The sequence below is a fragment of the Mustela putorius genome, unplaced genomic scaffold, assembly GCF_011764305.1.
Source record: "Mustela putorius furo isolate JIRA1106 unplaced genomic scaffold, ASM1176430v1.1 tig00003909_pilon_pilon_pilon, whole genome shotgun sequence".
NCBI classification, from domain to species: Eukaryota; Metazoa; Chordata; class Mammalia; order Carnivora; family Mustelidae; genus Mustela; species Mustela putorius.
In genome coordinates, this window is record NW_025422057.1 from 32,615,609 (window position 1) to 33,150,440 (window position 534,832).

Genomic DNA, 534,832 nt, shown 5'->3' on the forward strand with positions numbered 1-534,832 from the left:
AGTTGTTAATGATCCTCTGCACTTAAGGAGAAAGAAAGAAAAGGAATAAGGAAGGAAGAAAGAAAGAGGGAGAAAGCAAGCAAGCAGGAAACTGACCTGTAATAAGCCTGTGCTTATTGGGGCTTTGCACATGCTGTTCCATCTGCTAGAAATTATAATCACTCCCCAAACCCCCTACCAGAATTACCTGTTTTCTTGAGATCTCAAGTTATCATTCCTTCAGTAAAAGCCTAGAATGACCTCCCTAACAAGGCCACATCCTGCTGTTATGATAGGTCCTAACACTTAATACTTTGGCACTAATTACAACTAAAATTATAGAATTTGAAAACTTCACATTGATTAGTGTGATTCTTTAATACCTGCTTTCTGCTAGCAGAACACAAGCTCAATTACAGCAGGAATAATATCATTTTCTTTTTCTCAGGCCCTGACTTAGTGGTTGATATAGAACAAGTGGCCAATTAATATTTGTTGGATAAGTGAATTAATAAAAGGATAAATGAATGAACTGAAAAGAATCAAGCTAGGAAAAGAGAGCCAAAAGTGGAAGGCCTGTGCAGGAAGCCTCACGGAAGTTCTTGAAAGTATTTGCCAATAAGAAGGAGGGAATGTTTCTTTTCTAAATTTAAAAAAAATTTTTTTAAATTTATTTTTTATTTTCAGCATAACAGTATTCATTATTTTTGCATCACACCCAGTGCTCCATGCAATCCATGCACTCTATAATATCCACCACCTGTAAATTTTTAAAAATTTTTTAAAAAATATTTTATTTATTTATTTGAGACACAGAGAGGGAGAGAGATCACAAGTAGGCAGAGAGGCAGGCAGAGAGAGGGGGAAGCAGGCTCCCCGCTGAGCAGAAAGCCTGATAAGGGGGCTTGATTCCAGGACCCTGAGACCATGACCTGAGCCGAAGTCAGAGGCTTAACCCAATGAGCCACCCAGGCACCCCTGGAGGGAATGTTTCTTAAGTTCACCACACCTTTTCCACGCCAAATGCTATATATACATTATTTCACTCACAGGCATTGTTACCTGTGTTTTAAAAATTAGTAAAAACAAAGTCTGTCTGACCTCCATGTATGTGCTTTTTTCCATGTATCATTGAGGATGTGGATTGAAAATTGTAGGAAATGAGAATATTCACCACAAACGCTGACTAGGAGGGAAGGGAAAGAAGAGACAGAGAGAAACCAAGTGTTTAGCAGAATGCACAAAAAGCAATAACCGCTGAAACAATACTTTTGACCTAAAACCAAAAGTCATCTCCTGGAAACAGGTCACCCTTGGGATGGAGAGTAAGAGTAAGCCAAAATAGGGTTGCCTGGGTGGCTCAGTCGGTTGGGTATCTGACTCTTGGTTTCAGTGCAGGTCGTGATCATAGGTCATGGGATCAAGCACTGCATGCAGCCCTTTATCAGGCTCTGCGCTGAGTGTGGACTCTGCTTGAGATTTGCTCTCCCTCTTCCTTCCCCCTTCCTCTTCTACCCCTCTACCTTTATCACTTTCTTCTCTAAAATAAATGAATATAAAATTTTATTTAAAAAATAGGCTAGAATACTATTATGTATTGTAATCCTGAAATTTTAAATCTATGTGCCTGGGTCTCACACTGAAGCCTTTAGGGACCAGTATGGCTGATGGGTATTAGACAACAGGAAGTAGTAAGGAACAAGGGAATGCATACTGACTGTTTCTTCCACCTAAAAGCATTAAAAAATCAATTTAAAATCCCTCTCTCTCTCTCTCTCTCTCTCTCTCACACACACACACATGCACACACTGTTTTAACCAAACACAATAATTCCACTGGCAGAGTATGGGTCATGGGCCTCAAAGAGTTTGTGCCTCTGTGATTGCTCTAAATTCTAGAGAAAAGAGTTGACCATGTTAAAAATAAATTAATAGAAAACATTATTCTAAACCATAGCAATCAAAATTTACAAAAATCAAATGGGGTACCTGAGTCTATACTTAGGACTCATCTTAATTCATCAGATAAATTTAATTCAACAGGGGTGCCCGGGTGGCTCAGTGGGTTAAAGCCTCTGCCTTCAGCTCAGGTCATGATCTCAGGGTCCTGGGATCGAGCCCCACATAGGGCTCTCTACTCATCAGGGAACCTGCTTCCCCCACTCCCTCTGCCTGCCTCTCTGCCTACTTGTGATCTCTCTCTCTCTCTCTCTCTCTCTGTCAAATAAATAATATCTTTTAAAAAATTTTAATTCAACAAACAAGTAAATATTATTTGTAGATAAAAAATAATGACCCAGGTGTCAAGGATTACAAGATGGAATGAATCACCATCTGTGTACTTCCTCATTTCTCAGTTCAGATCATATAAAGTTTCAAGAATGGGCAGTCACAAGGTTACAAAATAACCTCTCTTCTCTGCTCAGAAGAAAACCAGCCCCTCATATTGTCTGCAATTTACATCTCACCTCATGAACATTCAGCTTTAAACTATTATTGTCTTGTAATGCCCTGTGTTCTAAAATTGCCTCTTACCTACCTATACAAAAATTCCAATTTCTTTAGGCTGAATTTAGGCTGAATTCCAATTTCCTGAGTGGCAGGGAAATAATTTGTTTTTGAATTCAAGTGCCCCACTCAGGTCCTAGTAAAAATGCTCAATAAATGTTCATTGGACCCAATACTCATTTTTTAAAAAACGATTTACTTATTTATTTGAGAGAGAGAGAAAGAGTGTGAGTCGGGGAAGAGGCAGAGGGTGACGGAGAGAGGGAAGGTAGGAGAGAGAGAAAGAGAGAGAATCCTTAAGCAGAATCTCCACTGAGCATGAAGCCCCACCCAGGGCTCAATCCCAGGACCCTGAGATCATGACTTGAGCTGACATCAACCAACTGAGTCACCTGGTGCTCCATTAACATTGATTATTTTTAAATGTGTCCACAAAATTTTTTTTATACTTCTCCCTTCAAAAAGTGAACTCTCATTCCCCTATCATTGAATGTGGTCTGAATTAAGTGACTCACTTCTAATAAATTGAATAGCGGAAGTGATGACTTCCAAGAACGGATCTTTTTTTTTTTTTTTAAACAGGTGAAGTCAGGGATGCCTGGGTGGCTCAGTTGGTTGGGCGGCTGCCTTCAGCTAAGGTCATGATCCCAGCATCCTGGGATCAAGTCCCACATTGGGCTCCTTGCTCAGCAGGAAGCCTGCTTCTCCCTCTGCCTGCCACTCTGTCTGCCTGTGCTCACTCTCTCTCTCTCTCTGACAAATAAATAAAATCTTCAAAAAAAAAAAATAAACAGGTGAAGTCAAAACATCAGGATACCTAAAGCAGGGACTCTTTACCCTGACACACATTAAATCACCTGAGAACATTAAAAATGTTCTGATCCCCAGTCATATTCATGCCTATGAAATCAGAATTCTGAGGATGGATTCTGTATTAGTTCACTAGGGCTGCCATAACAAAGTATCAGAGCCTGGGTGGCTCCTCATTATTTATTTATTCTTTTCAATTTATTTTCTCAGGATTCTGGAGACTAGAAATCAAAGATCAAGGCGCCTGCAAGGTTGGTTTCTTCTGAAGCTTCTCTTCTTGGCTTTGTAGAGGGTGGTTCTTCCCTCCTCGTTCCTTCACATGGTCTTATCTCTGAACCTGTATCCTGATCTCCTCATAAGGACCAGGGCCTACCCTAATGACCTCACTTGACCTCCTAAAAGAACCCATCTCCAAGTATAGTCACATTCTGAGGTTCTATGGGTAGGATTTCAACATATGAATTGGGGAGCAAAATTTACCCTATAAAAGGACTATAGAATCGGTGTTTTCAATTCCCGCCCCAAGTGATTCCAACGTGCAGCTACATCTGAGCATCAGTGCCCCACGCAGGATTCTCAAACATGCCTGTATTAGAGTCACCTGGGTAGCTTAAAAAGAGTAAAAAACACCAATGCTTAGGCATCACCCTCAGAGATTTGATTTCATTTATGTGGGATGGGGTGTTCTTCGTTTCCAAAGTTCCTGGGTGACTTAAATCTGTAACTAGGTTTAAACACCACTATATGACTAGATCTTAAAAGGCATTAGAGCTTTCCCCTTGCTCTCTCTTGGATAACTTGCTTTGGGGGAAGCCAGCTGCTTTGTCATGAAGATACTGAAGCAGTTCTCTAAGGAGATGGCCACACAATGAAAAACTGAAGCTTCCTGCCAACAGGCAATAAGGAACTGAGGCCTTTTGCCAAGAGCCATTCAAGTGAGCCATCTTAGAAGTTAATCCTGGAGTCTCACTAAAGTCTTCAGATGAGTGCAGCCTTAACCAACACTTAGACTTCAACTTCCAGAACAAGAAACATTTTGCTAAGCCACTCTTAAATTGCAGACCCACAGAAACTGTGTGAAATAATAAATGTTTATTGTTTTGAGTTGCTAAGTTTTAGAGTAATTTATTAAGCAGAGATAGGCAACTCATATGATTACTAAAACTATAATTCTACTATGATATACGCATACATCCTTAAATTATCTTTAAAAACTAGCTATTTTGGAGCCTGTCCCTTCCAGTTACATCCTTCCCCTCCTTCACTTCCCATTTTTGCTACCTCCAGGAGCCACAAATTTCCTTTTTTCTGGGTGTTAAGAGGTCCTAAATAGAACATTAAAAAGTCTCTTTTGCCCTAATGGGCCCAAGAAAGAGAGTCCTTAGGGGCAGATAGTTATCTTCTTTCTGGAGTGACAGTTGTAACTTGGAAAATGCCACGTAAGCAGGCCTTCCTTCTGTGTGTATGTGGTAAGCACATGAATGAGGTATTTCCAAGCAGAGGGAGGACTTGAACTTTGGTGATAGGGGTGATAGAGAATATTACAATTAAGCAGGGGTATGTTGTGGGAGGTGTGAGATGACTTACATGTTACTTTAGATATTAGTTTTACTCTATAGTCCCTTCGTGCTCAGCTATACTTCCCAGCAGCTTTAGAATAGAGATCTAGAGACACAGTGCCCTTGTTTTACAAACATTCTTTCATAGAGAGCTCCTAGCAGAGTCTGGTACGGGGGCGGGGAGCGAGGAACTGTTGCTGCCAAAGGGACTATTAGAAACTATACACGACATTGTGCACAGAATCTACTTCCCCTTCCCTAGACATTTTGGAAAGCAATGAATAAATACTGGCTCTGAACAACTAATTCAAGCAAGAGGAAATGTCATGTGTTATCAGTTTAATTTATCAACAAAAATCTTAAGAAAAGAACTCTAAGAAGATCCTCTTTAATTTTTCCTGTTTTATAATATAGCAGATTAGAAAAAGAGTTTAAGGCATTTGATCCCTTTTGCTGAAAAAGTACTCCCACTGGTGGAACTAGCATTTTATTACATTTCCCACCTGGTAAAATGCAGACTTTGTCACAGCATATCTAAGCCTCAGATTCATTAACTTTAAAATGGAGCTAATATTTATCTTATAAAATTATTGAGGATAAAGTGAAATAATTTGTACTTAGAGAACCATAAAAAGTGTTTAATAAGTGATAAGTCTTAGGTTGGGGTCCCTGAATTTGACCCTGAGTCAAGGTCTTATGGGTTGAATAGTTTGCTCTCCAAAATATGATAAAATCTTAACCTTCAGTATTTATGGATGTGATCTTATTTGGAAGCAGGGGTTGTGCAGATGTAATTAGGTTGAGATGAGGTCATTAGCGTGAGCCCTTAATCCAATCTGAGGGGAAGACAGCCATGTGAAGACATAGACACAAGGGGATGCTATGTAAGAATGGAAGCAGAGACTAGAGTCTTGTTCTCACAAGCTGAAGAATTCCTAGGACTTTTACCAGAAGCTAGGAGGGAAGCACTGAAGAGATTCTCCCTCAGATCCCTAAAAAGGAAACAACTGTGTGCCAACACCTTTATTTCTAACTTTCAGCATCCAGACTGTGAGAGAATAAATTTGTTATGGTCATGCAAATTATGGTACTTTGTTATGGCATCCCCAGAAAACTAATACACAAGGATTTAAGTATAAGTGGTTTATTTTAAAGAAGAGTCCAGAGACCACTGATAGAAGGGTGGGGAAGTGAGACGGGGAAGAAAAGGACTATGAAAGAGTAGGCTGATGAGTAGGTCAGCTTTGTAGGTGGAGCTCATTCCTTCCGTGGATCTCTGGGAGACAATGTGGAAGATGCCTCAGAGACATCCTACTTCTGTGGAATGAGAACATTAGCATGCTGATTAGTGTAAATACTAGTGTATTAGAGCAAGTAGAATGGCTGTTGTGACAAATTGTCACAGATTTGGTGGTTGAAGACAATAGAAGTTTTTTTAAGTTTTTTTATTTTTATTTTTTATTTTTTATTTTTTTTAAAGGAATCTCTACACCCAATGTGAGGCTCAAGCCTACAACTCTGAGATCCAGAGTCTCAGGTTCTACCGACTGAACCAGTCAGGTGCCTACAAAACTCTCTCTCACCAGTTGAGATCAGAAATCAGAAATCATTATCACTGATATCAAGCTGTCAGCAGAGTTGTGTTCCCTCCAGAGGATCTCGGGGAGGATCTGTCTCTTGCCTCTTGCCCTTTCTGGTGCTGGGGCATTACTTGATTTGTGGCTACATTACTACAATCTCTGCTCTGTAGTCACAATGCCTTTTCCTCTTCTAATCTCTCTCCTCCAAGCTTATATACAGACACATGTAATTCCATTTGGAGCCTACCAGGATAGTCCAGGATAATCTCCCCATCTCAAGATCCTTATTCACACCTTTGGCCATATGAGGTAATATTCACAGGCTTTAGGGCTTAGGGCCAAATATTTTGGAGGACATTTTTCAGCCTTCCACAATTTATCCTTCAACTTCAATTTATCACTGGTTGAAGACTGCTCTCAGGAGTCAAAATTCTTTGGCACTTCTGACCTATTTTGCAGGGTTCATGAAAAAGTCTTCAGGTTAAAAGTTGTAAACACTTAAAGAGGACGTTTTTCTGCATGTGTGAAGTAAGTGCTGAGAGGATGTTGACGGGACACCAACAAAACCTGCTAGATTATTATTTTTTTGGCATCAGTCTTTTGTTTACAATTTTAATTCCATAATTAATCATTAGCTGTAATTATTGCTATTAGCTATTTTAACTTCATTTCCTGATGGGCCACAATGAAAATTATTTGCATTACCTGTGTGATCTTCCTCAGAAAGCATTATCCCTTCTATATGAGCTTTGTCCTTTTTTTTTTTTTTTTAAAGATTTTATTTATTTATTTGTCAGAGATAGAGAGAGAGAGAGAGAGAGTGAGCACAGGCAGACAGAGAGGCAGGCAGAGGCAGAGGGAGAAGCAGGCTCCCTGCCGAGCAAGGAGCCCGATATGGGACTCGATCCCAGGATGCTGGGATCATGACCTGAGCCGAAGGCAGAGGCTTAAACCCACTGAGCCACCCAGGCGCCCCCTGACATATATATTTTTAAATTCTTGATGTCTGAATTTTGGAGATTTACATTTATAATTTGGCACCATAAAGTAATTCCTCTTTAGGAAATACAACATCTCTTTTGAGCCATTTTATGCTTTTAGTTTCAAGGTCCCTTGTTACAACTTATATGAATTATCTTGTGGGACAGGAACACCAGAAGTCTTACTGTTCTATGCCTATTTAGTGACATTTAAAAAATCCGTTTATTATAGAGAATGGCCAAGAAAGCCCTAGCTTGTATCCCAAGATCTCTGGAGTATTGGAATTCTAGCTGTGGGTAAATGAATAAAATAGGGAATATTGGAAAAGGCCCCAGGGAAGAAAATAGTTTGGTTTTGAGCATGGTGATTTGAAGTTCCATGGTAACCATGTGGGGATGTCCAGAAGGAGGTAGCTATGACAAGGAAGCTTGGAGGGAGAGGTATGGACTGGACAAAAGACTTGGAAATCTTTTTGCAATATGTAGATGAATGAGATCACACTGGAAGAGCAAGTAGAATGAGAAGTAGAAAAGTGGGCCCAGGCCAGAACCCTGAGAATCACCTACACTGAAAAAGCAAGAGGAAGAAAGAATGGAGGTAGGACAAGAACCCAGGGAAGAAGTTGTTAGGAAAGCCAAGGACACTGACACTGTAATATGAGAAAGAAGAAATGTGTAGCATCAAATGTAGTAGAGAACTAGTGAGGTTAAAAAAAAAAAAGAGTAAAAAGAAATGATATAGCTTAGTGCATACTTAGAAAAACAATTTGGAGGTTTTTAATGACCCCAATGAGAGTGACAGTGGAATGTTGGCAGATCTAGATGGGTTCTTAATAGATTGCTCTAAAGGGCTCATAGGAATCTCTGCATATAATACTTGTGAAGATAGTTTGGGGTAGCCCAGTGACCTCTCTTAGCCCAAATGTTCAGGAAAGCTCTGGAGGATCCAAGAAGGCCCAAAACCCTGAGTTTAGCAGTGGGTTGAACTAGTGGGAAATGACACAAAGCTGGAGAACATAGAATTGAGAAGCCATTAAAGATTTTATTTATTTATTTGACATAGATCACAAGTAGGCAGAGAGGCACGCAGAGAGAGGGTGGGGAGCAGGTTCCCTGCTGAGCAGAGAGCCCGATGAGGGGGCTCCATCCCAGGACCCTGAGATCATGATCTGAGCGGAGCCAAAGGCAGAGGCTTAACATGTTTAGTAGAAATCATGTAAACTTCCATTTTTAAGTTTATGTTCAAATAATTGCTCAAATTCAAGATGGGAGGGATTTAGATTGGCAACAGTTGTTGCAAAATGATCTAGGGATTCAAGCTGATTATAAACTTGAAAGGGCCAAACATATGATTTAATTCCTCAAGAAGCTAGCACAAACTTGGGCTATGATAACAGAAAAGAGGAAGTGAAGACATCGGAATACCAGTTTTTTTGTTTTTGTTTTTTAAATAAGGAGAAGCAGGAAAGGAGGAAAATGAAACAGTAACTAAAAGGGAGATAGAGTCAGGGGCGCCTGGGTGACTCAGTTGCTTGTGTCTGCCTTCAGCTCAGGTCATGATCCCAGGGTCCTGGGATGGAGTCTGGCATCAGACTCTCTGCTCAGCGGGGCATCTGCTTCTCCCTCTCCTTCTGCCCTTCCCCTCTACTCATTCCTTCTCTATCTATCTCAAATAAGTAAATTGAAAAAAAAAAAAAAAGATTTTCATTAGAAAGAAAGTTATGGAAGAGATTTGAATGTGCTAATGGGTTGAGGGGAAGGATCCAAGGGAGAAGGAAAACAGAGAAGTGGTAATTAGTGGTACAGGAGTCTGATAAAGTTGGGAGAAAAACTGGTTTTGAATGGAAGTGGGGATGCCTCACCCGTGGAGAGACTGGAGGGAAGGCTGGAAGGATGGGAGTGACCAGAGATAAATTGCTGTTTGGTAAGGGATTTTGGCACATGGGAAGAGCACAGCGTAATGTTTTCAGTTTGTTTGATGAAGTAATACTCCGGTGGGACAGGCTCTGCTGTTTCTGAGTATACGTGGAAGGACAGAGAACAACGGGCCAAACTGGTGAACTTGGAAGGGAGGGAAATCATTCCAGATAGGATGGGATTCCTGGTCTCTGAAGGGGAACCCAGAAACTGGCAGTTTTCTTCCCAATCTATTTAACACTAACACCCACCAGGAAGCTCACACTTCTGGGCCTCTCTCTCCAGCTTTTCCCACCTGGCTTAGGGCTGCTGGGGTCGTTAAGTCCGTTGGGAGGTGTGCTCAAGAATCACAGGCTTTATTTTTTTAAAAAATAAACTGGAGTGAAATCCTTATTCAGGAAAAAAAAAAAAAGGTCCTTGAGGGACAAACATTTTGAAAACTATATTTTTGCAGTACCTACATCTTCCTGTTGGAATTAATGACTTTGCTGGAATTAATCAGACAAAAATTTACACACAGGTAATAGTTGCAAAATATTGAAATGCAGAGTCTCACCGACATACCTCTTTATCAGACAATGGTTGAAATGACAAGAAACGTTTCAGAATAAAATATTGAGAATTAAGATACTTTCCACGGGCGCCTGGGTAGCTCAGTGGGGTAAGGCTCTGCCTTCGGCTGAGGTCATGATCCTGGACTCCTGGGATCCAGTCCCGCAAAGGCCCCTCTACTCAGCAGGGAGTTTGCTTCCCTCTCTCTCTGCCTGCCTCACTGCCTACTTGTGATCTCTCTCTGTCAAATAAATAAATAAAATCTTAAAAAAAAAAAAAAAGAATTGAGAGACTTTCGAGTTCCGGAAGGTCGTGAGAAGTCATTCGCCATTCCACAAACACGCCCAGAGAGCCCGTGGAGGGGGCAGGCATGACACAAAAGGAGTACGCCTTTCCTGCCCTCAAGCCTCGATGGAAGAAAACCAACTGCAAAGGTCAGTATCTCTGACAGAAAGATGAGAGACGCTGCGTGAGGAGAGGCACGATGTGCTGGGAGGTGACTGATAAAAAGCAAGCCCTTTCGTCCTGAAAGGTGGAGCCCGACTTCCCCAGGACTTTAAAGGAAGTTGAGCGACAGGACAGGAATCACAGACCTTATGAAGTTCCCCGGGGGCCACCCGCCTTCAGCAAGCGCGGCTCAGGGACACCGCACGTTCACAGGCGCGTTCACCGGCGTGCCACCCGCCCGGTGCCGCGAGAGGGCGCGCGGCCGAGTCTGGGCGCGGAAGTCCCACTTCTATTTCCGGCGGCGGAGGATGGGGAGGGGCCAGGGGTAGCTTCCGCCTGGCGCAGTTTAGGGCTTTGGGCACGTGTGTTAGTTACAGCCTTGCGATCCCTGGATTACATTTATCCCCGGGGAAGCTGTAGGATTGGGACTCATCATATTTAAGGATGAAAGCGGTAAGTGTCTTGAGGAGCCCGATCTCCGCGGCTTAGGCCCCCTGGTGTAGCTTTTCGGCGAGTTTTTGACCTTGTATAGGGGGCGGTGGCTTGGATTCGGGGCTCCCTCCCTTCTGTGCGCTGCCAGCCTCCCGGCACTTAGATCGGGATCGCCTACCGTGCTCGCGCTCGGCTTCAGGAGGCCGCGATGATACAAGCACGGAGTCTTCTCCCTGTAGGGTGTCGGACATTAAAGGGTTCTTCGAGACCATCTTTCGAATCCTTTATTTTAGAAATGTGGCAGGGTCCTGCTCCCAGCGAGTTTATAATGTGAGTCATGGGACGCAGGTTGAGTCCATTTTTTCCCCCTGACGGGTGTGGGGATAAGAAAGTAAGTGATTTGCCCCGCTTCTCAAAGAAAAAGAGCTGGGATTTGAATTTCTCAATTAGTTGTTACCAGCAAGCGTCGAAATCCACAGATCCTAATTCCGTTTGCCCTCCTTAGTTTAAGAGTCTTTGACAAGTCATATAATCTCTCTCAGCCTTAGCTTTGTCATCAGTTACTTGAAGGTAGCAGCAATCACTGCTTAACGGGGATGTTGGAATCAAATATGTTGGAGGACTTAGCAAGCAGTAACACGATGTATGAATGTCACTTTATTTTTTTTTTAAAGATTTTATTTATTTGACAGAGATCACAAGTAGGCAGAGAGGCAGGCAGAGAGAGAGAGAGAGAGAGAGCAGGAAGCAGGCTCCCTGCAGAGCAGAGAGCCCAGTGTGAGGCTCGATCCCAGGACCCTGGGATCATGACCCCAGCCGAAGGCAGAGGCTTTAATCCACTGAGCCACCCAGGTGCCCCGAATGTCACTTACTTTAAAGACAGCATTTTGTTCTGGGTTTGCAGTTTAAATTTCTGGTATGCTGTACTCTTGTTGTTTTCTAGAGAAGAAATAAAAAACAGGTCCCAAGCTTTCGGAAGTTACTAAAAACTAGTAAAGTCAAACTTGAAAACAAGCTAAAAAATAAGCAATTTAAACAACAAAGCACTCTCAAGAAGTACCGGAAAGAACAGAGGAAACTAAGACAAGCTGTAAAAGATGCTGTGTCTAAGAAACCGATGCCACTGGAGGACCCAAAGAAAATACGACCAGGTAATTGCGAAAGCATTCATGTCCTGTAGTTTCTCTTGATTTGTCCTAAAATGTTCATGAAATAACATTGCTTTCTAGTAATCAGTCTTGTTTCCAGATCTTCCCAAGAGTAAGTAAGGGTAGTAGTCCGATGTGCTTTATCACAGTCCGTGTGAGAAAACATTACAGGATGGTATTCACTGTGAGAGAGCTAGTCTCTGCTTTTAGTTTGTTTAGAAAGCAGGTCTGAAGATAGAATACTTGGGAAAACAGAGTGAGAGTAGATGTGTAAATAACTGTTGGGAAACAAGCCAGAGCTGCCACTTTCTTCTCATTCACTGGCAGTCAGCTTAGGTAAGAACATAGCCTTTCTCTGGGGCATCCTTGACAGTGTTGCCAAGGGTCACTTAGTTTTCTCAGCTTCGGCTTTCTTTTCATGTGGAAACTTGGAGTGAAATTGAGCTGTAACTGTCAGGGTTATCTTTTGGAAAACTATCGAAGAACTCCCAAGCACTCAAAAATGGGTAAGGATTCTGACCATTTTGAGTCAGACCGGTTCCTCTACAATGTTCTGGTACTTTCAGGGTATATATTTATATTTGATCGTACCTGACTTAAGTCTTCCTATGTATATCTCATTTTCTTAAGTCTGACCTATTTAGTTTGATCTCTTGGCTACATATTATTGTGATGTATAAAAAGGTGGTTGGACTGGAAGTGGGAAAACTTGGGTTTTTGCCTTAATTTTGTTATTAGCAAAGAGGCCTTAGTTGGTCACTTGATCTCCAGGTACTTAATCTGTTTAAAAAAGAAATGTTGCTTGAGTTACATGCTTTTTAAGATCTTTTCTATCTAAATTTCAGTGGAATTTTTAAAAATGTGATATGTTATAATTATATATAAAAAGTAAAATGCTTATTTTTATATGCTGAGCATCTAAATGAAGTCTATCAGGTGGTAAGGTATGAGTATCTGAGTTAGAGAGAACAGCTTTGGGAATTATCTGCACGTAGATGGTAATTGAAGCTTTAGACTTGGTAAAGTCAATGTGAAGACTGTGTAGTGTGAGAACAAGAGAGTCAAGAAAGAATTTTAAGGAACCCAGCGTTTAAGGAATGGGTGGAAGAATAATGTGATGTAATGAGGTTTGAGGAGGAGCCGGAGAATTAGGAAGAAAACCAGAACTGTAAGTGTTAGAAATCAGAAGGATGTTTAAAGAAAGAAGGAAATTCTTTTTGTCTCAACATAAAATAGTCTACGAAATAGTTAATTAAAAAAAAAAGGTGAAAAGTAGTGTGTATTGATGCTTTCACTCACTTGAAATTATAGACTTTTGCCACATGTATGAGATGCTTATACCATTTGAATAAAAATATATATATAAACTCAAATACAGTATCACAAAAAGATTTTCAGATAATTCTTTTCCTTTGACCTAACAGTAAGACTGTTAGGAATTCAGTCTATGATTATATTTGAAAATATTTGCCAAGAATATATTTCCAAGTATGCTCATTTCAATGTTATTAATAATAACAAAAAAATAATAAAATAATAATAAAAAACGTTATTAATAATGATCAAAAATTGAAAATAAGATGTTCATCAACAGGAAATATTAAGTGACATAATGTTGTTTATGGTGGAATACTATACAGCTGTTAAGACTGACAGAGCTATAGTCCATCAGTGTGATCTATATGATCTATGAAGCGAAGGTTGACAAATTGCCCACTGGGGAATGACTTGATTGTCTTAAAATGCTGATATAAAGAATTTAATGGACTAGACAGTTTGAAGGTACAAGGGAGAGAGGGCTTAAATCATAGAACAAGATAAGAGAAGGTAAGAAGTTCTGAGATCCAGAGCCCAGGAGGAGGGGCATTCTTACAGAGTTATGAGAAGGAAAACAGAAGGGATGGAGGCCGATGTTGTTGAATTCAATGTGGGAAATTGCAGGAGTTTCTAGCTTCTGGCTTTTCTTTTCTCAGTGACAGAGGAAGCTAGATCCTCGGAGGATTACGAAGTGAGGCAGGTGATGGGATAGAAGTGTGATGATAGAGACAAGATTTGAAAAGTCTAAGGAAGAGAGAAAGCTGATCAGCGAAATAAACCAGCTGCTGGTCACTGTTGAGAAATGGGAAGCTCACTTAAAGTAGGTAGGGGTTCTTTTCTATGCAGTGTGTACCTTTGTATATTTACTAGTGTTATAAGAATCAGGGAGAATTATAGGTTCTGTTAAGGAACTAAGATTGTCTTGTTCATGGTTGAATCCTTAGCAACTGCTAAGGCAGTGCTTGGCACTTAGTCGACATTCATTTTTATATTAAAAAAGAGAAAGAGAATGAGGGACAGACAGAAGATGGAGTGATCAGTTGGGGTTTTGTTAGATGTAAGTGCGTAAACCATAGAAGGGTTTGAGGATATTGGCAAGAGGGCAGTTGAAATGATAACCATGCAGTGGAAGTTCGGAGTGTAGAACACAATGGAAGATAGAAGTAGAGTGGTTAGAGGATAGAAGACCTATATATGGGTCACAGAAATGCAATGGAAGTAACCAGATGAGACCTAGAAGGACAAACGGTTGTGGTCAAGGCCTGGGGTGAGCACCAAGGTTTGGGATGAGGATTGTAGAGGGGGTGGCTGAAGTGGAAAGGAAGTCAGCAGGGATCAGAAGGAGTGAAGCAGGTACGCCTGGGTGGCTCAGTTGGTTAAGCAGCTGCCTTTGGCTCAGGTCATGATCCTGGCATCCTGGGATCGAGTCCCACATTGGGCTCCTTGCTCAGCAGGGAGCCTGCTTCTTCCTCTGCCTCTGCCTGCCATTCTGTCTGCCTGTGCTCGCTCTCTCTCCCTCTCTCTCTCTGATTAAAAAAAAAAAAAAAAATCTTAAAAAAAAAAAAAGAAGGAGTGAAGCAGCTAGTCATCAGTTCTCACATGCTCAGAAAGACATTGCAGACTGTGTGGAGGCATTTTATTTTTTCGTTGCGACAGTGACCTGCGAAGGCTCCTGACATTTAGTTTTCAGGGGTTGGAGATGCTAGCGTTTTGCCTAGCTTAAGACATCCAGGTAGAACAAAGAGCTGTCTGGCCCAGCATGTCTTTAGTGCTCCTCTTTAGAAACACCAGGCTGACTGTACTAGAAAAGCATAAACTTTCCTCTTATGAACACAAAAACACAGAGTTCTATACCTGAAATACCAGTTTCTGACTTTGTTTTTGTTGTTGGAACAGGTAAAAGGATTGAGAGGGAAGAGGAAGAAGAAGAGGAAGCCCTTCCTTTGGATATGATGGATGCAGATGACTTGCAGTTAATGAGAGACTTAGGACAAAGAGCATCTTTTCTAACGAGAGATCTTTCTTCTAGGTAATACTTCCTTTAGATTATAAACATTGACATCCTTTCAGTATTAAAAACTTGATTCTGAATTTTAGTTAGGTGGTTAGTAGTAGTAGTGCAAGATGTTCAGCTCGAAGCCTAAGGGAGTAACTCAGTTTATTTCCTAAATAAAGGAAGTTCATGACCAAAGCAAACTGATTTTATTTAGTGTATATCTTCATTTCTTTTGAGTCTGAATAGTGAAGTAGAGTGTCCTGGGGGAAGAATGTAGTTCTCTGGGGAATCGACAGAACAGTCCTGAGTTCTTAATGGCTGTGATTTCAGTCCTTGTTACCCTGTTGGGGACATATTATTTCCATTTACAGAGGAAACCGATGCTTCCTGCAGTCACAACTAGTGGATCTGCAGTTTAAACCTAGATCTTATTAACTCCGAAGTCCATGCAATAGTTTCAGGGTTTTTGGGAAAGTAAAACAGCATGATGTCACCCTTAGCTTTGTGGAATAGTTTTCAAAAAGAATCTGCTGTAGCTTTCACTTCTCTTTTGTATCTGAAGGCAGCTGTAGTCTTCGGGGGAGACTGTACAATTCTTCTATTCATTTAGTTAATTTGAGTGCCTACTATGTGCCTGGTCTGGTGCTAGTATCTATGTACTGATTTTTTTTATTTTTTATTTTTTATTTTCTATATACCTATTGGAGGTTTGGCTAGTAGTTTACTTTTCTGTACTTTTAAAATAATCTCTAGATTCCTTTGTAAATACACTAAAACTGGAATTTTTCTTTCCTGCAGTGAACCTGTTCACGTCAAGAAACGAAAGCATGAGCGTGTTATAGATAAATATGAAAAAATACCAAGAACTCTGCAAACTGCACCAGAAAAGGAACTGATTCACTTACTTCCTATCAAGGATAAAAGTGGTATAATCCCGCAGACCAGGGAGAAGCCAGGTGAATCTAATCAGTCAGCCTCTGTATTAGTAAACATTGTAGCTCTTTACTAATATCATCACTTTTTTTTTTTTTCCACTTGAGATCTAATTTTATTTTTTGCTTTTACCTACAAAATAGGAGGTCGCTGCAGTTAGTCATATAGCAAGCTTGATGATTTTGGCCAGAAATACAGATGGTTATCTCCCATATCTGTTGTGTCAGTATAGCTGAGGCTGCAGTGTTGAGGTGATTTTCTTTTCAGAGGTTTTTTTTTTCACCAAATACTCTTGTTTCTATAATTAGAATATTAGTTATCCTTTATTAACCTTTTTTTCTTACATTTTCTTATCTTTTTCTTGTGAAGTAAAATACACAAAAGTCTAGAAATCAGAGTTGCCTTGCAAAGTTATGTGGTTTATCACAAAAAACACACCCATAAAACTGCTATCTGGGCAAGATAGAAATGCTGCCAGCGCCCAGAAACTTCCTTTTTGATCCCCTCAATCATGAATTGCTTCCTCCTCACAAAATTAACTACTTTCCAGATTTTATGGTAATCACTTTCCTGCTTTTCTCTCTGTATTTTTATCACTTAAGTATATTGTCAGAGTTTTTAGTATATGTGCTGCCGAAGCAAGCGCTCAGATTTTATAAATATACGTGTTTTCCATACAGTTATAGACAGTAAGCAAGATGAAGAGGAAGAAGAAGAGCTGGAACTCGAGGAAGGTAATGGAATGCATTTTTGAAGTTACTAAATTGTTAATTGAGAATTACCTTTTTTGCCTAATAATAAATGTAACTTAATTTTAGATAAAGTCTGAAATGTGCATTTTAAATTACTGGTCATTTCAAGGTCATTTTGAACATTTTCCCACATGTTGAAAGTCTTACCTTGTGGAATTTGATTCCTTGTTGCTCTTTATTATGGAAAATTTTATGCAGTTATGTTTGTAATGTCTAGGCATGCATGAAGAGTCTTGTAAATTATTACCATTTTGAATTCTTCTTAATTTTAAGTGAAGGACTTACTTAATAATATTAACTTTTTAGCTTTAAATTACAAATTGATTCTGTGATATGAAATCATTTCACTTCTTTCTTAGAGCAGTTATGTATGTCTGTATGTATGTCTATCTTAGATAATTGAAGGTGGGTTTCTAATAGGTAAGACAGTTGCAATCAAAGTTAAACTGAAAGAATATATGGTTTGACATTATATTTGTTTGGAATTTGCCGTAGAACAACCTGGTTAAATTTTACTTTAGCTTAGCAAACCTCATTAATGGTATAAATGAGATTACAGGTCAACCAGTTGTTTTCAGTCATCCTTCATAGGCTTATTAGAGATTATGCTTGTGTATTGATTAGATCTAGTTCTCTATCAATTTCTTAAGATTGACATATGTTCTGAAGTGCAAAGGACTGCAGAGAGTTGAAAACAAGGGAGACTGTACTGTACTTTTAAAAAAAACAAAATCAGTTTGCTTTTTCCTGTAATTCATGGCAATTATTATTATTATATATATATATTTAAAGATTTTATTTATTTATTTGACAGACAGAGATTACAAGTAGGCAGAGAGGCAGGCAGAGAGAGAGAGAAAGAGGAGGAAGCAGGCTCCCTGCCAAGCAGAGAGCCTGATGCGGAGCTCATGGACCCTGGGATCATGATCTGAGCCGAAGGCAGAGGCTGTAACCCACTGAGCCACCCAGGTGCCCCAATTCATGGCAGTTATTATAAGTTTATTAGCATAGTAGTTAAGAATATCAGCTCTCGAGTCAGACTACCTGAGTTTTGAATTCCATTTCTACCAGACTTATGAATATAAGCAAGTTACACTCCCTTTGCCTCATTTTCTATGTTTGAAATGGATATGATTGTACCTGCCTCATAGCATTTTTGCGAGGATCATATGTAGTAATCTTGACCCGTGACAAGTACTCCGTAAAAGTTACCATCATTATTATCTATCACTATAGAAAATATTGTATTGATAAAGGTTCTTGGATACTTGTAAATAAAGAAATGTTTAAGAGGGGATATCTAATCTCTTTCAGAAATCGTTGAAGATCCCATTCGAGAACTGACATTAGAAGAACATTTGATTGAGAGAAGGAAGAAACTACAGGAGAAGAAAATGCATATTGCAGCCTTGGCATCTGCCATATTATCAGACCCAGAAAGTAATGTAAGTAGTACTAATTTCTTTGAGCTTTTCATATTAGATATAGTACAAATGTCTAATATTGTAAGATTCCTTTACTACCTATAAGCATATACAGAAAGGAAAAGCAATAAAATACAATGACTGAGGTAGAATAAGAGTAGACAGAACTTTGGGGTACCTGGGTGGCTCAGTCGGTTAAACATTTGCCTTCAGCTCAGGTCATGATCTCAGGGTCCTGGGATCGAGGCCCATGTCAGGGCTCCCTGCTCCATGGAGAACCTGCTTCTACCTCTCTCTGCCTACTTCACCCTCTGCTTGTGCTCTCTCTGTAAAATATATAAAATCTTGGAAAAAAAGAAAAAGAGTAGAAAGAACCTGAACGTAGTCCTACATCTGAACTTAATTTTTTCTGTAATCTTAAGAAAAGACACTTAAACTCTCTTGAGTCTTATTTTCGTCTTCTCTAAATGAAGGTATTGAGGGGCTCCTGTGTGGCTTGGTCAGTTAAGTGTGGAACTCTTGATTTTAGCTCAGGTCATGGCGCAGGATCGTGGATCTAGCTCTGTGCTGGGTGTGGAGCCTACATAAGATTCTCTCTCTTTCCCTCCCCCTCTATTACCTCCCTTCTCTTTCTCTTTCTTAAATAAATAAATAAATAAGCTAAAACGAGGATATTGACTTAATGTTAGAACTCTGAAAGTGCTAAGTGTAAAAATTAATTGGACAAGAGAGAAGGAACTTACTTGCAAATTTGCTTGACTGATGGGATTTTTAATAAGGAACGTGCTACACAAAAGTCAGTGAGATTAGTTCAGGAGTACCTGTAAGTGCAAAATATGTTAAGTGAAATAGATCAGAATTATAATGATCAGTGGGCCATGGAACAGTGGTGAAGATGGTCATGGTTAGAACACGTGGACTTCAGAAACCTGGAGTACTGTCTGTTAGACTTTGGGTAAGTCCTTTTACTCAAGACTCATTTTCTTCATCTCTAAAAAGAGAATGGTACCTATTTTAAAACTTTGTTGTAAGGGATAAATAATCAAATATACATGAAGTCTTGTAAAGTAGTACTACTGTTCCTGTTAATGTTGGTGTTCCTGTCATCCTACTGTGAATATACTGTTTATTGAACAGTATTATTTACCTTTGTTTATTTGTTTATTGAACAGTATTATTTACCTTTGTAGAAAAAAATGCATCTGGGTACGTTTTGGAGTGGTACTTGTTCTTTCTTAACAAAGCGAAGGGAAAGTCTGGAGCAGAATTAGGGAGGGAAATTTGGAATATATCTCACCTCTATCATCTCATTTAATCATTATAAAACCGTAAAGACAAGAACTGTTGATCTTACTGAAAAATTGAGCCCTAAAAAATTCAAGTAAATTTGTTATGATTTCAACAGTTGCTGGATTAGAATCTGGGTCTTCCAGCTCTGGAGCCTCATACTCCCATGAGTTAGGGCTAGCGAATAGGTGGGAGTATATTGATCCTAGCCCTGCTGCAGCAGATGTTGCTGACTAACCAGAGGATTTCTTCTCAAGATACCTAGCAGGCAATAGTTCATCAAAGCAAGGACATTCATTGAACTGTTTTTTACTTCAGCATTACTTCATACAAATGATTTTTTGTACGAGTCTTGTTGAGGCTAATGTATATACATTCTACTTATAAATTCCTGATTAACTTCTGTATATGTGATGAATATATTTGGTGTATATAACATTTTAATTTCAAAAAAAAAATTAAGAGGCACATGCTTTTAAGAAAACCCAGTAAAAAAAATTTCAAAGAGTAGGTATATTAATAAATTTAAACTTTTTGAAAAGTCTGTATCTTCGATTTACCAAAGATAAGATTGGCTTTGATGATTTATCTTTTGGTAATGTGAGTCGTAGCTGGAGTTGTGTATGACTAAACTCTGTGAGTCACTGCATGGATTCCACTTGTGCCAGATGTGAGGCTATTGTCTTTTGTTCATAATTGTTTTGCAGTCATTTCTCTGCCCTTCCAAGTTCTTTATTTCTTTAACAGATTAAAAAATTGAAAGAACTACGTTCCATGCTGATGGAACAGGATCCTGATGTGGCTGTTACTGTTCGAAAGCTGGTGGTAATTTCCCTGTTGGAGTTATTTAAAGACATTACTCCTTCATATAAAATACGACCCCTCACAGAGGCAGAAAAATCTACCAAGGTAATGATAGAAAACAATTACTGTACAAAATAAGCTGAACATTTTGGAGAGGTAGGGATGGGAGAAATAGTAGGGTTTTTTGGTTTGTTTTTGTAGGACTGGGTATATACTATGCACTCACATTTTGTGCTAATTTAAGGATTTTGATATTTTGATTTAAAAAAATGAGTGGTCTTTCTGATTTTTTCAGATCTGCAAAGAAACCCAGAAGTTAAGAGAATTTGAAGAAGGCCTGGTTAGCCAATATAAATTTTATTTGGAAAATCTGGAGCAAATGGTTAAAGGTATATTAAACATTTTAAAAATATGTAACTAATTTACTTTGGTCTGGAAGATGAGTAGCATGTTGTCAAGAGCAGAGTCTATAGTCCGACTTCCTGGGTTCAAATCTGGGCCCTCTACTTAATGCCCATGTGGTGGGCAAATTACTTAATCTCTCATTGTTTCCATTTTTCTGTTTATAAATAATAGTACTTATTTTGGGCACCTGAGTGGCTCAGTGGGTTAAGCCTCTGCCTTCGGCTCAGGTCATGATCTCAGGGTCCTGGGATCAAGGCCCACATCGGGCTCTCTGCTTGGGGGGGAGCCTGCCCTCCGCCACCCCGCCTGCCTCTCTGCCTACTTGTGATCTCTCGCTGTCAAATAAATAAATAAAAATCTTAAAAATAGTACTTATTTCATAGGATTGTTGTGAGAAGTAAATTAGTTTCTAGATGAAAGTTGCTTACAACGGTGGGTAGCCTGTATTGATCAGCTTTTAGTATTATTGTTGCTCTAGGCCTTTTCCTTGTATGTTTCTTGAATTTGTGAATGGTTGAAATTTATGCTGCTGGTTTTTATTTGGAGAGGGTAGTTAGGGGAGAAGGATGACTAGAAATGGATGAAATTAGTGCCTTAAAAATGGACTAGAAAGAAGTTGGTTGTATTGGATAACAAACTCTTCCACCAAACCTTTATTCTCTTCTTTGTTCAGAAAAGGAGGGGCCTATGAAAATTGGAGCATGAATGGAGAAGAAATTCAGTTGCCTAGGTTAGGTCAGGTACTTTCACTTTACTCAGCTGGGCTCCTTTACTCAGTAGTGGGCCTAAGGATCACCTAGTTGCTGTCTCAGCGGGAACAGGACTGCCGAATTCTATTGGCCCAGTAAGGGCAGGAAGGAGATGGTGGGGTTGGGTGCTGTGGATGTTGCTTTCATGCTCTGGCCTCCCAACTGGAGCCTCCTTGGGAGCATACATTCCAAGGCCTGGGAGCTTTGTGTGGACCAGCACTGTCCAAGAGAAATAGAACATGAGACACATACATCATTTGAAAAATACGTAACCATGCTAAGGAAAAAAATGTAAAAAGTAGTGAAATTACTATGTATATGATGATTTCAACATGTAATCAGTTTTAAAAATTAGGTATCTTACATTCCTTTTTTTGTACTAAGTTCAAAATCTGATGCGTATGTCTGCGTTTGGACTAGCCACAGTTCAGACGTTCAGTGGTCACATGTGGCTTATGGCCTCTGTGCTGCACCACGCGGGTGTAGGTCTTTTCTAAGCTGGTGGAACCTTATGAAGTCTTGTTTTTTTAAGTTTTAAAAAAATTATGGTGGGGCGCCTGGGTGGCTCAGTGGGTTAAGCCACTGCCTTCGGCTCAGGTCATGATCTCAGAGTCCTGGGATCGAGTCCCGCATCGGGCTCTCTGTTCAGCAGGGAGCCTGCTTCCTCCTCTCTCTCTCTGCCTGCCTCTCTGCCTACTTGTGATCTCTCTCTGTCAAATAAATAAAATCTTAAAAAAAAAAAAATTATGGTAAAATACAACTCTACCATTGTAACTCTTTGTAAAGCTTACAGATTTGTGGTGTTCGGTAAATCCGGTGTCATCTAGCTGTCACCGCTGTGCATTGGTGGCACTTTGGCACCTTCCCCCGCGGAAGTTCTCTGTTAAGCCTGAGCGCCCCTTTCTCTCCTGCCCCAGCCCATTGCAGCCACCATTCTACTTTCTAATTTGAGTTGAATATGGATCTGGCTAATCCAGGAACCTCATAAGTCGAATTCTACAATAAGTTATACAATATTTGTCCTTTTGTGACTGCTTTGTTTCACTTAGCATAATGTCTTTAAGATTCTCATAGCACGTGTCAAAATTTCCTTCCTTTTAAAGGCTGAATAATATTCCATTGATATATATGTAAATACATTTTGTTTATTCATCCATTATGAAGCATTGTCAGGTTTAAGTAAATAGAAGATATGGTTCTTGTGATGATTACAGCTTGTTTGAGAAAAACTCATATACATGAGAAGCAATTTAAAACACAGCCGCTGTCATCTATACTGTCTTTCTCATCTCTGGTTGTGTATGATGTATAGGGAAGTGTTGAACCTACTCTAGAAAAACCAGCATATTTTCCATATTCAAGATGCAATGTTATGGTAAGCAGAGTATGTATGTAGAAATTTCTAGAAAAGAGGTACTGTGGGGACGCCTAGGTGGCTCAGTTGGTTAAACATCTGCTTTTGGCTCAAGTCATGATCCCGGGGTCCTGGGATAGAGCCCCATGTCAGGCTCTCTGCTCAGTGGGGAGCCTCCTCCCTCAGCTTGTCCTTCCCCCTGTTTGTGCGTATGTGCTCTGTCAAATAAGTAAAACCTTCAAAAAAAGAAAAGAGGTACTGTGAATCATCTTTATTTGAAGAAAAACTTAAATCTTCTTGACCTCCTCGATAAAGATACCACAGTGAGCATTAGCAAGAAGTTGGGAGAAAATGTTTTAGATTCTTCAGAATTTTGGAACATGGAAGAGATCGGGGCTCAGAATCTGGAATTTGCTCATATTCATTAGCCAAATAGTGGAGGATTAGGATTTGAACCCAGGTCTCTTGACTTGTAATCTAGTGTTTTGGGGAAAGCCTGGTAGATCCCAGTCCAGGGATTCTGCCGTAAGGCATCTAGCTCTCTGTCTCCCCTACCCTGATTTATTCCCAAGACCCTTTTCCTCTAACGATACATCTTTTAAAATGCATGGAAAGCCAAAGTTCTTAACATGATGGTGAGAGTCAGAGGGTGGATGATTGCAGATAAATTTAATGATAACGTTTGTACTTGTGTCTAAGGGTGGATACAACATTTAAGAATTTGCACAGTGTATTCTATTATTGCTTATTCCTGTTCAAGAAAGCTAATTAGTTGAAGCTTTGATCAATGAGTACAGTAACTACAGTTCTCTTTTGATTAGACTGGAAGCAAAGGAAACTGAAGAAAAGTAATGTAGTTTCCTTAAAGGCCTACAAAGGACTGGCAGAAGTGGCTGTGAGGAGCCTGTGTGAGCTGTTGGTGGCACTACCTCATTTCAACTTTCACAACAACATTATTGTGTTGATTGTCCCTCTCATGAATGACGTGTCAAAATCGGTGGGTTGCTAAGTGGTTGTTGCTTTCATCCTGAACAAAAGTTCTAGATCTTTTGATTATTATTTTTGTCTTAGAATTTTTTTGGAGCTATTATTTATTGCTAAAGTAGTGTCACTTTGTTAAATGCTGTCTCTTTAGGAAAATTCTTTGAATGTAAGTTTAGTGTGGTGGTTCTGAGCAGGGGGTGCTTTTGCCCTCCAGGGAGTGTGAGGCTGTGTCTGCACGCAGTTTTGATTGTCCCCTCTGCCGTGGCTACTACTGGCATCTAGCGGGCAAAGGCTAGGGGACTTCTAAACTTCCCACCATGCACAGGACAGCCGTCCACCACCAAATGAATAGTTGTCTGGCTTAAAATGCCAGTGGTGCCAAAGTTGAGGAGCACTGGCTGAGTGTAACATTTTATTTCTTTCAGGTATCTGAAATGTGTTGTGAGGCAGTGAAGAAACTGTTTAAGCAAGATAAATTAGGCCAAGCTTCCCTTGGTGTGATTAAAGTGATTTCTGGTTTTGTGAAGGGCAGAAATTACGAAGTTAGGCCAGAGGTAAGCCTTCCTTTGCTAACCTTGAATTTTATTTGTTTTTAAACTGCAAAGTTCATTTTCAGTTGTTATGAGGAATTTTATTCTTTGTAAAAGACTCCTCAAGTGTTAACTGTTCTTAACAATTTAGTACGAATTCTAGGTGCTTATACATACAGACATATATACTTGTTTATGTATCTTTAAAATTATATAATACATGTTTAGATTTTAAAATAAAAATGCATTTATTCTATGGAATAAATGCTGTTTTCATTTTGTGTTGTAGAGGGCTGTCTCATCCTTTTTTTAACATCTTTTAGTTTCCTATTATATGAATTAGCCCCCTACTTGATGGACAGCTGAGTAGTTTCTATAGTGATCATAAAAGAGAACATCTTGGCTATATTGTTTTTTCATACTAACAGGAGTATTCTGTGAGTTAAATTTTTAAAGTTTAGATGCTGGGCCCAATAATAAACACATTTATAAATTTATAAATCTCCAGATAATTCTCATGTTTGCTGAAGTTGGAGACCCATTGGCTTAAATGAAAATAACTTGTCTTAAAATTAATAACACTGGTCTTGCATGGGTTTCTTTTTTTTTTGTTGTTATTATTATTTTTTTTAATTGGTGGAAAAAGATGAGGATTAGAACTGCTGACTGCAAAATGGAGGCTGGTTTGGTAAATTACAGGTGGTTTAGAAATAGCTAATTTACATTTTCTCCTTCCATACTGGTCCAAACCTTTTTCTGGCCTGTCTACTCTTGGTAACTCTAAGTACCAATGCCAGGTAATATGTTCTGTCTTTTTTCTACTCATTACACTGCCAAATATTGTTATGTGTATTTAGCCAAATACTAGTGTCCTATTATAGACATAGATTACCGAATATGTTTAGCAATAAGATAATAGAACTTTAGTGTGAAATGTGATAAAAGGTGTGTCACAGGTATTTTGTTTGTTTGTTTTAAAGATTTTATTTATTTATTTGACAGAGAGAGAGAGATCACAAGTAGGCAGAGAGGCAGGCAGAGAGAGAGGAGGAAGCAGGCTCCCCGCCAAGCAGAGCCCGATGTGGGGTTGATTCCAGGACCCTGAGATTATGACCTGAGCCAAAGGCAGAGGTTTAACCCACTGAGCCACCCAAGCGCCCCTTGTTTGTTTGTTTTTTGGCGTAAAGGAAGGAAAAACATTGTTAAATGCTTTTCTGTATAAAGGGTTTGAGGGCAATAGAAATATTAAACTGTGTATTGTATTTTCTCCTATTAGATGTTAAAGACATTCTTGTGCTTAAGAATCAAAGAAATAGAAGTGAAAAAAGATGCAGAGGACATTAATAAACCAAAAAAGTTCATGACTTTCAAGGAAAAGAGAAAAACTCTATCAAGAATGCAGAGAAAGGTTTGGTTGATTTCCTTTTTTGCTTGACTTCAGATTAAAATCATAATGTAGGCACAGGCAGAGAGCATAGTTAAATCATAAAAATAAATATATCAAAACCTAATATTTAGAAAATTTTATTTTCCCCAGTTATTGCAGAGAATTGCTTTATTAAATTGACAGTTCATTGGCAAAAAGATCAGTTGATGAAAAAATTTCTGTGTCATGCTGGCTTTTATTTTTACTGTTCAGATTGTCTTAGATTCATTGTGATACGCAGATCCCTTCCTTGACCAGGAAGGTGATATTTATGTAAACGGGCAATAAAGTGAGATTTTGTTAATTGAACCACGTTTCTTATTTGAAACCTAGGTTGAAATTCCAGCCCCTTGTTTATTTAGTATAAAACTTTTTTTTTTTAGATTTTGAGAAACGGAGCTAGTAAAAGCAGCTACTTCGTGGGTCACCCTTCCGTCTTAATAAGATGAATTAATTATGTGAAGCACTTAGCAAATGCGTGGCACTGGGTGTGCTGTATAATGTATAGACGTGAATTGCCACTGCTAGCATCGTTGTTATTACTTCTCAAGACAGGGTTGGTTATCAAATTGCTTATAAAAACAAAACAAAAGATACTTTTCAGGGATATCCGTCTTTGAATATGCCTAAAATAAATTTTGAAAATGGGGCAGAAGTACCAAAATAGACTTAGTAATTAGAAACAAATGAAGGTAAATCTTTTAACTATTTATCATGCTATCCTAATATAAATTGTATATCCCTGTTAGAAACAGCATGTGTGCAGCTGTGATGGTGAAACAAAAGACCCACTAGAACATGGCAGCTCCTTAAGTTTGCATGAAGGAAGGAAACTCTTCCTGAGATGGTCCCCTGAGTCTCAGGCAGCTTAGCAACCATTATTTGCTGCTCATACAGCATAAAGAAGTGGGAAACACTGATAATTTGTTGAATTCCTCTATAGTATCTGATTTTTTTTTTTTTAAGATTTTGTTTATTTATTTGACACAGAAAGAGGGAACCACAAGCAGGGGGAGTGGGAGAGGGAGAAGCAGGCTTCCTGTTGAGCAGGGAGCCTGATGTGGGGCTTGATCCCAGGACCCTGGAATCGTGATCTGAGCCGAAGGCAGACGCTTAACAACTGAGCCACCCGGGAGCCCCTGTAGTATCTGGTTTTATGCATTGTGTGTAAATGTGTTTAGGAAGTATCGTTGATGACTAATTGCTGTGTTATAGAGGATTTAACAATAAGAATTATTTCTGGGCTCTGTGTTCTTCCTTTTCTCTTTCTTTTGAAAAAAATGGAAATTATTGAGACTAATACAGCATAACCCATGTATCTACCATTCACAATGAGCAAATACTAATAGACTTCAGTTTTGTTCTTGAGAAGAAACCGTCGGTGATATAGTTAGAGTCCCCTTTGTTCCTCACCCCAGTCTTGTCCTGCCTTCCTCCCAGGAGGCAGCTGCTGTCCTTGGCTTGGTGCGTGCTTGCTGCTTCTCCAGATCTTTGTGTTTGTATTCTTATGTAGTCTAGGGTATGTGTTTTAGAATGTTTACATATTATGCCTCTTTGAAGCTTGCTTTTTCACTCAGTGTTATGTGCTCTTACTTTTTCTTTCCTTGTCTCATTCCAGTGGAAGAAAGCAGAAGAGAAGTTGGAGCGAGAGCTTCTGGAGGCAGAAGCTTCAGAGAGCACTGAGAAAAAACTTAAAGTGGTAGGCAGTTTCACATTCTCTGACGCTTTTAAAATGTTTTGTGAAATGGTTTTAACTAGAGATTATAGTTGCAACTTGGGGTGGTCTGATCTCAGTTTGTCTCCCAAGGCTTTCATGTGATCATTGCTGGTCTCATGACATCACAGGGTGTGTATCTTCATCCTGTTTTATGGAAACTCTTAAGATTGGATTGTGGAGAGGGTTGGGAAGGGACAGAAAGGTTGGGCTTTGACCGTCATTGTTGGGATAAGTCAGGAGAAAGAGTGTAGGGTTATATTCAAGTCATTTTGTCTGCTTCTTCTGCCAGCACACGGAGACTTTGAATATTGTGTTTGTGACCTACTTCAGAATATTGAAGAAGGCCCAGAGGTCACCTCTCCTGCCAGCAGTTCTAGAAGGCCTTGCCAAGTAAGGGCTGTGTAGGTTGAAGCATTTTTGATTCTTTCTAAATAAGACCAAAAAACCCATGCCTCTTAACCAAGGTTCACTAATGATGACCCAGTGTTTTTCTGTCTTTGTTTGTCATTGGCCTTTCCTTGAAACTGTTCAGAACACTGTCTTTTTAGTTTTCTCATCTCAAGCCCTTTATTTTTTAAATCTCCTTCATAACTCCTTCCTTCTGCTGACTAAGTTCTGAGGGTCCTGAAGATTCATTGCTCAGTTCTTGGTTCTTTCTGCACTATGGCCAGTTAGCCACTGTCAGACTTCTGAGTGGTCTGTGCAGGCGACTCTTAAGTCTGTTCTAACCCTGCTTGCATATCCTTTCTCGAGTCCTGTGTAATCTTCCCTGCAAAGAGAAATCTCTCTGTATATTTTTATGAACCTGTTGGGGGATGCAAACTAGAATAATGGTGCTTTTGATGGTTTTCCAGGTATTTGAGGTAGTATTCTCTAGAACAGTGCAGTAGAATTATAACGGGAACTACACATGTAATTTAAAGTTTTCCATTAGCCACATTAAAAAAGTAAAAAACTGGTGCAATTAATTTTGACAAATTTTATCGAAGTCCGCTTACCTAAAATATTTTGATATACAATCGGTATTAGTTATTGAGATATTTGGTATTCTTTTTTCCCATAAAAACCGATGAATATTACACAGGATATCTCAGTTTGGACCAGCCCCATTTTAAATGACTAATAGCCTCATGTGCTAATGGCTGTTATCGTTGGACAGCACAGTGTTAGAAATAGGACTTAGGGTTGAAAGTCAGAGAAAAGGCAAGTTCTGGTTAGTGTAAGAAATTTCTTTGTAATGAGTGGAGTTATTTGGCGATGGAATTATAAAGTAATTGGGCCTTGTTATTGAAAAGACTGAAAGAGAGGTTGGTCAGAGAAGGGAATATTTCTACGTTGAATAGGACCTCCTGTTTGTTTTTCAGTGACTAGTTCCTTTATTTAAAAAAGCTTTTAGTCATATCGATTTGCTTTAAAAATTCAAATGATTCAGAAGAATACAAAATTTAAAAATTATAATTTCACTTCCTATGTAAGTACATAAGTGTGTCTGCCTGTCTTCTGTCTCACACAGAATCCTGCTATGTAGATGTTCTGTAACTTGGCTTTTCTTTTTTTTTTTTTTTTTTTTTTTTTTTTTTTTTAAGATTTTATTTATTAATTTGACAGAGAGAAATCACAAGTAGACAGAGAGGCAGCCAGAGAGAGAGAGAGAGGGAAGCAGGCTCTCTGCCGAGCAGAGAGCCCGATGCGGGACTCGATCCCAGGACTCTGAGATCATGACCCGAGCCGAAGGCAGCGGCCCAACCCACTGAGCCACCCAGGCGCCCCTTGGCTTTTCTGTTTTGATAAAATGGTTACTTTGGGTATCTTTCCATGTTGGTGTGATTATATCCACCATTTTTTTTTTTAAACATTTAGAATATTCCATTTCATGGATCAGTAATACTTTTATTTGGCCAGCCCCCTGTGCTGTACTGGAAACCCCTTCATGCACTTGTGTGCATATATTGTTGGTCAGAGGGTCTGCTCGCTTTAAATGTTGATAAATATTGCACAGTTTCTTCACACAAAAAGTTGTACTAGTCCACAGGGAGTGTATCACATTTAAGAGTCCTTTTTGTCTAAGATTTACATAGTGTCAAAGGCTCTTGCACTAATATTGAAGAAAGATCTTGACTTAAGTACATCATTGCCTAGGATTTTATACTATACTGAGTGCTCTCACATTTAGTAGGTCAGATGATTCTTCTATAACTCTACCTAGGGATCTCAGTTATTTCTAGAAACAGAGGCCCAGGACTGACAAGCGACTTACCTAGGATCATACAGGCAATTAATTGCAGAGCCTGAACTAGATACTAGGTCCAGTATTCTTTCCATTTTATTTTTAAAGCTTTAGTAGGGTCCATATTCCTATAAATAACAGTCTCTTTCCTCGTTTCTCTTTTCCTGCTTCCCATTTTCCCAGAAGCTGATGTTTTTGACTCTTTTATGAGTTAGAACAGCATGGGGTAGCTGGTACACTTCCTTGGGGAGTTGTTTTTAACAACTTGTTCTGTAGGGCAGAAGTATTTCTGAAATATTTTCAGTTTGTTTAGTGCCTCATATATTCCTGCTGAGTATAGTGTCCAGCTGTAGATGAATTGCTAGAAAGGTCATTCTGGGGGTGCCTGGGTGACTCAGTGGCTTAAGCCTCTGCCTTGGGCTCAGGTCATGATCTCAGGGTCCTGGGATTGAGCCCTGCATTGGGCTCTCTGCTCAGTGGGGAGCCTGCTTCCCCCCCCTCCGCCCCCCGCCTGCTGCTCTGCCCACATGTGATCTCTCTTTCTCTATCCAATAAATAAACAAAATCTTAAGAAAAAAGGTCATTGTGAATTAATGAGAAGTATCAATAATTACCACCATCTGCATCATAACTAACATTGAAATAGGGAATATTAAAAATAGGACTTTAAAGTCAAGTTTAATTTCTAGCTGTTTTATTTGTGTTTTTAGGTCACCTGTTGACTAAGCTCTGTTTGATTCTAGGTTTGCTCACCTTATAAATGTGGAGTTTTTTGATGATTTATTAGTAGTACTGCATAATCTCATCGAGTCTGGTGTAAGTAACTCTACTAATGAATTTTTAAGGTATGAATGGTGATTATTATCCTCAGTGTCCTTCTCTCCCTTTTTTTCAAGGACCTGAGCTATCAAGAAAGTCTTCACTGCGTCCAGACTGCTTTTCATATTCTTTCTGGGCAAGGTAAAATATTTTCTTAATCAAGTTTTGTTTGCTTTACGTTTGGAGGCTGTAACATACCTAATTGTTGTAATTTCAAAGGTGATGTTCTGAATATTGATCCGATGAAGTTCTATACACATCTGTATAAAACACTGTTCAAGTTACATGCAGGTATGTACATTTAGATAATGTGTCTTGAATAAATACTTACCTTTTAAGAATATCTTGTGTGTAGTCAATGAAAAATAAGAAATCAGAATTGGTGTATTAAAATGTTGGCCTCTGAGGGCCACAAATCTGTATTTAACTTTATGTTAAGAGTTGGAGAGAGAGAATTTCCGGAATTGACTGGAGCTATGGTAGAACCCTCTGCATCTCCTGAGCAGCATAGCACTACTTCATTGGTTAAGGGAATGATTTGGGACAGGTATGACAGTCGTCTTGAGTTTTTCTGGAGTGCAGTGAAGCTGTATAATGAAAAAGTAATGATACTAGGTATTTACCCCAAAGATACAAATGTAATGATCTGAAGGGGCACCTGCAGCCCAGTGTTGATAGCAGCGATGTCCACAGTAGCCATTCTGGAAAGAGCTGAGAGGTGCATCAATAGATGAATGGATAAAGAAGATGAGATGTAAGTATGTAGATATACAATGGAATATTAGCTCTCAGAAAGGACGGATACATACCACTTACATCAGCGTGGATGGGACTGGAAGGTATTATGCTGAGTGAAATAAGTCAGTCAGAAAAAGACAGTTATACAGTGTCACTCATTTGAGGAACATAAGCAACAGGGTAGAAGACCACTGGGGAAGAGAGGGAAAGCGGAAGGGAAAGAAACCAGAGAGGGAGACAAACCATGAGAAACTCTTAAATAGGAAACTACCTTAGGGTTGCTGGAGGGTAGGGATAGGGAGTAACTGGGTGAGGGGCCTTAAGGAGGGCATGTGATGTGACGAGCACGGGCTGTTTTATGCAACCGATGAATTATGAAACACTACATCTGAAACTAATGATGTACTGTAGGTTGGTTGGGGTTGGCTAATTGACTTAAAAAAAAAAAAAAACAAAAGGTAAGGAGAACAGACCTGAAGGGTATATCTGCTGTTTTAGGTGCTACCAATGAAGGTGTCGAGATTCTCCTCCAGTGCCTTGATGTGATGCTAACTAAGCGCAGAAAGCAGGTTTCTCAGCAGAGAGCCCTTGCTTTCATCAAGCGTCTTTGTACCCTTGCTCTTCACGTTCTTCCAAATTCAAGCATTGGCATTTTAGCAACTAACAGAATATTAATGCATGTAAGTAAGGATACAAAGCTAAGTTCAGTGGTAGTACAACACTGCTGTCTTGTTTGCATCTTTTTTCCCTATTTATGTTATTACTATGATAATGAAAAAATGGTAAAATCCAGAGAGAAAAGAACTATATAAAATTACAAAATGAAAGCATTTCCACCCCTGTTGATACTCTCCAGAGGTAACCATCCTACCATTTGTTGGGTTTCCTTCCAGCAAACTTTTTTTTTTAGACTTTTTCATTCATATATAAAACGTACAGCACATACACATAGACAACACCACTTTTTTATGGTATACATTATAACATTTTTTTTAACACTAATGGTGATGGACACATTTTTGTGTCAGTACAAATATGTTTATAGCTCTTTCAAAAAAATATATTATTTTGGGGGTGTCTGGGTGGCTCAGTTGGTTAAGCATCTGCTTTAGGCTCAGGTCATGATCCCAGGGTCCTGGGATAGAACCCTGTGTCAGGAGGAGCCTGCTTCTCCCTCCCTGCTCCCTGCTACTCCCCCATTTGTGCGCACGTTTTCTCTCTGTCAAATAAATATAAATCTTTAAAAACAAATAAAAACACACCAAAAACATATTTTAGTTTCTAAGTAGGCTCTACCCAACATGGGGCTTGAATTTATGACCCCAAGATCAAGAGTCACTCCACCCATTGAGCCAGCCAGGCACTCTGCTTATGTTTCTTATTTAAGCATAAAAATCAAAATAAATTTAAATTCAGATGAAGGTACAGAATCCAGGGGTGCTTTCAGTTAAGCATCTGCCTTTGGCTCAGATCATGATCAGGGATTGAGCCCCCCCATTGGGCTTCCAGCTCAGTGGGAAGCCTGCCTCTCCCTCTCTGTGCCTGCTACTCCCCCTGCTTATACACAAGCTTCCTTGCTCTGTCAAATAAATAAAATATTTTTTTGAAAAAAAGTGTAGAACCCAATAACATTCTTTGCCAGTATTAATTACTTCTTTTTAATGTGACATTTTTGCAGACTTTCCCAAAAACAGATCTGTTGCTTGACAACGAGTCTCAGGGAAGTGGGGTTTTCCTTCCTGAGCTGGATGAACCCGAGTATTGCAATGCTCAGAACACCGCACTTTGGGAATTGCACGCACTACGGGTAAGGATGGTCCTTTCTTTGTGAGCAGTGTTTTTCACTTTTCCCCCAAGTTGTTATTATTGCCAGAGTTCTCAATATAATTTTGTTCTGGTATGGCCTTTTGGAGAATTCCTGTTTTACTAATCTACATTTTACTTTGCTCTTTCTGGTTTTTAAGTTGATGAGGTGCATTTTCTAAGGAGGCAGAAAATGACATTTTTGTGGGGTGAGGTTTAGAAAATTGAACTCTTTCCCCAGCATGATCCGGAATGGAAGGTTTGTATTCGGTCCTGCCCAGGGAGACGCTGGTAGCCCCTCAGTTTCAAGAGGGTGGCACTGTAGTGATCCCACAGTGCGCGCGTATTGGAGGGAGCCTTGTAGCAAGTGTGTTTCAGGAAACCTGTTGGAAGCTAACTTTTTTCACTCTAAAAGAGAAATAGCCTCTTGATTTTTCTTTTCATACTATAAAAGCAAGACTGAACTACATCCCTGGTAGCTTGGTCATCAGGTTTCATGTTGTCATCATGGGAGCAAAGAGTATTTTTTCTGTGGGTATGTGGTTACTGTGAATTACATATATGTACATGGTTGTAAAAAATGAGTGTGTGTTCGAGAAGATCTTTGCTGTAGCCCGTGTTTTATCAAGTACTGACCTGTACAAAATGTGGCTGTCCTGCTGTCCTTCAGAGACACTACCATCCTACCGTGCAGAGCTTTGCGGCTCACCTGATTGCCGGAGCCCCGTCCGAAGGCTCGCAAGCGCTCAAACCGGAGTTGAGCCGGAGGTAGGCATCAGACCACAAGCCGCGCCTGGTCACTATTCACGCTGAGCTGCCTGCTTTAGAAAGTGATAGATTTTGAAACACAAAGTACCAGTTGATCTGGATTTGGTCTCACTTCATATTCCTGAATTGTTCTAAGGAGAAAACATGCCGACCATGATTTTGTTAGTGTGTTTTTGGTAATCACTTAACATTTTTTTGGTTATAAAAAGTTTCACACATCCAGGTAAGTAGAAAGAATAGTGAAAGCACATACCCCTGACACTCAGGTTCAGCAGTTAGTGAGATAATGCCATCTTTGCTCTGTGGGAATGTCCACGAGTCCAGCCGCGGTGGGTTCCTCCCCACCGTCGAATGGTTGCAGTAGGGCCAGCAGGGGAGGAGTGAGAAGAGTAGCGCTTTGCAACACTGTGGCTCAGAGGGGCCGTGCTTCCTGTCCGTGGGGCCCCCAGTTCTCTCGGTGCTGTGCGGCCTGACCTGCTGGTACTTCCAGCCTCCACTGTCAGCTCCAGATGGGGAGTAGCACCCTGCCCAGAGAAGTTCCTTTTCCAGCTTCTTATTCTGAAAAATTTAAAAGTACAGTAAAGTTGAAAAAATAACGACCTTTCCCCCTACAAAAAGAGGCAATTACACAGAAAAGGAAGTGACATAAAAAATACCCTTGTAATATACTCACCACTCAGAGTTAATATTTTGGTGTAGCTTTTTCTCATTTGCAGCCTGCTGGTTTCTCTGATTTGGAGATCAAAGACAGGTGACTGGTAGGCCAGCAAACTGGCATTCTGGGCCTCTTCAGAGTTTAAACAAAAATGGAATTATTTGCTATATTTTAAATACTGGACAAATTCACCTAAAAGTTCCAACTTCTCTTGAAGGTACTGGGAGACTTAGGAAAATAGGTCTATATTTTACACAGCAGAAGTCAGCTGCTCCTCCCTCTAAATGAGGCAGAAACTCTATAGTTTTCCATGAACCCTTTTCCTTCTGGGTATTATAAAGATAACTTTTGGCCTTATTAAATGAAAAAGTGGCCCATTTTTTCATCCTCATACTTCCTGTCTGTCCTCCGTCCTTGTTTTTTAAAAGGGAAAACAATTACCTGTCTGTTTTCTTATTCGTGATCTTTTTCTGGCATGTTTTTGTCAGAGATCTTGATCCGGGCCTCATTTATGTCAGAAATTTCTTTCTCTGGAGGATGATGAAGAAAGGGTTTATCCTGAAAGCTTGAGAAGGGAAACTCATGATGGTCTTGCCCTGGAGGGTGGAGCTTGGGATGAGACTCTAATTGTAATCCTTGGAGGCCCCTGCTGATTTCCTTCTAGGAATGTGAACCAATCCCAAGTCACTGAAGATTCGTTTACATGCTGTGGGTATGGATGGTTAGTGTGTCCTGAATGGCCTTTCTTTGCTTTTGATCCAGGCCAATAACTGAGGGGTTGAGCTATTTGAAATCCATGGAGGGTAACTCTTCTTCACTTGTCTGGCCCCCATGACCTTGTTGCGTATTGTCTGTGTAACTGGTTGAGTTGGGATTTGATCACACTGAGTTGGGAGTTCTGCTCAGCTTTGTTTTTGTCCAGGCCTGTATTTCTAAATGTCTACCAGGCCTCTCTGAGGTATATTTCATTGATGAGCATTGTCACTACATGAGTATTTAGGACTTATTTTAGTAGGTATGTTAGTTTGTTGGTTTCAAGAGCAGGATTATGTTGTACTTTACTATATGGGTTTAGAATAGTGAGTCCTCTTTGAGTACAGTCCAGTTATTTTCAGGTTATACAGATACAGTGATGTTTTTATATTCTTTCTGTGATTATAGATCAGCTGCAGAACTTTTTCAGACATACAGCATGGATGCAATGACATTCAATCCTCCTGTTCAGTCTTCAAGTTCCAAAAAGAAGGTATGTGATGTTTTTTCATTATCCTTTTTTTAAAAGATGAAATAAAAACTAAATGTCTCTTATCAACTGATTCCATCTTGCTTAACTAACTATATTATAGGTAGATTTTTTTTCATGTTTAGGAGTTGCTGATGGTAGGCGGGATCTCTGGGGTCGGGACTCTGGAGATGGTCATGAGACTTTGGTTCAATGTAAGCTGTGTCCTGGACCTGAACCAGTGCTTGGCACTGTCAGGTTTCATATGTTGGTTTGGGGTCTACTGTTGACATTTTCAGTTTTGCTCACAGCTTGGCTTTTGTTTATGTTACAAGAACTTTTAATGTGAGTCACTTTGAATATTTTTTTCAGAGTGAAGTTTTACAAGGGGATTTGTTTTTGAATGAAGATTTAAATCAACTAATCAAAAGACATTGCGGTGAAGTAACTACTCACTTGCCTCTGGATTTTGCTAAATATTTGAAAACATCACTGCGGTAGTAGAAGGAGTCAGTGGACTTTCTCTTATATTTGTGTTTGATTCGATGGACATAGAGACCTACCGTTACTTTGGGACATTCTCTTTTTATACAAGGGAAGCTTCCTAAGAAGATTAGCAGAGGAGGAAGAATTACCCTTTGCATGGCACAGAGTTCTGTCCCAATTCTGAAATTGTCATTAAGAAAGGAGAATTGAAAACTATCTACCTGCACATTTGGAAGTTTTTTAATGACATTGCCTTTTTTTTTTTTTTTTTTTGACATTGCCTTTTTAAAACTTTATATCTTGGGGCACTTGGGTGACTCAGTTGGTTGAGTGTGCGCAAACGCTGGGCTCCGTGCTAGGTATGGGGCCTGCTTAAGACTTTTTCTCCCTCTGTCCCAACCCTCAGCTTGTGCCCACACGTGCTCTCTCTCTCTCCCCCCATCCCCGCCATCTCTTTCTCTCTCCCTTTCTAAAAAAAACCCCCAAAAAACAAAAAACGTAATCTTAAGTTATAGTTATAGTTTCAAAAAAATCTTTGGAGTGAACTTAATTGGATTACAGTTGCTGGATTAAAATGAGGGCATAGAGCGCAGAAAAATCAAGACCATGAGATTGCTTTTTATCATTCAGCTACTCTTTACCAAAACTCTTTCAAATGAAATAAATGTATTTTTATTGTAACACCAAAGATGAAAATGAAAAAAAACTCTGTATTTGAGTATATTTTCAGGAAGATTTTTTTTTAAGTATTTTTTTTTTTTTAAGATTTTATTTATTTATTTGACAGAGATCACAAGTAGACAGGCAGGCAGAGAGAGAGAGAGAGAGGGAAACAGGCTCCCTGCTGAGCAGAGAGCCTGATGCAGGACCCTGAGAGCATGATCTGAGCCGAAGGCAGCGGCTTAACCCACTGAGCCACCCAGGTGCCCTTCAGGAAGATTTTTAAGAAAAGAAAAATTAGCTTGAAATTAGATACCAGGTTCATTGGCTCTGGCTGAATGATACACTTTAATTAATAACCTGATGTGATCTTTGTAAAAGAGAACGAGGGTGTTCATTATGGCTACTTTCAAAAAAAGGTTGAATATGATTGTAGTCTCTTCACGGTGCTTCTCATTTTCCGCTGTGTTCTGGAGCGTCATGGGGGAAGAACTGCTCCTGGGTGGAAGAACCAAATTGAAGACTTGACTCTGTTTAAGGATAAATGGTGCCTGTTTAAGGGCTTTTCTTCTTTTACTTCTCTTTCTCCTGCTCCTCCTTCTCCTCCTCTTTTTCCTTTGTCATCATTGTCTTTGTACAGTTACGGTCCTGTTCTTATGAATATAATTAAAAAACAGTATTTTACCTAAGCTACTGCCATATTCGAGGAACGGTCTGTGAAATAAGTTTTTGTAACAACCAGTTATAAATATTCTCTGTGATTAATTGAATAAAACAGCTGTTTTTTTTTTTGCTTCCTATTCTTATGATACGAGAATTAAAAAAAACACAGCAGTCCCAACTAAATAGATCTCTTATGTCTTCAAAACTATAGAAGCCAATTCTTTTGGTCTGGAGCTTAAAGTTCTTTTTTCCCCCCTCACAATGTAAATGAAAATAGAAAGTTCCTTTATTACTCCTGTTTAATGGGGCTCAATAGTGCATGTTAAATCTTTTAACATATTCTTATATGTGATTTTAAAACGTGTTTTTTATGCTTATTTAAGGAGAATGTACAATTTAACATAAATATTTGCTTTTAATCCACATTTTAGATACAAAACAGGGTCCAGAAATGTTATGAATAGTGTTTGGATAACGACAGGGTCTTTCCCCATCAGAGCACAGGTGACCATTACATGTCACAAACAATTTATTTTCCAAACATATACAAATACATTTATATTTCACTTTGGCAGCAGAAACTGTAGGTGAAAAATCAGTTTTAAAGTAGGAATTCATTAACTATTTCACACTTGTATTATGCTTTTACCCTTCTGGTTACATACATAGAGAATCACGGTGGGACCATAAAAATATACATCTAGCATTTGAATGCTCTATGAATTTGAGAATGAAATTTATTGGTGCATAAACTTCTATGGCCTATATTGATGAGTTTCATTTTCAGAACTAAATATCCTAGTCAGTTACCCACATACACCCTGAGGCTATAACAAGCTACAGCCATTAATATATAATTTTTTAACTAGACAACTATCGAGCACCTACTGTGTGCTTAGCACTGTGCTAGGCACTTAAAAGTGAAGTGGGGGTAATAACAGGTGTAAGACACAGCACAGTCTTCCATGGTCTTGCATACTAAGATCATTCACACATTTTAGAAAATGCAACGTTACCCAATTCGGTGCCAGAGTGAATTAGTTCAAAGTTCAGAGGCCTAGGAAAGGTCTCAGAAATCTGCTTGAGCATAGTCTATTTGGGATCTAAGAGATGTATATGAATAACTTGGTAATCATGGAGATTCATGATTATAAATGGAGATTCATAATTCACGGAGATTCAGGAACATTTCGGTCATTCCATGTCAGAATCCTTAGCCATCAGCCAAAGATTCCTTTAGGAATTTGACACTTCAAATGGCTAAGAACGTACACATTGGTAACAGCACACCAGACCCTGGGAATACTGACCGAAGAATGGTCTTTGTGTAGGAGGCGGTCTTCCTTTTCTAATCACTTGGTGGAGGGTCTAGGTGTTCACATCCTTTCACTTTGCTGCTCACATAAGAGAAGCAACTGTTAGGGGTCTGAGGCAGCCATCTAGACAGCTATAGGCTGTAGGTTGTAGGCTGCCTCACTGCCAAGTTGGAAAGCAGACACCAGCCAGAAGAATCCTACTCTTCTTTTGGTGTGGTGGCAGTTAATTCAGTTCTACCAGGCAGAATGCAAGCTCTGTTACTTGTCAGAATTAAGCAAGGCCTGTGGGTCCCCAGGCCCCTAGAGGATGACAGGTATACAAAGCTACTGGATAGGGAAAGAGAAGAGAGGAAGGGGAAGATGTAGTTTGAGAAAGGAGTATGTGCGTGGGGGGGGGGGGGGGGGTGGAGGGGAAGGCTCTGCATTAGTGAGCCTCCAGTGTTTCCCAGGCCCTTGAGATGGGAGACCTTTGTATGAAAGCTAATTTAAAAACTACCTGTAACTCAATTTTGTTGAGTTGCAACCCCCATTTATCCCCAACTGGAGAATTTATAAGTAACTATTACTTGCTAAGGATAGAATGACATGAAAAGAGGCATTTCCCTTAAAAGGGCATTTTCTGCCTAAACAGTATTGTTAACTTCCTACAGATTTGCCCTCAAACTTACCCTCAATTCTTTGATGACCTCAGGCAACCTTCCATTATTTTGTAAAACAATCAGTTCCAGATGAACAGGTGACCCAGAGGAAGTTAGTCTTTCTTCAGCATCACAGACCACGTTGGATTCTTATTTAGTCTTTCTTCACCAGCTACACGTATGCTGTAAAGTTGGCATCACCTAACAATAACAGAACTCATGCTCCTTTGTTTTTGGTAAAGCATGTTAAAATATTTTTCCTCAAAATCTTGTCATAAGCCTAGTTTGCATATTTAGATTCTTTTCCATATCAACTTTACTGATAAAAGTTTGCTACCCAGATTTTCAGGAGTCTGAAAAGTATGAAGTGGTAATGGGTAGAGTTGAGGTGGCCATTTTCGATTTATTCTAAATAATAGGTTAATTTCTTTCATTTGGTATACTAACATAGCTAGATCAGAGAAGATACAAGTAAAAATTTCATATATTTGACAAACACCAAGTTGTGCCAGTTAGTTGTAATAGAGGTTAGTTGTAATAGAGCAGGTGCTTTACATTTTGAGCAACGTGTCCTTCAGAAAGTCCCGAAGACTCTGATACAACGGAGCATGTGCTTTCACCGCAAAATGGAACGAACAACTAAGTTGGGTTCAACATAGGCAATACATTCACTTGTGAAACCTAGTCTCACTATAGTCTCAGGGAATTTCAGATTCTGTCCTGCACGCAAATCAGCTATGTTATAGATGGTAGGGTGGGGTGGGGCTTGAGCTTAGAGTCAAGGCCAAGTGCTAAACCTAGAGACCAGTCTTGCTTCTTACCCCTTACTCTGCACGGTTTTCATTTTGACTCTTAGCCAGTATGGGCAGTACCTCAGTTTTCAATATAGGATAAACCAAACCAGAGGAAAAGATGCCAATTTTATAGAAGCATGATAAAGTATTTCTGGAATATTTTTTTAAATGGGTCAGTATTGTGCATTTCTTACAGATTGATGATTTGATAAGAAGCCTGTAGCACTGGGCAAACTACATTCAATTGGAATAGCTTGAATTCTGTCGACAAGCAAATGGTGGCTGTAGCATTAAGGCTTTCAGTCAGTAAGAACTTACAACAACATGAAAGCTCTCTGGTTTATTTTTAACACTTCTGATTTTAGACTATGCAAAGAACTGGGGACTGTTTTATTCATTTTTATAATTAGTAAAAAGATTTATCAAAGAAAAAGTTAGGATTTTTCGTGTGCTTTATAATTTGAAGAAAAAATTTGAATATTGGTAGAAAGGTAAAATTTGAATTTTACTTTAGAGGAACACACATTACATTTTAAAAGTCATAATTTGCTTCATACCAAGAATAACAAGAATCCTTTATACTTACATGATAGTTTTATACAGCAAGATTTTAAAGATAATTTATCTTAAATGGCAGTTATGACTTGGAGCAATATCTCTTCAGTTAATCAGAAATGAAAATGAAGCTTTTTTTTTTAACATGAAATTCTGGCCCATGTCATGTATTCAGAGCATACATTTTTTTGTTGTTGTTGCTAGATTTGTCTTAAAAGTGAGAACCAGTAATGCTTTTAATTGATAAGTGATATCAAGAAAGCTATGTATAATAAATATATAAGTACAGTGTCAGTACAAACCTTGTAAAATAAATAAATTTGAACACCAGCTCAGTCTACTTTTGCTTTAAGAAATGGTTAAATTTCTTGTTAAGATGTCACAACTCAGTAATTAATTTATACATCATTCTAAATTCAATTTGTGAAAACCAAAAGTGGAATAATCTGTGAATACATAAGCAATAAACTTAAAAAAAAAAACAAAACAACAACCCAGCATCATTCTCTACATAAAAAGAGATGCTAAAGAAGAGTCCACTACGGTGCATAATACAGAACCTACACCGAATTACTCTTTAATGACTCCTACAGGATGTATCTACATTTGCCCCGAAGTTTCCAATTGTCAGCCATGACGTGTAGGACTGAACTAGCTTACTTGTTTTCAGACCTCTGTGGTCTTGTTCCCAGTTTTCTAAGTCAGGTCAGCAAACTATGGCTCTGTGCCGAATCCAGCCTGCCACCAGGTTTTTTATGGCTCTTGAACTAAGAATAGTCTTTATGTTTTTGAGTGATAGAAAAAAAACCCAAAAGAGAGTTATTAGTGACGTGAAAATACATGAAGTTGCGATTTCAGCGTCTGTAAGTGGTTTTATTGGAACACAGCCACACTCACATCTGCATGGTCTGTGGCTGCTTTTGCACTGTTACCAGCTGAGCTGAGTGGCTGCAGTGGAGACCAAAGGACCCAGAAAGCCTAAAATCCTTACGGTCTGGCCCTTTATGGACAGAGTTTGCTGACCCTTGTTCTAAGTCCGTCACTGCAAGCTTAGCAGTGTTCCGACTGCTGACATTTATAAAATGGCCACCTCCTGGGCTTCTTGGTTGCATTCATCAGGAAACTGGGTGGTAGGTAGCCCGGTACCATTTTGCTTGACCTCAGCGTGGACCTCACATCATGTGTGAAGAAGTCTTCAGTTCAGAAATCATCAGTTTCCAGTTTAAGTCTGATGAAGGTAAAGGAAATAATATTTGTTTCTACCATGTTCACTCTTGACTTCAACTTCTTACCAAAGGATCTTCACCTGTAAAGTGGTATACATAGGTTTGTGAGTATATTTAAAATGAAGGAGCAGCAACATCTGCAGTGTAGTAGCAAGGGTTTAGTGTGGTTCAACAAAGAGAAACCCATAATTCTGGTGGCTGGTTTAGAAGAGCGAGTCTTGGCCATAAACTTGCAGTGTTGGGACGCCTGGGTGGCTCAGTGGGTTAAAGCCTCTGCCTTCGGCTCAGGTCATGATTTCAGGGTCCTGGGATCAAGTCCTGAATTGGGTCCCTGATCAGCAGGACCCTGCTTCTCCAGCTGCCTGCCACTCCCCCTGCTTGTGCTCTCTCTGACAAATAAATAAATAAAATCTTCCAAAAACAAACAAACTAACTTGGGGTGTCATAACGTGGTGTTCCTGGGAGGTGGAACGTGAGCCCGTTTCTGGCCTGGAACACCACAGCCTTTCGAAGGATTTTTAAAATCACAATCAGATGAACTAAAGCTTTTCTAAAAGGTGGGATTCTTTCAACTCTGCATCATTTCAGAGAAGAGTAAGGTAAATAATTGTTTAGGATTTCTTTTTTTTTTTTTTTTTAAGATTTTATTTATTTGTCAGAGAGAGAGAGGGAGCGAGAGTGAGCACAGGCAGACAGAGTGGCAGGCAGAGACAGAGGGAGAAGCAGGCTCCCTGCTGAGCAAGGAGCCCGATGTGGGACCCGATCCCAGGACGCTGGGATCATGACCTGAGCCGAAGGCAGCGGCTTAACCCACTGAGCCACCCAGGCGCCCCTGTTTAGGATTTCTTAAATTATTAAGGGGTAACTGAAAACTTCAGGAGTGAAAGTTTTAGTACATGAAACCTTATGTTCTCGAAAACACTAAACTTGCCTTCTTGTGAACACAGAAAATCTCTTCTGAGAAGCATCCCTTTCTGAGGACACTGTAAAGAAGTTTATAAGTTTATAACATGAGAGTCACATTCTCATAGTTCCAACCATGGCTGTTTTTTAAAGAAAAACTTCCCCAACTTTAAGCAAAGCTGAGGTCAACTGAATGATTCTGAATGTCTGCTTGCTTTAGGAAAATACAGTCCAAAGGCATACTTCTAAATCCACTCCCCCCCTCTCACCCCCATAATGCTCATTTGTAGTAACCTTCTCTGAGTCAGACATCCGGTGGCATTGCCCTCCTACAGACTTCCTTAATCCTGCGGCACGATGAGGGCTCCGTTCATGCGGACTGTGATGCTACTATCACTATGGAGGTCAGAATAGAGGGCTATGTACAATCTTACATCTCGGATTCATCTGATATTAAGTTCTTGATCTGAGAACATATTTTGAATTTTGATTACTGTCCTCAACAGTGTCTGCTCACGGACCCACTGCCAAGGTGAAGCATTCTCTGAAAAACTGGAGAGGCTCAAGACTGGTGCTTAGTCCTAAAGAGAAGTGTTCTGTGCACAGTCACTATTATCCGATGTGGGATGTGGATTGCTGCTCTGGCTCTGAGAGTTCCTTCAGATGAGCCTTTACATACAGAACCTACGTATCCGTGAACCTCTCAGAGTAGCTGGATACGCCGGTGGTCTGCAGGAGGGCGTTTCCTGTATTTGGTCCCATCTGTTGTTTTCGAAGAGCTTTATATGTGTAGTACGGGGCACTGATTATCTTAGGAGTTTCTCCTTAAATGTAGAAACATAGGCTCAGTGTATTGGACCTTCTTTTGTGCTCTTAAAAATCAGATTAGGTCCTGCCAAAAGGTATCAATGAATTCTTTAATCGTGAGCTTCTACAATTTTATATAAGAAATTCCTGATCATGGGGCGCCTGGGTGGCTCAGTGAGTTAAAGCCTCTGCCTTCAGCTCAGGTCATGATCCTGGGGTCCTGGGATGGAGCCCCACATTGGGCTCTCTGCTCAGCAGGGAGCCTGCTTCCTCCTCTCTCTCCGCCTGCTTCTCTGCCTGTGATCTCTGTCAAATAAATAAATAAAATCTTAAGAAAAAAAATCCTGATTCTGATAAAGGCAGACGATGAAACCCCACAGTGTAAGCAGCAATGCCTTCACCATGGTAGCAGTCTCTCAATTTTAGAACGACAATGGCTTAGGTAAGGAGTGGGCTTTAATAATCACTGGGTGGTTCATTAAGAAATTAAAAAAAAAACAATAACAACTAGGTTAACTTTTTTTTTTTTTTTTAGTTGGGTTTCATGTAATTTGTTTGAAGACGGAACGACGTTCACCCTGTGGACACCAAGCGGTGGGTGGGCCACCGAAGTGAGTTCACTGCAGTTTCCAGATAGAGGCTGTTATGCAGTTTTGAATGCCGGATTTTAATTTTTTTAATTGAGGCAGACCGTGATGAGGTTATTGAGGCTAAATCAAACCTCAAAGTGGACAGCATGAAACTAAAAATCCAAAGGAATGAGAGCCGAATGACCCATAGTAGTCCTTCGAGAATATTTGTGTTAGTAATGGTTAAGGCAGGTCCAGGTCTGATAAAATAAGGCTGATGTAGTAGTTTGAACAAGTTGGTTGTCTTCTTGGGACCTTCGTTAGGCTATCTACAAAACCAGTTGGTCTAAAATTAAAATGCTGATGGGACGCCTGGGTGGCTCAGTGGGTTAAGCCTCTGCCTTCAGCTCAGGTCATGATCTCAGGGTCCTGGGATTGAGCCCCGCATCGGGCTCTCTGCTCAGTGGAGAGCCTGCTTCCCGCTCTCTGCCTGCCTCTCTGCCTACTTGTGATCTTTCTCTCTGTCAAATACATAAATAAAATCTTAAAAAAAAAAATTAAAATGCTGAAGGCACATGGATCTTCAAAGCCCTTTTCCTATTTTTTAGGTACGATTCTCATCTGCCTTCAGGGGACATCGTCCTCTGGGCCTGCTATGCCTTACACAGTGGGCCCCCATTTCAGAATGACACAGTGACTCAGTCTACCTGGGTAAAACATGCCAGCCTCGGTTATTGTCGGTAGTCTATGGCATCACTGGAGGGCAAGCTGCCCACTGGTTTCTCCTCCTTGCTTTGGACACTTTCTGAGGCCAAGACCAGAGAAGATGATGTGAGTCCTCGGGGCTGTTTAGTTGACTTGGTGAACTTCTTGAATTCACTTGCAAAAGAAATGCCTTTTCTTCTGTCTTCTCTGGATGCCTGTGGAAAAAAGAACCTTCCATGGGTATAAGGTGAAAGCCAGGATCCTCAATCATCTGCCACACTATTCCTTTCCTCTTCCTCTCTAGTGGGTAGAATTTTGGGAAGAAGTGCTGAAGGAGCCCTCGCTCAAGACTACTTACTCACAGTGGAGTACATTTCTTTTTATGCAGTGAAAGTGAAGCCAAACTATTTTCTCCCTACTAAACCCTTGACTCAGAACCTTTCTCCTAGATTTCATAAGTTCCCAGATTTGATTACCACATGGTTATGAGTATCAAATGCTTTGTGGAGAGAGGAAAAGAACTTTGAACTTTACCTGCACCTGCTCCTTTAGCTTAAGGATGAATTTTCCTGCACCTTTCCACTTGCTCTGGGCTTGAAACACACATTCCTGATCCAAAAGAACCCTCTGGGAGGACTTCGGGGTAGAAGACTTCTTGGTAGCATCTTTCACCACTTCTTCCAAAAGCACATAGTCACTCGGGTTGGGGTTGCTCAGGATGCTATAGGAATATTTGGCTTTGCATAAGGTCTGAAAGAGAAGTTATAGTCCACTGAATATAGACACAGTATCTCCAACACTTGCATTCATTCTGAAGGAAACCTGAAGGCGGGAAGATGTCACAGACTTTTAGAGGAGGGGATCTATCTCAGATTGCATCGTCCCATGGTTGCACAGTTGTTGCCTGTAACATGCTCTCCCAGGTTACCTGATTGGGCTTCACAGCAGACCGTGATGTAGGTATTACGGCCCCATTTTCAGACAAGGAAACAAAAGAGGTTAAGCAGACTCCAGAGAATGCACAGCTAATGAGTAACAGAAGACGGACGTGGACTGGGTCTATGAGCACCAAAACTCATAGACATGAAGGTCACACAGACCGGGAGGAACAGAACCCTGATCCTAGGCAGCCCCTCTATCATGTTTTTGGATGTGGAAAGCATTTTAGTAATTTACCCGGTCTCCCTTCTCATTTAGTATAAGATCGTCTTTCACGTACGCATTTATTTGCTCATCAAATGCTTAGTGAGGGCCTTCTGTGTCCCAGATACTGTACTTTGGGGGAGAGAAAGGTGAAAAAAACAAACATAGGTCTGGACTCTCTTGGAGTTCAAACTCTATGAAGGAGACAAATATTAACCATGCCATCGTGCGGCAGGAAATAGCACCTAATAGTGCTTACCAGGTGCTGTGCATTGTTCATCTTACGTGTATTTACTGACTTAATCTTCACCACAACCCTGTGTGGAAAGGACTATTACACAGTCTCTGCATTGTGGAGGTAGTAGCTTATCACATAGGATATAATAATGTGTGCTGGAGCCAAATGGACTGGGCCAATGAGGTCAGATGTGGTGGGACTCTCCACACAACAGAAACTGGCCAACACTAAAAACCAGTTGGGCTTTTTCTTCTTCTTCTTTTTTTTTTTTCCTTAAGAGAGCCAGTTAACCAGCACACCACTGTAACTGAGGCACTAAGAAGGACAGCCGGGATATGAACTCAGCAATTTATTATTTATTTATTTATTAAAAAAAAAAAGATTTTATTTATTTGACAGACAGAGATCACAAGTAGGCAGAGAGGCAGGCAGAGGGAGAGGAGGAAGCAGGCTCCCCGCTTAGCAGAGAGCCCGATGCGGGGCTTGATCCCAGGACCCTGAGATCAGGACCTAAGCCGAAGGCAGAGGCTTAACCCACTGAGCCACCCAGGTGCCCCTGAACTGAGCAATTTAATGTAGAGTCTGTGCTGTTAACTATTATGCTCTACCACTTTTCAAATGGGTAGTTAATAAACACATACCATGAGACTTGAAGGAAGGAGATACAGTCCTTCAAAACCATGTACACAAAGAAGCATGACTTAGAAGAGGGAAAGGGCCAGAGAAGGCCTCCGGCATGTCCTCTATAAAATCTCAGAAACAGTCACCAGGGACTGGCTTAGGCATTTCTGGGACAATGAAATTACTCCTCTGTGGAGTCCCCTCCTAAATCTTTTCCCAACAGTTCCACGGAAAGTGGGACTCATGATAGATACCAGGCAAATGTCTGCTGAAGGAATGAACTAGTATGTCCTAATTTAGAGGCACAATCTCCCTTTTCAGATACCCATTGGTCTAGAACTTCATTCATAAAATGAGCTGACGTCTGATTTGTGCCAGTGGTTTACAGTGAGGAGCCGACTTGAGGCGAGCGAGGGTGAGGCTTTCACCTGCTGAATGACATCCTGTGCGGTGCTGACACGGGGCGCTTTGATGACCGTTCGAGGTTGCTCTGGAGAAACATCATGCACTTGGACAAAGAAACTCTCCTCCTCGGAGCTCAGGATCACCTCCTTGTCATCTTGAATAATGCTTCTCTCTTCTAGGTTCTATGTTAGAAAAAGAAAGAAAGTATGAGTAAATGGTAAGATGATGAAGAAAAAGAAAGAAAAACTCAGCGAAAATGTGAGCTGTATCTGGGCAATGTGGGAACTATTTCTCAGCTTTCTATTTCATATACGAGTTAATAGTTCATAAATGATTCTATATCCATGTCTTCTGAGAGGAAGAAAGTAATGTAGGTATTTCTGCTGATGTTTACAGCCTGATAAGGTCTGGCTCACAGTGAGCCAGTAGATCTCTATATACTACAGAGTCCAAGTCAACTGTAGATACATTTGTAAAAGGACAACATACCATATTGCCAATGACCAAAAGCCAAATAAGAACACCGTGAATTACATTTAAGAGAGAGCCCATCCATTCCCTACACAGGCCTTGGGCAATTAAGGAATGCTAGACATCCGAACAATGAAACATGCAAACAGACTCTCAGCCAGACTGGATGGACAGAACCAGCAGTGAAAAGGCCGAAACGATGGCTGGAGGTTAGGATACACTGCAACGAATATCGACAAAATTCTCAGTAAGTGTTGAGAATTGGTCATCAGGTTAATTGGCTTTTGGTGACTCGGCTTTCAGTAAATTTTACACATGTAACTATATATTAAATATATATTTAGATATATCTATAGATATATGAATCTTATTAAAATTTTTAAAGAGTATAGAAATATATCAATAAAAAGTCAAACTTTCCCCATCATCAGCTTTTTCTTCCCCTCTCATCTTATTCTCCACAAAAAACCCCACTGTTGTTAGGTTATATATGCTTCTAAACATCTGCTATCGATCTATGTACTTTTGTGTGAACAAATATATACAATGAAACCCTGCAATTATGTGAATTTAGGTATAATATGATTATCGAATGGCTCCTGATTTTGTTAGCGCCATTCTCAAATGAAAGGTAGCTTACAGTTCTCTTCCACAAGGTGGGGGGTGGTCTGAAGGGGGAAAGTCAGCTCTATCCCAGGAACTGAGCATTTAGCAGGAAAGTCCCTGGATCTCTAACAGTCTCCTGGCCTAATCTCCTCAGATCAAGCCACTGAAATGATGCTAACTAACCAGAAAAATCCAAGAATCACTGCCACTCTCCTGGAGGTTCCAACCAGCGGTATGGCCCAGAATTGTCCCCGGGCAATATTGAAGTCTGAATGGATAACTGCCACCAGGTGGCGCCAAACTGCAGCCACGATCAGAAAGAATAGGTTCCTGGAGCTTCTTGCCAACCAGCCCCCCAGGCTCACTCCAATCATTTCATTAATCTTGCAATCATGGTTCCTACAATTTTCAGGACTGATGTTTTTGGACCCCATTTGTTATCTTATGGGTGTTGGGGAGGGGAGAGTTACTGTCTATTTTTATTATATAAACTCCATATAATGTTTTTCAACTTGTTTTTTTGTCCCCACTTAAAAGATTGTGGTGTTTAGTCCAATTTTAGGTCCAATTCCTAGATATTTAACTGTGTAATACGTCACTATGTTGATCATAATATATTTAGCCAGTTGGAGAGTAGGGCTGGGTGGTAATTCATCTGACATAATTTATAATCCGTATCTTGAAAACCAGGAAGCCAAGAAGCATAAAAAAACCAAAAAAGGTTCTAATGGACACATAAAATACCTCAATAACTATGCAATAAACATTACTTTTAAGAGAGCTCCTTGGAGCCTTACTCAGAACTTATTTATTTCCAAGGAGTTTTCTGCCCACATATTAGAAGGCTCAGGTTACACCAGAACAAGGGCCCTCACTTGTAGCTCTTTATAGCTTATTAAGCATTTTTTTACATATTGTCTGTAAGTTTGGTGTGAGTCTCATGGCAATATTTTTCAATCAGGCAGAATAGTTTCTCTTACAGATTTACAAATTAGGGCACAGAGTTTTACACAAGTTAAATGAGCTGTACAGGGTCATCTAATTTGTGGCAGAGCAAGGTCTGTCTGATTTCAAGTCCGGCAGGTAGCCCAGGAGGGCATACTGACCACAGGAAGATGTGATCCTGACAGCCTGAGAACCCAGAAGACAAGAAAACTATAAAAAGCAGGCAGGCAGGCAGACAGAGGTCAGAGGTCATGGAGGGCAGTTTGGGGACTTTCAATATATAGGCAATCTGCATACTTATCTCACTAGTTCCACAAAATGAAATACATGGAAATACTTATAGCCCAAATCTATCAACTATGCTTGTATCTGCTTGCATTCAATGACTGCTAAATTCATTCATTCAGTCAGTAAATATTTACTGTGTGTCACTATGCACCAGATCAACCTAAACACTTAAATGTAATTTGTTCTCTTAGCAGACACATGTCAGTCATTTAAAAAATCTCCCCATGCTTAGTGGCTCAGTCGGTTATGTTTCTGCCTTCAGCTCGGTTCATGATCCAGGAGTCCCGGAATCGAGCCCCAGATGGTGCTCCCTGCTCAGGGGCGAGTCCACGTCTCTCTATCCCTCTGCTCCTCCCCCTGCTTGTGTTCTCTCTCTCGCTCACTCTCTCTTTCAAATAAATAAATAAATACAATCAATCTTAAAAAAAAAAAATCTCCTTCCCACAAAAGCATTGTATAGGAGAGCTTGCTGTATTCTCCCCCTCAGAAAAATGCTTGTTAGCCTTCCTTTCTAATTTATCCCCCTGAAGCTTCAAAATGCATCTCTTCCACCAGCCCTTATGAAATATTTATTCCTGGGGTCTCTACAGCTTGTTTTCATATGCATTTTAAAGATTTTATTTATTTATTTTAGAGAGAGATTGCTAGAAGGGGAAGGATCGAAGTGGGAGGAGCAGAGGGGGAAGGGAGAGGGACAAGCAGACTCCATCCTCAGCATGGAGCCCCACATGGGGTTTGGTCCCAGGAGCCTGAGATCATGACCTGAGCTTAAACCAAGAGTCAGATACTTAATCGACTGAGCCACCCAGGCGGCCCTCAGACACATTTTAAATTGCATATGGGCATTCCTAACCTCCCCAGCATGACACTCAACGGCCGGTCCATGTTCTCTCCTGCTTGCTGCTGCCTGCTGTCTCCACAGTGCTGGGCACCAGTGTCCTCTGCAGAGGGCTGGCTCAGCACCAGCCTGTGGAGCACAGGATGGGGCAACAACACTGACCGGAAAGCCACAGATGTAGTTCTTTCTATGTCTCACCTTGTCATTTAACCTCTGTGAACCTCCATTTCCTTATGTGTGAAATGGTTTCCATTCTGTCACGAGATCATTCAAAAGCAGTAAGTAAGAACTTTAAACACTGTAAATCATTATGCAACTATATGGTTTGAAAATTCACTTGTTGACATAATCACTTAGATACTTTTTTATAGGTAGCTGGAGAATGAGGTAAGACAATGGGAAATAAAAAGGAAGAATGTAGAGAGAAACTGAACATGACTTCCAAAGTCCAGCTAAGCCCTCTGATATTTTCTCATAAAGCTGTAATTACTAGAACTGCTTGTTAACGGTCTCTGCAACGTGTAAGTCCAATAGGGAGGGGAGGATTGGGAGACAATTACATTTCTGTGCCTAACTGAAGTGTCCTTTTATGGTCTAAGGCAAGGTTAGGAGGAAAGACAGAGGCTCTGGTTTCCCAGAGCAGATGCTGGAGCTCTCTGGAGCCAAGAGCTGGAGCTCTTGGCCACCTCCACAGTTCAGTGCACAGTGAAAATGTAGCACATGATGCTGAAAACTGGCTCTTTCTCATCTCCACTGTATCCCAACACCATGGACCTTTGATGGGCATTTTACCAACCAAGCTCTATTACATGCTCCAAAGGAACCAACCGTGTGCCCAGAACAGGGCTTGGCTCCTATTAGGTGCTCAGGAAATATTTGTTTAATCAATGGCTGAACTGACTCAACTCCTTCATTATTGACATATCATGAGGCATGACTGTCTGTGGTGAAGCAATGACTTTATAGGTCATTTTAGAAAATGGCGGGAAGTTAGTGGGTTCTTATAAAAAAGAAAAATCAATGCTCCATTCACAAACTCAGACAGGAGTTAACCAACGTAGACTGACATGCAATTACTGAATTGTTTCCTTTGTGGGAACAACCATGGGAATGTTAGTGAATGTAATGTTAATTTTTACTAATTCTGCCGGAGGCTGAGAGATTATTCTTGCTTTGTGTGAAGTTACAGAATATTTTCAAAGAACTACTGTTGTTTTGCCTAGAAGCACAGAATCTTCGAGTAGCTAAAACTTTAATAGGCATGAAGAGGCAGGCAAGGAAACCCCAAAGGTAAAAATACCAATGGGACTAGCATGAAACAGTGCTGTGATGCTTACGACAATGTCTTTTCACAATGAAATCAAATCCTGGACCCAGCTGATTCCTTATGTACAGCTGATGCCGTACATAAGGAATCCTTTGAGTTCTTGCTCCCTTTCTTTACAAATGACAGCTTTTAGACTGAATTTCCGTACCTTAGAGATAACATTCTGAACACACGCAAAAGAATAAAATCATTTCTCCACATTTACTTAAGAAAAACAACAGAAGTCAAGTTGCAGTTATAGGAAATTCTGAATGCAGGGAGGTGGCCAGGTGTGAGGCTGCAAATCACATACTGAGTCGTCATGGTGTCAGACACACTTACTTCCTGCTGGGTTTTTAAGACAATCCTGCCAACATAGCCTTCCTCTGGAAACCAGCTGCTTAAAATCTGCATGATCTCTTCTTCTGGACCAATGACTCTTTGGAATGGTTGTTTCCTGCATTCATTCTTTTCCTTAGATATAAAAAATTTTTCTTCCATCAAAAAATAGTCTGTGACAATAGGTTTGGTGTTTTGTTCAGTCGTCAGAATCTAAAAAAAAAAGCAAAGGCAAAACTTTCATTCAAAATAAGGCTATTTTGGGATGCCTGAGTGGCTCAGTTGGTTAAGCAGCTGCCTTTGGCTCAGGTCATGATCCCAGCGTCCTGGGATCGAGTCCCACATTGGGCTCCTTGTGCGGCAGGGAGCCTGCTTCTCCCTCTGTCTCTGTCTGCCATTCTGTCTGCCTGTGCTTGCTCTCTCTCCCTCTCTCTCTCTGAAAAATAAAAACAAAATCTTAAAAAAAAATAAGGCTATTTTTCCAGCACCTGGGTGGCTCAGTTGGTTAAACATCTGCCTTGGTCTCAGGTCATGATCCCAGGGATCAAGTTCTGCATCGGGCTCCCCGCTTTGAGGGGGCCTGCTTCTCCCTCTGCCTCTCTCTCTCTCTCTCCCTCTGTCTCTCATGTCTCCCCCTCTATTTTTCATCTCTGTTTCACTCTCTGTCTTTCATGAATAAATAGAATCTTTAACCTGCCCCCAAACTAAAATGAGCTGTTTTTTTTTTTTTAAAGATTTTATTTATTTATTTGACAGACAGAGATCACAAGTAGGCAGAGAGGCAGACAGAGAGAGAAGAAGGGAAGCAGGCTCCCTGCCGTGCAGAGAGCCCGATGCGGGACTCGATCCCAGGATCCTGGGATCATGACCTGAGCCGAAGGCAGAGGCTTTAACCCACTGAGCCACCCAGGTGCCCCTAAAATGAGCTGTTTTTTTGCAGCGAACAAACTGATGGTTACCGGAAGGGAGGTAGGTTGGGGGATGAGTGAAATAGGTAAAGGGGGATTCATGAGACACTTATCATGGTGGGCACTGAGCAATGTATGGAATGATCGAATCATTGCATTATTATACACCTGAAATCAACATAACATTGTATGTTGACTATACTTGAATAAATACACACACACACACACACACGAAATAAGCCTGTTTTCACAGTGTTTACATAGGTTTGATGTACCATTTATAAGTAAGACCTACTCTGCAGCGTTGCATAATTCTTCCTGGAAGACCTAAGAACTCTCTGATGTCCAAGAAGGATTGTTTATGTTCATTCTGGGCAACGACACAATTTATTCATAATCCCCAGACAGTGTAACTATTTTTCCCACAGTTGGAATGAGAGCTCCTACTGAATTACAAGCTTGAGGCTTCCCAGTCTATGCGTTTAGCTCTCTGGGATCCTGTCACTCAGGACCAGTGGCAAAGACCCTAACACAGCTTTTACCAACATCATCCCTTTTTCTCAGGTTGGAAATGCTTGTCTTCTAATGTCATCTGACCTAAGTTCCTGGGAATTCTCCTTTCAATGAACTCTTGACACCATGCCTACAAGCTTGTTTTCTTTGTTGGCGACGGACCCTGGATGGTCAAACAGAGCAGCCGAGATGAGGCTCTGGAGCCAGACGGACCTGGGTCTGAGGTTTGCCTTTAATATTGACTGACTGCGAGGTGCTGGGCATGATATTTAACCCCCTGGAGGCTCAGTTTCCCCATACATAAAATGGGAACAGTAAAAGTAACAACCTCGTCATTTCATTTTATGATACAGGCACCGGTTATGAAGCCGGATGCAGGCACTTATGAGAACCCAGTGAACACTAGCCATCACTATGGCCCCTCTGGCTAATGCATTGCTTCCCACCCGTACAGGTTACTGACAAAAGGCTCAACTTCGAGTGGGGACAGAGAAAGTTGCCACCATCTGGCTTGTATTAGGCAAACACCCTTCTCCTAGCTTGCACCAATGATGCAACTACCAGAGTCAACACTTGGCACTTCTTCATCTCACTTGGAGGAAAAGCAGAGAGAGCTGAGGACGGTGGAGGCAGAAGACTCTCAGGGAGACGCTGCTCCCTTCACCCCAGTCCTTGGTCTCTAATCGATCCTGGGCTACGGATCCTATGGGGGGGCAAGACAGCTACTGCTATGGGGTATTCAGGATGTGACGCCTCTAGGAGTGGGTCAGTCGGCACCATCATCCCCATGAGAGGGCCGTCTCACTCCCTCCTCAGTCCTGCTTTATATCCATGGAATTATTCACCAGGAGTGACAATAAAGTAATGGGCTGCTTTTTGTGGGTGGTCTATGGAAATACTACCCTACTTAATATCTCCAAATCCCCGACAATACTTTGTGATAGTAGATGCTGAAGTTCATGGCCCGATTGCTTTATTTTTTTTTAATTTTTTTTTAAAAATATTTTATTTATTTATTTGACAGAGAGAAATCACAAGTAGATGGAGAGGCAGGCAGAGAGAGAGAGAGAGGGAAGCGGGCTCTCTGCTCAGCAGGGAGCCTGATGCGGGACTTGATCCCAGGACCCTGAGATCATGACCTGAGCCGAAGGCAGCGGCTTAACCCACTGAGCCACCCAGGCGCCCAGCCCGATTGCTTTAAAAGATAAAAACAAACCCCCAAACAAATGCCACTCCCCCAAGTCTTGGTAGTTGCTTTTGTTTGATAGTCTATGAAAACTGGCACTTAAGCCGTTTTCTCTGACTTTAAGTCAGTTTTAAAATGTTGGGCAAATTGTTGCCTGTCCATAGAGACTTTCTTTCAAAACCAGAACTATTTATTACTCTTATTCCATATGGTGGTTTCACTGGTTTCTAGTCTCCACCCCCGCCGCATACATTCTAGGATCCCAGCTACCTGTCGTCACACACCCTAACTTCAGAGAAAGCCCATGGTTACTCCTCTTGGTTACTGCTCCCTTGGTCTACTCCCAAGGATGAAAAGGGATGAATTGGGTTAGGGATAAAATAGTCTGCCAAGATATTAGGTCACTGTGCTAGGAAAAGACAAAAGACATTACACATGGGTATGCCTGTCCTTTTGAGGAACTGCCTCCCTCTGGATGCTGCTTTGTTCCCGGTTTTCTCACTCAGACATGCCCTCCCATGGGGCAGTGGCCCTGCCTACAGAAAGCCACAGAGATCTTTGGGGTTCCCAAGCAGATGCGGGACCACATGAGGGGACTCAGGCCAGGGCTGCTGCAGGGTTTGGGGCAACAGGCCCTCGTTCTCTCATGTCAGGCCCTGCTGGCCCCTTTGCACCAGAGGGATGGTACCTGGAAGGCTGAGATCAAGTGACAGGGGAAGGCCGACAAGGGGGCTGCTCAACATGCACATAAATGCTTAAGGTTGGAAGGGCCAAAGATGTCTTCTTGGCCATGTGCTCCACCCTGATGCGCTAAAACTTTGATCTAACTCCTAGGACGGCAAGCAGACTTCATTCAGCTTGTGTGCAAATTCTGATGGATTAGTAAGCTCTACATTAAAAAGGGAGATGAGGCCCGGCTCTAGGGTTAGAGGGAAGGAGTACACATGCTTGGAGAGCCACGCATTCTAGTCTTTATCCTTCCTGAACCCCATGTTTTTAATGTGTTAAAAATCCTTTTCTACAGGTTAGCTTGTCTCGTGGTATACCAAGTTCTCCCAGATCATTCTTAGGGTGGATCTTGGTGTTGAATTACACAAATAATCAAAAGGAAGCGCATCACCATGAACTTTGTGTTTTATGTATGCTTTTGTGTTTACACATGCATTTACGCATATACACAAACACACACACACACACACACACACACACACACACACACACATATATATATATGTTGGATTCTCCCAACCATGGGCTTGTTGGACTTACTTGTTGGAGAAGTTGCTTTGCCTTGGTGCCACCATTTATGGAGAAAACAGTAAAGGGCTCTGGACCCGGGACCCCATGCACTGTGACTTTGTGAGTCTGCAAACATTTTCTTTCTTCTGTATTAAACATCTGCAAGGAAGATCACATGGTTTCTTATTCACTCTCATTCTCGTGTTATTTCCAGGCTATATTCAATACAGAAGTACTAGTTCTTAGAAGTCTGTAGGGGGACACATAAATGCAAAAGAAGACCATTCTTCTATAACAGGATGCTTCTGTTTGTGGTTGAAGAGGCCATGGTGCATCTTCCCTAATAGTCTAGTGAGGATATTAGCAATATACTACCAAAATAATAATTTATTTTAAATAGTAGTGACTCTTTACATCCTAATTAGGAGACCTGATATCATCTGAAATGCGTGTTACTTCTGATGAACTGACCTCCAACAGTGTCTACTGAGTTCCATCTCTCTTTAGGGTCCTGGGCTAGAATTTTGGATGGTAAGATGATAAATAGACTATTACATCCTTGGAGAGCTTGCTGCCTGGGCACACAAATAATTATAATGTGAAAAGCATTTCTGTTTCAGGAAGAGCTGGGGAGGTGTGTAACTCATAAAACTTTTTTTTTTTTAAAGATTTTATTTATCTATTTGACACAAGAGAGAGAGAGAGAATACAAGCAGAGGGAATGGGAGAGGGAGAAGCAGGATTCCTGCTGAGTAGGGAGCCCGATGCAGGACTCGATCCCAGGACCCTGGGATCATGACCTGAGCCAAAGGTAGATACTTAATGACTGAGCCACCCAGGAGCCCCCTTATAAAACTTTTTGAGCATTTTTTGTATTAAGATATATTCATTCATTCATTCAAAATACAAAATTTACTGAGAGCTGAATTTTGACATTATGCCTGGCCCTGGAAATATTATTTTATTATTATTTCTCTCCCTGGAAAAGGGACAAAGCCTCCATAAAACCCCCTAAAAGATGGAGTTCTGAGAGCTTCTGGGTTGCTGAACACTTCAGGATGCTGAAAAGCTCTGTACACCCTTCTTTCTAGACCTTGATCCATATATCTCTTCCATTTGGCTGCTCCTGTGTTGTATTCTTCATAATAAACTGGTAAGAGTAAAGCACATTTCTGAGTTCTATGAGTGATTGTAGAAAATTCTTGAACCTGGGGAGGGAGTTGTGGAAAACTCCTGAATTTATAACTGGTCAGTCAGCAGTACCAGTGACAGCCTGGCACTTGCCACTGGCACCTGAAGTGGGGATAGTCCTTAACTTCAGGATCCAATGCTAAGTCCAGGTAGATGGTGTCAGAATTAAATCAAAAGGCAGGACACCCAGCTGGTGTTAGAGCTGAAGGAGCATTGGGAAGACACCATGTATTTGGTGTCAGAAGTGCTGTGAGGAATAGTGGTTCATTCACGGCACGTGTGGCATCTTCAGTGCTAACAGGTTTCGAGGACGACCGACCCTGAATCCGGCACAAAGTCCTGCCTCTCCTCAGTGAAAACATGTGATTCTTGCCCTTTGGTACCAGGCAGCCCTGCCCCTGCTTCCCAGTCCTCCGACCACGTACCAGCAATAGTATCCCTCCATCTTGGCCAAGGTGCTGTCCTTGACCTTGACCACACACTGAAGGAAATGAGATCAGGACAGAGAAAGAAGATAGTGACGAGGTGAGGGGAGGAGAAGCAGAGAAGAGAGCTGGGGGATTGCCAGGAGCCCAAGCCAGTGCCATTTGTGAGCATACACAGTGCCTTTCCACAGGTTGTTAGCGCTATGTTGAAGGTTAAGATTGCTCCAACGGTGAACGGGTTATCAAACATGTAAAGAGGTAATCATCAGGCACCCTTTAAAATTCACCTCTAAAGGGCAAGGTCATGGAATCATCCAGTTAATTAAAGCAGTGCTACTTGTTTAAGTAAACAACCCTGCATTACTGGGGTGAGTGCTGGTCCAGTGGTTCTCGAACTTCAGTGGGCCTGGGGAGCTTGTTAAGATGGAGAGTCTGCAATGGTGCTCCTCTCTGTGGTGTTCCTCCCCCATTTCCAAGAGGGCCGATGGTGCAACTCCCCAAGCTTGGCTTGATTAGTCTTTTCCCCATGTTGTTATTTTGGGTTCACCTCCCTGGCAGGCACCATCATGTACTTATTAAGAATATGGACTTTGTAAAAAATCAAAAATTAAAAAAAAAAAAGAAATCTTGCCATTTGCAACGACATGGATGAACAGGAGGGTATTATGCTGAGCGAACTAAGTCAGTCAGAGAAAGACAATTATCATATGATCTCTCTGATATGAGGAAGTTGAGAGGCAAAGTGGGGGGCTAGGGGGGTAAGAAAGAAAAAAATGAGACAAGATGGAATCAGGAGGGAGAAAAACCGTAGGAGACTCTTAATCTCACAAAACAAACTGAGGGTTACCACGGAAGGGGAGTAGGGAGAGGGTGGTGGGGTTATGGACATTGGGGAAGGTATGTGCTATAGTGAGTGCTGTGAAGTGTGTAAACCTGGCGATTCACAGACCTGTACCCCTGGGGCTAATAATACATTATATGTTAATAAGAAATAAAAAATTAAAAAAAAAGAGTATGGGCTTTGGCACTAGAATAACTTGGATTTATCACTGTGTGACCTCAGATATCTTAGCTCTGACCTTCCTCATCTATGGAGTGGAGATGGTATCAATATTTATTTCACAAAGTTATTGAGAGGATTAACTGAGTCAGTATAGGTGGAAAGTGTGAAGGGCTGGATGTTATTGTTACTATTACTTCCATTGCTACCTAATTAATAACTCTAATGGAGTTATTAATGCTGAGTGAAATAGAACTTCATTACCAAAGAGGCCGGCACAGCACTGCTGGAGGAGTTTTCTTCCATCCTTCTGCTGTTTATGAATAAACTAGAGATTTCCAAGACTTCATTGTGGAGGTTTCGCAGCTGAAGATGCCGATAACCTGGAATAATGCAGAATTGGGAGAAGCCTGTTAGCCACGCACCCCAGAGCTCTTTCCAGGAGACCACCCCGGGGAGGGCAGTCAACGGTCGGTGGAAATCAGGCCTTGGCGATGGGTGGGGAGTGGCAGCAGGCACGCAGCCAAGAGTTGCCTTTTCCTCAGCAGACTGCTGTCCCTGGGGACAGTTCTGGATCACTGAGCGGTAACTAACTTGCCTAGGTACTGTTTCTTTTTCTTTTTTTAAAGATTTTATTTATTTATTTGACAGACAGAGATCGTAAGTAGGCAGAGAGGCAGGCAGAGAGAGAGAGGAGGAAGCAGGCTCCCTGCAGAGCAGAGACTCTGGGATCATGACCTGAGCTGAAGGCAGAGAGGCTTTAATCCACTGAGCCACCCAGGCGCCCCACCTAGGTACTGTTTTTAACGTAGACTCAAAGCGAAAATCCTAAACTCAAATAAAATATACTAGGAAAACCTGACCACCTCTGTATCAAGTCATCTACAGTTACCATTCTACAAATATTCCCTTTTAGAACAGTTTTAGGGATAATATTCCAACAATAGGGGGTTGGCTAAGTAAGTTATGGTTTGAATGTTCGTACAAAATGGAATAACATGCAGCCAGTAAATGTGGTAATGAAGATGCATGGCTGTCAACATGAAAAGTCACACCCTACATACACCAGGAAGTGAAACAGTAAGGTGTGAAGCACTAAGATTAGTAGGAAGCCTATTTGTTAAAAATATACATTATGGGGTGCCTGGGTGGCTCAGTGGGTTAGGCCTCTGCCTTAGGCTCAGGTCATGATCATACTGCCCTGGGATCGAGCCCCGCATCAGACTCTCTGTGCAGCAGGGAGCCTGCTTCCCTCTCTCTCTCTCTCTGCCTGCCTCTCTGCCTACTTGTGATCTCTGTGTGTCAAATAAATAAATAAAATCTTTAAAAAAATACATTATGTAATATGTATATGTATGCATGTTATGTATAGTATATAAATACATGGGCAGAGAAATAAAGTCTGCAAAAGAAATACACCAAAAGTGATGATTTTGGATGGGGAATGGATGGTTAAAAAGAATTGTTTTTGCTTCTCTGTACTTTCTCACATTTCTGTAATGACTGTTATGAACCGAATTGTCTTCTCCAAATTCTTATGTTAAAGCTCTAACTCCTGGGACCTCAGAATGTGACTGTATCTGGAGGTAGGGTTTTTAAAGAGCGTTAGGGCCTTTAGGAAGTTAAAATGGGTCATCAGGGTGAGCCCTAAACCAGTATAATTGGTGTCCTTCTACAAAGAGATTAGCACAAAGACACAGAGAGACACCAGCCACACACTACAGACTGAGGGATGACCATGTGAGGACAGAGCAAGAAGGTGGCCATCTGCAAGCAAGGGAGAGAGGCCTTGGGAGAAACCAATCCTGCCAACACGCTGGTCTGCAGAACTGTAGGAAAGACACATCTGCTGTCTAAGCCCCCCATCTGCGGTGCTCTGTTATAGTGGCTGGAGCTGACTAAGGCAATGACCGAGGGCTGCTTGTATAGTGGGGAAAGCAGAAACTGTAGGAGCCTGTCACATGCTTGTGGCAGTTGGAGTGTGGTTGTGGGAAGAAGCATGTACTAGAACCTTGGTACTCAGAGCAGACCAGCAGGGTCAGCATCCGTGGGGGCTTGTTAGCCATGCAGAATCTCACGCCCTGCCCCAGACCTACTGAGTCAGAATCCGCATTTTATTACCAAGAGTCCCTGGTGAGGCCGAACCACCTCAGGCCAACAGCCCCAGCCGGTGCTCAGCATTCTCCAACCACCCCTGCTCTGCCCCAACACCCACCCCAGGTTCTGCCCCTGGATGAGGCTGGAGCCTACTCCCACCACAGCCTGATGATGCCACAAGCATACCTCAGCCCACCTCCTCTCAGGCTCCTTTCCTCTCCTCTCTCTCTGTTTTTTGCTTTTTTAATTAAAAAAAACTTTTTATTTTTTAAAGATTTTATTATTTGTTTATTTGACAGACAGAGATTACAAGTAGACAGAGAGGCAGGCAGAGAGAGAGAAAGAGAGAGAGAGAGGGAAGGAGGCTCCCTGCTGAGCAGAGAGCCCGATGCGGGACTCGATCCAGGACCCTGGGATCATGACCTGAGCCGAAGGCAGCGGCTTAACCCACTGAGCCACCCAGGTGCCCCATAATTAAAAAAACTTTTTAATGTAAGTTCTAGACCCACCGTAGGGCTTCACCTCAGGACCCCAAGAACAAGAGTCCCCTGCTCTTACCGACTGAGCCACCTGGCGCCCCTCGGGCTCCTCTCCGAACGTCAGTCCCTGCTCTAAACATGCCAGGCTGTGGTGGGTGCTACTGGGAAGGGGTATGTGGGAACGGGAGTACAAACACTCCTCCCCACACGAGCAGAAGCAGAGGCTGCGCTCTTACGGGATGTGGTCAATATGTGTGATTTTAGGATGATGTAAAAGAAAAACCTCTTCTGAAATGTGCTTCAACAGTGTTCAAATCTGTATTATTACTTTGTGCCTCTTATTTTAACTATGTACTATGGAACTTTTACACACACACACACACACACACACACACACACACAGTGGTAGGAAGAGCACCAAAAAGTCCGGGGCATCCATCAGGTAGCCACACTAATGATTAGCATTTTAATGATTATATTCTACCTCGTTTTAAAGCCTTGAGTGGGATGATTCTCTGAGCAGTCACAGCCGAGCTGTTGTTTTCCACAACCGCAAAACGAAGAAATATGAGGTCTTCAAAGTGAACCCGGAAGAGAAACTGTTCGTTCCACATGGGGTTCAGAGTGTTCCGGTGGATGGGCTTTGTGCGGAAGTGGCAGCTGTCCAGGGGCATGCCCAGGACGTCGACTTCGATGCACGGGCTCCCCGTGCTGCTGTTTGGACACACGTTTTGACCAGAGACGATCTGAGGAAGAGAAAAGGATCCAAGTCACCCAAGATGTCAAAGAAACAGAGCAACCTCTATGCCTCATCACTTCCCTCCAAGACGACAGGGAACACTCTGGGATGAGTGTGGTAAATGGTTAATAAAGTTGCTAAAAAAAAAAAAAAAGTGATTGTAATTGGGTCATCACATCACATCAAGTGAAAGCCTAATTTGTCCACAGAATTCACCTGACCATAACCTTCAACTATGAAAATGACAAACTACTTTCAAAAACTAAGCAATCAAGATGATTGCATTTCTCAAGAAAGCAAGAGAAAAGGGACCGCGGGCAATGTAACTGAGAATCGTACTAACATTCTGTTCAAAAGGTTTTAGGTGGATATATTTGATATACCCCAAATCTTTGTCACGAAGAGTTGAATTTTGACGCAAGTCCCAGGGAATGTTGTTAAAAATTAACCCACAGCCTTCTGTAAGTAGATGGAGCTATACTTGATTCCAGCTGAAAGGCTCAAACAGAAAGGGGCGGCTGCCCTGATCTTGGGGCCAGCAAAAAGCAGTTTGGGAGGGAGGAACACATGTGAGTGGGATCCCCTGGGGCTCTGAGGTATCAGGAACACAGTCTGCATGACAGTCTTCCTTTGCAGCCAGCCAGACAAGATGTGAAGATGGAGAGAAGAGGTAGCTTCGTCCCTCCCTGATTTTTCTATCACCATCTGGCAGTTTTGTTTCTCTATCAACTAAGTAGGAGTGAAAGAACAGGGAATAAGTCTGGGTATTGAGCTACTGGGGCTCAGCTGTTGGGGTCAGCCTCTGGAGTTCTGATGACTACTTAACTAGGTAATAAAAGGAGTAAGGAGAGGCCCAGGAATGATAGTTAATCTGCAAGGAGAAAAGGTGTTTAATTGATTTGTATATTGAGGCCTGTCTGATCTTGATCTGATCTTGTAAGGACTTATCAGAGTTTAAGATGATCTGCTCTAACCAGGAGCTCAGCGTTTATGGGATCCACTCATAGTTATGATGATCAGGGGCAGGAGGACAGAATCCATCATCAATATGCAGGTGAAGCCGGGACCTCAAAATTTCACCAACTGGGCTCTCGCAGATACAGGGCCTGGTGAAAGCGTATCGAAACCAGAGCCACTGCTTTCTGAGAGGTAAAGATATTCTTTTGGGAACAAAATCTGCATGAACAAGACTGTGACACAAGACCTTTGCAATGCCTTGAATTCAAGACCAGTTCATATTCAGGAAGTCTTATAGATCTTACTATATTCTGACAACAGAGGCCATGCTTACAGTTAAGGAATAGACGGCAGGCTCCATGTTGTCCAGGTCTCTTTCCAAGGGTGAAAACTTTTGATACATGGGACAGTTCTTGTCCCACAGAACTGGGGGTTTCAGAACATAGCCACAGCCACCGTTGGCCTCAAACATGGCAGCATTTAAATGTAAGGGGAGATCTGCAAAATAAAGTAAAAATTGCTTGTTACTTGGTGGCTCACGCGTCATCTCACACATTTACTTTCAAGCTCAAAAGAACTTCGGATCCATTTTCCCCTAAGCTGAAGCATGAAGAAGAGATAACTATACATTCACGGCATAGACTGTGTGCCGACCGCACCCGAGGCACAGCCGGTGACGAGACGCGGGATCAGCCTCTGCGGAGCTCACGCTCCATCCCACATTTTGCCACTTAAAAACTCATGCAAATAAAAATTCACAACACCCATCCAGAAAAATCCGTGAAATACCTCATTTTGTACTGAATTTTGGAAGGGGATAATGGCATTTTCTTATCCCCAAGCACCAAACATTGCAGACAATTGTATGAATAATCCTGGCTTTTTCAAAAAGAAGATGAAATATTAGGAATACAAGAAAGGTGAGGAGAATAGCCAGAAAAATTAAAAAATTGTCTTTGAAATCTCAGTTTCAACCCATAAATCGCAATACGTCTACCTCTTTTTTTTTTTTTTTTTAAATAATAGTACTTCCTTATGAAATGTACTTCCATCATGTCCCCAGTCCCCTCAGTCATAAACGCCTGGAGCTCTCACAACAGCTTCCAGTGTCTGGTGGCCAAATTTTATTTGGCATGTTCTCTGATGAACGACTGGACCCCTGCACTTGCAGCCTCTTCCACATTCAAAGGCTCATCTAATGGCACAAGTCTGTATAAAAGTGGCCCAAATGAGCAGTTTATGAGACACACCTGACAAATGTTCTCTCTGATAGATTCCTCCCCTGTGCAGAGTGAACTTGCTACATGGACCCACATCAAGGAAAAGTGTGGTCAGCACCGTGGAGCAAGGAGAAGTTGGCCTTCACTCGTCTCGTGTGTAACTTTTTTCCATGTTCATGGGGGTTGGCTGGGGCCATGTGCAGGAATTGTTGGGGGGAAGATGTCTTAGACACATGAAAGCTCCAGGGGCCTCAGCCTCCTTAGCTACAAAATTAGCACTCTGGACCCCACCTCTCAGGCTCAATCTGGTCCCCATGTGACTGATTCATTGAGACAATGGAGGGAAGCAAACTAGCTCACTCAGCTGGTAAACATGAAATGGAGAAATGTTCCTCATGAAATGAGAGCAGCTTCCACTCCCTGTGCCCTTCCCGTGCACCAGCCCCTGTGTGAAGCACCGTGTGTGCATCAGTGCCTCCATAGCCCATGGGGTAGCTTCTGTTAGTATTTTCATTTTTATGATGAAGAAACCAAGGCACAAGAAATGAACAAATTCAAGGCACGTGGCTTGTGAGTGGTGAGTTGGCGTTCACACTTGAGCAGCCTGACCCAGCTTAACTTCCAAACCTTGTAATGTATACTATTGTTAACTACTGAGTCTGAACCGCTGAAGCCATGTAGTCTATATCTCAAGGGGTGTCATAAAGATAAATGAGATGATGAGGGAAGGTCCCTACCCTGACACATGGCACACAGAAGGTGCTCAATAAACAGTAATCATTAAATATGACTATGATATCAACAGCCATTTGGGTTTGAAGTCTGATGGCATTAGTGATATGTCTATCCTTACAGCTTTCCAAAATCTGGAAGTGCTTTGTCTTAACTAAAATCCCATTTGGTGATCCACTTTGTAAAACAGATCCACGTGGAGGTGCTCAGTTGGGATAAAAGGTGGGACCTTCAAGCCCAGTCCTTCTCTGGTCCTACGGCTGGTCCCAGATCTTCATCTAGGGATATAGTTTTAAAACCCTGGTTCTAACCAATGGACAGAGTACGCAGGAATCTGTCTAACCCCATCATCCCTCTTAGTCAATGCATGTGATGGCAGATCAAGCATAGCATCACCTTAAAGTCTTCCATTCTTTTAAAAACTCCATAGTAACTAGACACCATTCTCATAATATTTTCCCTATATTTTGGGGCCGGAAAAGTCATCATAAAGAGTGTGATCAAGAAAGCATAATGAATATTACTGGAAGCTTGTCTTTGGACTAGGGCTGAAGGTCTATATACTTGTAGGTCCTAGGACATGATGCAGAATATGTTCTGCTCCAGATGGGAAAGAGTGTAGCAGGACTGTTGCCAGCAACAACAAGGGTCTGTCTGCACACCAGCTTCAGGTGAGTTTCCCAGCTCAAGAGTTGGTTTTATTGAGGAGACGTGGGCTACTCCTGGTTCTAGATAACTGTACATATTCCAGGAGCTGAAGGAGCTATTAGAGTTCCTGGGAAGAGATCAGCCTAAGTCTACGGACACCCCTTTGTGGCATCAGAGTTCTCTGAAATTCAGAAAGTGGTAAGGTAGATGAGATCCATAGAAAATATCTGGAGACTAAAGGGACAACGGGAGGGGGCTCTGTTTTTTGGTTGGGGCATTTCATGGAAAATCAAGCACTCCATAGCTTAGAAATTCTTTTCAAAAATTAAAAATAATGATTCCAATGTTGGCTCTTATCTATTGGACTCACATCCACAGAGAAGTAGAGAGATCTGGACCAAAAATCATGAACCACAGGTTCAGACTGCAGCAGGGCTAATAGAGACAATCTGTTTCGGCTCAGTGCAGCAAGCATTTATTGAGCACCTAGTGTGTGCAGGTTATGACGTGGCTCCACCCTCAATTTGAGGAAAGAGGACTACAGATGAACATTTTACAGATGAACACCCTGACACTGCGTGTAGCTCATGCTCTGTGCAGTGTGAGGAGATGTTTATCATTGCTTGCTGTATTGAAATCAAGAGAGTAGATATGGCTCCCGTCCTGGGAGCTGGAAGGTTTTGCAGAGAAACTTGATGGACTGCATAACACAGCCATCTACCCCCTCTGAGTGCAGGAGCTCCAACACACTCTCTGGCTTGACTGGGGACAGAAGATAAACCTTCTGGGGTGAGTGGAGGCCTTGCGGCAAGCTCAGTGCATGGTTCAGACTGTGGGGGGCTGAAGGAGGGGCTGTGTCCCCTTCAGCCGTGGCTCCCTCTGCTGTCAGCGTAGCCAGTATGTCTGCAGCAGCTTTGGCACTTCAGGAGAAAGGACACATCCCAAACCAAATGTATTTCCATTTCCTTGAGAAAACCATTTTGCTAGTTATTTCAGTTTACTTAAAATATTTCAGGATCATTATAACCAAGGGGACCAGTGGACACAGGGCTAAGGACAGGGCCAGAGATGTGAACCCACAAGCCACTTGGGACAGATTGAAAAGAAATTTTTACAACTTTGAAAATATTTCATTATTATTTCCACTTGTGAGTCCAAATCATACTGTTTTCATAACTTATCAAAAAACACTTACGACAGTTAATGTTTGTGGAATGCTTTCTATGTGCCAGGCACTATGTTAAGTATGGTACTTCACTTGCATTGGCTTACTTAGTATCAACTGAAAGAAACAAATATTAAGGGGCATAAAGACAGGGCTGGTATCTGAGACCATATATCTGTGGGGTCAACCACAGACGGACCCTGTTGGCACCAGTGCCAGGCTGCTTGGTGGCCCCAGGACTAACGCTGTGGTTTGAACTTGGCTGGAGACAGGGCTGTGCTGATAGGTCAGCACGGTTAGTGAGGATCTGATTCGGTTCACGTGAGAGGAATGGGGAGGCAGCTTTACTCTTCAAAGGAAAGACTCTGGTTTTTGAATGAGCTTTTAGAAAACACTTAAACATTTCTCTTTTACTCTTTCCTCATCCTCTGTAGCTTCCTCACTCCTCCCCCAATCAAGTGGACACAAAACACTTTATCCTCTAAACTCCCATAATCCTTGAATCTATTATTATAAATCATTCTGTCATGTGGAACAAATTAACTGCTCTGTGCCTTGGTTTGCTCATCAGAGAAATGGGGATCCTAAAAGTACCTACCTTGTAGGGTTGCTGTGAAGATTAAATGAGATAATGGGAGGGGGTCCAAGAATTCAGCACAGTGCCTGGTGCGTGGTGAGCCTGCCGTCAATGGTAGCTCTTACCTGGAGTTTTAGGTCTCATCGGTTCCCTGGTTAGGAGAGTCTCATCCCCAGTGGGGAAACACAGACATTACTCTCTCTGTTCATGTGGTTCACTCTGGTTTTCTTTGTGTTAGCCACTCCTAGAACACCCACCATTATTCTCTAACTCAATCTCAAAGGGAAGACAAGAAGCTCTAATGATTTTAACGTGCCAAGTGTTTGAAGCCACACTACTTTTTCACAGCAAGAACAAAAGCTTAGCAAGAGAACTTACTAAAGGGTATGAGAAAATCTCTACCTCAAAGATCTTTAAAAACAAATTGGACACAGCCCTATCAAGAGCAGTCAAATGTTTAAGAAAATGCTTTTAGAAAGGGGGCAGGAACAGGAGATAATTAGGGGCTGTTTCATGGTTCTTATCTTTTGCCTTAATCAAAACATCCAGGGCACAATTCCTTATCAAATTCACTTCTGTTTTCAGTCCTCTGTAGTCTACCCCTTGCATATGGTGTGCCCCGTGTGGAATCTGGCCCCCTTCAAACAATCTTGCTTGTTGCACTACATTTGCTGAAACATAAGACGCAGGGGAGAGAGGTGGGGAGGCACCCTTCTGGGGGAAGCAGGCCCATTACCATCTGTCTGGTAGTTGAGCGCCACGAGCTGAATCCCATGGAGCCAGAACATGAGGGGATTGGGGTTGGAGGAGTCGATGCGGGTGGCAGCCGGGTAGGTCCTCAGCAGCTGACAGGCGGTATGCTGGATCAGTTTCTGAGAATACCTGCGACACAGACGTTTGGCGGCATTTTCATTCAGCGATGAGATATGGTAACATTTGGGAGTTCTAATGATAGCGCTGAGGGATGTGGTTGGGTTCAGGGGGGAAGAAGATTCCTCCCAGGCCTGCCGCATTCCTTCACAGGAACCTAAACCCCCAAAAGATTAGCCTCAGATTAGTGCAGAAAACTTTACAAATTTTTAGAAAGATAAACCTGAACAACATCCTAATAGGCAATCATAACACGTAACACATCGGAATACATCTTGCCTGCTTCTTGTGAGCTAGTCCATTGCCTTGAAACAAAATGGTAGCGAGTGTGTTTTAAGATGAGTGTAACAACGCTAATTTAAATCAAAAGCCCAGAAGTCCTCTGCCTCGGTATCTCATCTATTCTGTGGATAAGTTTGCACAAATACACCACCACACACCCCCAAGGGTGTTCACTCTAGCACTGTTTTTTTCTTTAAAATGGCAAAACAAAACCAAACCCCAAAACCGAAAACTTCCAAACTTCTGCCATTACCACCCCACCCCCACCCCCTAGAAAGCAACCTAAATGCAAGGAAGCAGTTAAATAAAGGACAGTCTATCCACACAACAGAACACCATGGGAGCATTAAGGAGAATAAGGTAGATATGCATAGAAAGCTATGAGGAAAGTTACAGCAAGTATAAAAGTTATACAGGTCTCCCTGATTTTAAACTATACTACAAAGTTATAGTAATCACAGTAATATGGTATCGGCATAAAAGCAGACACACAGATCAATGAAACAGAATAGAGAGCCTAGAAATAAACCCACATAAATACAGTCAATTAATTTGTGACAACAGAGCCAAGAATATACAACAGGGAAAGGACTGTCTCGTCAGTAAATGGTATTGGGAAAACTGGATATCTACCTGCAAAAAGGATGAAACTAGACCATTATCTTACACCATACACAAAAAATTAAATTGAAGTTGTTTAAAGACTTGAATGTAAGACCTGAAACCACACAACTCTTAGACGAAGACAAAGGCAATAAGCTTCCTTACATCAATCTTGGTGTTGAATTTTTGGATCTGACTCCAAAATTAAAGGCAACAAAAGGAAAAATAAGCAAGTGGGACTAGATCAGACTGAAATGCTTCTGCACAGTGAATCTACTGAATGGGAGAAAAATATTTGCAAATCATATATCTGATAAGGGATTAATAGCTGAAGTGTATAAAGAACTCAAATAACTCAGGAGCAAAAAAAAAAAAAATCCATTTGTTTAAAAAATGGACAGAGGATTTAAGCAGACATTTTTGCAAAGAAGACACACAGAGGGCCAATAGGCACCTGGGAATATGAACATCAATAATCACCAAGGAAAGGGAAACCCAAACCACAATGAGATATCACCTGGTAGAATGGCTATTATCAAAAAGACAGGAAATAACGAGTGTGGGAGAGGATGTAGAGAAAAGGGAAACTCCACACACTGTTGGTGGGAAGGCAAACTGGTGCAGCCACTATGGAAAACAGTAGGGAATTTCCTCAAAAAATTAAAGATAGAACTCCTATATGATCCAGCTAAACCAATTCTGATATAATTCTCTGAAAAAAATAAAAACATCAATTCCAAAAGATACACACACCCCAATGTTCACTGTAGCATTATTCACAACAGCCAAAATATAGAAACAACCTAAGTGTCCAGTGAAGGATGAATGGATGAGGAAGACATGGTATACATATACACAGCAAAATACTACTCAGCCATAAAAATGAAGGAGATCCCACCATTTGTAACAACATGGATGGATTTTGAGGATATAATGTTAAGTGAAATAAGTCAGGGAAAGACAAGTACCACATGATTTCACTCATATGTGAAATATAAAAAACAAAACAAACACAGAAAACCAAGCAAATCTCCTGGATACAGAGAGCAGATTGGTGGTTATTGAAGGGGGTTATTGAAGGGTGGGTGAAGGGGGTTAAATGTATGGTGATGGATGGTAACTGACTAGATTTATTGTGGGAATCACTTTGCAGTGCATACAAAGACCAAATTACTATGTTGTACACATGAAACTAATATAATGTTATATACAAATTTGACCTCAAGAAAAAATGTTATCCAAGTATGTTCAGTTATATCCCATTTGGATTATCTTAAAAAGAATCTTATTTTTCTTGAACAAAACACAATAAACTTAACAGTGGTTACCTCTGGGGAATAGAACTGGGACATGGAGAGTGGAAAGGAATTTTAATAATACTCTGAAAAGTTTGGGTTTTTAACTATGGGAATTTATTACTTTTATAATAAAAAGTAATTAGAAATAAAATGGATATATCTTCTGAAGTTATAAGGATGAAGAGTTATAAGGATGAAGAGTTCCAAGAACAACTAGAATGTTCCAAGGTGGCTCCAATTTTTACTTTTGAGGCAAACACTATTAGAACGTCTTCAGTGAAATGTTATTTTTTAGGAAGTTAAGAGTGTAAATTTGTAATTTAAAATATATTGGTATCACACTTAGATAACACAACATTCATGAACATAAAAAAAGAAATTAAAGTTCAAGGGAAGTGCTTAGACGGTCAAGCATTGGAATCATCCAGCATGCAGAATTGGGCCAAAATATTGGAAGAAGGTGACTTTACTTTTTCCAGATGCTTTGTTAAACGATGCTGTCTCCCCAGGGCTCATTCTGCCCGGATTGTTGCCAAAAATGGACTTCCTGCTTTTCCTTTCTTTTCCTCTGCTAGAGCCAGATGCATTTAGAGTTGACAGGCCTGTTCCCATAAAATGAAAATAAATAAGCCAAAAACTACAAGCAAGGGAACTCAACATTTTCCATCCCCGTTACTGTTTATTTTGAAGTCCTACTACTCCCTTGCAGCCCCGGGACAGAAGACCTACTAGCATTTTTAGTGTAGTTAATAATAGCATTGCAGGCATGGTAGCAAAGCTTCTCTGTCTCTGGAGGCAAATGTGGCAAGATCATCACAAAATCACACACACACACACACACACACACACGTACACACACCCATTTGATTGTACACCAGAAAGATTTTGAAAACGTGTAGGAAAAGAAAGTTCCCTGGTCAGTATTTAATTATCAGAACCTAATGTCTCAACTCAGAGCGATGAAAGAATGAGTCAAAGCCTGAGCTTCAGCGTCACACTGTCTGGTTCAGTTACTGCTAGTGGCAGGTTGGCTTAACGCCTCCCTTCTCCGTTCCTCAGTTTCCTTATCCATGAAATGGGTGCGATGACTGGTACTTGCTCACAAGGTTAGCCTGAGGGTTCGGTGGGAAATGCTGTGGTGATGATCCTGATGGTTCATGGCTTCTCTTGCTTACTCCTGATCCTGACCCTTCCTGCCTGGCACAGAGCCCGGGGGTCAGCAGGAACTTCATAGGGTTTTGCTGAATGAGGAAATGAAGGCGGACCTGGCTCCAGTGCAGGGAGAGTCCTTTAAAAGCACCCACAAAGCCAGAGTTGCACCCACAAACCCTTCAGCGTGTACAACTATAACACTAGAAAGTCACTCCTTCAGCTGAAGCAGTGGTCAGAAGGTCCTCTTTGAGATGAAAATACACCTTCCAAGAACATCAGCAAAGACAGGCTAAGGCGGTGCTTAATAAGAGCACAGACCCTGGGGTTCACACCCTGTTCCTAGTGGTGTCACCTCACATAAATGACTTAGCCTCTCAGCATCACTCTCTCCTCACCTGTAAAAGGGTCATGGTTAGGGCTGAATGAGCTCATGTGCAGACATACACTCTGTAGAGTGTCTTGCTCAGAGAAAGTGCTCAGTTCATAGCAGCTGTGGGGCTTCTAATTTTTTTTTTCCTCTTAAGTATCTGTAACCACAAAGATGCACACACTTGGACTAGGAGGTTCTCATGCTTTATTTTTAAAATTTTGTGTGAATTTTGCCCTGTGCATAAAGATCTAACAGCAGGTTTTCTCCCAAGGGGCTAGAGGAAGGGGCCTGTTCATTCTGGCGTGTTTTTTTTTTTTTTTTTTAAGATTATTTATTTATTTATTTGACATTCTGGTGTTTTTGCACACATCCTGGCATGCGTCAAAGGGCATGTGGGCCCTTTTGTGAAGAACCCGGTCATTCCCTTGGGGTAAGAAAGAAAGAAAACAAGGGCTGGGTGGTCAAGAAAAGGGAATGAATCTGGGGAGGCCCAGAGAAGTAACTGAAAGAGTAACAAAGAGCCTTTTTCTGCCCTGTTGGCCCATTTACCAATGACAACAACCACCACTCCCAGAGAGCCAATTCTTCTTTAGATAGTGTGCTAATCACATCATATACTTTGCTGCTTATTTTTTAAAATATTATTTATTTATTTGACAGACAGAGATCACAAGTAGGCAGAGAGGCAGGCAGAGAGGGGGGAAGCAGGCTCCCTGCTGAGCAGAGAGCCCCATGAGGGGCTCGATCCCAGGACTCTGGGATCATGACCTGAGCCCAAGGCAGAGGCTTTAACCCACTGAGCCACCCAGGTGCTCTTTGCTGCTAATTTTTATCACCATCCTGCAAGTTAGGACATACTATGTCTTTTTTTTTTTTTTTTCCAGATAAGGAATTGGAAGTGCAGAGAAGTTATGTAACTGTCCTGTCAAGGTCACTGAGGAGTTGAGTTCTGCCACTGAAGCAGGTTCATGGTCGTGAGGAAATTAATTTTATTTCTGGGGAAGGTCATACCACATGATCTTCGTGGTGCCTCACTGCTCTGAAGTTTTTTTTTGCATGTGGCTCCTTGGAAGGGACTTGCAAAGGTAAAGGGGAGATGCACTGAAATTGGTAATGTAGCAAAATCAAAGTGGATAGTGTAGTGAAATAAACATTTTATGGCGTTTTCCCAATGAGCAACGAAACAAAGCATAATAACCATAAATATTTAGAATCTCTTAGGACAATGATTCTGGTAGCATGGTTTAGTTAATTTTGAAAGGAAATAAACTTGGGGGGAAAAAAAGGTAAGAAACCTCAATCACAGAAAACAAACAAGCAAACAAAAACCCCAAAACAAAATTAAATGTAGTATACCTATAAAGAACATGTGCTATATAAACACTTTAAAAACAACCAGCATTCTTGGAATTTTAAACATAAGCCAAATAACCCTTAGCCTGTGCCTTGAGTCAGAAGCTGGACCCAGTGACCTTTTGGCTCTCCCACAATTCTCTATTGGTACAGAAACTTTCTTTCACAGTGACTTCAAGTATCTTTGGGAATTTGTGCTCTTTAATCTGTGCTTGAGAAGAAAAGACACAGTCCGTGGAATGGCTTGGGTGTGGTGGCCCCTGAATTGATAAAGAACAAGAGAGACAGTGATTCTCGAATGTAAGCATGTGAGTGATTCTTGATTTGTGAAGGCAGTGGTCCTCACACGTGTTCCATCATAAAGGACAGGCAGGCCACAAGGCTCCTTGGCAGGAAGAGGATTTTATCCCACATGCGTATGGTTTCCCCAGCTGCAAATATGATCATATCGTACTTACGTGACGGAAAGTCACACTCTGTGAAACTAAACCTAAATAGCTAGGTTCTTACATTTCTTTGAAAACTCTGATTGCTACTTATTAATTCATATCTTCCTCAACGGCATTTGCTATCAGATAAGCAGCAGAAGCTGCCAAAAGTTTAAAAAGAGTTTGGGGGAGAAAACTTGAAACTGAGGACGTTCTATCTGTGATTTTTTTCCATGTGTGTGAAAAGACCATTATTACCTAATTTTTAGCCTAATCCTTTTGTCCTGTGTGCAGAGTAGAGTGTGAGAAGTGGGGCCTCTATAGGAGGCCCCTGGAGGCCAGGATCTGCATTCCCATGCAGGCCCGAATTGTTAACCCACTCGCTCCAGACTAAGTTAAAAACCCCATTTCCCAACATTTAGATGAATCTCCTGATTCCAGCTGCTCTCCTGTCCTTAGAAATTTTGCACAAGGGTATCCTTTTTCAGAGTCTAAGGAGATGAATTTTTCTGACTTCCATATATTTATGGACTCTCCTATTTGCCCTGTAGCCCCTGCTGCCCCATTTGTGGGATGCAATTGGGTGAGTGCACTTAGATCAGCCCTCAACAAGAGGGACAGAGTTGTGCAAGGATTAAGAGCAGGGCTTTGGAAATAAACAAGCTTCAGGATCACAGTTCTGCCTCGTATTAACTGAAATGCATGTTTTTCGGGGGAGGAATGGTTCATGAATGGTTCATGAATGATGAATCATGAAGTTTGCTGTACTTCTAGAAATAGCAAGTTGGGGAAACTTACTCTCCCACTGAAATCCCACCCTTGGCCCTGTGGTTTGGGTGGAGCCTCACTACCCAGCTCAGAGATGGGGAATGTGCCATAGGCCCTAGGTCACAGGGTCACAGGCACTGATTCAGGAATGGGCAAAGGACTCAACGGAAAACAATCAAATGGGTGCTGAAATTTCTGGAAAAGGCTGTAAGACGGAAGCTGATCTGGAAACATGGTGTTAGCTTGCGGCAGCAACAGGCCCAATCCAGAGGAAGCAGAGGGAGAAATGGGGAAGGAGAAGCCCTAGATCAAGCTCTACCTGAAACTTATATATCTCTTCATGTTTCAATACATGAGCCAGCACATTTCCCTTTTGCTTAAGTCAATTTCTCTACCACTTTCATGTGATACATTGTGAAACCTTGGACCAATGTGTCTCTCTCAGATTTCATTTTATTTAAAAATGGGGATAAACCCATCTACCTCACAGCATTATCAGGAAGTCAGTAACACTGTATAGGTCAAATACTTCTCACAAAGCCTGCTACTGAAGGGCTTACTAAATTTAAGCTATTAGATGTTATGAATATTATTATTATCATTATTATTAGCTATTATGAAATGATATGGTATCTAGAAAACAAACATTTTATGGTATTTTTCCTCATGAACATCAAAGGTAATTAGTAATAATAATAATATTAATAAATATTTAGAAGGCGGAATAACAGTAACTTCAGTCACACAATTTGGTTATTTTGAAAGCATTTGCAATGTCCAATTAAATAAACAGCACATTTTTTTTTTTTTTTAATATTTTACTTATTTGACACACAGAAAGAAATCACAAGTAGGCAGAGAGGCAGGCAGAGAGAGGGGAGAAAGCAGGTTCCCTGCGGAGCAGAGAGCCCGACGCGGGGCTCGATCCCAGAACCCCGGGATCATGACCTGAGCCGAAGGCAGAGGCTTTAACCCACTGAGCCACCCAGGTGCCCCTAAACAGCACATTTTTATCTTTTGGTATCTTTACATGTTGTAGATGATACTGCCCACACTTACCTGGAAATTTTACTGCTTGGCAATAGATGACAAGGTCAGAAAGCTCTGGTGCAATCTGTCTGCTTTCCTTTTTATTCTGAGGAAGATAAAATTCTTCTCCCAATTCCATGTCATAAACCTATCAAGGGAAAAATGATAGCAGTTTACACAGGAAGTGAATGCCCACCCACCTCTGAAGCCCCAAAGATCTTTATCTGTTCCTTTCTCATGTCTTCAGTGTGTTTCACATCGCTCTGTATCCATCTACACACAAAAGTCCCAACACCTTTCCCAGAGTCAGAACTTTCTGATAGCCAGCAATGAGCCTAACTCATTCTTCATCTTCCCTTGGGGCACAGTCCAGTGTCTTAAATGTGGAATAGTCAGTGCATGTTTGTTGAATGAGACATGATTTGAGTATGCATCTCTAGGGCTCAGATTTTTGGCTTTATTATCTGGCTCTCCAACAGTGTTACTGCAACTGTGTCTGCAGATCTGCTCAGAGTCTACATGGTGTGAAGTACTTGAAGGCAGGATCTGGGTATCTCATTTAGATTTCCTTTCTCTGTATCATTCCTCCATGAACACTTAACAGTTTGGGTCCTGTTTATTGGCTTGGTCATCCCAAACACTTTAAAAATTCTAGAAATTCCTTGCATGCAGCAGGCTGTCCTCCTCTTGGCCTAAATGCCCTGTTTTTTTCTGCTTGGCCAAATCTTCTTTTCTGACATCATCCCCCTGATGCTCCAATAAGACTGTGTAGTCACTGGCCTTTGTATTCAGCTACAAGCTCTGTTTACGTATTTGTCTCCATCACTAAACCACCTTCCATGCCTGCCACCGCAGTGCCTGCCACACTGTATGCTTCTGCAGCCACTGGTTGGATGAACCAGTGACTAACCTTCTACAAATGGCAGGTGTGTGTCCCATAGCATTGCCATGTGGGCTTTGGCATCTAAGAGAAAGGGAGGGGGAAATATGAAGGAAAGGGACAGGGAGGGAGTGAAATTTCACCCGCAACTGACAGGAGTGCCATGGCCCAAGAGTAACTGAACAGAAACCATTCACCCACCTTTCCTTTGTTGCAGGCAGAGTTATCTGCTTTCTTTATCCTCTTGGGGATTTCTTCATTATACTCAAACTGAAGCTTGTCATTACATGATTTATTTTCAGGTCTGTCTTCTAGAATGTTGTCTGAAAATAAGTGGGCAGGCTTCAGCAAATGAGAACCCAATGCGTCACCTACAAGCTATGTCTACATCATTCAAGGATATCCAGACACTCGTGCTTATCGGTTAAGACTGAGGCTCTGGCTACATGTTACCAAAATTATGGCTTGGGGTGTTATTTTAAAAATCTGTTAAATTTGGTCAATGATATATTTATTTATTTTGAATGGACTCATTCAAAGTAGTTTTGGTACCCTACAGACATAATCTAAATGAGAAGGCTCATGTCCGTACAGATCATTAGGACCATGCAAACCTTACATTAGATACCCTCGCGTCAGAAGCCTCAGCACCCAAGTCTGGGGATAACTTAGTAGTAGAAGTACTTCTAGATGGTGTATACAGGAGTTAATCACTCTCACTTTAAAATGAAGCTATTAGCTTCTTTTACCTTTAGAAATGTCAAGACCTGGGGAAAAGAGATACTGTTATTTGCAATGCAGTTTTCACAATTCTACTTAACTGGAAAGTAAACTTTTCAGAATTGTTTGGGAGTTTATTAAGCAAAAACCTCAAGGATAGAAATTAACATATATCTAATAATAGCTAAAGCATGACAGATAAACGTTGCTCTTGTTTTGGTATTTCTATTCAAAATGACTTTAAAGGTGTTAAATGCACATTACAGTTATGCTCTTTTAAAATGAAAAATAAGAATGCTCTCACTTCTCACTCAAGTTTCACTATTTTATCAGACCATATATATGCTTAGGCCAAAATATCCTCATATCAAGTGAGGGTCATGCAGGCTGCCAGGAAATAAACGAGATCAATCATTTTATTACACTTTTACTCATGTAAGTAACACGATTTCATCATGCTAATAAGGCCTAAAAAACTGGACACAGAATGCCGACATTCATGCAGTTAAAATGTCCCATTCAAATGGCTTTACCTTCCTGACTGTTAGGAGCAGGAGAAGCAGTAAGGACATCTGCTATGGAAAAACAGAACCAGAAAGGGGATAAAAGTAAGGAAAATTAAGACAAAAAGCCAGATATATTAAACTAAGGTTTGAAGCAAAGCATAAATAACAATAGCTTAGATTATAAGAGAAATGAAACAAGAAATCCTCTATTGATTTAATATTTTGACTGTTAGGGATGCAAGGGCTAGCAATAAAAGAAATGGAAATATTTTTAGTGTTAATCACACGGCCACATTCACATTACCTATTTTCAGTGACTGACTGTCATAACATTCCCACTGATGCATTATATCACATGGACAGACATGGATTAATTTGCTAGAATCATGCAGTCACTGTCACAGAATGTCTGTATTAAGTCACAAGTTCAAATCTGTACTCTGATGCTTGTTCAAAGCTAGTCAAGATAAACAGCAAGGTTGGAAGAAAATTAATCTATATATAGTTAACAGAACTTAATTAACTAGACACTCATGAAGGACTAACTGGCCAAAAGGCAGAGAAGGAATTCCTGAAACACGTGGGCCTCATTGTAACTTCCTTTAGATCCTCTGGAATTAACTTTGTGGTTAGGAATCATCACATTTTTACTGCCCAAAGAGGTTTTAGACTAATTCTCTCATTTTATAGACATGAACACCGAGGACCAGAGCTGTTCCAGAGATAAACTAGGCCACCCAGATTCTACAGATGAGCTCTTCCCTTGGGATGTCTGCGAGGGCCTCAGAAGGCCAGCCACACTCCTGCAACTGTACGCAGAATTTTGAGAGCACGTTTCTTTCTCTGAGAGGAGTGGTCCTAATTTCTTCATTTCCTTCTCAGAGGGACCCATCATTACAAGAAGCTGAGAAACCTCTGAGGACCCCTAGGAAGCTCCAAATGGTTCTATCCATAGCAGGCAGGTTTCCATTCCCATCTCATCTTAGCTAGAGGATGTGAAGCTGGTAGAGGAACTGCCCGGAGGTGAGTGAGGCACTACACCAACCACAACCAAGATTGAAAGACTGACAGGACATTTAGCAGAAGCACAAGGAAGCCTCAACACGACCAGCTTACACTAGATATGGGAAAGCCACAAAGCCTTTTTGGGAATCAGCCAGGTGGAGGAATCTGTCAATGAAGTGGGAAATACCCATGTGGTGGCAGGCAGTGGCCTTCAGCTGTCACAGACCTTAGGTGTTAGTGCTAGAAGAAGGGAGAACACCAGCCAACACCAAACAGAAGCTTTTCATTACACAGCTGAGGGTCATGAGGCCTAGAGTGGAGATAGGACATTGACCCATCGTTTCATAGTTTATTGAAGGAGGACTTAGTGAGGCTCCACTTCCATGTGTCCCAGTCAGGCTTTAAGCAAACATGCAACTATCTTAGGTATTCAGTGGGGTATGGCTTAAATTTTACTCTCCTAACTGAAATAAACAAATTCCTGATCATTTTGTTACTTGCATATCAAAAACTTTCATATAATATTAATACTAATAATTAAGAAAAGTCTCTTCTTTCTGTTCTCAAAAGTACAGAAAAAACATAGGAGTAATTTATGATAGAGAGTGAATATAACTTCCAAGGAACTAACTTCTCACAGGGGCAAATGACATCTGGATTGGTTGATTTCTGAAGCATATGTGGTTTTTGTTTCTTATTTGAATAAATTTGTTCTTCTGGGACACCATAATCATAATAGAGTTCCATGGGGAAGAATAAATCAATGTAAGAATATTTATATTCCCACAACTTTTCAGGAATAGGATTCAATAAATTATCTTGATTCCTTTTCATTTCCCCCCTCTTTTTACCTTCCCATTAGAGTAGGCGCCCCTCACATTATCCGATGGGATTTCAGGTCAAGTAAATTGGGCTTTTAGTGGATAGTATGAAGAAACCAGCTATTACTGAGGACAAACATTAAATGGACATAGACTAGGATCGTATCTGGGAGGGAAAAGGAGACTGGGCTGTACCTCGTGACCCTGATGGAATGTCAAGGAACACGACAGAACTAGGGGGCAGGCAGACCTGGAGCATGAGAAGCAGGTATTTGGGGGAGGGTAGCATGGCTGTCTTAATGTCAATGGTAAGTGACTGCTGGTCTGGGCATAGCTACATATTAGCAAAACAATGATCTGACAGATGTAATTTATTCTACACATACAATGTTATTTATATAAATAGAAACTCTGGCCATTTTTCAATACATTGCTTTTCAAAAGTTGCTGAAATGAAACTGTTTACCATCAGCAATGGTACCTAGAAAACATTTTGCAATCTATAACCAATTTAGTACAATGAGACACACATGAAATCTAATTCTCATGGAAGAGTAACTCTTCACTTGTAATCTGCAAGCAACTTCATTCATGTGATATTTATATTGTGCCACTAGCCATCAGCCATATTTTGTCTGTTTGGTGAAGCCAGACGGAAATATCTTGTTGGTTTAGTGATACGAGAACCAGGGAGAGGAGAAAGTGAAATGCTGTTTTTTGTTTGTTTTTTCTATACTCCTTACAGAACAGGAGTGAAGACCATGAGAGAGAGGAGCAGAGAGCACAAAACTGTGGTGCTGCCCCCTGCAGGTGTTTGAGGAGTGCAACTAGCGAGCAGTCACTATTCCTGCGAGAACATTCGCTACCGCAGAGACTGAAGGGTGAGAATGGGATCTCTGCTGCCATTCCTCCTTTTCCTCCAGAAACCCAGTCAGGAATGACTCCTGTGCTGCTTCCTACACCCTCCTCTTCTTTCCTTGAATGTTGGCTGTAGAAGATAACAGAATCCCCATCCTTGCTTGTCCTCACCAAGAAGTGGGATTCAGGAACTCTTGGACAATGATTACAACAATCTGCGCTGTTAGCCTGAGGAGTGTCAGACTCATTTTTGGGGGGAAAGAAAAAGAACACAAAAAAACTACAACAGAACATCATCCCATCACTTCCCTGCACACAGCCTGGGGTTGTATTTCTCTTACCATCAGACAGAGATTCATAGTCATAATCATATTCATCCTCTTCATCCTCCTCTTCCTCGTTATTAGCAGGTGGGGGGTTGGCATTCCCCCCATTATAAGCCTGAGCTTGCATGGATGCTAACTGATGAGCCTGTAAGATATGAGTAATTAATGATGCGAAGCTACTCAAGTTCATTTGTAGCTTTCAAGGTGATGCTTGCCACAGTCATAAAAAGAGGCTTACCCTATTTTGATTCATTTGAGACAAAAACCAAAAATCTAGATTCACCTAAAGTTCAGTCTCTCTACTTGGGCAAATGTTGACATCCCTATAAGAGAAATCCAGGAGCTTTTAATGACAGTCACAGAACCTATGTGTTGTTCCCAGGCACCCGGGTTCCCTGGGCCAAGCTCTTCAGGACAAAGGCTGGTGCTTGGGAGAACCACCATCACTCCCCAGTGATGAAATGAATCAGCCCATCTCTGTGGAAAAGTAAGTCTCTGTTTAGAAACTGTTTTTTTAAGGCTTTGACTTAGAGTAAAAGGTTAGAGGCCCCATGGACAATGAGACTGAATGAAGAATTGTTTAAATAAAGTTTTTCAAAAGACTTTATCTGAACCATCAATCGGATTAACAAACCAGGTTTAGAAACATCTGGAAACTTGATGTGTGCTTCGAGGGAGATCATGTGCCTTTACATTAGACTAGAATTACTGTCAGGTGATATCACAGGACACAAGGTTAATATAGGTCTGGGAACTCAGCACAGGAAATAAGCAGAAATATAGGAAAAGTTACTTGCACAAATTAAAAACAAGAAACAGAGCTAAAATCCAATAGTAGATGAATGGGGTCAGTAAACTATGGTGTATCTGCTTGAAAAAAAAATTGTGATATATATTTACTGAACAAAGGATGCAGAATTGTGTGTTTATAATTATACATCTGAATATATATGAATATAGTATATCTATGTAAATATATATACAATTCTATATCATTTGGTTTGTGTCTATCTATAATGATTATAATGGTATACAATGACATGCATAATACAGCAGGGATTATTGACCTATTGTTGTGCACAAACCCCTTAATCAGTCTGGTGAGGCAGGATTCCTTCTCAGAATGTTATTTTAATTTAATTTAATTTAATTTTATATTTTTAACTAAGCTCCACACCCAACATGGACCCCAATATGGGGCTTGAACCCATGACCCTGAGTTGAAGATCTGAGCTGAGATCAAGAGCTGGATGTTAAACCAACTGGGCCAACCAGGCGCCCAATCATTTTAAGTGCATAAAACAAAATACAAAAGATTACCAAAAAAATGTTGAATACAGTCATCAAATATTAAAAAAAATATGGTGTTATAAGAATATGTATTTCTTTACTAACACAGACAAAAATGTATAAGTGTAGGTCAAATAACATTTTTGAAGTAGTGATAAGCATAGGTAATTCTTGGAGATATTAGCAACAACTGTGATGTAATAGAAAAAACTATAGGGGCGCCTTGGGTGGCTCAGTGGGTTAAGCCTCTCCCTTCAGCTTGGGTCATGATCTCAGGATCCTGGGATCCAGCCTGGCATCGGGCTCTCTGCTCCGTGGGGAGCCTGCTTTCCCCACCCCTCTCTCTGCCCGCCTCTCTGCCTACTTGTGATCTCTCTCTGTCAAATAAATAAATAAAATCTAAAAAAAAAAAAAAAAAAGAAAAAACTATAATTTCTACTGCTGATGAAGACCAAGTACTGCCACGGTTACTGCGGTTTGTTCCCTACATTTATTACCAGAGGAAATGCTAAATTTTAGCTAGAGGTTAGTGAAAATGGAGATGTAACTTTTTTTCTATCTATACTCATAGATCCTTGAGTTCTCTTTGTAGATATATTACCAAAGTTAAGAACCCCAGTAATACAGGTTTTATTTGGCATTGGAATTATGGATGTTTAAAAATAAAATGATGCTCTCTTCCCTAAATTTTCTGAGATGTGGTTATATTACTTTCATAATAGAAATGTATACATAGGAAGATACAATTTAGTCTGTGTCTATATCTACATAAAATATTTTACAATACAGTCCACTGGAGACAATGGAACACTGTCTAGGCTGGGATTTCTCAAAGTGGGTTTTATGGAACATGAGCTCCATGGGTGTTAATAGCTGGTAGGTGAAAACTGAGCTGTATTACAGTTACCACAAGACACAATGGAAGGCTGGGAACAATGCTTAAACAAACTGGAACAGTCCTGCTACTGGGTTTCACAAAGCCTTTATTTCATATGCTAAAGGGCACTGTGATTCTTCAAAGCGCTCCACTACAGCATTTCCCATGCTTTTTAACCAAGGATTCCACCCCACCCCCAACCCCGCCACCTTTTCTCAGTGTCTCTCAATAGGATGAGTGTTCTTTGAAATGTTGAGAAATCTGCTCTAGGCACAAGGGAGCCACAGAAGCAAGTCTATTTGTCATGGGTAAGAGAAGGAACTTGCTGCAGCCAGCGTTCAAGGTAGAACCAAGGGCTGGGAATGATGATGCAAAGAGTCAAGTAGATCCGCTACAAAGATGCAAAGATCTGGGGATTGACAATATCAGAAAGCAGTGTGCCAAGGTCCCTTAAACTCCCAAACACTTTTACCAGCACAGAAATATGGAGAAATGGACAAAAGGATAACCAGGAGCTGACATCCTTATTCTTTGCAATATCCTACTTCCTCTGAGGCAGAAAATACAAGACACTGGTCCTTGAATAAAAGCAATTCAGACATAGGTCAAGGGGTTGGATATAGAGTTCATATGAGGGGACTGGCTCAGATGGGTCTAACAGGGGCCATGTCTTACTCTTCTCTATTCCACTGGCCCCTCGCAGAGTCCCTATCATCTAATGTGCATTGTTTGAGTCTACAGGGTTGGAGTGCTAGAGATTAAGGTCAGAAAACTAGAGATCTGATGTGTAGTTAGGGAGACTCAGTAAGAACCTCAGCATGAGTCTGATGCAGATGGAAGGCTCCAGAAATCCCTCAGGCTTTAAGTCAGTCCACCCGAGTTGAGGGTGAGTTTCTGGTATGGCAATGACCCAGGAAAGTCAGGGATTGGTTCTGAACATACTGGAGCTGTGGGCACTCACTCATCCAGCCTCATGGGAGCTCAGATCAACAAGTCTAGACCCACCACCTGCCAGGTGACTGAAAGACTTTGCAGGTGTCACTGTCGGTACTCCCTGGGAGATCATGGGAAGCTGGAAGTAGTCTTAAAAAACTACAAGTGGGATTATACTGTCCCATTTTTACAAAAGGAAGAAGAGCTAAATTGTGGAAATTATAGAAGGGGGAGTGTCAAGGTGATAGCTGACGAAACCTCAGAATTGGTTATTAACTGGTTGGTGTGTGAACACAGAAAATAAAGAGGTGATTAGCAAGAGTTAGCATGGGTTTACTATGAACACATCTCTAGAACACTAAACTCTTTAGACTTTTTGGGTAAGGTAACTCACTTTGTGGGAAATAACAGATAAGAAGTGTTTCAAAACTTCTAGGTGGATAAGAATTATTTTTAAATAAACAGATTACCCAGGTTTCCTTGTGGAAATTCTGATTTAGTTGGGAAGCCTGGGACCCAAGAATCTATGTTTTTAATAGTGTTCCAGTGATTATCAATGTATTCTGACTTAAAAAAAAAGATTTTATTTATTTGAGAGAGAGAGAGCATGCCTCTGTGTTAGTGGGTGAAGGAGCAGAGGGAGAGGGATAAGTAGACCCTACGCTAAGCATGGAATCCGATGCATGGCTAGATCTCATGATCTAGCTCTCTAGAGCTCATGATCTCATCATCTCATGATCCTGAGATCTCAGGACCCTAAGATCATGACCTGAGCTGAAAACAAGAATTGGATGCTTAACCGACTGAGCCACCCAGGCGCCCCTGTATTCCGACTTCTACATTACGTTTGTAAGAGTCTTCTGAAGACATGAATCTGAACCCTAGCTCTGCTACTCTGAGCTGGGTGGCTTTGAGAAAGTCACACAAATGGTTGGGACTTGGTTTTCTACTATAAATAAAGAAGCTAAGGCAGATGCTAGAGAAATGTGGGCTGCAGGAGAGGCGAGCACTAGGCAGGAGGGACGGTCACAAAAACTCCAGGAAGGATCTGTAAGAAGGACCACAGGCGGGCTCTCTGCCTGTTCATCTGACTCAAGGGCAACCTTAAGGATGAAGGCACCATTTGAAAAAACTGCTAATAAATGCATTGGATATCAGAAGTCAAAAATCACTAAGAACTCTTTAGGCTGCGATGACATACCGAAACCAAGAAGAGCCAATGTAACCGAGATAAATGTGAGGCTCCTGCCTGTGAAAGATGAAAATCAACCATAACCCTGAAGACATGGGGAGACTAGCCAAAGAGCAGTCCATATGAAAATAACTGAACTCTTTTTGTTTTGCACAAACATCGCAGGAGCCCAGTGTGCACTGAAGAGTTTTCAAAGCCAGGATAGTCATAAGCTGCCTTAACTGCTGTACAAGTCCAAGTTAAGAGAGGCGATGGCTTCACTCTCCTCCTTGTGCTGTCAGACCCTAACTGGAGTATTGACTTGTTCTGGAAATTACATCTTAAGATGGAGAAGATATCCCTGAATATCCACAAATTCAAGAATATCCCAAACATTGTTAATGGAAAGCAGAGAGTCTGAGCAGCTAGATCCTGTGACAAACAGTTGACACAACAAGACTTTAGTTTGTGGAAGAGAGAAAAGCTGGTGGGAGGCACATGCTAGCTCTCTTATGGAACTGGTCTGTGCAGCTGCAGAGGGAAAAAGCAGTGCCAAAGAGTAGGAGCAACAGAGAGCAGGATTTGGGCTCAACATAAGGAAGACTTCTCAAATAGCACAATGTATTCATTTGTGAACTGGAGGCTGCATCGGCGGTAACTGCAGATGTCTGCAAAGAACAGGAAAGGCAACAGCTACAACATTCCACCACATCTAGAAGACCACAGAGGTACGTGCAGGGCTGCTGGGTCTGCTTGGCAGTCAGGAGCGGGAAGTAGTTGGTGAGTAAAGAAAACAGTATGAGGGACAGTGTTGTAGGAGAAAAAGCACCCTGTTCTGGGCCGTCCGTTACTGATGCAGCCGCTGCAGTGGGAACACATGCTAATACTTTAGTTACACGACTTCCTAACAAAAGCCCATCAGCATAGATCTTGTGGTCTCTGGAACCCAAACAAATGCTGGGCTTTCTGGAACAGCTTTGAGAGTCCAGATCTGGACACAGGTAAACCTAGCCGAGGGCTCTAACTTGTGGCCCTCAGGGCTGACTTCCCCTCCAGACCAGACAGTGTGGCTGGTGCAGTGTTTTAGAAAGAATGTAATTAGAGCCATTCATTTATGAGGGCATGTGTGCTTCACTCCCGTGCTGACCGTTTCCAACCGTCAACCAGCCAGCTGGCCCCTCATCTTTATGTTTCTGCCTGACCCCTGAAAGCAGCTGGTTTTGCAACTCTGGGCCAAGAGCTGTGTGTGGTTCAAACTGTGGACCCCCGGGGTACATACAACTTCTAGGGATGTGCAGCTTCATGTATTTTTAAAGGAATCAATTTCTAGATTCAAGATTTTCAATCTCTATGTGTACTCTTTAAAAGATAGGACTATCTGTGAGCAAGCGTATGGTCGGCTGGTTCTCCCTTCCCTTGCTCTTGTCATACTCTTCTCTTGTTTAAGAAAAGAGAAGTGTAACTTTCACTTACCAAATGGGGAAAAATCTGTGATACAGGAGATGAGGTGAAAACCACCCAAAGTAGCAAAGGATCATTTGAGAACACAGAGCTCTTGAGAGTCTTGAAAAACTAAGGGGGGGTGGAACATCTTATTTCATCTAGACAACAAGCACATTGAAAGATCCATGCCTTTATCTGTCTGCCTGCCTTCCTCTCCATCCATCCATCCATCCATCCATCCATCCAGTCTCTGTCTCTCTCTATCTTCCCTCCCTTTCCTTCCTTTCATCTGCCCATCCACCCATCTTAGAATTAATATTCAAAAGTGAGATGGTTGGGGAGCCTGGGGGCTTAGCTTAGTTGGTTAAGCGTTGGCCTTTGGCTTAGGTCATGATCCCAGAGTCCTGTGATGGAGCCCCATGTTGGGCTCCCTGCTCAGGAGATAGACTGCTTCTCCTCTGCCCTTCCTCATGCTCTCTCATTTACTTGCTCTCACTCTATCTCAAATAAATAAAATCTTAAGAAAAAAACAAACAAACCAAAAAACAAAAGTGACGATGGTTATCATAGCGATGATAACACAATATTTATTTGAATTAAAAAAAAAAAAGTCAGACTTTTTCTGACCAAACTAAATCAGGCTGACTGGGCTGATATCTTTGACAATGAGGATTGTTTTGTGCATTATATTGGTATATAACTTATCCATAACATGTTTGAAAATATATCTCTTGTAACTACTTAGACTTGTGATAAAAATTTTTTTTTAAAGATTTTATTTATTTATTTGACAGAGAGAGAGATCACAAGTAGGCAGAGAGGCAGGCAGAGAGAGAGAAAGGAAAGCAGACTCCCTGCCAAGCAGAGAGCCGGATGTGGGGCTCGATCCCAGGACCCTGGGATCATGACCTGAGCAGAAGGCAGAGGCTTTAACCCACTGAGCCACCCAGGTGCCCCTGTGATAAAATTTTTAAATGTCAATCAAAAAATGTATAAAGGGGGAAAATGTGTGAAAAATACAGTTTTTCAAACATTTTTTGAGATATTTGAGCAAAAAAAGTTTGATGACCATACTTGTACAGCATCTGTGGTAATCCTGAGCCACTCTATTTAGGGCAAACCTGATGAGTAGGGATCTCTTGGCTGGACTGGCTTGGGGCCCTTTCTGTAAATATCTATTTTTCTGCTCAGAAAGGTAAGTCTAAGATGATGGAACCTCTGATCTCACCTTCCTCCCCCACCCTGAGGGCATCTGACATCACCTGAATCTTCAGGGGATATCAGGTAAATCTCTAACTCAGCCTGGACTTTGGGCAGCCTGCAATCCTACTGCAGGTGACCTTGACAACCTGGGAATTCCCTGGTACTTACACAGCAGACGACAAGATTCTTTAAGGACCCCTCAGGGAAGCAGTACTATTCTGAATGGCAAGAAATACTGAAATAGAGCCTGAGAAATGGGACAATGAAATGTTTATAGAGTGGTCTGCAATTCTGACAAGGGTCCCATGATTCACTTTGAGAAGCTTTTGTGAGATTTTAGTGTCAGAGAGGTCCTGTGAAGCTAGTTACCTTAACATTCCCATTTTACAGATGAAGAAACAGAAGCCTAGAAAGGCTGACTGACTCATGGTCACATGGCTGGTTTGACAGAGCCAGATACTAGAAACTGGCATTTCAGCTCCGCACCTAAGGCTCTTTCTCCAGTATCATGTTATATATCGTCTACTTTAAACTCAGACCCTTACCTCTGAGTTCCACAAATCAGGGCTTTTAGAAGATTTGATGATTTCTCCAAATCGACTACTCAACCATGTCAAGCTGGACCCTTGACTCAACTACATTTGAGATTTTTTTATTGATAACTTTGGACAAAGGTTCCAAATTTGCTGGGCTCATAGAATCCTTTGGCTGATTTCTCTGTTCTCTGGAACCCACTGAAGCAGGACCGGAGTAGGGGCTAGAGGCTTGGAGGTGATGGCCCAGACAGAAATTAAGAGCCATTGGCCATGACCTAGGTTGAGCTCTGAACTGTCCCTGATGCTGGAACAGCACCACTGTACTGAGCTTTGTGTGGCAACCCCCGGCTGTTGTTAAGTTTTGAAAAAGACAAAGCCCTAAATAAGACAAAGAATTTTGGCAGCTGTCATTCTCTGGGATACGTACAACCCGGCATATGAACTCAGCTCTGGACCTAAACTTTTTTGTGGATCCTTGGGCCGAAGGCTCTCTATACAAGCAGGTTTGGGATACTTGGGGAGTAGCTCTCTGTGGGTGAGGCAGGTTGGGGAGTGCCCTGGAGTCCACAGGCCACAGTGAAACATCAACTTCCATGCTGGCACCACAGGGCCGATGGTGTTAGGGTTCCACTACTGACTGCAGGAGTTACAGCCCCTTGTCCAAGTGCTCTCTCTATAGGGGCTCTCCCTATGGTGTGTGGGGGGAGGTCACTCTGAAGGGAGCTTTACCTAGAGGGGACTGCAGCCACTGATGTGGGATTGATAGCCAAGAAGTCCAGGTCCAGAGCCAAGAATCACACATTATCCTTCTCAGAGCAAATTAAACAATGAGATGCATTCTACATGAGAAATTAATTTCATAAAATAAAATTCTAGGCAAGTGGGAGGACAATCTTAGTCTATTAAAGGGAAGGCCAAAACTCAAATTTATTGTCCCAGGAAACTCAATCGCCAAAACCTGTTTACTCTGTAGGTCATCTGAAAGGTCAGAATATCACTGATTTCTTAGTTCTGGGCACACCACATACCTAGAACCTCTATAATGAGAGGAGAATACCTTTTGCTTTAAGATATCCACTGGCGTCTGGTGAGCTTTTAGCTTCTTATTTTTAAGAAGTACTTTCCTCCTAAGTTGGTCAGGTGAGGGAAGCATTGGATCATCTGAGAAATCGCTCTCAAACAGGAATTTTGCCACCAGTTTTTCTCCAAACACAGTCTACAAAGAATAAAGGAAAACACACCATCAGTGCCTTTTACCTATGCTTGAATTATTTCGCTAGATATTTCAGCTCAGTTGAATGGTTCTACAAACCCTAGGAAGAGAAAAAGTAGGAAAGAAGCAGTGTCCCTCCTCCCCGCCCACACTGTCTTACTGGAAGGAAGGGAGGTGGTTACAAGGTCAGGAGGAGAGGTCTAGGGCCTTCTTCAGGTGGGGCCAGCTCTAACTGTTTAGGACAATGCTCTAAGGTTTGACAGATTAAAGAAAAGGACACTCAGAGGCTGTGGTTTGTAGAGTATGATCCATCCCAGATGTGGGTAAGAAGTCAAAAGGATAAAACTTACACGTAGCTAGAGAGTGACGACAAAGAATGAAGGTAATGCGGAGAATCTGCCACCATGTAGTATAAAGAGCTGCACATACCCTTTTCACAAAGATTTTGTGAGCACTGGCCTCCAAAGAGGAACGTGTGTCCCTCAAGGAGGTAGGTGGTGGGAATAAGCACAAAATGATCCACTGGGGGGAGGGTAGAAAATATGGCAATTTCTATCTTTAGTTATTTTTTAATTAAAAAAAGAAAACAGGGACGCCTGGGTGGCTCAGTTGGTTAAGCGGCTGCCTTCGGCTCAGGTGGTGATCAAGTCCCACATCGGGCTCCTTGCTCGGCAGGGAGCCTGCTTCTCCCTCTGCCTCTGCCTGCCTCTCTGTCTGCCTGTGCTCACTCGCTCTCTCTCCCTCTATCACTGACAAATAAATAAATAAAATCTTTATTTAAAAAAACAAAAAGAAAACAAAAAAGGAACCTTAATAGTGTTTAACGTACCTATGCCTCATTAATGGAATTGAGAAATGAGTACCATGATTTGGCAAGAGCAGCTAACAACACCCTCTTTCTATCCACGTACAGTTTCTCTGTAAACTGTCTTTATCAGCAACTATAGCTATTCATCAAATACTGAAATAATAAACTAAACCTAAAGCCAGACATACAAGTGGCTAATCATAAAAATTTCAGCCCAGCTAATGGATTGTTCAACACTATGTCAACAACTAATCAAGTGCTACACATTAGCTAACTGAACATAAAAAAAAGAAATTAAAAAAATTTCAAGAATAATGAACATATTGAATCACATTACTCTCACTAAAAACTTAGATAATAAATAACACATTGTTAAAAATTTTTATGAGAGCAAAAAGGGATTTTGTACCTTTAATAAATAATAGTATAAGAATTATTGTTTATTTCACCCTTTCTATGTTATTCCCTTTCACAGTCTATTTTTGCATGTTTTAATTAATGTATAAAACATGTTAATAAGTAGGATATGTGTATAATGTATGAGTAAGACAATAAACATCCAATAGGAATACATACTATGGTATTTTACTGATGGAGCACACAATCAAAAAAGTTGAGACCATTATTCTAAATGATGGCAAAAGAAAGGCAATATGAAAGACTGATTAGTTTTGTTTGCATAAGTATTTGGGGACATTTTCCTTTGGCCAAGCCCTTGCCTCCCCCTGAGAGCCATATTTCCATAAGTGCGTCAGTCAGTGGAGGAAGGGAAAAATATAATGGAATATTTGACCCTGAATCTGTCTGCATTATAGTTCACCTGTATAAGGAAGGGCCAAGTGTAACATAGCAGCTGTTCTGGCCAGTCTAAGCTCTTTGCCAACTTGGATCCCCATATCTGTAGTGTCCGCCACAAGAAAATTTGACTTATTTGCCCTGAGGTATTTTCATCTTTTCCACATACAACTGACAGGTGCCATCCTAGCATCCCTGATTTGTGGTACCAGAAGCATTGGAGAGTCGGTCTCTCCTTATCTCCTAAGGCTTTCTGGAAATGGTCAGGAGACCACAGAACAAAGCTTCATCAGGTCAGCTGCAAAGGTGAACCATTCAGGAGGGACCCCAAGCTCCCACGGCACCCTCTTAGGTCTGAGGGACTCTGACTGTACGAACTTTGTGGCTGAGGTCCAGCTGTGATGTGGCCCTTGGTGGCTCCATATAAAAGCAACAGTGACAAGACAAAGGCAAAGATGCCATCCTAACTGCTAGCTAATACCTTACCTTGAAAATTTCTGCCATTTTTCGTTGCTGAGGCAAGGAGCAGTGGTTCTCAATTGATATGATGATGGGCAGGTCAGAGTTGATGAAGGCACTGCGGTCAATGGCTTCAACCACCTCCTGCGAGAGCCAGAACAGCCCATTAGAGTCCAGATGTCTGTCCGGGGTGTCAGAAGAAGTACTTATAGCCACAGAAACCACCTAAATTGTTGTATGCAGAAGATTCTGGCCAAAATGGTTTTTATCTTTTCAAACATATTTTCAAATTAAGCACGATGATAGGCTGTTTTCTATAAACACATTAAACGGCTCATATTGAGTTTTGTTCACATACTTTATAAGGAAGAGCTATTAGCGTGCCAAATTTAACAGATCAGTATGTGTTTTGATTACATTTTAGGTAAAAGGCGCTGTGTTTGCTACAGCATAAAAAATAATGAGACTTAAGGTACTTTCCTACTTTCAAAGAGTTTATAACCAATCTACTTGGGGTTAGATGTTTATGTTTATGTGTGCAAGTAAACATAGTTCTCAAATCCTCCTTCTCTCAATATAGAGTACAGAAGGTTTTTGTTATTTTAGTTTATTTATTTGACAGACAGAGATCACAAGTAGGCAGAGAGGCAGGCAGAGAGAGAGGAGGAAGCAGGCTCCCTGCTGGGCAGAGAACCTGATGCGGGGCACAATCCTAGGACCCTGAGATCATGATCTGAGCCAAAGGCAGAGGCTTTAACTGAGCCACCCAGGTGCCCCTAGAGTACGTAAGTTTTAAGAGACATGAATAGGAAAGGAAAAGTGAAGGGGGAAATTAGAGGGGGAGATGAACCAGAGACTGTGGACTCTGAGAAACAAACTGAGTGTTTTAGAAGGGAGGGGGGTGGCAGGATGGGTGAGCCTGGTCATGGGTATTAAGGAGGGCACATATTGCATGGAGCACTGGGTGTTATACATAAACAATAAATCATGAAACACTACATCAAAAACTAATGATGTATTGTATGGTGACTAACATAACACAATTAAAAAAAAGAGAGATGAATAGGAAAACGAGCTAAAGAGAAAATGCATTTTAGCTATTCTGTCTGCAAATAACACAGAAATAACAGTATTCCATTCCAGCCCAGCCACATTTCAGAGAAAAATGATTTTATACAGCCCAAACCACTCTGGATGAGGATAGTAACCATACAATGAACTAATGAACTATTTAGAATTTGAAACAATAATCCAATGCAACTAGTTTTTCTGGGTGACTGACCTCCCCTAGTGGAACCACTTCTCATTACTTTACAGTATTGATTATTTAATCATCTCCTAACACATGATGTTGGTCTTTGTCAGCGGGACACCTGTAGCAGGAAAAAAGCCCCTGCCTTTTATAGACCATCTTATGATGTAAAAATTGCAACATTATTATTATAAGGTAACTCATTTAAGGTAATGGTTATTAAACTGGTGAATGAGACGCTAAGGAGAGTTCTAGATCAACTCTGAGAAAAATGAACATGTGCACATCCCACGCAATTTTGGGAAGTCTATTGACTTGGGTCAGGAATAAGAACCCCCAACCTAAGGTATAGTTTGGAAGAGTCAGTCATGTAAAGGACTAATGAAGATAATGACTCTGTGATCTGATTTAAGGAACGTTATGAAGCATTACCTTGAAGGGGATCTTGGTTGTCAGCGTGTGCCCGTGGTAGATGATGGGCATCCCATCATCTCCATCCCAGCAGTCCAACTCTACACTCCTGCAGCCTTGTAGGAGGACCTGTGTGACCAATGCATGGATTCACTCCAGATAAGCAAATGGACACAGAGCCTCCAATTAAACTCAACACATGCTTCTCTATATCAGTGTCCACATTCAGGGCTAAAGCAGAAGGGCATAAGATCTAAAATAAATCATGCATTTTGGCCAAAGGCCACAATGAATTAGGGGAGAGAACAGATTATAGTGGAAAGAGTATTTACCAGAGCTGAATACTATTGGAAGATAAACTTTTTTCTTTCTTTTTAAGATTTTTTTAAAAATTAAATTTATTTATTTTCAGCACAATAGTATTCTCTTTTTAAGATTTTACTTATTTGTCAAAAAGAGGGGGAGAGAGAGAGAGTCAACACAAGCAGGGGGAGTGGCAAGCAGAGCAGACCCAGGGAGAAGCTGACTCCCCACTGAGCAGGAAACCAGATATGGGACTTGATCTCACAACTCTGGGATCACGGCCTGAGCCAAAGGCAGGCACTTAACTGACTGAGCCACCCAGGTGTCCCTGGAAGGTAAAATTTGATAGCAAACCCATATGACTATTTTCCCAGCAACTTTGGTCCCTCAAGGGACATGCACAGGGTACATCCTGAAATGAGAGAGCAAGGCTAGTGCTCTACCTGGGCAAATGTGAGTGAAGGTGAAGGGGCTGAGGTTGTAGACCAAAGCAAACGAGGCTACCGATTCCTTAATGAACTGGCTAAACATTTGTATGAATCCAATCAGAATAAATCTCTTCCAATTTAGACCCAAATTCTGCCACTGGCTAATGCCTTTCCTGTGAACATAGAGCATGGCAGAAGAGTAGAAGCAAGCAGTCATCAAGGATTTACCTTGCTGTCTAATCCTAGAACAGAGGCAAATAACCCATAAATTCCACTCTCCCATACCCACAGCAGTCATCAGTGATCAGTCACAACACACGTACCCCCTATCTCACAACCTCTTCAGGAAAGTGCTCTGGGAAGCACTACTGCTGAATTAGGTGAGATGATACCCATTTGCTCCCCTTGATGGGGAGCTGGCAGCAAAGATCCTGACACACGTGCTCAGGGTGCAGCTCCGTAATATTTGTGGGCAGCAACCTCTTCCTCCATAGACTGTCTTTGTAAACTATCTTTTGAAATTTTTTTTATTTTTAAAAAGGCTTTTATTTATTTTTTAAAAATATTTTATTTATTTATTTGACAGAGGGAGAGTGCGTAAGCAGTGAAGCAGCAGGCAGAGGGAGAGGGAGAAGCAAGCTCCCTGCTGACCAAGGAGCCTGATGCGGGACTCGATCCCAAGACCCTGAGGTCATGACCCGATGGCAGATGTTTAACCGACTGAGCCACTCAGGCGCCCTTCTTTGTGAACTATCTTAAGAGATTTCCATGTATTGGAAGAGTAAAGCATGTGGGAACACGCCAACTCACGGATTTAAAACTCCATATAATATTCGCAGGTGACAGCAATCCAGTACTGTGGGCGAGTGGCCTCTAGAGTTGTTGCAATGAAACTCAGCAGAACCCCTCTTATTTTAACTTTTTAAAATGAGGTCCTTGCTAGATTCTTCCCATTGCACAGCATGTAGACCCTAGTCTTCCCAGGTGACCTATCGCTCAGATCAAACCGATTCTGGGGCCTAAATTCCCAAGGCTAAGAGCTTCTTCCGGCAGCTACAGTATGTAGAGGTATGTTGCTGTGGGCTGAGGACTGTTGTGTCAAATGGTGACCACACTGGGGGAATGCTCGCTGACTGGCAGCTCAGGAGATGGTTTTTCAGCATGCAAAGGCAAAGGTCTTTCCGAAGTCTGTAAGACATTAAGACCTCCACACAGGGCTAGAAGAAGAAAACCGGGGCTGGAAATTCCAGGTGAGAACAGGGCTTTTCCTCCTTCCTGGTCCTCCGGTGGAGGATGGTGAGGAAGTAACTGGGAGGGCCGAGAGAGGGCAGAGGGTGGTAAGAAATAAACTACACGGGATCTTCACGCTGGGTTTAACCACGTCTGTGGGTCTATTTGAGGGGTTCTTGGGCCTCCTTAAAGGCTGTGATGATCTCTATTTGGGGTGTAATGCTAAAGGGTTAAAAAAAAACCTCTTAGAGGTCAAATAGGGAAGTGAGGTAGGAATTAAAGCTAGGACATTGGCCCCTGCACATTTTCCTGGGAGAAATCCACAGACACACTGCATGTATGCATGCGCGTGCGCACACACACATGGTTCACGTCTTTCTCCTAGAACTAGAACAATGGATTTCAAACTCCATTTTGACCTTGGAATTCTCTGTGCAAATGGAGGGTCATGTGCAAAGCACATAAGAAGAATAGGCCTTTAGCTACAGTGGGGATGGGGACCCCCCTACCCTTGCTTGTTCCTCTCAATTTCCCCGGCTGAGGTCTCCTGATAGAACTTCTATTTTGAAAATCACGACTCTAAGGACACCTCTTCATTTCATAATAAAAGTCTTTTAGAATTTAGCGTTTAAAATATAAATTCCATACTAGATAAGCTTTGGGACAGAAGTCTGACCCAGGCTTACAGATTATCTGGACTGATGTGGAGAACAAAGGAATCTCAACTCTGCTGGGTTTGTGTAAATGATGATAATTCTCATACTTGAACACCCTCCCTGCCCTACCCCTCACAACCACACATTTATATTCCCGGGCCTAGCCTCACTTTTCTTCCCGATGAACCCTTCTTGTAAGAGGTCAGAAAATAGGCAGCACAGATGAGAAAACTGCAAAAGATATAAAGAGGCAACTGACATGCAGATCACTGAGACGTGGTGTGAAGGTCAAAAGGATGTGCTTTTTCTAGTCCAGAGACCCTTATGAGTTTCCAAGAATGTTTGCATTCAGTGCCTACAGTCTTTGTAGATTTTCATTCCTGAAGTTGGTTACCGTAGACAGGGATGGACTGATTGTCTAACAAATTGTGAATGAAAATAAACAGTACTTTGGGATTAACTTCCTAGAAATTCTGTTGCATTTTCTATTATGCTTTCCCATTATAATACATTGATTTATTTAGCATTTAGTGAAACGATTAATTTTCCCATGGGAAAATCTAATTTTAGTAGGAGTAGGTCAGACTAAGTAGGATTTAAAAGCTATGAGTCTCAAACAAATACTTTTTTTTTTCCTTGTATAAGGGTTAAGTATAGATAGGAGGGAAAAAGAAAACAAAAAGAAGTAAAGAAAACAACTGTATGTATAGGCAGTTTTCCCATACATCATGTTTCCTCACATTCCCCACATAAAAGCTTGTAAGTTCTTCAAAGGAGTCGGGGTCAGGGTTTTGTGACTTTGGGGGTTATATCAATAAGGTTTAGTGGAAATCATATGCCACGTGCAATTCTGTACCTGACTGTAGAGTTCCACTGAGGACTCTCCTTTGAGCTGGTGGCCTGTGAGGTAGGTATTGTGTGAAGATTCAATGTAATAGTAGGACAGGGGCAGCTGCAAGTCTTTAATGTCTTCCTGTGACTCGTCATTTTTGGAGGCAAAATTATCTTTATCCATCAGAAACCTAGAGGAAATACATTTTCTTAGGTCTGCATGAGGAAAACAGATACTCTCAAATGATGGGCAAAAGAGATTTTAAAAGTTACCTTGCAAATCCCTCAAATGACAGTAGGCCCTGATGACACATACTAACGCTAGGCTCGAACTTCTGCAAGGGACACAAAGAGAGTGATATTTAGGTAAAGGAAACTAAGGGGAAAAAACCACCACATCATTTTTTAAAGCTGTTCTGTTTTCATCAGGAAACATCTAACCCAAATATTTGAACTAATTTTGTTATGCAGTGGTAAGAGGCAGTATTTTAGTCCCAAAGAAAACATTTATTATATGTGCGTTTATTATACGAAGCGTATTTATTTAAGAGAAAAAGGGAGAGCAAGGGAAAAGTCGAAGGCTGATTCATATGAGAACAGATGGTTGTCAGCATGTTCCAGGTGAACATGGGGATAAGCAGCTACCACAGAGCTGGGGAGAGACGAAATGAGACCAGTCACAGAGAGCACTCGGTACAGTGCTCCCAACACAATAGTAGTAGTAGTAGTAGAGTGAGCACTGGACCATGGGATCATAATCTTACATCGTTAGCATTTTCCGTGATCAGCTGCTGGGCAGAGAATCCACTCATTCCCAATCGGCTGACAAGGGAGGTTGGAACCCCAGACCCAGCCCGCTGTATATGGCCCGAATGAGGTCCCAGCCCGTCTCCTGCCACCCTCCTGAGGAAGCCATCATCATCTCTTGCCTGGCTACTGGGACGGCTTCCTACCCGGTCTCTCAGCTTCCACCTCATTCCCAGCACAGCTTACTTTCCAATGGGGCCAGCGGGACCTCTTGAATACATAAATCAAATCTGGTTACTCCCCTGCTCAAAAATTTCCAGTAGCTTCCCATGTCACATGGACTGAAGTCAAAGTTCTTACCGTGGCCTAAAACGCCCAGATGACTTGGCCCCTGCCCATCTGTCTGGAATCATGTCTACTGTTGTGCGTCTGGCTCACAGGGCTCCTATTCCACCAGCCATTTTGTTGTCTCGCTCCCATCTCTGTCTTTGAGTTCGCTACTCCCTGTCTGGAATGCTCTTTCCTCAGACCTTCACACGGCTTCTTGATTCAGGGCTCAGCCCCACTGTCACCTCCTCAGGGTGGCCTGTGCTTACTCCTTGCAGCCTCAAGCCTCACTGCATCCCCTGACTCTGCTTGAGTGTTTCAGAATCCATCAACACCTGAAATTACATTCTCTCTTTGTTTATTGTCTGCCTCACCCACTGGGTGAAGGCCAGAATGTGATCTTAGTTACTACTATATCCCACATCCTGGAACAGAGCTGGGCCCATAGAAGGAGCTAATAAATATTTGCTAAATGATCAAAGAGGTTGAAAACCTAGACGACTAATTTTATTATGTGCTAGGACAACAAGAAGGAACCATATACTGATTCCTTATAGCAGTCACCAAGAGAAGGCTTGCGATCTATGTTAACTGTATGTCAAGTAAGAACACATACACTTGGCATTTAATGAAACCCTTCTGTTTCTGCCCCAGACTTAACGGTTCTGGAAAGAAGTACAGAAACAGTATGTTTAGCAGAAAATAATTAGAACAGTCAGAGGCTTTACACACATGTGTGTACAAAATGGTACATACCTGAATGATACTGAGGATTTCATCGTAAGTGCAGTGCTCTCCCTGGCAGTTGACAAGGAAGTCATTGAGCTGGAGTATGCCGACCCCAAAGATGCCCAGAGACGTGCTCTCGACCCCAGTGCCATTAGTCACGATACTCGCAGCAGCAATGGCATCAGATATCTGCCTCTGGTTGTCTGACAGCTGCTGCTTACTCTTAATGAACAACCCCAAGTCCGAGACATTTCTGGTCAGTAAATCTGAAACAGAAGCACCCACAGAATATGCGCAAGCTAGCCAGAATCTTTCACAAAGTTCACTTTGGAGATAATGGTGTTGTGAAATTAGTCTCTTCACGCATCTGTCTACACAAGCCATCACACTCAGTGTTCATTCCTGGCTTCACGTAGTCGAGGGAATAAAAAAAATGAATCCAAGAATAAATTAAAGAAACCAAGAGAGAACGAGGTCAGTGATCTTGAAAGCCCATGAGCTCAGGGTATGAAAGGAGAACTAACTCCACATTCAGTTGGGGACTTTAGGCTGAGTTTGAACTTTGATTTTTGAGAATAACTACATTTTTACTTTTACAGATAGTGAAGATGAACCCTTAAAACTATAGTTGTTTTGTACTTCACAAGTGTAATTATAAACACTGGTGTGCAGGTTTCAGTGTGAAAATAAGTTTTCAGCTTATTTGGATAACTATCAGGGAATATAATTGCTGGATTGGATGGTAAGAGTGTATTTTTTTTTAAAGACTTTATTTATTTATTTGACAGAGATACATCACAAGCAGGCAGAGAGAGAGGAGGAAGCAGGCTCCCCGCTGAGCAGAGAGCTCGATGTGGGGCTTGATCCCAGGACCCTGGGATCATGACCTGAGCTGAAGGCAGAGGCTTTAACCCACTGAGCCACCCAGGCGCCCAAGAGTGTATTGTTTTGTTTTAATTTTTTTAAGATTTTATTTATTTATTTGACAGATAGAGAGTACAAGTAGAGCAGCCGGCAGAGGGAGAGGGAGAAGCAGACTTCCCGCTGAGCAGGGAGCCCGATGCGGGGCTGGATCCCAGGACCCTGAGATCATGACCCAAGCTGAAGGCAGCTGCTTAACTGACTGAGACACCCAGGCACCCCTGTATTAAATATATGTTTATAAAAAATAAAAAATTAAAAAAAAAAAAAGAAACTGACAAACCTCTTCCAAAGTGGCTGTACCATTTTACCTTTCCACCAGCCACGCTCCAGGTGTCCCACATTGGCACCAACCTTGGTATGGCCTTTTTAATTCTTGCCACTTTGGAAGAGAAGTTGGAAGTTTCTTACAGGGCTAAAGATAGGCTTGCCCATACGATCCAGCCTTCCCAGGTGTTTACCCAAAAGAGTTTACCCAAAAGAGTTGAAAGATTATGTCCACACAAAACTTGCCCACAAATGTTTATAGTGTCTTTATTCATAACTTCTAACACTTGGAAGCTGCCAAGATATTCTTCAAAAGGTGGACGGATAAACACCTGGTGGTATTATTATTATTCAGTGATATTCAGTGATATTCAGTGAGTATTATTCAGTGATAAAAAGAATGAACTATTGAGCCATGAAAAAAACATAGGGGAACCTTAAATACATATTCCTTAGAGAAAGAAGCCAATGTGAAAACACTACATACAAACTGTGTGATTCCAATGATATGACATTCTGGAAGAGACAAAACTAGGGGGACAGTAAAAAGGGGTTCAGAGGGAAGGTGGGAAGAAAGACCAGGTGGAGAACAGGGGATTTTTTTTTAAGACATCAGAACTATTTTGTATGACACTATAATGGTAGATATGGGTCATTATACTTTTGTCAAAACCCACAGCTTGTACAACACAGTGAACACTAAACTATGGGCTTCAGCTAATAAAAATAAATTGGTATTAGCTAAACTGTCACAAATATAGCATGCTAATAATGCAAGATATTAATAATAGGAAAAACGTTATATGTGTGTGGGGGGAGGGTACGGTGGACCCTTGAACAACACAGGTTTGAACGGTGAGGGTCCACTTGTATGCAGATCTTTTCAATAAATGTAGTATAATACTGTAAATGGATTTTATCCTCCCTATGATTTTATTCATAAGAATTACTTTTCTCTAGCTTATTTAACTATAAGAATATAGTATACACACACACATATATATACAAAATATGGATTAATCAACTTCTCGTTATGTTATCAGTAAGGTTTTTCTGATCAAGACCAGGCTATTAGTAGCTAAGTTCGGGGAAGTCAAACGTTAACATGTGGATTTCTGACTGTCTGGAGGAGCACTGGCACCCGTAACACTTGCCTTGTTCAGGAGTGAACCATGTATGGGAATTCTATACCTTCCAATCATTTTTCTGTAAACCTCAAACTTCTCTAAAAAGATGCTTATTAATTTTTTAACGAGCGTAACTACTTGACTAATCCACAGTTGCCCACATTCTGTGACTAGAGTTGAAAAGGTTAATAGTCTAAGTTGAGGACAATGGAGGTTTTTGAGTAATAAAAGAGCAACTGTATGAAAGAGGACAGTTTGTTTTTGCCCCTTTGTGCTTCTTGTCTCCCAAGAGAACAGAATAGAAAACTAACAGGCTTACAGTGTATGAGCGGTGGTGATCGTAGTGGTGGTGGTGAGTGGGGCACAGGAGGCACATTCCAGTTTACACTCGGAAAAGTGTCCTGAATGTTGAGCAGGAGAAGCTCACTAAAGGTCTCCTTGTCAAAGGGCAAGCAACTCCCACTCTGATGAGTACCCATCAGCCCACCGGCAGGGACGCCTAGGTGATGCACCACATACCTACTGCACATTGGACGTGGATGGGAGAGGGTTTCTGACTATCAGAAGGACTGGAAGGCTCTGTGCATTAAATATTCCAGAATGCCTAGACAGACTCACACAATGATGAATTTCCTTGCCTAAAATGCCAACGGTACCCATTCTCTAGGCAACCTGAAGGAATCCTAAAAGTGTTCCTCCACACTTCAGGTAGCAGCACACCCCGTGGGACAGGATGAGGGTCTGTGTGATGGGATCTCTAACCTTCGTTTTAAGATAGAAAGGTCTCCACGGGAAATGGCACGGGGTTGCACAAACCTAGGTCAGGCTGAAGATCACTGGTGTTTTCGTCGATGGTTAGGTTGGTGTAGAGAGGGGCTGACTCGGAGCCGGCTCGGCTGCAGGGCACGGCGTAGATGTCAAAGAGATCCTTTAGGTCCTTACGGCTCCTCACGCTGGGTGGGGCGTGGAAAACACATTGAGTATTGTCATGGAAACGTGGGGCTGAGAGAGCATAAGAAGGAAGCCTGCCCTACCTGAATGATTTGAACAGCTCAACAAATTCAACGAAACTCATGTTACTGTCGGAAACCATGAAGCTCTGAAAACCCTTCATTCCTCCTTTGATCCTCCCGTGCCAGCTGCTGCTGCTCCAAGCACTGCAACAAAGACGGGAACTTAACAGGCACACCGGGGCTGCAGTATCCTCCCGCCCCAATAGACGCCCTCCGAAGGGCAACGCGAGCCAAAAAGTGGACTGCAAGTCATTTAAACCGGAGGCTCTTTTCCGGACTCTGTTTTCATTTCTCTCAAAATTAATCTATACGGTGTCAGAGTAAATAGGACATATGATACAGTGAAACCACTTTATGTTTATAGCCTATGTAATAAGGCCACAAGGCACAAGGCTAAGGTTAATATCCTCCCACTAATCAAAACAGTTCTTTGAAATCACAGGTTAGTGGGACCAAAGAACTTAAATGCAACGTTTCTGAAGAAAAGGCATTTTTTCAAAATTGCCTATGCTTTTTCAAAAGCGTAACCTATGGAAAAATTTGCACGTTCTTTCCCATAGTCTGAATTACGTTTAAGAGCAAAGTCCTGAACATATCAATGTCTTCTCTTTTTCCTTTCTTAACCAGTTATTAGATGAAAACAAGGAAGGACTTTTAATACTAACGGAAAATGTGAGTCACAAAAATATTAAGAATGGAAAAAAGCCAATTCTGCCTAGAATATATCTGCACCTGCCAAGGCTGTATATTCAATATAAAAATATCAGTCCACTCGGTCAAAAGCTCAGTCTAGCTGTTTCATAACACTTTTCTTTTCTATACTGGTTCCTTACAGGATAATATAAGAAATGTTTTGATTGGTTTTTGGTCACATCAATAACCAGGATCTTTTTTTTTTCTTGCTTATTTTTGTTTTCTTGTGCTTTATCTTTTTTTACTTTCAAAATATTTGCAATATGTAAGAAAATATACGGAATACTATAATGAACAGCCAGTTTATCCGAAATCTTGCTAATAGTGTTTATTCAAGGAAAATTATTTTGTGTTGACATCTGAAAGCACTCTCTACAAGTATTACAAAAGATGGATTTGTCATTGTTTGTAGGCAAGCGTGTCGATCCCCAAAGTGTTGTTAGAAACAGAGGTTGGAGGTTCAGGAAGAGGAAAAGGTCTGATAAAGTCGGTCATTTGCATTAAGCAGTTATGTTCCCTGTCTTCTTCCCTTCTTGTTCCGTGTCAGCCACTGTCAGCAGGAGCCCTTCTCTTCTAGACTTTAGGAAACTCTGTCCACTCTCTCTCCTTCCAGGGCTCAGCCTCGCTTTCTCCCTGAACAGCATTTGGGCTAATTTTTCTTTCCTTGCCTTATCTTTTCGGTTTCCCTGGTGGGCACTGACCCCTGTCCTGTGGGAAGGGCTGATGATCTTGTCTCTGGCATGTTAGTTGCAACTCTTTGAAAAGATTTCCCTCCCTTACTCTGTCCGTCCCATTCCTCCCATTCCTGCTCGTAAGGGATCGAAATAAAGGAAAAGCCACTTCATCCAAGTTCTTTGGCTACTTTATTTACCCAGCATACTGTAGAGGCTGAAATATAAAGAATTCTGATTCTATGTAGCTTTTCATTTTGTTACAAACCTAAACTTGCAGAAAAGTTACGAGAGTGGTACCAAGAATTCCCATGTACTTTTGACCCAGCTTCACAAAGTGCAGAAATCTGAATGTATAAAGCATAACTTATGTTCATTATTCACATTGTGAAAGAAAGTTTCCCTTTAAAAGATGATTTACTGTGGGTTCTTATCAGTAGCAAACTTCCTTGAGAGAGAGAAAGAGAGAGAGAGAGAGAGAAATTGTGTGTGTGTATGTGTGTGTGTGTGTGTGTGTGCAAGTGTGTTATTAACATTTCCAAAGCCAGTGTCTGCACAGACCCATTTCCTCCTACTACTCCTCTGTTTGATAAAGAGTGCCTGTTTTATCTTGGTTCTGTCTGGAACCTCTGCATTTCTTAAACTGTTTGGGGGGTTGAGGGAAATGGTATGGCATTCTAATTCCTTTGTTATGCTTTCCTAATATTATTTCATATTATTATTTTCTAATAATATTTCATCTGAAATATTATTTCATCTAGATGTTGTTTCAAATTTGTACTTCACATGAACCTTATAAAATAATTTACTATAATACCAGCTTTAGAATTACATACCTTAACATACCCAACTTGCTCTAATACATTCGTTTCTCCAGACATGTGTATCTTGTCTTACATAAGAGAAGAGTATTAAATATATTTTATCTAACAGCAAAGGATAAGGTAGCTTACGTTAAAACTTACTTTATTCCTCAGAGCAATGATAGCCAACAATTTTTTGCAATGATAGAAATGTTCTCTGTCTCACTGCATTCCAGTACCACCAGCCACTTGTAGCATAGAACACTTTTAATGTGCATAGTGTGACTGAGGAACTGAATTTTAAATTTTATTTAGTTTTAATGGATTCAAAATCGAATTTAAATAGACATCTTTCTTTTTCCCCCATGGCCAGCGGCTACTCTATTTGACAAGGCAACTTTAGAAAATCAAAGTTTGGGTTGTGTTAGCACTCCTGACCTTTGAAGGATTGGTCTGTCATACGATTAGCATATAGTAATAGCATATAGTAATTAGCATATAGTAAGTATATAGTAAGTAAGTATAGTAAGTAGTAAGTATATATATATAGTAAGTAGCATATAGTAATAGTATGTATATAGTATATATATACATATAGTAATAGTAAGTATTAGTAATAGTAATTAGTAATTAGTAATATTTATTAGTAATAGTAATTAGTAATATAGTAATAGTAATTAGTAATAGTAATCACAATAGTATATAGTAATTAGTAATAGTAAGTATAGTAATATAGTAATAGTAATATAGTAATAGTAGTAGTAATATAGTAGTAATAGTAGTAGTAGTACTGCTACTACTACTAGTAATATATAGTAATATAGTAATAGCAAGCAGAGTAATGCAAGAAGATAGGAGTGTAAAATCAGGAAAATTAGAAGCTTTTAAAAATTGGGGGTTTTTCAGTTTTCAATTTAATTGTTAAGTCAAAATTAGAGAAAGTCTTTCCACAGAGCACTAAAAAATGATGCCCTTCTACATAACTTGAATGATGTGAAGGGTCCTTGTGTTTTATCATGTTAAGGCCCCACCTGGACAGGCTCTTGTTTGAAGAAGACAGCACAGGGGAAGACACTGGCCTGATGGGAGATGATACTCCAGCAGACAAGTTGGGGGACCCAGCCGTGGTCAAGGAGTGGGCTCTTCTGGAAGGCAGAGTGTTAGGAGGGCTCATGACGGCATTTGCCTCTGTGAGAGAGAAACAGAGAAACCAGACAATGACGCCAGGTTATCCTTTCCCTAGAAATCAAAGAAACATCAAAGCTGCTTCTGAATGTCTGAGCAAATCCACCTAGCCGGCAATTTCTATGCAAGAAGTATCAAAATATTCTGATGAGTGGACTCATGTGGTGGGTTCTCAACCTTGGCTGCACATCAGAATCATTTGGGGCTTAAAAATACAGAGATGTTCAGGTCCCAGCCAGAAAGTGTTGGACTTGGTTGGGGCTGGGGTGCTGCCAAGGCATCCAGATATTAAAAAAAAAATCATCTTGCCATGGTTGAGAATCACTGGTCTGGTCTTGTCTCATCCACCACATTGTATTTTGTATATCTCATATCCTCTGTCCATGAGGCCAAGTTAATTAGTGAGAATTTTCTTTCAAGCACACTGAGCTTCCAGAAGTACCTCTTAGGTTCCACTTCCTAGTTAACTGCAAAGATAACTGTATTTAACAAGACAGTTTTGTTAAGAATGTCCACTGTAGGGGTGCCTGGGTGGCTCAGTGGGTTAAGCCACTGCCTTCGGCTCAGGTCATGATCTCAGGGTCCTGGGATCGAGTCCCGCATCAGGCTCTCTGCTCAGTGGGGAGCCTGCTTCCCTCTCACTCTCTCTGTCTGCCTCTCTGCCTACTTGTGATCTCTGTCAAATAAATAAATAAAATCTTAAAAAAAAAAGAATGTCCACAGTACTTAAATCATAATGGAAAACCAAATGCATATTTTCCCTATAAAATAATAATTAAAAAAAAATCTTAGATGTCAGTATGGGGCTTTACCGGATTCTTCTTGCTCATTCACGTCTTGAGGGTCTGAACCACTCCGACTGCGACTCTCCCTCTGCATTTTGGCCTTCCGCGTGGCCATCTCGTCATCAGCTGCCTCTCCACTCTCACCCTGGGAACACACACGTGCCAACAGTCTTTGTCCTGGGTTTCTCTCCCTCTGGGCACTGCTGCGGCTCAGGCAAGTCCCTATTTTCTGACTGCCCCACCTTCTACATGCCCCCACCCCAAATCAGTACAGACCCCTGTGAGGGCTGACCCAGGAATCTCATGTTACACGGGCGCACTTGTTTTTCTGGATACAGCAGCATTTCCCGGGGAGGGGGCTGATAAAAGCAGACACACAACCTCTGGCATCTCTGCATAGAGACCAAATTATGAAGCCAACAAAGGTTGGCTTAGACATCAATGGCCTCCCATATGCAAAGTGTGGGACTTTTTCTAGATAACCATGGAGAAACTACCTTACCGTGTTATAGTGATAATCTCTATATAATGTATTATAGAATGTATAGTGGTAACTAACCAAATATTTTCTGCCATGGTAAAAACCATAAAGTCCACCACTTCAACCATTTTTAAGTGTACAGTAGGGTAATGCTAACTCTATGTACCTTGTTGTGCAACAGGTCTCTAGAATGCTTTCTTCTTATAAAACTGAAGCTCTGGACGCAATGAAAAACGGATTCCCCTTGGCCAGTCCCCCAGCCCCTGGCACCCACCATCCTACTTTCTGTTTCTCAGAGTTTAACCACTCTAGGTACCACATCTAAGTGGAATCATGCAGCATTTGTCCTTTCGTGACTGGCTCATTGCACTTAGGGTAATGACCTCAAGGTTCACCCAGGATTTCCTTCTTTTTACAAGGCTGACTGAATGCTATTCCATTGTATGTATACCTCACCTTTCCTTGATCTTTCAATTGTGGACATTTCGTTTGCTTCTCTTGATACTATGTTTTAAGTTGTGTTCTACATTGAGCAGTTTGGCTCTCGAAGACCTTCCCAATGGGATCCCTGGTCTTTTCAGCCTTTGCTTCCCCCGACAGAGCCTCTACTCCAGCGTGGACCACGAACCCAGAACTGTGTGTGCTTCCCTGAACAAGCCCAGTCTTTCGTGCCTCCCTCCTGCCTCCTCTGCCAGAAATCCTCCCTGCCAACTCTGCCCTCGGCATTGTCGCTCTGATCCTTCAAGACCCATCTGTCAGCTTCCCTGGGAAGCCTCTCCTGCCTGTGTCCTGGCCCTGGATCTTCTTTATGTCTCCACCCACAGCACTCTGTAGATGGCTTCACCGTGACTCCTACTGAGTGCTCACTGTTGGTAGCCCCTGACGTTTTTGGGTGTTGACACAATTCCTGACACTAGGCCTGGCACCAGGAGGTGCCTGGTAAGCACTTGCATTTCGTTTGTTTCATTCTGTCCGCACCCCAAATGTGCTAAGGTAGTTTCTGGTGTTGTCGACCATAGGACAGTGCTGGATGATTGGGTCTGAGGCGCCATAAATAACACTCTACCCGTATAAGGATTTTCTTCTTTTTCTTGGTGGTGCTTATGCCCAGTGTGTTGTTCCTCTGCACACTGGGCTTCTCAGCACTCTTCGCAGATGTCCCAGGGCTGGGGTTGCGTGTACTCCATCGCCGGCCACCGAACAGCTCCACAGCGTGAGCCAAAGTTGGGCCTTCATACCGTCCGTCCTCCTGTAAAAGAGCCACATTCTGAACACATGAGGAGACAGCAATCAGTGCGGAGGTCCACAGATGAATGGCTTCTAGTAAATCCCCAGAGGTGGAGGAGCACAGGCAGTTAGGGCGGACTAGAGGTCTGGCCACCCAAGTGGCTCTGTCCTAGCTGTCAGGACTCTCTGTAGGGAGTCTCATCACATCCTGTTGTCCTGGTCACATCCTGCTGAGTTCCAGGGATGTGCTTTCCGGGGGGCCACGGGCAAGTGGGATGACAACAAACTTCCCTTCCCAGTTTCAGAGGTTACATTCCAGAATGGCCACTGTAGGAATATCAGGAAGACGCACTTGCAAATTAGGGCTTTGGAGGACTGAGCATGTGTATGTGTGTATCTACTAAGTAAGATCAAATTCTATTTGTATTGCCTCATCCTAGGTTTTTTGTTTTTTTATTGTTGTTTGTTTTTTATCTACTTTGATGCCTGGGACAGTCTGATTTGCAATACAGAGTATGTGGCATACCTGGAATTCACTCCAGAGGGCTCTGGGGAGATAACCACGGAGGGAACATATTATTAAATACTTGGCACACACCTGGAACTAAAGTAACATTATGTGTCAACAACCACACTTGGTAAAATAAATAAGGAAATAGTTGGGCTGCTGTCCTCTAGAGTGCCTGATACCCAAGGACAGAGAGCCCAGGGCACTCAGAACACCACGCATACAATGTTGCTGTGAGCATGGAGAAGATTCCTAAGCCGCAGCATGCTTCCTGACAGCTGCTTCTCACCAGGTAATGCGGAGTCATGTGCCTTGGGGAGCAGCAGAGACTTACTCATTAAACAACCACCAACAATTCTCCAAGTCAGGGAGGCCAGTTAATAAAACTACAAAAAGTCACGTGCGAATTAAAGCCAACATGAGTGATATTTCATAGATTGTATAAAATGGACCTTTTAAAATTAATTTTCATAATTTACTGTCTTTACTTTCTGCAAGCTCTTAAGGCCAGTCCTCCTCTGCAACTCCAAAGAGGTGCTTGTAAATAGGTTTTACTTTGTTGTAAGTGCTCTTTGAAAAACAAAGTATGTGTGTGTGCGTGTGCACGCATGTGCAAGTGTCTGTGTGTGCGCGTGTGAGACTGTGTGGATCTGTGTGTGTGCGCGCATGTGAGTGTGTGTGTGCGTGCTTGCTCCTTCACCCTAATGTTCAATAGCTATCTCATTTTAAGACTTGAGTTGTGCATACCCATAATACATTATAGGTTTATAAAAAAATTAAAAAATAAAGTTTCCTTAACACAAAATATAATCATTGTAAATTATAATGAAATCTCACAATTAAAAAGCCTGGTTCTAAATTAAAAAAAAAAAAAAAAGCTTGCATTGTGACCTCCCACCTCCTGCATCCTGTTATGGATCCCAGGATGCTGAGTGAGTGGGATGCTTGATGTGGGAAATCTTTTGGTGATCTCTGATGGATATCTGGGATTTATGCATGCCCATTAATCATTTCTCTTTTCTCTAACCATACCCCAATTTTACTATATATCTTTCCCACAGGATACAGTCTTTTTTTTAAAAAAAATGTATTTATTTAAGAGAGAGAGAGAGTATGCATGAGCTGGGCAGCGAGGGACAAAGGAAAAGGGAGAAGCAGACTCCCCACTAAGCAGGGAGCCTGATGCGGGGCTCAAACCCAGGACCCTGAGGTCATGACCTGAGCGGAAGGCAGGCACTTAACCCACCAAGCCACCCAGGTGCCCCTGGATTCAGTCTGGAGTCTATCAATCAAGGTGAAACATGGTACCTTGACCAATGGTTGGCATAAGATCCAAATAAGCCAATTAGAATCTCTCTTCCTGGAAAATGAATCTTGAATACAGTGCTACTGAGAATGAAGAAGGTTGGAGATCATTCCTTCCTGATAGAGGGCATGCTCCCTGTGAACAAGCTGCTACAACTGACTTCAAAGTAGAATCAACATTTCATGCCACAATTTCATAAATAAATTTTAACTACCTTATCGAATATTGCATTTTGGAAGAAATTTTGTAAAAATTTTATCTATGGGTTTTGACTAAAACTTTGAAAATTTAATAGATCCCATCATTAAAACTTAAAACTTCTGCTCTGGAAAAAACATTGTCAAGAGAATTAGAAGACCAGCCACAGATGGGGAGGAAATGTTTGCAAAAGAAACATCTGATAAAGAATGGTTATCCAAAATATACAATGAAAACTTAAAACTCAACAATAAGAAAACTAACAACCCAATTTAAAAAAGTCCAAAGATCTCAACAGACACTTCACCAAAGAAGAGATACAGATGGAAATTAAGCATATGAGAAGCTGTTTCATGTCATACAGCATCAGTGAACTGCAAATTAAAATAAGATACTCCAACACCTATTAGAATGGCAAAAATCAAGAACACTGACACCACCACATTCTGGGTAGGGATGTGGGGTAACAGGAATAAGGATTCATTCTAGTATGAAAGCAAAATGGCCACTCTGGAAAGCAGTGAGGTGAGGCAGTTCCTTACAAGAGTAAGGGTTCTTTTACCATACAATCCAGCAGTCATGCTCCTTGGTTGTTATCCAAAAGACTTGAAAACTTAAGTCCACACAGAGACCTGAACATGAAATATTTACAGCAGCTTTATTCATAATACCAAAACTTGGAAGCAACCAAGATGTCCTTCAGTAGGTAAATGGATAAATAAATTGTGGTACATCCACACAATGGAGTATTACTCAGCAAGAAAAAGAAATGAGCTATCAAGTTATGAAAAGACATGGAGGAATCTTAACTGCATAACACTAAGTGAAGGAAGCCAATCTGAAAAGTATGATTGTATGATTCCACCCATATGACATTCAGAAAAAAGCAGAACTATGGAGACAGTAAAAAGGTCATTGGTTGCCGGGGTGGGGGGAGGGGGTGGGTAGGGTGAGGTAAAGTGGAAGGAAGAGATGAATAGGCAGGGGACAGAGAATTTTTAGGGTAGTTAAAATATTCTATGTGATATTATAATTATCAATATATGTTATTATATATTTATACAAACCTATACAATATACAGCACCAAGAATGAATCCTCAGGTAAACTGTGGATTTGGGGTGACTGTGATATATCCACGTAGACTTATCTTTTGTAAAAAATGTGCCATTTTACTGAGTGATGTTGACAAGTGGGGGCCACTTATTTATGCATGGGGGGCAGGAGGCTTATGGGAAAATCTCTGTACATTCTTCTCAATTTTATTGTGAAACTATAACTGCTTTAAAAAAAAGGAAATCTTTAATAAAAAAAATTTACTAGACCCATACCATGTATATATAAAAGAATCAGCCTCTACTGCTTGGGTATTTCTAAATTCAGAACATCCTAACATGGGTCAAGCTTTACTTTTAATAGAAATATTTCAGGCCTGGAAAAGGCACATGCCTTTGTTTAATCTTTAAAGGAGACTTTCTGGGAACTGAAATATAGTTTGACTCTTTTTCATTTTGTAAAAAACAATAACGTTGGTTGGGAATGCATGAAGGATGTCCCTTCTCTTTTCAATTTGGGAGAAGATCTACTGTGAGTGAAACTATATTCTCAGTTTTAGAAAAGTTCCATTAAAAAAAAAAAAGATTTTATTTATCTGTCAGAGATAGAGAGCGAGCGAGAGCACAAGCAGGAGGAACGGCAGGCAGAGGGAGAGGCGGCTGCCTGCTGAACAGGGAGCCAAAAGACAAGAAACAGTGACATTTGTAATGAAGCCAGGAAATATAGGAAAATAAAAGAAGTTCACGTGGACATTAGGATCATGAAACCGATTCCTTAAAATAGTATTCATGCACTTTGGCCTCTTTGCATTATCTTCACACATGATATTTTGGAGACTGTTTAACTGATCTAATCCTTTGAATAAAATCCCTTTTTCCCCTTGAAGACAGCCAAAATCTGTTTCTGTTTTTTACAACCAAAGTTCACCTGAGAACCCTCCTTTGAACCTTTTCAGATTCCCAGAGATCTTTCCAAACACCCAGGATTATGGGTTCTTAGCTCTGCTCATGCAACCTCAGGCCAAAGCTCATGATACCAGTCTTTGTCCCACACCACACATCAAATCTCTGGGGCTTACTTTCTTTTATTTTCCTGCATTCCTAGGGTTTATTACAAACATTACTGTATCTTTTTGTCTTTTGCTTTATCTCCTGTTACTATTTCCATTAGATCAAATACATTTACTAGTACTAAAATACTTGTATTAGAAAGCATGGGGTTCCTGGGTGGCTCAGTTGGTTAAGCGTCTACCTTTGGCTCAGGTCATATTCTCAGGTCCTGGGATTGAGCCCTGCATTGGGCTCCCTACTTAGTGGTGAGCCTGCTTCTCCCTCTCCGTCTGCTTCCTCCCACTCACGCTTTTTCTCAAACACATAAAATTAAAAAAAAAAAAAAAAGCAGCTTCATATACATTCATCACACAAGAAGACTCAGATGTTGGAAAGATTATTTTCTTTTATTCTTTTGAAGATTTATTTATTTATTTTAAGGGTGGTGGGGGGAGCAAAATGAGAGGGAGAGAGAGTCTTAAGCCAAGCTGAGAACTCAGCTGAGGTTCTGTGCTGAGCATGGAGCCCGACACGGGGCTCAATCTCATGACCCGGAGATCAGGACCTGAGCTGAAACCAAGAGTCGATACTCAACCAACTGAGACACTTTCAGGTGCCCCAGAAAGATTATTTTCTATATAAGTCCTTCCCAAACTGGGGATAAAGAAATACTCTTTATCTGTTAACATAAATTTGGAAGAACTCACAATTGTTCATAAATTTCTTAAATGCACAGATACATTTAAATTCTTTTTTTTTTTTTTTTTTTTTTGTACCTTAGGACTTCTCAGGAGCCTTAAGTGTGCTAAGAAGTATTATAAATCACCAAGAGGGCATTTAACAGGATGCCTATTTGACATTTAACAGGATGCCAGGTACCACACTGGCAGCACCTTTTTGATGTTCTCTGAGACAATGTGGGAGCTGGTCTACATATGGGAAAATAACAATTTGCTAACCTTTCCACTTAAAAAAAATTAAACAAACAAACAAAAAAAGTCCCGAGGGTGTGTTTCTGAGATATGTTGCCTCACCTGCCTGGGTGGCTCATGCACAATAATGTTTTGAGGAAGACCATTGCCTGTGTTTTCAGAAGTGACAGAGGTATATGGAGCTGTTTTGCCTTTACAAGGTAAGGGCTTGTTTCCAAGTAGCGGGAGAGGGAGGGGGCCAGGAGTGTAGCTGTGTTTGTAACCAGGAAGGACTAAGCTGGCTCCAAGTCACTTCCTCTGTTTCTGCTCCAGCAGAGCATTTTACCTCTTCTGCTATTCCTGGTCTCAGCCGATGCCTCCTTTAGCAAAAACTGTAGGTTGCCAGGGTGAATGAGAAACCAAGTATGCCTTAGGTATTAATTTAGTTACTTTAGGCTCTAAGATTGGAAGGGAAACAAATGAAGCCGATAAACCATGTCAGGTTTGTGACCATGATTGTAACTAAGCTCAGAGCTTTGGTTTATGTCCAGGTTGCATGGATTTGTATGATTCTGCAAGGCTGAGGGATGATTATAATTAAAGATTAATATTTACAATAGCTCCTGAAGACCTTTTTTCCAAGCAGCTGACCACACTGGACTCTCCCTGTGGAATGGACAGGAAGCTCGTATTTTGGTTTCTGTTTTAGGAGGAGTTAACTGAAACAGGCTTTTTGCTGTGCAGTCCTAGTATCACTGTGTAGATAGGACTATGGGCTTATTAATCAATTAATAAATCAGTATTCAGGATATGCTCTCTACTCATAAATGTTGCACATATCCATATGTGCAATATCTATGTATCTATCTATGTATCTATGTATCTATCTATGTATCTATCTATCTATCATCTATCTATCCCCTTACCAATAGCCTGGGGGGGATGTCTTTGCTGGTGGGAAACATGTTAGAACCATGAAATCAGTCATTTGAGTAATTTAAATTATTGTTAAATTATAGTTCTATTTGTTCAGTGACACTAGTAAAAAAGATAATGTTTTTGCCAAAAGATAGAAAAGCATAACAAAGAAAAACTGAATACTCAGTTACAACTCATTTGGCAGCGCCATCAATGGTGTCCCCTCGTGGCAGGTTTTTGACTCACTTCCCAGCCATCTGCCCTTTGTCCACTGCAAGTGCACCAGTCCGGTGGTGCCTGTGTCTCTTCCCACAGCTCGCTCAGCCCAGTCCTGCTGCCACTCTTAGCTGGAGTGTTGATACACCTGAGCATTTTAGGGTAGTGAGAAACCCACTCACTTCAAGTAGCTGACTGTGAGAAACTCCCTCGGGGGCTGCTGCCAATATGATAACCTAGTTAGGCAGAACTCCGCGCACGAGTTAGTGATCCTACATTTGGGAAAGTTTCTCTTAATCTCAGAAGTTCTACAGTGAGGCAGCAATGCACAGTAAATTAATGCTCCAAGAGTCACGCAGCACATCAGGGGATGAAGCAGGATTTCAGTTTCCAAAGTGAAGATTTCCAATGTTATCAACCAATCCCTAATTAATAATAAAAATGTTTACACTGTCATGTTTTCAATGGAAACTGAGTAAGTGACAAGGCTTATATTAACCAGTTTCTTTCCAATGTGAGAAGTACAATGCCCGGTCGTTGTGTTCATATAAATAACAACAGGACCTACTATGAGTCAGACACTACTCTTTACATATAGCAGCCGACATTATGGTTTTACATGTATTAACTCAGACCCCACAGCCACCCTATGAATGTGTATTGTTATCACTCTCATTTTATAGATCAGAAACTGAGGCACAGAGAGAGTCAAAGCTGCCCAGTGAGAGAGTGTAAGGGTGAACCTTGGTGGTCCCAGTGCGGTTTAGGATTAGTATCTTAAGAGTTAGGGGAGTGAGGAGTGAGGAGACGGGGGAGGGTGCATCCCTACCTGATAGAGGCTGACGTACTGTTTCCGCAGCCACTGCTGTCTCTGGTCCGGGAACTTCCTCATCTTCCTCACGGCCCTCGTGAGTTCTAGCAATCCGCTGAAGAGCATCTTAGCTGTGTGCTTGGGCGCCACAAAGTGCAATAATCTGTTGTCTGTGGTCTGGAGCCCATAGAGCAGTGTCACACCAGTCTCGGAGAGAAACATGCTACCCAGTTTGTTCTGAACACACACAGTGTGTATATCGATGCTAGGGTGTCCCATGTACACAGCCTTTGCTGAAAACAGATCCAAGACCCCCTCCGCCAGGCCACTTAATCCAGCATTGCCCAGTAAGGGGAATTTGCCAGGCTCAGACGTGTTACTAAGCACACCAAGTTTTGCTTTAGCACTGGCTGGGGAGGCAGTGGTGGGCTTTATCCAGGTCAAGGTGCTGTTGTCAGGCTGAAGCTGAAGGAAGCAGCGGGCGGACAGGTGTGTGTCCTGGTCATAGTGGATGACAGTGGCCCCCTGCAGTAGGAACTGGTGCACATCAGCTCGGATGGACAGCACGTACCATGGGATCAGCTCCGTGCCATGGTCAAAGGCCTTCTGTGGCTCTTCTGATCCATGAGAGTCCCATTCTTTCGACTGCTCAAAGATGTCATTTTCAGAATCCAACAGATCTCCAATTATAAACCTAATGGGAAGAGATATAAATTTGGTCTGTCTTATAATTAGAAGTGAGAACAACACAAAGCTTTCCACGGACACTGGGCATCATTTTTCACTTCACTATGAATTCAAATTAGCATAGGAAATATAAAATGCTAAAGATTAGAGTAGATTTTTATAGCTGCATTCTAAAACCCTATATTTAGTAATAGGTCTAACCACAGGAATAAGGAAAGGAACTTCTAGATAAGTTGTTGTATTTTTTATAAGATTTCATTTATTTTATTTAGAGAGGCAGAGGGAGAGGGAGAGAATCTGAAGCAGACTCTGCACTGAGTGCAGAGCCTGGCATGGGGCTCAATCTCATGACCCCAAGATCATGACCTGAGCCAAAGCCAAGCATTGGGGGTTCAATTGCTGAGCCACCCAGGAGTCCAAAGTTATTGTGTTTTTAATATCAATAATAATCTTCATGATGTATTAGTTTTCCCTCTTGTATTAGGAACTGTTAACTATGTACATTTGTTATTTAATTATGTACATTATGTACATTTGTGCTTCATTTGACCTACTTGTGAAGAAAGGCTTTATTTATTTATTTATTAACATTTGAGGAAACAGCTTCAGAAGGGTCAGTAACTCACTTCGGTCATCCAGCTCAGAAGGGGTCTACTCAAGGCAGGATTCTGCTCTGACTCATCAGCCTGGGACCTTCATCACTAGGTTTGACTGCCTTCTACTTGATCAGAACCAAAAGTTGTGGCCTGAACACAGTGGGGCTAAAATAGGCAGAACAAGACTTAATAAGCTGGCCGAAGATGTGTCTCTGTTAAAAAATAAAATAGCATTTCTTCAAAGACACTCATTGGAAAATATAGTCACAGTGGCCAGTTGAATAAGAACAGCTAGCTCTCCTTGATATAACCTTAGATTTTCATTGTGTTTCTGTGTGTGTGTCCATGTGTGTGTGCACACACGTGCACATAAAGAACTTGTCAGCTTGGAAAATTTAGCAAGTTGTCTTACTTGAGTTGGGAATGTAGAGTGTTAGGTCTCCGGAAGGATGTGGTAGGGGGGGGAGGCAAGGGAGACCTCACTGCCTCACTCCTGTATGTCCACCTTGTAGGCATGTGCCCAGGAGAGATTCATGTTTTTTCAAAGCATGAAGAATTTTTATTAAGGTCAAGGTTTCTGCTGTTTGGTCCATAGACATTTGTTGCAAAGTGGTGCATAAAATTGAGAAGGAGCTGGTCCATACATCTCTGGGAAGGAATGTTCCCATCCTCTTGGGAACTTGGCACCTGGGCAGACTACTGCCTCCTGGCAAAGTATGAGCAGTAGCACTGGATTTCCTGGACTCTCAGTCTAGATCCCAGTCCCTGAGCAAGATCCCACTCATGTTTTCTGCAGGTTCTTCCTCCTTGCCTCACATAAGCAGATATTCTTAAAAAAGAAAAGAAATCTACAAGAGATCTCGCAAATCTGATAATCAGAATATCCTTTTCAGATAAGCCGCACTGAAAACTCTAGAAGCAATCTTAATGCCCGGCAACAATAAAACCTACAAGTAAAATTTGATGCATTTATATTATGTAATGCATTGCACAGCAATGAAAATGAGTAGTAATAGTTAATGCAACACAACAATAGGGACATATCTTAAGCAAGACACACAAAAATAAATACTGCATGGTTACATTTGTGTAAATGTAAATTTCAAAACTGGGCAAAATTATACTATATTATTTAGAAATGCATAATAGTGATATAATTATAGAGAAAAGTGGGAAGTAGTATTGTAAAATTCACTACTATAGAGGGAAAGGTGGTAAAAAACATTGAGAAGGAAAACAAATAGTTTATGGGTGCTGGCAATGTTTTCACTCTGAGTGGTAGTTATGCATGTATTCACTTGATAATTCTCCAAATACATTAGTTTTTTAAAAAAGTTTTAACTTTAAAATACCTTTAGATTTATGTAGAAATTTCAAAGACAGTAGACCCCACATTCAGTTTTCCTTGTTATTAATATCTTACACTGGAATGGCATATTTGACACAATCATAAACCAATAGTGATACATTATTATTAATTGAAGTCCATACTTTAGAGTTCCTTAGTTTTTTTTTTTTTTTTTTAATCTATGTCCTTTTTCTTTTTCAGGATTCCATCTAGGATACCATATTACATTTAGGTGTCACATTTCTATAAGGGTCCTCTTATATATGGCAATTTCTCACACTTCTCTTGTTTCTAATGATCTTGACTGTTCTCAGGAACACTGGTTAGGTATTTTATAGAATGTCTCTCAATTAGAACTTGCCTGATAGTCTTCTCATAATTAGACTGTGCTATGGGTTCTAGGGAGGAATTCTCCAGAGGTAAACTGTCATTCTCATAACATCATAGCCATGGGTCATACTATTAACATGACTTATCCCTCTTGATGTTGAGCTGGCTGAGGTAGTGTTGGTCGTGTCCCACTGTAAAGTTATTCTTTTTTTTTTTTTTTTAGATTTTATTTATTTGTCAGGGCAAGGGAGAGAACGAGCAGGGGGAGCAGCAGACAGAGGGAGAAGCAAACTCCCCACCAAGCAGGGAGCCCAATGTGAGGCCCAATCCCAGGACCCTGAGACCATGACCTGAGCCAAAGGCAGACACCCAACCAACTGAGCCACCCAGGTGCCCCCATACTGTCCTCTTTGTAAATTTAAGATGTAGGGAGTTATTTTCTACCTCCTAGAGGGTGGAGTAGCTATATAAGTTATATGGAATTCTTCCACATTGGAGATTTGTCTCTTCTCTCCCATTTGTTTGTTTATCACTTATATATGGACTCATGGATTATTTATTTAATACTTTGGTTTATAATCTAATACAACTTTACTTTATAGCTCATATTGTTCCAGTTTGGCCATCAGAAGCTCTTTCAATTGGCTCCTATTCCTTTGAGATTTTATGTAATTAATTAATTAGTTTTTAAGTAGGTTCCATGCCCAGTATGGAGGCCAACATGGGGGTTGAACTCACCAACCTTGAGACCAGGACCTGAGCTGAGATCAAGAGTCAGGCACTTAACCAAATGAACCACATAGATGCCCCTTAGGCACCTTTCTTAACGTTACATTTCACAATAAAAAGTGAAGAAACAAAAAGAAAATCCTTTTTGTCTAGCCTAGTTCTATTCCTCTGAAATTGCAACAAGGAACAATGGAAAACCAATACTTATCTATGTCCTCTTCTATAATACTTATGTTTGTGTTTCATACATTTAGTGCGGTAGTTAGGAACATGCCCTATATTGTCACCCTGGGTTTCATATTTAGCTCTGCTACCTATTTGCTGTGTGACTTAGTCAATCACTCAACCTCTCTGAGCCTCACTTTACTTATCTTAAATGGCAAAAAGACAATGCTGATTTCACAGGTGAAGCTCAACTAAGACAATACTGCAAAGCACTCAGCTATGCACCCAGTCTGGCTCAGTAAAGTACACCTCTCTGATAAAATACAAGAAGACCAAGATTTCATCCCTCCTGCTTTCCTTCCCCCCTTCCTTTTCCTGTGCTAAACTGGCCCAACTATTCCTTTAAAGGAGCTTTGTTTAGAGTCACATCCACACCCTTTTATCTAATTTCCTTTCTCTGGGACCATTTCCACATTCTCCATGTCACGCTTCATGTTTTTATTAATTTTTTTAAAAGATTTTATTTATTTATTTGACAGAGAGTGATCACAAGTAGGTAGAGCAGCAGGCAGAGGGAGAGGGGGAAGCAGGCTCCCCGATGAGCAGAGAGCCCGATGTGGGGCTCGATCCCTCGACCCTGGGATCATGACCTGAGCCGAAGGCAGAGGTTTTAATCCACTGAGCCACCCAGGCACCCCCATGTTTTTATTAATTTTTTTAAGAGCAAAAAGAATTCAATTTGTGTCTGTACCCATGAAATATAACCTATGTGAATCTGGACGTAGAACTCCTCATTTTAAATTAGCACAAGAATGAGTGTTGCCAATATTCCATTTAATTTGAGTTCTGAGCTAAATCAAATATTTTTCAGTGAAAAATTACAAGCATTATACAGGCATTATAAAAGATTGTGTCTGGGGAGAAAAATTATGAGTCTTTTCTGAAGCCCATTTTTATTGCTCAGAGCTGATGTAAGCTGGGAGGGAGAGACACCATCTCTCTGAAGATCAGTTTCTATTTTTGACCCCAAGAAGAATGAAGGCTAGGTATTAGCATTTCTATTAAAAAAGCACTCTTCTCCAGGGGTACCTGGGTGACTCAGTTGGTTGGGCATCTGACTCTTGGCTTTGGCTCAGGTTGTGACCTCAAGGTCATGATTTTGAGCCCTGAGTTGGGCTCCAAGCTCAGCAGGGAGTCTGCTTAAGGATTTTTTTTCTCTCTCCCTCTCCTTTTGCCCCTCCCCCTCCTCTTTCTCTCTCTCTCTCTCTCTAAAATAAATAAAAAAAATCTTAAAAAAGCCCAGGCATTCTTCCCAGGAAAATGCCCAAGATAATATTGACAATTGTTGGTAATTAAATAAATTCATTTCAAGAAGAAAACTAGTAGCTTCATGTCTTAGACCATATGGTGAATGTCACACACTTCTGTGCCTGATTCTTTCAGGAGACAAGTCTCTGTGGGTTTACAAAAGGGAGTCAGGTGGCACTTAAAGGGTTATGTAGGAACCAAATAATGTCATCAAATATCAAAGATGTAAACCAGGAAAGAAACTACCTTGTCAGACTTAGGTCATATGACTCAAAAGGAGGACCAAGGAATGAAAGAGAAGGAAAGTTTGTATCTCACCCACTGAAGAAATTCTGCAGTGTTGGTCAGCAAGAAACCATAAATTGACAGATAAATATTTTTCTCATGTTCCCTAATGAAAATCTTATATGAGGGGACAGGTGGGCTATTAATCAATCAGGTTATGTATTTTCTTAATAAGCTGCTCATTACTTCCTACAAAGTTAATAGGACCATGATTCATCATGATTCAGAGCCAGCCTGCCTGAAGTTCAATCCTGGCCCTGGGAGGTATAAGATCCTGAGTCCAATGGAACTGTTGTGACGATTACGTAGTCTAATTTCTGTGGAATTAGAGCACTGGATCCTCAGAATCTGTTGTGAACAAAGATCCCAGATAGAGGTAGACGTAGATTAAGGATGGAAATGGCCATAAGGTGCTTTCTGTGCAGACATGTGTTTATTTGTCGATGGTCCTCTCTATGTATATAGATTGCTACTAAGGTCAGCCAACAGTGCGGAAAACTTTCAAATAACCTTTGATTTGAGATAGTCTTAAAAAAAACAACAACCCAAAAAACAACTGGTAGAAGCTACTTGTGAGACATTTCAGCTTAAGGGGCAGGGCACTGTGGTAGGGTTATTCTTTGAGCATCTGGGTCCTTTGGACCAATCTGGAATATAGGTTTATCTCCCTCCTTAACAGCATTAGGGACTCAGATACAAGGCATTCATTTCTTTGTTCACAATAGATTCTCAGGATCCAGTACTCCAACTTCACTGAAATTCTTTTCTAAAAACACTCTTGCTCTTCCCAGTGTAGGTTCACACACACACACACACACACACACACACACACACACACAGAAAGAGAGAGAGAGAGAGAGAGAGAGAACTGGGAAAGGCTTTGCAAAACAAGCCACAATGTCTCATAAATGCACACAAGTGTGTATGAAGACTCCAAGATGACTACAAGGTATGACTCATGAGTACTGACTACAGATAAAATCTTTTGTGGCAAAGATGCTGAAATTGGTAGGCCTAGTGGTTTTGGATGGCTCTAGAGGATCTTCTAGCTGGACCAGGCTCTGCCATTTGAGTGTGGCCTTGAAGAGGCACAACACATGGCCCGAGACTGCTGATTTCTGAACTTTTCATTGGGCTGTGGGTACACATGTCTAGATCAGTAGCAATGCCTGTGGATACAAGAGCAACTAGAGCAATGGAACAATTACAAAGTTACAGATGCTGCCTTGCAGAGCTGTGCTTCTGGAAGTGAGATCTGGGAACCACCTGATCTACAATCACCCAGAAGTTTGGGGGAGCTGCTGAATATACTGATTTCGGGGTGTCACTCTAGCCCTAATAAAGCAGTATATATGATTTAAAAATATTTCAATCCTTGTCCCTGTGCCCTGCCCAGTGATTAATAAGAACTGTTTTTATATAAACTCTGAAATAAATAGAATATCATTGTTTTAATCCTAAAATTTAACTTGCTGAATTTTTAGAAGGGACAGGATAGCTCTAGTTTGTTCTTTTTAAAGAGATAAACATATGGCAAGAAGTAAAGTTATGAGCAGTAATTCTAGAACAAAGAAGCCAATTTAACAGCTTTTTTTTTTTAAATTTATTTTATTTATTTTTTTTTTAAAGATTTTATTTATTTATTTGACAGAGAGAAATCACAAGTAGGCAGAGAGGCAGGCAGAGAGAGAGAGAGAGGAGGAAGCAGGCTCCCTGCTGAGCAGAGAGCCCGATGCGGGACTTGATCCCAGGATCCTGAGATCATGACCTGAGCCAAAGGCAGCGGCTCAACCACTGAGCCACCCAGGCACCCCCAAAGAAGCCAATTTAAAAAGGTAAATCCTAGTTTAGAATTGGTTAAGTTGGAAAATAAAGTATGGCTTCCTGACGAAGGTGGTGGGTTTGTGCTAGGAGTCTGCCTAAAACCAACTGACATAGGAAAAAGAAAAAAATGAGCATCTCTTATAAAACTTACTGCCACCGTGCTTTATCCCTCAAGGAATTTTTCCTAGAGCTGTTGCCTTCGCTGGGGCTGTCTTCATCCTCTGCCTCCAGACTTCGGCTACAGCTTCTGATGGTCTGAAAGATGCTGTTGACAGTGGACTCCTTCTCTGAATTCTTTAAGCCATTATGTCCCACTCGTTGTAAGAAATTATCTTGTCCGCTGTAATCGGCTACAAACTATAGGAAAACATACCAAGAATATGTTATTGCAACTTCATGTACTATTTCTAAATAACCAACTTCAGTAGGGAAATAAAGTCGCAGTAGTCATAAATAATGGCACTTGCGCCTATTTTACTGAAAGAAAAAGAAAGAGCCTCCAGGAAAAACATTTTTTCGTTTCACCACATGAACTGTTTAGAATTCGCTCTTGTTTTCACTAAGACAACTTTAGTCCCTCTAGGAATCAACACTCCATTTCAAATTTACAACACAAAAAGCAATATTATTTCAAGGTTCCCTAGGGAGATTAGCCACTTTACAGAAAAAGGGTAAGGTTGTTTTATCCTGGTAGTGAAAATTGAGAAAAACCATGACAAAACTCTATTATTCTATGGAACCAGATGAAATTCCTGGGGCCCAAGGAAAACACTGTGAAAGGATGACATTTTGCTTTACTTCCCTCATACCCTACAGTAGCACAGAGGCTTCCTGATGGTTTTAAAGCTCTTATGGTCTGTATGCATGATCTGGAAATGCCTGCCCTTAGAGGTAAGAGCTCCCGCTGTGCTGCTGGATGTGGCCTTCCTGGCTTCAAAGACATGAGGGAGACAGTGTGGGTGCAGCTTGGGGGGGCCTTGCTATAAGCTTTCTCCTCCATTTAGTGCACCTTTATCTTCCTGCATAAGCCAGAGGAATGCAAGCTGGGAGTGGGGCTCATACCCCCCAGGGGCTCTTAAGTCTCCCTGATAGCAGGTGAAGTTCTGGGTTCCAGGTGACAGAAGAGGCTGAGTTTTAGGGGTGTATGTGAGTGTGTGTGTGAGGTCAGTAGCGGTGCTGTTGCCAAGTGAGAATGACTCTAGATTTGGGTTTGGAACTGCCAGGTATGGGAAGGGGAGGAGGGTGGAGGGATGCAGTCGCTGGGTGATGGGCCTTAAGGAGGACACTTCATGTAATGAGCACTGGGTGTCCAATGCACTAAACTCTACCTCTGAAACTAGAAAAAAAAAAATCTTGGTGAAGTTCTCCCCAATTCAGTCTCTTCTCTCATGTCTAAACATCTTTTTTCTGTTTCTCAAAGCCCCTTCTCTCCAACGCCCGACACCCTGAGTCAAAGTTCACACGGTCCTCTCCCCTCTCAGAGTCAGGAACCAGGAGGCACAGGGCTGGGCAAGCTGAGGCAACTGTGATCAGAGCCTGGAGCTCGTCTTTCCATGAGGCCCCAGCTTTTCCAGCACCCTCCCACGAAGGGGGAAAGCAAGGCAGCCCTGATCTCCTGCCATGCTTTAGCCCTCTAATTCCAAAAAGTTAATACTGACTTTAAAAAAAAATATTTCATTTATTGTCAGATTGAGAGAGAGTGCACAAGCAGGGGGAGCAGCAGGCAGAGGGAAAAGCAGGCTCCCTGCTGAGCAGGAAGCCAGATCAGGGACTCAATCCCAGGACCCTGGGATCATGACCTGAGCCCAAGGCTGAGGCTTGACTGACTGAACATTAGGCAACTGCCAGGTGTCCCTCACTTGACTCCCTTTATCCTCAGCATCCAGACATTCCCACCCACTGAGAGAAGAAAACCCCAACATCCTTAAAAAAAAAATCAGAAAACAACACTGACTTCCACTTGTACTTACACACTGCCCCATTCTAACTAAGTTAACAAGATGAAGCCCAAACAGTGCTAGCTGGCATTCTTTTCTCTGGAACCTCACAGGACCTGTTACCCAACACAACAGCAACGTTGATAAACAGGCTCTCCCTTCCGGTGACAATGACTCTTCAGATTTTGAAAGGCCTCACCTCTAGAGTTTCTTCTTGGGAATTGTACCTCGGGCAAAGCTTCATGAGGCCAGAGGCTCCGTCCAGTACTTCACAGAGCTCCTTCAGAAACACCCCACAGAATGGAACCACCTTACAGCCGGGTATGTGCAGGGCCCGCGTGACCACCTTCCTGTACTCGCAGGAAGATTCGTGCTGAGCCATGGCGTCCTTCAGGCTCCTCATGGTCTCCAGGTCAGACTGGTCCATAAACTGCCACATTTTTAAAACTTTTCTTGACCTGTTGCAAGTAAATGATTTTTTTTTTTTTTTAGACCAAAGGAGAAATAATATCATTCACAGTGTATAGCCTAAATTCCATAGAGATCCATTCTTTTTGCTTGTTTTCCTTATGTTCTAATAATTTACTTAGGACTCCTATCTCTACCTACTTTTCCAAATGACGTATTAGTTTTAGAAACTAAAACACAAAATTAAATAGGGCAGATACAAATAACACATGGGGAAGGAGTTAATTTTGGAAGGTGGGAGCTGAACCTAGGTTTGTGCTTTTCTGGCAGCTGTAGCCAAGAGGGAATCTTAGTGGGTAATACGGTTTGTACAGATATTCATGGAGGATTGTCTGCACAAAACATGGTTCATCCACTCCTCTTGATCTTTTAAATGCTGTCCTTGGATTAGGCCGGTCCCTCAGTGAAATACAGAAACCCTGTTTTGGCCTCTTTTACACAATTGCTTTTACTAAATCCAGCTTTGACATTAAGCCACTGGTCCATCCTGAGGGACATTATCTTAAAATACTATTTGCATAACAGGATGTTAAAGGGCACTTTTCCTATGATGAAATTGCTGCTGAGAGCAATAGGTGACATTGTACCCCACCTCCTAAAGAAAGGGACCAGGTCGTCACAAGGGTACCCACCTGCTCTGCCATCTGGTCTATGCCCATCCCTCAGCCTGTGCAGAGGAACTGGGTCTGAGCATCTGGGTAGGGGATATCTCTCTGGACAGAGCTGTCAGAGTGTGCTCTATGTGAAGGCAGGAGGATCACCCCCAGGGCAGAGGGCTTCACGTGAACTCCATGGAGAGGCTGACCTATGTCCTGAGTTTGTTGATGCATAGCCTGGTGTGTGTGACCGGGAAAGTCTAAAGACAACAGGCTTCCTAGAGCTGCCTGAAGCTTCCAGTGAGCCTGTCTTGCATGTGCAGAGTCTGGGCAGGCAAAGCACTGAGCATTTCCTATGAGTTAGGAAGGGACACCATGAGGCCCAGCTGCACCTGAGCCATCTAGAAAGGCCTGCCTGCCAAAGGAGGGTATCCTAGCAGAGTCCATGAGGGCAGGGCCTCCAGAGCTTGATCCTGAGGACTAAGGGGGCCCTGCTCCTTGCCAGCTAATGGGGCAGTGGGAGGTGCCTACAGGGCATCAGGTGGGGGAATGGAGAAGGAGTAACTAGGAAGGAACCCTCAGACCACACCGTATCCATCTCCAGGGAGCCCCTAGGCCAGATGACAAGTGTGCCAGTCAAATGAGACTTTGCTCCCTTTATCCCAACTCCCTCCCTCTTTCTTCTCCTGCCCACTATTTCTGTAGGGATCCTGAGTTGGAGGGAATAAAGATAAACCTGTTCTCCCATTTTACTGCAGGTTTCTGAGACTGAGCTGTGAAATGTGGGGTCATTAAATCAAATGAGAGGTTGAAATTTTGATTTATATCAGACTGGATTTAAAAATACCTTTATCATCTATAAGACATTCAAAGGACATAGAGAAGTACAATTCGACAAATGCCCAGACACCAATCTCTCAATATTAATAAAACATTAATATTAAATAATATTCAATAACATTAATATTAAAAAATAAAACATTAATATTGTGGCTCAGGCCCGAGTGGGTTCCTCTATGAGCACACACTCCTCCTGCCCTCACCAAAGGGGACAACAAATGTACTTCAGCATTCTCATGCACTTACAATTCTTTATAGTTCCCCAATATATGTACATATCACTAAGCAGCTTGAGAACTGTCTGTGTGCTTTTAAACCTTATAGAAATGGTATCGCACTGTAACACCATTGTGTTACAATGAAAGAAAATAGTCTTTTTTCTTGCACAGCTATATGTTTCTGAGATTTACTCATGCTCGTGAGCACGGGAGAAGGAGACAAGCTTCTGAACATATCTGTGACTGCAAAAGCTACAAGACCTCTCCAGGTAGAGCCCAGAGCTGGGGAAGGAAGAGCTCATCTTGTAGGTCTGAAAAACAGTGAGGTCAGAAAAATAAAATTGTTCACCCCACTGAGTCCAGCTACCACTGATATCTTACAATTTGGGGAGAATCCTTTTTGGGGGAATGAAATGGAAATATAAATAAAGTGAATACATGATTCTCATTTTTGGATCACCCTTCTTTCCATGCATAATGGGGTCATCATGGTACATCTGGGGGCAAAGGACAAAGTTCAGCAAGATCAGATCAATGATTTTTTTGTTAGATTGAGAACTGACGCTCTTTTAAAACTTTTATTTCTTTTTATGTTTATAAAGGCCCTAGATGCTCATTGTAAAAAAATCTGGAAAATAAGGAAAATCCACCCACAGTGCTACCATCCACAGACAACATTAGAAACATTTCCTTCCAGTATTAATTCCATTTGTAGATCTCTGGTCTAAATATTTTTAAAACATTGTATAAATATTGCAGAGGTCATTAAGTAAAGACAGACTTGTTCCCAGATATTTTTATGCATTATATATTGCTTGTTTTCCAATTATATTAAACATATATTAAACATATTTTTGGTGGCCACATAATATTCCACTGTAAGGATGCATCATATTATTTCCCCACTGATGTTCACTGGGGTTATTTTAAATTGACACTGTGATTGAGTAAATATTGTTCTATGTAAATCTTTTTACTTCTAATTGTTTCCTCCAGCGATCCCCTGTTCCTGGTGTAGTATAGACCCCGCCCACAATCAACCAGGCCTCTGTCTTATGTGACCAGTATAATATGGTAGAAGTGACAGTGTGTGATGTCTGAGGCTAGGTCATAAAAGGCACTGCAGCTTTTGTCTTGTTTTCTTGTTGTTCACTTTGGAGCAAGCCAGCTGCCCTGCTGTGAGGATAGTCATGTCCAGAACAGAGGAAGAGAGGTCCCCAGCCAAGAGCCAACACAGACTTGCCAATCACAGAGGATAAGCATCATTAAAATAGAATTATTTTATCATAATATGATCATCCTTGTATTAAAAAGAAAAGTAACACAGGTTCTTTTTAGAAAATTTATCACAAAGAGAATCCAATTGTCCAAATTATCTCCTGTTCTCCCAGTATTCTTTCCATTTTTTCCTTCTTTTGAGCCATGCCTGATACATCTGTATGACCATTTTAAGTGCCAGTGACACGGCCGTTTGAGTTTATTCTTAGTTAAGAAAGTTCAAAAGGACAAAAAAAAATTCCAGCTCTGAGAATTTCTCTCCCAACCCAGAATCCCTTTGCAGGGATCTGGAGAATCAAAGAAAAATCTCAATAATGTTATGAAGCAAGATCTATTTATAGTGAGAACCCTCACTGGGAAGGTGAATCTTGGACACTAACAACAGCAGGTTCACTTTTTGGAGCCTTACTCTGCCAAACACACGTGCAAAACACTTCATACTATCTCACTAAATCCCGCGTGAGGAAGTAGGTGCTTTTTATTATTATCATCCCCATTTTACAGATGAATAAACTAGGGCTCACTGAGGTCAAGAAACTGGCTCAGATCATGCAGCTATATACACCACGGGAGTGCCAAGATTTGACTCTTTGTTATTCTGACCCAACAACTTATACCCTTCTGCGCCACACCACATTGTCCCCCACAAGAGTGAGGGGCAGTTACTTTACACCAGGTAACTGAGGCTGAAAGGGAATAAGGCAGTGATTTATTGATAAAATGATGATCTTATTACTAGCTTGTGGGAGAAAGCATATAAGCAGCATAGGAGAGGTTAAGGGCAAGGGCTTCCAAATCAAGGCTGTCTGCATTCCTATCCCAGCCATGCTAGGTGGCCTTGGGTGAATGACTTAACTTCTCCTAACTTTAGTTTCTTTTTTTATGTGATGTGGGAATAATAATAGCATTGACCAAGAAATTGTTCTGAGAATTAAAAGATTTAATGCATAGGAAATGCACAATCCAGTGCTTGATCCATGGTAAGTATGCAATTAAAACAACAGCTAACATTACTGAATCCTTGTTATCAGTGCCAGCCATTCCCGGTCATGGCTGGGAGCCTAGAGTGCCGAGGCAGTTCATCAGGAAGAGCTGGGAAGAGACTGTTTATAGTGGGGTTTACAGGGCACAGAGGGCAAGTGGGGGTCACCAATGGGGTTGATGTTAGTTGTGCAGCCAGGTGATTTACCCAGTGTGGCCAACAGCATGGGCCCAGAGCAGACGTAGCTAATTAGGATCGTGACTGGCCACAGGGGCTGAATTCTGCTGCTGCATTTAAGGGACAAGGTTTGTGGTGTTAGCAGAGAATAACATATTTCCCCCAAACAATCACTACCAATTGCCTGGTTTGGATAAATGTGGTTTCCAGGGCAATTAATTACAGTGCCATTCGGCTGCTGTCCAGATAACTGTATTCCCCACTTCCATACCTGAGGCCAGCCAAGAACTCCATGACAGCATTGTAGTTGCCCATGTTCCAGCAGCATTTGGCCACATGCACCAAATAGGAGAAGACTTCCCGCTTCTCCTCCATGGAGCCCGCCGTGAGGATCAGCCACGTCACCCAAGAGCTCACCTGGAAAATGCAAAGAGGGGCATCCACTGAACCCATGTCCTGCAAACTCAATGAATGTTTTTTTCACAGGAAAACTTTTTTTTTTTTAAGATTTTATTTATTTGAGAGAGACAGAGAGAGACCCCAAGCAGGGGGATGAGTAGAGGGAGAAGCAGACTCCCCACTGAGTAAGGACTTGACTGAGCCGCCCAGGTGCCCCATCTTTTTTTCTTTTTTAAATCAGTTAAGTATTAGGAAATGCAAGCTTCCCCCCCCCCCCAGCTAAGGGTTCTGAGGTGAAGCTCTAGGCTCCATCACTGCTTTGTTATGGGATTCTGGGAAAATCCATATTTGTCATCTTCCATCTTTAAGGAGGCAGAAAGGCAATTCGTAAAGCTCCCTCTTGATCTATAAAATTCAATGAGACTATAAGAAAATAAGGCCTAAGGATATTTATTTATTTCTTAAAAAAATATTTTATTTGTTTATTTGACAGAGAGAGAGAGAGAGGGAGTACAAGCAGGGGGAGTTGCAGGGAGAGGGAGAAGCAGGCTCCCACAGAGCCCGATGCGGGGCTCAATTCCAGGATCCTGGGATCATGACCTGAGCCAAAGGCAGATGCTTACCTGACTGAGCCACCTAGGCGCCCCTAATATTGATTTAAATACATTTAAATATAGTTGACTATATTTAGTTATAAATATATATGTATATTTAATTAATTAATATAATTTAATTATATTGATGGGTAGCAAGATTAAATGCAGTCAATACTCTCAATCCATCAGTTAAAGGGTATTTATCCAGAAGTAAAATGCAGAATACCAAATTTAAAAAATGCAAAAATATACATATGTAAACTATCTCTCACAAATGCATTACCAATTATGCCCCTCACCTGACTAATATTAGAAGAACAAACACTTATACAGCACTTACTATGTGTCAGGCATTACTCCAAGTACTTTACGTATGTTAACTCACCTCTCACAACAATCCTGAGAGTCAGGGGTTATTATTATTCTCATTTTATAGATGAATAAACTGAAAGACAGAACACCTAAGAGATTTTCACTCAGAGCAGTAAAGCCTAAATTTGAAATTCAGTGTTTGACCCAGGGGAGTCACAATTAACTGCTCCCTAAATGCCTAGTGTGCGTACATGAGCTGTGGGAGGAACATTATTGTAATGTGATTAGCTTTTTCTACTATACAGACTAGAGTATACTATTTAATAATAACCTGCTACCAAGTCCCCCTTTGATGATATGCAGCACCCCTCCCCCCCATATTTTGCCTAATCTCTAAGGTTACTTTGCTGCTATTTATACTTTGGTGCTTGGACTCTAGTGGTCATTTAAGTCACCTGTTCCATCCTGACTGACGTCTGGGTTGATAAACCCAGCTGTTAACAAACCAAAGCCTTGGTCTTGACCCCACATCGCCCAGGAATTATACCGGTTCAGCAACAGTGCTGAAACCTGGGGTCAGCTCGTTTCCCTCGCCTGAGGGAGAGTGAGGCCTGAACACAGAGTTCATGGTCACCCATGGCACCTGCAGAAAAAACAAGTTTAAGGTCTATGGTATACTGCACCTCCTGCCCGTCTCCCTCGATGGAATGACAGGAACGGATGGCACTGAGAGCTGGCAGCAACCACAGAGGGCAGTCCAGACCCATTTTTCCAGATTAAGAATCTATGGTTCAGGGGAGTAGTGATTTTCTGAGATCCCAATTCTTGTTGATGTCAAAGTAAGTACCTCCTGTGGAGTGCTCTTTTATCTGATAAGGAGTGACAGTTTCTTTTAAACTTGGTGCTGATTAGGTTTTTCTAAGCACTCCATTAAGAGCAGCACCTCTGAACACAGAGTTGGAATAAAAGTAGAAGATGCCAAGAAGAGTCCCGAAATACAATAAAAGCGATGAAAAAAGCAGAACCCCTTCCCTTGCCCTATGCAGAAACAACAGGGAAACAGGGGAGCACGCACCTCTGCTCTCTACTTGCAACTTCAGGAGAACAGATCTGGAATCAGACTCCTAGGACCAGCCCTGGTGCAGATCACCCTACAAGGAATTCAGAGCCTCTTGGGAAGAAGATAACCTAAGAAAACCATTTGTTCTGATTTCCAGGGCTGTTTTGAGCATCCTGGTACCTTCTGGGAATTCCCAGAGCTGCCCACTCTCCTCCAGCGATGAGCAATCCTTTGCTCACTGTCTGCATGCCTTGTCCCCTTATCACCTGGTTACCCAGTTGAAAGTCATCTTGTGAAACCCTTGCTCTCTAGAGCAAGAAACTGTTGGGTCAGTAAAGACTGGTGTCTTTGGTGCTCTGGTGTGGTTCTTCCTTCTGTGTGATTTGCTTTTGATGAGCCCTAGCCTGCTGAGGGAAGCCATGAGCAAACATTTAGAATCATGAAATTACTGACTCCTTGAGCTAGAAATTCAAACCCATCTCCTTATGAATAAAAATGAATTCCCTAAAAGTTAAAACGGTTCCCCAACAGCCAGTGCATTAATTCTTGAGACCTCTGGCTATATTCTTCGTATGGCTTTAGTTCCTTTTTTTAAAATTGAAATCCACAGCAAATCAGCAGCTCTGGAAAGTCATTGCTCTTTCAGGCTATTCTGAAATGGTGACTTACTAGTCTAGTGTCCTGATAGGATTTTTTCGTCTTCTTCTGGACAGCCTGCTGTATGAGCAGGCGCAGACCGCCACGTGGTTTGTGCCTCAGTCCTGATCATGCATCCAGATTTATTTCCTATCAGTCAAATCATTTTCCATATACTTTCCCACAATGCTAGGAAAAAAATAGCGATACGATATTTCACATGGAAACCTAATTTAAACCAGCAGTTCCATCTCTGTGTGTGAGTCCCCAGGGACTGGTTGTTGGGATTATGTAAGCACTGTTATCATAAACACACACAGACACACACACACACAGACACACACACACACACACACCCATCTGCTTACAGACATCAGGGATAATTTTTATTGTGGCCTAATGTATTCATGATTTCATGGGCATTAAGTGATCAGAATTTCATCACTAATTATGAAAAATAAATGTCACCAAAAAACCCCATGAGGATTTGGCAACGCTTGAAAAATGTGGTCCCAAAGCATAAACGGTGGTCATATTTACTAAGTGGAAAAAAGGATGGGTTGCCAATCCAGAAAGAACTTCAGGACACTGAATTCACACATTAAAACACAAAAATCACATACATAGAAAGTACTATGACTCAAGCATAGTGAACACGTTGAAAGATTATTTTGTGTTAACTGAATGCTCAGCACAGAATAAAGACAGAATGTGGCCCCCAGCCCAGTCCCGTCAGAGTTCCTCCAGAGGCTCTGTGCTCCCCCCGAGGCCCAACGCCCAGTTCATACCTACAAGTCCTCCACAAATGCTCCTCTCCTGATGCTCCTCCCTCCTCCCTTGCCTGTATCAGACGCTGAGGCCTAGCCACACTGAACAGCCTGCTCTCCTCACATCAAACACCTAGTTGACATCACACATGCTCAGTTTGGAAGGAATGTTCTCGTTCCGTTCCTGATCATCTTTCCCTGGCCCCACCACGTCCTGCCCATGTCCTTGGTAAAGTCAAATCTTCACGTTGGCCACCAGGCCCCCATCCGTTCTCCAACCCCACCTCGTCTCTCCCCTACTCTGCTTTTAGGGAGATGACCAAGGTCTTGTCTCATTTCAGGGGGCTTCTACAGGAAGATTTTCCCCCATGCATGACCTTGATTTAGCTAACTTCCTACTTATCCTTTAGGCAAAACTGCCCTCAGACTCTGCCATCAGGATCCCTGCCCCGGGCCCTAGGTTTTAGAAGGCCCACGTTGGGGTGGAGGAAAGTGTCTGCCCCGTGGTTGTGTGCCCACTTCCAGATCACTCATCCCTGTAGACCCAGGACCCCCAAATCCCCCATCTAACAGTTCAAGCCCACTTTTGGGCCTGCAAGAGTCTTTCATCTGCACCAGTCCTCCTGTGGGTAGATCCTGACACTAGGCCTGAAGGCTGGCTGAGGGGCAAGGGATGTGGTGTGTAGATGCAGTCTGAACTTGGGGTCTGAGGTGTCCGCACACAGGTATATACAAGCCAGCATGGAAAGAGCAGGTGGACAGGCCACAGGCTAGGGTTAGAGGCAGGGCTGCCTTTAGGAATCTGATGAAAAACATCACTTTCTTGAGGAGGCCTGCTCTGTGATGCTCCTGGTTCCCTGACACCAGACCTCCTGCACAATCAGCACCATGTTCCTCCAGAGTGCTCCCCAGCAGCAGTGCCTATGGCAAGTGCTCCATGAGACCCGGTGGAGGAGGCAACGTGAGCTCCTCCAGCAAGGCTGTTCGGATGGCTCACCTAGCACCTCACATCCAGCTTATCCCTGTTTCTCCCTGACTTAATGCTGGACCTTGAGACTGAGCTCCCGTCCGCACTGGGAGTCTCCCTGCTGCAAGGACTTGCATCTGCTTTATTTTTATTCTATTTGTGCGCCTGACTCTTTCACATGGATCTGTTCTGTCTCTGCCGCTAGATCTTACGTCCTCAAGGACAGAGACCATCTTTCCCACATCTTCACTGTGGGGGTGCTCGGTGCCTCTGACCAACTGGCAGGCCACCCAGAGTCCCAGGAGGCCGCTGGCAGAGAGGATTCTCAGCCTCCAATTGGTCAGGGATTATATTTGGGAAAAGGCCTGAACAATTCCTACTGCTGTTCCCAGGTCCAGAAAAAAGAGACGCATGTCTTCATGCCAAAAAGCTTTTTTTTTTTTTTTTTAAATATGCTGAGCAATTTCCACAGAAAGATGATCCTTTAGAGTGGGTATCTGGTCACCTAACTGTAAGGGCTGGATGTGAATAGTAGGATCCGCAGAAGACAATGAAAACCTGGACAAAGCCACTCGAAAGTAAACTACGTGCAGTGCCCAGTGACACCTGCCCTCCGCAGAGCTTTCCTAAGACAACCCCTGAACTGTGGGTGTGCAGGCAAGTACACCTGTCACCACACACACACACACACATACACACACACACACACACCCCTGCCCAGGCAGCACATGTGCAGCACCGGCCTCAGCACTTCTAGTGGTAGCAGCAGGCTGTTTGTTCCAATGCAGATTCCAAGGTCTCACCCAGACTCTCTGAGTGGGGCCCAGGGATCTGCATTTTTAGAGAACTCCCCACAGATTCTTATGCACATTTAGGTTGAGAACTGTCCCAGGGGTTCAGCGTCCCTCTCCGCACCCCTGGTGCAGTCTTGCGTCACAGCTGAGGCGTCCGCTCCATACTACCAGTCCACTACTATGGATTGCCATCTCTGTAACCTACCTGAACTGGGGCTGTCCCCGTGACCCACGTGGAAGCAGGGAGGAGCATCCAGAGGGATCAGAGAGCACCGTGGAGACCATGGCACCAGGCCAAGTGGACCATGTTCACCCCCGCCTGCTGCTTCCTTGTGCCTGGTCCCAAGGCAGGCCACCCAGCTATCAGCCTCAATCTCCTCTTCAGTAAAATGGGAATGATAGCATGACCTCCTAAGAGGATGATAAGGATGAGACTGGAGACTGTATGCAAAGATGGAAGCCCGAGGCTCATTGTGTAGTTACAACCTCGGTAACTTGTTTACTGCTGGGACGGCTCCTGCCGCGAGAGTGCTGTTCCCTGAGTTGTGGAGGAGCTGAATTCCAGGAAGCAGAACACAGGAATCCTGGAGAAAGGAAGCTCTACATTCTTCTTCAAACCACAAGGAAGGAAGAAGCCCAAAGCTGGACCAGGAAGAATCCGTGATTGCCCTGAAAGGGCTTGTGCCCTGAGTACAAGCCTTTCCTAGAAGAAGAGTAACACATATTTCCTCTGCTCTGCAGCCTTCCCTGACTCCCTGTGAGGAATCAAATAGCCCTTTTTGCCTATACAGTCCAGTCCCATACATAGACATATATGTGTGTATACTTCATATATGTGTATGTGGGTGTATTTCTAGTACTTTGTCCAAGACCAATCTTCCCAGTGGTGAGCTCCTTAAAGCAAAGGCCATGACTTATCCACGCTGGGGACTCAGTGTTGAGGATGCAGAAGCCAGCAAGTTACAGGTGCTCAGAAGTCTTTCTAGATATGATGTGGCTCCAGGAGAGTCTCTTGAACTCCATGTCCTGCTTGGCATGTTTCCACCGGTAGCTCTCGGTTTAGGAGGGATGCAGAGGGGGAAAGAGAGGCCCCTAAAGGTGGCTTCTGGAGAAGCCCTAAATACATCTTGGATTATACCCCCCCTCCCCTTCTCCTCACATTGTATCGCAATTGTCTACAGAATGAATCTAAACCTTCTTTTTTTGGTCTTCAAGCCTGGCACCATCTGATCTAAATTTCCATCTTCAGCATTAATTCCCACTGTTGCCCGCCACTCACCTGTCTGATGTTTCAACCCTACTATGTTTTGTACCATTACCTATCCTCTGCCTGTTCCTATCTCTACACTATTGTCCTGTGTCCTTGGGGTGTGAATACATAGGGCATTTTGTTTGTTTGCTTTGACTGTCCAATGTCTCTTAGTTGAAATCAGCTTTCTCCATCTTGATCTATATAGAATTCATGGAGCTGCTCCTCCTCTGACTTCAGGCCTGGTCTCAGTGATTTGTTCAAAGATGGGTATATGACTAAGCCAGGCCAACCAGAGCCCTACTTGATGGAGTTATTCCCTGAAACTATCAGGAAAAGAGACACAATCTTTTTGTTGGAATTGTAAACTGTAAAGACATGAGTCAGATGCCTTTGCCACATTATCAGGAGAGCTTACCTGAGAATGAAGATAATACAAAAGAAAGATGAAGATAAGGGTTGCCTGGGTGGTTCAGCTAGTTAAGTGCCTGACTCTTGGTTTCAGTTCAAGGTCCTGAGATGGAGCCCCAGGACAGGCTGGGGCTCACAGTGTGAGTCTCTTGTCCCCCTCCCTCCGCCTCTCCCCTATCCCCCACTCACGCGCGTTATGTGTGTGTGGACACTCTCTCAAATAAATAAATAAAATCTTAAAAAAAACCCCGATGATGATAGATTCCTGAGGACCTTACATTCCTAGATCCAGCCATACTTGAAGCCCTATGAAGAGTCCATATACATAAACTCCCAAATGCCTTTATTTTGTTAAAGCAGGTTTGAGTTGCTGCTAACTTGCAACTGGGGCAGGGAGAAGACCTGACAAATAAATCTGATGACGCTCCTTCTTTCAACAAATACTTAATGAGTATATTGAGTATCTACTATGTCCCGTGTACCATGCCGGACACCAATAAACACGACAGACATGGCATCTGCTCTTGGGGAGGCTGGGCCTTGTGGGGGAAAATAGCATAAGTAATTAAAGAGTAGTATAGTGGATGCTATGATTGGGAGATACAAGGCTAACTTAACCCATTTCTATGCTACCATCTTTGGAAGTCCAGTCTTTTTACCATTCCTTGGTCCTTGCTGCTCTCCCAAAGTATTTTTTTTTTTTAAGATTTTATTTATTTATTTGACAGAGAGAGATCACAAGTAGGCAGAGGCAGGCAGAGAGAGAGAGAGGAGGAAGCAGGCTCCCTGCTGAGCAGAGAGCCCGATGCGGGACTCGATCCCAGGACCCTGAGATCATGACCTGAGCCGAAGGCAGCGGCTTAACCCACTGAGCCACCCAGGCGCCCTCTCCCAAAGTATTTTATTCATATCTCTGTAATGGTGCTAATTCTTCCTATAAACAGTTACTCTATGCCTGTGCATTTTTGCCAGGAACTATGCTAGGCATGGGGGCCAGAGGGGTTGGAGCAAGTATAGGAAAAGTAAGATAGCATGTTCTGTCTTGCAATTAAGTCTGTTGTATATATATACACTTCTCTAAACTGTCAGCTCCTAGTGCTCTGGCCATCCTTCTATTGTTTGCAGAATGTCTTCCCCACGGTTTGCAAAAAATGCTTATTCTCAGATTCATCAACTAAAAATTCCCTATATACTCAGAATTCTAGACTTCTTAGAATTGTTTACCTTTTTTTAAAAAATGTTTTTTCTTTATTTTGATTCCATTTAACTGACAGTTCATGCTAATAAATAGCATGTAAATATTCCCAATGTGAATATGGAAGTTTTGACAAGTGCTCAATTCCACATGACATACTTAATTTAAACTACCTTTCTGTACAAAGAATAAATTCATTAAAAATTTTGAAAATGTTTTGCTGTTCCACTCTCTGTGACACCACATTCCTTTTTTAAAATTGAGGTATAATCTGACAGATTCATTTCAAACAACATGATTCAATACTTGTTTATATTGAAAAATGATGGCTGCAATAAGTCTAGATATAGTTACACAAATTTTTTTCTTGTGATGAGGACTGTTACAATCTACTCTCTCTGTAACTTTCAAATACACAATACAGTATTACTAGCTGTTATCACCATGCTGTACATCACATCTCCTTGACTTGATTATTTTGTAATTGGAGGTTTGTACCTTTGGACCCTCTTAACCCATTTTCCCCACCCAATAACCCACACCTCTGGCAAACCACCAATTTGTTCTCTGTATATATGAGTTTGGTTTGTGGCACTTGTTGTTTTAATTCTACATCTAAGTAAGATGACAGGTATTTGTCTTTCCCTGTCTGACTTAGTTTCCTTAGCTCCATTCCCTTGGGTCCATCTCTGTTGTCACAAATGGAAAGATTTCATTCTTTCTTATGGTTATTTACTGTTTTATTTATTTATTTTTTTTAAGAAAAGTTATCTGTTATTTTTTTTGACAGAGAGAGACACAGTGAGAGAGGGAACACAAGCAGGACAAGTGGGAGAGGGAGAAGCAGGCTTCCGCCTGATACTTGGCTCCATCCCAGGAACCTGGGATCCTGACCTGAGCGGAAGGCAGGAGCTTAAGGACTGAGCTACCCAGGTGCCCCTGGCTACTTACTGTTTTAAATGCAACGAGAGGAAACATTTGACTTCAATATGCAGATGCCATTTCTAGCTAAACGGGCTGCAGAGAACTGCCACGAGTCACACAGGCTGCATTATCCTCTGCTTTCTTACCTTACTCCACTGAACAGGTCATCCATCCTGAAACCAATTATTACACGGTATTCAAGAGTGAGCCTCATTTCACCCGTATTCTCTCCTTTTGTATCTATTGATAAAAAGTATTAATAAAAAGTAAAAGCATCTATTGATAGTCCTAGAATAGGATCTTCGTTATTTCATTCCATTTTAATAATGGGATTGAAACCCATGGCCAGGAGTTTACATAAAAAGTCTTGATATAAATGAGCAGGTAGCTCCAAACTATCCTGATCCTACCGCAGGGCCACTTATGAACCGATTTCTTCTCCTCTTTGCATGATTTTAGTAATTTAATAATAATACTTAAAATAATGATTTTAATAATAATACTTAAAGTTCTTAAAATCACTGCCGCTTCCGTGTAACGGGCATGTACTTATGAGAGGGATGCTGCTTATCCTTTTTAATCCTCTCAGCCTTACATGCTGGTACAAATACTGCTCTTATTCTACAAATGAGGATGCTGAAGTTCTGAGTGGCTGACCTAGCTTGTCCAAGGTTACACAGCCTGTAAACTAGGAACCAGCCATATCAAAAGCCTGTGACTTTAAGCTACCATGATTTACTGCTCTCCATGTTCTCTTATGAGCATTAGACTAAAGAGTGAATTCATTATAGCTTTTTAAACTATATTATAGCCCTAAATACTACCCTGATCTAGTGAGTAAAGAAATGCCTTAGCAAAACTATCATGAGCTCAGCTCAAAGAAGGAACATCCCCTTTAGAAACAGAATGCTGGCATTCCGAAAGGTCATAGGGAAGGTGTTGCAAGCATGTGCCAATTGTCTACGCTATGTTCCTGTTCTGTCACCTGTCTAAAATTCCAAGTTTTTATGACATGCAGAATAGGACAGGGTCTCATGAATTACAGAGTCTGGAAGGGAGAAGGCCCATGAGATTCCATCCTTCAGCTCACTCACGGAAACAACTAGGTGTCCCAGAGTCAAGAGAGTTGGGAGATGCCCTCAAGAAACCTGCTCCCCAAACTGCAGCCACCACTGGGTTCCCTGGTCCCAGCAGCCTCTTCATGCTAGCTGAGAGGCAGGACCTTCAGCAAATATATCCTCATTAAGCAAATCTTTACGGAGGACTCTTCTACCCCCAAGGAGCTCACACACCACTGGGCACCGCTCTGGCCACTGGGGCATGCAGCGAGTAAGGCAGACTCCGTCCCTGCCCTCCCAGGAGATGGTGGCATCCTCACCACCTGGCATGATCCACTCCTTCCCATCCCAGCTGTGATTGGGCTCCCACTGGGGCTCCCCTTTACCTCTCCTCACAGACTCTCAACTGAACCATCAAGAGGCACTGAGAGGCCTGACCGTGTCATAGGCTGTCCTTTCCCTTTTGTTCCTTTTCTGACACCAGTGAAGAAATAATGCTATTAAATGCGCTTATACCGTCTACTTAAATAGACTGCTTGAAGTGCTTAACGTGCATTAATTTAATCCTACAATGAATCAACGAGTTATATGTCATCACCACCCCATTTTATAGATGAAATGGAAGCACAGCGAGGCATAGTCACTTGCACGGGTCACACAGCTACTAAGTTGTGGAGGTGGGATCCCAACCCAGGCAACCCAGCCCCAGAGACTTGCTCATAATATTGTCCTCTGTGGGCACAAGTCACTTCTTGGATGCTGGTGTTTCTTGGGGCTCTGTCCTTGGCTCTTCTTGGATCTCTTCTTAGGCTATATCCTCTTCCTTGATGAGTTCCTTCACTGACCAGCTTTTACCCACCCCCCCAGCTGCTATCTCTGAATATCTATCTATTGTTCTGTATATCCAAGAATTTTTTTTTTATAGATTATTTATTTGAAAGAGATTACAAGTAGGCAGAAAGGCAGGCAGAGAGAGGAAGGGAAGCAGGTTCCCTGCTGAGCAGAGAGCCCGATGTGGGGCTCGATCCCAGGACCCTGGGATCATAACCTGAGCCGAAAGCAGAGGCTTTAACCCACTGAGCCACCCAGGCGCCCCCCTGTATATCCAAGAATTAACTGGGCATTTCGAGCTGGAGGGCCCAAAGGCTCTGTAAACCCACCCTGACCCAATCCTTAACTCCTCCAACACCTTCCATCCCCACATCCCACTGACTGCCAAGTAGCCCAGATGTCATCTCCTCCAGGAAGCCTTTCTTGAACCCTCGCATAGTTAATCCATCCTCTGCCCTAAGCTAACTTTATCACTGCATTGTGACCACTTTCCCTGGTTCCTGCCCCTGGAGTATGGGTTTCTTGAAAGCAGGTACTGATTGCTTTACTCATTTACTTCCCAGCACAGGGTCCAGCTCAAGTGGTAGGTGCTTAATGATCTCTTGTTCTGAGTTGTGTACAAGGCATAGCAGCTGCAGCAGCAGACTCCCTGTTGGTGCTGTTTTTCTCAGAAGAATGTCTGAGCACCCGAACGCCAGGGTATCTGGGGGCTGCAGTTGGGGAAAGGAGGCTGACAGCCCCACCCCGTCAGCTTGCTCTTCACTCAAGAAGCTCAAGAGGCCCATGCTGGGGAAGGATAACCAGGGAGCCATGCCATAGAAGGCCTATGGGTAATTTGGCCCATGACTAGAAGATTCCATTTTCCTTGAGATAAGTGGGCATCGGAGAGTAAGGGTAGTGGTGGCCTTTCCATCTGCTCTGGAATTGGCTGGGCCCATTCTCAGGTACCCCACGTGATGGAGAGGGATTGGCCTCCCCAGTTACTTAAGTCCCCTGGATGGGGAAGTCACTGTCCATAGGCCATCCTGCTTGGGGAAATCAGGGGAGTGAAGTCTGTCCTTCAGGGCCACTGAGCAAGTCCAGAGGTTCTAAGACATGCTGTGAATCCTGTGAATCCCTCTGGCCCCACGCAGGTAGACACTTGTCATAGGAAAGTAAACAGGAGCCCAGCAAGTCACTCTTTCACTCGTAGGGCCCAACAACATGGGTACTGACTGCAGTGAGGACGGTGAGACCAGAACAGTGGACTAATAATGAAGCCTACACTAATGATCAAGCAGGAAGGAGAGAATGGAAGGGAATAAAATGGTTTGCATGTGTTGGCGTATGTTCTCCTGAAGATAAATCTATGTGAAGAAAGAAAGGATGTTGGCATCCCACCAAGATCAGTTACATCCTGGCCAAGCTGGACACTGGTGCACATAATCGATCGTTAGGGAGGTAATTCAATCTGCCGTCTGTGCAGTACGGGTGAGCTTCTGTGAACAAAACTTGTTAGGGAATAAATTTGATGAAAACCAGAATTCTGTCTCTTTGACTTCCCTGTTCTGAGAGAGGGCGGGGGAGCAACAGGAGAGGACAGGATGGGGAGTCGGAGAAATGCAGGATCGTTTTTTAGCCCTGATTCTTACTAGTTCTATGACCTTGAGCACGTTTTCTAGCTTCCTTGAGACTCAGCTGCTCATCCATACAATGGGAATAATAAATGTCCCATATCATAAGGGGTGTGGTGACGAACAAAAGAGACAATGTATGTCAAGGGCTCTCATGCTTGGAGCAGAGCACATACTCCATAAATGTCAATATTAACAATTAAAAAAATAATAAGCAATTTCTTTTTCAAGATATAGTCTTTGTGGAAACAGTGTTGGCCTTTTTATTACAGTGCTGGCTTCCCTTCTCTGTTTAGCAGAGAGGAACTTCCTGAGGATTCAACCCTCAGAAAGAAGGAGACTTCAGTTCTTTTAAAAAGGACAGAAAGAGGAGGCAAGAGAAAAGGTGGAAACGAGGCAAGAGAAAAAATTTCAGAAAAAAACACATCAATAGAGCATCTAAGGAACATTGTCAGGGGAGTGGAAAACAAGTTATGGAGAAAGGGGACGGGGCTGTGTGAGGAAGTGAGGATGCATGGGTATGGCTTGGTTCCAGTGGAAGTGCTTGGAAAAATAACAGTGAATCACAAATAGGTCCTAGAAGGGGGCCCTGAGAAGCTCGGGCCCTCTGTCCAGGAAACAGCGGGTACACAAGACACTTAGTTCAGATGGGTATTAAACAACAGCATGAGACGTCGGCCATGTCAGTATCTTTCTTACTTGGTGAAGAGGAGGTCATCTTTTCTACTCCCCCTCACCCCATTCCGAATAAAACTCAACAGAGCAGTATGTGAAAGGCAAAAATTCTAGGATGTTCAGCACGGGATAAAATTACTCCATGTGCCTCACCAAGCACATCATCTATAAAAATAAACAATGAATGTCCTGCTTCGATATCGTGTAACTGGCTGAAAGGTAATGGCCTGGGAGAGCAAAGCAAAGAACTTGAGAGTGACAGCTGAGAGCAGGGAAATTCAGCTCCGGAAGGCACACAACTGCCAGGACAAGGCCTGGCTCCTGGGTTCCCAAGCTGCACTTGACACTTCATTTGTCTTGTTTGTTGACTGACATGCTTATTCCTGTGCCTGTTCCTTTGCAGCTTTAGATTTTGAAATCCTGGCTGCCAGACAGTTGATCTGCCAATTTTAAATTATTCCCACGTGTTCTGGATACAGTAGGTGCTTAATAAATATTCTAGCAGCGGTAGTTATCCCTTTCTGCTCTGAAGACCCAGCTGGAGATAGGTCAATAATGATTGGGGGCAGTGCTTCCTAAACTCTGTTCCAGGGACATGTTCTACCAGATGTTAAAGTCTTTTGTGAAGAAAGTCTCTGGGACTATATCAGTTTGGGAAATGTTAGGATAAATTAAGATCTCTTCACTGCCAAGGATTTCTTGGAGCTTTAAAAACACTAACGCACATAGTCAATCACCAAGAAGGAGCTAATATTTGGAGTTTCCCATATTCTTTTGACCACACAATTCTTCTTTTTTCCCCCAAAGGAACACTCACATTTAGAAAGACCCTGGAAGAGTGGCACTGGGTTCCTCCAAACTCCTTTATCCTGAAGTGAATAGAACCACAGGCTTATCCCCACTGGCAGTCTTGGAGACCACTCCTTGCATCTGTCCAACCTGAGAACACATTCTTTCATCTCTAGAAACTGCATGGTGTGATGGACCTTGCGAGGTAGAAATAGTCAGAAAGGGCAGCATCGGATTTTCTAACTGGAGTCATAAATTCGGAATCAGTATATCCTTGGAGGAATTCTAAAGCCAAGGCACAGGAAGATTTTTTTCTTCTAATCCGAAATGAGATTAAGGCCCACAGGCAACTCTGATTTCATAGCCAAGACTGTGATGAGGAAAGAGCTGAGCAGACACGTGGTTTTAGACATGTGAAATACATAACATGGCAGCTAATAAATTAGAAGACCTTAGAGGTTATTTGGCCCATTTCCCTTATTTTTTAGATGAAGAATCCCAAGAAGCAGAGGGGTTAGGTGACTTGTCCAAGGTCATCCAACCAGTCCGTGGCAGTGCCAGGGCTAGAAACCAGGTCTCCTAACCTCAGAACACCCCAGAGTCGTGACCTGCTGGGTTCCCTTATCTCCGTGAAGAGGATCTGATGCACGGCCACCCCTCCCTGCTGCCTTCTGTCCAACCCTCCCTCCTTCCGTCCTACCCTCCATCTGTGGGGCCTCAGAGGCAGCCTCACTTGACTGAAGAAGCTGGTGGTGAGGAAAAGCAAGCTGGCAGCTGCAGGAATTGCTAAAGACGCTGACTCAGGGGGCCTGAGACAGGCAGCGGGTCGTCATCAGGCAAAACTCAAGGAACACAAGGGCGAAGAGTCAGGGTCATGAAGCAAGAGTGGCTAGCACAGGGCCTGCCACATCCCAGCCCTCAGTAGCAGCCACATGTCTGAAGAATTTCAGACACACTGTGGCCTGAACTCTTTGCCTTCAAGCCGCACTCCGGCTGTGCCCTGCAGACCAGCTCCAGAAGGGGAAGGACCTAGGGGGCGTGGAGATCTGGGACAGAAGGAAAACGGGAGCAAGAACACAGAAAAGTCGGTGTGGCTGCTATTTGTCTTTACTGCGGATGGCAAGAGAGGTCAAAGGAAAAGCCAAGAGGCCTCCTCTGTTTCCCGGAGGAGAGGGGTATCGGCCGGAAGAGACTTTGCAGAAAAACCCTGGCAGGATCTGTTTTGGGAAAGGAGGAAGGCGGCTGCTCCTGATGGGTTGGGGACCTTGAGTCACAGCTTAAGGGCACAAACCCCAGGACAGGAGCTGCAGAAACTCAAAACACTGGATGTGGGGAAGTTGACATGAGCTTCAGACCAGCAGAAGAGGGGATTTATTTTGGAGGTGGTGGCCATGAGGCTGGCAGGACTTGGGATTTTGCTGAGGTGGCTGAAGTTAGAGCCTGCTCATTGTCATCAGGAGAGTCAATGAAAGAAGTGTGGGAGTGTTGACAGCTTTTAAGGATGTGCTGACAGTCTCTATAAAAGTGAATGACCTGTCTGGGGTCTGGTAATTTAAGGGTTACTTGGCGCTATGGCAAGGTGAGGGGGGGCGGCAATACCGGCCTTGCTTTTCCTGTAAAGGGCTGAGCCTTCACTCCAGAAGGGTAAAAGCGTTCAGCTTCTGGTTCAAGAAATCTCTTTAGAGAAATATTTACTTGGAAAGCGCCTAGGGTGTTGATGACAGACACTAAAAAGTAAAAAAAAAAAAAAAAAAAAAAAAAAAAAAAAAAAAGTGGCACATGTCATACCAAAAATCCAAAGCAAAGCAAACCAAAACAAGATCATGTTTTAGGGATACTGACTGGACAAATACTCTTTACTAGATGCAGTGGGGTCAGCCTGAGCCTGTGTTGGAGGTCGGATGTGCTGTTTTCAAGTCTTGGCTCTAATATTTACTAACTAGGTGGTACCGGGCCAATTACTTAGTCTCTCTTCTCCTGTACCTTCAGTTTGAAACAGGCCTACCAGCAACACCTACCTTACAGAATTGCAGGATTAAAGGAGATACAGGAGATAAGTGCTTTGTACATTTATAAGCCCAGTGAAAAGGCTAGCCAAGTTTTACTAAAGTTAATGAGCACATATCCAATGATTTGGTTTTATGAGGTTACCTACATTTAATGTGGTATTTCTTTGAAAGTAAAAATTACAGGGTGCCTGGGTGGTTCAGTGGGTTTGGCCTCTGCCTTCGGCTCAAGTCATGATCCCAGCATCCTGGAATCGAGTCCCACATCGGGCTCTTCGCTCAGTGGGGAGCCTGCTTCCCCTACCCTGCGCTGTCTGTCTCTCTGCCTACTTGTGATCTCTCTCTCTGTCAAATAAATAAATAAAATCTTAAAAAAAAAAGATAGTAGCAATTACAACTTTTTAAAATGTCTTATGTTTCCCTGGATGCTCCACTCTCCACCCCTCCCTGGCTTCTGCTCCATTGTAGGACGAGGGAGCATCATGTCTTAGACTCATGCACAGAATGTACCTACAACACACCCAGCCTCAATTTTTAAATTCTGTGTTTTTATATCTTTCCTGAAATTCTGCAGGCAGAGAAGAAATTAACTGAAGAAAATGACTTTTATGTCCACAGATAAATTGACAGATGCTATTAAGGGAGTAAAAGCATATTTTGCTATGAATTAATGAGAAGTCAGTATATAATATAAAACCAAGAATATCTGAAAATGAGATATTTTCACATATGAGTAACTAAAAGATTTCTTTCTATTTTCTCCTAATTGTCTAAGTGCTAGAAAACATAGTCAGAAACTTGAATAGTTTACTCAAATATTTTTCTGAAACAAAAAAATTGGTATGCATAAACTTTTAAAAACTCTAAATGAATAGATTTCTGTTAAATACATTAACACCTATAGTGTATAAACTCCTAAAAGTTTCCTAAAAATGCTGGATATGTTTTATTATTTTAATGATAAAACCCAGATGTCTTGTTTCACATGCCCTAGAAGAAAAGAAACACACAACCTTACAAAGAACTCTCACCATTTTAAATCTGATTAAACTCTATGCCAAAGAAGGACTGGAAAGAGTATGATGTTTGTACAAACAATCTTTTAAAAAGTATTTTTCAAAGCCACTTAAATGTTCTGGAAAACTCCTGAAATGTGAACCAGCAATATTTATTTACATTCCACCCCTGCATTGGAATATTAGTTTGGGGTCATGTCTTGGTGCTTGGAGGCATCCTGGTGATTATTAGCTTGATTCTCCAACCTGTGTTTTGAGGCCCATGAGGAATAAACCCCATTTTGGTCACTTATACATGTGACACCATCCTTTGGAGTCCCGTGGTTCGTGTGGCTCCATAGCAGAACCATCCTCGAGAGTTCCTTAAAAGTATCCAATGGTGGACTTCACCACTTAGCATCAGTGTGTGGGGCTGGGAGGTAGGAACCCGTCCTTTTAGACAGTTTTCCTAAGTGATTCTGATGAAGCTTAAGAACTGCTGATCAAGGGTCCTGGCCATCCTCAAACTTAAATGTACAAAGAAGGCACTGGGGATTTTGTTAACATGGAGGTCCTGATTCAGTAGGTGTGGGGAGTGGGTGCAGGGGGTGGGGGTAGTAATCTGCATTTCTAACAAGCTCCCAGATGCTGCTGATGCTGCTGTTCTGGGGAACGACACATGCATTCTGTATGTGTGTGAGTGTGTGTGTGTGTGTGTGTGTGTGTGTGTGTGAGAGAGAGAGAGAGAGAGATAGATCTTTTAATGGTAGAAGGATAACAAGTACCCAGTAAAATAATATAGAACAATTAGTGAATCACCTATAGCTACATATATCCCAAGAATCTTAATTTTCAACTGCCTGTAGCATGTCACACCGACCTCCTTACTGTTCCTCAAATGTGCTAGGTATGTGTTCTACTGCCACCCTATCTCCCCAGGGCATTTGCACTTACCGTTCCCTCTGCCTGGATTACTCTTCCTGCATAGGTCCACAAAACCCATTCCCTCAACCCCTTCTGGTCTTTACTCAGATACTAGGGTCCCAGTGAGCCTTCCCTCACCACCCTACTTAAGTGTACAATAGCCACCCCTCCCCAACACTCCCCATCCCTCTTCCCTGTTTTATTTTCTCCCTTTCATTTATCATTCCATACTTTTAACTAATTTTTCCTATTATCTGTCTCCACCTATCCAGAATGTAACCCCTGTCAGTAGAGAATTTTGTTTTTTCACTGCAGGATCTCCAAAGCCTAGAACAGTACCTGGTACTCGAGCAGTATTTCTGGAGGAATGACTGAATGAACAATTGAATGATATTCCAAAAGTGGCCCCAGGAAGCAAATGAACTTGCCAGCAGAGTGATAACAGGAGGAAGGGCTCATTCCCAGTTACAATGGATCAGAAGAGGCACTCCTGGCCGCCCGCCTCTGACCTAGAACTCTGGTTGACAGATGAACTCATTTAGGAATCTTGGGGATACATTTTGGGGCTGCTTATCCTGGAAAGGGGCCTTCAGAGGCTGCCCTACTCACAACAAAGTGTTTTAAAGAAACCACAGTACATTTGTTTCTTATTTGAGGGGGCCAGCTGGCAACTTTGTTTCCAGACTCTCACCTGGCTGGTGCTTGCTTCCGTTTCTCTTTATTATTTCATCATTCAACAAATATTTGCAGAGCAATATCTAAGTGACAGGACCACACTAGGGCTTCGTGTGTTAAACAGACCTCTTCAAATATACTTGTGTGCAACTGTACTTTGTTTTCACTCTCTCTCCCTCCCTCCTTTCCCTCTCCCTAAGGTCCCTGGTATCATCTCTATTATTCTGAGCAACACATATTTGCTGAAAAAAAAATCCAGTAAAACAGCACTCCATACAGTAGAAAATGAAATTCCATCCCTCCGTCCCTCACTATGGATGACTGCAGTAGTAAGTTTCTTGGTCCTCTCTGCAGGTGGATAGCCCCAGATTCCCTGGGGAATAGGAAGGTGGTGCAGGTAGAGTAGTCACAAACCTGAAATACTTTTCTAGATGAAGGGACTTGCCAAGAATCTCCATTTTCAACTATCTTTAGCCTATCACACTTGTCAAAAGCTTGGCTGAGGCATGAGGTATTTGAGAAAGACATCGTAAGGGTCATAACAGGCATTCATTCCTTCGATTTTCTAAGCTCATCCTGTGCCAAGTAAGACCTTTGGTGAGCAACACACCTGAACCAGATTTTCTTAGCGGTCTACACGGGTATCTTTAGAGAGCTATGCTTTTTCATAATGCCCTTTTATTGAATGTCCATATAAAATATGTCCAGAGAATGGCTGTTTCAATGTTTCTGTCCTGTAAGCTGCTCTTAAAGACTATCCATTGTCTATAGGACACAGAAAACAATTCCTCCCAAGGTTGAGCTTGGATTTTCTGACAATCTGGTATGTGCTGCTTTTTTTCCTTCCTTCATCTTCTTTCTTCTGTTCCTTCCACTCCACACTCTACTTTTTCAGATAATAAGAAGAATACAACCCATCACATCTCTCTTTTTGTCTAGGCTAACTGGAAGCTCTGACCAAATTTTCGTTGATGGCATCAGTTATTTCTGGCCTAGGCATACTTTTTTTTTTTTTAACATAAAATGTATTATTTGCCCCAGGGGTACAGGTCTGTGAATCATCAGGCTTACACATTTCACAGCACTCACCATAGCACATACCCTCCCCAATGTCCATAAACTAGCCATCCTACCCTACCCTCCAAACCCCCACCAACCCTCAGTTTTGTTTCCTGAGATTAAGAGTCTCTTATGGTTTGTCTCCCTCCCGATTCCATCTTGTTTCACTTTTTTCCCTCCCTATGCCCCATGATCCCCTGTCCTGCCTCTCAAATTCCTTATATCAGAGAGATCATACAATAATTATCTTTCTCTGATTGACTGATTTTGTTTAACATAATATCCTCTAGTTCTATCCACATCGTTGCTAATGGCAAGAGTTTGTTTCTTTTGATGGCTGCATAGTATTCCAGTGTATGTGTGTATATATATATATCACATCTTCTTTATCCATTCATCTGTTGATGGACATCTAGGTTCTTTCCATAGTTTGGCTATTGTGGACATTGCTCCTATAAACATTCGGTGCATGATCAAAACCACAATGAGATATCACCTCACACCAGTCAGAATGGCTAAAATCAACAAGTCAGGAAATGACAGATGCTGGCGAGGATGCGGAGAAAGGGGAACCCTCCTACACTGTTGGTGGGAATGCAAGCTGGTGCAGCCACTCTGGAAAACAGCATGGAGGTTCCTCAAAATGTTGAAAATAGAACTGCCCTATGACCCAGCAATTGCACTATTGGGTATTTACCCTAAAGATACAAATGTAGTGATCCAAAGGGACACATGCACCCGAATGTTTATAGCAGCAATGTCCACAATAGCCAAACTATGGAAAGAACCTAGATGTCCATCAACAGATGAATGGATCAAGAAGATGTGGTATATATACACAATGGAATACTATGCAGCCATCAAAAGAAATGAAATCTTGCCATTTGCAACAACATGGATGGAACTAGAGCGTATCATGCTTAGCGAAATAAGTCAAGCAGAGAAAGACAACTATCATATGATCTCCCTGATATGAGGAAGTGGTGATGCAACATGGAGGCTTAAGTGGGTAGAAGAATAAATGAAACAAGATGGGATTGGGAGGGAGACAAACCATAAGTGACTCTTAATCTCACAAAACAAACTGAGGGTTGCCGGGGGGAGGGGGTTTGGGAGAAGGGGGTGGGATTATGGACATTGGGGAGGGTATGTGATTTGGTGTGTGCTGTGAAGTGTGTAAACCTGGTGATTCACAGACCTGTACCCCTGGGGATAAAAATATATGTTTATAAAAAATTAAAAAAAAAAAATGTAAAAAAAAAAAAAAAAAAAAAAAAAAAAACATTCGGTGCATGTGCCTTTGGATCACTACATTTGTATCTTTAGGGTAACTAACCAGTAGTATGATTGCTGGGTCATAGAGTAGCTCTATTTTCAACTTTTGAGGAACTACCATACTGCTTTCCAGGATGGCTGCACCAGCTTGCATTCCCACCAACAGTGTAGGAGGGTTCCCCTTTCTCCACATCCTCGGCAACATCTGTCCTTTCCTGACCTGACTTGTTAATTGTAGCCATTCTGACTGGCGTGAGGTGGTATCTCATTGTGGTTTTGATTTGTATTTGCCTGATGCTGAGCGATGTGGAGCATTTTTTCATGTGTCTGTTGGCCATTTGGATGTCTTCTTTGCAGAAATGTCTGTTCATGTCCTCTGCCAATTTCTTCATTGGATTATTTGTTCTTTGGGTGTTGAGTTTGATAAGTTCTTTATAGATTTTGGATACTAGCCCTTTATGTGATATGTCATTTTCAAATATCTTCTCCATTCTGTCAGGTTTTGTTGACTGTTTCCTTTGCTGTGCAAAAGCTTTTGATCTTGATGAAGTCCCAATAGTACATTTTTGCCCTTGCTTCCCTTGCCTTTGGTGATGTTTCCAGGAAGAAGTTGATGTGGCTGAGGTCAAGGAGGTTGCTGCTTGCGTTCTCCTGAAGGATTTTGGTGGATTCCTGTCTCACATTGAGGTCTTTCTTCCATTTTGAGTCTATTTTTGGTGTGCTCTAAGGAAATGGTACAGTTTCATTCTTCTGCATGTGGATGCCCAATTTTCCCAACACCATTTGTTGAAGAGATGGTCTTTTTTCTGTTAGACCTTCTTTCCTGCTTTGTCATAGATTAGTTGACCATAGAGTTGAGGGTCCACTTCTTAGCTCTCTATTCTGTTCCATTGAGCTATGTGTCTGTTTTTGTGCCAGTACCATACTGTCCTGATGATTACAGCTTTGTAATAGAGCTTGAAATCTGGAATTGTGATGCCACCAACTTTGGTTTTCTTTTTCAACATTTCTCTGGCTATTCAGGATCTTTTCTGGCTCCATATAAATTTTAGGATTATTTTTTCCATATCTTTGAAAAAAATTGATAGGCATTGCCTTGAATGTGTAGATTGCTCGAGGTAACATTGACATTTTCACAATATTTGTTCTTCCAATCCATGAGCATGGAACTTTTTTCCATTTTTTTGGGTCTTCAATTTCTTTCATGAGTACTTTATAGTTTTCGGAGTATAGATTCTTTGCTTCTCTGGTTAGGTTTATTCCTAGATATCTTATGCTTTTGGGTGCAATTGTAAATGGGATTGACTCATTAATTTCTCTTTCTTCTGTCTTGCTGTTGGTTTATAGAAATCCAACTGATTTACGTGCATTAATTTTACGTCCTGACACTTTACTGAATTCCTGTAAGAGTTCTAGCAGTTTTGGAGTGGAGTCTTTTGGGTTTTCCATATAAAGTATCATAGCATCTGCAAAGAGTGAGTTTGACTTCTTCTTTGCCAATTCGAACACCCTTTATTTCTTTTTGTTGTCTGATTGCTGAGGCTAGGACTTCTAGTACTATGTTCAATAGCAGTGGTGATAGTGGACAGCCCTGCCGTCTTCCTGACCTGAGGGGAAAAGCTCTCAGTTTTTTCCCAATTGAGAATGATATTCGCTGTGGGTTTCTCATAGATGACTTTGATGATATTTAGGTGTGTACCCTCTATCCCTACACTGTAAAGAGTTTTGATCAAGAAATGATGCTATACTTCCTTTTAAAAATTTAAAGAAAGATGAACACTTTTTCATGTGTCTGTCAGTCGTTTGTATGTCTTCTGTGGAGAAATGTCTGTTCATGCCTTCTGCCCAGTTCCTGATGGGACAATATTATGTACTGTATGCTGGGTAAGTGAATGTAATAAAAAAAATAAAGAAAGATAGAGAAGGAATTGGTAAAAATAAATAAAAAAATCCACAAGATAGTTATTCAGACTATCAGACACAAAATCAAAGACCACTCTGCCAAGTTAAAAACAAAATTCAGCTTGATTTTTGTTTGTTCTCTAAAATGTTAGCTTCAGTTTTCAAAATAAGAAATAATAGGAGCTATACAAATAAGATCAGCTTAAAATGTTATAGAACTCTGTATTTTACAATGTGACCGTGGCATGTAGAATATGTCCACTTAAAAACATCTGGACCATCTGGGTCAGTCCATTAAGATGTTTTATACCAAAGGAAAACTCCTATATTCCTTTTTTCGACTTAATTTATTCCTGGCTGCAAGTCCCCTTCCTCCCCTAAGATAATAGTGATGCCTTTAAAGGATATGTAGCAGTTTAATCTTTCATTGCTTTCTAGTGAGCTTCCTATAACAGAAAGTTTCTGGCAAGAGGTTTTTACATTCAGATCCAAATCACTGTCTGTGATGAAACTGAGCCAAGGATTTCACCATCACCACACCACCCCCATCCCAAAGAGGCTAATGTTCCTCCACTTCACTCTCACTCAGGATTCAGGGCTGCTAGGCTTTCTTCTCCTTGCGCTCTGACCCTAGGATGGTGGTCTTTCCCCCAGGATTACCCTGTAGGGGCCCTTTGGTTTATATGCTAAGCTGGGCGTTTAGGACGTGATGACAATGTGAGGAAAACTTGTAACTACACACTCTCTAAGTCCTGCAGAGTTAGACAGTTACCAGGTATGGCCTTTCTTTGTCCATTTGATTTACCCTAACATAAGCCTGGCTCAATACAATTGCAGTCTGAAAACCATTGCGTCTGTAGCTGCCTCCACCCCCCAGGGAGTTGTTTGCCCTCAGCTAAATGTACCCAGCTACTTCAGTTCCTCCCGGGACTACTGTGTCCCCTCAGGCTGCTCTAGCCTAACTCTAGCCTGACTCGGTCATGGTAACAGCCACAGTTAGCTGAGCCTGTAAGTCAGCACCACACTGTGTGCTGCATGCATGTGGCCTTATTCCATCCTCTGCACCATCCCAGAGTATAGTTAATGTGGTTCCCATTTTATAGATGGGAACATTGAGACTCAACAAACTTGGACAACATGTCTGAGTCTACACAGCTGGGATATGGGAGAGCTGTGTGCAGACAGATCGTCACACTCTGCTTCCCCTGACTTATTACCCACTCCTGCACGTCACTTATGGGCACCTGTCAGTCTACCCTGAATATTTATCCAAATTAGCACTCCCAGACCCATCTTTAGACCTGCCATCTTTTTCCACACAAGGAAACATCAAAGTACTAATAGGATTTTTTACTTCATATTAATGTTTTAGGCAGAAATTATCCTCTTGCACAGACCTGTACTGCTGGGGCAAATAATATTATATGTTAATAAAAATAATTAACAAAAAAAGAAATTATTATTTTAAATACAGTTGGTCATACCTGCTTTGGGAGTATAAATTAACTTAGTTTACGCTTCAACATGAAGAATTTTCAGCTTGCATTAAACTCATTCTGTCCTTTTTTTCTGGGGACCCCACACTCCACAACAAAAAATGTCATACTCAGAAATCAGAAATACTGGTTTCCTAACGATATTTTGTGCCTATTCCCATTATTATGCCTGAAGTCCCAAGCAAATTTGGTAGACTGTTGGAGGTGGCCCTCTGCGGACAGAAAAGATGTGAGAAGGTATCTCCGTCTCTCTTGGACCCTGTCAGCCTGGTGCATTGATGTGATGAGTCGGGTAAAATCACACAGACCAGTCATGGCTTCTCTTTCCAAAAGCAGAACACAAAGAAAATCAAGCTGAGTGAATATCCACAACATGTAAAGGGTGAAGAAATATTAATGTTTAATTTGAAATAATATAGAATACTGGGGAGGGTGGAAATCCCGAGGTTTCTGTCTGAAAGCTTCCCTATCCAGGGAAGCTTTGTTTATGGCTCTTAGAAAGTCAGCCTCTCTGGGCCTTATTTTCCTTACCTGTAAATTGTAAAATGTCACTATTGGACTGTTTGTTAATATATCATTTATGTCTCCTCCTCCTTGAAAAACAAAACAAAAGATCTCAAGAGGCTTTTAAGAACAGTAGAGCAAAAAGCCTAGAATCATACAAGAAAGGTTGGAACAACATGGGCAAGAATGCCTAGACCAATTTCCTTACAGAACACACAAAAATAGACTCAAAATGGAAGAAAAGACCTTAATGTGAGACAAGAATCCATCAAAATCCTTCAGGAAAACACAGGCAGCAACCTCTTTGACCTCAGCCACAGCAACTTCTTCCTGGAAACATCACCAAAGGCAAGGGAAGCAAGGGCAAAAATGAACTATTGGGACTTCATCAAGATCAAAATCTTTTGCACAGCAAAGGAAACAAAACAGTCAACAAAACCAAAAGACAACTGACAGAATGGGAGAAGATATTTGCAAATGGCATATCAGATAAAGGGCTAGTATTCAAAATCTAAAAAGAACTTATCAAACTCAACACCCAAAGAACAAATAATCTAATGAAGAAATTGGCAGAGGACATGAACAGACATTTCTGCAAAGAAGACATCCAGATGGCCAACAGATACATGAAAAAGTGTTCCACATCACTTGGTATCAGAGAAATACAAATCAAAACCACAATGAGATACCACCTCACACCAGTCAGAATGGCTACAATTAACAAGTCAGGAAAGGATAGATGTTGCCATGGATGCAGAGAAAGGGGAACCCTCCTACACTGTTGGTGGGAATGCAAGCCGGGGCAACCACTCTGGAAAATAGCATGGAGCTTCCTCAAAAAGTTGAAAATAGAGCTACCCTACGACCCAGCAATCATACTACTGGTTATTTACCCTAAAGATACAAATGTAGTGATCTGAAAGGGCACATGCACCCAAATGTTTATAGCAGCAATGTCCACAATAGCCAAACTATGGAAAAAACCTAGATGTCCATCAACAGATGAATGGATAAAGAAGATGTGGTATATATATAAGAATACTATGAAGCCACCAAAAGATATGAAATCTTAGCATTTGTAATGACGTGGATGGAACTAGAGGGTATTATGCTTAGCAAAATAAGTCAATCAGACAAAGACAATTATCATATGATCTCCGTAATATGAGGAAGTGGAGATGCAACATGGGGGGTTTGGGAGGTAGGAAAAGAATAAATGAAACACGATGAGATTGGGAGGGAGACAACCAGAAGAGACTCTTAATCCCACAAAACAAACTGAGGGTTGCTGGGGGGAGGGGGTTAGGGAGAGGGTGGTGGGGTTATGGACATTGGGGAGGGTATGTGCTATGGTGAGTGTTGTGAAATGTGTAAACCTGGCAATTCACAGACCTGTACCCCTGGAGCTAATAATACATTATGTTTTAATTAAAAAAAAAAAAAGAAATGGGCAGAAGACATGAACAGACATTTCTGCAAAGAAGACATCCAAATGGCCAACAGACACATAAAAAAGGGCTCCACATCACTCAGCATCAGGGAAATACAAATCAAAACCACAATGAGATGCCACCTCATGCCAGTCAGAATGGCTACAATTAACAAGTCAGGTCAGGAAAGGACAGATGTTGCCAAGGATGTGGAGAAAGGGGAACCCTCCTACACTATTGGTGGGAATGCAAGTTGGTGCAGCCATCCTGGAAAACAGTATGGTGGTTCTTCAACAAGTTGAAAATAGAGCTACTCTATGACCCAGCAATCATACTACTGGTTAGTTACCCTAAAGATACAAATGTAGTGATCCAAAGGGGCACATGCACCGAATGTTTATAGGAGCAATGTCCACAAACTATGGAAAAGAACCTAGCCAAACTATGGAAAGAACCTAGATGTCCATCAACAGTTGAATGGATAAAGAAGATGTGATATATATACATACATACACTGGAATACTATGCAGCCATCAAAAGAAACAAACTCTTGCCATTAGCAACGATGTGGATAGAACTAGAGGGTATTATGTTAAACAAAATCAGTCAATCAGAGAAAGATAATTATTGTATGATCTCTCTGATATAAGGAATTTGAGAGGCAGGACAGGGGATCATGGGGCATAGGGAGGGAAAAAAGTGAAACAAGATGGAATCGGGAGGGAGACAAACCATAAGAGACTCTTAATCTCAGGAAACAAACTGAGGGTTGCTAGGGGGTTGGAGGGTAGGGTAGGATGGCTAGTTTATGGACATTGGGGAGGGTATGTGCTATGGTGAGTGCTGTGAAATGTGTAAGCCTGATGATTCACAGAATGTACCCCTGTGGCAAATAATACATTATATGTTAATAAAATTTTTTTAAAATTTATTTTTAATTTATTTTCAGCATAACAGTATTCATTATTTTTGCACCACATTCAGTGCTCCATGCAATCTGTGCCCCCTATAATACTCACCACCTGGTACCCCAACCTCCCACCCCCCCGCCACTTCAAACCCCTCAGATTGTTTTTCAGAGTCCATAGTCTCTCATGGTTCACCTCCCCTTCCAATTTCCCCCAACTCCCCTCTCCTCTCCAACTCCCCACATCCTCCATGCTATTTGTTATGCTCCACAAATAAGTGAAACCATATGATAATTGACTCTCTCTGCTTGACTGATTTCACTCAGCATAATCTCTTCCAGTCCCGTCCATGTTGCTACAAAAGTTGGGTATTCATCCTTTCTGACAGAGGCATAATACTCCATAGTGTATATGGACCACATCTTCCTTATCTATTCGCCCGTTGAAGGGCATCTTGGTTCTTTCCACAGTTTGGTGACCGTGGCCATTGCTCTATAAACATTGGGGTACAGATGGCCCTTCTTTTCACTACATCTGTATCTTTGGGGTAAATACCCAGGAGTGCAGTTGCAGGGTCATAGGAAAGTTCTATGTTTAATTTCTTGAGGAATCTCCACACTGTTCTCCAAAGAGGCTGCACCAATTTGCATTCCCACCAACAGTGGAAGAGGGTTCCCCTTTCTCCACATCCTCTCCAACACATGTTGTTTCCTGTCTTGCTAATTTTGGCCATTCTAACTGGTGTAAGGTGATATCTCAATGTGGTTTTAATTTGAATCTCCCTGATGGCTAGTGATGATGAACATTTTTTCATGTGTCTGATAGCCATTTGTATGTTTTCATTGGAGAAGTGTCTGTCCATATCTTCTGCCCATTTTTTGATATGATTGTCTGTTTTGTGTGTGTTGAGTTTGAGGAGTTCTTTATAGATCCTGGATATCAACCTTTTGTCTGTATTGTCATTTGCAAATATCTTCTCCCATTTGATTCCATTTACTATAGCACCAAGAACCATAAGATACCTGGGAATAAACCTAACCAAAGAGGTAAAGGATCTGTATTCGAGGAACTATAGAACACTCATGAAAGAAATTGAAGAAGACACAAAAAGATGGAAGACCATTCCATGCTCTTGGATCAAAAGAATAAACATTGTTAAAATGTCTATACTGCCTAGAGCAATCTATACTTTTAATGCCATTCTGATAAAAATTCCACCAGTATTCTTCAAAGAGCTGGAGCAAATAATCCAAAAATTTGTATGGAATCAGAAGAGACCCCAAATTGCTAAGGAAATGTTGAAAAACAAAAATACAACTGGGGGCATCAACCTACCTGATATCAAGCGTTACTACAAAGCTGTGATCACCAAGACAGCATGGTACTGGCATAAAAACAGACACATAGACCAGTGGAACAGTGTAGAGAGCCCAGATACGGACCCTCAACTCTATGGGCAAATAATCTCCGACAAAACAGGAAAAAATATACAGTGGAAAAAAGACAGTCTCTTCAATAAATGGTGCTGGGAAAACTGGGCAGCTATATGTGGAAGAATGAAACTTGACCATTCTCTTACACCATACACAAAGACAAACTCAAATGGATAAAAGACCTCAACATGAGACAGGAATCCATCAGAATCCCAGAGGAGAACATAGGAAGTCATCTCTTTGATACCAGCCACAGCAACTTCTTTCAAGATATGTCTCCAAAGGCAAAGGAAACAAAAGTAAAAATAAACTTTTGGGACTTCATCAAAATCAAAAGCTTCTGCCCAGCAAAGGAAACAGTCAAGAAAACAAAGAGACAACCCACGGATTGGGAGAAGATATTTGCAAATGACAGGACAGACAAAAGGTTGATATCCAGGATCTATAAAAAATTTTTTTTAAAGGAAATCCCCCCAAATATCTATAGTCATCTTTTTGGGGGGGTAATCTCAATGAGCAATAATAAAAACTTCACAATGGATGGTTCATTTCAAGCTCACACAATTTATGTAATACAACATTTGAAAGAACATATCTTATGTAAAATTTCATCAAGATTGAACTGAAATTCCTCAGGGAATGTTTTCAGTGGGGCAAAGTGTTTTATATAAAGAAATGAAATTTTGCATCTTTCTAGCTCTTATTTTGCAAGGCAATAATTTTCTTCAAAGTAAATTTTTATTATTTTAGAGTATTTTTAGGTTAATAAGGTTAGTATAGAGAATTCCCATACACCCAGCTCCCAATTTTCTCCTCTTATTAACATCTTAAGTCAGAATTGTACATGCATCACAACTAATAAAACAAATTGGTATGTTTTTATTAACTAAATTCTATACTTAATTTTTCTTAGTTTTTACCTAATTTTGTCTTTTTCTGGTCTAGAATCCTGTCTGGAATATCATATTATGTTTAATCACTGTGTTTCCTTAGGCTCCTCTTGACTGTGACAGCTCCTCAGACTCCTTATTTTTGTTTTTTTTTTAGAGAAAGAGAGAGTAAGCTCATATCCATGCAGGGGTAGGAGGGACAGGGCAGGGCAGAGGGAGAGGTCCAAAGAGAATCTTAAGCAGGCTCCATGCCCAATGCAGAGTCTGATGCAGGGCTCCATCTAATAACCCTGAGGTCATGACCTGAGCCAAAACCAGGAATCGGGTGCTTACCTGGCTGAGCCACCCAGGTGCCCCTCAGACTCATTTTTAATAAATTTGGTTATGGTTATGGATGTATCAGTCAGGCATTTTGTACAGTGTCCTTAGTTGGGATTCATCTGATGTTTTTCTCACAATAAGGCTGGTGTTAAGGGTGGAAGGAAGACCACAGAGGCAAAGTGCTGTTCTCATTATATCTCATCAAGGGCACATGTTATCGACATGACTCATGCCTGTTGATGTTAGCCTTGATCACTGGCTGAGGTAGTGTTACCTTGCTTTCCTCCCTGCAAAGTTACTTATCTTTCCTCCTTTCTCACACCGTGCCCTTTGGAGGGAAGTCACCACAAGCAGCTCACACCGAAGGGGCAGGAGTTATTCCAAACCTCCCAGAGGGTGGAGTTTCTAGAATAAGTTATTTGGAATTCTTTCACATAGGATAATTGTTTACAGTTAGCCTGTTGAACAACATAGGGGTTAGGGCTGCTGCTAACCTCCCCACAACTTGCATAGTCAAAAATCCATATAGAACTTCTGACTGCCCCCAAAACTTAGCTCCCCATAGCCTACTGTTGACCAGAAGCCTTACTGATAACATAGTGGATTAATACATATTTTGTATGTTATATGTATTATACACTATATTCTTACAATAAAGCTAGAGGAAAAGAAAATGCTATTAAGACAATTATAAGGAAGAGAAAACAAATTTACAGTATTGCATTGCATGTATTGATAGAAGTCCACACTTTTGCTTTGAAGCGAACTCAAATAGTACCAGGGTCAACTATATTTCCATTTATTTATTCAGTCGTTTACTTTTACCAGAACAGACACATGAATATTTATCATACACTTAGGGCTACATTGAGAGTTTAGCTAATCTACTCCATGGTATTATTGCCTCAGAATCCATTTTGTTTGGCCAAACAACCCATGGGGTCCTTCAAATGATACTAGCGTCTCCTGAGAGAAGTGCTCTTGGTAACAACCCTCAGAGTCACAAGCAAATGTGAGTTCCGGAGATGACTTCCCAAAAGACCCTCATGACAAATACTCTCCCCTGTCACCCAGGGCTTCCCCTTGTATAAGACCCCTCAGAAGCTTACTATAGCCTTGCTCTTTTTGGTTTGAACTGATCAATCTGGCTTTATCCCAGTAACCCCAAAGCATTCTGGTCTGGACCCTAATAAAGGAATGTGTCCCAAGTCCTGCCTCTCCCTCTGCCTGCAGCCTGCCTTGACTTCCCAGAGTGGCCTTTGTAGGCATGCTGTGTTCCTTCTCTAGCATCTATGAGTAGTAATCTTCTCAGGTTCACTTTCCCTTGTGGCCTTTTGTTGAAATGTGGCTACTACTGGATACCTCAAGGTTCTACTTAACAAATGTTCATTTAACAAAATCACAACAGACTATAACCTAATACTACCTTATTTTGATCAAATTTCTTTGGCTTTGACCATTGGGACCTTTCTCAGTTGGCTCCTGGCTTCTTCGACATACCCCATCCTTGACTATTCCCTTACATTCTAACACTACCACACACTCCAGGTTCATTTTAGATTCTCCTGTCCCAGTGTTAGAATGACCTATTTCTCTAAGGATCCCAGGTTCCTTTTTAATGGAAAAAGGTATTAGATACCAAGATCTGGGGATTAGATGTGCTTATTGCTACTGGGGTGTCAGCGGTTTCTAGGCCCCTTCAGATGACAGAACAAGGAAAGTATATATGTATACTGACCAGTGAATACACACATATCTCTAAACATTTCCACATATAACTATCTGTATATTGCAGTAAGTATTAGTTCATGATAATGTCAAGGAGAAAACCTTTGCTTGTTTGTTTCTTATGCCTTTCTCTAACATGGAAAAAAAAAAAGTAAATTTCAATAGTTGAAAATGTTGAAGGGATTACTTTTATTGTCAGGTTTCCTACCCACCCCTCTCACCCTTACCACAGTTGGACATTTTAGATAGCCAGTCCTCTCTGTTGCTTTAGCCATCCTGAATGCCTTGCCCTGGGGACACTGCCTGGTTGAAGTCTCCATGTATTTCTCCCACAGCACGTCATACTGTCTGTCCTGCTGACTCCACTCTTGCTGACTTCCATCACATAGGGTCATTTTTCTTTACAAAGCTGACTCACACTTGATGATTTACATCTTGGTCATTTATCTGCTTCTGTGAAAAGTTCAAAAACTAGAGCCAAAACAAACTCTAGAATGTATCTAAGGCAAACCTCTTGCTGCTTTAGACTTGCCATAACTCACTTTGTCTGCCAAGATGGAGAGGGAAAAATGAAACATTCAGCTCATGTGGGAAACACACTTTTATATAGAAGTGGGCATGACCATGATCATCAGAGGTGGCAGCATTTACTTGGCTGCAGCACTTCGCAGTTTACAAAGCACTTCTACTTATACAGTTTCGTTTTTATTTCTATCAAACAGTCCTGAGATATTAAGGCTGTGTTTGCTATTTTATTTACAGATGAAAAAACTGGCATTTGTGACAAGAGGATACAGAGCAACTCTCCCACGTTGGTGGGAATGCCAAATGACAGAGACACTTTGCACCTCACTTTGCAAAACAGCTTAGTATTTACCCAAGAAAAATGAGACCTATATTCACTTAAAAATATTTTTAGTGGCTTAATTCATAATCACAAATACCCTGAAAATAACCCCAAAGTCTCTCAACTGATGAATAATAAATAACCTATGATAGATATATGTACAATGGAATTGTACTCAGAAAAAATTACTCATGTATGAAAAAACAATGATGAATTTCCAACACATCCTGCTAAATGAAAAAAAAAGCCAAGCTCAAAAGGCTGTCCACCACTGTAAGATTCCATTCAAATGACATTCTGGAAAAGGCAAGAGGATAAAGAGAGGAATCAAATCAATATTCCCAGAGGTCTACAGTCAGGGAAGAGACTGACCACAAAGGAACAAAGGAAATTTTGGAATGAGAGAAATATTCTCTATCTTGATTGTGATGGTTGTTACACAACTGTATGCATTTGTTAAAATTCAATTGGTACACCAAAAAGGGTGAATTCTACTGTAGGTAAATTATACTTCAATTTAAAAAAGGAAGCATGAAGATTAAAAGGGAAAGTGGTGGAAAGGACAGTTTAAAGAAGCTTATTAGTACTTACTAAGCAAGTTGGTCATAGTCATCAAATGGAACCCAAGAAATTGAACCCAAGTCTTCCACCTTCAAGTCTAGAGCTTTTCTATTGAGAGTGGATACATTTCTAGAAAAGACCTGACACAATCTTAGTTGGAGTGGGAATCCCAAATGGTGACCCCTCTCTTCTTATTCACACTTGTTTTCTTCCTAGGACATACATTGATCCTTAAGGATTTGGAATGATAATAGCCAACCTTTGAAGGATGAGACTACATCTTAATGTCATGTCTCACTGTCAGAAATGTTGTGAGAAAGGATTTGAATGGAGGGTTTCTCCAAAGAAGATACACTAATATAAAAACATGAAAAAATGTTCAACATAATTAGTCAGTTAGGCAAATCAAATAGAAATCACAATGAGCTACCACTTCATATCTACTAGGATGGCTATAAGATAAAAAGAATAGCAAGTGTTGTCAAGGATGGGAGAAAGCAGAACCCTCATGTGTTGCTGGTGAGAGTGTAAAATGGTGCAGCCACATTGGAACAGTTTGGAAATTCCTCAAAATGCTGAACAATGAGTTACCATATAACCCAGCAATTCTACTCCTACGTATAAACCCAAGAAATGAAAACACACATCCACACAAAAGTACATGAATGTTCATAAGAGCATTATTTATAATAACCAAAAGGTGGGAACAACCCTAATATGAATCAACTGATGACTAAAAATGAGGTATGTCATACAATGGAATATTATTTGGTGATAAGTGTTGATCCATGCTGTAACATGGATGAAGCTTAAAAACTTAATGTTAAGTGAAAGAATGATGCACAAATGACCCCATCTTATAGGATTCCTTTTATGTAAAATGTCCAGAATAGGCACATCCATAGGAGAAGAGAATAGATTAATGGTTTCTAGGGGCTAAAATTCATGAGGAATAAAAAGCAACTGCTAATAGGTATGGGTTTCTTTTTGGAGCAAAGAACATGTTCTAAAGTTATAGGAATGGTTGTATAACTCTATACTAAAATGCCACTGAAGTGTATACTCTATTTTTTTATTATAAATTTTTCTTTTTTAAAAATAATTCCAATGTCATTAACATCCAGGGTTACATTAATTTCAGGTGTACAATATAGTGATTCAACAGTTCCATATATTACTCAGTGCTTATCTGAACTGTATACTTTAATTGTATGCATGTATGGCATATGGTTATATATCAATGAAACTTTTATAAAAATTATACTGAAAACAAGAAACAAACACACAAAAAAGAAGTTTTGCCAGTAATGATGTAAAAAAGTAAAGAGCCAGGAAGGAGGTCTGGGTATTCTGGCCAGGCAGTCCCACCTTATTAAACCTGACTGGGGCCCTTTCTCCCTATATCTCTCTCATAAAAGATAGGCTATAGATCCTCCCCTCCCATCTTAAAAGGCTTTCCCTCATCTGAACTGGGAGTGCAGTTGCTTCTCCTTTGGGGGTTCTCCCCAGCTGTAACAACCAGGCTGAAGATGGACTGGATTAGAAATCATCACCTCAAAGGAAGGAAGAGAAGACTTCATGCCAAAATACATTGTAATAACAGAATCCTTAGTGTCACTCTCTCCCCATAGAACCCAAGCCCCCGAGCCCACAGACTTCGCTGTTGACTGGCCCACTCAGTTACTCCCTCTTCCTGCCCTAAAAATAGGGGTATAGAAAGTGAGTAGTACATACAAGATATTCTGGATTCAATTACATTCAATTCACCTTATACATTGAGCATCAGAAGATTACATTAAAAATAGACGGCATTTCTTGATCATAAGACTACTACCTAGAAGTAAGTATTATCCTCATTTGACAGATGGGCAAAAGGAGGCTTAGAAAGATTTAGAAACTTAGGTCATATAAACAATATAGCTGGGATTCAAACTTGGGGAGGTCAGACTCCAGAGCTCAAGTTCTAAGGAAGTCTTGGAGATCTTTGGGTCTAAGCCCTTATCTTAATGGTCAGAAAATGATGCACCCAGACCATAGGACTTACTCAATATGACATGGCCGGCTAGAGGCAAAGTGAAGATTCCAGACTCATGATCTTATTAAAAGTTGCCTTGGTCTTTTTAGATTCATGGTACAGATATGGAAGAAATTCCCTGAAGTCAGAGTCTCACATACATAGTCCAGAGTTATCTAACTTGGGCCCTAAAACCATCCCAAGCAGATGGTGTGTATTGTTTTCTTAAGGGTTTCTAAGAAAAAATGTTCTCAAAATCTTCAGGGAGTTACACTGTTATAAAATGTCCTCCCCCGCACCTCCCCTCTTCCCCAACTAGTTTCATTTTCCCAAGAGAAAAGGAATCATTGGGTATGGTGCTCTCCTCCTCAAACATGTCATGTCATGTCCCTCCTCTTCCCAAAATAAATAAACAAATAAATAAAGTCCCCAATTCTTATGGTGACATTCTCAGATCTAAACTTCTGTTCCCATCATCTCTCATTGTGTTCCTTTACACAGGGACTTCTTTCCTGTTAGTTGGATCTCCAGGGCTCGGACATTTAGTCCCTAAATCACAAAAGTCCAAGAACTAGAAGAGCATTCGTGGAACTGGACTAGCATATGTGCTGCCAAAGCGAGCATGTGGAACTGGACTAGTCCACTCCCCTTTCTCTTTATGACTGCGATTCTCACCTTGGGGAGGAGAGTGAGGGCGTTCTTGGCCAGGATTGGGGCAGAGTAGGTAGGGGAGAGGAGAACAGGTAATGCTTTAAAATTTTATATTCAGTATCACAAATGAGTTTATTCATGCTACTAATTATATTTGGAAATTCCAAAATAGCATTAAATGTTCACATGAGATTTTTTTAAAAACACTTTGAAAGAAGACATGAGTGAAAATACTAGAAAAACTACTTTGGATGCAGGTTCTCTGTTCTATGAATCCAGATATAGACAGTTGAACAAACCCTAGTATCAGTACCTCTATCTGCTACCTTTGTAATCATTTAAGAGCCCACCTAGGTGTGCTGAACTATTCAAAATGGGGACCATTTCGCCAAACATCTTGAGAGCCTTGTAAGTAGTGATCTTAAAATGTTAGAGAATTGGAAGCAAGGAAAACTTTTTCATCTGTTCTAAAAGTTAGTAATCCAGAGTTATTAGTCTTCTAGCACCATTATCTTCATCATTGGTTATTTATTGACTTCTGGGTAAGCAGTGCAATGGGGCTTTCAATTCCAGACTTAGAGCCCCTGCTCTCATCCAAGCTGCCACTTTGTGCACAGTGTGAATGGGGTGGTGTCTCTCTTACCTCCCACAGAGTGCAATAGTAACTTAGCCAGGCTGACAAATGTGAAATGGGCATGCAGAGATCAATAGGGGAGAAAACTGGAAAGGTGGGTTGTAGAGCCCCTTGTATGTGGCTAAGATGTCTGCATTCTATTTGCTTGGCAATAAGGAGCTCCTAAAGAATGAAGAACAGATGGCTATCTCTTAGTAGTGTCACAGGGACAAGGAACAAATGTGGAAGCCAAATGGATGAATGTAGCTTTTGTTCACAGGTGTCACATAATTCCCCTGGGAAAGGATGCAACTCTATTAGCCAAAGTAGGCTATTTGGGTTTGTGTGGGTTTTTATTAGCAGAATATCCCTCATTAGCATAGGTAACAGTTACTTACATTGGACTACATAATAGGTATCTTGCTTTGTCTGGAATAGGAACAGAAACTAAGTCCCTGTGTCTAGCTTGAAATTCTACTGAAATAAATTTATGCCTCAAAGTGGTGTGAAGTAAACATTTTTATAACTGTTACAAGATGTTAATAAGGAAATCACACTGTAAGCAGCAATAAAAAAAATACTTAAAAAAAGAAAGATCGTTTCATACCACACTTTCCATGGATTTAGCCTGCTTATCTCATCCATTGGTGGGGGACCAAGCTTTTGAGAGCCTAGCAGGGAAGCCCGCCTTATGTTTATTCTGCAGTAGAGAGAATTAGTTTCAACTCACTTGCAGAAGTGGATTTCAGAGGAAGGGATTTGACAAAGTTGTTAAACTCAGTGGAGGCAGAAGAGGAAAACTGGGCTGATTATGTATCTGAGCACTGTCACTTTGAAATTCATTCTGGCCCCCAGAGTATAAATACACTTCAGTATTTTTGTTAGGATTGCCAGAAAATCAGCAAGTGTTCACTTTCTTTGGCCAACAAAAGCATGACTCTCTGCACAAAAATTTTCTGCACATTTATAAACAAGAACATTTAGAAAATCCCCTCTTGCTGAGAGATACGACAACAGATATATTTAACTGAGCCATAAAATAAAGCAGATACTAAAATACCAGTAGGTTCATCAAGCACAGGAAAAGTTTTTATGTCTCTCTTCTGACAGAAACTTATACACATCTTCCTATCCTCCTACAAATACCTTTCCCGTCCTGTGCTGACCTGATGAGCCATCAGCCAGGTTTCACCTTTGTTTTCTGTCAGACTCCTCACATAAGTATTCCCAATCCAATATCTACATTTTCTCACCATGAACCCTGGTTTTCCGTCCCTGCAGGCTATTGCTATGGAAGTCTCCAAATGACCAATGACCGCCCACTCAAATCTAAGGCAAAAACTTTTCTCCCTCACAGAATCTCCCAGTTGAAAAGAGGCCACCAGATGATCTCAAACCTTTTGGCAAACTTGTTCTGTCAAGGGCCCTATGATAAATATTTTAGACTCTATGAGCCATTCAATCTTGTCGCAATACTCAGCCTCACCATTACAGTGCCAAAGCACCCACAGACAATATGTAAACTAATGAGTATGGCTGTGTTCCAGTAGCATTTTATTTAGGGACACTGAAATTTGAATTGTATACCATTTTCACCTAATCTTATTTCACTAAATATTATTTTTCTTTTGACTTTAAAAAATGTAAAAAGCATTCTTAGCTCATAAGCTGTACAAAAACAGGTGGTGGAATGGATTTGGCCCCTGTGCCATTATTTGATCTAGGTCAACCTTCCAACCCAAACCAGAAGTTTCTTCCCAGCTTTGCAGCCAGTCAGCTAGGCTCTGTGTGAAATTTCTCCAGTCAGAAGAGGCTCACTACCTCAGAGGCAGCCTGCTCTAGGGCTGAGATAAAATGACTAGACTTACTTCTGCCTGCTGACATCACAAAGAAGTCAAATTCATCTTTGTGGTAACCCTTCAAATACTGAAAAGTACCTATTCTGTCCACCTTCAAAGTCTCCCATCTTGGGACAACAGTCCACATTTCCATTGTTGCTTGCACAATATTTTTTAGTTTCTTCTCTGCTCTGGTTTGTAGAAATCCTTCTGCAAATCTGGCCTCAGATGACACTTCATGTGTGCCCAGCTTAGGGGACAGGTTAGTAAGGCCATGGCATTCTGTGACCTGTTCAACGTCATGGGCTCCGTAATACACTTATGAACTTGCCTAGCTCAGGATGATGTGATAGTCATTTTGACATTCTTCCCCCTTGATCTTCAATACCGATGCCCCCTAATTCTCATGTGAGGCCCATATTCTCCTTCTCCTTGGATCTTTCATCTGCCACAAGAGTGAGTGTCACCAAAACTTGGAGTCTGTGATCTCTCTTATACTTGACATCTTAGAAAAAAAAGATGAATTCTCACAGCTCAGCCATCCCTTTTTAGGGATTATTCTCAAATTGTATCTGAAGCTTCAGTCTCCTAGTATATGAGCTCCAGGTTCTCACCTCCCACACCCTTAAAGGCCCTATTTTATTCTTATCCTAAAACTTTCATGCACCAAAGCATGTATGTCCTCACAGGATGATAGATAACAATGGTGATAATAGTAGCAAGAGTAGAAATAACAATTAACATTTGTTAAGCACACAACTGCGCCAGGCACTATCCTGAGCTAAGGATTCATTATCTTACTTAACTTTTACAACAACCCATGAGGAAACTACTCCTAGCTCCTTTTTTTTTTTTTAAGATTTATTTATTTAAATATTTTATTTATTTATTTGACAGACAGAGATCACAAGTAGGCAGAGAGGCAGGCAGAGTGAGAGGAGGAAGTAGGCTCCCCACGGAGCAGACAGCCCGATGTGGGACTCGATCCCAGGACCCTGGGATCATGACCTGAGCCAAAGGCAGAGGCTCCAACCCACTGAGCCACCCAGGCGCCCCTTTTATTTCTTTATTTAACAGAGAGAGAGATCACAAGTAGGCAGAGAGGCAGGCAGAGAGAGAGGTTGAAGCAGGCTCCCTGCTGAGCAGAGAGCCCGATGTGGGGCTTGATCCCAGGACCCTGAGATCATGACCTGAGCCAAAGGCAGAGGCTTAACCCACTGAGCAACCCAGGCACCCCTCCTAGCTCCCTTTTACGGGTGGGGAAATGGGCTCAGAGAAGCAAAGTAATTCGGCCAAATCCACTGTGCAAATAAGTAACAGGGTTAGGATCTGAACCCTTGTACGTCTGAATCAGAATATCTGCACTTGACCATCACCCACAGACTTTGTTCCCGCCTAGACGATGTCACAAGTTTTCCCTGTCTTCCAAATGCCCTGCCCAGAAAGGTCCAGTCTTGACCTTTCCCTGAATTTAGCCTTCCTACACCCAACTAGTCTAGGCTTCTTTTTCTAAACAACTGGGTACCATTTTCTCCTTTTGTGCTCACCAGCATCCTATACCAGGCCTCTCGTCATCTATCCCCCGTTGTTTACAGCAACTTTTCTGATGTGTCTCCCCTCCGGTATCATGCATGATCTGCCCAGAATATCTTTGATCAAGCTGCTTCTCTCATTTGAAAGGTTCTCCCTGCTATCCACCTCTTTGCCATTTATTCACTTGGCCCACCTTGGAACTGTCCAGTCCTTACCCAGAACCCTCATCCTAGGTGGGGAGGAAGGAGGGGAGGCTAGAACATATGTCAACTGCCACGTGGTTTAAATATTTTACATGCATACTTCCTTTTCTGCTCATTCTCCAGCTTTTGAGGAATCTGTGGCTAAACTACTTTGGAAGGCTAAGGCATTAAGGCCTAGTCCCAGTATGAGAGACCCACCTACCACCTATACTAACAGAGTTTTCTTTTTTTTTTTTTTTAAAGATTTTATTTATTTATTTGACAGAGATCACAAGTAGGCAGAGAGGCAGGCAGGGGGCGGGGGAGCAGGCTCCCCGCTGAGCAGAGATTCCCTATGTGGGGCTCAATCCCAGGACCTTGGGATCATGACCTGAGGCGAAGGCAGAGGCTTTAACCCACTGAGCCACCCAGGCGCCCCCTAACAGAGTTTTCTAAAGCATGTTCTATAATGGGTATCAGGCACTCAGTATTCAAGTATGTTTGTGAAATACTACATTCTGAGTCTCAGTATACATTAGCATTATAAATGACCTGAAAAGTACTTCAGTGAAAAAGAAATCTTCATTATCATTGCCCAGCATGTGGCATATGTGTCAGACCATTTTTCCATAGAATGCATACTGACATCCCAAACAACGCACTGTGGGAGATAACAACACTTGGTTACCCCCCAAATCCCTCAAACAAACTAGCATTTTGTTGCCCCATTTCTTTATTCATGGTATCTCTCATGACAAATGTTTATTGTGCAACTAGATAATAGTTCTATATGTGGAGCTAGATAACAGAGAGTTTGGGTTTTGGGGTCGTAAAAGCCTGAGTTTCATCATGGCTTAGCCACTTTCTAGTTATGTGATATTGGGCAATTTATGTAGCCTCTCAGTTTTCTTATTTGTAAAATAAAGCAATAATTCCCATCTATCAAGATGGTATGAAAGCTAAATGTAAAGTGTGTATGTAAAGTGTTTGGCATAGTGCCCACTGTAAGAATTCGCAGTGGCTACAATATTAATTTCTTTCTCATCATCACCGTCATCACCATTATCACGATCACCCTCATCATTATCACCATGACAGCATCATCATCATCACCACCACCATCAATGTCATCATCATCATCACCATCATCATCATCACTATCATCTAAATAAATGGGAAAAAATTAGAGATCCTCAATTAGATAACTGACAAATTTACCAAATTTTTTCTTTCCCTTTGAGAGAATAATTCAACTTACATATCAAGGATGTGTCTTGGTTTTAGGAAATTATTTCATGGGGTATCTCAAATTATACCAAGAGACAAAATGAGAAGCCTTTGTTGGATGATTGCAAAGATAAGGAAATTTACATCTAGCTTAAAAACACTCTGCAGGGGCACCTGGGTGGCTCAGTGGGTTAAGCCTCTGCCTTTGGCTTAGGTCATGATCTCAGGGTCCTGGGATGGAGCCCTGCATTGGGCTCTCTGCTTAGCGGGGAGCTTGCTTCCCCCTCTCTCTCCATCTACCTCTCTGCCTACTTGTGATCTTTCTCTCTGTATCAAGTAAATAAGTAAAATCTTTAAAATAAAAACCACTCTGCAAAGAGGGGATTAATGGTATAAGGTCAACCTGATGAGCCTTCTAATGATGTGCCATCGGGCTTCCTACTAATTCTTATTTGATTTGACATTTTTACTAACAATTTGAATAAATACACATGAGACACAGTATCAAGCCTGAGTATGATAAAAGTTGGAAGTAGTTAGCTAACTCAATATATGACTGAATTAATAGTCAAAAGCTTTTGATAGGCTTCAGTGCCCCCAAAAGATAAAATATAGTAGACTTAACTATAAAAGATTACATTCATGCAAGAAAACAACAAGCAAAACAACCTATGCATAGAGAAAAGATGAACATGGCCATTTGTGTGCTAAAAGTTTAGGGGTTTTAGTTGACCTTCAGGTGGGCTAATAATTAGACATAGCTTATAGAAAAAAAAATCAAATTAGCAGGCATTCTGAGCAGGAGAATGACTTATTGCAAGAAGGGAGATTCTCAGTGTTCAGAACAGACTAGGGAGCTTCATTTTTAAGAGGGATGTTGAAAAATGCTATGTTTTGACAATATGGAGAATGTTCAGCCTCAAGAGAACCAAACAAAGGAAGACAATTTCTATTATTCCCCAGGGAATGACAGGTGGAACTTATAAGGAGGCAGATTTCAGTTTGATTTAAGGAAGAATTTTAAAACAAATTGAGCTCCATCAAAATAACAGGCTCATTAAAATAGAGTGAACTCTGTCTTAGAAATGTTTTGCAAAAGCTGGGTAAGAATGTACAAGGGAGCAATTCCTACATTTGGTGGATGGCAGGGGTATGTAACATAACCTCTGAAAGCTCATTAGGGATAACGTTCATAGTTGTGTCTGGCAAAAGCCTTCCCAACCTCCAAGGCTCTGAAGCCTTTGGTCATCCTCAAGGGCAATGCTTCTGGTACCCTCTCCCTTCCTCTTTCATGGCACACACAGTTCCTGCTTCTCATGTGGCATGGAATCACTCTAGTTACTATTTATTGAGTACTATTCTGTGCTATTCTATTATCTTGCTCAAATGTCCCAATAACCACATGAAGATAAAATTATCACATTTTACACGTGAGAAATATGATGCTGAAATCAGTTTATGTCACTAACTTGCCCAGAGTCCTACAGTGAGTAAGTGGCAGACCAAGACTCAAATCCTGACTTTAGCAATAGAATACTCTTTCCACTAACCCATGACACTTCTCTCATCACAATCTCTTATATGATAGCTATGGTTTACATGGCCTTTTCTTGCTGTATATTTATTTATTCAATATCTTAGGTCTTATATGCCTTGAACTAAATTGTAAATTCCTCAAACAAAAGGTCATGTCTTGCTTTTTTTTGTATTTCTAATAGCACTTCTTTCAATAAACAACTGCTAATGTCAACTAACACTAGGCATTCATGAATACTTATTTACTGAGCACCTACTTTATAGCTGGCAGTTTGGAAAGAAACAGACATATAGTAATGAACAAGTTTAAAAAGTTTCTAAGGATAAAAGCAAGAAAGCAATAACTTCCCTGACTTCCACGACCATGTCCAAGAGAAGATAGCAGCTGTGGTGTGACCAGGATAAGAAGATCTTAAGCAGAGTGAACAGCAAGTGCAAAGGTCCTGTGGAGAAAACTAGCTCTGTAAGTGTAGGAATAAAATAAAGGTCAATATGGTTGGAACAGAGCCAGAGAGGGGGTGGCTGGTGTAAAATGAGGGTGAAGTAGATGGGCAAAATCATGCACGATCTTGGCATTTTGGATTTATTCCAAATGTAAAGGGAAGCCATTGCAGTATTTTCAGCTGGGGGTGAACTCATCTGCTTTATGTTTATAAAAGATCATTCTGGCTGTTGAGTGGAGAACGGAGTATAGGACATGCAAGCATGAAAGCAGTACTGAAGGTGAGTGCAATGGTAGCCAGTGGTGGCAGGTGAAACGCTAAGCAGTGGGCCAATTCAAATATATTTTGTCAGCAAAGCAAATGGAACTCACTGATCCATGTTAAGGGATTGGGAAAAGAGTAAAATCTAGGATGACTTCTAGGCTGTTAGCCTGAGTACCTGAGTAGAAGCTAAGATAGGGAAGACAATGGGTGGTCTATGAATGGAGGAGTGAGAAGGCAATCCTGAGTTGTATTCTGGCCACATTTGAGCTGCCTTGTCAGCATTGTTAGAATGTAAGCTTTGTGAGGGCAAGGGCTCTATGTGTCTTGTTCTGGGCTGTATCCCTAGGGCACAAAATAGCACCTAGTATATAAGCTGGTGTTTAGTAAAATCTTGTTGAATGAAAAGAGCCACAGGGAGGCATTGAGGAGGCAACTGGATTTATGAATGTTTAAATCTCTTGCGCAAATGTAGATTCTTGGCAAAGCATAATTACATTCCACGTTGTCTTCTACATGTGCAGTCAAGATCTGTGAGAGAATGGTTTTTCAAAGAGTTGAATTAAATATCCTAATAGGGTCAGTTAACGCAGACTTGGAGAGAGGCTCAAAATCCTAGTCTCTGACGGAAGCCTACCTGATCTTTCCCACAGTTTCAGTGTCACTGCGGTAATATGTCTGTTGGTAAAGAACACTGGGCCTTGAAAAGACACTAGACTGCTTCTCTGAGTCATGTTACTGTTTGTACTTCTCACATACGTCAAAATTCTGATTTGTCTATTTGCTAATTTCTATTGCAGTCATTCTTATTTCTGCCAGTCCAGACTTGAACTACTGACTTTGTGCCTGCCTTAGATGGAATAAAACAGGCCTCCAATGGTCAACTGGAAGTTCTCTTTTGGGGCTGGTTAAATCCTAGAGACATGATGGGAGCTTTAAGAAGGGTTACTAAGAATGAAAATAACCCATTATAGTAATGAAATAGTTTAAATATTTAAGATTTCAAAACCATGTTCTCTGCAGCATGTGTACCAAAAAATGAAAAAAAAAAAAAAAAAAGAAGGAAGGAACGAAGGAAGGAAGGAGAAAAATAAAGAGAAGACAAGCAAGTAAGCCACCACATTTATTAAAATTTACTTTGGACAATTCTCAACTCTTTGCAGTAATGGATGACCCCAAAGACAGGAATTACTGTCCCCCTATTTGCTTTGGGATACAGCTTTGTTCTCTTTGAATTCCAGCGGGGCTGATGGTCTAGAGCAGTGATTCTCAAGCATTAGGTGGCACCAGAATTATCTTGTACAGTTTTTGAAAAATATAGATTCCCCAAGCCCACCATGTATCTATGGAGTCAGAAACTCCTGAGGGTGGGCTGCAGGCATGTGCATACTTTAAAAATATTCTAATACCCTTGCCTTTATTTGGCTGGTCAGTGAAAACCACTGTTCAAGGAAATTGCATTAGATGTTTCTAAAACGAGCACAGGTATGGAGGTCCTGATTCCAAGGTTCCTGGCAGCCCTCATCCACCACCTTCTTCTCCTGTCCCCACACTAAGCACAGCCTCCCTCCCTCCTGGTCTTTTTGGAAGTACAGGTAAGACTTAAGATTATGAATTTCAAAAGCAGTCTCTGTTGGGGTATAGGTTTCATGCAAAATAGAAGTAGAGAGTGAGAAAGAAACATATAACGTGATGGTATGGGGAAGAGAGGAAGATAAAGAAATAAAGCAAAGTTTGGATTTTCATTTTTATATCCTACATTTTCAGGCATCCAGTACCTTAAATCTGAAAGGAACTTAAAAGCCAAAGACCTGAAACCCCCTTCTGCTTGATCTGTGGAAATGACAACTTATCCTAATTTTCTTCTGGGACAATATTCTAGGACACCTTAAGATACAGTTATCTTCCCCATGTTAAGGAAGACAGCCTCCCAATTCAAAAAAGGAGATACCGCATTTTCAATATAAGGAAGTGAACACATGTGTTCAAGGCAACAAAGAGGTCAAATTCATTATACATGTTGGAATCATAAAGAATATTTTGAGTCCTCTTGTGAAGAAAATGGCTTTTTTCAGAATAAGAGAACCAACTTGAGGAAGAAAGACTCCTTCAGCTTCTGGTTTAATAGCACCACATAGACAACCCAAGAACACTGGCTTTGAAAGCCAGATCACCTGTATTCAAATCCTAGCTCTAAAATCATAGGTCATTTCATTACCTTCTCAGTGCCTCCGTTTTTCTCATCTGTTAAGTGGGGGGATCATCATAATAAAAGAAATGGGATCCATTATTATTAATTATTTTAGTTTTAGGTTTGTTTGTTTTGTAACCAACATTGAACCATCTGAGGTCTTCACTGCTTTACACACGTCATCTTTCTGAACACTTATATAACCCATTTGAGGTAGGTACTGTTATTAACCCTACCTTCAGATGAGGGATTAGGTAGTTAGCTTGAGGTTATGCAGCTGTGAATGGTGAATTAGAACCCAGGCAGGCTGACCCTCAAGATGAATGATGATGCACAGTGATACCACTCCTCATTCTCAGCCCTGTTGTTCACTGATGGTTACTGTGTATGAGCAGAATCCTGTGAGTGCTGATTGCTAAGAACTGCCAAACACAATTTGTTGTCAGTCGGCTCTAGGACAGATCGGTCTCCTACTAATAACCCTGCTCTTAGAATATGACCCTACACAGCTGAGTCTTCGTGGTTCAACTGCCTATTGTATTTTCTGGTCCAGAAATTTCTGGATTAAAATTTCTGTTAACTCAGGAATGTGTAGTGAAATGTATGTATGAATGTAGTGTCTACATTCAGAGGTGCCTCTGGGGAGATGTGCTTTCTCAAGGAGAAATCTGGTTTTCCACAGGGAGCTGAAATTTCCCTTACCCTGAGGGGGCTTTATCAGCAATGCACCCCATGAGTATTCAGATATGAAGAAGAAGTTTGCATCGCAGCTCTGAATAAATGATTTACTTGGCTGTCTGCATAAAAGGAGGGGAGAAAAGCCTTGAAAGGAACTTTTCCTAACATGATTGAATATACACATTAAAAAACAGTATTTTTTCCAAAATATTTCATGTGAAGAACATATTTGGGCATGACGACACTCCCCCACTCTAATCAGATGTCATGCGTTTTCCTTACTGCGCAGAAATGGTCTTTCCTTGGCTATGATGAGACAAAGTTTTAGATGTTGAAAAATGCTAAATTGATCATCACTTACAAAGTATATAAGGGATTCAGGTTGAAAGGACCTAGGTCGAAAGAGCCAATCTCTGGGCAGATGGTTTACTTGCGATTCTTTCTCAGGGAGTTAAGCTGCACCTTGGCATTCTTCATAGAATGAAGGGCTTTAAACTGCTGAACTGAAATCTAGTGGAACCTACCAGACAGAAGGAACAGGTAACAACTGAGTGTCACTTTCAGCTGCATGCATTTGTGTGTCTAGAGAAGCAGGTTGGTGACTGCTTAGGTTGACCAAACTTCTGGAGGTCGGGGAAGGTCACCCGAGGCAGAGAGCTAAGCAGAATCCCTCCATGGTCTTCTGGGATCTCAGAATAACTCGGATAAATCTTGAGCTCATGACTTTCCCCTGGACCACCAGGTCCAAAAGAGGAGCCCAGAGGAATGTTCTTGCTAAAATCTACCCGACAAGCAAAACTGCTCAGGCCAGAGGGAAAAGTGAACCTGCTAATGGCCTTTTGAGCTGAGAACCGGTTAATCTCTCGTCAAGAAATCAACTGCCTATCACACGAAAGAGCACTGGGCAATGGTGTGGGCAGTGGTGGTTACACAGACAAAAATTCACTCTGCTGACAGGTCCTGAGGCCCAGCTATCGAGGCAGACCACAACGAGTTCTGACTTCCAAGGTCATCAGTGGATGAACAGTAAAGACAGGAAGCAGAGGCCATATTAAGAGGCATAAGGTTTGAGAACCAGTGACTCAGAAATTCAAACCCAGGATACCACCCACTTCCATGTTTCACCATCATCCTCAGGGGTGGTGGGGGAAGAAAGGCATGAGAACAGAGGGAGTAAGAATGGTCTTCGATATTTAATAGCTTCTCGTCTCTTAGCTCATGTGCTAAAGTATGCAATTTTTTCAGTGAAGTTATCTACGAAAACATGCCTCTCTAGTTCCTCTAGAAAAGATAAATGGCTCTGGAATTTATTCTAAAAGAAGTGAAAAAAACAGTAAGATCAAAAGGAATCTGGGCTAGAGGCAGAGGCTGGATGGGGGAAGAAAGTATGGGGGGGAACCCCCAGGATGATTTGAGACTGTCAAAGTAAGAGACTTTGTGGGTGGCCAGAAAGTGAGGTTGCTCAACCTGAAAAGGAAGAAAGAACACTGGTTTCTTGGAGATTTAAATCAAGAGTATGACTATAGAGAGATGTCCAGATCAAAGGGGTTCAGAAAGACTTGCCTCCCAAATCAGGCAAAGCAGGATTGAACTTATCTATGCCCCCCAATACCTCATCTCACTACCACTGGCTTCAGGGCTGACCCTCTGCATCATCCATTTACCTGTGTGGATAAAGAGATGACTGCCTTAAAGAAGTTACTCTGATGTGTACCAGTCTTGATGTTGGGCAGGAGAAGGGGGAAAGGGGAGAAGCACTGTTTCCAAGCCAAAATCTAAACTGATTTTCATTGATTCTCAAGGATTTATCTCTTGGCCTTCCTTAATGTAAGTCATTTTTTTCCCAGATATTTTATGACTGCACTTTGAATTGCATTTTAACCATATTTTCCTAAGAACAAATATTATGCAACATTGCCCAAAAGGCACCAGGGATTCTCTTCCCTTTCCCCAGTTAAGTCATTGGGTAAAGAGTTAGGTCATTGGTTAAAGAGTTATTAGAATTTAGGAAACTTCTAGCTCAGAATAATGTTCTATTGACAATCAGGAGCAAGCTTCCTCCCTAGACAATGGGTCTTGTTTGTAACAGCCGGCTGTCTTCTTGTCTGGAATATCCTCCATTCACTGTGATGTCCCCTCTCTAGCTCATCCATCCCTCAAGGCCCAGCCCCAACTTCCAAAACTGAGCAGAGAGAGCTCTGATCACCCACCTAGACACCTCAGCTCCCACAGTTGTGCCACTCACACTGCAGGCACTTTCTGCCTTTTTTGGTAGTGATTTGTGCCTGTGCCTGACTACAGTTTAAGAGTGGTAGCTGCTGGCAGCTGCAGACTGTTACTCATTTTCCTCAGTGCTTATCCACCATGGTGCCCTGCTTCTGAGAAGTGCTGAAAATATGTGCACTGAATAATTGAAAGCATAAATAAATGCATTCACCTCTCCCTTAAGAGACTAGCACTCCTGCCATGGAGCTAGTGTTCTCTATCTTGTCTTTGAGATTCTCCAGCCTTCCAAACAATAGATATCTTCCTCCCATGAGGAAAGTGCATTTATTTTTTGTATCTAATTTCAACAGAATCTAAGTATGATCTTATAATGTCATATCTTTTTATCATATACTGCTAATTTCTTACTTAAAAGAATATTATGTTTGACATATCAGTGAAAGAAGAAAAGGTTATAGCACAGGACGTGTTCAGTTAGTAAGTCTTAAGTGAATGAATGAATGATTGTTAATAGGAAATTCCATAAAAATAGAAAAGAAAGAGGAGTTAAAAAAGAATAGACGCACAGGAGATTTAGAATGCAAGTAGAAAGAGAGGGGAAAAGTGAAAGAAGTCTCAAAACTCATTAAATTCTCAATCAGCAATTCTGGTTTACTACAAACTTGACCTTGGCAATTTAATAAGCAGAGAGGACAGGCAAGGCAGTTGGGTTAGAAGAGAGTAGACTGTGAAGACAGACATTTGGATTCTGACATTCACTCAGCTACTATGTGACCTTGAATAAGTGACTCAACCTTTCTTAGCTTCACTAGCTTTTTTTTTTACTTTTTTATTTTGAAGTAATTTTATTTTATTTTTTAAAGATTTTATTTATTTATTTGTCAGAGAGAGGGAGAGCGAGAAAACGACACAGGCAGGCAGAGACAGAGGGAGAAGCAGGCTCCCCGCCAAGCAAGGAGCCCGATGTGGGACATGATCCCAGGACACTGGGATCATGACCTTAGCCGAAGGCAGCTGCTTAACCAACTGAGCCACCCAGGTGTCCCTGAAGTAATTTTAGATTCACAGAAAAGTTGCAAAAATAGGATGGAGAGTTCCTGCAGACAGTGCATCCCGCTTCTGCTAATGTTAGCATCTTTTATAAACACAGTGCCATTATCAAGATGAGGAAATTAACACTGACCCATGAATACAGATTAAACCATATGCCTTATTAGAATTTCACCAGTTTCCCCATTAATATCTTTTTTTTCTAACCTTGTATCAGGAGGATGCCCCACTGCATTTAGTTGTCATGTTTCTTTGTGTTCTCTAGTCTTTGCCAATTCCTCAATCTTTCCTTACCTTTCATGACCTTGATACTTTTGAAGAGTAGAATGTCCCTTGATCTGGGATTGTCTGATGCTTCGTTTTCCTCATGAATAAATTTAGGTTATGCCCCTCACTTTTCTTTTGGTGTCAAGAACATCAAAGAGATGATGTCATGCCCTTCCTAGTGCACCACAGCAAGAGTTACCTATCAATGTAACTTGTCTTACTGGTCATGATGACCTTGAGCACTTACGGTGGTGTCTACTGGGTTTTTCCACTGTTCTATTTTTTATTTTGTGATTAATAAATATTTTATGGAGAGATACTCTTTTTATTTATTTTGTTATTTCCTTAAGTAATCTCTACAACTAATGTGGGTCTTGAACTCATGACCCCGAGATCAAGAGGCAAATGTTTTGCCAAATGAGCCAGCCAGGCACCCCTTGTGGAGAGATACTTTTTGACTAAGCCAATATCTTATTTCTCATCATATTTTTGCCCAATAATATTAGCATTCTTTCTTGTAACAATTTATTGCTGGGGGGTCCTCCAGGTGATTTCCTATTTTCATCCTTCTACATTTATTAATTAGATTATTTTATAATTAAGAGCTTCCCCTCCCATCCCATTAATGAATTTATTCATTTATTTTGATCACTATGGACTCAAGAATACTTATTCTATGAACTATAATCCAATACTATCATTATTTATTTTGTTACTTAAGCTTTACTTTTTTTAAATCTGTGAATCAGAGACAATGGCAACAGCCTTACACAACTATCGTGAGGATTAAATAGGATTTAAAAGTATGAAAATGTCCAGTCCAGAGTACCTAATAAATAAATGCTGGCTCCTATCCTCCTTTTTCTTTAAAGAAGTCAAATCCACACTACTTTGAAGGCAAGAACCTTCTAAGTAGGTGAAAATCTTAATTTAAGAATTCTCTTTTAGAAAGGGGAACCCTCCTACACTGTTGGTGGGAATGCAAGTTGGTGTAACCACTCTGGAAAACAGCATGGAGGTTCCTCAAAAAGTTGAAAATAGAGCTACCCTACGACCCAGCAATTGCACTACTGGGTATTTACCCTAAAGATACAAATGTAGTGATCCAAAAGGGCACATGCACCTGAATGTTTATAGCAGCAATGTCCACAATAGCCAAACTATGGAAAGAACCTAATGTCCATCAACAGATGAATGGATAAAGAAGAGGTGGTATATATATACAATGGAATGCTATGCAGCCATCAAAAGAAATGAAATCTTGCTATTTGTGGCGACGTAGATGGAACTAGAGGGTATTATGCTAGCGAAATAAGTCAATCAGAGAAAGACAATTGTCATACGATCTCCCTGATATGAGGAAGTTGAGAGGCAATGTGGGGGGTTGGGGGGATAGGAAAAGAATAAATGAAACAAGATGGGATCGGGAAGGAGACAAACCATAAGAGACTCTTAATTCCACAAAACAAATTGAGGGTTGCCGGGGGGAGGGGGGTAGGGAGAGGGTGGCTGGGTTATGGACATTGGGGAAGGTATGTGCTATGGCGAGTGCTGTAAAGTGTAAACCTGCTGATTCACAGACCTGTACCCCTGGGGCTAATAATACTTTATGTGTTAATATTAAAAAAATTAAAAAAGAAAAGAATTCTCTTTTAGTGCAATGCAGCCTTTCTACATTAAGGTACAGAAAGCAACTACAATTTAGCTAGCCCAGTGTTGCCTACTAGAGGTCATTTCAGATCTGTAATGACTATGTAAGACTGATTTTTAATCAGTATCCATAATTTGTATGAAAATAGATGCTTGAGAATACTTGAAAACAGACTGTTCTCTTAAGTAGTTTAAGTGTTTTCCCAGAAAACTTGTTTATGTTCTGAAGTTGCTTAGCTAAACTATTTTCAGAGATAGTCCAAAGCATGCCTCAACCCAGCTGTCCTTTGTATCATCACTAAGTCTGAATTAGCGAAATCACTGATTCATCTTTGATTCCTGAGGTTATGGGAGTGAATGGAAGAAACTGAAATTTTCTTTCTCCCAAATTAATTCAAAATTAGATTTTAAAAGTTCAGGCAAAGCAGAACTTCAGGTAGAATTTAAAACAACCACAAGCACAATGGACAAGGATAAGGTCCTAAGGCCCCGAGAGTGAGTAGGTCTGGACATTTAAAGCACTATACAACAGAGAGTAAAATCCACAAATAAAACACTGAAGGTACTGGAACTTACATTTTCCACCTATTTTTATCAGTAGGGAAAATCAAGAACATCAGGAGATTTAGTTGAAAAAGCAATTTAGGGGCATTGTGGTTTACAGGCTCTCAAGCGGATTCCCCGGGAGTCTGTGTTGCTCAGTTTGGGGCGGGGCCAGGTGCTATCCCTCAGTGGGAGCCTGATACAGGTGGGGGGATAATGGTTTGTAGCCCCGGCTCTGGGGTCTGACCACGTAGGTCTGAATATACTATTGCTACCTACCACCCATGAAACTTTGGGCAAATGACTTCATTTCCTCATGCTCCAGTGTCTCCACTGGTAAGATGAGCCTAATGAGAGTATCTGTCTCCCTGGGTTGTTGTGAGAAGCAAATAGATGGTATGTGTAAAATGATGAGCATGACACTACCAGATGGTATCAGCGATTCCTACAGATAATGGACTTTCCTTTGAGGAATGGTGATGGAGTATGTTCAGGCACAAAACTGCTGGGCTCAGCTTCTAAAACTTTCTGATCCATCCACTGGGCCTTATCAAGGTCCCTGGCATTTACAACCATCATTGGGGTCAGGATCGGCAGGCTGTGGAGGTTGCAAGGTGAGCTGCCACAGTTGGAAAGGGTTTACGTGTCAAAGTTTGATGGACCCTCCATCCATCAGAGATATACTGGATGGAGATCTGCCTTTCCTCCTGTCCCTTGTTCTTGTTCCATGGGCATATGATGCCAACCCAGGGCTCTTTTCCTCTCAGCCCCTAAGCCTCTTACAGTGTCTTCCTCTCAAGTATTCTCAGACTCTGGTCACAGTTGTCCTCTCCAGCACTGGCTTCTGGTAACATCTCAGAGGTCTTGAAGAAACGTTCTGGGTTGAGGATCTTGTTGGTGTGCAGGGAACAGGAGTTGAGGGATGAAGTGCCCCTCAAACCCACGCTCCTCCCTGTGCTTCTGACCCAGGTGCATTGGTTTTTACGTTTCTGCTGAGGAGCCCTGATAATGGAAGAGAAGGTGGGTTGGCAGATACTATGGCCAGGGATCATGTGGTCAAAACTCAAAATTGAGACATTTGGTCTTAAAAGCACCTGTAGGAATAAGGGGAGGGGGAATACCAGAAAATGGGCCCAGGGAGAATATTTTGGCAAGGGAGAGGACAAAAGGGCAAACACTGTCCAAAGGGAGAAGGCCCATGGACTTGATGAAGACAGAGGTGAGGATAGGAATAGTTAGGCCTAGGGCAGGTTAAGTGAAGTGACCAGGAGGACGACAATGTGTTGTCAATCTCATTGCTTGGAAAGAAGGCAGCCATCACGGAAGGGGCAAGACCAAGAGGTAGGTGAGACACCAATAACAGATGATCCGAAGAGGAGAAATATGCTTAAAAATCACTTATTAGAGTTTCAAGTACAAGTATATCTCCAAGTGGCTTCTTACCTCATTAAATCTCATCACCAGATCTTCCAGGGCATTGTGCTCTCCATTCTGGGAGGTAAGAATCGAAGCTGAGATGGATGCTTTGAGGCAGGGCAGGGATGTCTGGCATTCCGGAGTGCCTAAGTCCCGGGTCAAGAAGCAAAGGTAGTCAACTGGCAAGACCCTTCGGTAAATGTTCTGTTCCTGCTCCATCAGGATGCTGGCGACTTCCTCTGGGAACTGAATGAGGGGCTGGAGGTCAATCAGTTCCTTGCTGATCCCAGCTGAACTTGAAGGGAGGGCACTGGAATTGGCCATGGAGGTGCCTGGCTGGCGTTCTAAAATAAAGCAACACAAGTTGTGGTGACACCAAGGTTGATACCCCTACAACAGATATTTACTTGAGAGCCTTTCAAAATCTTACAGGTCTCCTAACCAAGTTTCTGCTTGGTGAATAGCTCTCTACTATCTTTCTTGTAATGGAGACCTTTCTGATAACTATCCAGTCTTCTTGCTGGAAGAGAAGGGCATGGGTAAAGGCTCAGTTCCCCATTTTCAGAAGGAGAACTGATCTAACACAACATTCTTCAACCAGTTCACTATGACACTTTGCAGAGTAGAAGACAAGTCAAAGGTACTATTTGATTCCTCATCCTCCAGTGCTAACCAGTAGAATATGGTGAAATGAGGGTGAGTTTGGGCACCACAACCAAGGTGAAAGAGGAAAGAAGGATGGTAGGCAGGGTGGTGGAGGCATATGTGGCTGCATAGGCACATGGTGTGTAAACATACAAGAGACCTTGGGGACCCATGGCACATAAGGTCCAAACCTTCATGGTCTACCTGCCGACATTCCACCCTCAAAGACTGATTCTTGCTGAGAACATTTGGGGGTTTGCAGGGACAAAACCACCTATAAAGTAAGGGAGGAATAGGCAGTGAGGAGCTATATCTAAATAAATTAAATAAATAAATCTTATTCCCTGCCGCACAAGTGGCAGTAAAAAGATGGTGAGGAAGCGAGTGTGGCAAATGCACTAGATAGAAGCACCAAATGTATTCATAGACTCCAAATTATTCCCTGGGCACAAATTCACATTATTTGACCACTCCTCCATCTCTCAATCTTCTGCCTACAAGTCATTCATTCATTCATTCATCTACTTAACCACCCATCCGTCCGTCCATCTGCTCAAAAAGCTTTGAAAATCTCTGATGAACCCTACAACAGAATTTCCCAAAGTATGATCAGTTTTATGGCTAAGTTGGGGAAATGTCACATATTCATGTCACAAATCCTCTTCCCGGAAACACAGGGGGTGCACAGGTATATTGTTAAAGGCTCTAAGGGTTATTGCAGTAAAGAAATCTATTTACATTGCTTCATCCATTGCTCCCCAAAGCACACTTTATATCATACCTACTGGGCCACTCTGTGAGACTAGGGCTACTTGGAGCCCTTCAGGAAATGCTGCCCCAGGAGCCAAACTGTTCTCACTTCTCATCCAGTTCACACCTTTTCCTTCTCAGCAGTCCCTCCCTGGCCAGTCCCCCTTAAGCTCCATAGGGGACATTCTACTTCCCCAGAATCTTTCTTCCATTCCTGATTTCTTAAAGCATTCTCACTGACTCTTTGGCAGAACAAAGCCCTTCTGATGGCATGGCATTCCTCACTGCTGACTGTCACCTGGCTTGGATACTGGACAACGGCACAGTTCATGAGGAAGTCTTCATCAACATTTAGACTTCCACATCCTAGACTCTTCTTTAAATCCCTGCTGCAGACAACCTTGGAATCGTCACTCCGAAGTGCTCCATCGCTATAATACTGAACTCTGAAATCCTCAGCCTTGAGTTTGACTGCCTTTTCCCTTCCACCCCTTCTATTAAACCTTCTCTGTCCTTGGCAGACTTCCAGTTCCTTGGTCTTGGTTTGCGTGCATGGCCAGCATTTTAGCATGGCACCCACAACACCCAGGATGCTGTCCCAAGTCTCCTTGACTTCCCGCCACATGTACTTCCCAATCTTCAACCCTAAACTCAACCATCTGTCCTTGGCTTCTGGGCTGCTATGTGATGACCCTGACATTGTTGCTACTTAGTGATGGGACCCTTGCTAATCTGGATTATCTAACTTCAGCTGGACCTTCAAGGCAGCTTCAGACTTGACATGAATTTGTTTTGTTTTGTTTTCCCAAAATCACTCACTGTCTTCTTTACCTCTGCATTATAGCCTTTCTATTCTCACACTCCCAAAGCCACCTTTATTTTCCTTTAATTCGTTTGATCATTTTTAAAAAATTGTTTTTACTTGAGTGTAGTTGACACACAACATTATGTTCGTTTGGGGCATACAACATAGTGATCGCCAAGTTTAAACAAGATGCTGTGCTCACCACAAACGTAGCTACTGTGTTTGATGCTTACCACACGTTTTACTACACGATGATAACTGACAAATGTCAGGGACTCCTTCCATTAGGTTTTCCGTTTTCTCCTCCTTTTCTGAGAAAAATGTGTGTCTCCCCCTCCCCAAGGCCCACCTAGTTTTGTGACTAAATCTATTCAAATTGCCTCAGCGGTTGTCTCCAGCATCAGTCATCAGTCTTTCCCACCGCAGACTCTTTGCCTGCCCGTGTTTGGTTTCCCTTACCATTAAAAACAAGCCCATACACTTCCCTTCCCTCTTAAACTCTAAATCTTCTCTAGCCTTCCCTTCACTGTGTATCTTTTGTGCACAACAGAATATGCTCCTCTGGTAAGTATGGACCATACCTTCTGATCCAAAAACTAGGACTACGCATTCTGCCCAAATTAACAAGCCAGTAACAGTGTGGGAGAGAAGAAGGAAACTGGGAATTCTTAGTTCTTAGACAACCCTGTTGACAGGGCATCTCTATTGATGGTCTGGGCTCTGACGTTCTTCCCTCACCCCATCCTCACCCATGCAGCCCACCCATCGCCTCTGAAGCATAGCTCAAGAAAAATTCTTGGTTACGTTTGCTGTTCAATTGAGTTGTTCCCCTTTTGCAGGAATGCTTTCAGTGACAATCTAACAAAAAATCATGAGAGGAAAACTGTAAAGTTTGAATAATACTTTTCTTCACTGATGCAAGCCTGATCCTATTTTAAGTATATTCCAGTCAGAACTCCCTGTTTTGTCTTCTGTATAAAAACTATAGTATCCAAATTATTCTCTTTGATTCTAAAAGGTGAATGGGTGAGTAAAGAGTACAATGACTTACTGCAACCATTTGTTCCCATTTTTTTGGACCAAACTACCAAAAATCAACTTCAGTGGACAGCAAGGATTACAAATTATAGTTAGTGCTAAGATCTTATTCGAAAATAATTAAAATATAGCAAGTGCTCAAATCTACATGGTGTATATGGTCTCACTCTCCAACTTTTGAATGGTTTAGGGAGTACTAGATTTCTTAAAAATGGACTCAGAATGTGGTCTGATAACAGGCAGATTGCAGCTTCTGGATACTGATAATTTATGTACAGTGGAATTAGCTCTATAGGGGAGGGGAGGTCTTCCCAGAAGTAACCAACTCTGAAACATGATTTCAAAGTACAACACTCTGTGATGGAAATAAAAGTAACTCCTAAATCTTGTAAAATCACTTATCTAATATGTAAGAGAAGAGATAATGTAATAAAAGACATAAATAACCTAAGATAATATATTATAAACTGCAATTTATCTTGAGATAGGAATCACATGCTGTTACAATGAATAAAGAGTCTAGTGACTGGTGAGAAACGGCAATAAAGGAGACCTAAAAAAACTGAATGAAAGAAGAAAAAAGAAGCAGGGTCATTGTAGCCCTAATAAATGCCACAGTCCACGTGTTTCAGGATAAGTGACATCAAACTCAAAACAAACACAAATCTGATGTTAGAAACCTTGACACATAATGTAGACCTTTGTGTATGTCTCTTTAAAGCAGAAATACTCGTGCCCTACAAAGAAATAGCCCAGAAATCTTGGGAGATAATTTTCTGCCCACAAGTTCTACCCTTTTTTTTTCTTTTTAAAAAGCTTTTATTTATTTATTTGACAGAGAGAGAGAGAGAGAGCACAGCAGGCAAGAGCCTGACATTGGGGCTCTATCCCACGACCCTGAGATCATGACCTGAGCCAAAGGCAGATGCTTAACCGACCGAGTGACCCAAGTGCCCCGCAAGCTCCAAACTTTAAGCAGCTGTTAAAAACTTCCTGTTTCCTCTTGTTCTTACTGGGTGCTCCATAAAATCTCCCCCTTCCCCTTCCTATGCCACATGGCCCCAACTCCAGCCTCCATCACCACCACACTGTGCTTTCTGCACGATGGGTAACTCTGTGATGGCTGAGAGACCTCAAAGCTCCATGACCCCTGGCACTTCCTCATTAGTTGTGGGGAAAATGCATAAAGCCCACTAGAAGCTGCAGTTCTTTTCTTATGAAAAAGTTTTTAGAAAATGTATAGTGAATAAAATTATCCACCTCTGTCACAGTCAAGGTTTTCTCTCAGCTCTATGTTCTTCAGTTAATAGCTATTTTACAGCAGAATCGGGCTATAGCTTTCGACACAGTCACAACCTGGAAATATTTACCATGAGACACAGGGCTTACAAGTTCTGGTTCTCTGCTCAAACATTAGTTTCCTGAACTAAGTATTTTCCATGGATTAACTTAGGAGGTAGATAGTAGTATGATGGGAGACTGATGTGAGGTCACCAAAGAAGTAACCTGGGAGCGGGGATTTGAATCAAGGTCTACTGGACTTCAGAGCTGATGTTCCTGATCACTCAGCATATGGTTTCATGAAACAATAGTTGCTCTCCTCAACCTTGTCTACATATCATTTATGTGGGAATTACAGCTCCTTCAGAACTTATATATCACACTCTGTGATTCTCAATGGGGGAACAGGGCTTAAGGTGTTTGTGAGGTTAGTCAGTGTCCAAGGAAATTTAGTCTGCCTTATTGCTTGGAACTCTATGTAAAAGTCAGAGCGTAAGAGACACTGTGGCTTATTTAGAAAACTGCAGGTTATTCCCGATGGCTCCGTATATTAGGAGAGATGGCGTGTCACTGTAGAAAATAAGGAATAAAGCTTTATTTTCCAGAAGGCACCACAAAATAAGTGTGACCCATGAAGGCACCATGTGGGTAGTGGGAAGATCAAAACATCTACATAAAAATATAGCACCCTAGACTTTGCAGACTCTGGTTGGATCTAGGCAATCACTCTGCCTCCAGGGAGGGAAATCTGGCCCACAGCTTTCCTTGAGCAGTATCCCCTCCCCCACCTTGTCCCCTGCCATCCCCAGAGTCCTGTCATTCCTGCCTTCCTGTCTGGTGATCAGAAAGCGCCTGATTTTTATTATAAGCTACCATTTCCAGGGGTTGTCTGCATATTGTGCAGTCCAGAAATATCCGGAAAAGCCTCTAAACTTGGTAAGCGCTTTTCCTTAATAACTGCTTACCCAATGCCCTGGGGTACAGTGTTATTGGGGAACTCCCTCCCCCCAAAACCCACCCCCTCCCTCAGAGTTAGCGCTTATTCAGAAATGCTAGTTTGGGTCCAAGCCCATGGAAGCGCCTCAGGTTTGGGCTCAAGCCCAGCAAAACCTGCCACTTTCCATTTCTTTCTCCTTTTGCTTTTTGGTCCAATCAAAACTAAAAGCATTTGGTCTTTCTTGCTGTGCCTCACACGAAAACCTAGAGTTTATCAAGGAATCTCATATAATCTCTTGCATAATGTGAGAATGTCCCAACAGCCAGGCATTGCTAATGTTATTTTTTACAAAGTCTGAGTGAAGTTGCTATGGGACTTGCCCAAGGACCCAGGTCATGAGTGGTCAGCCCTGGAAATGGCAAAAGCTGAGCGGGAACCAGAAGAGTCTGGCTCCTGGCCCAGGACTCTGCATCGTCCCAGGCCAAGCCTGAGTTACCTTGGGTGTGATCTGTGTCCAAGGGCCAGCCCTATTAGCTGTCAATAAACCTGGGTTGAAGGAAGGTTCCAGTACAAATTTCATTCATTCATTTGCTGAGTGCCTACTGTGTGTGATACTTTGTTACAGGTCACACCAATGTTGGGATTTAGTGAACAAGAAAAGATCTTTGTTCACATACAACATTCTATGAGAGGAGACAGATAATCAGTATAATGCAGGGTCAGGGAGGGAAATGGAGGATGTGGGAAGAGGTGTAATATTACATAGCATACACTATCTAGAATGTTAGCAATTTCATCAAGGATTTTTGCAAAACTTTTTAAAAACTTTATCATCCAGGATGCCCTTGGCTAATACCCTAATCCTTTTCCAGCGGCTGAAGAACAGCTCCCCACCTACCTCCTGCTAATCACCATTTAAGAACTCTTGGCAACAAGAAACTCATTTAAATAATTCTTACAAAGAACACTGTAAGACAAGGGTTATTATCCCTACCCTATAGGTGGTAAAACAGAAGACAGAGAAGTTAAGTAATTTGTCTAAAGACATTCCACAACTGAGAGGGGGTGGAACTACGATTCAGCTTTGACTCCAAAGGTCAGTCCTCTGTTACCCTCAGCATTTTGAGGGATCTTCTGCAGGGAAGATGGAGTCTCTGATTTCCTGGTGAGTCTCTTAAAAAAAAAATAAATAAATAAAAAGCAAAGCCACAGGCCCTGGGTGGAGTCATTTCCCCTCAGGATAATAAACCAGGGTTTAACTGCAGCGTGGTCCTCTCCAGGAGTGGGATTTAAGCCAATCAATCTGGAATTTTCTGGTCATCACCCATGAGGTCATCTGTCACGTGGACCCTCTCTATAACACTCCTACCCCACACAAAGATGAGGTAATCCACCTAATAAGACCCCCTGCCCTTTCCCCCAAGGGAAGATGATCTGGCTTGAAACAATCCTTCTTTTCTTTTACTAATAATCTCTTGCCTCACCCACCTCCCTATAAAAACTGTCCATTTGTACAACTCTATTTGCTAGATGGGATGCTGTCTGATGCACAAATCAGTCGTTTAATAAAGCCACTAAGATCTTCAATTTACTCAGTTCCATTTCTGTTGTTTAACAGCAGGATTACACATTACAGGAATCTGACTTCAATAAAAAATAGAGCATAGTACTTGCGTTATATTTTGATGGTAACTTAACATTTGTTTGTGTTTGTTTTTGAACCAAGGTAAACCATCCGGAAGACCTGCTATGTATTTCTGCTTCTGAAACATTACTTTTCATCCTCATTCTCTATGAGTGCTGGTGAAACAGGCATAAGCTTTCTGGGAAGGGAAACCAAAACTTACACAGTACACCCTTTGTCCTAGAAATTCCACTTCTAGGATTTTATCTGACAGAAATTCTTGCAAAAATACAGACAAAATGAGGGAAATTTATATGTGCTGACACTGACACTTTTTTTTATGATAAATTTAGGTAAAAAAAACCACCACGTTGGAAACAACGAAATATGATCCTATTAGAGGAAAAATAATTTTACAAATGTATTTCTTTAAAGATTTTATTTATTTATTTGACACACAGAGAAAGATCACAAGTGGGCAGAGAGGCAGGCAGAGAGAAAGAGAGGGAAGCAGGCTCCCCACTGAGTGAAGAGCCCGATGTGGGACTCAATCCCAGGACCCTGAGATCATGACCTGAGCCGAAGGCAGAGGCTCAACCCACTGAACCACCCAGGTGTCCTACAAATGTAGGTGTATGTTGGCATATCTACACCTTACACACCAAACTAATAATAGTGTTTGTAGATTGATTTTTGTTTTGTTTAACTTTTCTCTACTGTACATATGACAGTGTTTAAAAAAATATATCAAAATTATATCTGGAAAAATCGTCCAGAGGAAAAAACTCAAATCTTCTCACAGCCACAACCTGGTTCAACATCTGCGCTGTTCAGATTTTTTTCCAATAAATATCACAATATTGCTTTTGAAAAGTTACTTCAAATTAAAAGTAGGGAAGAAAGTAGAAAACTTTTTAAATCATATCTACTGTATCCAGTTTTCTTTGAATCAATTAATTTTGTAGACAGTCCATTTATTTTTTTAAGTTAAGCGTTAGATTTATCAACTGCATATTTAATGGACACTGAGTGGTACAATTCCAATTATAAAATAAGACAGGAGAGAACAGATGTTGATTTCTTTTTATAAAAGATTTAGAGTTGGCTTAAAGACAATAATCTCAGGCAGAGTTGAAAATTGCTTTTCAACAGGGAAGTAAATGGTTTAAAAGAAAGGTTAGGTAATTGGTGATTCTTTCTCATTATCTGTTATTGGTTTTCAGACTAACAAATCAATCTTGTAACAAATGTGTCTGGGCTGTCCTCAGTACTACAACAAAAAAGATAAGTTCACAAAGTCAATGAAGCATATTATTTCTAAGTTAGCACATAAAAAAAAAAAGAAAAAAACAATATGCCTAGATTGAAAATTAAGCCATAGTCAGATTAAAACAGTTTAGTGGACTGAAAAACCTCAGAGCAGAAAAAAAAACCCTGACAATTCTTATTAATAAAAAGTAACTTCTGCCCTCAGATTTCCAAAGAGCTCACTGTGAAAGTATTGAAAACGTGGAGAAGCATACAGAGGAAAATTAAATTAATCAGTAATCCCATACCCAGAAATAATCTCAGTATTTCTTTTTTTTAATTTCTTTTTTATTTTCAGCATAACAGTATTCATTATTTTTGCACCACACCCAGTGCTCCATGCAATCCGTGCCCTCTATAATACCCACCACTTGGTACCCCAGCCTCCCACCCCTGCCCCAGATTGTTTGTCAGAGTCCATAGTCTCTCATGGTTCACCTCCCCTTCCAATTTCCCCCAACTCCCTTCTCCTCTCTAACTCCCCATGTCCTCCATGCTATTTGTTATGCTCCACAAATAAGTGAAACCATATAATTGACTCTCTCTGTTTGACTGATTTCACTCAGCATAATCTCTTCCAGTCCCGTCCATGTTGCTACAAAAGTTGGGTATTCGTCCTTTCTGATGGAGGCATAATACTCCATAGTGTATATGGACCACATCTTCCTTATCCATTCGTCCATTGAAGGGCATCTTGGTTCTTTCCACAGTTTGGCGACCGTGGCCATTGCTGCTATAAACATTGGGGTACAGATGGACCTTCTTTTCACTACATCTGTATCTTTGGGGTAAATACCCAGGAGTGCAATGGCAGGGTCATGGGGAAGTTTTATTTTTAATTTCTTGAGGAATCTCCACACTGTTCTCCAAAGAGGCTGCACCAACTTGCATTCCCACCAACAGTGGAAGAGGGTTCCCCTTTCTCCACATCCTCTCCAACACATGTTGTTTCCTGTCTTGCTAATTTTGGCCATTCTAACTGGTGTAAGGTGATATCTCAATGTAGTTTTAATTTGAATCTCCCTGATGGCTAGTGATGATGAACATTTTTTCATGTGTCTGATAGCCATTTGTATGTCTTCATTGGAGAAGTGTCTGTCCATATCTTCTGCCCATTTTTTGATATGATTGTCTGTTTTGTATGTGTTGAGGTTGAGGAGTTCATTATAGATCCTGGATATCAACCTTTTGTCTGTACTGTCATTTGCAAATATCTTCTCCCAATCTGTGGGTTGCCTCTTTGTTTTCTTGACTGTTTCCTTTGCTGTGCAGAAGCTTCTGATTTTGATGAAGTCCCAAAAGTTCATCTCCGCTTTTGTTTCCTTTGCCTTTGGAGACATATCTTGAAAGAAGTTGCTGTGGCTGATATCGAAGAGATTACTGCCTATGTTCTCCTCTGGGATTCTGATGGATTCCTGTCTCATGTTGAGGTCTTTTATCCATTTTGAGTTTATCTTTGTGTACGGTGTAAGAGAATGGTCGAGTTTCATTCTTCTACATATAGCTGCCCAGTTTTCCCAGCACCATTTATTGAAGAGACTGTCTTTTTTCCACTGTATATTTTTTCCTGTTTTGTCGAAGATTATTTGCCCATAGAGTTGAGGGTCCATATCTGGGCTCTCTACTCTGTTCCACTGGTCTATGTGTCTGTTTTTATGCCAGTACCATGCTGTCTTGGTGATCACAGCTTTGTAGTAAAGCTTGAAATCAGGTAACGTGATGCCCCCCGTTTTATTTTTGTTTTTCAATTTTTCCTTAGCAATTCGGGGTCTCTTCTGATTTCATACAAATTTTAGGATTATTTGCTCTAGCTCTTTGAAGAATACCGGTGGAATTTTGATCGTAATAGCATTAAAAGTATAGATTGCTCTAGGCAGTATAGACATTTTAAAAATCTCAGTATTTCTGTTGCAACATCTCATGTGTTTGGTTTTGTTGGCTTTTTTTTTTTTAATAAATACACAGTATTTACCAAGTTAGCCATCAGAGCACATAGTTTTTTCTAACCTTTTAAAAAAACACACTCTCCAGTGCACATTTCCCCAGCTCTAAAACTAGCTTTCTAATATTTTTAATGGTTTTCTAGTAGTCAATGTTATGTTTATAATGTCTTACCATAATAAATAACACTGTGATAAAGGGTATTGTAAATACATCATATGTGCTTATTATGTTATCAACTAACATTGGAAAGAGAAAAAAGTCCCTACCCATTTTGTGAAACTTCCAGGCAACAGAAGTTTCTTTTCTTTGTACAGCATACCAGCTAACTGTTTTATCAGTGCCTCTCATTGACTACCTGCCGATTTCTGACTACTTTGGGTAAACAAAATTAATTGAGCTAAAATTCATATGGCAAGCTGGGATACTGTATTGGGTAAATGGCATTAGTAACTCCAAGGTAATCGGAGGGAAGCTGGGAGTGCTGGTGACAATCTAAGGCCCTTCTACCCAGCAGCGCATTCCTCAGGGATGGTTGAGCCAACAGACGTGGATGATTCTAGAAGCAAGCCCAGGCGGGCCACCTGAACTCCAGAGTAACAACCTGGCAGGGCTACTTGCATCATAACCTTTAAGAGCATTTGTATCTCTATGATATAATTATAACCATCAATAATAATAGTCATAAATCAATTATTAAATAATATATGATAATGACTACTTATTATATTATTTTTTAAAAAAGATTTCATTTATTTATTTGTCAGAGAGAGAGAGAACATAAGCAGAGGGAGAAGCAGTCTCTCTGCTGAGGAAGGAGACAGATGTGGACTTGATCCCAGAACCCTGGGATCATGACCGAAGCCAAAGGCAGATGCATAAAGGACTAAGCCACCCAGGTGTCCCCCTGCTTATCATATTATTAAGAAATAGATACTATCTAATACGTATTATGTACTAGTACCTACAGAAATTTTACTCAGGGCTCACAACCACTCTGTGTGGATGGCAGAGCATACTGTGTTATCATTATCCCCATTTTAGCAGAGGGTGACAGAGGTTAAGGAACTGCTCCACATCACACTGAGATTAGCTCTGGGACCAGTGCCACACCAGACCGACACAAAAGACATTCCACATCCCCACCCTACACTGATTTGAAGGTTCTATTCCTTAGTGTCACTTTTACAACTGAATCTGAGGTTTTATTAGCACTAGGTAAACCAAGCTGGACTTAGACCAAACACTGGGTCTGGAAGGAATGATGGGGGTAGTCAGGATGAATTTTCCACACTTTACAAATCAGGAAACTATGCCTCTGAGAGGTCAAGCTTCTTGCCCAAGGTCATAGGGCTGATTAGGACAAAGATGGACTAGAATTAGGCCCTGAACTCCCAGTCCACAGTACTTCCTCTCCACACTATTGCCTCCCTACTTGGTGTGGTTGGAAGTTGTATACTCTTGGGGGGATTTTCCTTCAGAGGAAAGTGTTGGCACAGTCCAGTGGTTATGAGTGAGGTCTTGGGGTCACACAGGTGTGGGGCTGCAAGCCCAGCTCTGGCACAGACTTGCTGCGTGATCTTGGGTAAGTTCTCAACAACTATGTCACAGTGATGATGGGGAAATTAAAATGAGAAAATGCATGTAAGAGGCATCATACATATTCAGCTCTCAGTAGTTAGTCATTTTTATCATCATCACTAAGTCATCATTTGAAAGAGGAAGAAGGAATTCTGGGGCCTTTCATCTTAGAAGCCAGAGGAAGAGACTGTCATGTAGCAAATCATTTCAGGCTATGGAAACTTTTGCTCTGTTTTTATAACCTGTAACTCGTACCCTCTGGTGCAGTGCCTACCATAATAAAAAAAAAAAAAAAGTTTTTTTAAGATTCCCTAATGATACCTCATTTGTTCATTTAAAAAGAAATGTCTGTAAATCTTGCTCTACATTGTACTAACAGATTACCCAGTTTAAAAAAGCCCCTCCACCACACCCCTGCTGTTCCCAACTCTATAGCTCTTCCCTCTGTAAAGAGAACGTTCATGCCCCTTCTAACCTGGCATTATCAGCAAACCCCATCAAGATGTCAGGGCCGTTTTGGAGTTAAATCTTTCCATGCTAAAATATCACTGGGCTATTTATGTCCATTCCTTCTTTTAAATTAAGATATCGTTCACATAACCATAAAATTCAATTTTGAAAGTATACAATTCAGTATTTTTTAAGTATATCCACAGAGTTACAATTGTCACTTTAGACAATCTTAAAACATTTTTATGACCACCCTGTACACATTAGCAATCACTCCCCATTACCTCCCGCTCCCGGGACCACATCAGCCCCTAACAACCATTATTCTACCTTCTATCTCTATGGATTTGCTTACTTTGTATATTTAGTGTAACTGAATTATATAATATGTGGCCTTTTTGTCTGGGTTTTTCCACTTACAATGTTTTCCAGGTTCACCAGCATAGGATGAATCAGTACGTCATTTATTTTTATATGGATAACTAATATTCCATTTTAGGCATACACCAAAAATTTTGTTTATCTATTCATTTGTTGACGGACAATCAGGTTGTTTCCACTTTTTGGCTACCATGAATAATTTTAATATGAACATTTGTGCAAAAACTTTCATGTGAATATTTTTTCATTTCTTATGGATAAATACCTAGGAATGGAATTGCTAGATCATATGGTAATTTTATGTTTAGCATAAATGTTTTTTCAAAGAATTATGTTTTTTCGAAGAATGCCCAAACTCAAACTGTTTTCTATATTGGCTGTACCAATTTACATTCCCATCATTAGTGTATAGGGCTCCAATTTCTCCACTTCCAGGTATACATTTCTTTCCTTTTCTTTGCATTTCTTTTTTTTTCATTTTTTTAAAAGATTTTATTTATTTATTTAAGAGAGAGAGAGATAGAGAGCAGGAGCACTGAGGGGGAGGAGCAGAGGGAGAGGAAGAAGCTGGCTGCCCCTTGAACAGGGAACCCAACTGATTTGGCCTGGGATCAGGACCCAAACCAAAGGCAGACACTTAACCAACTGAGCCACCCAGGTGTCCCAAGATTTTCATTTTTTCTTTCTTTTTTAAAATTATAGATGTCCTAGTGGCTATCAAGTTTTTTTTTTTTTCCCTTTCTTACTTTTTTTTTTTTAATTTTTTATTTTTTATAAACATATATTTTTATCCCCAGGGGTACAGGTCTGTGAATCACCAGGTTTACACACTTCACAGCACTCACCAAAGCACATACCCTCCCCAATGTCCATAATCCCACCCCCTTCTCCCTAACCCCCTCCCCCCAGCAACCCTCAGTTTGTTTTGTGAGATTAAGAGTCACTTATCAAGTTTTTTATAGTTCTGATTTGCATACCCCTAATGTCTAGTGATGTTGAGCATCTTTTCATGAGCTTATGGGTAATGCACATATCTTCTTTTGAGAAATACCTATTTAAGACCTTTCCTGATTTTTAAATTGGATTGTTTGTCTTTTTATTGTTGAGTTTTATATACTTTCTGGATATTAATTTCTTATACATATAATTTGGAAATATTTTAGCCCATTCTATGGGTTACCTTTTTATTCAACTGATATTGTTCTTTGATGCACAAAAGTTTTCCATTTTGATGTAGTCCAATTTATCTTTTTTTTTTTTTTTGGTTCCTTGTGCCTTTGGTGTCATATCCAAGAAATCATTGCCAAATCCAATGTCATAAAGATTTTCCCCCTGTGTTTCACAGTTTTAGGTCTTACATTTAGGTCTTTGATCCATTTTGAGTTAATTTCTGTACATAGTGGAAATAAAGGATCCAACTTCATTTTTTTAACATATGAATATTTAATTTTCTTAGCACTATTTGTTGTAAAGACTGTCCTTTCCCCTGCTGGATGATTTTGGGACTCTTCTTGAAAATAATTTAACCAGACATGCTAAAGTTTATTTCTGGGCTCTCTATTTTATTCCATTGATCTGTATGTCTGTCATTATGCCAGTATGGCACTGGTTTGATTACCATATATTTACAGTAAGTTTAGAAATCAGAAGTGTGAGTCCTCCAACTTCATTCTTCTTTTAAAAACTTATTTTGGCTATTCTGGTTCCCCTTGAAAGTCCATATGAATGTTAGAATCAGCTTGTTAATTTCTGCACAAAAGGCTGCTGGAATTTTGATAGTAATGACACTGAATCAGTAGACTGCTTTGGGAATACTCTCATCTGAACAATATTAATCTCCTAATCCATGAACATAGGATGTCTTTCCACTTCTTTATGTCTTATACAATTTCTTTCAACAATGTTTTGTAGATTTAGTGCACAAGTCTTAAAATTCTTCTGTTAAATTTATGCTTAAATATTTGAATGATTTTGATAACACTGTAAATGGAATTGTTTTCTTAACTTCATTTTCTAATTTTTCATGCCCAGTGAACAGAAATACAACTATATGAGCTTATATCCAGCAACCTTGCTGAACTAATTTATTAGTTCTAATAATGCTTCAGTGGATTCCTTAGGATTTTCTACATATAAGGTCATGTTATCTGTTAATAGAGATAGTCTAACTGCTTCCTTTCCAATCTGGATGCCTTTTATTTCTTTTCCTTGCCTAATTGCCCTGGCTAGAATCTTCAGTATAATGATGAATAGAAGCAGTGATATCTGTCTGGTTCCTGGTTTTAGGCAGAAAGCTTTCAGGTTTGTACGATTATGCATTATGTTAACTGTGGGTTTTTCATAAATGCACTTTGTCTGGTTGGGGTTGTTCCCTTCTATTCGTTTTTTGTTGTGTGTCTTTTCATAAAAGGGGGTCAGATTTTGTCAAATGCCTTTTCTGCATCTACTGAGATGATCATGTGGTTGTTATCCATTATGCTATTAACATGGTATATCACTTTGATTAGTTTTCATACTTTTTAACAGTCCATTCAGTTTTATGTTTAAGAATAGGCTGAGAAGAGCCTTATACAAGACCACCAGATATTTATTGTCTATCTGCAAGTCTAGCCCTAAATTGGACCTGTATATTGGACAAGAATAGATGACAAATTGGGACGTGACTGTAACCATGACTTCACATCACAAACACTCTGATATTTTTAAAAATTATGTTTGTTTTAAAGGAAATATATATTTTTAAAACTAATGTTGAACATGCACTCTGTATTACTGTTTGTTATTATAATTTTATTATGTTATTATATAATGTTATTATAATTTTCAACCTTTGATGATATGAGTATCAATTAAAATAGCTTTATGACTTAAAAGAAAACTGGTGTACGTTATTTCTAACTTAGTACATATTATTGCAGAAATGACCTGGACCAGACTTTAGATAGGTCAAAGTCACTTAATAAGAAAAACACATATGCACTTGGAAATTTTTTTCCCCTTGAAAGGCAATGATAACATTACTGATAGTATTACCTGCTAATATTTTATTTAATTATCTCCTTTAGCCCTATCAGCAACTCTGTGGCCCAAGTAAGATTAGTATTCCATTTTACAGCCAAGGAAACTCAGAAAGGTTAAGTGACATGCCTAATTTTTTTTAAATTCATTTTTTATTTATTTTCAGCATAACAGTATTCATTATTTTTGCACCACACCCAGTGCTCCATGCAATCTGTGCCCTCTATAATACCCACCACCTGGTACCCCAACCTCCCACCCCTGCCCCTTCAAAACCCTCAGATTGTTTTTCAGAGTCCATAGTCTCTCATGGTTCACCTCCGACATGCCTAATTATTCACAGGTAGTAGGTTAGTGAGGCCAGGATTATATTTTGGGTACCTGAGGTTAATTTATGCACATATTCAAACTGTTGATTTTCCCTTTTCAACTAAAATGGGACTAAACCCTGGAAGGTCATAGGATTCACAATGCCTCACTTGTTGACTAAGTACGATTTCAAGTCAAGTACTCATTAAATACTTAATATGGGAATTCACTGATGGATGAGGTTGTAGAGGAACTGTTTTGTATTTATGCAGCTAATGGCTTTTTGACTATGTTTGGTGATGTAAATAGAACATACTTATTGATAAAATCAAACAAAATCAAACTCCACTGTAACAGGAAAAAATGGCCATGCCATAGTAGCTAAAAATAGATTTGAGGACATCATGACTTGATGCATTAAAATCAACAGAGAGTTGTTATGTAGCATGAGCTTCATAATCCTCAACTCTAAGCTCAATACCATGGATCTTCTTGAGCTCTGGGTCAGGGCATTATACTACCTTGGCTTTCCTCTTAACTCTCCAGCCATGGCAGTAGTTTCTGCCCCTTCTTGCATCCCCCCAGCATGAACTATACATGTCTCTGTTCTCTGCTTGTCTTTCTCTCTCTCCTCCAGAAAAGCTCATCTCAAGCTGTATTCATCACAGCTAAGCAGATGACTTGCAAATGTATAATTCCAGCTCTGACCTTTCACTCAGATCCATAGCTGATGCTTTTGAGAGTGTCTCCTTGAACATTCCAGAATCTCAAAGTCAAGATACACTCTCACTTTCTTTTTATGGTATTGCTTTCATCTCCCCAGGTCCCAAATCTTAGAGGCGTCTGTTATTTTTCAATATCCTGGGAAGAGTTCAAATCCATTTATCCATCAGTTGTCCCAAGAATTGGTCCCTTCCATCCCATTTTCATTGCTTTATCTCTAACTACCACGTGCTTGAATGTCTGCAATAGCCTCCTGATTGTCCTCAGCTGTGAGATACCAAGAAGCATCCTTATAAAACCCTCAGGGGTTAGAAAGGCCATTTGGCCCTGGGAGGTTGATGTCCACGATGGCAGTGGGAGCTGGGAGAAAGGTGGAGGCCAGCCTAATAAAACGTGTAAAGAAAACACACAGGTTTATACATGTCCTGGAGAAACCTCACACTTCCTTCCTAAGGTCAGTTCCTTTCTGATTTGGTATAAAACAGTCATAGGAAATGGAAGAACAGCTGTTGGCTTCTCTCCCATGAGTCTGAGCAGCAGAGACAAAGGACGTGCTGGTGCCTACCACCGGAAGTGGACAGTCCCAGCTGACCAGAATCAGGATCCGGGACTTGCTGCTGGACCTCTGCCAGCTCTCCCTGTCCAAACCAGGGCTTCTCCCCTAAGGGCACCTTCATTCATGTGCCTCTTGCCAGAAGCAGAGGGGAATAAGGAGGATGTGAAAGAAGAGCCCTGGGGTCCAGAGGCAACACAGGCAAATGCTCCAGTGCCAGGTCTCTGAAGTTGGATGAAGCTAAGTTCAAATCCCTGCTCTTTATTCTTGAGTTGCTTAACCCTGCACTTTATCTTTCAGAGCAGACCAGGCCATCTGCTCCTCTTCCTGTGATCTCCTAGCTAAGAAGGAGTATAAACATCATCAAAGATATGAAAAGAGGGGGAAAATAAATTTCCCTAAACTCCTCACAAGTCAAATATCATACATGGAATGAATACTCTGGCAAACCTCTGAGGTTGGAAGGGGGTGGGATCACCATGAAGTTCCCTAAATGTCTTCTAAAACAGAAGCATCCACTTGGCCTAACTACAGAGACTTGGGTTTGTGGACTAGGGCAGGCAAATTTGAAGCCAGAAGGGAATGGCTCAGGACAACAGAGGGTAAAGCCACCTGCTGTCTTTCCCCTTCTCAACTTTCCAAACGAGGGAAATTTACAGGGGTACCAAGTTATGGCCTCTAAGTCTCAGTTTACTCATCTTTGAAATGAGGAGCATGATCCTTACCAGGTTGTTTTCAGAACTTCCTAAGATATATAAAACACTCAGCATAGTGGCTGGGCCACTGATGGAAGACCTGCATGTTTCCATGTGAACTCTGTGCAGGTTGTCACATACACTGGTAGTGTGTTATATTTACTCATTTATAGGCGCATGAGAGTTGGCACAGGGGGAAACAGGTCATAAATACACATAAGACATGTGGCTCCTTCATTCTGTTAAAGGCCCAATTACTCACTGGTATGTTATTTCTTTCAGGGTGACTTCCTTTTTGTCTACGGTTACAGATATAAATATAAATAAAACAAGGAGATTACGTTCTCTGACAGCTGTGGAGCATATCTACTTACTCTGTAATTCCTTCACCTAAAAGGATCCGACTGGCTAGCCCCATGGTGTCTGAAGGAACAATCACAAACCAGAACTCCCCTCAGGCCATGCTGAGTGAGTGTTAGAGGTGCTGACCACTAAGCCTGGGCACCAAAGAGAACTCCCAGCATCTTTATCAACAGAGAGGATTTGAGGTCTTTTTAAGTTAACCCTGAAACTGAATGAGGCCAAGGACTGAGGTTGAGCTAGGGGAGAAAAGATTAAGGTTGCAGGAGTAGTGGGTGGCACAGCTAGGACTTGAGCCCATGAGGATTCCATTGTTTAAAATAACACAGATTCTGATTCATGAGGTCTCAGGTGAGGCCCAAGATTTCTGCTGGTTCTGGGACCATGCCTTCAGGTAAGGGCCAGTGTTGGTAAAGCCCTCCCACCAGTTTATGGCATGTCCTTCCCGACGAGGTCAATGACAGTCATCATCATGTCATCACATATCACTTGTTGTGTGTGTGATACTCCAACGGACTGAGCTGCAGGTGGCCCTCAGAAACTGGGAAGGTGCATTTGGGTTTTGCAGTCAGTTTTCTGTGAACTTGACCGGCTCAGATCAGTTCAAAGACAGAGTCAAGCAAAGCAGGTGAACTGACACCTCTTCAGAGCTGCCCTCAAAGTACAGGGAAATGAACATGCAGGAGAACAGGAAACAAGCACTGTGCTTCCTGCATGTGGCCACATGCAGAAGGGTGCCACAGGAGGATGGGGTCTGTGCTCTGTGCAGCAGAGGGCCTTCCTGCTCCAGGCCCAGGTGTGGACCTGTCAGGGAAGCTCTTGGCCCACAAAAGGTGAGTTAGCTCTCTTCAGGTAAAGGTGGGAGACCAATGAGCCATGAGACGCAGACAGGTGCCTTGAGGAGGCTTTCAGCAGGGAGTCTTGCTACTCGACAGGAGGGTCTCGCCTGCAGCAACTGCACGGTAGGGAACGTCATACACATTCAGAATCTCACCCCACCCCAGTCCCAGTAAATCCAAATCTGCATCTCATCAAGTTTCCCAGGGGACCCATATGTAACGTTACAGTTTGAGAAACTCAGGTCTGAAGGAGTTTGGTTACAAGTGACCGATGTAGAAGTGTCCAGACACAGCAGAGGAGTTGCTGGCTGGCTTCACAAACCTCACCCAGGGCCATAACGCTGTCATCGTTCATCATCACAGTTGTTAATGGTAGTAGCAACAGAAGCTTACATTTGTACAATGGCTTACAGTTAACAAATCACATGCCCCTGCATTCCTTGATTTATAGGAAAAGCCTATTATATCCACTTTGTGGATATAGAAAACTAAGGCTTGGGGAGACTGAATAATCAAATCTGAGGTCCCCCAGAGTGGCACTTTGAAATTGCACTTCAAAAATCCATTTTCAGCAAAGAAGCCTAAATCAAAGTTATTTTATTAGACATTGGTCACTTCAATACATGGTTTCTCATTAATTTGTACTGAGCAGTAGAAAAGATTAATCCTAGCAACTATTTTTAAAGCAATACAGGCTTTTTGATTTTAGGTTCAGAGTAATAAATGATTTTTTTGGAAAAACAACATCACTGAAACTTGTATCCATGTAGGCACTAAGCAGTCACCTCTGGGAACGGTAGTTGTGCTAGAAAGGTGCTCTGTCTAGGGTAGCCCTGGGTCCTTTCTCCGTGCTGGCCACTGTTGTTTGGGCCTCCTACACCTTATGGTGCTGTTTCCAGCCCCAGGCAGAGTGCCTGCAGAGAGATTTAAGCACAAAGGAGTGTGACACTGCTCAAGGTCAAAGGGATCCAAGACCTGGGGTCCTCTCTGGAGAACTCAGAGGTTCTGGAAGGGACTGGCAGCCATGTCTGCAGACTCTTCCTCAGATTGCTCATGGAATCTCTCTAAGTACAGACATTCAGGGACGAAGCAAGGATGGGAAGAAAAACAGGAAGTCCTACAAGTGGGATCCATTGGCAAGGCTGATCTGGGACCCACTTTTGCTAAATGAGGTAGTTAGTTTGTGCTTGGCTCAACACTGGGACCCACTTTTGCTAAATGAGTTACATCACAGGTAGTAAGGTAGTAAGGTAGTAAGGTAGTAAGTTTGTGCTTGCCCCAGCACCGCTATTTTGGTCCATCTGTATACAATTCCCTGCCGTCTTCTGGATCCATTTCTCTTCCTTTCCTTTCATTCATCTCTTTCCTCCTCTCCTCCTCCCATCCCTTCTCTCTCTTTCTTTTGAAAGGAAGAGTTGGCATTAAACATTCCAACTTCCTCATGCCTGAGCTAGAGAAGGAGAAGAAGGGATTTATCTATGCATTATTCCATTGCACAAGCTAGGAAGATTAGACAGACCTTCCGGCAGGTGAGATGCTGTCTGTGGCTGATCAAACTTGGAATGGTGGTGAGGAGTGGGTGTGGATGGGAGAAATGAGCTCTGAAAGCAAGAGCCAGGAAGAGCTGTCATCCAGGGCCCGTCCTGCAGGGCTCTGCTTTGACCCAGGGCCCACCTGCAGCTCCAGACAAGCCTGTAGACCAGAGTGCCCTTCACAGCTCCATTTCCCACAGTCCCCTCTGGGTCCCCTTCCTTGCTAGTCCCAGTCCAGAGAAGCACCCTGCAGCTCAGCCTCTGCTCTCAGCATTTCTGGAATGTCTTCTTTGTCCCATCTCCAACTTTTTTGGTCTTTTTATTATTTATTTATTATTATTATTTTTTAAAGATTTTATTTATTTATTTGTCAGAGAGAGCGAGCGAGAGTGAGCACAGGCAGACAAAGTGGAAGGCAGAGTCAGAGGGAGAAGCAGGTTCCCTGTGGAGCAAGGAGCCCGATGTGGGACTCGATCCCAGGACGCTGGGATCATGACCTGAGCCGAAGGCAGCTGCTTAACCAACTGAGCCACCCAGGCGTCCCTGGTCTTTTTATTTTTGAGCATGTGCTAAGCACCTTGTATTCATTAAATTCATTTATTTTATGCCACTCTGATTCTCCGAGGCAAGTATCTGCACCATCCCCATTTTACAAGCAGGATAATCAAACTTAGGAACTGAGGCGATAAGTGACCTGCCCTGGGTCACACAGCTTTTTTTTGCTGGATCTAGGTCTGTCGGTCACCAAAGGGCACACTAACCTCAGCCTCATATGTATCACCGCACAAAGTAACCAACATGTTCACACAACCATCTGTCAACTAAATTAGCAACTCCTAGGAATTAAGAACACTGCCTTTTTTCATTGTTTTTATCCCTGGCTAGAACAAAGCCATGGCCAGCACTCAGTACCTGTTTTTCATATTGTACTGTGTTACAGTGTAATTCCTCGGAGTAGACTAGAGACAGGGTAAGAGCTCCAATCTAGCTCAAGATTACTTCAAACTATGCTTCTCCGACCTCTGAATTTGTGACCATGTAGGGCTGGGTTCTTGGTTGTTCTGTGTCTTGGTTTCTTAGCTCTCTGTCTATCTCATGTTTAGTGGATCAGGAGTATCAGGGACTTGGGGTATTGTTTGCACTTCTTCAGTCCATCCCCCTTCACTGTCCCCGAACTGCCTAGCAGTGTCCAGCCCCCAGGAGACACTGAGTTGACTGCTTAGTGAATGAATGAACATTCATAATTCTCTCTGAATCTGCCTCCCCAATATTTTTTTAAAAATTGGGATCAAAAAAGAAAATATGCCACTTACTTGTGCATATAGAAAGCTAACTAAACTATTTGGCTGGAAAGAGTGACAAAGGATATTGAAAATAGAAATCGAGGTTGGGAACTTAGCAAGACCCTATGGTCAATGGAAAATGTGAATGCTCTCTGGACCTTTTCCAGCTGAGTTCCTGGATATACAACACACTTCCAGAACATCTAACTTGGGCTTTAAAATTCCACTGGTGGGGGAAAAATACTATATATGTTATAGGTTCAGAACACAATCCATTTATGGGTTTGCAACTGAGGTGTTAAAACACTTCAGAAAAGGACAAAGACGGAAGGGCACAGGGTCTCATCAGACTGGAGGAGCGCAGCTGAAACAAGACAGAATCCCACTCGAAGACCCTTGAGGCCTCCAGCCTTTCTCCTTGGATAACTCTGAAAGGCGTCCAGCGAGTTCCAATTTGGGCAGGGGTTTGTTTATTCTGCTTGGTTCAAATCAGGGCTACGGATCCCTAATGGTTTTCATGTCCCTAAAGGTTTTCCACATTTGGGCAAGATCTATGCTTTATGGAAGCCAGAGGAGGCCCTGCTCCCAGACAGAGGGGTTGGGCCAATACGCCAAGAGCACTCAGATGCCCGGACTCCAGGAAAAGGTTAGCAGCATCAACCCGCTGGCACGAGCCTGGAGATTTTCACAGTGGTGCTCTGTTGGTAGTAAAAATGCCTCCATTCTTAACCAACTGTAATTTTTATTACATTTCATTTTTCTCCCAGTGATGCTAAATGTTCAAGACTAGTCTTTTTCCTGTAACCGCTGCCTTGTGCCAATGAAACTACATAGGCTCCCACCAACTTCTGGCTCTTCATTCTGGGTGTACCATTCCTAATCTGGAAATAACTCTCCTTCCTACAAAGGGTGACTGCCTCCAGGCTCTTGACCCCAACATGCTGCTGTTGGTCTACCTTCCTAATATTGAATGTGCTAAGAGGCTATGACAACCCTCTAATGCTTTAGGTCCAGGTTTTCACCTTGCTTTCAGAACTATAACCACACCTACAAATTAACCTCTCTCTATCCACCCACTAGATTGTTGTGGAGAATCATTTCCTCATTGCTTCTGAGGCACTGCACTCATTCTGACCCTGGCACCTCATCTCACCTGCTTCTCCTGCCTGGAGCTACTCCTGTGTCTCCCAGGGAGATCTCTTTCACCCCGACCAGAAGCCAGTTCAAAGACAACCTGTTTATGTTTGCAGCCCTTCTCTTTGTCCAAAACTTCCAGCCCAGTTTCTTAAACCCATAACCTGAAATCCTCTAGAGCTTGTGCAAATCTCAGAATACAATCCAGGGGTCCCAAATGTAGATGCCTACAGGGTCAGGTAGGTACCAGGTGTAGCTAGGAAGAGTATGGAGCTGGTGTGTCTTATCTGGAGGGTTAGTGTGTGGGTCAGGGGTCAACCCACAGGGCCAAAAGTGAATGGTGGCTCAGGATTGCCAGAGAAGCCAGAACTCTACATTTTAAGGCAAAATTCCCCAGTTTTAAAATTACTGCAGCTGTCAAAAGAAAAACACACATGGTCTTGATTTGGGACACAAGGGAGGTTTTGCTTCCTTGGTATAAAAAGTAAGATAGGACTTCAGCTCATAGTACTCACTGAACTTGGTGCAGGGTGGGGAGCGTAAATCTCTGGTCCCGGAAGGGGACTGTCTTCAACCTCCCTCCCTAGGTCATATGGGGCTCTCTCCTAAACTTCTCAGAATACAGGTCTCAGAAAAAGGGAGCTGGACTACTAGGCCATTCCCCACCTCCTCAGAACCACCACACACCAGCACATTAGCTAATACTATCTAGGTCTCTTTTGCAGAATAATCATTTATTTTCAGATTCAAAAGCCATGATGATTTTAATGTAAATATGTAAATATTTTAATTTGGGGTACAAAAGAAGGGGTAGTGCAGGTGGGGGCATCTCTGGTTTATTTTTATCAGAATTATTCTTTTGAAACACCGTATGTTCACTTCTGCTTCAAAGCCTCTGATGGCTTCCCACTGCTTCTAGGGATAAAGGGTCCTAAACAAGAACTGGTATTATCTGGCAATTTGTTTTGCTTCTCTGTGCCTTAGTTTCTTCATATGTAAAAATGTTGGCTTTAAATTAGGTAATTCTTTAAAAAACACTTGTCAGAACACCTTGCACTCAGTGAGCACCCAAGACCGGTTAGCCTTTGTCATTCTGTCTTCTCCAGACCACTTTACATTCAAATCTCAAGCCTGCCATACTTTCTTCTGCCCCTGGGCCTTTGCACATACAATTGCATCTGTCTAGAACACAGTTCCAAGCCTTCTTCTCTTAGTTTATATATGGTGGACCTTCAGCCCTCAGCTGAAACATCATTACCTCAGCAAAGTCTTAACTTCTCAGGTCAAATCTGCCTTTAAGAGGGTCTCACAATCCCTTGTAGCATGTGTGAGGTTACAATTTGCCATTTGTTTTTGTAAATACTTGATTCCCTATAGGTCTTTAAGTTCCATGTGGGTAGGGACAACGTCTGCTCTATTCTTGGGACCTATCAGTATAGGTATTTAGTAAATATCTATAAAATAAATGAATTTTTACTAATAGTGGCCTCTTTCTGGACAGTGAAGGTGTCCTCATCTCTATGCTCAGGAAAGAGATCCTGGGCCCTCCAAAGCAGGGCTCATGAAGAGGTTGGGGTGACCCCCTTCCTTCTTTTTCTCTTCTCTTTTCTCAACCACACTGTGAGCCTACTTTGCAGAGATCAGACCATCGGGACCCTTGCCAACCGGCCTAGGGGTATAAGGACACATGGGAATAACAGAAACACACCAGCAAGAAATCATTTCATAACTGTCCACCTCACTGTGGGCCACATGATACCTCCCGACTGGGCAGAACTCTGTCTTCTGCCACCTACCTTCTATTGCATACTGAGCAGGGCTGGGACAAGCCCAGATGATTTTTGTAAATGATGCATGAAGGACAGTCATTGCTGGTAAATTAACTTCTGATGCTGGTGATGCTCAGAGGATGGCAGGAGATGGCTTCAAATGTTCCTTCCCGGAGTAGTACGGATACCTGTGTGTTAGCCTGGAGTTTTGTGCTTGTGTTTATTTGTTCATTCATTCAATCAACAAGTATCTTCTGGGTCCCTTCTGTGTGTTGGTTGATGTGTGGGATTTTTGGTAGAGAGGAATATATTTGCTTTGCCCATTAGCTAATAGGAGTCTCTCCTCTCATTCAGTTAATTCTGTGCTGTGACTATTGGGAAGATCCTCATCTACCCTTATAAGTACCTATATTAAAGAATGCTTCAGATACCCTTGAAGTCCTCAGCTGTCTTTAGGTCAAGGAGGTGGCAGGTATGCAGGAAAATGATCCATTTTATAGTCAGATGGACCTGCATTCAAATAAGGGGTTCCACGTTGTACTTAGATACATATGTACATAGAGAGAAAGAGGGAGAGAGTGAGAAAGAGAGACTGAATGGGAGAGCACCTGAATGATTTCCTAGTGGTTAAGAACTTGGATTTGGCAATCAGACCGGCTTGGGATCACATGCTGGGTTTGCCCCTACTAGCTGATCACCCCAGGTAAAGATTTTGGTTCTAAACTTGGTAGTTTCTAAGTCCAGCTCTTGTGAGTTGCCAAGGTCTCTGAAACTTGGTATATTCTCAGTTCCCTTCTATGTTCCTCAGAACCTACAGAAATATTTGTTTGAAACAGATTTTAGATGAGTCTGCTTCTTAATGCAAAAACATGACTCTGGATATGCACAGTTAAATACCCACCAATGCTACCAAGGGTGTTTTTGGTGACTGTGAAATTCACAGGGGAAAGCCTCAGAGGGGCTGAAGCATACATTTGTTCACACCTTCAAAGAACCGCTTGTGGGGTTAATATTATAGGAATCATGTTTTTAAAAGTTTGTGGCCATGATGAAATAGAGTTAAAAGACTTTAAGTACCAAATATGTATTTCTAGCTGGCAAAATATTTTAGACTTTCTTGAAGATGATAAAATATCTTCTGTTGGGATTCAGTTCCTTAAATTCCCTCTTAACTACTTTAACTGTATTACTAATTTATGATTTCTTGGTTTTAAGACCTAATTCAAACAGAAGTTTAAATAAGACTCAGACTATCTTGAGATTTTCCTTTTTTCCCCTTTAAGTATTTACTACTGACCCACACATTATTATAAACAAATTATAAGCATATTCCATTATGTTCTATAACTGTTCCCAGGGACAAGAATTTTCGTAGTTCATTTAAAATTAGTCTTTGTTCTTTAAAGGAATAAATAATCCAAAAATACTCAAAAAGTTAAATTTACTGTAAAATCTCAATTTTATACATCTTCATAAAAATATATCAATTTTAACTTGAACACTAAATTCTGTACCAATCATAGATTTTAGACATGGCTCCTAATCCTAGGTATAAATGCTTTGCATCTTTTCCACTCTGCAGGGGAGAGAGATGATACCAACAAAGAATGAAGTAGAAACAAAAGAAGCTTCACCATACAGGTGAGGGCTTATTTTCTTTGGTGAAATAGGGCTTCACATTTCTTCAGGCTCTTAAATGGTTTTAGAAACCTCAAACTTCCCTCAAGAGGGTATGCTATGCTTATTTCAACTATAACATTTACACTGCAAACTGCATGTTAGTCTGTCTGTCTCCTCCAATAGCAAGTGAATTCCTTGAAAGTTAAGACTATATCTATTCACTGTTTTATCCTGAGGACCAAGCACAGGGCTTTGAACACAGGGGATGCTTAATAAATATTTGTCAAATAAAAAGTGCTCCACATCACTCGGCATCAGGAAATACAAATCAAAACCACAGTGGGATACCACCTCACACCAGTCAGAATGGCTTTAATAAGTCAGGAAATGACAGATGCTGGCGAGGATGTGGAGAAAGGGGTCCCTCCTACACTGTTGGTGGGAATGCAAACTGGTGCAGCCACTCTGGAAAACAGCATGGAGGTTCCTCAAAATGTTGAAAATAGAACTGCCCTACGACCCAGCAATTGCACTACTGGGTATTTACCCGAAAGATACAAACGTAGTTATCCGAAGGGGCACGGGCACCCAAATGTTTATAGCAGCAATGTCCACAATAGCCAAACTATGGCAAGAACCTAATGTCCATCAACAGATGAACAGATAAACAAGATGTGGGGTATATATATAATGGAATACTATGCAGCCATCAAAAGAAATGAAATCTTGCCTTTTGCAATGACGTGGATGGAATTAGAGGGTATTACGCTAAGTGAAATAAGTCAATCAGACAAAGACAATTATCATATGATCTCCCTGATATGAAGAATTTGAGAGGCAACGTGGGGGTTTGGAGGGTTGGGAAGGAAAAAATGAAACAAGATGCGATCAGGAGGGAGACAAACCATAAGAGACTCTTAATTTCAGGAAACAAACTGAGGGTTGCTGGGGGTGGGGGATAGGGAGAGGGTGGTTGGGTTATGGACACTGGGGAGGGCATGTGCTATGGTGAGTGCTATGAAGTGCGTAAACCTGGCGGTTCACAGACCTGTACCCCTGGGGCTAATAATACATATTAATAAAAAATAAAAAATTAAAAACAAACAACATTTAAATAGCATTTATGCAAAGTTCACTGAGATTTTAATTCTGAATAAAAAAAGCATTATAAAAAATAAATATTTGTCAAATAAGCAAATGAATGACTAAATGACCTGTTGCATGGGTCCTAAGGAAAATCTAACTGAAGATTCTACATGGAGATAGCCCTCAGCCTGTAGATACCTCCTTTCAAGTATCCCTTTAGATGCTACTGCTCTGGGTCCACAGCCATGGAAACAGGAGGGTGTCTCTCTTTTTGTGCACATTTTGACTGAGCTAAGAGCAGAGCACTTGAAATAACAGTGGAGGGCTGGCATTCCAAGGTGTCAGCAATCATGACCACCATCATCATCCTCAGCATGGGCATGATTCCATTTATTTGTAATCATTAGGTGCCGGCTGCTAGGCTAAGTTCTTTATATGCATTATCTCATTTAATCCTCCAAACAACTCTAACAAGTTGTGCTCTTATTTTCATTTTATGGATGCCGACACTGAAGCCTCAAGAAAGTCACCTATGGGTGGCTCAGTTGGTTTAGTAGTAGCTCAGGTCATGCTTTTGGAGTCCCAGGATCGAGTCCCATATGGGCTCCCTGCTCAGTGGGGAGTCTACTTCTCCCTCTGACTTCTCCCATCTCATGCTCTCTCTCTCTCATTCTCTCGCTCTCTAGTAAATAAAATCTTTTTAAAAAAGTCACCTATTCAAGAAAACATGGTGTTGAAATCAAGTCTCAAACCCAAGACAGAATGATGCTCACATTACATTTCTTTAAATCAAGAAACAACTCAGAGGCTGACAGTCCTATCAGGACAAAGAAGAGCCCAAAATCAAACTTGTCTTATTCACTCTGAGCCCCTCTCCCCATCTTACTTCAACAAATCCTCTGGTCCTCCCCTCTCTCTTCTCATTTGAATGGGAGCCCCAAATGGTCTTCTGTATGGCAGCTGATAACAATGGTACTGGAAACGAGGGGCTTGAATCCATCAGAATCTTCACAAAGGCTCCAAAAGCTTCTTTTAAAACATAACCCATGTAGTATGTGCTCATGGAAATAAACATTTGAACAGTATAGATGAGTGGAAAGTGACAAATAAAAGGCTTCTCTTGGAGGTAACCATTTTTGTTGGTTTTGGTGTCTGTTTTGGGGCTGTTATGTCCTTACACTACAAAAGCTTTACATCCCTATTTCTTTAAATATTCCCTTCTCTGAAAGAAGAATATATTCAATCACCTCGATGAAAGATGAGGAGTTTGGCACATTTTCCCAATTACTGTGACTTGTATACTTTCAGGGTTTTTTTTTTTTTTTTTTCCTATTGGTAACTGCCTCAGCTTTAAAAAGTATTCGAACTTATCTCTTTACCTTTCAATTTAAATGTATTTCTTGACTCCCCAGGATTATCTATCTGCTTTGCTTTTTGTTTGTTTTCTAGTTAAACTCACCTTGTTCAGGGTAAATACAACAAATTTTTGTTCTAGTTTGGTTTTCGGGGGGGGGAGACATAGAAAAATCATCTTTTAGTACTTTTTCATTTAAAATATTCAGGAGTTCGGTTTTGTTATTTTGGGGAAAGCTTGGAGTTTAACTGCTGTTTTGTCTTTAGGTATAGAGTTTCAAATAACTATCTTGCAAATGAATTTCTAGAACATGGACCATTCTGAGATTCTGTACCTCTGACTAGACATTTTCATGACCAGCTCAAATATGGAGATCCCAAGTAGCTACCTGGCGTTGCTGTCCTCACCAATCACTTTTCTGAATTCAGTGGTTAGGACTTTTTTTTTTTAATCATAAAAAATGTTTTTGTTTCCTATTTTAGAGGTTTTAGCCTCTTATACTAAATAATTAGCCTTTAATGAACCCTTAACTTCCTAAATTCTTGAAGTGATGGTGGGGATGGGGTGGCAGTGGGCATATAATCCAATAATACTAATAATTTTTAACTATTAATAACCAATTGGAAGAACTTCTTTTCAAGGTTTTATTTATTTATTTGACAGAGAGAGAGGTAGAGATCACAACCAGGGGGAGAGGCAGAAAGAGAGGCTCAGCTGGAAGTCTGACATGGGGCTCCATCCCAGGACCCTGAGATCATAACCTGAGCTGAAGCAGACATTCAACCATCAGAGCTACCTAGGTGCCCCAAATTGGAAGGATTTGAAATGATTTTTTATTTAATTTAAAAAAAATTTTTAAAGATTATTTATTCGACAGAGAGAGAGAGAGAGGGGTCACAAGTAGGCAGAGCAGCAGGCAGAGACAGAGTAGGAAGCAGGCTCCCTGCTGAGCAGAGAGCCTGTGAGCCTCGATCCCAGGACCCTGAGATCATGACCTGAGCTGAAGGCAGAGGCTTAACCCACTGAAACACCCAGGCGCCCCTTGAAATGATTTTTTAAAATAGATAGCAATAATGGTCATCTTGGGCTCAGCTCTCTTTATCCATACTACATCCATCCAATACCCACATTCTATTAATTCTACCCCTTTCCTGCGCCTCTCTGCTGCTTCCCCAGGATTCAGACTTTTTGGTAGAGTGAACAGTCTGTGCACCGCACAGAAGTGCTTACCCGAGTGGAAAAGAGGTCTGAAATCCAGCTAGCATGCTGTGCCCTAACTGAAATGCATGGGTATGAGGCTGTATCAGCCTGTAGAGAGTGAGGAAGGAGGCCTTTTGTAATTTTCACTGGTTGCTAAGTGTGCCAACAACATCCTACTAGGCTTAGCAATACCCTTCCAAGTGCCTCTGGTTCTCACTGCCCTCTCCCTCCCTCCATCTTCTACACCAAGCACACTCACCTTTAGTATCAGAGGCTAATCCAGTAGGTTTGGCGGTGAAGCCCAAGAGTCTGTATTTTGGACACTTACGCCAGGGTTAAGATGATACTCTTTGGGGAGTGCCTGGGTGGCTCAGTGGTTAAAGCCTCTGCCTTCGGCTCAGGTCATGATCCCAGGGTCCTGGGATCGAGCCCCGCATCGAACTCTAGGCTCAGCAGGAAGCCTGCCCCCCTCCCCGCTCTCTCCGCCTGCTGCTCTGACAACTTGTGATCTCTGTTTGTCAAATAAATAAATAAAATCTAAAAAAAAAAAGATGACACTCTTTGCAGCCCCACCCCTTACTGCAACCAGAAGGATCTTTCTAAAAACCCAGTTTGATTAAATCCCACCCTTCGTTAGTACCCTTCAGTGTCTCTCTCCTTCCCTACAACGTGAAATCGAAGCTCCTTATCTTTAAATACAGCCCCCTAGAGACCTATCTTCTCCTCCCTGCCCCAGCCCTATGCCTTCCTACTCAGCCTTTGTACTTCCCAAGCTTTGGTCGTTCCCTGAACATACTGTGTGTCTTTCTGTCTCAAGCCTTTGCACCTTGTGCCCCATTCCCCCTGCCAGTTGCTCTCAGCTCTTCCACCTGTCCCCTGTCCGCCTCAGTTGACGCCATCAGTAACACTCCAGATCTCTATTCTAACCCAGCACGTCACTCTGCTCACAAGCCTCACTGGGATCCACTAAAGAAAGAATAGGCAATTATGTTATTATGGGGCCATGAGTGAGGAGTGGATGGGTTGGTATAGTCAGGGTGGCTCTAGACCCCCAGAGGCAGATAGTGCCTTGGAAGGAGGGGATGGAGTTCAGACAGGAGTAAGGGAGGCCCCAGAGATAGCCCTGCAGCCATTCGAGGGTCCTGGTGCTGAGAATGCTTTACGGAGATGATGAAAATGGCTTTTGTGCCAATTCAAAAACCTCCTGAATGTATTTGCATTTTCATTTGTATGAGTTATATATATTTGTACAACCTACAGTATAAATTAGTATTTTCTTTTTTAGGTTCTAAAATTATCTCATTCAAGGGCGCCTGGGTGGCTCCGTGGGTTAAGCATCTGCCTTCATCTCAGGTCTTGATCAGGACCCCAGTTCCCCACATCAGGCTCTGTGCTCAGTGGCAGGTCTGCTTCTGCCTTTCCCTCTCCTTCTGTGATCTCACTCTCTTTCAAATAAATAAATCGGCTCTTTAAAAATATAAAAAAATGTCTCATTCAATTAAGTGTTATAAAATAGTAATGACTACATGTTTCTTGATTCTGTGAACACACCTGCCACTTGATTCCACGAAGGTTTACGCCATATGGCTCTTTCTAAAAACCCAATCTGATCAAATCACACCCTTCCTTAGCATGCTTCAGTGTCTTTCATTACTCAGAAGGTAAAATCCAAGCTCTTTATCATAAAATACAGCCCCCTGAAAACGTATTCCGTGCCTGGTCCTGTGCCAGGCAAAATGTGTATGGGAGGAGGATGAGCGTCAGAGCTCATGACTAGAAAAAACCCCAAACAACTAAAACGAGGTAGAGATAGACATTGCTACTGGGGAGCTGCAAACATGTCGCCATCATAGCAGTGACCATGAGCCTTGGAGAAGCTTGGTCTAGGTTGGCTGCACATACCTATTCTCTGTGCGACCTTGGGCAAGTCACTTAACCTGTTTGAGCCTCAGTTTCCTGGAGTTAATAATTTCCTCCTCACAAGACTGTCAAAAGGACTCTCTTAGGGGCGCCTGGGTGGCTCAGTGGGTTGGGCGTCTGCCTTCGGCTCAGGTCATTGTCTCAGGGTCCTGGGATCCAGCCCTCCATCAGGCTCTCTGCTTGGCAGGGGGCCTGCTTCCCTCTCTCTCTGCCTGCCTCTCTGCCTACTTGTGATCTCTATCTGTCAAATAAATAAATAAAATCTGTAAAAAAAAAAAAAAGGACTCTCTTAGTTTCCTGGTGCTGCTGTAACAAGTTACCACGGTTGGAATGCTTGCTAACAATAGAAATCTATCTTCTCCCAGTTGTAGAGGCTAGACACTGAGAATCAATGTGTTGGCAGGGCCATGCCTCCTTTAAGACTCTAGTTCGAATCCTCCCTTGCCTCTTCCCACCTTCTGGTGGTGGCTGGCACTCTTTGACATTCTGTGGCTTGTGGGTGAGCCTCCCATCTTTGCCTCCATCACCACATTGTACTCACCACAGTGGGTCTGCTTCTAGGTCTCTTCTCTTCCTCAAACAGGGTAAGCCAGCTGCTGGGTTTGGGGCTCACTCTCACTGAAAATGACCTCATCTTCACTTGAATACATCTGCAAAGATCCTATTTCCTAATCAGGTCACATTCATAGGTACTTCTACATATCTCTTTTGCAGTCTATAAATCAACCCACAATGAGGACTAAATGAAATAATACAGAAGGAGGGCATGCTGCAGTACCTGGAACGTGGTATGGACTCAACCGGCTGCCTAGATTCACTCACTCACACCATTCCTGACTACCTGCGTACCCAAGGGTGAGATTCTTAATGTCTCTGTGCCTCAGTCTCCTCATTAGCAAATAGTAGTACCTCCTTCACTGGACCACGGAATAATGGCTTTCAATGCAATCACACAGGCAAACCCTCAGAGCAATACCTGCTACCCAGCAAGGAGTAAGAAAATGTTAACAATAAGAATTAACACTGTAATTCTACCCAACTTGACCTGCCCTTATGCTCAATTTTCTCTTTACAAATGGAGGAGTTTAAAATGTCAGAGATAACAGAAATGGGGGTGTTGTCTTGAAAAAAACTTAAAAAAAAAGAAACATAATTCCTCTGCCTGACCCTTCTTCCCCTTCAAAATATAGATAATTGTTTTGGTGACAGAAGCATCATGTCTCCTGTTACATGTGAGGTATGTGACTTCACCCTCCTCTGGTACTTTGGAAGCACCCCCTGGTTATGAGCAGGGGTGCAGAGACAGAGTCCTCGGGTACACCTGGCCATGGAGTGACATGCTTGATCACATGCTGTAATTTACTCTGAGGCTACACTTGGGTGTGGAGTCATAGTCCTCGGCCACATCTGAGCATGTTTAGGTCATACCTAGACATGGAGTCACATTCTGGGTCACACTCAGGTCTAGCGTCACAGTCCGGGATGACACCTTACTACTGTGGACCCAAGGCACTTGGCTTTGTCCTTTACCCACCAGACTTACTGACCCCATGAGCTACAGAACCTACCAACAGTTGTGCAGCCCAGCACTTCATAAATCTCTTGGCGGGTAGTAAGAGCTACCTCAGTAGACCTAAAACCTAATATTACATTTTCGCTGGAGTGAGAAATACTGTTGTTCAAGTTGAAGATTTCCAGATGTAATCCCTTACATTCTTCCCAGAGGTGACATAGCACTGGGCCACAGTGAACGAATACTTTCTAGTTGATTAACTGGTACAGAAACATACCCCAAATTACATAAAGCATACTTTTAACCACCAACAAAACAATTTCAAAACCACAGAACTAATAAGTCAGAGGATTTCTTTAAATAAACTTAAATCTGGGAATTAGAAGTATGCATATGCCTTCCACTGCTGGGTAGGCACGTAAAGGGTGATTGTTTTGATTATGAGGAAGTCAACGAAGACAGCCTTTATAAACTAAATTATTTATGAGGTATAGTCACATAGTTCTAATATGTGTATGTGTTCTTATTACAACTTCTTGTTTTTATCCTTGAGGGTATTAATTTTAGAAAAATACACAAATAGAATATCCTTATTACAATAAAAGAAAAATTTATTAGACCTTTCTATCAGAAACAAAATACTGTCTACTTTCAATAAGAATATTAAATATGTATGGCACTTTTTGTTTTCATGTTAATATTCTATTTACAATCTACATATGACCCACACCTTTAAGATAGTTATTCTTTACATATACAGACACACACTCAAACTGGTTAACATGAAGAGTGGAGTGTTCTTTCTGCTACATAATTCGAATATGAACAAGCTTTGTCCTGGTCTTATGCAAATACATTATCCTTTAATTTACAAACTTACTTAGCAACAGCTTGAGAAGGAAAAATTGAATTTAATATACCAAATTTATTATATTGGCTCGTACAATATGCACATTTGAAAATACTTAGCTGCCTTCAAATAAAAAATCCTTTCCCTTACCACTGATTTTTTTCTAATTTTACTATAAGTGTTTTACATTAATATCAGCAATGTCCCTCTTTATTTTATCTCGGTCTTGTAATTTTCAGTGGAGAGGACATTGGAAAAAAGAAAACAAAAGCAGGCAATGGGTTTAGAAAACCTCCTGATTATTGATGTCGATAATTCTTGTGGCCGTCACTGCTATCGGGAGTTGATCCTGAGATTCTAGCAAGGTAAAGAGGGATGGAGAGAAAGGGACCCAGACTGGAATTAAATGGTGTAAATGCTCCATTTCCCACTTTGAGAAACCACACCTTGGTAATCCAGGGCACACCCTTGCTAATCAATACTTCGTATCAGGAAATGTTTCTTGTTTTTTGGCAAACTTTTTACTTTGTAGACAGACCATCCTCGGTGGTCCTGAAGGCAGAAAATCGGGAATGTTTGTATCCTAATTGCCAGCTGTCTTTCTAGAGTCACCTGTACCATCGGAGGTGTGGAAGCTCAGTGAGATACTAAAGATAGAGTCAGCAGAATCCTGTGGTCTGTGGTAAAGAAGCAAGGCTGCAGAACTCTGGCCAATCAAGCCCGAGTCCCCAGTTCCTGACTTATTACTCCTTGTTACTCCTAAACAACTGACTGGACATTTTCTTTCCTAGTCTCACCTACTGCAGGCAGCTGCAACCCTCATCTGGTAATCACAACCACTTCCACAACACGAGCCAACTTGCGCCCCCTTTGGAAGTTCACATGAAGAGCTGTCTGTTTTCAAATTTCTTTTTCCACAACCTGGATTCTAACATCGTAATAAACCTGAGACCAAAGACCTACATAACAGCTTCTTCCTCTTCTAGAAAGTTTTTATTCTTTTTTATGGCAGGGATGGGGGGGTGGTTTAAATACATACAAAATGTAGCATCTTAACCACTTTTAAGTGTCTATTTTAGTGGCATTAGATACATTCACACTGTTGTACAGAACTCTTCATCTTGTAAAATGGAAACTCTATACTCATTAACAATGACTCCCCATTCCCTGTCTCCCACCAGCCCTTAGTCTCTATGATGCTGACTGTTCTGGGTGCTTCATATAAATGGAATCAAGGGGCCCCTGGGTAGCTCAGTTGTTAAGCATCTGCTTTCGGCTTGGGTCATGGTCCCAGGGCTCTGGGATTGAGCCCTGCATCAGGATCCCTGCTCAACAGGGCAGTCTGCTTCTCCCTCTCCCACTCCCCCTGCTTGTGTTCCCTCTCTCGCTGTGTCTCTCTCTGTCAAATAAATAAAGAAAGAAAGAACTTTGGGAAAAAAAAAATGGAAGCAAACAGTACTTGTCTTTTTCTCTACCTTTCCCAACTCCCTTTAATCTATTTCAAACATGCTCTCTCTCATGGGAGAAGTCATTCTTTTTTAATCTCTTTCTTACCCTTTCCCTCTGGGAGAAAAAAACAAATTAAACCCTGCCTGGCCTCTCTTCCCTTCTTCTCTCCATTTATAAGCCTCCATTAAAAAAGGGAGGGTTGGGAACTACTGAGATAATAATTTTCTGATTCTTTTATATCAGCATGAGTTTTAGTATATGTGCTGCCGAAGCAAGCACTATATCAGCATGAGTTTTGAAAAGTGATTAACCATACAAGAGAACTAGATGCCAACATATAAAATCTCCAAAATGGCCTGAAGTTCTTTTCAAAATCTTCATAAAAGTTTCAATTTAACTCTGTTCACCTTGATTAAACTTATTTCCCTTAAGCAGGAAGCGTCTTTTAACTCATTTGTACTGCTTTTTGTTTGGAGGCTGATTCTCAGTATTCCAATAATAGTGTTTGAAGAGACTAAAGAGAAAACACTTCCCAACAGAGTATATAGATTTCAACCCTGTGGTGGGTTAAAGAAGTTTTTGAGGATGAGAGTCAACCAAATCACAATGTTTAATACTATGTCTCTAGGAAAGTATTCTCTGTTCCACACAGTCCCTGAGAAATGAACTTCTGGAATACAAGTTATTTATAAAATGGGGACTGAGTCTGTGCTATATACTTCCTAGCGATTTTCATTAGCAATACAGAGCTGAAAGCCATTGGCCAACTCAAAGCCACAGGACACGCAGTGAACATTGAGAGAAGCGGACAACCAGGTCATAGCGCCAGCATGTCTTCCAGACCCCTTGCTGGAGTATATGGCCAACAGAGTTCAAGACCCAACTGGTATAGGCTGAACCTATAGATTCTATAAACATTCTATGATTCTGAATACCTGTATGGTTTTTGGGATGTATTTTCTTCCACTGCATGTTAAAGAACACATGGTTCACTATGGCACATACAGACACTGAAGACCCCATGGGAGAGGGCACTAAAGTCAGAGAAGTTTTCCAAGAGAACAAGTCAGAGCTACAGAAGCAAGCCTGGAGCAGAAGCCAGCCAGCTAACTGTATTGTTCAGCAGAAGCTACTTAAAGAAGGATATAAAAAAGAGCTACAAAAGAGAAAGTTAAAGAAAATCCCAACTCTTGCATAAATTGCCAATTTAAAGATAACATATTAGCTGAAGGTCCAATGAATCTCTGAGCTGGGAATGTTGATCAAAAAGTTCTGATCTGGGGGTACCTGGGGGGTGCAGTCAATTAAGTGTCTGACTCTTGGCTTCAGCTCAGGTTGTGATCTCAGGATCATGAGATCGAGCCTGGTGCTGGGCTCCAGGCTCAGTACACAGTCTGCTTGGACTCTCTCTCCCTCTCCCTCTGCCCTTTCCTCCCCATATCTCTAAAATAAATAAATAAATCTTTAAAAAAAAGTTATGATCTGAACAGGGAAGTACAAATAGCAATTGAGATCAAGTTACTGTCAGGGCAAAAGACATGCTAACGAGCAGTCTCCTTTTTTCTCCCCAAAGGTCTGTGTAGGACTGGAGGCAGCTGCCTTGGTCAGGGAACCTAGAGTTCCCTCCCTTTGCAATTAATGGAGAAGAAAGAAAGTGGCTTTCATGGACTTTTGTTTATTTGTTTGAGGTCTCGTGTTTTGGGCCAGGCCATTTGTCACAAAGAACATTAACTCCCTCTCTAAACTCTTTGAACTATTAAAGCCACTTTCACATTATTTAGCGCTCAACTCTCTGTGAAGTATTCTTCAAATACTTGGTGCACACAAATCTGGCCTCCTCATTAGGATTATAAACAACCTAAAGGCAACTAAATTGACTTGTACTTCATGAGAATCTCTGAAGCATGTGGGTGGTCAGTCGGTTAAGTGCCTTCAGCTCAGGTTATGAACTCAGAGTCCTGGGATAGAGCCCCACATCAGACTCCCTGTTCGGTGGCAAGCCTGCTTCTCCCTCTCCTTCTACCCCTCCTCCCTGCTCATTCTCCCTCTCTATCTGCATCTCAAATAAAGCAATAAATAAAATCTTAAAAAAAAAAAAAAAAGAATCACCCATATACCTAAACATGGCTGGGCATGGATGGGGTCTCTGACAAACACAAGTTGTCAAACTCATAGGACGAAGTTCTCGGAGTCACAAGCCTTAAAGCAACAATAACTCCACATGCCCATCTCAGCCCGGCTTCCCAGGAAGAGCATGGACAGAGAATGGAAGATTGGTAGTCATCAGGAATCACAACAGGGTAGAGAAATCCTGAGTCCTGTGCATGGGGGAAACTGCTTACCACCTAGAGCCTACCAGCTCCATGACTGCAGGAACTGTGTTTTGTTCCCCACCCAGCACCAAGCATCCAGTAGGGACTCAGAAAATATATGCTGAATAAATGATAAACATAGGAAACACTTTGGTCTCTTGGATGAGTATCCCCACACCTTGTGTTTTCCTTCATTCATCATTTATCACCAAGATGCAAAAGTTAAAATGACTCTAGAAAACAAACCAACACCAACTTGGTACCACATGGTACCCACATGGTACCCAGGGAGGTGTGTACTTCCTCTTGGGCCTGCCCAGTGTGTGTGTTGTGGGGAGGGGGAGGAAGGTCACTGGCCTGCAAGCTACAGGTCTGGGACTTGCTGTGGAGGGACAAGAGCTGCTCTCCTTGAGAGAAATGGCCGGATGTCAGATCAAGCTCTTGGCAGCCCCCAGGCAGTGGAACATTGCTCTGCATGGTCCCTGTCTGGCTGGCAGCTTCCTGCCAGGGAAGGCTGCCAAGTGGGTTGTGACAGCTGTGCAGTGCACAACTCTCCAAGGTTCTTTGGTGCACTGCCATTTCTGACCTGCCTCTCTGCTACTCGTGGGAAGTAGCTAGGAAGTTCTGGTGCTCAGGGACCCCATTTTCCACTGGCTTTCATTTTTTAGCGGGATGCCTAACTATCCTGCTTTTTAAGATGGGAGTCATTGGAGATGGCCTTTAGCTTTTCTGGTTGACATGAACCTACTGATTCTGTGTGGTAAGAAGAACTGCATTTCACTCTGTTCCATATCAGTGTTGGTTTTCACTGGGACCACATGACCAAATTTGTTCACAAGACTTTCATCACAGTAATTGACATGTCATAGACTACAAGTAGGAGAAAACCTGTCTGTACAACTTTTTTTTTTTAAAGATTTTATATATTTATTTGACAGACAGAGATCACAAGCAGGCAGAGAGACAGAAGGAAACAGGCTCCCTGCTGAGCAAAGAACCGGATATGGGACTCGATCCCAGAACTCTGGGAGTCATGACCTGAGCCGAAGGCAGCGGCTTTAACCCACTGAGCCACCCAGGTGCCCCAACCTTTTTTTTTTTTTTAAATAAAGATTTTATTTATTTATTTCACAGACAGAGATCACAAGTAGGCAGAGAGGCAGGCGGAGAGAGGAGGAAGCAGGCTCCCTGCTGAGCAGAAAGCCCAATGTGGGGCTCAATCCCAGGACCCCGAGATCATGACCTAAGCCGAAGGCAGAGGCTTTAGCCCACTGAGCCACCCAAGCAACCCCTGAATATTTTTTTTAAATTAAAGATAGTCTTGTAACTATTTATTTCTTTTGAAAAAGAAATGTCAAATTCGTAATGCTTAGTATTTGGAATGTTTACACCTTAAAGGATTTTGATAAAGGACTACATTATTTTTTATAGTTTACTAAAGTGGCAATCCTTATTTAAAATTGCCAATAAGTAAACCCAAGTTTCTATCAGGAGATGCATAAGCATTAACTTAGATTCTTTTCTGCACTGAAAGATGAAAAGTTAAAAGTGACATTTCAGACATTACCTTTTAGCATCATTCGTCCAGTGGATCCTCCAAAAGTACTGAGTAGGCCACTTCTTGCTCCCAAAGATGTGGTTGCTTCTAGGAGAGAGCCCGTGATGTACTGAGATATGGACGTTCTCTGGAGGGTGGCCCGGTACTCACATATGGTGTCTTGGACACACTGTTTTAAGCATGGACCAATGCTAATCCTTTCATGGGCTGCCTCGGAGGCCGGGAGATTTGTGAAGACATGGAGAAGAGATTCAATTGTATTTTCTATTTCTTCTCTGCTTCTCACTGCATTGTAGATCTGTGAATAGCACAGAGTACAGGAAGTATTAATCTAGTTTCTTAGAAAAGCAAATTAGTTTGTTGACAAAATGCCAGGATGACTTATGAAGAAAGAAGGCTCAGTTGCTCTAAGCACAAACACTCTTGAGCACTGGACTCATGCATTAACCTGAACATTCTACAGACACCATTTATTTGGAAAAGCTATGTGCAGTTATGAAATCGGCCATTCAAACAACCCTGCTATCAAACAGAGCACTTACAAGTTGTTCCAACCAAAAATATATTCAGCTCAAATTTCTCCTCTTCCTCCCTAGCAGAGTGACAAAGTCAAACCTTCCCTTTTTGTCCTTTTGGACTCCCCTGAGTACCTGACTGTCCCAGGTCTGTCTGTCTCCAAAGAACACTTGAGCCTGACATTCATGAGGAATCTTTTCTCCATGTTCAAACTACTGCGAGGATGAGAAGGTCAGGGGAAGAAGTTCTATATTTCCCTCTTGGGCATAATCCTTCAATCCATCCGCTTGGTTCAAAATCTTTGTTTGACTCCTTTTGCCTCTTCAATCTTTCTCACCTTCCACCTCCAATGAGTTGACAGGTCCTGCCTATTCTTCTTGCTCTGTCTCTGTCACCATCCTGATTTCCTCTCCCCTTTATCATCTGAATTCACCACGAATTATCTCAAGGAGACAGTACAGTTAGGACCAGTTCCCACCCATAATTCCAATACAGTTGTTAGCATGTGTTTATACAGATCCCGCTCTGTGGGAGGCAGTGCACTGAAAGATGGGGGGCAGGCACAAAGAGCAGCACACATCTCCGGTGCTGAAAAGCTGCACAATCTAATTTAGAAGATGGAGCCTGAAAATTAAGAGGTTTGACAGTCTTACAGGGAGGGTCTGGGTTTGTGAAGGTCTCTGGGAAGCCTGAGACTTCTGGATGTATATAAAGAAAAGGGAAGAAATACTACATGGATGACTTAATTTAGTTTTCTGATAGTAGAATAAAAGTTTATTGTGTTGTCTCCACCTTAAGCACCTTGCTTAATTCATCAGATCAACAAGCGGCTATTTTGTATTTATATATCAGTTATGTGTCAGGTCTTGGTAAATAAGATAGCTTTTCCCAGGCACAGAGTTCAAAGTCTAGTAAGGGAGACAGATAGATAAGCAGAGAGTTCACAGTAGGGTGAAAATGGAGAAATCCCTCTAGTGACATCAAGGAGTACCCAAGCAAGAAAAGACTCTCACATGTCCTCCAGGCTGTGCATGCAACCCTGTGATGCTGCACACTCCAAGGCTCACTTTAACCAGGACCCACCGGCCCTCAAGAAAACACCTACTGAGCTCTGCTAGGTCCTTAGGAGACCCTAGAATGTTCCTAGAACACCCCTGGTATTCAAACTGCACTGACTCTAACTAGATTTCTACTCTGCCTTCCATCCCCAACTGGTAGATACTTGCCACTTGAAGGAAAAGTGTGAATTTTGAGCTTTAAATATCTGCCATTAAATTTCTTGTGACCAGTGTGGCCAGGTAGATGTTGTGCTGGGGCAGAAAGAGCCCAGGCCTTGGGGTCAAGTATGTGGGTCGTATGGCTGGCTCTGCCTGGACCAGCTAAAGAGAGGGTCATAAACATGAACAAGATGACTTAAATACTTAGAGAAAGCTTACTCTTCTGTAAAGTGGGGATACTAACGCTCCTTCTTAGAGACTTTGTGGGATTCACCAAGACCATATATGTAAAGTGCTCAACCTAGGGTTTTCAAATGACAACCATTACTATTGGGCAAGCAGAGTATGGATTCTTCCATCCTCAAGGAATAGCAGGTGCTTGTATAATAACAAAGCACAGTCTGTGAAATTCACCATGATGGGGTTGTACCCTTGCTCCTATGTGCTGCTTGATAATATCATCCTCCCTTATTTGGGTATATTGCAAGGGCAAACCGGGGTTGAGTGTTGCAAAGCTCAGGACATTGCCTTTCCTCTTACAGTTTCGAATCATAGAGGCAATGTCCAACACACTAAGTCTCAATGAATCCTTAAGAAGTTTAAATGCTCTAGAAGTTCAGAGAAAAGAATCCACTGTGAGGTTTGATGGCTAAAGAGGGCTTCGGAGGAAAGCAGATTTAAGCTGTGCCTTGGAAAACAGGCACGGCTCTGATCAGAGCAGCTGGGGGAGGCAAATCACATTGTAAGCAAGGGTGAAGAGGCTGGAAAACAGAAAATGCCCTAAGGACAGTGAGCAGAACAGGGTATTTAGAGCAGAGAATGAGTGTTAAGGCATAACTGGAAAACCAGAAAGGTCAGCTGGCCTGATAAAGGAGAGCCTCGAATGTCAGGCAAAGAGGTTTAATCCATCAGAGGTAGGGAAACCTTCACTTTTTGGGGTTTATTTATTTTTATTAGAGGAATGATGCTAAAAGGGTTTTATTTTACAAAGATTAATATGCTGATCGTTCTTAGTTACTAATGGGTTTACCTATCACCTACTTTCTTTACACGCCAAGCTGCTCCATTGCTCACTTGTTACCTTATGCATTCCAGTTTCCACAACACTCCTTCAGAGATCCCCAGTGGCTCGTTCAGTCCCTCATCCTGCTTCCCATAAATGTTTTCCTCAAATCATTAGATCTAGAGGGATTGGAGGAAATAAGGACTCCTTGATCACTGAAACACTTAGCATCCACTTCTCCTTTTGAAAATTTACATTGCATATTAGGATATTAAAGACAGGGGCACCTGGGTGGCTCAGTGGGTTAAGCCTCTGCCTTCAGCTCAGGTCATGATCTCCTGGGATCGAGCCCCATACTGGGGTCTCTGCTCAGTAGGGAGCCTGCTTCCTCCTCTCTCTCTGCCTGCCTCTCTGCCTGCTTGTGATCTCTCTGTCAAATAAATAAATAAAATCTTAAAAAAAAAAGGATATTAAAGACAATGAAAAAGGTCAGAGTAAAGAAATCCATTTTACTTTGTTTTACTGAGTGTTTGGAGTATTTCTGTTACTTGACCATGGATTTCTTTTTCTTTCTTCCTTCCTCCTTCCCTCCATCCGTCCTTCCTTCCTTCCTTTTTAAGAACCCATTCTGTGAACGTAGTGTTGTAGCAAATAATTTACTTGAATCAAGTGGCCTTTTCTTATGTTCTCTTTTCCTTGACCTCTGTGAAATCTCTGAAATAGACAATCATTCATCTTTCCTCAAGTCCTGTCTCTCTTATTACCTTACTGCTCCATCTTTGCCTTATTCGGCGGCTCCCCTTCCTCCACGGGCCTTTGGGACAGGTGTAATGCAATAGAGATGTGCCACCCAGCGCCTCATGTAGGGGAGTGACATACTGGCTGGCCATGGGTCAGATTTATCAGAAGACCCGTTTGATCGGACACATAGTATTTTAAAATCAAGATGGTGGGGGCACCTGGCTGGCTCAGTTGGTAGAGCATGTGACTCTTGAACTTGGGGTCATGATTTGTGCCCTACATTGGATGCAAAAGTTACATAAAGACATAAATAAATCTTTAAAAAATAAAATAAAATCAGGAAAATTTATATACACATTTGAAGTTACAGCATTTCCTAAAAACTGGAACAATCTGGCAACACTGAACATTCCCATTCCCCTGTGCTGTCAAATGGCTAGACCTTTCCCTGCTGCCTGGGGCATGAGTTCTTCAGTTGACACCAGTCCCCACTCCTCTCTAGTGGTCATATATTCCCAGTACCTGGTCACTCTTAGTATATAAGTGTGTGACCCATGCCTTAATGGGATATGAACCGAGCTCCCTCAACATGTAGTGAACTCCCCTAACATGTCCTCTGGGTGACCTTCCCTTTGTTAGTTGCCAAGGAGACACAGAGAAAGTCACAGTCTCTGCTCTCAAGGGGTGTTGCTGTTTATCTCCAACATATGTAAATGTTATGTATATATTCAATAATCGACTGCCATCAGCCACTTGTTTCCAAGTCCCTAAACTTCTCTGAAGAAATAAAGATGTAGAATTCTAGACTAAACTCCCCCACCATTGTTAACACTCCACTAAAAACAAAAAAGAATCAACATGTTCTACCAAGATCTGGACCAAAACATTCCAGTCATACCAATACTAGGTAAGCTTTAATAAGGTAGATGTTGGAAGGCTGAAACATAGATAAAGTGCTGATAGATATGGCATTGCTCAGGGAACAAGTTAAAATCAGGCTACAAACACTTATTAGATCATCCACTTACAAAAAAAGAAGCAACCATGGAAAGTCCCACATATATATAGAGTAGGAAGAGGAAGAGGATGTAGTATAGAATAGTCATTATAAATGTGGCTCTGGAGTGTTGGTTTGAATCCTAGCTCCCCTGCTTCCCAGCTGTGTGACCTTGGATAGGTTGCTTTGCTATTCTGTGCCTTGTGTCCTTTTCTCCAATATGGGACTATAATAGTATCTGCCTCATAAAATTGAGGTAATGATTATAAGCTTTTATAAATGTAATTGATTAGAACAGCACCTGCCACCTAATAAATACTCAACAAATATTGTTTTTTACAATGATGGCAACAATGCTGATTGAGGTAGACTGTAAAAATGGTCATATGTTATTTCCCTCACTGATTCTGGGCCAGGTCTGTGATTTGCTCAACCAATGGGAATTTAGCAAATGTGATGCATGCAAAGTCTTGAAAAATACTTGTACATTTGACCTTGTTCTCTTTTGCTGCTTTTGGGAACTCTGCAACAACTACCATGTGGGGAAGCCAGAATTAGCTTGCTGGAAGATGAGAAACCATGGCCTAGACACTCCTGTCACCCTGACGGATATTGCCTGCCAATAGCCAGACACATGGTGAGGTCATCCGAGATCCTAGATCATCCAATTGCCAGTCCAACTGCCGTCATAGATACATGAGAGAGCCCAGTAGAGTCTCCTGATCTAGACTTGGAGAACCACAAATTCACAGAAACAGGAGTTAAATACATGAGCGTTGTGAAAAGTCACTAAATTTTGGGAGTGCTTTGTTATAAAAGTTAACTGACAAAATGATGGTGTGTTGGGTACGACAAGTATTAACTTGCATCCACACACTAACCCTGTGAGGTTGATTTATTTTGCAGATGGAGACAGTAAGCCTAGAGAGGTGGAGAAATACAGCCAACTTTACCCAGCTAGTAAGAGGCTGAGCCAGGACTGAAATCTGGTTTGTCCAGCTCCGCGGTCCTTTATCCTTTGTACTAAATTGGTCACACCAAAAGCCCAAACAGCAGGATTCAAGAAAATATTATTATTTGGCAAAAGGTTTAAGTGATGTTTACATCGCTATTATTGTTTTGATTCATGATAATTCCTTTCATGGTCACCCTAAACTACTTCTGAAAATGGGCAAGTTATGACTAATGAATGGCCAAATACGTTTCCTTTATATGGAGATTTATAGTTTTAAATTACAAGGTAAAAAAATACATAAACTTTATCACACTCAATTAATGTGATAATAAGGGGCTGATAACTAGACAGACCACCACCCTGTAGGGGCCAATATCTTTTTTGAGATAAAATCAACATGTCACAACACAGCATCTAAGTTTGCCAAACATGTATGTGTCTGTTCATTAACTCAACAACTGATTTATATTTATTAAGCACATCCATTGCGGCAAGCTCAATTACTGGGTATCCCACCGTGAGCAAGAAGAACTTTATTTTAGTGTGGAAGGTGGTCAAAAAATATGTGGGTCAAATTAAGTTGATTAAAAATTGCAGACTATTATACAGTCAAGATTTATTTTGGATATAGGTTCCATAGGACTAGCTGAAGTGTTGGGAATGAGAAAAGGAAAGGAATCAAGGTTTCTACATTGGGTCATTGTTAAGTTCTTAGAGATTTAATATAGATCAATGTTGCAAACCGCAACCCCATTTGTGGACTATGAATGAATCTTTCTTATGGCTGTACACTACTCCCATTACGCCAGGTACTACCATCAAGCAGGATGACTTGGTATTATGAACTTAATTCACAGAAAAGTAAATAATGCTTAGACAACACTTAAAACATTTGTGTTCCTTATGACTCAAGAAAGAGGGATGCCTTATAGAAACCAGCACTGGCACATGGAGTTCAGAACTAAAACAAAATAACAGAAACATCCAAGACTGAGGAGAGCTGGGGCAATTCAGATGGAGAGAAAGCCGAAGACTTTAGTGCACAGAAAGGCATGAAGTAGCCAGTACACTACATCCATAGTGCTCACCCAGGAGGAAAGGCCCTTTCTCTACACAGCCACAAAGAGCTTTGTCTTAATTTGACTTCTATTGGGGTCAAAGAGGATACCAGTCAAGGGGAGTCAATTTCATAACTTGCTCTGTTGCAAAAGCTATCTTTCTGGGGTCAGAGTTATGGAAAATTATGATGTTTTTAGATTTGATGGCACATCTTCTTAATTTTTCAACAAGAGGAAAGCTTGTTACTTTGGTGTCCATCGACTCAATAATACTTGTAATAACTGCAACATTTATTGAGTGCTTAAAATGAAGTAGGTACTGAGCATTGACATGATCTCATTAAAATTTCAGAACAGCTCAAGGAAGAGGTATTACCTCTGTGCACACAGTGTGCACACAGCTAGGATTTAGCACCAAGGATTCTTTTTCTCTCAGCCAGAGCTACTACCCAGTTAGGGAATCCTATACTATAGTTGTCAAATCACTTTTCAGAGGGGATAATTGTAGTAACAATCCTTTCTTCTCTGTTTATTGTCTGTCTCCATCTAGAATATCAGCTTCATGAGGATTTTAATTTTTTTCATTGCTCTATCTCCAGTGTTTAGAAGTGTGTGGCATTATAGCTTCTCAATAAGTTCTTGATTAAATTAATAAATGTCTCTATTCTATATCTTCTCCAAGAACTTGGCTAGAGTCCTCCAGTTTTTTGGTCATGGATATATTGGATACATCTGAACAGGTGATATTGTAATGTCACTTGCATTTGCTGAATAACAGACATGGAAATCACATAGAAATGGCATGAAATGTTTCCAAAGTATCCAGAATGGCTACATCCAAATGTACACCTAACCAAAGGTGGCCTGCTCTGAGAAATTTACCAATAGTATAATATTATTCTATTATCATTTGCTGATTGAGAATGCTTAATCAGATCTAGTCTACATCCCGACTCTTCAAGAAAATGATGATTTGGAAATATTGGGGCTTAAAATAAACAGGATATGGATTCATACATTGACTCTCCTAATTCGGTTTAATTCAATGAATGTTCTTTAACATAAAGGGGTCAGCTGACATCTCCAATTAACTTAGTGTTATTTTTCAGTAACCCATACTTCCTAGCCTTCTTAAATGGGAGATGGAACATATTAACCTTAATTTTGATCATCATTATTTTCTAATACAGTGTATAGTAAGGGTCTTCATCATCTTTTTTTTTTTTAAATTGGGTTTATTTATTTATTTATTTGAGGCAAGAGAGTGTGTGGGATGGGTGAAGGGGCAGCAGGGAGAGGGAAGCAGACACTCTGCTGAGTGTGGAGCCCACTGCACACAGGTCTCTGTCCCACGACACTGAGATTGTGCCTGAACAGAAACCAAGAGTCAGACACTACACTGACTGAGACACCCAGGTGCCCCTAGTTAGGGTCTTATCAGTGTTCATCAATACCCATTGTCACTTGTCACTAGTGTCAATGTATGCACTTTTTTTTTCTTTTTAAATTAGGCTACTTATGGGCACCTGCATTAAGTGTCCTATTCTTGATTTTGTCTCTGGTCTTGATCTCAGGATCATGAGTTCAAGCCCCACATTGGGCTCTATCGTGGATATGGAGTCTATTTTATTTTATTTGTTTTGTTTTAAAGATTTTATTTATTTATTTGACAGAGAGAAAGATCACAGGTAGGCAGAGAGGCAGGCAGAGAGAGAGGGAGGAAGCAGGCTCCCTGCCGAGCAGAGTGCCCAATTGGGGCTCGATCCCAGGACCCTGAGATCGTGACCTCAGCCACAGAGGCTTAACCCACTGAGCCACCCAAGCGCCCCAATGTATGCACTTCTAATAGCACCTTTATCTCCCCACAATGTGATTCTTAAGTAGACTGAGCTAGAAAACCAAATAATCACATTTATTTGAACTGTGAGTTAATAGGGTGGATAACAACGCAGTTAGGAGCTGTGGTTTGGAAACCCCTTTTACTGACCTCATGGGTCCTTTTCCTAACTTCTGGAATCTAAAAGCAGTGTTTTAGAAGGCTGAAAATACTGAAGCTTGATGGGTGTGTGTGTCTAAACGAAATGGAATGATCAAAGAACTGCTGAATTTCCTGAAGAGTCAACAAAAACAGTGAGGCTGTTTCAAGGGGCGAGGACCGAAGCAAGTTGCAGACCTGAGCAGCAGGGGCCGGGAGTAGGATACTGGTAGCAGCCAGTCCCTTCCTCTGCCCTGGATTCCACATTCCATTCAAGTGCCTGAGCAGAGAATTCCATTCTACTGAGAATATTCAGACCATGCACGAGACGCTGACCAAACACAGCTCCAGGGAGCCAAAAATAAAGGCTTTTACTAAGGCCGGGCCAATTAACCAGAGCTCCACCACTGGCTTCTATGGGAAGTGAGATAAACCTTTATTACTTGCAGGAAACATCCAAGAAGTGTGAGAGGGTGTCCCCAGGACATTTGATAATCTAGGAATTTAACAGCCGGACAAGCCCTCCCACATAATTTCTTTCAAGCCACACTTAGCCCTGGGATTTTGCCTCCTCCATGCAGCCTTCCTCAGGCTCCAGCAAGAAGAGAGCATCTTCATTTTTGTGCTCCAACTACCCCTCTGCAAAACTCTCGGGGGGCACTTCCTGTGAAGTATGGAAGTCACTGTTTGACTCCCTTTCCAGACTGGGAGTTCCCAGAGGGAAAGAGCCATGTCTTATTTTAACAAGTCATCTCCAGCACAGAGCATACTACTTGGCACCCTGTAGGCAGTAGAGAGAGGGGACCAGAGAGAAATAGCTAAAGACTTGGAGCCAAGTTCCCAAAGTACTGTCCCCAGACCAGCATCGTCACCTGGCAACTTCTTAGAAAGGCAAATTCTTTGGCCCTGCTGGAAGTCTACTGAATCAAAAACTCTGGGGCTGGAGCCCTGAAATGTGTTGTCACAAGCCCTCCAGGCAACCTTGGTTGTGATAAAGTTTGAGAATCCCTCCCTAAGACTTTAAGGAGAAGATGTTACTTTTCATCTCTGACTGCACTTCTCACATTACCTGTCCCATAAATACTCACAACCATGTCACCTTTCTTTTAGAATGGGAGCTCCTGAGGGCAGCGATGAAGTCCTGTTGTATCGGTATTCTCCAAAGCCCCTAGCTTGCAGTCCAGTGCAGAGTAAATTGGACAAATGCTAGCTGAATGACGCAGCATCTGTCACAGAAGGTCCCTGTGGCTGTGACTGGAACAGGCCTTTCTAAAATGATGCTTCTGGCTGAATATTTCCAAAGATGAATCATGTCTGAGATACTAATTCTAATGGGTATCATCATACAGATGAATCATATCATAATGAGAAAACCTGGCTGCCAAGGATGCCTCTTGAAAAGAAAAAATCAAATCAGGACAAATGGATTATGTTGTGAGGCTTGGGATGTCAGGCCATGAATTAGGCCAACAGAAGGGATTTAATGGCCTGAACTACCAGGCTCCCTGCGGCTCAAAGGAGCAACCGGTCAGTTAATGAATCACATGGGGACAAAGCCCCTAAAAGAAAAAGAAAAAAAAAAAAAAAAACCTTTCACAAATCCTGCAGACCATGATACCTTGGCTCCAAGGCTCCAAAGCAGTGTTCTTGCTAAGCTGTGCACGTGTGAAGCTGTGAGGGACAGAAAGTTCCTGAAGTCCTATGGCTCCAGGCTGCTGTGTGTCCACACAGGTGGAGGGGACCAAGGCAGACACAGAGGGGTGGGTTGTTTACTTCCTGTGCCAGCTGAATCCCCACTCACCTTGTCCTGGCCTCTTCTGCCCCTTACTTCCTGGAGTCATTGCTTCTGGACCAACCAACACTACGTTTCCTTCTTGTACTCTTTGCCTGAAGCCTGACCTCCCTGAACATCCCACTATGACCACCAGAGGTAGAACAGCAGAACAGAAGCCTTGCAGTACAGAGGAAACAGCCTGGTCTTTGCATCACACTGATCATGATTCCTAGTGCTAGCATTTAGCAGCAGTGGGGAAGTAACCTGTGTTCCCCTCCCCGTTCCACCACGTTTTTATTTAAATTCTGGTTAGGTAACATACAGTGCAATATTGGAGGTTTCAGAAGAGAATTCGGTGATTCATCACTTACATACAACACCTAGTGCTCATCACAAGGGCCCTCCTTAATTCCCATCACTCACTTAGCCCATCCCCCACCCACCTCCCTCCAGCAACCCTCAGTTTGTTCTCTATCACTAAAAGTCTCTTATGATTTGCTTCCCTCTTCCTTTTTCCCTCCTTCCATATGTTTATCTGCTTTGTTTCTTAAATTCCACATATGAGTGAAATCCTGTGCTATTTGTCTTTCTTTTACTGACTTATTTCACTTAGCATAACACATCTAAGTTCTAGCTACTTCACTGCAAATGGCAAGATTGCATTCATTTTGATGGCTGAGTAATATTCCACTGTGTGTGTGTGTGTGTGTGTGTGTCCCCTGTGTTTTTTTTTTAAAGATTTTATTTATTTATTTGCCAGAGAGAGAGATCACAAATAGGCAGAGAGACAGACAGAGAGATGAGGAGAAGCAGACTCCCTGCTGAGCAGAGAGCCCCATGCGGGAATCGATCCCAGGCCCCTGGGATCATGACCTGAGCCGAAGGTAGAGGCTTAACCCACTGAGCCACCCAGGCACCCCTCCCCTGTGTTTTTTTTAATTGGAGATTATCACAGAGTTGTTACAAGCCAGCAGTAAATGATAAGATAGCTGTGAGTTCTTTGTCTCTAGCTATACAGCTCTTCAGTGTCCAGTGGTCATAACAGCCTCAATGCTCACATCTCCAGAGCTCCAAGGCTATGCCTGCTATCTTGTAAGACCTGAGGTGACTTCCCACCCTGAAAAGCTGTCACCCCCACCCACCCCTCCTATTTATTCATGGGTGATCCCAGGGTGCTAGAGCCTTTCCAATGCTTGGCCTCCTGCATATGGAGGTGTCTGAGTGTTTTCTGGGCTACAGTTCCTCAAACAGCCACCCTCTTGAGTTCAGTCTGGGCTTGAATACCCACCATGCTGTCGATGCAGACATTGGCACAGTATTGGGTACATACGTGGCATTCAATAAACGGGCCTTATCAACCCCGTTGGTTCATATGGCAGTTCGAGCATGAATTCTCTCTCCCTCCAGGTTTCCTTCTCCCTCACTTCTTTTTTTGCTCCTGGGGGGCGTTTTCTCCAACTTTCTCTGGATCCCCATGGTTTCTTTACTCTCAATTTTTTTTATTCCGCTTCCCTTTCAAATCCTCTGCTTTGCCTTCTTTTCACTCTACTCCCATTTTTTCTTGCTCTGTCCCGATCCCGATCTTCCTATCTTCCTCGCTCTCTCTCCTTGCCTTCCCTTTATTCCCATTGCCTGTGTCTCTCCTCCGCCCCTCATTTCTTCTCACCTCCTTTTTAGGGGGATCCTTTGAGCTTCATTTCCAGGGGCAAAGGAAGAAGGTGGGAATAAAGGAGGAGTGTTGACTAGTAGGGTCTGTAAGCAGAGACCCTCCTCTAGTCAGTAGACAGTTGTTCCTCATTATTGAAGGCACTGTATTTCTTCTATTAGAAATCTTCAGTGTTTTAATTCTTGAAAGTCTCTCCTCTGATGGGTGCCAAGTGAATGGTCACCAGAGTGGAGTCAGGGGCACTCCTCTCTTGAACTTCCAAGGAATAGGATCTTGGTAGTTGACTCAACATTAGACCCACCCTCAGACACAGGACCCAGTTAGGGTCCACTGGCTACCGGCACAATGGTACCCACATCAGAGCCTCATGCTACCAGGAAGACCTGAGAGTTGCTTAGAGCTAGCAGTGCGGATTCTCAGGTTTCATTCAGGATAGAATTAGGCTTAGCAACTGGTTGACCACACCACATGTCAACCAGAGAACATGCTTCAGGCAGATAAACTAGGCCATGATGAGTGAATAGAGAACATCAGGTTTCCAGGAGCCAGAGTCATCAATGAGCTCATACAGATCGGGAGGACATGGGGCCTGCTGGGTCTAGAAGTAAAAAGGCACCAGGGCCCTGGAGAGGACAGTGGAGTTGAGGAAGGGTGTAGTAAAGGGGTATAGCCCAGCTTGGTGGGGAAATCCTGGGACCCACATGCAAAGAAGAGCAGCCTCTGTGTGGGCTTAAGTAACAACCAGGTCTCAGGCAGGAGTGTTCACTCAGGGGAATCCTCTGAGTGGCATGGACTAGCATGCAAGGCAGACATGAACAAAGTCTCTGGCTGCTCTTTAATCTCTGAAGTAGAAGAAATCTACACTGATGAATGTCCTCTTTGTTTGGACTCCATTCACTCATTCATTCATTCATTTAACAAATATTTACTCAATGTGTACTTTGGGTCAAATGGTATTCCAGAAACTGGAGACAATATGATGAATTTTTTCTTCAAGAAAGTTACCAAGTCTCAGGGGAAGTAGGCCAGAAAGTGGGCAATTCTATTATAGCATGCAATTCTACAATGGTGTGAGCACAAAGTGCTTTGGGAACACGGAAGAGGGTGGGTGGTGGGGGGTGAGGAGCTTCTCCTAGGTTGTAACAACTAAACATAACCTAAAGACAGTAGGAGTTAACCAGGCAAAGGTGAGGACAGAATAAGGTAAGACAGGGGGAAACATTCTTAACAGAAGGAACAGCAAGTGCAAAGTGGCTCCCTGTGGTTGGAGCCAAGACTGAGTAATGAGTCTAGGGGGTAGGCAGATTCTAAGCTCTTGTAAGTGAGTCCAATTAGCTTAGAACTATTTCCGTTCACAAATATTTCCAAAGCTAACAACCATTGAGGTAGCTTCAACAGAAAAAAAAAAATACATATGTTTATGGCTGGAGAACACCCATTGTCCTTCTAGGGATACCATGCTAAATACTGAAGATGCAACATCAAACAGGACCCAGCCTCAGCTCTCACGGCACCAATGAGATAGAGATAACCATTTCTTCTTCTTCTTCTTCTTCCTTTTTTAAAAGATTTTATTTATTTGAGAAAGAGAGAGTAAACATGACTTGGGGGAGGGGCAGAGGGAAAGAGACATGCAGACTCCCTGCTGAGCATGGAGCCCAGTGCAAGGTTCAATCCCAGGACCCTGAAATGATGACCTGAGCTGAAGTCAGATGCTTAACAGGCTGAGCTACTGGGTGCCCTAAGAGGTCACTTCTAAGGGTTCTTACAGCTTGATGGTTACTTGTTATTAAGAAAAACCTATGGGAATGGACAAATGCCCAACATCACTTACAGAAGAGAGACCACTGACTTCATTCACACCTGCAGTGTAGCAATGACAGGGTAGGCAGCGATTGAGAACTCTTCTTGTCTAGTTGGACATATAGAGCAGAAAAAGATGGGAAAGACTGAAGGAGACACAGCCTTCCTCTACCTTTGGAATATAGCAGTGGAAATGCAAGCCTTTAAGAAGTTTCTAAAATAATGGGGACAGCAAAACAATAATCCAGTAATGGCATTAGAATTATATGCAAGTTTATGAAGAAGAGTCAGGGACTCTAACACCAGATAGAGAGTGTCTGTCCCGTTAGAGAGGTTCTCAGCTCAAGTTTGTGTATAAGCGTAAATGCTCAGGGACAGGATCATATGGAGACACTGAAGGTCAAAGACAACATGCTCAGAGGTGTAGAAAAGCTATTACTGTCCACCTCATCTGTGCTTACCCTGCAGTCAGATACAAAAGAAAGTGTCCGCAAGAGGTGCATTCCAAAGAACTGCATGGATATTATTAAAACCTAACAAAACAACACCTAAAATTCATCAAAACCAAGGCCTATAATCATATTAAAAAAAAAAAGCTTCTAATTTACATTCCAAAAATAAGGCATTTTGGCCCTTACATTTTGTCATTTAAAAAGCTTGTTCTGTTGTCTCTACGGAGCTTAAGGTTTTTCTTGGCTATCAAAACAAAGAGGTCTTTTGTTGACAGAAACAGGCGACAGTGTTTCAGTAAAAAGATTATATACAGAATAATGGTATGAAGCTCCATTGTGTAAAAAGTAGACTTAAGAGCTCTCCCTGTCTCCAGATACTCTGGATTTCTTGCAACAATCTAAAATACCTTTGTCCTTCACTTTGTGGGGACCCTAAACAACAGCCATTGTTTTCTAAGAGCTTATAAGGGATACTATGTAGATGTGACTGCATATAATTAAAGGCAATGTTAACAACAGTGTATCTAATGACTAGAGCCATGACCACCCCCACTGGGACCAATCACTGTGGGGAATCTCCAGGACTTTTCTCTTCTTTGCACCCTCCATGATCTGGTGATCCATGGTATGCTGTACTGTATACATTTGGAACTCATAATATAGTCCCTGAATTGATTTGTTGGCTCTCAACAACTGTATTTACTGGACATTCCAGTAATGCCAAAGGCAGGGGACAAAGATGGTGCAGCCAGCATCATGGCCAGGTGGACTAGAAGGAGGGTAGGGCAGCTGAGGTTCAGTTCCAGCAGAGCAGGTAGGAGCTAAAGAAGACGTAGGAATGCAGTGCTGGGCTGGAAGAAGGGGTCTTCTGATGGGGCCAGGCCTTGGTATAAATCCCAGTCATTTCTGTGGTTTCTTTAGACATCAATGGATGCCTTTTGGGGAACAAATGAGGGTTCAGCTGGAGGGTTCTTTCATCTGTGGACCCAAAGTCAGGCTATCTTTTGTCACTGGGAAGCTCATTCCCTGTGTTCTTTTTTCTGAAAATCTTCTGAAAATGCATTTCCAATGCTTATAGCAACAATGTCCATAAATAGCCAAACTATGGAAAGATGTCCATCAACAAATGAATGGATAAAGAAGATGTGATATATATATATATATATACACACACACATATACATTTATATATGTGTATGTATAGCGATATATATATATATATACACACACACACACACACACACAAAATGGAATACTATGTAGCCATCAAAAATTGACATCTTGCCATTTGCAGAGACATGGATGGAACCAGAGGGTATTATGCTGAGTGAAATAAGTCAATCAGAGAAAGACAATTATCATATGGTCTCACTGATATGAGGAATTTGAGAAGACGAGGATCATAAGGGAAGGGAGGAAAAATGACACAAGATAAAACCAGAGAGGGAAACAAACCATAAGAGACTCTTAAACTCAGGAAACAAACTGATGGTTGCTGGGGGGTGGGAGAGGAGGGATAGGGTGGCTGGGTGATGGATACTGTGGAGGGTATGTGCTATGGTGAGTGCTACGAATTGTGTAAGACTGATGATTCACAGGCCTCTACCCCTGAAACAAACAATACATTATATGTTAAAAAAAAAAAAAATCTTGTTTCCTCATTACAAAAAAAAAAAAAAAAGAAAGAAACCCCAATGATGCTTAGCCACTTGCTCCCCGTGGGTGAAGGAAAGAGGAAGGGCACGCTATCTGTGTTGATCATAGCTGGAGAAGGAGCACACAGAGGGGCCTGGCATGGAGCCACACTGATGAACAGACCCCAGATAACCCTCTCAACTCTCACCAATTTGTGATCCAATAGTGACCGTGATGTACTACAAAATAGGAGGTAGGGGCTTTGGGAATGGAGAAGAAACGGGCTCTGGAAAACAGGCTCTAGGAAGTCAGGGGGTGCAGGGATGATAGGAGGAGTTTCTTCTTTTCTTTTGATCCCCTCCTTCCAAATCGGTCCTCTTCCACTCTCCACCTTTCAGCCGTGGAGAAAGCAGGAAGTAAGACATATTCTGTGTCGGGACTGAGGGCATGGCTATCCTCAGCTGGGCTAATTCTGGTTTCCATCAGCTCCCTCCAACAGGTTTCCTCATTACCTCTTCCACATTTGCCCTGCGCACATTCCTAAGAATACTTAAGGACAGACTGCGCAACCTTTTCCTTATCAAGGCCACGAATCCTTTCCCCATTTCTGAAAACAATCAAAGGCCACTCACAAAGAGTTTTTAAAAACTCATCTCTAGTATTATTTTCAGACACAAGACACAAAAAATAAGCAAAGCCAAGAGGTGTATGTATATCGGATGTGAGGATAAACAAGATCCACATTGTGAGCAGTTAAGAATGGGGAGGGAGTCTGGCAAGGAGAGAATCCTAGAAAGATACAGTTCTGAAGCTCGGGGTGGAAAGAGGGAGGCGGCGGCAGGGAGAGCAGAAGTCAGTCTGAGTTGAGTGTCCTCTGGAGGCACCTGCTGTTTGCCTGGTTTTGGAGATCGGAACAATTATCACCCTCCACCCCTAATCTATGAAGGGCTCACCGATTAATCAATGACTCACCTCTGCTTCATTGAGTGTCTCTTACATGGCCGGGGGGAGCTGGAAGGCAGGGCAGGTAACAGGGAGAGTTAACGAATAGGATAAGACAGGAGATAATAAGTGAGAAGAGAGAGGTTCAGGCAAGTGGAAACAGGATGACTTCACGGGGAAGTGAATAGCTACCACAGCCCCAAATCATGTAAGGGCATGAGAGAGGGTGTAATGGATGAACCTATTGTAAGGCCGGTGGATGAAGAAATAAGAAAAGAGCTGCTGTCCTGTGAACTCCTGGTTATCGGGGCAATGTGGAGATGGTAATATGAAGCAAAGCTACCTGTAGGGTACAAGGTGCTAGGGTATAAGCCTCATAAGGCTTATAATAAAAAATCCAAGCAGGAGAGGAAGTCAGAACAGTCAGCAATCTGAAGAACCTTCCCGAATGAACAAAGCCCTGAGATGGACAACACAGGGTTGGGAAGGTGGAGAGGGATGAGTTCATGGGGATGAAAAGTTGCTGGCTCTGAATGCTGGTTTGGGTTGGAGATCAGACTGTCAGCCTAAGATGCTGGATGCCCTTCCCTCCTCTGCCCGTTAGCTGCATTACTGTCTGTCTGTACCCATCCCAGTGGGGAGGAAGAGAAAGGTGGGAAACCCAACTTGCTCCTATTGTGAAGAGAGTGAGGGGGCCAAAGGGGAACAGTTTTTTGCTTCTCCTTTGGAGAATTTGCCTTTCAGTCCAGGAGGCTTGATGCCAAATGTTCTGAGCATTCTGGGCTTGGGGAGGGCCCCCAGGCTGAGACTTCGCTATCATGGCAAAGAATTTAAGGTTCTAAGTCAGGTCTTATGGAGAGGCTCTGTGGTTCCCCCAGGATGTTGGTGATTTCTCTCTTGGTGGCCACTCCCACCAGAGGCCAGGTCCTGGGGCCAGGTGAGATGGCAGGTCCTGTGCTGTGTTGACCCGCACACCCAGTGAGATGCGGGGGACTAGATGGTACTCCAGATGATACACTCACAGCTGCTTTTAAACAGACCCAGAGATGCACACATCACACAGACACACACCTGAGCACTGAGAAGACATGGCCTTCCTAAGCCTTGCTCTGACTCAATCATCTTCAATGGGGCCCACCCCAGGACATCTTGAGTTACAGTCATGATAGTGCCTCCATCATCTGTCCATCCTTTGGGCCTCATCCTCAGTTCCAGCCTTACAGGGACCCACTGCTCCTGCCAAACCAAGTTGCTTTCTGCTGTTTCTCTCCTGTCAGCACACCCAAGCCCTCCTGGGCTACTGTCACCTACCAGAATCCTATCGACTCCCCGAGGCAGTCTTAATGTCACTACTTGGCTGGCTGCATGGACTTGGGACAGTTACCTTCTCTGTGCCTCAGTTTCACTAAGGAAAATGGCAACAAGAGTGTGGTAGTTATGTGACTGAATAAAAGTAAAGCACCTTGAGCAGTACCCGAGACTCAGTCAGTTCTATGAAACTTTCTGTTTTCTTCTCACCCGTTGGATGTCCCAGGACCTCTGCATGGCTCCTGGCCCATCTTCCCCTCTGATCATTCACATGCTATCTGGATTACAGGTAAATAACTCAATGCCGCCAAGCAGGATTTATTCCATTTTGCTCTCAGTCAGTGTCTCCATTTTAGGATCTGTCGATTTTGAAAGGAATAAGGATATAGCACTGAGTTTCTCCTCTGCTATCCCAAATCAACTATTCAGTGTGAAGTCCTCCCAGTGAAGGATACGTGTGGCTTTTTTTATTTTTAAAGTAACAGTTTTATTGAGATATAATTCACAACCGACACAATTCATCCATTTGAAGCATACAATCAATGGTTCTGGAATATTCACTAAGTTGTGCAATCATCACCACAATCAATTTTACATCACTTTCATTACCCCAAAAAGGAGTCCCATACACATTAGCAGTTACTCCCCATTTTCCCCCCAACTGCCCCAGACCTAGGTCACTAATCTACTTCTGATCTCTATAGTTTTGTCTTTCCTAAACATTTCCTATAATTCCCTGGCTTTGTCAAAGGCCAAACTCTTCTCCTTTTACTCATCATTAATCTATATCCCCCAAATACCCAGCTCCATAGGTCCAGGCACATAGTTGCCACCCAATAAATGTGCTATTGAATAAAAACTGAAAGATGGGTTCAGTTGAGTTCAAGATAAATTTTTTTCACCTTTCATCCTGGGAACTTGGTCCAAAGCAAGTTCTGAAAATAGATCAGGAGCAGAGTTGTTGTGTTTTTGTTTTCTAGGGCATTAAAAAAAAAAGCTTTGCTAAGATTCCTCAAAGTGAAATTTTAGTGCAATGGTTCTCAAAGTTGGCTATACCTTAGTGTCACCTAGGGGACAAAAGGTCCCGAGGCATGAGCCTGCTTCCTGCCATTCTTCCCCTCAATTATTATCCTGCAGTGGGGACCATCCGTATCTTTTCAACCTTGCCCGATTTCAAATATGATTCTACAAACACCGAGGATTGAGAGTTCTTGTTCCAATGGAAACAACCAGCCTAAGCAAGAATAATTTGTTGAATTCCAGCCATGCCCAGAATGATACGCAGCCAAAGTTTGCAACTCTGTCTTCAGGAAAATGAATCTCTAAATTTTTAAAAAAGCAATGAAAACCAGAATATTCATTTCACAAAAATTTTCTTTATAGCCAACATAACTATTAGACTGAATCGTACAAAACTGCTGATATTTGACTGTTTCTGAGCTATCAAATGGAAAGTCTGTATCATTCAAACTAACTGAATGCATTTATTTCATGAAAGAGAAGATACATATAACACACATTCTGAACCACCTTCTTACTAATCTTCCTTGTGCTCTACACACTTTTTAAAAAGAACATTTCAAGCTTCATCAAATATACATTTCTAGTAAAGGATGGAAAATAAATTAGCCACTGAAGAAAATGAAAGCATGAAAATTCACAAACAGATAAAACAACACCAACCTTACAGACAATCTTTATTTTTTGCCACATTATTTCTGGAAAGCATGCCATAAAGATGTTATGTAAAGTAAGTTATGTTATATAAAGTAAGTTATGTTTTCCCATAGGAAAACTTTTATGATTTGGGATTGTGTTCCTGACTAGACGTCATATAAATCAGAGATATGATCAAAAACAGGTCACAAAAACAAACCTAACAGCTATGAACCTCTATCAACATTTAAGATAACGAATTTATTATTCAAGCACTCTAAAATGTTAAAGTCATATTTTACCCATTGATCATTATCCCCTCATTTTGGAAGGTAATTTAGCACTGCACAGCAAAACTCAAAAAGCGCACATTCTTCCATCTTTCCCATGGGAAAGGTGGCTCTGTCTCTTCCTCCCCTCACAGAACCCATCACAACCTTCTCAAACTAGACTGGAGATCCTGCTCCCTCTCACTGCCACCTGGGTGGGGTCCTCACTCTTGCCCACCCCGCCATCTCTTCCTCTGAGTCTCTGTTCCCTCCATCTGCCAGCTGTGTGCTGCTCCAGGTTCTGTGGACAATCCTGCTCTGAGTCAGGAGGAATTTAAGGAGCTGAGGTCTCTGGTGCAGGCTCCACGGTGTCTGGTCAAGTGTGTTTCTGCTTTCATTCCCATCTCAGGCTGGGAATTCAGGCGTCTACCTCCTTCTGATGACCAGGACTGCTCATATCTCTGTTCTTCTGAGCCTTGCTGCTTGGCAGACTCCTTCTTCACTACCCTCCTGCCTGCAAGAGGCCAAAGACCTCTCCCTGAACCCCACCCTGGAGTTCTGCTACCTACTGCCATACTTTTCTGGTACCGAATACCTCTCTGACAACAGATGTTTCATGGATGAGTGAATCCCTAGCTTTCTCCATGCTGTGCACAACTCTTGGTGCATCTCCTGGAGTCAGATGGCTTGTGGACTGCTGGCCACCATGGCTTCTTTGTGAAAACCACATGCTATGAACACCAGGGCAGCCTTTCTGGATGCACCCAGCACCTGCCTCCCTTTGGAAGAGTCCCCAGGACTCCTCCCTCTCTCTGTCCCTTCTTTGCTACACCGATCTCAGGTCTTACTAGCTCTAAGCTTAAGTCTCTCACCGAAACCCCCTCATCCAGACACTCTCCTTCCTGCTTTACCATCTCTTTGGTCCCTCCTGTACTGCACAGGACATTTGAGTGGACATTTGGTAAAGTATCAGCACATGATTCTAGAACAGTGGTTCTCAGCCATTTTTCCCCTCAGGGGACATTTGGCAATATATGGAGACATTCTGGGTCATCACAATTGAAGATGTGCTATGGGCATCTCATGGGTAGAGGCCTATGGTGCTGCTAAATATGCTAGAAGGTATGGAACAACTCCTACAAGTAAGAATCATCCAGCCCCCAAAACCAGCTGAGGTTGAGAAACCATTCTAGAAAAATCAGAAAACTTCCACAGCACTACAAAACAAGTCAAACTGAAAATCACTAGCAAAGAAGTATAATGCTCCTGCTTTTAGCCCCTCCCACAAAAACATTTCCCCCTTATTACAGAAAAATTAGAAAATTTTTCTGTAATGCCTGTAATACCACTTTCCTTACGTTTTTACCTGTAATAGCTGTGTGTGTTATATACCATTCATACTCTGTGTTTTCTGTAGAACTTGACAACCATGTTTTCTCCACATTACTAAAAGACACTGCTTCCACTGTTATGGGAAGCTGCTTGCCATGATCCAACTGCACCGTAATTAACCCTTGTCTTAGTAGTGTAAATTATAGCTGTTTCCAGGTTTTCAGCCGGTTGTGATATACATATTTGTGCATAAAACTTTTTCTACATGGTTGGTTACTTCCTGGACAAATCTTAAAAAGGGTCTATAGTTCACACAGAATTTTTGAGAGGCAAACAGGATTTGTCAAAGGATTCTATCTAACATCAAAACCCATGTGAAACATTCCCCTGGACCACGGCTCTGCTCTAGCCTAAAAACATACTCCAAACTTATAACTTAAAGTGTCTCCATTTGAGGAACATCAAAGGAACCTGAAAAAAAAATTCCATCCCACAACTTTCTGAATAGAGACTGCAGTAGATCATGAGAACAAGAATGAAAGGCTTGTGATTTTTGGCACGAAGAGACATAACTAATATGCCCTTAAGATGGCAGGACTTCCTGGTTACAGAGGCAAAATGATTTTATTTAAAATGTCCCTCCTATTAGCACAAAGCCATTCTCTGTGCATTAAAACAGTTTCACTATTTCATTTTTAAAATTTGGGGTTATATTTTCTCTTTATCTCAGGTATTTTGGCTTTTGGGAATGCAATGATTTTGACAATCATCTTAGCAGCTATTTGTTGGGATAAATTTGGAACATTCTGAAACAAGAATAAGGTCAAAGATTAAAAAAAAAAAATTCTTTTCACTAACACCCAAACTAGTTCTCTCTTGTGTTTTAGTAGCTGATTATAGGATAGCTACAGAGAAGTAAAAGTTAAACTGTCACTTTCTCTTCCTGCTCCCAGCTTCAAAGGGAAACCTGCAAGTATATAAAAATCATTTCAATGTAATGTCTTGATGTGTAACCTTCTCCCCAGCTTTGGCACTGACCTATGAAGAATTCAGTTTCAAAAAAGGAAGACTATCAAATATGAAGGAGTGTATGAGTACTTTTGGAGATACAGTATACTTCTCTAAATGCAATAATAGTACAAAGAGGGTTGCTACAGGTGGCTCAATCCATTAAGCATCTGCCTTTAGCTCGGATCATGATCCCAGGGTCCTGGGATGGAGCCCAGCATCGGGCTCCCTGCTCAGCAGGGAGTCTGCTTCTCCCTCTCCCACTCCCCCTGCTGTGTTCCCTCTCTTGCTGTCTCTCTCTCTCTCTGTCAAATAAATAAATAAATAAATAAATCTTAAGAAAAAAAAAAAAGAGGGCTATTATTGTGTAGTCCCATGTATTGTGTATTCTCCTTTATTATGTCAACCCAGAATATTAGCATCGATGAAGGGAGGCATAAAAATGACTTATCATCTACAGCAACCATGACCACTGAGGCCGGCTGAGGGATTCCCTCACTGTAGGCACTCTGCTAAGTGTGTCACTTGCATTATCTCAGCCAGTCCTCACAACCGCCCCACAGGACCTTGTTACAGAAACATACACGTGACCGAGGCTTGGAGAGAAGTTCAGAGTAGTGTAAAATCTTCCAGCTGCAAGACGGCCAAGCAGAGATTTCAACCCTGTCTTCTGACTCAGAGCCCAGGGGAAAGGCCAGGCAGGAGAAGGCATTAAATAAGGAGCTCAGAGGAGGCATGAATCTGAGTGAGGCAGAAGCCGAGGCTCCCCAACTCGTCCTGGGGCACTCACCAGGCAAGGCTCCCGGAGGCCCTGTGGCTGCAGAGGAGCTCAGACCTTGCCTGAGGCACAGTGGGGTGGGGGTCAGGAGGTCCGACAAATGGGCTGGGATTGTTCCTCCACGATCAGGAAATGGTTCTTGCTTCTGTACTTGCCCTCTCTTCCCTGCCCTCCTCCATGGACAGGGTCAGGGATGGACTAGGAGTGCAGCAGACACCAGCCTGTGCTACAGAAGTTAGAGAAGCAACAGTGGGGCCTTGGTCCATGGGTCAAATCTATCACCATGGGTTAGACCCACAGTCCATTCAGCTCACGGCCCATCTCCAATACTGAAATCAAACAACTAACGCAATGGCTTGTAGACTTTTTTTTTTTAGATAACAACAACAAAAAAAGTATTTTCAAGAGTAATCTATTGAAATTACAAAAGTTAAGTAGTAGAGAGACGCTGGTTTGAAGAGAGATGAAGGAATCCCAGAATGTCCTCCTTCCACCCATTTCCAACCTAAATATTTTCATGGACACTAGCGCTGGAAGCAGGATTGGACCCCTCGTCATCAACAAGAATGACTAAGGATCCCAGGCAATCTATTACCATGCAGTTTTCTAAAACCTTAAAAAAAAAATCTATTTTTCCATCTGCACCACTTTTTTGGTGAGAGTCCACTGCTTACTTGCCACTTTGAGTAGTACCACTGGCTTACTACCTTTCTCTTGTCCTAGACTCAATCGGTTCTCACTTCAAGGGGGATCTTTTCTTCTTCCTAGTAATTACACTAGAACCATTTATGACTTCAGAAACTGTGTTCACATCCTCCTCTTCTTTCCAGACAGGACATTCCTAATAGGTTGGTCTGTTCTCACTGGAGAACTAAATGTAACAATGTATGTAAAGCACCAAGCAAGCTAGGAGGGTGGTATAAAGGGGAGGTTCAGCAAGCATACCCTTTCATCTTCCCTTTTCCATCTCCTTCATCATTTAAAGGGCTCTCACCTAGTTTTGCCTTCCATTGTGACCCTCAAGGAAGGGTTACTTTCTTTCTTTTATTAGTCACACTCATTGCTGTGCCCCAAATGGTTAGACAAGACAAGAGGATCATCTTTACCTACACAGCCAAAGAGTAACACTGTGAGACTGTGAACCCCAAGCCCAACCAGGACCATGGGCAGTGCCATCTCAGCCAGGAACACCAAGGTCACTCTTCTCTAAGTAGCCTCCAAGTTCCTTTGATAGGGAAATTGCAGCAAAGAACCCGTGGCTGCAATGAGGATCTTTATTATGTTTTTGCATAACCGAAGGAGGTACAGAGGTGAGACAGAGAAAGAGAGAGGAAGAGAGAAAGCCAGCACAAGTGAGAAGGACTGAGCAGGAGGGATCTGATCCAGCTAAGCCATGTGGGGAGAAGAAACAAGTTTCCTCTGCAGAAAGAGAGGAATGAGAAGCAGAGGACAGGCGTTCTCAGTTCCTGCTGGAAGGGCGCCAGAGTTCACTTCCTGAACTCATATGCAGAGGAAAAGAAAGTCATGGGGAACTTCAAGACAGCAGGATACTGGCAGGAGGATAGATTGGCACAAGTTTCAAGAGGACCATTGATCAGTGTCCCTCATGGTTTTAAGAGATTCAGCAATCACATTTTTAGGAATCTAAACTTGCAGAAATATTAACATTACACAAATAGATGCACATGATGTTCAGTCCAGTTCCTTTAGGAACAATGCCTAAGTGTTCCATGGTAACTAATTAAATAAATGATGGTGTATCCATACAATAAATACAAGGTAGTGGTGAAAAACAACGAGGTAGTGATATATTACCAATATGGAAATATCCTAAGAATACACTAAGTGAAAAAGGCAAGTTGTAATATTAGTCAAGTTTTGTTTTATAATAATATAAATACAGCAATTTGGAAAGATGGATTGCCTCGATTTTCTTGCAGAGGTAGAGAATTGTCACTTTTTACTTTTACTTGGAGAGGTAGAGAATTGTCACTTACCCTAGATTGTTGAAATTTGTTATTAAACATAAATTAAATTGTAAAAAGCTAGCTATAGCACAGCAGTCACGTCCATGGGCTGTGAAGCCATGCTGCTAGAGTTTGAACCCAGTTCTACCTCGTCCTACAGGTGATAGGTAACTCAATTTCTCTGTGACTCAGTGTTTTCATTTGCAAAATGGTAATAATGATAGTACCAACGTTATTGGATTATTTTACTGATTAAATGAGTTAATTCACACAAAAGGTTTAGAAAAGCCCTGGCATATAGTAAACACACAATAAATTGCTGGCCAAGATACAGAATGATTTGGTTCTTTTTTTTTTTTTTTTTAAATGGCCAGAGAATGGAAGGAGCAAAGTGGGAAAAGATTAGCACCAGATGATAAAAGACCTTGGACGCCAGGCAAAGGAGTGAGAATTAACTTACTCAGTAGGAAATAAGGAGCCAAGTAGTCATTCAACAAATATTTATTGAATGCCTTCTATGTGCCATGCATTGTTCTAGATGACTGGGATGCATCAGTGAATGAAATGGACAACAGCATATTGGGAAAAGGACCGATGTAATCAAGACTGGCCTTTTGGGCATGATGGTTATAGGTCTTAAAAGTGTCTATGAGTGTTTGCAGGGAGATGATTGGGAAGCCTGGCGGTTGTCAGTCAGGAGGCCATTGCATTGGTCAGGTGACCAGGGCCCAGTACACGAAGGGAACTCCAAGCTTGGTGCAGAAGGGGTGCTGGAGGCCAGAGATAATGGACAGGTGACCCCCAGTGTTGAAGAGGCGGCTAAGGGGAAGACACAGGTAGAGAACTATGGTGGCCAAGAACCTCAAGCACCAGCTTTTCAAAGTTCATTTCAGTATCGGCCAGCTCAGCTGGCTCTAGTCCATGTCCACCACCACTGATGTGAGGGTCCCCAGAGAATCGAGTTTCTCTGTGTCTCAGAATCCTTTTATAAAATGACAGGGTCACCCCTGATGATCTCCAGGGCCGTTTTGGCTCTAACACTCTGTAATTCTCATGTCATTACAAAGCGGCGACTGAATGGGACTTCCTTTCCCATTACCAATATATTATATACTGGAGTCAAAGAGAAACCATCGAGACTTAAGATTCAGATGTGCAGGATCATGGATGAGAAGATTGTTTACATTCATTTCCTTTTTGAGAAACCACATATTGAATTTTGAGCCAAACATATGTGTCAAGTTCTGAAAAAATGGGTTACTCAAATAATTTCCTTCCATACATGCAGCTGTTCTAAAGCATAAGCCACACTCGTCCAGTAAAACCATCATCTGTTCTATAAAGAATATGAGCATTCATCTGGCTCTTATTTTAAGAGTAAGAGGTCAAAGGCACAAGGTATGGTAAGATGTAGTCAAGTCCACTGTGCCAGAAGCAGACAGGGGGCTGAGGGCCAATTATAAATCATAATATCTGAATTTGTGGGTATTTAAATTAGATATCTTCAAAGATAAAAAGAAGGAAATCACAGAAAATCAGGGTGGCAGGCAGAAGCTGCAAAAAGCCTACATTTTCATTTGTTCATTCATTCAGTAACTCTCTCACAAAGTAAACCACCAAAATAAACAGACTCTGACTCATTTCCCATTGCTTGCTGGAGTTTGGTTCTCCTCACCCAGGGTCATGGAATACATGAACTTCAGACTTACTCTCTGCATGAGAAAAACCCCGCACGAAGATAATCAACTCTGTTAGAAGAAACGGCAACTTTCCACTACCCAGGAGGAACTGGCCCTCAAGCCAGGCGACCTGAACCCTGAGGTCCAAGCCCAGCTCTGCCATTCACCATCTGTGTGACTTTCGGCAAGTTTTGTACCTCCTCTCTGCCTCAGTTCCCCTCTCACAGGGTTGTAATGAGGATGTTACTATTTCTACATTGTTTTGAACGGTGCCTGCTGTACAGTAAGCACTATGTTTCTAAGATCAATCTCAGTTGCTACAGGCAACACACGCCAGCTGAGAGCAGTTGTGTATTGATTCTCTGAAAGGATATTTCCTTTCTGCTCATCCTACCACTCATAAGAGCACCACGGAAAACCATACGGTAGACAAGACAAGACAAGGATCAGCTGTTCTTCATCTGTACTTAGGAAGGGCTAGGAAGAATGTACACTAAAAATCCTCCTGCCAGGACTGCTGAAATCAAAATGACTCTAGTCTTTATAAAAGAGATACAAGTTTGTTGATAGAGATGAAATTAGAATGCCCTGGCATGGTGCCCACCAGTCTCAGAGTCTGTAATTTCAACCAACTGTTTGCTTGAGTTATTTGAATCCATTTTATTCTTGGCTGTTTTGGTGTTTGAATAAGGTGTGTGTGTGTGTGTGTGTGTGTGTGTGTGTGTTTGTGTGCGTGCATGTGCACGCACAATGCACAAATGCATGGTTGGGGGAAGGGGAACAGCCCAGGTAGAGACCTGATGCTTGGGTCAATTTGGCTCTAAAATGTAGAGTTGACACATAGAGCAAAGTACCTAACTTCTTGAGCCTTAATTACTGGAACTGAAAAATGTTCTTGACAAGTGGTCCTTTGGGTGCTCTTTTCTAGACCTATCATTCAGATTGGCTGGGGTGATTTGTTTTCATAACAGTGGTCTCCTCCCAGGCCAGCCAGAGGGCTGCAGTTTCTCCAAGGGCTAAGAGAACTGAAGGTGTCTGGTAACCTGAGTAATTAAGAACACAAACCTTGAATTAAGAGTTCAAGCCCGGGACACCGGGGTGGCTCAGTGGGTTAAGCCTCTGCCTTCAGCTCAGGTCATGATCTCGGGGTCCTGGGATCGAGCCCCTCATTGGGCTCTCTGCTTAGCAGGAAGCCTGCTTCCTCCTCTCTCTCTGCCTGCCTCTCCACGGACTTATGATCTCTGTCAAATAAATAAATAAAAATCTTAAAAAAAAAAAAGTTCAAGTTCCAATTTTGCCACTTACTATCTTGTGACCCTGAAAAAAAAAAATACTGAACCTCTCTAAGCCTCAGTTTGCTATCTATTGAAATGGTGATAATGGTAATAACAATATCTATCTTATCAGGTGGCTTTGAAGAATAAATAAGAGTACTCTAGAAGCACTTAGCATGGCTTCTGACAGTGCTTTATAAAAGGCAGATTTCACAATAATGGCTGTTCTCTTCTGAGTGCCCCAGGGAGAGCTTAGGTATATTCTTCTTTGGATGGTGATGGGCAGTTTATTAGATGGTTTTTATGTTAGCTTTTAAAATCCTCGGTGAGAACTCTTTTAAAACATGCCATCTGCCTCTTTCGCTGTTTTTCATTTTCACATTTTTGAAAATTATTATTTCAAAACAAACCAGCTATTTTAAAGTGCGTCTGAGTGGTTGCCCATTACTCATCAGAAGAGATTCCAAAGCTTTTTGCAGGAAGGATTTCATGTCAGGATGCTTTGGTCAAGGAGCTGCCTGTCCTGTTCTTTCTTCCCCTGGGACAGCCCCTGGAATGAGGAGAGCTTTGAAGCACCTCCCATCAAGGTGGTGGGGTTGGAGGGTGGTAGAAGCTCAGCCCAGGGTGGGGACTGGGGAGTTCTGGCCTTGGCCAGTCCAACAACGGACTGACACAGGCCACTTAAACTCGCCAGACTGTATTGCCTTCATTCGTGACATGGGAGATTCAGCAGTGGGCAAAACCCAGGAGGACAATTCACCTGGGAGTACAGTCAATTTTGTTCCCTTGCCTAGCTATAAAAAAAAGAAAAGAAAAGAAAAAGAAAAAAATGCAAATTATACAACAGACATTATGTTATATATTAAACGAAGACGTAATGTTTAAGCTTATTAAAATATAAATTTGAATACCATGGCACTTTTCTGCATTTCTGGGAGCACTGGCAAAACTGGCAGAGTCGTGTGGGACTAGAAACCACAATTCATATTGTGTTTCATAAAAGAGAAGGAGGTAAACTTGGTGTGCAGCCTCATCTTTTCAACTCACTAGTTTTGAGACCCAAGCTTTTTGAGACTATTTCCTCACTGAAGGAAAAATGGGTAAAATGGTGATAGCAAAAATAATGCCCACTTGACAGGTTGTTGGGAGGGCTGGAAGTAATGGAGGTAATGGAGCCGCCCTAACATTTGGGACCTTCCAGATGCCTATTGTTGCCAGGAGAAGGTTGATGATGACTCTCCCTGGTTCTATAATATTGTAATGCTGCTGGAAAGAAAACTCATTTTCCTGTCCTTTCTCCGATTCCTTGTCAGAATCTGGCTTCTCAGCAGGCAGGGCAGACAGCTGCTCAGCTGCAGCCCCATGCACCCAGTTTCCTAGGGGATCTTGACCCAGTTTCCTAGGGGAGGTCCCCAGGGCAACTTCCAGTGTTGCCCCACACAGACATCACCTACTGCGCACACACACCACTACAAGTGACTGCCCCGCACTGCCTGCTAGCACTCACTCAGCTCTGCAGTGGCCTTCTGGCCTCCAGAGCTAGACCCCTCTGGTGCTTGAGCACAAAGCACGGAATGACAGCCTCCTTGTGGCCTTCAACTTCGACTGCACCTCCCTGCACCCAAACATAAACCAGCCCTCTTCCCCCCTGCAAAGCACAAGCATTTTGACACAAAGCTGCTGCCCCCACACACTGCACATCTGCACCAGCCCTGGGCTACCATGTTCACCGAGTCACTCATTCCACCCTAAGGAGGCCCTCAGTCACTCATTTTCAAATGCCCCTTTGCTTCTGAGGAGGGGTTTTCTTTTCTTCCCCTTTCTCCTGTGATTCCTCTCTTGTTTCTTAGTAACTCAAGCTCAGCACTGACTTGAATTGCCACAGAGTCTTTATCTACTCAATATCAAAGATGTCTCTCCTCAAATGTTTTTTTTGAATTCTTTCTCAATACCAGGTTCTGTTTCTGTTCCCATTTTGCAACCTAATAAGGACTGAAATCTGTTTTCAGTAGTTACTTGATTTTTTTTTTTTCTCGGCTTTAAAAATAATTTCAGAGAGCCATGGAACTGAGGAACTCAAAGGAGCTCATCCAGTCCTTGCTTCATTCATGAAAAACTAACACCCCTGGGGGTGAGCTTTGTGGTGGTCACACTGCAGGAAGGCACTCAGGAGAAGGAAAGCAGACCATGCACACCTATTCCTTGCCTCTCAGCCATCATATGCCCTATTTCCTTGTTAAACCAGGTCCAGGCTCCACACAGCAGGGTTTCTGACAATGACCGCACTTCCTTCTGTGGGAGCTCTGCCATGGGGCCTGGTAGGTCTGCAGACGTAGCTCCCTCCAGGTGTCCCAAATCCATCGTGGACTCATTCCTCCTCTCTTATGTCCATGCTTTTGTCAATGCCATTTCCTCTTCCTGCTAACTCTGGCTAAGTCACATTCATTCTCTAGGTGCGTCCCCAGGAAGCCCCCCTGAGCCTCCAATTCCACAAAGGCAGGGAGCCCTCCCATGTTTCCCCCGCAGGGAACTGTATGCCCTCTCTCCAAGATGGGTTTTGCTCACCAGTCTTGCAACAGATGGTTAACCTGTTTGCATCCATCTTCCCTTAGAGGTCTGCCTGCAGCATGAAGGCAGAGAGGACACAGTTGACTCATAAAAAACAAAGTGTTAGTGACCTTTAAAACCTCTCCTATCTGCAGAGATTCCGGCGCTAAGCACTTGAAGAAAGGAAGAGTCCCAAGGGTAGTCAAAAGCCCACAGACAAATGATTTCATAATTTCAGACTGAGGGAGTTTCCTCTAAGTTTTCAAGAAACTGGGGATAGACTCTTACCCAAGCAAATAAAGGGGGCAGGGGTGGGGAAAGGGGAGCAGAGCAACGAACCAGGTCCAGACAGGCACACCCAATCCTTCCTCCTGATTCACAGCTTTCTCGTCCAGGGCCATGTATCTACAGAAAAGAATAAGCCTTTGAAAGCATCCTCCTGGTACACCATCCTGGTGCTTTAGGAGTCTAGCCTGTGACCCACGGTGACCCAGAGTCCTGGCTGCCCTTCAAGGAGTGAGTGGGGGGAGGGAAAGGCTGGGCCACAGCAGAGGCAGGAAGGGGGAGATGGAGGCCAGAATGGAAAAACTCTGGGTCTTGACTTCTCTGGATTTTTTCCCCACATGATCTCATATGATCCTCCAAGCAACCCTAAGATGTGAGCCCTTTATGATCTCCATTTTACCTAGGAAGAAACAATGGATTGCGAAGTTCAGTGACTCACAGATCACAGACACTGGTTGGAAGTTTGCTGAGCCACACACAGAGCCCCAGGCTCCTAACCACTGCCTCTTTCTCTGATTTCCTACAGACCCTTCTGAAAGGGGCCAGGGATGTCTCTGTGTGCTTTTCCTGACCATTTAAACATGCACTTGCACTCATAAGACAGGAAGTTTAAGGCAGGTTTTAAAAACACTTTTCTATCAAGCCTCCCTCCTTGGCCTGCTCTTCCTTCCTGGAATGCACCTTTATCTCCTGTGATAGTCAAATACCTGCCAGGTCCTACCTGCCTGCTCCACTGCCAAAAGGACTTCCACCCAAATTAAAGCTCCCTTTCTCCACACTTCAAATACTTTCACAAATGGCTCTGCACAATGTCATGTTCTACAGCACTAACAACTGGCATATAAATTTACTATTTTATAACAACCATGTAAACAAATACTTGGGAGCATTTGCTATCTGCTGAATATATTTTCTTGTTTGATTTTCATAATAGCTCCATAAAATGGATATAACATCTCCCCGCTCACAAACAAGGGTATGGAGTTTTGATAAACCTTGATGGGAAAAGTAATATATCCCAACAGTTTGTGTGAGCTCTGAATTCATCTGCCTGGGTTCAATCCCAGGTCATTAATGAGGTAAATGTGCACCTGACTACTCCTCTAAGGCTCAGTCTTGCCATCTCTAAAATGGATCACGGAGTGCTAGGGATAGGACTGGCACAGAGTGAAGTGGCCATACTTAATACCATTAGGAAGAAACAGAGCTTAGAGTCAGATTCTGATTATCTTACTGGAGGGCCTACGCTGCCTGCTTCTCATTTAAGCCTGAGTTTACTGTCCTTATTTGAAAAATAAGGAGTGAGGTTCAGAAAGGTGAAGTGACAGGTCTGCAATCTCGCAGCTGTTAAGTGTCACGGCTGAGGTTGGAGCCAAGTGCAGCCTTTTTTGACTTCTCTACACTGTGCTGCCTTGTGTTAACCTGTTAGTTGTGTGTTATCTTCTTCCTTCCCACTGAGCGATGAGCTCCGTGGGGGCCATGCGAAGGCAATTCCCCTTTCTGTTTCCCAAATGGCCTGGCACAGCGTTACATATGCTGTGTTCTTGTTGCACCACTGGGAAAGCAACTATGGCTGCCCTTGCTCAGACTGGCCCCTAGTTTGCTCTTCAAATCAGAAGCAGCAGCAACCACAATGGTGGAGACTCCTGAGACAGAAGAAATACGAGAGAGAGAATTCCAAAGTCACCGAACAATCATACGCTCATTGCAATTATAAGAAGTAAATCTCAAAGGGGAGTTCAAAATGCTCTAAAAGAGACTGAATGTTCCATGGACAGTCGCCACAGCTTCTTCAACAAGTGAAGGGTGTCTAAAAGAAGAGGAATCTATCAGAGATTAAAAGACTCGAGAGACATATCACTCAAATGTAATATCTCTTATCTGATTCCTGATTCCAGAAATCAAATATTAAAAGCCCTTTTTCAGGGACACCTGGGTGGCTCAGTTAAGTGTGGTTAAATGTCTACCTTCAGCTCAGGTCATGATCCTAGGGACCCTGCTCAGTGGGGAGTCTGCTTCTCCCTCTGCCTGCTTCTCTCCCTGCTTGTGCTCTCTCCCTCTCTCTAACAAATAAATAAAATCTTTATTTAAAAAAGCCATTTTGGGGTGCCTGGGTGGCTCAGTGGTTTACAGCCTCTGCCTTCGGCCCACGTCATGATCTCGGGGTCCTGGGATCGAACCCCACATTGGGCTCTCTGCTCCGCAGGGAGCCTGCTTCCTCCTCTCTCTGCCTGCCTCTCTGCCTACTTGTGATCGCTGTCTGTCAAATAAATAAATAAAATCTTTTAAAAAAAAAGCCATTTTGGGGACAATCAGGGAAATCTGAATATAGGCTCATTATTAAATTATAATTTGGAATTATTTATTTGTTTAGGTATGGATAATACAGCAGTTATGTTTCAAAAAAAGTCTTTATTTCTCAAAAATATATAATGAACTCTTTATGAATGAGATGATACAATTCAGGGGTCTATTTTAGATACTCCAGCAGGAGGGGTAGACATTCCTGAGAGGTGACTGATGAAACACCACGGCAAATGTTGATAAATGGTGAACAAGGTGATGGGCCCCAGGGGATTCATTATACTATTCTCAGTATTTTTGTATTTGTTAAAAAAAAAAAACTCACACAATAAGGTTTTTTGTTTGTTTAAAAAAAGAATGAAAGGTGTGAGTCCTCCAAAATCTTCTGTTTTGTTCTGCAACTATTTTTCTTCTAAGAAAGCAGTTTCCTTGCTGTGAAAAGCTTCCCAAATGTGCTCATCCAAGTGAGGTTAAGCACCTGTTGTGAGGATCACTCACACAGACCATTCTGTCCCCCCTTCCCCATGAGCCCTCTCCTAACTGACCTTGGCACCTTCCACAAAGAGGCTCACTGTCTCCCCATCCCAACTCTACTATTTCTACTACCTCCTTCCTTCCACTATCTGGAAGAAACCTAGAAACCTCAGCATCACCTTTATCTCTTTCTTCCCCTTCATGCTCTGCCCTGGGCAGCCAGTGATACTGCATGTGAACTTGATTTAGCCACCATGTTTCTGATCTTCAGTTTCACTCTCTATCAAAGGTAATTGGTGGGATCCTGTCAGTTATGATCTTCTTGGGCTTTCTTTCATGGACGCTCTTGTGCCCTAGGCCAAACATGTTAGGTGACCTAAGTGTTCAGAGAGTTTCCTTTTCGTCATAAGTTCCAGCTATTTGCCTGACAGGGAAATTAGACTCTCTGATATGAAGTGCCTTTCTGGGACTTAGCTCCTGATGGAGTTTCTTTCATTCTTTTGTTCAATACACATGAGTTAAGTTCCTACTGTGCCCCAATTCAATTTGTCCCTTCCAATGCTGACACTATACCTCTTAATGATTGTTAAATTATGCATCTTTTCAGCCTGCCTTATAACCATTGTTATCCCATACCCAGGGCAACCAGTGGAGAGTTTATGGTTGGCTCATCATTTCACAAATGAATCAGCTGGATAAGCAACACACTCAAGACCAAAAGAGAAGTGAAAGTCAGGGGTACTTAGAATCTAGGTCTCCCAAATCCTGGTCCAGGACTCTTGAGCATCATTCCATACTGTCCATGCAAGCAGCAGGACAGCTTCTAGGAGGGTGAAGAGAATTGAGGTCTGGCCTTACGAAGCCATCTCAGCAATATGTGAATGATCAATGAACTGATGGCCCAAATAAGGATGTATCTGGATCATGAGAAGTCCCCAAGAACAGCTGGAGATGACAAGTCCAGATCTGCTATGCAACCTGAGGAAACCCCCAACCAGCCTGTCTTTATGGCATGGGAGCTGGCCTCCAGCAAGGACCATAGGCCTAGGTGGTTCCTTCAGAATATGGAAGTTGAAGGCACACGGGATCAGAGTCTAGCAGGTGGGCTCAAATCCCACCTGCAACCCTTATTAGCTGTATGAAATCAGGCCTGCTGCTCAGAGTTCTATCTTTCCCAAATGTGTTCCCCCTTGTATATGTCCTGAGGTAGACCCAGCATGTGGCTTACAGCCCCTTTCCTGGCAGAAATAGAAATCAGCCTCTCTAGAAAAGAGTTGTTTAAACAGGGGGGTGTCTTAAAGATGGTTAAAATATATTCTTTGTTAGCTCCTGAAACGCTGGGTAGTGTCAGTAACTGGTAGCAATTCCTGGGTTAGTCTTCTGAGAAAAGTTTTTTGCTAACAAGTTTTGAATCTTGCTCTAATTTCATTCAATTAACTAACTGACATTAGATTAGAAGACATTAGACATTAGAGCTGAGTTTTATGGAAAATTCACCAAGGGGACTAGATACCCATTTCCTCCCCTGTACTTCTGACCATGGGGCTAAACATTTCTAAACCCGTGTCATTTCTCCTCCAGTGGCAGGTGCTTGGGTGTAAGCACAGCACCCAAACTCATTAACCTGCTGGCAGATCCTGGGAGTAAGATGCTGCCTCTTGGGGATAAGGCTGTGCACCAGAAAGAGTGTCTCCCACCCATGAGTCACCACCCAGCTGGCTGGAGGCGTCCTCCCCTGTTTCCAGGCCTGACTATTCCCTCAGCCGGGAGCACTGCCCTTCCTGATACTCCTGTGAACTTGCCCTTAAGGACACTCGCTCTGCAGGTCTCCTCTTTCCTAGGAGTTGCTCTAGGAACCTCCCCTCCCCACAAGGTCTGGGTTAAGATGACCTGCCAGGAGCGTCCATACTCAATTGCCTGTTCTTTCTCTATTCAGGCACTTCTCCTACCTTACTGCAACAATTAACTACGGGGGACAATTTGCTTCCAGGGGACATTTGGCATTATCTGGAGACATTTTTCGTTGTCACAATGGCATGTGTGAGCAGGTACTGCTGGCACCTAGTGAGTGGAGGCCAGGGATGCCGCTAAACATCCTGTAATGCAAAGAAAACCTCCCCAAATGAAGAATGATCCAGCCCCAAATGCCACCAGTGCTGAAGTTGCCAAAGCCTGTCTCAGTGTAACTGTTTACTTGTTTATCTTTCTCACAGTGGCTGTCTCATTCATATCTGTATCCCAGTATGATGCCTGGCCCATTCCAGGTGCTCAGAAAAGACCCTCTAAATGGCTGAATGACCTTCACCCCAGCTCCCATCTCTTAGTTGCTTCTGTTTGCTTTGTTCCTGACCAACTCTCTGTACTGGCCTCTCCATGTCACTCAGCACAAATCCTCTTCTGACTCCGACCAGGCCCCCCATCCTACACTTGCTCTGTGAACTGCAGGCGAGGGGTAACAGAGAGCTAGGGCTGCCTGCAACAACTCAGAGAACAGGGTGTCTGCACTAGGACTCACGTCGGGCTAGACAAAGTGAAGGCCATGAGAAAGGGAAGACGGCCCAAGCCAGCTGGGAGCAGGGCCAGACCACCAGGCAAATGGGGCAGCTGGACTGTGCAGTTAGGAGCTCAAAAGCTGATTAGTTTTCAAATCCTCCACATGCCTTTTATGTAATTAATGGACATTGAGCGTCCGTTTCTGAGGCCGCGGGAATCTATTCCCTCTTTAACGAAGCAGCTCTGTATGCTAAATATTCTCTCAAAACACTGAGTCACTGCCCATTTCTTTCTCTGTGCTTTTGCTACTGAGTTCACATGAATAATTATAAGCTTATTTTACATAATCGTAAGGGGCTGGGTAATTCTCAGCAATTTCAAGAATGGAATGTTCACAAAGACTTTCAAGACTGTGACACAACAGGGTCTGGCAAAATGCAAAATCACTGCTGCTTAAAAGATATTTTCTTATTTGGTTTATCATATTTCATGTTTTATATATATATATTATAATTTAGGTTCAAATAATGTAGTGCAGAGGGATAGGACCAGGCAATTTTATGAGACAAAGAAGGTTAGGGGATTGCCGGATTTTGAAGCTAAATATTAGATGCTCTAACCAGCAGTCCCACAATTTCACCCTTGAATTCCTTCAGAACTCTTGGATGAATGCCAACCTGTCCCCGTGATTTATCCACATTCAATTTGTCAACTAGGTCTAGAACATTCTGTGCATTAGCTACTACTTGATCTAGTACCTCTGCTTCTAAAGATACTTTAAGAGTGATATTCATTTTGATATGTGTTTCTGAAAATTTCAGAGCCAATAATTTATTATGTCTGCTGGCTCCTTTTCATATATCAAAAGGAGTGTTCTGATCATCTACAAAGGTTCTACCAGGTCTTTGGCTGGTTGCTTCACTTCAATTACTTTAAAAGACCCTATGTCTGCTCCTTATAGGATGCTCCTTAAATGATGTGTGGATCCCTTCTGTTTCTGAAATTCTGGTTTCCTAGGTGGGTTCCCTGTTTTTGCAACTGAATTAACTTTCTTTCTTTTTCTTTCTTTTTTTTTTTTTTGAACATATCTCTTTCTTATGAATGTGCCTTCGTCTCAAGCAATCCTTTTTTGGGCTGATTCTGTAAATCATGATTATTATCCCAACCTCCAGGGCCATGAGAATCAAATGAAGAAAGGCCATTGAGGGTCGTGCCCAATGCCTGGCACAAAGTAAGTGTTTAGCAAACATTTACTCTTACCATGTTGGCCAAAGAAGGGTAGGAAAAGAGCTGATTCTTTTCAACCCCAGCCCCCAAAATGGTTTTTTCAAATCTTGTCATACTTCGTGCTTTCTAAAACATGTTGGTAGTGTTTCTAAAAGTTAGCTGGCAAGATTCTTGAGGCTGATTGACTTTTTTTTCTTTCATAATTCCTATCTGTTACAATATACGTGCTTTTCTTCTTGTTATGTATACATTATCTTGATTTTCCATCTCTACACCAGACTGTTCAACTTAAACTTATTAGAGTTATTAAATTACAATGGTCACACACAGATACTCTCTGCACCTTCTATGGTGGTTCTCTTCCTTTTCTTCTGTAAAATCATTAGGGCAGGAAATGATCATTTGTCCTAATTCATCCCAGGGAGATATTTTGCCAATTTACAAGTGAGTAAACACCCTCATTATTACTAATTGGCCTGATTCTTTAGCTCAGCCAGTCCTATTGCCGTTTCCAGCTCAATCTCATTATCCTTGTCAGGTGGCTTATAACCCCTTTCTACTGCCATATTTTCATGAACTGTTGGCTATTTCCACCCACTGGGCATTTCCTAATGCCATTTTTATGCTGAGGCTCCTTGGATTTCTCCACTACTCTGACAATCTGTTTCATGACTCTGGTTTCTTACCCTTCTCTTCCAGCTGTCTCACAAGAACCTTTGAATCCTAAGGAACACAGTAGTCCAGTATCTGCTCTCACTAGGACCTGCAAATCCTACCTGTTTCCACTTGTATTACGTATGATAGCCATCAACAGACTACAGACACACACACACACATATGACTATAGCTCAGCAATGACCACAAAAGGTTCTGATCTTCAGCTCTTTCTCAGCTTCCCAAATTAGCCTTCAGAACCCTCCTGTTCTTTGCTCTCAAGTCACGCTACTGGGACTAATGGAGAGAGGTGGGCACATTACCTCTTAGACATGCACGGGACAGTTTCCATCTTACTGATTTCCTTCCTCTGCTCTCTTCATTTTCACCAGATTGTCTTTACCCAACTCGTGCCAGTGTACAACTCCCTCTGCCAATTGTTGCAAATGCCCCAAGGCTTCTCCTTGTCCACACCTGCCTCAGCTTGCAGTCATTGCCACAGTTTTCTTCTCATGGTGCAATTTGTTGACCCCACTGGATTTCTCAGTTGGACTGACCCCAATGGAGAAATCACTTGACATTTAGAGCCTCTGACAAAACCCCACAACACATACACGCATCTGCTTTTTCTCTGTATGTCTCCATGTTGCAGGTGAGAATGTTATTATTGGTATTAGATGTCTAAGCCATTTGAATCCAAATGGTTTCTTGTGGCAGAGCATGTCAGTGTGTGCAATGAGCATTAAATAAAACACTGTAGGTGTTTTCCCTTTTTGTTCTTCTTGCAGAAACAGCTCCTTTGGGAAGGGGCAGAAGTGGGTGCCAGAAACCAGTAATTCTATTTTATTATCCAACCCACATCACACTATCACTAGGGCACCACCATATACGGGGAAACTCTTGGAAAATGGTACAGGGATGAACAGTTGAGAGCTACATCATGGGCCCCTAAAGAGCATATGCCTTGAAGGCAAGAACTATGTTTTAATTTCATGGGTGTCCCCTATCGTCCTAATGTGATTACCTGCCCTGAGTAATTGTTTAACTAAACAGAGCATGAACTGGAAGGGCTGCATCCACACAACCAGTCATTTACTAAGCACATGCATCATACATTATCGTTCCTCCTTTCTCTCCCTTCTTCATCTCTGTGCTGGGCTACTTGCCCCCTTTTTCCAAGAATCTCTACTACACCCAAAGCTTCATGGGCAGAGACCATGTCATCCCCCTCACTGCTATATCTCAGGACCTGGCACTGTGTGGCACATAAGGCCCCCACTAAACATATATGGAGTCAAAAAATAAATGAAAACAAACCTGTTTCCAACTTGGGCTCGTTTCATGGAAACCACTGCTTAGTACCAAAGTGTGACCTGTGTTCATTTGTGTCAAACACATTCACGTATGCCATTTGCCATGGGACAGAGGAGACATGGTGACGTTCACAGGGAAGCGGAGGTGAAAGTGGATGGAGGCAGGGTCATTTTCCCAGCACATGTGCATATTGTGTGTATACATATAATTATGCCGCATGTTCTCAAAATCATGGCCTAGAAAGAGATTTTTCATGGAGGTGGTGCCCATTTCAGTTGATGGTACCATTTCAGGTTGTAATCGAGATACAAATTTATAGGAGATCAACTATAAGACAATGTCCTTTACCCATTGTATGGGCATCACACACAATGCCTTCGACCTTCAACACCCCTCTTTCCACCCAAATTCTAATTATAGACATGTGATTTATTTTCCACCACGGTTTTCTCCCAGGTGATTTATTTTCCACCACGGTTTTCAACAGCAGCCACTCTGAAAAGTGGAGGAGAGACAGTAGAAAACAGATGCAGAAAAAGGATGCCTTCGCTATTAACTGTCACTGCTCGAAGTGTGGTCCCAGCAGGCTGTGTCAGCACCTGGGAACCTCGGGAAATGCAAATTCTGGGGCCTAATCGGAGTCTTCCAGAGTCAGAATCTTGGGGGCATGTGAGAGGGGTGGGCAGCAAGCTGTGTTTTCACCAACCCTGCAGGTGTTTGCCAAGGCACGGTAAAGCTTGAGAAGCTTGGGTCTAAAGAGCTATTTATTCCTTTTCAGAATTCTCTCAGGCATTACCTAGAGGGGAAACTGGGTGTCTGGAACCCATGGAGGAGGCTTTTCATTATTTACCTTTTTGTACTTAAAACATTTTTCTTAGCCACATGATTACCTTGCTATTCCAATGGAAATAAAAACAACAAAAAAGTAAATCACACCTCTATCAAGAGCACACTGAAAAGGAAAGGGTAACTCATGGCAACTACTCTAGGATGTTCCTGGTAATCATTCCTTAACTGTTTAGCTGAACAGTTTCCCTCCTCTCCTAAATGACAAGGAGGAAGACAGAATGAGGATAAGGTAATACATTGGCAAAGTTTTATTTTGTTAACAAAATATATTTTGTTTGATATTTCTAAAAATATTAGAGGACTAAGGATGTCCCTTAAGATGATATCAATGTGACAATGAGGAAAGCCAGGACAACATACCATTTCCACACTATACAGCATGTTTATTTGTTTGCTTTTTAGCTCAATTAGGGAAAGCATTTGTAGTGATGGTTTGCCTAGATTCTTCAATAATTGGAAGAGAATGTACAAAGCACAAATAAGAGTTTGCATTCATGTTTTAACCCTTGACATGATTTTATTTTCCTAAAGATGATGGCTGCTCTCACACCTTCTCAAACTGCTTTAGGACTGCCTTGTTTTTACCTATCCCACTAAAAGAAAAAAAAAAACCACACAATCGCTAATATGCTAAGTTAAAGTAATATATAATACTAAGACTCTACTGCGAGTCTGTTTCCAAAGGAAAAACCAGAGGACTACGGGAACTAAAGGGCTCATCAAACACAAACAGTAAGAACAACTGGAGGCACAGACCCCTCTCACCCAAACAATGGTTTTTGGGTTAGAGTCCCCTATATTTAAGAAAAACATTTCACTTTCAATAAATAATAGGGATCACGGGTCCTTGCCTCTGTCAGCCACAATGGTCTGAGGCAGTCACTCATTGTGATGCGGGGTGCCAAATGCCCCCCTTCCTCACTTCGGCGACTCTACACTATGATGGACACTGGAAAACTGAACTTGTGTCAGGAAACTGACATGATTTTTCATGTTACTTTCTTAGTGTTGTTATCCATCTCCTAGGGCTATAGAAGAAATGAAGACTCACTGAAAAGTTTAATCCTAATAACTCACAAAACAGCATATGCTCTTGAAAAGGGTTATAGAAACTCACAGATAGAATTGTGCGAACCATTTCAAGAGTAGTCCTCATAGCTTGAATTCCTTAAACACAGTACTTTGCAATGAAGTTAGCCAAATACAGAGAAACAAAACAGTTTTCAAGTTTTATTCTGGGTTATTTTTAACTCCAGATTTTTTTTTTTTTTAAGAAAAGGAACAGAATTTGGAATTAAGTTGGTGGTGAGCAGAAAACTACTCTTCCAATTATCTCTTCTTGAGCTAATCTTATCAAAGGTCTAACTTGCTTTTAATATTTGTAAATAAATAACCACACAGATAAACTGCATCACCTTTCCCACCAGCTAGGGACATTTACACTGAAAAAAAGAAAATTTTAATAAAGTCTATCTGAAACATCAAAAAACATGTAGCTCATTTCAAAGAGGGATCCTATCAAATATGATTGAAATGAACTCCTAAGTATATATCTTTTCCTCTTAAGAATTAGCTATACTTAAGGATATTCTTTACCAGTACCATATGCACAAAAGCCAAAAGATTAAAAAAGAGAAAAACAAATCAAATCTGCAAAAAGATCCACTTATTCAAAGAATAACGAATCATTCATTTTCATTAAACTAGAAGTTGATCTATAACACACCACAGGTCATTATAAAAGGAAGGAAAACAAACATCTAATAAACCATCAGGATTCTTTTTAAAATCCAGTAGATTAAAATGCAAAGAAGTAATCTTAAAGCTGTGATTTCAGAGAAAAAAACTTGCATCTCTCTAGTTAAGTATTTGCGGCTAAAACATTTTAGAAATTTTCTTAACTAGGAAAGAAACTTCCCTGATCTCTGCGAAATGTCTCACAGGAATTGTGTTCTGGCTAACACTGCACAGGGGTGTGAGTGAAGGAAAAGTCCCCAGGATCCCATGCATTAAAGACATCGGGGGATCTGTGGACAAGAGCCCTTACCTGGTCTTCCTTAAGCCTCCAGCGTCCACAGCCATCCTTTAATAAGGTAAAGTGAGGTCCTGCAGAGAGCGGGAAGAGCCAACCAACCCTCAAGGCAGGCTGAGAGCGTGCAAAGCCCCAGCTGACAGCCTGCTTCCCTCTCCCCAGGCTCTCTGCCTAAGAGGCTGCACAGAGTCCAACTCGGTGCCAAATCTTAATCCTTTTGCAGGATCTCACATGGAGCCGCCTCACCTCTTCCATTCCTGCAAAGCCTCTTCCTGCTGCACTTCCTTCTGAAACCATTAGTCACTGCAACAACCCAGACCCACCGAATGAAGCCCAATCTCAAACCGTACTGAAAAATCCTGCAATACACAGGGTGATGAGTGTTTACATTAGCTGAAATAAAATGATGTAATACCCAGAATCAGGGGAGGGCCCTGATCCAGGGTCAGGGCATTGTAAGAACTGCTGTGAAATACAACTTTTCTGGATGGAGAGAGGAAAAAAAAATACTCATCTTTGGGTTTTGTTAATCTAGAGTCTAAACGTAGAGTTATTTGGATTGTTCTGCTCTCGTCAAGATTAAGAGGTTTTCCAAAGAGAAATTCAGAACTTCTCAATTACCCACAGCTTTATTCAAGAGAATAAGAGGTAGCAAACAGAACCCAAAATGAATCTGCATGCAAAAAACTTAGTATTGAGGGGTTTATGGGAGAAGGCATCAATCCAAGGCTGTGAGCGCCTGCCATGCTGTGAGATAGGAGAGCCTCCTAAAGGTGCAGATGTCTTTAAAGTAAAGGCAACTCCCAGGAAAAACAGTATTGTTTTAAGCAAAAAGTCTGTTTCTCTTCCTGTAGCTTTTCATGAACAAGAAAGCCCAGGGGTTCCCAACACCATTCCCAATGGGCAACTGCTATTGATTCCTTCAGGACCCTACGGTCCCTGAGTCAGGTGGGAAGGAAAGATGTGAGGGCCACACTGCTGCTGGATAAGAAGGGGATGAGGACAGGGGGCAGGGGAAAAGCGCCTGCTCGGGGGAGAGACCTGCTAGGGTTTCATGACTGTTCTTGACTGGCTGGCCTGAGACTGGTGGGGATGCCAGAGACAGACTATTTGGTTTTGGATGTGTTACTGACCACAATGTGAAACTTTACAAAGGATTTATCATGTGCTGGGCACTGTGCTAACACTTTGCGGGCACACCTCCCAGAGCCCCCACAAGAGCTCTGCAAGGTAGATACTATCATTGTTCCTCTTCTGTATATGAAGAGAACCCCCAAAGCACAGAGGAGTGAGGTGGTGGTGAGCTGGTAAGCAGTGTACCAGAGTTGTCTGGTGGCTCCTTAACCACCAGTCTATTGCTCTTGCCAGCTTCTCTAACCATCACCACCACCACCACCACCACTGTAATAATCATAATAATAACAACACCATTCACATTTATTGAGTGTACTATGCAGTAGGTACTATGCTAAGGGCATTATATGAGTATTCTCATTTGCCCTATAAAAGCCCCTAAGAGGCAGTTTTATCATTCCCATTCCACAGATGCAGAAATGAAGGCTCAGAGGGAATGAGTGCCTTGTGGGGCCAGCCACACAGCTGGTTAAGGGGAAAAGCAGGGATTGGAGCCAGGCCTGGTGGATTCTAGAGTTCCATATATGACACTAACACTACCCATTCTTTTAGTGACACTCCTGTCACTCAGATCAATTCTGGAAAACCTCTTTGGAAACTTCCTTCAGAGCCTGTACATTCCATTTGAGTAAATACACATTTTTGAATATCAGTTCCATGTTGGGCACTGCAGAGGGTATAACTATATGGTCCTATTTTCCAGAGCCTTCCCACCTGGTAGGGAAAGTGGAGGCAGAAGGAGGTTATTGCACCATAAAAATAAGGGAGCCTGAGCTAAGTGTTCCTACAGAGCCACCAAGGGTGATGGGGGTTTGGGCAAGTGATAAATTATTTAAAAATTATCCAAATGACTACTAATATGCCCAGTGGTGGTGATTAGCCATCCTTAGAGGGTGGATGTAATTTTGGCTTACAGGCCACTCAATCAGAGCCAAGTCTGGGGAATAATGTAGGTCATCAAGCAGGGCAATACCATTTTTGGTCACAATCTAGGTGTGGCTATAAAATAGTAAGATGGATTTTCCTGTGTGGCTCAGACTAGCTCTGAAGGCGATTCCTAAAGGGCAGTTCCAAAAATGTTTCGAGCAATGATACCATCTCCAGATTAAAGGCAGAGCCAACCAAAGAGATTTCAAAAGACAATGTTTCTCAAGCACAGCACTTGACCACACGCAGGCAATAGCCTGCAGAATCAGCGAGCTCCCTATCAGCAGCTCCAGATTAGCTTGCTTGCTGCTCTGCCCCCAGCACGTGGAATGATGCTCAGCACAGGGCAATGCTCAATCAATATTTGTTGACTGAATGCAAGACACTTTTGAATGTGAAATGTTAAAATTTGTCTTATTATTTGGTTACACTTAGACGTCTGCCTATGGAATACACCTTCCCAGCTGAGTCCAATGGCTAGAGTAAGGCTATACTTACCCAGTCTATCTATAAGGCCAGGCCCTGGGTAGTCAGCTGGCCATGACACCTTCCCACTCTGTCCATATTTGTGGCCAGTCTTGTATTCAGTGGGAGGAGGAGCGAGGACTGGTGCTAAAGATGCTACCATGCAGGACTGGCTTAGGGCTTGTGGCCAAGTGGGCTGACAGGTTCCTCCAGTGGTGCCAGCTCTGGAAGCCAGGCAACACTAGGAAATGCTTCCACAACCCTGTTAGGGCTGGGCAGGATTTGTGACCCACAGCCAAGCTGGACTCCAAGTAGATCCAAGTCTGGGGGATTGCAGGCTGTCTCAGGAACCATCCCCCAACCACAGCCTGACTCCATACACATTCCAAAAAAAAAAAAAAATTAACATTTCAGACTCTATGGGGTTCCCCAAACAAACAGATTCAATGGGAGTTCAGAATAAATCTCAGGAGAGTCAGAACCCAGAGGTTTTTCCCATCTTCTGTGGTCACCAATTCTCTCCTTCTTGTCCTTATGTTAACTCCTTGTTTTTGTTTGCTTGTGCTTGGTTTAGTAACCATCCACATAAACAAGCCAATACCAGATGGGCTAAAGCCTCTCTGCCACTAGGAATGCCAGGGCTGAAGGAACTCTTTGGGTCTAATGGGATCCTCTTGGCTTGCCTATCTACCACCAGTGAGGGAAAGGGCTGGTCTCTCACTAACTTGAGGTCTTGAGCAGCTACTTAACCTTCGGGTGTCTCAATTTCCTCACCTTTAAGTAAAGAAAATAGTAATACCCTCAAACACAACGTTGCTGAATGAGAAAACACATAGAAAAGACTTGAGTGCCAGGTCAGAGTAGGTCCTTACTGAGTCCCAGGTGCTGCTGTTGTTTCACGCTCACTGGGTGTGGGGAAACAGAAGAGGGACAACAGAGCAGCACAACAGAAGCCACTGAGAGTGGGAAACAGCCTTCGTGTATGTCTGTATCTAGTCACTGTGTCATTCTGCATCAACGACCGATGCCCCGTGGAATGCCGCAGAAGGATTTGGTGTGGTTTCTATATTATAGTACATAAAGTCAAACGACAATAATATCCAGCTCTGAGAAGGATTTAGAGCCCCGGGTTGTCTGAGGGAAGCCACTATTGTTAACCACTATGTTTAGCTCTTGAGCTTCTTGGCAAAGGGATTCACAAGAGAAACACACTGAGGGGGGAGCATAGATGTCATCCAATCCAAAAACAAGTAAGGGCTCAAGCTGAGAAACAAACTTTTTCCTGGCTCCAAATTTCCAGAGGAATTTATAAGCTGGGATATAGGGTACCAGGTAATAGAAAGGACAATGCCTTCTCCGGTACTTATGCAAAAGATACAGAGACATCTTTGCAAGGGCCCAGACTAACACGGTCCCTCCATAAAAGCTGAGGGTCCACGTTAAACTGCAGCCCGACAGAGGCGTTTATGGTTTCACAGAATGTCAGCATCAGGAGGGCCCACTGTCCAGCCCCCTGGTTTTATGGAGGTGGAAAGACTGCCAGGAGCTCAAGGGCAGCTGGCCGAGCACCCGGGCACAGAGCTCTCAGTCCTATGCTTGTCTCCACCCTGTACTCCGCTCTATCCCTCCTTTCTTCCAACAAACAAAAGGAAGCTTCCCTTGGTCCCTTTCCCCAGGGGATACGGCAAAGCTGCAGCAGCGTCCTTCACACTGTGGGAATCCCTGTTCTTTAAGTTTGGTTAAAAATAATTTTGAAAATGTTTAAATTTTCAAAGTCCGGCCTGGCGAGTGTCCAAGCGGCCTTCGCAGTCTGCAGCACAAAGCTGCTGTAGGCTCTGAATGCTGGGCTGTATCTGCCTGTCGTCAAGACACATTCCCCACTCTGATGTCCAGTTTTAAAAGGTGGTGTGCTGTGTCTGTCTACACAAAACTTACCCAAACTCCCAGCACCACAACCACATGAGACTAAACTTATCCAGACTCCTAGCACCACAGCCCCATTAGATGAACTTTAGGAACTCATACAGAATTTCACCACACTGCATTACAGATATTTTTCCGATGCCTGGAATTCTCTTTTCTCTTTTCCCCATCAAAAGAACTCTCAAACATTCTTTATATATAAGCTGAATTTTTAAGGACGCTTCCTTGAGCTCCATGACAAAGTTGAATATCCCAACATTATAGTCCCTTCTCCAGCATTTAACACATTTTTGGTCTTGCGCATTCCAGTCTTTGAGTGAATATCTGAATACTGTTCTCCACCCTCACCTGACTGTAAATTATATAAGGTTTCAATTTCTGTTTTTGTGTTTCTAGTGCCGTTTAAAGTGGCTAACATACATAATAAATACTTGAAAGATTAAAAAAAAAAAAGGTGGTATGTTTTAGCTGCTACTGTTCTGAAAAGCTTTCTAAGTGCCCTTCTGGTGTGTGAAGTGCCCCGACAGGCCTAGTTATTCCTTCCAACACCACTATGAGGACGGTTCCATGATTAAACCGGGATTTGAACTGTATTAGTTGATTTCAGAGCCCAAGGTCTTCACTACACACTCTGCTCCTGTTACAGAATGAGAATCCTTGTGAGGCAGGAACTAAGCCTGGGAACCATGCTCGTGTCCAGGCCCCTGCTGTAGCAGTAACGTTTCTGAGTTCAACACTTGGCAAATGCCATATAAACTGTAGCAGCTTATCCTAAAATTCTAGGAGACACTCTGGACAGATGGTCTTAAGATTGGGGCAATTCTTTAACTGTGGTGTCCTGAAGCCAAAATCAAAACAAAAACCCCAGAGTACATCCAACATTAGCCATATCTAACAGGGAAAAGCACTTCTGGCCAATCACAGGAAACCAGTGTTTGCTCTCACCAGGCTAGAAACAAGTGGCAAGGTGGTTGGGTACACAGGTGGCATGGTTCCCAGGCCAGGGTGTGGGTGTGGTTTTTGGCACTGTCACATCTCCTGTGCAACCCTGGGCAAGTGGCTTAACTTCTCTAGAACCCAGTTTCCTCTTCTGTAAAAGGAGAGAGCAATATCAGTGCCTCTTTAATGGAGCCGAGGGCATTACATGAGAAAACATCAGTGAAGTGGTTTGCAAGAGTGGGAGGCCCATATTGTGGGCTCAAGAAAAATCAGCTAATGACAGCAGACACATCTTTAAGGCAGGTATCAGAATACAGATTAATGGTTGAACTTGGGAATTCATACAAGTGTCCTTAGTGTGAATTAGATGCTGCTAAACATTTGAGGCCAAATGTTACCCATTTCCCCCATACATCCTGATTTTGTTTTACCTAATATACTCTTTCCCAACTCTCAAAGCAATTGTGGTATATTATAGATTCATCTAAGTTTCTAGCAATACTGTTTATTGGCAACATGTAATATTTACCCTTCGGATTCTTGACCAAGAATGAAAACCCCACTTCTCTCCTGTTCCTTCTTACCAAGGGCTTGGATGCAAAAAGTAATGATCATACAGAATTGCCAGAAGTACGTTTGGCCTATCTATCTGTATTAAATTTTAAATTACAGTCTTTGATCAAATCAAATCATGGGAAAGCCATATTCCTAAAATATCAACATTTTTACTTCATGTAAAATTGGTTTTAATAAATTTGCTCCAATGTTTTGCCATTGACTTTTCAATGCTGTTCTGTAGTTTTCCATATACAAGTCTTGTACCTCTTCTGTTAGATTTACTTCTAAGTATTTTATTCTTTTGATGATATTGTAAATGGAATGTTTTCTTAATTTCACTTTGGAATTGTTCATTGCCAGTGTGAAGAAATATAATTGATTTCTGCACATTGATCTTGTATTCAGCCATTGGCTTTTATTGGTGGATGTTACAAATATTCATTCATTCAAAAAATATATCCTGAGCACCTACTAGGTGTTGGGCTCTGGTATATAATGAAGAATACAATAGATATGGTGCCTGCCCCCTCAAGAGCTTGGTATTGAGTAGGGGAACTGGGTACAGGTGAGATGTACCTCCTCATTACTGGCAAGATGCTGGTAAGCACTGCCCACATCACAGAGGGTCCCTGTACGAGGGCCATGGCAAAATTAGGAAATGCTATGTATCCCCTTAGCAACGATTCTATTTTGATCCCATGGTCACTATGAATTGTGTAGCTGGATAGATTTTCTTTGCTTCAGTTGCTAGGATGCTTAGGGCTATGTTGTGGCCAAACTCTCACAAATGACGCTAAGGCAAACATTAATTTTGCCATATTTATTTTTCCTTTTTTCCCTGTTTTTCTCATCTTATTATTTTATTTTTGTCTTGGGTAGATATGTGCAGCTGCCTCAAATCTTTTATGGATAGAGGCTGGGAGGGAGGGAAAGAAAGGAGCAAGGGAGGAAGAAAGGGAGAAAAAAAGGAAGGAATTCCAGTTACTTGTTAATATTCCTGAGAATGTTAACTTATTATGAAGATACACTCCTCCTTCCTGAAGGAGACTTCAGGATGTGACTTTTTTTTTTTTTTTTTTTTTTAACCTGGGTGAATGCTTATACCATCTGGAATAAGACCTGTTCCATACTTACAAGGTTCTTTAATCTGCTTTTGGCAGGTCTAAATTAAACAAAGTCTATTGGTTTTATTCAGACACACTGGAAGTGCTTTTCTGGCATGACTTCAATAAAATCTCCTTTCTTCATTATACATAGAGAATCTAGGCAAGAGCAGGCAAGGTAGACAGAGTATCTTTTCCCAGAGTCATTTGTGATAAGAGACAGTATAAGCAGTTCAACTCTGTGGTCACTCAGAGTTCTATTTGAATACTGACTCTGTTATTACTTACTAGCTGTGTGATTCTGAGAATGTTAATTACCCTCTCCAAGTTTCAGTTACTTCATCTATAAAGTTGAGATAATACCTGCATTATTAGCTATTAGTGTAATCAAAATTAAATGATATTTAGCATCAGCCCAAGAACACATCAATTTAATACTGCAATGAAAGTACTAGGCAGTGCCTCTCTGCCTACTTGTGATCTCTCTCTGTCTATCAAATAAATAAATAAAAATCTTAAAAAAAAAAAAGAAAGTACTAGGCAGTGCGATAAGACAAGAAAAGCAAACAAGTAGTATAAAGATGGCAACAGAAAAAATATACCCAACTGTATGTGGCAACTTGGTAAAAATCAATTAGACTTCTACCTAATAACAAAATAAATTCCAGATGAATGAAAATCCAGAACATGAAAATCAAAACATTTAAAACATTTTGAGAATCTCTTTCTAATCATGGATCAGGGAATATAATAAAAATAAAAAAAAACAGAAATCAAAGAGGAAAATGTTAGATTGTTTTCAAATCTAAAATTCTTATACAACACGTGATCATCTGAACAGAGACAAGAGAGATAAAAGTTATGGACTAGAAGAAGGTATCTGCAACATATACAAAGCAAAGGAATAATCCATCTACACAGTGAACTTTATAAACCAATGAGAAAAAGACAAATAACCAAACACGTAAGTGGCAAAAGATATTAATAGGCAATTTACAGAAGTAGCTTAAGTAGCCAATAAACTGAAAAATGTTCAACCTTACTAGGAAAATATAAATGAAAACAAGAGTGAGATATTTCCCATTGAAAAGGCTAGCCAGAATGTCATATTTTCTATTTTCTTTCACTCACAGATTTTCCAATGACGAGTCTGACAATTGTCCTCATAGTGGTTATCTCTGAAGAAGGAAGAAAGAATAGGGAATAGGTCTCTTTAACATTTCATTTCCTTAAAAACAAAAGTCTGAGGCAAATAGGATTTACAACTCTGGGCAGTGGATACATGACTATTTGTCATAAGCTTCTCTGTGCTTTCCTATATGCTTGAAATAATAGTAATAAATGAACTATATCTAAAACAACATTGTTGATATTAAGGAGGAATGACATAACAGAAAAATGCCTAAATAAGCCAGTTATTTTTAACATGATGGTTCCAGAATGGGAACCAGGATGATCTGGACAGGGACAGTGCAAAAGCTGGCAGGTAGGGGCAGCAGGAGGGACAGGTGAGTGACTTGAAGAAAGAGGTACATTTTAGAGAAAACACTGGTCTACAAAATAAAGTCTCAAAGCAGAGGAGTTACTTCTCTGGAAACACAGAGAAGTACAGGCCTTGCTTGTTCACTTACTGCATGAATATTTATTACATTGGAGTATTTTACCTGGTCTTTGGCCCAATACCATGTATAGTGTTATGCTAGAAACAGACTTATGTGGTAATCAAACTAATAGCTAGTCTTTGCAAGGGGAAGGTATAATTTTAGAAAGCCTTCTTTGAGGACATGAACTGAAGTTAATCACCAGGTACAAAGAGATAGTAGGTAGACTGTGCATCCCAGGGAGCGAAACCAGTATGTGCAAAGGCCCTGAGGCAGAAAGGAGTCTAGGGCTATGAAGGTGTTAGTGCAGAATATATAGAAACCTCTGTGAGAGATTCTGGGGTGCAGTGAGGACGGGCATTGCATTGGGGAAACTGGAGAGTCTATTTTGCCTTTCACAAAGATCAAAGAACCAGAGAGAAACCACCCAGGGTGAAGAACCATGTGTAAAAAGTTGAAAGACATCTATAAGCAATAATAAAAGCTGGGCGGGAAAAGGGTTAACAGGAGTTCTTAACTGGTCTACATTCAGTTCAATCTGTGATATTCCCTTTCACGGATATAAAATCAATTATGAACTTGAAACTTGAAAACAAGTCAGTAGGTTGAACTGCAGAGGACACCATGGGAAAGGTACATCAAGGAAGTGGGATCTGCTGAGGAATGGGAAGGTTCCTTGCACACTGATATTTGAAGAAACTCCTAGAGCCAAGTTCTAGAATCAGTGGTTAAAACAACAACAACATCAAACAAACAAATAAAAAAAACAATCTAGGAGCATCCTTCTTGGATGTGATCTTGGCTGAAGCTGGTCACACATAAAAATTCAGGAATCAAAAATTCCAACTGGCTTGGGGCAGGAATTTCTCCTGAGGTTTCTTGGATTGGCTCTGCTATAAAGAACAAAAGAGAATAAATTTTACACCTGCAATTTTTATAATGGAAAGTGACATCTTCTTGGGATTAAACCAAGAGAAATAAATAAAACTGAAAGCGTTCCCCTAATATCATATCAAACTCAGGCTCCAGGGAGGACATTAACATTTTCTCATTTCAAACAACGCTCCATGCTGGAGTCCTCTGGTGGGAGAGCTTGTGACCTCAGATTTGCTCCAACGACTTTCTCTTAATGTTGGGATGACAATATCCACTTGACTTGAGTGACATTCACCTATTTGCCCTCGGGTCCGAGTGCAACCTCTTGAGCAAAAAAGCAAAAAAGCAACTTGAGACCAATTTTTTTTTCTCAGAAAATTTTAATGGTCATCAATGTAGAAATACTAAAACTCTGTCCACCTGGGGGAAAGTGAATTGGACTAACACTGAGGAGGGATGCAGCACACACTACTGTGGACTTGAGTTCTGCTTCTTGCCAGTTATGTGACTTTGCCCAAGTCATCAACTGCCAAAGCCCATTCTCTCATGCATAAAGGAAGCTAAAAACACACTTCTTTGGAGTCACCATTGTAAAAGTCAGACTTGGTAATGTTTTTTAAAAGCATGGACCACAGTAAGCAATTGTTGTAGTTATTGCTAATATTTTAAATGTTACTCATAAAATCAAGGCAAAAAGTGCTCCTCAAGGTCATTCTTGTTGTTTTCTGATGGGCTAATTTGGGTGGAAAGCCACAAGTCACTGGCAGTAATTACAACCTGAATACATGCAGCTCTTCTTGATAGGACCAAATAACTTTTAAAAGGGGGTTTCAGTTGCTGAATACAAAATCATCAAAGTCATCCCTATCCACTCATTCTAACACATGAGGACTATAGGGACTAAATGCAGGACATCACTACAATAATAAAAGGTTGGAAAACTCTGGAATTCAATTATTTTTAAGATTTAAAAAAATCAATGAGGTACTTCTGCTATTTATTATGTAACATCCCCATCAGAGACAGAGGCAGCATTCCCTAATCACAAAACGTCTAAATAAATAAAGACTGTGTCTAGCCTCATGCTAGTTCAGATCAGGTTTTGCCACCAAATGAGCGTGCCAGCAACTTAAAAAACAATGTTTTGTTTTTTGGTCTTTTACTTTTAAAATAAAATTCCCATACTCAAGACATTTTACTTTTGTGTCTTTATCTTGTAGAAATAAAATTTCACAGTGCCCAAAGATGTAAAACAATAGTCACTGCAACATCGTTTTTAATAGGAAGGTGTTGGAAACAGCCTTACAGGGCTGCTTGTAGGAAGATGGATTAATACAGGATGGAAAATCCACACAGTAGAATACTATGTGCCCATTACAAAGAATGAGGCTTTCTAGAGAAGTGCTTCTCAACCTCAGCACTGTTGACATGGAGAGCCAGATCATTCTTTGTAGTATGTGTGGTGTGTATGTGTGTGTGTGGGGAAAGCTTGCCCCCATTGAGAACCACTGTTCTAGAGATAATCATATATATAAACAGCCCTAAACCACTGATGAGTGGCAAAGGCAAGATGTAGCATAATGCTTATGACATGATACTAATTTTATTTAAACGGAGATCTATACTTGTAGATGTGTAGAAAATTGCCTGGATAGTGATGCCACAGACTGTTAGTGGATACCTTGAGGAGGTGAGGGGGACCACGAATGGGAGGCTTTCCCCCTTTATTCATTCATTTATGCATTTCAATTGGGTAAGTTTTTATTTCAGAAATGTGGTTTCTGGAAAAAAAATGATGATATACAAATTGAGAGCAAGTACAAAGTTTTAAAACTCAGAATAAAAGTCTCAGAAAAGGACATGTGTCAGAACCGGGGAAGAAAACCCACTCGAGGTGGGTGTCCAGCAGGGCTCACAGGACACCCAAGACTGCCAGCAGCTGCCTCCAGCACCCTGGCCTTGTAAGAGGCTAAACCCATTATCTGACCATCACCCTGGAAATCCTCCAGTCTTTCTGCAGAATAACAATCCCCTAACTGTACACTCCGAACCTCTCCTGAGGGCATTTTTTTGGCTGATGTTCTTTTGAGGCAGAAATTAAAGGAATCCTGCTGGGACTCAGCGGAAAGAGCAAGAGCTGGAAGATTCAGTTCTATTTCCACCTACTGGTAGGAAAGAAGACAACAAGGCAAGGTTGAGGAGAGGCAGCACCACTCTCCAACACTGACCCCCTGCAGTCTTAACAAAGACCTCTGCCCTCTGAACTCCTACTGCAATGGACGAAAGTCTCAGAAATCACCTGGCAGAAATATCAGCTTAACCAAATTCAAAAGACCATGTGATTGATCAAATTAAGCACTGTACAGTTCCATAACAGCTGGGAGCTCTCTCAAGAAAATATAGGATATTAATTTCATTAATTTTCCACTAAACACTCTAATAAGGATTCCCTGACCCATTCTACATAGAGCTCTTTTTATGAAACTCTCAAGATTTCTCACAGAGGCAGCTTAGCATGGAGGTAAAATTAAAGAAAGGCTTTATAGTTAGAAAGACCTGGATTCAAGCCACAGACTTTCCCATGCTCTTGTAGTTGACCTTGAGCAAGTCACGTCACTGCCAAGCTGCCATTTTCTCTCCTGTGAAAGGGGGAATCCTAATGTTACCACTGTATAGGGATATTGTTAGGATTACATGAGCTCATGGATTCAGCATGGTCCTTGACTCACAGGAAATAAACACTATTTTTATTACACAATAATTCCACTGACTTCCACCCACTTCTCATATGGAAAACTGAGGCAAAGGGTGATGCTCAAGCGGAAGGGAAGTTTGAACATTGAGACACATTCTGAATGTTACTCCCTCAACCAGGTCATGATGCAGGCCTCCCCACACTCTTGCTTTTCCCATTGTACTCAGGAAGAGGATATCATCTGTTGTCCTGATAGACATGCCCGCATATTTGTCTCATGACATGCATGTTTCCAGGCATATGATCCAAATACCCTCCCTTCACTCAAACAAAGGTAGAGTCAGCTTGAGAAAGACACCCATACCAATGTTTTCACCTCTATGGCACTTTTATCATAAAAAACAGAATGCCAGCAATTTAGTTAGTAGAAAAACTATTCAGTTTCCTGAGAGGAATGACTCCCAAAGTCCATATATATGGATTTGTCACCTAATTTTATGTCAATTTTGCTTTCTCAGGTAAAATGGCATAAACATTGATACTTCTTTTTCTTTTAAGTAGGCTTCACACACAGTGTGGAGTCCAATGCAGGACCCAAGTCCACAATGCTGAGACGAAGACCTGAGCTAAGATCTAGAGTCATTTGTTTAACCAACTGAGTTGCACTAGTGCCCCTATTAGCCTAATATTTTTTTAATATAGATTTTATTTATTTATTTGACACAGAGAGAGAGAAAGACAGCAAGAGACAGAACACAAGCAGGGGGAGTGGGAGAAGGAGAAGCAGGTTTCCCTCAGAACAGGGAACCGGATATGGGACTTGATCCCAGGACCCTGGGATCATGACCTGAGCTGAAGGCAGACACTTAATGACAGAGCCACCCAAGTGCCCCTTAGTATTTTTACATGATTTATTACTGTCACCAAATATAAAGAATGCATCTGGTTCCCTACACTGGGTTGGGTGATGGGGAGGTGAGGCACTGGGTTGCTCTCAAAAAGCTCCCAGCCCAGCTGGAGAGGTGGGCATGCCCCTTGCTAACTAGCCATTCTGCTAATGGTGCAAATACCAAGTGCTACAGAGCAAAGAAGGGAGACACTAATTCTGATGGTGGATATGGAGATTCCGGAAAGATCTACGAGGCAAGATAATGCTTGAGCCAGTTCTTGAAAGATAAGAATTAACTGCCAGGAGAGAGGGAAGAAGGGAAGTGATGAAGAGAATCCACAGAAGCCTAATCACTTAAAATCCAACTGTCTTTGTGAAAAACACGATGTGTAGACCTGGGTTGTCCAGGCATAAATGATCTGTTTGATAAGAGAGGAGTAGAACTTATTAATGTAACTGTCCTACTTGGTATTATAAAAATCATACTTAAGAAAATCAATGCCAAGTTCTGGGAAATGGATCCATGCAAAACTGAAACCTGAGGAACAATAACCATTAACATCAGTAACTGGACTGATGTTCCCTTCTAAACGCAAATGGATTCACATACCAGTTAAAAGGGCTTTGGTGTATCACTACAAAATCTATATCTCAGCCAAATAGTACCCTAATGTATCTGAACAATTACATTAAAGTTGTTATAAGTGAATATTTAGATTTTTCAATAAGTTAGTCATAATACATATCCATGTAGAGATAAAAATCACCGGGTTGACTACATGCAGGCCATGAATAGCAAAATGAATTTCATATTGCATGCCAATGTTAATCAACTGGTAGAAGTACTTGGGATGTTTCATTATGAAAGATTTTTAGGCCATATCTGGACCCCATGCCCCCCCCAAAAACCATCATGATGACTAGTAAGGTCTTCCCTGGGTGGTGTGGATAAACGCAACATATGTGCCCAGCGTTTGTCACCCCTGACTTAAAAATTAGAAAGCTTAAACCTCAATTGGAGTCTGTTTATTAAAACTATTTATTAGTAAAACTCTCTCCACATGTTTGCTCCTCTGGACTCCTCTTCGCTGTCCCATACCAGTTCTGCTTCTCCTTCTTCACTCCTTCATCTGGAACATCTCCCTTTCTGAACCCTCACACATCCCTCAAAATCTAACTCAAGACCCACTTTCTGTGAAGCCATTCCTAATGATTTTCAGCCTTCATTGAGCTCCACATGATTGTAGTTGTATCAGTTACAAGTTTGTAAGTCGGTTATTTGGAATTCAGAACATGCTCACCTATGAAACTGTGTATAAATGTTGATTAGTATCCCAAGCTAGTCTATGAAAAAATCTAAGTAATGACATGGGAGAAAATGCATTTGTCAGAATGTTCATTTAAAGATAAACTGTAATAAGCTGCTTGGGGCCACAGGGTTAAGAAAATGCTCAAAGCTTGAGGTGGGAAGCTGGGTATGGAAGGATGAAGTTAGGAGCCAGAGAGCTGGGTGCTCCCTGGGGCAGGAGATGAAGGGCAAGGAGGTGAAAAAGAAGAACTCCTGACATCACCTTTGCAGGTGGAGATGCCGGAAGGGATGTTGGAATTCTTACGCAGGGGAAGGTGATGTCAACCCTCTCCTCAGTAAACCTCCATGTCGTCCACCAATGCTTCTGTGTCTAGAGTGGTGGCTTCTGGGAACTCAGAGAGGAGCGCCACCTAATGACATCAGATGGCATTAATTTAACCTTTATTACATGAGAAAATGAAAACTGCAAACTCTTATTGAAATTCTGGGGATTAAGTGTAATTAAACTTATCACTGTTGGTCCCTGAGAGAAAAACGGCTTATTTGTAAGAAAACAGAGAAGTAAATGGAAATTTTCAAATAAAGAAATAAATGGAGATATTCTGAGTAGTTTCCAAGGTTTGGTTTGTATGGATCACAAACTCAAATACCTAGGAGCCAAGCAGGTAAGTGAAATAGGTAATCTAAGTGAAATGGTTGGAACAGGAGAGGTAAAAGGTAGAGACAATGCACTCCACTGAACATTCCAATTCAAATTTACATTCAAATAATAATAGCAATAATCACCAAACATTGAAGGCATATCACATTTCAGCTTCAGTAACTTCTATTATGCCCATTTTACAGTCAAGAAATTGAGGCAGAGAGGTACAGGCATTTGTCTGAGGTAGGAGAGTGGTGGAGGTGGGAGCCAAATCCAAGCAGACAGACTCGTATGTACCACCCTAATTAGCCCTGGAGCACAGCTCTCTTACTTGGTTACCATGCAGGTATTGTCCTCCATGGAATGAAACTGGTGAAAGAGAGACAGGTAAAAGCAGGGACAGAACCAGAGAAGAGTTAATATAAAGAGGGGGAAGGGCAAATGCAGGGGTGATAACAAGCAGAAAGGAAGCGGAGTAAAGAAGTGGTGAAGAAAGGGCATGATGTAACCAGCCGAGGACTGGGAGAGAGAGAAAGAGGGAAGGGGGTTAAGAAGAGAATCCATATACACCCCAGGGGAGACTGCTGAGCTGGGAGAAGAAGGTATTTGTATAATGGATGCCTTTCTCTAAAGAGGGAAGAAAGAAGAGCCAGGAGCTAGGCACCAGGTGGTGCCCCTGGCATAGAGGAGACTATCCTGAGCCAAGATGGCCTCAAGGTATGAGAGGAGCAGGGAAGAAGGAGGCAGCCACTAATAGCCCTCCCTTCCAGCCCTTGGAGTCCGCATGGGACATGCCCAAGTTGAACAGCTCTGCCCTAACACAAGTGTTAGTTTCGTAGAATAGCAGTAAATCCAAGACCTGGGCTTTCATCTCAGGTCTAGCACTTCATCACTACCTGATCTTGAACAAGCTGCTTAGCCTCATGAACTTCTCTTTATCTCTGAAATGGAATAGTAATGTCTCCTCTCCTCCCTGATTATTGGCAAGACTGTGTGCCAATGGGAATGAAGTGCTTAGCCCAGGGCCTGGCACACGACATGTGCAAGGTCACATCAGGAAGAAAGGATTAACACTGGTGGTGTAGTCCAGGAAAGCTATAGAAAAGGATGGTCCTAAAGAGTGGGTAGGATATGAAGCGAAATAAGAAAAGGGAATTGAGGTTGAGGTGCTGGGGATGGTAGGAAAGAGGGAGATGGGGGAGTGGTGGGAATTGGGGAGACAGTGCCTGAAGGCACAGATGCAGCAATGGGCCCAGATTTTCTTTCTGTGAGATTCAGGGTGGAAATATTCTCAGTTAAAAGGAACAGCATGAAGAGTAGGGGAAAATGGCGAATGCATAAGAGTATCATACTGTGGAAAAGCTAGAAACTTTTGCTCAAAAAAAGCATATCACCATGCCAAGGAATAACCTGTTAATATATCTTAGAAACAACTGACCTTGTAATTGGGCAATTAGACCCTAGATTGAGATAAATAGAAAAAAGAGGAGTGGACTGAAGAGCACCAGAAGGAGAACAAACTAGCCTCTACTGGGGATCATTGTTCCTGGTGAAGGGAAGGAACCAGCTCTTCTGCTTCAGGATGAGGCCATTGACAGAGGGTGTGGGTGCAGAGGAGGAATATCAGACATTGGGGACAGCCCTACCATTGATATTCTTAACACATTTGCTCAACATTTATTTGTTGGACCAAGGACAACACTGATTTTCTATTAATAAGAAAATTCACATCTCATTCTTCTTGCTTAAAAAACGGATTCACGGGGCACCAGGGTGGCTCGGTGGGTTAAAGCCTCTGCCTTTAGCTCAGGTCATGATCCCAGGGTCCTGGGATCGAGCCCCGCATCGGGCTCTCTACTCAGCGGTGAGCCCACTTCCTCCTCTCTCTCTTCCTGTCTCTCTGCCTACTTGTCATCTCTGTCGGTCAAATAAATAAATAAAATCTTTAAAAAAAACCAGGATTCACTTATTTTATTACTTTTTAAAAGATTTTAGTTATTTGTCAGCACTATTTTGTTATTCCTAATTAGTTTCTACTTTGGGTCTTGACCTCAAATGGTCCCCAATCTCCTTTGAATTATCTGAGTTATGCTAGTTCCATAAAATGAACCAGGTGGCTTTCCATGTTTTTGCTTGGGGACAATCGTACCACATTTAAGTTCTGTACTCCTCTTGGAAGCAACCTGATATCATGGGGGTGGAGGGTATGGGCTTTGCAGTCAAGCAGACCGGGACCAACATTATAGCATAGGCTATGCCAGTGAAAGTTATTTAGCTTCTCTAAGTTACAGTCTTTTCAACTGTAAAGAGAGAAATGTTTGCTAAAGATTCCTCTTCCTTTACCCCTCACTCATTCCTTTTATTCATCATCTATTAAATAACTCCTATTTGCCAAGTTCTATGCTAAGCATTGGGGGAAAACGGGGGGGGGTGGCGAGGAAAAAATAAATATCATCTTATCCTTGGTTAAGCTAATAGTTCAGTAAAGGAAGCCAGACACGTAAATAAATTAATTAAATCAAGTCAAATGGTACAGGTGCCTTGAGTTTCTATGGCGGAGTGATTAGTAGTTACAGCCAGATTGCCTGACTTCAAAGCCTGGCTTTGTGAATTATTAGGTAGGTGCTCTATTACCTAACCATTCTGTGTCTCAGTTTACTTATCTGAATAATGGGGATAATAAATCTGCTATGAGGATTCAATTAGTTAACACATGCAAACTTTTCAGTGTCCGGCACCTAGTAACACTCCATACATGTTAACTATAACTGTGATGATGGAATAAGTGTGGGGTATTATGGAAGTAAAAAGGAATGTGGCCAATTCTATTTGGTGAGGAGTTTGAAGAAAGACTTCATAAAGATGGTGTCATTCAAGTTAGTTTTGCAGAAAGTTTGGCAATTGGTGGATAATAACAGAGTGGGTATTCCAGGCAAAGGATGTAATAGGAGCAGAGGCATGAGCAAAAGAATAGCCCAGGACTGCTCCAGAGCCCCCCAAACCTACAGTGGCTACAGGGGAGGATGGGAGGCAAGAGGGGACAGCCTGATAGAAGAGGACATTATGTGCCACCATGAAGGTTTGGTCCCTATCTTATGAGCACTGTTTAGAAATACATGCTAGGTAAATTCTATTTATGGGCCTCACCTCTCTCCCCTACTTCCCCAACTCCCACTCTTTTCCCTTCTCCACCATGTTCCATGCCCTGGAAGTTGACCAATATAGACTGTGCCACCAGCTCTTCCCCTTATCTAATGGAGGGTGCTGGCAAGAATTCAGAGGAAGAAGAATAAAAGAGAAGGATTATTTATTTTCATCTTTCCTTTCCTGTCTGTGCTGAATGTTGGATGCATCTTTCCACTAAATACAGCTCAAGTTAGAGAGAGCCCTCTTCCTTTAAACAAATAATCACTCTATCCCTTTTGCTCCTATTGCTAGCTCTTGGATCCCTACATCAGCCCACATTTAGTACCTCTCCCGGCCATACCTTTAAAATATCACCTTCACTGAAGTCTTCAAATTACCCATTGTGAGTGTGCCATGTACATCCTGCCTTGTCCCTGCCTTGTAAAAACAAAACGAAAACAAAAAAACTGATAAAGGGTTTTTCACAGGGAATGATGTGAGCAAATTTGTATTTCAGAGAGGTCTTCCTGGTTCCTGAGTGGTGACTGTTTTGGGGGCCACAAGAATAAAAGAAGGCAGATCTTCCCAACCCAGAAGTACCTGTTACAAATATAGATTCCAGTCCCCGACCCCACCCAAGACTCTGATTCAGTAGGCCCGGCCTGGAATAGGGTGCTCAAATCTACATGAATCTCATAGTTGTCTAGGAACACCAAGCAGTCTTTTGGGCAGGGTCCAGAGAGAACTAGAGAGGGGAGGATAGCTGATGGAACACCATTGTGTCCTAAAGGACCTGGGGGGAATGGGGAGAAAATTCAGAAGCAAGGGTAGAGGAATTTGTTTTGAGAAGGCCAAAGGACACTTCTATTTTGAGAGCTGGCAAAACAGAAGGTAAACAGTTAAATAAATTCTTGCCTTGTAACTTCAATTTCCTATGGAAGCAGGAGGAAGAACCATACACTATGATTGAAAGGTGTGGGAAAAGTGAGGGGCTAGGGGGATGTAGGTTTGGAACAGCCATTGTGGGGCATGGGGTAAAGTGATGATAACATTTTGAGACTGCTTGGTGAAGCTAAGACAAGAGACTAGGAATTTGTGTATCATCTGAGGGCTTAGTTTCACCATTTCTCTCTGGCAGTACTTGGTAGCCCACATTAGAAATGGGGAAGGCAGTAGTTGGATTGATTCCAGTTGGGAGGGTTTCAGAACAGGTGTAATGGAAAGATAAAGGGCCCAGGATGTTGAATCACACACAAGCATGGGAGTAACAGCCCGAAAATGTGAGGGGGAGCGTCCAATGGATGCTGTCCTTGGTCCTGAACTAGCACTGCACACCACAGCATGGCCATTTCACCTGGGGGTGGGCTGGTCTATGCTCCCCTGCTCTACCTCACCATACAAGATTCATGGTGTCAAAGGACTGTGCTTGCAGCTCCATACTACTGTAACTGGTGTGAATGCAGGGCTGACAGTCTGGGCATCACGTTTTGTTGAAGATATAGTTCCAATATTTAAGAAATATTTAAGGAATTCATTAAATAAATATTTACTGAGAAATTTCCATGTGCCAGGCAAGGGATAGAACAATAAAAAATACAGAGAAAGTTTTTTTCTGAGTTAAATCTTGTATTTGTTTTTTAAAAAAGAACACCAGAGGGGCCCATTCACCTCTTCTCTTTTCTTTCCAATTCCTTTTCACCTCTTAGCAGCTGCAGAGCTCTCTCTGCAAAATGACCTCCCCTCTCCAAGTTCACTTTCTCTCCATACAGGTCTCTGCGATTTCTGTTCTTGTCCTCCTTCCCCTGGGGTCCATTGAACTTAGCTTCTCTCTCAGTCACCAAGAATACCACTTCTTTGAAGAGAGAGAAAATGCAACACTGAAAAAGCAAACACTAACTTATCTTTAGCTCCTTTTGGGGGGGAGAGGTACACTGTGAAAACTGATACACTAACTTTTGTACATGTTGGTATCTAGGAAGTCTTCTCTAAGCAGAGAAAGAGGCCATGTCACTGACTCTATCAACTGACCAAGGAGACTTCCTCTTGGCAGTCTCCTTCAGCTTATAAGCTGAAGATGACTGTGCCATCTCTGGAATTGTCCCATAGTCCCTGCTGCCCTCTAGCAGCAAATGGTCCTATTTCTTCCTCCCTGGTCGTGCAGGCTGACCCTAGATTTTTTGGCAGGGTGACAATTTTCAATTAATTTTGAAACATCATTTATTAAAGGTCTACTTTTATTTTCCAGGGCCTGAACTAAATGTTGGAACATAGAGATAATTAAGGACAACTGCTGTCTTCAAAGATTTCATAATTTAATGGGACAGGCAAATATGATGCAATGAGTTCTATGTCTGCAACATGACCAAAGTACAGAAAGAATGAGGCATATGGACATAATCTATTTTAGATTATGCTGAACCAAAACTGGTGATGGGAATCAAAGGTCTATCTCTTATCTAGGAAGAAAGAAAAGCAGCAGCAGCATAAAGCCTTAGTTGTAGGGAGTAAGGCCAAGAGAAGCTGGACGTGAGTCTGGGTGTAGGACTGGAAAACAGGGGTTAAGTTTCCATAGATGACAGGTATCATAGGCAAATAGGTCAAAGGAGGGGAAAGGAATGCATTGTATCACCTTTCCAGTGCAATCCAAGTGTATGAGGCCAGATTAATGGATTGTTGAAACAAAGACAAGCAGATCTCAACGACTAGGACAGAAAAAGGTCCAGAATCCAGAACAAGTAGAGGTAGCCATAGAGTGAGCAGCAGGAGTGGGAAATATAAACATGGGGAGTGGCAGTTAGAAACAAGCTAGTAGAAGACCTAAGAACAGTTTCCCCTAAGGATTACTGAGTGAGAATCAGAGCCCAGGACTAAATGACCTTTATGGCCATTTCATTTTTAGCTGAAGATGTCACCTACACTGCAGTTTTCACTTAGAGAAGTCTCACCTTCTTGGTTGGAGGGAGGAGATCTGCCTTTATCACTGCCTTGTGCTGGGAGTAGGCAGTGAATTGCTACCTTCTCCCCAACACTTACAGGATATTCGTGTCATCAGTCTGAGGTCTTTGACATAGTATTGCCACATCTCAATTCTATAATCCCTGACTGAATGTCTAGAACAGAGCCTGGCACAAAGTAGGCATTCTTCTAATATGTGTTAAGTGAACAGAATGAATGAATGAATGATTATCCCTAAGGAGTTTAATCAGTTGGCACATTTTTGCCCACCCTGACTCCATTTACTTATCATTATTTATTCATACACTCAGTAAATATTAATAGAGATGCTAGGGGTGGTTTACCAATCAGAGTGTGGTCTTCTCCTGAGACATGCCATTTAGTGAGAAGAAGCTATATTACTTAAATTAATTAGACCTGTAAAAACATCTGAAGAAGAAGAGCAGGGATTCTATGGGGTCTAACCTAGTGAGGAGTGGGGTGGTCAGTAAGGACTTTTGTAAGGAAGCGAGGCTCAGTTGTGTACTAAGAGGGGGGATAGTAATTGGGTAGGTCAAGGTGGGAGAGAAAAGGGGGGAAGAGTATTCCAGGCAGTGTAAGCAGTATGTGCAAAGGCCCTGAGATAACAAAGAGTACATACAGCACACAGTGAAGGTGCTGAAGGAGGAACAGAGGTGTGGCAGCAGCGGTGATGGCTGCTTGGCAAGGCCAAGCCTGCGGGGTTTAGCATTCATTTTCATAACACTTCATATTCCTCGACATCAGAGCCATCAACTTTGTATGAGTGCATCATTGCGCTACATGTTCCCACACATTATATATTTTTAAACCTATAAAAGCCTTTTGTCTTACCTCCACCCCAGGGTGATCATACTTCAACCAGACTTAGAGAGATTTATCATAGTAAAGTAGGCTGGTTGGATGACTAAAAGCATGAGGCTCGCAATCTGGCAGAGCTGTGGTTCAGATCCTACCTAGCTTCCTCACCTAGCTGGATGATCTTGGACAACTTACTTAACCTCTCTGAGCTTAAATTCTCTCATCTGAAAATAAGCACGATAACCATTACCTTGCAATTTGGTAAAGATTAAATAAATGAAAGCAGTAAAAGCACTGAACACAGAACTTGAGTCATATTCATTGTTTATTGGATGGCCAGGCTTCTTTTTTTTTTTTTTTAAAGGTTTTATTTATTTATTTGACAGACAGAGATCACAAGCAGGCAGAGAGGCAAGCAGAGAGAGAGAGAGAGGAGGAAGCATTCTCCTCAGCAAGCAGAGAGCCCGATGTGGGGCTTGATCCCAGGACCCTGAGATCATGACCTGAGCTGAAGGCAGAGGCTTTAACCCACTGAGCCACCCAGGCGCCCCTGGATGGCCAGGCTTCTTGAAGATTGAGGAGCATTTAAAGCCCCTTTGCTATAATAAGCAGTAATCCAGAATTTTTTCAACCTTTTTAAAAAATTTATTCTTTTTTTTATTGTGTTTTGTTAGTCACCATACATTACATCATCAGTTTTTGAGGTAGTGTTCCATGATTCACTGGTTGCATATAACACTCAGTGCTCTATGCAATCCATGCCCTCCTTAATCCCCATCATGAGGCTCAAACATACTCCCACCCCCTCCCTTCTAAAACCTTCCATTTGTTTCCTGGAGTTCATAGTCTCTCATGGTTCATCTCCCACTCCGATTTCTCCCCCTTCATTTTTCCCTTCTCCTAACATCCTCCATGCTATTTCTTATGTTCCACAAATAAGTGAAACTATAAAATAACTGACTTTCTCTCTTTGACTTATTTTACTTAGCATAATCTCCTCCAGTCCCATCCATGTTGATACAAAAGTTGGGTATTTATCCTTTCTGAGGGCTGAGTAATATTGCATTGTGTATATGTTTTTTTTTTTTTAGATGCGAAAATACTCAACAAAATACTAGCCAATAGGATCCAACAGTACATTAAAAAGATTATTCACCATGACCAAGTGGGATTTATTCCAGGGCTGCAAGGTTGGTTCAACATCCGCAAATCAGTCAATGTGATACAACACATCAATAAAAGAAAGAACAAGAACCATATGATACTCTCAATAGATGCTGAAAAAGCATTTGACAAAGTACAGCATCCCTTCCTGATCAAAACTCTTCAAAGTGTAGGGATAGAGGGCACATACCTCAACATCATCAAAGCCATCTATGAAAAACCCACCGCAAATATCATTCTCAATGGAGAAAAACTGAAAGCTTTTCCCCTAAGGTCAGGAACACGGCAGGGATGTCCATTATCACCACTGCTATTCAACATAGTACTAGAGGTCCTAGCCTCAGCAATCAGACAACAAAAGGAAATTAAAGGCATCCAAATCGGCAAAGAAGAAGTCAAATTATCACTCTTCGCAGATGATATGATACTATATGTGGAAAACCCAAAAGACTCCACTCCAAAACTGCTAGAACTTATGCATTGTGTATATGGACCACATCTTCTTTATCCACTTGTCTGTTGAAGGACATCTTGGCTTTTCCTACATTTGGCTATTATGGACATTGCTGCTATGAACATTGGGGTGCATATGGCCCTTCTTTTCACTACATCTTTGGGGTAAATTCCCAGTAGTGCAATTACTGGGTCCTAGTGTAGCTCTATTTCTAATTTTTTGAGGAACCTCCACACTGTTTTCCAATCTGCCTTTTCTTGACCTTTCTCAGCAGAGCCCTGAGCAATAACTAGGGTAAGAGTTCAATGTTTTTAATATTTGTTCTGCATCTGCCTTTTCACAGTATGACCCAAAGATTTTTTTTTCTCATTCCTTTTTCTACTCTCCAGGGTAGAACATCTTGTTCATCACTGCACTCCGATTGGACAGGAGCGAGAGTGGTAAGAAAGGCAGAGATACAGGGTCTGCTCATAGCAGAGGAGGTGTTCTGAAGAGAGCAAGAGGCAAGGGGGTAGAAAATTAGCAGGTAGGAAAAGAGCCCAGGTGAGAAAGGGAGGCATTGGGTCAAAGGCAGCAGGAGGGGAGAGGGGATGGAGTGGTAGATGTGAAACCAGGGTTGAGCCAGCAGAAGAGGAAAGAAAGTGGGAATATAAGGGAAGAAGGAGACTCAGAAGGTCTGCTAACAGAATTACATGTTTTCATGAAGTTCAGAAGAACAGAATTAAGCATCCTGTGGTGATTCACGTACTTTCCTGGAACCTGATGTATTGCCAAGATTGGCTATAGAACACTGTCTGGAAAGTTAATTCAGAAAGACGATAATTGACTCTGTTGATCAGGGGCCAACAAAAAAATCTGGGAAGAATCTTCCAGCAATGGAAGGTGGAGAACCCCCCATAGCTGTCAGTTTCAGATTTTCCAATTTTCTGTTTGAGGAGTAAAAATGGTATGTTTGAAATCTGAAGACAAGAAAAAATGTTTTAAAAATCGACAACAGCTGTCACTTACTTGAGTGTTTACTATATACTGGACAATGCTTGAATTATAAAGTGCTTTGTGAACTTACCACATCAGACCTATAAAGGAGGTACCATTAGTATAATTATTTGACAAATGTAAAGACTATAAGAAGTTAGGTAACATGAAAAAGGTCAAGCTCACAAGTAGGAGAGCTGAGACATAAACCCAGGCCACCTGAGTCCAGAACCCACACTCTTAATCTCCAAGTTATCAAAATAATAATAGCTAACTCATATGCCAACTCTGTATGTCACATACTATTCTTTTTTTTTTTTTTAAAGATTTTATTTATTTATTTGACAGACAGAGATCACATGTAGGCAGAGAGGCAGGCAGAGAGAGAGAGGAAGGAAAGCAGGCTCCCTGCTGAGCAGAGAGCCTAATGCGGGGCTCAATTCCAGGACCCTGGGTTCATGACCGGAGTCAAAGGCAGAGTCTTTAACCCACTGAGCCACCCAGGTGCCCCGTCATATACTGTTTGTAACATTATAAATTTATTACCTCTTTCCAACTCTCACAACATGAGGTAGATACTGCTTTTCAGCCACTTAAAGATGAAGAAATGGAGCCACGGAGAGGTCTAGAAACTTGCCTGAAGGGACACAGCTACAAAGAAGTGGAGCCTGGATACAGTCTCAGGCAGTCTGGCTCAAGAGTCTTTGCTTTCCATCACTATTTTATAGTGGCTCCTCAAATGAGCAGTCCCTCATATGAGCAGTGGCACCACTGGAGGCATGTAAAAACAAAAACTTTTGTACTTGAATTTTCATTGTGCTACAATTTAGATACTACTGGTTAAACTTTCACTTTTTTCTTGCCTGAACAAAAACTGAACAGAAAACCCTGGGGGATAATTTCTTGATCACGTAAACATAAAAGAGAATTTTTCTTTGGCTAATGGCATGCACATCACAAGAAATCCAGCTACCCCTTTGCCATGACATTAATCACTGCTTTTCATTTGTCCTGGGTGCCTTACTTAAGGGCCACCTCCTTAGTCCACTTCAATTTCCATCCACAGAAACATGGTGTTGGTTTGCTATGGTCTCTTTCATTTTCACAGACTCCTGAAGAACTACCAGTTAGAGATTGTCTGTTCCAGCTAATCTTCTGATCTCCAACAAAGGAACTTCATTATGACCACAACCTGTTCTAATCTCCCTATACAACTGGTTTCTCTAGCTTGTCTCGGTTTTATGGAAAGTTTTCTCAAACCAGAAAAATACAAAACAAGTTTTGCTTGAAACTTGCCACGCAGAGCATCCAGTGGCCTGGTCCAACAACTTCCTTCTCGCTGAACCCTTGGAGCCACATTTTCTGCCATTTCCTTAGTCTTATAACCAAGAAACACAGAAAGGGTTCATAAAAGTTGAAAAGGGACAGAAAACAAACCTAAGTCCAGTAATTGTGCCTGAGTCCATGTTAACATTAATGTATCACAGCTGCAAAAAATATTTCCTACTTTGCAATCAGAGACTCCAGAAGTTCAATATAAATGCACTAATCCTTGTAATTTTCTTTTAAGGCCAGCCACAAGAGTACTCATTTCTTCAAGGCGCAGGGAAGTAAAGTTTCGCCAAGCTCACAAAACTAAGACAACAGATGTCGAGAGCAAGATAATCTTATTTCCCATATTCTCCTTTATTTTTATATGTCTTTATTCTTTTCTGTATAACTGAAATTTCTACTTAGTTCTCTCAGCTGTAGACCTCACACAGTTCCATTGCTAAGAATAATGATGATGGTGAGGATGATAATAATAGTGCCCATTTATTGAATACTTACTAGGTCCCAAGCACTTACATGTATCAATTCACTTCAGTCTTTTTTTTTTTTTTTTAAAGATTTTATTTGCCCGAGAGAGAGTAAGCAAGTACACACAAGTAGGCAGAGAGGCAGGCAAAGGCAGTGAGAGAAGCAGGCTCCCCGCCGAGCAAGGAGCCCGATGCAGGACTCGATCCCATGACCCGAGCCGAAGGCAGTGGCTTAACCCACTGAGCCACCCAGGCGTCCCTCACTTCAGTCTTATAACCACATTAGGAAATAAGGAGTATGGTTATCTCCATTTTAGAGCTGAGAAAACCAAAGCCTAGTAAAACAAAGTAACTTGATGGAGACCAGGCATGTGGTAAGCCTGCATTTCAAAGCCACACAGACTCTCACACCATCCAAGCCCTGACCTACATACCACATGCCACTAAAGTCATGAACATTAAAGAAGTCCCCATAGGAATATTGTTTTTAGCTGCTTTTTTATTTTAAGAAAACAAACAAAAGGGGCACCTGGGTAGCTCAGTGGGTTAAAGCCTCTGCCTTCGGCTCAGGTCATGATCCCAGGGTCCTGGGATCGAGCCCCGCATTGCTCTCTGCTCAGCAGGGAGCCTGCTTCCTCCTCTCTCTCTCTCTGCCTGCCTCTCTGCCTACTTGTGATCTCTGTCTCTGTCAAAAAAATAAAATAATAAAATCTTTAAAAAAAATTGTCTTAAGAAAACAAACAAAAAACACAAAGAATACTTCCACTATAACTTGATGCAATTTAACAGTATGCCAAATTGAATCAAATATAGGCACTCCTTTTCGAGCCTGATGGAAATAAACAGAAAAGGCCTTCGGGAGCTGGAAGAGCATGCCCAGTACTTGAGTTGAAACAGGGACCACTTATCAATTTCACCAAAGCATAAAGAAATAAAATAAAATGGAGCTCAAAAAGTAGTGTAAGTGTTCCATGTTTTGAAGCACTGTAATAAATTCGCCCTCAAACAATGTAGACAATGTGTTAAATGGAGTACAAAGGTACCTTCCCAGTGCAATGGTACCTGAGCAAATAAGATTAGCATGTAACACAAATACCTCTGATAAGAGAAGACACGGTGGGGTGCCTGAGCGGCTCAGCCAGTTGGACATCTGCCTTCGGCTCAGGTCCTGAGCCCACGGTCCTGGGATCAAGCCCTGCATTGGGTTCCTTACTCAGCAGGGAGTCTGTTTCTCTCTTTCCCTCTCCCAAATAAATAAAATCTTTTTAAAAAAGAAGCCACAGAGTTATTTTTTCTGTCATACTTCCCACTGCACTTGCCTGCCCTGCTTATTGGGCTGCTTTGGTACCCTCTAGATCTCAACATATCTAGTAAAAATCACCATTTTACCCCTGAGTCACCCTTTCTGCATGCCTTCCTTGTCACCACCAATGGTACCACTTCCTCTTTTGAGATCTCCACCCTGGAGTCATCACTGGTTCCTCCTTCTCCCACAAGACTCAGAGTTCATGAGTCACCATGTTCCAACAACCCTTCCTCCACGTGCTCAAGCCCTCACCTGGCACAGCCCCATCTCTGTCCAGCGGGTTGTTGTCATGGAATCAGTCTGGTCTTTGTAGCAATTCTCTCTTCTTATCTATCCTATGCATCAAAGCCTGATAAATTCAGCTGAACTATGCCTGTCCTGATGTTATTTCTATGCTCAGGAAGTACCTCCTATCAGCCCCACAACTTTCAAAGCTCTCAACACATTCCTTTCCACACAACTATTTTCTCACTTTTCATCACAACTGTGTCTGTTCAGCCAAACTTCTCTCCCTACCCCTTTCATATTGTTGCCACCCTGTAGGTTTGGAATACGAGAGCATACTGAACTTGTCATTTAGACAAATCCATGCAAGCTATGCTGATATGTGCACATGCTTATGTAATGGGACAATTCAAAAATTCATGAGCAAAGATTTCCATGACCCAATTGCTTCTCAGAGGGCCCATCGATGACTTTAACTTTTTGGTTTGGGTTTTGTTATTTTATTTTTGGCAAAGCTGTGTTTGTGAGAAGTTTTTCTTTTATACATTTATAATAAAGTAAATGATGGAATCCCATGATGTCAGAGCGGAGACTTTAAAGCATAACTAATCTCCCCACCCTCACTTTACCGAAGAGGAGTTAGCATCCTAGACAAGTAAGTTTATTTGTTCTAGATCACCTGGTCATCACTCAAGTTTTAGATAATCCATTGAACTCTACTTAACCTTATTAAAGAGGAGAAAGAGATACATAGAGCAGCATCGCCCATAGCATCCTCATTCCACGGCCAAAGAAAATCTGGTCTAGTATTCAAACAAGCTCTTTACTGAAGAACTTTTCAAGTGTTCATGTGTACTATGACTTTCCAGAGGAGTACAGACGGGAGTAGAAATAGGAAATGCATTTGTTCCCGAACTTGGTTATCATGGAATGTTTGGCTCAAAAAACTATTTCCCAGAACACATTTGCAAAGAAGGCCATCATAGTTTGTGGCATCTTTGCCATTGATATTTCTGATTCCAGAGATAGGCACAATTCTCCAAAAAAAAAAAGGAGAGAACTGAGAGACTGTACCAGGTTCCCCCCAAATTTACACACCAATAACAGCTAATGTTTATGTAGCCCTTGAAGTCTTAAAAAGCATTTTGACACGCAATCACAAGCAAAAGAAGCATAAATTCTCCATTGAAAAAATGTTTGTCACTGTTAATTGGAGTGGTACCCCTGAAACACTGTGTTATATCAGTTCAGTTACAGTTGGGTTTTTGTTGCAGAAAGATAGCCAAGTAGATAACAGATGGTAAAATGTTATAATTAGAAGGGTCTTAAAATTAATCTAGTCCCCTGGCTCTCAAACTTGTACCTACAGAACATAGGTATTTGACTGTTAAAAATGAGTAACAGTGTGTCTTACCCTAATTCAAAGAAAAAGAAAGTAATTTAATGAATAGAAAGTGTGAGAAGGAAATGAATTCTAACAACAGTTGCTGAGCTTGGAAGAAGTCCCCCAAGTCCCAAATGAGAATGGCTTCCCTGGTTAACACCTTGAGTTTAGATAAGTGAAAACCTGAGCAGAGAATCCAGCTATACCACACCAGACATCTGCTCTACAGAAACTGAGATGATATAGTTGTGTTGCTTAAAGGCAGTACACTTGTGGCAATTTGCTATGCAGCCCAGAAAACAAATGCAGATTTTTTCTGTAAGGTTCTCATTAGAAAAACGGGCAAAGGACATGATAGGGTCATGCACACAGTTTGGTGAAAGTGTAGGTTGTTCTTAAAGGAAAATGTCATACTAAGGAATAAAGGTCTTAAATATGTCTATACCCTTTGACCCAAATATTCTACTTCTAGGAATTTACTCTAAAAGGAGGAGGGGTGGGGGTATGTGGCTGGCTTAGCCCATGGAACATGCAACTCTTGATCTTGGGGTCATGAGTTCAAGCCTCATGTTGGGTGTACAGCATACTAAAAATAAATAAATAAAACAAAAATAAAAGGAATAGAGATACACATAAATTCACTTGCATCATCATCATCATCATCATCATCACCATAGATGTTCAGCATTAGGAAAATAGTTGACTTAATTATTGTGTAACCACAGGATGGTGTATAGGCCAGCTATTAAACATAACATTTTCAAAGACAATATAGTGACACATATAAATGACTGTGATAGAATTCTATATGAAAAAGCAGTCTATAAAATGTAATGGGGGTGCTTGGGTGGCTCAGTCAGTTAAATATCTGCCTTCATCTCAGGTCATGGTCCTTGGGTCCTGGGATTGAGCCCCACTTTGGGCACCCTGTTCAGAGGGGAGGCTGCTTCTCCATCTCCCTTAGCCCCTCACCCTCCTCATGCTCCTCCCATCATACTCCACCCTCTGCTCATGCTCTCTCTTGCTCTCAAATAAATAGATAAAATCTTAAAAAAAAAAAAGTCATGAAAATGGTGCAGTCATTTTGGAAAACAGTTTGGTGATTATTCAAAAATTTTAAACATAGAATCACCATATGATCCAGCATTTCTACTCCTGGGTGTATACACAAAGGAACTGAAAACGTGTCTACAGAACTTGTACACAAATATTCACAGCAGCATTATTCATAATATCAAACGGTTGGAACAATCTAAATGTCTAAGAATTACTGAATGGATAAGGAAAAGGTGGTATTTCCATATAATGAAATATTATTCTGTTCTTCTAATAAAAGAACAAAATAGTAATACACAAGCTACGCATGGAGGAACCTTAGAAACATGGTGCTGAGTGAAGAAAGCCAGTTACTAAAGGCCAGTATGTATTCTGCTTATTGTATGATTCTGCTTATATGAAATGTCCAGAATAAGTACAGAGAAAGAAAGAAGATGAGTGGTTTCTAGGGTATGAGGAGGAGGAATGGGCAGTGACTACTAATATGGATGGAGTTACTCTTTGGAATGATGAAAATGTTCTAAAATTGATTATGGTGATAGCTGTACAACTCCATAAATATATTAAAAACCAGTGAGTTATGTATTTTATGAGGGTGAATTTTATATTATGTAAATCACATCTTAATAAAGTTTCTTTTTTAAAAAGGCTAAGGGAAAAAACATTAAGCATGATAGAACATACAATTTGTGGGGAAAAGCAAAGTATATGCATAGAATAAGAACTGCAAGGAAATTCACCAAATACTAATACTAGCCATTCTTTGGTGGTTCAAATACAGATAACCTTTTTCCTCTTCCTTTTTTTTTTTTTTTTTGTATTCTCAATTCCGTAGGAAGATATGTAATTATTAAAATCTAAAAAATCAATTAATTCAAACATTCCTTACACTACCTACCATAGTCTATCCTAGAATCTAAAATAAGAAGGTACTGGGGTGCCTGGGTGGCTCAGTTGCTTAACTGTCTGTCTGACTCTTGACACTTGACACTTGATACTCTTGGCTCAGGTCATGCTCCCAGGATCGTGAGATGGAGTCTTGCGTTGGGCTCTGCACTGGGTGTGGATCCTACTTGGGATTCTCGCTCTCTCTCTCTATCTGCTGCCCCTCCCCCTGCTGACTCCCATGCTCTATCTCTAAAATAAAATAAGGTGTTCAATATAATATATAATTATATTGTTAATTATTTAATGTTTCATAAAACAGAATTTCACGATGTTTGACAAAGAGAATCATAAATTCTGGGTACTCTTCTAATCACATTAAAAACCCACTTCTCTAAACCAACCCTCTTTCTCTCTTTTTTCCAGTCTTTTTAATGTTGATAAAATCCAACAGTAATAAGTATAAATTTAAGCATATGGTGCTCCTCTTTCAAAATAAAGCCAAAAGAAAGAATCTTTACCTTTCAGAAAATTCACACTTACTGTGGTAGGAAAGAGTCTGCTAAAAAATATAATCTTGCTGCCCTGATATCTACAGAACAGCCATGTAGACCACTGGGATGTAGACCACTGAGCTGGGCAACCCCTCAGAATAGATCTGAAGGTCCTTTGACAATTCAAACTGATATGAGACCACAACAGCGATATAATCACTCATATTCACATGAAATCACATATGTAATGCCTTGAATGGTTATTACTTCTGTGTGTGTATCTTGCCTTCCTAAATGATAGTAAGGTTTCTATGATCAGAGTATGGAGACTAACATAGTAATAGCTCAAGAAAAAGTTGCTCAGAGACACCATTAATTTGTTATGCACTACATGTGGCACTGAGAAGGAGATCATAAATTATCCCCTTACTCCTTACCATAACTCTATGAGGTATGTATTCTTAGCATCCTTACTTATAGGTGGCAAAATCAAAGTTCAGAAAGGTTAAGTAACCTGCCCAGGTTACTTAATAATAAGAAAGAGGCAGAGTTGGGATTTGAATGCAGAAAGTATAACTCAAAGTAAGACAACAAAAACAATAAATGTTTATTATGATTCAGGCAATGTTTTATGTTTTATTAATTTATATGTGTAATTATTAGCTTATTTATTATATAACACTAATTTAGTCCTCAGAAGAACCCTATGATATAGAACCAAGTATTATCCTCACTATTATATAGCCTCCTTCCATAATAAAATCACACCAGATCATAGCTCTCAAATTTCAGCTATTCAAAAGTGACTCTGTCATTTATTTAGGTTTGTTCTTTACTTTTCTGAAAGGTAAAGATTCATTCTTTTGACTTTTGGCATTTGAATTCCACCTGAATAATTTTGGGGGGGGTCATTTAATTTTCATCTGTTTGCTCCAATAGGCTAAAGCACTATAAGGGAATGTTATTAATGGATAAGGTAATTCTACCTTCTGTAAGAGATAAATCCTGAATCCCTGAACTCTCAAAGCCTTCGTAACAGTTTATTTCATGCCCACACAGTCCCCTGCAAGCACTCAGCAAGATTTCTACATGGTGATTCAGGAAGCAGGCTCCTTGCCTTTCACCCTCCACCTTTCCTGGGTCTCCAATCCTTCATCGCGGGTAGGTGGTTGTGGAAAGAGAGTGCTGTGGCTGAGGTCAGAGAGGTTGCTGCCTGTGTTCTCCTCTAGGATTTTGATGGATTCCAATCTTACATTTAGGTCCTTCATGCATTTTGAGTTTATTTTTGTGTATGGTGTTAAGAAAGTGGTCCAGTTTCATTCTTCTGCATGTTGTCCAATTTTCCCAACACCATTTGCTGAAGAGACTGTCTTTTTTCCCTTTGGATATTCTTTCCTGCTTTATCTAAAGATTAATTGACCATAGAGTTGAAGGTCCATTTCTGGGTTCTCTGTTTGTTCCATTGACCTATGTGTTTTTGTGCTGGTACCATACTACCTTAATTATTACAGCTTTGTAATACATCTTAATGTCCAGAATTGTGAAATCTCCAGCTTTGGTTTTCTTTTTCAACAATACTTTGGATATTCAGGTTCTTTTCCAGTTCCATACAAATTTTAGGGTTGTTTGTTCCAGCTCTGTGAAAATGCTGATGATATTTTGATAGGGATTGCACTGACTGTGTAGATTGCATTGGGTAACCTAGACATTTTAACAGTATTTGTTCTTTCAATCCATGAGCATGGAATGTTTTTTCATTTCTTTGTGGCTTCCTCCATTTCTTTTACCAGTGTTCTATAGTTTTCAGAGCACACATTTTTTAACTCTTTGGTTAGGTTTATTCCTAGGTATTTGTAGGTTTTGTTGCAACTGTAAATGGGGCTGATTCCTTGATTTCTCTTTCTGCTGGTTCATTGTTAATGTATAGAAATGCAAAAGACTTCTGTGTGTTGATTTTGTATACTGTGACTTTGCTGGATGCCTGTTACCAATTCTAGCAATTTTTTTTGATGGAGTCTTCTGTGTTTTCTATATAGGGTATCATGTCTGTGAAGAGTGAATGTCTGACTTCTTCTTTGCCAATTTGGATGCCTTGTATTTATTTTTGTTGCCTGATTCCTGAGGCCAGGATTTCCAGTGCTATGTTAAACAAAAGTGGTGAGAATGGACATCTGTGTTGTGTTCCTGACCTTAGGGGAAAAGTTCTCAGTTTTTCCCTGTTGAGGATGGTATTTGCTATGGGTCTTTTGTATATGGCTTTTATGGTGTTGAAGTATGTAAAAGGGTCCCCTTTTATGGTGTTGAAGTTATCCCTGTATCCCTACCTACTGGAGTGTCTTTATCCAGAAAGGATGTTGTATTCTGTCAAATGCTTTTTCTACATCTATTGAGAGGATCATATGGTTCTTATCCTTTCTCTTATTAATCTGATGTATCACATTGATTGATTTGCAGATGTTGTACCACACCTACAGCCAGGAATAAATTCCACAAGGTTGTGGTGAATAATCCTTTTAATATACTGTCGGATCTTATTGGCTAGTATCTGGTGAGAATTTTTGCAGCCATGTTCATCAGGGATATTGATCAGATTCTCCTTTTTAGTGGGGTCTTTGTCTGGTTTTGGGATTAAGGTAATGCTGGCCTCATAAAATGAATTTGTAAGTTTTCCTTCCATTTCTATTTTTTTGGAACAGTTTCAGAAGTATAGGTATTAATTCTTTAATGTTTCATAGAATTCCACTGGGAAGCCATCCAGCCCTGAACTCCTGTTTGTTGGGAGATTTTTGGAGACTGATTCAATTTCTTTGTTGGTTATGGGTCTGTTCAGGTTTTCTATTTCTTCCTGTTTAAGTTCTGGTAGTTTATATGTTTCTAGGAATTTATCCATTTCTTCCAGATTGCCTAATTTGTTGGCACATAATTGCTCACAACATCCCCTTATAATTGTTTGTATTTCTTTGGTGTTGGTTGTGATTGCTCCTCTTGCATTCACAGATTTATTTATTTGGGTTCTTTCTCTTTTCTTTTTGATAAGTCTGGCCAGGGGTTTATCAATCTTATTAATTCTTTCAAAGAACCAGCTCTTACTTTTGTTGATCTGTTCTACTGTTGTTGTTGTTGTTTTAATTTATATATCATTGATTTCTGCTCTAATCTTTATTGTTTCTCTTCTCCTGGATTTATGCTTTATTTGCTGTTCTTTTCCCAGTATATTTGAGACTTTTTTTGCTTCTTGAGGAAGGCCTGTATTGCTGTATACTTCCCTCTTGGGACCACCTTTGCTGCATCCCAAAGGTTTTGAACTCCAGTGTTTTCATTTTCATTTGCTTTGATATATTTTTTTAAATTCTTCTTTAATTTCTTGGTTGACCCATTCATTCTTTAGTAGGATGTTCTTTAACCTCCATGTATTTGTGATCATTCCAAATTTCTTGTGGTTGACTTTAAGCTTCATACCACTGTGGTCTGAAAATATGCATGGTATGATTTCCATCTTTTTGTACCAGTTGAGACCTGATTTGTGACCCAGTATGTGATCTATTTTGAAGAATTTACATGTGCACTTGAAAAGAATGTGTATTTTGCTGCTTTAGGATGAAATGTTCTGAATATATCTGTGAAGTCCATCTCGTCCATTGTATCATTCAAAGCCCTTGTTTCCTTGTTGATCTTCTGCTTTGAAGATTTGTTCATTGCTGTGAGTGGGGTGTTAAGATCCCCTACAATTATTGTATTATTATCAACAAGTTCCTTAGTTTTGTTTTTAACAGATTTATATATTTGGCTGCTCCCATGTTACGGGCATAAATATATATAGTTGTTAGATCTTCTTGTTGGATAAATCCCTTTATTATAATATAGTGCCCTTCTTCATCTCTTATTACAGTTTTTGGTTTAAAAACTAGTTTGTCTGATATAAAGATGGCCACTCCAGCTTTCTTCTGATGTCCATTAGCATGATTAGGGGTCCTCCACACCCTCACTTTCAATCTGCAGGTTTCTTTGGGTCTAAAATGAATCTCTGGTACACAGCATTTTCCCAATGGTCTTGTTTTTTTATCCATTCTGATACCCTATATCTTTTGATTGGAGCACTTAGTCCATTTACATTCAGAGTAATTACCAAAAGTTATAAATTTATTGTCATTGTATTACCTGTAAAGTTGATGTTCCTGTAGATTGTCTATGTTCCTTTCTGAATTTTGCTCCTTTTGGTCTCTCTATCCACTCAAAGGGTCCCCTTTGATATTTCTTGCAGGACTGATTTAGTGGTCACAAATTCTTTTAGTTGTTGTTTGTCCTGGAAACTCTTTATCTCTCCTTCTATAATGAATGACAGCTGTGCTGGATAAAGTATTCTTGTCTGCATTTTTTCCCCAATAAGTACACTGAATATATCATGCCAGTCCTTTCTGGCCTCCCAGGTTTTTGTGGACAGGTCTGCTGCTAGCCTTATGTATCTGCCCTTATAGGTTAAGGGCCTCTTGCCCAGACATGCTCTCAGGATTTTCTCTTTACCTTTGTAATTTGCAAGTTTCACTATATGTCCAGGTATTGATCTATTTTTGTTGATTTTGAAGGGAGTTCTCTCTGCCTCTTGAAATTGAATGCCTATTTCCTTCCCCAGATTAGGGAAGTTTTCAGTTATAATTTATTCAAATACATCTTCTGCCCTTGTGCCCACTTTTCTTCTTCTGGGACTCCTATAATTCAGGTATTATTTCACTTTATGGGATCGCTGAGTTCCCTGTGTCTACCTTCATAATCTAATAGTTTTCTTTCGCTCTTCTTTTCAGCTTCATTTTCAATTCAGCTTCTTTTCCATAGTTTCATCTTCTATATCACTGATTAACTCTTCTGCTTCATTCATCTTCATTTTTATGGCCTCCACTTGGGACTGCATCTCAGTTTTTAGCATTATTAATTTCAGCCTGACTTTATTTTAATCTCTACAATAAGAAATTCTCTAGTGTCTTCTAAGCTTTTTTTCAAGCTAGTATCTTTATAATCATTTTCTTAAAAATTCTAGTTCAGACATCTTACTTATATCTGTATTGTATCTGTATCCATATTGATTGAATCCCTAGTTGTGAGTACAACATCCTATTTCTTCTTTTGGGGTGAATTTCTCTGTCTGGCAATTTTGTCCAGAAAAGGAAAGAAGAAAGAAAAAAAAAAAAAAACAGTAACAAAAAAAAAAAAACAACACTTCAGTAAGTGTTTCTGGTGTATGCTCTGTACACTCTGCTGTTGTGTTTTGGCTTCTCTTTCCCACTGCTCTGTCCTCTACAGAGGTCCTCCTTGCTTGTAATGGGGAGTGTGTGGGACTTTAACTAGGTGTGCTTTCATCTGTTTGTTAAGATAAGCCTCACATCTGCTGTATTCTCTCCTTCCAACTATGCAGACTGTTTTCCTAATCCTTGGATCATTTTCCTAGTTGTTCTAAATAGTTGGATGTTGATCTAGCTGTGTTGGAGGGACAAATCAAGCTCAGAGTCCCTCTACCACTGCACCACCTTAGCTCCTCTCTGAGGATATTTGCAGTTCTTAACTGAAATCCCAGAAAAACAGAGGTCTGAGGGGAAGAAGGAAATCGAAGATTTAGTGGAGATGAATTGGGGGAAGGAGCACTGGCCAGCAGAGGGAAAGGGAACAATCTGTTGGATTTAGCATGGTCTCTTTCTCCCCAAACACTTCCAGGAGCTCAGGGTTAGCAGGGAGGATCTGCCACCTCTTCATTTATAGACTGGACAGAGATTTTGGATTTTTTCATTTTACTTAGGTTTGATTTCATCCTTGTTGACTGGAAAGATCAGTAAGGTTGATATCATCTACAGTTGAATCCTGTGGAGCTGACTGTTCCCACCACTCACATTTTAAGATTTTCTTAATTATATCCTGAGACTCTCAGACTTACATTTTTCCCTGATGATTTGATCGTTTGTATGGACACTCCTACTCCCTGTTTCTTCAACTTGAATTATGGTATTTTGATTCTGAATCTCAAGTTCTGTCCATTTACTTTTTCTATTTTTATTTTTTATTTTTTTATTTTTTAAAAGATCTTATTTATTTGACAGAGAGAGATCAGAAGTAGGCAGAGCAGCAGACAGAGAGAGAAGGGGAAGCAGGCTCCCCACTGAGCAGAGAGCCCAATGTGGGGCTCGATCCCAGGACCCTGAGATCATGACCTGAGCAGAAGGCAGTGGCTTAACCCACTGAGCCACCCAGGTGTCTCTCCATTTACTTTTTCTAATTAAAAATATTTACTTAGAAAAAAAGAAAGAAAAAAACTAATCTGGCCACCCTGTAAAAGAGACTTACTTCTGCTTTCCAAATCTGCTCTAGTTTTCAACTTTATTCAGAGACTGGAAGGCTGGCTCTTATTATGGTGACTAGCACCTTGGCAGCCCCAGTTCGGGTTGGAATGCAAAATCCTAAAGCCCTCCCCGGCTTTCATTCAACAATTGTGAGGATATTTCTAAGACAGAGCCTTTACTCTGGTGCAGGCTGGAATCCAGCTTCCACCTAGAATTTCCCAGTGCAATTCAAGAAATTCTTCTTGAGGGGTGCCTAGGTGGCTCAGTCAGTTAAGTGCCCAACTCTTGACTTCTGCTCAGGTCATGATCTCAGGTTGTGAGACTGAGCCCTGTACTGGGCTCTGTGCTGGGTGTGGAACCAGCTTAAGAGTCTCTCTCCCTCTCTCTCTGCTCCTCAACCCCCACCCACCCTCTCTCCCTCTGGAAAAAGAAAGAAAGAAAGAAAGAAAGAAAGAAAGAGAGAGAGAAAGAAAGAAAGAAAGAAAGAAAAAAGAGAGGAAGAAACCCTTCTCCAGGACCTGCTCAATGCAAGCCATCCTGAGGGTCTACTGATAGATGCAATGCAAAAACTAGTACACAGGACTGGTCAGGAGGGCTACAATCTAGGATTGGCAATGGGCTATAACTCTCATTTAACAGGGTAAAAATGTCACATGTACTACATAAGATACCAGTAATGTGCACATATTTTGCTCAGACACAGCACATTACTCTACCACGGGACTTCACAATCCATTAGGAGTAGCAATGACAGTCAGAGAGAGAGGTCATAATCACAATAGCAGCCACTGAAATCTGTTGGGACAATTACCACGTGCTATGTTTAATGTTTTTTCAGATATCCAACCTCATGACTCTCTGAATTAGGTGTTATTTCCATTATTCTCATTTTACAGGTGAGACAAACTAAGTCTTAGGGAGATCAAGTAAATTGCTGAAGGCTCCACTGTGAGTTAACGGTGGAACAGGGCCTGCTTCCAGAGCCTCGCTCTTAACTGCTCACTTGCCTGCCTGTATAACACATTCCACTATTATGAAAACCCAAAGAAAAGGAAGGCCTTCCAAAAGTTTTCCCTTCGGAAAGCACTCCTCAAGACAGTACACTTCAGGTTCACTGGGAGGAATGAAAGGCATATCCATGGCAATTAATCAGAAACAGCAAATGGCTTATTGCAGCCCAGACTTTTTCAGTTTGCAAGTGCCAAATAAACGTTTAGTCATGGAGTTGGAGGATTAAAAAAGATAAAAAACCTTGGGGAAATAATATGAATCACACCTTAAAACTATATATTTTTTAGTTTTCCAAAGTCATTGTTCTTTATATTTAAAGGCAACTACTGGTTAACTAGAAATGAGACATGATGCTTACTACCTTTATTCCCAAAGCAATAACTAATTCTTTCAGTCTAGATAGGAAAAGACACTTTGGACTTTCTTTGGTCCATTTCCTTTTTTAATTAAAAAGAAAAAGAATGAGGGAAGGACAAAAAAAGAGTTGCCAGCCCTTTTGCTTGAGGAAATAAAATACAATATGTTTAAATTACAGTGTGGAGTCTAGATGTGTTTTTGCCAGCATAATTTAACTTTCTCTGAAAACATCTGTAAAAGAAATTACCAATAAAAACACCCCACAGCAATTTTTAGAGTCAGCCAGTACAAAGTTAAAGATTTATCTTCTGCTAGGCCCCTCTCCTGTCGTGCCCACCTCCTCCTTCCACACGCTCTTCACTAAGAAGGAGGATGTGGGAGAGGGAATCACACAAAGCTTTTCTCAAGGTTTTGTTTATGATGTCTTCATGATTTTGTACTAAGAGGGAAGGAGGGAGTAGAAAAATAGCACTCAGGGTGTTCCTTAAAAGGTTATTAGCAATAATTCTTGTCAAAGGCAACTTCAAAAATATTGCTCTTGGTTTCCCAAAGCCTCTAGGTTTCCATTTGGGCATTTTCCTTCCTGAACTCTAATTAATCAATCACTAATCAAGTCAATCAATATGTACTAAGAACATGTTCTATGCAAAGCACTCTCCCAGGTAGGAAGAGTTATAAAGTTAAACAAGAAGCTTAAAACCTATATAGAATTCTCAGGAAAAGGTCTGAAGCCAGAAGCAACAAACTGTTAATCTGAGGGTAAAATAAGGGCGGGGGAGATTACGGAACAAAGAATCAATCACTTTTAAGATTTTACACACCATTTTTTCTCTATAAGAAATATGTATTACCTTTTTAAAAATTTAATGCCTTGGGGAGATAATATATAAAAATACAAAGACAGGGGTGCCTGAGTGGCTCAGTGGGTTAAAGCCTCTGCCTTCAGCTCAGGTCATGATCCCAGGGCTCTGGGATTGAGCCCCGCATTGGGCTCTCTGCATGTCAGGGAACCTGCTTCCCTTCCTCTCTCTCTCTCTGCCTGCCTCTCTGCCTACTTGTGATTTCTGTCTGCCAAATAAATAAATAAAATCTTTTTTAAAAATAAAACATATAAATATTTAAAAAAATACAAAGACATTCAAGAAGTGAGTCAGATGACCATAAGCCTACTGGTGATTCTGTATGTTTCCTTGTCATTGTTCAATTTCAGTCATGTTGAGGAGAATATTGATGTTCAACATGATTTTCAAGCACTATGGACTCCATTCAGTCCCAGCACATTTCCATTTTTCCATCCAGGTTTATTTTATATTAGTGATGACTTTAAGTTTCAATTTCAGTGGTCTCATGATGAGGAATGTACTTTCATAATGCCTACTGATCTCTAGCACTACCCAGTGTTTGACCACATAATCAGAAATTTCTGGCTTGTTCTGGGATGCATATGCTCATCTCCAGTATTTGTGGAATGACATAGCCTTCTGATGAACATAGCTGTTTTTCAGATGGATCAGGTTCTCTTACAACGAGCTACAATGATGGAGCAGAAGTTTGATCACCCAGATAAGCCAAGGCAGCTGGCAAGATCATGAAGCATGATTCTTACTCTTGAAAAACTGTGATTCTCTTCTACAATTATGATTTCAGTTTCTTCTAAGTAACTCTGCAAGTTCGTGAGCTTAAGAAACATTTAGAAATGTAAGAGTTACATATTCTCTATATGCCTCATCAGAGAATTCTTCTCTTACCTCTTATTAAAATAGCATCTCTTTTCTTCTCCCTTATCCTCTATTTCTATACATTGCTTTACTTATCACATACCATCATCTGATTATATAATATTTGTTTTTTCTCTAATGTGTTTTTCTCTTTAGTAGAATGCAGCAGAGACTACTAGTCCTCCAGTATACATCTTGCCATAAACATAACACACTTGAATTTATCTCTATGATCTTTCAGAATCAAGACTCCATTTCCCAGCTTCCCTTGGAGCTAGGTAGTGACCATTAACAAAATTCTGGCTAATGGCATGTTTTAGAAAGTTATGTGGACAACTTCTGGGGTATGTCCTCTGAAAGGAATAGGCATGCCATTTTTCCCCTCCTTTTCTTCTTCTTGCCATTGAGAATATGGATGCAATGTTGAGCCACCTGGACCATGTGGATAAGGAAATATAACAGAAGGAGCCTGGGCCCCTGGATGATGTTGTAGGATAAAATTTCTAAATAACCACAGACCATTTTTAAGTGACCAAAAAAAGTATGTCTATCTTATTTAAGCCACAATTATTTTTGGTCATTATTAAAGACAGAGAACCTATGTCCCAACTAACACACTTCACCAGTACAGAGATGTTTCTGTTTTGTTCACTATTTCTCTAGCTCCTTAACTGTACCTGGTACATAGAAGCAGGTCCTTGACAAATAGTTGTTGATTAAATTAATGAATTAAATAATGTTCAAATGTCATGTCCGATTTGAATCTGAGCATTTTTTACTTGTTGAACAAATCAGTATTACATTATTTTTGTTTGGTTTGGATTTTCTAATTAAGTGTATTCAGATCCTTGTGCCATTGTGAGAAAATGATGCATTTCAAACCACTATTAATTCACAGGGCCTTTTAGTCCCCAAAGTCCCTAATCTGAAAGAGTAATTGAGGAAATCTTTTTAACAAGTTCCATTACCTAGCCATCTGACAGCATTAAAGTCAACTAAATATTAATAATCTGCTTCAGCTTCTTCTAAGTATCCCATCCCATAAACTAGCAATAGTTAAGGGTAGAAGCACATAAGTCATTAACAATCTTGGTCATTTTCTCCATTACATCATGCTGTGAACCTGGCCTACACTTTCTTCTGAAGAAGGATGAAATGGAAATTTGTTATCACAATTATCTCTTTGACTTACACAAACTCTAGGAAGACTTTACTCCATCCTTCCCTTGCATATGGCTACAGGTGAACTCAATGTTTACACACTTAGGAAAAAATTTTTCAAATTCTTCCTTGGCAGGTAGTTAGATCTGATTAGTTCCTATCTATCTGCTAGATACTAATTGCTTTGTAAAACTTTCTCTTTTTCTCCTCCTCCTCCCCCTCAGCTTTGCCCTCCTTGTCCTCCTCCTTCTTCCTCCTTTGCAAAAAACCTTCCAAGTGCTGCACTTAGGGTTCGATTCATAGGCTACAATTTTAGATGCCCTGACAGAGAGTAACTTGGTATATTGGGATGGTCTCATCCCAATTTACAAAATTTACAAGATCTACTTCCCAAGGCTTTGTAAAATGGCCAGGGTCTTAAGTAGTGGAGGGAATGGAAGAATGACGGGAAGAGGGAATCAGCTCAGGCAAGGGCTTGGAGACTGGCAGGGAACAGAATAGTACTATTCATAATAGCTTCAAACTGGGAACAACCCAAATGGCTGTTAACAGTAGAATGGATAAAGAGTAGGATCTTCATGAAATGGAATGGAATGGTAAACAGCAATCAGAATACACAAACTACAACTGCATGGATGAATTTCACAGATATAATGCTGGGGGAAGAAAGCATACAAAATGGCACCTCCTATGAATTCATTTATATGAAGCTCAAAAATAGGCCAAATGAATGTATGGCATTAGAAGACAAGACTATCATTTATTCTTCTCGTACCCACTTAAGCCCCCATGTTGCATCACCACTTCCTCATCTCACAAAACAAACTGAGGGTTGCTGGGGGGAGGGGGTTTGGGAGAAGGGGGGTGGTATTATGGACATTGGGGAGGGTATGTGCTTTGGTGAGTGCTGTGAAGTGTGTAAACCTGGTGATTCACAGACCTGTACCCCTGGGGATAAAAATATATGTTTATAAAAAATAAAAATTAAAAAAAAAAAAAGAAGACAAGACTAGTCACTTTTGGGGGACAGAGAGAAAAAGAGAGACTGAGGGGTGATACAAGGAAGGCTTCTGGGGTGCTAATGTTTCATTTGTTGATTTTGGTTCCAGTTACATCACTGTGTTTCACTTCATATTGTTTGCATATTTCTCTATAAGTATGTGATGGTTCAGTCACCGTCATGATCATCACCATTATCATCATCAGAGCAAAGATTAAAGGGTAAAGAATAGTAAGGATTCTGAAAAGAAGCTGTATACACCCTTGGCACAATAATGGATAAACTAACCAAAGAACTAGGTTAGGAGCTCAGAGAAGATGGATGCATGTATGGAACTTTGATATATATAACAAGATGGCAAGTCAGATTAGAGCTGACAAATGGATATTGATATGAAAAGAGATTAAAATGAGATCTCTGTCTCACACCACATACAAAGGATTTAAACAGACTAGGGAATTAAATTGTCAAAAATAAAATTCCTAGTAAACAATACAAATGAGTATCTTTTAGACTTCATGTAGAGAAAAATTTCTTAAAAGGCACTGACCATAAAATAAAAACTTTAATAAATTTGACTATTAAAATTAAAAATTTTGGTTATCAAGATTAATTTTACAAAAATAATTAAAAGTGGGAAAAATATTAGTAATACACACAAACAAAAACAGATATCAGGAATATTTAAAGAACTACTATCAGAAGCACAAGCAACACAACAGAAAATGAGCAGAAGATCTAAGGCATTTCATAGAAAAAGAAACAATGATGGGGTGCCTGGGTGGCTCAGTCAGTTAAGTGTCTGACTCTTGATCTCAGCTCAGTTCTCAATCTGTGATAGTGAGTTTCAGCCCCACGTTGGGCTCCGTGATGGGTGTGGAGGCTATTTTAAAAACAAAAACAAAAAGAACAAAACAACGATGACAATATGAAGATATTATTAACATTATTAGTGATCAGGAAAATGCCAAATTAACCCCAGAGAAATGTTTTAAACCTGCTTGAACGGCAAAAATAAGTTGGAATATAACAAATATTAGAGAGGATTCAGGTTTCGAGAATTTTTTATAGGTTAGGTGGTGTGGGGGAGGGGCAGGGCATATACTCTAAGGTGGTATAGTCACTTTAGGAAACAGTTTATCACTATCTTCCAAACTGAATATTCACATGCCCTATGCTCCAGCAATTCTGCTCCTGGATATATGTCCAAGAGAAAATGTTGGACATGTATAACAAGCAACATTGAGAAAAACAGCTAAGGAAGGACTGTTTAAAATAATACAAACATAAAAACATCTAAATGTATATCAATTGGAGAATACATGAGGAAGCTATGCTATATTTACACAGAGGAGGGTTATACAGCAATCAAAACAAACTGAAACAATATACAACAGTATAAATAAGACTTTGAAATATATTGCATAAAAAGTAAAAAGCTTACACATACTATGCTTTTATGAAAATTTCAAGACAACTAAAACTAAAATGCATAGTTCTATTATTTTTAAATTTTTTATTATTTTATTTATCTATTTATTTTAGTTTTTATTTAAATTCCAGTTAGTTGGGACGCCTGGGTGGCTCAGTTGGTTAAGCAGCTGCCTTTGGCTCAGGTCATGATCCCAGCGTCCTGGGAACAAGTCCCACATCGGGCTCCTTACTCAGCAGGGAGCCTGCTTCTCCCTCTGCCTCTGCCTGCCATTCTGTCTGCCTGTGCTCGCTCTCTCCCACCCCTCTCTCTCTCTGATAAATAAATAAAATCTTTAAAAAAAATTCCAGTTAGTTAACAGTGTAATATTAGTTTCAGGTGTACAATATATTGATTCAACACTTCCATACAACACCTGGTTCTCATCACAAGTGCACTCCTTAATTCCCATCCCCTGTTCCACTCACCCATCCTCACCTCCCCTCTGCTAACTAGCAAATTTGTTGTCTATAGTTAAGAGTCTGTTTTTTGTTTACCTCTCTCTTCCCCACCCTTATGATCTTTTGTTTTGTTTCTTAAAAAATGCATAGTCTTTTATATTAAGCTGAGGGTCATGTGACATACAACTAATTAACTATTTTAAAATATAAGATATAGTGGTATTTAGTATTAGTATGTAGTTCTAAACACACATGTAGATACAACAACACTGCATACAAAAGAAAGTAAGAGAATGTTGGAAACAGGATTCAGGTAATGGCACCTGGACAGACTGAGGTTGGGAGAGCCTAGAGAGGGGACTCACAGGCGAGATGAAAGATTTCCTAGCTTTAGTTTCATATAATCAGTTAAGTGGGTCCTTATTTCATTATTAAAAGCCAACTATATGAACAAGCAAACCAGTCCTTTTTGCTTTACATCAAGAGATGTTGCCAACAACCTTTTACAAAGTATAGAAGGCAATTTTCAAAAAACGTGCTTTGAAAACAAAACAGGAAAATTTCTATTGAGAGAAATTATGTCACTTTGAATTTCATATGAAACAATTTCCTTGGGGGAAGATGGCTAAGGCAAGATAGCAGAAGGCCTCTGAAATCAACATGACATTTGGAGTAAATCAAAGATGCACTTCTACAAAGGGAGAAAAGTGGTCAATTTTCTTATGACAGAATGTTTTGCCCACTGCACGCAGAAGAATCCTAACTCCTGACAGAGCTCAAATGATATCCCACATCCTCCAGGAAGCCTTCTTAGACTACATAAACCCTCCTCCCACTCTTACAGCACTTGGAGACTATATCCCTAATTCAGAGTTATTCGACCAGAGTTCCTAGAGAAAACTTTGATTATTTAAGGAGATATAATACAGAATTTTGGTTAAAAACTGAGGCTTATGAATCAAAAAGAAAACAGCAGCAGTGTCAAGTACTGTTCTAAATGCTTTAAAACTAAGAACATTTTTGTTAACATTTAGAACATTAGTACATTTAGAACATTATATGTTAACATTTAACATATAACAACCTATTAATCTTTCTAACGATTCTAGGAAGTAGGTTAAATTATTGTCCCCACTTTAGAGGTAAGGAAATAGAGACACAGAGAAGTTAAGTAACTTTCATGAGGTCACAGTGTGAGTAAGTAAAGAGTCAGATCTGATCATAGGCAATTTGGCTCCAGAGCTGACTTAACTACTATGGAGCCTTACAGCTTGAATAATTAACCATTACAAGACAATCAACTGAGCTCCTCGCCTGTGGGTCAGAAATAGTGTTTGGCATCTGGCACCAGGCAGGAGAGTTGGCTTGAGAGCAATCCGGATTCCAGGCCTGGCTGTGGAACTAATGCCTGAGTAGACCTAGGCATGGCCACTGCCTTCCTTTGAGCCTCAGTTTCCCTCTCTGTGAAATGAAGAGTTGGACTCGACAGTCTCCAAGGCCCTTCTACTGCTAATGTTTTATGAGCCTGGGATTGCTGGCTCAATTCCTTGGGCCCAGTCTGACCCCTCCTGCTGGGCTCAGTGTCTCTCACTGGCTTTATTTCCCATAAATAAGGGAAAAAGAACACGGGAAAATATTCTCCTGAGAGACTGGGAGGGATCCCACGGCTGCTCCGTATGCTTTGAAGAACTGGTCGTTAACCAGAGAGAGCTACCTGCCAAGTGAAAGATGGAAAGAAACTAGACTAAGGGGAGAAATGAACTCAACAAAACTTGGCTTCATCCAAATTTAAAGGGCACCTCGGAGTACTTAAAGAACTGACAATGTTATTGCAACAAGATGAGCCAGCTCCTTAAAGCACTGAAGATAGGATAAGCTGTGAAAACTGGAATGGACTAGAGAACACAGAAAAAGCTATGCACCAACCACGGTCATTTACAATCTGGGAAAACCGTGGAACAAAGGAAAGACAGCACAGGCACATCGGCCTCCACCATCATTCACCATGCGCTCTGCCAGGGCAGGTGCCATATCAGGAATCCACGTCTCCCTGGAACCATAAAGGCACAGGGGTTCAGAATCAGGTGGCATTAGTAAGAGCAGTTACTATGTGAAAGGCTGTATCATATATTTTTATTCTATTTGAGAGATAAAGATCCAATTCTAGTTCTGTGTCTTCATCATTAGCTGCATGAATCTGGTCAAGTATTTTCCACTCTGTAGGGACTTGGCTACTTTTATCCATAAATGAGGGAGTGAATAAGGTTTTAGAAGATATGCCTTCAGGCTCAAGAATTCCATAATTCATGAAGTTACCAAACACTAATTTTATACTTATCTATAAAAGCATTCACACTATTTGTTTATATTTCAAACCCGTGGAACTTAATGGATTTCACTGTGCTGAGCACATTATATACGAATCCAAGAGATTCATTATATATGAATCTAAGAAAAAGTCCAATTGTAGCTTTGGTCTTCAGTAGCTTTTCTGATGGTCTTCCACATGGTACTCCCCAGGATTACCTTGTATGGTTGGGCATGTTGTGCTCTGTACAAGGGCACCTGTCCAAAAAGGGTGGGGGAGATGGAGCTAAATTTCAATCTCACCTCTTGCATGAGCTTCATGCTCATGAGGCTGAGTCCAAACCAAAGGGTCATATGGCTTTATAGGTACCTCTGAACCACCCCTTGACAGTGAGTGAGATCATGAAGCAATGACTAAGTTTGTGTTCTAGTTTGTACACAGAACTTAAAATTTTACCTTTGCTCAAAACATTTCCAGACACCCCCTTTTACTGCCAATCTGTTTATAAGACCCCTAATAAAACCAACCCTATCCTTCACAGTCATACATCAACATTGACCTGAACCAGCATTAGCTAGGATGCTTGAATGGACTGTTTCTAAAATGTCAATCCAAGCTCAAAGGATTAAGACATTTTGCATAATGGTGGCACAAACAGAAAATGGAGTCTGCTTTTCAAGGTGATTTCTTGGAGAGGGACAGCCCTTATTTAGCTGAGCATATCCAAGTATCTTAAAGAAATCTATTTTACTACCTTTATACTTCCAAGGCACAGGAGCTACCAAATACTTGGAAAAAATACAGAAAAACAAAAAACTGTGAGAAAAACACTCACTGGATTCCATTCTGGGCTTCTAATGTGTTGTCTTTACAACACATTCGCAACCACTACACCAAGTCATTCACTTGGAAGCTCCTGATTTTTCTAGCAACAAAATAGATGTGCTCTAATTCACTCATGTTCTTTTTCCTTTATATTGTGATCAACAGCAACTCCAAGACCAATCATTTTGGATTTCCTGAGTCAGTCTCAATTTCAAATATTCTGCGCCTCTCTCCTCTCAGTAAAAAGTTCCCAACTTTTTATTTGGAAAATATGGTCGCCACAATAATGGCATTATCCTCACAAAATATTAGTCATGGCAGAGTCATACCCACATTATGGTGTCCTTATTTGGTATGTGGCCATCAAAAGGAGAACTTGCTGGTCCATTCAGGGCCCAAGACCATTTTCTTTGGCCCCATTAAAGAGAAAAATAATGAATTTGCTACTAAACAAGTTTTGGATTCACCAATTTCGAGCTCAAATGAACATTTCCCTTGTTATAGAAAAGTTTTTCAAGGCTAAGAAATTATTTGATGGAAGGGTACACCAATCTGGAAAAAGTGAAGCCATGGGGTTTTCCAACTGCCAAACTCCCACATGCTGGCTCTCAAGACACATCCACACTCACTATTAAAGTGTCACCATTTATAATTTGGTGCTAAATTTTCTGAGCTAGGCTACTCAACAGGGTATACAGACAAATTGATTCCTTATTTTATTAAAACACAGGGATAAGATGAAGTAGGTGTCGGTGATAAAAGTCACCTAATCTCAAGCTGAAAATGAAGTTATGAAAACTAGGCCAGCATCACAATGGGGAAACCAAAGGGTCAGGTTTCAGTAAGCAGGTTCCCCTGGATGCTTGCAGCATTTCTGAAAGGAAATAGCTGACTCCAGCTTTGTTTTGCTGCCGCTAGAATAGTTTCAGAATCCTCTTTCCCTCCAGGTACCTCATGCTGAAACCTCAGAGCCTGGAGTAAGAGGAGAAAAGTTATAATTGCAGGGACATTTTATAATGTTTGCCTAGCATCTGACTACACAACCAGCCCCATTTTTTTTTTTCTCCAGCCTCACAGCCCTGTGAAGGATGTGAAAACTTCACTTTAATGGTGTGACTATGGAAAGAAATGTTTCTGAGTAATGTTTTCATACTCAGGTCAGTTGGTCAGAATCCTTGAAGATCACAGAAAACTTTAAATTAAAATGGAAAAATACTAAATTATGCTCCCAACAGTTTGGGTCATTTCAGCATGATCATGAATAAACTATAGATTCTGAGTCAGATGTGTGCAGTTTGCTTTGGACTTTGTTCTTGCTTACTTACTTATAAAACTTTCAAAATGTACTTCAAAATTACAGCAATTCAGTAAAAAATTCAACCTTCGGGCTTGGTTTCCTCCCCCTAGCAGGCTGAGTCATAAAAATAAATCTTAGCCATTTCAATAGCCAACACACCCCTCACATTAAGATTTGGTATTGTTTCTCATCTCTCCCATTTCATCCAAAGGTCACACCCAGATCACATTTGAAGACAGAAACAGCTCAAGGGCTCATCCAGCTCAACATTTGCTCACTTTAATAAGGGAACAGAACCTCCGCCAAGTTATAGGGATGAGTTACATCAGAATCTTCCAGAGGAACCTCTGAGGAGTGGTTATGAGTCTGGGCTTTGGAGGCAGCCCAAGCCAGGTTGGAGTCCTCACACTGTGTGACCTTGGTCATGTCTGGAAAGCGCAGTGCGTGGCACACAGTAAGAGCCCACCAAGTGCTTGCTGTTTTCCTGCTACAGACATTGCAGGGCTCAGCCACTGATGAAGAGGCACCTCTCCTGGGCCCCATCCACTGCTGCAAGGGCTAGAGAATGAGTGTTCCCTCCAGATCAAATCTCCAGGAGGCACTGCTGGGAGAGGTAGAATATTTACTCAACCATAAACCCAGGGTCAAGACTTAAATCAGAAAATCACAGACTGTTGGGCTTTCAGAGTTAAGAAGAAATGTATAACTTATAATGTACTAATATATACAAATTATACAACAGTGTCTGACAGACAGTGAATACATGTCTGCCCTCACTTTTTTTTTTTAAAGTATTTATTTATTTGGAGAGCATGAGCAGGGGGAGGGACCAAGGGAAAGGGAGAGAAAGAATCTCCAGCAGATTCCACATTGAATGCAGACACTGATGGGGGGGTGGGGGGCTGGATCCCACAACACAAGATCTGAGCCGAAATCAAGACTCAAATGCTTAACCAACTGAGCCAACCTAACTTTGTTTTATACCCAGAGGAATTAAAATCTCAGGTCCTACAGTGACTTGCTTAAGGTCATACAACCAGTTAATGGGCGAGGTGGAATTGATACTTAGGTCTTATTTTGGGTATGTGTGTATGAGAGAGAGGGCTGACCCATGTTTATTAATGAGAGTACTGGAGGTCAGATGGATTGAAGACACTGATCAAATACCTCCAAACTCAAGAATGATCTCCTCAACACAGCATGCTATCCCTATTCCTCACATCACCAACCCCAACCCTGACCACCACTGAGAAACAGAAGCTAGATTCCCTCTGGTCTATGATGGAAATCTCTGCCTGTAAAGACTGGGGGTGCTGAAGGACAGGGACAGAGCTCCAGGATCTTGAGAGGAGGGGGCTTCTTTACTTTCTGGCCCATTGCAGACAATAGCAGTCTCAGATGCCTGCCTTGTGAACACAAAACAGTTGGCAACTTTCCCAAGGGGTTTTTGCAGCCATTGAAATGGAGGGTCAGGGGCAAGGAGACGGAAAAATGTTTCCTCTCTGTCTTTCAGGCCAAGTCTGTGGAGGTGACAAGCGTGGGTCTCTAGGTTCACAGGACTGAAAAAGACCCTTCTGAATATCAATGGAAAATTCTGATTCTATCCTAGGTATTGCTCAAAGTGTTTCCAAGCTCTGATGCTCAGGGGGAGGCCAGCTATTAAGCCCGAACTGGGTCTGGGGAAGGACAGAAGGAGACATCAGCAATGTGTGGAAACTGTCTTTATTTATAATTCAAGGAGTCACTCAAGAAATATGCATTAACACTGACTGTCAGTGAAACTCTGGATTGGGGTCCGTGGTGGGGGAGAGACCCACAGGGAGGACCACCAACAGGATGTGAAATCTAAGCTCAGGACTAAAGGATGGGTAGAAACTAGCCAGGTAGAGAGGGATGTTCTAAACCAGGGGGACTTTTACTTTGAAGTACCAGATAATAAATACTTTAGTCATTCCAAGCCATAGAATCTCAATTATAGCTCCTCGACTCTGCTGTTACAAGGAGTAAGCAGCTACAGAAAATACATGAGTACTAAAAGGAATGAATGCAGCTATGTTCTGATAACCTTCATTTGTGAACACTGAAATTTCAATTCCATATAATTTTTAGATGTCAGGAAATATTATTCTTCTCTTATTTTTTTTTATTGCTTTAAACACGAGGAACCATTTTTAGCTTGTATTTTAACAGTATCTGCATGAAGGTCTATGAAGGGATAAGTCCAAGCCATTCCTGAGCTGAAAAGATGACAGGCATTTCTAAACCACAGACTCTTATAGACCCTCTACCCAGGACTGGGACTAAGATGAAACAAGTGAGTTGCCTAGAGCTCAAAACTTAAGGAGGTACTCCCTGATAAGTAGAGAGCAGGCACTTCTGAGACCCTGAGTTTGAGTGCCTTCTTAAAAGTTGCCACCCAGGCACCTTGTCTGCCTCAACCTAGGCCTGGTCCACCACTTGTGCATAATGAAGTACACTACTATAAAGTGGTGCCTTGGATGCCATGAGTGTAATGCACAAGTTTGCAGATGACAATCTGGTTCCCAGCCACCACTCTGGGGAACAGAATTTAGGTAATAAGAAAAATGGCCTACATAATACAAGCTTTTAGAAGAGGAGGGAGAGACTACACTGACTGGAGTCTGGAAAGAATTTGGGGGAGAAGAAGATAAAAAACTTGACTAGACCACTGTTGATGGGTGGGTGGGCAAATTTAAAAAAGACTGAGAATGAGATCAATATCCAAAGAAAATATTTAACAAATTTCACTGTGCATTAAAATTATAAGCCTTCTTTACTACTTTCTTGACTTGCATTCATTATATCCATATCCATACCTACACACACACACACACACAGACTGCAAATCATTTATGTGATAATGGACTTAAATCCAAAATGTAAACAACTTGATAATAAAAGAAATTTTAAAATAGGCAAAGGATTTGAATAGGCATTTCTCCAAAGATGTACAAATGGCCCATAAGCTCATGGAAATTGCCCAACATCATTAGATATCAGGAAAATGCAAATCAGAAGTACAATGAGATATCACCTCATATCAAGTAGGATGGCTATAAGCAGAAACAGGACACTAAGAAATGTTGGTCAGGATGTAGAAACACTGGAACCCTCGAACTCTGCTAGTAGGAATGTAAAAAGGTGCGGCTGCTGAGGAACAGTCTGGCAGTTCTTCAAAAAGTTAAACGCTGTTACATAATTCAGTAATTCTACTCCTGGATATGTACTCAAGAGAAATGAAGACATATATCCACACAAACACTTGCAAATGGATGTTCATAGCAGCATTATTTATAACAGACACAAAGTGGAAAGAATTTGATGTCCAACAACCAATGAATGGATATATAAAATGCTGTATGTTCACCCAACGGAGTATTACTCAGAGGTAAAAAACAAAGTTCTTATACATGCTACAGAGTGGCTGTACCTTGAATCTTAAAAATATTATGTTGTGTTAACTACACTGGCATTAAAATTTTAAAATGTAGCAAGCTAAATGAAAGAAGCCAGTCAAAAAAGAGTGCATACTATATGAGTCCATTCATCTGATGGTCCAGAATAGGGAAATGTATAGGCACAGAAAGGAGATTAGTGGATGCTGCTGGGTGGTGGAAGGGAAGCAGGATGAAGGGAATGCAGGGTGATTGCTAGAGGGTGTGGGGTTTCCTTCTGAGGTGATGAAAATCTTCTAAAATTGTGTTGATGATTGCACATATCTGTGAATATATTAAAAAACACTGAATTTTGCATTTTACACAGGTGAACTTTATGGTATATAAAATTATATCTCAATAACTCTATTAAAAACAGAAGAAATCAAAGAAGTTCTTCTTGCCTCCAAAGAGCTCTACTATCGGGATTCAAATTATGGGTTCTCCTTACCTTTGAAAGATGATAGTGTCTCTGAGTTGCTGAAGACTAAGCGCTTGAGGGGTGATGGCCTAAATGACAGGGATGGGGCAGGGGCTCAAGGGCTGAATGTTGGTTAGGGTTAGGGATTTGGATGCCTGAGCTCTGCAGGACCTATATGTAATCTGAGGCTCTGAACACATCCAGGCCAGCTGCTAGAAAAAAGAACCAATAGACGGAACACTATATTGGTGTCACAGGGCTCGTCAAGACCAGAAATGACCCAGTACCGCTGTCTGAGAACAGCTTTTCAGGGTGGGCCCTGCCTAAGCCATGAGTTAGTCTAGTCATGGAAGGGTCAGGGGATAGTCACCCCTCACTCCCAGTGATGCTTCAGTCCTTGATGCTGAGTCCTGTGGTCACTGGGGAGGAAACCTCCACACTACTCCAGGAGGTCTATGAGGCCTAGAGGGACTGCTATACTTAAATCAGCAGCCAGGGAGGGGACCAAGAGGAGAGGGACACTACTAGCATTCATGACTATGGGAGGTCACTCTATGGGCAGACTGAAACCCTCCTGTGTAAAAATGGAGGGTGTGCATTATTAGATCAGGGCTCCATCTGATCATCTTATCCTTGCCTACAGGTTCCAATTCTTTTCAGGCCACAATTTAACCATGGCCCATTACCAGGGATGAGGCCTTTCCAGCTGCTAATTCCCATTATGCCGGACATCTGGGGAAGTGGGGGGGAGGGAATACTAGTGCCGATACTGTCTTAAGGCTACCGTGTGAATTAACAGTGGCCATGAATATATTCACCTGAAATTAGTGTCCAGGGTCAGCATTTTTCCTTTTCATTCCATTTTTTGGCCTAATCCTAGTCAAAGACCTGGTGTTACTACAAAGATGTGGAGGTAAATGTACCCTAAACTGCCCCGATGCAGCTAATAAGGGAAAGTTGTCCAATCATCACAGAGTCAGCCTCTGACAGCCTGTCACATTTTCCACTGATGCACCAGACGTGACTAAACTGTGCAGGGGCCGTCCATCCGGGAGCTGGATTCCCTTTCACTGTGCTCAGCAGGAAGGGGCCAGCATCGTCCCATACCCATGTCATGAACTTGACATAACTCTTAGTAATGGAAGAGGAGGCTTGGCATGCCATGAAGCCCAGACATTTAACTTAGCCTGCACACCCTGTGAAATTTTAATTATTTCAAGGTCCACACTATACCCAACCTGTAGGGAACCCAATTTCTGGAGGAGAAAATAAAATATCTTGCTACTTCAGCAGCCATCTATTACAACACTGGACAGCAGGGCCCAATGGATATATGATCATCCCTAAAAAGTTACAACCAGGAAGACGAATTTATTATTGGTTGGTGCCTTGACACACAGCAGAGAAAATATGGACTCAATAACATATATACTGACAAAGGTATGTATGTTAAACATTCAAAAATTTTTCATTGCCTCCGAAGTTTAATTCTCTGTGCTAAAGAGTAGAAAAAAATGAAGAAGATACATTTTAGAAGGAAGAAAGAAGAGTAAGAACTAGCAACACAGGAGCTGGTTTGGCTTTCCTTCCGAATTTACAGTTTTTCTAGTCTGATTTTTTTAAAAAATGAAACTTCATTGTTTTCTATTTTGCTGTACCTATTGTTATATAGTAAATTGTCTTGTGGACCACGTCAGGGAGATCAGTGAAGTGATGCTATGGGAGCTGGTGGCCTGTCTGTCCCGGCCACCCTCCCCTCCTCCACGCTCCAACCCTCAAGGCACACGGAACTCAGGTTACATGAATGATTGCAGCACAGGCAGAAACTTCATGTCTTTCCTATTCAGAATAACTCTAAGTACCCTGAACTCCCCCAAAATTCTGGCAGAGAGAATTTTTTAAAAGGAAAAACACCCTTAACCAACTTTCAACCTAGAGATGTCAGCCGCTTGCCAAAATATGCCATCTTGTGAAGCCAATAAACGGAGAGCAGGAGAGCAGGAGGAACGTGGCTGAAACTGGATAAGGGGCAGGGTTTTCATTTCTCACAAGCAGAGGGAGGAGGATACCAATATGGTTAGCCAGTCAGCAAGCATTAATCCTCATTAATGTCTCCCATTCTTCTCTGCACAGCTGTGCAAACATAAATTAATTGGGTCATTTTGACGAAGGCATACAAGAAAAAAATTTCCATGGGAGGAGGAGGAACTAACTAGACACACAACACATTCTTGAAATGTGCAGGAAGGACTGTACAAGCTACCGCATCTTAGACAGGGAGACCGACATTCAAATGCACAGCACCATGAACTGCCCCTATGGGAGAGGCTCCAAAGAGCAGAAGGAGGTGGGGACATGTTCATGACAAAGCATATAATAAATTGCCAGAGTGAGAACAGTGGCTCCCACTCCATGCCAGATACTGTGCTGTCGACTTCACAGTGTCATTTCATTTAACCCCCTCAAAATATGATTACCTCCAGTTTACATATAAGGTGATTAGAAACAAAGAGGTAAAGAACTTGCTGGAGATCACACCAGCAGCAAATGGTGGACTCGCAGTGGTTGACTCACCCCAGAGACCATGTTCCTAAGATGACACTGTCCTGCTTTCTATCTAGTTGGCATTAGGCTTGCATCATGGAGAGTAGATAAAAGGTATGGCCACTTCTTGACCTTAATCAACTTATAATCTGATTGGGGAACCAGGATGGATATGTGTGAGATGATCAGGAATGGGAGCATTCCATCAAGGTCCACATTATTCAGGTGAAAGAAGCCACTTATAGGAGTTGGGGAAGTGGCTATAATTCATCTGTGCAACTCTGAGAAGGATTTCTACCAGACCCTAAACTAAAAACTGAGATAGTGAAAGAATACTATATTTGAGAAAATACTGACTCATTCCTGCTGTGGTATAGTTTGACTATTCAAAAAGGATTCTCCCTTTCAGAACTCTCCCTTCAGAAAGGACAAGACAGTCAGCCCTTTCCCCCAGCTTCATTTTAAGGGTTCATAAATACATCCACAGCCTCCTGGAAACCAAGTCAGACAGGAGAGAGGACTTCTTGGAGTTTACTCTGACCGAGGTGTGGCAACCTCTCCCAGCCTCCAGAGACTAAAAAGGAAGAGATGATTTGCATCATCTCTTTGGTCCTTTTCAACTGGAAATTACCCATCTCAGGGCTCTGACCGACAGAAAGGGGCAGACTGGCAGACTGGAGCTCCCTAGCTCTGTGGACATTCCCAGGAGAAGAAGTGGCTCCAGAAACTGGAGGAGTGAGTATGGTCATGCCAGAAATTATTCTTCAATTATATATAGCAGAAGCATGACCCTCATGCCTGTGTAACTGGGTGTGGGGGTAGGGGGCGGTGGCCTATGATAACAGTTCTCAACCAATCCGCTTCCATTCCCTTTGCAGCATTTAAATTTCTGTTGCATTCTTAACATTCAGTTTCAGGTGTGCATGAATTTTTTAAATCCCTGCATTTTTAATTGGAAAGACACATTACTGTGATGAGCTCCTTTCTCCCTACATGGGCAAAATTCAGTCAGAAGAGCTGGGGAGTCTATGTGTCGCTGATATCACTCTTCTTGTGACTCAGGTTTTATGAGGAATCAGGTAAGGTGGCAAAAACAAATCTGGGAACTTGCTGGGTGAATGGTAGGTTGAATGTATAGAAAGAATGGCCTGCGGGTCATCCCTTTTCAGGCAGGCTTTTGGCTCAGCCCTGCCACTCCTGAGAGCCTAAGTAGGGTCAGGGTCTTTAGGATGGAGCAAATATTCCCTAAACGTCCTGACCAAAGAGCAAAGAGCTCAGTTAAAGCTCCTGGACAGTGGTTTTCAACTCCACAGAACCATAGAGTCACCAGGGGAACTCTGAAAAAACATTTATGCTAAGCCTGACCCTAGCGATTCTGATTCAGAGGGTCTGGAGTAGGACCTGGACACTGTGGTTCTAACACAGAGCCAGGGTTATAACTGCCACACTGAACACAGCCCAGTCCAGAAGCATCAGTGAGTGTGGCAACTCAATCAATGGACACCAAAATGAACAGAAGTCTTCTGTTCAATCCTAGCTCTACCACTTAGCAGTTAAGTGACCTTGGCCGAGGCACATGACTTCCCCGAGACTCTGTTTCCTTAGCCATACAATGAAGTTAATGATCATACCAATACTGGAGGGTAGCTGAGAGGATTGCATGAAATCAAGTATATAAATTATGTGACCCGGGGCGCCTGGGTGGCTCAGTGGGTTAAGCCGCTGCCTTCGGCTCAGGTCATGATCTCAGGGTCCTGGGATCGAGTCCCGCATCGGGCTCTCTGCTCAGCAGGGAGCCTGCTTCCCCCTCTCTCTCTCTGCCTGCCTCTCCATCTACTTGTGATTTCTGTCAAATAAAAAAAAAAAAAAACTTAAATTATGTGACCCAATGTCTGGCATGTGTAAAATGCTCAGTAAGTATCAGCACCTGTGACTGATGATAATGATAGTAAAAATACACCAGTTATGTTTCAATAAAAGGCATGTTCTTCTAGATTGGGTATTTATTCACAAGGCCAGGTCTTAAGGAATTGGGAAACACTAGAACGTGAAAGTTAGACATTTGGCACATCCTGTAATTATGAATATAGGAAACAAGACTCAGCACCGGGAGCAGCACCTGTGATCTTGTCACCGATAGAAATCACAGATGTGTCCCTATTTTACGGTCATGGTCAAAACCCTAAAAGAATATTTATATTTAGGGTGACCAACTGCCCTGGTCAGCCCGGGACTGAGAGGTTTCCCTGGATGTGGGATTTGCAGGGCTAAACTGGGAAAGTCACAGGGAAACCATTCCGTACTGACATCCCTTACCACTTAGAAATTACAGTCGTCATCGCCTCACTGAATGCCACTGTTTAATGTGTTAATAAAGAAACACCTACTCTGCTATATATCGCAATTTCAAACCCTTTTCTCGTATGTATACATATGGCCACATCATCTGTGTCCTTTTTAAAACTCTATTTCATTTGATGCATTTAAAAGCATTATTCTGAGTCCACAGACTTCACCAAATTGCCAAAGGGGTCCATAGCACAAAAAAGGGGAAAAGGGAAGATACTGGGAACATTGGTTGGAAAATGAAGGAAACCAGATCTTTAAATTCTTTTAGGTCCTGCAACCTAAAAACATGTCAGAAGGAAGACATAAGCATCTACCTCCAAAGGACATGACTAGTTAATCAGTCAGTGGAGCTGCTTTCCCCCTATCAGGAGTCTGTGTTATAATCCTACATACAGGAAACTGGGGGTCTGCCTAATTTCTGCACTCCTGATGACATATATATGTGTATTTTACATATATACTTAAATCATTGCAAAGTCAACTCAATCTTAACAGCTACCGATTGGAGTATCTGTAAGGTCTACTAGTTTCTAGTAACTACAAAACACTTCCCTGAAGAATCACAGTTTGACAGAACTTAACACTTTCCATGAATTAAAACAATGGAAAATTGGATTTTTCAAAGATCAAGTTTAAAGAAGTGGTCAAAAAGAAACTTTAACTCCTTACCCGATACCACTGGGCTTCTGATAGGCACTGGCTTCCATCCTGCCTAATTGCCACCACTGACAGCTGTTCCAGAACTCTCCCACAGGGCAATAAAAGACCACTTCTCTTCTGATCGATGTAACTGTAAGCTTCCAGCCCAATGTGACCAGAAGGCAGAGTCCTCATGATTGCCCTTGTCCCAGTATACACAGATTTCTTTATTTCCCTGTCATTTTTACAAAATCTCCTCACTAACAAAGTGGACCTCTCCTTTTTGCTCTTAAAAAAATCTTCTTCTACATCTTCACAGTTATCAGGGAAGTCCTCAAAATGGCTCAGAAAAGTCTTGGCAGGGGGACTGTTAGTCAAGTCCTCCCTGCAAAGGCTGTCACTTGAACATAGCACACTGGCCCTTCGGCAAGAACCTTCAAAGCATAAGTAATTGTCATCCAAGGTGTCACAATGATCACATTGCAGCTGCCCATTCTTATTATCACAGTTTTCAGCCAATTCCATAAGTTTACAAGTATATGCCGCATAATTTTTCTTTTGCTCCCCACCAACATCAGGCAGTGGTACACAGTTTCCACAATCATCTAAAATCAAGTTGCCTGACAGGGTACAGAAAGTATCTGACACTCTTCTGTCAACTTCATAGTGAAAGTGAAATGCTGCTGTGTTGCCATCAGGGTGTGCCTGGCCAGTCTCTATGACGGCCGACTGACTTCCTAAGGGACTAATGTCCATGGGAGGTCCATCAATTTCCAGTTGAATTCCAGGGAACACCTCTCTTTCCAGTGAGGATGGGATTCCAGTTTCCAAATATGGGTCTTCCTCCATGACAGAATCACACATGTCATAACACTGGCTCTTTGTCAGTACGTTGTTTTGGTTAATATTAAGGTTTTCCACAGAAACTGGTGTGCTTTCTGTCCAGCACTCTTCATTGCTGTTCTCATCACTCACTATTTTCTCCCTTGCTATTGAGAGAATCTTGGGCAAGTTGCTTCCAGAAGGTTCTTCGTTAAGCTTGTTCATCTGTGCAGTGGTAGAAGTCTGCCCACTCTGCCTGATGCTATGTGCCTTCAGAACACTGATGTCTGAGACCTTTTCACTACTTTCATCTATAGCCGATGGAGTGGATGTCACTTTTCTCTGAGTTACAGGTGTGAGAACAGAAGCTGCCATTTCTTCTGATGTCATCTTCACACATACACAGGTTTTAGCTATTACTGTTTCTCCTCTCTGGTGATCATGTCAAGATTTTTATAAAAGAACTTATTATTAAAATATTATTTCTCAGATACAGAAGTCCTCTGAGAAACAGTGTGACAATTTTTTTGATTCAGATTCATTAAGAGCCAAATAAATTTCCCCAGTTATTACTTTCTGATGTCTGCAATGTTTTTCTAGACCAGGGTTTTAAGGTGGCAGTTCAACTTTCTTTCCTCTATTATTTGAAGTAATTCTTTTGGAGAGTTTTACTCAGGATTGCATTCTGCAAATTCTGATCCATCACTGACTTACTAATGATTTAAAATTCCAGTTTGAATGTTTCCTGAAAGAAAAAGACATGATGTCAAACACTGTGGCACTAAATAAAATTTTTGAAATGAACTTCATAATAATTCTAAGCTAATGCAAAATATGAATCAATTTTGAAGAAGGAGTTTTGCAATTGACAGCTACTTTCAATATTTTAGGTATTTAGTTTTCTGATTTAATATTTCAGAAATTCTGTTTCCAGCCTTTAAAGTGGAGTAATAACAGAGACCAGAAAAATCCCCCCACCTTAAACAACTGAAAAAAAATCAGAAAAAAATATGAAATAATGGTTTTTAGATATCAAACAACAGGTAATACAGAATAGTGATTCCTGAAATAAGGAAAAACAAACAAATGAGGTGAGCCCTATAAATGCCCTAGTTTGTAGCTTGAGAGCTTTTAGCCATAAGAGAGGAAAGTGGAACTCAGGTTGGGCCCAACAGAGTGCTGATTTAAAGAAAAAACAAAGTTGAGAGTTCAGTAAGGCCACAAAAATTGGAGAAAGAAGACAAATTAAGTGGAGAAGAACAAAGATAAGAATGTTGGCAGGCTTCTCATGAGGAACAATGCAAGCCATGAGGAGGTGGGTGGGGGATGGGGAAATAGGGATTAAAGAGTACGCTTACATGATGAACAAATAAAATAAAATAAGAAACAATACAAGCCAGATGAGAGTGCAGTAAATCTTTAAAGTTCTAAAGTACTTTCTTTTAGTACTTTAAAAGAAAAAAGAAAGAAAAAATACTGCCAAGTTAGAATTCTATGCCCAACAAAAATACCTTTTGAAAACAAAAATAAAATAAAAACTTTCTAGACACACAAGAGCTGAAAGAACTCATCACCAGCAAACTTGCATATAAGAAATGGTAAAGGAAGTCCTTTAGGCAGAAGGAAAATGATACCAGATAGAAATCTCGATCGATGCAAAAGAAGAGAGTATTTAAAATGTTAAATATGTGGGTAAATACAAATTTTCTTATTGTAAATCACTTAAGATAGTTGATCTTTTGAAGCAAAAGTAATAGCAATGTATTATGGGGTTTCTAACAAATGCAGAAGAAAAATATATGACAATAAAAACACAAGGTCAAGAGAAGAGAATGGAAGTAAAGTTACAAGATTTTTTTCTACATGAATTGGTATGATATTACTTAAACACAGGCTGTCATAAGTTAAAGACATATACCCTAAGTCCCAATGCAACCACTTTAAGAAAAGATATAGGTAATAAGTCAAAATATTAGAATCATAAAAAAATTTCAAATAATCTAAAGGCAAAAAAGGGGAAAAGATGAACAAAGAACAGATGTGGTAAATGGAACTCTCTGTGTGTACTCTCTCTGTTTTATTTTTAATTTTTTTTTAAGATTTTATTTACTTATTTGTGTGAGAGAGAGAGTAAAGCAGGGGGAAGCAGCAGGCAGAAGGAGAAGCGGGCTCCCTGCTGAGCAAAGAGCCTGATGTGGGGCTTTATCCCAGAATCCTGAGATCATGACCTGAGCTGAAACAGATGCTTAGTCAACTGAGCCATCCAGGCATCCCTCCCTCTGTTTTATTTGAATACGAAATTATTCAGGTGAATATTAGTGGACATAAAAATTTTCAATTTATGAAGAGCATTATTAAAAAATAATTCAGCTTATCTTTATTCTCCAAATTACTGAACCCTGTTCTATGCTGGGAACTGTGTAATGGGCTAGATATCCAGGGCCTGCTTGCCAGTATATTGAGAGGAAGAACTGAACAAATTTCAATCCAGTATGGCAAGTGTAATTATCAAGGATATACAAGGCACTGTGAGACCATAGGTGCCCATCACAAGTATACCATTCCTTTGTACGTATAGCTGTCCTTTCCAAGACAACTGATGAACATTCATGTTCTGCTGTCAACAGCAGGTTTGACCTATCTTTGCCCTTTGCCACATAGGTGTCCGTCTTCCCCTTGCTTTTTCCTTTTCCTCTTGTCCTAAAAAAGTAGCAACTCCTCTTCCCTTATGTATGTAACCCTCAAGTGCAATCACAAACTTTCACCTGCTCCCAGCACATGCAGTCTTCATAATTACCTTGAAAAATTAGAGGACACCCTATCAATCAGATACTTCCCAGGGAGTTAATCAGCCCACAAACCTTTCACATTCTCCTTCTAACTTGGTTTCTTTCTTATTTTCTTTGGAAAAATGCCTCTATTATTTTTTGGGAAGATATGCTCAGTGTAAAACAATTCAAACAATGCGGAAAAGCACAAAGAAAAAATTTCAACTTAACATAAATCCCACTATCCAGAGATAATCACTATTAATACTTTGAGGAAACTCCTTCCAGGAGGCTCCCTATGCACCAACACACAGAGATACATGTATATAATTACACAAGCACCTAATCAAATCATGCTGTAATTCTTGATTTACACCTGCTTCTTAAAATTTTTTTTTACAAATTCAACTCATGAATAGCTTTTCATGTCAAGAACTATATAATTTCTTTAAAGATTTTATTTATTTACTTGACACAGAGATCACAAGTAGGCAGAGAGGCAGGCAGAGAGAGGGGAGGGAGCAGGCTCCCCGCTGAGCAGAGAGCCCAATGCGGGGCTCAATCCCAGGACCCTGGGATCATGACTTGAGCTGAAGGCAGAGGCTTTAACCCACTGAGCCAGCCAGGTGTCCCAGAAATATATAGATAATTTTAATGGCTATGGCACTAACTTGATTTCATTATCTTTGGTCTGCTTTTTAAAGTAACTTTTAAAGCCAAAGCCTTCAGATTGACTGTTAATGTGTCCTTTCTCACCTATGGGAGAAAGGTAATTCAAGGCAAGTGCTGTTTAACTTCTGTTCTAAGCACTTGGAAATTATTATCTCATGTAATTCTCACTCAACCCTACAAGATAGCATGATGGTTTTAAAGTATGTCCTCAAATTCTTTGATACTCCTCCTTTCAAAAGCTGAAGCCTAATTGCCTTCCCCTTGCATGTGGGCTGTACTTAGTGACATCCTTCCAAAATACAGAATATGTTGGAAGTTACAGTTTATGACTTCTGAGAATAGATCAGAAAAGGTCATAAAATCATTGGGGTTTCTTCCTTGCTCTTCCCCTTCTTTGCTCTGGGGGAAATCAGTTGCCATGTCATAAGCAAAGTTCCATGTGACAAGAAGTGAGGCCTCCTGCCAACGGCCACTGGTGAGAGCCATCTTGGAAAGGGATCCTCCAACATGTCAAGCCTTCATGTGATTGCAGTCATGGTCTACATGTCTACATATTGATTCGAACCTCATGAACAAACCTGAACCAAAACCACTCAGCTCCCAAAATTCTGAGCCACAGAAAATGTGAGATAAATGTTTATTGTTTTCAGGCACTGTTTTGAGGTAATTTGTTACACAGCAAGAGAGAACTAATATAGATCAGTTCTATTGTTATCCATATTTGACAGATTAGAAATCAAAGCACAGAGAAGCTAAGTCACTTGCCAAAGATCACACTGCTGGAAAATGGTGGAGTCAGAATTCAAACCCAAGAAACCTGACTCCAGAATCTATGCTCTTCACCATAGTATGCTGCTTTCTTACTACCTAGTTTGAAACCTCATGGGTTTGAATTCCCGATGTCTGCTAGCTGATGGGATCCATGATTTCTGGGAGGATCCTCTTTTATTTGAGTTTGTCTCTGGAAGGCTGAGATCTTCATTTTGCCTCCAGCTGTAATCACAACCAAGGACTAAAGACTCCATCTCAGGTCATTCTTTTACTCAAAAAATTCTTATTGAATACAATGCTAAGTGAGGCAGGAATCTGCCCCTGATTTCTTTATAAGCTAATAAATCATCAGGTAAGGTAAAGTATAAATAGGCTTATAATGTGGGCTAACACAGAGAAAGAACATGTAAATCAGATAGTGGGGACAAGGCAGGGGTGAATGCAGGGAGGGTTTCCTGGAAAGATGGTGATCAAGCTGAATTTTTGAAAGATAAAAAGGAATTAGCAAGATAAAGAGGCGGGGCATCCTTTTCAGAAAAGATCAAATGTGGATTCTCACGGAGAAAAACAATAAGACATAGGCCCCTAATACTTCATGCAAATATTTTAACCATGTTGGGTTTGGTTTGATTTCCTCACATATAAGACAGAAATAAAACCGCCTATTCCATCAGACTGTGGAGAAAATGCTTTGGAGGACACCTGGAGAAGCTCAGTCATTTGAACGTCTACCTTCAGCTCTTGGATAATGATCCCAGGACCCTGGAATTGAGCCCCATTTTGGGGAGCCTGCTTCTCCCTCTCTCCCCTGATCTTGTTCTCTCTCACTATCTCTCTCTCTCAAATAAATAAAATGTTTTTAAAATGCTTTGGAAACCAAAAGTCTGGGGCAAATATTTGTTATTCTATGCCTTGTAAAGTTCAGCAGCTCTGTTGGTGACATGTGTTGAATTTACTTTGGCAAGATGCCCCCACTCCACTCACCAGGTTCACCCAAATTTAAATTTTAATTCTATAACTGGGACTGACTCCCTGAATCCCAGCTGCATGACCATGAGCTGGTTATATGATCAATTCCAAATTATACTTCTTATTTCTGTAACATTAGAATGAAATACATAATTTATATGTCAATTATAAATGTTAATTTTCTACCTACCTCCTCTTGGTTAGCCCTAGGTCATCTATGAGGGAAGATGGGTTAGGTTAAAGTTATAAGTAGCATTAGACAGCTGGCTGAAGAAAACCTGAAGCACTGAATAAGATCACAGTCTAAAAGTTCTGAAGAAGAAAGAGATGGAGAAAAAGGTTCTTCTTTTCTTAATGTGGTTTGTAGGGAAGCCTAGAGAAGGACCAGTCTGAGAGAGATCAAAGGATATGTGGTTAAGAATATGGCAGAATAAGAAGGAATTTGTCAAGGTAGCATTTCCAAACTAGAGATGAATTGGGATGAGTAATAGGTTTAGAGAAATGATTGGCCATGAAGTATGGCTATAGAAATGATGCCAGGGGTGCTAGAAATCCTAGCCAAAGTAGTAAGACAAGAAAAAGAAATGAAAGGTTTAAGAAGAATCAGGAATGACACAGAGTAAGTTTTTATCTTCAAGATAGAGAAATGTAAGTTACAAATAACCTTATAGACAAATTTCCATGGGCTAAATCAGGGGCTGGCAAGCTAGAAGTCCAAATCTGACCTGCTGTTTTTGTAAATAAAATTTTACTGGAACACAGCCATGACCATTCATTTATGTAATGTATATTGTTGCTTTTGCATTACAATGATAGAGTTGAGAAACTGTGACAGAAACCATATAGCCCGCAAAGCTAGAAATATTCACCATCTAGCACTTTATATAAAAAGTTTGCCAAAATGTGTGCTAGACAAATGAGTCAATAAAATGCCTGGTTAGAGCCAAAAAAACTAAGTGGAAGGCTTAATAGCCATCTTCATATATTTGAAGAATTGAGATGAGGAAATAGTCTGGTTACATATTGTTTCAAAAGGTAGGATCAGGGCCAAAACAAATGAATTACTGGGGAGGTATGCTTTGGCTTACTGTGATAAAGTATTCTCTAACTTGTAGATCTGTTTAACAAAGGAGAAGCTATCTTGGATGGCAGTCTTCTCATTGTTGATAGAGGGATTTAAATATAGAGAGGCACAGTGTTTAGCATAGCAGGTGTTTGATAGGTGTTGAACAAATATTAGAATGAATGAATACTGTCTATAATGGTTAATTATAAAAGTAATGGCTCATAACTACTTATTGAGCATGTATCATACGTCAGACATGTTCTAAGCACATAATACCTCATTTAATTTTTATAATAGCATTATCAGTAGCAGAGACTACTAATTGTTCCCCAAAATCTGTTCTCATTTTTCTCAGTAAAAGAACCTCTGAATTTTAGCCAAGCATATGGCCATCCCTCTATCGGCCTTACTATTAGCTAGATGTACTTATGTCACTAAGTTATTACTAATTAGAAATAAACAGAAGTGGTTTGCTATTTCTGGAAAGTGTCTTTGAACAGAAACATGTGCCTTTCTCCTTCCTCTTTCTCCTTTCTGCTGACTGGAGGGAAGGCATGATGACTGGAGCTCAAGCAGCCATATTAGACCTTGAGGTAAATATAAGAATGGACACCTTTCATAGTAAAGAAATAAGATAGAAGCCTGGGTGCTTGTTTCCTGGATTTGGGGGAAAGAAAAAGAAAATTTTATGTTGTTTAAGCCACCACTATTTTAGGTTTTCTGTCACTCACATCCAAACCTTTTCCTAACTAATAAAGGTCAATACTGTTATCACCCCCATTTTATGATGCTCAGAGTATTTGAATGGCTTATTGAAAAGTAGAGATATAATATAACAAAAAAGCTGTAGAGAGAGAATTCCTGCATTGGATGGAAAATTATATTCACTAATTTACAGTATGTCTCCACTTTTATGTTTCTGGGCTAGATGAAATCTTTTGTGTCATAAAGAACAATTAAATGAGAAAAATATTAAATACAAGCACATTGTTTTTTATGATTGTAAATGTCAGAAGGAGGTGGGATTTAATAACAAGAACAACAAAAACTATAAGATAACTATTATTTATTTATTTATTTATTTATGTACTTATTTTTTGTAAAGATTTTATTTCTTTATTTGACAGAGAGAGATCACAAGTAGGCAGAGAGGTAGGCAGAGAGAGAGAGGAGGAAGAAGGCTCCCTGAGGAGCAGAGAGCCTGATGTGGGGCTCGATCCCAGGACCCTGGGATCACGACCTGAGACGAAGGCAGAGGCTTTAACCCACTGAGCCACCCAGGCGACCCAACTATCAATTATTTACTAAGCACCTGTTACATTTCAAGTTCAGAAGCAAGGTAGTTGTAGACCAGGAAATCAGTAAAGCTCTGAGAGTGGGGAATTTAACTTGGAACTTTACTGAGAGGTAGCAATTACTCTTATCCATAACCAAAAAAGAGACCTTGGGTAAAAGGAATAGAGTAAAGAAAGATAAAGAAGTAGGAAAATACAATGCATAACTATGAATTCATTTGAAGTTCTTAGGAGACCATTTAATCCAATTAAAGAAAGTGAAAGCTGTTCAGTAATTTCACCATCATGAAGAGAAATACTAGGGCAACTGTTAAAGCTGGTAATGGGATGTAATATTTCTATTTCATCTTCAAACTTAAAGGATTTTATAGACTCACTTGTAGTATCATGTATATGACAGATAAACAACCATAAGACAGTTATTTACTTGTGCATTCTCTTCCACAAAGCTCACTCTGCAAAGAGATTAAAGAAAATATTTTGCCTGCACAGCTCTTCCTCCTTTTTCTCCCTACTACAGGCACACCCACACCCAAACCCTACATGATGAGTCAGTCATCACTCTTCTCCACTGAATGTCTGCTGCTCCACTCCCTCCTGACCTCTTTTCTCTGAATATTATGATGGAAACTCCATAACTAACAAAGAAACAAAGCTTTTAAAACATTCCCCAAAGGCACTGGTGCACTAATCTGGGTCATTTTTCAAGACCCCACAGACTTAACCCTTCATGACTTGCACTCCCTTTATCAGAAAAGTTTCAAAGTCTGGGAGGCTAGACTGGTGACCCAGAAAACCCAGAGACAATTTAATCTTTATACTCTGTGTATATTAAACACCAGGAATTAATGTATAGGTAGATGCCAAAGTTATGCAAATATTTTTGAACTAATACATTGATAAGGTTGCATATAGTAAAATAGAGGATCACAAAAGAAGTTTGTTCATTACAGGTTAATTCTCAATTGTCAAACTCACAAAGAAAGGAAAGCCTCACTGTAAACAGTCTCTGATCAGCCTGCAAATCACCCCCTACTGCTCTCCCAGAAATGTGGAGTCACAGACATTAGAAACTTAATCCAAGATTGGAGGTAGATAGGATTGCAGTGTTCTGACACTCACAGGACTCCCTCTCCTTTACTGTAGTACAATCATGCCAAGAATTTCTGCAGTTAGTATATGCGCACACATGCACACAAAGATGCATGTTTTTGATAAGAGAGATGAGAAGGGACAAAAGTGAGCAGCAGAAGGTGGCAAGAGACTCTCCATGACTTAGTCCCAGTCTATTTTTTCCAGCTTCACCACTGACCAACACCCCCCAAGGATAAGATATCCTATCATACTTGTCTTTTTGCTATGTATTCAATCAGCCTAGCATTAATGCCTCTGTGCACTTCCCTTCCCACTGTTTCCTAATTCTGCTAAGACTCCTTCGCCCAGCTTAAATGGCATTTCCCCTCTGTAGCCCTCCCTGATACCTACTTTACAGCATTAATTGTTCTCATCTGTTTCCCACAAAAAAGAACATTTCACCAGTACAACCTGTCATGAAACACCATATTGTAGCAATTGATTATATAGGACCCCTGCGTGGATTGAAAGCTTGTGAAGAACAGAGACCTTGCATCTTTCAACTTAAGGAGTTTATAGATACCCTGCACCCTACATTTCTGGTATAGTTTCCAGGTATATAGTCTCAATAGACATTTCATTCTTTCCTTCTTTTCCATGGCTCTTTGAACCTAATCCTTGTCCATTAGGACCTGGGCGCTTAGGCGCTTTCAGTTTCCTAATTCTAACCTCCTCCTATTTCATTCCAACCCATATGATTTTCAGAAAAATATTTCCCACCACTTGCCTGCCTTTTGGTTAAGATCAAGTGCAGAAAAATATTCTCCAAACATTATTTTCATCATATCACTCCTTTGCGTGAGATAAAAGGAGATAAAAGGAACTATCATTTTATCTAGTATAGTAAATCCACACCTTAGTCTCATCCTTAAGAACATCATCAATTTAAAAAAAGAATTCCTATACTACTGGGTGTTTACCCCAAAGATACAAATGTAGTGATCCAAAGGAGTACCTGCACCCCAATGTTTATAGCAGCAATGTCCACAATAGCTAAACTGTGGGAAGAGCCCAGATGTCCATCGACAGATGAATGGATAAAGATGTGGTACATATACACAATGGAATATTACACGGCCATGAAAAAAACCCCAAATCTTGCCATCCAAATGATGTGGAAGGAACCACGGGGCATTATGCTAAGCAAAGTAAGTCTCACTCATATATGGAATTTAAGAAACAAGGCAGAAGATCATAGGGGAAGAGAGAAAGTGAAAGACAATCAGGGAGACAAATCATAAGAGACTCTTAATCTTAGTAAACAAACTGAGGGTTGCTGGAGGGGAGGGGTGAAGGGATGTGGTAACTGGATGAAGGACATTGGGAAGGGTATGTATTACAAGAGCACTGGGTATTATATAAGACAAATGAATAACAGACCTGTACCCCTGAAACAAATTATGTTAATTATGTTAATTAACTGAATTTAATTTTTAAATATACTTTCAGTATTCTTCAAAAAAAAAAAAGAATTCCTATAGCAGCGATGTCCACAATGTCTGCAATAGCCAAAATATGGAAAGAACCCAGATGTCTATATATGATAGAATATTACTCAGCCATCAAAAAGAATGAGCTCTTGCTATTTGCAATGACAGGGATGGAACTACAGGGTATTATGCTCAATGAAATAAGTCAGTCAGAGAATGACAAATATCATCTGATTTCACTCATATGTGGAATTTAAGAAACAAAACAGATGAACATAGTGAAAGGGAAGGAAAAATAAAATATGATAAAAACAGAGAGGGAGGCAAACCATAAAAGACTCTTAACTATAGGAAACAAACTGAGGATTTCTAGAGAGGAGGTGGGTGAGGGATTGGGTAACTGGGTGATGGGCATTAAGGATGGCACGTGATGTGATGAGCACTGGGTGTTATATGCATGTTGTATGATAACTGGGCTTAGCAGTTGTCTTAGTTATAAGTAATATTCATGTAAGAGCAAATTAAAGCAAGCAAGCAAGCTCTATAGATCCTGGGGAGATGGGGAGCCATTCTCGACTATTTTCTGCATGTCACAGATGAAAGAGCTGCTGCATAGCCAGGCTGTTTTTACAATGTGTCTGCTGCTTATGGAATGTCACACAGATGAGCTGTGTTTGCTCACAGGAAGCAGAGGATGGTGGGTGAGTAAATTGTGTAGGCTGGGTAGAGGCAGTGGCAGAGTCAACCACACAGCTCTGTGGAGCCGACACAGGAAAATCAAGTCATGCATGGTACTGTCTGAATATAAACTCTTAATAAATTATTAAAACAAAAGATTAGCTCGTGGTTCCTCAACAATTTTTGGTTTATCTGGAACCTCTCATGAAGGTGCTGAAGAGCTACCAAGGCAGTTAGACCAGGGAAGCCCAGAGAAGAGAATCTGACATTTTTTAAAATAGTTTTTTAATTTTTTATAAACATATAATGTATTATTGGCCCCAGGGGTACAGGTCTGTGAACTATCAGGTTTATACACTTCACATCACTCACCATATCACATACCCTCCCCAATGTCCATAACCCAACTACCCTCTCCCTACCCCCCTCCCCTGACAACCCTCAGTTTGTTTTGTGACATTAAGAGTCTCTTATGGTTTGTCTCCCTCCCAATCCCATCTTGTTTCATTTATTCTTTTCCTATCTCCCAAGCACCCCACATTGCATCTCCACTTCTTCATATCAGGGAGATCATATGATAGTTGTTTTTCTCTGGTGAATCTGACATTTGCTGTCACTTTGTTCCACAATGAATTTGCTACTTTGAAAGCGATGGCTGAAAGGCTGAGACATAGATTACTGGTTTATTATAAATGTATAACTCAGGAAAAGCTACATGGAAGAGATGCAGAAGACAAAATACAGGAATATAGCAAGTAGCATCCGTGCCCTCTCCAAGCACACCACCCTCCCCAAATCTCCATGTGTTCAACCTGGGAGCTCCACATATATTTTCTTTAATTTATCTCAGTGGTATTTTATATTTATCTATACAGAGGTCTTGCACATCTTTTGTTAAATTTGTCTCTATGTTAGTGTTGCTACTATAAATGGAATTATTTTATGTTTCAGTTTCCAGTTGTTTGTTGATAGTATGCAGAAATACAACTATTGTGTCTAGACATTATAACCTATACCCTTGCTAAATTCAATTATTATTTCCACAGATATTTTGTAAATGACTTAGAATTTTCTACACAGATATCCACGTCATTTTCTTTTTCTTTTTCTTTCTTTTTTTTTTTTTTAAGATTTTACTTATTAGACAGAGAGATTTACAGCAAGAGAGGAAACACAAGCAGGAGGAGTGAGAGATGGAGAATCAGGCTTCTGACCCAGCAGGGAGCCTGATGCGGGGCTAGAACCCAGGACCCTGGGATCATGACCTGAGCCGAAGGCAGACGTCCAATGACTGAGCCACCCGGGCGCCCCCATGTCATTTTCAAATGAAGAAAGTTTTATTTATTCCTTTCCAAAATGTATACCTTTTATTCTTGCCTTATTGCATTGGTGAGGATCTCCAATTATAATACCAAATTAAATATGAAGACCTTGCCTTGTTCTCATTCTTTGAGGGAGAGTATTTAACACATCACTGTTTAATATGAGGTTAGCTGTGTCTTATAAATGCCCTTTATTAAACTGAGGATGTTCCCTTGCATCCCTCGTTTGCTGGAAGTTTTTATCACAGAAGAGTTTTGCCCAATGCTTTTTCTGCATTTATTAAGATGACTGCATGATTTTTCTCCTTGGTAAATTATATTGTTTGACTTTCAAGTATTGAAACAAACTCACAAATTCATGGAAAATGGAAAGGACCAAGAGTAGCAAAAACAGTTAAAGGGAGAACAAGTTGGGGGACTTACACAATCTAATTTCAACACTACTACAAAGCCACAGTAACCTGAATAGTATGTTACTGGCATAAAGACAGAAATTTAGATCAATGGAACAGAATATCCAGAAATACACCTACACATATACAGTCACTTGGCTTTTAAACAAAGATACAGAGGTAATTCAGTGGGAAAAGGATAGTCAATGAATGGTACTGGATCCAAAAATAAAAGTAATGAACATCAACCGCTCTATCACACCATCACAATAATTAATTCAGTATGAATCATAAAGCTAAAATGAAAACCTAAAACTGCAAAATATTTAGAAAAAAAAAACGGGAAAAATCTTCATGACTTCGGGATACAGAAAAATTTCTTAGGACACAAAAAGAACTAACCACAAAGGAAAAAAAAAAGGTAAAATGAACTTAATCAAAATTTTTAAAAAATTTAAACTTCTGCTCTAGAAAAAAAGAAAGAACAAACAAAAGGACAAGCTAGAGATTGGGGGAAAATATTCCCAAAACATACATGTGAAAACCTTCTTGTATCTAGACTATACATAAAACTCTTATAACTCAGTAATAAGCAGTTAACAACACGAGTTTTTTGAAATGTACAAGAGACTTGAATAGATCTTTCATAAAATAACATATATGAATAGCCTATAAGCAAATTGTGACAGATCAACAAAATTTCTGTATGAAATAAATATGAAGTTCAATCCCTTCCTCACACCACAAAGAAAAGTTAACTAAAAATGGATCACAAAATGGATACTAAGTGTAAAAGCTAAAATTATAAAACTTCTAATAGAAAACATAGGAGAAAATTTTTACAACTACTGAAACAAGCAGAAATTTCTGAACACAAAAGTATAAACCATAAAAGAAAAACAATTGATAAATTGCAACATAATTAAAAACATCTGCTCTTCAAAAGACAAGCCATTATTGTATGGTAGAAAATACTTGTAAGATAAATATCGAATAAAGGATCTGCTTCTAGAACACATAAAAAACTCCTATAACTCAATAATAAGTAGACAAACAACCCTATTTTTTTTAAGTGGGCAAAAGTTTGAAAAACACCTTACAAAAGAATACAAATGACCAACAAGCACATGAAAAGATGTTCAAGGTTATCAGTCACCAGGGAAATACCAATTAAAATCACAATGAGATAGAACTTCATCCCCACTAGAACAGCTAATACTAAAATGACCATACCAAAGTTGGTGCAAACTTGGAGAAACTGGAATATTGTGGTGGGAATATAAGGTGATACCGCTACTTTTGAAAACAGCTTGGCAGTTTCTTACAAAGTTAAATATACATTTACCAGATGACCCAAAAATTCCACTGGTAGAAGAAAAATAAAAGCATATATCCACAAATAGAATTGTATGCAAATGTCTTTAGCAGCTTTATTCATAACAGCCCCAACTGTTGTTGGGAAATGACCCAAAAGTCTATCAAAAGATAAATAAACCACCTGTTGTATATTCATACTATCAAAGTCTGCTCAGAAATAAAAGGAATGATCTCCTGATTATGTAACATACATGGATGAATCTTAAAAACATTAGGTTATATGAAAGAAGCCAAGCACTGAATAATTCCATTTATTTAAATTTTAGACCTGTGTTGATATAGTAGCTTCTAGCCATATGTGGCCACTTAAGTAAAAAATTAATTTAAACTAAGTAGAATTAAAAATTCAGCACCCAAGCTGCACTAGCCACATTTCAAGTGCTACACAGTATACAGTCCTCCAACTGTATACTTCCCCCTTTCAGCTTCCCAAGGGACCTGCAGGCTGCATTTCAATCCCATTTGTGCTCTTGGCCAGGCACCTCCAAGCACTGAACAACCTGCTCAACTGTACAATATGGTGCTGACATAGCACTAGTACAGTGGAATCCTTCAATCTGAGTTTGGATCTCATCTCCATTTAACTTTGCTAAGGCTTAGTTTTTATATCTGTAACATGGAAGGCGGGGAGGAGTCATAGTTTCTCATATAATCCTCACAATAATCCTATGAGGTGGTAATCCCTCAAAAAAAGGTACACTTTATTCTTATCATTATATCCAGACTCATCACATACTCCCTCCTAATGTAGAACCATGTTTATTTCTTTTAAATCCCCTCTGAGGACTATAATAATAAAGGCTCAATAAATACTTGCTCATGTATTGTTCTGTGTAGAATGTTATTTGTATGTTAGTAGGTGGTAATTTTTTATCGCATCCAGAGCAAGCAGCTGAATTATTTATTAAGTTGAGCTCTACAAGTTTACTGGGTGTTAGCACATATGTGCAAGGGACTACATGACTTCAGAAGAAGAGAAAGGCACAACCCCTGCCCACAGGAAAATAATTTCACTGTTACAGAGCCATAAAGAAGAAACTTAGGATATGAGCTAATATAAAATCCTGAATAATCCAGGCAGGCAGTTAAAGATTGAAAGAATCATTCAACAGTGTGTGTACAAACTGTGCAACTGATAAAAAGTGAAGATAAAAGATGGCAGAAATCAGCTTGCGCTCAAATCTTATCAGAGAAGACTTCCCAGAGAATGTCACAGTCCTTAAAAGAGGACTCTGACCTGGTAAATGAGGCCAGGGAGAAAATGGAAGACAGAAGGAATTTGGGCCATGTCTTGGAGATGGAATGGAAGGTTGTGGGTTGATAGAAGGTTGTGGAAGTTACCCTACCCTTGCTAAACACAATGGCAGCAGAATCAATAGGACCATCCTGGATAGGTGCTGGAAAGTTCTAATATCAGGTTAAGACAGACATTTTGGAAACCCTGCAATGAAGGGGAAGAGAAACACAGGGAAGAACCCAGAGCTGCTTCCTTGAAGGCAGCTTCTTCTGCATTAAAAATATAACAGACTTCCCCAAATAGCCAACTGCCACCTCTGGCTGGGGTACCTATAGCTCATATTATAAGCAATTTTTAACTAGTTGATAGTTTGCAATATCAACACACCCATTCACTAAATGCTTTTTTTCTTCAAACGGGTATTCTATAAGTCATTCCTCAATTAATGTAATTGTCTTTCCAAAGAATTAAAAATACATGTGATGAAAACTAACTCACTCTGGATGAGATAAACATAATAGAACTGCTCCACTACCCTAGCACATTCTCACATTACAGTCTTTCAGTAAAATGATCCTGATTTAATCAAAATGGGATATGATTCAGCTCCTGCAAACTCTTTTCTTCATGGCTGTGCTTGATCTCCCTCCTACCTGGTTCCCCCACATCTGATACCTAGCTTACATTTCATCATCTTGCAGAGTAAAACGTTTTCCAGACTAAATAATTCTCCAGTTTCATAGAGACTCTCCCATAAAGCCCCAACAGATGGAAAGCATTTTAAATCCACATACTTAATACATAAGATAACCATTTCTAGCCATTTTCTTTTTTATATTTGCATTATATTTAACACCATAACAATGAAGATCTTCAGAGGTCCTCTGGTCAACGAGCTTAAAAATAATTCCTGTTCCTTATGGATGCCGACCAGTGACATCAAATTCTGGGTGAAAGCCCAAGCCAACAGCTGACAAACAGCTGATATTATTCTAATGGCTTGTTTTCAGTAGGGTTAAAAATGCAAATGGAATACCTCATTAACACTCAAAGTTCATTTTAGCTCTACCTCGGATTTTTCACTAAGAAGTCATCATCCAAGAGGGAGAAGAAACATTATTCATACTTTGTACCTAATTGAAAAGAAAACTAAGCAAATACGTTTTTGGATTTTGCTGTTGCTGTTATTTAAAATTTTTTTAGTCTGGGGACACCTGGGTGGCTCAGTTGGTTAAATTTTTTTAGTCTGTAGGCCAACACCTTGATGCTTCTGCTATTTTTCAGGGCAGTGTAACCCAAAGTACAGAGCTGTTTGCAAAGAACACAATCTGAAGCAAGCAAGGTAGCTCCGACATGCATTACCAGCTTTGAGGACATTCATGAGCCTCCAACAGGTGATGGAGGGCAGTCAGTATGCAGGGAGGGTGAGGATATGCGGGTGGAAGCAAGGAGACATGAGTTGGCCAATCTCAGGACCTGGGTGGTGTGGGCTCCTCAGTAAATCAATGATGTCATATGACTGGTAAGGTAGAGTTCATTTTTGTTAGCACTTTATCATTATTCCAAATATCAGTTGTGGTTTTTATGAGTTCCAGAGCTTAAAAAAAAAAAAAAAAAAAAAGCAAGTTTTGGCAAGAGTGTTGTACCACATTCTATACTGTTTAACAAATAACACATGTTGTATTTTTCTGATTATAAAAGTAACAGATTTACTGTAGAAAAATTTTAAAGAGTCTGATAAGCATAAAGGAGAAAACATGAGGTAAGATCTAGGTAAGTCCTAATTTACTTATAACTTCCAGTTTTCCCCCCATGAACATATATATATCTTTTACAGAACTGAAACTTTACCATATTTTCCATTTGTATCTTGTCCCTTTTAATATTATATTGTCCAAAGGAATAACTTTTGGACATAATGAGATCTATATAAACATCAACACACCCTTTCCCAACATTCTAAACACTATTTTAAAAAGGAGGAGATTGTGGAAAATGCCCCCCTTAAATCATGCCTAATCTCACCTGTTTGATATATTTGTAATACTGTCCTATCTTTGGAGTACATGAACCTCCAAACTGATCAACCTTTCTTGCAAGGGCTGGTCAACCAAAGGGTATGATTTATTCATTCACTTTTTCAACAAAACTTTTTGAACACCTATGTCCCAAATCCTATGCTAAGCACTAAGTAAAAATAGTCCATAAAACTACAGATTCTAATTGAAATTTATCAAAGAGATATCTGCTAGATTCAGGTGATATTTTATAATATTAAACTAGGCCAAATGGAGCCAAGTTGGAAGGTGATCTAATCAAAACCAGACTCTCCAATGCACTAATCTGATATTCCCCTCAGTCAGGGTAGTCTGGTCTGTTGTTCCCCGAACCTACCTATATTCACCCCCATTTTTGTGTCCTGTTCATCACTCCTGAGCCCCCTCTTCCTTCCTTTCTGCAGAGCTACACTCTATTCAGGAAGTTTCTCTGACCAGTGACTGCAACTCACTCTGAAGATACTATTGCACCAGCCATCCAGAACATTCTTTACACAACCTTAATTGCCCTTGTTCCAAAGTGGGGTGGTGGTAAGTATTCTGGGATAAGTGCCAGAGCCTCATTTTCTTAATTATTTCCCACAGCTAAGCACTACATGCATTACTATTAATCACCTAACCATTTCTCTCAGGAATTTCTCCACATGAACCCATCTCTGAAAAGATTTTTCAAGAAAAATATTCTACCTTATCAATTGCTATAAGTATAACTATGTATGTCCTATCCTAATAACGCTGGCTTCTTTCCTATAGTGGGATGGCAGCCAAAGACAAAACACTTTTGGAATAGCAAATTTTGATCCATTTACCCATAATTCCTCAAGAAAACAGAACTATCCTGTGTAAAGCAGTTTCTTGGGTCATCACCTCTGGGCCACATCAAGACCTGAGGAGGTCCATGCGAGGCACCTATCTGAGCATCTTGTGTCTTATTCAATCATCATAGCAACTCTGTTGACATATGTACTAAGACCACAATTTCCAATTTAGAGATAAGAAAACAGGTTTAGAGATTAAGCAACTTGCCCAGAATTATTCAGCTTTCCACTGGGGAAGCAGATATTCAAATGCAGGTAGCTACTTCCCCATAGCAAGCCTTCTATGCCCTTGCTAATAATTTTCTCACGTGTTCTTCCCATGGGGCTGAAACCAGTGATTCTCACATTTACATCAGCTGCATAATCATGTGGGGGACTTGGCACAAATGCACAGGCTTGAGTGAGAGATTCTGATTCAGGAAGGAGAGGGGAGATCTAAATTTCAACAAGCACTTCCCCTTCTCCCAACCAACCGGGTAACTCTGGTGCCAGTTGTCTTCAGACTACATCGATGATACTGTATTAAACATGAGGAGGCTAAACTCACCGGGGGGGAGGCTTTTGTGTAACGGCACTGATTTCATTACCCATGATCCACCAGGGCCTTAAAAAAGGTGGTAGAGAGTTAGTGCTGAAACGGTACAGAGTGTCAGTTTGGGGCGATGAACTAGTTTTCGTGATGGATGGGATGGATGGCTGCACAAAACTGTGACTCTACTTAATGCCACTGAACTGTACACTTAAAAATGGCTAAAATGGCAAATTTTATGTTATGTGTACTTTATTACAACAACAACAACAACAACAGGGCAAGATGCTAACTTCTTAGCTGCCTTGTAAAGGAATTTGTGATACCCTTCCCTGCAGATCTGGAAAGAGGTAAGGTTTACTCATAAGGGATGCCTTATGAAAGGAACCTACTGAGAGAGAAATGGGGAAGAAATCTGGCCCCCAGGTGATCCCTCCTCAGCTCTGGACTGCCAATGCACACTCCAAGGGGAGCTGACAGTGTCCATGCTTAGTGAGAGTTCCTGGCACATGTTAGCAGGCCTCATCCCCTTCCTGCCCACAGCTTGTCCTGGACATACTCATCGGGGTCCACGGACATGACAGAGAAGGGAGGGAAGTGCTCAAGGGACATCGGGGAATGAGTTTGTTTCATAGCTTCAGGGCCAGCCCCAGCCTGGGACTTTCAGCAAGTCACCTCACTTCCCTCAGACATCACCTAGCCAGGTCCTTCTCACCTTTCAGATTTCAGCTCAAATGTCACCACCTCGGAAATGTTCTGCAAGCTCTAAAGCAGCCCTTCTTTCCTCCCACCCATCGCTTTCTGTCATATTACACTGCCTGATTGTCTTCTGAGTAATCACCACCACTGGAAGTTATAAGTACTACTTATCTGTATGCTACTTACTGGCAGCCTGAGACTAGGACCAGAGCTTCCTGAGAGCTGCAAAGTAGTTTTGTCTACTTCTATGTTCCCAAAACAGAGACATAGTAGGAACTCAATAAATATTCGTAGAATAAATGAATTAGCCTCATTTGTTAAATTCTGCATAAATCGGTTCCTTCTACCTCCCAAGATGATTTACAGGAAATCAGCTCTGGCCAGGGTGCTTTGTAAAGGGGAAGATTGCACAGGCTAGGTGGGATTACTATGGGGTTCGGGGGAAGGGCAGTCCATGACACCTGAAGCACTTCAAGGAGCCTCCTCTGTGACCCTGACCCAGTGGTTTGGCTCCTCCTTACTCCTGCGCTCTTCCTAGGCAGAGATTTGTCTGGAATCTAAAAATAATGGATTCTCCACCCTGCAAACCGTCCAAATAGAATGTGACACAATTATTTGTTATAAAGCAAAGCCTCTCAGTGAGCTTTCTCACTAATGAGGCATTATTTCTCAAGTAACAAGATGGGACTTAAGAAGTCAGGGATCTTTCAGGTGGGCAAACCTAAAGGAACCACAAAGACAGCCCCTGCCCTAGGTCATCTGGGTTCAAAAGCATAAACTGAGTACCCAGTATATTCCAGGTCCTGGGCTCAGCCCCGGGGGCAGAGAAATGACCCAGACTGTCGTACTGGAGTGGGAGACCCAGATATTAAATGAAAAACTCAAGGTCAGTGAGGTGAACATGGCATTGGAGACGTGTGTGTGTGTGTGTGTGTGTGTGTGTGTGGTAAGGCTTTCTAGAATGAGTGACACCTCAACTGAATTTAAAGTACAGAGGAAAGGCAAGTGGGGAAGAGTGAGCAACCCAAGGTAAGGCACAGAATGGGAAGACTATGTGTTGTGTTTGGGGAGCTCCAAGTAGAGAAAGCAGTAGGTATTTACGGCAAGTGTGTCTGGGGTACCAGGGGACAGGTTGGGGTCAGAAGGGGAACAATGGCTGGGACATGTACCTAAAGAAGTGGGTAGCAACCACTTTCCTGCAGGTAGCAGATCAGAGCTACTTTTCAGACATATGCGCACGGAAGCCATGTGGAGATGAGCCCCTCGGGGTCCAGCAGCCCCGAGGGCCAGTTCGGCTTGGCTAGGAGTAGAAACAGGTGAAATGAAAAAGATCCCCCAGCCTTCATTGTGCTGCAAGCAGAGGACTCAAGTCGGGAAGGGCTTGGCTTGGGGAATTGGAGAGATCCCAAGAAACTTCCCAGCCAGACTTGTCAGACATGCTAGAGGGCACGGCTGCCTAGGTCATTGAGTCGGGACAGCCTGTGAAGCCCGGCTCTTGGCAGTCTTACCCTGGGATAGTGATGCTTCCTGAGAGCCTGGCAGACCACCCAGCTGCTGAGTCAGTGCTGAACAGAGGCAAGAGGAGGAAGAAGAACCAGCATGATTCCCTTCATAGCAGCCCAAAGCGGACTCTCCTCTGAGTCCTGAGCGAAGGCAGCAAAAATGAAGAGAAGGAAAATGAGGGCCTTGGTGTTTCTGCATAAAACACTTGTGCCCCAAATCTGCTCACTAGATGTGGTATGATTTATAGCATCAAAGGCAGGAAAGCCAGAGAAAGAGCAAGGGAGGGAGAAGGAAGAGAATGGGTGGGTTGGGATAAAGCAGGTACAGAGGGGGTTCTTCTTCCTTTCCTTTCCCTTTACATTGGAGCTGCCTCAGTCCCATGTACTCAAGAGAAAAGGGAAAAATGGACCCATTTCTCCAATGGGGATATACTTTCAGAAGCTCTCAAGTGGGGATTTAAAACTTTGTATATTCATTCTGATACTTGTTAAAAAAAAAAAAAAAAAAGAGTTCTCAAACCCAACCTACCCCTCCCCAAATCAATCACTCTAACTTTGGCTGAATCTAGAGATGGAGGTGAGAGTCCCCATCTCGTTAGCATATGTTCACCCTTTCCTTTTCTCCCTGTGACTTCCAGCTCCTCCAGCTTAAAGCACCAAGGAGGCTGAAAACAGCAAGTGGCTGAGCCTGACAAAGAAATGCCCTATCGTAACGTTAATAACATATTCATAGTTCACCCCTGGGGGATGTGCTTCTCATTGACCCCAACAGCTTGCAAATCCCTGGCTTAATATTGACCAACATATCCTACTACCTGCTGAGCAGTGCCCTACAGAGTACAAGCAATCAACATCTGCAGGATGGACAGATGCAAAAGTTGGAAACATGGTATATTCCATCAATAAAGGAATGATTAAATAAAACATGGCACATTTCTACCCAGGAAAACAGATTTTTCTTTTTTTTTTTTTTATGACTGATATAGACAAATTTACCTGGAAAGAGTTTCAGAGCATATTGTTTCACTTTTTTAAAAGAAAGATTTTATTTATTTATTTGAGAGACAGAGATCACAAGTAGGCAGAGAGGTGGGGGGCGGGCAGGGGGACCTGAGCAGAGAGCCTGATGCAGGGCTTGATCCAGGACCCTGGGATCACGACCTGAGCTGAAGGCAGAGGCTTTAACCCACTGAGCCACCCAGGCACCCCTATTGTTTCCTTTTTAAAAGTAAAAATTGGGACAGCTGGATGGCTTAGTCGGTTAAGCGTCTGACTCTTTGATTTGGGCTCCTGTTGTGATCTCAAGGTTGTAGAACCGAGACCCACATGGGGAGCTTCTGCTTGGGATTCTCTCTCTCCTGCTACCCATCCCCCTACTCTCTCTCTGTCTCTCTCTAATGGATAAATAAATCTTTAAAAATAAATAAATTAATTAAATAAAACACTTTCAAGAGAAAAAATAAAGTAAAAATTTGAAAATAAAACATTTTATGAGCTCACTTATATAAAACAAAACCACACACAAAAACAAACATATATCTATATGTGTATGTGTGTGGATGTACAAATGCATTAGAAAAAGTTTGTAAGAATACCCACTGAACTTGTAACAGTGATTGCTTCTGGAAAACAAAGTAAAATTGGACAAGGGTTAATATTAATGGGGGCTTTTACTTTATCTGTGTTTACACAGTGTTTACATTCTTCCCAACCAAGAATGTATTACTTACATAATTAAAAATAAGTCATAATATGCAAATCAAAAATACAATTTTTTTAAGATCTGAAATTATTGTATGTCATTTTTTCATCCTGTAAAACTTTGCTTGAATGAGTTAAACAGCCTGAGGAAGGCAGCAGAACTAGTTCCCACTTGGGCAAGGGTTTGTTTATCCTGCTTATCTCAAGTTAGAGCCAACAATGCTAATGATTCTGAGTAGCACTGGCCACTCCTTGGCCACCCCTCCACTCCCACCCACAGCTTCAACTATCACCTCCATGTGGATGACTCCCAAATGCCTCTTTCCAGACACAGACTCTTCTCCCAAAGCTGCATTCCTGATTTTCCAACTTCCTGTTGGGTAAAGTCAACACCCCATGTACAAAACCAGACTCCTGCCCTCCTCCTCTCCCTAACTCAATTCTTTTGCCTAACTTCCTCCTTCCTATTAACTGGTACCTCCTTTTTCCCACGAACCAAGAATGAAAATTTCCCATTCATCTCTTTATCCACATATTTATCCAGTTAGCCTCTATATTCTAGTGATTTTTCAAAAAAGTTCTCCCCAACTGTTAACTCCCTTCATTGTCACGGACAGTGACACTGTCACTCCCTTCATTGTTCAGGCCCTTTCCATCCATGACCCGGGGGGGTGGAATCCCCTTTTATTTTTTTTTTTTTTTTTTTTTTTTTTAAAGATTTTATTTATTTATTTGAGAGAGAGACAGTGAGAGAGAACATGAGTGAGGAGAAGGTCAGAGGGAGAAGCAGACTCCCCATGGAGCGGGGAGCCCGATGTGGGACTCGATCCCGGGACTCCAGGATCATGACCTGAGCCGAAGGCAGTCGTCCAACCAACTGAGCCACCCAGGCGCCCCTGGAATCCCCTTTTAAATGGTCTCCTTGCTCCTGACTGTTTTCATCCACCTGATAGATGCCTGATTTTCCATGTCAGCCTGTTGAGGTCATTTGGAGCTTCTATTCCATCACCTACGGTACCAGCTATCCTAATACTGAATCATCTGCAAATTTAGAAAATCAGGCTTCATTTAAGCATCTGACGAAAATGTTAAACTGGGCGGGGGCACCTGGGTGGCTCAGAGGGCTAAGGCCTCTGCCTTCAGCTCAGGTCATGATCCCAGGGTCCTGGGATTGAGTCCCGCATCGGGCTCTCTGCTCAGTGGGGAGCCTACTCCCCCCCACCCCCCACCACCAACAGCCTGTCTTTCTGCCTACTTGTGATCTCTGTCAAATAAATAAATAAAAATTAAAAAAAAAAAAGAAAAGGAAAAGAAAATGTTAAACTGGGCCAAGCCAAAGATAAGACCCTGGACCACAGATCTCTTTCCAAGGGAACCCAGAGGTTATCCAGAGGAAAGAAAGTAACTTAACCAAAGAACAAATTACTGTCAGACACTTTTCATATACTGTCTCTTTATACATTACAACAATTCCTGTTACAAGGTATTACAATTCCTGTTACAAGGTATTATGGTCCTAATTTTAGAGTTTTGTGGTTTTTTTTTTTTTTTAAGATTTTATTTATTCATTTGAGAGAGAGCACGAGTAGGGGGTGGGGTATTGTAGGGGAAGAAGTGGGCTCCCTTCTGGGGAGGGAGCTCAATGCTGAGCTTGATCCCAGGAACCTGGGATCATGACCTGAGTCGAAGGCAGACACTTAAGCGACTGAGCCATCCAGGTGGCCCCTAATTTTAGAGGTTATAAAACTGAGGTTAAAAATGGCTTAGAAAAACCTTTGTGAAAGACCTCACAGCTATTAGGTGGTAGAGTTCTGATCTGAACCCATGTCTGTTGATTGCAGAGCTCATGGTTTTTCCACCATAGAGTTGGAAACTTCCATGGATCCTCACCTTCTAAAAAATAAAACACATACCTCTTAACCTGCATCAAAGGCCTTAAATATCCTAGCTTCAAACCTCACTTTGTAACAGCATAGAGTATGCACATGTCAAACACAAAAAAATGTTTCATGTGCTTTATTTCATTTAATCCACCACAAATCTGTGAAGTAGGTACTCTGATTATGCTCATTTGACAGATTCAGAAAGTGATGCAAAGTGAAATTAAAAGTACTGTTCTGCAAATCAAAAATGATCTCAAAATAAAAATTTTAAAATATCAACATTACCCAGCTAGTAAACAGCAAAGCTGGATTTTAAACTGAGGTCTGATGTTTATAAAAAATAAAAAATTTAAAAAAATTAAAAAAAAAAAAATAAATAAACTGAGGTCTGCCTAACCAGAGAAATATTTAGAAGGCAGAACAGACAGGAAATTCAATTCATACAAGTAAGTCAACATTTGTCACTGGCTCAATATGGTGTTGGGACTGGAGATGAGAGAAGTGAACACTAACAATGGTCCTGCTCCTGGCTTCATGGAGCATGTGCTTTATTGAGAAAGAGGCAATTAAATGTGAAGGAGAAGCCCCCAGTGCTAAGAGACCATGGACTCAGAAGGGATGGCCTTGGAGAATTGAGGTTTCTGGTCTCAGTAAGTGGGTTGGTACGGGTTCTATTCACTGCAATAAGGAACATGGGGAGAAATAGGTTTGGGAAAAGACTGAGTCCAATTTGAGACACGACTTTTGGGAAGATGTCACACAGGCCATTGGAAATGCAGGTCTGGACCTCGAGAGTGTGGAGGAGGCCATGAAAAGGTCTGGAACCACTGATGTAAAAGTGAAACTCAACTCATGGAGGTGGCTTTACTCTAAGGAAACCTAAAATTTATGTGGAGCAAACAAAGAGAAAGAAGGCCTCAAAGGAAACCCTGCCGACCTGGCCATGCTTTCCTGTTTCATCAGTCTTATATAACACCCAATGCTTATTACATCACGTGCTGTCCTGTTACTGGACCTTGGGAGACTATGAAGCCATACCCTGCCTCAAGTCCAGCCCTCACTTTGCACCAGAAAACTCCACCCCAGAGCTCCCTCTCCTGGAATCAAGCCATTTAACAAATGGCCAAAGACTCAGCGATTTCTTTGTAAGGACACTGAAATTTTCAAATATTTGTGCCTGTCTCACTAACTGGACTAAAAGACCTTTGATGGCAAATCCTGGGTATAAAATTAGGAATACAGTCAACATTCTCTTTACAGAAGCAACCAATGGCAGTCAATTTCAAAAAGTAAATCAATAGCTGAGCATTTCTGTAAACTAGTTACTCCGGAAGGATCTGAGTGTCTTCCTCAATAACATCAACCCAGAGCGTGGGCATTCTCCCAAGCTTTCCCGTGATCCTCTGCACTGAACAGAACCAGTCATAAGGTGATCATCTTCTACCTCTTCTTGTACATTCAAGTCTCTTCCCTGGAACGGGCCATGTCTTTTAACCTAGCAGTCTTTGCCTCTAGAATTCCTCAAGTTGAAAATAAATATCTTGAAAAGGGAAGACATGAGGATGAAAATGTTTTGCTTGAGCAAACACCAAGTAGCAGCATGAAAAACCTCATTCCCATGAATCGAGTCACACTTTTAACCAAGCCTCTTTGACAAAACATTGTTGTATTTTATAGCTTATAAATGATTCCTCCTTCATGATGTTTTATACTACCCTTCCATAAATAAATAACTGTCTGAGATAGAGAGAAAGGGAGAGAGTTAGTAGCACCTTGTTTCACAAATCAGAGAAACTGCTGGGTTCTTACCTGTATTACTGTCTGGCTCAGTAAGCCCAGGGAGGCTGTGGCTGTGGGGGGGTCTCACTCAGGCCACCAGCCGTGCAGGGCCTGACACACTGGAGTGACTCAAAATGACCTCTGCATGTATGAGCAATGAATGAATGACACAAGAAGGTTGGGGAAAAAAATTATAGAAAAAAAATGAGGAGACAAGGAATGAGAGGTGACCAATAGCAAGAGTGTGAAGAAGGCAAAGGTGAAGAGAAAACCAAGCATCTCCTACATCTGAGGCTCAGATTCTCCTCAGCTTCTCCACAAAAACACCCACACAGAGGCTACATTTTGGCGTCAGCTTCTCAATCCTATACCTGACAAATGCACACATATAGTAGTCACCATTTAATATTTTTAAGTTTTGTAACTGCCTCCTTTCTTCCTTTTTAATGTGCCTTAGGAACACTTAAAAAAAAAAAAACAGATTTTATTTGTTGAGTTGAGAGAGAGAAAGCGGGTGCAAGAGCTGGAAGGGAGTGGCTGAGAGAGAGGGAGAAGCAGACTCCCCACAGAGCAAGGAGTCCCATGGAGGGCTCCATGTGGAGCTCAATCCCAGGACCCCGAGATCATGATCTGAGCCCAAGGCAGACACTCAACCAACTGAGCCACCCAGGTGCCCCAGGAACACTTTTTTTAACCTTTCACCTGAACTAAGCCTTGACATTGAATCTGACAACTACTAGGTTCTTAGACAATGATGCAGCAGCTCATGCCTGTCCTGTGGTTTTGCCACTGCACTACTTAACAACCCATTGCTCCAGAAAAGGGGGTCTGTATTGGGTGTCTGGAATCCGCCAACAGTGGAATTCCAATTCTGCCTATCTTATGAGAGGCATAAGGAAGTAAGAGTGTCCCAGGTTTAAACAAAACAAAACAAAACAAAACAAAACAAAAACCAAAGGTACTAATTGCATTTTCACCACACAGGAAGAGCTTCAGTTAACCTATCTCTGATATGCACTTTGTCTTCCTTATTCTCTGCCACACAAACAACATCTCCAGTTCCTCATCACATGGGAAGCTGCCCCTGTCGCTCTCAGAAAGGCATGGGGGTCTCCTGAACTCCAGTCTATGCATACTAAAGAGGAGCAAGTTAATTTTAATGTCAGCCTTTGATGACCAAGGCTAAAATAAAGATAACTAAAAAAAATTCCAAAGTAAAATCCAAATGGGTTCCAGATTATTCCCTATCTTAGAGAGATAATTCATTAATACCATGATTATAAATTGCCACAATGAGACTGCAAGTATGGTTTAATGATGGGAAATTTGTTAACATAATATATCAGTAGTCAAATGTGAAAAAAAGCATATAATCACCTCAAAGATTATCTTTTTGACATATGACATAAGTCAATTCTCTTTTATTTCTTTTTTAAATCTGTGGCTACAAAACTACTTTCTCAAAGTGATTTAAACTTTTTAAAAAATATTTTATTAATTTATTTGACAGACAGGAATCACAAGTAGGCATAGAGGCAGGCAGAGAGGCAGGCAGAAAGAGAGAGGGGGAAGCAGGCTCCCTGCTAAGTAGAGAGCCCAATGAGGGTCTCGATTCCAAGACCCTGGGATCATGACCTGAGCCAAAGGCAGAAGCTTAACCCACTGAGCCACCCAGGCGCCCCTGATTTAAACTTTTTAAAACCAAAAGATAACATTATATTTCTTAATGAATATGAAGAGCACTTCCATTAAAATCAGGATTAAATTAAAAAGTCTATTATACTTATTCTTAGTTATTAACATTCAGGAATTTCTGCTTCAGAAGAGAAATAATCATTATTTGCAGATAATAAAATTCTCTACCTAGAAAGCTCAAGAGAATCAGCTAAAAAATTAAGTTGGTTAAATAAAAAAAATTTTTTTAAAAGATTTTATTTGTCAGAGAGAGCACGTGTGAGTGCATAAGCAGGGGAAACAGCAGCCAGAGGGAGGAGCGGACTTGCTGCTGAGCAAGCAGCCTGATACAGGACTCGATCCTGGGACCCTGAGGTCATGACCTGACTGAAGGCAGATGTTTAACTGACTGACACACTCAGGTGTCTCAAAACACACAAAACAGTTTTTAAATAAGAAAAATATGTTTAATGTGAAGGTACTAAATTTAACTGAAAGACATAAAAACATTTGAATAGATTAAGAAACATACTGAAAAGATAAAAAGAAGATGGTGTCTATTTACTTATACACACACACACACACACACACACACACACACTAGAATATTACTCAGCCATAACGAAGAATGAAATCTGGCCATCCAACACAGGTGGAGCTATAAGTCAGATGGAGAAAGACAAATACCATATGATTTCACTTATATGTGGCACCTAAAAACAAAACAAATGAAGAAACAAAACTAGCTTTTAAATACAGAGAACTAGTGGGTGCCAGAGGGGAGGTGGATGGGGGGAATATTACAGCATACGGAATATAGTAATATTGTAATCATGTTCTATGGTGACAGATGGTGACTGTACTTATTGTAGTGAGCACTGAGTAATGTACAGAATTGTCGTGTCAACATGTTGTACACCATAACATTGTATGTCAATTGTACTTCAAGAATCAATTTTTTTTTTTTTTTGTGATTCACAGACCTGTACCCCTGGGGATAAAAATATATGTTTATAAAAAATAAAAAATTTTAAAAAAAAGAATCAATTTTTTAAAGGAAAAAAAAAGAAAAAGAAATAGAAGTATAAAGAGTAAATACTATAAACATATTCATTCTTTCTGAATTAATATATAAATTTATTATAATCCCAATCAGAGTCTTGGTGGATTTTTGAGGTCTGACAAAATGTCTCAAAATTTAATTTGCAAGAATAAGCAACAAAGTAATAATAAAGAAAATCTGAATAATTATGAGACAGAACTGCCTCTATGTGATACAAACATACATTATACAGCTAACATACCTAAAACAGTGAGGTACTCAAGCATTTACAGATAGATTATTTTAGGCCTAAAAGTGACTTTAGAATATACGAAATGAGATTAGGAATTGCCTAGGATTATCCAATAAATATGTTATTCAAGGAAATTATATAAACATATATATATATATGAGTAAATAAATATATTACTAAGGAAAATTAAGTATTTAGAAAACAGTTTAGGTCTTCAACTCATAATATGGACAAAAAACTGATTCCAAATGAAAAGCTGAATGTAACTAAAAGCCTGAAAATCTATAAACTATAGTTAATCATGAAAATTAAACAAAAGCTACAAGTTTACAGGCCATGGAAGTAAAAATCAGGGAGGACATAGATCTATGGTCCTATCGAATTTAAAGTTTTCTGTACATTAAAAAATGTGCTAAACATTTCAAAAATATATTTCATTAATATTTTTATATAGTATCCCATAACAGAGGTAAGCACGATCTGCTTAATTATGATTAATAAAAGTAGGTGAAAACTTATAAAACACGATCTCAGTTTGGGGAGGAAAAAAGAGAACAAGAGCAAAAACCCTAGAAAGCCATGAACTAAACGTTATTCATTACTCTAGAGGTAGAATTGTAGGTGATTTTTTTTACTTTTTCTTTATTGCACTTTTCTCTATTTCCCAAATTATCCAAAATAAACTTGTATTATTTTGCAACCAGGAAAAAAAATTCTAGTTGAGAAAAACAGCATCAAGTGACAAAGATAGGAAAATACTTGTAAAAATACAGAATGCAGGGATGTTACATCCTTAATTCATTAAGTCTCACATAAAAAAGAAAGACAAATGGACAAAACTACTATTAAATAACCAAGAGAAAGTACCATGATAATATGTTATTTCTAGTAATCAAAGAAATGCACATTCAAACTATGGAATACCAAGTCTGATATCTTTCACCGATATCCACTGGAAAAACCACTCTAATATATCATTAGCAGAAGTGCAAATGGGTACAACCTTTTTAGAGAGCATTTTGGCAGTGTGTATCTGGAGTCTCTAAAAAACTTCTGCACTTTGATCTGGTAATACCACTTCTAAGGACTCTGTGCTAAAGAAAGAATTGGAGATCTGGGCAATGGAGAGGTATATGGTTAGAAAAAAATCAGGGATCAGATGAGTCCTCCACAGGACCACATGCTAACGTGAGATCCAGCCACTGAAGTCAAGGTTTGGAAACACTGAATGATGTGGAAACATCTTAATGATGGAATGTCAGGCAATTAATTTCAGGATTTAAAATTGTGTATTATGTATCTATAGTATGGTCTTTTGTTTGAAACAAAGGTCTTAGTTTTGCTGCTCCCCAACTAAGTGGCTTTCGTCAAATCCTGAGTCTCTCAAGAGACAAGTCCTTTAACTTTAAAAGTGAGAAGGGGATACTTGGACTCCTCCTTTCTAGCTCTCAATGTTCACTGTTGGATGATATAGCATATAATAAATAAGTAATAAATCACAAATGGATATATAATATCTGCATTAATAAGTAAAAGATAAAATTTTAGTTGTTAAAATTGTTTGGATTAAAGATTCTCTCTCTCTCTTTTTTTTTTTTTAAACTAGTATCCTCCTAAATAGGTGACATATTTTAAGTGTGACTGCTTAGATAGTGATAATTCATCAGAACTATCCAGCGTGGCTAGAAATAAGCACACGCTCTTATCCTCTGTAACTAATTTGATCTGGGCCTGCCCGCCTGGGTCAGGAACACACTTCACCTGTTGTCAGCCATCCCATGACTTGGCATTGGTGAGGCCTGGCCCCTTCTCAGTCAGCAAAGGGTAGTCAAAATCTAGATCCAAGAGATGTCATGCGAGAACCTGCAGGACAGGCTGACTGCTGTGTTGCACTCATGGCCCAGGAAGGTTACTTTTTGGAGTTCTCTTTGCATATTTCTACCACTTGTATGTATCATAGCTCAAGAAGTTCTTGCCTTCTTCTGTGAGGTCCAAATATTAATTGATCATATTTCTTTCACCACTGCCTGGAGCTTACCAATCCCTCCCACTGTGAATTTTAAAACCATGCCGGAGGCATGATGAAAGAATAAACCTTGAGCACAGTAAACCAGGCTGAGTTAGGGACTGTTGAACCTGCTGAGTGGCAAAGAAGTGAATCGGAATCGGCTCAGACCCCAGCAGTTAACCAATTGCAGACAGAGTGAGGTTTACACGCTGCCTTGTCATCCAAATTCATTCTGCCTTTGGGGGGAAAAAGGGAATACAGTTTCATGCCAAAAGCATTTAACTTCTGTGAATTGTATCCACCTCTCTGAGACTGGCAAACTGGACTACCAGAGAGGGCTTCAATTCTTCTAGGCAAACATAACGTAGGTGAAAATATGTTCATCGATGAAATCTGAGTTCGTGTTGTTAATAATAACAAATGAATCAAAACTCCTTTAGAAATGACAGTAACTTGAACCAAATCCAGTGATATCCAAATTAAACTATGTTATACGATATTTTAATCCCAGATGTGTATAGCATGCACTTGGTCACATGTGTTTTTTCCCAGTGATTTTTTTTTTCCATTCCCTGGATTTTCCATAGTCAGTGATATTATATAGTTTAAACCTAAAATGAAGTCATCAAAACAGAGTCTCTCCTTGCTTCTGCCTCTTTCTTAATTCTGCATATTGCAGCCTTACTGTTTTATTATTATAATGTAGCTGTTCCAACAAGGCATTAAAAAGATATAGATGGTCATCACGTTTCGTTATACCTCTGGACTTAGACACATCATCAGCCCCTCTGAAGGAGACCTTCCAGGATTCTTATAAATGGAGCATATTTTGTTGGGGCCACCACCTAACAGATCACGCCACAGAGTACACAGCAATGTTACCACTGAGCAGATAATGGCAGTGACCAGCCCTGTCTGACCAATAACCCGGTCAACTTTAGCCACTCTGTTTATGTTCATATTTTGTTAAGTCCTAAGGGGAGAGGGGGAAGGATTCAACAGTATTCACTCTGTATTATAGACCAAATGCCTTGGAGAAGAAGCAGGGAGGAGACTGGAGTTTCATTCTGCTCCTCTCATCCCAGCACCTACCTCTGGCAGGAAGGGGAGAAAAGAAGAAATGTCCCACAAATCCTAAAAGTAGCAGAGACCCTGCTTCTTGGCAGAAGGCAGTGAAGCCTCAGAGATCTTGGGGGCATGCAGCTGCTGTAGCCACGAGAGGCAGCCTCGTGTCACTTCACCTGAAGTCACCTGCAGTCAGAGACGATGGAAATTTCAGAGGCAACCAGGCAGACAGAGGGCTAACAGGGGACCCTCCGCTGCAGCACCACAAGAGAGCAGAGCCCCACAAAGACACAAGGCTACCTGCTTCTTCTGCCACAGCACTGGGAGACTTAGAAATAAGAAAAACTATCCTGAGAGTTAGTATTAATTGAATTCTTATTGTGATCAGGCATTGATCTAAGCTCTTCACATGGATTACCTCATTTACTAAGTAGGTTCTACTACTGCCCCTCCCATTACACACATGAGGAAGTTTGGGCCCCAACAGGCCAAGTCTTTTGCACAAGGTTGTGCAGATTGTTTTAAGTCAGTGGAGCCAGGATGTAAGCAAAGCTAAGCAACAAGCATCCAGACTCCAAACTTATAAAATAGCAATTAGAGAAAACACAGAGTTCTATTATCTTGCACACCCCAGTCTCTGGGCTAAAGATCTTAGCAGAAAGCCTTAACATGCAATTGAGTTCCTCTCCAACTTCTCTGTCTCTTTAGCAATAGAAGCAGGGTGAAAGGCTGAGGTCTTCTCTGACCACACTCCTCACCTGGCAGAGGCCCCAAACACTCCCCGAACATAGTTTGAAAACCACTGGTCCCAACCAATACCACTCCAAATTTTGTGCTTGAGAGACAAAAGCGGCCCCGCTAGAAAACCAAGAGCAGCCAGATAAACCAAAGGAAAGGGGGCAAAACAACCTCCCCCTGCAGCCCTAAGTCACAAAGGCACCTCACAGTCCAGTCCTTGACACTAACCATCTCCAGTTTGAGCAGTTGAGGGGCCAGGAGGAGGTGGAATTCAGGGCTGGAGCGGAGAGTCAGGAATGAGGCAAATCCAATAAACAGGCAGAGGTGGGAAGCAGAGCCAACAGGATGCCTGGGCCAGCGGTCTGTGGTGAGCGAGCAAGGCTGCTGTAAGAACAGAGGTGGGAACACGAGAGGGAGGCCAGCACAGGAACTGCTCCCAGGGCCAGCGTCCTCCAGCTTCAAGCCATCCACACATATCATGCGTGACAGGAATGGCAAAACCATATCAAGCACTTCAATACCAGGCCTTTTTTTTTTTTTTTTTTGTGGGGAGGGGGATGAGGGGAGGTATTGAAGGGACAGCATTGCCTTCCTTCTCACTGATCCAAATACTCTCTTCCTTCCATACAGTAACATACCATTCAGTGGCTGATACTGTCAGAATTAGCCGACAGAAACGCCAGCTTTGGGGAACAGCGTGGGTAACACTTGAGTGCCAGACTGCTTGGATTCTCATCCTGGTTCTACTACGACTAGCTCTGTAACCTCGGGCAAGTTACTCAACCTCTGGTGCCTCAGTTTCCTCTTCTCTGAGATGCAGATAACAAAAGTACCTATCTCAGAAACTTGCTATGAGGATGACAAGCTCATAGGTATGACGTACTTAGAATAGTACCCAAGCAAGGTTTGCGCTACCCACTGGCTGTTCTTGTTCCCTCATTGTGAGAGCCTGTGTTTTACTCCTGACCACTTTCTGGTTTCTCGTCCATGCCCTCTTAGTCTTGTATTGCTGCTGTGATAAGTTGCCACAGACTTGGTAGCTTCAACAACACAAATTTGTTATCTTACAATTTTGGAGGTCAGAAGTCTAAAATAGGGCTGCATTTCTTCTGGAGGCTCTAGGGAATAATCCATTTTCTCACCTTTTCCAGCTTCTAGGTGGCCTGCATTCCTTGGCTCATTACTCCTACCTCCTGCTAGGGACTCTGATCCTCTAGCCTCCCTTTTATAAGAACCTTCTTGACCAGACTGTGACCATCCAGATAACTTCCTCATCTCAAAATCTTTAATCACGTCTGCTGGGTCCCTTCTGTCACATAGAGTAACACACGCATAGATTCCAGGGATTAAGACTAGGATGCCTTTCGGAGGCTATTGGCATTATTCAGCCTACCATGTAGACCTCTCCAAAGTGTAAAACTGCAGACCAAACATAGGAAGGCCCAGAACAACAATATTAGCAGCTAACTTTGTGAGCACTCACTATGCACCTGGCACTATGCAAAGTGCCTTAAGTGAGTTATCTTGCTTAGGTCTCACAGCAGCCCTGTTAAGATTACTATCCTACAGAAAGGTTAATTGCTAGTCTAAGGTGGTACAGCTAGTAGGCAGCAAAGCCTATGTAAACCAGGTATGTCTGATTCTAGTGTCCCTGTATTTTCCAGATAAGGTGCCTTGTCTCTACACCTTAAGTCATTATTACTTGGGGAGGTGGAGGGAAGGATGGCACCATGATCATTAGGAGGAGCCTGGGAGGCTATGCCATAAAAGGCAAAATGCTCCCTAGATACAGAGAGATGGGGTCCTGCCGAGACCATACTAAAAAATCCAGACAGATAGTGAAGCACTCAGAACATTTTCTTATACTCAAAGGAGAAACCGTGGGGGTAATTAAGAACTTCTTTATATGTGATTATCTAGGTGGTTCAGGGTCTCACTCTTGAATTTGGCTCAGGTCATGATCTCAGGGTCCTGAGATCGAGCCCTCATATCCAGCTCCCTGCTGAGCTGCTTGTTCCTCTCCCTTTGCCCCTCACCCTGTTTATGCTCCCTCTTGTCTATCTCTCAAATTAATAAATAAAATATTAAAAAAAATTCTTCAAACATGGTCCAGAAGGGACTACCTATTCCTGCCACCACTTGGAGGGAAAGTAAAAAGTCCATTTCTGACCCCAGACCAGGTCTGCAGTTCTAAGTCAACCTCAAAAAGAAGAGAGGAACTTACTCTTCCCTGGAGAGACTTCCAACTGAGTCGGACGGATCCAGATCCTCTGAAACCATACCAGGAAGTCTCAGAACCCCTGCAGCCCACCAGTCAGTATACACCAAGACCAAACCATCCCCTGCCTTCTACTTCATAACTGTTATGAGTATATAAACCCCCATGTGCCACTGATTTCACCAGGGGCCCAGTAGCTTTATCAGTGCCACAATGAATGGCCTCTTTTTCTATAGGTTCTTACATACCGAATGGCTCGAAATAAACTGTGAGTTGCACAGGGTGGAAATGGGGGAGCTGAATGACAGCTAAGCATGCCCACTATGGTGGTGTAACCATCCATAGAATTTCACCCCCAACTGCTAAACAATTCAGCCAGAGGTCTACCTGAAACTTTCTAATGGGCTGAATTAAAGCTAACTGGCTTCACCAAGCCAAAAAAAGTGGCCATTCATTTGTTCTGTATGATGAGACCAGAGGCTGATGCAGGATAGCGCACTGGTCCAGGGAACAGACTCTGAGGCCAGCCTTTTCTGACTGACTCCTGGCTCTGGCACTTTCCTGCTATGACTCCACGTAAATTGCTTAACCTTTAGTTCCTCAGTTTTCCCATCTTCAAAATGGACATGATGATGAAGGCCCATACTCCTTTATCCAAAACAGAAGAATTTTTTGGCTTTTATAATTGAGACAGTGCCATGGGCCATATATTACATAACACCATTAGTAGGATCCACAGCAAACATGTCCATTCTCTCTGAAATAAAAACATATGAATAGTACTCACCAGGTGAGAAAAGTAAAGACTAATAATCTCATGTCAACTCAGACCAAATTTTGTAGCAAAATTTATGAAAACCAGTTTTCAGAGCTTGCTTTGATTTTGGAATTACAGGTAAGGGATAACAGGTCTCTGACACTTGCTGCCTCATGTTAGAATGAAATAAGTTAATAGATGTAGAGTACTTAGAACACTGCCTGGCTTGCAGTAAGCACAACCAACAATAACTGATGCTATTATTTGTATCTAAATAGATTTGCTAGAGAATTATAAACAGCAACATTTTAATTTATGACTGAATTAGGTATCTTGGCAATTAACAGACATGAACCCTTTAGAACAATATTCCAGAACAGGATTTCTGGAATGATGGAAGTGTTCTGCATCTTCATTGTCTTGTAGGGTTGCAACCAGTCACATGTAACCATTGAGCACTTGAAGTGTGGCTCAGTAATTTTATTTAATTCTAACTAATTAAAATTCAAACCCAATAACCATACACAGTTTGTGGCTACCATACTGAGAACACAGCTATAGAGGGCTAGGTTCTGATCTGGCCCATGAAAACCTGTTTAAACCATAACACAGATGAATTACGGCTTTAATAAAAATAAACCTGAATTCTGCACCCTGAGAGCAGAGAAGTCTGCATCATGCTGAAAAGAGTTTTTTCTTCCTTTCTAGGCCCTGTAGTTTTAACTCAGGGCAAAGTACATCTTTGATATCATCTTTTCTCTATTCCCTAATTCTCTAACTTCCTTTGTGGGAACCCCACGTATCTGGGCCACATGTTTCCCTAAGCCCCACCAATACCTCCCAACCCTTCTCTCAGAGTACCATGCTCCCCATCACCTGCCTTTCCTCTCCCCAACCAAATTCCCACTTGCTCAATGCCAAGATCTCGACCAAATGCCAGCAGGAAAGCAACTTGATTAAAAGAGCTGCTACTACTTTTTCTAGATTTTCCCCTACGTTTCCTTCTACATCCAGAAGCTCTAAATCATTGTATTCCCTGGGAACCTCCCCCTCCATTATGTTCCCCGGGAACCCCCCTCTGCTTAAATACCAGCAGAGGTAGGCACAAGCATACAGACAGAGTCTGGAATGAAGCAGCTGTTGTCCTTCATAGGCTCTTGCCCAGCCAGGTGTGTGGAAGGCAGGGACAGCCAATACACGCGCGTGCATGCACACACACACACACACACACACACACGTGCAAAGCTGCCTTGCTCTGTGCAAATATCTCCTCTTGTCCAAGCATGGGAAACATTCCCTGCCCTTTGCTTTAAAAAACAACAATTATTGTTCATTGATTTGGAAATGTATAAGTAGCAAGTTGCACATCAAATTTATTTTTTAAAGTATACAACAAAAGCCCAGAAGGGACTGTGACTAACAACAATTGCAAATAGAGGGTGGGGGGGAAAGTACCTTCACTGGAATCTAGCTTCACCACAACGCACTTGAGCACGGAATTTTTAATGACACAGGTCAACCTTGGAACACATCCAAGGAGCTTATGTTACTAGAAGGACTGGAAGAACGTCCCTCAGCTCACTCTCACCTCTCACTTGGTCCCAAAGCATGGACCAAAGATAATTATTATGCATGGCTTCTGCGTATAAAGAAAATTTCCTCTATGGGCCTGTAAATGGAGGACAACGTGAATGGTAAATATTATGTTTTTTCAATAAATACTTTCAATTCTATTATCTCCTCCAAAGTAAAAATTTCTGTTGAAGAACCAAAGTCTCATCCCACAATTATTTCAGAGGGCCTCATAGCTGCAAGCACTGGGCTAAGACAGCCACAGTTAATGACTTCAGTAGGGAAAATGAGTCGTGCACAGAAATAACTCTCAAAGAAGGAGAATGGAGAAAGATCGGGAAGGTAAAATGCTGCAGGAATCGCAGCAGGAGAAGGTTGATTCTTTGGGGCTGGGCTTATCAGGGAGGGCTTCAGAGACCCAACAAAATTCAGCTTGAAGGATGGTTAGGATTTAAAGTGGTGAAATGGGCAGGAAGGGCATTTGGGAAGAGGAAAGGGGAAAGGATGTTCTAGATGACAGCATCCTCAGGCGTTCTTTAGAAATTATCTGTGCAGACATGGCTGCAAACAGCATCCAGAGATAGTTCAACTCCCCATGTCCCGCAGTGACAAATGTACCAGCGTCCACTGGGTCACCTGCCTCCACCTCCCAAGGCAGGCTCTCAAAAATTCTCCCCGGTGGGTCCAGCATTCTTGGCCGCTGTGCCCATTCTGCGGTAGTGGCCCCACCCCATCCCAGCTCGGTTCCGACAAGAAACACAAGGAAAAGGACCTAATCTCGCAGGGATCTAAAGGACCCTCGGGCAAATTCTGCAAAATGCAACGACAATCATGAACAGTGTGCGAATAAAACTTTTTAATGAAGTGACTCCCCCATAACATCTCTTCCGGGAACTTAGCATTGAAAGTGACACTGGTAAATCTTTAAATGTAGACTCTTTCACACACGAACAACTAGTTGAGTCGGTTGAGGTCTCATGGCTTAAATACCAGGCACAGAAGTGGGTGGCGGGCCGGGGGGCGGGGGGAGAACCCCATACATTTTGCACTGTGCATTTAATATTAGCCACAACAGAGGACTTCTGGCTCTCGCTATTCGTTATCATAACGCCAGAGAACATTTAAAAGGACGCGGCCAGTCTTCTGGTCACTAAAGTGAGCCCTGGTCCAAGATGGTATTTTCTAGGACTTGATGGAGATGGACCTCTCCAGGAACACTCTCGCGGGCACCCTCCTTGAAATACAGTTGCTAGGTGCCGCCTCAAAAAGAGCTTCTGTTTTCCCTCTCTGACCGGCCGCTTCCACAAGTACACGGAAAACGCCGCGGAGACTGAGGCAAACGCGTGCGGGAGCGAGGCACGCGCTCGCGGAGCCCCGGAGCCAGAGCGGCGGCCGGCCTGCGCGCCCTCCCAGCGCGGCCTCGGTTTCCCCCGGGTGGGGGCGGGGCCCCGCGCCAGGTACGGACGGAGGCGGCCGCCCTCGCGGATCCGCGAGAGGCTCACAGAAAGCGCCCACCTCTGCCCTGCGCCCACCTCAGGAACCCAGCCACACAGTCGTCTCCTCACCTCTCCTCTTCGGGCCAGTAGCGCCGGAGTCCCCAAGTGCAGCGTCCCTCTGGGGACGCGCCTGTCGCTAGCGGCGTCGGGTGTCCCCGCTACCGTGTGTCAGCGGAAGAGCGGGTGCCAGCAGCGCGCCGCAGCCAGGCAAGTGCCCGGGAGGCAGAGCCCGGGGCGCGCCGCCCGCTCGCCCGCCGGGGCCCCCCCGACCAGCGCCCGCCGGGGTCCCCCACCCCCGCCCGCCGCGCTAGCGAGTGCGCCCCCGCGGGCGCCGCTCCCTTGCTCAGCGCCCCTGGACTCTGCGAGCTGCCGGGACCGGACGGCGGCGCGGGCGGCAGCGGGGCCCCCGCCCTGGGCCGGCCTTTCCCAGAACTCGCCCGCCCCGGGTGAGAGGCCGCGAGCGCCGCCGCGGGCCCCCGGGCGGCCGGGGGAGCGGCCTGAGGCGGGCCCGCCCCCGACTCAGGCCGCGCGGAGCAGGCGGGGGCGAGGGGCGGACCTGGCCGCCACCCCCGCCCGGGCGGCCAGCCGCGCGACCCCCGCTCGGCCTCGGGCTCCGCTGGGCGGCCGCGCTCCGGGCCCAGGCGGGAGCAGGCGACAGCGCCGCCGGGCCACTCGTCTCCGGGGAGGCGGGAACTCTGGGCACCTCAGGCGGCGGGAACTTTTGCCCACACCTTCTCCCCGGGGACCGACCGGCCCTGCTTGACAGCTGTGGAAACTGAGGCTCGTGGAGGATCGGTCACTTGACCAAGGTTACTCTGGTGAATGGCAGCACCAAGTCTTGAACCCATTCGGTCAGTCATTAATGTAACAAATTTTACTGAGCGCCATGCAGTGCCTGGCGCTGTGCCAAACTCTGGAACTATTCCTTTTGCTGCTCATAGTGGCCATTCAGGTCTGTGGACTCCCAATCCAGTGCTCTCTCACTGATGAAGCAAACTTGGGGATGTTTGACCACCTCCAGAAACGAAAGGGTCTGCACAGAACCTTCCCTAGGGGCGCTGGGTGGTTTGTATACCCCGCTGACAGTCAGGAGAGCCAGGGACCCGGAGAAAAGCCAAGTTATCATTCCTTCCCCTTTCCCCTAAACCTGTTCGTCTTTACCTATTTTGACAAACGGTCTTTCCACAGGCACATTCAATCAGACCAATCCCTGTGGCCCATAACCCCTCTCATCTGTTCTCTTCTTGGACCCAATCATCCCTCACACCACAGCCATATTATTTTCCTTCTACAGCTTAAATCTGGGCAGAAACCTTCATAGGCTCCCTACTGCCTTCCCAACTAACTCCCCATCCTGCCTCATCTGGTTAATATGGACCACCCAGCATAATGTCTCTCCCACTCCACCTCTGTACCTGTTTAGGCTGAGCCTCTACCTGGAACATCACCATCTCTGCCCACACACTTTCCTCCTGCTCAAGTTTGACCCTTTCTTTCAGGTCACTTTTAAAAGTGACCTCCCCTTCTTTGAGCCTCCAGGGCACAGGAGAGGTTGAAGCAAGAATGCACAGGAGGATACCAAAGAATTTCTGCCTATAAGAAAAATCTGCCAGCCTGGTCCTGAACTGTTTTGCTATTTTTTTTTTTTTTTACTACTAGGATTTTAATGAAAATCAACATTACTGCCTCCCTTGAGAGCTGGTTTTGGAAAGGACGCTGCAGAGGATGCTGAGGAAATTCTCTGTTCATTAAGAGCTTGAGATCTCAGCACTAGAGCAATAGGGAGTGGTCATTTACTGCAATCCTTGAGTCCATGATGAACAGGTGAATGGAGGAGCCAGGAAAAAGGAACCATCGCTGACAGTAAACAAGGTACACTGTTTATTTAATATGCTGTTTTCCATTATGGTTTTAGAAATCATTTAATGAATCTAGTAATGTCAGACATCACTGTCACCTGGAGACCCCAAACACTTGAGTTTTGTTGTTGTTGTTGTTGTTTAGATTAGGCACATGGGAATTAGATTGCTACAAACTGGTGGACACACAAGCAGTTAATATTGAATCCTCCAAATGAGTCATTGCACTGTTAGTAACCAAGACAAATCAAAGTCTATTGGATGGGGGAAGTTACCTGAGTGTGATAATCAACATCACCTCATGCCTGGAAAAGAGCACGTTCCCCAAATCTTTGCAAAGAGAGCTGGTCCAAATCAATGTCCTTTGCTCGCCCCCTCGCTCCCTCTCTAAATGAGACTGGAGGGAGCCCTGTCCCTGAGGCTGCCTCACCGCATTGGAATGTCTGAGCTAACAGTGCTTCCAGAGGGTTCATTGCTCCTCTGAACAGCACTGCCCAGACTTTCTGGAGATTTTAATTCACTTCCCAACCTCGCCAACAGTTGCACACAAGGTGCCTTTTTTACACCCTGCTCTCTGTTCAGTGAAACATGCAGACCATCTCAGGGGAACAATGGCTCCATTCAAGACTTTTTCAAAAGTGCAGCATATAACCTCCATGCTGTGTATTGCTGCCAGCCATTATCTGGAGGAAGAAAGGCTGTCAGATAAAGTGGGGGGATTGGGGGAGCACTGGATAATTTCCATGAAAAAGTCAGCTTCAATAAATTAAGTTATGCATCTTTGTGTATGAGATGATTCTGCATAGTCAAAAGCAACAACAAAAAAAAGCTCCAAGAAATAATGCTGTGGAAACTTTCTTTAAATATAGAGCATCTGTGTTTGAAATTTCAGAAGAAAGCACATATCTTTTTTGAACTTGTTACATAATGGTCTCCGTTCGATGAAAATTGATATAAAGAAGTTATAAATATTGGGACTAGGGAATTTAAGTTGTAAAGCCATTGGTAGAAATGGAATCATCCCCTTATTTTTTTCCTTTCCCATCCTATACTTTTTCAGGTTGGGGGAAGCAGTCTTTGATTTCATGGCTGTTGCTGCCAATGAGTGTGGCCCTTTGCCACACTCAATAAGATAGCCATCAGTTAACTCATTTATGAACAAGCTTTGAGGTCTGTACAGGCATCACTGACAAATGAATTGATCTTTGCTTAAGAGTGGCTAATGGCCAGGCAGAGTTACTTGCCAACACACATCTTGGTAGCTTTGAAAACCAAGAGTGGAAAGAATAAACCAGCCCTTAGTTTAAGAATCACCATCTTCGGGGCACCTGGGTGGCTCAGTGGGTTAAGCCTCTGCCTTCGGCTCAGGTCATGATCCCAGGGTCCTGGGATCGAGCCCTGCATCGGGCTCTCTGCTCAGCGGGGAGCCTGCTTCCTCCTCTCTCTCTCTCTCTCTCTCTCTGCCTGCCCCTCTGCCTACTTGTGATCTCAATCTGTCAAATGAATGGATAAAATCTTTAAAAAAAAAAAAAAAAAAAAAAAAGAATCACCATCTTCTCCCCTTTGAAGTCACGGCATCAGATTGTACTGGGTTTACCAGCTGTCTGCAAATAGGCTCGCGAGTTCAGATAATGGGGAGAGAGCCAAAAACAAGCTTTTGAGAGTTATCTCGTATGGGTGGGTGATGTATTAAGGCAGTTTGAGGTTGGTGGAAAACAAGCCATTTGTTAAAGTAGTAGGTAGCTCTACTTTTCTGAGGTTCTTAGGATTGATGGTGGAGGTGATCTGGTATGAACAGTGGGCCAAGCAGGGAGAGACATTTCTAAATGTTGTGTCTCAGCATAACCAGTATTAGGGGCACAGACTCTGGTGTGGGACCACTTGAGTTGAAATCCCCAGTCTACCCCCTTGGTGTGAGCCCTCAGGCAAGTTACTACCCGTCTGTGCCTCATTTTCCTCTTCTGTAAACTATACCTACTCCTCAAGGCTGTTGTGAGGATTGAAACAAATTAATCTATGTGAAGTACTTAGAACATAGAAGGAGGGGTTCCAGCTGATGGTCCCAGCTAGGGTCCTAGCTGACAATCAGCATTAATCCCAGGCATGTGAGTGAGTGTGCCTTCAGGGGGATTTGGGGGCCTAGTCTTCAAGCAAGCTATCCTAGCTCTCGTAGAGCAGACAAAAGCTGTCCTTGCCAATTACTGCGCAAATTGTAGGTTTGTGAGCAAAATAAATGTTTTTTGGCCTTTTAAGCCACAATTGTTGGAATAATTTGCTATGTAGCTTTAGCTATATAAATTGCAATTGGAAAGTAGGTGTGGATGTTGGGAGGTAGAGTTTTTAGAAGTTTATGAAAGTTTTCTACTGCTTGCTTATATATTCTCAATGAAATGGCAAACAATGTCCTCAGGTGAGAGTAAAACTATGGTAGGAGGTGCAAAAAGTTTGAGAGAGAAGGTATGAAATACTCATTTAGGAAAGTGGGAGAGCAAATGTAATAATGAAATATAATGCCAGGCATTAAATGCTCAATTGTAGTCATAAAGTGTAAAGTGAGCTCAATCATTGTGATAGTACATTTTTCTTCAGAGGTTTAGCCACATGCATACATGGGAAAAAAAATATATATCTCCTGAAAAAGAAGAGGCAAAATTATGACTACCTACAAAAAAAAATGTGATTATTTTTCTAGATAAATACAAGACAAAAACTACAAAATACTTGGAATTAATGAGAACTCACTAGAGTCACTGGATATAAGTCAAATACTCAAAAATCAACAGCTTTTCTATATAACATTAATATCTACTTAGAGATATATTGGGGTGATCTCATTCATAAAAGCAATAAAAACATTAAAGTATGGAAATTAGGGATAATCACGATAATATACATACACATATATGCCTGTGTCTAAACATTTTGGAGAAGTTAGATTTGAATAAATAAAGAGAAATATACTATTCATTCATGGGAAGACATAAAGATTTGAAAAGTTCAATTTCTACCAAGTTAATATTTAACATTATCTCTCTAGAATTTTTTTTTAAACTTGCCAGAAAATGTTGATATCTAAGGTGATCATCACATTGGATTTCATTATAATAGTCTCCCTTCTTTTACTTTTGTTTAAAATTTTCCATATTGAGAAGTTTTAAAAACTTGACTGAAAATTTCAACAGATTGTTAAAAAAAAAAATACATGATTAGCTAAAAGAATGTTGTAAAAGAAAGCTATTAGGAGGGGAGCAAAGGTGACATTTCAGCATCAGTAGTGATTGTCCACAGGCAGAGGTCATGTGGTAGCAGGGAGTGTCCTGTGGAGAAACACCAGCAGTTGGTCCTTAGCTGACTGTTTCTGTCATATGAGCATGGCTGTGTCTTTCCTTTCTTGGTTCCTGCCATTTTCTGAGCTTGATTCTCCAGGTTTCTCAGCGATTCTGGTATAATATGTTCCTCTTACACGGAAGTTATCAAGAATTGGTTTTTATTGTTTGCAACCAAGAAATCTGACTTGAACAGTTTAGAGAAGAAAAAAACATACTTCTAAATAATTCATACACTAAAGAAAAAATCACAAGAGAAATTCTAAATATTTAGAACTGAGTGACAATTTTTGAAAAATAAGAAACTATATACCCAACCTTTTTGGTTATACCTAAAGCAATACTGAAGGGGAATTTATAACTTTCAAACGCATTTTTTCAAGGGTGCTTGGGTGGCTCAGTCAGCTGAACATCTGACTCTTGATTTCAGCTAGGGTCATTATCTCAGGGTCATGGGATCAAGCCCCATGTTAGGCTCCACACTCAACAGGGAGTCTACTTGAGGGTTCTCTTTCTCTTTCCCTCTGCCCCTCTCCCCACTTGTGTGTGCACTTTCTAAAGTAAATCTTTTTAAAAGTATTTAGTAAAAAAGAAGAAAGGTGTATATTAAATTGTGCAAGCATTCAACACGAGAAACTAGTCAGAAAACAACAGACTAAAGCCTAAAAGAGAAATAATACATTATTTAAATAGAAAACCAGAAGAAGTTGGATTTTTAGAAACTCTGATAAGCTAGGTAAGCTTTTAGCGAGAATAATTAAGATAAAGGAAAAAAACACATAAATATATAGTGTGAGAATAGTTGTAATGTTTATATTTATTGAAAGGTGATGTAGTTTCAGATGAAGTATTTGACATGACTCATTTATTCCTCAAAATAAGCCCATGAAACAAACGGTATTATAATTCCTATTTACATAATAGGAAACTGAGGCACAGAGAAGTTAAGTGATTTGCTGAAGTTTCATGGCCAGTTGTAAAAAGACCATAAGCAGTCTGGCTCCGAAGAAGTTGGACTTAACTAAAATTATAGAAGAGAGTAAGAGATCATATGACAACACTATGAAAAATTCTATGCCATTAATTTTAAAAAGAAATTAAACAGCCAAATTTTTTTTTAAAAAGATTGATTATTTATTTATTTGACAGAGAATGGGGGGGTACAAACAGGGGGAGCAGCAGGCAGAGGGAGAAGGAGAAGCAGGCTTCCTCCTCAGCAGAAAGCCAGACATGGGCTTGATCCCAGGATCTTGGGATCATGACCTGAGCAGAAGGCAAATGCTTAACCAACTGAACCATCCAGGTGCCCTGAACTATGATGATTTCTTTTTTTTTTTTTTTTAATTTTTTATTTTTTATAAACATATATTTTTATCCCCAGGGGTACAGGTCTGTGAATCACCAGGTTTACACACTTCACAGCACTCACCAAATCACATACCCTCCCCAATGTCCATAATCCCACCCCCTTCTCCCAAAACCCCTCCCCCCGGCAACCCTCAGTTTGTTTTGTGAGATTAAGAGTCACTTATGGTTTGTCTCCCTCCCAATCCCATCTTGTTTCATTTATTCTTCTTCTACCCACTTAAGCCTCCATGTTGCATCACCACTTCCTCATATCAGGGAGATCATATGATAGTTGTCTTTCTCTGCTTGACTTATTTCGCTAAGCATGATACGCTCTAGTTCCATCCATGTTGTTGCAAATGGCAAGATTTCATTTCTTTTGATGGCTGCATAGTATTCCATTGTGTATATATACCACATCTTCTTGATCCATTCATCTGTTGATGGACATCTAGGTTCTTTCCATAGTTTGGCTATTGTGGACATTGCTGCTATAAACATTCGGGTGCATGTGCCCCTTTGGATCACTACATTTGTATCTTAGGGTAAATACCCAATAGTGCAATTGCTGGGTCATAGGGCAGTTCTATTTTCAACATTTTGAGGAACCTCCATGCTGTTTTCCAGAGTGGCTGCACCAGCTTGCATTCCCACCAACAGTGTAGGAGGGTTCCCCTTTCTCCGCATCCTCGCCAGCATCTGTCATTTCCTGACTTGTTTATTTTAGCCATTCTGACTGGTGTGAGGTGATATCTCATTGTGGTTTTGATTTGTATTTCCCTGATGCCGAGTGATACGGAGCACTTTTTCATGTGTCTGTTGGCCATCTGGATGTCTTCTTTGCAGAAATGTCTGTTCATGTCCTCTGCCCATTTCTTGATTGGATTATTTGTTCTTTGGGTGTTGAGTTTGCTAAGTTCTTTATAGATTCTGGACACTAGTCCTTTATCTGATATGTCGTTTGCAAATATCTTCTCCCATTCTGTCAGTTGTCTTTTGATTTTGTTAACTGTTTCCTTTGCTGTGCAAAAGCTTTTGATCTTGATGAAAGAAAGAGGAGAGATCACAACTAACACCAAAGAAATACAAACTATTATAAGAACATACTATGAGCAACTCTACGGCAATAAATTTGACAATCTGGAAGAAATGGATGCATTCCTAGAAACATATAAACTACCACAGCTGAACCAGGAAGAAATAGAAAGCCTGAACAGACCCATAACCAGTAAGGAGATTGACACAGTCATTAAAAATCTCCAAACAAACAAAAGCCCAGGGCCAGACGGCTTCCCAGGGGAATTCTACCAAACATTTAAAGAAGAACTAATTCCTATTCTCCTGAAACTGTTCCAAAAAATAGAAATGGAAGGAAAACTTCCAAACTCATTTTATGAGGCCAGCATCACCTTGATCCCAAAACCAGACAAGGATCCCACCAAAAAAGAGAGCTATAGACCGATATCCTTGATGAACACAGATGCGAAAATACTCAACAAAATACTAGCCAATAGGATTCAACAGTACATTAAAAAGATTATTCACCACGACCAAGTGGGATTTATTCCAGGGCTGCAAGGTTGGTTCAACATCCGCAAATCAGTCAATGTGATACAACACATCAATAAAAGAAAGAACAAGAACCATATGATACTCTCAATAGATGCTGAAAAAGCATTTGACAAAGTACAACATCCCTTCCTGATCAAAACTCTTCAAAGTGTAGGGATAGAGGGCACATACCTCAATATCATCAAAGCCATCTATGAAAAACCCACCGCAAATATCATTCTCAATGGAGAAAAACTGAAAGCTTTTCCGCTAAGGTCAGGAACACGGCAGGGATGTCCATTATCACCACTGCTATTCAACATCATACTAGAGGTCCTAGCCTCAGCAATCAGACAACAAAAGGAAATTAAAGGCATCCAAATCGGCAAAGAAGAAGTCAAATTATCACTCTTCGCAGATGATATGATACTATATGTGGAAAACCCAAAAGACTCCACTCCAAAACTGCTAGAACTTATACAGGAATTCAGTAAAGTGTCAGGATATAAAATCAATGCACAGAAATCAGTTGCATTTCTCTACACCAACAGCAAGACAGAAGAAAGAGATATTAAGGAGTCAATCCCATTTACAATTGCATCCAAAACCATAAGATACCTAGGAATAAACCTAACCAAAGAGACACAGAATCTATACTCAGAAAACTATAAAGTACTCATGAAAGAAATTGAGGAAGACACAAAGAAATGGAAAAATGTTCCATGCTCCTGGATTGGAAGAATAAATATTGTGAAAATGTCTATGCTACCTAAAGCAATCTACACATTTAATGCAATCCCTATCAAAGTACCATCCATCTTTTTCAAAGAAATGGAACAAATAATGCTAAAATTTATATGGAACCAGAAAAGACCTCGAATAGCCAAAGGGATATTGAAAAAGAAAGCCAACGTTGGTGGCATCACAATTCCGGACTTCAGGCTCTATTACAAAGCTGTCATCATCAAGACAGCATGGTACTGGCACAAAAACAGACACATAGATCAATGGAACAGAATAGAGAGCCCAGAAATAGACCCTCAAATCTATGGTCAACTCATCTTCGACAAAGCAGGAAAGAATGTCCAATGGAAAAAAGACAGCCTTTTCAATAAATGGTGCTGGGAAAATTGGACAGCCACATGCAGAAAAATGAAATTGGACCATTTCCTTACACCACACACAAAAATAGACTCAAAATGGATGAAGGACCTCAATGTACGAAAGGAATCCATCAAAATCCTTGAGGAGAACACGGGCAGCAACCTCTCCGACCTCTGCCGCAGCAACATCTTCCTAGGAACAACGCAAAAGGCAAGGGAAGCAAGGGAAAAAATGAACTACTGGGATTTCATCAAGATCAAACAGCCAAATTTTTAAAGATTTTATTTATTTATTTGACAGAGAGAGATCACAGGTAGGCAGAGAGACAGGCAGAGAGAGAAGAAGGGAAGCAGGCTCCCTGCTGAGCAGAGAGCCTGATTCGGAGCTTGATCCCAGAACCCTGGGATCACTACCTGAGCCGAAGGCAGAGGCTTTAACCCCCTGAGCCACTCAGGTGCCCCCAAATAGCCAATTTTTAACATGTTAAGTTCTTGTTAGTTTTGTTTTTGTTTTTGTTTTTAAGATTGAATGATCTGAAAGAGAGAGAGCGTGTGTGCAAATGGAGGAACAGAGGGAAAGGGGAGAGAGTATCCCAAGCAGATTCCACACTGAGTGTGGCGCCTGATGCAGGGCTCAATCCTAGGACCATGAGGTCAGGACCGAGTCGGATGCTTAATCAACTAAACCACCCAGGCACCCTAGTTCTTCTTAGTTTTTTAAAACAAATTTATTTACTTAATAGATATCACAGTGTGATTCCTCTGACTTTTTTTTTTTTCAAGGTTGTTTTAGATATTCTGGGTTTCTTGCATTTTCATGTGAATTTTAAGATTGACTTGCCAATTTCTCCAAAAAAAGATAGCTGGGATTTTGATAGGGATTGAATTTGCAGATCAATTTGAATCCGTTTATATCTGTAGATTAAGGAACATGGGCAAAAATTCAAAAGATGCAAAAAGTAAGTTTCTCCATCTCCCTGACCCACACACAAGCATTCAGGTATCCTCCCAGGGCTGTTCTATGCAGATTCAAATATTTGTTTGTACCTTCTTTTAAAAAATCTAGGAATAACCACTATGTTTTATCCACTTTGATATTTTCACCTAACAGGGTGACTTAGAGATTTTCCTATGATAGTGTAGAGTACTGTTTCCTTCATTAACATTTGCAACCCCGTATGTGGCCATCCCATTATTTCCATATCCAGTCCTCCTTTGACAGACATCTAAGTTGTTTCTACCCTTTTGCAATTACAAAAAGGGCTGCTACAATGAATAGCCTTGTATGCACATCATTTTATTCACCCAGGACTAGTATCTCTACAGGATAAATTGCTATAAGTTAAGCAGCTATATTTCAAAAGGTTTCAAAAGTTTCAAATTTAAAAACTGGATTGACCATGATAGGGATCATAACAATTTATATTTCCACTGCCAATGTATGTGAGTGCTTGTTTTCTCACCTTCTCCAATAAAGTGCTTTTCAAACTTCTTGAGGCTCTTCCAACATGGAATTATAGTATTTCCCTTTGGGGTGTTTCATTTTCTTTGGCAACTTGCCTCCTTTGTGGGATGTTTGCAGCCTTGGCTATCTTCTTTAGGGACCTTCCCACACCTGCTTAGCCTTCTTTGGTTTTCGGCATCCTTTCTTCATATATTTAAGAGATGCCTGAGGCCAATCTTAATTTCTTTTTTTAGATGATGTGATCACTTTCCTCAGTGCCTAAAGGACTGTTTTGTTTTCTTTGGCCTCTGACATAGGAGAGCCAGGGTGACTCTGTGATAGTGGATAAAGGAAGGAGACACACCCTCCCAAATATAAGAACTTTATAACATTTAGACAAGAACATAGGATAAAAGTCTGCAGTCCCAGAGTAGAAAAAGAATTTTTTTTAAAGATTTTATTTATTTATTTGACAGAGAGAGAGCACAAGTAGGCAGAGAGGCAGGCAGAGAGACGGGGAAGCAGGCTCTCCCCTGAGCAGGGAGCCTGATGCGGGGCTTGATCCCAGGATCCTGGAATCATGACCTGAGCCAAAGGCAGAGGCTTAACCCACTGAGTCACCCAGGAGCCACAGAAAAGGAGTTTTTCGATGAAGTTCTTTAAAAAGCTAAATAATAAGAGAAAATTTATAAATTCAGCTTTTACTACATAACTTGTATAACCATAGACATTGTTAACAAAGTTAAAACAAAATCCAAAGATTAGAAGAGGAAAATTGCAACATAAAGACTGTCTTGAAACCAGTAGGAAAAATAGAAAATGGGCAAATGATATGAACAAGTAATTGATAGGAAAAAAATAAACAGGACAAGCATATGAAAGCATGCTAAACTTCATTTATAGTCTTGGGAAAACTAAAATATTTTAAAGTGAGATAGATTTTACATGAGCCTTTTGGCAACAATAAATAGAGTCTGGCAAGAACAAACGTTAGAATTATGGGGTGTGGTAATTTATATACAGTTTCTGGGACAATAAATTGTTACAAACACTTTGAAGAGCAGTTAGGGAGTATCTGGTGAAGTTGAAGATATCCTTGTATTACAAATCCAGTTTCACATCTAGGTATATATGCAGTGGATTTTCTGCATTTATACATAAAGAAACAGACTGAATTTTCTTTGCAGACTTGTTGTTAATTGCAAAAAAAAAAAAAGAGAAAGAAAGAAAGAAAGAAAGAAAAAGAAAAATATTGAAACAAGCCCGAATGTTTGAATGTACATCTGTTGAGTGCTGTGTTAACATGTTTGTTTTTGTTTACTTGTGACAGATGCTATTCAATAATTTAAGTGAATGCATTAGATTTATAAGTATCAACATGATATATCTACAAAATAGATATATTGTTTTGAGGGAAAAACAAAAATTGCAGAATGTCATGTAAAGCGGGATACCATTCTGTAAACTTTTAAAACAAACAAGGTAATATTATATATGGCTTATGGGTACACATGAAATACAAATGTAAAAGCATGAACAAGATGTGTGCACACAAAGCTCATGACAGTAATTTGCCACTAGACAGGTAAGGGGATGAAAGGGAAGGGTGAAAATATCACTTCAATTATATCTGTAATACTTTTGGTCTTTAAAAATATCTGAAGCTGGACTTCATTAAAAATAAAAACCTCTGTTGTGTGAAAAAACAGTAAAGAGAGTAAGAAAGTCACAGGCTGGGAGAAAACACTTACAAAAGACACATCTGATAAAAGACTGTTACCCAAATATACAAGCAACTCTTATAATTCAACAGTAAGAAAATGAACAACCCAGTTTTTAAAATGTGCAAAAGACTTGGACACCTCAGAGAAGATAGACAAATGGCAGTTTAACATGTGAAAAGATGTTCAACATCATATGTCATTAGGGAATTACAAATTAAAAAAACAGTGAGTTAGAACTACATACCTATTAGAATGGACTGAAATCGCCAACATTGATAACGCAAATGATGACAGGGATGGAGAGCAACAGGAACTCTTACGTTGCTCGTGGGAATGCAAAATGGTACACAGTTACTCTGAAAGATAATTTGGCAGTTTCTTATAAAACTGAACATACTCTTTACATACAGTCTAGCATATTGAAAACCTACATCCATATAAAAACGTGCACACAGGGGTGCCTGGGTGGCTCAGTGGGTTAAGCTTCTGCCTTCGGCTCAGGTCATGATCTCAGGGTTCTGGGATGGAGCCCCTGCTTCTCTCTCTCTCTCTGCCTGCCTCTCTGTCTACTTGTGATCTCTCTCTCTCTCTCTGTCAAATAAATAAAATCTTAAAAAAACAAAAACAAAAACCTGCATACAGATGCTTATAGCAGTTTTGTTCATGGTTGCCAGACCTTGGAAGCAACCAAGATCTCTTTCAGAATGTGAATAAATAAATAAACTGTGGTATAACCAGACAATGGAATATTACTCAGTGATAAAAAGAAATGAAATAACAAGGTATAAGAAGACATTGAGGAATCTTAAATGTATCTTACTAAGTGAAAGGACTCAATCTGAAAAGGCTACATATTGTATAATTTCAACTATATGACATTTAGAAAAAGCAAAACTTTAGAGACAGTAAGATCAGTATTTGCCTGGGGTTGGGTGGGAGGGAGAGATGAATACTTGGAGCAGCTAAACTATTCTACACGTCATTATTCATTTGTCAAAACCCTTAGAATATACAACACCAAAAGTGAACCCTAATTTAAACTACAGACTTTGGTTAATAATGATGTATCAATGTAGATTCATCAGTTGTAACTAATATACTGCTCTGGGGCAGGAGTTTGATAATGGGAGAAACTGTGCATGTGTGGGAGCAGGAGATATATGAGAACTCTCTATATTCTTTTCAATTTTGCTATAACCCTGAAATTGCTTTAAAAATTAAAGTTTATTTTAAAAATATCTGAAACAAATATTTCAACTATGTATCTACCTCTCAGAACAAATATTACTATAACTGTATTTGTTCTGAGAGGTGGATATATAGTTTTTATTACTTTCTATACATTTATATGTTTATATATAATATATAATACATATTATATAATATGTACTATTATATATAATATAATATAATATGTAATACATATTATATATTATATATTATATATATTTATATGTTTTATATATTTTTATTTATATGTTTTATATATATTTTCTCAATTCTACAAAAAGAAAGAAATACATAATATCACAAGACCAAACTGAACAAAATAGTAGAAAAGATGGATTTGAAAATAACCCAAATGCACACATGCATTATAAAATACATATGGATTTAATATGTGATAAAATAAATGACACATCAATGGTAAAGGGATGGATTATTAAACAATTGGAAATATTAGGAGAATTGGCTATTTGACAAAATATCAAGAAAGAACCTCACCTCACTCACACACATCAAATAAAGCTCAGAAGAATGAATGTTAAAATGAAACCATTAACATAAAAAAGTAAAATAAAACAGAGGTGAATATTTCATTTGTTTAATTGTGGGGAGGTTCTTTCTGAGCCTTAAAAGCAGTAGAAGGAATTTGAGCAAATGTTTAAAAACATAAATATTTAAAACTACATGTTAAGGTATCAAAAACACAAAATTAAAAACGTAAAAATCAAACTGTATAGTAAACAGGTATGACTTTTATGGTCTGAAAATAAGAGCAAAACTGAGGCATGCAATGAAGCCTAAAGGTATCCCCAGTTAGCCTTCTCCTGACTTCTCACCCAATTCATGTCACTGCATAATTTTCCCTAATCACTACACTTAAAATTCTCAAGAATCTTCAGCTGCTCAGAATTTTTCTCTGCAATTCCATCAATACATTGGCAAACATATTTTCTACTGTCACTCAGTATGCACTATGTATCAAGCGCTCTATCAAGTGATTTTCATACTTTATCTTCTTTCCCCATTCTACAGCACTAGCATTATCTCTTTTTCATAGATGAGGAATCTAAAGTTCAGAGATATGAAGAAATTTTTCTTAGTTAAGCTGTGGGCTGCAACTCAGTAATGGGTCATGAGATCAATTTAGTGGCCATGGCTAGCAGCTTTAAAAAAAACAGTTTGACCGAAGGCTTAACCATAGAACATCCTGAGAAAATGTGGGAGGATGGCAGCCCATGGCTGGGTGAAAGAAGTGAATGAGGCTGAAAAGAAAAGAAGGGGAAGGCAATGGACAGCCCCATTTTTCTGTCTTAATTTTAGAGAAGGAGGATCCATTCTTATAAATAAGATTTGTAAAATGCATGACTTCATGTTGGATTATACTTTGGTGGAAAGTTAGGCACCCTTTGACACTTTCAGGTCACTCTCCTATTGAGTAAATCTGTGATAAAGGACCAAGGGTGGCACCAGTAGTAGCTAACATTTACTTACTATGAGCCAGGCTCTGAGCTAAGCTCTTATAGGCATGACCTCAGTGAATCATTGGCCCCATTTTATAGATGAGAAGTCTGTGAGTTAAATTTGCCCAAGATTGCATAGCTAATAAATGGGAGATCTACTTTTCAAAGCCAGGCTGTGTTTTTCCAGAACCTGTTTGGTTAACCCCTATTATTATACTGCCTTCAGGCTAATGTCTCTGAAAAACACTCTCTGACTGCTTAGTTTTCAAGCTCATAAAATGGGGTAGGGAAAGCTTGAGGGCTGGGGGGAGCTGTTCACATGGGTAGTACCTGAGGAAAAGCTGCTTCAGAGGGTTGAAGTGACCTTGGAGGGGGTTTTATCTGATCTGATGTGAGTCGGGATGGAGAACAGGAATTATTATCGGAAGACCCAGGGTCAGTGATAAGAAAGTGATCCTGAACTTGAATCTAAAATTAAAGACAAGAATTAAAATGGAACAGTGAACAGTTGGGAGAAGGTGGTTCGGAAGCAAGGTAGAAAACAACAGACCCAGCTATGGGAAGCTCCTTGCTTGTACTTGGGGATGAGTGACTTGAAGGTTGTCAGAAGTCATGGGGTGCTGTCTTCCCTGTGCTTCCCTGGGGAAACGGCAGCCTTGTTTCTACCAAGCAGACACCCTGGGAACAGGCAAGTGACAGTGTTCAGAAACTTTCCTCTGAAGAAGGAATGCTGCTGCTGTCATTGCTGTGGGCACCCAACATGGGACACAGATGACCTTTCCAATCACCCATCCTCTAACCATGAATACTTGGAATAGACCATTGCCCAAGTGAAACCAGCTGCTGTGTATTTGTAACTTCTCTTGCCCAGTGAACTCAGAACACTGTGGAGGGCTGGGCATTGATAAATAATGAATAATAATAATTCACATTTACTGTGTGTCTCTTGTGTGAAGGTCTTTTAACACATCTTCTTCTTTTGCCTTAGAAAGAACAAATAAGTTCATTTTCAAACTTACAGGGGAAACACATTCCAGCTTCTACCCAGGCCCTCTCTTTGAGCTATGCCAAAGCTTCATAGATGGAAAGACATTTCTCAAGACACTTTCCCATACGTGGGAGGTAATCTTTCCACAGTGAGATCAATAGTGAGTTTTCAAAGCTTATTTCAATTTTACCACATTATTTTAGTTTCTGCATAGCTGTTTTTCTTAACAGCCTGATATATTTTCCTACATATTTATTTATTGTCTGACTCCAGTCATGTTCGTTTCCCAGCTCCTATGATTCAGGCTGGCACTAAATGGCATCTCAGTGGATACTGGTTAAAAGGATGCGGGTGTAAATGAGCAAAACCAGAGTGAGATGTATAATTTAAAAATATTGCTTATAAAGATATCCCTCCAATTAAACAAAATCATTTCAAAAAGAGTCACTGTAGGGGCACCTGGGTGGCTCAGTGGGTTAAAGCCTCTGTCTTCAGCTCAGGTCATGATCCCAGGGTCCTGGGATCGAGCCCTGAATTGGACTCTCTGCTCAGCAGGGAGCCTGCTTTCCCCTCTCTCTCTGCCTGCCTCTCTGCCTACTTGTGATCTCTGTCTGTCAAATAAATAAATAAAGTCTCTTTAAAATTTAAAGAAAAATAAAACTATAAAAAAAGAGTCATTGTAGGATTTTTAAAGTAGTCCCACTAATACCTAAAAACATGACTTACTTGTTTTACAAAGTATTGGTGTATGCTTTCTTTTTTATGGAATACGGCTACTGTATAAACTACAATACCCTTGAATATATTATCCAGAATATAAATTCCTTACTATATGATCCAATCAATGGATAAAATAAAACAAGCACCACCCTCTGTGACTGAAGTGAGTAGACAGATGCACCAAGCAGGGCTTGCAGAAAACTACCCAAAATAGCCATTTGACAGTGTTCTCTAGGCACAACTTACAGGAGAGTTTTGGGAGCATACTCTGTGGTATCAGGAAATATCATCCCCGAGGTAAAATAGAAGTACCAATAACTCATCGAGTGATGAAGACTGCATTCATTTCCTATTGCTGATGTAACAAATTACCATAGATTTAGGGGCTTAAAACAATACAAGTTTATCATATTATAGTTCTAGAGGTTGGAAGTCCAAATTCCATCTCATTGGGGTACAGCAAAAGTATCAGGAGGGCTGATTCCTTCAGAAGGCTCTAGGGAAGGATCTTTCTTACCTTTTCCAGCTTCTAAGAGTTGACTGTCATCCTTGGCTCCTGGTCTTCATCTTTGCTTCTGCTGGGACATGTCCTTCTCTGATGTTCTGTCTCCCTCTTCTAAGTATCCTTGTGATGATCTTGGATCACCCCGTTAATCTGGGATAATCTTCCCATTTTAAGATCCTTAAACTTAATCACATCCACAAAATCCCTGTTGCCATACAAGGTAACATATTCATGGATTCTGGGAATTTGGATGCAGATGTTGTTGGGGCCCCATTATTCAGGCAGATCTTAACCAGAGAAAATTAGTCTTAGGGCTTCACCTTGTAAAATACCAGGTTCTTTTCCAGTGTAACCTCTTGGTAGCTGTCCTGACTTATGTTTGTTCTCAACTTAGCTATAATATTATCATATAATAGCACAATATGCCAGGCACTATTTTATGTACATCATATATTTTATAGTGTAGTTATAGGAAGTTATAGTGTAGTTATAGGAAGATTAAGTAAATTAGTGTAGTTATAGGAAGATTAAGTAAATTAAGTAGCAGAATCAGGATTCGAACCAAGGTAATTGCTCCAGAGAGTTAGTGATTCTGCTGTCTTGATCTTCTATGACCCATCTTCCTCTTGAGCACCCTGGTGCTGAATGTGACATCTCACTTGAACCATCTGACATCTCATGACATCTTTCTCTGACTCTGGCTCCCATCCACAAGGATACATCGACATGGCCTCTGCTTTGAGCCACATGCATCCTCAGACAGACCAGGAGCCTCCTTTAGCCCCTAAGCAGCTTTGGGTCAACAACCAAATGAAATCTCAAAGGTAAGGACCAGCTCTGGCTGATGGCAACTCCACAGGGGTTCAGTCCTTAAGATCCAACCAGATTCATTTCTGCAGCCTTTACTACAGTATTGAAATGTATTACTTTTAGTATTGGGAATGTGACTCATGCTTCTATTTTTTTATTGAGTACATAGAAGCAACAGTTAATGCAATTTGGTCTGAACTCCAAGCATAATTCCACTATTGGAGGAGCAGTCATGCTCAGATTTATTAGAGGCTGGAGGCTCTGCCATAGTTCATTAAAGTTTTTCATTTTTCAGCTATATTAAGCTACATGCATTCTGGTAAGTCAGACAACATAGAGCTGTTGCTCTGATTAGAAACTTTCCTTGGCCCAGGAATTCCTAATCTGAGACCATGGACACTTCAAGCAGCCTGGGTTTCTGAGAATCAAGAGCCACCAGGAAACCAGTAATGGAGTTTAATTATGTGCTGCAAAGATGGAGGTACTTGATAAACATTAGCATTATTCATTGAACGAGCCAGTGCAAATGCATGGCACAGTTCTGGACAGTTCTCCCCAAAACCCACTTGAGAAATTTAGAATCCAGTTAGTTAATTCAACACTCTTGTTACCAAAGCCTTGTGTCTGTAGACTGTAAGTATTGTGAGGGAGTCAGATGGCCAGTACTTCTCAGTGAGATAACCTGGCTCAAGTAAGGGTTTTCTAGCATCCAATCACTTTGATTGATTGATAATACAGAACCACTAGATTAATATCCCAGAACCTCAGGTTCTCACCTTTAAAATGGGAATAATCATCAAAATGTGGGAGAATGAAATTAGGTTGCATGTGTAGAGCACCTAGTACACTTCCTAGCAAGTGTTAAGTTCTTGACTAATTAATATGGCCAAGAGTTAAGCTTGGGGGATCATTCCCCAAACCCAGTCCCTACTGTAGCTTCTGCAACTGCTTTCTCAGGGACAAATAAAGCTGTACCCTCTATCTTCCTTCCCCTGCTGTCTACTTGGTTATCAGAAAAATGTAAAATCTGCATGGCAAGAGGGTTGAAGGGAAAGTTCTATACCAGTGGGTGTGGGCACGTACAGGCCAGGGTAGGTGAGTCTGTGAGTTCCTAGAAATGGGAGGCCAAATGTCATGCAGGTGAATTTCTCCGCAAAAGTTCTTCAGCTCTTTTCAGATTCTCCAAAATGGCCCAGCCCCAGTAGCATTTCAGAACCACTAGATTAATATCCCAGAACCTCAGGTTCTCACCTTTAAAATGGGAATAATCATCAAAATGTGGGAGAATGAAATTAGGTTGCCATGTGTAGAGCACCTAGTACACTTCCTAGCAAGTGTTAAGTTCCTGACTAATTAATATGGCCAAGAGTTAAGCTTAGACCTCAAAATATCAACATAATTCTATTTGAAAATATCTGAAAAATAGGCAGTCTAAATTTCCCTTGAAGATAAAAATAAATAAAACACAAAATATGCACAAGGTTATCCATCATAAAATTATTTGTAATTCTCAAATTTTAAATATTGAAAAAACCTAAGTCCTATTTAGGAGGCTGGTTGAATAAATTATGGCACCTTCATATAACCAAATACCATGTGGACATAGTAGAGAATGTTAAATATTTCTATTGACAAATATCAAGTGATTTCTAAGATGTATTAAGTTAAAAAAACAAAGTATTTTTCAAAAAATGTTGCTGGAACAATTGGCTATCTATATCCAAAAAAAAAAAACCAAAAAACAAAAAAAAGAACCTCCATTCATATCTTATACCGTATAAAAAATTAACTTAAAATGGATTGCAGATCTAAACTCAAAACCTAAAATATGAAACTTACTGGAGAAATGTTTGTGACTTTGGATTAGGCAAAGTTGTTTTTAGATACAGCCCTTAACACTTGATCCACATAAGACAAAAATGATAACTGGACCTTAACAAAAATTAAGAAATTTTGCTCTTCAAAAGACACTGTGAAGGAATAAAAAGAAAAATAAAAAGAAGACTGGGAGAAAATCTGGGAAATTATATATCTGATAAAGACGAATCCAGAATACATAAAGAACTCTGAAAATACTATGTAATAAGAGAACAAAGAACCCAATTTTAAAAATGGGTAAAAGATTTATTGAAGACTTATCCAAAGAAGATATATGAATGGCAAGTTATTGCATAAATATCAGGAGTTATGTTAGTTAATTAGAATCTCAATGAAATACCAATACTCATCTAATAGAATGGCTCAAGTTAAAAAGATTGATAATACAAATATTGCAGTTTACTGGTAAAGATATGAAACAGTTGAAACTCATACATTACTGGTAAGAATGAAAACTGGTATACAAGCCCTGATAATTTCTTTTTTTTTTTTTTTAAGGTTTAAAGAGAGAGGGTGCCTGGGTGGCTCAGTTGTTAAGCGTCTGCCTTTGACTTGTGTTGTGATCCCAGTGTCCTGGGACTGAGCCCCGCATCGGGCTCCCTGCTCAGTGGTGAGCCTGCCTCTCCCAATCCCCCTGCTTGTGTTCCCCCTCTCGCTGTGTATCTCCCTGTCAAATAAATAAATAAAATCTTTAAAAAAAAAAAAAGAATTATTTTAGAGAGACAGAGAGAGCACAAGTAGGAGGGGCAGAGGGAAGAGAATATCAAGCAGACACTATGCTGTGTACAAAGTCCAACTCGGGGCTTGATCTCAAGACCATGAGATCAGGACCTGAGCCAAAATCAAGAGATGGAGGCTTCACCAGCTGTGCCACCCAGGCATCCCAAACTCTGACAGTTTCTTGAAAAGTTAATATACACACCTACTGTATGACTCAGCAATCTCACTGTTAAGTGTTTACCCAAGAGAAAGGAAAGCAAATATACATACAAAGACTTTACGTGAATGCTTATAAGAGCTATATTTGTAATAGCCTTGTTATGGACTGAATGTTTGTGTTCTCTTCCCCATATTCTTATGTTGGGGCACTAACCCAATGTAATGGTATTTGGAGGTAGAGCCTTTGGGAGGTCATTAAGTTTAGATGGGGTCATGAGAGTGGGACTTCCATGTGGGCATAGTGTCCTTAAAAGAAGAGGAAGAGAACCCTAGCTTGCTCTCTCTCCACCACGTGAGGACATATGAGCATGTGACTGTCTGCAAGCCTGGAAGAAGTTTTGTGAATCAGCCGACACCTTGGTCTTGGATCAAGACTTGGACTTCCTAGTCCCCAGAACCATGAGAAATAAATGTTTGTTGTTTAGGCCACCCAGTCTATAGTAGTTTGCGATAGCAGCCATAGCAGACTAAGAGAAGCCCCCAACTGGGAAAAAAAAAAAAAAAATATATATATATATATATATATATATATCCATCAACAGATGAATGGATAAACAGATTGTGATATACTTTACAATGAAATACTGCTCAGCAATAAAAAGGAATAAACTACTGAAGCATGCAACAAACTGAATGAATCCCAAAATAATTACACTAAGTGAAAGAAGCCACACAAAAAAATAATAAACCAATCAAAGAAAACTTTGAGCATGATATTCTAATAGTACGTCTCTATGGGATATAGTCAAAGGACAGATGAACCAAAAAAATCTACATGAAAAGCTTGAATTTTACTTTGTAGGTTTTATTTTGGTAGGGATATTGACATAGTAATCCAGAAACTATTTTTTCTGTATTGTATAATAGAGTAATATATTGATCTATTTGGGGACCAGGATTTTCACTATGGTAGAAGAGAAATACAAATGTGGAGTAGGGGAAACTGAGGAGAATCTTGTGATTTTTATATTTGAATTGGAGGTATCAGGGTGAAATCATGATTTCAAGCAGATACACACACACACACAATACACATGTTAGTCTTTCCACAGACAGCGCCTAGAAACAGTGAAACAATGAAACAGTAGGAATGAGCATAACTACCACCCAGATCTTGGTTACTACATATCATTTCCTCTTAAAAGGAGCCAGGTTTCCTTAGAGAAATTCTGGAGCAATGAAAGCACAAGGCGAACCTGTAATGTCTTCTTGTGCCAAAATGCAGAGAAGTGCAGAAAGACCAGTGGGGACATGTCAAAAGGACACAGGAGTTAGCTTGAGAAGCTCTTATTGAATCAAATTTGGGACAATTTGAGCTTCAAAACAGTAGCAATACAATGGATTTTAACATTGTATTGAAAAAAGGACCCATGAGCTCATATTAATATTTTAAAAGAGAGTTGTAGCTCGTTCATACATAAGAATGTCCGCTAATTCATAAAAAGGGTGAAGAATTGAAGTAGAAATCAATTTTTAGCCACCAGTATAACTAATTAGGAAGCATTGTCAGTGGATCCCAAACACTCTGGGTGAAATTCTAGAGAACACGATATTCATACAGCCTCTGAGTATCAGAAGTAGGGAGAAGGTGCTTTTGCAACAGACAGTACAGTGATGAAATTTAGCATAAGCCAATAATTGTACGATCTGATATAATGTGCTTCCCAGTGGGATGCAGTGGGAAGTACACATGCATCATCAGATGTACAGTGTTCTTGACTACAGTGTTTGATCTGAATTAATCATGAAGAATACAATGTGGGATATACAACAAAATGGTTGGCCAGGACTGTTAACTTAAAAAAAAAAAAAAGTCAACTTGGAAAGAGTTAAAAGTATGGCAGGACACTTTTCTAGACCAAAAGAAAGCTAACAGATGTGACAGACAACTGCAATGTGCGAACGTTGATTGAATCCTGGATTTTGAAAAACAGCTTTAAAAGACATTTTGTGGGGAACCTGGGTGGCTCAGTTGGTTAAACATTAGACTCTTGATTTCAGGCCTGGTCTTGATCTCAGGGTTGTGAATTCAAGCCCCACACTGGGCTCTGCATTGGGCATGGAACCTACTTTAAAAAAAAAAAAAAAGGTGTTTTGTAATTATTGGGGAAATTTGCTTCTATACTATATATTAGGCACTGACTTGTATCACAGTTAAATTTCCTATGAATGATAATGGCATTTTAGTTATGTAGGAAAAACATGATGGAGTATTTAGGAATTGAATATCAATGATGTCTACAACTTTCAAATGGTTCAGCGAAAATGTTATGTGTGTGTGTGTTGAGAAAGAAGGGGGAAAAAGCAAGTATGGCAAAATATTGACAATAGGTGAATATAGGTAAAGGGAATATGAGACTCACTATATCAATTTTTCAACCTCTGTAAGTTTAGAAATTTTCAAAATAAAAAGTTGGATAAAAGAGAAATAGAAAAATAAACAGTTCAAGAAAAACAAATACCATTTTATGCCTATTAAACCAGTTCCTCCCACTCTACTGTGCTTTGTTTTTTAAAATAATATCCAGTACTGCCAAGGTTGTGGGAAGCTATAGTCCAACTGCCAGTGGCATGACCATCAGCTCAGCCTATGCAGACTAGAATGGAGCCTGCTTACTAAGCACTGAAGCACATTTATATTGGGGGAGGCAGTCATTGCCCTGAGGATTCATTTCCAGAAATCAGGTTGCAAAAAGTAAAATGCTAGAAGTGGAAACAACTTTAATGTCAAACAAGAAGGGCTAGTTTTAGGAAATTGTGCTTTGCCACTAAATGGGATATTATGCAAGTATTAAACATCGATTTTAAGACTTCCTAAAATGAAAACCAAATGATTATGGTTAACATTTAGTTCTTTAACAACAACAACAACAACAACAAAAGGAACGCAAAATTGTTGTGATTCCAACTTTTGGGAAAAAAAAATGAATGCGTGAATGCGTATGAACCAAGACTAACAGGTAATACACAAACATTAAATTTACTGTATTACAGTGTCAGAAATGGATGATTTTTTTCTTTAAAGTCATTTAAAACTGGTGCAGTTTATGCAATAAAGAAAAAATAATCCCAACAAAGTTAAATTTGTTTCTATGAAAACTTTTATGGGATGGTAGATGAAAGCCTCATACTTTAGTGTATGCTGTAGGTATTCAAAGATCAAGTGACAAATTAGTTAACCTTAAAAAAACTATGGAAGGGTATGGACTGGAAGGAAAGGAGAAAACTCAGAACTATGTGCGAATGTGGTAGAATCCCAAATGTTATCATTTCACTTGATATTGTTATTTTATCAGCACATTAAAAAGTGATTTAAATGAGAAACAAAGAATGAAACTCATAATTACCAGTCATTCAACATTTTCTTTACATATTTTATCTCTTTTTAAGCTATGGACACACTCTTAAATGTACATGCTTTAAAGTAGGTTGACTGTGGGAGTTGCTTTTCTCTCATCTCTCAGCTGGTTGGCTTCCATACATTCATGAAGAGGCCCCTGTTGTTTCCAGCTCCCTTTCTCCCTCCACTGGGAATAGCACCTCCAGTCTTGCATTGGAGAAATCATTCCCTCTCTATGTGTTAGCCACATGCTTTTCTCGGTAGAGCTAATTCCATGCATTGCTCCTTAAGCAGTCATATGTGTTTTAAGTGACTCTGGGACATCCAAGACAAGCTCATAAGAAGCCTTCCAGCTTTTGGTTGGTTCTCTTGGAGTACTCGCTCTTGGAGCTCAGAGCTGCCATGTGTGGAGACCCCCTATCCTGCTAGAAAGATCATGTGGAGAGTCCCTGAGACTATATGATGAGAGAGAAAGGCATAGCCTTCTGATTATCCCCACTGGAGTGCCAGGCGTGTGAGTAAAGCCATCATGGACCAGTCACCACCATTGTGAGTATATTAGATGCCACAGGAAGCTGAAGAATCACCCAGTGGAGATTTCCCCATGTTTCAGCCTCTTCTCATGGTTGTAGAGCTGCTGTGGTTAGTATTTGTTTGTTGGTTGGTTGGTTGGTTGGTTGGTTAATTGGTTGGTCGTGAGCAACAGAATCCAGCTTTGGCAAACTTATGCCATGTATTAGTTTCCTCTTGCTGCTGTACCAGCTGACTTAGTGGCTTAAAACAACATAATTTTATTATCTTATAGTTCTGAAGGTCAGACATCCAAAATAGTTCTCACTGGGCTAAAAATAAGGTGTTGGCGGTGCTGCATCCCTTCTCAAGGCTCTAAGGATTCTAGAGGCAGCCTACCTTCCTTTGCTCCTGGTTCCTTCCTCCATTTTCAGAGCCAGTCATGCTGCATCTTCAAATCTCTCTGACTCTCCTCCATTATCACATCTCTTCTCTGGGCAGCAGGTCTACCCCCCAATTGTTAAAATCCATAATTTAATCACATCTGCAAAGTCCCTTTTTAGTATGTAAGGTTCATTAGGTTCCAGGGATTAGAACTTGGATATATTTATCTGGGTGACTACTATTCCTCCTACCATATGCCACAGAGGAATATTTTGGAAGGACACTGCATTATCTCATGAAAATCAAATATTGTTGAATATTTGAACCATTGGGGTTTAGGGAGGGCAGGAGACTTATCATCTTTAAGGACTTGAGCACTGGTAATAACAGTATTAATAAACAATTACACTTAAAAAGCTCTTACTATGCATGAAGCACTGCCCTAAGAATTCTATGTGTATTAACTCACTCAATCCTGGTGTCAGTTGTGTGTGGTAGATACTATTCTCTGCTTCACTTTACATACGGGGAAGCAATTAGCACTAGTGCTATGCCATTAATATGAAGAAGCTTCAAAGGCTTTCTCGCCTCTGTCTTTTAGTTCAGAATTCCAAATTCCCAGGACAGATCAGCCAGCATGGGTCAGGAGTCTACTCTGGACTATAGCCGCTGAGAGGGTCTGGTGGCCCTGTCATAGCCATTGGGTGCCACTCTCAAAGAAAGGATTTGTATGAGCCTTACAGCCATCTCCAAAAGTGTCCATGGCAAAAGTTAAGATGCTCCCAAGACCTTTGGTAATAAAGTAAAATATGTATGGATAACCCAATTTAAATTTGACACATATAGTGATGTGTGGGACTCCATAGACAATGTTTTCACTACCTTCAGTATTAAATAATCTGATTTAGCAATTCGCCAATAAGTGAGTAAGAAATGGGGGCTTAAACGTTGCTTAAAACTGACGGAATGATTTATTATTCTGTTGTAAATTGAGCAACAGTTTCCAAATACTGAAAAACAAAGCTTTCTGTGGTCAAAACGTTTAGGAAATGTGATATCTCCCTTAGAGATTTACATCTCATGTTAGTATATTAAAGATTAACTCAAAGAAACTTGTTTTACTCTGTTCATTGGTTAAGCCACAAACCTATTTTCTTAGGGAAACTATTAACACATCATCCCCTGTAAGATTTTAATCTTAATGCCAATTTGGGTAGCTCCAAGGTAATATGCATGTAAACCAAAATAGTTATGAAATTTCACCTTGTCTTATCCTGGCAGCTGAAATATAAGTTCCAATACAGTTTTCTTCCTTTGCTAATGCTGATTTTTAAATGTGCAGAGCAGTAATTCTCAAGGTGTAGTCCTGGGACGTGCAGATCAGCTGGACTGGGGAACCTGTTAAAAATCCAAATACTGGGATGCCTGGGTGGCTCAGTTGGTTAAGCGGCTGCCTTCAGCTCAGGTTGTGATCCCGGGGTCCTGGGATCAAGTCCCACATCGGGCTCCTTGCTTGGTGGGGAGCCTGCTTCTCTTTCTCTCCCTCTGCCTGCTTGTGCCCTCTCTCTGTCTCTGTCAAATAAATAAATAAAATCTTAAAAAAAAAAAACAAAATGAAGGGGTGCCTGGGTGGCTCAGTGGTTTAAGCCTCTGCCTTCAGCTTCGGTCATGATCTCAGGGTCCTGGGATCAAGCCCCAAATCGGGCTCTTTGCTCAGTGGGGAGCCTGTTTCCTGCCCCCACCCCTCACCCCCTGCCTGCCTCTCTGCCTACTTGTGATCTCTGTCTGTCAAATAAATAAATAAAATCTTTTAAAAAAAAAAGAAAAAAAAAAGAAAATACTAAGGCCCCACCTCAGACCTATCAAATTGGAAACTCTAGGGGTGGGGCCCAGCAGTATGCATTTTAACAAGCCCCCAAGTGCTTCTGATGTAGACTAAGGGTGAGAGCTGCTACAGAGACTCTTCAATGGCCATGCTTGACAATACCGAGCTCAAACAGTTCCTTTAAAGTTCATGAATCCTGCAGCAAAACAGTTGACTGAGAGTGACCAGCCATCCTGGTTTGCCTGAGACTAATAAATTTTTCTAGGATGCAGAACTTCCCGGTAAAACCGGGCAGTCCCAGGTAAGCTGGTATGGGGGATCACCCTCTTCCAGTCTGTATCTCCCACTTTACAGATGAGGAAGCAGGTCAAGGGACTCATCTAAAGTCCTAGAGCTGGGACGCAGTAGAGGTGAGACCCATATATAGAAAGTTTAGTTGAGAGACTGGGTTTTTAATCATCATGCTACACTGCCTCTACTACATGGGTCAGAACCACTGCTACTCTCTGCTCTATGGCATAGTGGTGGTCAGCTGGAGCTGGCTTTTCAGAGCCCAGACCTTGAGTCGGCCTCCAACCAAGGGATATGTTTTTGGGGTTAGAAAGAAGTTCCCCTCACAGAGATCAGAAAAAAAAAATTAAAAAACAACCTCTCTTTCATCTCCCACCGATTATAATATAGTATAGTGTAGTATATTATAGTATAGTGATGATTTTGAATTCTAGCTGCACTTATTAGCCTTGTGATGTTGGGCAAACTACATCCTCTACACCTCAGTTTCCTTATTTATAAAATTGGGATAAAGATAGTACCAAAGGATTAGGTGTGTGAATGTACATGAGTCCCAAGCCACAGTGCTTGGCACATGGCAGTCAATACATGTAAACAAAAATAATGAGGGAGATCACTCTTGTCCTTTCGATTCTCACCTTGGTGCCCAAGCCCCCCAGCAAGCTCTCTTTCCTGCTGCACTGCAAAAGATGGCAGAGAACCAAGGCTGGGAGACTATTCATTCAGCAAGCTCTGTATGCTGATTAGCTGCAGCACCGTACACAGTAGTAGCACACACTAGATGTCCAATACATGTTTTTGAATGAATGAAATGCCTGCTATAAGCTGAGGGTTATATCAGGTCTTGAGGATATAGGGATAAGTATGATAAGCCAGATCCTGTAGAAACAATCAAATAGGGGATATTTTTAAAGAAAATGGAATAGCAGTGTACAACAGTGATCATGATAGGAGGAGGCAGAATGAGATTGGGTGGATACTTGAGGAAGAACCTAACTGGGACTGCAGACGAAAGCGATCAGGAAAGGCTTCCCAGGAGGACAGCACAAACTGAATCTAAGAGGCTATCTTGAGAGAAATGAGGTGTGACCTTCTAGTAGAGTGACCATATGGACCAAGGACAGAGGCATGAAACCACCATGGCTCTGTGAAACAAATAGAAGGTGAACATCTCTGTTTTTATCGATGTGTAGTTGACATATGATGTTATATTAGTTTCAGGTGATGTTATGTTAGTTTCAAGGATTCCCTTGGCTCCATATCCTCACCAACACTTCTTGTTTCTCATCTTTTTGATACTGTCTCTTTTGACTAGTGCGAGGTGATACTGTGATTTTTTATTTACATTTCCCTGATGATAAGTGTCTTTTCCTGTGTCTGTCAGAGAAGACGAACATCTGAATATCTTTTAATGTTCGATTGTTAGACCATTAGCCTGTATGTTCAGAGTGGGATGGGAAAGAGTGTATATGCCTCCTCCTGGCATGTGTGTGCACTGGGTTTTCTGAGACAGATGTGACTGAGTGGTAGGAAAATTAGACAAGAAAGCGAAGGCCCCTGTTCTCAGCTTTGGGGAGAATTTATTCTTTATTCATTTTTGTTCTCTAGAGCCAGATTCAAGCTTCTGCAAAGACTGGGTGTTCCCCAAATGCTTCAACAGACTGGCAGAACAGTGACACAGGCAGCCAAAACTGAACAGGCTCCCTGATTGTTCCAGGGACTTGCTGTTCTCCAGCCCTTTTACCCTGAGGGGTCTTTGAGGCTGGGATGTGCAGGCCTGGTATTATCCCATTGACAGAAATAGACTCCCATGAATGGAAAACAAGCACACAAAGGGAGATACATACTCAGCGATATGGGTGTGTACCCCTAAATGTGTTTTTACCCCCAAAGTAGAGATTGGATATTTCCGACTCTTCTACAAAGCTGAACTTGGACAAAACTTCATGTAAACAAATCCATTTCTCCAAATCACTGTCTTTCATCATTTCCCAATTAGATTGCAGCTTATTGGTTTCTAGAATTAGATTAAAGTATTCGGTAGGCAAAAACTCTTACTAAAATAATATCTGCCAAAATAAAAGGCTCCAAGTTGGTTTGAACTCCAAATGAATCAGAATATAATATCTACATCTTCTCTCTGATGTCTCCTTTCTAATCCTATTGAACTCTGAATGTTGTATAAGGTTTATTTGTCCTGTTCAAAAGCTTAGTAGACTAAAATGGAATTACTATAGTTAAGACATATGACTCCAAAGGGGACTAAAACTTGTTTTCTTCCTTAGATTTATAAGAAAGTCAATAACCATTTTTTCCTTCCCAGGGAGGTCAAGTGGGTTTCAGTTGCAAAGAAGCATACTGATCTCTTTCATCAAGAAAGCATAACGTTGGGGCGCCTGGGTGGCTCAGTGGGTTAAGCCTCTGCCTTCAGCTCAGGTCATGATCTCAGGGTCCTGGGATCAAGCCCCGCATTGGGCTCTCTGCTCAGCAGGGAGCCTGCCTCCCCCCACCTCTCTCTCTCTGCCTGCCTCTCTGCCTACTTGTGATCTCTCTCCCTCTGTCAAATAAATAAATAAAATCTTAAAAAAAAAAAGAAGCATAACGTTAACAAAATTGAAGCAAACCATGTCAGAGTGAACTGACTTCTTAGAACAAACCAGCACCGTTTCTAAATGACTATAATAATTTACATGTGGCCGTTTTAACCCCCTTCCCCTTCTACAGTAGTCAACAAATATAATAACTTGAGGAAATGAACTGGGTGTAAATAACTCCACAAAAGGAGGCAGGATGGTTTAACAGGCTCTAATCTCAGCTCTAGCATCTTCAGAAAAGCTTAAGAAAGTCACTAGAATCTCTAGATTTCCTTGTCCTTCCCTTCCAATGGGGAATGTAAGAGCTGAAAGTACATTCATGGTTGCTAAGGGCTGGGACTAGGAAGAAAGGGGGAGAGACTTCTAATGAGGATGGGGTTGCTTTGTTGGGATGATGAAATGTTCTGGAACTAGAGAGTGGTCATGTATGGTTGCACACCTTGTGCATATATTAAAAACCACTGTACACTTTAAAATAGTGAGTTTTGGGCGCCTGGGTGGCTCAGTGGGTTAAGCCGCTGCCTTCGGCTCAGGTCATGATCTCAGGGTCCTGGGATGGAGTCCCGCATCGGGCTCTCTGTTCAGCAGGGAGCCTGCTTCCTCCTCTCTCTCTCTCTCTGCCTGCCTCTCTGCCTACTTGTGATCTCTCTCTGTCAAATAAATAAAAATAAAAAATCTTTAAAAAAAATAAAATAAAATAGTGAGTTTTATGGTATGTCTTTTATATCTCAGATTTTAAAATACATGTGCTACTTCTCAGGGCTATCATTAGGAAGCAGAGAGAAAATATACACAAAACCTCTGTAAAACTCTGAAGTGTCATTTTTAGTGAGGATCAGTTGTATTCTTTGGCAGTTTTTGTTGTTGTTTGTTTGTTTGTTTGTTTGGGTTGTGATTGATAGAAACCTAACCTGAGACTTCACTGACCCATGCAATCAAACTGCAGGCCCTAAAATTAGAGATTCCAAGTGGGCCACACTCTTTCCACCTCTCATTTTGGCTTTTCTGAACATCACCTTCATTCCCTCAGTTGTGGCTGGGGAATGCATATCTGTGGCTGCCAGACACGCAACTTTGGTTTTGTCACCAGAGAAGTCTCAGAGTCTTTGGATCTCTGGCCTGAAGCTCAAAACTGCTGCACAATTGCTCCAGTTAACTCAGTTTGGGTAAAACATGCAAACTTAGGCCCATCACAGTGGTCTGTGAGGTGACTTCTACAGGAAGACTGGCAGCTCCCTTTAGAGTCACACAGTAGAGGTGCACACCCCAGAAGGCTGCCTTCCACCAGACAAAACAACAAATGTCCCACACTAGACCAATGATCCAGGCTTCCCCATGTTGGAGTCAGAACAGACTTCAGATATCTTGGAGTACGTCTCATCCAACCTCCTTATTCTGTAGAGGAAGCTGTGTTCAGAGAACTAGTTAGCAGAGCCAAGACTAGATCTTTTAACTGCCAACTTAGTGAATGAACGTAGGCTGATAATTTTCAAATCTGTACCACGACATAAACTGGGGAACTTATTCAAAATACAGACTGCTGGGGCGCCTGGGTGGTTCAGTTGGTTAAGCATCTGACTTTCGACTCTTGGTTTTGGCTCAGATCATGATCTCATGGTTGTGGGACAGAGCCCTGCACTGGGCTGTGCTCAGTGCAAAGTCTGATTTAGTTTCTCTGTTCCTCTCCCTCTCATTCACTCACTCTCTCTCTCCCCCTCTCTGAAAAAAATAAATAAAATATTTAAAACAAAATATAAACCAACAGACGCTGTCACATATGGAAAAAAACCTTTATCTTACTTAAAAAAAAAAAAAAAACATATTGCAAGGCTCTCTCTTGAGACCTGAATAAGAACTGGGGACCAGAGTGTATGTGAGTCTGGATTCAATTACAAGGGCCTCAGGTGATTCTGATGTTTGGGCTTTACCACTTAGGAAAAAAAAAAATGTGATACCTAGATCTCCACCCTGAGATGCTCATGCACTGACCTGAGCTGTGGGCGACCCTCATGCAGCTAAGTTTGAGAACCACTAACTTAATATAATGCACTAGAATCACTGGGGAGGCTTTATTAATACTTTAAATACCAAGGCCCAAATGTAGAGTAATATAAATGTAGAGTTACTTAAGACGAAATGCAAATAAACACATGTGGTATTATTAAATGCAAATAACTCCTCTAAAGTGATATGAACTAAGCAGATACCTTTATGGAACCTGTGAAGTTGTCCTACACTCACAAATGACATTTATGTCCCACACTGGGCATGGAAGCTGGCAAATTTATTTAGATACATCCCATTTCAGGGGTAATAAAATATGGGGGAAATGTATATCTTTGAGTCATGGAAATACGGTATTATCCCTATTTTCAGATGAGGCTCTAGAAGATTAAATGACTAACCCAAAGTAGCATAGTTCATTCTATGGCCAAGCCAGAAATACAGCTTAGCTAGAGTTCTCCAGAAACTCCTCTACGAACAAACTTTCCATTTACAAACTTTCCTTGACAAGAACAAAGCAATTTGCCAAAGCAAAATCTTGTCAGCTCTGCCTGCAGCTAGCAGTTGGAAGTAGGAGTCCTCTAAGGCTTGCTAACAGACATAGTGGCAGACTTTTAAGACCTAGCTGATCCCAGAGGTGGACTTGGTATGTCTTTTAACACCAATGCAGGAACTAACTTTAAAGTATTTTAAAGCAGGTACAATTTTAAAGTATTTTAAACTGAAAATTTGGAGCCCATAAAGATGTAAATGCATTTATCTTTGAAAACAGCAATTAAAAAGTCAAAACAATTAAAAAAGGAAAATAGAAGAGACTAGAAGAATGAGGATGAAAATAGTTGGTTGGATCAGTTTTATGCTTTGAGTAGATCGTTATCAAGTTGTCAGTATGACCAAATTTATCTGATGTTGTATTCTTTCTTTTAAAATTACTATTTAAAGAGGTGCCTGGGTGGCTCAGTGGGTTAAGCCTCTGCCTTCGACTCAGGTCATGATCTCAGAGTCTTGGAATTAAGCCCCACATCAGGCTCTCTGCTCAGCAGGGAGTCTGCTTCCCCCCACCCTCTGCCTGCCTCCCTGCCCACTTGTGATCTCCGTCTGTCAAATAATAATTGTTTATAATTATTATAATTATAATATTATAAATAATATTATATTATTTTATAATATTATAATATAATAATATTTATAATATTATAATTATTAATTATAATAATTAATTAAATTTTTAAAATTACTATTTAGTTATAAGGAAATTTAATGTTCATAAAACAAAAGAAAGCAACAAAGAACAATCCAGAAATAAAAAGGGTAAACATTAATCTTCTTCCCTACTCTTGTAAGAAATAATCAGTTTGGTATATATTTTCCCAGAATATACATGTCTACAATGATTTTTCTTGGCTCACATATGTGCAATTTGTAACTTGCTTTTTTCCATTGAACAATATGTAGTGACCATCTTATATTATTTTAACCTGAAGGTAAATTAAACAACTCACTGTAAGCATGTTGAACTGCTTGTGTGGTGCCAAATGTTTGTTTGATATTACAGAAATGTCTCTAAATACAGTCTGACTCTCTCAGCTTTATTAAAACTCTATTTATAGGGGCACCTGTGTGGCTCAGTCGTTAAGCATTTGCCTTTGACTCAGGTCATGATCCCAGGGTTCTGGGATTGAGCCCCGCGTTGGACTCCCTGCTCAGAGGGACTCCTTCTCCCACTCCCCTGCTTGTGTTCCCTCTCTCGCGGTGTCTCTCTCCGTCAAATAAATAAAATCTTTGAAAACAAAATAAAACAAAAACAAAAGCAAAACTGTTTATACTTCGAGTCCAAAGTCACTGGACAAGATGGCACATTCTTTATTCTTCTTTGACTTCTAACAGTTGTAGGGTAGCACCCCCGCCCTCCCTAATTCCTCACACCTCCTGTCAGCAGTGTCAGGCAAACTGACTCTGGGTGGGAAGGGAACCCTGATTTGTAGCAGATTTATTGATTTCCATGTTGTAAATTCTCCCACTATAGTTTGAAGTACCAACAGTTTAACAGTTGGCTCCCCAAATTCCTGCATTTTTAACATTCAACTCTGAGCTCCTGGAACATACAAGTGTCCGGCCACTCGATGATCAATTATGGCACCTATAGGACACTTTTATCTTGATATAACACAATGGCAGACTGGTTTCCTACATATAATCACTGCACCTAAAAGAATGGTGGATGTAATGGAACAAATGACTGAAAACCAAAATGGGAGGGAAAAAATCAATTAGAGGAGTACCCCTCTTGTATTTCTTTATTTACTTGGAATTTCTAGAATAAAGCCTACAAGTATAATGAAGTTCTTCTGTTAGATGTATAACTATTATCATACCACCATTTTTTTCTTTTTCCAGATAAAAAGTAGCCCACAAATCTGGTTTTATGTTCTATTAGAGGCTCTTTGCTCTTTGCAATTTTCCCTCTCCCACGTGTGAAATAGCTTTTTCCTTCAGTATTTTTTCCTACATAATGATTTTTATGGAAGTGAATATAGAATGCATTTTAAAGTCTTACAAGTTGCGACAATAAAATAATGGGATTTTAAAAATCTAACTGTGTGTTTGGAAAGATAGGAAAACCATACACTTACCATTCTTAGGAAAACACATGCTCATTCTGATGAAGATGCCATTGCTCAAAATATTTTGGAAATCCTCTTACTGAATTGTATTTAGCACAAGATTGTGAAGTTAGGTAGGTTGCCCCAAAGCACTGCTTCATATGTTTTAAATTAAAAATAGAACCTCTAATGTGGGGTAAAAAGCAATGGATTTGGAATCAGATCTGGATTCAGGTCCAGCTCTGTTATGTAACTCTACACATCCCTTAACGTCTTCAAACTCACTTTCCTCCTCTGCAGGTTGAGAATAATAGTGCCTCCAGGGTTGTCCTGGAGATGAAATGTAATAAGGCATTGTTATAGCACCTTATGCAATGGAAAGCACTATCTAAATGCAGGTTATTATTGACCTAGCTTGACTATAATTGGCTCAGCTATTTCCAAAATTCACATGTAACTACTGAAAGCATAAATGTTCTATCACTGAAAAAAATATTCAAAGGAATTAGAAAAGGCTCTGATACCGCAGGTCAGTTTGTTGAACTCCAGTAAGAATTCAGCTGGGGTCCAGAGAAATCACATCCTGTGCAAAAGCCCTCCTTTCTCTCCAGGTCCTAAGCATTCTCATTTCCTCCTGCTCTTCTCCTTCCCAGCACCTACACCACTGGGTGAACACAGGGATTGCTGGCGAAATGCAGAGCATTTATAGCGATGAAATTTGAAAGGATCCTGGCTGGGCTTTTGACAAGAACATCTTCATCTCTCTCACACCCAGCCTGAGCCAGCCAGCCCTCCTCCTTTTAAATGCCTGGCTCCAGGACTGCCGCTAATCTTGCCATTTTAAGATAGCCTTGACCTGAGGGGTGAGACAAGTTCCCAGTGGAGCACAGGGCATAAGCAGGATGTTCTGTACAGTCTAAAGCAGTGAGTGAGAAATTAACCCCAAGCCCAGCCAAACCACAGTCACCAGCACTGCTTTGCAAATCCCAGCCATCTGCCCCCCAACCTGCTCCAAAGTGAAATATTTAGCCAGGTTACCCCAAGCTCCTTGCTGTAAAACTAATCCTTTGTGGGTCTGCTGGAGCCATTACTGAAGTCTGTTGTCTGCAATACTCCTTTCAGTACTCTTCTTCAGCCATCACTTTGGTATTCTAACAGTGCCTTACCACATATAAGTCTGCAAAACAGAACAATAGATACCAGTTTGCTGTATTCTGTATCATTTTTTTAAATTTTAGTTTTTCAAGTGGGCTTTCTTTATAAGAAAGCAATAGGGGAAACTGCTTACTGTTCTGAGGGGCAAAGAAAACCTCTCACATGTGGCTGTGAAGTGTTCATTTATGGTGCTGAGTTGTCCTGCATTATAACAACCTTATAAATAAAGTTTTGCTGTGGTCGCCCTCTCTACAGAGGGTAGGGCTTTGTAGTTAGTGCAAGAAGAGTATAAAGTGCCTTAAAAAGGAAAAGAATTTTTAGGGGCACCTGGGTGGCTCCATCAGTTAAGCATCTGCCTATGGCTCAGGTCATGATCCCAGTGTCCTGGGATCAAGTCCTACATCGGGTTCCTTGCTCAGTAGAGAGTCTCCTCCCTCTGCCTCTTTCTTTCCCCTGTGCTAGTGCATGCTCTCTCTCTCTCAGATAAATAAATAAAATCTTTAAACACACACACACACACACACACATGGAATTTTGGGGAATGCCTGGGTGGCTCAGTTGGTTCAGCATCTGCCTTTGATTCAGGTCATGATCCCAGGGTCCTGGGATCGAATCCCACATCCAGCTTCCTGCTTGGCGGGGAGCCTGCTTCTCCTTCTCCCTTCTGCTCCCCCTGCTTGTGCTCTCTATCTCTCTGGCAAATAAATAAATAAAATCTTTAAAAAAAAGAATTGTTTAAAAACAGGCAAATATAAATCTAGTAATATTTGAAATAGTTTACAAGATATAACAGTTCCATTAATAGGTTAAACACAATGAATACTCTGACCCGGGGTTTAGTTATCCTTGATTAGAGCCACTATAGATTATTTTAAAAAACAAAACAAAACTCAGCTTTTTTTAAGGAATCCTTTGAGGTAGAGGAATCTTAATGTGATACCTCTATTAATATTCTGTAACCATCAACTTGGAAACTGAGTGTTTGATGTTTGAAGGTAAATTAGATATTGAAGAAGCAGACCAAATGTTCAAATGTTCTCATCCAGCAGTGATCAGAAGCTCAGGCCTTGGTAAAGCATTTGGTTATATATTTTCTTATTTCCTGGTGCTGCCTGCAAACATTTGCAAAATGTACATAATTGCTCCTGTCACTTAGTCCCATCACTTACTAGTTCTCAAACTCAAACTTAATCTTTGTGGTTTGGTATGAATGTTGAATTACTTAATTGGAGAATATTTAAGCAATGATGACATTAAACATTCTTTCTTTTCTCCTAATGGAGATTAATAGTCCTTCCCAATGAATGTTTTAAAAATATGTATTTTTTAACTTTAAGAAAAGTCATTGAAAAATAGAAAAGTGGAGATAAAAAGTGAAGAAAAAAGTTACATTATAATCTCAATACCAAAAAAACTACTTAACATTTTGTTGTATACCCTTTGAGGGATATTACATTTCAATTGAAAATATTTTTAATAAGTGCTTAATATATGCCCAGAACTGTTTTGGGTGCTGAAAGAAAAAGATGAATGAGGCATGTTCTTTCTTCCCTAAGACTCACGAAGAGGGCATTTGAGTTATTGATCAGAAGCCAGTTTGTTTGTAAAAGGATTAGTTGACATTTCCTAGTTTTCAAGTTTTGAATATTTAGTTTTTATACCTAATTAAAAACAGTTCTAAACCCCTGAAGTCCAGGCTATCCCTCAGAGTAACTCTAGTAGACTCTGTTGGTAAAATCTTGGACTCAACCTATTTCCAGGTGACTTCAGGGGGCAGCCGGGGTTGAGAACCATTATCTTACAGAAGCAGCTCTTTCTTTCTTTCGTTCTTTCTTTCTTTCTTTTTTCTTTCTTCTTTCTTTCTTTTAAGCATGTACTTGCCCAATGAGAGACGGCATCACCACCAAGTCCGAGGACCTGGTGTCCTCGCTTGGAAGGTATCATCAGAAGTGGAGGTCTGTCTTACTGGCTACTGCCACATTTTTGACCTCTGGGACTCTGGATGCTAGCCTGTAGGTCCCCAGGCCCTGCCTGCTCTGGGTCAGATGTGCATGGCCACCTCAGGTGTTTGTCCATCTTCCTCCAGTCCAGCTCTATGCTGCTAAATGATTTTGATTGTTTGCCAGGCCCCCTGCCATGTGGCCAGCACCCAGGGAAAATAAGGCTTTGGCCCTTGGGCTTAATAGTCTCTATCCTGAACTTTTTCAAACCATCTCACTTCCTGCTGTATTTCCAGACCTTTTTAAATCCCAGCTCCTGGTCTCTTGTCTCACTCTTGACCACAGTCTCAAACTGACCTCTTGATCTGGCAGCTGATATTGCTCCTTTGGCTCCAGTCCTTGGCTCTGAAAGTTGCTGTGCCCTACGTCTCTATCACAGCAGTCTCCTCCACCCCTGGGGTGCCAGCACCTTCCAAAGCAAACCAGGACCCCTCTCCTCAGCTTACAAAAGAGGACAGGGCAGTTTTGCCCTGCCTCAGCTAAAGTCCGTGCTCTCACCTAAATGTGCAATGTGGGTCTGACCATTCTCACTTGGCTGGTCTGCCCCTTTGACCCAGCCTGGCCATCTTAATTTTGTTGGACATCAAAAAGAATTGGAATCAAATGAGACAAAATGCCCGGACGTGCATCGGGCTGAAGGCATTGTATCGGATTTCTGTGCTTTGGAGGGGCTGGTATCTGCCCTGCATTCCATTCCACTGACCATGTGGTGCATTCTCGGTGCAGGCGGCTGGATGAAGTGTGTATCAGAAAATACAGCTGCTCACCCCTCAGAGCTCCAAGTGCGCTCTCTTGTCATCCGCCTTCCCCAGCTCCGGCCTGCCCCTTCCTGGCCTGGACCACAGCTTTGATCCAGGGTTTATCCTCATGTCTATTCATGGCTTGTATTTGTCCCTAGCCCCAAACCCCTGTTACTGATCCCTCCAAGAGGACAGAGGGCAAATCCCTGACATCAGGTTCAAAGACATTTGTTGTTTTTGCCTGCCCAGCCTCCTCTCTCTTCTGGTAATAGCACCTAGCTTTTGCTCGGGGGATGCTATGGTCCAATCAGAAATAACATAATTCCACCATGCATAAGAGGTGTCCCTCCCTTGGCTAAGGTGGAGCAGAAGTTCCAAGCTAACTCATTCAGCTGCTTTCTCTCTCTGAAATATTACACTGGCCCCAGACAGTCAAACCCACTGAGCAGGAAGATGGATGCTTTTTTGTTTCTCTGTCTACAGCCTCTGACCTTCTTAGTTCATTCCCCTTTCTAAGCTTCATTCTATTGCTCTTACCTCAATTTCCAGAGTTTCTTTATTATTTCTTTTGCAATAGCAAGAGCTGGTTCTATTGTTTGTGACCAGTAGACACAACTAGTTTAGAGGCAACTTTTTGTTCTTTTTTTTTTTATAATTACAGAATTATTTGGAAAGTGTGTTTTTATTTACTTATTCATTCATTCACTTGTTTGCTTACTTTAAAGATTTTATTTAATTTATCTAGAGGGAGAGAGTGATGGCGAAGAGGGGCAGAGCAAGAGGGAGAGAGAGAATCTCAAGCAGACTCGGCACTGGGTGTGGAGCTCGATCCCACCACCCTGAGATCATAACCTGAGCTGAAATCAAGAGTTGGTGCCCCAAAAGTGTGATTTATATCCCTGGATTGCATGTAAGGGCTGTAGAACAGAACCAGATTGCAAATCTTCCTGTACAGCCTTCACACTGTACAGATAAGGAAACTGGTATTTTGGGAGTTGAAGTAACATGTATCTTCATCTTCGTTATCTAGTTACTAAGTTCATATTAGGGGAGGTTTCTATTAACTACTTCTGATAGATGGGGAGGGAGCCCCCACCACATAAAATGTGAATAATTCATTCACCTAAATTTTCTTAAAAATAGCACTTCAGAGCTTCCAAAATTCACTAAAGTCTTTTTTTTTTTTCCTTTTAGAAAGGTCCCCTATGATTTACATTTGGTAATTTTAAATAAAGGAATTTGGTCAGATTTTTCAGTTTTCCATAAAATTCTCCAGTTCCAGGATAAAATATCCTCCTTTTGGGGGAAAGGAATTGTAATTATTGCCACCTATTGTCTCCAATACATATTATACACTTCCTATGCAAAGATAACATTATTGCTCCATCGGTGAATGCAAAAGATGTACTTGGAGTGGTACTTACAGGGTGAGATAGTGTCTAGTCTCTGGGGGGCTCGTGTACTTTGTCCATGACTTATATAATCCTAACAAAGGTATTTTTTTTTTTTTTTTTACATCTCAGAGCTTCAGCTCTCCTCATTTATGAAAGAGTGTGCCCATGATACCTGTCTTATGGAAACCCAAGGCAGTTTGGATGAGAAAGTATTAACCACTTCCTGCTTGCAGGCTGGGACATCATAGGCAAATAAAGATTTATTGAATGAAGCATTTGTATATTACCTCCCAAGTCCACTTCACTCTCCTGAGATGCTTTTTTTTCTCTTTTTAAAAATATTTTATTATTTATTTGACAGAGAGAGACACAGCAAGAGAGGGAACACAAGCAGGGGGAGTGGGAGAGGGAGAAGCAGGCTTCCCGCCGAGCAGGGAGCCCAATGCGGGGCTCGATCCCAGAACCCTGGGATCATGACCTGAGCTGAAGGCAGATGCTTAACAACTGAGCCACCCCGGTGCCCCCCTGAGATGCTTTCTTAAAATTATGCAGTAGGCAGATGATAAAAAGCTGTCCCTGGGACTTAATCATAGAAAATACTCCTGACAAAGTATATTTTGGGGTATTTGGTCCAGAAACATAGCCAGTGATTTTTCAAGTGTATCGCTCCAGCAAAAACAAGGCTTTTGAACAATAGGACATCTTATTACTTTGGCTCCCAAAGTACTTATTACTTTGAGCCACCCAGGTACCCCCCGAAAAGGCTTTTGACTCTTACTCTCTCTGCCTCTCAACATGTGAGGTATTATGCTAAATCAAGGAATAAACTGCCTAGATAAAAAAACATGATAGAGAAACTTGTCTTATTTCAGGCAGCCCTTTGGTCTCTGACCACCACGAAAAGCACGAGAAGAAGTAGGGTCTTCTGATGGTGAATGGTTTGTATTTTTTCACAGAGCAAAAGCCCGCCAATGAGTCTGATAGTTTTTTTTTCCCCACTTAACGCCCTCTCTGTTTCTGATAGTGGGTGTACTTTGTGAAACTAGAAGACACTAAAATAAATAATAATAAACTTATGTGATTTTTTTTTCATCCTTCCAGTTTCTGCCTATGTCTTAGAAACTTAAAATAGTTAAGGGATGACATCCATTTTTTAAAGCCCAACTCAGCTGTATTTATTTATACACAAAATTTTTTTTAAATTAAACCAGTAAGGGTGTAATTACTGTCCAAATAAATTGTGAATGGTGATATGAGTCACCTGCATACTGTCTGACTCACCAAGGCATTTAATACTGAATGAATGAATGAATGAATGAATGAAAGGTAGACACTTGCATGGGCAAATCAAGTCAACTGTTAATTTATGTGTTGGATTATGGAATATGGAGCAGCAAGGAGTCAGGGACACTGGTCCAATCCTGACATTATACACAGGAGGAACTGAGGCCACAGAGTGGTTGTTTGACTAAGGCACTGGCTGGTGACAACTCTGAAAATGTTCTTACTTCTCTCAAGCTGAAATTCCAAACCTCTTGACAAATTGACTTATAGCATGTACATGATCAGCTTGCTGCTGTAATAGATTTTCCTCACTCAGTTTGCCCTAATGACAGTAGCATTCTTTCATTCATGCGATACACATTTACTGCCTGCTACTATGTGCCAAGTCTAAGCAGTGAACAAAACAGACCAAAATCTCACCTTTAGGGAGCTTATATTCTAGCAGGAAAAGAGGAGGCAAAAGAAAAGAAAGTGAGTAGACATATCATATATCATTATAGACATTGGGGAAGGTATGTGCTATGGTGAGTGCTGTTAAGTATGTAAACCTGGCGATTCACAGACCTGTACCCCTGGGGCTAATAATACATTATATGTTAATAAAAAAACTAAAAAATAATAAAAAATATATATATCATATATCAGATGGTAAGAAGTGCTCAAAATAAAGCAGGATAAAAGTAATGGGGATTCACTACTAGGTGTATACTCAAGAAAAATTATAACACATGTCAACACCAAAACTTATACACACACCTTCTTAACAGTGCTATTCTTCATAGTCAAGAAGTGGAAACAACCCAAATACCCATCAAAACTGATAACTGGAGCAATACAATGGGATAGTATCCAGCAATAAAAGGAATGAGGTGCTGATTCATGGTACCCCATGGATGAACCTGGAAAACATGACACTAAGGAGCCAGTGACAAAGGACTACATCTTGTGCAATCCCATGGGTATGAAAAGTCCAGAGTAGACAAATACATGGAGACAGCAAGTAGAATAGTGATTGCCTAGGGCTAGGGAGTTGGGGTGATTGGGATTCATGGCTAAAAGAAAATCTTTTGGGGGCAATTAAATGTTTTCGAATTGATAGGAAGTTGGATGCACAATTTTAGTGTGTGAATACACTAAAAGTTATGGAATTGTACACTTTAAACGGATGAAGTACATGATGGTGTGAACTATTTCTCAATAAAAATGTTTAAAAATAATGAAGGATACTGGGGCAGGAGGAGGCTGCTGCTGTTTTAAGAAAGGTGGTTAAGGAAGGCCTTGTGGACAATGTGATATTTGAGCAGAGACCTTCAGGAATTGAGAGAGTGAGATTGTGGATACCTGGAGGAAGAATATTCCAGGCAGAAGAGATTGTAAAAGCAAGTGCCCTGTGGTGAGTAAAAGATTGAGATGTTAAAGGAACAGCAAGATCATGTGCCTGGTGTATGAGCACCCGGGAGGCAGTAGAAGCGGAGTTTAGACAGTTATCAGGGTAGGGTATGATGGACATGTTGGCAGAACTTGTTGGCTGGATAGCTGTGGCTTCTCTCTGAGTGAGCCACTCTCTGAGCAGCCACTGGAGCAGAGGCATGACATGGTTTTTAGACAAATCATTCTGCTACCCTTATAGTAAATCAGAAAATTAACTGATTTTAGGGCACCTGGGTGGCTCAGTCACTAAAGCATCGCCCTTCAGCTCAGGTCATGATCCCAGGGTGCGGGGTTCGAGCCCCACATCCGGCTCCCTGGGTTTAACATAAATTCAGAACATAAGTGGATCTGGGTCAAGAGTCTCCCATACCCAGTCCTGATGAGAACATGGTTCAATCTTCACCGTGGGAACCAGAAGTTAAGGAGAAATTTGGAGCTCTGGGGTTAGATCTGACACAATTTCATCTGGTTTTAGAAGGACTTTCTTTAGGGGCGCCTGGGTGGCTCAGTGGGTTAAGCCGCTGCCTTTGGCTCAGGTCATGATCTCAGGGTCCTGGGATCGAGTCCCGTATCGGGCTCTCTGCTCAGCAGGGAGCCTGCTTTCCTCTCTCTCTCTCTCTGCCCACCTCTCGGTCTACTTGTAATCTCTCTCTGTCAAATAAATAAATAAAATCTAAAAAAAAAAAAAAAAATTAAAAAAAAAAAAAAAGAAGGACTTTCTTTAGGAGAGGAGATAGCAATCAGATTAACCAGCAATTGTATTTGACAATAGGAATGCCAAGCCTTAAATGGATTATCTGATAGAACTAAGTAAGAGGCCAGGGATAGGGATGAGCAGAGGAGGCTGACTTCTGAGTCCTTCCTTAAATCAAAGGATAGGCTGAGGGAAGATAAAATTACTGAGTTCACAGACTTTAGAACCCATTTATCTATCCATAACTTCCGCTCTCTTTGTGCTTTTTACCAAGAAACACTGCAGAATCAATGGCATGAGACAAAGTGGTGGGAGGAAGGAAGTGATGAGATGTATTTACTGATGACTTACAATTCCTTATGGCTTTTCAGAACTATTTTTTAAATTTTTTTCCTCTTCCTCTACATGTCACATGTTTCATGTTTTTTTTTAATGTGCATATTTGAAAGCGTCCTATTTCTATAGGTGAAATTTAAGGAATAGATTTGTTTTTCCTTTTAAGATTTTTACCCTGCTCGGCTAACTTCACTATTGACAACCAGAGTTTACTTAAATAAAATAAATAATAGGGCTGCATATAAGATATTTTGACAGAATGGCTAGTGGTATGAATACTAGAGAATTATGTTTTAGGAGGTGAGAAATGCCCTTTTGAATTAGTCATTCTCAGTATCTTGGATAGTGATGGCGCTGAACAGAAAATCAGGCAATTCTGATTTTATGAAGAGCTAGGCATGTATTTTTTTCTCCACTCCTAACAATGAGCTAGTCAAAATGTGGTTAATAAAACCATGCCCATTCTCAGAAAAGCTCTGGGTAATTAAGATGGGTAACCTATCAGAAGGATATTTCTGCCCTGAGTATGCTCATTATTCCTGAGGGGATCAGACATGCTTGGGGAAAGAAGATTCTGTGGCTGGTTTTATCAGGGTGGCCCAGGGCTTGGATCCAATGCATAAGGGACCCAACTGAACAGATGAGATAGAGGCTCATGGAGACAGGCCAAAGAGGTATAGTATTTGCACAGTGAGGATGTAAGATGAGTTTAGGGACTAAGGTTGGGAGCCTGGAGAGTGGTCTGATGAGATGTCAGCTTTAGGCTTTTTCCTTCACATCTTTGAGGACATGTGTCTCTCTCCTTACCTCTCTGTTCCTCTTTCCTTCTCTCCTTTGTCCTTTTCCAGCCATCACATTTGCTCTGTCTCCCTCCACATATATCATGATACACAGTGAAAGCTCTTTTATGGATTGTTTTATTTACTGAATAAAGGTTTTTGTTCCTGTCTTTATTTTTCATTCATCCTCTTGCAGGGTGCCTGAGAAAAGAAAAGAAAAGAAAACAAAACAAAACAAAAAAACAAGGAACAGTAAGCAGAATGCTTCCTTTAAAAATGAACAGCTTTAAAAAAAAAACTTTTTTTTCCGTAAATGGAGTTCTTCTTTTTAGTGGGTCAATGGCTTTTCATAGGAAAAGAACAAAACAAAACAAAACCTTCCCCATTGATTCCAAATCTACAAAAAAGTGTTCAAAAAGTTCCTTTGGTCAAGAATAAAAGCAGTGCATTAGAAAGGGGGGACATCCTATTTCTGTACACTATGTAATAGTCAGAAATTGATTTTTGATAAGGAAGTAAGCAGCTGCAAATACTGAAGTTCAGCTTTCGTGAGAAATGGTTGCTCTATTTTAGGGTTCTTGCCAAAGCTGAAACAGGTGCTGACTTTTTTTTTCTTTTTTTAATACTCATAGCTCACGGGGGTTTAGCTGACTGGTAGGAGGCCCCCACTCAGTGGACCTGTGCCCAAATGGGATGTTGTTCAGGCAGCACAATATGCTCTAACCAGCCTGATGCTCTGATACAATTCCCAAAGCCCTTCTCGAATACTTGGCTGGGTGGACTCCCACCCATATTAAAATTAGAATCGCACCTGCCACGTCCAGCATGTGTTAAGTTTCTGAAAATACTAGAGAAGGAAGATGGCAAAAATATTCATACCAATGTCCTTAAAGAGACGGCAGCTCTGGGACGTTGTGGGTGGGTGCGGGAAGGGGGTTGGAATCATCAATGACTTTGTTCCTCAAGGTTTTGATTGCAGGACTGTGGGAACACTTTGAGCCAAATCGTGGTAACACATTTGTTTATGCCTCTTTATTTTACAGTTTTCAAGCATTAGCTTAGTTTTCCCAAACTTGTGAGTGTCTTTTACTTCTTTTTAAAATATTGTGAAATTTTACTGAGAACAGAATATAATGCAGAAGTTGCAAAGAGGAAGGTGAAAGTGCTAAGCAGGTTTTCAGAGACAACTGAGAACAATTCGCTGTCCACCTATGCCCGCCACAAGCTCAAATGCCGGTGGAGTCTGTGGGTCACGCTAAGGAGAGACTTGGCCCAGGAGTAACGAAATGGGGAGTGGCGGCACGTGGTAAACTGAAGGGGACTCGAGGCCTGTGAGGCCACTTAGCTCCGCCAGCTGTACCCGTGTGACCACATGGCTCATGGCTGCCAGATCTTCTGAGTGTTCAAAAGAAGCCAGAAATCTGGATGCTATATAAGATTTCCCAATTTCTAAAACTTCATGGAGGTCTTGGGGCACCTGGGTGACTCATTCGGTTGAGCATCCATCTCTTGGTTTTGGCTTGGGTCATGATCTCAGGTTTATGACATCAAGCCCCACACTGGGCTCTGCACTCAGTGGGGAGTCTGCTTGAGCTTATCTTCTCCTCTCTCTTTCTAAATTAGGTAAATAAATCTTTAAAACAATGGGGAGGTAAAAACAAACAAACAAACAAACAAGCGACAACATATCCACTAGCTTATGTAGCCCAGTGCTGATTAGTGACCCCTGCCTGCCCTGTACAGCTCAGTTCTTCTGTACCATCTGCTGCTTACCAAGTTCCTCTTCTGCACTGCGGCCTGGCTTTGTCCCATCCTGCCAGCTACCCCAAGTCTTCTCAGACACATAGTGTGTCCCTGTCCCTCATTGAGTGTTAGCCTTCGCTTTCCCTCCCACTTTCTCTGATGGCCTTTTTGGGCATCCTCAGTCTGTTCTTTCATTTAGTACTTATTTACTGGTGCTTATTACGGGCCAGGCACCCTTCTGGGCATGTGGCCATATCAGTGAATAATACAGGCCAAAAGCTGTATTGTCATCAATGTCACCTTCTAATCTCTCTTGAGCTCCCTTTGCCTTTGAACCCACAGAACTTGAAGGAACTCAAAGTTTCACCACATCCCTGGCACCTAGGGACTAGATCAGATCTCCAATGAATGTCTCTAGTGTGTAAATTCTCCCCTGACTGAAATGAGAGCTTTTTGATAGCAGAGACCATGTTTTCTACTTCTTGGAACCTCACAGCACTCCCCCAAATGATCTGGACCCAGGTGTCTAACAACACCCACTGTCTGATTGATCTGATTTTATCATAATTGATGGAATGGAGCCTATTTGATCAGGTAATCACATCTCATTACTGTTTTTGTTGTTAGTTTGTTTGTTTTTTGAGGGAGAGAGAGAGAGCAGGGGGGAAAGGGAGAGAGAGAATCTTAACCAGGCTCTTCCTTGAGTGCGGAGCCCAACTCGGGGCTCTGTCTCATGACCCTGAGATTGTGACTTGAGATGAAATCAAGAGTTAAATGCTTAAATGACTGAGCCATCCAAGCACCCTTCATCACTGTTCTTTAAAAAGGAGACTTATGGAACTTTTTTTCCTTTAACTTTCAAATTACAGCATTTTATTTTGAAACATAGTTTGATTAACCTCTGAGAGTAAATAGCTTGGACTTTAGAGTTTCACTTTGCGGACTTTGTAGTATCTATCTGATCATTTTGTGCCACATAGAGAAGCTAGTCAAAAAGGACCAGGGGAGAAGGGAGAACCTGGCTGCATTTCTCATCCTAGTGATGGTGTTCCAAGACTCTGCGTGACTTTTGTGTTTTGGAAACTTTGAAGCTGTTCATTCCACAGGGCATGTAGGTCACACTAGAGAACACAAGCATTTTTCATCCTCTCTGACTACTCAGATCAGCTCAGTGAGATTTAGTAGTGGAAGTATATGGAACAGTTGGACAGAAATATCTTTATTTCTGTTGAATTAGAGAGCTGTGTGGGGCTACCATATGGAGAGTCAGCTTAAGAAAGAGAGTAAAGGAAACAGAGGGAACTGTATTTCCAACATGGGAAAATAAGGGGAAGAGTGAGAGTGAGAGCAAGAGAGAGAGCCAAAGTCCAGATCTTAATGACATTGATTGAACCCCTGGATCTAGCTATGCCTGAAGAAAATATACCCTTTGACTTTACAGTTAAATGTACTGACTTTCTTCATCACTTAAACACTTTGAACAGGTTGTCTTACCACTTACAATTCAAAGAGTCCTGATTGGACTTGTCATTTAATTTAAGCATTTAATAAATATACGTTGAGCATCTACTATGTTCTAATGGTTATGCAGGGAAGTGCTAGGGATAAACAGTTGAGCAAGATGATTTCTTTTCTTTTTAAATTAATATTTTGAAAACTTGGCCTTTTATTAGCAATTTGATAAATTTGTCTTTCTCTCTGTCTTAAAAATACACACACATACACATTCTTTTTTTCAAACATTTGAGAGTAAGCTGAAGAGATTACGAACTTGTATTGCTAATAGATATCTCCTTAGAATTATAACTATTTCTTGTTTTGTTTATTTGTTTTGTTTTTTAGATTCCACATATGAGTGAAATAATACGTTATTTATCTTTCTCTGACTTATTTTACTTAACATAATACCCTCTAGGTTCACCCATGTCACAAATGGCCAGACCTCATCCTTTCTTATGGCTACGTACTATTCGTGTGTGTTTGTGTGTGTGCACATGTGTGTGTGTGTACATGTGTGTGCATGTGCATGTGTGTGTGTGTGTGTATACACCACATCCTTATTAGCCATTCATCTGATGATAGACACTTAGGTTGCTTCCATAGCTTGGCTATTGTAGATAAGGATCCAATAAACACAAGGGTTCATATATCTTTTTTTTTAAGTTATCTTTTTGAATTAGTGTTTTCATTTTCTTTGAGTAAATATCCAGTTGTAGAATTGTTGGATCATATAGTATTTCTGTTTTTAATTTTTTAAGGAATCTCTGTATGATTTTTCAAAGTGGCTATACCAATTTACCTTCCCACCAATAGTGAACAAGTTTCGTTTTTTGCCACATCTTCTCAAACACTTTTTATTTCTACTTCTTTTAAAAAATATTTATCTATTTGAGAGATAGAGAGCTGGGGGAAGGGCAGAAGGAGAAGGGGAGAGAATTGTTCAGCATCTTTTTATGTATCTGTTGGCCATCAGTATGTCTTTTCTGAAAAGTGTCTTCAGGTTCTTTGCCTCCTTTTTAAAAAAAATATTTATTTATTTGACAGACAGATCACAAGTAGGCAGAGAGCCAGGCGGGGGGGGGGGGGAGCAAGCTCCCTGCTGAGCAGAGAGCCTGATGTGGGGCTTGATCCCAGGACCCGAGATCATGACCTGAGCTGAAGGTAGAGGCTTAACCCACTGAGCCACCCAGGCACCCCTCTTTGCCCCTTTTTAAATTGGACTTTTGGGGAGGGTTGAACTTTATAAGTTCTTTATATATTTTGGATATTAACTCCTTATCAGATATATCACTTACAAATATCTCTTCCCACTCAGTACATTGCCTTTTTGTTTTGTTGATGGTTTCTTTCACTATGCAAAAGCTTTGTATTCTGATGTAGTCCCAGTGGTTTATTTTTGCTTTTATTTCCCTTGCCTCAGGAGGCATATCTAGCAACATATCTAGAAAAATGTTGCTATAGCTGATGCCAAAGAAATTACTGACTATGTTCTCATCTATGATTTTTATGGTTTTAGGTCTCACATTTGGGTTTCTAATCCACTTTGAGCTTTCTTTTGTGTATTGTGATAGAAAGTGGTCCACTTTCATTCTTTTGCATATAGCTGCCCAGTTTTCCCAGCACCATTTATTGAACAGACATTCTTTTCTGCATTGTATAGTCTTGTCTCCTTTGTCATAGATTTATTGACCATGTGAGTGTGTTTATTTCTGGACTCGATTCTGTTCTGTTGATCTGTGTGTCTGTTTTTGTGCCAGTACCATACTGTTTTGATTATTACAGCTTTGTAGTATATCTTGAAACCATGAATTGTGATATCTCCAGCTTTGATCTTCTTTCTCAAGATTCTTTTGGCTATTTGGGGTCATTTGTGGTTCCCTAGGACAGTCTGTTATTATCAAATTCAGAAAAATTAACACTGATCCAATATATACTTGTATCTAAAACATAGTATACATACAAATTTTGCTGACTGTCTCAATATTGAATATAACAATACTTTAATTCACCAATTCAGGATTTAATCCAAGACCACACATGCACTCCATTTAGTTCCCATATCTCCAATGTCTTTCAATCTGCAATGACTTGTCAGCCTTCCCTGTTTATCATGAGATAACATTTTTAAAAAATTTTTAAATTTTTTAATAAACATATAATGTATTATTAGCCCCAGGGGTACAGATCTGTGAATTGCCAGGTCTACACACTTCACAGTACTCACCATAGCACATACCTTCCCCAATGTCCATAACCACACCACCCTCTCCCTACCCCCCTACCCCCGGCCCCCCTCAGTTTGTTTTGTGACATTAAGAGTCTCTTATGGTTTGTCTCCCTCCCGATCCCATCTTGTTTCATTTATTCTTTTCCTACCCCCCAAACAACCCCCCCCCGTTGCATCTCCACTTCCTCATATCAGGGAGATCATATGACATTTGTCTTTCTCTGATTGACTTATTTCACTCAGCATAATACCCTCTAGTTCTATCCACGTCCTTGCAAACGGCAAGATTTCATTTCTTTTGATGGCTCCATTGTATTCCATTGTATTTATATATACCACATCTTTTTTATCCATTCAATGAGATAACATTTTTAAAGTATGCTTACCTATTATTTTATAGAATGTCCCTCATTTTAGGTGTGTCTGAGTGCCTTCTGTGACTTCATGATCAAGATACATTCTTGGCAAGAACACAACATAGTATATATCTTTTTCAGGGCATCAAAGCCAGAATCACCTCATGTTCCTTCATCCCACTTTGGGTGATGTTAGTTTTGATCACTTGACTACAGTGTTATTTATGATATATTGGTAAAGGTACCATTTCTTCTTCTATAATTAATAAGTAAGCTTTAAGAAGATGCTTTGAGTCTTTATACATATTCTGGTCCCCAACAAATTTTTGACCAATAATTTTAGCATCCATTGATAATTCTTGCCTGAATCAATAAATAACATAGTGGTTCAAAATGGTGATTCAAAAACTCTATTGTTCCTTATACATTTTGCAGTCGACATTTTTCTATAAATAGAAACTTTCTCTTTCCCCCATTCCTTTCTGTTTGTTTTTAGCAGAAACATGGACTTATGGAATCTTTCCTAATCTTTTTTTTTTAAATTTTTTAAAGATTCTATTCATTTGACAGACAGAGATCACAAACAGGCAGAGAGGCAGGCAGAGAGAGAGGAGGAAGCAGGCTCCCTGCGGAGCAAAGAGCCTGATGTGGGTCTCGATCCCAGGACCCTGGGATCATGACCTGAGCCAATGGCAGAGGCCTTAACCCACGGAGCCACCCAGGTGCCCCTTTCCTTTTATTTTTGAAATAAATTCAAACTTAAAGTTGCAGATATAGAACAAAGAGTTCCCCATCACCCAACTATATGAGGAAAAGTTGATGACATAACATTCATTACTGCTAAATACTTTTAGAATCCTTTTAAACAAAGACATTCTACATAACTACAGTACAACCTTTAAAATCGGGAAATTAACATTGATAATTACTATCTAACCTATAGACTCAATTCATATTTCTTCATTTGTTCCATGGATGTCCTTTGTCACAGAAAGATTCAATCTGGGAATATACATTGCATTTAATTGCCGTATCTGTATCTTTCCTTCACTTCAATGACTTTGACACTCTTGAAGTTCAGTCATTTTGTGGACTGTCCCTCAATTTGATTTTGCTTTATGTTTCTTTGTGATTAGATCAAGTTTTGTGTTTTGAGAGGTGTATCTCAAAAGTCATGCTGTGTATCTTCAGTATATCCTATGAGTTAGCATACAAATAATTTGTCCTATCATGGTGTTACCCTTTATGACTTTATTAAAGTGGTATCTGCTGCAAGGTATTCTCTACTATAGTTACATTCTCTCACTTCATACTCAAGTATTTTATGTAGTTATTTTGAGATCATGTAAGAATTCTGTTCCTCATTGAACATTCACCCACAATTTCAACATTGATGATATTTCTTGGCTGAATTTATTACTATTATGGTTGCCAAATAGTGATTTTCTAATTCCATCATTCTATCTATATTTATCAATTGACTTTCCAATGTAAGGAGGTTTTCTTTCTTTCTATCTATCTATCTATCTATCCACCCATCCTCTGTCCCTCCATCCTCTAGCCTCTATCCATTCGTAATCAGTATGGGGTCATGGATTCTTATTTTGTTTAAAGTGTTATAATCCGCTATTAATGATATTTATTTTATTGATCAAAATGTCCCTGATTTGAGCATGAAACTTTTGGAAACTTTGACATGTCCTCATATTCTTTGAACTCTTCTTTTAAAAACAAGGTAACCATTTTGTGTTTTCCATGGCACAGTGCTTGAATCAGCCATTTTTTTTTCAAGAAGCTCTGGTTTTTATTCGTAGGGAATGGAATTTAGAAACCAAGATCTGGGCATTCAGTGTGCTTATTGCTTCTGGGCTGTGACTGCTTCTAGACCCTTTCAGCCAATATAAATAGTGAATCTATACCTATGTATTTTTAAAACATGACTTTATAATGATTCCTCTAATTTAAGTCCAGCAGCACAGACTTCTATATGTCCATGCCCCATTTTATATTTACACATTTGTTTTCCAGCAGCAAAAGCTCTGATGTCCATAATCTTCAATATAAGGATAATCATTTGCTCTATCCTACGATAATCACAAAAAACTCTGAGAATATACCTATACTGCTGCCAGAAACAAATTTCCTAAGCAAAATTCAAAATATATTTGCAGTTCTTTTTGTCTTTAGAGTATATTTATATGTTCAGAGTCCTGAATTAGTTTCCCCCATGTGATTATATTACCCATTTGACATACAGCTCAATATATTTGGTTTTGTTTGTGTCCAGTTTTAGTTTTTGTGCTAACTTGTTGATTTGATTTTTTGAATATGTAAAAACATTAACATGGTTCCAAAAGTCAAAATAATACAGAAAAGTTTACTCAGAGAAGTGACACTATCTCTGCTTCGTCTCCCACTGCTTTTCCACTTTTCCTTTGTAGGGGACATTATCATTATATCTGATTTATCCTTCTTGTGATTCTTTTTGCAAAAATAAGCTGTTGCATGCATATTTTTATTCTCCTTGTTTCTCACACATATCAGAAATTTGTACCTTGGTTTTGTTTTTATTGATTTTTTGTTTTTGCTTTTATCTTAGAAATACCTTGCAAAAAAAAAAAAGAAAGAAAGAAAAGAAATCATACCTTGCAGTATTGAAGTATTTTAAAAAATACCTTTTTTTTAGTAACAGCTTTATTGAGATACAACTCATATACTATACAGTTGACCCATTTAAAGTATACCATCTTTGACCACTATCACAATCAATTTTAGAATATTTTCATGACCCTAGGGGTGCCTGGGTGGCTCAGTGGGTTAAAGCCTCTGCCTTCACCTCAGATCATGATCCCAAGGTCCTGGGATCAAGCCCCACATCAGATTCTCTGCTCAGTGGGGAGCCTGCTTCTTCCTCTCTCTCTTTCTCTCTCTCTGCCTGTCTCTCTGCCTACTTGTGATCTCTGTCAAGTAAATAGAATATTTTCATGACCCTCAAAAGAAATTTCATACCTATCAGAAGGCACTGATCATTCCACCCCAGTTCCACCAACCCTAAGAAACTACCCATTCATTTTCTGTCTGTCTAGTTTAGCTTATTCTGATTTTTCATGTAAATGGAATCATACAATCTATAGTCCTTTGTGTCTGGCCTATTTCACTTATCACAATATTTTCAAGCTTCGTCCATATTGTGTCATGTATTGATACTGTTTCTCTTTATTGCCCACTTCTCCATTGTATAGATATGCCACATTTTGTTTCTCCATTTTTCAGTCAATGAATCTTTGAGTCATTTCCACTTTTTGGCTATTATGAATAATGCTGCTATGAGCATTCATGTGCAAGTTTTTGTATGGGCAAATGTTTTCCATTCTCTTGGCTATATGCCTAGGAGTGGAATTGCTGAATCTCGTGGTAACTCTATGTTTAATTTTTTGAGGAAATGCCGGACTGTTTTCCAATCCATTAAATTGGATAAAATCGAGTAAAATGTTTTCCACCATTTTACTGTCCCACCAGTAATATATGAGGATTTTGATTTCTCCACGTTCTTGCCAACACTTGTAGTTATCTGACTTTTTGACTGCAAAGTGGTATATCGTTGTGGTTGTTTTTATATCCCTGATGCCTGATGGTTCCTTATTCTCTTGGACTGCACCATGGTACTCCTTTATGTGATATACCATAATGAGCAAAGCAAATTCTTGCCATCTTGTGCCCTCCTGGGAGTTCAATGACCAGGAGGAAAGGCAGACTGTTAATTTAATCCTTAAACACATTGCTAGTACAACTATTTAAGCAAAAACAGGACACCCCAGAAGAAGAAAAGAGGGAGAAACTCATTCCAACTGGGAAATGAAAGTCTTAAAAGAGGATGAGCCTAGAAGGACAAACGTGGAGGTTGGGGAATAGCCTTTGAAAAGGCAGAGAAGCTTCAAAGAGCTTCACCAATTTTCCCATACCACACATAAACTACTTATGAAAATGAATCTTTTTATTTTTCGCCTGTATAGCGAATTTTTATTTCTCCTAACAATACAGGGGGTCAGTGAAATACTAGCAGGAACTTGTGTGGTCATGTTGGTATGTCAATAAATAAAGACATAATGAAACAACACATTGAATGCCATGAGATGCCTAAATTATAATGAAATACTTTGCAATCCATGCCAAGTTGTTTGTTTCATGAGTATAAATACGTAATGATAGTCTAGATCTATTTTGCTGGCATCTGACCATAATAAAATGAACTTGAACTGTTTTCTTTTCCTTAATCAGCTTCCAAATTTCTTTTTTTTTCCCAATTTATTTATTTTCAGACAGTATTCATTATTTTTTCACCACACCCAGTGCTCCATGCAATCCATGCCCTCTATAATACCCACCACCTGGTACCCCAACCTCCCACCCCCCCGCCGCCACTTCAAACACCTCAGATTGTTTTTCAGAGTCCATAGTCTCTCATGATTCACCTCCCCTTCCAATTTACCCCAACTCCAGTTTTTTTTTTTAATTTTTTTATTTTTTATAAACATATATTTTTATCCCCAGGGGTACAAGTCTGTGAATCGCCAGGTTTACACACTTCACAGCACTCACCAAAGCACATACCCTCCCCAGTGTCCATAAACCCACCCCCTTCTCCCAAACCCCCTCCCCCCCAGCAACCCTCAGTTTGTTTTGTGAGATTAAGAGTCACTTATGGTTTGTCTCCCTCCCAATCCCATCTTGTTTCATTGATTCTTCTTCTACCCACTTAAGCCCCCATGTTGCATCACCACTTCCTCATATCAAAGAGATCATATGATAGTTGTCTTTCTCTGCTTGACTTATTTCACTAAGCATGATACGCTCTAGTTCCATCTATGTTGTCACAAATGGCAAGATTTCATTTCTTTTGATGGCTGCATAGTATTCCATTGTGTATATATACCACATCTTCTTCATCCATTCATCTGTTGATGGACATCTAGGTTCTTTCCATAGTTTGGCTATTGTGGACATTGCTGCTATAAACATTCAGGTGCACGTGCCCCTTTGGATCACTACGTTTGTATCTTTAGGGTAAATACCCTATAGTGCAATTGCTGGGTCATAGGGCAGTTCTATTTTCAACATTTTGAGGAACCTCCATGCTGTTTTCCAGAGTGGCTGCACCAGCTTGCATTCCCACCAACAGTGTAGGAGGGCTCCCCTTTCTCCGCATCCTCGCCAGCATCTGTCATTTCCTGACTTGTTGATTTTAGCCATTCTGACTGGTGTGAGGTGATACCGCATTGTGGTTTTGATTTGTATTTCCCTGATGCCGAGTGATATGGAGCACTTTTTCATGTGTCTGTTGGCCATCTGGATGTCTTCTTTGCAGAAATGTCTGTTCATGTCCTCTGCCCATTTCTTGATTGGATTATTTGTTCTTTGGGTGTTGAGTTTGCTAAGTTCTTTATAGATTCTGGACACTAGTCCTTTATCTGATATGTCGTTTGCAAATATCTTCTCCCATTCTGGCAGTTGTCTTTTGATTTTGTTAACTGTTTCCTTTGCTGTGCAAAAGCTTTGAGGAAATCCCAATAGTTCATTTTTGCCCTTGCTTCCCTTGCCTTTGGCGTTGTTCCTAGGAAGATGTTGCTGCGGCTGAGGTCGAAGAGGTTGCTGCCTGTGTTCTCCTCAAGGATTTTGATGGATTCCTTTCGCACATTGAGGTCCTTCATCCATTTTGAGTCTATTTTTGTGTGTGGTGTAAGGAAATGGTCCAATTTCATTTTTCTGCATGTGGCTGTCCAATTTTCCCGGCACCATTTATTGAATGGTGAATAATCTTTTTAATGTACTGTTGAATCCTATTAGCTAGTATTTTGTTGAGTATTTTCGCATCTGTGTTCATCAAGGATATTGGTCTATAGCTCTCTTTTTTGATGGGATCCTTGTCTGGTTTTGGGATCAAGGTGATGCTGGCCTCATAAAATGAGTTTGGAAGTTTTCCTTCCATTTCTATTTTTTGGAACAGTTTCAGGAGAATAGGAATTAGTTCTTCTTTAAATGTTTGGTAGAATTCCCCCGGGAAGCCGTCTGGCCCTGGGCTTTTGTTTGTTTGGAGATTTTTAATGACTGTTTCAATCTCCTTACTGGTTATGGGTCTGTTCAGGCTTTCTATTTCTTCCTGGTTCAGTTGTGGTAGTTTATATGTTTCTAGGAATGCATCCATTTCTTCCAGATTGTCAAATTTATTGGCATAGAGTTCCTCATAGTATGTTCTTATAATAGTTTGTATTTCTTTGGTGTTAGTTGTGATCTCTCCTCTTTCATTCATGATTTTATTATTTGGGTCCTTTCTCTTTTCTTTTTGATAAGTTGGGCCAGGGGTTTATCAATTTTATTAATTCTTTCAAAGAACCAGCTCCTAGTTTCGTTGATTTGTTCTATTGTTTTTTTGGTTTCTATTTCATTGATTTCTGCTCTGATCTTTATGATTTCTCTTCTCCTGCTGGGCTTAGGGTTTCTTTCTTGTTCTTTCTCCAGCTCCTTTAGGTGTAGGGTTAGGTTGTGTACCTGAGACCTTTCTTGTTTCTTGAGAAAGGCTTGTACTGCTATATATTTTCCTCTCAGGACTGCCTTTGTTGTGTCCCACAGATTTTGAACCGTTGTATTTTCATTATCATTTGTTTCCATGATTTTTTTCAATTCTTCTTTAATTTCACGGTTGACCCATTCATTCTTTAGAAGGACGCTATTTAGTCTCCATGTATTTGGGTTCTTTTCAAACTTCGTTTTGTGGTTGAGTTCTAGCTTTAGAGCATTGTGGTCTGAAAATATGCAGGGAATGATCCCAATCTTTTGATACCGGTTGAGTCCTGATTTAGGACCGAGGATGTGATCTATTCTGGAGAATGTTCCATGTGCTCTAGAGAAGAATGTGTATTCTGTTGCTTTGGGATGAAATGTTCTGAATATATCTGTGATGTCCATCTGGTCCAGTGTGTCGTTTAAGGCCTTTATTTCCTTGCTGATCTTTTGCTTGGATGATCTATCCATTTCAGTGAGGGGAGTGTTAAAGTCCCCTACTATTATTGTATTATTGTTGATGTGTTTCTTTGATTTTATTATTAATTGGTTTATATAGTTGGCTGCTCCCATGTTGGGGGCATAGATATTTAAAATTGTTAAATCTTCTTGTTGGACAGACCCTTTGAGTATGATATAGTGTCCTTCCTCATCTCTTATTATAGTCTTTGGCTTAAAATCTAATTGATCTGATATAAGGATTGCCACTCCTGCTTTCTTCTGATGTCCATTAGCATGGTAAATTCTTTTCCACCCCCTCACTTTAAATCTGGAGGTGTCTTCGGGCTTAAAATGAGTTTCTTGGAGGCAACATATAGATGGGTTTTGTTTTTTTATCCATTCTGATACCCTGTGTCTTTTGACAGGGGCATTTAGCCCATTAACATTCAGGGTAACTATTGAGAGATATGAATTTAGTGCCATTGTATTGCCTGTAAGGTGACTGTTACTGTATATGGTCTCTGTTCCTTTCTGATCTACCACTTGTAGGCTCTCTCTTTGCTTAGAGGACCCCTTTCAGTATTTCCTGTAGAGCTGGTTTGGTGTTTGCAAATTCTTTCAGTTTTTGTTTGTCCTGGAAGCTTTTAATCTCTCCTTCTATTTTCAGTGATAGCCTAGCTGGATAAAGTATTCTTGGCTGCATGTTTTTCTCGTTTAGTGCTCTGAAAATATCATGCCAGCTCTTTCTGGCCTGCCAGGTCTCTGTGGATAAGTCCGCTGCCAATCTAATATTTTTACCATTGTAAGTTACAGACTTCTTTTCCCGGGCTGCTTTCAGGATATTCTCTTTGTCCCTGAGACTTGTAAATTTTACTATTAGGTGACGGGGTGTGGGCCTATTCTTATTGATTTTGAGGGGCGTTCTCTGAACCTCCTGAATTTTCATGCTCGTTCCCTTTGCCATATTGGGGAAATTCTCCCCAATAATTCTCTGCAGTATACCTTCTGCTCCCCTCTCTCTTTCTTCTTCTTCTGGAATCCCAATTATTCTAATGTTGTTTTGTCTTATGGTGTCACTTATCTCTCGAATTCTCCCCTCGTGGTCCAGTAGCTGTTTGTCCCTCTTTTGCTCAGCTTCTTTATTCTCTGTCATTGGGTCTTCTATATCACTAATTCTTTCTTCTGCCTCATTTATCCTAGCAGTTAGAGCCTCCATTTTTGATTGCACCTCATTAATAGCTTTTTTTTATTTCAACTTGGTTAGATTTTAGTTCTTTTATTTCTCCAGAAAGGGCTTTTATATCTCTCGAGAGGGTTTCTCTAATATCTTCCATGCCTTTTTCAAGCCCGGCTAGAACCTTGAGAATTGTCATTCTGAACTCTAGATCTGACATATTACCGATGTCTGTATAGATTAGGTCCCTAGCCTTCGGTACTGCCTCTTGTTCTTTTTTTTGTGTTGAATTTTTCCGTCTTGTCATTTTGTCCAGATAAGAGTATATGAAGGAGCAAGTAACATACTAAAAGGGTGGCAACAACCCCAGGAAAATATGCTTTAACCAAATTAGAAGAGATCCCAAATTGTGAGGGGGGAGAAAGGGGATAAAAAGAGGTTCAAAAAGGAAGTAAGAAAAAAAAAAGAAAAAAGAAAAAAAAAAAGAAAAGAATTTAAAGAAAAGAAAACACATAAGAAAAATTAAAAAAGAAAAAATATATATATTGGATAAACTAGTTAAAAAACGTTTAAAAAGAAAAAGGTAAAAGTTAAAAAAAAAATTTTTACCCGAAGACGAGGAAAAAAAAAAACAAAAAATGAAAAAGAAAAAAATTAAATTAACTGCAAGACTAAAAAAAATCACAGGGAAAAAGCCATGAGTTCCGTGCTTGGCTTTCTCATCCTCTGGTATTCTGCTGCTCTCCTTGGTATTGAAACCGCACTCCTTGGTAGGTGAACTTGGCCTCGGCTGGATTTCTTATTGATCTTCTGGGGGAGGGGCCTATTGTAGTGATTCTCAAGTGTCTTTGCTCCAGGCGGAATTGCACCGCCCTTACCATGGGCCCGGGTGGTAATCCGCTTGGCTTTGCTTTCAGGAGCTTTTGTTCCCTGAGTGCTTTCCGTAGAGTTCCGGAGGACAGGAATACAAATGGCGGCCTCCTGGTCTCCGGCCCGGAGGAGCCGAGAGCCCAGGCCCCCACTCCTCAGTGCGCCCTCAGAGAACAGCGCCCAGTTACTCCCGTCTTCCTGACCTCCAGCCGTGCTCCAAGCTCACCGAGCCTGCGACCTGTTCAAGGTAACACCGAGCTGCAAGCTCACTGTCGGCTCTGTCTCTGTAGCCGGCTTTCCCGTTCCAATACCCGCAAGCTCTGCGACACTCAGACACCCCCAATCCTTCTGTGACCCTGCGGGACCTGAGGCCACGCTGACCCCGCGTGGGCTTCGCCCTGGGTAGCCTCTGGAGCGATGTCCCTCAGCGGAGCAGACTTTTAAAAGTCCTGATTTTGTGCGCCGTTGCTCTGCCGCTTGCTGGGAGCCGGCCCCTCCCCCCGGGGTCTATCTTCTCTTCGCTTTGGATTCACTTCTCCGCCGGTCCTACCTTTCAGAAAGTGGTTGTTTTTCTGTTTCCAGAATTGCTGTTCTTCTTCTCTTCGATCTGCCGATGGATTTTCAGGTGTTTGCAATCTTTAGATAAGCTATCTAGCTGATCTCCGGCTAGCTGAAGTAGTCTCAGCCTGCTACTTCTCCGCCATCTTGACTCCTCCCCCAAAATTTCTGCTAGGTAAGTGACACAGAGGCTAGCCTGTCTATGGGAAGAAGAGTAATGTCCTGATTTATTCTAATTTACATGTGGCTGGCTTGGCTAAGAGAGTACTGCACCTTACCAGGTGGACTCTCTCCTATCTTTCTTTGCAAGGCATTTGTCTGGGTGCCAGGACAGGACCATTCAGGGTCGAGTTCACTCTGTCACCATCCTAAGTGCCTTGCTGTGACAGGAAGAGATCTGGTACCTCATCTGATTTCCAAGCCCTGCTCTTTGGACCAGCTGTTGGCATTTGTCCAGTTTATGATTATCCTCTGCTTGGCTCTACCCAGGAACTCTGGGGATGGGTGAAGTAAGAGGTAAACAGGAAAGAACCATAATCCCTCTGGGCCCTGCTGGCCCTTATGACCATGATCTTCCCATTTATTCCAGAATTCCATTTTTATATTCTGCTAGGATGATGTCTGCTAATTCCTAATGCTGACACTGGCCTTAACCAGAAGAACACAGAATCCTTTTGTTTCCTTTGGTTCTCCATATCCTGACCTCAGACTTTACAAACGCTTGGACAAGATTGTTCTGTTGAAATCCATTTCCGATGGAGGTAACCCCAAAAGACCCCAAAACCAATAGTTAACATGGAGCAAGGGACCAGGACTGCAGGTATTTGGGGATAGAAAACAGTGCTTCATTTCTCTGTAGTAATTTTTTCCCCCTTTGGCAACTATACATATTGCTTTCATGAAAAAGAAGACAAAATAAATTCACTGTGAATTCTACCCTGGAAATGATTTTTCCCTTCAGATCAGATTGGCATCAAAGCGCCTCTGGGTGACTTTCCTCAGAGGCCAGCAGCAAGAGTCTTTTCTCTGACTGCTAACGTGTGCCTTTTCTTGTATTGAACTTTCACACCTTCTTTCCATTTTTCCCAGAAGATGTTAGAAAATAAGGAAAATAGATTTAACAAAAGGATCTCCCTCCCTTCCAACAGACTTTTACTGTGAGATCATGCAGTGAAGTGGTTAAGAACACCATGTGTGAAGGTCAGACCATGAGACAAGGGAGTCCTGACAAGCTATGGGTGGCTCAGTGAGACCTCAAAGAAGAGCATCCTTCACTTGGCTCTTGGTGGCTTTTGTTTCTTCTTTGCTTAAAACAATAATAATCCTTAAAGGTTACTCAGCATTAGGCATTGTAATAATTATACAAAATCATGACAATAAAATCCTTATAAGGAAATAATTATACAAAATCATGACAATAAAATCCTTATAAGAGTTTTATTGTCATGATTTTGTACAATTATTTCCTTTTAAGGATTTTATTGTCATGATTTTGTATAATTATTGCAACATCTCTGTTATTTGGGGACTAATAAACCCATTGCACAGATAAAGGTTAGGAAGGCGATGTTACTTGCTTAAGGTAATCTCGCTAGTGACGAAACTAGGGTTCAAATTCAGGTTCTTCATACTCCAGAGATGGAACCATTAACTACCATGCTATACTATTCTTTTGACATAACACACTTTTCAGGTGTGTATTGTAACATTATGAGATGTTCAACAAACCATTTCGAAAATACATGTTTAGTTCCTGTATCAATGAAGCATTTACTTAAAGTTTTAAAACCATCGTATTTGGTGTGTTGTATAGATTGCATAAAAGAATGTTATGTTTAAAATTTCACCCCTGGAATTTTGTCTGCATTGTAAGACTAGATACAGTTGTATTTATGCACTGCTAAATTGAGCTTAGGTAGCTCAACTTAAAGCTATTTGAATTTCCTGTTTTGAATAAGACTTATTAAATAACTATACATCTATACTCATCTGTCTATCTATCTATCTATCATTTGACTTCTGGTTTTTAGGTTACTCATTTCAAAATACAATAACATCTATAATGTTAAAAACTAAACCATAAGTGTCCAAAACTTATAAATACTACAAGTATCGTTGGTTAGACAGGCAGGATACTAAAATGATGTATAACACAGTATGATCATGATAAAACGTCTGGGTTGTTCTCTTGCTGTTGCACACTTTATAATGATGTGATGAGCACCTGCACAAAACAGATGGACCCAAACTTGGTCCGACATTTCATAGAGGGCTGCTCGCTGAAGCCATGGCTGCATGGCTCCTCAGGTGGTTTCATGTGAGTGGTCCTGAACAGTTCCTGAATTTTTTTTTTTTTTTGAACAGTGTAGACCCTCAACTTCCATAAGTAGTTTATAAGAAGTTCGAATAGTTTCTCCACAGTAGAAGCTTCATTCCACATTGTTCACAATTTAACCTTGTGATTCAAATAAACATGTTATGGATCTTTAATATATAGATGTTGTTTTTAGTACAGTTTTCAGGGACACCTGGGTTGTTCAGTGGGTTGAGCCTCTGTCTTTGGCTTGGGTCATGATCTCAGGGTCCGGGGATCAAGCCTCACATTGGGCTCTCTGCTTGGTGGGGAGCCTGCCTTCCCCTCTCTCTCCCCCTGTCTCTCTGTCTACTTATGATCTCTGTCTGTCAAATAAATACATATTTTTTAAAATTTAGTATAGTTTTCTAATGAAAGAGGTACATCTTTATGTTCTGACATGGAAAATGCTCATGATATAGTGTCTTGACAGAAGGTACAGGACAGAGCGCATAATATAATTCCATTTTTGTAAAAATCAGTCAAACAAAAAATATATATATGTAAAAAAACAATCATTATACTACTTAGCACTTGAGGTAAACTGGAGAGTTGAACCTTCTTATATTTTACACATCCATGTTGTTGAATTTCTAAAGTATCACTTTTAAAAGAGTGGGGAAGAAAAATTATATTTTTTTTATATAAAAATATTTCTAAGTCTGTTCCCCAGGACATTTGAAAGCCACTAGATTCCCTAAGTCTTGCCACCTGGGTCCAAACCACAAGGAGGTGCTGTTGGACTTTGGATGAGTCACTTCCCAGCCACCTCAGTTTCTTGCTCTGTGAAATGAAGAGAACACTCACCTCTCACCGGGGTGGGGAGCATGGAAAATGTAGCCCTGAAAGTCTTTTGATGTGCCTTGGGAGCCTGCATTTAATTTTCCTAAATCTGAATGGGGGTTGAGGGAAAGTGAGAACAAAGAATCCTTCTGCTAATCCAAGATATTTATAAAACCAGAGTGAAGAATTCAATGCTTGATTTCTTCCTCTGACCTAAGTCTCTTCTCTAAATCTCTTACTCTTTATCAGAGTGTTTGAGTGGAAGGAAGTTTGGAAGTCAGCTGAAAGTCTCCTTAAAGAATCTGATGAAAGTTAGGTATCTGAATCCCAGAAAACTGCATGCAAGACTGAATTTTGGACACAATTCCTGGGGATTTCCAGGCCCAGAATAAGGATGCTTTATTGATTTAATCCAGTTACTTTATTTTACCCAGGAGGAAGACACCATCCAGAGAAATCACCACTTAGCTGATAGGGAGAGCTCAACTCCATATCTTCATTCCTACTGTGCCCCCCTCCTCCAATATCTGCAACCAGTAGGAAGGAAGGTGACCAGAACTTGTGGTAACAGTGGATGGTGCCTATGCCAGGAGAAGGGTCACTCTCTAGGCTGAGCTTCCATGTTGCATAATTAAATTAGGTGTGGTCTTTGGAAATTGGTAGCTAGTGGAGCACCAGGATGGCTCAGTCTGCAGACTCTTGGTTTCAGCTCAGGTCATGATCTGAGAGTCCTGGGTGAATTCCCGCATTGGGCTCAGTGCTCAGTGCAGAGTCTGTTTGTCCCTCTCCCTCCCTCTCTGCTCTTCTCCTGTGCTCTCAGGGCACTCTCTCCCTTTCACATAAACAAAATCCTTAAAAAGAAAGCGAGAGAGAGAAAAAGAGAGAGAAATGAAGGAAGGGAGGGAGAGAGGGAAAGAGAAAAAGGAAGAAAAGGAAAAAAGAAAGGGAGAGGAAAGAGGGAAGGAAGAAAGACACCTATAGCTAGTTAACATTAAGAGCACACAAAGCTAAGCTCCTTGATGGTTCTCATAGGCCCACACAATGACGTCATTTAATCCTCAGAATGGCTTAGTTGTGGCTAGATGGCTAGTTGAGACAACAGGACTAGTGCCCGTTCCCTCTGCTGTTGCACCCTGTGCCCTGCTGCTCTGAACTTGGGTGTTCATGGCTCATAGGTTCCATTCTTCTTTCCCCATCTGAACTGTGCTGGGGTGGGAACTATCAATAATGCTATGGTATAACTTATCCTCCAAAGCACTCCCAGGATCATGTAGGACAAGACTTTACCTGAAACCACATCCTTACTTCTTTCTCTCCCTAGTCTCTTTCTCTCAGCTTTCATGGGCTCTTCCTAAAGAGCACACCCTTGCAAATCATATAAACCCAAATCCCTATCTCAAGCTCTGCTTCTAGGAAATCTGAGCTAATACAAGTGCTAAGTGTCACTGTCATAATTGTGATGACAATACATTGGTAAGGTTCTGAACTGCTCTCTTAATCATACTTGGAACCTCAGTTCCAAGTATTTTATAAGAGGACATGTATGTATATATACATATATGTATATATGTACTTTATATGTGCTATATATATTTGCTTATATATCTTTATTCTGTTTTTTCCACATGATGTCATATCACAATTATTTTCCTTTAATTCTACCTTTACAAACATAATTGTAAGTGGGTACTTCAGATCCTAATCTATGACCACCACATACTAGTCAGGAGGGCTAAAATTAACAAGTCAGGAAATGACAAATGTTGACAAGGATGTGGAGAAAGGGGAACCCCCTTACACTGTTGGTAGGGATGCAAACTGGTTAAGGTAGGGATGCAAACTGGTATAGCCACTCTGGAGAATAGTATGGACGTTCCTCAAAGAGTTGAAATTAGACCTACCCTATGACCCAACAATTACACCACTGGGTATTTACCCCAAAGATACAAATGTAGTGATCCAAAGGGGCACCTGCACCCCAACATTTATAGCAGCAATGTCCACAATAGCCAAGCTGTGGAAGAGCCCAGATGTCCGTTGACAGATGAATGGATAAAGAAGATGTGGTATATATATACAATGGAATACTACTCAGCCATCAAAAAAAAAATCTTGCCATTTGCAATGACATGGTTGGAACTTGAGAGTATTATGCTAAGCGAAATAAGTCAATCAGAGAAAGACAATTATCCTATGATCTCACTCATATGTGGAATTTAAGAAACAAAGCAGAGGATCACAGGGGAAGAGAGGAAAAAATAAAACAAGATGAAATCAGAGGGAGACAAATCATAAGAGACTCTCAATCATAGGAAACAAACTGGAGGGTTGCTGGAGGGGAAGGGCATGGAGAGATGGGTTAACTAGGTGATGGACTTTGGGGAGGATATGTGTTGTATAATTAGCACTGGTTGTTATATAAGACTGATGAGTCACTGACCTCTACCTCTGAAACCAATAATACATTATATGTTAATTAATTGAATTTTAATTTTTAAAAAAAGATCCTAATCTATGGATGTAGCTTTAAAAAAACAATATACTCTAATAAGAGAATAGTTCTTTACATTTTATTATTATAAATTATACAAAGGATTATCTTTATGTAAAAGTGTTCTCTTTTTTGTGTGTTCAAATTGTTGTCTTAGGAAAAAGTCCTAGAAATGGAATTCCTGGGCCACAGAGTATGACATGTATTGCAAATTTATTTTCAGAAAGATTTTACAGTTTATGCTGCCAAACCATAGTGCCATCTGGCAATTTGCACCCTCTTGCCAATATTGAGTATTATTAATACAAAAACGAAGACTCTTACTTAAAGTAAAAAGTACTCATTGCTGTGTTAATGTACTTTATGTAGAAAAGTTGAAATTTTTTTCATGTATTTGTTAGCCATTTGTTTTTCCTGTTTTGGGATTTCCCCCCTTCAGTGGGACTTTAAAAACCAATTTATACACTTTTCGAAGGCAACTCTGGAAAAATACACTGGTTATGGGTTTGGTTATTAAGCCCTCAGTTTAGAGATTTTTTATCTCATAATTTCTCCAGAGCAACACTTTCTACCTGCTCTCAAGCAAAGTATATGAGGGAAGATTTGAGTCTGTGGAAATTCCATTAGTAATTAACAGTCAAACAGATTTACCTCCCTTGCTAGAAGCAGGATGGAGTGTTTCAAAGAGAAGATTTCTAAACATAAAATGCAGTGAGATAATTTAGCAAACGATTTTAAGTGGAATGGAGGCAGAAATGACAACATCCTGGTGGAGACAGAAAATGTGTCCACACTGAGGCAGAAACACAGAGTAGGCAAAGGGCATTATTCAAAAGGTCAGGAGGTCAACCCATGTGCTTTGAAGATACTAACAAACACAGATGTTTGTCTTATGATTTCAACGTGCAACTTTGAAACCATTTCTTGTTTGGCTGTTTCCTTATTCCTGAAGTGGGGTAACATTAAGGAAAAAAAAAAGTTGAATGGATAATCAACACTGAAAGCCGAGTAAGCATTTCAAGTCAGCATCTTCCTTAATGTAGTATTATCAGTGATCTATTTCTGTGATTAAAAAAAAAAAAAAAAATGAAGTGCTGACGAGTTTTCAAGAGATAAGACTAAAGGGGCACCTGGGGGGCTCAGTGGGTTAAGCATCCACTTTTGGCTCAGGTCATGATCTTGAGGTCCTGGGATCAAGCCCTAAGTTGGACTCCCTGCTGGGTGGGGAGTCTGCTTCTTCCTCTCTCTTTCTGCCTCTACCTCTGCTCCTGCTCTCTCACTCACTCTCTAATAAGTAAATGGGGTCTTAAGAAAAAAAAAAAAAAGGTGTAAAGCAACACCAAGTCTCTGAAAAAGTAAGAGAAAGAGAGAGATAAGACTAGATTCTGTATTGAAATTCATTGAACTTGTGCCCAACCTAGAGGTGAACTTTATTTTGGAAAATCTGAGAAAAGAAGCTCAACTAATTTTAAGGAGTGGAAAGAAAGATCCTGAAATATCCTTCTCTTCTCCAGACATATTATTTAACCTAACACATTCCTCACAGCAGCTGCTCTAAATCTTCTCAATTTTCCCCAAACCCCCATAGGGCATGTGGAGAAGACAGAGGCTGGGTAACCTTCCTCATTCAAGTCCCTCCTCATCTCCTGACACACCCACCCCACCACTGCCACTCACTTATAAGTTCTGAGGGCACTCTTCTTCTTTCCTTTAAATTTCCCTTTTCTAGCACAAAACAGAGTGCCTTCTTCAGAGGCACGGTTCAGTAATTAAGATTTTTTAAATGACTGGGGCAAAATGAACTTAACAGATGTTATCTGTGGTCAGGCTTTGCCTACAGCCTGTTACTTGGGAATAATGACCTCAGGGAGCATGGCAGAGCGCTTCACCCAAGGCGGGTTTGGATCCTGTTCTATTGTTCATTAACGGGGTGGTCTTGGATAAGTTGTTTAATTCCTCACTCCCCACCTGCTAGTATCTTTCAGGTATTTCATCTCTAAAAGTTAGGACAATAAAAATCCCTGCCTTATAGAGCTTCTGAGAGGGTTAAATCAGATAAAGGACTTTGGACGGAGTGTGCTAGTTAGCAAGAGTTCAAAATGAATATAGTGCATATTCTCATATGTAATCAGTAGCAAACCTCTGAATCATTGGCTAGCTTTGTAAACTGTTTTCCTAATCGCTTTGTTTTATGTAGGCAAGCCTCAGTTTATAAAAAGGATAGTGGATGTTGATGGAGAATTCGTGGGAATTTGTTTCTTGGCTCCTTCTCCCAGATTTAGAACTTGTCTCTCTTTGGTGCCAGGAAGATCTGCCCCTTCCCCATCTCTTAGATGGAAGACAGAAAAAGTGTCCTGTGCTTCACTCTCTCCTACGTTAAAGATCTTTTTAGTAGAACAGAGTTCAGTGTGGACATGGGGTGGTGAATTTAATGTTTGTGAAATCGAATTGCTTAAATTTTCTTGTTTCTTCTCAAGAATGGACTCTATAGACAACTTGTTTTCTTCTAAACTTGTCTGCTCTTAACTTAGAGATCAGTTTCATTATGCAGTTTCTAAAGCTTTTCTCTGACATGGCTATGTAGGGGTGGAAGAGTTTCCCTTTCTTCTGTAAAAAGACAGAACTCAAATCAGTAAATTTAAAGATCTAATTGGTTTTATTCGATGATTCATCAGTCAGCAGCATTTTATCTAGCAAGTGGGACAAGGAAGTTATAATATGAGTAGATTGTTCAGGCAAGGTTACCTTCCCTTAGGGCAAGTCCAGAGGTCTTATTATACAGATGACCTCACCAGTGGGATCAGGAAATTCCAGAATGATTGCACTCCTGCCAGAGGCTGAAAATGCTGTTAGGCTGCATGTTAAGTCTTGGTGGGGTTTAGCATCAGTGGCTCCATTTTTGGTCTGTTTCTTTTTTTTTTTTTTTTAAGATTTTTATTTATTTATCAGAGAGAGGGGGCGGGGGAGAGCGAGCACAGGCAGAGAGAATGGCAGGCAGAGGCAGAGGGAGAAGCAGGCTCCCCGCCGAGCAAGGAGCCTGATGTGGGACTCGATACCAGGACGCTGGGATCATGACCTGAGCCGAAGGCAGCTGCTTAACCAACTGAGCCACCCAGGTGTCCCTGTTTCTTTTTAACTTAACTTCCCTTCTATGTTCTTTGACTGGTCAAATAATTAAATTAACATAAAACAGATTAACAGGAAAAAACCAAATTCAATTTAAAATTTAATGAATCTATGGGAACCCTATAAAAATATGACACTCAATGGGGAGCCAGGTAGTTGAAACTTATATAACATCTTGAACTAAGGAAAGGGGCAGGAGTTTGGGGGTACAGAGGGAAGAAAGGTCATTCACAGGAAGGGTGAGAAGATGTTTTCAGAACAAAAGTCTCCCTGTGTTGCAGATAAATTTCTTTGGTAAAAAGGTATCTCTGATAATAGCTCTCTTCTTGGCACAGGCTCCTTTTTCCAATGTAAATTTAGGCAGTTTAAAGGAAGGTAAAGAGCTTTTCCTGAATCTGCAGTTTCTTAAAAATAATCAGCCTAAAATAATCCTTATGCCGAAGAGCCACATCTTGGGTTGACAAATTGTTTTCACCTATCAGAGTGTAACTCAATCACAAAAATTTCAAGGCAGAATAATTATTATACCTTGATTGCTCATTTATTCACTCGGCAAATGATGATTAGATGCCTATTGTGTTTTTTAAAAAAGAAGAGCACATGTTTATATAGAACAGTTTGTTGGCTTCCCCCAGCTCCATAGCCTTTAAACGCTAATGAGGTCACCTTTTTGTGTTTTTCTAAAATAATGTCTGACTATAGCGACATCTACTGGTAAAATTAAGCTCTAAACCAAGGGCATCCTGAGCCTGTAGCCTCTAAGGTAATTTGACATTTTTTCCCTCATCCCCAATCCCAGCCACACATCCAGATCAACATTCTGTGAATGTTACCATTAACTTCTAAACCACTTCATTAAAGTCACTTTCCTGGAAATGATTTCTGAATTTTAAAAGTTTTTCTGTTTGAAATACTATTGCTGTCTTTGCTGAAAAGTCCTAACCTGACCTGGGTAGCCTTTTGAAAGGACGATTTTAAATGTATGATGGTTGATTTAAAGTGTCAACTAGGCTATGATGTCCAGTTGTTTGGTCAAATATCCATCTGGATGTTGGTGTGAAGGTATTTTGAAGATGTGACTAATGTTTTGGTTTTTTTTTTTTTAAGATTTTATTTATTTATTTGACAGAATGAGAGAGATCACAAGTAGGCAAAGCAGCAGGCAGAGAAAGAGGGGGAAGCAGGCTCCCCACTGAGCAGAGAGCCCTATGCAGGGCTTGATCCCAGGACCCTGAGATTATGACCTGAGCCAAAGGCAGAGGCTTAACCCACTGAGCCACCCAGGTGCTCCAACATTTATTTATTTTTAAAAATTTTTTAATTTTTTATAAACTTATAATGTATTATTAGCCCCAGGGGTACAGGTCTATGAATCACCAGGTTTATTTTATTTTTTTTAAGATTTATTTATTTGGGCGCCTTGGTGGCGTCTGCCTTTAGCTTAGGTCATGACCCCAGGGTCCTGGGAGAGAGTGCCACATATGGCTTCCTGCTCAGTAGGGAGTCTATTTCTCCCTCTCTCTCCCCCCCTGCTCATAAGCTCTTTCTCTTTTGCTCTCAAATAAATAAATTTTTTAAAAAGATTTATTTATTTATGTTTGCAAGGGCAAGGATTGGGAAGAGGGAGAGAGAGAATTCAAGCAGACTCCTCACTGAACACAGAGGCTGATGTAGGGTGTGATCTCAGGACCCTAAGATAATGACCTGAGTTAAAATCAAGAGTCAGATGCTAAACTGACTTAGCCACTCAGACACCCCTATGTATTAACATTTAAGTCAGTAGACTTTGAGTAAACCAGATTATCCTCCATACTATGGATGGGCTTCATTCAATCAGTTGAAGGCCTTGAGAGAAAAGATTTAGGACTTCCAAAGAAGGAATTCTCCTCAGGACTGCCACATAGAAAGTCTGTCTAAATTCCTCGCTGAGGAATTCAGATTCAAGACAACATCAACATCAACTTTTACCTAAATTTTCAGTCTGCCAGCCTGCTCTACAAATTTCAGACTTGTCAGCCCTCACAACTGCATGAGCCAATTCCTTAAAATAATTCTCTCTTTCTTAAGATTTGTATATATATCATCTATTGGTTTGTTTCTATGGAGAATCTTGGATAACACAAGGCCTAAGTGGCATCATGTCTGTAACTTAGTCTCAAATTTTCACTCTTGAGGAATCTGGTAAAAGGCAATGGGAATTTATACAATTCTTACAATATTTCTGTAATTCTGAAATTATGTCAAAATAAGAAGATTAAAAAACAAAAAAAGCAATGCTTATTTGAAAACCAGTTTGGAACATGGTTTTTCTCTTATACTCAAACGTCTGACATGAAACAGAGCCAAAATACTGGGCCCTCCCAAGGTAAGTTAATAGGAAGAAGGCAGTATTGTTTTCACAATGATTCAACCAGAAGGACAAACTTTAACAGTGAATAATAGATTTTAATTAATCTTTGTTTTGGTGGAAACGATTGATCATTGTTGAATATTCAAGTGCCAGCGTGAAAAATTGGGGGGAGGAGGAACAACAGAAGGGCTTAGGAAAGACTGGTAGTTAAAGAAGAAACAGGTGTTGGGTATATCTAGAGGGGAGGAGGAGGAGAGTTTAAGGAAGTTTCCATTTACTTTGATGTAACTGGAAGAAATTTGAGCATGTTTATGGGTCAAGGACATGGAGCTAAAGTAGAGTAGTTAAAAATCATACCAAGGAGAAGCAAAATCCAGTATGTATGAGAGAGGATGGAAACTTAACTTGTTATTTTTAAAATTTCATATTCCATTACAGTTTTTTTGTTTTTAAATAATAAATCTGGAGGGGGCACCAGGGTGGTTCAGATGGTTAAGCATCTGTCTTCTGCTTAGGTCATGATCCCAGGATCCTGGGATTCAGCTCCTTAGGGCTCAACAGGGAGTCCGCTTCTCCTCTTCCCTCGGCTTTTCTCCCACTGCTCATGGTCTCTCTCTCTTTCTCTCTGTCTCAAATGAATAAATAAAATCTTTAGAAATAAATAAATAAATGAAAGTAGAGGACCAATATAAGATTGTCAACTTCTGTATTTGTAAAGACATTAAAAAAAAAAAAAAAAGGACAAAGCTATCCACACAATGGGTATTCACTATTATCATCCTTTCATAACTAAGAGGTATTTAACCTCTAAATATAGAAAAAGCATAATGTAAACACATGGCCAATTTAGCGTGACATGTTCATTTCACTGAGGCCTGTTTATATGGGCTCCAGCTTTGGGGGTCAGTCCTAGCTGAGCATGTATAGTCAGGTGTGTCTGCCCTGCTTGGATCCCAGCACAACAGGCTGTTCTCACAGCACACCTTGGATGGTTGCACTCTCCTGTTTCCTCTCTTGTAACCTTGGCTCTCCCTCTGACTTACTTCCCAGCCAATCTGGGTAAGTCCTGACCTGGCTCTAGGCTCTGGTTTCTCCTCCTCCCAAGGGTAACCTTACAGGTAGAACCTGTGGCACTGACTTCCACTCACTCTATGGAAATGGCATGCCAAGGTTATGACCATTTTATATCATCAACTCTGCCCTTTGTTAATGTTCAAACTCATTTATCTCTTTCTGGTTAGTGCAACATTTCTTCTGTTTTCACTTTGTTTATCTCCTCACCATTACTTCTCACAGGTGGGTTTTTTGTTTTGTTTGTGAGGTTTTTTGGGGGGGGGAATTGATCAGTACCTCGTTTCTGCTGCTCTCAGTGGCACAGTAGGTACCTTCTGCCTTCGCAGAACACATCTTCCTGGTGGTATAAGTGTTGTTCCACTGAGCCTCGTGTATGCCCTGCCCTGCCTCACCCCCTTTGGGGGAAAGTCCAGACCAATTTACCTTTTTGTATCTGTAAATGGGAAGTATGAGATCAATAGAATGTGTATACTTTGGGTCAAATTGAGTGCCTCTGTCCTTTGATGGCTGTGTGACTTTACACAAGTCTCCTTCTTAAACGTGCTGAGTCTTATCTTTCTCATCTGTAAAAGAGGGAAGAGAACATCACTCTCATAAGGTTATTCCAGGGAAGAAACAAGAGGAAAATCTAAGAACTTTGATATGTGCTGGCATATAACAGGGCTACAGAAGTGGTGGCTGTTCTTATAATCCTTCCTTACTCCCAGCATGTTCTAGAACTGGGCTATCAGACATGGAACTGCTATCTCTGGTGTGTCCACAGAGCATCTGAAATGTGGCTGGTCTCAGCTGAGATGTGCTGAAACTGTAAAATAGACTCCAGGTTTAGTGTGACTGAAGGAATGCATAATATCTCACTAATAAAGTTTTATATTGATTACATGTTGAAATGGTAGTATTTTATATATATTGGATTACGTCTGTTGGGGTCCATTATCAAAGGAATGAGACTGAGACAAAGTGAAAGTTATGTAAAGCTTTATTCTATGCCAAGCATTAGAAGTCAGACTGACCGGCCAGGGCCACCTCCGAAGAGAGCGACCCCCCCTTGGTCTTACAGGCTAGTTTTTATAGGGCACAACCGCAGACCTCTACTGCTCTCCCTTTGCTGGTAGTAGCCATGTGCCCCTGTTTCCCACCCCCCTTGTATGTGTGGAGCCACTCTTCCTTTGCTGGTAGTAGCCATGTGCCCCTGTTTCCCACCCCCCTTGTATGTGTGGAGGCGGGGGTTTGGAGCAGGTACCCTTCTTTCCATCTTGCTGGTGAGCAGACTCAGCAAGAGCATCCATGTCCTTACCATGTTTGGAATGGGCTTGGTTCTGGGTGGTGGGGCAGGCCCTAGAGGCGGGGGAAGGGAGAGGCAGCTCTTCTCTCAGATAGCAGTCACCAGGCCACCGCCCCCACTCACCCCCAGACTCACAGCTGGGAAAGAAACCACAGCATTATTACAGCATTATTGTGACAGCCACCAACTGGTGGGTTGATTGGATGTCTTTTACTTGTGTGTTTTAGTAATGGATGATTGGATGTCTTTTACTTGTGTGTTTTAGTAATGGTTACTCGGAACCAATACTAGTAACTGCTGAGGCATTTATTAAACAACAAAATGGCCTTGTTTTAGGTATGTGTTTTAGCAACGGTTACCTGGAACCAGTATCAGTAACTGCTGAGGCATTTATTAAACAACAAAATGGCTATCTAGGCAACATGGAGTCACTATGGCTAAGTAGGCCCAGGCAGGCCTTAGGGGTTTAACAGGTTTTAACGTGGAATCAGCCCCAAAAAATCAAATATATTGTTAAAATTAACTTCACCTGCTTCTTTTTACATTATTTAAGAGGGCCATCAGAAAATTCAGAATTATATATTGTCTAAGTCAGCAAAGGCTGCTATTACAAAATACCATTGACTGGGTGGCTTAAACAACTAATATTTATTTCTCACAGTTCTGGAAGCTAGGAAGTCCATGATCTAGGTCCTGGCATATTCGGTTCCTAGTGAGGACCTTCTGACTGTACACTTACATAGTGAAGGAAGAGGGCTCTGGTCTCTTCCTCTTCTTATAAGGACACTAATCCCTTAATAGGGACCCTATCTTCATGACCTCATCTAAGCCCAATTACCTTCTAAATCCCTAACCCTCTTCATACTATCACACTGAGGGTTAGGGCTTCAACGTGAATTTTGGAGGGACACATTCAGTCCATAACACATACGTAGCTTGCATTAGATTTCTACCGAACTGTGCTATTGTAGAATCTTGATTTTTGTCTGTGAAATAGAAAAAGTGGACGAAGTGTTGTCTGGGACTGTCTTTTAGAGATCACTCCTGGATGTAATGTCCGTTGATATCCCCTTTATATCCCTCTTGAGGATGTTATGTTGTCTTTATCACTTATTCAGCCTTAAACACCTGCTTTGTATTGTTAATTGCTTTTTCCATGTTCCTAGAAGATCAAAGACAGCATGTAATGAGATAGAGTGGTGTCACCTGGAAAACATTGGTCAGACACTCCATCAGATCCCCAGGGGAGGCACGACCTCAGTGAAATTATCACAGCTCAGGGCCAAGTCATGAGGGAGTGGTCAGCATACAGGCAGCAATGCTGGGTATTGACTAAGCTATGTTGGGTACAAGTAACAGAAACTGATTCGACTTTAGTCATGAGTAAGGGATTAGTTGGAGTGATAGTCCAGCTCTTGACAAAAGAGCTGGACACCTCTTGGCAGCCAGCACTCAAGGCCCACCTCACTGGACACTGTTGTCAAACAAGTCAACTATGTGCCTTCTGCTCCTGTGACTCTGCTTGATTATCAAATGATCGGAAGAGAGAAACTTGACTTTGTTCCATTCAGGTCATGGGCCCACCCACTCTTTAGGCCATTGGTGGTGGGATTCTGTATTGCCAGCCCACTAGAACTCTGTGGAATCAGGTTTGGGTGGTTCTGGGAAGGGATGGGGTTGCAGCAGAGATAATGTTATGTGTTCGCCAAATTCTCTTTTCTTTTCCTCTTCCTGGAACCAAATGAAAACCAAAGGAATCCTGCCTTCCTTTTCAGTTAGGTTAAGCTCAGTAGGATATAGGTGGAAGTGATATTCTGCATATGAAAGTCTACATGGTCATAAAATCTGCAGCAAGCTTGGAGGCTACATGTTTAAGAGGTTAGGACTTTAGGATGGATGGAGCCTGGAAGCCTGAGTCACCACTTAAAGGAGAAATGACAGAGAGCTTGTAACTTACAACTTAATTGGACTGTGATATAACTAAGAAATAAATTTTTATTGGTATACATCTGAGATTTGGGGGTTATTATACTAGCTAGGATAATTATCCTGAGTAACACGGAAGTATTGTTTTAGAAGAAAGGGGATGAGGGATGCTGGGAATACAGTATATCTCTCTGGAAAGAGTTACAATCACCAAGTACCTGGAGACCAATACGTGGAACAATGGCAATTTTACTGATATACAATGAGAAATATAACAGTTTAGGGAACCAAGGGCTTAAGCTTTTGCTTAATCCATTATCCTCTGCATTTAAAGTATGTGAGAAGCCACATTGTAATTGTGTAGATACTGATAACATGGATATACAATGAATAAGGGGTGTGATTTTATAGTTTCCAGTGGCAAGAGGACTTGACTGCATAACCATTGGCCGTGTTTCTTTTTTTTTTTTTTTTTTTAAAGATTTTATTTATTTATTTGACAGAGAGAGATCACAGTAGGAGAGAGGAAGGGAAGAGATCACAGAGAGAGGAAGGGAAGCAGGCCCCCTGCTGAGCAGAGAGCCTGATATGGGACTCGATCCCAGGACCCTGAGATCATGACCTGAGCCGAAGGCAGCGGCTTAACCCACTGAGCCACCCAGGCGCCCCCATTGGCCGTGTTTCTTAAAATGGAGTTGAAGAGTCCCTTGGGCTACACTGCAGTGTGCCAGGGGTACATAAAACTCTGGATTATTATTTTTTTTTAAAGCATGGCTTCAGTCTTAGGGTGAGCAGTAGAGTAGCAGAGTCAAGAATATAAGTTTGGAGTTTGACAGGCCAGGGTTTTAAGACCCAGGTTCTGCCACTTACTAGCAAGTGGACAAGTCACTTAACTTGGACATGTCATGTAACTTCTTCACGTCTCTATTTCCTCAATGATGAAATGAAGGCAATAAAAAGCCTTCCTTAAGGAGCTGAAAAGACTCAATGATCCAGAGCACAAAAAGCAGTTAGAAGAGTAGTTGTTACATGAAGAATACAATAAAGGGTAGTGGTTACTGTTATTGTGTTATGGGTAGAGCTCCTGATTGTGGTGATGCCATTATGCCTCTACCTTCTTCTTAGCCATTAGGGGTACTTTAGGGTGAAAAACTGGGAACTCACCATCTCTTATCATAGAGATCTCTACAATGGGAACATGCCTGACCTAGCCACCCTTGTTTCCTGCTTCCATGGCTGTTCAGCCCTTCTTCTGATTGGTACATTACACCCTTACAAATCTTCTTAGCACATCTAGGTAAGTTATGGCTAAATGTGGCTGGCTCAGAATTGAATCTGTATATTTAGGGGACCTTGCACAGTTTTGTTCTTTGTTCTGCCTTGGTTTGTGACCTCAGGAGGTGATCTCATTTCAAGGTTCTCATTATAGCTCATTGTGTATGGATTATTATAGTGTGTGTATGTCATTTTTGCATCCAGTTTTACCACTTTAAGAGCAATCTTTGACAATAATTGATGTTTGGTGTTTCCTTTCATTGACTGTGATTGTGTATGGCTACTGCTTAATAAATATTGATTATCAGGTTGAGAGAAATAAAACTAGAATATAAACTGCTATCATCACCTATTCTTTCACATCTGGCTCTTACATCCATGGAAAAGGAGAGAGGAGAAGGGCATACATAACTTTAAATCTCCAAGTCAAGAAACAGTCTTTTCACCACAGTGACAAATGCCACGGTGACTCCCTATCGTGCCTTCTTCCCCAGCTAAGGAAGTGACATGGGGTAATGGAAAGGTCAGGTCTTTGCAGTCAGGCAGACCTTGGGTAGTGGCCAACTTCATCATTTACGGGTAAGGTAGGTGACCCTATTCAACCACTTTGAACTTCAGTTTCCCATTCAGCCCATCCCCCAGAGTTGACAAGAAGCTCCTGGCCTGGATGGGACAAATTAAGTAAATATTAGTTTCCTTTCCATGTAAGAATGGTTTTGTTGGTGTGGAAAGGCAGATATCTAACTCAGGGGTGGGCAATGCTTTCTGGGATCTTGGAGGATATATATATGTATATATATTAGATTGTATTTAATGCAAAGAAATAGAGCAGAGGGAGGGGGAGAAGAAGACTCCCTGCTGAGCAGGGAGCCCAATTCAGGGCTCATTCCCAGGATTGGAGGATATATTTCTTTTCTTATCTTTTTTTAAGATTTTATTTATTTATTTGACAGAGACACAGTGAGAGAGGAAACACAAGCAAGAGGAGTGGGAAAGGGAGGAGAGGCAAGCTTCCCGTAGAGCAGGGAGCCCAACACGGGGCTCAATCCCAGAACTCTTGGATCATGACCTGAGCCTAAGGTAGACACTTAACAACTGAGCCATCCAGGAACCCCTATATTTATCTATGAAAATGCTGAAGTTCAGGATTTTCTTTTGTTATTTTCTTCAGTCATGGAGCATGTGGGAATTTTTTTTTAATTAATTAATTTATTTTTATTTTTGAGGGAGAGAAAGAGCCCACAAGCAGGGGGAGCAGCTGGCAGAGGGAGAGAAAGAAGCAGGCTTCCAGCTGAGCAGGGAGCCCCATGCAGGCCTGGATTGCAAGATCCTGGGATCATGACCTGAGCCAAAGGACTCAATGGACTGAGCCACCCAGGTGCCCCCAGCATGTGGGAATTTAAGTCCGATTTGTGGGCTGAATGAGGCAATAGGAAGTCAGTGACGGTGAGCTAGGGTGATGGCTCAGATGAAAGCAGTGAACATTTCTCTATGCATGTGTATATGGATATATATGTGGATATCTCTCTTTTACCTCCTTTTTTCCCCATCAGTTTATTTTTTATTTCGTTTTTTGACTAGGTCACATATATACATGGTTCAGAATTTGAAAGGTATAAAAAGGAATTTAGTGAAAAGACTCCTTCCTACTCTTCAGCCCCCCAATTCTTCTCCCTAAAGGTAACCAATGTTACCAGTTCCTTGTGTATCCTCTTGCAATATTCTGTTTACCTTCTTTTTATGTCAATGAATACATACTATGCTGTACTACTACCTCAATCTTACTTTTCCACTAATAATCTTGAAGATTACTCCACATTCATACATGGAAAGCTCCCTCGCTCTTCCTTAATTTATTTTTATTGTATTGTATTTCATTTTATGTATGTACTCTTAGGGCCAAGGGTAGGTAGGCCACTCCTAAATGTGCCACTTTGGCATACTGAATATTTTAAATAGAAGTTACTGAAGAGACAGCCTTTGCAAGGACACTTAGACCCTCCTCTGTCCCCCTGAAAGCAGGAAAGAAATCTCCCATGTGAAAGGTACCCTCTGTATACAAAGAAATAGAGATATCTTTATCACCAGAACTGGAAATTTAGAGCCAAGAAGGCTGTATAGATAACCCTTGTTACTTTTTACTCATTTACTAACCCAGCCCAAATACTCTTTAGAATTCCTTACTATCTGAAGCTCCCAAGGTTATCTTTGTCTTGTCATTCCTCATAGATTTATCATCTCTTTGCCTAAAAAGTATAAAAACTGTCTGGCCATTCCTTTAGGACTCAATTTCATTGCTGGGCCTCTGTGCACATGTAATGAAACTTTCTGGTTTTCTTTTCTTCCATTAATCTGTCTTATGTAAATTTAATTATTAGTCCAACTAGAAGAACCTTGGACAGAGGAAAATTTCAGTATCATTACTTATTTAGTCATTTAAGCAATTACTGGTACCATCACTTATTTAACATTAGACTAGCTCTATTTTTTTTTTTTTTTTGCTATTACAAGTAATGCTGCAATGAATAAACATGTACATTTTATTTTGCAATAAGCCAGTATATTTATAAGATAAATTCCTGAAATGGAATTTCTGGGTGGAAAAGCATATTCATTTGTAAAATGATAGATGTTGGCAAGTTGACCATCACAGAAGTTGTACCAATGCACATACTTACTTGCCAAGTATCAAAGTCTTCTGACTTTTCTAAAATGCACATACAAAGGAACTAAAACACATACATAGGAAGTAACAGAGGCAGCTTGATAATGACCCTGTGAACATTGACCAATTGGATTTCTTGTTCCTTTGCCCTCTGTTGGGTAGATAATTTGGATTGCTTATATACATTTAGAGTGGATTAACTCACGATTCTAAAATGGAACATCACATTAAAGATGTTTCCAATTTGCAAACTGTTTTTGAGCTGCATTTCAAACTGTGAGAACCTCATGAAAAAGTTGGTAGATTTGATGGTGGGCTTAATCATTGTTTTCTGTTTTTTGGTTTTTTTTTTAAGGTTTCAAATTTGATAACACTAGATATTAAATCTGCAACTTGGGAACTTTTCAGTTTTGTATTCCTTTACTCTCTTAAACATTATTGAGAACTCCAAAGAACTTCTGTTATGTGTGTTATATATAGAGAGATATTTAAAGGCAAAACTGAAAAAAAATTATTAAAATGATTCCATAATGTTAACATAAATAATATTCTTATGAAAAATAACTATTTAAAAATCGGTGAAAAGAATAGCATTATTTTTTATTATACATATCTGGCTTAATAGATGATAGCTGGCATGTGCCTCGTGCAACCCAGTGGCACATTTCCTGTGGACTGAACTTCTATGATGCAACATTGCATGCCCTGCCTTGACACGAGATACGTCTTCCCCTTACCCTCCTTCTATAAAGTCCCACCCCAATTTCTAGGGGATGATGAGCAGCGTGAAGTTTCACAGGCTCTCTGTGAATTGGTTTTCCAAGTCCAACTTCAAACCTAGTGTTCTAATAGTCTAAAACTTGGATGGGTCTTTGTGAATCACAAAGTCCCTGTTAGGGCATCTTGCAGAATTCGAAGTGAATATGGTAGCTGTATTAGATTTCATAGAAGGGGCCAAAGGGACCATGGAATGGTGTGCTTAGGGTGGTGCTCAGGCTTCATGTGCCCAACCTACATCCTAAGAATCACATTCTAATGCCCAGTGCTGACCACAGCTCCATACACCTACATTAGAGACTGACATGTTACCTAAAGACTTCTGGCTTTCATCACTAGATTACCCTCAGGAGACTAATTGTGCTTACTGAGTGAACAGATAAGGGGCTAGAAGAGCCATACTGAGTGTAGAGAATAGCATGTGGGAAACACATAGAAAATCAGGCACCTTACCCAGCCAGAGCCAAGTGTAATACAGAGGATCAGAGTTAAAGCCAGAACTGGAAAGGTGGCAACACCTATGCATAAGATAAAGACTGGTTACCCTTGGCCACCTATGTGGGCAGATTAGCCAGGAAATTGAGAACTGTCCAATAGTGGAATTATGTGCTGGTTGGAGAGAGTCAAATGAGGTTTGAAATCCATTAGACTGTTCCTGGATTTCCTGGTGAAACTGCTTAGGAGTAAGGACCCTGAACTGGGCATCATTTTGAGGAGGAGAGAGAATGTTCAACTCTACAGTATTAACTACAGTTTGATATGTAGTGTTTTTATCTTCCTTTTTGATCTACAAGTCCCTCTATGGCATTCCTTTATAGCATGGTTTGGGCAAGTAATATTCTATTTAACAAATAAGGACAGGCTTAGGTACACTTTGATTGATTCAGCTGGAAAGTGATACAACCACACTCAGATCTTCAGCCTATTCCAGTGCTTTATCTACTCTGTCAGAGTGGGCAAGTATGGGTGGGAGAAGCTGGAGGCCGAGAAAGAAACAGAAGCTCAAGCTGAGCCTTTGGAGGCCAAGAGGGTTTAGAGGACAAAGAAAAGGTGGCACAGGAAGCAGGGGAGACCTAGGAAGGAATCTCTTGGCAAATGTGGGCCAGTGGGGAGATTGATAAGAGTATTGATTTGTGATGGGACATGGGAAATGAGGTTGGAAAAGTGGGAATGGGGCCAAGTAATTTGGATAAGATGTGGTATGTGATACAGAAACATTGTGGTTCTCTGAAAACCTAAGTAACAATGAAAATGGCTTTGGGGGATGCCTGGGTGGCTCAGTGGGTTAAAGCCTCTGCCTTTAGCTCAGGTCATGATCCCAGAGTCCTGGGATCTCGTCTTGCATTGGGCTCTCTGCTCAGCAGAGAGCCTGCTTCCCTTCCTCTCTCTCTGCCTACTTGTGATCTCTGTTTGTCAAATAAATAAATAAAATCTTAAAAAAAAAAAAGAAGAAGAAAAGAAAAGAAAACAGCTTTAGGAAGGTCACTCTGGCAGTGAGGCAAGGATCTGAGTGGATGAGAGTCAAGCAGTGGGTAACCATTAGGAGACTGTTGTAATTCAACTGTGAGGTGCTCAATCATAGACTAAGCTGGTGGCAGTGGAAATGGCAAGGAAAGAATGAATCCACAAGATAATAAGAAGACAGACACTCCAGGACTTAGTGACAGATTAGCTATGAAAAGAAAAGTATAGGTTCAAAGCTGCTCTAAGCTCTGGGAGTCTAGAACAATGTAGGCCTCATTGGAATAGAAGGTTAGGGTCTTTATTTTAGAGAAATTAGATTTGATGTAACAGTATCAGAGGAACAAAAATACTGATAGATTGATGGGATGCCTGGATGGCTCAGTTGGTTAAGCTTCTGCCCTTTTGTCTCAGGTCATGATTCTGGGATTGAGTCCCACATCAGACTCCCTGCTCAGTGGGGAGATTTCGTCTCCCTCTGCCTGCCGTTCCTTCTGCTTTGTGCTCTCTCCCTGAGAAGTGAATAAAATCTTAAAAAAAAAAAAAATTGAAACTTGAGATTACATCACAGGTGAATGACTAGGGACCATATCCTTTACAAAATGAATTTTGAAGCACCTGGATGAAAAATGAAGTAAGTTAGATTAGTGAGCACATTTGTTATAATCATAGAAACCAACATATAGCCTTCTTTCATATTAACTTTATTAGTATTTATAATAAAAACAATTTATGAAAATATTCTCAAGATATAGAAACTACAATCTCTGCAAAATATACACACTCATAAATTGTTACAATACACATCCTTGTATATACTTTGGACATTATAAAAGTGTTTAAGAATGACACTCTGTAAAAGTTTAGAGAAGAAACATTTTCTCCAACCTTGGTCATATATTGTGACATTCAAGTACTTAAACCACACACTGTTGAAATAACTCATATATAGTGTACAGGCCCAAAGGGATTTAACTCTCCAAGTCCCATAGGTTCTTTCATTGTGCAAGGTAAGGAACCAGGAGAGGGTTCCCTGAGTTAATTTACCTTAGGTAGCTTAAGCAGTGGTTTACTTTCCACACGTTATCATGGAAATGAGGGAAAGGAGAAGGCCATGGAAACCCATCTTGGACAGATCCCCTCCCCAGCATCTCTATCTTTGCAGCGTGGCTCTTACAAGAGGATCTTTGAGCTCTAAAATGCTCTGATTCTGTAACTCTCTAACATTCTTGCAAAATGATGCTTCTGCAACTCTAAACTCCAAAAACTGTGGTTTAGGCTAAAGTTATAATGATAGTGTGACTCCCGTAAGTAGACTTCATTTAGGATTTGTCAGGTGGGAAGCGTTTGGGAAGATCAGCAAGCTAAAAATTTCCTCTTGGAACTACTGGAAAAGATCCTTTCTTACCAAGGCATAAACCTCAGAAGCCAAGTTCTTTCTTTCTTTGGAAGAATTATGATGAAAGGGAGAGAAAGAGCCTTTAATCGTTTAAATCTTTAGGCTTAAGATAATAACAGACGCTAGGTTGGACAGTAAGAGTTGGAAACCATTATAGCTTCACCAATAAAGAGCTGATTGTGATAAAAGAATCATTTGCGTCTACTCTCTACTTCCCAATTAACCTCCCAAGTACTCCTAAATAATGCATTCTCTCTTTAACTGCAGAGTATTGGCCTGATGAAATTCCAGATTAAAAATGTCATTTGAATTCATGAAATTAGTATCATGATACAGCACTAACATTTTATACTGATATACTAGAATTTAACAGTGATTTTTTTTTTCTGTTCAAGAAACTACAAAAGTCAATCAACCATGGATTCATATCTTTACATTTAACAAGTAACATGAAGCATTATTACATGTAATTCTATAAGGGAAAAGGACTACAAAAATAAATTTAATAGGATTACTGTATTTTAAAAAGTTGTCTTAAAAAAATATATGCCACAGTCTTCTAAATATTTGGTGTAGAGAGGGTAAGGGAGGTATCTATTAGGGTGAACCATAAGAAACCATTGTTTTTGTAAGTTAAAAAGGTAAAATTTCAGCAATTTCATATGGCTCAACCTAATAAAATCCTGAGAAAATCTTATTTGGCATCGCACTATAAATTCAAAGAGAATTTATAGAAAATCACATTTCTTGTGAGGGGAAAATACTTCAGCATGGAAATGTGCACACTGGCTATGCCAAGATTCCTCTCTTGTGGTTTAAAGACCTGAAATCTTAGAAAGTTAAGAAAAATGTAGTGCAGTTTCAAAAAATCAGAGGAGAACTTAAAATTATAGAATGATAGCTACAGTCGTGAATGCCACTGAAACAGAAAACTTCTAGCCAAACCTGGTGATTAAAAACTTTTTTTTTAAAGTTTACATATAAAAATTCTGGCATCAAAATGAAAAGGCACTTATATGGGTTAAAAGAATGATAATCATTTATAAAAGCCTTGAAAAATAAGGCCAATTCATTTGTATTATTAACACCATTAAGTAGGCACCTATTCCAAGTTTCAGCTTTGGCCTCCGAAATGGAATTAGGTTTCAAATGAATTTCCAACATAATACCAATTATAGCAGCATTATAATCAGTAAGTTTCTTAGCATCTACACTGCTCAAAGGGCATCTAAAATTTCCTACCCACATATATCCCATCAGTACCAAAAATACACTTTCAAAAATTACATATATTTATACCAGTCATAGAACTTTTTTTTTTGTCCTCTTACCGATGCCACCCCAACAGCAAAAAAAAAAAAAAAAAGAAACCCAAACCCAAACAATTGAGAAAAAAATTGCTACCACACAGACTGGCTAAATTCTTAGCTAATTAAAGACATACCATATTCAAAAATGGTACTTTAATTACGAAATTTATTAAGTATGACCAGCGAAGGAAATGCGGACTTTCCAGCTGTGTGCACGCGGGGCGTGTCTGCCCCGGGACCATGCGCGTGGCAGCAAAGCCTCATTTGGAACCCTGGCACCACTTCCGCACCGCCGCGCCGGTGCTGCTGGCTATGACGCACAGGGCCCCGCCCACCGTCCACCACGTGGGCACATCGTTAAAGAAAATAATCTGGAAGATGAACGCGAAGACCACGTCCATAGTCTTCATTATTGCCACTGGCCCTGCTTTTTCTATTTGGATGGCTTTCGTGAGAAACACCTGACCCCCCAAACCAAACAGGCCGATGAGGATGAGAAACAGCCTGTCCAAGCCGCAGTACGGCAGACTCCATTCCCCGATGATGAAGAGGACGATGATGCTCTCCAGGAGCCCGAGGATGACGTAATACCAGATGCTCAGGAAGTAGTCCACGGACTTCCCCATCTTTCTGAGGATGACCAGGGTCAGGGCCCCGAACACAGCGTGCGCCACCGCTGCAATCGTGCCCTTGAGGTGAAGGGAGTAGCTCTCGCCCCCGCCCGCGGCGCTGGCGCCAAACAGAAACGGGGGCCTCACGATAAGGATCACGCCGGTGATGGTGAAGACTGTGAAGAGGGCATCCCAAGGGCTGTATTTCTCCTTGAGAAATATGCAAGCAAAGATAGACGTGAACACGGGCGAGCTAAACGTGATGACAGTGGCGTCGGCGAGAGATGTTGCCTGGAAAGCGTAGTACAGTAGGATCATGGCCGTAGAACCCAGGACTCCTCTGAGCAAGAGGAAAATTCGTTGACCTTTGGGGCCTAAAAACCCAGTTCTGTAAATTCAAATGGAGGAACGCACATTAAACCAACTTAGTATGTTTTTAATATTGCACTTCTTGATTAAATGTAATTATTGAATGCCTAACTGTCAAAAAAATAAGGAACTGGTAAATTATAATAATGCCCACAAATGAATAATATACACCTTTAAAAAATGGTTTCTAAATATAGCTAAAGACATGAAAAGTGTTCACAGTAGAAGCAAAAATAGAAAAGAACTCCATAAATTGTATAATTATAATTCAGCAAATATAATTTTTCCTATGTTTACACAGGCTTGCAAAAAAAACAAAAAGGAAAATGTACTGAAATGTTCATAGTGGGTAAACATTAATAGATGGACTCACAGGTAATTTTTCTTCTTTATTTTCCCTCAATTTTCTACAGTAATAATAAGTGATGTTTATAATAAACACAATTTCAAGATTGAGCTGTTTCTACATAAGAAAACTTGGTGCTGACTGGTATGGATTGCCAATCTTATGAGTTTTTCTATAAAAGCTGAGGTAATGCTAAAATGTATTTTAGCCTTGGAATGTGAGAAAACTTTTGACTGTTCTCTGCAGAAGAGTTAAAATATACTGAAAAAGAACATACAGCCATTTGGATAAGTATAATAATTGCCACTCAATTTTTTTTTAATTAAATATTTACCAAGCAATGTGCTGGGTACATGTCAGGCTAGTGCAGCTTGCTGACCTGGAGCCAGCACTGAACATCTATGTGAAGTCTAGCCCTGTAGGCCTGACATGAGGACTGCTGGGTCTCTGGAGCTAGAAAGGGTGGGTCATCTTTGACTCATACTTTGAAAATACTTGGAATACCATATGCATCTTCCATGATAATGAAACATAAAATGGGTCAAAACAGATTGGTGCTAAGGATTTAAAAAACTCTTCTAATGCCTTCCCCTGACAATTCTTTTATTAAGGGGAAGATAACTGTGTTAGCGTCAGTGGTCTGTTATCACCCTTAGAAATTTCTGAAGTCTTACCATCATTTCCTAAAATACCAAGACTTGTCCACACTTCCATAGGAATTTCTGACAGTATTAATTAGTAAGTTTTCACCTTTTTCACCGAATCCTCAGGATACAGGGTGAAACTATTCCAAATGCATCTGTACTGTGTTACAGATACAAGGAGACTTTGGTGGCACCTGACTGAAGCATTTAGTTTAGGGTTTAAGCATTTTTGCCCAAAGAGAGAAAGAGCCAGACTGCCACCAGGGACCCAACTGGTCTCTTCTCTAATGGTTCTAAGTACACGGGGGTGTGTAGAGATTATAATGGGTGTGAGAGAGGCATAATTTAACCTGGGAAAGGGTGGGGATGCTGATCACTCCCCACCTAGCACCTCTTTCTCTTCCATATAGAAGGGTGGGGATCCTGATCACTCCCCACCTAGCACCTCTTTCCCTTCTATATGGACGAGAAAGAGGTGCTAGGTGGGGAGTGATCAGGATCCCCACCCTTTCCCAGGTTCCCTTCCATATAGAAGGGAAAGAAGTCCTAGTGGGGAGTGATCAGGAAGGGTGGGGAATACTACATGTGTTACATTCTACACAAAGCGCTCTGATCTATAATAAATTTTATTTGGCCCTTGCAGCCAAGGTGCCAGATAGAAGACAAAGAGTATAATTCCATCCATTTCACAGATGAGGACACTGAACATGAAACTACTTAAAAGGCCTTGCTGAAGATTACCTTTTCTCTTTCCCACATTATTAAGGTAACCTTCTATTTGCCTGGATAACAGAACAGCCCATTCTACTTAAATCTTGGTATTAGGAGACACCACTGCTTCTTCTCATTTACTTTTTTCTTCTAAACACTAGTTATGCCAAGGGAAAGAAGGGAGGGTGATACAAGATGGAGGGAACTATACAAGGAATGCTTTGTTCTCAAAATGGGGAGTGAAGAATAACTGAATCTCTTTCCCCTCTTTTGCTGGGCATGTGGTTTGTGCTTATGAGAGCATCTTCTGTGGGTGGGTCCTTGTGACTTTTTAGTAATCAGAGCCAAAGGATGTAAGAACTGGTAAATCTATGGGAGGGATAAAGCAGATGCTAGAGAATAAATAATTTAAGCAGGTCAAAAGATTTACAAACATTTGTTAATACCTTCTACTTTGCAGATAAGAAATACTTACTTTCTGTATATTAAGCAAGGGATAATGACTAGCATTTGGAACACACATCGGAATGCACTAATTTCTACAGCATGGACGTCTTGCACTTTTTTAACAAATAAAGAGGCCACTGAGAAAAGGAAGGCGGACAATAATGTATAAAACAAGCCAAGTCCAGGACAGGGTGCTTTCTTCTTGGCTTCTGAAAAAGATTAAGTTCTGGTTAGTCCTTGCTTCCAAATATATGATTTATTATTTTCAGTTAGGAATTGAGAAAAATGGTACAGTGTTAATGGCTAACAGGCTAAGAATGCTATCTCCTAAGCATTCCCATTCTCTGGATCTGAACCATTTCTCTACCAGGAATGATGAATCATTGAGCAAAGCAACAATTTAAACCCATAATTTTTGAAGCAGCTTTACCCTATAAAATGGATTTCCTTTGGCTCACTGAAGAATCACCCCTCACTTATAAGTCAAAAAGAAGTAAAAATACTTGCCAAGATGGTGAGAGAAATCTTTAAGAAATGCTTGTCAAGATGGCTGGAGAAAAAGGCTTCCAAGTGATAATTTTTATCATCTCACTGGTGAACCGGGCTTTATGAAGAAAGTATTCTTTTTTGGACAACAGTTTATAGCTGTGTCATATGGCTCCTTGTTGATTATCTTACTTCCCCAACAAGTCTGTGTACTCTTTCAGGCTGGGACCTCACTGTTTTGTTTATGCCTGGCTCACGGAAGACCCTGATTAAATATTTGCTGAATGAAAGAATACAAGAGAACTTATAGAAAGATGCCAAGTCTAACACCACTGGCGACAGCATAATCTGGGAAGTCTCTCCATTCTGTTATTTTGAACCGTTAATCATGATATCTTTTACTTTTCATGGTTTACAACTGATCTTCTGTTTACAGCATAAATTCTTCGAGGGCAGGGGGCTATGGTATCTACTCCTCTGACCTCAAAGTGCTTTAAAACAAAATTTTTTAAAAATCAGAACTGTCATTGAGCGTCAGCTTCTTGGCTAGATCTGAACCAGGAAGCTTCTGCTACTTCTGCTTTCTCGAGAGCAACACATATTCAATCCATTAACGACAGTCTGTATGAGCATTAAACTTTCGTTTTGCCACTTTCTCTATCTGAGTTACCTAAGACAAGAGTAAAACCTGTTTTGAATCTCATACCCACTCCCAACCCCATCATTCAGAAGGGAGCTAAAGGGGACAGGATAAGCAGAGAGCTCCCTAAAAGACAGGTGCACATTGAGGAATATATTAATATTTCTTTTCTTTTTTGAAATGAATACAGAAACAAGGAGAGAGTAAGAAGGAAACACTACTGACCCTCATCAGTTAAGAGGATAGCAAAATGCAAGAGTGTATGGTTTTGGCAGTTGCAGTTTATAGTAAAACTAGGATCATCATTCCAGTCTAGGAATTCACAAGATGTTACTCAGCTACAGAACAATATTGCATAATAACATTTTTTTTAAATGCCCTTCTCTGATAAATGCAAACACCAGGTAATACATTTCAACTATCTCATAGCCATGAGATACCTTTGCCCACGAGTGACAAGCACTTTGTGAATGGGGACCAAAGTATGACGATGCACAATCTTTCCAGGAGCATTCCATAGCCTGACATGTGCAGTAAAAGATGGCAATGTGGTCAGAGGCCTCGCCCTCTTCTGGTTCCAGGTACACAGTCAAAATCATTTGGAGCTAGTGGTCGTCACATCAAGGGTGATATGTTTTAAGTTCCCGAATCCTCCACTTTCTGTTCACTGCCTATGTGCTCAGATACCACGGAAACAAACTGTACATACTCACTTAGCCCATGAGAAGGAAACTTTAGAAGACTTCCAAGTTAAGCACCACAAAATACATGTCTTGGCTGTGGTCAGTCTGAGAGTTCAGCTTCTGAAACTTCAGAGTTCAGGTCCAAATAAAATAGTTTTTCTTAAAAGAAACCCAACTCATACATAGAAACTACACCCTCAGAACAGGAAGATCAAGGACAGAAAACATCTCCCTGGTCTACATTTCAAGGACCTTCTCCAACCTAAACTTTTGAATTTTTCTCCAGGAATATTTTAACTTAACATGACACTTTAACTCTTTTAAAACTTAATTTTACACCTCTGGTTCTGATTATCTTCTCTCTTGAAACACAGCCACTCACATATTTTTCTTGCTTATAAACACTTAAGGCCCATAACTGCTGACTCGAAGAGGGCAGTTGTTATAAGGCCTGGCTGAACTTGATTATTTGTTATGTGGGGGAGGCCTGGTTCTACTCAGGAAGACCTGTGTCTTACTGAATAATAATTTCCATTCTGCCAATGGAGATGGACAAAAGAGCAGCATAATCCAAAGAGGCATTTGCTTATGTAATATGTTTCTATGATCATATTCCACTACAAGCATAGCTAAAAATTTGGAAACTAAATAATTCAAATTAAGTAAGGGGTCACAGTGCAATTTCCTGAGTTAGGAGAAAACTGAAAAGTTGCTCCGTTTCTCTATTCTTTGCTTTAAACTGGTGGTTCACAACCCCGGCTGGGAATAAAAATCGATTGAGTAACTCTTTAAACTTCAATTCCCGAGTCCTACCCCAGACCCACTGATGCAGGCTCTCTGCAACTGTAGAAAGCTCCACCAGCTTGAGAACCAGTGCTACATACAGACAACTCCTCCCAGGGGCATATGAGGCACAAGAGCGAAGACAACTTCTCCTTGCTTCTGTCCAAAATCCACACTGTCCCTCAAGAAAATAAATAGGTGTCTTAGGATAGCTGTATGTTGTCTGTGAAGGTTATCCCAGAATGTAGAAAACTGTTAACAGTTTCAATCTGAACTTGAAAATGAGCTTTCTTGAGACACCCATGATCAAGCGGTTAAAATGATAACTGTTGCAAAGATCAATGACAACATTTCTCTGGCAATCCTGTTTTCGGAATATTATCTGGTTATCTTACAATAAGTACTACTAAATCTTACTGTTAGCAATTTTCTTTGCAGTTAAAATACTCCACAAGATTCCTAAGTGCAGTAGCTTATGTAGCTTTATCATTTTGCCACGTGCTGCCTGAGTGTACAGTATTTCTTTGGCTCACAACAGCGGAAACATTTAAGAGTTCAGAAGGACTGACTCAGCATTCCACCAAAATGACATTCAGCCATAATAACTGATAAGGTGAGAAATACACCTCTTCATGGGCTGCACATCTGGTCAACACAGCTCCACAGCTAGCAGGAACCCCTGCTCTGTAGCTACCAGCCCATGCATAAATAATCAGAAGTCTGATCTTTCATTAGCATTTAGGACAAACATGGAGCAAGAGTCATCTGGGGCTCCTCTCTCTAAAATATGGGAAGTTCATAATACAGGAAGGGGGACCTGGAGCTGGGTAAGAGGCACAGAAATCCAGGGTCACACTTGGTGGAGGCCACCGAGGGGATGAGATGGTGCAGACTGTAACTTTGTCTTGAAAGGCAATCTACCTTTTTCTTATTCTTCAAGGAAGATGTTCAAGGTGGGTAGAGTAGCACTGTGTTCAGCACAAAGGGCCTTGGCCTGGGTCTCTGGCATGATGAGATCCTCAACCTTGGTGCTACACAGACCTATGTCATGTCTCACCCACACATGCCAGATCTAGGGAAAAACAAGGCAACCCCCGCTCTGAGGCCCTCATCTTCCTAGGCTTCACTTTCCTCATTTGTGGAAGAAAGAGGCTGAACAAGATCAAAGTGTTTTTACAGGATACTGGGCTCTGGAAGATAGGTCTGTGAACCTCCTAACAATGTTAATGTAAGATTGTGCCTCTCTGCCTTGTTTAGGATTAACTGCCAAGAAAGTCCTTCTGTATTTGTTTCAGGTCTATGATATAATGATTCAAATTTAGAAAAATAGGGAAAAATCACAAAATATTTACTATATTAATAATGGAATGCTGGTTTAGTTCAATATGAGATATTATAAATATATTATAAAAATTTACAAGAACAAATAAGTCCTCCCAACCCCAAAAGAACCAGTAGTTCCTCTCAGTCAACTTGGCCTTTCCAAGATTCTGAGATTCTGAGGCATTTTCTACACTCTATGCTTCCTTTTTTTTTTTTTTTTTTTAAATTTTTAATTAAGTAGACTCCATGTCTAGCATGGAGCTCAACTGAAGACTTGAACTCAGAACCTTGACATCAAGACCTCAGCCAAGATCAAGAGTCCCCCGCTTAACGCACTGAGCCACCCACGTGCCCCATACTCTGCTTTTCAACTTCCCCTTGAAGGAACACCGCTTACCACCGTCATCAGTGTTCATAGTTTAGCTCCTTACCAACCTCAGCCGGCTGCGGGATGGCCTCTTACTGACCCCCCAACCTCCAACCTCCGGCAGGGCGCACCAAACTGCAATCTGACTCCGCTGTCCTGCCCGCAACACTTTAATTATAGGAACAGTTTCAGAATCCCAAAAGGGTTCCAAACACAATCAGAAACTTTCTCCGGTCTTCGCGCCAACGGGGACAAAATTCTGCTTTGCAGACCTCCAGGTGAGGGCTCGAGGGTTTCCCCCAGCTCTGAGCAGGGTAGGGATGGGGGCAGCGGTCCTCACTGAGCCCCCGGCCCGCAGCTGTGCGGGGACCCCCGCCCGCTGGCGCCTGCAACCCCACCCCTACCCCAAGGGGCAAGACCCGCGCCCGGGTCCGCACCCCACACTCACCCTGCGGAGCACACAAGCCGCACGGCGAGGAGCCGAACAGCCAGCACCTCCCGGTACCCGGCGTCCCCGCTGCCTCGGCCGCCGCGGGCTCCTCGATCGCGCCCTGCGGCGCGTCGTCCGTCAGCCGCAGCCCGGGCTCTGGCACCTCGGCTGCCCGGGAGCTGTCCAGGGGCCGCATCGCGCGGCCGGCGCTCTCCCCCGCGCCGCGGCAACTAGCGCGGGGAGCAGCGGCTCCGCTGCCCGGCTCTTCCGGCCGGCGGCGGGGCGGGGCGCATGCGCGCGCGGCCCTCCGCCCCCTGCCGGGGACCGCGCTTGTCCTCCGCTGCCCTCTTACCTTCAGCTCCTGGAGACTCCTGCGCAGGAGGAGGCCGGCCACCACCCTGGTCTGGGGCTGGTGCCCACAACTGGTCCAAGGGCGTGCTCCGCTCTGCTGCGGTCCGGCTAGACTGGCCAGCGGCTTGGAGTCATCCTTCCCCAGGCACAGCGGACCCCTTTCTGTCTTTGCAGAGAGAGGGAGGGACGACTGTGGGTTCTGTGGCATTCTTTTGGGGTAGGCCTTTGGGAGGTGAGGAGAGTGTGCTTTTATTTAATGGTGTGGCGCCGCATTCAGGACTTCTGGAATGCCCTGGAGACCTTGCCAAAGACTGTGCCTTTGTCTCTTTGCCATATATCCAAGGAAGGTAGAATTTTTCTGGTTTTAGGTGAAACAACAACAACAACAAAAAGAATTAGCACATAATCCTAGGGAAAATATATCTGTAAGACTCGGGCAGAACCCATTCATATGTTCTTTGTAACAGTAGGCCTCCGTTATTGGTCTTTTTTGTTGTTTCTTTCTTCTTTTTGGTTATTAACTGAGACATCTAATTTGGTTAGATGTAAGATTCCAATAATCTGACATAATTGCGCCCAGTAAAGTTAAAAAAAAAAAAATATGTCATTTGGCTCCAGAATGCCTGGGATTCAATAATATGCTCTTTATATGTAGGTAATTCTTCTTTCATCTCTGCTCGCTTTAAAGGTGAAAGGACAGTGTCTGAGCAGGGATGAACTTGCCTAAACTGTTCTAGGTCCAAGTGCAAGCAGATTACCAACTGCCTTTACTCAGATATTTGTACAAAGTGATCAACAGCTGAAAAATACTGCAGTCAGGAATCCTGGGTTCTGCCTCTGATTCTGTCCCTGAGTATGTGACCTAAGATAGTCACCACCTACTACTTGAGGTCTTGGTTATTTGAGATAGAATATTTCCCTCCATATTTTGCAGAGATGTGTAAATCAAGTCCAGTGATGGGGGCAAAAGCAGCGTCACCTGAAAAGCACTTTATTAGAAAATCAAGTTGTGTTTTTAAGTAAGGTGAACATATAATTTATCCTCCAAACTGCCCCCCCCCTTTTAGAGTAAAAGAAGGAGATTTCAAAAATTAGGCAGGGCAATAGGCATAAACCAGGTTTGTTGTAGGCAAGTTGGTGCAAATGGCTACCTGAATTCTAACTTTGTTAACACATACATTGCGTGTCTTAAAAAGAATTTAAGACTGCTTATAAAAATATATGAAACTGATTTTATTTTTGGTGGTGGTGGCGGTATTTTGGTGGGGAAGTTGTAGGGAAGAGTGGTGAGGGTGATAGATCATGATTATGAAGCAAGAACCAAAAAAGTCAGTGATTTTGAAGCAGAAACCAAACATCTAGAAATCAAGTGCAGTTTCACAATTGCATTACTTGTAAGACTTAGATGTGCAGAGTGTTTGAAGAGTCCCTGTAATATTGTGATTTATAGGAAGTATATATTTGGTAATTCCCATATTCCTTTGCTCTTCATCCAAGGTTCTGGGCTCACAGCTCTCAAACCCTTGGAATTTCCTGAGCAGTAAGAGCAATGGGGGAGTGACTGTTGTCTTAATACTTGGTCTCTTGTCCTTAGTTCCTAAAATAGCTTCAGAGCCATAAAGGTGTAAAGGCATCTTGTTATTCATAACAAACCTTCTACCACAACTGGGTTTATGTTAATGAAGTGATTTTCTGAAAACACCTAAGGATGGTGGCTCTTGCCGAGGAACCATCCAGTGATTAGAGGGTTGGCACTGGCAGTACCACCTGACACCTGTGGGGAGGGGGAAGGGCCAGGGATTGAGTTCAGTCAGCAATGGCCAGTGATTTAATCAGTCATGCCTATATAATGAATCCTCCATAAAAACCTCCAAAGGGTGGGGTTTGGAGAGCTTCCTGTGGTGAGCACATGGAGGTACTGGGAGAATGGCTCTCTGGAGAGCCCATGGAAGCCCTGTGTTCTTTCCCCATACTTTGCCCTGTGGCTCTCTTCCATCTGGCTATTCCTGAGTTATGGCTCCTGAGTTGTAGCTGTATAGTCATAGTTATAGTTATAGTTATAGTTATAATAAACCAGTGATCTAGTAAGTAAAATGCTTCTCTTAGTTCTGTGACTTGTTCTAGCAAATTCATCAAACCAGAGGAAAGGGTCTTGGGAGCCCCCAGTCTATAGCCAGTGGGTCTTGCAGTAACCTGGACTTGTAATTGACATCTAAACAGGTGGGGACACATGCAGTAACCTGGACTTGTAATTGACATCTGAACAGGTGGGGACAGCCTTGTAGGACCAAGTCCCTAAACTGCAGAGTCTGATGCTATCTCTGGGTAAATAGGGTCAGAATAGAGTTGAATTATGGGACACCCAGCAGGTGTCTGGAGAATTATTGTTGGTGTGGGGAAACCTCCCACTGCCCAGCCCCCTCTCCAGTGGACTTAGGTTCCAGGAACCCTGTTAGTTTCTCTTTTCAAATAGGAAAGATGGTGGTTAAGAAGTGTAAGGAAGAAAGAATTGGATGATTAGAGTAAGAATAATGACTTGACTACTTTAATTTCAATACCATCCTCAAAAAGGAAGAAGAAAATGGGTATCACACCACTATTGACTAGGGTGACTGAAGGGTGATGGGATGGTTTGGGCCTTACACTGTATTCCCTTTTACTTCCTTCCCTTCTGCTGCTGACATTGATATATGAAAGATAACACTCCCAGTAGTTTTCTTGTTTGCTAAACAAACAAGAACCATAGACATATGAAAAGCAACTGATAAGAAAAGTTCGGACCAGACTAGGTCAGAAGACAGGGCTCCAAGTTGCCCCTCCATTCAGCAGGGGCATGGAAGAGCTAAGTTTTTCTTTGAGCATTGCTGTTTCTATACTCTGGTGACAAGGACTTAGAGCTGGGTAGAGGCGGGCTTACCCCATAGGGTGACGGGTGGAGCAGAAATCCTGGGGTGGGGGGAAACCAGGTCAGAGTCCACCGCAGTAGTCTGAGATTCTGACCTCAAGGAAGAGGAGGCAGGGAGGAAGGCCTGCTTTTGAGGTAGCTGGCAGATGGAGTGGACAGGATTTGTGGACTCAATACATAGGAACATTGCTTCCGTGGGAAAAGTCATGCAGCATTCCAACTGAAATTCTGCTTCTGAGGAAATTCAGCTCTCTAGTGAGAACAGGGGCTCTCCCTCTAATGGCAGGTAACCACAGTGGGGTGGCACTCCCTCAGTGCTGGGGTCAGAAAGGAAGACAGAAGATGAGAGTAGAAGAGGGATGGTGGTGAAGGGTAGTTGATAAAGGACAAGCCCCCTATCCCCTCCAGCCCTCAGAGGAAACCACCCTTGGGATTTTACACCACCGGAAGGAGCCCTCTACCCTTCCCATATGACAGATAGATGACAAAAACCTGATGGGGTGACAGGCACAGGTGGGGGTGGTTAATCAGATTAAAATAGCCCTCCAGGGGCACCTGGGTGGCTCAGTCAGTTAAGCAGTTAAGAGGCTACCTTCACCTCAGGTCCTAGAATCCCCAGGTAGAGCCCCATCTGTCCAGCTCCTTGCTCAGCAGGGAGACTGCTTCTCCCTCTGCCTGCCACTCCCCCTGCATGCACTCTCTCTCTCTGTCAAATAAATAAATAAAATCTTTTAAAAAATTAAATAAAACAGCCCTCCAACAAGCCCATAAAAACCCCTAGACTTGGAAATTCCAGTGGTAACCTTCTAGAGTTGCCTCCCTCTTTAGGAGCTTTGTACTATCATTTAATACACCTTGCTTTGCTGCCCACCACTTGCCTGGTCTACCTCTTCATTCTTTGAAGGGGTGTGACCAAGAACCATAGGCACCGAAGGATAAAAAAAAAAAAAAATCCTGTAACAAGGGGTTCTAACTGTTCCATGAAGAAGCGAGAGTGCAGCATCCTTGCCATGGCAATGATGGCAGGTGGAGCCCTCCAGCTACTGCAGCAGAGGAGTTGGACTCCTGATTTCTGCTGCCATTTATATGTCAGGAATGTTCCTGAGTGAGGCATGTGTAAATCAAGAGCTCTCTTCTCTTGGCATGTCTACCTTATTTATATCAGACTGATATCTTGATAGTGATTTGAAAGACTGCTCCCCCGCCTCAAAAAGAGTTGGTTTCTTACTCTTCTAACTAATGCAACTTGTGACGTAGAAAATGGCAGTTTGCTCCAAGGAGTGAGGTCCAATGTGTGTGTTTTGGGGAAGATCAGTACTGTGGAACATAAGATCATAATTTTAAATACCTTGATAAGTGAAAGAGGGAACAAGCCAAAGAAAGGTAGTTTAGCCTAAATGTGGGATGGTATATTGGAGAGACAAAATAAATTGTTTGAATAGATGATAAAAACTGATTTGGGGGGGGGGGACAGGAAAAAAAATGCCAGGGTTAGTTTCTCAAAAAAGTTCAGCATAGAATTTACCTCATGATCTAGAAATTCCACTTCCAGTTAAATACCCAGAAGCACTGAGAGCAGAGACTCTAACAGAGAATTTGCACAACAGTGTTCATAGCAGCATTTTTCACAGTAGCCAAAAGGTGGAAAGAGCCCAAATGTCTACCAAATGATGAATGGATAAACAAAGTGTGGAATATACGTACAATGGAATATTATTCAGCCTTAAAAAGGAATGAAATTCTGAAACATACTGCAATATGGATGAACCTTGAAAACATTACACTAAGTGAAATAAGCCCAATCTAAAAGGAGACAGACTGTACAATTCCACTTAGATGCATAGAGACAGAAGATTGAATGAATGGTGGTTTTCAAGAACTGAGAGGAGGAGGGAAAGTGTGTTAGTATTTAATGGGTACAGAGTGTCAGCCTGGGGTGATGACATTTCTGTGGGTGGATGGTGTTGATGGTTGTACAGCAATCTGAACTCACTTAGTGCCACTGAACCGTGCACTTAAAAATGGTTAAACTGGTACATTTTACATTATTTATATTTACCACCAGAAAAAGGTTAAAAAGAAATGGCAGGGGAAAGCCTTTCTGAGGGTGTGCCACAGCAGTGTAGATCTAAAGTTAAAATAAACCTGGGTCTACATACAAACTGAGGCACGCAAGATATTTTCCCCAGCACTAGCCATGCTCTCCTTTCTTCAGGCCTCCTTCACAATTCCAGAGGGATGACAATACATTTAAAAGATCCATAATAGGAGGAAAAGAGGTAGTATGGTTTACTGTGTTCTGGTCTTCTGAAACATTCCCTTTCAAGTATCCCTAACAGCTTAAAAAAAAAAAAAAGTGTAAACTTGGAACTGTAGACTAATTTCTGGAGACAGAGTTTAAAGCCCTCATCAGAGATAGGACATTTCTTTAAAGTCCCTTCCCATTTTGGATGCATATGCCAATTTTCCATTCTATTCCCTAGTATATTTATGTTTATCTTAATGCCACTTTTCATGTAACTCACTCAACTAATGTTTGAGTGCCTGCCCTGGACCACTTAGGGTTCCTAGGGGGATAAAGTGGGGCATGAAAGAGACAAGGCTATAGTCCTCTCAAGGATGGGGTGAGGGATGGTGGAGGAACAAAAGAGGATGCATGCATCCTAGTGTGCAAAACTCATGCCTCAACTCTTTGCATCTTGCTTAGCTTCCTGTCCCTGCCAGGTTGACCCACTGGCCTAGGCATTAAGACACTGCATTCCATGCACTTCTGTGGGTCTGGATACATCCACTTGGCTCTCTCCATCTCTAGTTCTTAAGCACAGAAGCGTAAGAGCTGGATCCCAAGCAGTCACTGCTGGGCAGGGGAGCCTTGATAGGGAGCCCTGCCCAAGCCTTGATACCACTGGGACTTTCTCCAGCAACTTCTTGCTTTCCTACTGTCATCTCTTCCCTCTCTGAGAAAGATAACTCCTGTAGAAATGATTTATGGCCCCTACCCTGTGGCCCTGCCCCTGAGAAACCTGTATTCTCCTGTGGGAACTTGCTTTCCACTTAAAACTTTCTGGAGAGTGAGGATGGATGCCTCTTTAGACTTTGCCCTAGATAATGAAAGTACAATGCAATCTACTCAAACCCCAAATTGTTATAACTTGGAACTTGGATTCCTCCCAGCTCTCATTATAATACTTGTTCTTTATTAAATGCTCAAAGTATGCCAACCACTATTAAATGCATTTCATTTAATCCTCAGGAAAACTTTATCATACATTTTAGTGTGATGATTAATAGAAGGGCTCTTGGAGTCAACTGCTGGAGTCCTCTTCTGGCTGCCTTACTTACCAACTGTGTTACTTCAAACAAGTGACTTAACCTCACTGTGATCCTCTATTTTCACATCTGTAAAAATGGGACAATAACCCAATGGATTAAAAAAATACAGATTTGAAGGGGTACATGATCCCTGAGGTTTCTGGCAGCATTATCAACAATAACCAGACTGTGGAAGGAGCCCAGATGTCCATTGACTGGTGATTAGATAAAGAAGATACAATATATCTTCTTTGGCCATCAAAAAGAATGAAATCTTGCCATTTGCAGCGACATGGATGGAGCTAGAGTGTATTATGCTAAGCAAATAAATTAGCGAAAGACAAATACCATATGGTTTCACTCATATGTGGCATTTAGGAAACAAAACACATGAATGTGTGGGAAGGGGAAAAAAAGAAGTGGGGGGAAGGCCATTCATCAGAGATACTAAATGATAGAGAACAAACTGAGGGTTGCTGGAGATCGGGCTAAATGGTGGTGTTGGGGATTAAGAAGGCACTTGTTTTGATGAGCACTGGGTATTGTATGTAAGTGATGCATCATTGAATTCTATCCCTGAAAGCAATATTACACTATATGTTAACTAACTAGAATTTAAATAAAAATTGGAAGAAGAAAAACCTTGCTGATTAAGAATTACAACACACTTTAATAGCTGGACTACCTGGTATATAGTTTGGTTCATGAAATATACAAATTTTTTAAAAAATTTTTTATTTATATTAGACTGCAAGGTACAATTTTGTGAAACATAATAAATATACAAAAATGTTTAAAAGATAAAAGTAAATGAAATGGCATAATAGTATTCAGCTGTTGTGAGAATGAATTGTGGTAGTACATGAAGAATGCCAGGTAGTACATATTTTTTTTTAAGTATGCTTTTATTATCCCCATAATACAGGTGAGAAAACTGAGGCTCAGGGATGTTAAGCAACTTTCCAAAGGCCCACTGATAGGGAAGAACAGAAGTGGGATTGGAATCCAGGACTGTCAGGAGTCAAAGTCCACAGTCCCAACCACTTTACTCATCCAAAGGTCTTAATTGCCAGGATTGCTGGTTTCTGAGAGGACCTCATGAGGGCACAGTCCCTTTCTCCTTATATCCTGGCTTGGACCTTGAGGCCATTACTTTGGCAACATTCTATGACTATGTTCTATACCACAATTGAAGCTGCGTGCTTTGTGTTAGGTTATGGTGTCTGTCTAGCGTCTTAACTTTGTTGGAATAAAATGCTATGAAACAAAGAAGAAAAACAATTTTTATAATAATAATAGTAATAGAAGTCAACCTGTTTCCCCATCTGCTGTGAGATCATACATACTCCAGTGTCTACAACTCTGATCCCTTCCTACCCCACTTCTGTTGCCCAAAGCTGGAGTCTTAGTTAGGACTCACAGAGCCCAGGTAGGTTGACAATGTAGACCTGATTTTAGTTATTTCCTGCATCCTCTGCCTCTCCAGGGCACTCTACTATTTTCCCTGCACTCTAGGTGTCTGTTCTATTTCTATTTTCACATCACTGGATCTTCTTCCAACTTTTCATGCTATCAACCAAAAAGGCAAATATTAATTTTTAGTAATATGAGGCGTAAGGAGGGAGAAGCCATAAGCAAAGTGTCAGTAGAGAATTCCAGTGTTAAACCAGCAAGCATTCACTTTCCAGACAAACAGAGGTGCACAGGTTTGCGGGCATGCACATGTGTGCACACGTGTGTGTACACACACACAGCAGTTTCACCTTCAGTGTGAGGATTGGAAACACTCAAGAAGTGCCATTTTTATACAGATTCAGGTATATTTCTTTAACCTTTCTACTTGCTCCAGATGTACTTTATAAATTATAGAACGAGGTTTTGAAGTTCTATGCAATATTTAATGCATGATAAAATTTTTAACAGCATAAAAGGGTATACTATGAATAATCACATCTTTTCTTTTTTCCCTCAACCCCATTTCTCAGAGGCAATCGCTGTAAACAAATTTTTTTTAAACTTTTCCAGGGGCTGCCATTATACTCTTCCCCATCCCTAAGTCTCTAATGACCGATTTACCAACTCAAGATGATTTCTTTTACTCTTCTTTGGAAGATGGAGGATTTTAGTGCCACTTGCCGCTTCCTGCTTTCCCCAGTTCCTGTCATATCTTCTTGATCAACTGGTGTCTGAACAAGTTGCTATCTGGCAAGGTGGGGACATGTTTGACTTCAGGATAATAACAGTCATCCTTTGTCAGGTCCATATTATTGGCAGCCAGGCAATGTGCTAACACTTTACATATGATCATTTAATTAATCTTCACACCCATGCTAGTAAATAGGCACTACTTGCATTATACAGATAAGGAAACTGAGGTCTGGGCTAGTTACATAACTTGCTCAGCATCTGAGAGTTAGTAACTGGGAGCTAGACTTAACCTGTACTCTCTAATACCCACTTTAAATCTTAACCATTACCGCCCCAGAACAGCAAATGCTCTAAGGCCAGTCTAGTTTTGCCACAGTGAGTATTTCCTTCATCCTGCAAGAGGTCTATGTGTGTGTGTGCACGTCTGCACTTGCATGTGTATTCACATTGATACTCTAGTATCTCTGTAGTATACTCTGTAGAAATAAAAGGTATGACCCTTTATTTATTTATTATTTATTATGACAGTGATATATTAATGAACTGGAGAGGGGAAATGGAATGTTACAAGGTTCTTCACATATAGATAGGTTTGTTTTTATTTTGTTCAAGAAAGTCAGTTATCTTTTAAAGAGATTAAAAATTAAGAGAAAAATCTTTTAGATATACTCAAATATTAACCATTTCTAGCACTTTTCATTCCTTGGTACCAATCTAAGTTTTTATATGATGTCATTTTATTTTGCAGCTGGAGGAACTTTTAAAAACATTCTTGTAAAGCAGATATGCTGGCACATAATTCTGTCTTTGTCTGAAAGATGTCTTTATTTCTCTTTTGTATTTGAGATGTTTTTGTTGGAAGTACAATTATAGGTTGAAAATTTTTCCTTTCAACCCTTTAAAGATCTTGGTCCATTTTTTTCTGGCTTGAATTGAATATTCTTATCTCTGTTCCCCTGTTTTCTCTGGCAACTTTTTATCAATTTTTGTCAATATGCTTTGATGTAATTTGTAGTTTTCTCTGTCTTTATCTTGCTTGAGGATCATTGTGTTTCTTGCTTTTTGGGTGAATATTTTTCATTAAATATAGAAAATTAACAACCATTATTTCCTCAAATATTTTCTCTTTTGCTCTGCCTTACTACCTAATTTTTGAGACTCTGATTATTAAACGTTAGACTATTTGATTTTGTTTCATAGATCACTGAAGCTTTTCATTTTTTAATCCTCTTTTTTTTCTCTGTAATTTGGTTTGGATAGTTTCTGCTTCCTGCCTTCAAGTTTGCTTGTCTTTTCCTGTAGTGTTTAAATTTATGTCAAGCCCATCTAATTAATTTTTCACTTCAGGTATGATATCTTTCAGCGTTAGAAGTTCTATTTGGATCTTTTTAATAGTTTCCAATTCTTGCCTCAATGTCTTTATGTTTTCCTTTAAGTTGTATTTACAAGAATAGTTTTAAAGTCTTTATCTGCTAATTCTATCATCTCTATCATTTCTGTGTCTCCTTATCTACTAATTTTTCTCCTCATAGATTACATTTTCCTACTTCTTTCCAGGTCTAGTGTTTTTTTTGTTTGTTTTGTTTTGTTTTATTGGGTGATAGAGTCTAGATTTTGTTGTCTTCTTCAAGAACTGTTGAGCTTTGTTCTGTCCTACAGTTAATTTGTTTGTGGATCAGCCTGATACTTTCGAAGCTTGGCTTTATGCTCTGCTAGAATGGATTTCTGGTAACTTCACTCTATAGCTAGATTATTTTTATTTATAAGACTTGGGCTTTCTGGAACCTCTAATGAATGTTCTAGATGTTTAATGAGATCTCTCCACTGTGGCTGATCAGAATAGAAAGGTCTCCCAAAACTTTGTGAGCTTCACAGTTGTTCAGCTCATAGCTCTCTGGATGTTGTTTTTTCCCCCAATAATTTTATTTTTTCCTTTTTCTTTTTCTCTAGACTGTGTGCAGATTTCTGGAGTTTTTTCCTCTGCCTATCCTCTTCTCACACACTGTCTCTGTGAATTCCAGCTATCTTAATCTCACCAAAATAAAATCCTTTTCCTCAACTGAGCAAGCCCGTTCTGCTTCAGGTTCCTCCTCTCTGTGCCAGAATCTAAATGCCTTTAAGCCTAAAGTTGAGGGAATTTGAATGACTTAACCTCATTTGTTCCCTTTCTCTTAGAGAGAGTCTTGTATAGCTTGTTGTTCCGCGTCTAAAATAAATGTTTCCTATTTTGTCCATATTTATCTAATTTTCATTTATGGCAGGGGTGTGAGGATATTATCAGTTACTCCATCACAGCCTTAGTAGAAGTGTTTTGTTCTCAGAGTTGTGATCTAATGAAGTGACATTTCTTTTGGTGAGAGTTTTGGGGAATGCTCAGAACCTGAGTTGTGCTGAATTCTCAGCAAGGCCACTTAGGTTTTGATCCCATGCAGATAGATAGTTATCAGCAACCGCTTGGGTTTTCAGCTAATAAACCAACCAAGTCTCCCACACCTTCTGAAACCCACGGACTTCTTCCTTTTACTCTCTTTTCTTATTAGCTGATTACTGTAGTTTCGATTACTTGCTTCATGCTATATACTCCTTCACTTGTCGGCATTATTGTTTACTGTTACTAGTTATCATGTAGTATCATCTATCAGGAATTACTTATGTTCCTCTCTCTTCAATATTCTATTGAAGTCTAGCCATCACCCAGAAAAATGAACAAATAATAAGTGTACAGTTCAATGCATGATGACAAATTTAATATGCTCATGAAAAGAACACCCAGATCAAGAAATAGACCATAACCAGTTCCGCGAAAGTCCTTCTTGTGCCTCTTCCCCATCACAACAATGCCTCCAAAGGTAACTACTCTCCAGACTTCTAAAACTTATGCATTAGATTTGTTTTTAAACTTCATAGGATTAGAATTTTACATTTGCCCTAGGTTTTGTGTGGTATCTTTCATTCAATATCATATTTGTGAAATTCATCCTTGTTACTATGTATGGTTTTAGCTAATTTATTCTCTTTACTAAATGACATTTTACGAATATAATACATCACTATCAATGTGGACTGTTATGAATGCCACTGCCATATTTAGAAGTATAGTATCTCTTGCCAATTTAACATATTTCCATTGGAAAGACTACTGGAACGGAGTTATACTCTGTATATATTGAACTTGAAAACTCAAATTCATAGTAATTCACAAATATATATCAACTGTGTTCTATGGGCCAGGTACTGGGCTAGACACCAACACTGGGACCTTTGTGGATTTTACAGTCTAGTGAGAAGGGACAGACATATAAGCAGATAAGCAATCACAATATATAGTAGTAATATGTTAGCAAGATATAGTAGTAATATGTTAACAAGTCATAAATATGACTTTGTTAAAATTTCTTCAAATGATGTACTTTCTAAAAGATTCATTTTTCATAAAAGGTATCTGCCTGTATCTGACCAATCTTCTGGAATTCCCAGAGGTGCCTTTATAGATAATTCAGACAGATTTAGAAAGATTAAAGAGTTATTCTTTTCAAAGAGTATCTGTTCAGTCAGTTGAGAAATCCTATTATGCATCAAAGAAATGCCAATGTTATTCCCACAGTCTTTCCTTTCACTGTGGTCTCCTTAAATGACCTTGGACCTTTTCCCCCCCTTCACTTATGTCCTCTCTTAACCAGCTCATCCATTCCCTGGGCTTTAAATACTGCTTGTGTCTGGCCATGACTCCCTTGCCCCTTCTTTAACTCTACTCCAGTTTCTCTCTGAACCCATATTTAACTACCCTGGTTTTTAATTGCATTTCAGGTACCTCCCCTGACACATCAGTTCAACAGGTCCCTGAGAACTGACTCCAGTCTTCACAGTCTTCTCTTTCCTCTCTCTCCTATTCCAGTGGAACCACTAACGTTTGCCCAGGCAGGGAGCCATTTTAATCTCTTTCTCCCCCTTCATCCTCCACTTCCAATCAATCAGTAAGGTTTGTTAATTCTATCTTGCAGAATTAATTTGTAACTATATCTTGAATTTATCCACTCTCTTTATTTCCATGGCCACTATTATGATTTAAGCTCTTAACTATTTCTTTCTGGGTTGTTACCATCGCCTCCTTCTTGATCTTTTGGACTTCAATCTTATTCTTCATATTCCTTTATCTTCCAAACTATGATTTATTTTCCAAATCTTATCATATTATTTCCTAGCTTATGTCTTCAGTGTTACTCTGTTACTCATAGGAGAGCTTCCCAAAACGTATGCCCCAGTTGTGTGTTACCGTGGATTAAGAATGCCAAGGGTAATGACCAAGATTAGGCCAGGTGTGTTGTCAGTCACAAGAAGCCTCAACTTTGTATCTCAGTGTGCCATACGTGTTTTCATTTTCCATGTATGGCATGAAGAGAAAGATTAGAAAGGGCTGGCTACAAGATAAGTTCTAAACTCCAGATACGTGTTGACTTCTCTAGTTGCCTCTCTAGCATTCATCACCTTACACCTTATTAACTAATGACTGCCATTTCCTGCCACATGCTAAGTGTGTCAAGCCTGTATTATTGCATAGAGCACAAGCTCTTCCATCAACTTTCAGTGAATCTCTCCCTTTCACTAGCGGACGTGTTGTTATACATCTTTTAAAATGTAATTCCATCTTTGCTGTCTTGGGTAGTCTTCTCTGAGTTTCCAGGATGGAACTGGCTATTCTAGTGTTTGTGCTTCTAGTATAGCTCATAATCTACCTCCATTATGGTATCATCATACCCAAGAGCATCTTTTGGTTGACATGTTTATCTCCCTTGCTAGTCTGCAAGCTGCTTGAGGATTTTCATCTTTGTTACCCCAGTACCTGGCACAAAGGAGGCTGAAGAAAAGATTAGATGAACTAAATGCAATATAGTACTTTATATCAGTCAGGATGGGGTATGTTATGTTGTTGCAACAAATGACAATATAGTAAAAGTTTACTTCTCAGTCATGCCATAATCGTTCAGATTGATGGATGTTCCCTATCAACTCATGTTCACCCTAGAAAATTATACATGCCCTTCACACACACACACACACACACACATTCATTTTTTAAAATTGTGATATAACACACATTATGTAAAATGTACCATATTGACCAATGTGTATAATTCAGTGGCATTAAGTATATATTCACAGTGTTTTGAAACCATCACTATATCTAGTTCCATAACATTTTTATCACTCCAAATGGAAATGCCACACTCATTAAGCACATTCCCTATCCCTACCTCTACCCTTCACCCTAAACCCCTGGCAATTGCTAATCTGCTTTCTTTATTTGCCTATCGTGGGTATTTCATATAAATGGAATCATACAATCTGTGGCCTTTTGCATGTATTTCTTTCAGCTAGCATAATGTTTTCAAGCTTCATTCATGTTGTAGCCTGTATCAGTCCTTCATTCTTATTTATGGCTGTATAATATTCCATTACGTGTGTATGCCACATTTTGTTTATTTATCAGTTGCTGGACATTTGGCTTATTTCCACTTTTGACAGACCATTATCTCTTACTTAAAAATTATAAAATTTCTAGGAGGAAAATGATCAGAGATTCACTGTATAGATGTGAGCCAAAAGGAGAGAAGAGGGGAATAAAGGCTAGGAGGAAAGAAGAACAGAAATTTTTTTAAAAACTTCTGAAGTAGAGTACCTTATTTTGTTAATGAATTATAAATACAATTTTGGAAAACACGCAAAATCGTGTCACTCTGAAAAAAATTTCGATCACTTCTTTTTAGCACAAAATATGGTGTAGCCAAAACCACTCAAAATCTGGTAATTAAATGTTCAGCCTGAACCTGGTTCACCTCTCAATGGCTTCTCACGAGTAAATGCTCCAGTACATTTTGTGAGATAGAATGACCAATGAATCATTTTCTGATGAAGCTACAAACCAATCAGAAAACTGTGGAAATAGAAATCTGCGTGGAAAGATTTTCCTGGAAAGGAGTTCTGCATGTCCCCAGCTTCTCCTGTTACCCAGCAACCGCTCCTCTGGCCTTCCCTTTAATGGGGTAATTTCAGCGGGCAGCTGGCACAAACTTGAAATGGTCCTGTTTGTTTTCCTGCTCTCAGATATGGAGAGGTCACTGCCGGTAATAATGTAGCAGCCGGACATTACTATCTAGACTGTGATAACTTGGCAGAATTGCCTCAAAATGCTCTTTCTATATCTTGACATTAACTCTGCATATACAGTTGAGTCCCACTAGACAAACATTTCAAGGCCTAAAGGTCTAAAATCTCTACATTTTAGAGATTAAAATGACCAGTATGGTGTTAGTGGAAGGATTAAACATTGCTGTGCTTTGTCCATTTTGTAGCTGTTCCTTCAATAAGCAATTATTATTCAAATGGCCCAGGTTTGAATCTCAGTTCCACCACTCCTGGTTGTATGTTCTTAGACATGCTTATCAATCTTTCTATAATGGACCTGAATCATCAATAAAATGGAGCTAAACGTAGTGTTCACCACATGAACTTATGAGGATTAAGTGATCTCATACACACCAAGTGCCTAGAACAATGTCTGACACACAGCAGATGATTGTCATCAATGGCTTTAACTGTTTGGGGATTGTGTTCCCTCTTGACAATCACTCTTCCTCTTCCACCCCTCCCTGACTGGGTTAGGCAGCCCGTGCCATGTGTCTTTCTGGCATGCTATACTTCCTCGTGGCTCAACAACACCTACATGGAATTATAATTGTGTGCTTAATTCCAGCTAGAAGCTCTGGATGGGTAGGTGTATGGTGTGCCGTGTTCTCCATTGCATCCCTATGTGTTAGACTACTTATCCATCAGATGTGCCCCCAGCAAGTTGCTGTGAAATTACAAAAGCAGCCAATCTAACCTAGCGGGGAACAAGGAACAGGAAGCTGTTGGCTGAGATTTGCCAGGACTTTGCAGGGACTCCGAGAAGAAAACTGCTGAGTCATAAGCATGCATTTTGAGCCGGAAATAATTTTATTTTGAGTTCTTGCAACATTGCTATGTTCAGGCACATCGCAGGTCCTGGCTGTCCCACCAGAAAACAAAGGGACACAAATAATCACTATCTTATCTTTGAACTCTTTCTTGCCAGTAATAGGATTTACTTGAACTAGCTTCATCCCAGCTCGGTAGAGGTGGATGGGGTAAGGTATGTAAGGGTAGACAGAGTGTGTCTCAGAAGCTGAAGGTGGTGGGTACCTGGGTGGTTCAGTGGGTTAAGCCTCTGCCTTCTGCTCAGGTCATGATCTCAGGGTCCTAGGATTGAGGCCCTCATTGGGCTCTTTGCTCAGCAGGGAGCCTGCTTTCCTCCCACCCTCTGCTTGCCTCTCTGCCCACTTGTGATACCTCTCTCCCTCCCTCCCTCTCTCTCTCTCTCTGTGTCAAATAAATAAATAAAGTATTTAAAAAAAAAAAAAAGCTGAAGGTAGGAATGCAGTTGGAAGGTGCCCTCTCTCACACTCATCTCTCTTTCTTTGTGGAGCGGATATTTCCATGATGCCAGGTCTCCCTGCCTGTCTGCTTTTTTCTTCTCTTTCTTCATGTCTCTGTTCAGTGGAAGAAAAGTTATCTCTTGGGGTTATATGTCCCTCGGTTCTAGCTGCACCCTGAGAATAACTAGCTGTTGCTTAGCCACCAAATTTCGTTTCCAGGGGAGAATCTGGTTCAGATGGAGCCAGATGTCTCTCTCAAGCCGATTTATAATTGCCCAGGATCATCTATTACAAACAAGGTTGCCAGGAGTCCACCTCCATGGAAGAGCAATTCATTGTGAACAGGGTCACTGAGAACTGGCAGATACTCCAATAGATTTCTGCTAAAGCAATTATAGTTCAAAATGATCCCCAATGTTATGCAAAGTTCGGTAAGGGAACTAACATCATGGAGTGTAGAATACATCCCAGCTAACCAGAAACCACTGGGTTTGGTAACTTTTGTTTTGTTCTGTTTTGTTTTGGTAACTTTTGAGACTTGTCCCTTTAATGGCGTAAAAAAATATACAAACAAAAATTATTTTAGATGTGACTCTACTCAAAATGAACTACTACGTAGTTCTCTGAAATGAGAGGATACACTGCTCCTCGCATTGCCTAGAACTCTCTTTTTTGTTTGTTGGATTAATCCCTAATCCCTACCCATCTTTCAGATCTCCACTTGACACATACCCTATGTGGAGGGTATGGGTCCCCCCTCCCCACATGGAATTCATCTGAGCAGACCTCAGATGGGAAGGGTCCTGCCTCTAAATGAAGGTGTTGGAGTAAATAAATAAATAAATAAATAAAATAATGAGGATATTGGACTTCTTGGTGGTGAAGCATGGCTTTCACTGCCCACCCTGGACCTGGTGAGGCAGTATGACCTTGATCTTGGAGTCATGCTCAGTGGCACTTCACTGGCAGCAATCTCCTCCACCTTCATGAACTGAATCAAATGGTCCTTGGCACAGTACTGGGAGCCCAGGTCATGGGATCACAGGCTGATGGCACCTGAGGTAGTCAGGTCCCAGTACTCCCCATACGTCTGCAAACTATTTTGCCAAAATCCAGGCAGATAATATGTTTGCACAAATTCAGGTATGAAAAATACAAGCACTTAGTTTTCTGTAAATGAGCTTGATGTCCGTTCTGAGCCCCAAGCCTGATTTGCGCAGTGGCCCTTTAAACCATAGTTAAGATTGCATCCAAGTTCTGGTATCTTATGTTAGAGTTGCAGAACAGATGGCAGAGAGCGGCAGGTGGAATGTCTGGTTCCTGTTGGGAAGTCTTCATTCTTACCAGGTCTTCAGTAAATCCACACAGGTCCCACCTGAGTCATCCCTCCTTAGTGCTGGGTCTCTCTCTTAGGGCTGGGGTTCTCTCAGCTCACTGCGTGCCTTCTCTAGGAGCATGGGGTTCCTGGTATTGCTCATCATACCAGGCCCAAAGTTACTACCCTTACTATGAGATGTATTAAGAGGAATCATTTACTGTACCCCTACTTAGCTGAGTATACGAGTCTTCAGTGAGGATTTCTCAAGCCCACTTGCCCAGGGCACCACAGCCATTTCTAGTCTGAGGTCTTGCCCCCTTACCCAGTACTCACTGAGCTCCAAACCCCTAAACCTATTCAGAGTTTCTGCTGTTTTTTCCCTCTCAGGCTCTATTAGAGAGAAGCAGTTTAGGTCCCCTCTGCTTTTAGAACTCCAAAACCAGTCTAAAATTTCTGTTCTTCCCCTCTTCCGTGACTAGAAGAGAATCAGGATAGAATATTCCACTCTTAGAACCAAGCAGAACCAATCTCCTCAGTAACCAAAGCCAGAGAATTTTCATCTTGTCTGGGGATGCCCGGTAGAGGAGGAAGTCGGATGGGAGAAGGGAGGGGAAAGGAATAAACAATAAATAAATGCAAAAATGAACAAAGCTCCATTTTAAATGAATTTCTATGCCTTTTTTGTATTCATGGCAAAATTCTAGAAAGGCCCATTGGAATGAATCTCTTACCCACTTGGGAAAGCAGTGGTCACGGTGCCTCAGCAGGAATTCACTAGCTAAATTAATCTTTTTCACTTTGTGATGATTTATAAAGCTGGAAGATCAAGGCCATGCTGGAGACAGTGTTACTGGGTCTCAGCAGGGCAGGTGGGAAAGCAGTGGTCACCAGGAGTCAGCAAGAATCCTTAGTATTATTAGATACTTTTATATGTGTTATTTCATTTAATCCTAAAAATAACCCAGCAAGTAGAAGAAAATTAAATATACACTGAATGTCAGTTACAACCTTTGTATAGCTAAAGAAACTGAACTGGGGGCAGATATTACAGTTCCCCTTTAAGGCTATATGGCTTGTGTACTAGCCAAAGACCTTTCAACTGCAAATGAAATACCTGAATCCTATTCAGTGTTTTAACTATCTGTTGCTGTGGTACATGACTCCATGACTTAGTAGCTTAAAACAATAACCATTTTATATATTTGCGATAGGGCTCGGTAGGGACAGCATATCAACTAGAACTGGAGCATCCACTTCCAAGAGGGCTCACTCACAGGGCTGACAAGTTTGTGCTGGCTTTCAGCTGGGAGCCTCAGTTCTTGCTGTTAGCTGGTGTGATTGCTAATTTTATGTGTCAACCTTGCTAGGCTCAAAGATGCCCAGATAACTTATAAAACATTATTTCTGGGTGTGTCTGTGAGGCTGTTTGTGGAAGAGATTCACATTTTAATTGGTAGGCAGAGTAAAGAAGATCACCCTCACCAATATGGTTGGGCATATCCCATCCATTGAGGGCTTCAGTAGAACAAAAAGGCCAAGGAAGGGCAACTTTGTTCTCTCTGCTTGAGCTGGGATACTTGTTTTCTCCTGCCCTTGGATATTAGCACGTCTGACAGAGAGACATAACAAGAGAGGGAACACAAGCACTGGGAGTGGGAGAGAGAGAAGCAGGCTTCCCGCTGAGCAGGGAGCCTGATGAGGGGCTTGATCCCAGAACTCTGGGACGCTTAACGACTGAGCCACCCAGGCACCCCAGATACTAGCACTTCTGGTTGGACCTTCAGACTTGGACTGGGACTTACATATTGTTCCCTTGGTTCTTAAGCTTCTGGGTTTAGACTAGAACTATACCCCCAGCTTTCCTGCATCTCCAGTTTATGGATGGCAGATCATAGGATTTCTCAGCCTAGATTATGAGCCAATCCCTCATAATATATCTCTTTCTATATATCTCTATATATCCTATTAGTTCTGATTCTCTGGAGAACCCTGACTGATACAACTAGGTTCCTCAGTTCTCTTCCATATGGTCAGCTTGGGCTTTCTCACAGCACAACAGTCTCAGGATAGCTGGACTTCTCAAGTGGCTGATTTCCAAAAGTGCAGTGGCCCAAGTACTAAGGTTTAGGCCCAGCACTTGCATAATGTCATTTTCATCATAGTCTATTGACTAAAGTAAGGCAGAGGGCCAGTCCAGATTCAAGGAGAGAGACTGCAAAGGTATGAATACTGGGAACCATGGTTCATTGCAGGTTGTTAATGTATTATGCGAACCATATTGGGCTAGGGATTTCTTGGCTCATGTTACCGGCAGATTTAACAAGTATGGCTGGTTTAGGGGGGTGTCTGGATGGCTCAGTCGGTTAAGTGTCCAGCTCTTGATTTTGCCTCAGGTCACGATGTCAGGGTTGTGAGATGGAGCCCCACAAATGGGCTCACGCGTTGGGCATGGAGACTGCTTTAGATTCTATCTCCCTCTCCCTCTGCCTTCCCCGCTCTTTCTCTCAAAAAAAAAAAAAAAAGAAAGAAAGAAAGAAAGAAGGAAAAGAAAAAAGAATAGCTGTCTTAGGTTGTCAGTAAAAAGGCACTCAAATGAGGCCAACTGGATTATGTTTCTCTGCGTCTCATCTCTACTTCCTCTGTGTCAACACCATTTTCAGGAAAACTCCCTATTAATGGTGGCAAAAGGCCACAGTATTTCTGACTTTTGAGGAGCCATGCAGGATCATGAATCCTTCCATCCATGCACCTATCCTGTGACTGGGAGGATGGAATATGCTAACTGGCTAGTCTGGGTCATGGGCTTACCCATGGCACATGCTGTTGATTAACTACTTACCCAGCAGTGTTTCCCAGCTGTCTTCTCCATTGCCTGAGAGTCTGAAAAAGCCAAACACTCAATTGCTCAGCTTCCTTTCTAGCTAGATGTGTCCATGTGATTGAGTCTGGCCAATGAAGTAAAAAAAGGGGTTGATCTTCAGACTTCCAGGGAAGTTTTGAGAGTTTAGCAATGCTAAACTCTGGTATGGATGCCTTGGCATGTATTTTATTTGGTCACATGAACGTAGAGACCTTAAACTAACATTAGCTTCCTCATGCAAGTGCGTACCCTAGATAATAGACCACAGAGTCCTAGGTAACTGTAAATTTCTGATATGACTTTTGCAGTTGCCTTTGTGATTAAACAGTTTCTCCCATCTCCCAGAGCATTGCCCTTGCACCCTCCCTCTTAGAAGACCCCTGTGGAGCTCACCAAAACCCTGCTCTTTTTGGCCTGAATTGATTAAATCTGGCCTTAACCTTGGATCCCCAAAGTACTTCACCCACAGACCGTCATAAATGCATGCACCCAGCTCCTGCCTCTCTCTCTCTGCCTTAACCCTGACTTGACTTCCCTGTGTGGTTCCTCAAGACATGCAGTATACTTCCTCTAGTACCTGTGAGTGACAAACCTCTCTATTTCAATTCTTTTGGGGTCTTTTGTCAAATCCCAGCTCATCATCCAGCATCCTAAGGGTTTCTCCCCTGATTAAAAGGGAAATTAGTTTTCCTAGACGTGTACTCTGCACCTACCCAATAACTTCCTGCTCTGACACTGATGTGTGAGAATGAAAACACTGGAGTGTGACAATGAGAAGACGGAGACAATCTCAGAGATGCAGAACTAAAATAGACATTGTTCCAAACCAGATACCTCCTTTTCTGGTTTGACTGCTCCAAACCAGAAACCTCCTTTACCTATACGGTAAACATCTTTATAGTTTAAAGTCCTTTATAATTGAGCAGTCCCTTACCGAATAATATGGACTGAGACTGTAGAAGGGGTGGTTCCCAAAAGAAACTTCAGCTGTTTTCAGAAGCAGGCAGGAGAGTACATACTCAGCAGGTGAATGGTGTCCCTTGCAACTGGTGAGTCCCAGATCTAGGAACAAGTCTCAGGTTAGTCTGCCCTCAGAGCTCCCATGAAGTCAGCATTATTATATTCAATTTGCACATGAAGAAACTGAAGCTGAAGGAGATGGGAGATCTTCTCATTGTCACTCAACTAGTTAGTGGCAAATCTGGTACTTCTATCCAGTTCCTTGGATTTTGTTATTACTTCTTGCACGAAGTAGTACAAAGCAGGAAAGATAACTCACTACTTTGAAAGAGAATTACACTCCCAAAGGATTTTGACAGGATGGAACAATGAGCCAAGTCTTAACAGAGTGTGAGAGAAAAAGACTTAGGTATATTAATTGTAAAATCAACATGAATCAACAGGGCAATGTGACAACTAAAATAGTCAAGGTGAAGGACGTCTTAATTCTAAAAAATAAAGCTTTCAGCTATTTCACTAGCAAAAGATGGGTCTATTCAGGAATTGCTAAGAATCTCAATCTAGAACAACCAAAAGATAGGGAAACCACAGGTTAGTCCAGAGAACAAGAGAGAGGAATGGCTCTTTTATAGAGGAATGAGGGGAGTTAGGAGGGGCTGTTATAAACTAAGTATCCATTGGAGTAAACTGGGAACTGGAAGTATAGTGGCTTTCCATTGGCTGAGCTGTGACTGTCTTTCATTGGCTGGGCTGTTGCCACAGGAGGAAGAAATCCTCCTTCCTCCAGCTGGATTAGTAAAATAGGGTATAGACTTGTGAAGTCTATCTCTTCTTGTGTGATCTATAACTGATGAGTGGCGGGGTATGAGAACTTCTTCCCCTGGCAGTTTTCTGACTCCATTCTAAAAGATGTTTCCATTACTATTTTTTCAGGTAGATGTTCAATTGTTATATTTTGTTTACCATATCAACTGTCTATAGCTGCATAACCAATTATCCTCAAAATTTAGCAGCTTAAAACCGATCTTTACTATCTTAAAATTTTGGGGGGTCAGGAACTAAGGACTGGGTTGCTGGGTATTTCTGAAGATGCAGCAAAACTTTGGCCAGGGCTGTGGTCATCTGAAGGCTTGATTGAGGATCTGCTTCCAACATTGCTCACAAGGCTGTTGGCAGAAGGCCTCAGTTTCTCACCACATGGGCCTCTTCATAGGACTTTTGAGCTTTCTCATGACAGAAACTGGCTTTCCCTGAGTGAGAGAAAGAGCAACTGGGAAACTGTAGTGCCTTTTATGAGCTAGTCTCTAAAGTGGCATTCTGTCACTTCTGCTTATTTCTTATTGATCCAGCTAATACTCAAGGGGAGATTTGTACCTTTTGAAGACAGTGTCAAGGACTTTGTGGACATATTTAAACCACCCATCATTACCACTGGCAAGACCATACATGAAACATTTTACATGATTCTGGGCACCAAAACTTAAGATAAATATATAATTCTGAAGTTTTCTTATAGTACCTATCATGGTTGCAGCATTTTTGTGTGAATATATAGCATTTATCTCTCCTCCTGGACTGTAAGCTCCATTAGGACAGGAATGTAATTTGTTTTTCTCATCATCTTATTCTCAAGATCCAATTTACTGCTTGGCACAACTCTGGTATTGATGCCTTGGCATGTGTTTTATTTGGTCACATGAACGTAGAGACACAAGCAAGACACTTGGCACAAGCAAGTGTATAAGTAAACATTTGCTGAATGTTGAGAGAATTCACTGGACAAAGGTCCAGGAGACTTAATCTCCATGCCACATGAGAAATAGTTGGAATAAATTGAGACTTAGCCTGAGAAGAAAAGACGCACTGGGGAACATGAGAGTCTTCTTCACATCTGCAAAATGGAAGGGGCTCATTATGGGCACCTCCAGGGAAGAAGTTGCCATTGACTGGTGGAAATTCCAAGGTGGCAAATTTTACCTGACCATAAGGAGCAACTTTGTAACAACTAGGAACATTTTATAATGGATATAGTGCTTAAGGGGGAGTAAATTATTTGAGCTCCTGTTGAGAGATCACTTGTTGGGAATATATGGAAATAATGAATACATTAAATAGGATGTGGGATCAGATGACTTTTACAGAGCTTTGAGATCATGTGAGTCCACCCTCTTAAATATATGCTATTTACCTTAGTTTAAAATGTTAAAACAGGGGCGCCTGGGTGGCTCAGTGGGTTAAAGCCTCTGCCTTTGGCTCAGGTCATGGTCTCAGGGTCCTGGGATCGAGCCCTGCATCAGGCTCTCTGCTCAGCAGGGAGCCTGCTTCCCTCTCTCTCTGCCTGCCTCTCTGCCTACTTGTGATCTCTGTCTGTCAAATGAATAAATAAAATCTTTAGAAAAAAATGTTAAAACCAACAATTATCAGCCTGTCCCCTGTTGTAGGCCTTCGTTGCTTTGTTTATCCAGCATGTGTTTGTATTTCTTTTTGAAAATATATCCTACTTTTGTTTTGAAGGACTGCTCCAACTGCCAACCTGGTGATTTTAGTGGGCACTGCTAATCAGAGTACTCTGCCTCTTCTCTCCAGCTAAAGTAGACATGTGGCCCTAACAGATCCATCAGTGCTCCCTGGGAGTTTTCTAACTGGGATTAAGGAAGCAAATTCTGTCATATCTGGTGTGGGCAGCATGCAAACCTGGGAGATGCTGGCAGGATTCCAGCTTCATGAATGAAGGGAACACAGAGAGAGGAAACAGATGTTGATGGAAATTGAGATGAACTTCAAGTTCCTGTGCCAAATGTTTCTGAGACTCCATGTTATCCCTGCTCTTTCCACAGCTTGGTTTCATGAGCCAATAGTCTCTATTTTGCCCATAGAAGTTCAAATTGCGCTTCTGTTACTTGTGATAAAAACCCTGACCTGCTGCCTCTCTTTTTCCTTGACTTCGGTATTTCTGTTTCTGATACTTTGAGCTATCAAGCTGTAAAATCTCCAAGACTTCTTTCCCTTGCCTCTGCAAGTGCTGTCAGTACCATGTCCTGCAAGTTCATACTTCACCTTGCCATGAACTAAATGTCTGAAAACATTGCTTTGGACAATGACTTGCCCCCAAACTTCCAGGGATATATTCTTTAGTTAAATTCTGCTCAGACTGTGGAATGATAAAGTGAAAGTGTTCAAAGATGTCACCAAACTATTTTGCTGATTTTTTTCTAATATGTGGTTTCCTCTTCCTTGAATGACCTTCTGCCTGCTGCCTTTAAGAATCTCACCCTTCCTTCCTTGTTGAGATTAAGTCCCACCTTATTTATGAGGCTTTCCTGAGCATCCACCCACAAGTCAAAGTCTCCCCTCCCTTTGCAGTTGTGGAACATTGTGTAACATTGTGTTTCCTCGAGTCTTATATACAAGTCTTGTGGGGCACCTGGGTGGCTCAGTTGGTTAAGCATCTACCTTAGGCTCAGGACATCATTTTGAGGTCCTGGGATCAAGCCCTGTATAGGCTCCATGCTCAGCAGAGAGTCTCCTTGTCCCTCTCCCTCTGCCCCTCCCCACTGTTCATGCTCTCTCTCTCAAATGAACAAATAAAATCTTTTTAAAAAAATTATATTATCTCTATTATTGCCTCTTGTCTTCATGCCCTATTTCTCTAATTGCGTTGAGAGCTTCAAACATGATGTGGTATCTTATGTGTCCCCTGTACCACTCACAATTGCTCATACAGCACTAACTTGCTCACAATAAGTTTATTCATTCATTTGGCAAATATTTCTTGCATATTTGCTAAGTGTCAGGAACTATTTTCAGCTCTGGGGATACAACTGTAAATAAAACAGATGGGAAAATTCTACCTTTGGCAAACTTATATTCTAGTAGAATAGAAATAAAATAAGTGAACATGAACAATTATATTTAAAAATATAACTTTATTAAGTTATAATAAGTAATTGTTATAACATGCACATAAATATAATAAATAACTAAAGTATACTAAAGTATGTCTGTGGAGACAGAGCAGGGCTCAGGGTGGGTATGGTGAGGAGTGATACAAGTACCCAATAAATATGTACTGATTGATCTTCCCCCTCAGGTATGTCTTTAAATTATTTTACTGACTTTGCAAGTTTATTTGATGAAGTTCAACCTCCTTTTCCATAGCACTTGTGGAATCAGTTCATTTTCACATATTTCCTCTATTCATTTAAAAATTATTTTTTTAGAGACACCTGGGTAGCTCAGTCCATTAAACGTCTGACTCTTGATTTCGGCTCAGACCACGCTGTCAGGATCGTGAGATCAAGTCCCATATTGGGTTCCATATTCAGTTCGGAGTCTGCTTGAGATTCTCTCTCCCTCTCCCACCCCCTCTGCCCCACCCTACATGCTCTCTCTCTCTCTCTACATCTTTCTCTCAAATAAATAAACTAAAATAGATAAATAAATATTTTTCTAAAAAATTAAAAATTATTTTTAAAATCTATAATTAATCAGGTTGTTGACATTTTATTAAGTGTATCCTTAAAGGTGACCTTAAATCCCAAAGAACAAGGGTTGCAAACCCAAATGCTCCCAGGGCCTGGCTGTAGGGCAACTAGGAGTGGGAAGCCTTATTTTCTTGCCAGGCAGGATTTCAGGCTCAGTGTTGCCAGACTCTTCAAGTGAAACCAGTAGTCAGATGTTTTAATCTACCAACAAAATCTATTTTAAAATATATCACACAGGCCAAACCGGACAGCTCTTGTCTGAATCTGGTCTACAGGCTTCCTATCTGCAACTTTTGCCATAAAGAATTTGCCTATTTTCATCACTTCTACATTGCACCTTCCTGTTTTTTTGAGATACTTGTCCTAATCAAAATACAAGATGTTATCAGTATTATTTTGCACAAATCTGGCCTTAATTGCCAATAGCTCATGTATGGACATACTGGCTCTAATAACCAAGCCAACTTGTATTTTCTGTTAACATGTTTCAAACCACGCCATCCAAGTTTCCTTTTCATGGAATTGAAAAGTCAGAAGGGAGACTGCCGTCTGGCATTGGGGGTCAGGGTCAGGAGTGGGAGGGTCATCTCTTTCGATACCTCACCCTTCGGTGTGGTCATGCAGGCAACACTGTCTGCAGCCTCCCTGCCCCCTGACCATGGGTCCACCCTGAACACATCTCCAGAACACATGAAGCTCACAGGCAGCGATTGTGAGCTCACTCTTCCGAAGAGTACAAATTAAGTCCACTGTGAGTCAGAATCATAAAGACAAAAAATAGGATGGTGGTTTGCCAGGGTCTGGAGGTGCAAGGAGTGAGGCGTGAGTGTGTAAGGAGGACCGGGTTTCCGTTTGGGAAAAAGGAAGAGTTCTGGAGCTGCATGGTGGTGATGGAGACACAGCAGTGTGAATGTACAAAATGCCACAGAGCTGTCCACTCAAAAATAGTTAAAAGGGTAAATTTTATGTGTGTTAGACCATAGTAAAAACAAACGGCTTTTATGGATCAACAGAATGGGCTCCTATCCATGTGATGCTAAAGTTGAATAACATTTAGTTTTATACTTTCTTATTTTTATATATTTTTTTATGTTTATTTTATATTTATTTTTATCTAAGAAAGGCCTGCCCTATTACAATGCCAGTACTCATAGAATAAAATAAGTGAACACTCTCTTTCACATGCCCTGATGGTCTGCAAATGATTGGCAAGCATTGAGACACTAGACCTGGGAAATGAGGCTGGTAGTGATGCCGTGTTCCAGACACTTCCAAGCCAGAAAGACAGGAAAAGGGGAAGCATGGACTAGAGGAAGGAGAAAAGAAGAAAGAAGTGAAATGGTTAAGAATGGGCGATGCTAGGGGAATTAAGCCCAGACAGAGGAGGAAAGAGGCTTGTATGAGTTATATCGGGCCAAGCTTGGGAGCAAAGGATGCAAAATAAAGGGATAGGACAAAGAAGCTGGACTTCTTATTAGAAAGACCAGACAAAGGACTGGGACTCACAGGAAGCAGGACAGCCTTGGAGAGATGCAAGTTGCAACCATGAAAATCAGACAACATAAAGTGTGTCAAGCTGGACTTGTGAAGGAAGCCATGTAACTGTAATTCTCTCCTGTGTACTTTATGGGGCCAAGCCTCCCTTATTCTACAGGAAACTTACTATGCACATGCTGGTAGAACATTATGAGAAGCTGGGGTACTAGAAAGATGTATGGAGGCAAGGCAATAGGTTGAAGTATCAATAGAATAAGACCCCTTAAAAGAATATACACCAAAGGATATTATAGGGCATTATGTAAATGTAGGTGTTTGTCAGGGTTCTTGCAGGAAACAGATGGTAAACTAATCTGTCCCGAGGATTAGCAGGATCAACAAGCGATTATCAATAGTAGAAATCCACTACTACCCCTAGGCCTGAAGAGGCAAGGGAAGGTATGGTGTTAGTGGATACCAGGACGAGATGGGCTGCTGGGCACTCTGTGGCCTTCAGTAGAGGAGCGTACCCTCTGCTCACCCAGAGCCTGACAAAAAGGGAGCTGGGACAGTAAATACCTTGACTTCTCTCTCCTCTGAATTTCTTTCTTTCTTTTTCTATTTTTAAAAGATTTTATTTATTTACTTATTTAGCTATTTATGATGACATTTCTGAAGCTACCGCCACGATTCTTTTCCTTAGGTCTTTTTTCCACACTTGCATCTCCATTTCCCAGTGACCACACTCTTACCCATCGGGAACCAGTATTTTCCTCCCTGTTGCCTCCAAATTTCCCCCTCCAAGAACCAGGAACAGTTCTTTTTCTTGGTCAAAACATGGCAAGCAGGGCGCCTGGATGGCTCAGTGGGTTAAGGCCTCTGCCTTCGGCTCAGGTCATGATAACAGGGTCCTGGGACCAAGCCCCACATCAGGCTCTCTGCTCAGCAGGGAGCCTTCTTCCCCCCTCTCTCTGCCTGCCTCTCTGCCTGCTTGTGATATCTCTGTGTCAAATAAATAAATAAGATCTTTAAAAACAAAACAAAACAAAACAAAACATGGCAAGCATTTAATATCAAGTTTGGCCAGTAGGTGTCAGCATGTATCACAAAATCAGCGATTGTTAACCCATCTTTACATTTAAACTCAGACTCAAATTGTGTAAGACAAATTAGTTTCTTACTTTTTCAATGTTTAGAAAGCTGTAATTCCATTTTCTTTTTTGCTGGATATATGCACAGAGATTACATCTTAAACATTTTAAAATGTAGGGAAGAATTTGAGAGAAGCTGCCTCCTTGATGAAAAGATTAAGAAAATAGTTTTCATATAACATCATTTGGTCATTGATACATAATGACTATTTAGTGACCACCTTACTTTGTATATTCAGCAAGAAAGAAGTCAAGAGCTGTAGGAAAGGATTTTGCATGTTATAGGAAACTGGAGTTTAAAATAATGTACTTTGGCTTACTGGTTCCCTTTTTGGTAAATGTTTGTCTTAATTTTGGTGTTTTCCCCACCTTAAACTGTACATATTCTGCACAGCATACAAATGTGCCCCCACCCCCGTTTTAAGAAAATGGAGCATGTGGATGTGCCAGACAGCTTAGTGTCATCTAACTGAAATCCACTGAGCACCTGCTTTCTCTTTCTTAATGATCCCAAAGCTTGCTGGTCACACTCAGGTTTTAAAAAAGTCTAGCCTCGGGATGCCTGAGTGGGTCAGTCGGTTAAGCATCTGCCTTGGGCTCGGTCCTGATCCCTGGGTCCTAGAATCAAGCCCCACATCGGGCTCCTTGCTGAGCAGGAAGCCTGCTTCTCCCTCTCCTCTGCCCCTTCCCCTGCTCCTTCTCTCTTTCTCTCTCTCAAATAAATAAATAAAATCTTTAAAAAAGAAAAAGAAGAAGAAGAAGTAGTAGTAGTCTAGCATAGTCCAGTACAATGAGAAGCTTCAATTTCACATCCAACTCAATGTTCTTTCTTTCCTCCCCAGGGGGGATATGACTGAGCCCCTCCCCCTTCCCCCCTACTCTCTACTCCCACCCCCCACCCCCCACCCCCCCACACACTGGGGAAGGAGATATGGTCTACTCCTCCTACTCCTCCCCACTCTGCTTCTGTATCCACCAGGATTGAAGAAGGTGAAGTAGGGTTGAAAAAAACAAAAACCTTTATAGGGAAAGCGGCCCTGTAGGATCTCTATACTGTATAGATGCTAAACATCTCATTAGCCAGAACTAAGCACATCTGGGTAGAGGGACAAGGGCAATGTAATCTTTATTTTGAATGATGATGCACCCAAGGCAAGATGACCTCTTCTAACATAATCTTTTCTGACGACCATCCTCAGTCCCTTCTGGGCTGGGTCCCTCTCACCAGCAGCCAGCTACCTACCCAGGGTACCTGTGAGAAGTCTTGAACTACTATTTTACATGGAGTCAGCTATCACAGAAAAGGGACACTTCTAGGTAATCCTCCTACTCTGGGAATATTTCTACTCTTGATTTAGGCTGTAAGAAATAATGACAAAATGGTAGCAGAACCTATTGAGTTCTTCTTTATCCTTTGGGTGTTCTTAACACCTATTTTCTTTAGCTTTAGGACTTTTTTGACAATTCTAATACAACAGTGAGAGTTCCATTCAATATCTCATGACCCAAGGTTTTATATGTAAACATCAGATCTGGCAATAAAGATAGACCAACTAAATAAGGAAAGCAAAGACTCTTTTATTGAGAGTTTGCTATATAGCCAGGGAATCAGCCTCGGTCACTTTTATTCTGGCAGAGACCCAAAGGCAGGCAGAAGAGCAGGCTGGCTTTTCAGTGGAAAAGAAGGAAGGCTTAAGGTTTCTCTAATTGAAAGCTGTTAGCAAGAGGAAGCTGGAAGCCACCTAAACAAGTGGAAAATCCAGTGTGATTGGTTAGGAATGCGTGTTTGATTCTCTTTGATTGGTCCTTTTGGAAGTGTGGAGACAAATTAGGGAAACTGTTCATTATTAACCGAGTCCCCAAGTCCCTCTGGGGCTGATTATTATAGAAATTACTGTTTAGCTTCCTGGATTGTCACTAGAGATAGCAGTCTGGTTTCCTGTAAGTCTAACTTAGAGTAGGCAAGCTTCTTAGGCTGTTTATTGCAGAAATGGGGTTGGTTTCCTGGGCATGTTGCTATGGGTTCTGGGTCTGGGTTCTGGGTTGGGGTGTTTTGTTTTGTTTTGTTTTGTTTTGTTTTGTTTTTTTAAGTGGACTTCATGCTGGCCTGGGCGTGGAGCCCAACTTGGGTCTTGAACTCACAACCCTGAGATCAAGACTTGAGGTGAGATCTAAAGTCAGACGCTTAACTTACTGAGCCACTCAGGTGCCCCTCAAAGTTCTATTTTTATATACGATCTAGCCATTGTTCATATATTCAGTCTCAGTAGCAAGCAATAAACTTGTCTTTATCAACTCTGATAGTATCTCACATTTATATCATGTTTTACAAGTTACAAAGTACATTAATGTGTCTTTTTAAGACTAGTAAGTATAAAAATCCTGTAGGACTTTGTTATCTTATTGTAAAGCTGAGAAATAGGCTCAGAAAGATCAAAGGTCACATGATTTCCCACTGTCACAAAACTGCTAAGGAGCCTAGGGGTGTGATGACCATGCATTCTGATTTTCCTAAGAAAATTTTGAAGTGGGAGAGTGAGGTTCTTGTCTCACAGAGTAGAAGAATGATTCTCGTGGACAAAGGAGAGTGAATAAAGTAATTGAGTTTTACGAAGCAAGGATACAGAAAAAGCTTTCAGGAGTGAGAGGGGGTCCGGAGAGGGTTGCCAGCATGGGCCTCCACTCACAGTCTTATTTTGAACTGACCTGGGAGCTTGTGGCCTTATCATTCTTGTGATGTCTTCGTTTGAGGAAGGGCCGGTGATCACTCTTTAATGGCTTACTTCTTCTTTGGGGTCTGGTCACAGTGTGACTGCCGTTAAAAGACCCCACGTCTGACATGCAGGGCAGAGGGGTCTGGTTTGTTCCCTTACCTCTGGTTTCACTGTGCCTCAGCATTTCTGGGATTTCTGTGAGCCTGATCGTGTAGACCCCTACCTGTCTCCTTCCCCAGCCCCACCTTTCCCTTACTCAGTGAGACCCTTCAGATGTGTATGGGTGGTCATACACTTGGAGGATGACTGCCAACATGTATCTGGAGGGGAGGAGGTGGATATAAAGGAATTTTTAAAGAATTTTTTATATGTTAAAGTAGGCTTACAGGATCCTGGGGGTCAGGCTAAGATTGCCTTTTGCCCTTAGCAAAATGTCAACATCCAGGCAACTGAGTCCTTAGGGGAATGTCATTCTGCCTGTTTCAAGGACTTACAGGTAGTACGGAAATTTAATGATTTTTCTTCTTTGTTTTGCCACATCAGTTTCTGTTCTTTTGTCCTGGTCTGCCATCCTGTTAAAATCCCTGTTACTGTGAAAAGTTCATTGGACAATTAGGTGGTCAGGGCCGGGGTCCCCAACAAGAAAAGATGGCATCAGGACAACCACAATAAAATGGCACTAACATCCTGTTTTGCAGCTTAGACAGGATAACACTAGTGTTCTGCTTTGCGGCCTTTGCAGAAATGACTTCTGCAAAATGTCCTAAAATAAGGCAATTAACCACAGAGGATTTGTCAATATCACAGAAAAGGGGCAGCTAAGCCCTAAGCCCTCAGAGGTCAGCAAAAAAGACCATGAGCATGCTGACATTAACCTAATAAGTAGACAGAGACCTAACCAAAGCCCTGATTGGCACTACTCAGCACACAAGATGTTCCTGAAGGGACATTAGGCTATTAAATGTCAAGCCCTATTTTCAAGATGGTTCCACAAAAAAGCTCGTAAAACCCCCTAAACTTAGAAACTCCAAGGCAACCCTCTCAGGCCCCCTGCATTCCCAGGAGCCTTGTACTCTTGCTCAGTAACTGCCTTCCACTCTCCCTCCTGTCTACCTCTTCATTCTTTGAAGGGCAGGACCAAGAACTGTGGGCACTAAAGGCAGAGAAATCCTGCAACATTCCTATCAGAGGTGCCCTGGTTTATACAATAAATCATCTAGTCATTTTATCCTACCCAGCTGCTTTGTTTACCCAGTTTTATTTGGCCTAGCCTCCCCAGTCAGTATCCACCACCACCACCCCCGCCCACCTCCAGGCCTTTGCCAAGGTCTACCGGCTCAGTGCACTCCAGTTCAGTTTCAGACTTCTTGAAGAGAAAGTTCTCCTTGAAATCTGTTCCATTGTTAACTGGTTGATGAGGGTCAGTCACAACAGGTTTCTGTTAAGTGATAATTAGCTAAATGAAACTAGAAATGTGAAAATAGGGCTTGACATTTAATAGCCTAATGTCCCTTCAGGAATCAGCAGCAACAGCTTCAATGTTTGTCATAAACACTACGGAGAGATGATGTGCATTAGTGTCAATGTTTAACATCTCACCCAGGGCGATTTTTACTAAGTGAGGCTCCCAAACTATAAAAACTCACTTAAACCCCCCCCCAAAAAAAACAAAAACAAAAAAAACAAAACTATGTAAATGAACCAGTTACAAACCCATTCAAAATTATTTCCCTTCAACAGTACTTGGAGCAGAAAAGTCAGTTATTTTCTGCAGTCAATTAATGCAGGCTTTCTGAATGTCTGATTGCCTTAAGCAACCCTACAGAGAGGCTTTTTGTTCTAGAACAAAAATCTGTCTGCATAGTTTATGTTAATGAAACCCGCAGGTGGCAAATGGCTGCTCTTTGGAATGAAGACGAATGGCTCCTTTGAGATTATTGAGATGCGATGGGGAACTTGATTTGAGAAAAAGGAAGCTGAAATAAATTGGTCACTCTTGGTCCCTTTGTGAGCCTTGGGATCTCGGGCTCAGCCACCCTCACAGCCCTCAGCCCACCCCACCCCACCCCATTCTCCTCTCTGCTGGGATCCTTGAATTAATAAACTCCACTGGGAAGGAGGATCCTTTCAGCTGGTGTCAAACCACCCCCTCTCCCAAAATTTTCCATAAATCATTCAATGCAGGGACTCTTCACAGCAGGAAATGAACCTCTTGGAGCTCAGCTTTAATTTTACATTATTGTTAGACGTGCAAGAGACAATCTGATCCATGCTCCTAATTTCTGGCAAGAAAGATATTAAAGGTGGTAAGCCAGTTTTACTAATGAGCTATCTGAGTGTCTCCCTGGGCGGCCTCCATTCCCCGGCACCCTCTGTGATGAGGGAGCAGGAGGCTGGCTGAGGACAAAGCAAGAGCTGGCGCCTTGCACCCCCCCCTTCACCCGCTCCCCTCCATAGGTGTAGCATTCCTCAGGCACCCCTGACTGCCATAAAATGATAAATAGTTAACTTGCTGAGATCACAATCCTACAAGACAGGAGTCTCCCTTGGTTTGCAAATGTCCTTGAGATTACAACAAAGAAGTTACCTTATCAATAGCCCAAATTCCAAAGACACAGAACTCAGTTTCTCAAGCCTAATATCACCCTCCCCTCCATAAAAACCGAAGGAGGTGGAGGGAGAAGGAAAAGTAAATAAAGTTAAATTTCTTCTAAACCTAAATCTCATTAACAAGGATGCTTGATGGCAGGAATGTAACATTCCACCAGGAGACTCCCAATTGTCTTTACTTGATAGTAACTAAGCCTTCAATATCCTGATAGTATTCTTTGCCCCAATAACCCTTCTGAATACCCCTTTGTCCTCACCTACCCAACTCCTGCGTATATAACCAACCACCCCTCACAACCCGGGGCGGCAGCAGCTCTTCCTGCCCACGGGCCCTGTCCCCGTGCTTTAATAAACCACCATTTTGCACCAACGATGTCTTAAGAATTCTTTCTTTAGTCGTCGGCTCCGAACCTCCTCACCCCACCGAACCTGACTTAGGTTCTGGGACTTCATCATTTTTGGCGAGCCAGCCAGGAGATTTGTGAGTCTTTACATTTGGACTCTGAGCTTCGGTGCAAAATTGGTGAGTACTTTCTCTCCTTTTCCTGTACTCTCATTCCAGGGCTTTTCAAGGAGTATGGTCTTATTGGAACACTTGCATGTCAATTGCTCAGGCTGTAATCCTCTAGCCCATGGCTACTCTATGGGGAGGAGAACGTCTGCCTTTTGGCTGTAAGTTAGTACCTGGCCAGAATGGCAATAAGACCCAGAAACTTGATGGCCTCTCTTTATTCCAGTTCTTATAGAAAGTTGTCTCTCTTGGGCACGGGACAGCCACCTAAGTCACCAGGACGGCTGCCAATCTTAAGACTCCCATGTGAGGTTTCCTCCTGATTGATCTAATGTGATCCCCTCCACATGCCCGGTCTAGCCACTTCTGGCCGTGGGACCTCCACTGGGAGCCGGCCGAAACCAGTACCCGATTGAATTAAAACGCAACAGGGGACCGTTTCCTAGGGAAGTTGGCTGCAAGGACCACATGTGTTGGAATGTCGCATAGACCATGATGGATTTCAATCTTTACTGTTTCTCGTCAGTGTCTTCTGCAAACCGCCTAAAGCTATGAAATTGAGTAATTCCCCTTGCCAAAACTTCTCTAGCATTTCCATGGGTTAATATGGCAAAACAGTATGCAGTCTTCAGGACATACGATAGCATGGCACAAGCGTTTTAGTCCATTCACCAGGCACCCATCAGCAGCCTAGGATGCGATGGGGAAGTGGAGGGACGCCGGCACCCCTCCAGGGCCTTTTATGGCAGAAATGTCTTCCCAGGGAAGGCAGGATGGTGATCAATAGCGATATCTTGAGGGACGCCTCTGGTCGCTTTTGACACACAGGAACCTCTGACATATCCTGCGTGGGACACTACCCAGGAGTCAGGGGGGATTTGGTAATGGACCTTCTTTACTTTTATGGAAGCATGGCCTCAGTAGGCTTCTTAAGTTCCCAAGGACTCTACCTTGGGGTGCCTTTTAACCCACTGGAAATAATTTGGATTGCAAAACTTAGGAAAGGACTGAGCTCCTGTAACACTGCATGGCCTCAGTGGGATCTATCAGTTAGATCTCCTATGCAGGAAACAGGGCAATTGAACCTAGGATACCTTCACTGCTCATACCTAGGCCTTTTTGCTCTGCACCAGGACCCTGGACTAAGGGGCTTTTGCGGAATGTGTTTGCCCAAATGAGTCAGCTAGTAAACTTTCTCCTGACATATTGGATGGTAATTACGTAAGTAAGCCTTCTTCTAGTAAACCCAGGTTGCTGGGCCATCCCTACCAAAGGGGATTCTGGCTTTATTTCTCTCTGTTACTCCTAATAGATGTGAGGGCTTCTCCCTCACTCACTTCCCGTGTTAATGGCTATAACTGGAGCCAACTGGGGTTGGTCTAACTCGAGACAGAGACCATAAGGAATATTCCCAAGCAGCTGCCGAAACTCTCTTTGTTTCGGGGAAGTTTCCCTGTGTTCTCTGGCCTGACTTGGACTGCCTAACCCCTTCCCCCTTGCTGGTGGGAAAGCATGGCATCTGCTCCTCTGTTGGGGCTTATGAGCTCTGAAACCGGGAATCCCTTCTCTGCCTCCTGGCAGCACTTTGTTTCCTCTGTTTTCCCCTTCTGTTTCTGCACCAAGGTGCGTGCAGCCTGCATGACTGGCCTCTAGATCATGCACCACAGCTCCTTCTCTCTCCACTGTAAAGGAGCAAGAAGAGCACCCCTGGACCTAACACTCCCCACTCCAGATCTTCCCACGCATGTCTCAGGTAAACATGCAAAGTGGAGTGGGCCCAGGTGGAACGTAAATCAGTATTGGAACTAAGTTAAGTTTGTTGGTTTAATTAAGATAGATGCATCTTTGAAGTTAACAGCAGTAAATGTGAAGCTTTATTCTATCAAAGTTTACTGAAGGTTAAATAAGCTTGTGTTATTAAAATTTGTTAGCAAAGAAATGACTAAACTGATGGTTAATTGTCTATCTCAAAGTTCTAATGGGTAATTGCTGAAGTAGCTTTCAAAGTCTTTGGTAACCTGAAAGTTTTAAAGTTTTGCTTGGATGACAAATGGAATTAAATTGTGGACACCTGTATCTTAACCAAACAGGATAAAATGCTAAGTTGTTAATTACTGGATGTAGGTTTATGCTTTTTTTTTTTTTTTTATTTATTTGTTTGACAGAGAGACATCACAAGTAGGCAGAGAGGCAGGCAGAGAGAGAGAGGGGAGGAAGCAGGCTCCCCGCTGAGCAGAGAGCCCGACGCGGGACTCGATCCCAGGACCCTGAGATCATGACCTGAGCCGAAGGCAGCGGCTTAACCCACCGAGCCACCCAGGTGCCCGGTTTATGCTTTTTGACTTCTTACTGCAAAGAAACTAAGAGTATTTAAATCTGTTGGTAAACTTGTTTGCTACTTAGCTGATTCATAAATTGCCACCTGAAGAATTCTGTTGTAACAGTTCACAATTGGTTAATAACTAAAGGTGTTTCTAAGAATACGAAGTTCTGCTTAGTGTAACTAAGACTGATGGAAATAAAGGGAAACTCTGTATGTAGGAAAGTAGGAGATATGTAAGAAAGATTTAAGGAATGGGAATACATTTTGTTGAAGGTAAAGGAAGGTAATTTTGTCCTAAATGAGATGGTTGTTTAGAAGGAAATGGCTTGGGACAAAACCTGAATGCAAAGGAAAGTTGTAGAAGGTTTGTGAAGGGAAATCTTCGGGAAAGGAATTTTAGCTATGGTCAAGAATGGATTAAGATTGAAATGAATGGGTTTTAAAGGTACATTGGTACAAGACTGGAATTCTCTGTTCAAAAGGACAATGTTTTCTTAGATCAATTGATCTGCTGTTAAGAAAATGTAAATGGTTTTCTCTTTGCCTGCCCAGAAAAACGAGTTTCTATGTTTTGTTTATCAGGTGTTTAACATCCCTAATTATATTTAGGCATGTGCTTCAAAACTTTCTAAGATCTTAGCAAATGTTGACAAAATTTAAATCGTAAATCTCTTTAACTCAGGCTTTTCCTTGGTATGTGAAGTTGTTCATGAAGTACTACTGAACCAATGATAAACCTTGGATTACATTTGGGAAAATACTATAACTATTCTAGAGATTCTACGCACTTCCTAAAGTTTTAACGTTTTGAGAGATCACCGCTTGATACCGTAATTATGGAAATGTTATGTATCACAGAAATAACCTGATTTCCTTGCAGCTAAATTGTAAACTCCCGTGTCTCTTTAGCTCTAACCATATCCATTCTGAGTTTTTGTAATTTATAATTGTTTTAATTCTCTTGTAAAATGAGTTTTATCTTCAAGGAGATTCCTATAAAGGACTTTCAGGAGAAATACAGATATTTGATATGCTTGAAAATCCTAAAAGTGAAATGGGTAAGAATTTCCAGAACTGACTAAAGCAGCATTCACCAGAATTAGTAACATGGGACTAAATGAACTAAAAGATTATAGTGTTGTGTCTCTTAATGTTTTGTCTTACTTTAAACATTGCTGGTTCTTTCTAATGTTTGCTCTTCCAGACTAGGGATACTTCCTCCTAGTTATCTGTAATTTACAGAGATGTAAAAGTATTGATTTGCAAACAAATCAAATCATTCAACTTTTCTCTCTATCTGAACCCTCTGAAACCAAAAGTTCTCAGTTAAGCATCCTTCCATGGCAATCGGTCATTTGCATAAGTTCAATAAGAATCTGTTCTCCTTGTAACAGGACACAATTGGAAACACGGGTTATTTTACCAAGGCTTTGGCTGGAATATCATATTTGAGAAAGACATGCATAGACTCAGATATGACCAGACAGCTTTAAAGGAACTAAGGTTGACTTTATGAAACCTGGAGCCATAAAGCCCCTTGGGACTGTTGGCCTGATTGATACCTTGCTTACAGAGTTCCCAGCAGCCTCACCAGGTGAGTAAAGAATGTCACTCTTTGGTAGGTGCGGAGACTCAGAAGAGGCATTCGCCCAAATTAACAGGTATTGCAGGCATGCCTGATGGCAAGTATGTGGCTTGGCTTCTGGCCCAGAGAGGCTACTAAAAGTTCAACCTAGAGATTCCTTATACAAAGTTCCAGCAAAGCAGATTCTAAAAGATCTATTTGATCACAGTCACTGTTCTTGCTGAGCTTATGTAAATAATTAGGCCAAGTTTTGTCAAAACTGGACCTGTGTCACAAGTGAATTAGTCCTGATTTGGCTATCACTGGAAATGAGGGTTACTTTAGAGAGAAAAATTATGTTTCGGTAACACACCTTCATGGATATTAAATTCTAGATTTGATTGTCTTTAAATGCTTGTTTACCTAAGCTAAACAATTTGAGGTAAACTTCAGAGAAGTTGCACAATAGCTTCTTTAGTCGATCTTATTATTTTGTGGGGATATTAGCAGACCCCACAGCACATGATTAAACAACTGGAAAAAAGGGATTGATTCCCCTGCAATGGTATAACTTAACTAACACCTTATGTGTGGCTGGGATAATGAAATGCCTAAAAGCCAACCTATCACACTCCATAGGATTAACTATGGACTTGTGGAGATAATGGATGACCCCACTTTCTTTATGAGTGGATTGGATGATTCATGGGGTGCTCCCCTTATCTCTTGACAAGTTTTCTCCCACTTGACAATGATCCTCTGTAATCAGGATATTGTTAAGGCTGGACCACTCAAAGGTCGTCTTATTGGTTTCACCCCTTTGTCATATTTATCCTAGAGGCCACCTCCGTTGAGGTGCAATTGCAAATAGATGCTTTAGCAAAACCTAGAACAGCCCTCATAAAAGAGCCTCAAAGCTCACTATGGGACAGTCCCTGACTGTAATGACTTCACATCAGGTCCAGATTTGTCTTAGAAGGCAAAGGCCACCAATGGACGATGGAGGCCAACTTATTAAATACTGGGCTACACTAACAGATAAGCCAGAAATAATACTTAAAACTTGTCAAACTTTAAACCTAGTTACCTGTATGCCTGAACCTGACTACTGTACTTCTTTCTCTATAGAGCAAAAAGGTTATTGATCTTGCTTACTCTATTTGTCCAGATTTAAGATGTCCCTGTTAAAAATATGAATAACAGTTGGTTTTCTGATGACAGTAGTTTTCACAGAAAAAAATAAGAAAAGCTAGGTGTGCCATAGTGCTCACTAGCACTTTGCAATTGCCAAAGTCTAAGAATTAACATTTATACTGACTCCAAATATGCTTTCCTGGTACTACATGCCCATGGAGCTATTTGGAAGGAAAGGAGATTGCTGTCAAGCCTTAACTCCCTAATCAAATATGGGCCTAAGTTCCAAAACACTCCTTATCGCTATACTAAGGATGGCATATATCAAATCTGGGATACATATCTGTGGCTCACACCCACGATTGGACGGCTCAGTCAAAAGGCAATTTTATGCTGGGAACAAAGAAATCATACGAGTGACACTTGGACAAATAACACACAGTATCGAGGATGGCTATCATTAGAAATGTGTTCCCAAATAATAGTACTCCAGGCTACTGAATGTTTTGCTACTGATTGGGTAAGGCGACCTGGCATTAGATGGCCAGCTCTAAACGGAACCCACTGGATATGTGGAACCAACCTGTGGCCCTGGCTTCCTCCAGGGTGGATAGGTCGCTGTACTTTAGGATTTGCCTGGATCCATGGGCGCATTACTAAAACCATTACAACTCCAGCTAATCTCCCCAACTTGAAACAAAGATGGACACGATCTGTTTTTAAATGGTATGATCACTTAGCATCCATTTTTGTTCCATCTGCGGGACTAGAGGATGTCATGTGGCATGTAGAAGCCCTTAATAAATATACTACAAAGGCACTCAATGACTCACTGAACAGCATCTCCCTACTTAATACTGAAGTGTCACAAATACGCCAGGCAGTCCTACAGAATAGGATGGCCTTAGATGTCCTGACAGCAGCACAGGGTGGCACATGTGCAATTATCAAGACAGAATGTTGTGTGTACATTCCAGACTATCACAAAAATGTCACAGGACTAATAAAAGACATGAATACCCAGATTAAGGCCCTACAAGATCCTTCTCTCTCTCTCAGTGAATGGTTAAGTTCTTGGTTTGAAGGAGGGCTATGGCCGAATCTCCTTTTCGGGCTTCTTATTCTTATCGCCTTATTAACCTTAGTATGTTGCTTTGTTCCATGTTTCTCTACTTGGTGCCGAGACTCCATTGCTGCAATGACTTCACCACGACAGATGATCCTTACCACGCGCAAAGACACTCCTTCACTGTCAGCGCTGGATTCGGCTGCCTCCGCCTTTCGTAACTCCCCTATACATTCCTCCACTGATCAATATTGACCCCAGTAGGTAGGGACAGCTCTACGCCCCTATTCAGCATGAAGAAGTTACAGAAGATGAGACCTTCCACCTTCAGCCACCTTAAAGATTTAAGGGTCAAAATTGTTCAGGGGGGAATGATGAGGGAGCAGGAGGCTGGCTGAGGACAAAGCAAGAGCTGGCGCCTTGCACCCCCCCCTTCACCCGCTCCCCTCCATAGGTGTAGCATTCCTCAGGCACCCCTGACTGCCATAAAATGATAAATAGTTAACTTGCTGAGATCACAATCCTACAAGACAGGAGTCTCCCTTGGTTTGCAAATGTCCTTGAGATTACAACAAAGAAGTTACCTTATCAATAGCCCAAATTCCAAAGACACAGAACTCAGTTTCTCAAGCCTAATATCACCCTCCCCTCCATAAAAACCGAAGGAGGTGGAGGGAGAAGGAAAAGTAAATAAAGTTAAATTTCTTCTAAACCTAAATCTCATTAACAAGGATGCTTGATGGCAGAAATGTAACATTCCACCAGGAGACTCCCAATTGTCTTTACTTGATAGTAACTAAGCCTTCAATATCCTGATAGTATTCTTTGCCCCAATAACCCTTCTGAATACCCCTTTGTCCTCACCTACCCAACTCCTGCGTATATAACCAACCACCCCTCACAACCCGGGGCGGCAGCAGCTCTTCCTGCCCACGGGCCCTGTCCCCGTGCTTTAATAAACCACCATTTTGCACCAACGATGTCTTAAGAATTCTTTCTTTAGTCGTCGGCTCCGAACCTCCTCACCCCACCGAACCTGACTTAGGTTCTGGGACTTCATCATCTGTGCCACTAGCTTGAGAAGACAGGCCATACCAAGCCTGCTTATAGCGTTACGTTCTGAAACGCCATTTGTATGTCACTTGTTTAGAACTTGGCACACATCTTCCCTTAGAAAACATACTTGTTTAAATGTTGGCAAGGTTCTCTGGCCAGTCTAAATCCCATTTTAACCCCTATCACTGTTTCAACCTTTGAAACACCCCAAGCCCCCCACCTCCCAAACTCAAGTGTTGGGCCTGATGTTTGTCCCTAAGGCTTTCTGAAAGCTAAGCCTTGAGTTTGTGGGGAACCCCATATGGGCCAAGGGGTAGGGAAGGAAAACAGGGCTGATGGAGGAGCAAGACTGGGGCATGTCTTGGAGGCCTGGGAGAAGACCAGTAGAGAAGTGGTGAGTTTGGGAGCTTTGTTCACTGTGGTCGGGAGGTGAGGAGTCAGAGTTTTCAGGGATGAGAACAGTCCAATAATGAGGCCATGGAAAGCCAGTGATTGGGGAGGAATGAAGGTTATTTTACAAGCTGTCCTTTCATAAAGTAGATCTTCTAATAAGTTATAAAATGTCTATATGAAATTAGGGTACATTTGGGGGAATAGTTCTCTTTGTATAGCAAGAGAATTGAGAGTAAGTCCCAGCAAATACTCCCTTGGAGGGGTAAATCCCTGGAGTGGTGCCTCCTGGGAAAGCAGCCTCCTCCCAAGACAGTCATGGATCCCCAGCATGGCCTATTGCGGAAGTTCTGAGGCGACCGAGAAACTCAAGTGGCACTTGGAGAGCTGGGAGAATGCGGCTTTATTATCCCCAACAGATTCAGAGGATCCTTCCCAAAGTCTGAGCACCCACCTCCTCTGCCTTCTTGGGATCCCAAATGTGGAGCATCCTTGGCTAAACTGGGCTCTGCCCTCAGGATTTCCCACAGTCTTGGTTGCAATCCGGAACGCATTGACATCATGACAGTAGGGGCCTGGCATAGCATCTTGGACTTTGTAAGACTCATTTTCAGTGCTGATGCCCTCGGAAGCCAGAGCCTGCTGGACTCACCAGCCTTTGGAGGGTTTGAAAATGTAAATTTTGGGGCACCTGGATGGCTCAGTGGGTTAAAGCCTCTGCCTTAGGCTCAGGTCATGATCCCAGGGTCCTGAGATGGAGCCCCGCATCAGGCTCTCTGCTCAGCAGGAAGCCTGCTTCCTCCTCTCTCTCTCTGCCTGCCTCTCTGCCTTCTTGTGATCTCTCCCTGTCAAATAAATAAATAAAATCTTAAAAAAAAAAAAAAAGCAAACAAAGAAAGAAAATGTAAGTTTTATTATCATTCAGGAATAGTGAGACCAACAGGTCAGGAAACAATTGCCCATGAAAAGATAGTTACTCCTAGCTCCCAAGAGAAGGGAGTGTGCCACACCACGGTGAGGGATAGGGAGGCACAGGGGAACAACCAAGGTTGTTCAGTAGCAAAAGGAACTCGGGAAAAATGTGGGCAAATGTGTTTATTGTAGTTTCTGTGAAACAGAAACAGGTGAGATGCTGTAAACAGGTTGAGGATTAGCTAGTTTGAATAATTTTGGTGGGCTCTGGGGTATAGGAGCTATCTCTAGTTGTCTGCTACCTGGCCCTGGGGTGATTAGGGTAGGAGAACGGTGGCCCTCAGTGAGAGAGGCTGATAGAGGAGGGGGTAGGGGTATGTGCTGTGGATTGGTTAGTTTGCATATGAAATCTGAGGAAGTCTCCTATCTCTAGGCAAACCCTGGGAGAGTCTATCTATAGGTATCGAGGCCCTGAGTTTGTCAAAGCACCGGAAATGAAGAAAATAAAAAGACATAATTAATGCGGTACTCCCTGCTATAGCAGGAGTGTGGAAACTGCACTGATTTCCTCTTTGGCTGACGTGAGATGCCCCCTTCCTTACTCGATACTTACCCCCCATGGTTCTTGGACAATTCAGGGTAGGACAATGCTTCCTGCTAGTAAGGCAGATGGGGCCTCAAGCAAATAATTAGAAAACTGGCAGAGATGTGATCACATTTGATCTCTGAATTCGTACAGTATTCCACAGTTATGATAACGAGGCTTCAGTTGATTAGGGTCTGTTGGGAAGAAAAGTTTTTCCCCCTCTATCCTTCGTGATATTTTGGCTGGTCTAATGAACAACTAACAGGTTAACAGAAGATAAAAGTTTGATTACATACATCTGTGGTGCCTATAAGACTATGAGACCCAAGGACAAGTCCAGCAATTGGGCTTTATATGCCATTTTGAACTAAGGAATGGGATAGGAGTCTGAGTCTTCACAGGGGAGGATAACTCATAGGACAAGAAGAACAGGTGTTTGCTAATTAGATATTTGTCCTGCCATACAGACAGGCCATTCAGGTCAAAGTTATCTCTGGCAATAGTGTGCTCGTTCCCTCTCTCTTTCTCTCTCTCTCTGAACCAGGCCCCTATCTAAATTCTTCTGGGCAGTTAAGGGAGAGGTAAAAGTCTTGTGGGGCATCTGGGAGGCTCAGTAAGTTGAGTGTCCAGCTCTTGATTTCAGCTCAGGTCATGATCTCGGGGTCCTAGGATTGCTCTGTGTCTTCGTCATTGTCATGGGGCTCCCCACTCAGCAGGAAATCTGCTTGTCTCTCTCTCCCTCCACTACTCCCCCTACTTGCGTGTGCTCACACTTTCTCTCTTTCAAGTAAATAAATAAATCTTTAAAAAAAAAAGTTTTTCTTGAGTCAGCTGGGTCTTTATTGTGTTCAGCTCAAAATAATCCACTTGTTCAAGGGAGATATTTTGGGGTTACATATTCTGCTCCCCTTCAGCTCAAATATATAGAAAGAATTTTAAAGCATTTCATTTCAAAACTTCTCTGCCACTTTTATTATTCTATGAAGATGAAAGAAAAAAGGAAATGGATGAATATTTAAATCAATTTAAAACGAATTAATCTGGGCAGACATCTGGAAGTTAGGATAATTCTTCAAATGCTGCAAACTTTCAGACAGTTGCAATTTGTCAGGGTTCAAACCCCTCAGTAAACATATGAAGGGTATCACAATATGCTATCCTCAAATATGTTTCTGGTGTATTATTTTGTGTTAAAAGACCATTGAAAACCAGCAGGCACAAGAAGAACTCTTTACCTCCCCCAACTACCTAAAAATAGAGTATAAATTTCTTCTTATATAAAGGAAATTCACACTTATAAAGGAAATTTCCACATAAAGATGTCTCCATATGAGGAAGAAAGCTACTCTCAGAGATAACATTTATCTTCCAAGAAGCTTTTATCAGTGTAACACGACAACCCTTATTTGTCACACATTTCTTCCCCTCCCCTTCCAAAACCTGGCTTTCCTGACTAGAAGCCCTAGAACTCTTTCCTTTGTCTGACCTATGATGGTACATAAGTGTCAATCATCTGCTGCTTCCTTGAGCCATGTTTTTCTGAGTGTGTAATTAAAACTGTTTTTTCTCATGACTTTTATAACAGTTTGATTAATGGGCCCTAGACATTAAATCTACGAGAGCAGAGGGAAAAAGATTTTTCTTCTACATATGTATAACCAAATACTGAGTTATATTCTGTCTTAGTACTGAGATATATTCTTGTTCTATGCATGTTAGGCTATGAGATTATTCTTTAACCTAATTCTCATCTTCTTTCCTCAAAGAATTTCTGGGCAATGCCTCCAGAGATGCTGTCCCCAGTATCTGATTTATCATTGCATAAATGTCACATTATTGAGTGAATAGGAGTTAGGACAGAGATTTCAAAAATGGAAAAGCTACAAGCCTTGTTCCCAAGGAGCTCCTGGACTAGGGATGAATGATTCTAAATGTCTTCTGGGTCATAGATCCCTGATCATCCCTGTAAAGGTTCATGGACTGCAGCTTAAGAACTCAGGTTTATCAGGGAAAGCAGAAAGGTAAATTATACTAAAGAGTGTTTGATACCATAGAAGTCTGTATAACAATGGTTCTCAATCTTGGCTGCATGTAGAAACATCAAGCACCCTTTTTAAAAACATCAGTGCCGGGGGGCGCCTGGGTGACTCAGTGGGTTAAAGCCTCTGCCTTCAGCTCAGGTCATGATCTCAGAGTCCTGGGATCAAGCCCCGCATTGGGCTCTCTGCTCAGCAGGGAGCATGCTTCTCTCTGCCTGCCTCTCTGCCTACTGGTGATCTCTGTCTGTCAAATAAATAAACAAAATCTTTAAAAAACAAATAAACAAATCAGTGCCCTGGTCCTATACCCAAAGGCCATGATTTAGTTAGTCTGATTTGCCACCTGGGTATCATGAGTAATAAAAAGGTAAATAAATGAAAAAAATCTTAAAAAAAAAAAAAGAAAAAGAAAGAAAGTGCACCTGGTGGCTCAGTTGGTTAAGTGTCTGCCTTCGGCTCAGGTTATGATCCCAGGGTTCTGGGATCGAGTCCCACTTCTGGGACCCTGCAGGGAGTCTGTTTCTCCCTCTGCCCTTCACAGCCACTTGTGTGCTCTTGTGATCTCTCTCTCTCTCTCTCAAAAATAAATAAATAAGTAAATATTTTTTAAAAGAGTATTAAAAAGATCCCTAGTCCCTGGGGGGATTCCAATTCCAACTATTGGCAAGGTTCTGCAGAAGCATAGTGAGGGAGTGATTAGCTCTAGCTCTCCCCAGAGCTAAAGTAGCTCCCCTATCCATTCCCATTAGGACACAGAGACATGTAGCTGAATAAGCAAGAAGCAACACTCATCACAAGAAAACCCACCAAAAATCAAATGTGAAGGGAGAAACAAGGCTAGATCTTGGAGAACAGTTTGGGGCAGGTTGGGGGAACAGTTCAGAACTCCATATCTGAATGGAGAGAGAGCATTAAAATGCTGTTTTCAGATAGCATTTGGGACACACTCTTAGGATATGTTTGGTGATTGATAGTGGCTAAGTACCACTACATGTGCCTAAACCCTTCAAAAGCTTCTAGAAAAATGCTATCACTAACAGAAATTGTGTAGTAATAGCAAGTTTTAAGTTTCTAAGAACATCCATCAGACATTTATCAGCACAGGAAACCCTAAAGCTCAAGGCCTGGTAGGACCAGACTAGAGGGAATTAACAGAGGGAATAATAATTCCATCAAAATATTTATTGAGGGCTCACTACACTTTACACATTATTTCACTTAATTCTCATAACCACCGCTAGGAAGTACTTATGATGATCTCCTTTTAACAGATGGGGAAATTGAAAGCACTTCTCTCAGGTCCTTTCCCTCTTCAGGAGCTTTGTGCAGTTGCTCAATAAACTTTACTCTCACTCAATAAGTTTTGCTTTGCTGCCCAACACAGTTCATCTTGTCTACCTACCTCTTCATTCTTTGAGGCGGTGTGACCAAGAGCCACTGGCGCTAAAGGAATAGAAATCCTGTTGATAAGGGAAAAAAACTGTACTCTTAGGATGGACGACCAAACCAGCAAGGGAATTCCATCCGTCCCTGTCTCCAAGTCCTCCTGGGTTCTTCTTCCTTACCCCATTTCCCACGTGCGCCAAAAGTACCAAGTATGCAGAAGTCGAAGGGTATAAATTCCCCTCCCTACGTGTGCTCAGTGCTCAGACCTTAGGAGATCATTCTCCTCTGAGCCCGCCAGTGTAAAATAAACCTCTGATCCTCCAGTCTCCAAGGGCTGCTTGGTTCTTCCATTAGGATCCAGTCCAGGTTCCATAACACTGTAACAGTTATACTTTTACTCAGCTATTTCTACCAAAGCTTCCTGCAACTGTGTTTCATCTTCAGTGAGACTCATGGAAAGAACTCTTGAGTACAGGCTTCTGATAACCTTAAGATCCTAATACTGAACTAGGACACAGTTGGAGACACTGGTCATAATACCAAAGCTTTGGCTGCAATGTCATATTTGAGAGAGACATGCATAGACTCAGATATAATCAGAATGTTTTAAGGAAATATGGTTGACTTTATGGAGTCAATAAAGGCCCTTCAAAATTTCAGTCTGTTACCCTGCTTACAGTTTCTAGTCATCTTGTTACGGAACCTGGACTGGCTTCTGGTGGAAGAACCAAGCGGTACTCAGAGACTTTGGGGGATCGGGGGTTGATTTAACACAGCTGGGCTCAGAGGAGGTTGTTCTCCAAAGGTCTGAGCCTTGAGCACAATCAGGGACGGGAATTAATACCCTTCTACTTCCCCATACTTTGTACTTCTGGTGCACATGGGAAACAGGGTAGGAAAGAAGAACCCAGAAGGGCTTTAAGACAGGGACTGGCATTCCCTTGCTGGTTTGGTCAGCCATCTTAGGACTACAGTTTTTCCCTATTAGTCTTAGGAGAAATGTCTCTCATTTAATACCTGATTACTTGAACCATTGGCCTAAATTTGAGAACACACCTGTATCACTGCCTCCTGAAATGAATTTAACTGTGTTAATCTATTGCCAGGACTTAGAAACTGGTTCAAGAAGAGGAAACTAAATATCAACTCAACTTTCCATGTGGGAAGTTCCAAAGGAGGCAACTGTAGGGTCAAGGGCTGGCAGCTCCAAGGTGGCCCACCTAGAGTGAAGACTATCTTGAGTTAAAAGCAATCAAAACCCAGCCAATTCAGAAAAAGCTCTTTACTCACCCTCAACTGCTTAAATTTACATGGAAGGAAAAGAGAGCCTGCACCAGGAAAAAAGTTATTAACAGAGATTCCTCTTTATTTAAAAAACTTATTTGCATAACAGAGCAACCTCTGTTTACTGAACACTCTCACTTTCTGTTAATGATCTTCCTCCCCTTGCTATCCCTAGATCCCTACCCCTCTTCTTAGCTCAGGATGTCATATAAGCCTCATGTTGCCTGTCTTTGAAATTTCATGTCTGTGTGGATCCATTGTAGAATAATTTGATTTTCTCCTGTTAATTGATCTCATGTAAATGTAATCCTTAGTTTGGCTAGAAGAATCTTGAATAGAGGAAAATTTCTTCCTCCCCAAAAATGCTGTGAAACATAATTTTAAGCAGCAAATACCAAATTACCAAATTTCAAGCCAGAATAGTAAACACACTCTTTTAAAAAAGAGTGTAAAATCTACCACCAAAGGCATGGAAAAATTTAGTTCTCATTTTCTTTTTACTACTTACTTCCAAATCTATTTTTTTTTAATGGAAAGGAATGCAAAATACAGATAAGGTAAAACCCTAAATTATTTGACTGTTTAGTTTTCTAAGACAATGGTTTCTAAAGTCTGCTGTGTGTCCTTCAGGACTACACAAGACAACCCACAGGGATATCAGAAGAAACTATCACATGTCTATTTCTATTTTTACTTCATGCTTAAAAACGTCTGTGTACTACATAATGTACATTATATGTTACTATAGCAATACACATATATATGGAAGAAATGTTTGGAGAGTATTTTAAAGTCGGTTCACTCTGATTCAGTACATTTTGGTCGTATTTTGAAAATGCTGTGGGACAAACGTACTTTTTCAAAAGGAATAAACTGAAACGTACAACTAGATATATAATGTTAGATTATTGCATTTGAACTGGAAACCTTTGCTATAGTCATTTCATATACCAGAAATCACCAGGGGTACCTGGCTAGCTCAGTTGTTGGAGCATGGGACTCTTGAACTCAGGGTCATAAGTTCAAACCCCACGTTTGGTGTGGAGCCTACTTAAAAAAAAAGAAAAATCATGGTAGAGTTCTATAAAAATGTTAAATTACTGTGTTTCTTAATTTTTGCAAATTGTGAAGATACTTATAGAGAATTTTAAAATGAAAATAAAATGAAGGAAATTTAAAAAATAACAGATGAGGAAATTGAGGCTCATAAGTATGAAAGACAAAATGCAACCATTAAGGAGATAGTTTTGTTCAGGCTATTGCACTAGGGAGAAGGTTCATTGACTAGGACTATCTCAGTGAAAGGGAAGGGGATTTGGGGTTTTATACAAGCAGGTAAATACAAGGGAATGAATCTAGGGGAGTTCTGGGAAGCGTGGTGACAGGTTTTATCTTGGAATCTGGGAGGTCAGGGTCTTCTTTTGGGGGATTAGCTGTTCCTGGAATTCCAAAAAAGAGGGTGAAGGGATTTTGAAGTACAAAAAGATGGGGTACTTCTTAACTGTCAATGTGTTCTTGGGGCCCAAGTAAAATTCAATATTGTCAAAAGGTTGAAACACATGTTCAAAGTCAATTAGCCAGTAAGTAGACCAGCTTGATTCAGACCCAGTCAGACTGATACAATCTGTTCTGGATTTGTGGCCAGAACATCAGTTTCTGCAAAAAGAGAGATTGAGTGCTCTTCAGCCAGGAAAACCAGGCCAGAGAAGACTCCAGCATGGTTCAGACCCAGTTATCCCACAAGCATGCATGGAATCAGAGTGTGTTCTAATTAAATAGCTCTAGGACCAGCCTTTGCAGAATCCAACAAACCAAGGTCCAGGCTAAGAATCCTGGTTCCTGGTTGTTCTTTCCTAGAGGGAGCCTGGGAACCGTCAAAGACACCAAGGTAGAAGCTGTCTCAGCAATCCTTCCACTTTTATACCCCCTGGGCTTGCACAGACAGGTGGGTACATATGCAGGTAGTCAGAGAGAGACCTTTTCCACTTCCATTGGACTCTTCAGGTGATCCTAGCGGCTAACTTGGCAGAGCAACTAGCTGCTTCACGTTAATTAGCCATCATTCTCATGGACTCATTAAGCAAGTTCAAGGACCTTTATTGCTTTGTTGACTGAAGGGTAAAATCAGAATGAGTTTTTAACACTTGTGCAGTTTAATAATTAAAAGGCAGAGAGGTAGTTTTGTGCTTTCTAACTTGTGGAGCTTCATAAACTTTTCCTTAGGCTGCTAATGTGAATATCCTCTTTTAGATTTATTTATTTATTTGTTTGTTTGTTTAAATATTTTATTTATTTATTTGAGAGAGAGAGAGAGGTTGAGATAATGAGCAGGAGGAGGGGCAGAGGGAGAAACAGACTCCCGGCAGAGCAGGGAGCTCTATCTACATGGGACTCAATCCCAGGACCTTGGAATCATGATCTGAGCTGATGGCAGATGCTTAAGGAACTGAGCTACCTAGGTGCCTGACTATCCCCTCATTTAATATATTGAGCACCCACAATGTGCTAACCACTGACATAGGCTATTAGTGGATAAAACAGATAAATATGCTTCCTCTTCTGAGGCTTACAACCTAGTGAAGTAAAGAGATAATAAACATGGTAAATAAGTACATTATGGAGAATGAGAAAACATGATACGGCCTTTAGAAAAACAGTAGAGCTCAAAGTGAAGGGAACTTGGAAGTGCTGGGAGGTAGGGTTTGCATTTTAGATAGAGTGGTCATTTGAGAAGTTGATACGTGGGTAAAGACCTAAAGCTGAGAGAATGAGCCTTGCAGATGTAAAAGGAAGACACTTTGGATAGGGGTTGGTGCCAGTGCAAAGGCCCTGAGGTGAGAGTGTGCCTGATATGTTCAAGGAGTAGCAAAAAGGTCTGCCTGGAGCTGAAGAAGGAAGGAAGAGCATGATAGAGAGGTTAGAGACATGATGGGGGCAGATGATGTAGGCTTTAGAAGCTTTTAGAAGGGCTTTTGCTTTTATTCTGAATAAAATGGGAATTATTTATCATCATATTACTTGCACTGTTTTTGTTCTTATTTGCCTATTCTTGGGGGAAGAGGCTTAGGTCCTTTTAGAATCACAGTGGATGCAGAACACCAACCAGAAAGAAGATTGCTAAAGTTTAGGTGCTAGTCCAGGGCATCAGTCAGAGAATTTGGGGTCAGAAACAAAAACATCAGTGTGATACTGAAACTGAAGGGAAAAAACAAAAGAGGCCAGAATTGTAGGACTTGGCTCAACTAACTGCACCTCTGGGAAGCCTTCACTGACTTATCTCCCAGTGACAGCTGGGGACCCTTTCTTTGGGTTCCCATGGCCCCTAGGGCTTGCCCCATCATAGGATCAATCCATTGGGTTGTATTTGTCTATCTGCCTGCCTGGGAATCTTCCCTCATAAACTCGGTTTTTAAGGTTAGGGATCCTGCCTTACTGATTGTTCCTTTCCATCGTGTCAAATTCAGTTCTGTTATGGTAGATACTCAGTGAATGATTCATCAATGAATGCTCATTGTCAATTTTTGAATGCTCACTATGTGCTAGGTAGCACCTATGTATTTTATATGCATTAACCCATTTCATTCTCCCAGTAATAGAAATAAAGGCTATTCCTATCCCATTCTACTGAAGTCAGTTGAGGTTCAGAGAAGTTAAGTAATTGTCCAAAGTTACTCAGTAGGTGTAGAAGCCACGATCTCAACCTAGGCAATGGGAGTTCAGAAGTTTGAATCCCAGAACTTAGCAAGGATGGAAGAGATACTAATATTAATAATACAATAGTGAACAGAAGCTCAAGAAGCTGTAATTATCTGTCTACTGTTGAAAGGAAAAAAGAGGAGGAACATGGAATGTAGAAAGGGCAAAAAATGTAATAATTCACCTGGATTGCTACCATATACACTAACATCCCTCGCTTTGGGCCCTTAGCTCTCTAGGAAGCTCACCCCCAGACTCTGCTGAGATAGGGGACAAGGGTGGGAGATTGTGCCCTGAATACTCAGAGGAGATGAGGGTTTTTTCCTTTCACTTTTTGTGTGTATGTATGTGAGGTATAATTTACATATAGTGATATGCACCCATCTTAATGGTTACAGCTCAGTGAGTTTTGACAGATAAGGTGAAATTCTGAGTTGAGTCCTGGAAGAATTAACAGCAGGCTAAAGGTCAGGAGTACCTACCTGCAAAGTCATGGAGAGCTAAAAGAACATGAATTCCTTTGGGGCAGCAATTTGCAGGAACAACATGCCTTTTGAGTATGACCAGTAGATAAGTATGGAGGAAAGTCCACATATTTACAGTCAGAGATAGAAAACTAGTTTATAATGTGGAGTTTGGTTGCAGTTTGCGTGTAAAACCTTAACTCCCAATAGCAACACTTCTCTGTCTTTTGCTTTCTCTTTAGAGTTCTTTGATCACTTCCATTTCCTCTTTACTCACAGGTAGCACTATTCCATATCCAAACAGCCACAGGTTTGCTGCTTACCTGTCACCAGTGCAGTCTACTGTGTTAACCCTTACGTATCATCCAATTTCTGAAAGTGTGGAGCTATTTATTCTTGAGGATGTGGATATGTACATCAGCTGCATACAGGACTGCTGTTCATAGGCTCCGGATAAGGACACCATTCAAGAGTTAGGAGAAGGGACAAACCATCTACAGTGTAAACACATCAGCCCCACGTGGACGAGACATCCCAATCACAGTGAGAACTGAGGAATCAATTGACTGTGATTCAGGTACTCGATACATGAGTGCTTTCTATCTGCCTGGCATGTTCCCCTTCCTTTCCATTTTGACTCAAATGACATCTTTTCTCCTTGATGTCTTTTCTGGCTATGCTATTTAAAAGCCCATTCCACCCCAGTCCCACCCATAAACAGATGTCCTATGGACATTTCTCTACTTAGTTTTCTTCTTAGCACCCATCACAATCTACCAGAGTACTTATTTTACTTATTTATCTTATTTACTGTTTGTCTTCATCACTAAAACGCAAGTTCCAAGAAAGCAGATGTCTCTGTTTCCTGGTGTTTCTGCTGTAGGCAGGCACTTGTGGAATGAATGAATTATGCTAGCTTCTGCTAGGAACACAGCCGCTCTGAACCAGAGGCACATTATCTATGATAGGCATAGATACTCAGTGAATAACTCAAATAACATTAGAAGGAAATGGATGAAAAATGAATAGATGAAGGCAGAAAGTTCAAAATAACTAACAGAAGCTCTGCTTTAAGCTAGTCAATCATCTTATAAATTCGACAAACTTAACCAAATTCCACCAAACATTTCTTTAAAAGGCACAGATAATGTACCTGCCTCCTTTTTAAAAGCAGGGCATAATTATAAATACTCAGACTTCAGAAGGGTAAAGGATTTACAGGTTCTATTTGCCTATTTTTAGAAAACTGTGCTCTTTGCAGATCTGAAGAAACGAACTTTTGTGGCATTCAAAACATAGGAGAATTAAACCCAGAGATGCAGATAACTAAAATTTTGAATATTATAATCTTACATATTGGGAAGAGGTGCACAGACTTCATTAACATGTAACAGCTCTTAACATTCTTCTTCCTGTTCTTCTCTCCTTGACTGAACTCTGAATTCTTGGTGATTAATTGAATTTAATTCTTTTCCACCTAAATTTTGACAAATACTCCATTGGATATGCAGCTTGTGGCAAGTTTTATTTAGTGTTAAAATAAGTTTTTATTCATTAGAGAAGCTCAGTTACATCTGTTTTTTTCAGAGATAAAATTTAAGTGAACTACATCCATCTGTCTAACGGTTTTTTATACTAAAGATTTTAAAATGAAAATGTAATGTTCATGAGTAATTATTATCTTTCAACTCTTGGATTTATGTTGGATATAGACTGACTTGCTGATTTTCCCTTAAATATCAAATCAGAAAACCCTGTGCTACCACTCAAGAAAGACTCTGTGAATTCTCAACTTTTGTCTTTTTCTTCATTGACCTTGTCAGTGACTTTTCAAATGTAGTGCAAGATTTGCAACAGAATCCATACGGATTCTGAGGAACGGTACAGGCTATGGGCCACTTCTAGCATTATAGCATTTATGCTTATGTTTCTGGTGTGGATTAACAAATATTCACAACATTTATTTTTTATTTATTTATTTTAAAAGATTTTCTTTTTTTTATTTGACGGAAAGATCACAAGCAGGTAGAGAGGCAGGCAGAGAGAGAGGGGAGGAAGCAGGCTCCCCGCTGAGCAGGGAGCCCAATTCAGGGGCTCGATCCCAATCCCGGGACCACGTGATCATGACCTGAGCCCAACGCAGAGGCTTTAACCCACTGAGCCACCCAGGCGCCCCTAATCACAACATTTAATGAAAAGAAAATATAAGTACAATCATTCATTCAACACATATTTTATCCAGTATATACTAAAAATGTTGGAATAATGTGAAGCAGGGATTACAGCTGTGGACAAAACAGAGATAGACCTGGTTCCCATGGAATTTACATTCTCGTGAGGGCAAAGATAACAAACAGGAAAACAAGTAAATGAGCAACGTAATTTTAAATATGAGTAGTACTCTAAAAAGAATAAAGCAGTGTGACGTGATGGAGGGACAGAGCAGGGAAGGAGGGATTTTAGAATGGGTGCTTAGGAATGGCCTCTCTGAAGAGGTGACTTGTGAACCAAGACGTGAATGACAAGAATAAAATTAGTCTAGAAAGATGTGCTGAGAAGATAATCGGTAACTCTTAGCATTCCATGGCTGGCAAACCATTGTCAGTTTTCCAATCTGGTTTTTATTCTTCCCCAACATGCACCTGCTGCTTTAGCCAAGTGTGTGCAGAGGGGGACAGCCCTCACCTCACCCCTCCACAGAGGTGACTTCTTTTTCATTAGACCCAGATCACCTTTCACAAACCCTATAGGTAGAGATGCCTCTGACCTATGAATCCTAGTGTTCCTTACGAGATAAAATAGAGATGGGGAGAGGAGAATTTTGTGGCACCGTTTGGCATCTGGGGAAACCATTCCCTCATCCCACCCACCTTCACCCTGTGGGGAAGAGAATAAAGTTTTGTGTGAGGAGGACTCCACCAAAGGTATCAATATGCGAGCTTTAAGAACTCAGTGTCCCACCGCTTAGGGCACCAGTCTGTGAACTCCCAGCAGATGAGCATTTGGAACATTGACCCATTTGAGATCTGATCAAATGCCAAAGGAAGATTCCTCTTGCTTATTTCCACGGGGGCATCTGGAAGCAGAAACTTGACACTATGTGTTATATCTAGGAAGGAATGTTCCTGAACCTGCCACCCAGATTCTTGTATCTAGGAGCATTCTAACATTAAGTGTCCCCCCTCCCCGTCATGCTTCTCCTGCTTCTAAGATTTTTGAATTCTAGAATGCTCAAACCTATCCAATCTGCCCATGTAAACACTGCCCACCATTCAAAGCCCTCTCTTCCCTAACGCCTATTTTTAAGGCTTTTCTGAGGCCCTGCTGTGCTTAGCATATTACTCTCAGAGTCTCTGATTTAGTATATCAGTATTTAAAAAAAATAATAGTTCTTGGAGTACAGGTCTATTACTTCATTGCTTAAGTTTATTCCTAAGTATTTTATTATTTTTGGTACAATTATAAATGGGATGGTTTTGTAAATTTCTCTTTCTGCTACTACATTATTAGTGTATAGATATGCAACAGACTTCTGTATTAATTTCATATCCTGTGGTTTTATTGACTTCATGCTATCAGTTCTGGTAGCTTTTAGTGGAGTCTTTGGGGTTTTCAAAAAGTAGTATCATGTCATCTGCAAATAGTGAACATTTTACTTCTTCCTTACCAATGAAATGCCTTATCTTTCTTTCTTTTTGTCTGACTGCTGTGGCTAGGACTTCTAATACTATGTTGAATAAATAAAATCAGTATCCTTATAAGCCACTTCTCCCAGAGTTTATGATCAGCCTTATCCGAGAACTTCCTTTCCATTTAAAGGAGATTTGAGGGGCGCCTGGGTGGCTCAGTGGGTTAAGCCGCTGCCTTCGGCTCAGGTCATGATCTCAGGGTCCTGGGATCCAGTCCCGCGTCGGGCTCTCTGCTCAGCAGGGAGCCTGCTTCCTTCTCTCTCTCTCTCTGCCTGCCTCTCAGTGTATTTGTAATTTCTCTCTGTCAAATAAATAAATAAAATCTTTAAAAAAAAAAAAATAAAGGAGATTTGAGGAAAGGGAAAGCAAGTAGACAAGTGGGAAAGAGAGAAGGGTGATCCCCTTCTCTCTCCAGTTCTTTGGTGACCACAGGGAGAGACCTTCTCAATTTAGATGAAACTGGTCTTTCTAGTTCAATGTCACCATTCTCAATGTAGAAGGTTCTCAAACTCCAGGAGGCAGAAGAATCACCTGGGTAGCTTGCTACAAATGAGGATTTCTAGGGATCAACCACAGAGAGCCTTGTTCAGTTAATCAGGTGAGGCCTGGGAATCTGTATTTGTAACCAGCACCTCCAGGTCATTGGGATGTTGTTTACCTGTGGGCATTTTGAGAAACACTTGCATAATGGATAGTAGGGGACCATTGCCCACCTCTGACTTCTTCCTTGTGTGACAGGGCACTCTGTTTTAAGACAGGATCCTAACACTCTCATTCATTTAACATGTATTAACTTAAGCCGAATACTATACTAGGCATTCAAGGGAGTAGAGCCATAAAAATATTTGGGACATACTTACACTAAAAAAATTATCCATCGCTTATCTGAAATTTACATTTCACTGGGCAGAATTTTATTTGGCAATAAAATTGGCAGGGGTTAGGAACTGTTGTAGATTGGTTCCTCTGTCAAGCAGAAAACTGAGATGGAGTTTAGTTTGCAGAACTTTTACTAGGAAGTGTCTTTGAGATCAACACACTCAGAAGGGGAAAAGAAAGCTGTACCGGGTTGAGAAAGAAGGTGAACTGAGATGTAGGCCCAATGGCCTCAAACAAACCTACAGGCAACCAAAAGCATCCAAGTTGTCTCACATTGGGCTGAAATGGCTGGGACTTTCTATCCCTGCTTCCATCCATCATGGGGTATAAGCTGTCCTAGGAAAGCTGTGGCCTCTGTTGCTGAAGCTGACCCTGAAGGAGCTGACAACTGAAGTTTCCTTGCTAACAACAGTCCTAGCAGCCAAAAAAATCCTTCCCTGAAGGATGACCTGGGATTCACCATTCCTGTGTCCGCTACAAACTCTTGAGATCTAGCAATGATCTCAGTGGTTCCAGTCATTCAAATGTGGACATTAAAAATTAATGTGATCTTGTATTATACTTGAGAGATAGTAATACCTGGTTATAGTGGGTGAAAAAAATTTGTTTGGCAAGAAGCCTCTGGCCTATAGTCATATATTATCATTGGCTTTCTTGAGCTGGTTCATAGTATGACATAGTATGACTTTTAAACACCTACAGCCCAGAAATAGGTTTCTGAAATTTGAATGTGTGATTCATAGTGAAATATCTCAAGGTTTAAGGAAGAGAACTGATGGAAATCTGGGATCAGTAGTTAATCATCGGGTAAAGAACCCCTCTAATTCCCATAACCCAAATGAGGAGTAAAGCATGATCAGTTTATCCAACACTGTATCATGGTTACCTTGTATCCCATTATTCATCCATCCATCCATCCATTCATCCATCCATCTAGTACTAATTGACTTTGTTCATAGAAGTAAGGGCTCTGATTCCTCATGTAGTAGAATTTCTGCAAGCTTTCCATTAGTACAATTTAAGTGCAGAATGAAAAGCTCTTCTTGTTACTACTGTGTTCAGGTTTTTAATTTTTTAAAAATACCTTCCAATGCCTCATTCGTTTTTCTTTGAGACAGGTATCAAAGTCTCTTTTTCCTTTACATAAATAATTTGTTTTAAAAACACTGGTTCCTATAGCAACTTCAAAGGTTAACAGCACATGTAGGCCACAGGAATCTTCAGAAAATTGTTTATGATAGAATTGCCAAGTCTTCCAAAAAAAGGAAGAAGAAAGAAAGGAAGGAAGGAAGGAAGGAAGCTGCTTAAAACATTTAAAAACTGCGAGCGAAACACACACATGGAATTTGCTGATGGTGTAATGTGGGATTTTCTGCATTCTAGCAGCTTATTAGGAATGTAAGGGACAGAATTCCCTGAGATGGATGGGTACACACCATGCTAGGAGCTCTGGGGCTAGAGAAAAGGGATGGGCCCTAACAATAGTGACAATAGTATTTTTCTGCTGTAAAATTTCAAAGGGGCCTCTTGGAGAGCTGGGGTTCCTCATCTTTGTCAGATGGTAGGAAAATGCATAAGGTTTGGTACCATCTTCTTGATTTTATAGAGGAGGAATAAGAAGCTCAGAGAAAAATGATGCTTGGGAGATCAAAGGCCAAGAAGACTAGAAAGTAGAGAAAGAGGATAGGGTGGCTATGAAAATATACCACCTGTATTTTCTACTGTGAAGAGTAAAATTCCCTAGCTGGCCACAACCTCTGCCCTTTCTGCTTCTAATGCCTCCATTGTGTTGGGACCTGCTTCCCAGGGCTGCTCCCTCCAATGACTGAACATAGCAGAGGGACTTAGTTGAGCCCATTCTATCAAGAGGACCCTGACTTTGGCTTGACTCCACATCAGCTTTTCCAAGACTCTTCCTTTCCAATCTTCATTCCTTTCCAGTTTTTAAAATGAAGTAATTTATCTTCTCATTACTGAGTTAAAAGAATTATTTATATATTCTGGATATAATTCTTTGGTCCTATATATGTATATGAATATTTTATCCCATCACATGACTTATCTATTTCTTTTCCAATGGTGTATTTGAAAGAGCAAAAGTTTATAATTTTAATGAAGCCTGATTTATCAATTTCCTTTTATATTTTGTGCTTTTTGTGCCCAATCTAAGAAATCTTTGCTTACCGCAGGGTCACAAATATTTTCTACTATATTTTTTTTTACCAGGTTTATATTTTTATTTTATTTTATTTTTTAAAAAGATTTTATTTATTTATTTGACAGAGAGATCACAAGTAGGCAGAGAGGCAGGCAGAGACAGAGAGGGGGAAGCAGGCTCCCCGCTGAGCAGAGAGCCCAATGTGGGCCTCGATCCCAGGACCCTGGGACCATGACCCGAGCTGAAGGCAGAGGCTTTAGCCTTCTGAGCCACCCAGGTGCCCTATATTTTTAAATATTATATTTAGATTTATGATTCATCTTAAATTTTTATGCATGATATAAAGTAATAGTTGAGGTTTATTTTTTTCACATGGATTTTCAGTATTTCTAGCGCCATTTATTGAAAAGATAATTCTTTCCCTTAATACCTTAATAAAAAATCAATTGACCATATATGTGTGGGTCTATTTTAAGATCTTCTATTCTTCTCCACTTATCTATTTGTCAAGTCTTATGCCAGTACCACTGTTTCTTTCCTTTTTTTTTGAAGCAGTTCCCCCACCTCCAGTTTTATTTATTTATTTTTTAGATCAACCTAATACCTTTTTTTGGTTAAGATTTTATTTATTTATTTGACAGACAGAGATCACAAGTAGGCAGAGAGGCAGGCAAAGAAAGAGGAGGAAACAGACTCCTTGCTGAGCAGAGAGCCCGATGCAGGGCTCAATCCCAGGACCCTGAGATCATGATCTGAGATGAAGGCAGAGGCTTTAACTCACTGAGCCACCCAGGTGCCCCCCCCCAGTTTCATTAGGAAATAATTGACATACATCACTGCATGAAGTTTAAGTATGCAGTATAATGGTTGATTTACATATATCATGAAATGATTACCACGGTAGCTTAGTTAACATCCATTATCTCATAGATAAAATAAAAAGAAAGGAAAAAGATTTATCCCCCTGATGAGAACTCTTAGGCTCTACTTGTAAGGTTTTGCAGGCGATGTAAACACAACACTAGGTGAGGTAGGCGCAAGGCAAGATTTATTAAAGGCATCCTCTGGTGAAGTTTCAGGGCTCAGGAGAAGGGGAGCCAGGAAAGTCACGCCGGGAGGGGGTGGGCACCCTCAAGCGAGGTTCCTGGACTCTGGAAAGGGGAGTGGGGGAAGTCACACTGGGAGGAAGTTGGGGGGGGGGACTCGGGCCAAGGTAGGGCATGGGCTCACATCCATATTTGGTGATCAGAAGGTATGGGGTGAGGGCTCCTGATACTCCTGTTTCCTGCATAGGTATCGGGTTACCTATGGAGATGTGACCTGGGTGTACACCCTTTTGGCGGGAGAGTCTAGGGTTAAGGAAGGGGGGGTGGACTGGAAGATGGCAGCCCCAGCGGTCATTTCTCTTGTTCCTCCTGCATTCCAGGAACCGCCGACCCAACACTACTTTTCTTAACTGCTTTTCTATACATCATCTAGCATTGCTGACTATAGCCATTGTGTTGTAGTGATATCTCTAGTATTTATTTATCTTATGACTGAAAGTTTGTACCTTTTGACAGTCTTCCTTCAAACCCTCCTTTTCCCTTCCCCACCTCAGGTAACCACAAATCTGATCTCTTTTTCTGTAAGTTTGGTTGTTTTTTCAGATTCCAAATATAAGTGAGATCTTACAGTATTTATTTGTCTCTGTCTGACTTATTTCACTTGGGGTAATGCTAAGTCCATCCATGTTGTCATAAATGATAGAATGTCCTCTTTTTTTAAGGTTACATAATATTCCATTGTATGGGTATATATACCACGACTTTATCCTGTCATCCATCAGTGGACACTTAGGCTGTTTTCATGTCTTGGTTATTGTGAATAATGCTGGTATGAACATGGAGGTACAGATATATTTTCAAGTTAGTGTTTTTGTTTCCTTTTGATATATTCTGAGGAGTGAAATTGCTGGATCATATGGTAGTTCTCTCTCTCTCCATTATTATTATTATTATTATTGGAGGACCTACGTACTGTTTTCCCAAACTGGCTGCACCAATTTACATTCCCATCAATAGTGCACAAGGGTTTCCTTTTCTTCACATGCATGCCAGCATGTGTTATCTCCTATCTTTTTGATGATGGCCATTCTAACAGATATGATGTGATATCCTATTGAATGCCACTCTTCTTGCTTATGGCTCAAAATCAAGTATTGTAAGTCCTCCAACTTTGTTCTTTTGTTTTGGCTTTTCTAGGTTTTTACATTTCTGTATGAGTTTTAGAAATAAGCTTATCAAGTCCTACAGTAAAGTTTATGGAGATTTGGATTGGGATTGAGTCATATTTCAATTTGGAGAGAACTGATATCTTAACAATACTGAGTCTTGTGAAATAATAGGAAAAAAAAATATATATATATATACATATATATATATATTTCTGTCCCTCGTTCCTGGCACAGAGATCCTAAAGCCCTTGCAATTTTTAAGTGTTGAGAGCACAAGTAGCATATTCTGCTATAACATTTAGTCTTTGATCTTGGTTTCTAACATAAATCCCCTAAATCTCTTGGGATTTCCTGGGTGGTAGAAATGTTTTTTTGTTTTGTTTTTTAAAGGTTTTATTTATTTATTTGATAGAGAGCTTTAGAGAGAGAGAGAGAGAGAGAGAGAGAGAGCATGAGCCAGGGGAGGAGCAGAGGGAGAGGGAGAAGCAGTCTCCTAGCTGAGCATGGAGCCCAATGTGGCTTGATCCCAGAACTCCATGATCATAACCTGAGCTAAAGACAGACACTTAACTGCTTAACTGACCGAGCCACCCAGGTGCCCCAATGGGAATGTTTTTTTGTGAGGTGACTCTGTGGGTTCCTGGATGGCTTCAGGATGCATGCTGGTCACCAGAAAGATGTAACTGCAATTAGAAGATTTGAACTTTCAGCCCTGCCCACCATTCTTTGAGAAAGTGGAAGGAGCTAGAGATTAAATTAATGATCAATCATGTCTACACAATACAACCTCCATAAAAATCCCAAAAGTATAGGGTTTGGAGAGTTTCTGGGTTGGCGAACATATCCATGTACTGGGAGGGTGGTACACTCCAACTCCACAGAGACAGGGGCTCCCTACATATGGGAAACTTCCAGACTTTGCCCCATGCATCTCTTTACCTGGATGTTCCTCTGTGTCTTTGATCATGTCTTTTGTTATATACTAAATATCGTAAGTGTTTCCCTGATATCTGTGACCTGTTCCAGCAAGTTATCATACCTGAGGAAGGAGTTACAGGAACCCTGATAGTAGGTTGTTGGTCAGAAGTATAAGAGATAATCTGGTACTTAAATAGGCATCAGAAGTGGGGACAATCTTGTGGTACTGAGCTCTTAATTTGTGGATCTAATGCTAACTGCAGGTAGTACAGAACTGAGTTCAGCTATAGGACACTCAGCTGGTATTGGAGAGTTAGTGGGTGTTGGAACAGAGCCACACTTCTAATACCCAACACTGAATTTAAGTATGAGAAGAAAGGAGAAACAAAGAGTTTTTCATAGACAAGTCTATAGTCCAGTCTGAGGAACACTGACATCTTGATAATGTTGAATCTTCTAGTACCTGAACATGGTATATGGCTCCATTTTGGATTGTAGGTTTACTTATTTATTTATTTTAAAGATTTTACTTATTTATTTGACAGAGAAAGACACAGAGAGAGAAGGAACACAAACAGGGGGAATGGTAGAGGGAGAAGCAAGCTTCCTGCCTCACAGGGTACCCGATGTGGGGCTGGATCCCAGAATCCTGGGATCATGACCTGAGCCAAAGGCAGATGCTTAACGACTGAGCCACCCAGGTGCCCCTGGATTGTAGGTTTAAATACAAGTTTTATTCCGGTGTTTCTTGTCTTCTTCAGGCGTTAGGATGATCTATATCCTTAATTTTTTTGTCTTCAATTTCAACCACTTTCTCTCTGAATCTTTTTACTTCTTTCTTTATTTTATATCATTTTCTTGTTTATCTTCCTGCCACTCCTCAATACTCTATTAAAATTTCATTTGAGTCTCTTCTCCATTGGGTACTTGTAATAGAGCTTTCATTCCTAAGATGATTTTGTCTTTTCTTACCTAACTTTGATCAATCTGTCTATCTATCTATCTATCTATCTATCTATCATCTATCACTTTGTCCATTTCTGTTCTTGGATTTTGAATTTCTGATTTAAGGTAATTTTTCATATTTTCAGATGTTTATTTAAAGATATTAATTCCATTTGGAATTTTGTGTTTTGTGATTACTCTGTGGTTGATTTTTGGTAAACATTTTCTTCAGCTGAGCTATTTTTTATCTTAGTTGTTTTCTCCCCCCCCCCCCCCGCCCCAGTAGCTTTGTGTGAATTTATGGTGCTTAATTTCTTGTCATGGGATATAAAGTAATTTGCCATTGCTTGTTCAAGATCACCCTCTTCTGTCAATGTAGTGAAGTACAGTTCCTTTAAGGACTGGTGTGGCTTTTAAGTGCGGGGTGGGGAGGTGGATGAGTTTTTTTTAATATTCTTTTCATTATTTACCTATTCCAGTTTTAGAATATCCTATTGATTTTATTAATGTTATCTTATTTTTTTCTCTGAAGGTTTCAGACAGCTTCATTTCAAACTTCTTTTCAGATTCTTGTATCTCTGTCACCTCAGGATATAAATCTCTCTTTTGTGACTACTTTTATTGTACTAAGTGTGTTTTTATTTATTTTTATTTTTTATTTTTTTAAAAGATTTTATTTATTTATTTGACAGACAGAGAGATCACAAGTAGGCAGAGAGGCAGGCAGAGAGAGAGGGGGAAGCAGGCTCCCCACTGAGTGAAGAGCCGGGTGCGGGCTTGATCCCAGGACCCTAGAATCATGACCTGAGCCAAAGGCAGAGGCTTTAGCCACTGAGCCACCCAGGCGCCCCCTAAACGTGTTTTTAAACTTTTCCTGGAAATTCCATATTGTGTGGGAATTTTCTTCTATACCTGCCTTTTCTGTGAGGTAATTTCTTAGCTGCCTTAGCCTTGGTCTTATAGGTTGACCCGATTCAAACAATGTCATATATTTGTAGTTCAGCTCAGCACTCCCCATTTCTAGAGAGACAATTCTCTACTATTCACATGGTATGGACCAGAAAGGGACTCTGCTATGGACACTGGCCCTGAGTAAGTAGTGTGTTACTGCAACAATTCTAGATGCATGGATGGAGCGATATCACCCACCTTTCTTGGGTGGGAAGTCCAGCTCAAGTTCTTGTTACAGAAGGTGCATTCTAGCTTTTTCTAGGAGGTATTTAACCCCACTCCTGCCTGCCTGGCTCCAGTTCCATCTTCAGTTCCTGTGACTTAACACTTTCCTCATTGTTTAAGTTTTACTCTCTGTTTTGAGCCACTGAGATATTTCTCTTGGGTTTTGAGAGTAGTGTATAAATATATATCTTAATATATTATCTCATTCTTATGGATTTGGGGTACAGGAAAGAAGATTATGAGTATATTTACTTTGAGAACTTTATCCAGAGATTTTTATGCCTTTTAAAAAGTGATGATGACAATACGTATCAAAAACAAACAAACAAACAAAAAAACAAAACAAAATCCTTTGATCCAGTAATTCTGCTTCTGGATATCTGACTTGAGGAGTTAATCCAAAAGGTAGGGGAAAGAAAGCTACATGGATAAAGATGTTCATAATTTTTGGGGGGGGGTTATAAAAATCTGGATATATTAAAAATATTTTTTGACGGGACGCCTGGGTGGCTCAGTGGGTTAAAGCCTCTGCCTTCAGCTCAGGTCATGATCTCAGGGTCCTGGGATCAAGCCCCACATAGGGCTCTCTGCTCAGTGGGGAGCCTGCTTCCCCCTCTCTCTCTGCCTGCCTCTCTGCCTCCTTGTGATCTCTCTCTCTCTTTGTCAAATTAATAAATAAAATCTAAAAAAAATATGTTTTTTGACAATAGGGAAACATTTCATAAATATACTCATTCAATGTAATATTGTGCAGGTACTAAAAATAATAATTTACAAAGAATGTGCATATAAAAATGCTTTTATAATGCAAGAGAAAAAAATTGCCTTCAGACATTTTTTGTTGTTTTAAACAAGTGTGCTTTAAAAAAAAAAAAAAAAGAACCCCCCAAAAGCCCAAAAAACCAAAAAACAACAACAACAACAAAAAGAAAGAAACTCAGGAAGATAGAAGAATGGAAAGAAACTACATCAAAATGATGAAAGTGGTTGTATTTTGGTGATGTTTCCTTTTATTTTCTGTATTTCCAAAATTTTATGTTACATTTGTATATCATTTTTAGAATAGAAAAAGACCTAAATAAGTATGTTGTCAAGAAGCTGAATCATAAAAGAATGAAATTTTAAATAGGAATGCCTTCATGATTATAAAGAATGGATTGGCCACGTAACTGTTGATTACAAAACATGGTTCTGATGGCCACAAACAAGAGGAAGATTTGTGGTGTGGGCTTGTGGGTTGTGATCAGATCACTTTTCAGGAGCACCAGTTGGAGGTACAGAGTAAGAAGGCAGGGCTAGGAAGGGATGGCAGATGGCAAGAACCTCTAGTTTGTAGGCACCTGGCCAGGATCCAGGCTCTGATGAGCAACTAGGAGACTGCAGTAGGGGTAAGTTGGCAGAAGGCATAATGGGGAGCCAACATTTATTGAAGGGTTGCTGAGTTTGGGCCAGGCACTGTTTGGACCCTGAAGATAGAAACAAGCAAGACCAACACAGTTCTTACCCTCATGAAACTTACAGTTGCCAAATGTCAGGGGTTGTCAAATTTTGCTTGGATAGTAAGCATTTTAGGTTTTGTGGGGCCACGAAATCTCTGTCATAACTACTCAACTCTGCTGTTGTAGCCCAAAAGCAACCACAGACAATAGTCAATGAACAGACATGGCTGAGTTCCAATAAAACTTAATTTACAAAAACAGATGGTGGCTGAATTTGGACAATGGGTCATCATTTTGCCAACTCTGATCGAGGGGGAAGACAGGCAGTAAATGAAAGAAACACTAGATTCTGATCATTGTTAGGAAGGAATAAAAAGGGATGATGTGGTTATGAATTACTGTGGGCGGCCCACTTAATATTTTATCTTTCACTGAGTTGTGACATCCATACAGTAAAACACACAAATCCTCAAATAATACAGGATGCTTTTAGCACCTTAACCCAAATGATGTGTGAACCCATTTCTTTTCTTGTGTGTGTGTGTGGTTTTTTTTTTTTTTTTTTCTGTAGTGGTGCTTGGTTAGGGCCAGAGCTGAGGAGGCATGAGTGAGAAAAGTCCATCAGAGAACATCAGTACCACTGCCGAACCATAGAATCAATCTGTTTTGTAAAACACTTCTTTGAAGTATTGCTGTGATGGAATCTATTGATATCTGCCACTTAATTGGTGGGCGCTTTAAGAGTTGTGCATTAATCATGGACAAAGAGCTGAGAAAAGTTGGGGCGCCTGGGTGGCTCAGTGGGTTAAAGCCTCTGACTTTGGCTTGGGTCATGGTCCCAAGGTCCCGGGATCGAGCCCCACATCGAGCCCCACATCGAGCCCCACATCGGGCTCTCTGCTCGGCAGGGAGCCTGCTTCCCCCTCTCTTTGCCTGCCTCTCTGCCTACTTGTGATCTCTGTCCGTCAAATAAGTAAATAAAATCTTAAAAAAAAAAAAGACCTGAGAAAAGTGCCCTCAGGGAGCTCGGAGGTGGGGTCAACTGGTACGGGTATGGATCCCGTAGGAGCAACTGGCAGCTGCAAGAACGCTTAGTGAGGTCAGTGTGAAGGCTCCAGGTGAGGCAGGAGGCGAGGTCGTCACACATGGGTAGTCGCCAGGAAAAGACAGCCTGAGCTTGTAGGAATCAGAGAGGTTTGGTTTGATTGCGTGTGGTTTTTCTCTGATGGGATTGCTTGAAGACACTAAGTAGGAAATAGTTAGGGGAAGTTCTGTGATGGTGAGAGAGAGAGAGGAGCGAGCAGGAATGGAGTGTGTGTCAGTAAATAGAGACGAATCATGGCATGTTCAGATCCTCTCTCCCTCCCTCCCTTCCTTTTCGCCCTCCTTGTCTTTCTCCTTTCTTTTTTAAACATACTGGGGATGAGAGAACAAGAAGACATTTAATTAGTGGGTTGCCACGGAACATAAGCCTACTAAGATGCTATTTGCTGCATGCAAAATTAACAGGCATCCTGTATTTACATTTGCTGCTTGTGGGCATCCTGGACTTCCGGGGTTGGTTTTTCCACTTCAGCCTCGGTAAGGGAATCTCTTGGAAGACAGCTGCCACCAGGAGGCAGCCGGGTGCTGTGTTGACTCTAGATGCCCGCAGTCTCTGGGCTTCTGGGTAGTTCTGAGTGTGCACTCCTTTCTCCTCCAATCCTCCCCAACCCCACCCCAACCCAACCACAACTTTCCACTGTTCCCTCCTAATCTCGCTTTGTTAAAATAGCTAAACTCTAGAAACATTTAAAGCATTTTCTAAATGTAAAAGGAATCCATAATGTAACACACATCCTGCCTTCCTAGTTAATTGCAGTCACAAATTCTTTCTTCTTTTAAAAACCTGAATTTAGGGGCGCCTGCATGGCTCAGTGGGTTGAGCGACTGCCTTCGGCTCAGGTCATGATCCCAGACTTCCAGGATCTCCTCCCGCATCGGGCTTCCAGCTCCTTGGGGAATCTGCTTCTCCCTCTGACCTTCTCCTCTCTCATGCTCTCTCTCACTCATTCTCTCTCAAATAAATAAATAAAATCTTTAAAACAACAACAACAACAACACCCTGAATTTAGCTTAAAAGCTCCTGTCACTCGCCATGTTGACCTGGGTGTCCCCTCCCCTCCCAACCTTCACTCCTGCCCTCCAACTGCACTGGCTCTTTGCTCCCTCCTCTTCCCACCACTTCCTTCCTCTGCTTGTCACCATGGTTACATGGGGACCTGCTTCTGTGGTGCCTTCATCCATAGCTGGTTTCTGAGATAATTTCCCCAGTGAATTCCAGCTCCTCTCAGTTATCTCTGCCCTCATCTTCCTCCAATGAAAAAAAAAATCTGGGAGAGAGAGAGGAAATCCCAGCTGCTCAGATATCAAAATTCTATCTGTAACCAGGAGATTTTCTCTAGGTAATGTTACCTCTTCTGTTTGTTTTCCTTTTTTAAGAAGGAAAAGCCACTCTTGTCCCCATGCCTGTTACTCGGGTGTCACCCTAAATCCACATGTAACATTTAATTGATTAAGTGCCTTTGGGCCTTGGATCTGTAATAACACCCAGCAACTGTATTCTTCTTTAAATGCCTTCAATTATGGAAGTGAAAAGGACAGAAAAAGTCACCAAACCAAGATCACTGGCTGTCATGTGGGGGAGGCATCATTATAAGAAGGCATCAGCCTGGTCATTCTGGGTCATAGCGAGAGCTTTTAGAGGACAGCCTCAAGCTGTGTAAAGAGATAGTAAAGCTAACGGTCCCTAGAAAAAAGAACTTTCCAAGAGCGATGGAGTGGAAATATCTCCAATAGTTTTCAAGCAGCAAAGATGATTCTTAAAAGCTTTAGGTGCAACAACATGGAAATGAAGATCAGAAATGAGAGGGTTTTGATAAGTATTTTTGGCTTTTGATTTGCTTGGTTTTTGGTATGCTGAGATTCTGTGAGTTAGGTAATTTTCCACACTCCTCATGAGCTACAGGATAACCTACTCAAATTATGCAAATCATTGTTCAAAGGAAGAGGCAGAATTATGTTAGTGTCTTCCATAATTCTATTGGAATTATGATTCATAGGGTCTTCAATCTCAAAGAGGACTTGCACCAAATGAACACAGTCGAGCACCATTTCTTTTTTTTCATGTCAGGAAAGGCTGTAACTCACAGAAACACTTCTTAGAATCCCCATGTCCTCACCCACCCACTCCCCTTCCACAGCTGCTTCTGGGCCTCTCTCTTCTAAAACACAGATTTGGACATCCTCCTTCAGCCTGATCTGTGAGTTTCTCTGAGTTATTCTCCTCCCAATTCTGCCTCACGAGAGACCCTAAAACAGGAGCCTGCTGGGAGGACCGTGAGAAAGGAAGAAACTGAAAAGAAAAAGGCAGAACCTTCTTTAGTTTCCAGGGCTAGGGGAAGGACTGGAAATACATTGACATCAATATTTTTGCCTCGATAGACTTACATTTTTTGATAACAAAACTAGCCACAATTTCCTTTAAGCATCTGAGCATCTGCCCCGACCCTCTGGGACAGTCATCTCATTAGCAGTAATTTTTAGTGGTATGCTGTCCTTGATCCTATCTCTGCAAGTGCGGTGTAAGGAGTCTTGCTATTTTTCAAGGGCAGTAAAATTCAACTATACTCAGTCATCTCTGGCTTAACCGAAGAAGAACAGGAGGCAATGAAGCAGACCCTTTCTGAGCATATTGCCTATACTCACCACCCTCTGAGTAAGAACACTGACCTTCTGGAAAAGAAGATGGAAGACAGGACCTCTGTTGGGAAGATGAGAACAAGGTGTTTATATTATCGCTCTTTATAGTGGAGGTGGTGGACATTGGTGGCACAGGCAATGCGACGGTAAATCTGTTGGGGCATATATAGGGAAGCATGAGTGACTGTTTCAGGCTGAATTTAATGAATTGTTTCTATCTTGATGGAGACATTAGGAGTTTATGTTCTAGTCTTCAGCTTTGCATGATCAAAATCTCTATTCTGACTGTCCTCTTGGAATGGCCAGGCTTTGGAAGATTCATTTTCCAGAAGGCTGGACCATGGATTGATTTTAGGGAAGAATATCATCACTGGGAAGGAAATCTCTTTCCCCAAACTTCCTTTTCCACTTTAGCTGTATCCTTTTTAGGGACTACCCTTTGTGGTCCTGGTCTCCTGGAGCACTGATGTTCACAGCAGTTGCCGCGGGATCATAGGGTCACAGGGGCAACCTGCCTGAGTAGTCTGGTTCTGCTGCCCTCTGCTGGGCACAGTGGGCATATTCCTCTTGTTAACCAAAGCGTCCTGTCCCTCTCCCCAAGAGGCTGCAATTCTTTTTTTTTTGAAGATTTTATTTATTTATTTGACAGAGATCACAAGTAGACAGAGAGGCAGGCAGAGAGAGAGGAGGAAGCAGGCTCCCCACTGAGCAGAGAGCCTGATGTGGGGCTCGATCCCAGGACCCTGGGATCATGACCTGAGCTGAAGGCAGAGGCTTTAACCCACTCAGCCACCCAGGCACCCCAAGAGGCTGCAATTCTTATCCTCCAACCCTTCTTCCTCTGCAATCCCTCTTATTATTAAGGATATACTAAACCCTCTCATTATAAAGGAGGCTGGCATGGAGCCAGCAGCTTCCACGTAGAGTTTATCTAACGTGCCTGGGAGAATGATTCTGGCACCCATCACAATGGATAATGGGTTATTTCTGGGAAGGGCCCTGAAATATGTCCAGGAAATGTCTGAGCTCATCAACTATGCCCTGACTCATTCAGTCTGTTATCAGACGGTGATATCTCTTGACCTCATCCCCACATATTATGATAGTTTCTATTTGGTAGCCTCTAAAGAGGAAACCTCTTTCTATAGCATAATAATAATTGTTATTGTTATGATTCATCCACTATAGCATCCATGAGGCAGTAGCTGAACATTGCAGAAATCTCAAGTGTCAGCATCAAGTTGACCCTTTCAACTGAAAGTGAAGGGGAGAAGGTTGGAAAGATGCTAATAGAGGTGAAATGAGGTATCCTGAAGATAAGGGAGACTAGGTTGAGATGGCCCAATGTGCTGGGTCATCAGGGACCAGTAATACCTACCGAAATTTATTGTACATTGTAGACCTCCTCAGAGTCTTGCACTGGCCCCTCTAGGCCTTCTTAGCACACCAATGTAGGCTGGTAGTGCCATGCTTATACTGTACTTCTAGGAGAATCCACCTACCATGTAACCTTTCTTCTTTGTCTTGGAGGAGCATTTTAGCAGATGTGTGTATATATAAGTGGTCTGCACTTTGCCCCATTCCAGTGTAAATATTACAAATATGGCCATTGGGCTCATGTCACTGACAACGATACAGCATATTGGCCTCAGATTAGGAGGACAAGACAGTAGAATCTTCATCAAACTAACAGTTACAACTCCAAGGGCTTAGGCCCTTTTAATCTCTCTACTTTGGGGGAAACTTCCCTTGAAAAAAGTTATCAAAGTATGAAATTAAAATAATTTTTAAGAGTTGAGAACATGGAGTGGATAGAATTGATTCAACTGGGTTCTGGGCCAGACTATGGAGTAGGTCAATGAGCTAAAAGAGAAGGGTCATAGGTCCTGAGTGCTGGCAACATTGATGACTACATCGATGCTATAGTGCTCCTCTGAGGCAAGTGAGATCCCCAGAACCACATGCTCTACAGCAATTGCTGGGCAGCCTACATCAAGAAAGTTGACTACTAGAAGGCTTATGAGGATGGTTGCAAAACTATTGACTTAAAGCCTGACTGGGGCAAGGGTTATTCGCAAAAAGCAGCAGCTTTTGAATTCTTAACACTGATCTGAAGAAGCCAAGGGAACCTACAAAGAAGTTTTAAAACATGAAGCAAATAATGCTCAGTTCAAAGAGGGCTTGCAGAATATGGAGGCCCGGTTGTGCAGAGAGGAATTTCATGAATCCTTTCAACACGTCCAGTCTGTACCAGAAGTCAGTGGGTGATCCCAGGACAAGGACGCTGCTCACTGATCCTACCTACCAGCAACTGATAGAACAACTATGAAACAAGCCGTCTGACCTGGATGCCAATCTGTAAGATCCTGGATCATGACTACTCTCAGTGTCCTCCTGGGAGTTGATCTGGGCAGCACGGATGAGGAGGAAGGAGTTGCAACAGCGCCATCATCACCTCCTCCCAAAAAGGGTACCCAGCCCGCGCCAGTAGAAGAAGATCCTGCAGCGAAGGAGAAGCAGGCACTGAAAGAAAAAGAGTTGGGGAGTGAGGCCAAAGACAAGACTTTGACACAGCCTTGAAGCGCTATGACAGAGCCAAGGACCTGGATCCCACCAGTATGACCCACACATGACCAGTCAAGCAGCTGTGTACTTCGAGAAGAGCGACTACAGTAAATGCTGGGAGCTTTTTGAGAAAGCCATCAAGGTGGGGTGTGAAAACCGAGAAGACTGTCGACAGACTGCCAAAGCTTATGCTCAAATCGACAACTCCTACTTTAGACGTGAATGGGCAAGTTCAGGGTGGTGTGGCCAGAGACGGCAACTCCTACTTCAAAGAAGAAAAGGGCAAAGATTCCATCTATTTCTATAACAAATCTTTGGCAGAGCCCTGAACCCCAGATGTGCTGAAGAAATGCCAAAAGGGGGGGTGCCTGGGTGGCTCAGTAGGTTAAGACTCTGCCTTTGGCCCAGGTCACGGTCTCAGGGTCCTGGGATCGAGTTCCGTATTGGGCTCTAGGCTCAACGGGAAGCCTGCTTCCACCTCTCTCTCTGCCTGCCTCTCTGCCTACTTGTGATCTCTCTCTCTATCTCTCTCTCTCTCTCAAATAAATTAAATCTTAAAAAAAAAAAAAAAAATTCCAAAAGGTGGAGAAAATTCTCAAGGACCAAGAGTGGCTGGCTTAAGTAAACCCTGACCTGGCCTTAGAGGAGAAGAACAAAGGGAATAAATGTTTTCAGAAAGGGGACTCTCCCCAGGCCATGAAGTATTACACAGAAGCCATCAAACAGAACCCAAGAGATGCCAAATCGTACAGCAATCAAGCTGCCTGATACACCAAACTCCTGGAGTTTCGGCTGGTGCTCAAGGACTGTGAGGAACGCATCCATCTGGAACCAACCCTCTTCTGCTGCTTACACTCGGCAAGCAGCTGCGCTAGAGGACACGAAAGACTATACGAATGCCAGGGATGTCGTTAAGTTAGAAACACTTAAGGCCTTAGATCTGCACTCCAACAGTTAAGGAGGCAGACAGTTACCAACGCCGTATGATGTCCTAGCACAACCCACCTGAGAGCCTGCAGGTGCAGCAGATAACGAGTGACCCGGTCATGCGGCTTATCCTGGAACAGATGCAGAAGGACCCTTAGGCACACAGTGAAAACGTAAATGGTCCTGTAACAGCACTGAATATTCAGAAGCTTATGGAAGCATGGGTCTGATCACATTGGGTGATGACTTGCTCACCATGTTCTTCCTTTGGCACTCGTGTGGAAACAGGAGCTGGAGCTGTAGCAAGGAGCTCAGAGCAGAGGGGAGAGCAAGGTAAAGCGAACAACTTCTCTTTCTAGATCTACATAGATCTATGTGGAAGAGTCCCACTCACGTTACTCGTACTGCCACTGCCTCGAGACCTCCCAGCACATGCATGGTCTCTTCTGCTGCCCCGGGGTTCCATGTTCCCCATCCTCAGTTGCTGTCTCCTCTGCTCTCCCATAGTTGGTTATTTTATTTATTTATTTATTTTTTGAGGCAGTGGGCATGTATCGAGAGGGGAGGGTGTTCTTCCCGACCTCGGGTCCCAACTCTCTTCACCTTAACTCCACGTACCCTTCTCCAATAAAGTAAGCCAGTTGGGCGTGGTTATGAAAAGAGAAGAAAAGAAGGCAGTTTTTAAAGAATCAGATAAAGAATTCCAATCAAAGCAGTAGTAGCAGTCATGCATACTTTGCCCTGGCTCTTTTTCCCTCTGATATTGTTACTTAGTAACTTCCCAGATAGTGGCTATTCCATCAATGAGTGTATCAATGTATGCAGATTATGATGACTGATGACTTAAAACAGTGCTCTTAGTAACATACATAAGAAATGTCTTTATTATTTTAAGCCAATAAGATTTCAGTGTTACCAAAGTATTACCAAATAACCCAGTTTATCTTGACAGATAACAATCAGAGTTAAGTATATGAGTGTAAGTCAATCTCTAGGGCTCTGGTTGCAGAGAGACCTGATTTGAATCCTGGTTCTGCTGTGTTAGTGGCATGCCTTAAGGTAGACTTCTCCACCTCTCTGAACTTCCATTTTTGCTTTAGAAAAAAATGATAATAATAGCATCGTTGCAGGGGTTGAATGACTAAATACATATAAAATATTCAGCACATGTTCAGCACATGGTAAGTGCTCAATAAATGGTAGCTATGATTATTTTTTAAAAAGATTTTATTCATTTATTTGTCAGAGAGAGAGAGAGAGAGAGCCTGTGCGAGCATAAGCAGAAGGAGCAGCAGGCAGAGGGAGAAGCAGATTCCCTGCTGAGCAAGGAGCCCGATGTGGGACTTGATCCCAGGACTCCGAGATCGTGGTCAGAGCTGAAGGTAGACGCTTAACTGAGCCATCCAGGAGTCTCAATGGTAGCTATTATTATTGCTTTCAATCATTAGCAATATTTTAGCCTATTGATCATAAATAGGCCATATAAAGACAAGAGGAATGTGTATGAGCCAGTAGAGTTATTAAAGTAGATGGAATACTGCCTTTTCGGAGATATATAAAGGGGTAAGCTCTTCAAGCTTTGTGGTGAAAATATGTACACATATGACTATTTTGTGATGGGGAGGGGGTTATATTTGGTCTTTTAAAATAGTATCTCTGCTTCTTCACACTCCATTCACAGAACAAGCCCTCTTTACTAAAACTTAGAGAATTCTGTGCTAAAAATATTCCATTCCCATTTGGTGTAGTGAAATGTCATATCCATTAAACACCAACATACCAAATGCTTCTTGCAGATTCTCAACCCAGCAAACCCAAGTCAACAGGAAATCATGATCAACAGCTTGTTCATACTGTACATCTTGACAGATTAGTTTGGAGAATTATCTAAGGCTTGTGATCTTACAGCTATCTTAGAATTGTAAGTCATGTACTCCAGTTAACTAATTTTTAAAGAGAAGAATTTGTGAGCCAGGGAGTGAAAGTGACTTCTTAAGGTCACAAAACTACAAAGGTGGTTGAATTGGGCCAAAAGCTCCAAATTTCCAAGCCACGTTTTCCTCCATTGTAACAGTTACAGATTTTTGACCTGATCTAGTTCTAATATAGAAAAAACTAAGGCTAAAAGAAACTCAATGTCTTGTTTGAGGTGATCCTTAAAGCTAACATGTCCCAAAGCTTTGGCCAACTTTTGTAACCACAGGCTTTGTGCTCCTGACATACCCCTGCTTGGTTCAACATGGTTATTCATTTATGTATGTATGTATGTATTTAAAGATTTTTATTTATTTATTTGAGAGAGAGAGAGTAAGACAGAGAATGAGAGGAGAGCTCAGAGAAGAAGCAGAATCGCCACTAAGCAGGGAGCCCGATGTGGGACTTGACCCTGGGACTCCAGGATCATGACCTGAGCCAAAGGCAGTCACTCAACCAACTGAGCCACCCAGGTGCCCCACAATATGGTTATTTAGAGTAGAGGCCCAGCAAGCGGACTGGTGATGGGCTAGTAACATCACAATCACTTAAAGAATGTTTAAAAATAAAAACTCCTAGGTCCTGTTCTTTGAGGATTCAGTTTCAGTGGCCCTGAGGTGGGGTCCCAGGAACCTGTGTAGATAGTTTGCTTTCTTGGGGGTGGGGGCTGCAAAACCAGTTCTGGGAACCATTATTAACAGAAGTCAGTGTTTTATGTTCTTCTCTTCTCTGCTAAGATTGATCTACGATAATTTCCAGCTAATGACTAGACACCTGTGGAAAAGCTAAGTCAGGAAAAGTCCTGGGCCAGGAAAGAGCCTCTAAGATTTTAATCTTCAAGCCAAGCTCAAGGTGATTAGAGCAAGGAGAAAGCTGCCCTTGCCAGATAAAGGTTGATCTGAAGCCGAAACACATCCAGGAGAACAAAATGTGATCTAGGAATGCTTGCTCGCATTTCCCAGGGATAGGAGGCCACAGAATCAGAATTGACAGTTTGACTTCACTTGGGAAAACATCATTTTGAAACAGAGGATATCAGTTTAAATATTTTAAAACAGAATGTTTAAGAGAACACCATTTAAAGATGTATATAGAAATCGTAACAGTGAATCATCATGAATAATAGACAAAGATGGGAGATTGTATTTTGTCACGTTTTGCAAAATAAGAGCTGGAAGGACTCTTTGAAACCTTTTAGCAAAGGGATTCTAGACACATCTAAGGGTGTGGCCTCTTCCCTAGTAACTCCAGCTCTCTAAATGGAAATTCTCCACAGAGACCACACCTCTGGCTGACGACTTGTTGTTTTGCCTGTTCAACATCCTTTCTTTCTTTTTAATAGCACTACAATTTCACTTTAGGGAAATACTCTTGCCTCACTCTCATTGCACGTGGTTATTGCCCATGGGTTCTAGGGGTGGGCATATGACCCATGCTTGGCCAATCCGACCCTTCTGTCCTTAGCCAGAACAATTGCTTTGGGGATGGGCACTGGGCCAGTGAGCATCAGCCCCCAACTTTAGCTGGAACTACTGGAAAAGGAGTACCGTCTTTCCGTTAGGCACAGCTGAGCTGTCAGGGTGTCCTATTGGAGCTGCTGATGGATATCTCTCCACCATGAAAGGAGAGACTGACTTAGAAAGTAGTCAATAATCGAGTCAGAGAAAAACAGATGTATGAAAATATCATCTGATGGGGCGCCTGGGTGGCCCAGTGGGTTAAGCCTCTGCCTTCGGCTCAGGTCATGATCCCGGGGTCCTGGGATCAAGCCTCACATCGGGCTCTCTGCTCGGCAGGGAGCCTGCTTCCTCCTCTCTCCCTCTCTGCCTGCCTCTCTGCCTACTTGTGATCTCTCTCTCTGTGTCAAATAAATAAATAAAATCTTAAAAAAAAAAAAAAAAGAAGAAAATATCATCTGAGTATCTGGTCCAGGTATTTCTGAAGCTATGTGTTTTTATATTTAAATTAGTTGAGTTGGGATTTCAGCAACTTATAACCAAAAGAATCCTAACCACCCTGTCTCCTCAGGGATCAGAACCTGGGTGGAGAAATGATTAATGATTAACTTGCCTAACTCTCTAGCGTTGTGAGTAGCCACAGTAAAATGCAAACCCAGAGCCACCTGAGTTGAAAACCTGTTTTTACTCATTATGTCCACTGCTCTAAAGAGAGAAATATTGTGGCCACCAACAGGATAGGTCTACAGGCAAAAGGCAAGAAAACACTGGTCATGTTTCACTTCTCCTTTAGATCCCTATAGAAATTAGTTTTCCCCCTTTGTTGTGTCTGCATGCTGCCTTTTAGAAATAAATCCCAGAGGTATGTAAATCCTTTAAGAGCAGGGACAACTTCTTGCACACTTTGTTTTCTTCATACCATCTTCCAAGCACTTTGGCTATAGAAGATGTTCAAGAAAAGTTTTTAATACAGTTGAGCTTGCTGTGTCCGTTGGTGTAAAAACCAATCAGTAGCCCTAGGGTACTTAGAATACTCCAGGTTCTTGATTAGGGTGTCTATCCAGCAGTTTACAAAAGTACTGAATTTTTCTTTTTTAAGATTTATTTATTTATTTGAGAGAACGAGAGGGCTTGAGGGGCAGAGGGAGAGGAAGGGAAAATCTCAAGCAGACTTTGTGCTGAGCACAGAGCCCAATGCTGGGCTCTATCTCACAACCCTGAGACCCTGACCTGAACTGAAACCAAGGGTTGGGCACTCAGTCAACTGTGCCACCCAGCTGCAGAAGAATTCAGAGTCCTGAATTTTTGGTATTTATTTTGTTTTTAAGCACTTCATAGCATGGTGCCACTGATGGATACTATCCAAAATGAATCTTGACTTTGCTTCTTAACTGGCTATATATGACTGGGCAAATTACTTAGCTTTCTAAGCCTAAGTTTTCTCACTTGTAAAACAATGCTCTTATTACAGAATCATAGAGGATGGAATGATAATACAGTTAAAGCACTTAGTATAGTGCCCAACTCATAGTAAGTGCTTAAGAAGTGTCACTGTTATTATAATGAAATTAAAATGTTAAAATATAAATTATAATATTAATTAAAATATTAAAATTCCTAAAGGTTTTTTTTTTTAAATTATTAAATATGTGTAGATAGACAGGGTTAAGGGAATGAAGGACAAAAAACAGTTGTCCTGGGATCTAGCCCTGTTGGGAGGACTGGTTTCTGGGACACAGTTTTGCTGAGAATTATTGTTAAAAGCTTCAGCTAGGGAAGATGCTCCCTTTGGGGGCATCTCTGAGTAGTGCTGACAATGGGTGGGGATCCCTCTTGAGAATAGAAATTTCAAAGGTATAGACTTCTGAAAGTGTTAGTATCCCACTTCTTATTCTTTGGGTCTCCATGGATTAATTAAATTAGTTCTCACCCTTCATTTTTGTGGATCAAGTTTTAGGTAGATTTGCCACATGTGTTTGAATAAGGATTTACCCAGGAAATAAATTGTGTCTCTTTTATTTCCAGTTATACCTGGGAAGCAGGAGGGCTTGGTAGGTCTATTTTTGGGGGGTAACCCATGGCCAGGATTCTTTATGAGGCTGGAAATTGGCTATGGGGGGGAAGCTGCTTCTCAGATACGTGAGCAAGAGGGGTGAAGCTGGTGAGCTTAAAGCTATTTCATTTCCACCAGCTTTATGGATTTTCTGTGAAGTAGGACTATTCCAAGGGATAGAGGGTGGGACAGGATAAAAGAATCACAGACCCCTAAGGTCAAGTCCTGACCAGCAGGGATAGGTAGGCTGGTAGAAGAGATGGATAGGTCAACAACCAACCATAACACAAGGCAGAATAAATTATGAGCCTTGTTTATGGTAAAAGCCATGGACTGAGGAAGCTGGAGAAAGGAGAAACCACATCCAGCTGGTTGGATGAGGACTAAGATGTCCAAAGGTAGAAGAGTAGGGAAAGGGAATTATTGATGGTTGGGGTAGCCTGGGCACAGAAGCAAGTACATGCTCAGATGAATAATTTGGCAAATTGTGAGCATGAAGGGAGCATGGGTGAAATGGATGATGGTGGAGTGGAAGGAGAAGTTGGCCAGATTTTGAGTTCTACCTTTAGGACTTTATAGAGCCACTTGAAGGTCTTCCTAGGCCTGGGTGGTCCTGCATGCCCTGTATCCTTGATAGCAATCATGTTAAAATGCATCTACATCCCACATGAAGATCAACATGTAAGAACTGTGTTCAGTGGGTTGAGCCCTTACCGACTAGCAGTATACCTACAGATGTGGTCCTAGGACCAGTACCAGGCGAGGAGGAGTTTGGAATCAGCCTGGGATGGAATGAGTACAGGACTTGAGAGGAAACATTGAGAAACTTGCACAGCAATTTGGCATTGCCACAGTAACGAAGCATGTGGACATTTTCCTGGTAATTAATTTTTATTCTAATTTCAAAAAATATTGGTCCACAACACAATGGAAAGACATTGGCCAAAAATACATTGGAGATTTTTAAAAATTTCCATAGTTGAAGCTTTTTTTTTTTAAACATTAGAAAACTTTTTAAAAGTAGAGCAGCTCTGATCTGGTTGAAGTAATATAATATAGAGAAGAGAGTCCGCGAACTTGAAGATAGATCAATAGAAATCCCACAGTTTGACTAGCAGAGGAGAAGGAGATGGAAATATCTCAGTACTCAGCATTGTACCCAAATTGAGGTAACTATGCCTAAACATTCTTAGGTGAAGATAATTGTGTGGCAATTACAGAAATCCACTCAAACTAACACAGAACAAAGCCAGACATGTATGTGTGGTCATGGCGGGGCAGGGTTGTTATTAGAAGGCTCCAGAAGTACATCAAGGAACTCAGGGACAGGGAGTGCCATTGGCTGTAATGAGGGATGAGCGGGAAATGGATAGCCCCTAGGGATCTCCCCCTCTCTTCTCTCTCTTTCCCCCTGTGAGAGATGCTGTGTTACACTGCCCAGATCCTCCTTCAGGAATAAAAGACTTACTTTCCCAGCTTCTGGGAGGACTCCCAGAAACAGCCTTGGCTGCCCTTGCTAGCCTGTGGGGATTGTGGCTGACACACAGCCTCACCTCAGGCCATACTTTCTTCCAGCCCACATCTAGTGACTAATCCCCATGAAGCTGGAAAGTTCTGGTGGGTCCCCTCGCTCCAACTTGGGATGCCTGAGAAGGAGCATCTCAGCTCCCTACAGAGATGCTTTTATTGGAACTGCATCATGGCTCAGCTGCTCTCTGCCAAATTCTCCTTTCTTCTCCTCCCTTCCAGGTCGCATTTCAAGGGTACTACCTAATAAATGTATGTACGTTAGCCTGACAGAGTCTGGTTCTCAGGCAACCTTGCCGGAGCCACCAGACCTCCCTCCTCCTTCCTTTTCTTCCCCTTTCTCTCTCTCCTTACCTCTTTCTCTTTGCTCTTCCTCCCCTTCCCTCTCAGACTATGTAGTTTCTCACCTCCCCTTTTCTCTGACCTTCTACCTCATTCTCTTCTCACCTTTCAGACCAGCTTCCTCTGCTCTTGCAGCTGCTCACTGTCCCTGTAGCAGATGCCATTGGTTCCCAACCGGAGGCTCCTTACTGGGTTGAAGTACCCATCCTGCAGCTGCCATGGGTGTTGGTTTATAACAGCCCACATTTGCATACCTCTCTAGCGGATTGTCCTTAGCCAACGGGAGCCTTCATCACTGGTGATGTCTGAGAGGTTATGCCCCATATTCTTGGGTTGATGACTACCAGATGGGGGAGGGGGTATAAACGTCTGTCCTCCTTGCCTTG

At 41.2% G+C, this 534,832-nt stretch overlaps 3 protein-coding genes, 1 long non-coding RNA gene and 1 pseudogene across 11 annotated transcripts; 2 read left to right on the forward strand and 3 right to left on the reverse strand.

Annotated features, from left to right (window-relative positions):
• Window positions 1-5,984: 5,984 nt before the first annotated feature.
• LOC123388742 lies at window positions 5,985-10,625 on the reverse strand. Its single transcript, XR_006603263.1, has 2 exons — window positions 10,479-10,625; window positions 5,985-6,173 (listed from the first exon to the last, which is right to left on the reverse strand). It is a non-coding gene; the product is annotated as an uncharacterized LOC123388742 (long non-coding RNA).
• NOC3L (NOC3 like DNA replication regulator) lies at window positions 10,184-37,038 on the forward strand. 2 transcript variants are annotated; one of them, XM_045068964.1, is made up of 21 exons: window positions 10,184-10,319; window positions 11,708-11,915; window positions 15,126-15,258; window positions 16,024-16,181; window positions 16,839-16,892; window positions 18,225-18,355; window positions 20,369-20,530; window positions 20,721-20,814; window positions 23,755-23,930; window positions 24,343-24,471; window positions 25,724-25,855; window positions 27,492-27,572; window positions 27,880-27,980; window positions 30,561-30,633; window positions 30,714-30,777; window positions 30,856-30,927; window positions 31,873-32,054; window positions 33,053-33,181; window positions 33,848-33,945; window positions 35,762-35,846; window positions 36,195-37,038. In XM_045068964.1, exons 2-21 carry the CDS (start codon window positions 11,882-11,884, stop codon window positions 36,321-36,323), a joined length of 2,217 nt encoding a protein of 738 aa, XP_044924899.1. In that variant the 5' UTR covers window positions 10,184-10,319; window positions 11,708-11,881; the 3' UTR covers window positions 36,324-37,038. The 2 variants fall into 2 exon arrangements, with proteins under 2 accessions (XP_044924899.1, XP_004749693.1); XM_004749636.3 differs by lacking the exon at window positions 10,184-10,319 and adding an exon at window positions 10,650-10,785.
• An 874-nt stretch (window positions 37,039-37,912) lies between these two features.
• Window positions 37,913-363,154, reverse strand: PLCE1 (phospholipase C epsilon 1). 6 transcript variants are annotated; one of them, XM_004749638.3, is made up of 33 exons: window positions 362,573-363,153; window positions 322,810-324,346; window positions 221,621-221,909; window positions 181,821-182,137; window positions 128,516-128,661; window positions 123,885-124,143; window positions 121,900-122,105; window positions 114,495-115,170; window positions 107,344-107,526; window positions 105,824-105,941; window positions 104,906-105,014; window positions 101,681-101,803; window positions 101,463-101,599; window positions 98,359-98,597; window positions 96,802-96,863; window positions 96,554-96,719; window positions 93,102-93,209; window positions 91,445-91,561; window positions 89,200-89,358; window positions 80,705-80,834; window positions 76,655-76,776; window positions 75,604-75,721; window positions 70,944-71,075; window positions 68,157-68,447; window positions 63,413-63,576; window positions 61,867-62,128; window positions 59,071-59,189; window positions 56,221-56,349; window positions 52,348-52,557; window positions 47,575-47,733; window positions 45,679-45,894; window positions 45,147-45,359; window positions 37,913-42,240 (listed from the first exon to the last, which is right to left on the reverse strand). In XM_004749638.3, the coding sequence occupies exons 2-32, from the start codon at window positions 323,989-323,991 to the stop codon at window positions 45,171-45,173; spliced, it is 6,837 nt and encodes a 2,278-aa protein (XP_004749695.1). In that variant the 5' UTR covers window positions 323,992-324,346; window positions 362,573-363,153; the 3' UTR covers window positions 37,913-42,240; window positions 45,147-45,170. The 6 variants fall into 6 exon arrangements, with proteins under 6 accessions (XP_004749695.1, XP_004749694.1, XP_012910179.1 ...); XM_004749637.3 differs by having other exon boundaries at window positions 104,858-105,014; XM_013054725.2 differs by having other exon boundaries at window positions 107,344-107,544.
• An 81,270-nt stretch (window positions 363,155-444,424) lies between these two features.
• Window positions 444,425-454,574, reverse strand: SLC35G1 (solute carrier family 35 member G1). 2 transcript variants are annotated; one of them, XM_013054728.2, is made up of 3 exons: window positions 454,309-454,574; window positions 449,607-449,715; window positions 444,425-447,449 (listed from the first exon to the last, which is right to left on the reverse strand). In XM_013054728.2, exons 1-3 carry the CDS (start codon window positions 454,484-454,486, stop codon window positions 446,711-446,713), a joined length of 1,026 nt encoding a protein of 341 aa, XP_012910182.1. In that variant the 5' UTR covers window positions 454,487-454,574; the 3' UTR covers window positions 444,425-446,710. The 2 variants fall into 2 exon arrangements, with proteins under 2 accessions (XP_012910182.1, XP_004749696.1); XM_004749639.3 differs by having other exon boundaries at window positions 449,607-449,787.
• Window positions 454,575-525,446: 70,872 nt separating this feature from the next.
• Window positions 525,447-527,323, forward strand: LOC101675288 (annotated as a pseudogene).
• The last annotated feature ends 7,509 nt before the right edge of the window (window positions 527,324-534,832 follow it).

Bases quoted from the DNA above. Each gene is read 5' to 3' on its own strand.
- NOC3L (XM_004749636.3), top strand. The intron at 30,634-30,713 runs GTAAGTAACTCT...CTTTTTTTCAAG, and splicing joins ATAATCTCATCGAGTCTGGT to GACCTGAGCTATCAAGAAAG. The intron at 30,928-31,872 runs GTATGTACATTT...CTGCTGTTTTAG, and splicing joins ACTGTTCAAGTTACATGCAG to GTGCTACCAATGAAGGTGTC.
- PLCE1 (XM_013054724.2), bottom strand. From the start codon at position 323,991: ATGACATCAGAAGAAATGGCAGCTTCTGTTCTCACACCTGTAACTCAG. The intron at 105,015-105,823 runs GTAAAGCCCCAT...TCTCTCTCACAG, and splicing joins GAATGAGCAAGAAGAATCCG to AGGCAAATGCCGTCATGAGC. The intron at 96,720-96,801 runs GTAACTTTTAAA...TATTTCCTCTAG, and splicing joins TCATTTGAGGGATTTGCAAG to GTTTCTGATGGATAAAGATA.
- SLC35G1 (XM_004749639.3), bottom strand. From the start codon at position 454,486: ATGCGGCCCCTGGACAGCTCCCGGGCAGCCGAGGTGCCAGAGCCCGGG. The intron at 449,788-454,308 runs GTGAGTGTGGGG...AATCTTTTTCAG, and splicing joins CGGCTTGTGTGCTCCGCAGG to AAGCCAAGAAGAAAGCACCC. The intron at 447,450-449,606 runs GTAAGTATTTCT...TTGAATTTACAG, and splicing joins CCTTGCTTAATATACAGAAA to AACTGGGTTTTTAGGCCCCA.